General features: G+C 40.8%; 7 protein-coding genes and 1 long non-coding RNA gene across 13 annotated transcripts in view; 6 read left to right on the top strand and 2 right to left on the bottom strand.

Annotated features, from left to right (window-relative positions):
• NEK3 (NIMA related kinase 3) overlaps positions 1 to 16,555 on the top strand; it is a 20,644-nt gene extending 4,089 nt beyond the window's left edge. For 2 of the 4 annotated variants that reach the window (XM_081046102.1, XM_081046101.1), the window contains exons 3-16: positions 139 to 232; positions 317 to 414; positions 1,788 to 1,871; positions 2,440 to 2,507; positions 2,605 to 2,691; positions 4,796 to 4,850; positions 7,591 to 7,791; positions 8,843 to 8,915; positions 10,592 to 10,641; positions 13,172 to 13,274; positions 14,082 to 14,225; positions 14,475 to 14,609; positions 15,402 to 15,528; positions 15,975 to 16,548. In XM_081046102.1, the coding sequence (XP_080902228.1) occupies positions 139 to 232; positions 317 to 414; positions 1,788 to 1,871; positions 2,440 to 2,507; positions 2,605 to 2,691; positions 4,796 to 4,850; positions 7,591 to 7,791; positions 8,843 to 8,915; positions 10,592 to 10,641; positions 13,172 to 13,274; positions 14,082 to 14,225; positions 14,475 to 14,609; positions 15,402 to 15,528; positions 15,975 to 16,065 (1,410 nt within the window). In that variant the 3' untranslated portion in view covers positions 16,066 to 16,548. Of the gene's footprint in view, positions 1 to 138; positions 233 to 316; positions 415 to 1,787; positions 1,872 to 2,439; positions 2,508 to 2,604; positions 2,692 to 4,795; positions 4,851 to 7,590; positions 7,792 to 8,842; positions 8,916 to 10,591; positions 10,642 to 13,171; positions 13,275 to 14,081; positions 14,226 to 14,474; positions 14,610 to 15,401; positions 15,529 to 15,974 lie in introns of all 4 variants that reach the window. The other 2 variants (XM_081046104.1, XM_081046103.1) reach the window with 2 other exon arrangements.
• Positions 16,556 to 19,631: 3,076 nt separating this feature from the next.
• On the top strand, positions 19,632 to 91,989 carry NEK5 (NIMA related kinase 5). The gene is given in 24 exon segments (XM_081045390.1): positions 19,632 to 19,694; positions 21,040 to 21,178; positions 30,630 to 30,726; positions 34,177 to 34,274; positions 35,900 to 35,983; positions 36,075 to 36,145; positions 37,203 to 37,289; positions 39,926 to 39,980; positions 48,680 to 48,880; positions 48,958 to 49,039; positions 51,407 to 51,537; positions 53,679 to 53,863; positions 57,191 to 57,257; positions 58,094 to 58,210; positions 59,617 to 59,703; positions 61,251 to 61,343; positions 63,470 to 63,550; positions 63,793 to 63,861; positions 65,708 to 65,834; positions 71,075 to 71,206; positions 72,294 to 72,428; positions 82,221 to 82,335; positions 91,703 to 91,832; positions 91,835 to 91,989. Coding segments are annotated over 23 exon segments (2,511 nt in total). The 5' UTR covers positions 19,632 to 19,694; positions 21,040 to 21,061; the 3' UTR covers positions 91,985 to 91,989.
• Positions 91,990 to 91,991: 2 nt separating this feature from the next.
• On the bottom strand, positions 91,992 to 105,190 carry ALG11 (ALG11 alpha-1,2-mannosyltransferase). 2 transcript variants are annotated; one of them, XM_081045391.1, is made up of 4 exons: positions 104,943 to 105,190; positions 102,087 to 102,317; positions 99,222 to 100,153; positions 91,992 to 95,920 (listed from the first exon to the last, which is right to left on the bottom strand). In XM_081045391.1, exons 1-4 carry the CDS (start codon positions 104,981 to 104,983, stop codon positions 95,649 to 95,651), a joined length of 1,476 nt encoding a protein of 491 aa, XP_080901517.1. In that variant the 5' UTR covers positions 104,984 to 105,190; the 3' UTR covers positions 91,992 to 95,648. The 2 variants fall into 2 exon arrangements, with proteins under 2 accessions (XP_080901517.1, XP_080901518.1); XM_081045392.1 differs by having other exon boundaries at positions 102,087 to 102,233; positions 104,943 to 104,991.
• Positions 105,191 to 105,282: 92 nt separating this feature from the next.
• Positions 105,283 to 197,066, top strand: ATP7B (ATPase copper transporting beta). The gene is made up of 22 exons (XM_081045389.1): positions 105,283 to 105,367; positions 105,940 to 106,045; positions 156,072 to 157,302; positions 163,577 to 163,822; positions 165,382 to 165,545; positions 167,412 to 167,573; positions 170,189 to 170,265; positions 171,809 to 171,983; positions 173,174 to 173,407; positions 174,067 to 174,158; positions 181,624 to 181,751; positions 181,867 to 182,021; positions 182,223 to 182,303; positions 185,209 to 185,403; positions 186,344 to 186,526; positions 187,910 to 188,075; positions 189,253 to 189,396; positions 190,625 to 190,767; positions 191,936 to 192,139; positions 192,236 to 192,353; positions 193,335 to 193,437; positions 194,571 to 197,066. The coding sequence occupies exons 2-22, from the start codon at positions 105,992 to 105,994 to the stop codon at positions 194,842 to 194,844; spliced, it is 4,329 nt and encodes a 1,442-aa protein (XP_080901515.1). The 5' UTR covers positions 105,283 to 105,367; positions 105,940 to 105,991; the 3' UTR covers positions 194,845 to 197,066.
• Positions 197,067 to 264,963: 67,897 nt separating this feature from the next.
• Positions 264,964 to 277,290, top strand: LOC308496334. Its single transcript, XR_013993162.1, has 3 exons — positions 264,964 to 265,219; positions 272,144 to 272,225; positions 275,291 to 277,290. It is a non-coding gene; the product is annotated as an uncharacterized lncRNA (long non-coding RNA).
• An 854-nt stretch (positions 277,291 to 278,144) lies between these two features.
• On the top strand, positions 278,145 to 289,701 carry TMEM272 (transmembrane protein 272; the record flags this gene model as incomplete). The annotated part of the gene is given in 7 exon segments (XM_081046648.1): positions 278,145 to 278,247; positions 280,013 to 280,105; positions 283,659 to 283,667; positions 283,670 to 283,740; positions 289,401 to 289,500; positions 289,503 to 289,520; positions 289,523 to 289,701. Coding segments are annotated over 7 exon segments (573 nt in total).
• A 1,551-nt stretch (positions 289,702 to 291,252) lies between these two features.
• DHRS12 (dehydrogenase/reductase 12) lies at positions 291,253 to 348,398 on the top strand (the record flags this gene model as incomplete). The annotated part of the gene is given in 15 exon segments (XM_081046647.1): positions 291,253 to 291,407; positions 304,209 to 304,249; positions 304,252 to 304,282; positions 304,284 to 304,330; positions 306,571 to 306,593; positions 306,596 to 306,652; positions 312,473 to 312,479; positions 312,482 to 312,564; positions 313,617 to 313,698; positions 337,855 to 337,916; positions 339,296 to 339,372; positions 347,619 to 347,659; positions 347,885 to 347,951; positions 347,953 to 348,001; positions 348,252 to 348,398. Coding segments are annotated over 15 exon segments (969 nt in total).
• Positions 348,399 to 350,379: 1,981 nt separating this feature from the next.
• Positions 350,380 to 523,898, bottom strand: WDFY2 (WD repeat and FYVE domain containing 2). 2 transcript variants are annotated; one of them, XM_081045387.1, is made up of 12 exons: positions 523,451 to 523,898; positions 445,824 to 445,891; positions 433,250 to 433,323; positions 405,095 to 405,149; positions 396,519 to 396,669; positions 389,090 to 389,202; positions 374,957 to 375,083; positions 364,251 to 364,356; positions 359,899 to 360,000; positions 358,961 to 359,091; positions 356,960 to 357,068; positions 350,380 to 355,857 (listed from the first exon to the last, which is right to left on the bottom strand). In XM_081045387.1, the coding sequence occupies exons 1-12, from the start codon at positions 523,585 to 523,587 to the stop codon at positions 355,828 to 355,830; spliced, it is 1,203 nt and encodes a 400-aa protein (XP_080901513.1). In that variant the 5' UTR covers positions 523,588 to 523,898; the 3' UTR covers positions 350,380 to 355,827. The 2 variants fall into 2 exon arrangements, with proteins under 2 accessions (XP_080901513.1, XP_080901514.1); XM_081045388.1 differs by lacking the exon at positions 523,451 to 523,898 and adding an exon at positions 484,856 to 485,009.
• Between the last annotated feature and the right edge of the window lie 52,818 nt (positions 523,899 to 576,716).

Here is a 576,716-nt window from a genome sequence, read left to right as displayed (position 1 = left end):
TGAGAAACTGAAGCTGGGTCAAAGTGCAGTGCTGTAAAACTGTATCTGGCATTGAAGTATCGTATAAACTATATGATTGTGAAGCTGTCTACTTTAAAATGAATATTACATTTACACTTATTTAAAATCTTCCTCTAGTCTTTCTCTGATACACAGAATTCTAGGAAAGAGGCTGTTTTGTTGGCCAGAATGAAACACCCCAATATTGTTGCCTTCAAAGAATCATTTGAAGGTAAATATGAATTCTACGGTGCATGCGTTTCTGAATTTGATTGTGGCCAATACGCTTTCCTAAAGAGTCTTACATTTGTTTTAGCTGAAGGACATCTGTATATTGTAATGGAATATTGTGATGGAGGGGACCTGATGCAAAAGATTAAACATCAGAAAGGCAAGTTGTTTCCTGAAGATATGGTAAGAGACTGACTTACATAGTTTCCTTCAAGATTTACAGGCAACTTTTCTCATAAAAATCTGTATAAGTTAAAACAAAAGCATTGGGTCTGTGATTACCTGACACACTCTAGTTAGAATGGTCTCATTTGTGTGTCGGTTCTTCTGTTTAGTGCCGTCAGGATGTGGCTGGCTGCCTAAGGAAGTGGAATAGATATATTTATAAAATATCAAGGCATAAAACATCCATTTTAGAAGAATTTCAAAATTGTATTACTCATCATGTTTTGTACTACATATTTAAAATTTTGATTTTTGTTGTATTTAAAGTTTAGAGGGCAGATGGATTTATTTTGTATTTCTAGGTCATCAGAAAAATGAAGCCCACATTTCTGTTTCTTGGGAGTACCTATTCTTAATCTGTTTCCTTCTAAAGTTTAGCATATTTCCTTAAGTCTAGTACTTACTGCCTTTTTAATTGAAAATTGCGTACTAATGTTTGAATGAATTGACTAAGGAAAATATTTAAATAAACCGCTTTTAGGAGGTTTAATTTGCTTTCAGGTATGTTATAAAAATGTATTGGTATAAATATTTTTTTATTTACGAGTTGTTTTGTTAAAAATATGGGCTCCATAGTTCCAAGGAGGTCAACCTGGACTTCAAATGAGTGAATCTCTATACCAAAAAAGAAAAAAAAATCAGTTTGGCATTTAGTTCTAGGCTCCTGGAAATTCTGGGTACTATTGACTGGGGATTTATAAGGAGAATACTGACCACAAATGATTATTGACAATACAATGAAATCTTTTAATGTTAATATAAGAATATTCTGAAAAAGGAAATGAAAATCTGATGTAATGATTGCACTATACAGTTGTAGCATATTATTTCAAAGTGGTAAACTACCTTTATATATGTGTTTAAGAAATACTTTGGAAGGGGGCTGGTAGATGAGGATAAAAGGGATCAAATATATGGTGATGGAAGGAGAACTGACTCTGGGTGGTGAACACACAATGGGATTTATAGATGATGTAACACAGAATTATATACCTGAAATCTATGTAACTTTACTAATAATTGTCACCTCAATAAACTTTAATTAAAAAGAAAAGAAATACTTTAATTTGGTTGAATACAAGAAAAATACAGTGGGAGTTTTTTTAAATTGCTACTTGGATCATACATAAGATGATGAAACGTAATTTATAGCTTTTCTGACTTTCTCTATGTAACACTGAATCTTAGTTGAACTATCATTGTTAGGAGTTCTCTGTTTACATTATGTAAAACCAAAGTCACCTAAGGCCTAGAGACCATTCTTTGGAATTTTGGGTTAATATGAACCAATTTTTTGCATTCTTGCAGATTTGCATGCTTTTTTCTTACAGATACTTAATTGGTTTACACAAATGTGCCTTGGAGTAAATCACATTCACAAGAAACGTGTGTTACACAGAGATATCAAATCCAAGGTAAGTGGAATACATTTTTGGTCCATAAAACCCCCAAAGCTATTTCATTTAGTCTTTTTTCCTGTGTTATTCTATTTCCTTTTGGGACATTTTTGTTTAGTTCAGAAAATTTGTCAACCTAATATTCATACTAGCCAAATAAGGTACTGCCTGATAAAAAAAATCATTAAATCTCTTCAGTAGTATATGTTAATACGTTCCAAGCTCTCTTACAGTAGCGACTGCTTGCTAAGACTATTTGTTCTCAGATGGAAAATGGCTGAGACGTGGGCTTGCCACATGGAGTTATCCTGATACAGGTGCCCAGTCGGTCAGCCAGGGTCTGCTGATACAATCTGAAGCTTGCTTGTTAGATTTCTAAGCAGTCATTCTGAATTCCCAAGCAGGAGGATGTATGTCTGTCAGGAGGCACTTTGTCTTTTTGTGTTCCACTTGCGGACTCAGCTATTAGCGTTTCTACCCTTCATCTCTCCATCATCAGCAGGCTTGGAAAGACAGCTTCTCTGGAGACCTCTGCCTTATGTTTGAGTACTGGAAGACATAACCTGAGCTCTTCTTTTTAATGCAGAATATCTTCCTCACCCAAAATGGGAAAGTGAAACTGGGAGATTTTGGATCTGCCCGTCTTCTCTCCAAGTATGTATGTCTATCCTGTAGAAGTGACAGTCATTAATTAAATAATCCGTTATTCAGGAATGCTCTGTACTCACTCTTTGCCTCTCTATGGTTTTAGTCCCATGGCCTTTGCTTGTACTTACGTGGGAACACCTTATTATGTGCCCCCGGAAATTTGGGAAAACACACCTTATAACAACAAAAGGTAAGTATTGTACTTATTGGTGCAAGGGTGACTGTTTGGTGGCAGGCATTGTAGCCTACAAATGAAGTTCTATTTTTAAAAAATTATAGGTGAAAGCATTGTCGAATCTGACCTCCGAGGCTTCTAGATGAAAGTCATATTTTTCCAACTGTTTTAATCAGAGTTGAGAGGAGCTAAATGTAAATGGTGAAAGAAAGGCCAGTCATTTCTAGTGTGAATTATATCATTGGTTCTCAGACTTTGCTATTCCCCCTTCTAAAAATCCCAAAGTGCAGGTTGCAACCATACCAGTTCAGTCAGAATGTCTGGGATGGGAAGCAGGCATGTGTAATTTTCTAGGGTCACCAAGTGATTCCAATGTGCAGCAAAATTCAGGAATTACTGGATTCTGTCATTGAGTTAACATTTACAGGACTAGAGCATAAGCACTCGATTGATAGGTTAATTGATTACAATAAGATAGTATGAAGACCTCATGATTTAAAACGTAACATTTTTTCTGAGTATAAGTAATACGGTATGTGCCGGTTGAATGAGTCTGTGGTCAGGGAGAAACTGGAAATATGGGATTGTACTAGAAAGGAAATGTCAATCACCCACTTTTTCACAACTATTAATTACATTTTGGTGTTTTCTTCATCAATTCATTTCTCCCCCACCCAAACCTAGTTTATGTACTCTATATACAATTTGGTATCTTGCTTTTTTTCATTTTATATTACATCATATTCGTTTGTGTATGATGTTTAAGATTTCTGTAAGAGTTTAATCACTTAAGTAATCATTTAAGTGATTAAACTCTTATACAAATCTTAAATATTTAAACTCTTTGTAAATATTGTTAATGGTTACATAATATTTTACTACGTGGCTCTTCCAAAATTTACTTAACATTCCTCTGGTGTCCCCAATTCTCAATGTCATAAACAGTGCTGTGATTTATACCTTTTATGCATAACTGTGTCATTGTTTTGTATCACATTCTTGGCGTGAAATCTGAGAAGTAGGAACACCTAAAGGCTCTTGTTATCTTCTGTCAAGTTGCTTTCAGAAAAGGGTACGATAGGTTCCTTAAGAGTAAAATTGGCTGAGTTGGGGACAAAACAGCTATAAAGGGACTTACTGAGGCAATTGAGAAAATTTCAGTTTTGAAAAAATATGAGATAATATTATTGAATTCAGGTTAAATATCTTGGATGTGACAATGTCATTGTGTTTATGAGGGAGAGTGTCCTTACTCTTAGTAGATACATGCTGATGTGTTTGGGGGCGGAGCGTTTGATGTCTGCAACTCAGATATGATAGAGGAGGGATACAGCACTCAAATGTGGCAGATGTTAATGAGGAAAACTAGGAAGGAGGAAGCATATAGGCATTTATAACTTTTCTGTAGGTTTCAAACTTTAAAAAATTAAAATTGGGGGGAAAGAGGTGATAAAAAGCCATTAGTTAAAATCAGAGTATCATCTAGAAAAAGTCTGGAGAATGACAACTAGGAGGTGAGAATGATGGAGATGCTTAATATAAAGAAGGGTGAGCGTATAGGGCAAACAGTAGAATTCTTCTGATGTCTGAAGAGCTCTTTTGTGGAAGAATGAGTAGTCTTGTTCTCTTTGTCTTGGAATGTAGAGCTAACAGAGGGTGGAGAGGGTCTCCAGAAGACACGCTTGACTTATGATATGGAAGAACACTGTCCCTTATAGCCTTCCAACAAGGGCACAGAGTGTGCCCAAGGTAGATGGCTGGCCATCAGGAGGTGTGATCATAAGCCTGGTTTGTTCACAGATGGTTTGGGTGGAAGCTGCACTAGAGGAATTTTAAGTCCTTCCTACTGTGATAATCGGAGTCCACAAAGATTCCCTCTTGCACCAAATACTACAGAAGTGATATGTGAACCACTTCTGATTTGGAGGGTAAAGGTTGGGGAGCAGAGAGTTTATTGTGAACATTACTGTTAGTAAGTATTAGACCAAAATTACCAGATGTTTTATTTTAATAGCCAGGAATTACTTATATATTCCTATTAAAGGTAATTTTTCATTTTTTTTATATTGGAAAGTACATATGTTTTCATCTGATAACTCATAACCTGCATTGCTTCCAGTGACATCTGGTCCTTGGGTTGCATTCTGTATGAGCTCTGTACCCTGAAGCATCCGGTAAGTATGGCGGGCAAAACGGAAAAGGCAGCCTTTCGTATCTGGCTAAGTCCTAAGTGATGTGCCAAAGTCCAGTACGCAGTTTGCTTCCCTCCGATGAATTCTTCATTATAAAAGTTTTCATATCTTTCCATCGCTATCATCTTTGCCTTGACCCACTTTTGTAGCAGATACTAATAGAAAATTTCCATTATTTCGTCTTTTTGTTCTATATTTAGCTTCTCTCTCCCTCCTCCCTCCTCCCTCCCTCCCTCTTTCCCTCCCTCTCTCTTTCCCTCCCTCCCTTCCTTCCTTCCTTCCTTTTTTTTCATTTTCTACTAAATTTTTTTATTTTGGCAAAATATGTATAACCTAACATTTATCATTTTAACCATTTTAAGTGTACAATTCAGTGGCATTAATTACTTCACAATATTGTGTAACCGTCACTACTATTTACAAAACTTTTTCATCACCCTAAACGAAACTCTGTACCCATTAAACAATAACTTCCCATAGCCCTCTCTCCTCAGCCTTGGTAACCTCTAGTCCACTTCCTATCTCTGTGAATTTCCATACTCTAGATATTTCATATAAGTGGGATTGTACAGTAGTTTTTCTTTTGTGTCTAGCTTATTTCACATAGGATACAGTTTTCAAGGTTCATCCATGTTGTAGCATTTGTGTCAGAATTTCCTTTTTATGACTGAATAATATTCCGTTGTATGTTTATGCCATGTTTTGTTTATCCATTCATTTATCTCCTGATGGACATTTGGGTTGTGTCCACCTTTTGGCTATTGTGAATGAAGCTGCTATGAACGTGAGCGTACAAGTATCTGTCAGAATTCCTGTTTTCAATTGTTTTGAGTATATACCTAGGAGTGGAATTGCTGGGTCATATGGTAATTGCATGGTTAGATTTATGAGGAACTGCAAACCTGTATTCCAGAGTGGCAGCACCTTTTTTATACTTGTTTTTTATAGTTAGATTTCACTTATTATGTGAGTTTTTTGTCTAACTGAATTATTATGAGAAAATAAGACTTTGCCCTGTAATATATTTTTCAAGATATTTTTAAAAATAATTTAACAAAAAAGAGATCAAATAACTTGCTCTGCTTCCTCAGCAGGTGCTTATTACATAGAGCTAGCAGTCATAGCTCTGATCCCTGTTAGGTCTTAGCTTTGCCTAGAAATCAATTCTGTCCTTTGGGTATGGATTGAAACTTGGTGCCAGCAAGCGTTTTTACAGATATCCTGGAGAGCACGTAGGGCTCATGAGAGTAATATCAGAAAAATCCTTTACCACCACTAGATGAAAGTAACTCAGACTGAAGTCATGCACTGTTAAGGAGTGGTTTATAATGGCGGCTGCATAATTAGAACAATGTGGGAAACTTTAAAAAATACTGATGCCTAGTTGAATTAAAATCTCTGAGTGTTTCCTGGGCATTAGTGTTTTTAAAACAGGTGATTCTAATGTATGGCCCAACTGGAGGACCACTATTGTATATAAATAAAATTATTTTTTAAACTCCAGTGTGGTATTTATGATTATGTTCTTTATTTCCCTGATTTTATCTTTTTCAGAAACTTATATACATGTTCTTTTTTTAAAATTTTTTGTTGGGGAATATTGGGGAACAGTGTGTTTCTCCAGGGCCCATCAGCTCCAAGTTGGTGTCCCTCAATCTAGTTGTGGAGGGCGCAGCTCAGCTCAAAATCTGGTCACCAATTTCAATCTTAGTTGAAGGGGGCGCAGCCCACCATCCCATGTGGGAATTGAACCGGCAACCTTGTTGTTGAGAGCTCGTGCTCTAACGAACTGAGCCATCCGGCTGCCCCTACATGTTCTTTTTTTTGTAGCAAGCATAACTATTAATGAGCATAGTGCCCGGAATGTTTGGCACACAGTCTGTTCTGTCATCTGCTTTTAGGCAAAGTAGTTTTCAAACCTTTAGGAAATGCAGAAAAACTCAGTAAAATGGTTAAAAAGCCTGAGGGAATGCAGATTCAATTTTTCGTTACTTGAATTTTTCCTTTGTCATATGTTGATTATTCCTTTTTTATATCTTCACTTGCATATTTTATTAAGAGGGTAATGCACTTCCAATGCAGAATGCCAACATGATCTGATTATCGAGACTGACACCTAATATTAATTCTATTCATTTTAGTGAAAACTCTTAAAATGTTACTCTGGTATGTCATGTTATATCCCACTCTATTATCAAATTTTAATAGCTATGTTGATGACATGAACGGTGAAAAGGATTTTGCAATAGATGTTTAAAACTGGAAAAGTCTAAAGTGCATATTGCCAGGAAGTAGGCCCGGGGATTTCTAGGGAGGAGTGAAATAAACCAATATTTATTGTAAGACTTTAGTGTCATTTGACTTCTAAAAAAGTCATATGTATGTATTACTTTGATTTTAAAAATACGTATAAGATGTGTATCTGCAAAAACATTGATTAGAAGTAATAAAGTACCCGAAGCTGGCACTGATGTTAAGACTTACTCTAGATGGAGAAGAAGTTTTTTTTTACTATTTGTTTACCTTCCTCCTAAACAAAATCTTATGTTTAGCATAAGATTTTGAACAGTATCTTAAAGATACCTCTAGGAAGAAAAATGACCAAGCAGCAGATACATTTATTTAAATTAATTCATATGAATTCAGTTCCTCTGGTATTTTCTTATTTTTATTCTCCTGCCTTGTATCTACCTGCTTCTACAGTTTAATTTTTACTTTTTAGTTTCAGGCAAATAGTTGGAAAAGTCTTATCCTCAAAATATGTCAGGGGTCTGTGAGTCCACTGCCATCTCATTATTCCTACGAGCTTCAGCATCTAATCAAGCAGATGTTTAAAAGGAATCCCTCCCATCGCCCCTCAGCTACCACTCTTCTCTCTAGAGGCATTTTAGCTCGGCTTATCCAGAGATGCCTAACCCCAGAGGTATGCTATGTGTTGGATTGACTGTGAACAGTTCAAGTGTATGTAAAACGGTTTATCTTTTAAACACAGTTACATATTTTACCTGAAAAATCTCAAATAATGCAGCAGTGTATAAAAAACGTGAAAAAAAAAGTTAAAACTTCCCTTCCCTCCTCTTCCCCCTTCAACAATGCTGTTCCCCAAGTATCATCATAGGTATAGTTTTGCATATCCTTTCAGATCTTTTCCTAGATAAGTGTCTGTGTGTCTAAATTTTATTTATTTATTTATTTATTTATTTATTTATTTATTTGTTTGTTTATTTATTGGGGAAAGGGGAACAGGACTTTATTGGGGAACAGTGTGTACTTCCAGGACTTTTTTTCCCAACAAGTTGTTGTCCTTTCAATCTTAGTTGTGGAGGGTGCCGTTCAGCTTTAAGTTGTTGTCCTTTCAGTCTTAGTTGTGGAGGGCGCAGCTCAGCTCCAGGTCCCGTTGCCATTGCAAGTTGCAGGGGGCTCAGCCCACCATTGATTTCGGGAGTCGAACGGGCAACCTTGTGGTTGAGAGGATATGCTCCAACCAACTGAACCATCTGGGAGCTCAGTGGCAGCTCAGCTCAAGGTGCCACGTTCAATCTTAGTTGCAGGGTTTGCTGCCAACCATCCGTTGCGGGACTGGAGGAATTGAACTGGCAACCTTGTGGTTGAGAGCCCACGCTCCAACCAACTGAGCCATCGGGGAGGCAGCTCAGTTTGAGGTGCCGTGTTCAATCTTAGTTGCAGGGGGCAGAGCCCACCATCCCTTTCAGGGCTTGAGGAGTTGAACCGGCAACCTTGTGGTTGAGAGCCCACTGGCCCATGTGGGAATCAAACCGGCAGCCTTCGGAGTTAGGAGCATGGAGCTCCAACCGCCTGAGCCACCGGGCCGGACCCTATATTTATTTTTAAGTGGCATTTTTATTTTTCAACTTTCAATGTTATTGTGGGAAAGAATGTTGATAATTAAATGACATGGCAGCATCTAAAGAAAAGTGGTTCATATCTTTAAATTCTCTGCTTTAAATTTTCAGGTCATCACAGATTATGGCGAGCAGATATTGGAAGAAACCAAAAAATCTAAGCATAGTACACCAAGAAAAAAGGGTAAGAATTTTAGAAAGCTTGTTTTTTGTTAAGTGTTCTTTTCAAATGTAGTATACCAAAAAAGAAAAATGTAATTTTCAAGTTAATAGAGAGGTTTTTCAGAGATACTCCTCAAATCAAAATTTCCTCTTTGTTACTTAAGATGTAATTCTGTACTGAATCTTACACATTTAGTTTGCCAGGCATCCAAAAAGCTTGGAGATTTTAGCGATGTAACGATTGTTCTCTGTTTTATTATAGTGTCATATTTACTCTAGTTTGTTATGGGTAAGGCAGAAGGCTTCTGTGAGCTAGCCTAGGAATCTAACCATGAAAATACAATGTTACCCTTAGAGGAAAATTTATCCCCAAGTTTCCAAAGATCCATCTTGTAAATAAATGTTTAAAAACAGAACCCTTACAAAAGTTGGAACTGTTCACATAATAGCTGCACAAAATTTTCATACATTGTCAATCCTGAGCAAATTTCAATGTAATTTATTATCTCTTTGGAAATTGTCATCTCTTAATTTTTTTCAAAGCTGTTTTGTCATCAGTGACTCAGATTTTCCATCTGAAGAGATCCAAAAAGATAGTAGATATGACCAGAATAAGAGAGAAGAGTTAAGGTGAATGGAAGGTCATCCACTGTAGGGACATGTTGCAAAACTTGCCCGTTTGGTGTCCATTATCTCAGTGTTATATACCACAAAAGAAACACTTCGAAAACTACTATTTCCATAAAGTTAAATTTTAAATGTTATTTTTGTAAGAATGATGTAAACCCTTCAGTCTTATAATTTACCCTTTTCTCCATTATTTAAGAGGCAGCTAGTAATCTTTGTGTCAGCAGTTTGTTTTCGTGTTGATTTTACTTTAGGTATTGCTTTGTAGCTTTTGTTCACATCCCAGGGTAGATTGAAATTAGTTTTTAAATGCTGGGCAACAACAACAACAAAAGCAGTGTAAGAAAAGTTTAAAGATAGTTTGGAAAAGTGTAGTTTTACAATTTCTAAAAAGAAAGGAGTAAACCAGCGAGGAGGGTTGGGGCCACGTGTTGGGGCCACGTGTCTGGTGGCATCTCCAACTAGTCTGTAAACAGTGAGACTAGAACAATGAAAGCTCTGTGAGGACGGGGACCCTGTCGCATTTTCTCACTGTTGTATCCTCTGTGTCTGTCTGTCATCATAGATACTCAATAGCAAGTATTTAAAATGTTGACTGAATGAGGAACACAGATAGCAGGTCTCTGTCAGAAGAAAATCAGGCCGGAGCCATCCTTACCAAAAGGATCTGTTGCCCTAGTTCTCTCTGACTGAAGGAACTATTCCACCTGCTAGCATCACAGGTGTCAGCAAAAGCACTGACTAGCTTGCACTGAAGGTGTTAGTGACCTTCCGAGGATGCAGAGTATCTTACCTCCTAGTGCCTCAGTGGGTTGGCATAAATAAATAGAGATGTCAACTTTCAGATGAATGTTAGGAATAAAACAGCAGAAATGGCCTCTTTTAGTAGCTGAGGTATAACTAAGTGGTTAAAGCTTGATAATCACTATTCAGGCTAATGCTTTGGTTCTTTGACTTTAAAAACTTCATTTGTCTTCATTTGTCTCTCAAGCTTTATGCAAATCACATTAGTAGCTTAATAATGTGAGACTTTATGTGCTTTCTCTTTTTACCTTCTCTTTTCTCTTTAAGTAGACCCCAGCAGAATCAGGATTGCTTTGGAAAAAGAAGCAAGCACGGTGGTAAGTGCTTGAAGCTTAAATTTATGAAATAACCATTTCCTGGGTACCTGGTATTATTAGGTGTCATGGGATATTTGGAAGACTGTGACCTGGTCGCTATAGTTTAATAGTTTTTTATCTTTTAGCATGTGAAGTAATTGGTAGCTATCTATATTCCTGTACTGCCAGGTGAGCCACTTTAGATCACCATTTATTTTGTTTGTTTTTTTATTTTTAATTATTGATGACAAGTAGTTACAATATAACTGTGAGAGAACTTTGTTCAGCTTTTAGTCATGAAAATCCTGTGTTAGCCTAGCTTTTGATTTTTTTTTTTTTTTTAGTGTGGTAAAATATATATAACATAAAATTTACCATTTTAGTCATTTTTAAGTGTATAATTCAGTGGCATTAATTACATTCACAAAATTGTGTAATCATTACCACTATCTGTTTTCAATACTTATTCATCATCCAAAACAGAAACTGTACCCATTCAACAATAAGTCCCCATTCCTCCCTCACCCCCACACCCACCCTGGTCACTGGTAACCTCTATTCTACTTTGTGTCTTTATGACATAATTGGCTTATTCCAGATATTGGCTTACTTCATGTAAGTGGAATCATACAATATTTGTCCTTTTGTGTCTGACTTCTTACGCTTAGCATAATATTTTCAAGATCCATCCATGTTACAGCATGTATCAGAATTTCCTTCCTTTTTATTTAGATCACTGTTTTAATGTTGACATTTTTCTGTTCGAAAACTTTTAGTGCCTCCCCATTTTCCCAGGAATCAAGTTTTTCAGCCTGGCCTTCAAAGTCCTGTTGGTATTGTTTAGCTATGAGTGCTTTTACATGAAAGCTACAATGAAGTCATACATAGTAATGGCCAATGTACTTCCTAGTGTTGGCATAGCCCTCTTGATGAATCGTGTCCTACTGATGATTTTTTGTCTTTCTTCAGCATTTTAATCAATCTTTCAACTTAAAAAGGAAAGGATGTACTAACAACAAATTATTCTGTTTATGGAATGTACTAGTAATTAAACTTCTAATTTTTTTGAATGAACCTTAGATTGTAAATAAATAACATTCCACCATTATGTTTCTACAAGTGGAATATATCCTGCCTCTGTACTTTTTATTCTTTGCATGGTAATACTATTTTTTCCAGCTTTATTGAGGCATAATTTACATAAAAATTTACTCATTTTCAGCATACAGTTTGATGAATTTTGGTAATTTTATAGTCTTATGACTATCACCACAATCAAGATATAGAAATCCCATGCCCCTAAAAAAGTTTTCTCGTGGCCTTTTGTAGCCGATCTCCACTCCCGTCCCAGGCAGCCACCACTGTGATTTTAATACCACCTAGAGTGGGTATCAGTCAGTGTGTTTTCACAAAATGAAAAGGATACAGTATGTACACAGAATGGACAAAGAAACAAAAAAGTAAGTCAGGTAACAGGAGAGCTGAGGGAGGTGTGATGAGCTGGGAGTGGTGTTGGATGCTGCTCTCAGTGGGCATCGGCTCTCAGTGGGCGTGGAATATGAGACTCTCCCCCCACGACCCCGGCCCCCTGAGCTTTTAAAAACTGCTCATCACAGCCACTCCTCCAAGGTTTTGTCTATTGGGTGGGTGGGTGGGGGAACCTTTGAAATCATGCCCCCCTGGGTGTATGGGGAGAGAAGTTTGAGAACCACTGTACAGAAGTAAGAAAACACTGTGCCAGCTACAGCTTGCTGTTTAATTTATTGATTTATTCAACAAATCATTGAGAACCTATGTGTTGGAGACTCAAGGAACTGGATACGTATTCCTTCTCAAAATATGTGCAAAATTAAAGATGATAGCATGTACTATATAGTTCATGAAATCAAGTGCTTTGATAATTTGGAAAAATAATGAATTGAATGTGAACATTTTGACCATATATACTAACTTTATACAATATTTTATTTTGCTATTTCCAGCATGAAAAGCCCAATATAGCAAAGGATGTTGAAATTTTTTTATTATTTCCTCTATGAAGTCCTCTCAAATATCTGTCATTTTTATATAACCTCTTCATATTTGCAATGATTGATATTAATAGCTAGTAGTGTATATGACTATTAATATACATATGCATAACATGTTTCCCAAAAATAAGACCTAGCCAGACAATCAGCTCTAATGCGTCTTTTGGAGCAAAAGTTAATATAAAACCTGGTATTATAATTTATATTATATTACATATTATATTATATTATATTGTAAGACCTGGTTCTATATTACAGTAAAATAAGACCAGGTCTTATATTAATTTTTGCTCCAAAAGACGTATTAGAGCTGATTGTCTGGCTAAGTCTTATTTTTGGGGAAACATGGTATGTATGATGTATATGGCTATTAATATACACTTATGTATAGGATCAGTGATCATTAATTTTTTTAATTCATTAACCTTTATTTAAAATTAAAACATCTGACTGCTTAGTTGTTTACCTTTTTTGTAGCAAATCACGCATTGTTTAATCTGTATTTTTAATCTCTTTTAAAGCAAGAGGAAGAACAAGGTACAAAGTACAGCCACACTGATTTAGAAAGCATTAATAAAAATATAGTTGAAAGTGCACTGAGGAGAGTAAACAGAGAAGAGAAAGGTAAGTTATTCAAATTCTAAAAATTGTATAAGTGAGGGGTTGGGGAATATAAAAGGAATATCAGTGTTCACATGACTAGGTCATAGGTGTCATAAACAAGTGGACAGGCAGATTTTTGTTTGCTTATCCAGTAATTTATTTATTTCAGGAATATCTTATCCATCAAAAAGAGAGAATAGTGTTTATTAGTAAGAGTCTTTAGAAAAACTAGTATTTGTTATGCTCTCAACCATAGAAAGCATGGCATTCAGCGTGTATCTAAGTCCCCTCAGAGCTTCATTCTTGTACATAGTGTAATATGTAAGTATGTACATATTATTATTTTTTAATTGTATAAAGTCTTAATTTTTACTTTTTTAAAAAATTTTTTAATGGGGAATATTGGGGAACAGTGTGTTTCTCCAGGGCCCATGAGCTCCAAGTTGTTGTCCTTCAATCCAGCTGTGGAGGGCGCAGCTCAGCTCCAAGTCCAGTCACCGTTTTCAATCTTTAGTTGCAGGGGGTGCAGCCTACATGCGGGAATTGAACCAGCAACCTTGTTGTTGAGAGCCTGAGCTCTAACCAACTGAGTCATCCGGTCGCCCTGTACATATTATTTTTTAAAATTCACCTTAATGATTTGTTTTGCCTTTTCATCTGAATTTTTTTTTCATTTCCTTTGCTACTTAGAGTTGAACAACGTTGTTAGATCTGAATTTGAAAGAGAAAAGAAAATACTTCTGTATTGTTGTTAGAGAAATACGTGTGGATATAAATGAATAAATGAAAGAATATGTTCCACAATCCTTTTTTACATTTTAAAATCAGATAATAAATCAGTCCATCCGAGGAAAGCCACTTCACCAAGTCCTCTCAGGCGACAGTGGGAAAAAAATGCATCCAATGCAGCACTTACAGCTTTGGAAAATGCATCCATACTCACGTCCAGTTTGATGGCAGAGGATGATAGAGGTTAGTAGTCAGATTGAATACTATTATTATAGAGCATTTTCACATAGTTGTTTAATGGGCTGGAGATTTTTTTTTTAATGTCACTCTGTGAAGGATGTTTGGTGTCACATTAGAGCGCTGCTCAGACAGGTGAGTACAGTAGATTTTAATAGAGAGTAAAATATGATTGATTTGCTTGAAATATGATCTGGAAGATATGTGCTGAAAATCTTTTTTATTTGGCCCTAATTTTTATCTTTTCACAACTAGGTGGTTCTGTAATAAAGTACAGTGGAAATAATACCCGTAAGCAGTGGCTCAAAGAGACTCCTGAAACCTTGTTGAACATCCTTAAGAATGCTAATCTCAGCTTGGCATTTCAAACATACACAATATATAGACCAGGTGATTCATGTTTATTATGTAACCATGGAAACCCTTGGATTTTTTTTTTTTTTAAGTTGTGGTAAAATATACATAACATAAAATTTACCATTTTGAATGTTTTTAAGTGTATAGTTCAGCGGAATTAAGTACATTCATATTGTTGTGCACCCATCAGAACCATCCGTCTCCAGAATTTCCCATCGTCTAAAACTGAAACTCTGTACCCATTAAACAATAACTGCCTATTCCCTCCTCCCAGAAACCCTTTGATTTTAAAGTTATAAAATAATTCATGGCGTTGTATTTTTAGGTTTTCTTGAATCTTTCCTAGCTAGTCTTAAGCTATAGTTAAAATTTCCCATAGAGCTATATTACTTCTATTTGCTCATTTGTTTGCTTGTTTTAATAATCATGTGACTGCTTTCTTTAAGAGTAGCCCATTTTTCCTATGCAAATATACTAGTGATTTTACAGTTCAGATTTCCTCACAGTAAGAAACTGTAATCTGACTATCCAATGATAACTTTTAATGCTTTAATATAAATTCTTATATTTGAGGATTTTAATTGTATTGTGAATTCTTTTGAAGAAAGTAGTATTTTAAAATTTAATACACACACTGATGCTTTCTGGGCTTGTTTTATGCCAGAAATTATGCTAGGTAAAGTGAGGAGGTACTGAAAAAAATATATAGAACATGGAATTATCCTCAATTAACTAGCAAGCTTTTGGAGGATTTTAGTCCAAAATGCACAATGTTTAAATTAGCATGTTTAAATGAGCATGATTTCTGTTCATATTCCTCTGAAGGTTCAGAAGGGCTCTTGAAAGGCCCCCTGTGTGAAGAAACAGAAGTATCAGACAGTGTTGATGGAGGTTATGATTCTGTCGTTTTGGACCCAGAGAGACTCAAACCTAGACTGGATGAGGAGGACACGTATGTTGTGATATACCTAGAAAGCTTTAGTTGTGGTGTGTGTGTATGTGTGTAATTTAAATTATACCTTAATAATTTCAGGTTTAATAGGAGTTGGTTATATTATTTTACATCATAAATGAATATATCTTGATTTTTTTTGTCTGGGATGATATGGTAATGCATAATAATAATTACAGAATTCCTGACTGAGCCATATGTTTATAATCGTTCAGCTTGGACTTATTATTTTGTAGTATATTCGATTATATATATTAACATTAATATAATATATTGAAAAATTTAGAGAAACAGTGAGAGAAATGATCTTTTGTAAGAGCTGACAATTTTTTTCTCTTTTCAGTGCCTTTTGGAGCTCATTTTTCAAAAAAGTAAATATTGTTATGATGGTGTTCTGTTTACCATGTCCCTAATATGGAGACTTAATATCCACATTTTTTTCACAGGGACTTTGAGGAGGAAGACGACAACCTTGATTGGATATCAGAGCTGAAGCAGCGAGTTGGCTGGCCAGAAGTGTCTGATACTCAAGGCTAATACTCAAGGAAATGGACCTTAGTCACAATGAGTAGATATTAAAAGTGAGGAATTAAAGTTTGGGTAATATGAGCTTACGAAATGTATTGTTCCCCTTGGAAACAGAATAAAGAGGAGAACTGAATATTTAAAATTGTTCCTGATTAGTATTACAAGGTTTGAAAAAAATCTACAACTCTTGTGAGTTTTTTAACTTAGAGGAGAAGGTGTAGCATGATGGGTGTGAGGTTTGGGCTTTGCAGTCAGAATGGAAATTGGATGCTACTGTTTACTGCTCGTGCGATTGTGGGAAATTGTTTAACCTCTTTAGGCTCGAATTTCCTCAGCTAACATGAGGATAGCAGTGCCTACCTCATAGGGATGCTGACCATAGAGCATGACAGCAGTCCATAACGTTATTTGCATTTTTATGATGTATATTTATTACTATGTGACTCTTTTTACCTTTCCTAAAGATTTGAGGATCTAAATATATTATAACATAATAATGTATGCAGTTTTTCATTGATCACCGGGTAGTGATCAACGATCTTCAATGATCTTCACCAACTACCAGCTGTCCTTAAATACAGCCCCTCACAAGATACACACAAGAGCCCTGGTCAGAGGATCTACCGTAGGAAGAGTGGGGTGGGCTACATATCTTGTCAGAAGGCGTCAGCCCTGTACGTGAGAAAGGAATGGCGCCAAAGGTGAGGAATCAATATGGAAAGTATCAGCAACTACAATGTTGTGGAACTAATGAAGGGGGTAGGATCCCAACATGTATGGATCACCATGACACATTGTACTGTTTCCTGTCATTTAATTCCATGATACTTTAGTGAGGCGAGAATATTTTACTAAAGAAGGAACAGGCTCTTCCCAAGGGACCCAACAGGGGCAAGTGTGGGAATCGCATAAGCCTGACCTGGTAAAGGGAACAATGCTCAAGTGAAGAATAGGAGAACAGCTGTGAAACTACAGTGGGGTCATTAGTAAGGATCTGCTGAAATAGGGAATACATACATCTTTTAAAGATTTAAACAATTTTTTTTATCTTAACATACAAAAACTGTGGTATAACTTTCACCTCCACATAATTTATTTATACTTCAACACTTAGTCATCCGTAGGTTCCTCTGGTCTCTGACAGTCTCCCAGTCTTTCCTTATTTTTCAGGACCTTGACATTTTTGAGACGTACTGGTTAGGTATTTTGTAGATGTTCCTCAATTTGAGGTTGTCTGGTGTTTTCCTTATAATGAGACAGAGCTTAAAGGGTTTGGGGGAGGAACACCGCAGAAGTGAAGTGTTCTTCCCATCACATCATCAGGGAGAATCTGATCTCAATGTGACTTATTACTTCTGTTGTTAACCTTGATCACTTGGTTAAGGCAGGGTCTGCCTAGTTCTCCACTGTAGTTACTAATTTTCCACTTCCATGCTCTGTTCACTCGAAGCAAGTCACTAAGTCCAGGCATACCCACGTGGAGAGGAATTACGCTCCATCTCCTGAATAAGGGCATAATCCAATACTAAGTCATTTATTTTGCTGCTCAAATTGTTCAAGCTTTGGCCATTGGGGGTTGTTTCAGGTTGGCTCTTTGTCCCTTTGATATGTCCACATCCTTTTGTGTTTTGAGCACTTCCTTACTTTCTGGCGCTGCTAGAAGATGGTCCAGGGTCATCTTGTACCTTCTCAAACCCAGCCACAGAATCTGCTATTTCTCAAAGATACCTAGATCCTTTCACTGGTTTAGAAACCAAGATTTGGGTGCTGGGTGTGTTTGTTGCTACCGGGGTATCACTGTTTTGAGGGCTTCTCAGCAGGAAGACCTGGAAAATATATGTATGTATACTATTCTGTGTATTTACTCACATCTATAGTCATTTCTGTGTCTCTCTGTATGTATATCAAGCTAAGAATGGGTTCATACTGATGTCTTGGACTTTAATCCAGTATCATAGGGTTCATTCTAACCCGCTCCCCATCCTCACCCTTTGATTTTCTGTAGCTTCTCTGCAAGCAAGAAACCTGGCTTATTTAGTTGTTCAACATCAAAACACATGTAAAGCAGTTTCCAAATTATTAACCCATACCATTGGGAAAAACAAGTTTACCTACTAGAATAGAGTTTATGTATTGTTCCTATTGTCTTTAACCTTACACTTCCAGTCAAAACACCATTTCCCAAAGTTACATAGGTTAACTCCTTTTCCCCCCACCATTCTTGAAGACTTTTCAAGAGTTATGGTAGGCAGGGATAGTTTTAAGGATATTTCCAGATACTCAGCTTCCATAAATACTGTATTCTGTGCCTCTTAGTCATCTCAAATCTTAGTGTTCCCCAGTGTATAAATATTTCCAAACCACCAAAGGGAATTTGAAATTATGTATAGTTATTGAGAGACCGAATGAGTCTTGATTGGGTGACAAATGCTTTCAAAAGTCAGATGGTTTGCAGGGTTTTGCTTTTAATAAAATTTCAAGAGACGCTAATGGATGATTAGAAACCATTTTTAGTGATAGATTGTATGATTCTTGACATACAACTAGGCAAGAATTAAGGGACACTTAACAAAACTTCCAATTCCTATTTACTGATATGAGGCTTCTCAGCACTTAGATTTTAAAAAGAGAGAAAACAAGAAAAACGAGAATCAATGTTGAACCTTGTCTGTTCCAGCAAAAAGTTAGCATTTCTCTATAGATACTAACTGAATTAATCAGGAGGGAGGAAGAGGAAAGCCCATTCAGATCTTTAAATGAATTTCTGATACGATTTTACTTTTTATAATTAGTATTTATCAATGTGATTTTATTTTGATCAGTTGTGTACTAGTGATTTTAATAATCTAATATAAAAGCCTGTGATCAGGAAATAGAAATTAATTTCCATTTATATGATAGAGTTATCAATAAGACTGAAGCATGAAAAACATTACATATAGAGGAGTTGAAGGAGAGAGTAATGATAGAAACTTTGATTCTTAAGGAAGAGCTTACTTTAAAAAAAACGAGTTTAAAACTGCCATGGTATTTAGATTCCATTGGCTGTGTTTTACTTGTGTCTGTCAGCATTTATAATTGCTGGAAATTACATGCTTTTCAACTACTACACATGTAATGAAACATGTTAGACAGCTTGATGTGTAATCTGGAATGAGGAATGGTGGGAACGGGAGCACGTTTGCAGGCCATTGGCAGCAGCCAGCTTTGTAAGACGACCACATGGAAGGCCACCACCAGCTGTGGCCAGAAAAGTAGGACTCCGTTCCAAGTCTTCATCTCTTGGCAGTATTTGAGACCTTGCACAAGAAATTTCCTGTCTCAATTTAGCTCATTCATAAAACGGAGTCTACTACCTGGCTGGGTTGTTGCATAGAGATAATACGTGCAAAGCATCTGGTACACCGCAAACAAGAACCGCAGCGGTGTGCTTGTTGAGGGTTATGAAAGGAGTTCCGACCGGTAGGTCTCCAAACTCCCCAGCCTCCGACTCTTCCTGGTGGACAGCAGGGACACGTCCCCGCGCCCCACCCACATTCCTCCGCGTAGCTCCGCCCCAGCCGCACGGCGGCGCGGCCACCGCAGAAACCCAGATCCACTAAGGACGCTTTTCTCACCCCACGGAGCGCGCGAAGCAGGTATGCAGCTGGCGGGCCACCTTTGTCCTACCCCGAGCTGTTCCCAGGGCTCCGGGAGCCCCGAGGAAAGGGATCCCTCTTCCGGGGAGACCCGGAGGGCAGAGGAGCGGTCTCGGGTCCTGGATGTGTCGGTCTCCATGGCAACGCGCTGCGCGCCCAGCTCTCGCGCTCCTGTGCGAGCTCCGCCGCTTTCCAGAGGGTTCCTCAGGGAGAAGAATTTCCCTCCACACCTGCGGCTTTCACCACCTGGTGTCACCTGTGCGGGAGGGTCGCGGTCACTCAGTTTCCACACTCGAGTACCAGCCCCATCCTACTCAATCGTCCCCACTTCCTACCCTGATACAAATTACTCAAAAACATAAACTGCTCCTCAATTTAAAACAGAAAAATATATGCCCAAACTGTAGTATAAAGGGAAATTGCAAGGAAACAATTTGTAATAAAGTCTGTATTTCCATCTGTACTGATGTATGCGGGCGCCCGCGCCGGGGCAGGGAGTCACCTGACCGTGAAGGTCTTAGCTACCTGGAGCTGCATGGCCAGTGGGGGCGTGATTTTTCAAAAACGGTCACCAGTTCTTGATAAAGTTCCAAACAGAACAAAGTGCAGTCAAGCTTTGATTTACATGTAGTTGCATTTCTCGAAAATTCACTGTTAATTAAAACTGCAAAAATTGTATTTCGATGTAAAATAGAACTGGGTTCTAGCCGCAGATAATTATAAACAGATTTTTCCACGGACATGAATGTGTGGGAGACTTCCTAAAGTTGTAGGGCTGCGTGATAATCCTTTATTGTGCAGGACTGTCCCTTGCATCACGGAATCTTAGTATCCGGTGCCTCAACCGCTTCTAAATGCCGCAGGGTCTCTCCATCTCTGCGAACAGAAAAAAAAAACTCCATAAATTTTCATAATGTCCCCTAGGGGGCGGTACCTCACCACTGAGCAAAACTGAACTGTAAAACTACAGAAGCATTACGGACATTCCTGCTTTGTAGAGGTGGTGATGCCGGGGTATTATATCTTAAATTCTCAGAACAACTTGCAAAAAAAAGGTATTGTTATTTCCAAGTGAGGTTTTGCGCAGTTAAGTGAGTTACCCCAGATCACAAAACTATAGCGTACCAAAGTGAGTTACAACCCAAGTCTGATCTCGGAGCCCACCGAGAAGCTCTCTCACTTGGGTTGTTACCTGTGGACACAAGGAGAGTTATTTGACTTGTCTTGGTGAGGCTGGAAGGAAAATTTTAGCGAAATGAGTTCTTTTACCTTTTAGGGATCAATTGTCTGATTTTGTTAACGTTTATGAAAAGTGTGCAATAAATTTTCATTGCTCTTATTTCAGGAACCTCCACGCATTGGAGACCATGGATAAATATGATATGATTAAGGTCATTGGGGAAGGTGCCTTTGGGAAAGCATACTTGGCCAAAGGGAAATCTGATAGCAAGCACTGTGTTATAAAAGAGATCAACTTTGCAAAGGTAAAGTGAAGCAGTTCACATTCCTGTTCCTATTCAGTGGTATATTCAGCTGGCTTTTAATCCAGTGTGAAAAGGGAACACATTTTGTTTTGTTTTTACAAGTATGAACAGTTGACTGTTTATTCAACCTCATAAATCCATTGTCCAATGGACATTGTCCTTTCCTTTTTAAAAAAGAAAGGAAAATAGAATAAAAAGGAAAGAAAAGAATTCGTATCATCCTGGCTTCTATTGCACTCCTTAGGGTGGCCTGTAAGGCCTATGAAATACCACCCACCTCTACCACTCTTTTCTCTGTTTTGCCCTAAGGTGGTGCACTTCCTGTGAGGGACTTCTCTTACTTAGCTCCATGAGGGGGCCTTCCCCAAGTATCCTAGCTCAGGTAGCTCCTCAACCTCAAGCACTCCTTATCACACCACATGGTTTATTCTCTCTCTTTCTCTCTCTCTCTCTCTCTCTCTCTCTCTCTCTCTCTCTCTCTCTCTCTTCCTTTCGTTGTTTAAGAGGTAGCGATTAGTCACATATAGCCACGGAGCACTTGAAATGTGGCTAATGTGACTGGGGAAATGAATGTTTACTAGTTTATTCTGTTAGGATTTGTAATGATCTGGAATTACTTTCATAACTTAATTCTTCACTTGTTTATTGTCTATCTCCCTCAGGATGCAGAACAGTGCTCAAAAATATTTATCGAATGAATGGAGGAAAACCATCTATTATTGTTAGTGTAATGATTTTGTAGAATAATTAAATACATTTCATTTCATTAAAAAGGAATCGTTTTTGCTGAATTCTCCTTGGTCAGTGTTTATGTCACCCACTCTAGCGATGTGTTCATCTCAGGATATATTGGAACAATAGTGTCCATTTTGTGTTAGAATTAATTTTAAGGCAAGTTTCGTTGGTTGCCTTCTCGAGGATTTATAAATGAGAGTAGCAGAAAAAATTTTATGCAAAATGGATTGTTCAAGTTGTACAGTGTGAATGTATTTATGCCACTGAATTGTACACTTAAAATGGTTAAAATGTTATAAATTTTATATTTATTTTATCACATTTTTAAGAATTGCAAAATAAAAGGGACTAACACACATTATATTAAAGCTCAAAGTATAGATAATTAGTTTCTAAAAGAATGCTTTGTTTATCACTGTAGGTCCCTTTTCATGGATCCGGGGCACACTTCTACTAATGTCCTCTTATTCTAGTGATCTATCAGAGCTTCCTTCCACATTATTCTGCTCACTCTCTTGTTTACCTGATGGCTCTTCCTCAGGCCTCTGTCTCCTCACCCTCTCCATGTCCTTTCCTAGCTCTCATCTCTTTCTGTACATTGTGAAATCACCTCACTTCAATCTTTAAGCAAATCACTCTTAAAATTGTCTCTCCAGCCCTGATACCTTCCAGCACCCTAACTGCCTGCTTGATATCTTCAAGTAATCTCTGTTAGTAATCTATTGTTGTGTAACATATTACCCCAAATTTAGTGGCTTAAACAATAAACATTTACAAGTATTATGTGCATCAAGAATTCAGGGCAAGGATCATTGAGGGCCATCTTGGAACGGACCACAGTTGTACCTGAAACAAAGCAGAAATTTCTCATCTTTCCAAGCAGACCCAATTCACCTGCTGTGTGCTGCACTGTGTTAATGATGTCAGTGTCTTTTTGATATCCAGGCTCAAAAACTAAGAGTCTTCTGGGAATTTTTTTCTCTCTCCACATCCAATTTCTTGCTAAATACTGTTGACTCACTTCCTTGATTTTGTTTTATCCCTTTTGTTGATGCCCTGAGTCACTTGGATCACTTCAGTAGCTTTCTCAAGGCTTCTACTTTTCATGTAGCACAATTTTGATAATGCTCCGGCTATGCCCCCAAACCATCACTGAGACTGAAGTCATAAAGGAAACCATGGCTCAGTGTAACTACATAAAGATATAAAACTTCTGTGTAACATAAAAAAAAAAGCTACAAAAAAAAAACAACAAAAACCCCACAATAAATTGAAAGAACATTGACAAAGTGTCAAAAATATTTTTTGCTAGTATCAACTAAAGGGTGCTAGCTTTTTATAAATCAATAAAAACAAAAACCCAAACCCGTAACTGAAGAAGTCATACAAAAATTTCAAACTCATTAGTATACTAATTAAATAAATCAATAAATATCACTTTGTGCTTATACAATTGGGGAGGATTAAAAAGAATATAAAAGTCGGGGAAAGCAGGCACTTTCTTTCTATACTGATGGAAGTAAATTGGTGCCACCCTGAAGGGAATTTATCAAACTGTATCAAAGCCTTGGATGGATCCATGCCCTGTCTATTATTGACGAGGAGTAAGGTCCACAATATGTTGTAAAAATGAAAAAAATCAGGCCACAAAAAGCTATGTGTGTTTATATACGATTAATGTTATACACACACACATAACATTAACAGTGATTATTGCTGGGTGGTGGGATTTCACCTCTGTCATTCTTCATTGTCAAAAATTTTAATATGGAGCATGTATTATGTTTTTAAAATTATGAATTGTATTATTTGTATAAGCAGAAAAAGCTATCTTCATTTTGGAAAATAAAAGGAAAAGAGCACACATCTTAGGATCCAGTAGTTCTGCTTTTGACAGTTTATTCCAAAGAAATACCCAGAGATGTACTTGTACAGGCAGGAACACTTAAATGTTCAAAAGTAGGGGATTGGTTAAGTAATCTATGAAAATCTAAGTGGCTCTTAGAAATCACGTTGTAGGTGAAGTACTGACATGGAAAATACCACAGCTTTTCCTATTTAGAAAATAGTATGTGTAGAATGATGCAATTTTTGTAAAAATATATACATTATATATATAAGTATGTGCATATCCACAGATATATTCATATACATACAAGAAAAAAAGATGTACTTGTTATTATCTAGGTGTAATGTGGAATTGTTAGTAGTTTTTGCCTTGTACTTTTAATATTGTTTTGCTCTTCAGATTAGTTTTGACACCCTCTCTGATTTATTCCCAAATACCATTTCCATCCTCCCCTTCATGTACCCTTCTGTTTTTTCACATACAAATCCTTTGTGCTCTAGCTTCTGAGCTCTTCCATGGGGCTGTTACTTCCAAGACGTCTTTGCCTGCCCATCTTCAACCATCAAAATCCCACCTGTTCAAGGCTGACTCCAGATAGCTTCCAGGGCCTTCCAGCGCTAAGTACTAATCTCACTTTCTCTATGAACTCTGTAGCTTTTATGCATATTGGTACTGCTGTTAATGGTACTGCTTGCTTTCTACTTTGATGTACTCTAGCTGTTTGTTTTGTGCCTTCTCCCCTTTCTTAAATTGTGTGTTCTATGCAGGCAGAATCCATGTGTCATTCATCTTGATACTCCACACAGCACCTAATAATGCTTTGCATCAGCAGGTGTTCAATAAATTCTTACTGGATAAATGATTCAATGAATAGATACTTTCAGGACCTCTAGCTCTATTGTTAAGCTGGTGCACACTTAGAAAGTATAATATAAAACCATTTTAATTCTAAGTAAAGAAAAGCTATTTGGGAGGTGAATCTGTTACTGAACCTAAGGGGTTTGCTTCTTGGGGTGTTCTATTCACTGAGACATGGTTGTCTCATTTAGGCGGTTTTATTTACTGGAAGCAAGTAAAGGAAAGGAAATTTCACATCGAAAGCTCTGTCTCCTGAAGAGGAGGCTTAGTTGTTGCTTTTTTTTTTTTTTTTTTTTTTTTTTTTGTTAATTACCAAATAGTGATTTCTTCTTGGCAGTTGGCTAGAGTATAGTTTTGGTCAAGCTCATCAGGTTATAGCTGCATCTGCAAAATACTGTGCTACATTTTAACATTTGACAAAAATAGTATTTAGTAAGAACTGCCCAGACCTTGAGACCTTTGTCTTATCTAACAAATCCTCTGTAAAACTATATATGAATGCATTTCATAGTATCTCTCCCATTCTTTAGTGGAGATAATAAAAAACTGACTGTATTTTTCTAGTACAGCACTGATTTTTTTTTTCATCTTTTTTACTCATGAACCACCTTTGCCTGCATGCCAGAAGTAAGTAGAATGTTATATTAGGCCTCGGTATTCTCACTTTTCTATGTTTATGTTATCAAATTTGTCTAGCAACACCTGTGTCACAGTATCAACATTTATTCTTTCTTCCTTTCTACTCTAATGTAGTTTTTTCATTACTTTTTATCTTGAGAAATTTACATTTCTTTTCATCTCTTCAACACCTCTCTGCTCAGCAAACTGTAGACCCCAGAACTTAAATTCCTTATTTTGTTACAGGTACCAAAAAGCTAATAGAAAATGTCATCATGCTACCATTATCAAGCATACCCTTTTATTTCCTGACTCAAAAAAGTGTTATATGTTTTCTTGAGATTATAAAAATAAAAATTTTCATGGTAGAAATTTTGAAAAGAACCAAAGAGGAAAATAAGACCATTTAGAGGACAATAAAAATCACTTATAACCTCTCTCTTCATCCCTATTAACATGGTGAATTTCTCTCCAGGCTATTTTTAATGCATAAATGTACTTTGTAAGTTACTAGAATGATTAGTGTCATGGTGGATATCCTCTTTTTTTTTTTTTTTTAAAGATTTTATTTTACTGGGGAACAGTGTGTACTTCCAGGGCATTTTTCAAATCAAGTTGTTGTCCTTTCAGTCTTAGTTGTGGAGGGCGCAACTCGGCTCTAGGTCCAGTTGCCGTTGCTAGTTGCAGGGGGTGTAGCCCACCATCTCTTGTGGGAGTCGATCTGGCAACCTTGTGGTTGAGAGGACGCGATCCAACCAACAGAGAGCCATCCAGGAGCTCAGTGGCAGCTCAGCTGAAGGTGCTGTGTTCAATCTTAGTTGCAGGGGTCGCAGCTCACTATCCCTTGTGGGAGTGGAGGAATCGAACCGTCAACCTTGTGGTTGAGAAGCCACCGGCCCATGTGGGAATTGAACCGGCAGCCTTCAGCGTTAGGAGTACCGAACTCCAACCGCCTGAGCCACCGGGCTGGCCCGGATATACTCTTTTATAGCAGCTTTTTACACTTTGCAATATTTCTCTTGTCATTCAAAGTTTTCATATAATGAAATGTTCACAATAGTAATAATGACAATTTTACCACTTACTAGGTGCCTGTTATATGTCATGCCATCCTACGTGTTTTACATATATCAACTTCTTTTATCCTTCTAACAGTCCTAAAAGGTAGCCCTCGTTACTCTCATTGTATAAGTGACATTGCTGAGCTCAAATAGGGTAAGTAATTTACTCAAGAAGGCACAGAAACCAGCATGTCTTTATTCTTCCTCCGCTCTTTCTACTGTAACACATTGCCTCCCTTGATTTTTTAATGACTGCATAGTGTAACATCAGGTTAAAAATACCATAATTTATATAACTCTTTTTCTACTTCAGATAAGTATGTTTGATTTTTTTGCTATGATTAAATAACACTATATATGTAGAGTATGATTCGTTTTTGTTAAATAACATACATAACATACTATATAAGTATATGTGTATGTATATATTTACCTATAAATGCATTAAATAAAAATGGTTTAACAATTAGTAGCAGTTACCCCTAAAAAATAGGACTGCATGGAATGGGTGGGGAAAAAAAGGGAAAGTTTCCATTTTACCTTATTCACTTCTATCTGGCTTAAAATATTTTTTGAAATCACAGCATGTATTTTTAGAGTTCTTAAAAAATTGGTAAGACACTTTAGTTATGACTTTTATATGAGAATCCTTGGGCACATTCCTGATTAGTTTCTTTGGATAAATTTCCAGAAGAATTAATAAGTCAAAAATAGGAGCATTTTAAAGTTTCTTATTAATACTGTAAGATTGCCTTTCCAGAAAGACTTTACAGTTTACAGACATACACCTGAAGTATATGAGTGTCCATTTTGCTGCTTTCTGGCTTATAATGGGTATTAAAATTCTTTTTGTGTTTTCCAATTTCACACATGAGATGTTGCATCAAATTTTGTTTTAGTTTTTATTCTTTAATTACTGAATGAGGTTGAATTTTTTTCGTTTACCAGCCATTTTTATTTTTTATTTTTTGCGAGTTTTCTATTCATGTACTTTGCCATATTTCTATTGTTGTTTGTCAGAATTAATTTTTGATTCTTATTAATTGCCAGAATTCTTTATATATTACAAATACAAAATCTTTGTAAAATATACTGCCAGTATTTTTTTTTACCTAACTTATGTTTGCTTTTAATTTTGTTTATAATGTTTATATGAAAAATAGTAGTTAAAATTTTTTTAAGGAGCAAAATCTATCAGTTGGGTAGGAGTAATCCAGTAATTTTTGTTTTGAAATTCGTGTATTGTCTATACAATTTAAATTTGGGGGGAAGATATTGAAGCTTAGAAGGGTTAAATAACTTACTGGGTGCATAGCTAGGAAGCCACATTGCTGGAATCGAGAACGTTAATTTTTTTAAAAAAGTCTTATTTCTAAGTGAGGGTGAGAAATTTGGGGACTCAAACATTATGTGTGGGCCAGTGGTAAAGAAGAACATTACAGAAGGAGCCGTGGAAAGGAACAGGTGACCCATGGAGGCCAGAAAGGTGGGGCAACTGGGCTGGAAGTCAGGGTGGAAATGTAAGTTGGTAAAGTGCCAAGAATGAGGGAGGAAAGGTAGAAATGAAGTGTGGCCACTGCCGTTGACACCAACACATTTGAAAAAAGTACTGTCCATAGATGATAAATAGAATAATAAGTAAATACAGCAAATATACGAGGTCAGACAATTAAGTTCACGAACTCATCCTAGGAAAATGTGCTACATACCTCATTGCTGAATATCACTACCGTCACCTTCGAAGTACTCCCCTTGGGAAACTATGCACCAACACCAGCACCTAGTCCACCCTTCAAAGCAATTTTGAAACTCTTTTTCTGGAATGGCCGTCAGAACTGAACTCGTATTACCCCTGATGTCCTGAATGTCATCCAAATGTCTTCCTTTCAATATTTCCTTTCTCTTCAGGTAAAGAAAGAAGTCACTGGGGGCCAGATCAGGTGAGTAGGGGGGGGTGTTCCAATACAGTTATTTGTTTACTGGCTAAAACCTCCCTCACAGACAGTGCCGTGTGAGCTGGTGCATTGTCGTGATGCAAGACCCAAGAATTGTTGGTGAAAAGTTCAGGTCGTTCAACTTTTTCACGCAGCCTTTTCAGCACTTCCAAATACTAAACTTGGTTAACTGTCCAGTTGGTACAAATTCATGATGAATAATCCCTCTGATATCAAAAAAAGTTAGCAACAGCGTTGCAACAAGTTCACGAACTTAATTGTCACACCTCGTACTTGAAGTCATAAGAGAATTTTTATTTGAAAATGAAAAATGCTGTAATCTTAATACAGAACTTTACTGGTCTGATTTATGTGACATGTGACACATTTTCATATTTCAGATTTTATTTCTTCTCAGCAGTGATTCCTGCTGGGCCATTGCATGTTTATAAAGAATTCCTTTGCTGCAGAAAGATAAATATAAAATAACTTTCCTCTAGATGCCTAAATAATTAATACAGTATCATCAGCCCAACTGAACTTAATTTTTTTTTCAATTACAGGTGATATTCAATATTATATTAGTTTCAGGTATACAGCGTAGTGGTTAGACATTTCTATAACTTACAAAGTGATCCCCTTGCTAAGTCTTGCTCCCACCTGACACCATATATAGTTATTACCATATTATTGACTATATTCCCTATGCTGTACTTTACATCCCTGCGACTATTTTGTAGCTGCCAATTTCTACTTATCCCTTTACCTTTTTCACCCAGCCCCCCAACCCTCTTCCCATCTGGCAACCATGAGTTTGTTCTCTGTATCTATGAGTTTGTTTCTGTTTTGTTCGTTTATTTTTCTTTTTAGATTCCACGTATAAGTGAGATCATATGGTATTTGTCTTTCTCTGTCTGACTTATTGCACTTAGCATAATACCCTCTAGGTCCATCCATATTGTTGCAAATGGTGAGATTTCATTCTTTTTTATGGCTGAGTAATATTCTATTGCATATACAGAGGGTGCCCCAAAAATGTATACACATTTTAAGCAAGGAAAAAAACTATTAAAATTGTAATACTTAAATATACCGATAACAAAAGATGAATACAAGTCATGTGAATACATTTTTTTGGCATCTCTCATATGTACCACTTCTTTATTCATTCGTTTTCTTTGTGGTTTTTTTTTGTTTTTTTTTAAAGATTTTGTTGGGGAAGAGGAACAGGACTTTATTGGGGAATAGTGTGTATTTCTAGAATTTTTTCCAAGTCGAGTTGTCCTTTCAATCGTAGTTGTCCTTTCAATCGTAGTTGTGGAGGGCGCAGTTCAGCTCCAGGTCCAGTTGCCGCTGTTAATTGCAGGGAGCACAGCCCACTATCCCTTGCAGGAGTTGAACCGGCAACCTTGTGGTTGAGAGCCCACTGGCCCATGTGGGAATCGAACCTGCAGCCTTTGGCGTTAGGAGCGGAGCTCCAATTGCCTGAGCCACTGGGCTGGCCTCCTCCATTCATTTTTTGATTGGACCATTTAACCCATTTACATGTAAAGTAATTGATAGATGTATAGGTATTGCCATTTTATTGTTTTCTGATTGATTTTGTAGTTCTCTGTTCCTTATTCTCTTGTTCTCTTGTATGTTGATAACTTTCTGTAGTATTGTGTTTGGTTTCCTTTTTATGTATTTCTTGTATATCTCTTGTAAATTTTTGGTTTGTGGTTACCGTGTGCTTCATATATATAAAGCTAAGTTTGTAACAGTGTATTTTAAGTTGATAGTCGCTTAAGTTTGAACACATTCTAGAATCGCTGCCATTTTTACTCAACCCCTCCATGTTTATGTTTTTGTCATTATTTTTTTACTTCCTTTGTGCATTTGTATGTTTGTGTATATCCTTTAGTTTTCTGTTGTAAATGATTTCCTACATTTGCCTTTGAACCTTTGTACTAGCTTTAGTGTCGGTTGATCCACTGCTTTTATTATGTTTGCCTTTGTCAGTGAGAATTTTTTTCTTTATGATATTTTCTTATTCATATTTTTAATTTATTTTCTTCTTCTTAAAGAAGTCACTTTAACATTCCTTGTCATATGGTTTGGTGGTGATGAACTCCTTCAGCTTTTTCTTGTCTGGGACCAACTGAACTTTTAATACAGCAAAACTTCACCAGAAATACTTATTTTTTGTTTACGATTGTCATTGACAAACTGTTGATCAGATATATGAGGCACTTTGCTAATTCTAGAAATGTCGTTTCCTGATGTTGAGAGATTGGTTTAAGAAGTGCCATTAACAGCCAGTGAAATTCTGGAGAATTTTAGATGGAAGTGAGCAAAAAGCATGTTCTTAAAGCAAGTTATCTTTACAGACTGTTCTGTCTCTTAATATAATTTAGATGCCCATCCAAGAAAAAGAAGCTTCAAAGAAAGAAGTCATTCTTCTGGCAAAGATGAAACATCCTAACATTGTAACCTTCTTCAGTTCATTTCAAGGTTTGACTTTCTACCATTCTTAAATTATTTTAATAAAGTATAGGCATGTAGACTTCTATAAATGACAAAATCAACCAAACAAACAAACATGAAAAGAATATTGGTCAGGAACCATCCATTCACTTAACAAATATTTCTCAAATGCCTACTACACGCCAGGCATTGTTCTAGGTGCCAGGAATAGAGCAGTGAACAAAACGGGCGAAAATTCCTGTCTTCATGGAGGTTGCATTCTAGCGGGAAGAGGCAGACAATATACACATATCTAGTCTGTCAGGTGTTTATAGGCTGTGACAGGGCTGTATAGGTCCACAGTTCACCATGGGGCATTCCCCATCCCAGCGCTCGGCACTGTGGCGCTCATTCATAGGTGGTAAGTAGTTCATGGAGCAGGAGTATTACCTAGCTATCTTTAAGCACCACCAGGGGCTAAAAATCAGTAAATAAACACTGTTATTTGAGCTTTCACACTGTGCAGGGCACTGTGTTTCTTAACAAATGAAAACCACTGCATTCAAGACAATTCTCTGTGTGCAGCCCTCTTTAGCTACTGGGTACTTAAAAGAATTTGGGGACTTCTGAGGTTTTCCTGGAAGCCGAGCAGCACACGTGAGCATGAGAGTCTCAAAAAGTTCAAGGGGCAGCCACGAATTAAAGTGTCTACATTCCTGATCATTGATTTCTAATAACAATGCCATACAACGACCTTTCTTTACCTCATCCTTTGGGCTGTTGTTGTGACTCCCTCTGTCTAGCTACTTCCTCCTCAGCCTCAGGCCTTTTCTGACATCACAGTTCAAATTATAGCCCCCTTTACTGATCTTGCTCAGTTCTTTGTACTTGTGTGCATATGTCTATTTATATGGACAATTATGAATTGGTTTAATGTTTGTCTCCCTTTTAAATAGTAAATTTAATGGATTATTTTGCTCACCACATGATTTGCAGTATCTAGCACATAGTAGGTGCTCAATACAGTATTTGCTGAATGAGTGCATGGATTGGACCACTTTAATAGACTGGAGTGTAACTTTATACCATGCAAAATGGATATTTGAGGACAGCTTACCCTAGGTACCGTTATAAAATTAGAGGTCATTTTTACAGTGTAAATAACCTCCTTTGAATTTGTTTGTATTGTAAGCTTAAATTTTCTTAGGACAGCTTTTTTCTTTTTTTAAAGTAGAGCACCCCTGTGTTTAGAAAAACTAGAGCTATTATGTTGCCTTTTCATTTGCCTGGAAGATTGTTGGGGCTTAAAACACCAAGCTTATCTGAAAGCCTCAGAGTCCTTGCAGCACCTGACTACTGGGGATTGGAGATAAAGCCATTGCTTACCCTCAGACAGCTCTCATATTTCTGAACAGAACCCCGGCTCTAGTTCATTAAATGTTTGTCTATAGAGAGTATGAAGATTTACAGGTTTGAAGCAGCATATGAAAATGAGAATGTGGTGAGATTTTCCTGAGGCCAAATTAATTCCACTTAAATTTCTTCAGTAAGTGTTTATCAAGTACCTATTATATGCCAGGTATATTCTAGGTCTTGGGAATATACCTCAGTGAACAAAATAGGCAAAAATCCCTGCACTGTTGTTTTCTGTCACTGTATAACAATGACTGCATTGTTAATGGCTTAACCAACACCCGCTTATCTCCCGATTTCTCTACATATGTCAGAAGGCTAGGCTTGGCTTAGCTGGATTCTCTGCTCAGGGTCTCACAATTGAAGTCAGGATGTCAGCTGGGGCTCATAGTAGTTCTCTTCCACGGTTATTCATGTTGTTGGCAGAATTCATTTACTTGCAATTGTAGGACTGAGGTGTCCGCTTTCTTGCTGGCTTTTAAGTCGGGGGTGGTTCTCTGCTTCTAGAGGCCAACTTCTCTCCCCTGGCATGTGGCCCTTTAAGAGGCTCTGTCCTGCTTGGAATCTCTTACTTCCTCTGTCTCTGACCTCTAGCCCCAATTTTAACTGGCTCTGGTGATTAAGTCAGGTCCACCTCGATAATCTTCTCTCTTAACTCAAAATCAGCTGATTAGTAACTTTTATTATATCAGCAAAATTCCCTTTGCTAACATAACATAATCCTGGCAGTGATAGCCCATTATTTTTATAGGTTCTGCCTTCACTCAAGGAGCAGTTACACAATGTGTGTGCACTAGGGCCATCTAAGAACCTGCTGTTACAACAGTGGAGTTTATGTTTTTAGGCGGGAAGGTGGGGAAAGACAGACAATAAATGTAAACATAGTAAATATAATCCAGACACTCTGTTAGAAGGTGATAAGTGCTGTGGGAAAATAAAATAGGGTGAGTCAGGAGTGGAGAGAACAGTTTTAAATAGGGTGGTCAGGATGGGCCTTATTGTGAAGGTGACATTTGAACAAAGACTTGAAGAGTCATGCTAATGTCTGGAGAAGAGCTTTCTAGGCAAGAGGAACAGCCACTGCAAAGATAGGAGGCAAGAATACATTATGAGTCCGCTGATTAGAGTACTGAATATTCTTATTTGCATAGGCCAGCCTCCTCATTTATGATTTCCAATTTCTTTAGAGTTGAGTAAGAATTTACAGACATTTTGTGTGCTCAATCCTTTTAAAGCATTCCCAGTTATTTTCCACTTGCCCCATCCAACATTTAAGTCAATGAATTTTTTTAGCTCTTCACTTTTAGAGTCGTCCAAAGCATTCAATGTAGTTTTTGTAGAAATAATCACATCTTTCTTTACTATTCATGTTTCATCAGTTATGTAATAATCACAAGTATAATTGGTATAAACAGACTTGAGAACAAGCACAATGATCTTGGTAAGAATCAGTGGGAACAGAGGTAAGTGAGCCTAGTAGAGAGTCTAATAACCACCAGGGGTAACCTTTAGTGGGCAACCCTGGTGGAGCGTGCCCATTAATGTAGTGAGTAGGTAAGGCAGAGGTCAGTTAAAAGAGTGTCTGTTGTACTCAATAACATGGTTGAATAAGTGCCATATAAATAAAAGTTTATACTCAAATTCGAGAAAGGTCTATTTATTCTTCCTGGAGTGTTGGGAAGACAGCTGCCATTTTACAGCAGACTTCTAATCTCTTGCAGGAATATATTAATAATAACTAACATGTATTGAACTATCATGTGCAGGCATAATTCTAAGCATGACATGGATTTAACTGATTTAATCATTACAACAATTCTAAGAAGAGTTTATTATTATATCCATTTTACAGATGAGATAATGAGGCACAGAGAAAGTTAACATTCCTTAGAGTCACAGACCTAAGGAATGTAAATGGTGAAGTGAGATTAGAACACAGTCCAGTCTGACTTGATTCTACAGCCAGGAATAGGTATAGATATACCAAATTTTGATGTTATATTCTCCATTTTCTAGAACTTGAAAGGCAAATGATTAGTAAATATCTGAAACCCTACCAGAACCAAATGATGCCTTTTCTTACAGAGAACAACAGGCTGTTCATTGTGATGGAGTATTGTGATGGAGGGGATCTCATGAAAAGAATCAATAGACAACGGGGAGTGTTATTTAGTGAAGATCAGGTAAAAACACTTCTAATTTGCCTTTTGATTTACATGGGGGCATTAAATATATAAGGCTATAAGCAGTAGACTGTGTTTAGATGAAGTATGGTTTCTGGTAGAGAAATTCAAACCATGAAATAGTAGATCAATATTCCTGATAGATTTAGTCCAAAGCATGTTTGCAGTTGAACTTAAATTGAATCTTTCTGAGTGAAGTTTGCTTGAGAAAAGACAGTATCTTATTTTTGGACAATCTCATGTAGGATACCCCGATATAAATCTTCAGGGCTAAAAAAAAAATCTGAATGTGGATGGTCCTTAGCCATTTTAAATGTGACATATTTATAGTTTCACTCTTCCTCCTTTTACCATTTGGTACTCTGTTTTAAAATAGCCGTTCCACTTTGCTAAGAAAGATAGAAGCTCTTCTTAGCAATGGCTATTTAGTTTCATTGGTTATTAAGAGAGAGAAGCAAAAAGGTAAAGAATAATGGCCTCAATTCCCATTTTCTCTTTGCACAAACACATTTTTCTTTTATACTCTGGGCTTCCTTTGGAAACCTCTTGGGAGTTGTACTCATGAAGGAGACAGGTATGTGTATGGAGAGGAATCCGAATCAGATCCTGTGTGATTGATGGGAAAGGAGTGGTCCGCCATCTTTCTGTAGGTCATTCATTTCTTTGTTGTATTTTAGCATTTAAGAGGATCATACCCACGTAACTTCTTTTTAATGTTAAAATGGAATATTTTGAATGTATGAATGATTAAAGAATCTATATCTCTAGCCTCTGTAAATTTAATCAAGCATTTTTCCTATGCTCATTTACATTATAATTAAATTCCATATTTGTAGAAACCTCCTTCCTATCTAGGTATTAATATTATTTTGCAACATTTAATAAAAATACTTTTTCTACAAAATTTTGAATTACATTTCCCTCTGTTGGGAGAGAACTAAAATTACAACTGAATCATAGTATCTGGCATATGGCTTTTTTCCCCCTATGGTTTTCCTTTCTGTGTAATTTGGAGGACAGAGTGAATAAACTTTTAGAATAGTTTCAGTAAATCTCTGTAGGCACAGAACACATTTTACTAAAGAGGCTCATGACCAGCTAAGAAAAATAAAATCATGACTAAGAAAGTTAAGCTTTAAAAAGTTTAAAAGTAACATTTTTGTTTTCATATTATAATCATATATGCGGTATTTCATTAAAATTTTTAATAACTGTTACATATCATCCATTTCTTCCTTTTTCTCTCTCTGCCCTTGGCATCGTCCCTCCACTGAAAAGGAAAAACCAGTGGCACCACAGTCATCAAGAAATAGGGCTACTTGTTTACCATCCTGATACAGTTAGCATCCTAGTGTTAAGAAAAAAGAAAATCATGGACTGTCTCCCTCTCTCTCTTGCTTCCATTTATCTTTTGTGTATGTGGAGTTCCCTTGAATACCAACACATTTGGATTGATTTTTGCACCTCCATTTTTCTAGCTGTAAAAAGAAAATAATAAGATGGTATATCAATTAGCTTCATTCATATAAACACATAATAAATATATTATTTCTTTTTTGCATATTATGAAGACACACAATGACCATCAGACTACTCACTAATTTTGTTTTATGTTCCCTCTATAGGTTCTGAGTTGGTTTGTGCAGATTTCTCTAGGACTAAAACATATTCACGACAGGAAGATCTTACACAGGGACATAAAAACACAGGTAACAGCGGATCAGAGGGAAGACCAAGACAGAAGTGATCTTTTGTTTTCTTGAAATTTCTCAAACGACATAGCATTCTCTCCATTTATAGAATATTTTTCTTAGCAAGAATGGAATGGTTGCAAAGCTTGGGGACTTTGGTATAGCAAAAGTCCTGAACAAGTAAGTACTTTTCAAAGTCTTATTTTTTTCTATTCATAACAGCCAAAACATATACTTTTAGGTATTATAAATTAAGTAGATATTAAAGCTTGGTTTCCAAATAATTCAAAATAACTGTTTATATAAATCATTAAATCATTCAGATGGTACTTTATCTGAAATTAAAATTCCCAAGATAAATCTTGGCATAATAGAATGTTGGTGACATTGTTTTGTACTGTGAGCTAAACTTACCAAATGAGATGTAACTTTAATATGCATAAAACTAGTGAGAATTTAGTGACCCATGCAAATTCACACATGCTGGGGGGAATATATTGGTGTAACTGGTTTGCAAGACAATTTGGCAGTCATATCAAAAGATTTTTAAATGTTCTCTTTTGGGGAATTTGTTCTAAGGGAATAATTTGAAATTTGGAATAATTTAAATGCCTAATAATTGGGAAATGGTTAAATGTAATAGAACTTGGCATAGCCAGTACTTGAATATTATGTAGCCACTAACAATCATGATTTTGAAGACTTCTTGATGATATGAAAAGATTTTGTTATATTAGGTAAAAAATTAAATTCTGAATTTTAAATACATTGTGGTCAAAGTACTGTGAAAAGATATGCATGGAAAAAAGATAGGAAGGAAAGTTATCACAATTTTAACAATTGTTTTTGGGTGGTAAGATTATGGATCATTTTTTTCTTCTTTATTCACTTTTGTATTTTCAAAATTTTAAATCAAGAGGTTACATTACTTTGATAATTGGAAATAGCGGACTCTCTCCATCTGAGAGATTTTTGTACTATGACAGTTGTCCCTCTTTGTGGAGTCTTTAGGCCATAAAATTTTTTTAATGTGTAGATTTTGGGGAGGTAAATTATAAGTTTAAATATCAACTATTTTTGTCACTCTTATCAAAGGACAATATGTTCTTTATTTTAATATGTGCTTACATCAGATTTTGTTCTCCAGTTTTATACTTTTCTCTTGCGTGCCCATGTCTTAAGATTTTTCTTACTCCAATAATAAACCATTATTTTGTTATTCAATATAATTTATTAGTTCCATGGAACTTGCTCGAACTTGTGTTGGAACACCTTACTACCTGTCTCCAGAGATCTGTCAGAATAAGCCCTACAACAACAAAACGTGAGTTGCTATCGCTTTGAAAATCTCAGTAAAATCTGATGGAGTCTCTCTTTCTTATGGAACTACTGTAATTTCATTTTCTTCAAGTGTGAAATGGGGATCCCAGTGACTGTTTCTGGACACCTTATGTTCCCAGAAGCTTTTGCACTTATTTAGAATAAAGCAAATTTTCTTTATTTAAAGATACAAGTGATGGTATAACATTGAAATTTTCAGTCATTTTGATGTCCATCTTTGTATTTGATTTTTATATCTTCTAAGCACTATTTAGGTCATTGCAGTAAAGTATTGTAGGTGGGCCAGATAAAAGGCAGTGTGGTCTGGTGACAGAGCACTGGATTAGGAGCTTGGAATCCTAGTCTTGCATAGAGATTCAGAATGAGTGACTCCAAGACGTGCCTCTGGTATGTGGATTATTTTGAGATAAAGGCAACCAAGATCCAGCAGGCTCAAGAGAAACTTTTGCTCTTCTTTGATTACCTAGAAGAATTTAAATTAGGGGACTTGCCAATAATAAGAGATGATCAGAGATAGCCTTTTGACTTATGTATAACAGGGCAAACTTTAGTTACTGAATATCTGCTCTTCTTCGGTCCTGCAATGACCTCCCTCTCCTCTGAAGCCCCAAGATACCTTGCCTCATCCTTAGCTTCGAATGCCATACATACCTCATTTTCCCTTTTATCCCTAACTTCTCATGTATGTGGGGTCTCTGACTCTCATGTACGCAGGGTTCCCATATGTACATATATAATTAAATTTGGTTATTTTCTCTTATTAATCTGTTTCATGTATATTTATTAGACCAACTGAAAGAACCTCGAGGGTAGAGGAAAGTTTCTTCCTCCCACACCTGTCTCTGTCGTCCGCTTGACCAAATCAGTGGACCTCTGTGGGCCTGTTTCCCTACCTATAACAACAAGAGTGTTGGCTAGGTAATCATTCAGGTATCTTCCAGTTTTAAAACTCAGCTAGTTTTTATGTATGTGATACGAGAGCCTCGTTCTGAGGAGTAATATTAATATACACAGTGATAAAAGATGAAGATGAGGTCGTTTTTACTTCCATGTAAAGGGGAAGGAAAAATATTTCACTTGTCAAAGCTGGCTGCCGGTTGAACCAGTTGGCCTATCAAGAAGACTGAACTCCTTTTGCGAGTTAATTGTCCATTTGTTTAGGAAAACATCCAAGGGATATTTGACTGTTTAACTTTGAAGCATAAATGGAAAGCAAAACCCAGCTGGTAGAGACAAAAAGAATAATAAACATTTCTTCGCATAATAAAAGAACAAACAGGTAGTGTTTTGGAGCTATACTCTGGCACAAAGAAGGCATTTGGCCTCAAGTAGAGCAGGAATGCAGCTCGTGTAGGGCTGGGTGGCAGGGCATGCTGTCCAGAGCAGAGTTTTGTGCTGCTGCCAGCTGAGAGCCCTAGGTGAAGCAACACTGTTCTATTTCTTTACACCGTTTTTTAAGAGTTTGGGACAACATTCAAATATACTGATGTGGTGATTCTGATAATTAGAAGCTTCCAGCAATAATCAGCTGCCCCCTTTAGACCAGGAAATCATTCCCAGGATCATCATAGTTTTCACCACAAAGGGAGGTACAAGGCATACGGGAGGTGCCACCCTGTCCCAGGTGGCTTCTTATCCTGGAGAGCTCTGTAGACACATGAGGTCACTGCACTGGCTGCAGAGGGCGCCCTGGGACAGAGGAGGAGTTTGGGCCTAGGAAAGATTAGGTAAAGAGAAAATTCTGTGTGGTGGGGGGAAGTGAGCAGTGAGTTTCTAGAAACTCTAGAAAAATTCTAGAAACCAGTTAGAAGTTGTTTCCTACCTATTCTGTAACCACCCTCTATTGTACTCAAACCTGTAGTATATCGCTCTCTGCTTCTCCTGCACACACTCTCAAAGGAAGTGTTGCTAAATAGTTGGAGCCATTTACCACACCTTACTGAATCCCTCTTGTTTTGACTCTTTGACTATCTTCTCGCTTTCTTGACTTCTCATTATATTTTCCTTGGTCTCTTAGATGTAATTATGCTTTTTGTTTTATAAGTTATCTCCTTATTAAACCAATCACATATAAATCCCAAGTCCTAAAGAGCAAGTCTCTAGTCATACATTGTAAGCACGTTTTTCAAATTTATTGAGTTGCAGTATTATTTTCATCACTTAATAAAACTTTGGGTCTGTCAATAGCCTTGAGGGGAATGTAAATCAACCTTTGTAAATCAACCAAAATTTACCTTTTGAATAAAAATAAATCCATATTTGAGTCCTGCCTCCTCTCTCCACATTGCTCAAAATTCCATTTTCTTTGAGCACATGATGGTGAAGTAAATATTGAGCCATCAGATTGTAGTCAATTTGTATACCTTTTCTCCTCTTGGATTCTGACAAACTGCAAATTGTTTTTATTTGACGTCTTATATTAGTAAGAATAAGAATTGATAATGTATCTTAAAAATTTCTAAAAACAAGTCAGCCTATTGTAATGTATCTTAAAAATTTCTAAACACTAGTCAACCTATATAAAATTGTAAAGATACACAAATATAAGGCACTGTAAGGATAAGGCTTTTATTAAGAACTATGAATATTTTTTGGCATGTAAACTCTTATCTTCTCCAGGGATATTTGGTCTCTTGGCTGTGTCTTATATGAGCTCTGCACACTCAAACATCCTGTAAGTATGTTAATTGTCAGATTAATCTTGAATTATGGAAACTGTATAAATGAAATTAACTTCTGAGAGGAAAAGGTTAATGTTTATTTTACTAGGTTGTTGAAAATTATGTGGACGAGCTCCTAAGAATGATAGATCTATGTATGCTGACGTGGAATGATGTCCGAGCTATATTATAAAGTGAAAAATGCCCGTAGCCTATTTCCATTAAAACAATTAAAAAACTTTGTCTGAATATAAATAATCAGCAAAGGGAAAAGGTTCACGGGGCCGAAGTCTGTAGGAAATAAAGCCTACGTTTCCAAGAGCCTCTCCCAGTAGAGTGACACAGGATGCGCTAATTCCTCCAGCAACAAGTTGTGATAACACACGTGAGGTGCTGTCTACCACGGAAGCTCGTCAGAGACCCAGTGCCCAGGTTTCTGTTGGGGACTGGTTATGTAGGCACCCTCTACTGGCATGCATGAAGCTTCCAGACTCCCAGGAAGACAGCAGGTGTTCAGCATAAACATATCGTTTACGTACACAGTGTAGGCACAGGGAGCCACTCTGAACATTCAGGGAGTTGTGGGAACTCTCCTGACGCTGAAGTTACCAGGCATCAGCCAAGGGCCAATACTGTAAGCAGGCATTTCTAAGGATAGCCATGTTAGGCCTTCTGTGTTAACTCTTCTACACAGCTGACATTGTCATCATCATCATCATCACTGTTGTCCAACATCACACAGCTAGTGCTTACCAAAACCTGTATCTTTACTGCAATACCAGCACCATGCTGCTGTGCATTGTTTTTACAGTCATGCATCGCCTAACATCAGAGATGCACTCTAAGTAATGTGTTGTTCAGTGATTTCATCATTATGCAAACATGCTGAGCCTCTTTGCCTGTAAACGACCCAGAGCCAGCAGTCAATTCAACATCATAGTTGGGTCCAGCCTTTACTTTCAACGTCACAAACTTTTTGTTGATAATCCTTTACAATCTTTTTTATTAAATGTATTGGAGTGACCTTGGATAATAAAATTATATAGGTTTCAAGTGTACAGTTCTATAATACATCATCTATGTATTTGCATTGTGTGTTAACCACCCATAGTCAAATATTTTGTCACTGTATATTTGACCCCTTTTACCCTTGTCTACCTCCCTCTTCCTCTCTTACCCTCTGGTAACCACTAAACTGTTGTCTGTGTCTATGAGTTTTTGCTTGTTTGTCTGTTCATTTGTTGCTTTCAGTTTTATATCCCATATATGAGTAAAATCATATGGTTCTTGCCTTTTTCTGTCTGAATTATTTCACTTAGCGTTGTATTCTCAGGATCCATCCATGTTGTTGCAGATTTCAGTATTTCATCTTTTCTTATGGTTGAATAGTATACCACTTCTTCTTTATCCAGTCATCTGTCGAAGGACACTTTGGTTGTTTCCATGTCTTGGCCACAGTGAATAATACTGCAATGAACAATCGGGTACATATATCTTTGCAGAAAAATGTTTTTAGATAATTTTGGTAGATACAAAAGAGGGATTACTTGGTCGTATGGTAATTCTATTCTTAATTTTTTGAGGATCCTCCATACTGTTTTCTATAGTGACTGTACTAATGTATATTTCCCCTAGCAGTGTATGAGGGTTCCTTTTTCTCCAGAACCCCTCCGACACATGTTATTACTCCTCTTATTGATAATAGCCATTCTAACAGGTGTGAGGTGTTACCTCATTGTGGTTTTGGTTTGCATTTCCCTAGCAGCTAGTGAGGTTGAGTATTTTTTCATGTATCTGTTGGCCATTTGTATGTGTTGTTGGGAGAATTGTCTGTTCAGGTCATCTGCCCATTTTTTAATTGGATTGTTTGTTTTTTTGTTGTTGAGTTGTATGAGTTCTTTATATGTTTTGTATATTAGCCCTTGTTGGAGGTGTTGTTTGCAAATATCTTCTCCAATTTGGTTGGTTGCCTCTTTGTTTTGTTGATGGTTTCTTTTGCTGTGCAGAAACTTTTTAGTTTGATATAGTTCCATTCATTTATTTCTGCTGTTATTTCCCTTGACTTTGAGGTCAAATTCAGAGAATCCTCTCTAAGACCAAGGTCCATAGTTTAGCACCTATGTTTTCTTCTATGTAACTTATTGTTTTAGGTCTTGTATTTTAGTTCTTTGATCCATTTTGAGTTAATTTTGGTGTATGGTGACAGATAGCAGTCTAATGTCTTTCTTTTGCACGTGGCTTTCCAATTTTCCCAGCACCATTTATTGAAGAGACTTTCTTTTCTCCATTGTATGTTTTTGGCTTCTTAGATGAAAATTATTTGCCCATGCATACAAGGGTTTATTTATGGGCTCTCAAATCTGTTCCATTGGGCTGTGTGTCTGCTTTTCTGCTAATACCATGCTATTTTAATTATTGCCGCTTTGTAGTATAACTTGAAGTCAGGGAGTGTGACTTGTTCTTTTTTCTCAGGATTACTTTGGCTATATGGAGTCTTTTGTGATTCCAGATAAATCTGATGATGTTTTTGGTCTGTTCCTTTAAAAAATGCCATTGGGATTTTGATGGGGATTGCATTAAATCTGTAAAATGCTTTGGGTAATATGGCCATTTTAACTATGTTGATTCTTCCAATCCATGATCATGGAATGTCTTTCCATTTCTTTATATCTTCATTCTTTTAATAATGTCTTTTAGTTTTCAGTGTATAGGTCCTTCACATCCTTTGTTAAGTTTATTCCTAGGTATTTTATTCTTTTTGTCCAATTGCAAAAGGAATTTTTTTTCTCATTTCTTTTTCTGAAATTTCATTGTTAGTATATCGGAACACATGGATTTTTGTACACTGACTTTGTATCCTGCATCTTTACTGTATTTGTTTATTGTTTCTAATAGTTTTTTGGCAGAGTCTTAGGGTATTCTATGTAAAGAATCATGTCATCTGCAAAAAGTGGCAGTTTGACTTCTTCATTCCCAATTTGGATGCCTTTTATTTCTTTCTCTTGCCTGATTGCTCTGGCTAAGACTTTCAATCCTACGTTGAATAATAATGGTGAGAGGGGGCATCCTTGTCTTGTTCCTGATCTTAGAGGAAAAGCTTTTAGTTTTTCATCATTATGTATGATATTAGCTGAGGGTTTGTCATATATGGCCTTTATTATGTTGAGATATTTTTCTTCTACACTTATTTTATTAAGCATTTCAATGATAAATGGATGGTATATCTTGTCAAGTGCTTTTATTTGCATTTATTGATACGACCATATGATTTTTATCCTTTATTTTGTTTATCTTGTATATCACATTGATCAATTTGCATATGTTGAACCATCCTTGAGCCCCTGGAATGAACCCCACTTGGTCGTGATTTATAATCTTTTTAATGTATTGTTGTATTTGATTTGCTAGTATTTTGTTTGGGATTTTTGCATCTGTATCCATCAGAGATATTGGTCTGTAGTTTTCTTGTGTTATCTTTACCAAATTTTGTTATCAGGGTAATGTTGGTCTCATAAAATGAGTTAAGAAGCATTATCTCTTCTTCAATTTTTTGGAAGAGTTTGAGAAGGACAGGTATTAAATTATATTTGAATGTTTGGTAGAATTTACTAGTGAAGCCATCTGGTCCTGGACTTTTGCTTTTGGGGAGGTTTTAGATGATTGTGTCAATTTCCTTGCTGTTGATCAGTCTATTTAGATTTTTCAGTTCTTCATGATTCAATCTAGGAAGGTTATATATTTCTAAGAACTTGTCCATTTTTTCTAGGTTATTGAATTTGGTGGCATATAGTCTTTCATAGTATTCTTGTATGATCCTTTGTATTTCTGTAGTATCTGTTGTAAGTTCTTTCATTTCTGATTTTGTTTATTTGTGTCTTTTCTCTTTTTTCCATAGTGAGTCTAGCCAGGGGGTTGTCAATTTTATTAATCTCTTCAAAGAACCAGCTTTTTAATGCATTAATTTTTTTCTATTTTCTTTCTGTTCTCTATTTCATTTAATTCTGCTCTAATTTTTATTATGTTCTTCCTTATGCTGACTTTGGGCTTTGTTTGTTCTTCTTTTCCTAGTTCTTTAGGATGTAATGTTAGGTTGTTTATTTGGGATTCTTATTTCTTCAGATAGGCCTGTAATAATATAAATTTTCCTCTTATTACCATGTTGGCTGCGTCCCCGAAATTTTGAAATGTGTTTTCATTCTCACTTGTATCTATGTATCTTTTGATCTCTGTTTTTATTTCTTCTTTGATCCGGTGTTCTTTAGTAGCATGGTGTTTAATCTCCACATATTTGTAGTTTTTCCTGCTCTTTGCAGTTGATCTCCAATTTCTAAACATTGTGGTCAGAGAATATGTTTGGTATGATTTCAATTCTTAAATTTATTGAGGGTAGTTCTGTATCCCAATATATGGTCTATCCTTGAGAATATTCCATGAACACTAGAGAAGAATATATAATCTGGTGTTCTGGGATGAAAGGCTCTGTAAATGTTGATTATGTCCATTTGGTTTAATGTTTCATTGAAGGCTGATATTTCCTTACTGATTTTCTGTTTGGGTGATCTATCCATAGCTGTCAATAGGGTTTTTAGGTCCCCTGCTAGTATAATTGTGTTTTCGTCAGTTTCTCCCTTTAGTTCTGTTAGTAGTTGCTTTATATAGTTTGGTGCTCCCTGATTGGGAGCGTTTATATTGATAAGTGTTATGTCTTCTTGATGTATTGTTCCCTTTATCATTATGAAATGTCCATCATTGTGTTTTGTTACCTTTTTTATTTTGAAGTCTATTACATCAGATATCGTGTTTCCCCGAAAATAAGACCTAGCCGGACCATCAGCTCGATTAGATCCTTATGTTAATTTTTTGCTCCAAAAGATGCATTTGAGCTGATGGTCCGGCTAGGTCTTATATTTGGGGAAACACAGTATACAGCTGGTTTTCTCTGGATGCCATTTGCTTGGAATATCGTTTTCTACCCTTTCAAAATATAGACTTTGAGTTTACATTTGTCCTTGCAACTGAGATGTGTCTCTTGAAGGTAGCATATGGTTGAGGTTTGTTTTCTTGATCCAATCTGCTACTCTGCCTTTTTATTGGTGAGTTCCGTCCATTTACATTTAGGATGATTATTAAAATATGAGGGTTTCCTATAGCTATTTTACCTTTTATTTTCTGGTAGCTCAGTTTCTCCATTTTTTTCTTTGCATTTGTATTTCTGTCTGTTATTTTAGTTTGGTCGTATTCTGTGGTTGTTTTCCTCTTTTTTTATGTTATGTATCTCAGTTCCAGATTTTTTTTTTTGAGTGGTTACCATTAACCATATGATCTCACTTATATGTGGAATCTAAAGGACAGAATACATGAGCAAACTAAACAGAAATAGTCTCAGAGATATAGAGAAAAAAACTGATGGTTGCTAGATGGTAGGGGGGTGGGGAGGAGGGAGCAGGTGAGGGGATTAGAAAGCACAAATTGGTAGCCACCATATTGCCACGGGGATACAAAGACAGTTTGGGGAGTATAATCAATAATATTGTAAAGATTATATAGTGTATCAGATGGACACTTGTCTTATTAGAGATGGTGTAAATGCCTGATCACTGCACTGTATGCCTGAAGCTGAAGCTGAATAATATTGAATGTCAACTGTAATTTTATATATATATATATATATATATATATATACACATATGTATATATGTATATATATACATACATATGTCATAGGATGTGGAGTACAGCATAGGGAATAGAATCAATGGAATTGTAACAGCTATATACAATGTCAGATGGGTAGTAGATTGGGGGAGGGGCTTATTACTTTTTGGGGGGAGTAAATGTTTAACTATTACACCTGAAACTAATAAAAAAAAGTTTATGTAAAAGAAAGTTTCATATATACAGTAATCCCTTTTCTTCTGCATGCATCTTATCTCCATTCCCTTTTGCAAATTCAGACCTTCACCCCCCTCCCCTTTTATGTTTTGTTTTCATAAATTATCTTTATTTATGTCACAAATCATCTTCATTTCTTAGTTTCAGTAGCGTTTGTCTTCTTCTTCTCTTTTTCTTTTTTATGATTTTAACCCCTTTAACTTTTATGTTATATTTAAGTATATGATACCCTATTCTACAGAGGGGTTGCCACTTCCTGCTTCTGTCTATTTGTGAGTCATCTGATTCATAGTTTGATATCCTTTTGTCTTTTTGTTTCAGGTAGAATAATCCCCTTCATTATTTTCTGTAGTGCAGGCCTTGTGGTGGAAAATTACCTCGGCTTCTATATGTCTGGAAACATCTTTATTACTCTTTTATATCTAAAGGATAACTTTGCTGGATACATTATTCTTGGCTGGTAATTTTTCTCTTTTAATAGTTTAAATATTTGATTCCACTCCCTCCTAGCTTTTAGAGTTTCTGATGAAAAATCTGATGATAATCTACTGAGCTTTCCTTTATAGGTTACTGTCTTTTTTTCCTGGGCTGCCTTGAGAATTCTTTCTTTGTCATTAATTTTTGACAGTTTTAGTATAATGTGCCTAAGAGAAGACCTTTTTGATTGAGATAATTAGGTGTTCTGTTTGCTTTTTGGATTTGAAAGTCCAGTTCTTTCCATAGGTTTTGGAGGTTCTTGTTGACTACATGTTTGAATAGGCTCTCTGTTCTCTTCTGTGCTCTTTTATCCTTCTGGTTTACCCATTATTATTATATTGCGTTTTCTGATGAAGTCAGATAGTTCTTGTAGAATTCTTTTATTTTTTTAACTCTTGAGTCTCTTCTTCCATCTGCATCATTTCCAGATGTCTATTTTTGATATCACTAATTCTTTCCTCCATCTGGTCTGCTCTATTTCCTAAGTTCGCTTCATCTTTTATTGAGTTCTTGAGTTCCAGAATTTCTGTTTGGTTCTTTTTAAAAATTTAAATCTCTTTGGTAAAATATTCATTTTGTTCGTTGATTTTATTTCTGAATTCATTAAATTGCCTATTTGAGTTTTCTTGAGTCTTGTTGCATTTTTTTTTTCAGAACTGAAATCTTGAATTCTCTGTCATTTAAGTCACATATTTCCATGTTTAAGTTTATTTTCTGGAGATTTTTAATTTTTTTTCTGAGCTGCCTTATTACCTTGGTTGTTCATTGCCTTTGTGGATCATTTCTCTGCCTTGGCATCTATTGGAATGAGCTCTGGAGCAGGTTGATAAGAAGTCTTTCTTTTGTTTTTCAGTAGGCGGTGATGGAGCATTTTATTTTCTCTTGCACTGTTCCGACTTCTTGTAGTGAAAGATGCCTTATATTCCCTGGGGAGATGGTTGTCTCCTTTGTGACTATGTCGCCTAAGTCTCAGGGCACTACCTCCATGGGAGAATATGATAGGTGATGGGGTTCTGAGCCCCTGAAATCCCAGTGCTGCACTGCCTGAGCTGTCCTAGGTGCCCCTACTGGGATCAGCCAGGAAAAGTCAGGGTTGGGTGGCCTCGGAGAGCTGCTGGTTTGTTTGCGCTTTTATTCAACTCCCTGTAATGGCAACCGCCAGACTTCAGCTGCCTGGCCTCTGTATCTCCACCTTTGACACTAGAATTAGCCGCGGTGTGTGTCTGCTGCTCAGGAACTGTCTCTCCATTTTCAGGGCTGTAGGTATTCTGCTCTTTAACCTGACACTCACCGCTGTAGTTATTTCTGGGGCTTCATGCTAGCTCTGGGAAAGCGTGGGCAGGTGAGCTCTGGGAGGTTAAGGGGAGGCCGCCAGGCTTTGTTTTCTGCCTGGCAGGAAGGGCTGCTACACCACAAGTATTGCACTTCTGTGTTTGGTCTTTGCCCTGATTGCTAGGTTCAGCCTTATTATATGCTGATCACTCAGGCAGGAATGCTCAGGGCCACAGAGAGTGCAACTGCAGGCTGAATCCTCCTTTCTCCCAGGACCAAAGTGAGCTCCAGTCAGCGTCTGTGGCACCCACCTCTGCTCTTGTCTCTTCTCTCTTCCCCTGTTCATCCCTAGTCATGCAACTTCAGATGTTTCTATGTGCAGATCTTTCAGACGAGTGTGTGTGTTGCACAGGGAATCCTTTGTTGAATTATAGCTGTTCAACTTGTTGTAACTTCAAGGGGAGAGATCAAGAGGGACCCTTCACACTGCAATGTTTCTCACCTAATCCATTGCAATCTTATTGGCCCATCATCATGTATGCAGTCTGTGGTTGGCTGAAACATTATGTAATGTGTCACTGTATGTGTAAATAACTGAGGATTTCATACTATGGAAGACTTCCTGGTTTATGAAGAGTTTTTTTTTTAAATGTTTATGCTATGTTAATTTAAAAAGCAAGATGTAACATTTCATATCATTATGACCTCAATTCTATAAAATACACATTATTTATTAAAAAGATTAGGAGGTAATATACCTCTGGGTGTTGAAATTATACGTATTTTCCCCAACTATTTATAACTTCCTGTACCTTCCAGTTTTGTATAATGAGTAAATATTGATAATAAGAAAAAATTAAAACTAAATACACCTTGTCTTAAATAACATGCCATCTTGTTGAGTAATTGCCTGCAATACCTGCTCATGAAATACTAGTTGATGAAAATAATTTAGGGTGGACCATGGTGCTTCTAACTGAAGCTTTAAAAAATTGTTTTGTTTCATGATACTACTTTAAATACTAGTGTTGGATTTTTCTCTAATTTAGTATTACTATTCCTTATCCTTCAGTTTGAGAGTAACAACCTACACCAGCTGGTTCTGAAGATTTGTCAAGCACATTTTGTCCCAGTATCTCCAAGGTTTTCCCATGATCTACAGTCTTTGATATCTCAGCTCTTTCAAGTATCTCCCCGAGATCGGCCATCTATTAATTCTATTTTGAAAAGGCCCTTTTTAGAGAATCTTATTGCCAAGTACTTGACTCCTGAGGTGAGTTTTGAGGTTATTCTGCCTGGATTTTGACAGAGATTTTGGTTAGCAGGTCCTTGACTCATGTTCAATTTTAGGTCATTCAGGAAGAATTTAATCACAACCTCGTATGTAGAGCAAGATCATCAGTTTCTCAACCTGCTGGGAAGGTGGCCCAAGGTACGAATGATTTAATTATGCAATCAAAAAGCATTTATTACCTGTGTCTCACATGGTGAGTCATAATATATAGCTGACAACATTAGCAGGGAAATGTCACCAAATATATTGAACATGGACATTTAAAAAATATGAGCAATATAAGCAAGAGGAAAAACATCTTGTCCAGTGGTGACTGCTGGGTGTGCCTATATAGCTAGTTCATGTACGACCTGGAGGAAGCATCTTCTCTCTGCTTATTAGTCAGGAAAACTTCATGAAGCAGTACATTTGCTAAAGAAGAGATGTTTGAAGATGTAGAATTCAAACTTTTGTGTAGGGAAGGGATCAAGAGTAAGAGAAGGTTCACATACAGACATGGGATGACGAGATGAAGCTTTTTTGTTTTGTTTTTTAAATAAAAAGGATAGACTGGTGATTAAGAATTCTCTCAGAAAGGCCCATTGGAGCTTAAGTTAGGATTTTGGACCTAATCAGTAACAGTAGGAGAACTGTTATTATGTGACCTCCCAAAGAAAGCATGTGATACTTTATGATAATGATAAGTAGAGAAAATTTTAATGTCAGGAATCAGCTGATGAAGTGATGAAGTGCTGTGTGTGTGTGTGTGTGTGTGAAAGAGAGAGAGAGAGAGAGAGAGAGAGAGAGAGAGAGAGAGAGAGAGAGAGACATTAAAGAAAATTACTAATTCAGTCATGTTGTGAAATTAAGAGGAGCAGGGTTGAGCCAAAACCAAATGTCTGAACTTAAAGGATAAGGAGGAGTAGCAAATGTCCCCAAGGAATCAGTGATAGGGAAATAATAACCACTGTGGTAGAGAAACTAAAATTGAGGAAAGTTATAGAGGGAAAATGAATGAATGAGCCCCATTGCCATGTTCAATTTGGTTTGACACTGTTATGTGTTGGTTTAGGTTTAGAATGTTAGAAAGTAAATAAGTAAAGAATGAGAGAAAGTGCATTGTAAACATTTCTAATACAGGAAAGACAGGAAAACAAGAACAAATTTTGATGGCAACAAACATTTTAAAAGACTTACTAAATGATGAGGTGTCATTAAAAACTATGGTGAATGTTTAAATAAAAAAAATTATTACAGTAAAAGACACATTGCCATTAATCCCCCTCAAAATACTCCCCCTCACTTTGAACACACTTATGCCATCATTCTTGCCACTTTGTGAAGCAGTTCTGGAAGTCCTCCTTTGTGAGTGTCATAAGTTGCGCTGTCATAGCTGGCTCAATGTCCTGAATCGATTCAAAACGTTTACCTTTCATAATCATTTTGCCTTTGGGGAAGAGCCAGAAGTCGCACAGTGCCAGATCTAGTGAATAAGGTGGATGAGGTCACACCGTAATGTTTTTATTTGACAGAAATTGCCATACCAGAAGTGATGTGTGACACAAAATTTCATGTTAATGCATTGTTCACGATCCATGATTTATGGCACACTACCATTATTATTATTTTTTTGGTGGAAAGAAAAGAAGGTTTATTCAGAATGCTGACATTCTGGGAAAGTGGTAGACTCTTGTCCAAATGTTAGGGGAGTCTGGATTCTTCTTGATGCAGTGAAGAAACAAAGGTCACCAAGCTGATTAATATGGAAGCAGTGTTTATTAGCGATACATTCTCAGGGAAGAGAACAGGCCTAGCAAGGTTGGAGAGAGAACCTAAGCCTCTGGTGTTAGTGATATGTGCTCAGGGAAGAGAACAGGCCTAGATGATGTAGGGGAGAAGGGGAGAGAGAAAGAGGAAGGGAAAGAGAGCGAGGGCAAGAGAGCTCAAGTGCCAGCGAGAGAGCTGGCACATAAAGAGCTATGGCACACTTTAAAACCCACTGTCTCTCAACCGTAGCTCATATCCGACTGACTGCACTAAACAAGTTGAAACTTGTCATACACTGTTACTAAGGTTGGATGAGCTGTTCCCATATTGAAGAATCCTGCCTTTCTGTTGGATGGCACTCAGCATCAGCATTCACTGTGTTTTCGATCGCACCACAGACATTACAAACAACAATGTGATATGAATGGTGTGGCCTGATAATCCGAGCTCTGATGACTACTTTTAATTACTTGTGCCATTATCTTTTGCATATTGTTTCTGTAAATGTTAACATTAATTCTTAATTTTTTTTAAAGTGGTATTATATCTAAAGGAATCCTGGAAAAAATAGTTTTCTCCATTCAAAGAAAAGGCATAATAATTTTCCATCAGTACTTCTGTCACTGGGAATAAATGTCTCTGGGTAAAGTAAACTTATTGTGCTATGAAATATCCTTTATGTTTATACCTTCACTAGCATCAGTATTAAAGATGTGGAAATTTTTAAAAATTGAACTTATTTTATTTTGGTGAAATAAGATTCTGAAATACAGAAAGTGCGATTCCAGGGAAAGTGCGTCCCAAGATCAAGGATATCAGTGCCAATTAAAAGGAAGGATATAGTGTATAGAAATGAATGGAGACCACCACTTGGAGCCCAGAAGCCATCTGTAAGTCGTACTAAACCATTCTGTTTTTTTAGCAGATAGTATATTCTATAAGGTTACTTGCACATATTCAAAAGATACAAGGTCATTACTTTGGAATCCACTAGTTTTGAACTTATAATAATGTATTTCTGTAATGAGCATTAGACTGGTAATTCACTTGACAACTTCTAGTTGTTTTTTTTAAAACAATGCTATATTGTCTTACAAGTATTGTATACATTAGTTATAGTTTCCTTTTTATAACTAAAATACTTTTAATTTCTTTAAATAAATAGAGTTTTCCTATATAAGACAAATGAGTAGCATAGTGGCAGAAAACATGCATTTCATACTCTTAATTCTGACATGTTATATACAATTGAAGTATTTTTAAAAATTATATAATCATTGATCTTTTCCTAGAGATTCTTTATGCTTAGTCATTTGAAGCCACTTCAGCAGAGTGTTTAATCTTTCAGTTCATGCTAATGAAATACTTCTGGTAAATAAATAATAAAAAATTGAAGAATTGTATTTTTAAAGAAGGCTCATGGTATAATTAGAGGACCATTTAGAAGTACATTTACTAAGTGTTTACTTGCTATATAGACATTTTAGATAACGTGTTAATGTATAGTGGGGTTTTTTTTGGGTTTATAGTTTTTTTTTAACTATTAAATTACCACTCTTCATTTGCTAGAAGGTGGTTTAACTTTATGAAAGAAATTTTAAAAGTATGTTGTGATTTAGAATATTCTGTAGCAGGCCTGTAGGAGAGAAAAAATATCTAAAAGATCTGAGTGTGGATTAAGTTAGGAGAACAAATTGGCATTTTTCTAATCCTTTGCAAGCTTCTGCTAATACAATGAAATAAATGCGTCTCCACAGGAACCATCTCTGAGTCTGTTACCATTTGGGATTTTAGAGAAAATCCTAAAGAAGCTGTTTATTTCCTTCCAACATTTTTCTTTATTTCCAACCATTTTCCAACCTTCTCTTGGGTTGAATATAGGTAAAATTATAAAACTAAGAAAACTACTTCATACTTTAAATATTTAAAAAATAAATACATATGTAATTTATGTTTAGATTAATAAATCAAATTTTATATGTTTAATATTTAAATAGAAATATGAGAATGCCTTTTTATAAGTTGAAGATAGTCAAATATCTATAACTCTGTATGGTTTAATCTAATACATATTTATACATATAAATATAAAATAAATATATATGAAATATTAAAAATATATGAAAAAACCTTATTAGCATTAAAAAGAAAAAGTATGTTACTTTTTACAGTGAGGAAATTTGTTGGTTTCCAACTGCCAGCTCTAGGTCTTCCCAATAGTTTGACCTTCTTTTTCTCTTTTGTTACCAGCTGTTGAGTAGGCAGAGTTGTTCTGATTAATGTTAAATTGACCCTAAGTTGCTATTTAGCAACAAGATCTTGACTGGTTTTCATATGTTAATTTGGTCTGATTCTTATCTTCTACCTCATTGGTGTCTACTCAACTCTAAGATAAACATTTGTCTCTGGTTCTCCTCCTCCCATTCTGTTCTGGTTGGGAAGGGTGGTGAGGTCTAATTTGGGATGGCAATGTGTCTGTTACAGCTATTACCTGACTTTCCTTGTGTTTACTGGGGAAGAATGACTGAATAACTCATAATTTTGTTTTCTTCAACTCATGACATTTTGTATTTAGTCAATTTATTAGAACTTAAAATGTTGCAAATCCCCAAATTTGTGAGTTGCACAATAACATTTATTCTTCCATGAAGTACAGAAAGGTGTAAATAAGTTTATAGAAAACAGAAAATGATAATACTGAGTTTAGTTTCAGATCTTGGATGGGCTAGGTGTACTCCCTAGCTAAGTATTTTTGATGTACTAGCCATGAAGTATGCATAATTCATACCACACCCTAGCAAAATTATAAACTACCATATTACAGACTTCTAAAATCTTTTTCAATTCTAGGATTTGGGGATTCTAAGATTATTTTAATCTAAAAACAAATTTAATCTAAAAACAAGAGCAAAAACAACAAAAATATACCTTTAGTGCCTCGTCTTAGCTACAGTCACTATCAAACTGTCAATCATTATAGATTTGTATTATGTATTTTAAAAAATCTTCTGTCTTCTTTTTAATCCCTCAGATAAAAATGGTAGAAAGGCCCAAACCTGCTGCAGTGTGTGGCCATTATGACTATTACTATGCTCAACTTGACATGTTGAGGAAGAGAGCCCACGGACCAAGTTACCATTGTTTCCCTCAAAAAGATACTGGAATTGAGGAGAATTATAGTCAGGAAGAAAGTCACAGCCCATCACCAGGTCAATGGTAACGTGACAGTCTAACTGAAACTTTGTTCCTCTGAAAACATCTTGATATATCAATATTCTTTACTCTGCAATCCTTCCAAATTCTCCTAAAATAATCTAAGAACTTCCAAACTCTTCATTTTATATGCCGTGTTTCCCCAAAAATAAGACCTAGCCTAGCCATCAGCTCTAATGCGTCTTTTGGAGCAAAAGTTAATATAAGACTCGGTATTATATTATATTATATTATATTATATTATATTATATTATATTATATTATATTATACCGGGTCTTATATTATAGTAAAACAAGACTGGGTCTTATATTAATTTTTGCTCTAAAAGACGCATTAGAGCTGATGGTCAGGCTAGGTCTTATTTTCGGGGGAACATGGTACTTAATTCATAGTTCCCTTGACCCATTTATATAACTTATGAAGTTATACCTCAGTAATCCCTTGACCCTTTTTCATCTCAAATCTGATGTAGTTTATCTTCTTACTCATGCAGTCGTTTAACTATGGGCACAGATTCATACTCTTGAATTTTTAATGTTTTTTTCCTTCCTTCAAGTAAATTTCTCATGAAAGTAGTTGTATATTTATCATTTTCTCCAAGAGGTTATTCATATTCATCAATAATAATTAAATTATAATCAAATTATCATTTGAGGCATTAGAAAGTGAAATATGTTTCATTCAACATTTATATTCTTGGGAATTTTCAGAATATGGATGTATTAGAAAGAAAATAAAATACTTAAACTGCTTTTATGGCAGACTTTCAAAAAATTTACTCCATAACAAATTTCTGCATATCTACAATATTTTCTGTTATCTATTTCACACCAATGTCAGAGTTCCTGCATTCAGAATAATTGACATCCATCCATAGGCTTGAAGACCTAAGTCTGAGAATCATTTTTTTTTTTCCAAGTCAAGTTGTTGTCCTTTCAATGTTAGTTGTGGAGGGTGCCATTCAGCTTCAAGTTGTTTTTTCAGTCTTAGTTGTGGAGGGCGCAGCTCAGCTCCAGGTCCACTTGCCGTTGCTAGTTGCAGGGGGCGCAGCCCACCATCCCTTGGAGTCGAACCGCAACCTTGTGGTTGAGAGCCCGCGTTCCAACCAACTGAGCCATCCGAGAGGCAGCTCAGCTCAAGGTGCCATGTTCAATCTTAGTTTCAGGGGGCGGAGCCCACCATCCCTTGCGGGATTTGAGGAATTGAACTGGCAACCTTGTGATGGAGAGCCCACTGGCCCATGTGGGAATTGAACCGGCAGCCTTAGGAGTTAGGAGCATGGAACTCTAACTGCCTGAGCCACCGGGCCGGCCTGAGAGTCATTTTTAAACAGTGTTTTTGCCATCACATTTTTTCTTTCAGGGTTGGGAATTTGCTAACTTTTGGTGACTTATTTTTTGTTGAAATTTTGGATAAATAATGAAAAATACAAGAGACTATGTGACGGTGAGCCCATCAGATAGCTAATGAAAAGATTAGCTGTCGGAACAATAGGCATTTTATTTTTAAAGATATTGGGTGCCATTATACTTTCATCCATTTTCATAACACATTTTTAATGACTTCCATGATCATCCAAAGTTACCGTGTTTTCCCGAAAATAAGACCTAGCTGGACAATCAACTCTAATGTGTCTTTTGGAGCAAAAATTAATATAAGATCGGGTGTTATATAACATAAGATCGGGTCTATGTAATATAAGTATAATACAGGGTCTTATACTAATTTTTGCTCTAAATGACGCATTAGAGCTGATGGTCCGACTAGGTCTTATTTTTGAGGAAACAGGGTATGTGTTCCACTAGTTCAAATTATAATGTTCATATAAGATTCTACTAATGAGTGATAATATATTTTACATAGGTGAAGCCACAAAACTCCCTTGCCTTTTCTGTCACTGGGAAAATGTCTCCCACTCTTTGTCTAGATATGAGAGCTGTCAAACTATCAATTATTTTCCTTATTTATGATTTTATCCCCCAAACTCTCACATAACATGGTAGGAAAGTCCTCTTTACTGTGTGCTGCCCATCATAGTCCTCATCCTACTGTATCCCAGGATGCCCTTCTGATGACTTGACCAGTAACCCCCTCCTCATTGTTCTTCTAGGCCCACACCCCCAGCTTTCCTTTCTATCTGAGCTCAGATTACATGGGAATCCAGTCTTGATATACTTGTCTGGAGGAAGAGGAATCTGTATAGAGTTGGGGTGTGTGTGTGTGTGTGAGACAGAGACAAACAGAGATAGATAATGTATTTTGGAAAGCCCCTGTCTGACTGAATAGTTTTTCTCATGGAGATATTGTTATACACACCACTTAGGTTTCTGAGAGGTGAGTGCTACATGTTAGCCCCATTTGATTCCAGCACTATTTGTGTCAGACACTAGCCATGCACCTGCACATGCCTAATCTCGTCTCATCTTCATATCAATCCCTATGAGATAGCATTGTGCTCATTTTATGTATGAGGAACTAAGGCCCAGAGACCTTAACTGCCTGTTCCATCACATTTCTAAACGACTGACTTATTAATTTGACTCTTCATAAACTGCGGACTGCTCATCATGGTGTTCCTGAGGAAGTTATTTCTGAAATGATAGTTCTGTCTTTCCAAACAACTTTGTCATATGCTCGAAGGTCATACTATTATCTGAAATGTGGTAGTTTTCATTTAACAATTAGTAATGACAGGAACTCTTAGCAGGAAATTCTGCAAAAAAGATAAACATATAGAACATAGGTATAAACCTGAAAATGGTTTGACCAGAATTGTGCTGGAAAAATACCTTAAACATTGTGAGTCAGCTTAAGCCTCATTTTTTTATTCATGAAGCATTTATGTGCCAGCATGAGGGGTAGAAGTAATGGGACACCATCCTGCTCTTGCTGAGCTCAGAGTATAGGACAGGAAACATTAGCAACCATCACTCAAGTCAAGGCTGCCAAGGCTGAGGATTAGATACCCGCACAGGGCATGAGAAGATCCTAATATGGGTTTGTTTTTTCCCTCCAATGTATTGTGGCCTCTGACAGGACTGACCCAGCCCTGAAGGAAAAACAAAAATCACTGGATCAGAGTATTTTTCTGTTTTATTTTCTCCTGTATCCCCAATTATCACAATTCTCTTTATCTCCCTTCCTTCTTGATTCCAAAGATCTTCTTTCCCAATGTACACATTCTGAAACTTTGAACTACTTCTTGAACTCAGAACTTCAAGTCACAGGTGAATTGTGAATCTTATTACTAACCTGAAAATATACTGGTGAAATCGATGTCTAAGACTGGTTAAAATTTCTACTCAAGCTGAACATTTTCATTTCCTAAGGCCTGCTGAATACCTTCAGAGGAAATTTGAAGCGCAACAATATAAGTTGAAAGTGGAAAAGCAATTGGTGAGTAAAATATGAGAAGCAATTGGGAATTTCCTAATCGTGTCTCTGTTCACAAATATTCATGGATCCATAAGTCCAAGTTCATTCCACATAGAAGATCAAGTCTCCCCTCCACCTTAGTTTTTTAATAGCTTAAAGAAGAGTAATTGGAATAGACTCGAATCAGGGTCTGGGAAGACTGGCTTCTGTCTTTGCTGGCTCTAACACTTGCTGTGTGATCTTAGGCAGGTCATGCAACCTCTCTGAGACTCCGTTTCCTTTTCTATAAATGATAGTTTTGGAGTCGATGAGCTTCAAGGTCCCCTTCACTGCTACAATTCTTTTATTCTATTTTATTAGAATTCTACACATTTTAAAAAAGTGAATACTGTATTTTATTTGAAATAAAAGTTAACCTTTACCATTAAGTATAGTGTCAAAATTTAGGGGCTGAGGGAGACTGGATATGCATATCCTATTTGTATTGCTCTTATTTTGAATTGCTAAATAGCTCCAGTTCTATTTCTCTAATCTAATCTCATGTTTCAGGGGTTGCTAAACTTTTACTGAATTTTAATTTAACAGTTATAATTTGCCAGTTCAGAAAACGAATCTAGGTGTTTCATATGGTAGCATAAAGTATTGTTTTAGATAAACAACACCAATGGTTTTATTAATTTTCCGTAATTTTTAAGTATTTCATGCTTAAGAAAATTCTACTGCTCACTACCAGAGGCTCCTAAATACTGAGTTTGATTGGTGATGTAATTCTTGTTTAAAGAAAAAGGTCAAGGACAAATCAGAATATGTTTCCAAAATGCAAATATGTTTTACAAATTACTTCATTTATGTAATAGGGTCTTCGTCCGTCTTCTGCTGAGCCAAATCACAACAGAAGACAAGAACTAAGAAGTAACGGAGAAGAGCCTAGACTCCAGGAGCGGCTGTTCAAGAGAAACAAAATGAAGGAACAGGTTAAAAACAGTCTAATTCCAGGGCCACCCCTGTACTTAACTTATATCATTGTCTTTTGTATTGTAATAGGGTGTACTTTTACTGTCTACAGTACATGCCTGAGAGAGCCTGTTGCACAAACACTTGTTTTGCACACTCCTGTGAAGCAGCATACTGGAGGTTTTAGGGGATACAGAGATATATGTTTCACCTTCTCTGAGAATGCAGCAGAGCTAAGTTCATAAGGCTTTTGACCTTGGATTGAGAACGTAACTGCCATCATTAACAGTTTTGAAATTTGTATTCGCTTCCTTAAACTACAACAAACTGGGTGGTTTAAAGCAACAGAAATTTATTGTCTTACCGAAGTTGAAAATCAAGGTGTCAGCAGGGTGTCATGCAGGGTGTCATGCGGGGTCTCTGGTCCTGCTCCCCACATAAGAACACAGGACATGGTGAGGCCAAAAAGGAACACCCATGGAGCCATAGATAGGGGAGTCATACCATTATAGTTTCGCTGGCAGCTGGGTTGGAGACACAGGAAGTAGGAGCCACACGATCTGTAATCCACTCTCTACCATTTACTAGCTCAGTCACCATCTTCTCGCTAGCCCCCATATGCTGCCAGCTTAGTCACGGCAGTTATATTAGTGGTCAGTGGCTCACTGGTTACAGCTGACGGCCAACTAGCCACAGCTGATGGCCATCCAATCACAGTTGATGGCCATTTACTACATGAGCCAGCACCTCTCCACAAGAGGCCGAGAGCCTGGAAACTGTACTTCTGGCTTTGTCCCCATACAGGGCCACGCTCCCTCAGAAAGCTGGAGGGGAACCTTTCTTTGCCTCTTTCTAGCTTCTGGTGGTTTGTTAGCTATCTTTGGCAATTCTGGGCTTACAGCTAGATATCTCTATTCTTGGCTGTCAACATGTGGCATTCTCCCTCTGTGTGTCTGTCTTCACACGGCTGTCTTCTTAAAAGACATGAGTCATACTGGATTAGGGGCCTACTGTAGTCCAGTGTGACCACATTTTAGCCCAGCTAATTATATCTGCAATGACTCTCTCTAAATAAGGGCACCTTCTGAACTACCAGGCGTTAGGACTCCAACATATCTTTCCTGGGGGGACAAAAATTCTATCCGTAACAGGGTTATATATAAAAGTGGGATATATAAAGGAATTGTATGTCATTCATGCATTTGGGATTATATATAAAAGTGAGATCACCCCAAGCCACCATATCACTCACAGGGGGTGAAGTACCACAGCCAAACGGAAGACGGATGGAATATTGTCTTTAGGAGCAACAGGTTTTCTAATTCTAATTATATATCACACATTTTAAAATCGTCGGCTATCTCGAGATTATTTTGTTCAGTAGTTTGCAAACATTTACAAATTTTGGATTGCGATTGCTTTGCAGAAATATTGGAAGCAGTTGGAGGAAATACGCCAACAGTACCACAATGATATGAAGGAAATTAGAAAGAAGATGGGGAGTGAACCGGAGGTGAATAAATTCATTCTCCTAAAGGAAACCTTGTTCTCTTGATTTAGAGCTAACTAAATTGAGCCGGTATTAAAAGTTACAATCTCATAGAAAAGAAAACTTTATCTTGTGAACTCTTTTTTTAATAGGAAAGCTGTCAGATTTAATTGAAGCTTTGCTTTGTTATCGTTTATTTGAGGCTACACAGGTGATGAGGATATCTGAGATTCTCAGTTAGGAATGGCAGTTATGAAAAATGCTTGTTGATTGTCTTTCTCATGCATCAGTCAATAACTATTGACTGGGCAGCTAAACTATACCAGGACTGGATTAGATGCAGTAGGTAAGGTCATGCTCGTGAGGTAGGGAAAAGAGGCAGCATTTACTGAATTCAACTGTTGGAATAGTTTCAGATGCTGGGAGAAAATTCTAAAATCCATGCAAGACACATTTGTGTGCAGTTGAGATCGTTCTTGAGAATCCCTTTAAGGTGTCACATTGGAAAGTCATTTCTGCATCTCTCAGATCACTGCTTTTTCTGTAGAATTCCTGATGAAACAGCCGGTCTGTGTCTGCAGACCATGTTATATGAAAAACACACGGATATTTAAACACTAGCAACACTCTCAGTGCCCTGGATTATATATAAAAGTGGGATATATAAAGTGACTATGTCATCCTAATTCTAATTATATATGTGCTCCTATGCGAGACCTGTGGGCATGGAGACCAGAAAAGATGCAGCTGGGCTCCCATCTCACCTGCACTTGAGCTCACACTCATTGAGTAAAAGATTCATGCTGCTGAAGTTGATCTTTCTCTCTCTCCCCATCTCCCCCACCTCTGAGTGCCTATCGATGAATTAATACAGATGAGATGAGCGTGTGGTACAATTCAGTTGTACGTATTAGGCTCTGAACTAGAGCTTTCACATACTCTTATTTACTCCCCATACAGAAAAGTTAAGTAACTCATCCACACAAGGCAGACTAAATAAGTACCGGATTCTAAAACCTGTTCTCTTTCTAGCATATGCTCTTCCACTTATAAGTAGTTGGAAAGATAGGACACACATGTAGGAAGCAATTTTTGAATAAACCGCTCCGAAAGTCCACAGGAGTAAGGATGAGCAGACTGAAAGTTTTCATGGAAGAAGAGAGGTGGAGCCTAAGTGGAGTCTGAGAAGGAGTAGAATTTAGAGAGGCAGAGCTAAGGAGGAAAGCATTCTGAAAGATCCACGCAAGGGTTCAGGCGGAGGACAGGAAGTGCCGAGAGGGGGTGGGTTGGAGGTACTTCTCTCCAGAGCAGAGGCTTGGTTAGTGGTGGGGAGCCTTGTACCATCACCAGCCTTATTTTTACAGTAGGTCTGTGATGGGAAACCTGAGTCCAGGAAAGATGGAGAGTGGACATTTCTAAAGAGACCATGAAAGAAGCACTTGGGGAATTGGGGAATACCAAGCAGCCATAGGGAAAAGGAGCCATACGGAGAGCTTTATCCAGCCACTGCCATTGATTGTCCCTCAACCAGCTGAGTACCAACCTTGCTGACTGTATAATTTGTGTTAAAGGAGGACTTAAAAATAAGTCATGAAACCTATCTGGTGAAGAAGAGGAACCTGCCCATCTACCAAGAGGCACCTCAGGAAGAAGTCCCTGTGCAGGTGATGGTTATTGTTAGACATTTATGTGTTTCCCAGTGAGTTTTTCCCAAAGCTGGTGGTTCTTACCCCTCACGGTGCAGGGTAATCATGTGGGAAAATTTTTAAGAACTCAGATGCCTAGGTTTTGCCCCAAATGGCCTGGGGTGGGGCCCAGGCGTCCTTTTTTCAGAAGCTGGCTGGGTGATTTAGTGTGTAGTGAAGTTTCAGAACTGCTCTTGTAAGCATATGAAAGTTCGACTTTCTGGATGGTGTTTGAGTCAAGGTCTTAGACACATTGGTCAGGAAATCTGATGGCTGGTTAACTTCTCTTCTGTTTCAACCTTACATTTTTGGGGAGTGGGGAACTGTGAGCTGAATTATCAGACGGCTCTCGAGAGTTGTTTTCTTTTTTTCCTTCTGGGAAGTCTTTTACCTTTATCTGCCTCAAGGGCTTGAGTAAGAGCAGGTGAGAGGAAACGTGTTGAATAAAGGCTGAAAGGCCTCCCCGAATGTTTTGCTTTGTGCAAAACCCCGGGACCTTCCCATGATGCCAGAGAGACCTAAAGTGGACTGAGGTTGAATTGGTGGGATTGAATTGGTGAGGTTGAATTGGGTTAGGAGTCTAAAATAGTTGTATTTTAAGGAAAATAAAGCAATATACTTCTTGTACAGTTGAGACAACCAGACTACACAATCAAATCAGCTAAACAACTTCAAAAAAACATAAGTATGGTATATACGTCACAGTCCCGTTTCAGAGTTCATAATATTTCCAGTCAGAAAAAAGACCCTTCCCAAGGTTGCAGGGCTCACAGCTAATACTGATTCAAACTGACACGTGCTGTATATGAAGCATATATACAAAGGCTGTGGTAATGCAGATGAGGAATTCTAAGGGAGTAATTGATTCTAAGGGAGAGATGATAGAGACCTAATGTACGATGGAAGAGAGAAGAGAGCATTAAACACACACACACACACACACACACACACACACACACACGTCCCTGGCTTGAAAGGGATCAGTACCGTTTCCTAAGATGGGGAAGAATGGGGAGTGAGCTTGTGGAGGGCCACTTTGGAATGTCTGTTAGAGAAGATCCGAGCTTGCATACCTGTTGCAGGGTCTCTGCCCTGCTGCTCCTCCTGATGGAACATGCTTTCCTGAGACCGTCATGTGCCGAGGTCCGGGATCATTCCAGGGCTTCCAGCAAATGCCAAAATTGGCTTTTCCCCTATCACTCTCATCCTTTACTCTATGCTGTTACCCTATTTTATTTCCTTTATCGCATTTAACACTTTCTGAAATTATGTTGCTATTTTGTTAATTCGTTTATTATCTATCTTACTCCAGTACAATGTAAGTTCGCGTCACATTCACGGCACTAGCCCTTTGGACAGTGTCTGGCCATAGTAATTGCGCAGTGTGAATTTTTGGAGTGAACATTAAAATGAAGATGATGCTAAGTAGGCAGTTGAATATGTGAGTCTGAAACTCAGAGGGGAGGAAAGATCAGATTTGAAGGTACACATTAAGAGTCATTGTGTAAAGATGGCTTTTAAATCCATAGGAATCACTGAGACCCCACCTTATGTTGAGGAAGAAAGGGGCAGGGGCCCAAGGTCGAACCCTGAGAAAGCTCAGCATTTAAAGTTCCCCTACCAACTGTTTTTTTGAAGTTCTTGTCATCGAATTTTACAGTCTTCTTTTCTTTCTCCTTGAAATTGCCTATCACGTTTTAGAGCCCTCTCCTTCCTTTGTACTGTCATGAGCTGTGCGCTTTTCTTGTTTTCCTGATCAGAATCATAAACCTCTTAAGGAAAGGATCCTATAGTCAAAATTACATTCTTGAATTAAATTAGATTGTAGTGGACTGGACTGGAGTGATAGGCATTGTCACATTATAGAATTGTATACCTATGGAAGTACCAGTTTTAAGTATATTAACATTTTGAGTTAATAGACACTGTCCCCAAGTTTTTGTGAATTATTATTAAAAGCATGTTTCTATTCTCAAATCAGTCATTGGATTCAATGAAGAAATCAAACAATGTAAGCATACCATGCTGTGAATTCAGGGATTGTGAAAATATAATTGTTTGATCAATATTAAATGCTATATTTTAATTTTCCTCTGAATTTTCAGGATATTGAAAGAGACTTGAAAGAAATTAGACTTCAGAACATAAAGGAAAGTAAAATTCCAGAACAAAAATATACAGCTAAGGTAACACACATTATGTCTTTTGGTTTCATATTAGAAAGCTGGCTGGTTTGGGGGGAGGTGGTCCATACCTTGCAATCTGGGTTGCTACAGGATTTTCCCCGCAACTGTTTTATGGAATTTGCTTTATTTTGTGATGTTAGACTATTGGTTTTAATATCTATAACATCAAATAGGGAGTTACAATTTTAGAGTTTTTATTGGATTGCTTAAACTAAGATTTTTTTTTTCTTGCTTGCTTCTAGAGAGGGGTAAAGTTTGAAATTAATTTAGACAAATGTATTTCTGATGAAAATACCCTCCAAGAGGAAGAGGTATGTCATTAAGTATATACTTCCATTCGTAGGCGTGAGAAAATGAGTATCTTAGTAGCATTTTTCATGAAGTTTTTCCATAACGGGTAGGGAGAATTTTCTTACATCTTCCGAAAAGGATCTCTAGTATTCAAATGACTCTTCTAAATCCTTTTTATCCTTCCATTCTTTTTAAAATTGAGGTTATCCCCTTAAATGGATTATTCGAATTTAATTTATTTTTCTGTTATGAAAGATCCATTTTCCTTATATTAACTTTTTATCATCGCCAAATTAAAATAGCAGATATAATTCATAGTCAACAACTAATATACTTACCTAAACAATTGAGCAGGTACCTTGAAACCATGCACATTTATGTTAGGTCTTCGTTATTGATAACTTTGTACTGGTCTTCGGGTAAATCTCAGTTACGCATTTGGGTTCTCATTGATGCAGCAATAAGTGCACAATTACAGTGAAGTCAAACCTCATTTTATTACTTGAGTTCAACATCTTTCTTAATCTCATTTTTTACCAGACCTGCTAACAAATATCAAAATTAACTGATTTGCGTTTCCATTTCATCTTCTCTAAATTTGTCTTTTAAATTACCAAAAGTGAAACATGTGTATATGCATGTTCTATATCATACCTGATACTCATTTTCTTTCTTTAATGTTCTTTATTAGCGTAAAACTTTTTAATGTTATCATTTCTTTCAGGGGTGTGTGTGTGTGTGTGTGTGTGTGTGTGGTATAGGACCATTTTTTAATTTTTAATACACTTCATATTTTAGAGCAGTCATGGCAAAATTGAGCAGAAGGTACAGAGATTTCCCATATTCCCCGGCGCCCACACATGCACGGCCTTCCCTGCTGTCAACATCCGTCACCAGAGTGGAACATTTGTTACAATTGATGAACCTACACTGACACGTCATTATCACCCAAAGTCCCTAGTTTACCTTAGGGTTCACTTTTGGTGTTGTGCATTCTATGAGTTTGGACAAATGTATAATGACATGTACTCATCGTTAGAGTATCATGCCGAGTATTCTGCCCTAAAAATCCTTTCAGATTTTTACTAGCCTTTTGCTACATAAAACTTCATTAGAGTGGTGATGGTTAGCAATGACCTCCATTTATGTAACCATTATGCTTACGTCTCAGGTAAGTGTCTCAGATCTGTATCCAAGGGGTGCAGAGAGGGGACAGTTTCTGGGTTGGAACCTGAGGAGTGATACATCCACAGTGCTTCTGTGAAGTGAGGCGCTAAAGTTGGCCTGCTGGAATAAAATAATAGAGTCAAAAAAGTTTTATCTACCAGCGCATTCATCCTTTGTTATTCTCTGATTTGATATGTTTGAAACAGTGATCATTTTTGTATTGATTATGAAGTATTAGGAGCAGTTTTAGGGACCCAGTTAGGAATGCTGGATACTTAACATGGCGTGGAGGAGATAACCTTGAGAATTCTGTAGAAAGAACTGCAGTAGTAGGTTGGTGCAAAAGTAATAGCAGCTTTTGCATTTATTTTTAACCTTTTCAACCACAATTACTTTTGCATCAACCTAATAGAATAATACTGAAAACAGGAAGGTTGGATAAAATTAAGTTGCCATATAATCAGTGCTTATCACTATTGATAAGGAAAAGAAGTGAAAACATTCTTGTTTCTATCTTGTTCCAACATAATTCCACTTGTAAAACTCCATTGACTTACTTGCTTAATATACATATATTGAATACTTGCCATGTATCTTGGTAAATGCTATTACTGAGAAAACAAAAAAAATGTTTTAACTTTTTTTCTTTACTTTCAAAATATGGCTTGTTTCTCATGAAACACCATGGAATTGCTTTAGGCCACGGATATACTAAATGAAACTTTGACCTTTGAGGACGGCATGAAGTTTAAAGAAAATAAATGTGTAAAGGAGTGTGAAGATTATACAGATGAAGCATTTGAAAAACTCTGTTGCTCAGAAGCAGGTACGTGTACCTTGAAAGCTGTAGATGAGAAAGGAACTGTTTTATTAGCAATCCATCTCAAACTCTCTCCCACTACTGCACTGTCCCCTGACGCCCCTTGCTGTCACTGAGCGGCGCAGAGACGTCGCTCCTCTGCCTCTGCCCTCCCCTGCAGGGTCCAAGCTCTGGGACTCAGCCCTCCTCTCTCTCCATCCACTGGCTCCTTGGGCAGTTTCACCTGCTCTCTTAGCTTCCATTTCTCCCAGCCAGCAGCTCCAACATGCATCCATTTTTCTCATGATCTGCTGGAAAGCTCCCTGGACACATCCCACTAGCATTCAGATGCAGCATGTGTGCATTAAACTTCTGAGTTCTTCCTTCCCAGCAATCCTTTATTGCAGGTCCCCAGGCTTACGGTTCCTGCTGCTCAGGGTGGTTTCTACTCTGAGAAGTCTCTGAAGTCTTTCTCCTCCTTCATCCCCTCTGCCCCTGGTTTAGGGCTCTGTCATCTCTCAGGAGTGTGTGTAGTAGAAAAATGCATGGGCTTTGGAGACAGGTGTGAGTTTAAATCCCAGCTGGCACTGCCACTTTCTGATTGTGTGACCTTTCACTGGTTCCTTAAATCCTCTGCATCTCAGTTTCCTGTTAGGACTGAAGGATGATAGTACCTGCCACATCGGCTTACTGCGAAGACTAAAGTGGAATTTGGTATATAGAAAGTACCTGGCATAGGTTAGATTCTTAATACATGCTATCCCCTTATTCTCCCTCTCCCTTCCCCTCACTGAATTGCCTCTGTGTCATCCCTTTTTCTAGTCTTTCCCTTTCATTCTCTAAATGATTGCTAGAGTTAAATCGTATCATATTATTACCCCCCTCGGTTTTTTTGTTTGTTTTGATAATGCTTATAGGATACAGCCCATTCCAGATAGTATCACGTTTGACCCTAAGTGGCCTGATCCTGCCGTGACCCACTTTTCTTACCCCAGCACCCCCTCTTTCCTTCCTCAAGTGATGGGATCTATCCATAGCTGTGTGAGTATCTACACAGCTTGGCTTGGCTCAGCTTCTGCTTCCTAGAATAATACACTTTGCCTCATTTCCATCTGGAAAAAATCTTTAGTCAATTCTGTGGGCGTCTTATCGATAATCTTCCTTGTACCACAGACTCACTAAGTGGTAGGGAATCTCAAAGCTGAATGAGACCTCAAAATCACTAGGTGTCATGAGCCAAAGAAAGGAGACACAAAACGTGTGTTCTGAGCCCAAAATGCTGATCATTGTTGGAGTGAGAGCTGGCTGGAGACACGGAGAGGTACCTACTCCTGTACAGCTTGACATGCCTAGGAGCTTAGGCTTTATACTTTGTGACAACTTTCAGTCAAGGGAATTAAATCCTATTAATGATGGAGAAAGAGCACTGGCTGCAGAGTGAAGAATGGCGTGGAGGGTGAGGATTGAAGGCAGGTCCGTAGCCCAGGTAGGAAATGACAGGTGCGCGGGCCAGAGCAGGGCAGTGAGAATAGGCATGGAGTGTGAACCACTAGGTGTGGGGCTTGAAGAAGAGAAGAGAGTCAAGGATCGTCCCAGTTTTCTAGTTCAGATGGATGAAGCTGTCACCAACCAAACAGGCATATACAGACATACCTTGGAGATAGTGCGGTTTTGGGTCCAGGCCACCACAATAAAGCAAATATCACCATAAAGCAAGTTGGGAATTTGTTTGCTTCCTAGTGCATATGAAAGTTATGTTTACAATCTACTGTGGTCTTTTAAGTGTGTAATAGCATTATGTCTAAAAAACACAATGTACATACCATAATTTAAAAATATTTTATTGCTGAAAAATGCTAACCATCATCTGAGCCTTCAACATGTCCTAATCCTTTTGCTGGTGGAAAGTCTTGCCTCAGTGTTGATGGTGGCTGACTGATCAGAGTGGTGGTTGCTGAAGGCTGAGGTGACTGTGGCAATTTCTTAAAATAAGACAACAGTGAAGTGTGCTGCATCGATCGACTTTTCCTTTCACGAACGAGTTCTCTGTAGCTGTTTGATAGCATTTTACCCACAGTAGGACTCTCAAAATTAGAATCAATCCTCTCAAGCCCTGACGCTGCTTTATCAATTCAGTTTATGTAATATTCTAGAACCCTACATGAGATTCAACAATTCATTTCAACAGTCTTCACAGCATCTTCACCAGGGGTAGATTCCATCTCAAGAAACCACTTTCCTTGCTCATATATAAGAAGCAACTCCTCATCCACTAAAGTTTTCTCATGAAATTGCAGCAATTCAGTCACTTCTTCAGGCTCCACTTCTAATTCCAGTTCTCTTGCTGTTTCCACCACATCTGCACTGACTTCCTCCACTGAAGTCTTGAACTCCTCAAAGCCGTCCATGAGGGTTGGAATCAACTTTTTCTAATCTCCTGCAAATGGTGATATTTTGACCTCTTCCCAAGAATCATATGTGTTCTTAATGGCATCTAGAATGGTGAACCCTTTTTAGAAGGTTTTCAATTTACCTAGATCCATCAGAAGAACCACTATGTATGGCAGCTACAGCTTTACAAAATGTATTTCTTAAATAATAAGTCTTGAAAGTCAAAATTACCCCTGGGTTACAGAATGGATGCTGTGTTAGAAGGCATGAAAACAACATTAATCTCAGTGTACATCTCCATCAGAGCTGTTGTGTGACTAGGTGCATTGTCAATGAGCAGTATTAAGTTCAAAGGAATCTTTTTTTCTGAGTAGTAGATCTCAACAGAGGGCTTAAAATATTTAGTAGACAATTACATAAACAGATGTTCTGTCACCCAGGCTTTGTTGTTCCATTTATAGACCACAGGCAGAATAGATTTAGCATAATTCTTAAGGGCTCTAGGAATTTTGGGATGATAAATGATCATTGGCTTCAACCTAAAGTCACCAGCTGCATTAGCCTCCAGCAAGAAAGCTAGCCTGTCTTTTGAAACTTGGAAGCCAGCCATTGACTTCTCTCTAGTTATAAAAATTCCTATATGGACTCTTCTTCCAACATAAAGCTGTTTTGTCTTGTTAATCATTTTTGAATAAGAACTGCAAGGCAAATAAAAGCTTTTATTTGGGGGTCTTTTTTTTAGGAAGTATAATCCAGGAGACACAGATTTGGGTAGAAACCCCAACTGTGTTCCAAAAGGGAAACAAAGGGACAGAGTTTATAAAGACAGAAGAAGTGGGGCTTTGAAAGGATTACCTGTTTCTTTGAAAGAGCTCTTTGTGATTGCTTCTGGCAAGCAGACTTACACTATGCTATCTACGTGATTAATTGCTTATGTCTATTGCTAGGTAAAACTTTTATTTTTTTAAAACTTTTATTGGGGAATATTAGGGAACAGCGTGTTTTTTCCAGGACCCATCACCTCCATGTCAAGTCGTTGTTTTCAATCTAGTTGTGGGGGGTGCAGCTCACTGGCCCATGTGGGAATCGAACTGGTGACCTTGGTGTTATGAGCAGTGTGCTCCAAACACTGAGCCAACAGGCGCCCTAAAATTTTTATTTCTTTAATAGAGAGTTCAGTGATGCTGAGCCAGTTCCAGGAAATGTATCAGGATGTACGTGTTGTGGTTTAGCCCAGTTCAAAAGTTCAGTTTCACGAAGAGGGGGTGAGTTAGCTCAGCTTTCTAGAGGACTCCCAGCTCCATTTTAGATTGCTATCTTGATAACGTCAACTCCATTTTGCTGGTGTTGTTTTGTTTTATTTTTTTAGTCTACATTGAAAATCTGTTGTTTAGGGTAGCCACCTTCATGAATTATCTTAGCGGGGTCTTCTGGAGAACTTGCAGGAACTTCTGTGTCAGCACTTGCTGCTTCACCTTGAACTTTTATGTTATAGAGATGGCTTCTTTCCTTAAACCTCATGAACCAGCCTCTGCTGGCTTCAAACTTCGTTCTGCAGCCTCCTCACCTCTCTCAGCCTTCATTGAATTGAAAAGAATTAAGGCCTTCTTCTGGATTAGGCTACGGCTTAAGGGATGTTGTGGCTGGTTTGATCTTCTATCCAAACCACTAAAATTTTCTCCATACCAGCAAGCAATAAGGTTGTTTTGCTTTATTATCATTCATGTGTTCTCTGGAGCAGCACTTTTAATTTCCTTCAAGTTTTCATTCTCAACTGGGCTAATTGTTTGGTACAAGAGGTCTAGTTTTTGGCCTTATCTTGGCTTTCGACATGCCTTCCTCACTAAGCTTAATCATTTCTAGCTTTGATTTAAAGTGAGAGAACATGCAACTCTTTCTTTCACTTGAACACTTAGGGGCCATTGTAAAGTTATTAATTGGCCTCATTTCAATATTGTTGTGTCTCAGGGAATAAGAAGGCCTTAGGAGAAGAAGAGAGATTGGGGAATGGCGGGGAGGTGGAGCAGTCAGAACACACACAACATGTATTGGTTAAGTTTGCTGCCTTCTGTGGATACAGTTTGTGGCACTCCAAAACAATTACAATAGTAACATCAAGTTACTAATTACAAGTTAATAATATTGTGACTAATTACAAGTTAATAATATTGTGACAAGTTTTCACGGTGACAGATGATTACTAGACTTAGTATGGTGATCACATTGTAAGATATATAAATGTCGAATCACTATCTTGTACACCTGAAACTAATATTATATTGTATACCACCTATACTTAAATTTTTAAATATCATTGATTACAGATCACCATAACAAATACAATAATAATTAAAATTTTGAACTATCATTTAAAAATTTAAGTATTAAGTATTTAAGTAATTTAATTTATTATTTTAAGTATTTTAAGTAATTTTAAGTATTTTTAAGTATTAAGTATTTTAAGTATTTTTAAGTATTATTTAAGTATTTAAGTATTTAATTTTTTAAATTTATTTATTTAAGTATTTAATTTAAGTATTTAATTATTTTAATTTATTATTTTAATTTATCATTTTAAGTATTTTAAGTATTTTTAAGTATTTTTAAGTATTATTTAAGTATTTAAGTATTATTATTATTTTAATTTATTATTTTAATTTATTATTTTAAAATAATTTAAGTATTTTAATTTAAGATTTTTGGGGAGAAACACAAACATTTAGTCCATAGCAGTCTCTATTAGATGGATGGTGGCGATTTCTCTGTTTTTGAATGTACCAGCTGTGGGACTGTCTCCGGGTTTCCTAAGAACTGTTCATGGCAATTAGTCACCCTTAGGCTGCTTTTAAGTTAACGAGTTATTTTCTTACACGCAGAGTTGTTCATCCAGGGTGCTGCTGCTGCTGTTGCAGAAAACAGAAGACAGTGGGATGCGGGAGCTCCTCAGACTCTGCTGCAGATGATGGCAGAGGCCGACGTCACCTCCACCTGCTCCATGACATCTGAGGGTGAATTGAAATCAGTTGGCATAAAGTGCCAGCAAGAGGAGACCAAGGTCCCTAATGGAGCCAGTGCTCATCCTGACCTGATAGTTCTTACTTTTCAGTACAATCCCTGTAGATTTGGTATCATATGCCTTCCACAGACATTGTGTTGGTTCCTCCCCTAGCTCCAGAGAAACTTGCCTGCTAATTATCCTAGACAGCTGACCACCCTAGCTATAAGAATGTAAAGGAGGAAAGGTCCAGAATCCTTCCTTCCTCGCAGTGAGAGAGAATGTATAAGGAAGGGCAGTTGACTTGATTTGCCTTCAAATCCTAGCCCAATAACTTCCTTGCAATTTTTTGGAGGGTTGGTTTTTTAAATCAATACATTTGGAATTAAAATAATAGCAATTTCACAAGATATAGAGAGGTAACAGTACAAAGACACATATAAAATTGCTTTGGAAACCAATGTGCTGTTTAAATGTTAGGGGTGTTTCGTATGTGATGAAATTTTCCATCTAAATTCCTTCGTTTACACTTGAGCTCCTGGCATAGTCTTTCCTTAGGAGAGGTTTACAGCAACATTCAGGCGTTACCTTTATAGGTGATGAAGATTTTTATTATTTCCTATGTTCCCCTTGATGATAACATGGGTTGGGGGAGAGCTAAAATGTATATCCATGTTATAAGTTGAAATATGTAAGTATATCACTGAAATTAATTATTATAATTGGAGAACTGACATATTTATACTATTACAAAATACTAACCTCATTAAACTTGCAAGAAAGGCCTTGCAAATGTAGTACAATTTAATCTGTTCTAAGCCAATGAGTCAGTATGAGGGGAAAGTTAATTTAAAATAAGCAATTACAGTAGAAATTTTAACACATCAAAATAGCCAGTTTACAGAGCTAACATGGACTCCTGCTCATCAGCTATGTGACAATAAGTCACTAAACTTTTCTGTATCTCAGTTTTCTTACTAATAAAATGAGTGGGATGGAGGGGGTGATGAGGTTCCCTCCAAGATTCTAACATTCTGTGATTCTATAAAAACTCAAATGAAGAAGCATCTTTATGTTCAATAACCCAGTCTCCTCTTCAGATGGCCAAGTGATGGTGATCAAAAACGTTCCAGAAAATAGGAAACGGTGGCAGCATGAAGCTCCAGGAACTTTAATGAGTGTTTTGGCAGCTGCACATCTAACAAGTAGCTCATTTTCTGCCAAAGAAGAATTTGGTATGTAGTTTATTTGTAGAACATAACCAGTCCCCTGAGGAATTTTGTCAAACACTTGTAAATGCAGAAAGGGGATAAAAATACCTTCAGCCTGGAGAAAGAATTGGGAGGGTGTCTAAGCCTTTTCAGAAGTTGATTTGTTTTGTCCAAGCCTGTCCCAAATGCCGTTAACAAAATTTCCAAGAAGAGTGGGGTAATTTTGTTCAATGTGATCATTTGACAACTGATGAAAAGTTAAACAGGACTGGTGGCTGTGTAGATAATGAGCTGGTATCGCTTAGCTGTACCAGCCAGGGTCAGTTTATTTCTAACAGCTATTCAGCAGACTCAAAATATGATCCTATGGGCAATAAAAATACATCTTAACGTAGTTTTCCGGCTTTTGTGCTTTTTGCCTCCAGTGTTTAGCAAGATTGTGCTTATGTTTACTTTCAGGGAAACCAACTATCATTTTCTAAAGTTTGAGGCAATTCATATCACAATGGGGATTTGTCCTCTATCAGGTATGCAGGTGTGAACTGCTGCAAGAAAAGCCATTGTGGACAGGAAGGTGTCAAATGAGGACCATCTGCACAGGTGGGCAGTCTGGTCCCTGGTGATGCAGAGACGTGAGGCTGAGATGGCAAGAAGGCATAGAAACAGACTAGATAGTAAGAGGCTGGCAATACTTACAAAGTTAAAGAACAGTACAAAAATATATACAACACTAAGCATAATGCAAGAATTACCCGATTATTAATGAAGAGTGGTCTGCCACCTTATGAAACCCAATTTCACAATCTTTGGGAAAGTTGAGTCTGAAACAATGTGCAGGGTTTGACTGAGACAAGAAGAAAGGGCATGTCAAGTGGGGAGTACCTGAGGAGACACACGGTCCTATACTGGAGACTCAGAAAACCGGTTTGATTAAATCTAGGATCAGTAGAAGGGGCCAGAGTCCCTGAGTATATGAAATCCTTCGGTATTATGGCTTATCTAAATTGACATACTGCTGTTTAAAATTTAAGAGAAGAGAGAGAAAAAGAGAGAGAATGCTGTCTTTGAGACACTCTTTCCAGGACCACAAACTGAAGGTTACTTGTTTGCTTGTCTGCTCCCTTCCCTTCTGTCCTGGGATAAAAGCATTGTCTCTGAGTGGGACTGGAGGTGGCTGGAGGAATCTCTGGGCAGGCCTGGCTTGGCCTGGAAGCCAAGAGCTGGGACCCCGGGCTAATAGGAGGGAGGTTCCCATTATGACACTCCCATGTAGACCTACTTGGGGCTATGAGTCTCTCTTCTTCTGTTTGCCCCTATGATTCTTGGTATCAACAGATGTAATGTCCAAACCTGTAGAGAATTTTTATGAGTTTATTTGAGCTGAACTGACCACAGTTGCCAAGAAGCAAAATCTCAACAGATTAGGAAAATCTGTTTTTCTTAATCTGTTGGCCGTTTTGCAGCTTATTTTATACATTAAAATCAAAGGAGGAGACATAAGGAGGGTACATGATGGTGGCAGATGAAGGAGGCAGGAGAAAGCCAAGTGGTTGAAATCTCTGGGACTGGATAAAAAGTAAAACAGAGAGACACATACTTTTTTTACATTGGTGGGTACAGGAGTTAATAACTAACATTTACAGCACATAGAGATGGAATGTGGGGAACAAGATAACAGTGGGGTTCTGTGGTATCTGCTCTGGTATAGTGGGTTGTGCCCTGAGAGGTCTGGAAAAGGAGAAAACACTGATGTTTCAAAGGTATGTTATCTTAGATGCAAAAAGACAATAGACAGACTCCCTTAAGTTAAAGATCTTTGTGAAGAAAGCTAAACGCCTAGGATGTGACTACCCGCCATGACCCGCTTTTAGTTAGAAATTTTTATGTTCTGACCATCCTATGTGGTTACTTTTTACTTTTTTAAATTTAATTTAATTTTTTTGTGTGTGCTCTATTTTTTAATTAGTTTCAGATGTATAAAACAATGTCATAGTTAGACATTTGTCATTTACAGCCCTCACACAGTGTCAGCCCTCCTCCCCCCATCTACTGCCCTCTGACATGGCACACAGCCATTCTCTGTGGTTGCTTTTGGTCTCTGAGATTGTAAGGCCCACTGTGCTGGCCTCCCCTGAGCTTGTCAGGTTTAGTATGTGGCCCCTTTTTCGTCCACATTGGAGAGAGTCATAGAAAACTCTTCTTTTGGTCTATCATGACAAATTCATTCATGAACTTACTGTATTTTCACATGGATGGTTTTACATTAGGCACGTATGAGCAATGTATCTAACAAGTAGGATTAGAAATAGGAACTTGCCTCCAAAGGTGGCATTCAAAGTAAAGTGCAGGTATTTTCTTTCGTAACATGCTGACGTCCCATCCCACTCCAACTCAGCTTTGCTCCTTCAGCCTCTAACTTTGTTGTTGGCCTCATCTCACCTTTCCCGTTGGTGCAGCCATCTTGACTTCCTGTCCTTCGTCTTTTTTCCTTCAGCTCACCCTCTGCAGTCCTGCCAGATAATCTTCCTAAAATGGATGAAGTCGCTTCTTGGCTTAAAATCCTGCAAAAGATTCCCCATTTACCCTCAGGATAAAATCCAGACTTTGCAGATTCTGAGCACATTAAAGATCAGATGGTCCTTCCCAACCTGGGCCATCCCAAAACCAAAGCTGCTAGCATTTCTCTGTTAGCAGAAATTCTTCCCGGTTGAGAATGAATGCTTTCGTCCCTTTGCCAAAATAATCCCTCCTGGAAGGTTTCTTTCTGATGCGAACTCCCATCCATTTCTGTCATTATGTTTGTTTTTTTAATTATTACTTTTTTAATTTATGTGTCATTATGTTTTATTGGCAGTTACCTTTCTCTCCCTGCTTTTCCCTGTACTACCAGATAGAGCTTTTCAAAGGGGTCTGGCATATACTACAGTCTGAATAAGTGTTTTTTGAATGAATGAGTGAAAGAGTTTGCAACTTGATTAATATGCTTCTCTTTAATCCAAAAAAGCCTAATAAGTCCTCAAGTTTGTCCACTGTCTTTTCTCTGTTAGCTGCCTCTGACAATTTCACATTCGTTCAGTCTCACTTAGATTCATTTACACTCAAATATTTGTTAAATGTAGGAAATTATTGACACTTCATTATTATATTGATCACTTAAGTGCGGATCATAAAAAAGATGCAGTGATGATATTATTGTGAACTTTTAGTGATTGCTATAAACAGTATCTAAATTAAACTACTGCCTGTGTACCATGGGAAGGGAACCACTGTTTTAGATGATTGAGAAAACATCTGCGCATGTTTTCCTTACAGTTCTCTAGGTTTGGTTTCCCTGCTTAATATCCCACAAGACATAAATTCTCTGATCATAAAAAGATAAGTCACTTTAATTTCTTGTTTAATATATTTCTTCCTCACTAAATAAGCTTATGAGAGCTTTGTCTTACTCACCACCCACACTGCCTCTCCATCCTTAGTGTCTGGTCTGCCTAGAACTTAGTAGGTGGCTGTCGTCTCTGTGAAGGAGCATATAGCCATAGGACATTTTTAGTATTACTTTATGCAAAGGCGCGAGGTTGCCAATATTTGTGTTGCTACTAAGTGGGATAGGGAAATTACATTAAAAATAATTCTTATGGATATATAGAATCTTCCTAATGACTTCCTAATGCATGTGTAAATTTTAGTAACTTTGATTACAAGTATAATAGACAATTTATAAATGCTTTTAGGGATAAGTGATTTATCATACACTTAAGCATTATTCATATATCCTACATCAAACAGTCTTTAGCTTAAACTTCCAAATCCTTGAAAATAAATTGCTTTGATACTTCTAACTCTAAATTTCATTTAAAAATGAGGCTTTCTCAAGTACATGTTTAATTTGTCCTAATTTAAAAAGTTTAAAATAGCAAGACCTTCTAAAATCCTTTTGAATGGATCTTACTAGTAAAAGCTACACTACTTAGATAAGGACTTCTTTTTTTTTTTACATGTGCATAATTAATTCAGGTCAGTAACTTTGTTTATCGTTTAACAACTCCAAGTGACTCTTTGGTGGGAAGGTACCCTCCATTTTTCTTGTGTAAGTTTTCAGGCCCCACAGTTGCCTTGGTAACAAGTTGCCTATTCGAATAACAGCTGATGTACATTTCTGTTGTTAACCATACATTCTTTCTTGTCTCCTATTAAACAAGAACAAGACCCTCCTAAAATTGTCTTCCTAAAACAGGAAAACAAAAACTGTCAGCTTCCCACATGAAGTGGAGTACTCAGGCTGCGTCTAATTAGCCAGACGACCTCATAGATGAGATATATCAATCTACTTCATTAATTTTATGCACTTTTAGGAAATAATATGGGTTGTGGTTTTGGATGAAACTTATGTTTGATGAAAAATGGTTAAACATTTAATTACAGTGTGGTGCAACATCCACCACACTGGTAGGATGTGTACATGAACAGTCATGTAATAGTTTACAAAAACAAACAAACAAAAAAAACATGCCACACTTTGCTTTTAATTCCTATTTCAAATCCCAACTTCTTAAATAAATTTTAGTATATCCTAATGTAAAACTGCCCATATGAAAAAATAGTATATTCCTAATGTAAAACTGCCCATATGAAAAAATAGTAAGTTCATGAATTTACTTGCAGTGATGGAAAGAGAGAGAGACTATACATAACCAAAATAGCACATAAATTGGGAGTGGTAAATTATAGTTAGAATATTTTGTATTTGCACATTGTTTGGGAAATGGTAAAAGTATTAAGTTATACTTTAAGATGTCAAGAATGCATTTGGTAATATCTAGGGTAAATACTATATAATAGTAAAATTATGTATATAAACAGAAGAAAAAATTGAGATTATAATAAATACTTAATTCAAAAAGTGGAAGGAAGGAAAAAAAGGGACATGGAATTGATGGGCCAATAGAAAAAAATAGTAAGATGGTAGATTTAAACTCAAATATATAAAAATAAATTACATTAAGTATGTATAGACCAAGGATTCCAATTAAAAGACAGAGTTTCAGACTGGATTAAAAGAAAGAAAAATAAAGACCCAACAACCTGCTGCTTTAAAAACGACACTCTTTAAATATAAGTGTGCAGGAAGGTGAGAGGTGAATAGGTGGAAGAAATATAACATGCAAACACTAAAAGAAAATTTCATTTTAAGGCAAGTAGCATAACTATGGATAAAGACTTTCCATAATGGAAAAAGTATCAATATATCAGAAAGACATGATGATCTTAAATTTCTATGTACCTAATAACAATATCAAAACGTATAAAGCAAAAGTTGACAGATCTAATAGAAATAAACAAATCTATCACATAGTGGGAAAATGTAATACACCTTTCTCAGTAGCTGATTGAACAGACACAATCAGTAAGGGTGTAGATTTGAACAACAGAATTAATAAACTTGACACGATTGACATACTTAGAACATTACACCCAACTATGGCAGAAAATATCTTCTTTTCAAGTACACTTGGAACATTTACCAGTATGTTCAAAGCTGGGCTATAAAGTTTTATTTCAGTAAATTTTCACTTCATTTAATACCCAGACAGGCCACATTCTGATTTCTCCAGTTGTCCCAAAAATGTCCTTTACATCTGATAATCCGAAGCAGTATCCTCTCAGGGACCAACATTTCATGTGATTAATATTTCACTTAAGTCTCTTTTAAATTAGTACAGCTCTCCTCTGCATCCTTTTCTTCATGACAGTGATTTGTTGACGGTATTACCATGTTGTTCTCCAGAATGTCCCATCTTTTGGATTTGTCTGATTGTTTTTTTGTTTTATAAATAAAAATATATCCCTTATATACAAGTATTTTCTTGTAAACTGAATTATATCTAAAGTTTGATGGTTTGAAGTTAAAGGGTTTTTACTAAAATATATTCTAGGTAATGTATACTTTGTATAGCATCACAGCAGAAGACAAGTCCTATTGTTGCACCATTAGTAAAGCAAAGGCTGACCACTGATCAAAGGAGGTGCTAGACTGATAACCTCCCGTTCACAATTATATTTTGCATGTTAAGGCTAGAATGCAATCTGTGCAGTGTTACTTTGGCACTATACAAATGTACAAATCCCCATCAACCATTCACTTAATGGTTTTAACATCAGTAATTCTTGCCTACAACAGTTATTTCCATAGTATTTGTGAAATGTTTTTCTAATTCAGTCATTCAAAATATTAAATCTGTAGATAATCAAATGTAGCAATCTTTTCCTTTGTGTATTGTGAGGATGCTTAGGATGGCTTTTTCAGCTTGAAATCTGAAAAATATTCACTCTTATTTTCTAGTTCTTTTTTTGTTTTATTTTTTCACAATTCAATCTTTAATTCTTTGGTATTTATTTTGGTATAATGTAGGAACTTTAATTTTTTTTTTTCAAAATAACCAACTTTCCAAAATTATTTATTGACTAACAGATTTTCTTATTGGCTCAAAATTTATTTTACTTTATCCTTATATATACTTGGATCCATTCCTAAGCTATTTCTTCTCTATTGATACATAAATATAGTTCCCTATACCTGTATCATTGTTTGATTTTTCTTTTAGGATTTTTTACTATAATAGTATAAATTTCCTCTGTAAAAATGTTCAAAGGTGTATTGTGCTAAGAAAGAGGAAACAACGCAAAATATCTATACATTTACATTTACATTTGGAACACATAAAGGTTGTTTATACATTAGATTCTCTCTGCAGTATACTCATATTACCATGCAGCATTGAATAATGGTTAAGAATGGATTCTATACCTAAACAGATCTGGTATAATTTCTGGCTCTGATACTACCAATAAGATAACCATTCTTTCTTAATTTTCCTCCTTTGTAAAATCAATATTAAAATGGTATCAACCTCAAAGCATTGTTTTAAATATTAAGTGAGATATGATATGTAAATTGCCTAGCAAGTTGCCTGTCTGCATAAGTGCTTTATAATTTCTAGTTTTTAAAACAGTGACCAAGAATGCTGGTTCTGATGCAGGTTCCAGCTGATTATCATGTGCTCTTAGGCTAGACACTTAACCCTTCTGAGCCTCAGTTTCCTGAAATTCACCAGTTCTGAGCTGCACATCATCCTCATTCCTCTTTTAATGTTTCTGAACTTGGGATGCAGTGTACAATCAGTGGTGTTTTATAGTCACTGTAGGCCAGGCAGCAGTCCTGATAGATTATTGTCGGGACCCCAGTTAACATCAAAACTAGTAGAATGGGTATCAGTGGGTAGGGTTTTTTGTTTTTTTCCTGGAGGCTAAAGTAAAACACTCTTTGGACCCTTAGGATCCAGATGGTTGTAGAGTGTAGATTACAAAAATGATCACAGTCCTTCACTCCTCCCTGTAACCTTGGCTTTTGCAATATGACTTCACAGCAACTCCATCATTAAATGTTTTTTTTTCCCACTCTCTTCTCGAATCTCAACTGGCCTTGTGATTTGCTTCACCAGCAGAATGCAGTGGAAGTGGCTGTGTGCCAAGTCTGAGTATTCAGGGACCTTCTGCTTTTTTCTTTTGGAAACCTGTCAAGCTCTCAACTAGCTTGGGTTGGTCTGCTGGAAAATGACACCCCATGTAGAACAAAGAGACAGTCCATCCCAAGTGAGGCCGTACTAAACCAGCCAGCCGCCAGCTAGCCTGGCCAGTGACTGCAGATGTGTGAGTGGGCCCAGCTGATACCAGAAGAGCCAACCCGCTGAGCCCAGCTAAGGTTGGCTAACTGCAGAATTGTAACCTAAATAAATGGTTACTGTTTCAAGCCACTAAGTTATGTGGTGATTTATTGTTCTGCAGAAGCTAACTAATGTAGACATACTTAGTAAAATTCCCAACGTGGTAGTTAAAAGTAGTCTAGTTCTACCTAAGTTTAAAGCCACTTAAAAAACCAGCATTTTCAGTTTTTGTGAATTCTTTTAGTTCTTTTGTGTATTCTTTTAAGAAAATCTGTTTCAACAATGCTCTTGGCTGCAACAAGATTGAAATTATGTAGAAAAAAATAACAGACATCAATGACAAGCATATTGAAAGATGCTCAATATCACTAATCATCAGGAAAATTCAAATCAAAACCACAAAAAAATATCACCTCACATCCATTTGGATGGCTGCTATCAAAAACAGAAAATAACACGTGTTGACAAGGATATGGTATAATTGGAACCTTTATACACTATTGGTGGGATTATAAAATAATGCAGCCATTATAGGATACAGTATGGAGGTTCCTAAAAATATTAAAAGAGAACTACCATATGATCCAGCAATCCTACTTCTGGGTATATATCAAAAAGAAACAACCAAAAAACGAGATCTCAAAGAGAAATTTTTGCTCACCCATGTTCATTGTAGCATTACTCATAATAGCCAAGATATGGAAGCAAAAATAAATGTTCATTGATGGTTGAATGGATAAAGAAAATGTGGTATAAACATACAATAGAATATTATTCAGCCTTAGAAAAAGAAGAAAATCCTGACATATGCTACAACATGGATGGACTTTGAGAACATTATGCTGAGTGAAATGTCAATCTCAAAAACACAAATACTGTGTGACTCCACTTACATGACCTATCCAAAGTAGTCAAACTCAGAAAGGCCAAAGGTGGTTTCCAAGGGCTGGAGGGAGGGGAAAATGGGGAATTGTTATTCAATGGAAATAAAGTTTCAGTTATGCAAGATGAAAAAGTTCTAGAGATCTATTGTATAACAATGTACATATATGTAATAATACTGTACTGTTAACTTAAAAATTAAGTGGGTAAATTTATGTCATATATTTTTTACCACAACAAAAAAAATACACCAATGACTTAAAAAGTAATTCAAAATTTCTTGATTGTCTCATCAATTGTTTTATTATGGTCTCTCTGAATAAGAATCCATAAAAGTTTGATTGATATGTAAAAAAAACAATTCAGAGGAATAAGACTCTGAAAGTGAGGAATTTCAGTTATACCTTATCCGATGTGTTTCACTATATTTTCCTTTCTATGAGTATACAAGAGTGATATGAGATAAAAAAAATATATATGCTTAGAAAGGGTTAAAAGAGTTCTTGTAATAATTTATATTTGTAACTTATATATTCTAAGGGTAAGAAAACATTGTATTATTTTACTGGGAACATTTTCTTTGCTATTTGTGTATAAAATAAAAGTGCCTCTTATAATCAGTGGAATGTTAAGAGTTGTCAAGGGGATCCTACATTTCCATAAAGAAATAAAATATTGTACTATCTTCAGTCTGATATTTTCTCAAGAGAAATAAAATTACATTTTAAATAACAACAATATATCCACCCCCCTGCCACCCAAAAAAGATAAAGTTGTGTGTATGTGCTTTGAATTTTCTCTGTAGACAGTAATGATTAAAGCCTAACAATGAGCTGGGTACTCATGTTATAGAAACAGTGAAGAATAGGGTCCAATAATGTTGGCAAGTCTTAAATTTTTATAACACAAGATTTAAGAAAATTTTCTATACAATCAAAGCACCTACCCCCAAAGTGGGAGTATTTTGTCTCTTCATTACTTATCCTTACTCCGTTCACTTCTTTTTCTTGTCTTGTGTTTCCTACTAGCTTTGGTACAATGCCGAGTAGTTGGGGTTTCAGCTGTCATCACTATCTTCTTCATTTTAATGGAAATGATTCAAAGGTTTTACTATTATGTTTGATGTTCATTACAGGATTTTTGGTACATACCCCTCATCAGATGTATAAGGTAGTATGTGTTAATCTCTCTGTCATTTTTTTTTTTTTTTTAGCAGCGGGAACATTAAAACAACGGCTTCCTAAAGAAGATGAAGGGAAGGTGGCAATGGCCTCTGGCATTGAGGTGGATGAGGAACCACTAGAACCAAGATCTGACGATGATGATACGTAAGTAGGTCACATCCAGATGCCTAAATGAAAGAACATTCAAGTGCTGTTGTTGAGACAGAGACCTAGCTAAGGAGACCAGGTTTTACCATGTTCATGGGTTTGTTTCTGGGCTCTCCATTCTTTTCCAATGGCATTGTTTTCTATCTCTGCATCAGTGACGTTCTGTCTTGATTCCTGTGGCTTTTTCATACCTTTTGATATCTGGTAGGGCTAATCCCCACACCTTCTTCTAGTCTCCACATCTTTTTCTTCAAACTTATCTTAGCGGTTGTTGCCCTTTACTCAACATGTTCACCTTTGCATTCTCTTGTAAAGTGTCATGAAAAACTTGGTTGGGATTTTGATGAGAATGACATTTGTTGATTAATTTATGGGAATTGACATCTTTGTGATTATAAATCTTGACAGCCATGAATATAGTATAGCTCTCTATCTGTTATGTCTTTTTTTATATTCTTCAGTGTTTTTGTAGTTTTCTTCATGGCCTAGGTGCCACTTAAGTTTTGCTGCTGTTGCCATTATTAATGGGGTCATTAATTTTAATTCATGGGGTCATTTTTCTCTTGTGCTTTCAACTTGGCTGCTGCTAGTGTATAAAACACTATTGATGTTGTATCCTGTAACCTTACTGAAGTCTCTTATTAGTTTTAGAATTTGGAGTCCTTTGAATTTAAAAAATTTTATTGTAATATACTTTAAAAATCAGTAATATATTCGTATAGTTCCAAATTCAAATGGTACACTCTTTTCATAGTCTTTCTGCTATCTCTACCTCAGCTACATAATTCCTCTCCCCAAAGTGAACCAATCTAATCTGCTTTTTGTGCAAACTTCACCTGAGGAATTCCATTAAAATGGAAGCAAATATGTATATCTTGTATATATGTATGTTTTTCCTTTTTATAGAAACAGTTTCATAGTGTACATACTATCATGAAACTTTCTTTTTTCCCTTAGCAGTGTATCTTGAATACATATCATCATATAAAATAGTCATATACATATATATTTATACATATTATATGTGATACATGTATATATACCTTTATATATATACATATTTAAATCCCAGAACAGCAATGTATTGGGTTAAAGAATATATACATCTGTATGGGATATTGTCAAATTTTCTTGTAAATTATAAAATTGATAAGTAAAAAATGATGTCACAGTTTAGTTTTAATTAGCGCTTTTTTTTTAATGAATGAGGTTGTCTTTGCATATGCTTAAGATCCATGTTTATTTCCTCCTGTGGGAACAATTTATTAAATGACCATAGCCATTTAAAAATTTTAGGCTATTAATATTGTATTGATTTGGGGAAGTTTTTGTACATTAGAAAAATTAGTTTTTTATCTGTAATATGATTCAAGAATATTTTCCCAGTTTTTTATTTGCCTTTTGATTTTATTTATAGTGGCTTGTGCCATGTGGGAATTTCTTATTTTTATTTAGTTAGATTTATTGATTATTAAAAATCGATATCAGGATTTTTAAAGAACTTTTATAATGTAATTTTTTTATTTAGTTAAATATTTTACTCATCTGAAATTACACTGCAAAGTGTGGCTCCAACTTTATTTTTGTTTCCAAATAAGTCCTTACTATTCCAGCACAATTTATTGAAAATCTTTATTTTTGCTACTAATTTGAAATGTCACTCTTATGATATATACATTTTTATACATATTTCCATCCAGTTTCTATTCTTTATAGTCTAATTACTATATTATAAACATACTGCTTATAATATGGATTCTTATTTTGGTTCCCCTAAATATTAACACTTTTGTTTTCCAGAAAGTTCCTGTCTGGTTTTATTTTTTCTTATGAACATTAGAATCAACTTGTGTAGAAAATAAAGGAGGGAAGGTGGGGAGAAAGGGGAGAGAAAGAGTGGAAGAAGGGAAGAAAGGGAAGGAGGGAGGAAGGAGGGAAGAATTTTCTCAGCCTGCTCCCTGCCAGTAGAATTTTGATTCCAGCAGCCTCTTTTGATTTAGCACTGTCTCTGTCCCACTTGGTCCAACCTTGCTATGTTTCTGCATATATATTTTTTCAAAAATCTTGTAAGGTCTCTGCAAATCTTCACTTCATTAGACAAAATCCAGACCCACAAATCTTGTTGAGTCAAGCCATACTCAATCTTGAGCTTTTGCTCAGACTACTGAAGGATGACACCCTGTGGGGAGCCATGATTTCTTGTTTCTCAGAAACCTTGTGAACTGGCTAGTATATAGTTAACTTGTCTCAGCTTCTAAGGTAAAGGACCTTGAGAATGTTTACAAGTTGCTAAGGAATGAGATGGAACTGGCCGGTTTTCCAGACACAGATAACTGGTGGCTATCATGACATTTTGGTAGTCTCTTTTTTATAATAATTATGACTAGGAAACTTTGTGATGATTTTGTAGTTTCTGTGTAAAAGCTAAAAATTTATCTAACTGTTCTCTGCTCACCCTGCTGCCACGGGCGGCGAGTAATTTCTTAAGTCCTCTAACATACAGGTCCTTGCTGCTAGCGTGACCCATCTCTTTTCCCTAACCTCGGCCCTTCTTTCACACAATGAAAACAGTCACTCACACACTCATTCAACCGAGGGGGACTGTGCCTCACTCACCGTGCATCCAATGAAATAAGCTCCTCTTTGTGAGCCGGGCCCTGACCACACGGTGTTCCTCGCTGTTACCCCCGTGTCCAGGTCCCTGTTCGGGCGCCACTTGTCGGAGCCTGCCGACGAGACGAACAGTCCCTGGAAGGGGGAGCGGGAATGAAAAAAGAGGCACACACACATATGATGATGCTGCAGGTCTCCAGTGATGCTGGAGCAATGATTTAATCACCTTCACCAATATATATACCCTATGGGTACGTGCAGTTTAACAATAACATGGGTGCATTACCTCAAGCAAAATAAATTTTTAACTTTTACACAGAAACTACAGAATCATCACAAAGTTTCCTAGTCATAATTATTATAGAAAAGAGACTACCAAAATGTCATGATAGCCACCAGTTATCTGTGTCTGGGAAACCGGCCAGTTCCATCTCATTCCTTAGCAACTTGTAAACATTCTCAAGGTCCTTTACCTTAGAAGCTGAGACAAGTTAACTATATACTAGCCAGTTCACAAGGTTTCTGAGAAACAAGAAATCATGGCTCCCCACAACACCCTTAAGCTTCCTAGAAACCTTACTGTTGGAGAATAATTTTGAGATCAATCATGTTGTTACATGTATTGCAAGTTCATTCTTTTTATTGCTAAGTAGTGTTCTACTGTATGGATGTACCACAATTGATTTATACATTCTCCAATTGATGGACATTTGGATTGTGTCTAGTTTTGGGCTATTACAAATAAAGCTGTTATGAATATTTATGTAAATGTCTTTGTGTGGACAAATGTTTTCATTTCTCAAGAGTAAATTCCTAAGAATGGAATGACTGAATTGTATGGTAGGTAAATGTTTAACTTTTTAAGAAATTACTAAACTGTTTTCCAAAGTGGTGGTGCCATTTTACATTCCCATGAACAGTGTGTAAGAGTCTAGTTGCTCTGCATCTTTATCAAGCACTCGGTATAGTCAGTTTAAAAACTTTTAACTAATTTAATGGGTGTGTCTGGTGTCTTCGTAGTTTTCGAGTTATAGGCATTGTTTACATATCCTTGCTACCAGTTCTCTCACTCTGAGTTTTCTTAATAGTATGATTCAAGTTCGAAGTATCTGACTAATGTGTTTTTAAATCACTCTTTTAAAAGCCAGGATTTCTAATTTGTTTGCATTTTGGACAGAGACCATATCATCTGAATAATAATGATTTAAAAATATATATTGGGGCTCCAATTGCCATTTAGTACAATGTCAATTTTATGATTGTTACGTACTTGGAAAAAAATGCATGTTCTTACTATTTTGGGGTTACATATGTTCTATATGATTATCTATTATATCAAGCTTAAAACTTTTTTTTGTTAATTATTCTAGAACCTTTGTTTTTTGCTTCCTGATAGAGATACAGTAAAATCTGAACTATGTTTGTGGTTTTGATGCGTATTCCTCATAAATCTGTCTTCTTTTCAATGTACTTTAAATAGGCAGAAGCCATGTTCTAACTTATGATTGTTATATCAGTTTGGTAGAGTGTGCATTTTTTTATATTATGTATTGTCACTTTTGCCCCTATTAATGCCGTTTGCCTTAAATTCTATTTTGTTTGATACTGATATTGCTATTTCAATTTTTAAATTATTTTATTTTTTAGTATTTTTATGACATGTATTTTTCTATTGTTTTATTTTTATCATTTCTGTGTGGTTTCACTATAATGTGTTTCTTATAAAGTACTTGTAGCTGGTTAATATGCTCCTAGTCATGTGATAATTAGTTTTTAATTTGTTATCATAATTATCAACATATTTGGGCTTCACTATAAGTTTTAGGCTTGATTTTGTTTTACCTCCATTTCTCATTTCCTTTTCTCTCTTTTTTTCCCTGCCTTTTGTAAGATTGCCAAACTTTCTATATTACTATTTTTCCTCTGTACTAGTTTATAAGATACAGATTATATTTCTATTCTTTAACTAGTTAGCTTTTATACATTACCTACAAATTGATCTAATAGATTCAAAAGTTGCTTAGTATTCCTTTCTTTCTCCCAAATATGAAAATCACAATTTAAATAACCACTAAAACTTTTGCATCCTGATCTTGTTTTCTAGTAATTTTACTTAAAAAACTTTTTTTCATTGTTAAATATTTAAACATAGTAAAAGTAGAGAGAATAACATAACAAACCCTCATGTATCCATCATTTAGCTTTAACAATGATCAACATTGTTCTTTACTTCCCCACACCTCCTACATATTATTTTTTGTAAGTTTGGAACGTTCTAAGTTTTAGACATCAAATCATTTCATCCAATTTTACCTTTAAAAAAATAAAAAAACATTATAATATTTAAAATATATAGAGAAATCTATATCATTTTCAAAGTTACATTTAATCTCAAACTTAATTCAGTTTGCCAACGTAGTTTATTGTGTTGAACTTGCCATGTTTTCTTCTAGTTTATCCTTTCCTTCTATTTTCAGTTTTGTTCTTGTCAATGTATATTTTTGAATAATTCTTTAAGATAGGTCAAAGAGTGGTATACTCTTTTATTGACTGCATATCTAAAATTTTTTAATTTTACCTTCAATCTTTAACAGTAATGTAGCTGGACAAACCATTTTAGATTGACAATTATTTTTCTCCTGGTCTCTATTATTGTTGATGAGAAATCTGCTGTCATCTACTTGTTTTACTTTTAGAAATATGCTAACTTTCTCCCTAGTACTTTCATAATTTTCCTATCTTTATATTATGTTTCACTGTGATATGTCTAGGTCTGGATTTGTCTTTTTTCCTGCTTGGTTCACTTTATTCTGAGAACTTTCGTTCTTTTTTTAGTTCTGAAAAATTTTTACCTATTATTTCTCCAAATATTGCTTTTCTTATTCCCTCCATTTTGGTGCTCCAGTTAGATATACTTTAGAGCTTCTTAACCTGTCCCCAATAACATCTAATTGTACTTTCATATTTTTCATTCTTCTCTTTGTTGCATTTTAGGTGAATTTTTGAATACTGCTTTCCAATCTTATCTGGATATCTATTAAGTTTTTAATATGTTATCTATTTCATGTCTAAGATTTATAATTTTTGTATGTGTTCTTGCTTCATTATTGCATAATTATTTCCCTAATTTAAAAACATTTAAAACTGGATGCTGGGCTTTAACTTCTCTCTTTGAGCATACTTGCTTTAAGAGCTTTATCAAACTCCTCCTCCCTTGCTGCCATCTATTGAAAGCCAGCCCTCCACACGAGGGCTTGTAAATGAATAAACAAACAAGCAAGGAAATAAGAGGGAAAAAATCCTTAAAAATAATTTCACCTGGAGTCAGTTCATGTTCTAATTTTTTTGTTGTTCTTTATTACCATTAGATTGTACTAATATATAAGGATTCTAAATCTGTGGGCTCTTTTTGTTTTGGAGGGTTTCCCTCCCCCCACCTTTTTAACTTTTCTTTCTTCCCTTCCTGTCTCTGTACATCCTATACACCTAGTAGTAGGGTTTTTTGGTTTTGTTTTGTTTTCTTCAATGGGTTCTCCTCCATTCTCGCCAGCTGGAAACTTTGAAGAGCTACACATCAGTTCAGGGTGGTCTAGAAAAAAGTCCGGTAATGTGGCTTGGCTGTGCCGGTCCCGTCTCTAGGAGAAAAATTCTTCCTGAGAAATTTATAACTGTGGATTTGCCTTCACTCAGTTTTGGAGTTTGAATTTACAATACTTGGATGGTCTGGAAACATGTACATTGAGAAATGAACATTAAAATTCACAGTAAGGGATCATAATACTCTGGCATCTCTGGAAGAAGTAAATATAAAACGAGCTATAACTTCAGTCCAGGTGACATCGAGTTTTCTCACTAACGCACTACTGAAGGTGACTCACAATTAAAAATTTAAAAACACAATCCATCATGAGAGATAGCAAACACAACATATAGCTGAATTAGACCAGAAAGAACTTCAGATAGTTATTTTACGAATATTTAATATTTGTATAATAATTAATATTGTATATTTAAAAATATTTAATTAAAATAAGGAATCAAAACATGAGAGAAAAAGTAGATCCATCAAAAAAGAGTAGGAAGATTTGATAAGTAACCAAATAGAACTTTTGAAAATGAAAAAAATCTACCAATAAAAATTAAAATTCCACTGACAGTTTGAAAAACAGAATAGGTACAGGTAATGAAGGAGTTAGTAACTGGAAGTTAGCTCTGAGGAAAAAAACTGTAGAAAATGTGAAAGAGAAGTTAAGAGGCATGAAGGTCTAATATACATCTAAAGAGAATTCCAGAAGGAGAGAATAGGGGGAAAGCTATATTCCAAACAATTATAGCTGTGGACTTTTTCTAATTATCGAAAGGCATAAATCATATCTGGGAAATAAAACCACTACCAAGCAGGAACAATGAAAAGGAAGTCACTCCTGGACACATCATTGTTTTAAGTTGTAGAGGAATGAACACAAAAGGAAGATCTTGTGTAAGCATATACCTCAATAATGAAAGCTTAATAAACGGAGGCTGTAATTTGTGGTCCACCGCAAATTTATGAACTCCAGTTTTAGTGGGGGCCTCTGTGAGATCTAGTAATCCTATGAGTAGTCAGCTTCCTTTCAAACCCTCAGCCCTGCACACTCACCCCCATCCACCCTGCTGTCATCATGTGCCTCCTACTTATCAGAGGCAGTGTGTGTTTGTAGGTGGCATCATCTCAGCTGTCTAGTTCCGTAACTTGTCTGTGTCCACATGAGTCCTTATCTCCTCCTTCCCTAGCTTCCTTCGTAGATGAAACATTGTCTGCCTTTCTGCTGAAAGCCCATCGTTGCACAGGTCTTCTAAATCCTACACTTTTTTTTTCAGTGACCTTGTTTTTAGCAATTAATCTGCTTTGTCCCTTTATTTTCAGTGTCTATTATCTATTACCTACTTTCTCTCAGCAGAGAAACATGGCCAAATCTCTCCCATCTTGAAAAACAAATGAACAAACAAACAAAAGCAAAACCATTCCTCTCATGTTCTTGATATAACACTGTCCTTTCAGAGCTTGACTCCCCACAAAGGAGTTTAAGTTCATTGTCACCACGTTTTTACCTCCCATTGCTTTCTTTTTTTTTTTTTTTTTTTAAATGTTTATGTACTTTATTTTCCTTAAATAATAATTTGCTACAATCTTGTCACAATTTTTTTTAAAATGGAACACAGTATTAACAAAGGCAGAATTCTTTAGGACAATCAAAATCATGGTGTACTTAGAATAAATTAACATCAAATTGTGTTTATTCTCAGATAGTCTGATCCTCTCCTTTGAAATGAAACGGAGACCATTGTAACTGAGGGTGAATGCACACAGTTGTTCTTCTATACAGAGACTCATTCTTTATATAAACTCCACTGTCATGTGAATCGTTAGGAATCCTGAGAAACATTCACCCACGGGCACACGCACACATCTACACACAGCCACAGACAACCCTATAGAAGCTGGGTTTCCCATGGTTCAACAACCAGAAGACATTTCCTCAGAAGGGCCAAAGATTTTGAATATTTAGATGATATCCCATCTCCCCTCAGGAAAACCGTAATGTTTCAAGTGTAGTAGCTTGAAGTAGCAGCAATCCACGTAGAAGATTCAGTAGTCGGCGCTTCCAGTCTTGGGTGCTGCGTGTGCAGTGAGAGGTGAGCAGCACCTGCTCCTACAACTAATGCACGATGAATGTACCGAACAGCGGGGGAGTGGGTTCTAAAGCGGAAGGATGAGTAGTACCTTTGCTGCACTCCCTCCCTTTGTCCCATCTCCCTGCCACTTCTGATACTCGCGTTTCTGAGAATCGCATCCAAAATTTCCTGCTATCTGCCTGCATCAGTGACCCTCTCTTCAGGTTCACACGCAGTGCCTGAACCGGATCAGGTTCGGGTGAATTTTCAGTCGAGACTCTGAGAACGCGGACTTGGGGTATGGTCTTGTTTGTTGTCTGTCCATTGCTTTCTTGATTCACTGTGATGGCTTCTGCCACACAGCACTCTGAAATACTCTCCCAAAGGTCACCTATTACCTTGAAATTGTCATTTCTCAGGCCTCGTCTTATTTGGCTGTTCCCTCCTTGTGGATAGTTTCAGCTCCTTTGGCTTCCATGATAAACATGCTGGGCTCTTACTAGCCTGTTAGTCTCTTTCACTTGCCACTTAAATATTAGTGATCTTTGAGATGGTTTTCTTGGTCTCTTGCCTTCTGCCCTTCTAAACATACCAGTGTTGCACTCTTAGACACAATTTTAATTCCTACTCTTACTAATTAGTAGCTGTGAGACCTTGAGCACATTTTTTTTTAACTTCTCTGAGCCCAGATTCTTTATAAATTGATGATAATGTCTACCTCAAGTTTTGTTAGTATTAGATGAAATATAGTATGTGTAAAGTGCTCTAGGGCAGTGACTGGCATATAGTAAGGGCTTGATATATATGCGGCATATTATTTTTTCTTTTTTTTCTCTTCCCTCTTCTTTTAAAAATGAGTATATGGGTTTTAATAAACATAATAAAAGATGCTGAACAAAAGTCCAACTAAACAGAATATTGATTCTCCCAACATATCATTCTTTGAAAAACCAGGTAAATAATTTAATACCTGGGTGAAAATGCAAGTTTCATATTGCTCAAGAGAGGGTGGGGCATGAGAAGGGAAACTAATTTTCCTATGTATTCTTCAGTGTTTTGGTATCATGAAGTTGATTTTTACTGTTTATTATTTCAGAAATTTTGAAGAATCTGAAGATGAGTTAAGAAACGAAGTAGTGGAATCCCTGGAAAAACTCTCTACTTCCAGAGAGGAGGACAAAAGAGATGAGGCTTCCGGTTCCTCTAAGGACATTGAAACGTTGGAATAAGAGTTAGGAGAATTTCTGCAGATAAAACGCAGAAATATACAGAATTAAATGAAGGTTTGGAGAACATTTCTACTCCATCTAATGACAAAATTTTTATTGTTGATGAAGACCAAGGAACATCAACAAACGGTCAAAATATACAAGTGTGATTATTGTACTTTCTAAAAAAGCAATGTTAGTGTCTATTAACTATAGTATCTGTTTGGGTATAAGTCATAAATATTCATGTATTTATAATGCTTTTCTAGTAATCACAAGGACTTACTAATTTTACTCTCTAAATTTAGATAACAGAACTAACTTGAGTGTAGAAATTAATATTTTTACTTGAACATTTCTATTAAAAAATCTTTCAGGTAATATATGTGGTAGGCGGAGTAAAGTGGTTTCCCCTCCTCAAATGTGAACGAACATATGTTACATGGCAAAGGGGAATTAAAGTTGCAGGTGGTATTCAGGTTGCTAAGCAGTTGACCTTCAAGTAGGGAAGTTATCTTCCATTTTCCAGGTGGACCCAATGGAATCACTGAGTCTTTTAAAAGTGGAAGAGGGAGGCAGAAGAATCAGAGATGACAGTGCGAGAAGGAGCTGGCCTGATGCTTCTGGCTTTAAAGATGGAGGGAAGGTGCCAAAAGCCAGAGAATGCAGGTAACCTCTAGAAGCTGGCAAGGGAAAGTATTTCCCCCCGTGAGCCCTGCTGACACTTTGGTTTAGTGTAGTGAAATCTACTTGAGACTTCTGACCTACAGAACTCTTAAGACAATAAATTTGTGTTGTTTTAACTTAGTTTGTGGTAATTTGTTAAGATGGTGATAGAAAACTAATACAAATTCATTCATTTAAAATAATGAATCTGCCATTTTATAAAACCGTGATTTTGAAATTTCTTAAGTTATACTGAAATGTTTTGAAGCTGATGTTGACCTGGGAGTAAGGCAATTCAATGAGTAACAAGGCGTCATTAATTATATGCCAAATAATCATTTTATTATGTTTTATTATTTTCTGATGTATTTCTTTTATTAGTTTCAAACGTATAGGTTACAAACTCTTATGATGGTCTTTTTATATATAGTGCTTAGCCCAGTGCCAGAAATGTTGAATGAATGAATAAATGATAATACAATTTCCTCATTAAGACTGTAAGCTCTTTGAGTCAGGAAAGCCTAGGCTTTTTGTGTATTGATTATAACAATCCCAGTGTTGAACATGTGCCTGGATCTTAATAGATATTGTTGATTTATCTGCTGTTATGAAGGACAAGGTTGTTTATTCTGCGTCTTAGTGGTAGAATTCTGACTGAAATATTTGCTCTATAATAAAAATAGAAATAAAATTGCACATCAATACAGTGCTGAACCAAGGAAACCTATCCTTCTTGGGCATGAGCGGCAAGGTTTTGTTTTGCCTTAACATTTTTTTTCTTTTAAAAAAATGTCTTGGCATGTGAAGCCTGAAATATTGGTAGTAGATAATAAATAATTCAGAATTGGGAGACCAAATGAGGGGTATAAAGGCACCATACTGTGAAAAGTACGCAAGATAACGAAAATCACTTCTTCAGATCATATTTAGATACAAATAATGATTTTGTATCTTAAAACATAAATCATATTTAGAGACAGGTAGATTATTATGCAAAAAACATACACAACTGGAATAAGAATTTGAATTGTACTACTGCTGTGGACACCCAAAAGCAACATAATACAGAAATAATCACTCAGCATTTGTCCAGATTGTTGCTAACATATTTTGACACTTTTCATGGTATCAGTCATTCAGAAAAAAACAAACATGTATTATAATACATTAGGAACAGTAAAAGTAAATATATATACAAATTATACTTTCCAATGATATGTTTGTGATAAATGAAAATTATTTTGAAGAAACAGCTTAAATGTTTTATGGAGTTTCAGAATCCTTTCTTACTACATCCTCTACTTCTGCTACATTTCAATTTCTTTATCTTTGGTCCCATGATTTTCTTTAGGTAGAAGGGTAGGCTAAGTGTACAATGGTGTGAATCCTACCTCAAAGACTAGCTGTAAGATAAGAAAAAGCACTGGGCTGGAATCAGAACACCAAGGTTATAATCCAGATTTTGTCATTCAACTGCTTGTGCTACTCAAGGAGTCTAAGGTCTTTAATTGTGCTTGTCTGTAAAGTTGAAAGTAAAACTGGGCTGTAGAATTGGTAGCGTTCCTTCCATGTCCAGTTTCCACCAGTCTTTGTTTTCTAAGTTGAATGATCTCTGACACAAAGCGGTGTGCGTGTGTCAGCATGTCCTGGGACTGTGTGTTGCTGCGTTTTGATCTGATGACAGTAGACAGCCTGCAGACACATCAACAATGTAACTGGGAGTAGATAACGAAGCTGGCTGGACCGATGAGTGCAGAGGGGAGATTGGAAAGGAAAAACATACTCTCTAACATGCCCCCAACACAAAGATGTATCAGACTGGGAAGGTCAAGGAACTGACCCGAAGGAACTGACCACGTATGCTGACAGTGCCAGGAGCTATAGGCCTCCGTCGCCGGATGTGCATATGCATAATTCACTTCCACGCTAATTATTCAGGATAAAAGTCCTGTTCGATTATACTGGTTGCTCGCTACTGGCTTAGTGACCAAGAATCTCCACAGGGTTGTAGTGCACTGATAAAGATAGGATTACAGAAGACGTTTACATACACGGTTACCTGTAACTAAAGAAACTTTTCTCATTTTCAAAGTACTTTCACATACTTTCCATGTTAGTATCAGAACTCCAGAGGGCAGTGGAGGACAGGCATTACCATGTCCAGATTATAGATGAAGAATCTGAGACTCAGAAACATTATGAAAAGGCTTTAGTATGAAAAGGTCAGACGCTTGTAAATGATGAAGCTGAGGTCAGGCCCAGGTATTCTAACTGCTAGTCCAGTGCTCTCTTCTGCCACCTTGTCGCCTTACGATGCACGATGCTCACGGAGAGCGAGCGCCTGGATCTGTATGTCTCCTCAGCACTATCGGCAGAACAACGGCTGTTCTTACTCCGCCCTCCTGAATGGCTGAAGCTGACTTCCAGCCTCTGAGATGTGGAATGTTAAGGGGTAATGAGAGCCGCGTACCCTTGTACTGACAGCCCTAAACAAAAACCATTTCACAAGTACCTGGCTATGGAGGAGACACGGGAGTACCCTGGCCGCTACGTGCCCGCGCGCACACAGAGCAATCACCGTCAGTTCGTCTGGACAACATGCTTTTAGAATATGATTAAGTCTGCTTCAAGTTTCTTCTTTCTTTTAAGAAAATCATTATATTCAAAAAGGCCATCTTCAATATCATTTAAAATTTAAATGTACCAGAATTTTTCAGTGTTCCAAAATTGTCAAAACAATTCTAAAGTACCGATCAATTACCTGTCACCCATTCTTCTTTCAACATTTCCTTTTTTTCTAAAAGGAAATTCTCTTTCCCGGTTTCTAAAGTGATTTGACAAATAGGATTTGAAAATTAGAATATACTAAAATTAAGATTGTTCATTTTTTTTTCTTTCAGATCTTTATTTTTCAGAATTTGAGACCAAACACTAAAATTTTTACATTTAGAACTATGTAAGTTTATCTTTTCCATTTAGGTAATTTTGCCTTTTTTCACTGAAATAAATACCTCGCTCACACACACACACACACACACACACACACACACACCCCGCTGAGAGCATTGCTTAGGCTGACTTTATTACAACAGGGAATGAGTTTAGAAAAATCTTAACATATGAAGGTGTTGGACATTTTATATAAAATATTCTTGTATAGGTACAGCATTACTTAAATAACTTTTCAACAGATGACAGGAATGTCACTTCAAACTCCTGATCAGAGAACCGGCTCACAGATGCCCGAGCACTGTTTCTGATTTGGAGTCTCTTTTCCGCAGACATGGAAAGAATATGGGCCATAGTCTCAGCATAGCCTTCTTCACTGTCAGCCAGGAATCCAGTTACCTCTCCTTCGTGAGGGACGACAATGTCAAGCTTCGGGCCCCCGGAGTTGTGTGCAAGGATAATTGTGCCAGCTGCCATGCACTCAACAATTCCTGAGGAAGAAACAAAATAATGTAGTCTTTTAAGTTTTCACATGCATTCTTAAGAACAAGAATGAGCAGAAACCTTTAAAAATTTTAAGAGACTCGTGAGAAATTTAATTAAGTATCTGTATGCCTATAAATTTGCTCATTTAATTTCCATGGTGCAAAACCTAATTTTAAGTTTTTTTAGTTTTCAAATCTTTACAATAATGCTTTATTCTTAAAGAGACTAGTAGATGGAAGAACAGTCTCTACAAAAGAGATACACTACACATAAGACAAAGTAGAAGACTAGAGGATGTTAGCAAGATGGTAAATAATAGATACCGAGAGATAAAAAGTAAAAAAATATCAAAAGCAAAATTTTAAGAGTTCGAATTACAGCATGAGGAGAAAAAAGGAAAAGAAGAAGCCACCTTAGAGAGGCATATTATTGCTGATGCTTACGTTACTGCCTAGATTTCTGGCAATTTTGAGACCACTGGATGCCCAACAGCAGTGAACTAGATGAAAGTTTTAGTTTCTGCTAAATGATATATTAGGTTGGTGCAAAAGTAATTGTGGTTTAAAAGGTTAAAAATCACTGCAAAAACTGCAACTGCAATGACTTTTGCGCCAACCTAATAGATGAGGATATAAGTTGCTCTAGTCAGCCTTTCTTAGCCACGTTTCTAGAGAGAATTAAGCCTTCAGGAAATGATTTAGTTGACTGCTCACTTCTCCAAAGGATGGTGCAGACGTGCTATCTTAGATGTACAGGAGAGAAGGGAGATCAGTACAGCGGTTTTTTCAGCACTGGTGACATCTCTACAGAACACAATTTTCTGCTAATGTTGTAATTTGAATTCCTATTTGAAAAATATGGATTATGCCATAGTATTCTGTGCAAGGCTGGATACCATTCCTTTATACTTTTTTGGAGACCTCAATCTAATCAATTTTATCCCTTCCCTCCAGGATTTTCCACCTCTCCTTTCTGCCTGCCTTGTAAAATCAAAGCATGTGTGTGGACACACACACACACACACACACACACACACACACTCCTCTTCAGGTCACAAGTCCTCCGCTAGCTCCTGTCTCTTCTTTCATCTCCGTTTCACAGATCAACTTACGGAAAGTGTTTGCATTCAGTAACTGCACTTGCTCACCTGTACTCACTGCTCAGCTTAGCCGATGCCACGCTTGCACCCCCTCCTCCACCAGCGCTCTCGCCCAGGCCCCGCTGACTTCTGTATGGGGCCCAGGACTGCAACCGGCTGCCCTTCCCCTCTTCTGCAACACTCTCTTCCCTGGGTTTCCACGACATGGCACTCTGCTGGCTTTCCTCCTCCCTCCATGTCTTCTCTTCTCCTTTGCTGGCCCCTCTTCTGCCCACTTCCGAGCTGTTAGTGTTCTCAGCATTTTGTACTACGGGCCTCTTTTCGCTCTGCACACTTTCTGGGGGAACCTTCCCACACCCGCAGGGGCAGCAGTCACTACCGCGACAGCGACACCTCCCAGTCTGTATTCCCACATCAGGTCCCCCTCCTGTACTTCAGACTCATATACAACTGCCTGCTGGACACACTCGTACGTGACCCTCAGACAATTCAGACTCTCCATGTTTGAAATTTGGCTCACCAGCTGCCTCTCCTGTTGGAGTCCCTCTCTAGGTAAAAGCCATCACCATTCACACAGTTGTCGGAAAAACACTCGGCAGTTGTCTCTGCCTCCTCTCTGCCCCGGATTTAGCACACTCAGTTAATCACCAAGTCCGTGCAATACTTCAGAAGCTCGCTGGCGTGTCCACCTACCCAGTTCAGGCGCCAGCACCGCTCATCAGGTTGCTGGGGCAGCCGCGGGCATCTTCCTGCCTCCCCCCCACCCCCATCCACTGCCCACACTGCAGCCAGAGTGAACTTCAGGAAATCCGGTACTTCAAATCTGCCTTTTCCCACTGGCTAAACGTGGCCGCACGGCCTGGTGCAGGCCACGTCCCCTCTGCCTTGCTGTCCCCTCCGTGCGCCAGCCACACTGAGCTCAGCCCTTTGACAATGTCTGCTGTACCCTCTGCTGGCTACTCTCCCCTCTTCTGCATGGCTAACTGCTCAGGTCCCAGCTTCCGTTCCCAGCGTCCCCTGACCCCACGAGTCTGTTGGGTGTTTTCCTAGCCCCCTGCACTGGCCCTCGCGAAGCACTCAGCACACTGTGCAGTGACTGCCTGTTGAACCTGTATCACCCGGAGCTGTAAGAGCGGCTCCTACTGCACAGTCATTCCCGGCACCCACTCCCGTGCCTGCACAGTAAAAGCTCAGGAAGCATCTGGGGAAGGAAGCATGGAAGCCAGGCTCCCTGCGGAAGGTTCGGATCAACAAGTCACTGCTGTTCTGTCTGAGCTTCGTGCTGTGCTACCAGCGAGGGACAGAAAAGGGTGCAAGAGAAACCGTAGCCTCGGCGTGGGACACTTGGCTTTTATGTTGTCCTACTGCCCCCTAACACCTAGCAGTATGAAACACAGAGGAGGAACTTGAAAAATACTTGTTGAACCAAATGAGACATTAAGTAGTACCTGATTTTATACCCAAATGTGTGCATAACAGGTCACAGTAGAGAGACCCTCTGTGTTGGAATAAATAAGGCTCCATTAAAGGGGCAAGGACATTGACGCTACACACTTAGGATGGGATTTGCAGAAAGGAAAGGAGAGGCCACTCCAATACTAAGTACAGAATCAATAAAAGAACCCACAGGATTTTGTGAGACCCCCACCTGCAGACACTGGCTCTCAGCTTTTGGGGCACAGCAGAATCTCGTAGCGGAGCTTTACCAACGGACTCGGCCTGGGCCCCACCCAGAGACCCGCGTGGTCCTTCAGGGGCCTTAGGGTTGGGCCCGGGGATCTGTGCCAGGAGGTGGATGGGGGCAACTGGGGAGAGGCAACGTGGTGGTGGAGAGCAGGGCTCTCTGGGTTAGGCTCACTGTGTGACTGAACTTGGGCGAGTTCTAAACCTCTGTGTCTGAGTTTATTTATAAAACAGAAATAATAACACCTATCCACTAGGGTTTTAGACAGGATTAAATCACATAATACTTGCAAAGACCTCAACAGTGACCCTCCCCACACACAGTAAATGATCAATAAATATTAGCTATTATTCCTGATCATAAATTATTATGTCTTACACGGTCTCAAATCAGGAAAGCCCACTTAGTACATTGGGGGAAGAGAATTAGGACTTGATGAGAACTTCCAGAGTATTACTATTTTATCAAAACAACCTAAAATGTATCATCTCATTGCACCAAACAAGTTCAAGGACAAACTCACCAATCCCAAAATGCTCGTTCCACATGGTGTGCAGACCGATCGTGGCTTCAGACAAGTAACTCTTTAATTCATCAAATGGAATATTTATTTTAAATTCCACATCTTCTTGAACTCCTAGGTCCTCAGAGAGCCTTCTCAGTTGGTTGACCCTAAGTTCATCATCTTGGTTACGACAGCCTCCAATGAGGACAAGTTTAAGTGAAGGAAGTGACTTAGCCTCCTCCTTATTCAGCAATTTAGCAAAGGCTCTGATCTGCAAAGGATGATTCTTTTCAGGCCTAAACTGGCCAATAGACACTAGTAAGTGTCCTGGGGTCATTTTTTTCTCATGTACGGGAATGTCCAGAAATGTCTGTACATCACAAGGTGGATAAACAATGTTAGTGCAATGCCCAACCTTCCACAGCAAGAGAATGTGCTTCAGTGTCCAAGAAGAATTGACCATGACTATATCACTGCAAGAACCAACAAGTCCATAAATAAAAGCAAATAAATAGTAGTAGATGAGCTTTACTTTGCTGAGAAAGGGATTCCTGGTAATGAAGGCTGCATTATTAAATCCAACATTTTGATTCTTCACTACAGAGAGCATGTCAGTGCTGATAGTGGGATAATGAACATAGCTTCCAACTCGGCAACCACCTAAATACTTAAACAGAGGAAGTGTGAAAGCGTAGCCCATTGAGTCGATATAAATATCGGGAACACACTGCATCAGAGCTTCCCAGCCAAGAAAAATGGATCCTAGACTTTGGCCCAGCAGTGTGAAGTGAGGGTAGAGGGAATCTTCCACGAGGTAGCGCTTCTTTAAGAAAACAAATTCCACTGGGTGCATTAATCTGATGTTAAATCTTCTGAAAGCACCTGCTAGTATTTGCTGACTGCTGACATTAACATCACCGGTATAAACAACATAAACCGCTTCGGGAAACCTGAAACAGAATATAGCAGTTAAGAATTTCATTACTTTAGGTTCAAATCAATCAAAAAGTTGTAGATATTTATTTTTCTCACCATCATAAGCTTATTTTTAGACTAAAAAATGTTTTCCACTGTTTTTCATTCACTGCATTTGGACGACTGACCCCACTCTTTCCTGCCCTACAACTCCAATGTTAGTCCTTTAAATGAGACTTGAAGATCTTTGCTATCTCCTCCAGTAAGAGTTCTGCAGGGAGCAGATACCAACAAAAGCTGCTGATTTATAAATGAGACGTTTTCATTTTCAAAAAAGTAAAAAAATTTATTTTGACAACTTTCTCAGTATAAAAATGGTGATGAAATATTAATAAAATACTGATAAACAAGATTCACTAAAGATTGAATGAAAAGTGTCCTGTAGCTTATGCCTAGTCAGGAAAGTTTTGTAGGAATTAACTGAGGGGAAAAAGGTTGTTTCAGAAAAAAGGGAACACTCTATGAAAAGGCAAGGAATCGAGAGGAAGCATAGTGCTCCTGGTTCAGTACGCTGGAGCAGAGTGTATGTGAAGGAGCAGAGAGGGATGAGAATAAGCGGCAACAGCAAGATGAAAAAGTATCTCCTATGTCATGCTAGAGTTGGATTTTTCTTCTTGTAGGTGAATTAGGAATAATACGGGCTGCTGAGGAGTCTGTGTACAAATATCATGAAACTACCACTGCCTTCGAGTTAGATAATCTCATCAGGGACAAAGGTAATATACAGAGTTATGAGAAGGAAAGGACAGTATGGATTAAAGGAGGGAGGGCTTCAAAGAGGTGGAAATTAAGCTGGGATTTAAGAAAATTCTTTTGATGTAGGCATTTATGGAAGAAGGAAGAGGAAATATACGGATGGTGGCTGGAAGCCAGAATGGGCCAGGAATATAGAAATGTAGAGCTAACGGAATTACCTGAAGGCATTGGAACTGAATGGAGGGCATGTGCCAGGAAGTAGAATAACCATGAAAGGATAACAGTTTTTCTCATATGATAAAACAATAATGGAACCTGTATTTTACTACGGAACCTGGCTTTTTCCTTTCTAAAAGGGAATCATAAATATTTTTGGAACAGGGGTGGGAGAAAAAAGCCTAAAACACGAAATGATGTATAACACTACACTCTTTTTCTTTCTCTTTCTTTCTTTTTTTTTTAATCTATTTTTTTTTTAATTGGGGAAGAGAAACAGGACTTTGTTGGGGAACAGTGTGTACTTCCAGGACTTTTTTCCAAGTCAAGTTGTTGTCCTTTCAGTCTTAGTTGTGGAGGACGCACCTCAGCTCCAGGTCCAGTTGCCACTGCTAGTTGCAGGGGGCGCAGCCCACCATCCCTTGTGGAAGTTGAACCGGCAACCTTGTGGTTGAGAGCCCACTGGCCCATGTGGGAATCGAACCGGCGACCTTGGCATTAGGAGCTCAGAGCTCCAACTGCCTGAGCCACGGGGCCAGCCCCTACACTCTTTTTCTAACAAGCTAACTTATGTAAGACAATCCAATAGCTAATGATATCAAAATGAGAATAAATAGATGCTTCATGAAGATAATTTTGGGTATGCTGCTACTGACTAAAAGTATTCAGGTTAAGTGCTCCACAGTACTCGGTGTATTTGTTTAGTATTCAATTTCTCCTCCACACGCTCTTCCAAGGTGATTAATTATTCCCACTAAATTATGCTATAAAAGGGCAGATACTTTCCCTTTCCATTTCTTTATCATAGAAATTAAAACTCAATAGGATCTTGTAAGGCAGGTTGGCATGTGAGATAAGTATTTCCTTATTAAAGAACAGTTTAAAAAGGAATTCCTGGCTATGAATAAAGTACTAGAAAAAAACGAATTCTGGGTAATGATTTTTTAAAAAAGTAGTAACAGTATAGCCAATTAGCTAAGAAAGATGCATACCTACTTTTTCTGCAGGGCCCTTAATGCACACCATAAAACTCTTTCTCCTCCTCCGCCAGCATTGCAGTACGGATGGAAAAATGCAATCACCATTTGATTTTTCCCATTTTTTCCAGTCGATCTTGAGTTTTTCTTTCTCTGCAGCATCACTCTGATTCCCCAAAGGATAATGACCAAACACAAACATAAAGTTCCACAAACAATTAGCCCAGGGAAGAATAATGAATAAAAAAACCTGAAACAAGAGGGGAAGGGTGAAAATAGATATAAACGCCCATTGAACAAAAATAAGACTACAAAGGAAAGTCTTCTTTTACATATCTACTTTACATATTAGTTGCAGACAGAGAAACATTTTATAGCTTTGAGAGTCTAACAAAATACTCAATTATTAAAATTCTAATGCTACAAAACATCCAATGACTAAAGCGTAAGTCCCCTTTACTTCCAATCTCCACAGCACATTAGCAATTTTTAATCAGCAGTAAAAATCAATGTCGAGCCAGCCACCTTTCTCCTAATTCAGTATGTGTTAAGGGATTAAAACAAATTCAATTATTAATTTCAACTAGACATGATTAACAATGGCATCTGATCCTCAAAATGACAATATGTAACCCAAAGAAATGTCTTCATGAACGATCAATATTCTACAAGTTAAGTTTGGTGAGATATTTATTCTCTTCATCTCAAGTAGAACAATTTCTGGGATTAAGAGGAATGGAATTTAAATGTCTCCGTTTCTATTTGAGTTCTGCATTTGATCTGTTTACATGACTCTAAAATCACAGATTTCCCCTACTTGCCTCTAAACGAGTTGCCAAAAATCCACTAATGTCCTACTTCATGCACATTAGAAAACTCACTCCCACACTCACTTCTAAAAAGTTCTCTATTATTGCCAGGTCATCTGAAGCTCTGCAAAGGCAAGAACCCAGGCTTGTTCACCACTGCATCTCAATGTCTACCATAACCTGGCACAGACAAGACGTCCAATAAATACATACTGACTGAATGCAAAATTTTATTACCTCCTCAGATGACTCTTAAATTATGTTAAAATAATTTCTCAAGTTATGTTTTTCTCTGTGGGTTGGCCATCATACTAGGTCAGACAATTAAGTTTGTGAACTTGTTGCAATGATGTTGCCAACCTTTTTTTGATATCAGAGGGATTATTCATTATGAATTTGTACCAACTGGACAAACAGTTCACCAAGTTTAATACTTGGAAATGCTACAAAGGCTGCGGGAAAAAGTTAGAAGACCTGAACTTTCCGACAATTCATGGCTCTTGCATCACGACAATGCACCAGCTCACATGGCACTGTCTGTGAGGGAGTTTGTAGCCAGGAAACAAATCACTGTATTGGAAGACCCTCTCTACTCACCTGATCTGGCCCCCAGTGACTTCTTTCTTTACCCAAAGATAAAGGAAATACTGAAAGGAAGATATTTGGATGACATTCAGGACATCAAGGGTAACATGACCCACAGAATCCAAAGATTTTTATGACATTTCCTTCAAGTGATTTAAGTGGGAAATTATGTGGTAAGATTTTCAAACTGAACTATTTAATTTAAAATCAGAAAAAAAAAATCACATTGACTAATGTTGAACCAGTCCTTTATTTTGTTCTGTTTATTTTGAATATACACTTACAGTTCTTATAAATTTATGAAACATCCTGCAGTACTTGCACATCAAAATTGCTCATGTTAGAATTTGTTTAAACATAACTAAAATACGTGCCATTAAACAATGTTTACCCCTATTTAAACACAAGGCTTTAAAAAAAGATAATTGTAAACAAGTGAGTCATTCATTTAGCAAACATTTATTTAGCCATTATCATGTGCAAAAGACTGAGTTGGGGATATTTCAAATGATAGGGAAGAATCTGAAGGCTCTGAAAATACTTTCCCATTCAAAATGTTTTTAAAAAATCATCACAGAATGTGAAGCAGAGGGAACAAAACTGAAGAAACGACATCTGAATTTTGGAGAGCATATGTAAACACCGCTATTCAGAGTGCTCTTGTGTGAATCATCAATTTTCAACCTGAACAAAAGGATGTAGGTTAAAAGAACTGTGCAGGTAGAATAGACAGGGTCTTCCTGTTTTATTCGTGTAGTTCAAGACAAGTGAAGCACAGCAGTATTCCAACAACAAATGCGGAAAACAAGTCTGGGAGTTTTTCCAGTAAAATATTAACAGTAGTTTTCGCCGTCCGGGAGCATTCCTGGCGACTGTTGGTTTTGGCTCATCTGTTTCCTAACTTTCCTACGAGAAACAACTGACTTACCTACGGAATAAAAACGTCATCTGTCATACTCCTATTCTTACGTCATCAGAAATAAAAATCAATGGATGATCAAGAAGCAGGGGAGTCCACGTAAACTTTATGCGTGACTAATGTTACCTAACAATGAAGGTTTGGTGAGTGAAACGAAGACGTGAGAGGGAACATTCAGTTTCCTCTTTACCAAAAAGACAGACGTGAGTGGAAAACGATTCGTGGCTCAATCATAAAGGAAAATGAGGAACAAATGTGAATAATTTATGACAGACTAATTGGAATGCGACCACGAGAACGACAAAGCGAAACCGTGAGGGACTCGACCCCTCAGCCAGCAGGGGGGCAGGCGAAGGAAAGGCGGTACACCGAGTCCTTAACCCAGTCAGCCCCAGTCCACTTAGAAGACCCCGACTGGGAGGAAGAGCGCTCACTGGCCTTGAGAAAATAGCCTAGATTCACGACAAGGAAAGCCCTTCCCCGCCAGCTTCAGTGGCACTGGACGGACACGTACTACCGCAATACCGAACACGGCAGCGAACCCACACCACCGACTCCTCACCTCAGTAACTCATAGAAGCACCAACCCCTGTCGGCGGCCATCTTCAGTCGACCCCAGACCTCAGGAAGCTCTTCGCTATTCCTCTTCTCTATTGGCTACTGAGGAAGCGTGCGGTGTTTACCCCGCCTGCACGGGGCCGACTCTGCGTTTCAATTGGCTGCTGGTATAGCTTCCCACGGCCTTCCAGCCAATAAAATCGCTCGAGGAGTAGACAAGTTTTGGGGGTGGTGTACCCGGATTTCGCGGCCCAGGGGCGGGGCTGCAGTGGGAGGTGAGCTGGAGTGGGAGTGGCCTGTGATAGACAGCCGGCTCTCCCGCCCTCTGCCCCCACCCCATTGGAAGCCCCCGCGCCCTCAAGCCCAGAGAGCCTCCCACCCGTTGGAGACCAATGGGAGGCCCTTGCGCGTCTCGGATCGATTTTCCAGGTGCGGAGTTCATTCCCGAGGCGGCTGCGGCGTCCGGGGACCGCGGTGCCCGGCAGTCAGGCGCGGAGCTGGAGAGGGGGCTGTGCAGAGCGAATCCGAGGCGGGCGCCCGCCACCCCGCACCTCCCCCGCCCGCGGTGGGCGAACCCTGGGATCTGCATCCCCCGCGCGGGTCCGCGAGGCTGGTCCACCCTCCTTCCCTCACCGGCACACGCGGGAACTAAAGACCGAGTCCTGGGCGCATCGCCCCGAAGTAGCGGAGACTTGGGAGGTAGGATGGGCCCCGCTAGGAGGGACACGGTGGCACCCGCAAGCCCACCGCCGGCTGCGGGTGAGGGTCCGAGGCCCACTCTCCCCTCTCCTTCTCTTGCCGGCGCCCCCAGAGGCCAGGGGCGTGGTGGCGCGCAACTTTGAATTAGCCGGTAGGGTGAGGGCAGCGGATCCCCTCGTCCGAAATGCTGGGGCCGGTTCCCAGATCCTGCCTCCGGTGAGAGCCGAACCGCAAAGATGCCATCCACACCTCGCTCCTCTCCTCTCTGGATTTTAACACTGCGCTTCTTTCCCACTAACCAGGTGATCTCTGGGCTCTGGGCCGGATCACAGAAGAAATCGGTTCCTCCGAGAGATGTTGCCTGAGCAGGAGAGACAGATTACGGCTAGAGAGGGGGCCAGTCGGAAAGTAAGTTTCCTTCCCCCAGCGCTCTGTGCACACACCTACCCGGAGGACTTTGCACGCCCATCTGCTCACCCGCAGCCCTTCCTCGGCTGCAGAGGGTGCGCTGGGAAGGCCGAGCAGGAGAACCCCATCCCCAGGGGAGTCATAGTTTGTCAGAAGAGCACCCTTTAGAAAGGGCATGCCATTAACTGGTTTTCAGGAACAATTTAAAACCGGGCACTTTTCTGTTCATGTTTATGCTGTTAAGGGGCCTGATGCTGGAGAGGTAAAGTGAGTATTGAATTGCTGTGTAAGGGCCTAATTGCTTAAGACGATTAAATTAGTTACCTGGATAAATTATTCAGAGTGGGTGCATGGACCCCTTTATGGTCTATATCCAGATCCTGCAAACTTTTTTTTCTAACAACTATTTTGAATTCATTTTAATTATACATGTAGTACATTAATGTGGTCTCTTAAATGTAAACAGTACAGAAATATTTAGCGTGAAAAGCAGATCTATTTTCTACTCTTTCTATTGATGTACGTATGTCTATTAATGTACGTATGTCTTCGTTCAGCACATATTTGTTGAAAATTTACTCTGTTTCAGGTGGTGGTGAAGAGCTGAAAATATAGTGGTTAAGTATATATATATATGTCTATATGTATGTATATATGTAATATGTTATATATTATATATAGTATAATATATGAATATATGTATATGTGTAACATGTATACATATATACATATATACACATGTGTATATATCTATCTATACATATATATACATATACATATATATATATATATCCAGAGAAATCTTTAGGTTTTGTATGTTTGTGGGTTTTAAATTTTTGCTTGTTTTACATAAATGAGATTACATAGTGTGTATTTGCTAAACTTTCCCCCCCCAGTATAACAATATGTTTTGGAGATTGTTTCACATTAGTGCATAGGCATCTGTTGCATTCAGTTTAACCTCTACACAGTATGGATGCACCATAGTATGTTTCTTGTTTCCATGTGGAAACATTCTGGTTGCTTCTTTTTTCCCTGCTCACAAGCCAGTATATAGTGGACATCCTTGTAGATGATTTTTAATGCTAACACTTGAGTATTTCATTAGGATAGACACCTAGACCTGATTTGCTGGTCTGAAGCGTATGCTGTGCCTTTTTTTTTACAGATTCCTGGAATTAATTCAACATTATTGCATGTCCTGTTGTAGTGAAATATGTCTAGGCTGTGGTGGTGTAGAAATGAAAGATAAGTGGATTGGTGGATAGGCACAGTCTGGTCAATAAACGATGCGTAGTATGATGACTCTGCATTTAATGGAGGCGTGAAGAGAGCATATGTGAGGAAGGGTTGGCTTGTATATGGGGGAGACACTTCCATCCCCCTGAAATGTCCCCACCTCTACCATCAGAAAAATCCTTATCCTTCTAGATCAAGCTTAAGACCTGCCACCTCCTTGAAAGTTTCTGTAACTGCCTCTGCCCATGTTGACCTCACCCTCTTCTGGATTCCTTTGATACTAGCCAACATTACTGAGCTTACTATGTGCCAGGCAGCATATTAAGCATTTTATATTCCTCTATCTCATTTAATCTTCACAAAACCCTTTAATATAGGTATTCTTGTCACCATTAACTAAACAAATATTTTTTCAGTATTTACTTTGTGCCGGTCACTGGGGATCCAGCTAAGACTCAGACTCCACCCTTAAGGAATTTGTATCTTAGTAGGAGATACAGAAAAAAAAGAGAGCAAACAAATATGGTAGTTCCCGTTCATCCACAGTTTTGCTTTCAGTGGTTTTGGTTACCTGTGGTCAACCGAAGCCTAAAAACATTAAATGGAAACTTCCAGAAATAAACAATTTAATGTTTTAAATTGTGAGCTGTTCTGAGTAGCATAATGAAATCTCATGCCATCCTGCTCTGTCTCACCCGGGATGTGAATCATCCCTTTATCCAGCCTCTCCATCCTGCATTTACTACCCACTTGTTTGTCACTTAGTAGTTGTTTTGATTATCAGTGCTTATGTTCAAGTCACCCTTATTTTACTTAATAATGAACCCAAAATGCAAGAGTAGTGATGCTGGCAATTCAGAGTAGCCAAAGAGGAGCTGTAAAGTGCTTCCTTTAAGTGAAAAGGTGAGTACAGAACAATAAGATTTTGAGAGAGAGACCATATTCACTTAACTTTTATTACAGGACGAGGTGTGATCAAACAATATGGTGAATGTTTAAATAAAAACAATTTATTACAATAAAAGACACATTGCCATTCATCCCCCTCAAAATACTCCCTCTCGATTCAAACACACTTATCCCATCTCTCTTGTCACTTTCTGAAGCAGTTCTGGAAGTCCTCTTTAGTGAGTGTCTTTAGTTGTGTGTTGTGGCTGCCTTGATATCTTGAATTGATTCAAAACTTTTACCGCTCGTGGTCATTTTGACTTTGGGGAAGAGCCAGAAGTTGCACGGTGCCTGATCTGGTGAATAAGCTGGATGAGGACACACCATAATGTTTTTACCTGACAGAAATTGCTGTACCAGAAGCGATGTGTGACATGGAGCCTTTCTGTTGTGATCACAAAATATGGTGAATGCTGCTGCTAAGTGCCATCCAACGGAAAGGCAGGGATCTTTAATATGGGAAGCGGTGTGTTGAACCTTAGTAACAGTGTGTGACAAGTTTCAACTTGTTCAGTGCAGTCAGTTGGGTATGAGCTACAGTTGAGAGACGGTGTGTTTCAAAGTGTGTAGTAAATCATCCTCCATCATGACAACACTGTGTCACACATCGCTTCTGCTGTATGACAATCAAATAAAAACATTATGGTGTGTCCTCATCCACCTTATTCACCAGATCTGGTACCGTGTGACTTCTGACTTTTCCTCAAAGTCAAAATGATTCAGGACATCGAGGCAGCCACGACAGCACAATTAAAGATACGAAAGAAGATGTCCTTAACTGCTTCAGAAAGTGGCAGTGATGATGCCCTGTTTCCCCGAAAATAAGACCTAGCTGGACAATCAGCTCTAATGCATCTTTTGGAGTAGAAATTAATATAAGATCGGGTCTTATATAAGTCCGGGTCTTATATTATAGTAAAATAAGACCGCATCTTATATTAATTTTTGCTCCAAAAGACTCATTAGAGCTGATTATCTGGCCAGGTCTTATTTTCATGGAAATGCAGTGGGATAAATGTGTTTGAAGCAAGGGGGGTTATTTTGAGTGGGATTAATGGCAATGTGTCTTTAACTGTAATACATTTTTATTTAAATAGTCACCGTATTTTTGGATCACACCTTATATTGTTATAATTGTTCCATTTTATTATTAGTTATTTTTCTTAATCTCTTACTGTTCCTAATTTATAAATTAAACTTCATCATAGATATGTATGTATAGGAAAAAATACTATGGGGTTCAGTACAATCTGTGGTTTCAGGCATCCACTGGGAATCTTGGAACATATCCTCTGCGGTAAGAGGAGACTACGGCAGTAGTAGTGATAAGGCTGTGACGTAAATAAATCAGGGTAGGGACATTAGGAATGACATGGAACAGGGAGATACTATTTTAAGCAAGTGGTGAAGAAATTCTTATCTGAAGTGGTGGCATTTGAGTAGAAACATGTATGATTCAAATTTGGGGGAAGTATTCTGGGTTGAGTAATCAGAAGGTGTGAAGGTCCTAAGTCAGGAGTGACCTGAATGTTGGAGGAAGTGTAAGCAAGCCAGAATGGCCAGAGCAGAAGGAAGAGGTGGTAGAACATGAGACCCGAGTTAATCATCTTTACAGATGGGGACTCTGAGGCAGAGAGAAGTTAAGTTACTTGCCCAAGGTTCTACAGCCAGTAAGAGGCAGATCTGGGGTGGAGTCCGAGCCAGGCCTGTCTTTCTCAAATATGTGCTTTCTTTCAAACTTGCTTAATATTTGGGCATACCATCTTTTCTTTGCAACTCTGTGCTTCTTAAAAGTGGGGACCAGGTTTGTATCACTTAAAAATATGCTCCACAGTGCACATAATAGGTGCACCACAGTTGTTCTTGAATGAGTGACTTATAGCATGATTCCCCCTTCATTGTTTTCTATTCAGAAGCCTCTTGAGGGGCAGCGGTGCCCCAGAAAAGGAGGTGATCCGTGACCTGGGTCATTCAGCCTTTATTCCAGAAACATTATGGAGCATCTTCTGTTTGCCTGGTGCTGGGTCCACCAGGGGGATACAAAGATAAATAGAGGTCAGCCCCCGAGCTCTTGGAGCTGACAGGCATAGGTGCTAGATTAGAGGTGTCTCCATAGTACAGCACTCACGGGCAAGAATGCTTGGGTGGCCTTTCCTGGGGGAAGGGATGCGAAAGAGCTTCAATAGGAGGTCGTGCCTGAATAAAGTCTTGAAGGAGGAATAGGCATTGGCTGGGCACATGGTCGAATGGAGGCACGGGGAGACCAGTGTGTGCAAAGGCCCAGAGGATGGGAATGGTAAGATGCATTGGGCGTGTGGGGTGGTTATGACAGGACTGGAAAAGTGATTGTGGAAGGCCCTCTTTTTCAGGCCAGGACTTTGGACTTTATTCCACAGATTGCAGAGTTTTAACATAGGAAAACAGTCAGAGGTATTTCTCCAGAGAAGAGGGTGAACCTGGGAATGGAGCTGCTGGAGACTTGCGAACGGCCTTGGAGGGTGACCAACCGTGTTCAGACTCAATTGGTGGAAAAGCCTCAAAAGAACTAGGAGTAAGCTCTGTTGTGCCGGATTCCTAGTGGAGTTACTCAGCGTTACTCTCTTCTCAGTAGAGAAAATCGGCTCTCTAGCCTCCTGAGTGTTCAGTGTCAGCGGCCAGTGGTAGTCCTGACAGCAACACCAGTATAGAGTGTAGGTGGTTCACGAGTAACTGCGTGAGAAGCTATGGGGATGAGAGAGCTGGATTTTAAATGCTTCTTTACCTGACTGAGCTTTTTTTTTTTTTTTTGTAAAGTTTTATCACATATATATGGGTGCCTGAATAATGCATTATTTTATTTTGCTTGTTTCTGAGCTTTATGAAAAATGATATCACAGTGTGTTTTGTGTTTTGGAACTAGCTTTTTTCTTCTCCGTTGCAAGGATGGAGATGGCCCTGTTATACATTCCTGTTCACTGACACCATAGCACAGGTATCAAGGAAGTATCCATGTTCGAGTGTGTGCAGTATTATTTTTTTACTATAGGAGTAGAATCATTGCCAAGCGAAATTCTGAAATGTCTGTAGTTTTCTTTCTTTTTTTTTTTTAAACTGAGTTGAAGGAGAAAATCTGAGCAGATCAAAGGTTGATGAGCTAGAGGGCAAAGCAGAGAGTGACTTTTGTGATGTAACTAACATAGTAAATAAGACTTTAAAAACAGTGGTGATTGTGAAATCTGTGCTTTTAGAATGGTACCAATTTTTTTGAATCGACAGTTTCTCCAGAAACTAAAAATCACTCTGCATTGAGCATGAAACATTTAAAATTATCTTTTAAAATTATTATTATAAAGGCAAGTTAACTCCATAACAAAAATTTGAAAATAAAGACCAAAAGGGGAAAATTACCTTTTATTCCTACCACTCTTAGGAGGACTGTTGTTAGCATATTTGTAAACTTCCTTCATTGTTTGCTTTTGCTGCATCAATTTTTAGAAATAAAAAATATACTCTTACAATTCAAAGATAACCAAAATAAACATCTTTGGTCCAGTCTCTCATTTCTTTGTTTTCTTTTTCTAAACCCAGCTGTACTCACATTATAGATGTACTTTTTTTTTTTGAAAACAGCTTTAAAAGCTGCCCATCAGTCTATTACTATGATTATTGACTGGCCTTTCTTTCCTTATCCTGAGACTGCTTGGTTTAAAGCCTGAAGTATTCTTTTTTTTTTTTTTTTTTTTTTTTTATCTTTTATTTATTTAAATGTGTTTTTCCAGGACCCGTCAGCTCCAAGTCAAGTAACTGTTTCACTCTAGTGGTGGAGGGCGCAGCTCACAGTGGCCCATGTGGGGATCAAACCAGCAACCTTGTTAAGAGCACCACGCTCTAACCAACTGAGCAAACCGGCCACCCCCGAAGTATTCTTTTACCTGCCCCTGGATTCCAGTGATCTCCAACCTGCTGGCCCAGTGCTGCAAACTGCCTTCTCTGTCCCTATGAATTGCTGGGGAAATTCAGGCATTTTGTGGTTGGTGCTGTTAGCAATTTCTCATTTCTAATTGTCCCTGCAAATGCCTTTCACTTGTTCCTTGTCAACTTCCTGTGACTCTTATAAAACTTCACCACCTGCAGTCATCCCTGTGCTCAATCTCTGCCTTCCCTTATTCTCAACAAATGACCTCACTTCTTACCTTGAGAAAATTGACACCATTGTGTATGATTTTCTTCAACTTTCTGTCTCCAGGCACCTTCTTCCCAAATTTTACTTAGATGTCCAACCTATTTTGACTTCCGTATCTTTACTCTCAGGACAGGCCTGTCTTCTTTTTAAGGTCAGCTCGTCTGCCAGTGTCCTTGACCCCTACCCGTTCCTCTCTAGCCATTCTGGAGCTGTCATTGGTAATCTCCCCTCCTCTCTTCACCTCTTCACCTAGGAGAAGTCCTAGGACACAGACTTCTCCCCTTCGGCATATAAAGCCATCCGATTTGGCTTCATTCTAAAATCTCTCCCGTCACTTTGTGTCCCCTAGTAGCTGTTAGGTTTCTCCCCTCTCCTTCCTCTGTCTTCCAGGGAGAACCACCTGCATTTGTGTGTTTCCACTCCTTCTTTCACTTTTAAGATTTTCCCTCATTCTTTTATCAGTTTATTGGACATAAAGGAAATATGGAAGCGTATACTGTATATGCACACGCACACATATGTAGTAATAAAGCATAATGAGATAGGAGACGACTGCGAACACACCATCTGGCCCAAGAACGAGGTGCCATGGCATCTACCCAGCTATTCTTCATCTTCTTGCGCGACAGGAGAGGACTCACTGTAGAAGTAACCACCAGCCTCAATTTTGTGTTTGTTGTAACCCAACTTTTTTTGTGTGTAAAGTTTTATCACATATACATAAGTGCCTGAATAATACATTATTTTGTCTTGCTTGTTTCTGAGCTTTATGAAAAATGATATCATAGTGTGTTTAGTGTTTTGGGACAAGCTTTTTCTTGCTAGACATTACAGTTCTAAGATTCATTGCTGTGCATTATGCTGTTGTGGGAATACAGCACAGTTTATCCATTCTCCTTGAAGGACGTTGGGTGGTTTGTGGCTTTTTGCTGTTTAAGCAGTCTGCTGGTGTACACTGGCAGTCTGTTCCTATTGCTTCACCACTTTTTCTGAAACTTCTTTTGTTTAGTTTTCTATGTATGTCAGAGGCATATCTTCTCTAATTCTTATTTTAATGGTCTACTACATTAAACAAACAAACCGGATTTACTGAGATATAATTTGCATGCCATGCAATGCACAGATATGTGCAGTCATCACCAATCAATTTTAGAACACTTTCATTATCTCCAAAAGGAACCCTGTACCCTTTAGCTATCACTCCCTATCTCCCCGTGACTTTTATGCCTAAGGAACTACTAATCTGCTTTCTGTCTGTATAAATTTGCTTATTGTGAATATTTCGTATAAATGGAATCTTTGTCCTGTTCCTGTTCTTAGGGGGAAACTTCCAGTCTTTCACCATTAAGTACAAGTTAGCTGTGGATTTTTCATAGTTGTCCCTTATCAGGTTGAGGAAGTTCCCTCCAATTCCTAGTTTGTTGAGTGTTTTTATCATGAAAGGATTTTATCAAATGTTTTTTTGTGTGTCTTTTGAGTTCTGTCTTTTGTTTTTTGATATGGTATATTATTGATTTTTGGATGTTGAACCAAATTGCATTCCTGAGACAAATCCTACTTGGTGAGGGCATATAATCTACTCATATGTTGCTGGATTTGGTTTCCTACTATTTTGTTGTGGAATTTTGTGTCTGTATTCATGAATGTTATTAGTCTGTAGTTTTCTTGTGATGTCTTCGGTTTTGGTATTAGAGTAATGCTGCCTTCATAGAATGAGCTGAGAAGTGTTCCCTTTTATTCTATTTTTCAGAAGACTTTATTAAAAATTGGTATTAATTCTTTTCTAAATTTTTTTTTTTTTTACTCGGTCACTCACGCTAGCGGGCCACTGGCCGCTCACAGCAGTCCAACTCCAGGGAGAGCCGTTGTTCACAGTCTTAGCTGTAGAGGGCGCAGCTCACTGGCCCATGTGGGAATCGAACCGGCAACCCTGTTCAGAGCTCGCGCTCTAACCAACTGAGCCATCTGGCCACCCTTAATTCTTAAGAATTGTTTGATAGAATTAATTGTTGAAGCCATCGAACTTGGGCTTTTCTTTTGAGAAATTTTTTGATTTCTAATTCAGTATCTTTACTTGTTATGGGTTGATTCAGATTTGTCTATTTTGTTAATCTTTTTTTTCCTAATCTTTTGTTGTGAGTTGAGTTTTGTCCACTAAAAGCTATATTGAAGTTTTATACCCTAGTACCTGTGAATGTGATCTTATATGGAAATAAGGCCTTTGCGGATTTAATTAGTTAGTTAATTAGTTAGGATGAGGTTATACTGCATTATGGTGGGCCCTAACTCCAATCACTGATGTTCTTAGAAGAATATCATGTAAAGACACAGAGAAGAGAAAGCCACATGATCACGGAGAGATTTTAGTGATGCTTCTATAAACCAAGAAATGCTAAGGATTGCGAGCAACCACCAGCAGGTAGGAGAGTGGCAAGAAACAGGATTCTCCTTCAGAGCCCCGAAAAGGAAAACCTTGACTTCTAGCCTCCAGAACTGTGAGAGAATACATTTCTAATACTCAATTTTTGGTATTTTGTTACAGCAGTCCTAGGACACTAATACGCCTTCCTTCTGCTTGCTTTAGGTTTATTTTAGTCTCCTTTTTCCAGTGTCATAAGGCAGAAGGTTAGGTTATTGAATTGAGATCCTCCTTCTTTCTTAATATAGGCATTTATGGCTATAAATTTCCCTCTATGTGCTGCTTTAGCTGTGTCCCATAAATTTTGGTGTATTATGTCTTCATTCATTTCATTTTAATCTCCTTTTTGATTTCTTGTTTGACCCATTGGTTATTTAGTAGTATATTGTTTAATTTCCACATATTTGTTTCCTAAGTTTCTTTCTGTTACTGATTTCTGATTCCATTGTGGTCATAGAATATACTTTGCATTATTTTTAATTCTTTTAAATTTATTGAGGTTTGTTTTATGGCCTAGCATATGGTATATCCTGGAGAATGTGCCATGTGTGCTTGAAAAGAATATATATTATGCCGTTATTGGGTGGAGAGTTCTGTGGGTGTCAGGTAAGTCTAGTTGGTTTGTAGTGTTGCTCATGTCTCCTATTTTGCAATTCTGATACCAGTTCCAAAGTGTGAGTTTTTACCTTACGTGAAGCAATTCTTGGACACCCTCTGGGCATCCTACGATTTAACTCTATTCTGATATCTACCTGGAGGATAGCATCAGATCCCAAGTTATCTTCCTGTGCTTCTGACTGACTGGCTATAGATAGGAGGTTCCAACAACCCCCTCCTTGGGTTGATTAATTTGCTAGAGTGGCTCAAAGAACTCAGAGGAGCATATGACTGTATTTATAAAAGGGTGTATCTAGAACAGCCATATGGAAGAGATGCGGAGGGCAAAGTTGCTTGGAGCTTCCATTGCCCTCTCTGGGTGATCACTGTCTTGGATCTCCACATGTTCACTAACCTCTGAAGCTCTCTGAACTCTATTGTTTTGTGTTTTTATGGAGGTTACAAAGGTGTGATTGATTAAATCATTGCCATTGGTGATTGAACTCAATCTCCAGCTCCTCTGCCCTCCCACATGTCTGGGATGGAGCTGAAAGTTCCAACCCTGTAATCTGGTTGGTTCTCCTGGCAACCATTTTTAGGTGACCTATGGGGCTTTCCAAAAGTCACTTCATTAACATAACAAAAGGCATCTTTATCGCTCTCCTGGCTTAGGAAATTTCTAGCGTTTTAGGAGCCAGAAATGGGAGGAAGATCAAATATATATTTATTGGGCTGGCCCGGTGGCTCAGGCGGTTAGAGCTCCGTGCTCCTAACTCCGAAGGCTGCCGGTTCAATTCCCACATGGGCCAGTGGGCTCTCAACCACAAGGCTGCCAGTCTAACTCCTCTAGTCCCACAAGGGATGGTGGGCTGTGCCCCCTGCAACTAGCAACGGCAACTGGACCTGGAGCTGAGCTGCATCCTCCACAACTAAGACTGAAAGGACAACAAGTTGAAGCTGAACCCTCCACAACTAAGATTGAAAGGACAACAACTTGACTTGGAAAAAAGTCCTGGAAGTGCACACTGTTCCCCAATAAAGTCCTGTTCCCCTTCACCAATAAAATCTTTAAAAAAAAAAATATATATATATATATATTTATTATAAATCACAATATAATAAATATATATTCATTATAAATCAAAATGATCTTCTACCTAGTTTTTGCCCATTATTGAAAGTGGATATTGAAGTCTCTAACTATTACTGTTGAATTGCCTTCTTTTCATTTCTTGCTTTATGTGTTTTTGTGTTGTTATTGGGTATGTATGCTTATAATTATATCTTCCTGATGGATTGACTTTTATCATTATAAAATGTACCTCTTTGTGTCTGTTTTTGTTTTAAAGTCTATTTTGTTTGATATTATAGCCACACCAGCCTCTTGTAGTTGCTGTTTGCATGTGTGAGGGAGGAAGAATGTTTCCTTCACCCTCAAGGTTCTTTTGGCTGGTCTAATAATCAAATAGAGATGAGACAGATTACAGAGAAAGTAACCAAATTTAATACATATGTATGGAAACCCCACATACATGAGAGTCAGAGACCTCATGTGCACAAGAGGTTCAGAGACAGAACCTGTGGGGAACATGGGTATGTATGACATACTGAGCTAGGGATGAGGTAAGGTACCTTGGAGACTTCAAAGGGTCATTGTAGGATGACAAGAAGAGCAGATATTTTGTAAATAGGAATTTACCCTGCCCTGTTGTAAAGATAGGTCAAAAGAGGTCATCTCTGATAATTTTATTATGGATATGGACAAGACCCCTAATTAAGTTCTTCTAGGTAGTTAAGGGAAGGGCAGAAGTTTCTCTTGTGCCCTCGGCTACAGTTGCCTTCGTTAGCTCCTAACAATCCACATACCACAAAAACCACATCTTGGGGTGACTTGTCTGAACCCCCATTCATGATATATCTTTTATTTTCAGTCTGTTTGTATCTTTGAATCCAAAGTTCATCAAGCTCTCTAGATGTGTAGGTTATTTTTTTACTAAATTTGGGAAGTTTTCAGTCAATATTTCTTCAAGTATTTTTTTTTTCTTTTCTCTCTTTCCTGGTATCCCCATTATACATATGTTGGTGTGGGGAATTGTGTCCCACATTTTGATGAGGTTCTGTTCATTTTTCTTCTTTTTATCTCTGTTCTTAGCTTCCATAATCTCTTTGATCTATCCTCATGTTTACTAACCTCCTATCAGTTCAAATCTGTTGAACCCAACCGGTGAATTATTCGTTGCAGTTATTGTACTTTTTAACTGACATTTGCTGTTTTATAATTTCTCCTTATTGGTATTCTCTATTTGATGTGACATTGTCATCATCTCTTCCTTTATTTTTTTAAAATGGTTTTAATGGTTTCTGTCTTTCTATATTAAATCCTACATCTGGTTGCAATCGCAGGCAGTTCCTCTTGGCTGTCTCCCCCCCTCCCCTGGGTATGGGTTCTAGTTTACTGTTTCTGTGCACGTCTCATAATCTTTTGTTAGAAACTGGACCTTTTAGACAACTCTGGGAGCTGCTACTCTCTTACTCCCACCTGTCCTAGGAGCTTGTTACTGTTATTTGCTTTTTTATTATTTGGTGACTGGCAAGATTATTTTAGTAGAGTCTGCCGCCCCCTCCCCCCACCACACACACCTCCCATCAAGCCTCTGACATTGATGTCGCAGCACAGCCTTGGGTATGCTCACAGTCACCTTGTGATGACATTGTTTTGTCTTTGTTTTTTCCTGGCAGCTTTCAAGCTGCACTAACTGTAAGCCGATGTATTGTTTTCAACAATGTCCTGGGGCATAAATTGCTCCACAGACTGATGCAAGCAAATGAGGTACCTTTGATGGGATAGTTCTTGAGATCCTGTTTGGAGATCTGTTCTGACTCCAGGCATGCTTTCCCTGTCTCTTTTCCCCCTGGTTCACTCCAACACACTAGCCAGCCTACAGCCAGCCTACATGTCCAGTTAGTCTACCAGTCTCCTCCCACTTACCTTTCACCCAGGCAGAATTGCTGAGCCACAGCTCTGGAGCTAGGGACGATAGCACACTTCATTCTGCATGATTCCCCCACTTCAGGAGTTGAATGCTTGGGTAGAGGGTGGGGAAGTTTGGCGGGGGAGGTGACGGGCAGTTTTGCTCAGCTTTCCTCTCTTGGTGTGGAATCACCACGTGTGAGCCAGAGCAGGGGCAACCAGGCCCCATATTCCGGGTGCACTGTGCCCAAGGTAGTGCCTTCATTCCACCAGCAGGGACTGGATGGAAGAAAGGAGCCCCTGCCTCTTAGCTGCTTTGCCTGCGACTTACATCCTCAGCATCAGGATGAGATGGGCAGGATGAGCAATGCTGATGTCCTGTCCCTCCTGAGAAGAAAGCCCTCTGACTAGGAGCTGGAGGAGAAGGAGCGCCGCTGTGGAGTTTCCAAGGGGAGGGAGTAGGGTTGAAGCAGGGCCTGGTCTGCACCCCCACAGTGGAGACCTCTCTGTGTCCAGGCCTCACCTTTACTTACCTACCTGTAGCTCAAGAATAGATCATCCCCCTGGGGCTTGAGCTCTGGAATGTCTCTTGTTCCACCCAGTTCTCTGAATTTTAGAAAATTACTCTGAAACTTATGATTAATACCCTTCAGCTTATTGATCACAATCTCTGTGGTCTAACATTCTTTCCAGGCTACTTCCATCATTGTTTCTGGCTTGCTGACTCTACCAGAGAATCATCGGTGCAGAGGAAAGGCTCTATGCTGAACCCCAGAACCTTCACGTAGTCTCTGGAGGAACGCCCAAATTTTGCCTTAAAAATCCCAAGTCGCTCTGAGAATGTTAAGGCAGTTTTTGGAGGTGTTAACCCACTGCCTTCTCAGACCACTGGTGCTCTGATAATAAACGCTTCTTCTAGGACCCAACTCATTTGGTCTCCGGTTTCAGGGTCATGGTTCAAATACCAAAGATTGTCACTGTTCTTACCAAACTATAGTAGATTTTCATGAATATATGTTTCTCATTTGCTGTATGTCTTTAGGGCTCACTTTCAGAGATTTTCCACGTTGTTTGTTTGTTTAATAATTTTCACCAGTTTCCCTGGGGAGCTGGTCTGCGGAGCTCCTTATACTGCTGTGACAGAAGTCCCTACCCCTCCACTGCATGTGACACTTGTATTAGCTAGAATTATATTTGGCTGCGTGTAACAGAAGACCCAAAACGATATGGCTGTTGATGAAGTCTGGAGGTATGCATCGCAGGTTGGCGTGGCCCCTTCCCTGTAATCGGGGACCCCAGACCCCTCCCCCCATTTAACAAGGTAGAACACAACGTAGTCTTAATACCTTATGGCCTTAAGATGGCTGTTAGGGCTCCAGCCATCTAATTCATGTTGCACCCAGCGGAAATGAGGAAGGGGTCAGGCCGGAAGGGGTCAGGCCAGACGGGGTCTCTCTTTTAAGCAGCTTTCTCAGGAGTCCTGACATACAACTTTTCCTTGTATTTCGTTGGCCAGAACTTTGTAGCAGGTTTCAACATTTAAAAATTAGAAACCTTTATTGTGTAAAACTCCAGCTCCTTCTTTTAGAAACTCTGGTGACCCTAGGCCATTTAACAACAGTTGGCTGGAGCCCAGGAATAGCTGTTTCTGTTAGGTGGCCCATGAGCTGTTCATGCGGCCCACATACCCGACCCAACCTATGTAAACTAAAGTCCAGAGAAATATTTTTTCTCAAAAGTATTTTTAGATAATGATTTGCAAACCAGGAAATGCACCCCTGGTTTGAACCGAGAATACACTCCAAAATTGGGGCGGGGGGGGGAATAAAGGCATAAGTTGCAAGGAGCTGTAACCCAAGGAGATGGATTGCTAGGGGAAATAAGACCACATTTACATCATTTGTTTTCTGATTGGCTGACTTAGTGGTCAAGCAAATGGGGTTGTGAGATGAGAACAATGGGTAATATATGGTTAAGCATTTATCAACATTCTAGTTTCAGCCCAGGCCTGTAGAGCAAAAAGGTTATTTTTTCTTTTGATTACACAATTGTACAGGGAGTGTTACCGGTGTGTATCTGCAATGCAAGGAGTAGGATTTATCAAACAGTACATCAGCACAGGGTTGCTGCTTGCTCTGCCCCTGGTTTTGGAGCACAAAAAGTCATGCCTTGTAAGCAGTTTCAGAGCTCAAGATGCAAAAATTCAAATGTTGGGCCACAAGTCATGATATTAAAGTTCTCATTGATTCTCATTAAGGTCAGTGCCTACTCTTTTTTTTTTTTTTAATTAATTTTATTGGGGTGACAATTGTTAGTAAATTTACATAGATTTCAGGTGTACAATTCTGTATTACATCGTCTATAAATCCCATTGTGTGTTCACCACCCAGAGTCAGTTCTCCTTCCATCACCATATATTTGATCCCCTTTACCCTCATCACCCACCCCCCACCCCCTTACCCTCTGGTAACCACTAAATTATTGTCTGTGTCTATGAGTTTTTGTTTCTCATTTGTTTGTCTTGTTCTTTTTGGTTTATATACCACATATCAGTGAAATCATAGGGTTCTCTGCTTTTTCTGTCTGACTTGTTTCACTTAGCATTATTCTCTCGAGATCCATCCATGTTGTCACAAATGTTCTTATACCATCTTTCCTTAACGCCGAATAGTATTCCATTGTGTATATGTACCACAACTTCTTTATCCATTCATCTATCGAAGGACATTTTGGTTGTTTCCATGTCTTGGCCACCGTAAACAAAGCTGCAATGAACATTGGCGTACACGTGTCTCTATAGAGAAATGCCTCTCGGGCTTAGATTCCTGGCTTAGAGGAAAAAAGGAATGAGTGAGTGAAGGAGGAAAGAGAGCCAGCTTTGCATGGGGACACCTTCCCATGTTGTCTGTTTGTCTGAAAGTTTAGTGTTTTATCACAAGCACATTTATCACAAGTTTTGTTGGGTATTCTCTGTCATTGATTCATTCAATAACTATTTATTGAGAAACTTTTTTTTTAAAGATATTATTCAAATTTAATCTTGAAAAGCATTTCTTTTATTTATTTGTTTGTTTGTTTGTTTGTTTGTTTGTTTCAGGTGTACAAGACAAGGTAATACTTAGACGTTCATCATTTATATCCCTCACACTGTGAACCCCCTCCCCCCATCCACTATCCCTCCACCTCACACTGAGCCATCACATTATATATATAAAATTATAGTTGGCATTCATTAATGTTTAGCTTCTGGTGTACAATGCCATGATCAGGCATCTACATCATCCCTGAGGTGGTCTCCCAAATGGGACACGTGTCCATCAGATACCCTACAAAATCTTTACAACATTATTGATTACGTTCCCCAAATTAATTTTCAAAAACCCTGAGGCCATCTTGTGGTTACCAGCTGCTTCCTAGTCCCTTCACCTTCCTCCTTATCCTCACCCCCCCCCCGCCCATCTAACAACTCTCAGTTTTTCCTCTTTGTCCCCAAAATTGTTCTGATTAGTTCATTTACTTATTCTTTTCTTTAGATTCCGCATGTAAGTGAGATCGTATGGTACTTGTCTTTCTCATTCTGACTTATTTCACTTAACATAATGTTCTCTAGATCCATCCATGTTGTTGCAAATGGTAAGATTTCTTTCTTTACGGCTGCGTAATACTCCATTGTATAAATGTACCACAGTTTCTTAATCCAGTCATGTACTGATGGGCATTTCGGTTGTTTCCATGTCTTGGCTATTGTGTATAGTGCTGCAATAAACATAGGCGTGCATACAGATTTTTGAATGGGAGTTTTGGATTTCTCCGGATAGATGCCTAGGAGTGGAATTACTGGATCATAGGGTAGTTCCATTTTCAGATTTCTGAGATACCTCCATACTGTTTTCCATAGTGGCTGCACCAATCTGCAATCCCACCAACAGTGCACAAGGGTTCCCCTTTCTCCACATCCGCGCCAGCACTTGTTGTTTGTTGATTTATTGATGATAGCCATTTTGACTGGGGTGAGGTGGTATCTCATTGTGGTTTTTATTTGCATTTCTCTGATGGTTAGTGAGGTTGAGCATTTCTTCATATGTCTGTTTGCCATCTGTATGTCCTTCTTAGAAAAATGTCTCCTCAAGTCCTCTGCCCATTTTTTATTTGGGTTGTTTGTTTTTTTGGAGTTGAGTTGAGTGAGTTTTTTATAGATTTGTGATATTAATTCCTTATCAGATATATCATTGGCAAATATCCTTTACCATTCAGTAGGATCCCTTTTTCCTTTATTGATGGTTTCCTTTGCTGTGAAAAAACTTTTTAGTTTGATGTAATCCCACATGTTTATTTTTTCTCTTACTTCCCTCACGCAAGGGGATATATCAGTAAAAATCTTACTCCGGGTAATGTCTATGAAGTTTCTTCCTATATTTTCTTCTAGATATTTTATGGTTTCAGATCTTACATTTAAGTCTTTAAGCCTTTTTTAATTTATTTTTGTATGTGGTGTAAGGAGGTGGTCCAGCTTCATTTTCTTGCATGTGTCTGTCCAGGTTTCCCAGCACCATTTATTGAACAGACTGTCTTTACCCCATCGTACATTCTTGCTTCCATTGTCGTAGATTAGATGGGCATATAGTATGGGTTTATTTCTGGACTCTCTATTCTGTTCCATTGATCTATCTGTCTATTTTTATGCCAATACCATGCTGTTTTGATTACTGTAGCCTTGTAGTATAATTTGAAGTCAGGTATTGTTATACCTCCCAGTTTGTTCTTATTTCTCAAGATTTCTGAGGCTATCCGGGGTCTTTTATGGTCCCATATAAATTTGAGGATTATATGTTCTATTTCTGTGAAAAACGTCGTTGGTAGTTTGATAGGAATTGCATTGAATATGTATATTGCCTTAGGCAGTATGGACATTTTAACTACATTAATTCTTCCTATCCATGAACATGGAAATATGTTTCCATCTATTTATGTCTTCTTTCATTTCTTTCTTCAGTGTCTTATAATTTTCTGAGTACAGATCTTTTACTTCTTTAGTTAAATTTATTCCCAGGTTTTTATAGTCTTTGGAGCAATTGTAAATGGAATTGTTTTTTTAATTTCTCCTTCTGATATTTTATCATTGGTATATACAAATGCAACTGATTTCCGAATATTAATTTTATATCCTGCTACTTTATTGAATTCATCTATCAGTTCTAATAGTTTCTTGGTGGAATCTTTAGGGTTCTCTATATATAGTATCATATCATCTGCATATAATGATAATTTTACTTCCTCCTTACCAATTTGGATGCCTTTTATTTCTTTTTCTTGTCTGATTGCTGTGGCTAGAACTTCCAGCACTGTTGAATAGAAGTGGAGATAGTGGGCAACCTTGCCTTGTTCCTTATCTTAGGGAGAATGGTTTTAGCTTTTTCCCATTAAGTATGATGTTAGCTGTGGGTTTATCATATATGGCCTTTATTATGTTGAGATATGATCCCTCTATTCCCACTTTCTTAAGGGTTTTTATCATAAACGGTTTCTGGATTTTATCAAGTGCTTTTTCTGCTTCTATTTATCTGATCATGTGATTTTTATTTTTCATTTTGTTAATGTGGTGTATCACATTAACTGATTTGCGGATGTTGAACCACCCTTGCATATCAGGGATGAATCCCACTTGATCATGGTGTATGATCTTTTTAATGTATTGCTGAATTCTGTTCGCTAATATTTTGTTGAGGATTTTTGCATCTATGTTCATTAGAGTTATTGGCGTGTAGTTTTCTTTTTTTGTGGTGTCTTTGTCTGCTTTTGGGATCAGGGTGATAGTGGCTTCGTAAAAAGTGTTTGGGAGTCTTCTCTCCTGGATTTTTTTGAAGAGCTTGAGGAGAATAGGTGATAATTCTTTTTTGAACGTTTTGAAAAATTCACCTGTAAAGCCATCTGGTCCAGGGCTTTTGTTTGTTGGGAGATTGTTGATTACTGATTCAATTTCCCTGATGGTAATCAGTCTATTCAGGTTTTCTGTTTCTTCTTGAGTTAGCCTTGGAAGGTTGTATGCCTCTAGAAAATTGTCCATTTCTTCCAGATTGTCAAATTTGTTGGCATATAGTTGCTCATAGTAGTTTCTTAAAATTTTTTGTATTTCTGTGGTGTCTGTTGTCACTTCTCCTCTTTCATTTCTGATTTTATTAATTTGGGTCCTCTCTCTCCTTTTTTTAATGAGTCTGGCTAAAGGTTTGTCAATTTTGTTTATCTTCTCTAAGAACCAACTCTTGGATTCATTGATCTTTTGTATTGTTTTCTGGTTTTTATTTCATTTATTTCTGCTCTGATCTTTATTATCTCCTTCCTTGTGCTCCCTTTGGGCTTATTTTGCTGTTCTTTTTCCAGATCCCTTAAGTGTGAAGATAAACTGTCAATTAGTGATGTTTCTTGTTTCTTTAGGTAGGCCTGCAGTGCTATGAACTTCCCTCTTAGGACTGCTTTCGCAGCATCCCATAGATTTTGGGTCATCGTGTTCTCATTCTCGTTTGTCTCGAGATATCTTTTGATTTCTTCCTTGATCTCCTGCTTGACCCATTCATTATTTAGTAACATGTTATTCAGCCTCCATGAATTGGTGTGTCTTCCAGTTTTTTCCCTGTAGTTCATTTCTAATTTCATAGCACTGCGGTCAGAGAAGACAATTGGTATGATTTCAATTTTCTTAAATTTATCAAGACTTGTTTTGTGGCCTAACATATGATCTATCTTGGAAAACGTTCCATGTGCGCTTGAGAAGAACATGTATTCTGCAGCTTTGGGGTGAAATGCTCTGAAAATATCGATTAAATCCAAGTGGTCCAAAGTATCGTTTAAGGCTGTTGTTTCCATATTGATTTTCTGTCTGGAGAACCTGTTCCTTGTTGTCAGAGGTGTGTTGAAGTCCCCTACTATGATAGTGTTACTGTTGATCTCTGTCTTTATGTCAGTCAGTACCTGTTTTTTATATATTTAGGTGCTCCTATGTTGGGTGCATAGATGTTTACTAGGGTTATGTCCTCTTCTTGGATTGATCCCTTTATTATTATATAGTGCCCATCTTTGTCTTTTAATATGTTCTTCATTTTAAAGTCTATTTTGTCAGATATGAGTATTGCAACTCCAGCTTTTTTCTCATTTTCGTTTGCATTAAATATCTTACTCCAACCCTTCACTTTCAGCCTGTGTGTGTCTTTTGATCTGAGGTGAGTCTCTTGTATACAGCATATACAAGGGTCTTGCTTCCTTATCCACTCAGCCACCCTATGTCTCTTGATTGGAGCATTTAATTCGTTTACATTTAAAGTGATTATTGATAGGTACATAGTTATTGCCATTGTTTACATTTGTAGTTAGATTGTTTTCATCTTTCTTCTATTTACAGAAGTCCTTTTAGTGTTTCTTGCAATACTGGCTTGGTTGTAATAAATTCCTTCAGTTTGTTCTTTTCTGGGAAGCTCTTTTCTCCATCAACTTTAAATGATAGTCTTGCTGGATAAAGCAATCTAGGTTGTAGGTCTTGTTTTCCATCACTTTGAGTATCTCCTGCCACTCCCTCCTGGCCTTCAATGTTTCTGTAGAAAAGTCATTTGATAGTCTTATGGGAGTTCCCTTGTATGTAACCCTCTGTATTTCTCTTGCTGCTTTTAGGATTCTCTCTTTGGCTTTAAGCTTTGCCATTTTAACTATAATGTGTCTTGGTGTGGACCTGTTTGGGTTTATCCTGGTAGTAACTCTCTGCACTTCCTGGGCTTGCATGTTGGTTTCCTTCATCAGGTTAGGGAAGTTTTCGGACATTATTACCTCAAATATGTTCTCAATCCCTTGCTTCCTCTCTTCGCCTTCTGGTATTCCTATGATGCACATGTTGTTGCGCTTGATGTTATCCCTGAGGTCTCTTAAACCATCTTCATTGTTTTTATTCTTTTTTCTTTCTCTTGTTCAGTTTGGGTGATCTCTGCTAACTTGTCTTCTAAGTCGCTGATTCGATCCTCTGCTTCATCTAAAGTGCTGTAATTCCTTCAAGTGAGTTCTTAATTTCGGTAATTGTGTTCTTTAGTTCTAACTGGTTGTCCGTTATGATTTGTACATCCTTCTTTAGTTCTAACTGGTTGTTCGTTATGATTTCTACATCCATCTTTATGTCTTCTCTAAGCTCCTTAAACATTCTTATCACCAGTGTTCTGAACTCTGTCTCAGATAGGTTGGTTACCTCTGCTTCATTTTGTTCCAGTTGTGGAGGTTTCTTCTGTTCCTTTATTTGGGACATGTTTCTTTGTCTCCCCATTCTGACTGACTCTCTGTCTTTGCTTTGATGTATTAGGAAGATCCCCTAGAGTTCTTAGTTCTTGCTGGTTTATCTTAGGTAGTATGTGTCCTTTATATTTGACTTGCACTAGTTCGTTCTTCTCCTCTGCGTGTACTCCAAAGATGACTCTTGTGTTGTATATATTGTCCTGTTCAAGAAGAACTTGAATTGCTTTTTGCTTGTGAGTAGGTGGGTTTAACTCCTAGGCTGACTAGTTGTGAGACTTGGCTCTGCCCACCGCAGGGTGTTCTGCTGGGTGAGGGTTGACCACTTAAATCAGGTTTGGCCTCTATGGGCTCTTGTGCCTTCAGAGAATTCCCTCTGGGTGTGTGACTTGTAGGTCAAACCTGGTAGTACTCTGGTTTGGTCTAGAGTTGGCTTCTGGATATGTTGAATCTTGTGCCTCTTAAGCTGGGCCCTGGTAGGGCAGTTTCAGAACAAAGCAAATTACCAAGTACAACAACAACAACAACAACAACATCAAAGAAAAAAAATCAAGTACATTCACATGTAAAAAAACAACCAGTAACCACCACTCAATATAGGGAAAGATATCAAAGAAATAAAGACAAAACAAAACAAACAAAACAACAAAACAAATGAAAACAAAGCAAAAAACAAACAAAAAACAAAACAAAACAAAACAAAAAAGGAAAAAAAAGAAACCAAAAGAAAAAGGGAGAAAAAAAAGGAAACAAAGCAAAGCAAAACAAGAAGCAGCACCAGTCTTGGCTTAAGCCCACCAAGTAATCTCTAGGTTGTCCTTTGCTGTGCCAAAGAGTCCCCTGCCTATTGCGCAGGCAGCGCCAGTCACCTGGTGTCCAGAGTGAAAATGGGACTGTAGATTTAAATGCGAGGGGTGAGGGGTCTGGATGACAGTTTTTAGAGAGTCAGTGCAGTTTCTGCCCTTGCCTGCACATATGCACGCTGAGAGTAGCACCACCAGCCCTTTGTCCAGTACTCCTGAGACTTAGGACACTTCGTCTGTGTGTGTGTGTGTGGTGGGGAGAGGTGGGCAGGAGATTTTTGAGCTGCTGAAAGCCAGAAGCTGCCTCTGCCCCTTACTGCTGATCTCAGGGAGAACCTCCGCAGTTGCACTTGCCCCGCCCCAGGCCAGCCAGAAAGAGTGGGGGCTGGGGATGGAGGGGTCTTCTCCCTCCCAGGCCAGCCGCATCACACTCTTCCTGCAGGCCCGAAAAGGTGGTGGCTGGTGGTGGAGGAGTCTCCTCTCTCCTCGTCCAGCGAAAATCCCACTCCTCCCAGCCTCTTCCGTGGGTCAGAGCTGGCTGCCAATCTTCCCAGCGCCTGAGCACAGAGGTTCCTCTGTAATCTGACACTACTCCTCAGTTCAGGGGTCAGTTTAAGTCTCTGGAAGGGCGGGGGTAGGATTGGAAGAGCGGGGTGAGGGGCCCAGGTGTGGAGTCTGTGTTGTTTGTCTGCCCTAGGGCCCACCAGCTGCCCGCCCCGGTGGGAGCGATCAGCTGTGGGACGCAGGGAAAGAGCCCACTTCCTGGCTTTTGTGTTCTCTGTTCTGCCCTGGGCTCCCTTGGGTCTCTGGGGCTTTGGGTGCTGCCGCGCTGCTGCCGCGCTGCTGCTGCTGCTGCTGCTGCTGCTGCTGCTGCTGCTGCTGCTGCTGTTGGCCCGCTGTAGGGCCGTGGCTCTACCGTGGGGGGGGGGAGCGCACGGTGCGTTTCCTCTCGCCCTCCTTGCTCCTCCCTCACTTGCCCAATTAACGCACCCCTAAGCAAACCTTCCACGAGTCTCTTAGCTGTTCTCCTGGCTTTTGTGTTCTCCGTTCTGCCCTGGGTCCCGCGAGTTCCTGGAGGTGAAGCGCCGCCGGGCTGCGGCTCTGCCATGGGGGAGAGGGGGCGCGTTTCCACTTTGCTGTCCTGCCTCTTCCCCTGCTCGCAATTAGCGCGCACCTTCAAGTAATTCTTCCACGAGTCTCCCGGCTGTTCTGCATGATGAGCAAAGAACTCCTTGATGGGTTATATGTCCCGTTTGCAACAAGATCCGGAGGAGAACTCAGAAAGTGTGCCCCGCTGCCACCATTCCTATGACATCACTCCGAGAAACTTTTAAGTATAAGCACTGTTTTCGTGCTGGGAATACAGCTGTGAGTAAAGAAAATAGACAAAGGATTCTTACACTTTTGAAACTTACATTCTAATTGGGGGACAGTAAACAAATCAGTCATATATATATATATATATATATATATATATATATATATATATATGTAAGTATGATACCAGATGGTAGTTGAGTGTTCTGGAGAAATGCAATAGGGGGTGAGGGATGTTTGAAATGTTAATGATAATTATGGGGACTGAGAAAGTGACATTTGAGCAAAGACCTAAAGGAGGTGAGGAAGTGAGCCATCTAGATGTCCACTTAAGAAACGTCCATACCTGGAGAGCACTTTAATGAGTTTACTTGAGCCAAACTGACCATAATTGCCGGAAAACAGAATTTCAGCAGATTAATAAAATGTTCCAGAGAATGGCAGTTTTGCAGCATATTTTATATATTAGGATAAAGGAGAAAATGTCAGCAGGATTACATGAAATTCATTGGTGGTAGATTAAGGGAGCGGGAGAAAGCAAAGTGGGGAAATCTCTGGGATTGGATAAAAAGTAAAACAAAGAGATACAGACTCCTTTTACATTGGTGGATACAGGATAGTTAATAATTAACATTTACAGCATATAGAGATGGTGTTCGGGGAAGGAGATAACAATGAGGGATTTTGTGGTCTCCTGCTCTGGTGTGGTAGGTTGTGCTGTGAAGGGTCCGCGAAAATGGGATTACTCTGATAATTCAAGGGTATGCTATCTTAGATGCAAGAAGACCATAGACAGGCTCACATAAGGTAAAGACTGACCTTTGTCAAGGAAGCTACAGGCCTAGGACGTGACTACCTGCCATGACTTGCTTTTAGTTAGGAATTTTTATGTTCATACCATCCCTATGTGGTTAATTTCCGTCTCTGAGATTGTAAGGCCCACTATGCTGTCCTCCCCTGAGCTTTTCAGGTTTAATATGTGGACCCTTTTTCATCTACATTTCCCTCTTTTGGTCATAAATCAATCCAAAGGATGCATTAATGACCAACCGTTTAGTTGGATGATGTGGTCCCACTGTGCTAAGAAGGCTCATTCCTAGGAAGTCTTAGTGTCATCATTTGTCTTCCTAAAATGATGGGCGACTGGGAATGGCGCAAGACCAAGACCATGGATGGTAGTCAAGACCAAATTGTTTTTCAAAAGGAAAAGCTAAATGGGAGGCAATCAAGTCTTATGGGCCTTCACTAAGTAAGAAATATACTGGATCATTTTTAACCTATAACTGTCATGATCCAAGTTTTGCTGTCGAACTTTTCTGTATTTTGCATGTAGTAGACCATTTACTTATAGTTTGAGGCTACACCATACACCTCTTTAGTATATCTGGCCATGAGGGGGTTCTCATTTACTGGTTTATTATTGTTTGTTATTTTAATATGGCCCATCTACTTCCCATTGGAATCACTCAAGTGTCATTTGTTATTAATCTGATTTCTGCTAATTGTGCAATTGGGAACTGTAACTTTAAGGTTTAATCAGGGCCAAGGCTGTAAGAACACAATGGTGTAAATTGCAATTACCCTATAAAAAATGTCCAGAGGTCAGGAGGACAGTAAGTTTCATAAGTAAATGTCCTGTACCTCAGCAGCCATTATAGAGGGCCATTTTTTTTAGAGCCTCTTTAGTTTTCATCTGAATTAATATACTCAGTAATCTTTGTTGGGTTGGGGGTAAGCATGGTCCGTAATTGCATTCTAGCATTTATACATAAAATTCGTTTCTCAGAGTTTCTTTTCCACTAACCTACACCTTCACTTGTCCTCAGTTTGTCTCCTTTTCCTCATTCAGAAATAATCAACTTATTAGGACAAACTACTTCCTTTTAACTTCTCTCAAACACACACACACATCCCTTTTCTTCCTTCTACAATAACATTCTTTCTAAATTTCAAAAGAGAAACCATAAAAATAGTATTATTGATAATATAAAAGTTATCTTATATACCTTCAGCAATTATTAACAGTTGGGCTATATAAGTACAAGGTTCGAGAAAAGCCCAAAGAACAAGTATAACTATCATTATGACTAATACTATTAGCAGACAGTAAAGACAATCAAACAAATGATTGCTTTAAGTTCAATATCAGTTATGTAGGCATGCAAGCCTTTCCATGTCTTGGGAGGGCTGTCTACCCCTCATGTTTCATCCTCAAGGAGTCTTGGACGCTCAGTGTAGGTGGAGGCGAGTGTCAGATGGGCAGATGTCCATTCACAGTTAGGCACTTTTTTTTTTTTAATGAGAAGCATGAATCCTTGAGTTAAGACCTTTAAGTTTAACTACACGTAAATTAATTAGTAATACGTGATAAGTCCCAATGAGGTTGGAGAGAGTCTTTACCTAATGTCTCGTCCAATGGATGAAATCTCCTGGTTGTGAGTCGTGGTCTTTGAAGTTTTCATCTCCTGGGAGCACACAGCGAAATGAATCAGTTACTAATTTATCAATTTATTTAAACTGGTTGATAAGTCCTTGATAATAATGCAGAATGTCTCCTTGTAATAAGATTGGTTCATATGTCCCTTCATCCAGATGCATAGGGTTAACTAATGAGTAATGAAGAGAAAGCCTATGTTTGTTAAAAGGAATAAATCTCAGGTTGAGAAGCACTATAGGGAGAGCTTTTGGCCAAGGGAGATTAAAAGCTTCTGAAATTTTTTCTAGTTAAGTTTTTCCCCCCAATTTTTATAAGAGTTTATTTGAGCCAAACTGACAACATATGCCAGGGAGCCACCTCTATCTAGTTAAGTTTTTTTGTTTGTTTGTTTTGTTTTGTTTTAAAGATTTTATTGGGGAACAGTGTGTACTTCCAAGACTTTCTTCCAAGTCAAGTTGCTGTCCTTTCAATCTTAGTTGTGGAGGATGCCGTTCAGCTTCAAGTTGTTGTCCTTTCAGTCTTAGTTGTGGAGGGCGTAGCTCAACTCGAGGTTCAGATGCCATTGCTAGTTGCAGGCCCTTGCGGGAATCGAGGCAACCTTGTGGTTGGAGAGGACGCGCTCCAGCCAACTGAGCCATCCTGGAGCTCAGCGGCAGAGCGGCAGCTCAGCTCAAGGTGCCGTGTTCAATCTTAGTTGCAGGGGGCGCTGCCCACCATCCCTTGCGGGACTCAAGGAATTGAATTGGCAACCCTGTGGTTGAGAGCCTTCGCTCCAGCCAACTGAGCCTTTCGGGAGCTCAGCCGCAGCTCAGCTCAAGGTGCTGTGTTCAATCTTAGTTGCAGGGGGCGCTGCCCACCATCCCTTGCGGGACTCGAGGAGTTGAATTGGCAACCCTCTGGTTGAGAGCCCACTGGCCCATGTGGGAATCGAACCGGCAGCCTTCGGAGTTAGGAGCACGGAGCTCCAATGCCTGAGCCACCTGGCCGGCCTATAGTTAAGTTTTAATTGTACCAGTTGAACATTCCACCAGTCCAGAGGACAGGTGATAAGCACAATGAAAATGCTGTACAATAGGCCAGATATTACAAATGGATTGCATTATTTGCCCAGTGAAATGAGTTCCTCAGTCGCTATGTAACTCACAGGGAATTCCACAATTGGGGATTATTTTTTCGAGTACTAATTTACCTACTGTTAAAGCTGTTGCTCTCCTGCAAGAGAATGCCTCAACACAGTGAGACAACATACAAATCATGACTAACACATATTTGTGTCCTTGAGATGGTGGCATTTGGATAAAATCCAATTACCATACCTCAAATGGACCTAAACGAAGTGGGGATGTCCTTCAAACCTATGGAGTGATTTTCCAGGGTTATATTTTAGACAGAACATCTGCTGTATACTTTATGAACTACAGTAGAAGAAGGTTTTCAGTAATATTTTTTACTCCACAAAATTATCTTTTCAAGACCCTCATGTACATGTTGAAGTATACGTAATTGAGCCCCTATAGGTAAGATTGGTTTTTGATTAGGTCCAAGCCGTATCTTTTTGGGTCAAAGTTTCCCCCTTTTTTGTTGCCGTATTCTATTCTTCTGTTCATTGGAATTGTAAGAGAGTCTTTTACGGATTTACTAGGGAGAAGAAACATTCTCAGATCTGGATAATTTGGCAGTTTATTGCTGCTTGTGTAGCTGCAATTAACTAAATTATATCCTTTGGCTTCCACGGTGGTAGCTTTAGAATGTCCTGGAATTTTGATAATTGCCAATTGTTTCAGTTGCTGTATGACATCTAATAATTCTGCAACCTGTTTTCATTCTTTATGGGCTGCCATGAGGAAGTTAAGAAGCTTCACTGCTTCCACAACATTCTGGAAGTTGCGAGCTACCCCAGAGGTACACCAACTATCAGTATAAATATTGACTATTTGATCTTTGGCTGATTGACAAGCTCCTATTAGAATAATTAACTCAGCTGGTTTGGCAGATCTTATTCAGGTAAAAAAGAACCTTCAATTTATGTTCACCATGGAAGTTATTACTTATCCAGCTTCGTATTGTCCCTTGTTTATCTTTCAGATAAGATCCATCTGTAAACCAAATTAAGTCAGCATTATCAATAAGAGTTTCCTGTGAACCATTCCTAGGAACAAGAAGGTGGTCAGTAAGCAAAACACAATTGTGGATGTCTTCATCCTGCAAAGAACGTAACAAAGTTGCTGGATTAAGACTGTTATATCGAGTTAATATTAGGCGCAGAAAGCATGAGTACTTCATAAGAAGCCAGTTGACTGACAGAAGTATTAAGTGTGATGAGAGTTCAGTGGAGATGCAACAGAATGAGTAACATAAGTAAAAGAGCAACCATAACCATTTCTTCTGTTTGTTTGCGTAACATGATTGTAGCAAAGATGGCTGTCATGCAGGGAGAAAGCCCTGTAACTACTGAGTTTAATTGTCTGCAGCTTCTTCAGCTCATTTCTCTTCAGGGTTTCATTGAATTGGATGAGGTTAATCTGATTTTAGTAAACCATACAGAGGCTGGGCTATTAATGAAAAATTTGGAACCCAGTTGTGATAGTATCCAGTCAGATCCAGGGATCCTCTAAGCTGTTTTTGTTTTTGGAAGAGAAGTCTTTCAGGGTTAATTAATAGTCTATCTTTAGATATTAAATAACCAAGATATTTTACTTGGGGTAAACAGAATCGAAGCTTGTCCTTTGTGACCCTATGACCCTTTATGGCTAGCTATTGTAATAGGTGAATTGTGTCCTTTTGGGAGTCTCATATATCCTAGAGCATAAGAGTAAATCATCCACGTATTGGATTAGAGTAATTTCTGGGAAATTCAACATTCAAATCAGTTTTTAGTATCTGAGAGAAATAGGTGAGATCCTCGTATATTCCCTGGACAGTACGTTACTGTCCAAGTAAACCGATCTTTCCAGGTGGAAAAGCAAAGAGGTATTTCCTGTCCCTTTTTTTTTTTTTTACAGGAATGTTGAAAAAAGCACCACATAAATCTATCACTGAAAAATATTGGCAGCATATACAGAATGTGGATTTTGAACCGGATATAGCTAGCTATGAGATCCTGTGCAAATCTCCATCCATTCCCTTTGGGTTTCTTTACTGGAAAGATAGGAGAATTACAGGGGCTTACATATGGAATTATAAGCCTCCTCTTTTGAAAAGTAATATTGTAGAATGGGTTAATTCCAGCTAGTGCATCAGACCTTAAAGGATATTGGCAGATATTAGGTAGAGGCAAAGTGTTGTCCATGGTTATGTTAATAAGAGTGACTGACTTAATCTTGCCAATATCTGTACTGGAAAGCCCTCAAGTTGCATTGGACCACCCTGTAACAAACATTCATCCAGTGTTAAGATAAGTTTCCTCTCATGTAGTTTCTTTTAAAATCATTATTTTCCCAATTGGTTCAGTATCTGATTCATTTAGTTCTAAATACATTTCACCTTTCAGGGAGAAGGATATGTGGGCGTCATTGGTTTCAAGAAAGTCTCCCCGTGTCAGGTGAGTCCAGGCAGATTTGACTAGTAAAAATATATGTTGCCCCTTAACATTTCCTAGCTGGAAGGGAATAGGTTCTGACACTGATTGATTAGATATCCCTACCATTTGTATAGAAGCTTTACTTCGAGGGAGAGGGCAACTTAGTTAGGTAGTATTAAGAACAGGTAAAGTAACCCCAGTATCTACAAGGACCTTAGTGGTTTCTCCTTTTATGGTCTTTTCAGTTGCTTCCCAAGTAGTAGTAAGGGGAAATGTCTCCTCAGAGTCCTTGGAGCAGCCCTATGCTTGCTTCTGTTTCTTTTCTTTTTCTTAATCCCATTTTAGTTTTCTACAATCCTTCTTAAGGTGACCTGACTTTTTACAATAAATCAGTCTTCTACGAGAATTTCCCCAGCCAAACCTTATTTAGTAATAGTGTTGCTTTGCCCTCTCTTAGAAACCAGTAGGTGTGTTGACTGGAATAGGTCAGAATAACCAGGATCATATGTTCTAACAGTTAAACTCATCAGGATTCTGGAAAGGGTTGGGGGAATCTAGTAGATTCCTTAGGTCTGTTTGTATACAACTGCTGGTTCCCCTTTGCCTGAGACTGGCTTTTCTCCAAAAGGAGCTGCCAGAATTTCTGGGTTGTTTTTTTCTTGGTCTGGTTTTCTATTGAGTGTTCTCTAGGTCAGTAGGGAGCTGCATAGAGGTGTAGAAGAGAGAGAAGGAGAAGGAAAAGAGAGTGAGTCTGGACAACTTGAAGTAAAGAAGGGGTACAATGGGACAGTTGGAGAAGAAGAAAAAGTGAGGTGTTGGCATTGAGCAGCTTCAGAAACCTTCTTTAGTTGAAAGATAGTCTCTAAAATTTTCTTAGTATCTTCCTGGAAAGAAGAACGTCTCTCTGTGCTCCATTTCAGACTCTTTTTTCTGTTTGCCCATTCATTTGGTTTGATTTTAAAGCTGGGTTTTTCTAATTGAGCACACAAAAAATTAATTAAGATGTCAAAAGAGCTCCATTTTGGCCATCTTAAGTTACTATCACTTCCAGTTAAATCTCCCCATTTTCGTAAGTACTTGGAAGTAAAGGCTCCCTAGGAACTGTATGTCTGCAGAAGTGTTCCTGGGGCTGGGGGCTGGGAGCTTACTGGCCTTGGAGGCGCGATTTCCCATGTTAATTTTTAGTTTTCTTTTGAGATCTGCAGAGTCTGAACAAATACCTAGTGATATTGTATCATGGGTTGAAGTGTGCTGCTTACGGTTGAGCTCCAAGGGGCCGTCACCTCCTACGTCACTTCAACCCTCTTACGTGCCTCGGTTTCTCTCCCCGGCTGTCTAGTACAACCATGAGGACTTGGAGCGCTAGGTAACCAGCCTTTATGTGCGCGTCCCCAGAGAAGTCAGTTATTTAATTACAGTTGTGTTGGAATTCCCTATGGGGCCATTGCTGGTTTTGAGGAGTACCCTCAAACACCTCCACCTAGATTCTTAGTCACCTAAGAATACCCGATATTCGAGCTGGAGGGAGTAAATGCCCCTTATCTTTGGAGCTGAACAGGTTCGGATTCTCATTTATCCAGCAAAAGGTTTTGTTCAGACTCGCAGTAAGCATTTCCAATTGAAAAGCCAAAATTAAAAACAAGCCACCCATTTTTTTCCCCTTCTGTTCCTGAGTTATGTTAATTCTTGTCCTTAGTCTGGGTTATCTCAACCCTTAATCTTTACTGCAACCTGGAGGATTTTTTAAAAAAACAGCTCAAAGAAAGTCAGGGCCTCCTATCTTAAAACAGGGAGGTTCAGAATTCCGAGAAAAATTTACCCAAGTTCACCCAATGCGAAGTGGGAAGCCAGTGGGACCCAAATGCCCCTGCTGGTACCCAGCACCATATGCAGGTCTGCAGGGTGGTCCTAGGTGGGCTTCTTTGGAATCCTGCCAACTGCACCTACCAAGTAAATGTTGACATAAGAAAAGTCCAAACCTGTAGAGAGCTTTAATGAATTTATTTGAGCCAAACTGACAATAATTGCCGGGAAGTAAAATCTCAACGGATTAAGAAAATGCTCCAGAGAATGGCCGTTTTGAAGCTTATTTAATACATTATTTTGTACAGAAGGAGGGATACATGAAATCCATTGGTGGTAGGTTAATGGGGTGGGAGTAAGCAAACTGGGGAAATCTCTGGGACTGGATAAAAAGTAAAATGGAGAGACACATAGTTCTTTTACATTTGTGGTTACAGGATAGTTAATAATTAGCATTTTATAGCACACAGAGATGATATTGGGGAAGGAGATAACAAAAAGGAGTTTTGTGGTCTCCTGTTCTGGTGGGGTGAGTTGTGCCCTGAGGGGTCCGGAAAAAGGGATTACTGACATTCCAAGGGTATGTTATCTTAGATGCAAGAAAAACCATAGACAGGCTCACTTAAGGTAAAGAATGACCTTTGTCAAGGAAGCTACAGGCCTAGGACATGACTATGGGTCATGAGCCCTCTTTTAGTTAGGAGTTTTTATGTTCAGACCATTCTGTTGTTGCTGGAGAACAGGGGCTCTTGGTAAACGTCACAGGAACGAATTCCAGCACGTACCAAATTAAGCCACACAAACAAAGCCAAGCAAGCAGAGGATTTATTAAAAAATGGAAAGAGAATACATTCCCAAAATGTGGGAGTAGACAGGCCCAGAAGGAGAGCAACTGCCCCAAAGAACAAAGAAGTTTAGGATTATATTTGAATGAGGGCGTGAAATATTCAGGGGTGGTGTCGCAGGTGTTCCCAGGTGGGTCCTCTCTGACCACTTCTGTGGGGCAGTGGGATTCCCTTGTTTTTACATGGCCTTGTTGGAACTGTCATGGCGGCACAGGGGGTAGAGATTTCTCCCTTCCCACAATGCTAATAGTATTATAATCTATTACAATTAGCTGTAGCTGCACCTTTTCTTAAGAATGATTCTATCTCCTCTTTTCTTTGTTGTCTCCACTTCCTCCTTCCCTTCCTCCCTCTCTCTCCCCCAGGCCCTGTGCTTTCTGCCCATGGTAACACTGCATGGTTAATTTCTGTCTCTGGGTTTGTAGAGCCCAACTTGCTGAACTCCCCTGAGCTTGTCAGGTTTAGTAGGTGACTTGTTTTTTTGGTCCACATACATATGGGGTATTGGTGGAGGAATATTTCTAAACCTGGGAGTAGCCAGTACAAAGGCCCTGAGGCAGGAACTTGTCTTGCTTTGTTCCAGGAATAGCAGGATCAGACGGTTTAGCAGAATGGGTGAGGGTGAGGAGTATGAGGATAGGTTGAAAGGTAATGGGGGTGGGGTAGACCCTGCAATGTCCTCTAGGTCAGTGCAAGGAATTTTAGCTTTTACTCTAAGTACAAGGAAATCCCCTGGAGGGATTTCCTCATCTGACTTCCCCTTTAAAGGGATTCCTCTGGCTTTTATGTTGAGAAGAGACTTTAGGGGTGAGAGCAAAAGCCAGGGGTACTTAGGAGATTATTTTAGTAACAAAGGTGAGACATCCTGGTGGCTTGGGCCATTGGTGTAGTGGAGGTACTGACAAGTGGTAGGGTGCCGTTACATTTCCACTGTCTCTATTCCTTAGGTTGTAGTCCGCTTCTTGTGCATATATATATAGCATATATATATGTATAATTATAATTGACATTCATTTTGCTTTTATTTCAGTAGACAGGGAGCAGGCTCATCAGTGCCGATTGAGGGGGGCAGCGAGTGGAGGTCTGAGGCTGGGAGGTGAGGGATCGTGGGATCTTGGGATCGTCGTCCAGGAGAGTGAGGAGAACTGGGCAGAGAGAGTTGGACTGCCGGTGTCAGCGGGGCGTGCTCCGGGCTGTGGTTGTGATCCAGCATGGCCAGCCAGGCTGCGTGTATTGTGTCTCATCCTTGTGCAGCCGCAGGGAGACGGACTTGGAGTCTCTTGGGACTTGGAGAATACCAGTGTTGGCCTTGTGCCAGGTGGTCCCCAGGGGAGGAAGGCAGCCAGGGAGGTGGAAGGTACATATAGGTACTTAACTGTGCAATGGAAGCACTGGTTTTTACACTTTGATGATCCCAGTGTTTCTCTGTGACCCTGTCCAGTCTCTTGATAATTTAGAACCATTATAATTTCTTTTTTCCCCCACTCTAGGCTGTTCAGCCAAGTGCAGTTTTATTGAAGAGCACTCCCTCCAGTGAGCTTGCCCAGGTTTCCTTTGTCTGTCTCCGGTTAATACGCTAGTATAAAACGCATGCAGAGCTACCTGTTTCAGCTCTGAAGTCCCCAGCTCCTGGGGGTGAGGAGCAGCCCGGCAGACCTTCCGGCCCACCAGTCCTTCCTGGCAAATCTTCCAAGGTAACTGGCCTGCAGCAGCCCCTCCCTCACCCCAGCATCTCAGTTTGAATGCTTTTTTTTAGCATTTTAATACTGTCCTCTACTTCTTTCCTAACTTGCTGACAAGCTCCTGAGGGCAGAAAGTGTCTTTTGTATCTTCTTTAGTGCAAAGCACTTAACTATTTGTCTCTCAGGCTCTAAATTACACTCATTTATTAATATTCTGCCCCCGTTGTGAAGGATGGGCCGTTTGTACTGCTCCTGTTCTCTGCACGGGAACCTTCTGGTCACTGCTTCCCAGCATGCAGTGTGCTGTCGGGTTCTGCATCCTGACCAGTCACGGGATCCCGGGCCCCTCTGCCTGTCCTGGGAGGACTGACCCAGTGTGAGCCTCTAGCTGGGCTGCGTGGGTAATCTTTGTGAATGTTGAAATATTTGAACCAATTGTCCCTCTTCCAAATAGGCTTCTTTGTCCTGGAGGCATGGAAACATGAGCTGCCCATCTGCCTTTGGGCCCAGGCTTCTCAGGTTGCAACAGGATTGTTTAGGACACCAAAGGGATTTTTATTTTTCTATAGGAAAGATCCACAGAGACTGGGAAGGTGGGTAGGAGAGAAACTAGGTGAATTTTATTTTGGAAAATAGTTGATAAGATTTGCACCTGTGGGAGGCAGAATACTCTAGTGCCAGGAGACACTTGAAGAGCTGCAGTTCTAGGAGTAATATGTAAAAGACTAATGGAGTTTGCCCTTGCCTCGGGATAAGAGGGACAAAAGCCCCATGAAATTCTAGGCAGAAAGCTCACTCTGATCTGTCTGTAGTTCAGCCCAGCAAGTATTTATTTGCCGTCTGATATTTGTTCATTACCTTGTTAGGTCCGTGGGCAGATAAGACGTAAGAACCTTGTCTTCCAGCAGCTGACAGGGTTTCCTGGTGCCGAGTGCGTGCTAAGCAATAGTGATAAGTATGGCCTGATCTGAGTGCAGCCTCGGTGGGGGGAGAAGACTTGTCCTCGGTATCGATGGAAGGCTGCCAGCCTGCAACCTTGGCATAAGTGATAAGGCAGGGAGCCCTGCTAGGGTGGAGGAGACTCCCAGAGAGAAAGGACTTAAAGGATAAGGAGGATTAGATGGGGAGGGGGCGGAAACCTAGGGGTCAGGTGTGAGGAAAAGGGAAGGTGCCAGAAAGAGGAGTTTGGACTTGATTCTCTAGCCTGGGAAAGGGCTCCTGCCCGGTTGTTTCCCAGGATTCTATGAGAACGAAGGAGAATCCACCATTTCCACCCCACATATGCCCCCTCCTTCCTCCTCCTCTCTGCCAAACCAGAAATGGCATTGTCATCCTCAGGTCCTGTGTGTCACCTGCTGTGATCACTTGATCGCTGAGCCTGGAAGCCCCCCTCATTTGTTTAATCCCACTCCACCATTAATTGTTTTGCTCCTTTTAACCCTATAATCCTCCCTCCTCTGAGTCTTCTTTCTTGTACTTGCCTGAACTGTATTTCTAAACCATAAATAAAATCATGTACGTCCTCTGCTTAAAAACTCCTGATGATTCTGCACTGTCCACCGGACAAACTCGAAGCTTCATGTCCTTTGTAACCTGGCCACAGCCTCCTCCTCCTGGCTGTGTTCTGGGTCTGAATGACCATTTAGGAGACATACGAGTATTTTACAGTTAAGTATTTCAATTTTCATACTTCGTGGTGCCAACAGGATAGACTATTCAAAGGCACTTGGGATGTACGCTGCCAACATTCTGTCCTTACTAACCACTCATAGCTAGAGCACAGAAGATCATTTATAATGATCTTATAGCACCAAGGAAAAGTTGAAACATGCATACTAACTCATATTTTAAAAGGCAACTGAAAGATAAATGACACCTTTGGGCAGGATTTCCACCCAATATGGCAAAATTTTTTTTTTTTAAAGCTGGTGCTTAAAGAGATAAGCCTCAGGTATCTGGAAAAGCCACTTATGATGCCCAGTAAAGGAAATGTGAGGGGGTCAACAAGCATCCATAGGTCCTGACAGGTCCCATCAGGAAGCTGGAAGTCCACGGGAAAGCCAGCAAGAGTTGAGTGATTACAAGAAAGAAATCACACACATACCAGGCTCATCTCTGCTGGCTTCTGCATGGGGTTGGGGCCCAAGGCCCTTAGCATCAAACATCTTTTTTTGGAGTTGGGGGGCTCACTGATTTGAATGGCAGTTCTTGCAAATGGAGGCAGGTTCTTTTTTGGCTGAGCACATGGAAGACAGGAAGCCAACCCAGACACATTTTGAAGTTGGCTGTCCTGAGTGTGTTTCAGAAGTGGGAGAAAACAAGTGGTCATATCCCCACAGAGTAAATGAGAGGCAGAAGAATGATGAGTCTCCAGGGGCCTGTGGTGAATGGACCAGTGGGGCCCTCAAAGAGAGCCGATCTCTTGGTGAGGAGTTCTTGGAGGCAGTGATGGCAGTTTTAATGGGGAGCAAGGGTCGTTGTGGGCAACCCATAAAGAGGCAGAATCCTCAGTGACTTTGAGCACAATGGATGTGTCCTCATTGGGTGCACAGCCCAGTGACACCCACATCCCCCTGCAGCACATTGTTGCGGGGGTGGGAGGGGGAGAGTAATGCAGGACTGAGTGACTGTTTACCAACCAACTTGATGCAATCCGTAGTGCAGTGCAGACACTCCGCAGGAACTTGCCCCAAGAGGTGTTGCCCAGGTTAGGGACTGACTGGTTAAGCTGTTCCTCCCATGGGTTGACCAGGTCCCCTTTTTCCCCTGTTGTGTTAAGGGGTGGGGGTGGGAAAGGAGGCAGTGCTGCCTATGGAGCACGAGGCTGCCGGGATTATCACGCTGTCTTGTGTCTCCTCCTCTTAATCCTCCTGTGGAACAGTGAGTAGCCTGAGAAGCCTGAATCGTGCGTTGTTCTTTCCTGGCTGTTCTGCCACCTATGAAACACGGATAAGCCTTGTTATCCAGTGAGTTTCTGCAGTCAGTTCTTACTGAGGTCAAACCGTTGGTCCAAGGGGAAACAAAGCTGCAGGAAGCATGGAACTTTCTTACACCTTCTTGAAAATTCAAGTCCTGTTGCCTGGGAAACACTTCTCTCCCTTAGTGCTCAGCACACCACCAGCATTGGAGCAATGGAGGAGGCAGCTGAAGTTATTCCAAGAAAATGTTCAAAGTTTGGTGATAAAAAGCAGTGTTTCTCCGCTGCCTCCAGGCTGCGTTTCTGGGAGTGCACGTGGTCAAAAGGAAACCTCGCTCAGCTCCAGGAGATGATTGTGCTGGGTTCTTCTGCTTGCCTCTGGGTGTCTTGGCAGCCCTGGGTGAGGGCGTGTGCGGGCTGCGTGCAAAGACTCCCAGTGCCGAATGCAGTGTGATGAGGGAGAAGGTGGCAATTGGTTAGAAGGGTGTAGACAAACAAGAGCAAATGTACATGCAGCGGTGTGCAGTCTGCCTGAGCTCCTGAAGCTTGCTGCCAGCCTGAAGACTTGGCAGCAGCCTTTCCTCGGCGAGCTCAGGAGCAGAGGGGAACTTGCAGGACTGAGCGCAGAAGATGCCTTCCCCCTGCTAGTCAGGAGGACACTTTAAGCCTTTCCTTCTTTGTTGACCAAGTATCCTGGTGAAGGTGAACTGCTTTAGCAGGGGTGAAGGTGTGACTGGAGCAGCCATGGAGAAAGCGGGGGGAGAGACACGCAGGAGCCCTAAGTCCTTCCTGGCAACTTTGTGTGACTCCCAGGTGACCCTGCTGTCTGTCTACCAGCGATGGTCCTTCAGGAAGAGCCCTGGAGCCAGGGCCTCCAGCAGGCCAGCACCTTCGCTGGAGGAAGGCTCTCCCCCATCACCAGAGGGAGAATTTTCCCAGAAGGTTTTCAATGGAACACAAGAAATCAGTTCCAATCAGGTCAGTGTGATTGCAGAAGGACTAAAAAGCCAAGAGGAGGTTGGATCCGGTTTATAGATGAAGTTTTCCACCATGTCTTACATAGGGGGCACCTGGGGTGGGGAGTAAGAATATGAATATAGCACTGAGCCAGGAGTCAAGGTGAATTCTCCAGAGATTAAGTTCGTGATGGATAAATCTTGGGTTTTAGTGCTTCTTATTTTCAGGATATTTTATAAGCCTTTGTAGAGCAAAAGTTTTCCAAAATGCAAATCAGACAAAAATGGATCTTCCCCTCTTTTTTTTAAATGTATACCTTATTTTGTTAACCTCCACATTTCAACTCAATAAACATTTTGAAAATGTTGCTGCAAAATGAAACTGCTTTTCTTAAGCAAGTGAAAGTTTTGTTAACCCAAAGATCTGGTAACTTCAAAAGTAAGGCAGTATAGCGTTTTGTGAAAATGGTGCCTTTGTAGTAGGAATTCCAGGTGGGATTGGTGGTCTGTAGGGAATATTTTCATTGAGATAGGCAAGTGAAAACAAACAAAAAAATTACTTGTTAGATAGGTAGTGAAAAAAAATATACTAGATAGATACAAAGGAAAGCTTTTTGTAAGTGATCTTCCCCTTTAGGAGACACTTTTGTTTCTTCTAGTATTAATTGTTCAAAAAGACCCCCCCCCAACTAAAGGAAATTTTGTGAACAGAGATTTTTGAAATGTACAATGCAAGAGATTTACATATGTTGAAAGAGATTTATTGAATGTGCATTTATACAGTTCACGGTCAGCTTTTATATTTTTAGCTGAGTGTATAAGATAGCAAAATAGTAAAAAAAAATTTGGAAAATGCTTGAGAGCATGTCTTTAAAATGTTCAAACTTCTATTTTACGAAACCCAGCCTCTGTCTCAGGTATTTGAATGTGAAGTATTCTGATGATTTTTAATGGCCAGTACTAATCTCATGTGATTTAGGGGTGCAGTTGGAAGCTGGCCAGGTAGGGGCTGTGGCAGCTGTGGTCGTGTGCTCTGCCCTTGCCAGGCTTGGGACCTGACAGGTGAATCTTGGTGCCTTGACCTTCAGATTCCTCATTGCCAAGTGGATAAGTCCTGCGTCATAGAATTGTGAAAACACTTTGTAGAGTGCCAAATAAATGCAAAATGGCATTGCTTCTGCCACAATTATGATTTTCAATAGAATTCCCGCCTCGGAGATATGTTTGGTGTTCTGTGACTATCTGGTAGAACTATGTCAGCCAATTACTCTGTCTGAGCACAGTTTTATCTTTTTTTAATTACAAAAGTAACAGATGCTCATTATACAAAATAAATTTAAGATGAGGCAAGGAGAATGTAGAAAAGTATAAAGAAGAAATTGAAAGCAACCTAATGCCCCAGCCGTTTTCCCACTACAAATAAGAATATGTGTAAGCATATGTGAGTTTACTTTTTTGTTTTACAAATATAGGATCAGGTCATACCTAGTATTGTATGCCCTGTATTTTTTACTTAATATTTTGTGGACAGTTATACACACACACACATCAATATCATCAGTTTTCATTACAATCCCTCTTTTAAATTTAGGATTATTTTTAGAAAGAATTTAAGTTAATTATCCTCAAATGGCGGAAATTTGTAGTGGCTGGTTATGATGATAAAAGCCAAACTACAAGTGAATTACAATTGAGTTCTTGTTCACTGTTAACAATGTATTGACTCAAAGTCTGTTATAAATCAATCTTTGGATCTACTTGAGCTTTAACTTATTTCGTACTTGGTTCGTGGGCAGGGACCTTGCTCCTGTCACTTCGTTTAAATATCACCCTCCCCCATAGCAGACAGAAAGCTGAGATAGAGGGTTTAGGTAATTTGTTGGAAGAACTGAATCCTAGGTCTGTCTGAGGACAAGACCCTTGCTTTTCTATTGGGATGTGGAAGTAATATCCAATAGTTTTGAAAATATCTGAGTATTGGAGAGCTGCTAATTTATCGTGAATGGAAAGTTAGTTTGCAGGTGCTGCGTCACACACAAGATGCAGGTAGCTTCTATGAATCACACATTTCAAAATTGTGGTTGTGGTGAGTGGATTTGTGTGCTTGTATTTTACATGGCTTGTGCAGTACAATTTAGATTGAGATCATGATGTTGAGCAAGCTGTAAGTTGTTTCTGTGTTTTGGACTGGCAGAGGGGGGAAAATGCCTTTTAAGGCATAACTGGTAAAAAAACATGAGGTCTGGAGAGGGCCTCTCTCTCTTCCCCTGTGTATTATTAGCAGGCTCAGCAGGTTGGTCTAAGCCTGGTGAGGGTCCTAGACAATTACCTACCTCTCCCAACTGGAGCGAGCTAACCAAAGACTAGAATTCTGGGGCCTAGGTGCCTGGCCTGCCCCCTGGGTCTTGGTTTCTCTCAGGCCCAGGACAATGGAGGGGAAAGGCACCACTCTTGCCTCTCAGAGTGGGAGGGGTAGAGGTGACTGGGGATTTGTTACAATTGGAGAGTGTAGAATTTCCCTTTCCTCCCAGAAACAACTGCCCACCTGTGATCCTACTGACTGCTTTGGCGGCTGTTTTTTTAAAACTTTTTTTATTTAAATGTGTTTTTCCGGAACCCATCAGTTCCAAGTAAAGTAGCTGTTTCAATGTAGTTGTGGGGGGCACAGCTCACAGTGGCCCATGTGGGGTTCGAAACGGCAACCTTGTTGTTAAGCGCACTGCACTCTAACCAACTGAGCTAGCCAATGTGCTGGGTGGCTGTTTTTATTTGTCTTTCTAGCCTGTCTCTGAGAGTGTATCAGTCTGCAGTAATCAAGCTGTTGAATGAGTGAACAAATAAACAGGAAGCGGACTTACATTGTTAGGTTGTTGACTTAACTGTTTTAGAAGGTAAGATACAGAATTGTATGTTGGGTGAGGGGTAGTTAGGTAGGATTTTATTTTTGCCTAGATGAAATCAAGATGTCCCAGCTGGCACAGGTACATCTATTCCTGCTAAAATTAAAGGGGAAAAATTATATGTAGTGGGGTGATATAGTCACTTAAAGAAGTCACGACCCACGGTCATGGAATCAGCAGCAGCAGCACTACAATATTTGCTTTTCTAAAGAACTTATTGTATTTGTTTAGTTTTCTCTGAAATTAGTATCTGCTGGATATAAACATCAATAACAGAATATAGAAGTGTGGATTTGTTTCCCCTCTAGACAAATAGGGTATACTGTATACTCATACAGTTCTGTACCTTTTTTCCCCTTTAATCTATCGTGGATGTCTTTCCATGTCCATACATGTAAATTCACATTTTTTTAAAACCACTGCATAAAATTCTGTTGGATGGGTACGTTACATAGCCAGTTTTCTACAGAAGAATATTTAGATGATTTTCTGGTTTTCGCTATTCAAATGTAACAACGAACATTCTTGTGTAATTGTATATATGATGAAATTCCCAGAAGTGGAATTACTGGGATAAAGGCAATGGGTATTTAAAATTTTGATAGGTGGTGCTTAATTGCTCTCCAAAAAGGCTGTACAAATATATTTTTCTACAAACAGTGGTTGAGAATTATTTTTCCCTACATGCTTACTTACTGTATCATCAAAGTTATAAATTTTGCCTGCCTATTGGGTGAAAAGTAGTATCTTATTTTCCTTCTCATTCACTCCCCCCCACCCCATTTTTTGAGATACATTTGACATATAGTACTGTTTAAGTTTAAGGTGTACAGCATAACAATTTGACTTATACTTATTATGAAATGATTAAATTAAGTTTAGTGAACATCCATCATCTCATATAAATACAAAAACACCCTACAAACCAAAAAAAGTGTGTGTGTTTTTCTTATGCTGATGACTCTCAGGATTTGTTTTCTTAACAACTTTTATATATACCTTGTAATAGTGTTAACTACAGGCATCATGTTGTACACTACATCCTTAGTACTTATTTACCTTCTAACTGGAGGTTTGTATTTTTGACCACCTTCTTTCAGTTCTGCCTCCCCCTACCACCTGCCTCTGGTAACCACAAATTTCATCTTTTTTTTCCATGAGTTTAGTGTTTTCTTTCTTCTTTTTCTTTTAGATTCTACATAAAATTGAGATAATACAGTATTTTTCTTTGTCTGACTTATTTCATTTGGCTAGCATAATGCCCTCAAGGTTCATCATTGTTGAAAATGACAGAATTTGCTTCTTTTTCATGGATGAATAATATTCGCGTGTGTGTCATATTTTCTTTAGCCGTTCATCCATCGATGGACACTTACATTGTTTTCATGTTTTGGCTTTTGTAAATAAGGCTGTAATGAACATGGGGGTACAGATATCTCTTAAACATAGTGTTTTCATTTCCTCCAGGTAAATAACCAGAAGTGGGATTGCTTGGTCTTATGGTAGTTCTATTTTTAATTTTCTGAGGAACCTCCATATTGTGTTCCATGGTGGCTGTGCCAATTTACAATCCCAACAGCAGTGCACCAGGGTTCTCTTTTCTCCACATCTTCACTAGCATTTGTCATCTCTTGTCTTCTTGATAATAGCCATTCTAAAAGTATAAGGTGATATTTCATTGTTGTTTTGATTTGCATTTCCCTGATGATCAGTGATGTTGAGCATCTTTAATACGGACCTGTTGGCCATTTGTATGTCTTTGGAAAAATGTCTATTCAGTTCCTCTGTCCAATTTTCAATTGTATTATTTGCTCTTTTGTTTTTTGGTATTGAGTTGTATGAATTCTTTATGTATTTTGTATATTAAACCCTTGTTATATATATGGTTTGTAAATATTTTTCCCATTTGTAAGTTGTCTTCATTTTGATGATTGTTTCTTTTGCTGTGCAAAAGGTTTTTAGTTTGATGTAGTCCCACTTGTTTATTTTTTATTTTGTTGATTGTACTTTAGGTGTCACATCCCCCAAAAAAATCATTGCCAAGACCTATGTCAAGGAGCTTTTTTTTTTGGTTTTCTTCTAGGAGTTTTATGATTTCTAGTCTTACATTTAAGTCTTTAAATCTTAAAAATTAATTTTGCCATATGATCTCACTAATATGTGGAATCTAAAGAAAAGAATATGTGAATGAACTAATCAGAGACAGTTTTGAGGACACAAAGAAAAAACCCAGAGTTGTTAGATGAGTGGGGGTGGGGGGGGGTTGGGGATAAGGGGAAAGGTGAAGGGATTAGGAAGCAGCTGGTAACCACAAGACGGTCTCAGGGTTTTTTAAAAAACTATATATATATAAAAAAATAATTTTTGTAAACGGTATAAGATAGGGGTCTAGTTTCTTTCTTTTACATGTAATATCCAGTTTTCCCAGCCCCATTTATTGAAGAGATTGATTTTTCTTCACTAAGTATTCTTGGCTCCCTTGTCAAAATTAGTTGACCATATGTTGTCATTATTTTTTATAAGGTTTATCAACCACTTATGTTTCTTTTTCTAAGGAATATTTTATGTAGCAACTTCTTATCATGCATTTATAGAGTAGCATAAGTTACAAACATTTGGTTTATACCTAAGTATTTCAAAGGAATAATATTTGTTTTATGTATAGCTGGTTATACTTGTAATTCTAGGCAGAAATCATTACACTCTTTAGCCACAATAGTGTGCATTTGTGTGATAAAGTAAAATACTACCTACATTATTTAATCAAATCTGACATCCATCTTCAACTTATCAATAATAATAATTAACAACAAAAATAATCCCAAATTCATTGACTTCCATCATATAACATAGATATCTGAATTAACTTAATATTGTTGGTGTGACATTTCTTCTAACTAGTGATAATATTGGACATATCTAATGTAGGTCTTTTTGATCATTATTATAATTCTGAGAAATGACATAAGGGGATTATGACCTTATGGTTCTGACTTAAACTATTTCATTCAAATGTAAAAACATATTCCAAGGTACTGACAGTTGTTTGATAGTGACAGGCCTTGTTATTTAAATTTTTTTGTTGTTGTTTGGGAGAGCCTTGAATTATGAAGTGTTATCAGAGAAAATTCTGAAGCAGAAAAAAATGTTGTTTGTTGATAAAAGCCTGATGGAATAATTGTTACAATACATGTTAAAAGCAACAGAATTCTGTGAAATGGTTGATACCAAAGCTGTGTGGAATGAGATAGTGAACGAGTTTTCTGAGGTAATATTGTGAAGTGCTTCTTGGAGAGGTCTTATAGTTTGTGAATTTCTAAGTTTTATGTTGTTGTATATAGAAAACACTGTACGTTGTACGTATGTATGTATCTAGATTTGTTAATTTTGTTGTTAATTTTATTCACTTTTTCCTCCTGGGCAAATAATGGGTGTATCGCATCCAATTTCTCAGTATGGGTTAATATTATTTCTTTGGTGTCAAGAGAAGGAAACAAGCCATAAATGATCATTTGTATGGAATTTCCCAGAAAGTGCACAGTCATCACCAGGCCTAGTGGTGGCCCTGGAGGGTAGAAATCAGGTTGTCGCTCACACAGCCCGGGCACGTAGTCAGCCCTCATCAGCCCGCATCAGCATTTGAGTTAATGCCTGAGTTTTGGTTAGTTTGTTTTTTCAGTATGTAAAATTTAAATAATTATCATTGGAAGTTCTTTCTGGACCTTTGCGAAACAATGTTAAAGGCTAGTTTGAAGGGGTTAAAGTGGAGGTGGGGGAATATGTACCCTAGTTTTAATGATTAACTTATTTTCCACCATTTTACTGATGAAGAACTTTTAATGTTCTTCACACCTCCCTGGGCTGCTTTTGAAGATCAGATGAGGCCATGTTTGTCTTCATAGTCATTCATTTTCAAACATTAATGATGTTAGACTTTTAGCTTTCAGGCCTCCTTGCAAAACTGTAGGTAGGGAATTATTACATTTTATACCTAAGAAAACTAAGGCTTGGATTCACTCCGACAAGGCCAGGATTCATACTCAAGACTGGCAGACATACTCTCAAGAAATTCACAAGTAAGAAATGAAATACATATCTAAACAGAAATACATGAAAGTGTTCTTGAGTGTATAAAGAGCCACGTGCAATTATATCATCAGCTCGATGTTGTCCTCACAATGATTAATGTTGGTGCTTATATTAGTGTGGTTTAACAAAACATTTTCTTTCTTGCCTTAGAGAAACTGAAAAACCATGTTGTAGGAAAGTAATACTTGTTTGCTTTATTAATTTAAATTTTAAAAATTGGAAAATATAGATAGTAAAAAATCAGAATTTCATAACTTACCCATAGATAACCTCAATTTTAGGAGTTAATACATATGTGTATACTCCTGTAAATCGACATACATAGAGGTTTAACATGGGGACGTTGATTCTTCTCATTGAGGGTTTTAGAGACTGACACCCATCTGCTTCGGGTGGTTTGCGTAGGATCTTTTCAAGCAGTCTCTTCTGACCCTCCCTCCCCTATGAATCTGTGACATCCACAGAATTCTCAGATAAGGACAGAGCCAGGCAGTGACTCAGTCACACACAATGTATTCAGGAGAATATACAAGGTCCTGGAACCATTGCTGCCTCTGCTTGTATCCTGCCTCCTACATGTGGTTGCCTTGTGTATACTTAGAATTAGGACTATTGAAGAAAGCAGAGCCAATGCCCGTGTTCAGCTGTAGTTTTTCTGAAGTGCCTGAGACAATTGGAGGTGACAGGTCCTCAGGGAGGAAGGCCAAGCTCAGGCTCAGGCTGCCAGGCTCAATGGTTTTGGTCGCACCCTGGCTTCCCCACTGCACTGGCCGTTTTTCTGTTTCCTTCATTTGCTTCTCTGCATTGTAGTCTCTTCTGTAATTAACATGACTGAAAAGCAAGAGTAACCTTAGGAGCTGTTTTAAAAAAATACAGCCTGCTAAACTTTTGAGCTGGATTTAAATCCCAGTTCTGTTATTTAAATTGATTGTAGCCTTGGGGAAACCCCCAAGTCTGTTTCAACAATAAAATGGTAATAAGAATACCTACTTAGAGAATTATTTTCAGTATTAGGGATATAAAATGCAATCCTTATAAAATAACACTGAGAATCATTAACTATTTGCTATTATTGGGTCTGTGTACATGTGAAAAAATCTGGATTTTCTGTATTTTGAATTCTGTGAAAGTTCAGGAATATAAGAGTTGTATGGGGTGGCGGTTATGTATTGGAAAAGTTGCATATATGCATAACATTTTGGCTTATAAGTTGTTAATGGTGTTTGTTATACACCCTTCAAGTAAGAAGTCTCCAGGATAAGTGGTCGAGCAGTGTCCTATTTAAGGATGATGGGGATCCAGGTGTAACAGAGCGACCTCAGAAGTGGCTACTGGGCCTTCCATTGTGCTCGTGGTAATGTTGCTCTTTGATTTGTGCTCAGTCATTTTCTACAAGGTATGTCATTTCTGGGCGTTGCAATTTCAGTCTGTCTTTGAAGCTTTTCACCAAAACATGCCACCCCATTTCCAATTTTTTCACGCTAATTGGCCCGTGTGAAGGTCTTATTTTCCTTTCCTGGCTGAGCCTTGGTAAATCAACACTATATTCCATTAGATTTTTTTTTTTTTTTTAGTGAACCCTGGCACTCAGCAAATTCCGTATGACCTGGGTGCCTAGAGAGGTAGCTAAGAGTTCATTGTGGATCTCCGATTGTGAAATGCCCCTCTCCTCTTGTGTGTCCAGTTTCTTCTAATCCCGATGCCTGTCATATTCATAGTTTATTAAAATCCAAGAGCTAGCCAACGTCCTTCCCCAACCTGGTGTTGGGCCTGCACGTTTGTCCTCAGGAGTATATATATCATTTAGTAGGAATTAGGTAACACTAGGGCTTCCACAAGCTTTTCCCTGGACACACAATATGTACCCTGGGCCCACTCTCCAATGTCTGTGGTTGCTTGATGAGCCCTTAACCCTAAACTTATTTGTTGATTTGAACTTATTAGATGAGAGTTTTTTCCCCCCACCAAAGATTGTCTTGAGGAATGGAATTAAAAGCACACACACACACACACACACACACACACACCCCACGTGTGTATATCCAAACACCCAGCAACTGTTATCAGATTGCTTGTAAACCAACAGGTACTCTGGTGTTTCATAAAGTTGTGTTATTTGCAAAGCTTTGTTTTCCTTAACTGCTTGTCCTTAGAAACCTGCCTGTCTGGAAGGGGGCCTCTGAGTATTGTTTGCTACAAACAAATAGCTTCCAATACTTCTGCAAACCCTTTTGGTAGGAACATAGAATCAGTAATCCAGGGATTAAGAGCCAGCATTGTCATTTGGGGTTTGGTGAGTTGTAACTAGACCTAGGACCAAGAACAGTAAGTTGGGGAGTGAATCATTGGGGATTTATTTTTCCAACAGACCGGGTGATTGAGGGTTATGTCTTATAACAAGGAGGCAATTTCTTCTTACTACTAAGATACTATGTTGAAGTGAATGTCCTTGGATGTCGTCTTAGTTTTTTCTTCATTTTCTTCAGTTAAACAAATATTTAATTTATACCAATGACAATCAAATCACTGTTGTGGATCTCCTTTATGCTCATGTTATTTTATTTTCATTTTCAAATTATTTTTTAAAATTTGGTAACACATGTGCATTGTACTATAAATTGTACAGTGAAAAGTACCTGTAACTCTGCTTTCTCCCTCCTGTACCCGAGCCACCTTATCCTTCAGTTGCCCACTCCTCCTCAAGCTCCATACCAGTTTCTTACGTATTTTCCCAGAGATAATCCATGCATAGACAAGCATCTATGTATATAATATTCTTTTTCTCACATAAATAATGCTAGCATACTGTGATAGACTTAGTTTGGTGGCCCTCCCAGTGAACTTAAGCCCTTATTTAATTCCTTCCCATATGGACTAGGCTTGGCCATGTGACTGGCTTTGGCCAGTGGTGAACTAGCAAGTGTGATGCAGGGACAAGCCTGATAAGTGCTTATACATTGGGACCTGTTCTCTCAGAATGCTCGCTATTGTGACACTTCTGTCAGAACCCAGAAACCACCAATTGTGAGGTACCCAGCCTAGTCAGTAGAGAGGCTACACTGAAAGAGAACTGAGGTCCCTGCCAACAGCTTCCAGACAGCGGCAGACATCAGCTTGTCAGCCGTGTAGTGACTGAACCATCTTGGAAGTGGAACCTACCAGCCCCATTCAGACCATTCCAGGTGATGCTATGTGGAGCAGAGACAAGCTTTCCCTACTGAGCCCTGTCCAAATGTGAGCATTCGTTATAAGTCACTAGATTTGGTTTGTCATGCAGCCACAGGTAACTGAAACACTATATATTTTCTGCTTTGTTTTTGTCATTGCATGATGTATTGATATCAGTCTATTTCAGTGTTTATAGGATTGCCTCATTCTTTTAAAGAGCTGGCTAGTATTCCATTGTATGGCTGTGCAGTAATTTAATTAATCATCCTCTAATAGTTGGACATTTATGTTGTTTGCAGTCCTTTGTTGCATGCTTCCTTTTGCACATAAACATACATATTTATTGGCTAAATTCTCAGATATAGAGTTGCTGGGTCAAACAATATATGAACTTGGAATTTTAATAGGCGTTGCCAAGTTGCCTTTCAGAGAAGTGACAGTCTCACCGGCTCTGGGGATCCAGCTGATGGGTGCCAACCCGAGTGGTGAAAACTGTGCCACAGTGAAGTTGGAATATTACATTTCTTCTTTAATAGTTTTTCCATATATTGAAAAGCCGTTTGCATTTCCTCTTTGACGAACTGCTTCTTTTTCTTATTGCCCTTTTTCCTATTTGGGGGAGCTCATTATATGTTAAATTAGTTTTTAGTTTGCTTAATGTGAAACAAATCTGTTTTTCCCCTCACTTCTTATTTAGCTTCTGCCTTGATCTGAGCAATTTTTTTCTCTTATTGTGGTTAGATATTTGTTTATCAGTCTTTTATATTTTACAGCTTCTGGATTTTCTTGCTTTTGTTTTGTCATATATAGGTTTTCCCCACTCAGATTATAATAGATATTCTCCTGTGTTTTCTTCCAGTATTTTTATTATTTTGCTTCTTAAGTCTTTTAATCTATCTGAAATGACTTTTGATATATAGGTTCCAAATTTATATTTTTCCAGATAGGTTTCTGCAGTGGCTTTAGATTTCCCAGTTGTCCATTACTACTGTTATGCCATGTCATCCTTATATACCATTTCCATATTTATACCATAGATAAATTCAGTTTATTTATTGAATTCAATAAACTCTTTTGAGTTGCTAATCCATAAATTACTTAGTAATTATTCCCTTTTTTTCTGTACTATTTTAGGAAAAGCTATAATGAATATTTTTAAAAACAATTCTTTATAATTATTAATCTTAAACTAGCTTATGAGTTCCTTTGTGGATATATAAATAAACATTTACATTCTGTTTTAAAAGTTGTTTGACCCTTCATCTTCTTAAGCTGTGCAAAAGCTAAAGTTGGAAAGACAGGCATTTTATGCACGGGGATATGGAGATCAATCCATATAACTGGAGATAGGTAGGATTGTGTAGATGTAGAGAGTGACATGCTTCTTTTTTTTTAATTATGTACTATATATATATATACATACACACACACACACACACACACACACATATGGCCTGTTCCCAAATTTCTGAAACATGTAATAGTACTGGTATCTAATTAAAAGGGTGGTGAGGCTGGGACCCTGTGAAAGGAAAATCATGTCATGTTAATAGAATGGCTGAGGCCACATCATTATGAGGAGAAATCGGGAAATTACACTTGTACTGTGGTACATTAAGAAAATGCGTCCGTTTAATTTGGTGATGCACTTGTAATTTTCTGTAATGACTACAGCTGTCCTGAATACCCAGGAGTGACACTCAGAGGAGATAGAACTGAGGGGTTCGTTGTTTGTTACACTTAACTTACACTTAACTTCCTGTTCTTCCAGCTTTTTCCCTTCTGCCCCTCTTGGCCCCAGGCTCAGGGAGCCTATTTCCAGACCTTTTTCAACAGGCACTTGGTCTGACCCGTGGGGCCTGGAAGGTCTGCATTGGGAACATGTGTCTGTGGTTGTTAAGGATAGTTAACCCCTGCTAAGGGATTTAGACAGACACCCCTAGAAAAAGATACAGAATTAAGGTGTTACCTAATATTTATATTTGCATTGCAGCTGGGCCACCAAAGTTGGAGCCAAAAGGACCAAATTCTGTGGGGTATGTTTCAGGTATCAGCCAGTGCTGGGGGAGGCTCTCTTAGGACCCCCATGAGCTGCTGCCTCTGTCATGGGCCTACCATACTTGTTCTGTACTGGGAAGTCCCCTCCTTTCCTACAGAGGCCTCCATGTCTTCTGAGTAAGAGAAACATTTCACTAAGGTGGGCAAATTGATTTCTAGGTTCAGAATCACAGAATGTCAGAGTTAAAAGGAACCCATCTGAACCTTTCATTTGATAAATACAGTTGACCCTTGAACAACACAGACAAGTGGACCTGCGCGGTTCAAACCCGTGTTGTTCAAGGACCAACTTTTTTCTTTTTTTTTTTTTAAGATTTTATTGGGGAAGGGGAACAGGACTTTATTGGGGAACAGTGTGTATTTCCAGGCCTTTTTTCCAAGTCAAGTTGTCCTTTCAGTCTTAGTTGTGGAGGGTGCAGCTAAGCTCCAGGAGCTCAACGGCAGGTCAGCTCAAGGTGCCGTGTTCAATCTTAGTTGCAGGGGGCGGAGCCCACCATCCCTCGTGGGACTCGAGGAATTGAACTGGCAACCTTGTGGTTGAGAGCCCACTGGCCCATGTGGGACTCGAACTGTCAGCCTTCTGAGTTAGGAGCACGGAGCTCCAACCGCCTGAGCCACCGGGCCGGCCCCCAAGGACCAACTTTTACATCCATGGATGCGGAGGGCTGAGTGTAATTAAGTTCTTACAGAGTCAAAGTTATATGCAGATATTTGGCTGCATAGGCGTTGGTCCCCCTAACCCCTGAGTTGTTCAAGGGTCAGCCGTAATGTCTTTATAGCTTTCTTTGCCTGCATTGTCTGCTCTTGGACCCTTGGGATGTTTTCACATCAGTGGCATTGTTTTCCTTTTTCTCAGTGCAGGACACACTGGGGTATTTGAGAAAAAATTTCATCTTTAGGATAAAAAATGGTATGTATTTCTTTTCCTTTTAGATCCTGTCTAAACTTCCTTTGCCTGCTCGGGGCTGGGAACCAGCGATGAAGCAGAGTTTTGCCTTTGACAACGCTGGCTACGAAGGCGGTCTGGACGGTGTGTGCCCTTCGGAGACATCCACCAACACCGTCACCATATTGGGCATGACTTGCCAGTCGTGTGTAAAGTCTATCGAGGGCAGGATTTCCAGTTTGAAAGGCATCGTGAGCATTAAGGTTTCCCTGGAACAAGGCAGCGCAACTGTGAAATATGTGCCATCAGTCGTGAGCCTCCCACAAATTTGCTGTCAAATTGAGGACATGGGCTTCGAGGCCAGCATCGCAGAAGGAAAGGCTGGCTCCTGGCCTTCCAGGTCGGCGCCTGCCCTGGAGGCCGTGGTCAAGCTGCGAGTGGAGGGCATGACTTGCCAGTCGTGTGTCAGCTCCATAGAAGGCAAGATCGGGAAACTGCAAGGCGTAGTGAGGGTCAGAGTCTCACTCAGCAACCAAGAGGCAGTCATCACGTATCAGCCTTATCTTATTCAACCCCAAGCCCTCAGGGACCATGTAAACGACATGGGTTTTGAAGCTGTCATCAAGAACAAAGTGGCTCCCGTGAGCCTGGGACCAATAGATATTGGGCGGTTACAGAGCACCAACCCAAAGACACCTTCCACTTCTATTAACCAGAATGTCAATAACTCGAAGACCGTGGGGCACCAAGGGAGCCATGTGGTCACCCTGCAACTGAGAGTAGATGGAATGCACTGTACGTCTTGTGTCCAGAATATTGAAGAAAATATTGGCCAACTCCCAGGAGTTCAAAATATTCAAGTGTCCTTGGAGAACAGAACTGCCCAAGTCCAGTACGCCCCTTCTCGTGTCTCCCCAGGGGCCCTGCAGAGGGCCATTGAGGCTCTTCCACCAGGGAATTTTAAAGTTTCTCTTCCTGACGGAGCTGAAGGAAGTGGGACAGATAACAGGTCTTCCACTCTCCACTCCCCTGCCTCCCGCCGGCGAAGCCAGGTGCAAGGCACGAGCTGTACCCTGGTGCTTGCCATTGCTGGCATGACCTGTGTGTCCTGTGTCCAGTCCATTGAAGGCCTAATCTCCCAAAGGGAGGGGGTGCAGCAAATATCGGTCTCTTTGGCGGAAGCGACGGCAACGATTCTCTATGATCCCTCTGTCATTAACGCAGAAGAACTACGAGCTGCTGTAGAAGACATGGGATTTGAGGCTTTGGTCGTTTCTGGTATGTAGTTGCTCCGGTTGACGTGCACCCTGGAGTTGTTTTCTTTCTCTGTGTGTCTTATGCCATAGTACCTGCGTGGTTGGACAGGTGAGCCACACTCACTGCCTCACATGTCGAGCCTGGTAACAGAATTCTGCAACTTCATGTGTTAAGTTTGTCAGGATAGAGGAAATAAGAGTTTCCAGGTGTTTGGATTTTGCCTCTCATGTAGCTGGGACTAAAATGCTATAAGGTCCTTGGATTCTTGGCTTCTTTTCTGAAGAGAACTCTGATTCTGTGTGGTTTATTTTGTGTGTGTGTTTAAAGAGTACCCTGGGAACATCAGATCCTTCTCTGTCCAAAGGAATTATCATCGCTTCCTCTGAAGATTCTCTGTTAAACAAAACAAAATAAAAACAAAACCTTAGTCTCACCACCTGGAGCCCATTCTCTTGAAAGTGAGAATTAAGGAAAGGATTTAATGATGATTTCCTTTGCCCCATTTGAGGGCTGTGAGAAGAGCGGTGGGGGGTGACAATCTACACAAGGCAAGGTACCCACATGCCTTGATGTCACCTCACTAGGCAGAGTTTCCAGGGCGGTGGCCATCCCCGCTCCCTCCTCCTCTCATTGACTGTTCACTTGCTGATTTTCTTTCATGGCCCTTACACGGGAGCCCAGAAAATGCCGCAGCATATCTATGCACCAGGCTTGTGAGTTGTGGTCTCCTCAGTGAGTGCCACATGCTGTCTCCTGGGAGCTTAGGTTGTAACGAGAAGGGGACCGAGGGGAAGGAAAGCATTCAGTGTAGTGGGGCAAGTCCTGTGTGCGTGCAGGTGAGGGGCACCTGAGCCGAGCCCCGAGCCCCGGGGCGTTAGGAGGCACTCCTCTGGGAGAGTGAGTGGGAGTGAGCCAGTGAGGGCAGCGGACTGGGGCGGGGATGACCGGGCACGTTGGATGCCCAAGAAGCAATCTGGGCAATGGCCTGAAAGCCCGAGAGGCAGCGCAGTGTGCTGGGGAAGCTGCAGAGGCCAGCAGAGTGGCCTGAGTGTGAGGACTCAGGGAAAGTGGTGAGACCCAGGGGGACTGGCTGGGCCGCCTTGAATGTGGCCTACATGTCAGGCTGACTTCGGACTTCATGGTAAAGGCACGGGGAGTCACCAGTGGATTTTAATGAGGAAGCGAAGGTCACATTCAATTTTAGACCAGTCGGTACCAGGGTGCAGTGTGGATTGAGACAGTGAGACCATGTAGGAGCCTGGGTGACACCTGATGTAGGCTGGAGAGCAGAGATGGATTTGAAAGACACCCGGAGGTCAGACCCACCCGCTCAGTGTCAGATTAAGGGTGTGTGTGATGGGGGTGGGCCAGGGAAGGAAGAGCCTGGGATAAGCCCTAGCAGAGGGAGATGCTGGAGGATGGTTGGGTTTGTGAGTCCTGAAGTCCAGGGAGAGTGGGGCTGGAAATGCAGATTTGAGTGGTGGGGGCCAGGAGGGATGACAGAAGACCCGGGAAGAGTGAATGTGAGAAGGGAAGGAGCAGAGGAGAAATGTGATGGCACTGGTGTGGAAGGAAGAGTTCCTGGCAGACCTCGCAGACAAGTGATATGCTAGGAGGAGGCCATGGTAGGAGTTGCTTCAGGGCCCACGTCAGGTGGGAGCCCCGCCTGCATGGTGGTGAGGAAGGACAGACGTCCAGTAGCTTAGGCCCAGGAGGGATGGGGGATGTAGATAGATGGGGAGGAGTGGTGGAGGGAGAGGCTGAAGAAAGGATGGAGTGTGGGACCTTTTGTGAGGGACAGCTCTGTGTGTGGTCATGTTTTAGCTGTTTAGATCCCAAGACACAGGCCCTGTATGTCAGCGTAAGTGCAGGCTGGACTAGGACATGGACAGTTTCATCAGCCTCTGGCTGCAGCTTCATGCTATAGGGAAGTGGCCAGCCCGGCAGTAAGAAGAGCTCATGGGCAAAGCCCACTGGCCACGCTCAGGGCCAGCTGGACGTGAGTTTCCTACATCCACTTTCCGATGGCCACTGAGATAAAGTATGTCTCCTTGGAAAGTTTGCTCTGCTGTCATGTGTTCTGCACACACACACACACCCTTAAAAGGAGGGGTAAGTCGTGTGGAGTGACCTGGCCCCATTCTGTCCTTTGTACCAAGTTTCAGGAAGGAGGGTTTTTTTCTTTTCTTTGTGTATTTTTAAAAATATATAAATCAATAAGGAAAACACTAGAACAGTAAATCCTGTACTTAAAAGGTAAGAAGTTTAAGTACCGAGCTGTCGTCTGCTATATTTGTGTGAGGTTTAAGGTCTTTCAACAGTGGAATCAGGTTATTGGAAGTAAAAAGAAATTTACGTTGAATTACATAATCTAGTATAATTGGATTTGAATAAACATAAAAGAAGAAAACAGTGATTTTTGTTGCCCAGAATTATGAGAATTATATTTATCCCAAGTATTTAGGGATCAGACTTAGCAAATAAAATTATAGGATACCTAATTAAATTTGAATTTCAGATAAACAATGAATAATATCTTTGTATAAAGATGTCCCATGCACTGTTTGGGAGATACTTATACTAAAAAAATTATTTGTCATTTATCTGAAGTTCAAATGTAGCTGGATGTTGTGTATTTGACCTGGCAATCATAACTTAGGATAAACCGTAAATGTGCTGGTGACTGCCCTTGATAGCCATGTAAATGTTAAAAGGGCATTATTGTATTTGATCACTCTTTCTGGATTGACTAGGAGCTCCTCGAGGACAGTCTTCAAACCATATGATTTGTTTCTTCTTTGACTCAGTAGCACTTGACACATAGTAGGTATTTGTGAAGGAAATGAAAGAGAAAGAAAATAGCAGGGTCTCACAGGGTAGCTCACTGGAGGGCTTTAATCTGGGGAACTATTTATAGAGATGGTAGAGAGTTGAAAATCCAAGCAGAATGGGAAGGAAACCCAAGAGATTAATAATAGCAGAAGCCACCACCCCCAGGCAGGAGGGTCTGAGGGAAGAGGGCACAGGGTTCAAGTTGCCTGGTGGCAACTGGTGCCACTGGAAGTACGATGGGAGGGCTGTGCCCAGGAGCTGGGGTCGCAGTAGACAGATGGGAAACACTTTCATTTTCCCCCCTTTCTGTTCTATCATTTCTCACTTTTAACCTCCACTGTGCCAAATTTAATCAGAAACCAGTTGACAAGGGAGCTTGGAAAAAGTGGTTTGCTGGGGTCCCATCCTGTGATAATGGGTAATGGAGGGAAGGGAATGGTCTGAGAGCACATAGGCAAGTGACAGACATTGAATTTCAGTCAGCTTGTTCGACAGCTAAAAATACATTTAGACCTGGTTTTATCTAGAAGGCAGCTCTGCCTTTGTTCCCTGGTTTGCATGGTAACTATTTTTTGAATGACTGAATAAACGGATGAATGGATATATGAATATAGTGTGAGGAAGTCATCTGTCCCGTATGACAGTCTCCTCTCATCGTTGGAAATGGCTAATGTCACTTCCCGGGCATGGTTCTGTCATCCCAGCCTGTGTCGAGGTTCTTCTGGGTCCCAGACACTGTGCTTGCTGCCGGGAGTTGCCCAGAGGCAGGTCAGCACCCCCCATATGCGGTTCACACTCCAACAGGGTAGCAGATCACAGAGACCCATTATCCAAGGCAGGTTTAGAATAACTGCAACAAGTAAGGTGTGGTCAAGTGCTTTTGGGATTCAGAAGATAAGGAGAAAATCCAGCATGTGGTGGGGGGCTCCCAAAGACTTACTGGGAGAGGTAATGTTGGAGCTTGGCTTGCATAGGATTTCAGCAGGCACATGGGGCGCAGGAGATACAAGCACAGGCCCGTGGGCAGGAGTCCTCCAGGAATGTCTTGGGAGCTGTCTTGCTGTGATGGTGGGAGATGAGGTTGGCCAGGTCAGCACCCTGGTCCCAGCTACCGTCATCTGTCTCCCAGATCCTGGAAGATCTGAACGGGTGTGTCTGCTTCCTGGTTTTCAGCCTTGCAGTGTGTTCCCTGTCCAGTATTCACAGAGATCCTGAGAGGAACAGTCCTTATGATGGTCTAGAAACCCCCTCCCTCACCCATTACATTTCTGACCCCTTTGGATTCCTCACATCAGGCCGGTTCTCACCTCAGGGGCTTGTAGTTGCTGTCCTCTCTGGCTGGAATTCTCGTCCCCCAAAGTCCCGTAGTGCACTTCATTTCATACATAGTCTTCTAGACTTTTCTCAAGGCACATAGAATTTATATTTAGAAATATGTAGGTTTGTATTATACATAGTTTTGTCATCTTTTTCCCTCTGCAATTTGTCGTAAACATCCTTAAGTCCATGCTTGTGTGTGCAACACCATGTCCAATGGCTGCATAGCATTCCATCATATGGATGTACCGTAACTTAGTTTCCTATTGGACTGCTGCCATCTGTTTTGTGTGCAGGTAATTGTAAATAATACCGATGGGCATCTTTGAGGCTGAATCTTGATGCACATACTTAATTATTTCCTTATGATAAATATCTGAAAGAGTAAATGCTGAGTCACAGGGTATGAACGTTATTTTATTCCGTCACAAATATTTGTTTTGCCTCGACTAAGTACCAGGTAGTTAGAGATATGGTTTTTAATAATACGTATTGTCACGTAGGCCTCCAGAAAGAAAGCCTGATGAATTTGTATGCCCACCCGTAGCGTTAGCATACATTGGTGAAGGACCCCGCGTTTACTCATACCTCAATGTTGGAGACTGGCAATGTGTACATTGTAGGTTACTAAGGGCGGATGAGATTCTCTGTGATAGCACGAATATTATTGAAATTGTTGACCACAATATTTGGATAGAAAGGAAGGTGAATCCGGAAAACAGGGGATGGACTGAGGAAATAGGGAGAGGTTGGACAGATGCAAGAGGGACGATGGGTGCGGGAGGTGGAGTGTTGAGACGTTGTGGCCACAGAATAGATTTTGTAAGTTAGAGATCCCAGGGATAGAGTCATTTTGAACAATGACAAAGTCCAAGAGATTAAAGCTGTGCTGGTGGGTGAGGTGATGGTCTCTGCTCAACAAGGCGGGGATCCTGTAAGGCCAGAGTACTGGGTAGTTGGCAGGGTCTTCCATGAAGGTGCTGAAAATGTCGATCAGCTAGACTCTTAGAATGCGAGTAGAAGTACTGTTAGCACTTCAGAAAATGTGCAAAACATCTCAAGATGTGAAGAATATCATAGGCCTGAATGTGGACATTTATTAAAATAATAGAGCTTCTAGAAGAAAAGGTCATGAATATTTTCATAACGTTGATGTAGATAAATGTATGAATAGAGCAAAACACTAATCATTAAAGTTGGTTTTGTTGATTGATAAGCTGGGCTTCATTAATATTAAGGACTTCTTTTATCAAAAGAGACACCATCAGATAAGAGTGAAAACAGACTACAGACTAGAAGCAGCTATCTGCATGCAGTGCATTCAACTGACAAAGGAGTCATGTCCAGAATGTATACAGGACTCTACAAACAATAAGAAAGAGGCAAACAACTCAATCAAGGTGTTTTGGGCCATTTTGATTCCCATGAGGAGTGAGCGAACCTCTGCTGGCTAGAATGAGGTAGTGGTTAAAAGGACAGATCCTGGAGTTAAGCAGACCTGGTTCAAAGCTAACTTCACTACTTAGGAGCTGAAGAGTTTGGGCAAATTAATTTCTTATAACTAATTTCTTTACCTATCAGATGGGGATAGTAGTATTTACCACATAGCTATTTTAAGGATTGAAGGAGGTCGTACATGTGCTTAGCAGAGTGCCTGGTGAGTTCTTATTATTGTAGTCATCATGGTCGAATTAGAGCATCACCTAGCCCAGGGATGTCCAAACTTTTTTCAACGTTTTTTACCAAGGGCCATATGCGGTAAAATACACAAACAGCCGGGCCACTCACTCGAGGTAAAGTATGTATTGCCTCACCTGGTTTATTTAAGTAAACTAAATATATTTTTAAAATTTGCTGCGGACCAATAAAAAATGGATCGCAGGCCGCAGTTGGCCCCCGGGCCGCAGTTTGGACCCCCTGCCCTAGCCAGGCATTCCATTCCTGAAGTATCGACATATTTTCATGTGTCTGTAATTGTGTGCCTCTGTCTCTGGTTGTGGGAAGAGAGAGAGAGTGATGAAAACACCAACCACACACCCTCTCCAAGAGCTTTCCTTTGAATATTGTCAGGCTTGAACCTCCTGCTATGAAAAAAAGCCAACTATTTATCCTTCTAATTTGAATGATTTCTGACATTTTATTCTAGCAAACGGTTCTGGAAACCACAGTGCGGCCAGTTCCACAGCGCAAACGGCAGCTGGCACACCTGTGTCCACACAGAAAGTGTCTCTCCATGCTGGGGGTACCCCTAAAATCCACAGCCCTGTCCGCTCGGCAACGTCCCCACAAACCTCCTCAGCAGTGGCACCACAGAGGTGCTTTTTACAGATCAGAGGCATGACCTGTGCGTCCTGCGTGTCTAACATAGAGAGAAACCTGCAGAAAGAAGCTGGTAAGAGACATACACCCGAGTTACACTGGGAATTGCTACATGTGGGCTGTCAGACACTGCAGTCAGCAAAATGGGGCACCGTGCTTTCAGACTCTCCATTGACTGTTTATCGGTAGCCCTGATCATCTGGTAGCAAGTTCATAATGCAATAGTATAGCGGTTTGTATAATGTTCATGGGTAGTTGGCATCTGTTCTTTAAGAAGTATTTAGTTTGTTTGAGGTAAAATGTGTCTCTGAGTAAGTTAGCCATGGGAAATCCAATTTAGAGGGTGGCCTCCTCAAGTAGCTTGTCCTAGTAGTATCTTTATCTTTCCCCTCCAATCCCATCAACCTCTCACTATCAAGTGCATACACAGACTGCATTTTGTGAAGTTCTAATTTCAAATATTAGGTCCTGTTGTCCCTATAAACTGTAGACTGCTATGGAATTGCCAAAGTCTTCTCCTTCAAACTACGTTTCCAATACGCTCTTAAACCTGAAAGTGCAACAAAAATCCTGTCCCAATTTTTTGTTTGGAAAATATCTCAACCATGACTCTCCCTTACCACCAGAGTCAGAAAACTTTCTCTCTTTCCTCACTCCAGTGGTTCCATTTGTCTTTCTGATTGGTCCCTTGGCCCTTAGAATCAACCCTAAATTAGGATGACATTTTTTTCAGCCTCTCTTTCACTGTGCTTTATTGCTTCCTGGGGCTCTAGAATGACCAATCTCAAATTGAGGTGTTATAAAACTTCCTTTCTTATCCGTGGGCTGGCTGCTCATAAATTTAACCTGTATGTCACAGTGCCTGTGTTTCTGTTCCTGGCTCGAATCCTTCATTCTTATCCCTTATGGCATCTTTTCTAAAGCACATCATTGCTTTCATTTATTTGAATGAGCCTTTTTGTCCCCCTTAAACTAACACAATAGTGTTAGCAACATGGCCTGTGTGAGTTCTTTTTCACTCCTGAAAGTGATCAGAAACTGAAAAAGTAAGGAAAACCACTTTTGAAAATTATTATTTTTTATATGAAAAGCGACTGGAGAAAAAAAATCTGTGTTTTATGTAACATTAGTTGCTAGCTGCAGACTGGATCCCTTACTAGGAGGTGCGTACACCCATCCGTGTCTTCTAGCATCTGACCCAAAGTGGCCTGGGCCAGTAGCCTCTGCATCACCTGGGAGATGCAAAACCTCAGACAACACCCCAGGCCATCGGAACCAGAATCCGATGTTTAGTAAGGTCCTCAGTTAATTTTTATGGCCTTTAAAGTGTGAGAAACATCGTTCTAGAACTGTGGTTACAGGCTTTGCTGTTCATTAGAATCACGTGGGGAACTTTAAAAATAAAAAGATGCCTGGCACCCACCTGAGAGGTTCTGATTTAATTGTTCTGGCGTAAGGGCCAGGCATGGTGATAGTTAAAAGCTCCCCCGAGCGATCCTAACGTGCAGGCAAGTTTGAGAACCACTGTTCTAGAGACGTCTGGAGCACATGTTTTTCTTTGTTTGGTTATGTTGAACATGTCACTCCAGAGGCCTTGCCTAGAGTGTTACAGCTGTGGCCTGACGGTTTCAGGTATTCTCTCCGTGCTAGTTGCCTTGATGGCCGGAAAGGCAGAGGTGAAGTATAATCCAGAAGTCATCCAGCCACTCGAGATAGCTCAGCTCATCCAGGACTTGGGCTTTGAGGCAGCAGTAATGGAAGACTACGCAGGCTCCGATGGAGACATTGAGCTGATCGTAAGTATGGTGACTGAGCTGGAGCTGGGACCTAGAGGACAGCAGGCCTCTGACAACCTGCAGATGTGTTCTGACAGCAGCCATGGCTGTGACCAGTCAGCCTCCGCCATCTTGCTGCTGTTGGGTGTTTTGTTTTGCATTGAAGCCAACAAGGACCTGTTCATTTTGTGAAGGGGTGTCAGTTATGTCAGAAGGTCACAGGAGTGGATCCCACTGGGTACACTCAGGATATTAGGAGGAGAAGGAGGAGGTGGTGGGAGTGTTGGAGAAAGAGGAATTTAAAAGGACAATTGTCCTGAATCAGTGATTTGAGAGAGTTGAACATGAACACACTCCATGAAGCCTAGATAGAGGGAAGCTGGAATGCCGGCGGTCTCTTGAGGCTAGGTGAGCTGAGTCAGCATGGTAGGCAGTGCCATCACAGATGGAGAGGGCTTGTACTTGGGGACAGGGACGTCTAGAAGGTAACTGGGGACAAGACTGTCCCAGAGCACTGAGTCTGGGGTGAAGGTGGTTGCTGTTCCCAGTGTGGTTGGGTGGCAGGCGTGTGGAGGGGGCCGGTGGTGGTGTTTCCTGTTCTACTGTTACCACCTGCACATGTCAACAAACCATTGAAATAACAGGTACGTCAGTATTTTGAATATGATATGTTTACAAGCACTGAATGTACAAAGCTCATTTTGTGTAAATAAGGGGAGACATAGAGGAAACCCACAAGGAACGTCTTGCTGAGGTAAAAGAGTTTCACCTCCTTACTGTGTTTGGTTGCTGCCGTTAATAGCGCTGAGACCTCCAGGTCTCCATGTGGACACCTCCGCACGCTCACTCAGACCACCATGGCCTACGTGTGGAAAAATCTGATACAAAAATATTGTTGGGAAAGGGAAACTTTTTTTGAACAATTTTTTATTGAAAACTGTTTTTAAACGAAGCAATATCAATAGTTATATTGTCATCACATGTTCAGACATTTTATGTCTGTATTTAACTGTATCCTGGAAAATGCTGACCGCTGATAGGTGGAAGAGTGCGTTGTCTGGTTTGCCTAATACATATTACAGGGATGGTGTGTGTCACTCCTGTGTCTCAACAAGATACAGCATGGCGTGGCAGACTGGCAGCTCTCACTGGGCTTGAGTTCCGGCTCTGTCGCGGCAGGGACATTTCACCTGGTCTGTGACGTCACCTCATGGTGCACAGAGCGGTGGTTTGCAGCGCAGACTCAGAACCCGCTCCAGCTCTGCCACTCGCTGCTCTGTGACCTTGGACAAGTCCTTAAGTTTGTCAGTGCTGGGGCTCCCGACACCTACCTTGTAGGGTGGGTGTGAGCAGGATAGTACCCAGGGCAGAGCCTGGCAAGTCACAGGTGTGCAGTGCTACCTGTTGCCGTGTTTCCCCCAAAATAAGACCTAGCCGGATCATCAGCTCTAATGCATCTTTTGGAGCAAAAATATATAATATATTATATAATATAATAAAAGACCGGGTCTTATAGTAATTTTTACCCTTTTTTACCCTTTTTTTACCCTTACCCTTTTGAGGCAGAGAAGGTGCGTGCATTATTATCCTAGTGTTACTGGTGAGGTGACTGAGAAGAGTGTAGTTTATGAAAGCCCATCATTATCAGAGCCGGAAGTCAAGCCTTAGTAGAGTGGCTATGTCTCCTATACCTGAATTGGGAAAGAACCACTGTTTATATCCTTGAAGCCCCTGGGGGAAGGTTTGGGGTTTGGAGATGGGCATTCAGAGTCTTGGGGAGGGTGCTGTGGAAGGAGAAGAGGCTCCGAGGCTTGTGGCTGCCTGTGTTCCTCTGACATGATCCTCTGAATCCTGGGTCCGTGGGATTTTTGTCGTCTTGTGCTGCAGATCACCGGGATGACCTGCGCTTCCTGTGTTCACAACATAGAGTCCAAACTTGCAAAGATGAATGGCATCACCCACGCCTCCGTATCCCTTGCAACCAGCAAAGCCCAAGTGAAGTTTGATCCTGAAATTATCGGTCCACGAGATATTGTCAAAATTATTGAAGTAAGTCATTCATTAAAAAAATTATACCCACCTTTTAAAAAAGTCATTTTATAACCATTGTAGAAAAGTAAGAAAATATAACTAAGCAAAAAAACAAACAAAAAAGGTCACCTAAAATCCTTCAACTTTTCCCATTGGGTGAATCGTTTTAAAATAAACTATGAAGTTAAGTAAATATCAGATATTCTGAGAGGTAAAATCAGTGAATGGGTAGGAAAAAGTGGGGGGAAAAAGACATTATTATTGTTTTAATTTCAGATATTCCCTGAGAAACATCAATATTGCCAAAATACCTGGTACCTGGGGTTAAATCACCTCAATGTAATTTTCAGGTATGATTTATATCTGTACCGAGTATTTATAGACCAAATGTTGATATTGGAATCAATTATAATGCATTTTGTCACTGTACTAAGCCTTCTTTTTAATGGGAGAGTTTGGTAATTTCTCCTTTGAAAAATCAATTAGAATAGTGTTCATACATTCCCTCCCTTCCCATTCATTTTGTCCACAGACATACTATTTCCACAGACATACTTTTTTTTTTTTTTTTTAAAGATTTTATTGAGGAAGGAGAACAGGACTTTATTGGGGGAATAGTGTGTATTTCCAGGACTTTTTTCCAAAGTCAAGTTCTTGTCCTTTCAATCTTAGTTGTGGAGAGTGCCGTTCAGCTTCAAGCTTCAAGTTGTTGTCCTTTCAGTCTTAGTTGTGGAGGACGCAGCTCAGCTCCAGGTCCAGTTGCCGTTGCTAGTTGCAGGGGACGTACCCCACCATCCCTTGCGGGAGTCGAACCGGCAATCTTGTGGTTAGAGAGGGTGCACTCCTACCCACTGAGTCATCCTGGAGCTCAGCGGCAGCTCAGCCCAAGGTGCTGCGTTCAATCTTAGTTGCAGGGGGCGGAGCCCACCATCCCTTGCGGGATTCGAGGAATTGAACTGGCAACCTTGTGATGGAGAGCCCACTGGCCCATGTGGGAATCGAACCGGCAGCCTTTGGAGTTAGGAGCACAGAGCTCCAACTGCCTGAGCCACAGGGCTGGCCCTCCACAGACATAGTTTTTAAAGTCTATCTTATACTGCACCATACGAGGATGAGCATTAGTGGTGATCTGAATGGGTTAAGACAGTCAAAACCAAACAGGATTAACTTGTACCAACTAATGGTTAAGAATAAATGAAGTTTAGCAGAAACCACTACTTACAAAATTTCTTGGGAAATGAACTATCTTGTAGCAGGTTTTTAATGTTGTTTTTCATTTTCTCTTCATTTTGTGTGTGCATGTGTACGTTTGTTTTAAGAGGATGAATGGCCTGGCAGAGTTTTTTGATACGCAAAGAATGCTGCAGCTGCTGCTGCTGGACAGTAGTGCCTCATGCTCAGAGGCAGACAACACAGCTTCTTTATCAAACGAGCAAAGATCCCCAAAGGGGTTACGTACTTTGTTTACTGGTGCCCAGCGAAAGGTGGCAGAACTGGCACTCAGACCCAGCTCTTCCATTCCAAGCTCGGTGGCCTTTCCGTTGCTACTGTACCACAGGTCTTACAGAACAGTAGTGCTATGGCATTGATGAGGCTAAACAGTCAGACTAAGTAGTAGGGAGAGTCGAGGTGGTACTTACAAGCGGGGCTCAGTTACCCCTCTTACTTATAATGCCCTTGCTGGCCTCTCCCCAGCCCGTTGAGCTCAGCACAGCCCCTCTTTGTCCTTATTAGAGGGTTATTGCCAATGTCTGGCCTCCCTTCTTGTGACTTGGGGGCATCTTTTCCTAGTTAAATTAGGCCGCTATTAGTTGTCAAAGGATCTGTCTTTAGACAATCTTAGGGGCTCTTTCTCCCGCCATTACTTTTAGTTTTTTGTGTAAAATCCCAACACTAGAGTTCCGGGGCCCCTCTGTATATCATGCTGGCTGACAGGACATTTCCTGACAGCTTTTTCTGTGTATATTGATAAAGGATATTAGTGACTTCATGATCAGATCAAATATGGCAGAGGGGGCAAGGGGGACAGGCAGCAAAGGAAATGCTTGAGTTGATCTGAAACAACACAAGGTTGAGGCCTCAGTGGAAGCTACGGCTTTCAGATGCTGAAGTGGCCCCACTCTGCTCAGTGTGAGGAGGCCTGGGCTGGCAGCCTGGAGACCTGAGCACTGGATCTAGTTCTTTTGCTCCTGCGGTGCATTTGGGCAGGGTATTTAACCTCTCTGACTGTCAGTTTCCTCATGCAGAGAATGAAAGTAGCAGACCACTGGATGTTTGAGATTCCTTAATGCAAAAATTCTGAGTTTACAACTCAACACCGATGAGCGTTGGGACATGTTGACCTTATCTCCCAGAACCTGCTCCTTTTGTTGACAGAAGGAACAGAAATTGCCACCTGAAGCCATCTCCTTGGGGATGATACAGCTTCTAAGCGTAGATGGTGCTGAAGCTGTGACAGGATTTGTAGAATGATTTGGGTAAAGAAGTTGTGGGAGGAAAAAAACAGTACGTTTCTCTGAGGTGCTTTTAGATTAAGTTTCTAATTTCAAAAGATGTAAAATGCTTTCTACCAATGCGTGTTTTAACCAAGTGTCTTCCTCCTTGTTTCTCCACCCTCTCTTTTTAATGACAAGGAAATCGGCTTTCGTGCTTCCCCGGCCCAGAGAAACCCCAACGCTCATCACTTGGACCACAAGGTGGAAATAAAGCAGTAGGTAGAACAAAAAAGATAAACTGAGACGTTCGTCTAAGTGTCTCCCTCTCCCCGGGCCTGATGCTGCCTCATCCTGTGCTTGTCGCCGTCCCTGCTTCCCGTGGTGCCTCCCACATGGTTTAGTTGCCTTTACCCCTGCAATGTTCACCCTCGAATGCTGTCCAGTAGAACTTCCTGTGATGACAGAAACGTTCTCTATCTGCCGCTGCCTAGGACGGTAGCCACTAGCTACCGAGTACTTGAAATGCAGCTAAAGTGACTGAGGAACCGAATTTTTCATTTCATTTAATTTTAACTAATTTTAATTTAAATAACCACCTATGGCTGGTAGCTAACAGGTAGGACAACACTGAAGTTGGACGGGAGTGTGGATTTTCTTCTTTTACAATATTTTAAGACTTTATTTGAATGGGTTCTAGAACTAGGATCCAAGGGCAGGAATTATGGCCAAGTGGAAAGAAAACGGCGTGGGAAGCCAGAGACCTGGGTTCATTCATTGTTTCACATATTCCCTTATTCGTTCAACAAACACAAGGCCGCTGTTGTATGCAGGGCACTGTGCCAGCGGCAGGGCGTGAATAGAATGCTGTCTATTCGCGGTGCCCATATTCTGGCTGGGAAAGAATGGATGATAAGCAGTGATTCAAGTGGGTTCTGGGTGGTCTGAGAAGCAGACAAGCAGAGAGCACAGGATCTGGGCCTCACAGAATGAGTGGGAGTTTCCTAGGCTGAGGAAGTCTGGTGGGTGTGGAAGTGGGGGTCTTCTAGGGGCACAGAGGCAGAGCCTTCGGGACTCTTCCGTGGTTTGCTCTGGGGGGGCATGCATGCAGCACTGGAGGGGCTGGCAGGACAGGCGTCTGGAATGCTAGTGAGGGGCTGGATTCTTGGGGCCTTGGGCGGCAACCTGAGGGCATAAGACTTTAATGTCACAGGCTAGTGCTTTTCCGATGGGGGTTAAGGTGCCTTAGAGCGTCCACAACCACTTGGTTAGAATTTCATGGATGCTCAAGCTAATGTATAAGACCACCGCTGTCACCCATGGTCCCCACACCCCCATCCCATTTTGTGGTGTTCAAGACAGACTCACAAGTCTCGACTCTATTTTAAGTAATAGTTTAAAAAGGAGATGTATAAGTAAGTTTATACTAATACAGTAGTGTAGCTATTTTTTTCTTGGGAACCTGTATAAGATTGCATTTTGGAAAAAGCGGTAGGCAGGCATAGACAGAGATGTTAAACTTCTCTGGGGCTGGATTCTCAGCTTCTGGGCATGGCCGCCTCACCTACAGTTCGGAGGTAACACGTCAGCCGCAGGCAGGTACAGGCTGGTTCTAAACATCTCAGGAATATCCTTGCCGCGAAGTTTAGACTCTTGCATGCTCCCTCAATGACCAGTGTCAGGGAGAGGGCCTCCCTTTCATTTTTGCCCTTGGTGGTCTGTCCCAGACATGTGACAAAGTCTTGCAGCTAAGTCCTCAGGAGCGTACCATCCAAGTGGCAGGAAGTACCTAATCTGTCTGTGTTGCTCATTGCTTTCCAGGTGGAAGAAGTCTTTCCTTTGCAGCCTGGTGTTTGGCATCCCGGTTATGGGTTTAATGATCTATATGTTGATACCCAGCAGTGAGCCCCACGAGTCCATGGTCCTGGATCACAACGTCATTCCGGGACTGTCCATTCTAAATCTCATCTTCTTTATCTTGTGTACCTTTGTCCAGGTACGTATCCGAAAGGGGAAAACCTCTGCACTCCATGCCTGTGTGTGGCCAGCGCTTTACTGCAGCTTTCCTGACCCAGCCCAGCCAGGGGCTGCTTTTTTCCATCTTATGACCAGTAGTGGGGTGTCCTCTAGCCCAGGGCACATCAAAGGACCTGGTTTCACTGTCAGTTTCACACTTGATTGCAGGTGATTGAAGTCTCCCTGAGACAGCAACCACCTTGCTACAAAGATTGATGAACCAGTTTGTCTCCACTTAGCTTATTGTTTAGCTTAATTTACATTTGTTGTTAGAAGCAGCAGCGGGATCACCCTGGAGCTCATGCTTCTCTTGAATGTCTTACCTTGAGTGGCAGAAATGTGTTCCTGAGGAAATTGTAAGTTAAGAGAGGCAAGCCTCATGGAGCTTGTAGTCTGGGGCGATATTAAGGAATTAGCTGCATTTCTAGTGGGAAGGGTGGTCTCCATTTATTTTGGAATAGAAAAATAAAATTCTTGACTTAATATTAAAATGCTTAGTTTAGGACTGTCTGGGGGCAAGTCTTCATAAGCTGAATTTGTGTTTTCCTGTATTTTCTTTTTAATTCCAAATGTAATGTACATTTATTGTAAACAATTCAAGCCATACTGAAGTCTTTGGAAAGAGGAAGATATTCTTTCACTAAGCACACCCTGCCTTCAGACCATTGCCATTTCCCAGCCTCACCTTAGTATTATTACTAGTTGGGTGTGTGTCTTTCATCTATGTAGAGAAAATACCATGTATGTGTGTGTGTACATGTTCACATAAGGCAGACACATACTAGACATACTGATTTATGACTGCCTTTTTCACTTACTTATGTAACACAGGCATCTTTCACTCCAGTAGTTTCTAGATGTAGCACATTCTCTGAAGGGACTGCACAGTGTTAGTCACAGTAATAAGGACGTGTGATTTATTTCACCATTCCCCTGTTGATGGACACTTAGGTTGTGTGCTCCGAGTTTTAAAGTTCTCCCCTGCCCTTGATTATCCATTCCTGTGGCCATTAGTCCTCTGAATCAGGAAATGGTTTTCAAAAACATTGATTCCAGAGGAAAAAATCATGTCGAAATTGTGGGTGAGCCTAGAATATCTCCACCCAGTTTGCTCCTTGAACACCATGCCATGCTCATCATGGCCATCACTCTCCTTCATCTGTCTTTTAGTTCCTCGGTGGGTGGTACTTCTATGTACAGGCCTACAAATCTCTCAGACACGGGGCAGCCAACATGGATGTGCTCATTGTGCTGGCCACGAGTATCGCCTATGTCTACTCTCTCGTCATCCTGGTGGTGGCCATTGCTGAGAAGGCTGAGAAGAGCCCTGTGACATTCTTCGATACACCTCCCATGCTCTTTGTGTTCATTGCTCTCGGGCGGTGGCTGGAACACGTGGCAAAGGTAACTGCCGTTTCACGTTAAAAGAACTGTTCCTTCAGTAATACAAATCTTAACCCATCTGAATACCATGTTTAGAATTACTAATTATACACAACCTAGAGAAAGACTTAAAGAAATGTGAACCGTACATATAATTAGGTGCTTTGATCACTAATCTCCAAATTTGTCGCTATTTCCGAAATCCCAGCTAATCTGGTTAATTATTAAAACCTTTGTTCAGGTGCATCATGTCATGGAAAGTACCCCGGATTTCAGGTCAGAGGTCACACCGCCTCTTAGTACATAACTGAGGATATAGCTTATTAGTCTAGAAATCCACATTTCCACCTTAGGGTCATGCCATTTTTTAACACACTGCATTGTATCCAGCATTTTAATGTATCCTATAAAAGCGTGGGGCTCCAGCCCTGAAAGAAATTTGATTGAACCTAAAAGAAAACTGTCAGTGGGTAGATTGGTATTGTTTTTTTCAGTCTGAAATGTAATTCATTGAACTAAGTGGCATTGTACATCCAGTGTGGTGATGACATGGCTGTTTGTGGATTGACAGGAGTCACACCGTCCGGGGAGAGCCCTTTGGGGTGTGCTGTGGCTGTGTTAAGGGGGCAGCCTTTTCTTGCAGGCATCAGCTCTCATTTTACATTCTGGTTATTTCTTAGAGCAAAACCTCAGAAGCCCTTGCCAAACTCATGTCTCTCCAAGCCACAGAAGCCACCGTCGTGACCCTGGGTGAGGACAACTTTATCATCAGGTGGGTTATCTTCATCCAAAGTTCTTGATCAACTTATGTCATTCTGTGTAATACCCATCAAACACCCATCATGTATGTGACATTATACTAGATCTCATGAGGGCTGGCAAAGACTGTACAGTAAGATCCCTCCTTCAATCCCGTTAAGTAAACCAGACAATTAAATACCAGAAGATAAGCAAGAGTTCACAGTGGTGTTATGTATGCTGAATGATAAAGGAAAGGCACAGATGATTCATATCCCTGGAATTTAGAAGAGGAAGGATTGTGGTGGTCAAGGAAAGCTTCACAGGGAACGTAGAGTATGAGCTGGGTCTTTCTTACAAGACTTGGAGGATTCAGACAGGCTGAGGGATAAGGGTTTCAACTTGCCAAAGAGTGAAAATGGAAGTAGTGTTTTTCTTCTTCGTAAGGTTGGCAAATATTAAAAATAATAATGTTTATTTTCATTATTACTGGAACTTATATAGCATTTACTGTTTTCCAGACACTATGCTAACCTCTTTGTATTTAATCTAACCAAAAAATGAAAAGAAAAAAGAATCTTTATGAGGAAGGGACTGTCAGTACCCTTATTTTAAAGAGGAGGAAACTGAACTTCAGAGAGGCTAAGCAACTGGCCTACGTCACACAGGTATTAAGTGGAACTGGGATATAATTTAGGCCATTGGTTCCACAGTCCACATTCTTTACCCTTACATATGCTGACTCTTAGAGCATATATAATAATGTGGATATATTTACAAATGAGGCTTCTGTGCAAATATTTCCCTGGTCCACCTCATTTTCATATTGTAGGCAATGGTTATTTGTAGGCCTTCTTCACATTCCTAAAATCTCTCTGGCCCCACCACTGTGATCCCCTTTAAGCTGTGATCTCACTTCTGACTGCTGAAATTCATCAGTTTCTGACTACTGAAATCCCGCCCGCACACGCCCATGGAAGAGGCGTCTCTCCCTCTGGGCCTCTGTTCAGGAGCCTTCCTCAGTCGAGTTCTCATTTATCTTCAATGTTTCTGCCTTTGCAGATTCTTGCCATCAAGTATGACATACCCAAAACTCACCTATTCAAGCCCTTCCCACTGTGCACTTGCCCACTCATTACACTATTGCCAGTGCTAGTTCACCAGCTGTGTCCTCTGAGTGACAGTCCTCTGAGGCTGACACAGGTCCCTTGCTTCCCAGCGGGGCACTCAGTGAGCCTGTGTCAAGAATATGAACCAGTGAGGGAGACATGAATGAATAACAGTGAATGAGGGGGATCAAATATATGGTGATGGAAGGAGAACTGACTCTGGGTGGTGAACACACAATGGGATTTATAGGTGATGTCATACAGAATTGTACACCTGAAATCTATGTAATTTCACTAACAATTGTCACCCCAATAAATTAAAAAAAAAAGTGAATGAAGCACAGGCTGACTACAGCACTGGCTTTTGGCTGGATGCTGGCTTTTAAATAATACTCAGAATTATGGTGGTGATAGCTGACATTTGAGAACTTTCTGTGTACCAGGTACACAACTCAGCATGTGCGTAAATATCTGATTTTACCCTGATAGCTACCCCTTTCGTTAGGGAGAACCTTAAGCTTGGTGAGGTGAAGTAACTTGCCCAAAGTCCTCAGCAGGGGAATGGCAGAGCTGGAAGTGGAGCCCTGCAGACACAGAGCCACCCTCCCAGCCACCTGCTAAACTGTCTCCCAGATAGGAAGACCTTGTGAGACAAAGGCGTTGCCACTTGTGGGCTTCCTTGTGCAGTTGGCTGCTTCGACACTAGTAATGCACCTTGGCTGCTTTTTTCTTATAAATTAATGACATGAGAGTTTCTGAGAAGTGAAAACGTTCAGAACAGAAATAAAGCTGTGGGCAGCTGCACTTGCTGTCCGCCTCTCATTTGGAAGTGCTTTTGGTAGTATGGACTGTAATTGTAAGGACTGCTCCATGAATACCAAAGATGTGCATCTTGGCCAAAAGGCGAGCGCTAGTTGAGATGCCGAAGGACTGTGGGGCTGACCTCACATAACTCAGCTCTTTTCCAAAGATGGTGATTCATTTTTGGCTGTGGACACACTGTGCCTGAGGACTACCATCATGTGGCGATACCATTTTTTAAGCTAGAAGACCATCTGGCTTTCCTCAGATGGGCTTTGTGCTTGGAGCACATCAGTTAACATCTGTTTGGTACAGTTCCTGTCTGTCAAGTGGGAGGTTGTTCCTATTGTTCCTACTGCACCTTCCTGACAGGGTGCTCCGGGCTGCTGGGAGGAGATGGGCCCAGCGTCACCCGTTGCTCTCTCGGGGCCAAGACCACTCACTCGGCCCCTCCTGAGGAGCTCGACTCTCTGTACCATGAGGCGTGCTGGTGCCAGGGCCCCCAGTCAGCCTTGCCTCCTGCAGGGCCCGCCTGCGTCTGGGCCTCTGCTGGCATGGACAGGTGTGTGGCGCCTTCTAAAGGACACTGGAGTTTCCCACCTCTCCTGGCTCCTTTCAGCGAGATGGGCCTATTCCTCGGTCCCTCTGCTGGGGATCTGTGTCCTTTCTCTCCATCCCGAGTCTCGGGTGATAGCAGCGTCTGCATGGGTGCTCAATCTGGCATGTGATAATTTCTTCCCTAGCTGTTGCTTGCTATCTCCTTCATGGACTTTCTTTGCTCTCCTCATTCCTTAAATATTGATGATTCTTGGGGTTTCCATGTTGGCCGTATTGTCTGTTGTCTTGGTGTGTTATACACTGTCGCTGGGACACCTCATCGCCCCCAAGTCTTCATTCTCAAACCTCCCTCAGATCTCAGTATTCAGCTGCCTGTTGGAATCTGTCTCTTGGGTGAGCATAAGGACTCAAAGTCAACTGTCTATATCCTGCCCATCAGGATTTAGCACAGCTTTCCTCTGTGCTCCCCTCACAGATTCTTTCCTTTTCTCTGCCTGACTGTGTCTGTGAATGGCACCGTCCCATGTCAGCTTCTGAGGCAGAGGCCTGGGCATTCTCTGTGACTCCTCCCCCTCCCTCATCCGCACGTCCTATGTCTGTCCTCTTGCTTCTAGCTCCACAGCCTCTGGTGGCCTCAGACACTGCCCCTCCCACTGCTCCCACACTTGTTCAGGCCACAGCTATCTTTTGTCTGAAGCACTGTAACAGTCTCCTCCTTGCGCTCCTGCTTCCAGCCTGGTCTCCTTCCACGTATTTTCCCACAGATCTGATTGTATTCGTCTGTAGTTGAAAACCTCCAGGTGATTTGCTGTTGTCCTTATACACATTCCTTAACACGCATGTGAGACTTGTCATGTGCCCCGTATGCCTCTCAGGCTCAGTCTCTTGTCCAGGTGCTCCTCCGTCATTCCAGCCGCCCCCACTGGCCATTCCCAGGAAGAGGCTCCCCTGCCTCCAGGCCTCTGCACACATCATCCCTGCCCCCAGGCAACTCTCTTCCTTTCCCTTCGCCTGGCTCCTTATCCATCAGGTCTTGGTTGAGGTGTCATGTCCCCAGAAGCCTTTCCTGTCCCCCAGGCCTGGCTTGGTCACCTCGGAGAGCTCTCGGTGACTGCAGTCCCGTGACAGGCGCTCAGACACTGACTAGTTGAAGGAATGAAATGACTGTCAACTGTTAAAGAAATAAATTGTGCAGGTGTGTATGCTGGCCATTAAAAGGCCTGCACAGCCTGGACCCCAATCTCCCACATTGAAGTTTTTTGTTTCTTATAATTGGGAAAGCAAAGTTACGAATTTTATCTAGTCCAGGGGCCATTCTAAGTGTTTTCTTTGTCTTTTTTAACTTGTGTGAGATGAGGAAAAAGACAGGTGAGGTAAACAGGCTGCTGGCAGAAACTCTTAAAGCTGAAGAAATGCAAGGGGAAAAACTTGTCTTAAGCGTATTCCCACACCTTGGGATTTTGGGGGCATTCGTTTCTGAGGAAGAAATGCTACAGGTAATTCACCAGAAGGAGCTACCTTGCCCCCCAAAAGGGCTCTTCACTTTAAATTAAGCTGTGTAGGATTAGAAAGATTGATTGACTCAGATCAAAGGGGAAATTCAAAGTTAGATTAAGCAGAGATTAGCATTAGTAATAGAAAGGTGCCCAAGTGGACATATGTGCCAAGTATCACCATATAAGCGAACAGTTTAAAGCTTCGTGGTTAGGTTATGGGGGAGGGGAGAGTCAGCCCATTAGCCCCCACAACCCCCTTTTCTGAAGTGAGCAGGTGTTCCTTCTCCTGACACAGGCTCCTCTTGCCAAGTGGAGACCTCTGTGGGATGATAAATTCCAGGTCATGCACACAGGCCTTAGGAGGGCGCTGTTGGAGCCTGGGTGTCTCCATCACTGGAAGACTAAAAAGAAGCAGAGTATTGTCAAGTTACAGTAGAGATCCTCCCCTTCTCCTTGTTCACTGCCCAGCCACCAGATTTACACATCTGTTCCCAGGGCTCAGGGCTTCAGTCTGATGTCCACTGTCCCTTAAAAGGTCTCTCCTTTTCAGTACTCCGTTTGTTTCATTATGGTCATTATTAAACTTACGTACACATACGAGTCTCCTTTTAGCTTCTAGGCTGTACACCTCACAAGATGAAGGCGCGATTTGTCCTGTTGGTAATCCCAGCCTAGCACAGTGCCTGTTACACAGAGGGCAGCCGATAGTGAAAACGTCCATTAGGTGGTTATGAAAGTCGCCAACATTCACGGGTCACTTTCTGTATGTCAGGCACTGTGCTAACCACTTGGGACACATGTCATCTCAGTTAATCCTGGGAACAAAACCGGCCTTGTAGAAAGGAGGACATTGTGGCTTCGAAGCAGGATTCGATCCAGATTGCACTGCTGCTCTGTGACGAGGGCTCTGAGCTCCCACGGTTAGGGCCCTATCTTCCTTGTTCCCTGCTGTGTCCCCAGCACCTGGTGCACACAGTGGCACACAGGCTCTTAGTCCGTCTCAGGCACATCGTCCGCCCTGTCGCCTGCACGTCTGCACTGCTGGAGCAGTGTGCCCTCACACCCTTGCAGGGAGGGGGCGCTGTGGTGGGCGGAGCTGGACTTGCAGAGTCAGACAGGCCTGGAGTCTGTCACTAGGCCGAGGACGTTCCTAATCGGTTTTTAAAAAGAAAGTACTGATATAAACGTACGAAACATCTGTCTGTGCAAGCTGATTCCTAAGTTTCATGCCTTCATACATAACAACATTTAAAGAAATGGGCATGCGTGTTCAATTTTGTGCCTTTCTAAGAAATATTCAGGTTTTTGCCAAATAGGCAACTATCACTTACTGTGCTCATAGGATTTTGGAAAGATTCAGTCAGACATAACAAAAATCTAGCACAGTCCCTGCATTCAGTACATGCCTGTTTTTCCTTCTCACACCACTAACGTGGCATCCTGTACATTCCTCTCTGGCTGTTTAAATGTAGCCTTTGTAGAATGAAAGGAAAGTGTAAAATAACCTCAGAGTTCTGCTTATTATCATATATGCCCGCTTTTCTGACTTTTTCACCATTTGTTCATGAGCCAGTGTTCTCTATACAAGTAAATGTATTTGGCCCATGTAATGCTTTTAGACGGGTGCTGCCAAGGCCGCCATGGTTCACCAGATGGCCTCCTTCGCATTTCCTCACTGTTCCTACTCTTTCGTCTCCCTCCTCCACTGTCTAACTATCTCTGTCTCTGTCTCTGTCTCTGTCTCCCTCTCTCTGTAGGACCATCCCCACCAGCATGCAATTACACATGTACACTTCACACTTTCCTATCGTAATCTACTCCCTCTTCTATTGCTGTTTCTCCCCTTTCACAGCAGAACTTCTTTTAAAAGTTGTCTTTAGCTGTTGTTTTTGTTTCCCCAATTCACATTCTCTCTTCAGCCCATTCCAGTTGAGCTTCTGCCTTCACCAGTTTTTGCAGTTGCTTTTGCCAAAGACACCGAGGAATTTCCATGGACCCAAATCCAGCCTTTGCATCTTTTTAGTCTACATTTCAACCTCTCACCAGCGTTTTTACCCTGTAATGTCCCTTTACAATTTTTTCTTTCTTTTTTATTAAGATGTAACTTACATTCACTGAAATGCACAAATTAATTCTAAGTGCAGAGTGTGATGCATTTTACACATTTGCATCTGTGTAACTACGTCTGCAGTACTTGGTAGGATGGGCTGGCTGCTCGCTCCTTTGGATCCTCGCTCTCCGTTTTCTCCGCGTCCCTGGCTGGCCATTTGCATCTCCCTTGTGGGCCTTTCTGCTCCTGCTCAACCTCCAAATATTGGCATGTTCCAGGGCTTAGTTCTAGGACTCTTTCTCTTTTCCAGTTACTCTTCTAGGTAAGCTCATAAAACAAATGAGCTTACAACAAATAAAACTATTTCATGTCTTTAAATGCGTCTCTATTTTGTCTGTTCCCAGGTAAGTACCTCGAGCTCTGACCTCTTCTCCCAGCTCCAGTTGTAGTTTAACTTCCTACCTAACATTTCTACATGGAAGTCGAATGGGTGGCTCAGACTCGGCAGGTGAAAGTGAAGATCTTCATTTCATCTTCTCTGCCCTCCCCCTGCCTCAGCTGCTTCTCCTTAGTTGTCTCCATCTCATGAATGATTTCTCATCTACCCAGTGGCTCACGCTGAAAATTTAGACCTCATCTTTGATCTTTCCTTATGCATTCAGTGCCTCTGCAGGCCTTAAGGACATCTTGGCTATGTTTCACTCCATCTCTAGCCACATTGCTGATGCCTTTTGCTTGGGGTGCTGCAGCAGCCTAAATCTTCCCTCAACTTGTGTTATTACCCCACCAGCCCATTCTCATGCAGCAGCCAGAGAGATGACTTGAACATGGGAACCAGATGATGTCACTTTCCCACTGAAATCCTTACTTTCAAAGCGCACACACTGCTCTGTGAGACCGAATGTGATCTGGATTCTGCGTGCTGCACTCATTTCCCTCCAGTCATGCTTGCCGGCTTCCCGTTTCTCAAAGGCACCCTCCCTGCCTGCCTTAGAGCCTTTGCATTAGCTGCTTTTTCTCCCTTGAATGGCCTTTCCCCGTAATTTGGCTCCTCTTGTCATCCAGATCTCAGCTCAAATGTCATCATCCAAGTGAGAGGACGTCTCATTTTTCTCCTCCTCCTTTCCAGCCTACCTAAAGAACCCCCCCCAGTCACATTCTCATCACAGCAGTTATTTAATAACTGGAACTATCTTGTTTGGTGTCTGTTTCCTCCATAGAATTTGTCTTCATGAGGGTAGAGACTTTGCTGTCCTGGTCTCACTATAGTCTCAGTGCCTAATACGGTGCCTAGCACTTAGTAGCTGCACAATACATATTGACTCAATCTCTAAATGACACATACAGTGAGTACTGCTGCTCAATGTAAAGCAAATATAGTGTAACCACTCCAACAGTGCGTCTAGAACCCGGCCTGGGTGACAGACCCAGAGGATGAGCTCCAGTGAGTGGCCATGTGTGTAATCTGAGTGGCATTTGTTGCAGAGAAGAGCAAGTGCCCATGGAGCTGGTGCAGCGGGGTGATGTCATCAAGGTTGTTCCCGGGGGAAAGTTCCCAGTGGATGGGAAAGTCCTGGAAGGCAGTTCCATGGCCGACGAGTCCCTCATCACAGGTTAGGTGACTTGTTTCTTGTTCCCTTTCGGGTGGGGATCAGCACAGTTGCTAGGTACCATGGACGCTGAACGGGGCTTAGCCCGTGATGGTCTGTCTCTCTTCTCTACCTCTAGGAGAAGCCATGCCTGTCACCAAGAAACCTGGAAGCACAGTGATTGCCGGGTCTATAAACGCACATGGCTCTGTGCTCATTAATGCCACCCACGTGGGCAACGACACCACTTTGGCTCAGATCGTGAAACTGGTGGAAGAGGCTCAGATGTCAAAGGTAATGAAGAAATTTTAAAAATGCTATCCCTTTAGGTTCCTCATTTTAGAACTCATTCCAAGAGTTCCATAGAATCAGGCGGAGTTGTCTGATTTGGGAGTTAATGAGGAAGCTGAGAGGCCCGGTCCTCGTCCATGCCTGTGGTGTTTCACTTCTTTGCAGATTGTAATTTCCCATGGTCTTTGTGTTTTATTTTTATAGGCACCCATTCAGCAACTGGCTGACCGGTTTAGTGGATATTTTGTCCCATTTATCATCATCATTTCAACTTTGACGTTGGTGGTATGGATTATAATCGGTTTTATCGATTTTGGTGTTGTTCAGAAATACTTTCCTGTAAGTTGAATGCTGTGGCTCTATGGTGGTTGTGTTTCAAATAGTCTATTACCGTTACTCCTTTCATGTCTTAGACATATTGGGCTTTCATTACTCATTACATTTTATTTGATTACTTCACTTATTGGCGGCAACATCTTAGCCAGGGTAGCACAATCAGTTACTCTACTTCTGCAGGTTTTTTTATTAAAGATGACCTTTGCTTTCTAGTTAGATAATTGCACAAAAACCCATTGGCTCTCAGTTAAAATGCTTAAAGCATTTATATGATGCAGTATTGTCCATTTGGGGGGTTATGAGTCACATACCATAGCAGATAGCTCACTTCTGATTTTGATGGCATGATAATATTAACAAATTATAAGAAAAATGTATTTTTTGTCCTCTGTGCACATAAATACCTTGCAACTTCCTAAGCAATGCTAATACTTTTTAGTAAATATTTTTTAAACATTGTATATGAGGCAAAGGAATATACATTTTTGAGCTTAAAAAGTGGATGAAGTACATTATCTTAAGAAATGTAGGTTTATCAAACTTTTTTAAAGATGGAAAAAAAAAACTTTTGTGCTTCAGAAATAAAAACTATAAACATCAGCGATTTGCAACAGGGAGTAACTGCTGCCCCCGGGGCGTTCGGCCATGTCTGGAGACATTTTTGGTTGTCACGACTGAGGAGGGGATGCTATGGCATCCAGTGAGTAGAGATCAGGGATGTTGCTAAACATCTGCAATGCACAGGACAGACCCCACAGCAACGAATTATCTGGCCCCAAATGTTAGTAGTGCTGAGGTTGAGAAACCTAAATGTACATTAAAAGCTAATGGCCCACTTAGAGTAGTACGGGATAGCTGTGCAGTCAGTAGAATAATGTTTTCCTTTGTTTTTTAAGATATGTCATACTTAGCCCAGTGGAGTGTGCATTTTACCTTAGAGTCATAGACTAAGAAACCGCAAATATGGAATGGATAATTTTTTTTCCTCTTAAAAAAATTTCAACCCATAACTAAAAGCACGTGCTATATTCTTCGGGTGGATATCATCCATTAAGATGCCATTTTTCTCCCTCAAATTTCCTATCTTAAAATGAAAAACGTCCAAGTTATACACTTTCTGACATCGAAGGAGATCTCAGTACTTATAAGAGTAACTTGTGACTGTATTCCTAGAATTTGCCAGTTGCTATTATGGCACCTGACTGCCTAAAATTTCTGATTTCGTCGGGAGCAGCTCATTAACATGTAGCTGTGGGAAAACTCAGTCCTAAACAAGTTGGAATCTGTGGCTTTCTGCTGTTTCCTGCCTTTCCATCTTACTTTGGCTTATTTTGTTTTTATCTGCAATATCAGGGAGGATGCTGGCAAATGAGGTACTGCATGTTCCTTTAAGATACTGTTATCACTGTGCTATATAAAAGTTATTGTAGGGACAGGGTTCATGTTAACTTCTAGAAGTCTACCCAGGCCCATCAGAATGCCACTTGTCATTTTGATAAGAATTACTGTCTTTTTTTTTCTTGTTTGTTTGTTTTTTAAAAAATCACACACACAAAAAACACATCATCTTTACCTCTAAGAATTGCATTATGTCTTAAACAACATGCCCCACTACCTAAATCCAACTGTTTCTGTGAAAATTAAATGACCCTTTAATAATATATCTTTTTTTAGAATCCTGCCTTTCAAAAATCAAAGAATAACATGTAGACAGAAGCTAAAGAGATTATGGTCTATATTCCTGCTTTGGAAAACATGCATTTACTGTAATTAAGTAAATGTAGTATCTCCTGATTGTACTCCAGAGACAGTAGCTATTTTGAAAAATAAACCAAGATAACTCAAGATGTCAGAATGCAAATAATAATACCAATATGTGCCACCAGGTAACTGGAAAGGAAACCCATGTTAGTAGTGCTGAGGTTGAGAAACCTCAACCTCAATCCAAAACCTGTTTGTTTTGGATTTATGAAGAAAACAATAGTGAAAAATAGAAGAAAGTAAAGATGGCTCCCAATCCCATTCCTAGAAGTAAAGATGGCTCCCAATCCCATTCCTAGAAGTAGCTGTTTTTCACACTTTGATGAACATCTTTCTAGTATTGTTGATAAAAAGCCTATACACACGACAAATACACACACACACACACACACCGGGGGTGCCAAAAAATATATATACAAGTGGACACTTTGGTCAACGTTGCTCAAGCAGTAGTTCACTGTAATCAGACGTGTCTGGACACTGATGGTAACCACTTTGAGCACCTCTTGTCATTGCAGAAGTCAAATGTGACTTGTATTCATCTTTTGTTATCGGTATTTATTGGGTATTACAATTTTAATAGTTTTTTTACTTTCTTACAATGTGTATACATTGTTTTGGCATCCTCTGTGTATATATATATATTAATATTATATAGATATGTATTATATATAATATATATGTTTAGATATATGTCATTTAATCCTTACAATATCCTGTGAGGTGGGTATTATTACCTGAATTTTGTGTGTGAGGAAGCTGAGACAAGGAGAGGTTCCATTCGTGTCACAGCCAGGATATGGATGGACCTGGTCTGTGCTCTTCCCCCGATCAGGGATTTTTATAGGACTCTCTGCTCTCCTAAGGTCTTTCCCTGAGGAAAGCTTGTAGGATCAGGTGAGAAACCTGGGACATGGAGCCGTAGAGTGAGCCATGTGATATCCCCAAGGCAGAGGGGAACACACCATGTTTCCTAAACCCCACTCCTCACCCTGTCTCCTGCCCCACTGCCTGCACTGGAGTGTTCTATGTGAATAGGATTCTGTGTGATTCCTCATCTCACGCTCCGCCTGCCTCTCTGCCCTCTTTTCAGACCCCCAGCAAGCATATCTCGCAGGCAGAGGTCATCATCCGCTTTGCGTTCCAGACGTCCATCACTGTGCTGTGCATCGCCTGCCCCTGCTCCCTGGGCCTGGCCACGCCCACGGCCGTCATGGTGGGCACCGGTGTGGCCGCCCAGAACGGCATCCTCATCAAGGGAGGCAAGCCCCTGGAGATGGCCCACAAGGTCGGCCCCACGCTGCTGTGCTCCCGCCGCCCTTGGGGTCTGGGCTGGGAGGATTCTGGAGCTGTTTTACACAATCTTTTTTTTTCTTCCTTTTTTTTTTTTAATTTGGAGAGGTCAAGTGAAAGTAGTATCTGTTTAAATTTCATATTAAGAGAAAAACCTGAGAGAGGCCTGGGGGTGGTAGCACTATTAATGAAGTAAAACAGGAAGTCAGGGTTGATAGAATGACAGCAGCAGCCAACAGTTATAGAATTAGATGCTTTATAAATATTAGTTGATTGAATCTCATCAACAATGCTGAGATGGTGCTTATTCCCATTTTACAGATGAGGGAACTGCAGCAGGAGGAGGTGAACTAACTTGCCCAAAGGCCTGCAGCCCGAGCGTGGCTGCTGCTGACTGGCTGAGCCCAGACCCGTGAGGACTGGTGCAAAGCTGCCATTGACCAAGTGGGACAAACTGGCTCCGGTGGTTACTTGTTATTATGTCCTTCCTTGAAGTTGGAGTGCAAGAGCTTTATTCTCAGTAGGCTTTTGCACTTATGCAGGCTGGAGAAAACCGTGCTTGGCTCAGCAGATAGCAGATAGCAGATAGCAGTGGACACAGCTGGGCCAGCTCCTGGCTCCTGATCTGACCAGAGTTGCTGTCCAAGAGATGGTGGCCTGCCATCTCCCATGACATTGGAGTGAGAGATTCTGTCTTAGCCTGGTTAAGGTTGAACCACAATGTGGATTTTTTTTTGACTGGGCAGAGAGGGAAACAGTATTTTTGCAGGGGGATTGGTTGAACCTTGGGATTGATTGCAGGCCATGATGTCACAGAATTTGCGGGAGTGTTATCTGCTTGAAGGAGGTTGAATGAAGTTCTGCCTCAAGATTGTGTGGATTCTGAAAGTCCCTTCCATCTGTATCTGGTCACCAAGATGTGGTTTTTTTGGCAGATAAATACTGTGATGTTTGACAAAACTGGCACCATTACCCACGGGGTCCCCAAGGTCATGCGCGTCCTCCTGCTCGTGGACACAGCCACTCTGCCCCTCAGGAAGGTTCTGGCTGTGGTGGGGACCGCGGAGGCCAGCAGCGAGCACCCGCTGGGCGTGGCTGTCACCAAATACTGCAAAGAGGTATGTAGTCCTGGCCATTGCTGGTCTTCTCACTCCTGCCGCCTCTGCTCTCTCCAGCTGGGCCAGAATCCCCGAGCTCCTTCCTTCGAGGAGGCCTTGGCTTGTATGGGCTGGAAAACTTCCTAGAGGCCCCCCTGGAGCAGGTGGACATATAGCTCACAGTAGCCAGTCCCTTGTCACATTTCCAGATTGTCACAAAATCAACTCAGTCATTTATTGAGCCTTTACTGAGCATCTGTACTTGGGACAACTAGTAAGATGTGAACTCTGCCCTCTGGGAGCTGATGGTCGGGTGGGGAAGACAGATGGTGTATAAATTCAGTACTTGATGAGCCCTTAGTGCAAAGGGATACAAAAATGAATGAGGTCTTGGGGTGAGAGAGGAAGAAATCCACTCAATCAGCGACATCTGAAGTGGAGAGGAACCAGCAGAAGTGAGCTCAAAGCCCAGTGGGTTCTTGGCACAGTTAAGGAGGAAGCATTCATCTTTTGCTCTCTCCAGATAAAAGGTCTTATTTAATTTTCTGTGTTTTCAATCTGAGTTTAGAGGCAGGAGGATGTGCCACAATATTCCCCTGAAAAAATTTAGATGGTCTGAGCAAATAACAATTATCAGTAAATATAGAAGGTGACATGGATGCCTCGAAAAAGCTGACAACTTGTCTTGGATGGGGAACCTTCCAGAAACATCATTTTCTGTTTTTGTCTTTAATGTAGGATTAGACAGACTGCCATTTCACCTCTCACCTTTCTGACGTTTCAGGGAGAATTCTGCTCACCCTCAGTCATCCTTCCTTTGCTGTTGTGTTAACCAAATAAAAACAGTCCCTCACTTTTTCCTCCTGCCACATCACCCCTCCCCATTCCAGGGTCTGTAAATGGGCAGTTCTCTCTTGATAGCCTCAAAATAGCTTTGTTACCACTTTCCTTTTGCATCATTTTAATGAAATTATTAGCAAAATGAAAATAATATCTTTACTCTCTTTGGCACCTTCACCCCCGCCCCCCTTACTCCGTCCTTAATTTGAGTTGTTTGGTGTGAATTGCCTTTCTCCTTTCTAGTCTGCAACCAGCCCAGTATTATGAAGCATCCACCTAAGTAGAGAGTTTAGGCCAAAATTAAATCAAACATTTAATTTTGTTCAATTTACTAGTTATAATGTCTGTGTCAGAGAAGAGAAAAAGAATTGCTGAATTAATAGTCCATCTCTTCACCTTTCCCTGCAATTCTACTTCCTATCCCTCCTTTTACTCTTAATTCCTGGTTGGTGCTGCTCTCTCTCCTACCCTCACTCTGTCTCTGGTCTCTCCTGCCTCTCTCTCAATTCACCCCACCTCCATCCCCCATTTTCTGGTTCTTTTCCCCACTTGCTTCCTTCACAGGAACTTGGAACAGAAGCCTTGGGATACTGCACTGACTTCCAGGCAGTACCAGGCTGTGGAATTGGCTGTAAAGTCAGCAACGTGGAAGGCATCCTGGCCCCCAGCAAGCACCTGAGCGAACAGGCCGCTCCCCTGAACGGGGTTGGCAGTGTTCCCGTGGAAACAGGTATCCCTGGCCTTTGTCTCTGCCACTCGGTCTGCCAGGGGTGGGTCCAGCAGGGATAAGTGGCGGTGTGCCAAACCACAGAGAGCACTGCCGCACGCACAGCCCTGGTTCTGCTGTGGGCTGGAGGGCCGTGCGCCTCCCTCCCCAGGAAAGCCTGCAGTTTCTCTGGTGTTCTTTGCCACGTCTGAATCTTGATGCCGATCGTAGAACAAAAGTAGTATATTACTTAAATCTATAGAGTATTGCTTATCTGCTCCATAAATTTGAGTCCTTTCTTTCCTATCCCAAGTTAGCCTTGCTTCTCATAAGCTACAAAGTAGACAGATGGGATTTCTATTTTGTTCTTCCTAAACAGGAAACCTCCCATGTTGTAGAACTCTGATGGGATATTTCATATTTACGGAGCTGGCAGCAGTCAGGGAAAGCAGATGGAAATGCTCTGCTCAAGCTGAGAAGGGACACTGCTTGGAGTGACAGCTGCATTTGAATAACAGCCTTATTCTAAGGATAGCTTGGTAGTCACCAGCATGAGTGTGGAAACCACGCCCCCCCCCCGCCCACACACACCAAAAAGGAAACTGTGTCTAGGGTTTTCTCTTTGGTATGTTGGTAGTTGAATCTTGACACAGATTTTATGGTTAGAAACTACCACCTGGCAGTTTAAAGCCCCAGAATGACCTTTCCTTTGAGCGTCCAGGAACCGGTCTGTATAATGACACCTGTTAGTGGCATATGTAGTTAGAAGGTGACAGGTGAAAAACTCACCTTGCTGGTTCACCTTGGGTCATCCATGCCAAGCAGTAATGAATCTAATCAGCACTTGCATGTGGTGCTGGAGAGAGAACCACGTGCTTCTCATCCCTACAGAAAAAGAAGCGGCAGATCCCTCTCAAGGCCAGTAGAGGGCACCACCTCGTGTTGGATGCGTCTGTGACATTCTCATGCCTGGAGCATGGGCCTTGCAACACCCGTTTTCATTCAGACCCACGTGTTCTACATATTAATTATACTTTTCCCCCTGGTCCTTTAAGGGTGATGTTCCGAGTGGTGCTTACTAAGTTATAGTTTCTCGGAACGGTTAAATGCTTATTTTGCTGTTATAAGGATTTCATAGCTTTTAGTAATTTCTCACAGTGAAATTGGACTATTTGGGAATAACCACAACTCTTCTGAACAGATGTGGGCCCCCAGACCTTCTCTGTGCTGATTGGAAACCGAGAATGGATGAGGCGCAACGGCTTAGCCATTTCCAGCGACATTAGTGACGCTATGACAGACCACGAGATGAAGGGCCAGACTGCCATCTTGGTGGCTATTGACGGTATGGCTCTGCTCACGCCTTCCGTCTGCTCTCTCAGAAATGACGTTGCTTGGAAACATCCGGCCATAATTAATTTCCTCCCTATTAATAAATAAAAAATACATCTTCCTTTCTATTAATTTCAGTTCTACTTTGTGAACTTGCCTTGCCATCTTTTTCACTTCATTCTCAGTCCTGAGGCCCTTTCTCGCTCTCTCTCTCCATCTTTACCCCAGAGCCAGCTCTGGCATTGGTCTCCTTGCTCTTGGAATTTCGGTATCTTCACCATCATTGTTTGCACCTGTCCAAGCTGGCAGTTTGAAGTCATCCTTCTCATTCATTCCTGCAGACAAAACAGTTCACTTTCCAAGGGGTTTAACTGCAGCATGCCTTTAAATAGTGAGATCCCTGCAACTTTTCTCAGAGCTTCTCAAGATTGCATGTGTCAAGATTGCATTAGTACTCCGTTGTATGTTGGACTTTACGTCTCAGATAGATTAGAATCTTTGTTAGTGTTACTTTGTTAGTATTAGTTTCTGCTAATAGAAATAAAACTATATGCAAATAAATAACAATTTGTGTTGCCGTATTTTGAATGCTCCAGGCAAATATGTCCTCTATCCCATTCTTTTTTTTTTCCTGCTCCCACCACCAGGCCTTGTCCTAAGTCCTTGTAAAGCCACAGTCCCCTCAGTTCTTCAGACCAGAATTGCCTGAACTAAAGGAGTCGTGCCCCCTTTCTGTGCTCCCATCACACCTCAGGCCTTGAAAGCCATCCTGCTTCAGTATCTAAGAGATTCACAGAAAAAAAGAAAAATTCTATGCAAGTGTGTTTTGTAGGAAGAGGAAAGAAAAGGAAGGATTGATTTTTCTAGCTGTTTGTATATTCACCATTTTCTAAGTAGCATTTGTTGTATTTGTTATATTTCTCATATTTTAATAGATAACATGTATTGCGTTATGAGCCAGGCACTGTGCAAAGTGATAGCTGTGCCTTGTAGAGAAGTTGGAAAATTCTAGAGCTATAAAGAAGAAAATGGAGTCACTTGACATTTTGATAGTCCTTCCAGATTTCTCTTTGCATTTGTCAATGTATTACATTTTAAAAAACAAATCAAAACCACAGTTTGTTATACAGTTGGGTGTTTTGTTTTCTGCATGTAATGACGTCCCCATTCATGACGTCGGATCTGCTCCCCGGGCCGTCCTGTGGCCCGCTGCTGTGCACTTACTGCGGTGTCTCCCTCAGGGGTCCTCTGTGGGATGTTCGCCGTCGCAGATGCCGTCAAGCAGGAGGCCGCCCTGGCTGTGCACACGCTGGAGAGCATGGGTGTGGACGTGGTTCTGATCACGGGCGACAACCGCAAGACAGCCAGAGCCATTGCTGCCCAGGTATGGGCCGGGTTCAGGATCCGGGGCCGTCGTCTCACTTTCAAATTAAACTGATTTTAAGCTTGCAGAAGCAGAAGAAAAAGTAAGTGCCCCTGCATTCAGGGCTCAGCTTTTCTTCTGCGCTGTCCCCCTCACTGGGTACTTTCCGTCCCTGTGCTCTGATCTGCTCCGAGCCATGCAGCATCCCACAGGGGACCACCATGCTGCCACAACAAAGATCATATCTCTGGGACCTGCAGCTGTGCTCATGCTTAACCGGCTACAACCCTGGAAAAGCAATGCATCCATCATTTTCTGTTTCCCAGGCTTTGCAATGAAAAAAAAAAAGATGTGTTGAGTATCCCCCTTCCTGGTTCAGACTTGTTCATCCATTCAGCAAGCACTTGTTAAGCACCACACATGTGATGGGCAGGCTGCAGAGAGGGGTGAAGAGGGCACCTGCCCTGAGGAGCTCACGGTCCTGTGGGGAGGGTGGCCCAGGGACTGTGTATAAATTGAGTGCTTGGTGCTCCAACAGAAGAGAGCACTGGACACATGGGAGTCACCAACTTACCCTCCAGCCTGGCAGGGGCCGGGGATGCCTTTCCAGGGGAGAGAGGATGTTTGAGCCACAAGTGGTCCGATGAAGAAGTGGGGGAGGGATGAGGGACGGCAAGCTGACCTTGCCAGCACACAGCAGGCAGCTCAGTGAGTTGGGGAGCACAGGGAGCTGAATGGTACAGCACAGGCCCATGGGAGCCCCGAGGCAGGGAGCTGCAGACGGGCAGAGCCCTGATCTAAGGGGTCCTTGGGAGGCAGACTGAGGAGTTTAGATGTTATCCTGAGGGAACTGGGGTCCATTGGAGGACTTTAAGCAGGAGGGTAAAGTGACTGAATGATTATTGATTTGGAGATACACTGGGACAGCACAGGAAGAAGAGAATGGGAGGCGGGGATGTGGGCAAGGAGCCCAGAGAGGGCCCCAAACCACTGCCAGGCCTTGCGATAAGAGCAGAGGATAACTTTGCCATGTGACCTGGAGCCTGTCCGGCTTGATGACTGGCCCTGGAGGCTGAGGGGGGTGGGGGTGGGGCAGGATGACTGGGGTTTCTGCTGCTGTTCCTGTCCTTTGTCAGCACCCGGTCTTGTCATGTATTTGTTTCTGACAGTTGTTTCTCTTTCCTTTTAGGTCGGCATCAACAAAGTCTTTGCCGAGGTGCTGCCTTCTCACAAGGTGGCCAAGGTCCAGGAGCTCCAGAAGGAAGGGAAGAAAGTAGCCATGGTGGGAGACGGGGTTAACGACTCCCCGGCCTTGGCCCGGGCCGACGTGGGCATCGCCATTGGAACAGGCACAGACGTCGCCATCGAGGCGGCTGACATTGTTCTCATCAGAGTGAGCTTTCTGTCTCCTCCTCCCCCGTCCCGGCAGTGGGAGAGGTCAGGGCTGTGGGGCCCCGCTCCTGGCTCACCAAGTGTTCCTCTGCTACAGAATGACTTGCTCGATGTGGTCACTGGCATTCACCTCTCCAAGAGGACTGTCTGGAGAATACGGCTCAACCTGGTGCTGGCGCTGATTTATAACATGGTTGGGATACCCATCGCAGCAGGTAGGTTGCTGTGACGCCAGCTGTCTGCCCGCTGGCAGGATGCTTCACTGTGTGCTATGGCCCTATCTTCTGAACCATGTATTAAGACATACGGTCCGAAAAACAATCATTAGGAACAGGTAGGGGGCACCTGCGACATGCTAGGGCACAGTGATTGATGTTTGAGAACCTTATCTTAAAACGTCATGGCGCCTCACTTACCCAGTCTCACAGAAATTATCATGGAAAGAGAGAGATCTTTTCCACTTTATAACTCCTTCCTTCCCTGCTGAGTATAGTTACCAGGTAGGGCAAAGTTTCAGACACTTCCGCAAGGAAAGGCTCCAACATGGGCTGAGACCTAAAGTTTTTAAACACGACTTCCCCCCCCCCCCCCGGCTCCCTGTTGTGCATGAGCCATTAATGGGGACTCATGTCACGGATTAGGGTTACCTGTCTGCCGTGGTCTCTTGGGTCACCTGGGCCAGGCAGATGTACCTTCTGTTTGCAGAACTGGCTCGAGCTGGTTCCTGCTGTGTTGGTGCCTCTGCCCCAAGTCTTTTTCCAGACGTGGACACGTTCTCCTGGCTCTGTCCTCGGGCCTGGCTCTTACTGCCCTTTAAAAAGGTGTTTTGAGCCCTCAGGGGAGACAATCCATGGTGACAGGCCTGTGGTCACCAGCATGTGTTGTCTGAGCACTCACCATCTCCGCAGTGCCTCCGGAAGCTGGCTCCCCGTGCCTTGCTGCTGCCCCTCAGGTTCCTGACATTCCCTGCTCCCCTGGAGTGTCTCCTGAAATGGGTGACGCTGCTGTGGATGGGCCCAGGAAGGTCAGGGCGGAGGGAGACGGAGACCCCAGTCCCCTGATACTGCCCCCGCTGCCTGCCTCAGAGGCCCGCGGGCACATGGGCTTCTGAGCCACGCTGAGGAGCATCTCATGGTGGGCCCTCTCCTTGCTCTCTCCTCTGGGCTGCAGTGCGAATGTTGTCCTCCCCTTGGCAGGTGTCTTCATGCCCTTTGGGATCGTGCTGCAGCCATGGATGGGCTCGGCGGCCATGGCAGCTTCCTCCGTGTCTGTGGTTCTCTCCTCTTTGCAGCTCAAGTGGTGAGTCCCCACGTGGCGGGAGCACAGGCTGCAGGCGGCATTCGCTAGGCCCTTTTCTCTGCACGCATGGGGCAGACTTGGGCTGGCCGGTGCTCCTCCTGGGCTAGCTGTGGGTGTGTTCCTGATTCACTCACCAAAGGCAAAGACCGAAGGGACAGCCCTGAGTGGAGCCAAGTGTGTGTGTGCCTGACGATTTACCATGAGATTATTAACTTACCACCTAACAGGCATCACGTGCTGGGCCGTTCTAGTTATTCTGCCCAAGGGCTGCTTATGTAAATGCCGCCATGTGCCACCTAACCGCAGTGATGCCGGTGCTACTGAGAAAGGCGGCGTGGGGATTTCATCGCCGTGAGCATCACGGAGCGCACTCACGCAAACCCAGGTGGCCCAGCCTGCTGCGCACCTCGGCTACGTGGTATGGCCTGTTGCTCCTGGACTACAAACCTGGGCAGCATGTTACTGTACACCGTGAGATTAAATAAGCACACGAGAAAACGATGCAGCTAAGACACGTGGTAAACACCAGCTTTATGAGGCCGCTGCCAGTGTAACGCAGCGTAGTGTTTTACAGCAGACTTTATCGTAAGTAGAAAGAATACACTCGTAACAATAAAAGGTATAGTATATAGTAAATATATAAACCATTAACAGTAGTTTATTCATTATCAAGTATTATGTACTGCACATAACTGTGAGCGCTGCACTTATTAGACTGGCAGACCAGCATCACCACAGACACGGGAGCAACGCATTAGCCGACGTTAGGACTGTGCCAGCATCACTAGGTGACAGGAGCCTTTCAGCTTCGTTAGAGTCTTACGGGGCCTCCGTGAAACATGGTCATGTGGCTCATGACTGTACGTAGACATGGGATCCCTGTGTATTGACATTTTCCCTTTTTTAAAATAGATGTTTATTTACTTATGCTTTCATTTAGCAAAAATGAATGACAGCCTACGATGTGCCAGGCACTTGGATAGGACGTTTCTAAATGGGGCAAACTGTACCTGAACCCTCGGAGGTTGATACTCATGTTACCGAAAGACTTGAAGAAAAGGCCTTCAATCAGGCTTCAGAAAAAAAGTCTGTGTCCAGAGTAGTCTAAATGCTCTTGGATTCTTGCTTTGCAGCTATAAGAAGCCCGACCTGGAGAGGTACACAGCCCAGGCCCAGGGCCGCATGAAGCCCCTGTCGGAGTCCCAGGTCAGCGTGCACGTCGGCTTGGACGACCGGCGGCGGGACTCCCCCAGAGCCACGCCCTGGGACCAGGTCAGCTACATCAGCCAGGTGTCTCTGTCCTCCCTGAAGTCTGACAAGCTGTCGCGGCACAGTGCCACAGCTGACAACAGTGGGGACAAGTGGTCTTTGCTCCTGAATGACAGAGACGAGGAGCAGTGTATCTGAAAGCTCCAGGCCGATGCAGAGCCAGGGCCCATCTCCCAGCTGAGCAGCACCTCGAGCCCCACAGGGGCAGCTCCAGCAGCCAGCAGCAGGATGGGCAAAGCTTTTGGGGACTTCCATTCCCTGGACATTCTAGATCATTCCTCCCTGCAGCATGTGGCCTTGTCCCCATGCGGCTTCCGGGTAGGACCACCCTGCCTGGATCCCACAGGCGAGGCTGAGACCTCAGCCATGCTGTTGGCGTGGGCTTCTTGGAAACCTTGCTGGACTCTAGCCAGCCTCCTCAAACCTCTGCTTTAGGGTTTGAGATGACGACTTGTGAATGAGGAAACTCTCATCAGGACCAAAACCTCAGCTGGGCCTTTGCATAGGACACATGCAAAACCTCGGTGTCGTCCTGTTTTTTACGATGACCACATGCGTCACGTACCTGCGACCACAGTTTACCTCAAGTGCACTGTTAGTTTCTGCTGGTCCAATCTCTTCCTTTTCTGTCCTTGACACTGGGGGCGCGGCACCCCCATCCTCTGTCAGGTCAGGACGACTCATCCTCGCGGTCCCGGCTGCTGCTCTCAGGTGCTTCTCCAGTCGCAGACACGGGTGTGCGCTTCTGCCTGAATCTCCTCACTACACGCCCGGCCAGAGAGCTTGTCAGGCTTCTCTTCAAGTGGAGGAGAGTTCTTTCTTGCTTTCGAGACCCTTCTCCACAGTCATGGCTTCTCACCCCACCGACTCTGGCTGCTCAGCTGGAGTAAGGGTCTCAGAGCCTGAGACTTGAGAAATCCTGCTTCCTGTGGGGTTCAGATGCCTGGGACCCAGGGAGGCCTGTGGTGCTTGAAGCAGGTGTCCTGTGGGGAGGCTCGTGCGTGCAGAATCCTCCTTCGCGGTTCCGGGCGCTTGGATTACATGGTCTGCTGTGTGAATGGAGTTCCACATAGAATTCAAGTCAGCGGTGCCCCTGGCATTGTGCACCTCCAAGGAAAGCAATAATACCCAAATTAGAGGAAATCACAGTACTTTTCACGGATTTCCATTTCTGCACGTTGAGTTGGTGTCGTAGGAAAGGGGTGACTACAATTTCCCAAAGGGAAGTCTGTTTCTAACTTTCAGTGGCTCTTTATGATTGTATGACATTGGAGGGGCAGGAGTGTGGCTAGTTTTAGACTCCGAAGTTTGTGTTGATTGACAGACCTCATGAGAATAGACTAGTAAAATTAGAATCTTAGAATAGGCAGAGCAAAGCCTATTCTAAATCCTAAGGTGAATCCCTTGACACACACAAAATAATTTTATTTATCGAGTGTGTTATTTTCCAAGGCAATGTAAGCAAGCTTTTATAAGTTATCTCTAATCCTCCCAACAAAATAGATATTATTATCCACTTTTCACAAGTGGGAAGAGGCTCAGAAAGGCTAAGTATACTGCCCAGGATCCCACAGCCAGTATACATGCCAGAACAGGGGTCTGAATCCATGTCTGTTGGCTCTGAAGTCTTTCTTTATCTCGGCTCCACTTTGAATATTTTGCTTGATAAGAATGTACAAGATTCAAATATACAGTGATGGAAGGAGAACTGACTCTGGGTGGTGAACACACAATGGAATTTATGGATGATGTAATACAGAATTGTATACCTGAAATCTATGTAACTTTACTAACAGTTGTCGCCCTAATAAACTTTAATTTTTTAGAAAAAGAACGTACAAGGAAAAGCCCCTTGCTCCTGGAAGAACAGATCTGTCAGGTGGTGTGTTTTTTGTATCAACTTGGAATGAGATTTGATCATAAGGTCATCTCACTTGATGACCTCATGATCAAGTTCATTTCCCTTGGATGGTTCATTTTCACTTTTGCATATGATTTGGTTTTTGCTGGGTCTTATCCTCTAAAATCCAAGTGCAGGGTTCTGTTTTTATTGTTGTCAATTTTCCTTTTCCTCCCAGCACTTTCCTGCCATGTGTCCTCTTTATTCTTTGCTGTGCTTGGGGAATATTTCTTGTTTTCTAACTAGGCTAATCATCTAAAGAATCTAATTGTATTGATTTTTTCAAAAAGCTTTTAGGACCGTAAATATCATGTTTATATAGACAGAAAGATATTTATATAATTGTACAGAAAATTACCTGTTAGATGTTCAAAGTGCAGGAATTTTTTTTGGTCAGATAAGAACCATTTTTACTTCAAAAACTATGAGTGCTGTATTAGAATAAAGTTTCTTTTTCATCAAAAATGTGGTTTTGGCTGGTCGTGTCCGAGTGAGGAGTGTGGTGGGGCCGGAGCAGTGCCGTCCTCAGTGAGAAACATGAGGGGCTGGCTTTGCTCTCGGTGACTTTTCCGGGGAGAGAGGGATGGTTTCTTTCTTTTTTTTTTTTTTTGGAAGATTTTTATTAAAAATATAGTTAACATACAATATTATGTCAGTTTCGGTTGTACACCAGAGTTACTCAACATTTATATACCTCAAGAAGTGATGCCCATGATAAGTCCACCGCCATCTGACACCGCACCACATTATCACAATGGTATTGACTATATTCCCCATGCTGTACATTACATCCCCGTGACTTATTGGTTTTATACCTGGAAATTTGAACCTGTTTACCTTTTTCCCCCATTTTTAAAATTGTTCAATTACAGTTGAATTCAATATTATTTCATATGAATTTCAGGTGTATAGCCTAGTGTCAGACATTTATATGATTTAAGAAATAATCCCTCTGACTAGTCTAGTACCCACCTGGCACGATACATAGTTATTAACCATATTATTATGTTCCCTATGCTTTACGTTCCCATGACTATTTTGTAACTACCTGTTTGTACTTGTTAATCCCTTCACATTTTCACCCTGCTCCCCAACCCCCTTCCCTTTTATCACCCCAATAAATCTAGTACCCATCTGACACCATACGTAGTTATTACAAATTTATTGACTGTAATCCTAATGTTGTATGCTACGTCCCCATGACTACTTTATGGCAAGCAATTTGTACTTCTTAATTCCTTTTTTAACCCATCACCACCAGCCCCCCTCCTATCTGGCAACTATCAAAATGTTCTCTGTATCTATGAGTCTGCTTCTGTTTTGTTTGTTTATTTTGTTCTTTAGATTCCACATATAAAGAAAATCACATTGCATCTGTCTTTTAGTGTCTGACACTCCACACAGGACAATAATTCCAGGTCCACCCATGCCGCCGCAGATGGCAAGACCCATTCTCTTCCCTGGCCGAGCAATATTCCCTTGTATATATGTACCACCTCTTCTTTATCCATTCATCCATTCAGGGACACCCAGGCTGCCTCCACATCTTGGCCATTGTAAACAGTGCTGCAACGAACATATGGATGTACACGTCCCCTCGAAGTAGCATTTTGGGTTTCTTTGGATAAACACTCAGAAGTGGGATTACTGGGTGCTTTTTTGTCTCTTGTTATAGCCTTTGCTTTAAAGTCTACTTTGTCTGGGATAAGTATTGCTACCACAATTTTTTTGTTTTTTTTTTTGTTGTTGTTTTTTTCTATTTTCATGAAATAACTTTCTCCATTCCTTTACTTTCCATCTGTGTGTGTCTCAATCTGAAGTGAGTCTCTTGTAGGCAGCATATGTAAGGGTTTTGTTTTCTTACCATTCAGCCACCCTCTTTTTTTTTTTAAAGAGTTTATTGGGGAAGGGGAACAGGACTTTATTGGGGAACAGTGTGTACTTCCAGGACTTTTTTCCAAGTCAAGTTGTTGTCCTTTCAATCTTAGTTGTGGAGGGTGCAGCTCAGCTCCAGGTCCAGTTGCCGTTTTCTAGTTTCAGGGGGCGCAGCCCACGATCCGTTGTGGGAGTCGAACCGGCAACCTTGCGGTTGAGAGGACGCGCTCCAACCAACTGAGCCATCTGGGAGGCAGCTTAGCTCAAGGTGCCGTGTTCAATCTTAGTTGCAGGGGGCGGAGCCCACCACCACTTGCGTGACTCGAGGAGTTGAACTGGCAACCTTGTGGTTGAGAGCCCACTGGGCCATGTGGGAATCGAACCGGCAGCCTTTGGAGTTAGGAGCATGGGAGTTAGGAGCATGGAGCTCTAACCGCCTGCCTGAGCCACCGGGCCGGCCCACCCTGTTTTTGATTAGAGCATTTAATCCACTTACATTGAAAGCAATTGTTGATAAATATATAGTTATTGCCATTTTACTATTTATATTTTTTATCTTTTTTTCCCTATCTTAAGTCCCTTTTACATGTCTTGTCATACTGATTTGGTGCTGATGAACTCCTTAAGCTTTTCTTGTCTGGGAAGCTCTTTATCTGTCCTTCAGTTTTACATGATACCTTTGTTCGGTAGAGTAATCTTGGTCGTAAGTCCTTGCTTTACAGCACGTGGAATATTTTCTGCCAATACCTTCTGGCCTGCAAAGTTTCTGTTGAGAAATCGCCTGACAGTCTAATGGGAACTCCCTTGTAGGTAACTAACTGCTTTTCTTTTGCTGCTTTTAAGATTCTCTCCCTGTTTTTAACCTTTGGCCCTTTAATTATGATGTGTCTTGGAATGGGCCTGCTTGGGTTCATCTTTTTTGGGTCTCTCTGCGCTTCCTGGGCTTGTATGTTTATTTTCTTCACCAGGTTAGAAAAATGTTCTGTCATTTCAAATAGAATCTCAATCTCTTGCTTTCTCTCTTCTTCTGGTACCCCTATGATGTGAATTTTGGTACGCTTGATGTTGTCCCAGAGGTCTCTTAAACTATCTTTTTTTTTTTTTTTTTTGGATCCTTTTTCTTTTTGCTGTTCTGACTAGGTGTTTTCTGCTACTTTGTCTTCCAAATCACTCATTCAATCCTCTGCTTCATCTAGTCTGCTGGTGATTCCTTTTAGTGCATTCTTCATTTCAGTTATTGTATTCTTCACTTCTGACTGGTTCTTTTATGGTTTCTATTCCTTATTATCTCTTTGTTGAAGTTCTCACCAAGTTCCTTGACCATTCTTATATCCATTGTTTTAAACTCTGTATCTGGTAGGTTGCTTGCTTCCATTTTGCTTAGTTGTTTTTCTGGAGTTTTCTCCTGTTCTTTTATTTGGGACATATTTCTTTGTTTTCTCATTTCAGCTGCTTCTCTGTGTTTGTTTCTATGTATTAGGTAAATCTGCTATGTCTCCCAGTCTTGCTGGGTTGCCTTATGTAGTAGATGCCCTGTGGGGCCCGATGCCAGAGACACCCTGGTCACCTGTGCTTAGTGCTCCAGGAGTGTCCCTTATGTGGGTTGTGTATGCCCTCTTGTTATAGTTGAGCCTTGATTGCTGTTGGCATGTCAGTGGGTGGTATTGACCCTCAGGCTGACTGGCTGTGGGTTTTAGCCACGTCCATAGCTTATGGGCTGCTGTGCAGGGTGCTTACCCCATGGAGCGGAATTCGCCCCAGTGGGATCTGGTGCCTGTTGAAACTGCCCTTTGTATGTGCTGCTTTATGGGGCTAATTGGGTGGTGCCGTCTGAAGCCAACCTCCAAGTATGTTGGTTCTGGGGCCTTTTGGGAGGCTCCGGTGCAGGCTCAGGTCACTTACTGCCTGTGACTAGCTGAGGAATACCTGGTAGGAGCTACCAAGAAATCCATGGTTGGTCGCTGCCTCTGCTGAACCTCGAGGTGCGTGTGAGAGGCCATGCTGCAAACTGAGGATGGCTGCCACCAGTACCAGGTCTGGGGTAGCTCCACAAAAAGGACACTCCGAGGCCTGCTGCCACCTACCGACTCCTGTAGGGTTCCGCCGCTGATAAAGCCTCTTACGGTAAGCAAGTTTGGTGAGGCAAGTTTTCAGTGAGTCAGCAGGGTGGAGCAGCAGAGCTCACTAGGCCAATCAGATTCAGATTTGGCCTGTGAGGGCCAGGCTCAACACAGGAAAGATGGCGCCTGCCTGCAGCTGCACAGGAGAACGGCCCCACACAGGGAAAATTGGGACTGTCCTCGTCTCGAGTTACATTAACTCAGCCTCTCCCCATATGTCTCAGATGCCCCCAGAATCACCTCCCTCCTCCGGAGTCCATGGTGAGTACCTGCACGGGCCCTTTAAGAGAATGTCTGGTTTTCCCTCACCTTCCGTCCCACCTAGATAGTCGGAATCCCCACTATTTTTCACAGCCAGAAACTGTAGGGACTCCTCTTCCCGGCACTAGTACTCAGGTCTGGGGAGCCTTGTGTGGGGGGCTGGGGTCCCTTGGTCCTTTGTGAGAAACCTCAGTGGCTGAATCTCTCCTGAATTTCAACTGCTACACGTGGGTATGGGGCCAGCCTGTTGCACGTATCCACAGCTTCTACCAGTCTCAACTTGGCTTCTTTATATCTTGTTATAAAACTTCTGTTCAGCTGGACTTCAGATGGTTCCCCAGGCTTATTGTTCTATAATTTAGTTGTAATTTTGATGTGTTCACGGGATGAGCCAAGCACAGCGTTTATCTACTCCGCCATCTTGGATCTCCTCAGGTGAGGGTGGCCAGAGCCCCCTGATTGGCCATCCCCAGCACTGTATGAGCTCCTCCCAAATGCCTGCCTCAGTGGAGTGTGGGGAGAGCTCTGAAGGACCACCCCCACCGGGGTGTCTGTCCCACTGAGTCAGCCCATTAGATGCACTTCTCTGGTTGAGGGTGATTGTCGAAAAAGGCTATTTTCAAATGCACACATTTTAATCTGGAGGGCTATGTTTTGGGTTCTTTGGCTCTGAAGGAGTTCTGGTGGGGGGAATAGTAGAAAAATCTGGACCAAGGGGCTCTGCTGGGAAGGCTCTGTGGGCATCTTGGGGTGGCAGGGAGAGGTGGGCGGGTCGTGAGCTACACCTGAAGGTGAGGTGACAGGGTCATTTATCATCCAAACCAGAGCACTTAAGAATCAAAGAAGGTTCCTATTAATAATAATTCCAGGAAAACTGGCCTAAACCAGGACTATCCAGGCAAACTGGGCCATATGGTCACCTTCCTTAAAAGAGAAATAGACATTATGAAGTCATCACTGACACAAACTGTATCACTTTAGAACTTTGCTCTAACTGGAGGTTTCACAGACGCACTGGTGACATAATTCTATATCAAATTTTGAGATTTCCTCCCTCTCTCACATCCTGATACCAACACTTCTCTGTAGAATGGTCGAGGTGATTATCATGTGGCTCAGTTTCATCGCATAGCTAGAAAGTCAGTCATGGGTTTGTACTGTTTGCCAGTGTACTACGGGTATACTCAGCATGCCCCGCAGGACATAATTCTAGGCGTGCTTGACTATCTTTCTGGATGCCCACGTATGGGAATTTCATGTATGCCTGTCGCATTGTGGAAAGGGAAGGTTGATACCACCTTTTATGGGATTCCATTTCTTTAGAAAATTGATGCTTTCTAAAACTTGAGAAAATGTCCCTGATATGATTCCACATGTACCAGAATAAATTATAACATCTGCCCATTTTTGATAAGTTTTCAGCCTTTAAGACTGTAGTGAAGAATTGTGGTGTGATCTCCTTTTAAATAAATGAATGTAATAATGCTAGTGTGTTTTTTTTTAAACTTATTTATTTCAGCTCCAAGTCAAGTAGTTGTTTCAATTTAGTTGTGGAGGACGCAGCTCACAGTGGCCTATGTGGGGATCGAACCGGCAACCTTGTTGTTAAGAGCACTGCTCTCTAACCAGCTGAGCTAACTGCCCTCCCCAAATTCAAGTATTTTTTAATGACAACTGGAAATCGACACATCAAAAAATATATCACCCAAAATTGTACTGTTTACTAAGAAATCAAGATTAATAAGTGATCTTTTAAGAAAACCCAGCATAGCAAAATCAGCCAAAGAGGTTAATTAGAAAAAGATTATTAGATTACAGAACAATTTTTTTTTTTGCTTTAAAAAATTTGTCAGTATTTCAATAGATTAATTCCCTAATGTATGTAAAATTCTTGAGTTACTGTTTTGCATACAACTCTTTCTTAACCTCATCATTTGTGGGTGTTTTTTTTAAAGTAAAGAAGGCTTATATATTTTTTAAAAAGCCTTTTTTTTTTTTTTTGAGCTTAATAGTCGCAGCAGCTTTAGGGGCTGGAGAAGCAGGGTCCAGTGGTTATGGTTGTGCTGGGGACTCTGGGTACAAAGGTAGTGAAGAAGGCAGAAAAAAGGGCATTCTCTGGTGTCCTTGGCACTGGGGGTGGTTCAGTGAGCATTTGGGGATCAGTAAGCACCTCATTAGTAGGGCTAAGTTCACACTTTTTACGTAAATCTACGGCCTCTCAAATAGAAAAATACTTGTAGATAAGGAATCTCTGACCATTTCCCAAGACGTTTACAAAAGAGGCTGAGTTGTAGAATTGTGTTATAATTTAGGGTCCCACTAAGGGGCCAAATCTCCCCTTCCTGTAAGTTGGTATTGGGGCTGAGCTGTGTTGCAAAAAAAGATTAGTTGGCCTTTTTTTTAAATTTTGAGGATCCAATTGTGACCAATTAGAAAGGATGCATCTCAAGGGGGTACCGGCAGGAATGGACTCTTGATTCCCCAACTAGAAAAGGGAAATTCGCTGGGCGAGACAAGTCACCCTGGGGGATGGGCAATGGCAAGACTGTCCCACCCCTTTTCTGGATTTCTGGCAGTTGAGAAAGAGTCCTGGTAGTTCCCACATTCTTCTGGGAGTCCAAAAAGTCTCGATCAGGAGGCAAAAATTATAGAGGGCTAATGGGGAAAGCCCAGGGTATGATTTTGATTATTCCATCCAGAACGAAGTACTCAAGCCCTCCTGCAAGCAGTCGTCCCTTTGTTCCTCCACCACTCAGTCTGCTGGTGTTAGCGTTACCCCTTGTTGGGCAACATTGTTCAAAAAGAGCATGGCCTTAAGGGATTGGAGAGGCAAATTGGAGAGGTAAAAGAAAGGAGCCTGAAAAGGCCCAGAATCTCCTCTGAAGGTGGGAAAGGCAAGAAAAGCTTCCAATCCATACTCATTGCATTCCAAATGGTTGGAGTCAAAGGGTGCAATCTGAGTCATGGCACCAGAATATTATGGGAGTCTCAGTTCTTCTTGCCAATCCAGTGAAGAATCCAAGGTCAGCAAGCTGATTAATATGCAAGCAGGGTTTGTTAGTGATACATTCTCAGGGAAGAGAATGGGCCTAGTGAGGTGGAGGAGAGAGAGAAAGAGGGAGGGGAAGGGGGACGGGGAGGGAGAGGGAGAGGAAGAGGGGAGAGAGTAAGGGCCAGAGCAAAAAAATGCTTTAAGCAACCACTTGTGCTCTGACTCTCAGTTTCCCTTTCAGATTACCTTGATGTGTAGGAAAGCTGATTTGGTATAGGAAAGTATTGTGGAGCTGGTAGAAATGAAATCACTCTACTTTCCTCATTTTCAAACTCAGTTTGGCCAGGGAAATACATAGACACTATTGTTTGGGTTCGTTCCAAAGGGAGATGTCTTCTTGTGTGCTATTTTCCCTTGTGTGAAGACAATGACAACAGTAGAAATTAAAGGATAGAATATGAGAATGTTAAATAACGCTGCAAAATCCCAGGGTCTCCTTTATTCTATTCCAAAAGATGAATAAACATGTAAAATCATCCAAAGGCTAAGATGAAAACAAGAATGATGGAAGTTTTAACATATTTTTTCCTCTGAAAAGGAAATGGTTGTTATTTTTCTTAATATAAAAATAACTTCTTATAGCAAAAACTGAAGCATACTGAAATATGTAAAGGGGAAAAAAGGCTGTCCTAATAGCACCACCCCGGCTCTCAAGAGGAAATCCCATGAATATGATTTCATGGAGGGATGTCCTTTGTGGGGGTACTGCATTAGGGACCTGAGGAAGCACAGCCTGGCTGCCCAAGGAGACCCAACTCCCTGACCAAATTGTAACCCTCTGAACACAGAAGTGCTGTAGTGGGCCCTGGAATGGACCTGTTGTGAATTGACAGGCACCTAGGTCTCAGTGAGGGCAGGAAACAGACAAATACCATGGGTGCTGTAGCAGTAGGTTCCATCATTCTTGCTCAGCTACCGTGTTTCCCCGAAAATAAGACCGGGTCTTATATAATTTTTGCTCTAAAAGACACATTAGGACGTATTTTCAGGGGATGTCATTTTTCATGTACAACAATGTACATTTATTCAAATACAGTCATGTCATCTTCTTCTGGAACATCGTCATAATGTACTAAATGCGTCTGTCTGACTGATGATCTTAACTGGGGCATATTTTCGGGGTACGTCTTATTTTGGGGAAAACACGTAGTTCTCACAAATGGCGTTAAGAGCTCTGTGCATCACTGTTCCATTTTCACAGATGGGGGACCAAGCTGAGGGGAGTCAGGGTAACTGGCCAGGACACAGAGCTGGCCAGGTGTTCAAGCCCACTTGGCTCGGGCCACAAAGCCCCACTCCATTGTGTCCCTCTGGGCCACCCCAGTCCCTGCAAAAGAGACGCTGGGTACTCTTCTTAGCAAAAGCTGAGCTTCCTTGGCACCCCGTGGTAACGTGCTTGGGGCAACACCAGTGTCCTTGGGCAGGACTGTGTGGTTTATCTAAAGAGCCACCAGGTGTCTCTCTGACCAAAACCAACCTCCGGGTCTGCAGCCAGAGCCCAAATTCTCTTGATCATTTTGATGCATCTGGAAATTTAGATAAACATCCTCATGAAAATGTGGGAGATGGAGCAGAGTGGGAGGCGGAAGTTCAGCTCTGGGGCTGCCGGACCTTGAGCTACGACGTATTTATATGTGTACTTGCAGCCCAGGCCTCAGAGGCTCCTCCATGTGCGGTTCTCCGTGCAGAGCTCATTGTTGGGATGACTCAACAGTGATGATTTTCTTTATTATTATATCACATGCGTCTGAGCTTCATATTATCTTCTGGCAAGCTTAGATTTTTTTTAAAAAGAAGCTTGAACATGAAACGAAAAAGGTATTTAAGGACTCAGTGGTTTTCCGTGGCTTCAAGTTCTAAGACTCCTGGGTTTGCTTGGGCTTATAAGCCTCTACCCCTGTCCCCAGCTGTGTCCATACAGTGCTGGCACCCAGGCCAGGGCCTACCTGCTCCGGACCTCTATTTCCTCATCTGGTGATGAGAAGCACTGTCCTGAGATAGGAGGACAGAAGGGGGGCAGTCCATAGGAAACCCCCCATGACAGTGCAAGGTGGCCGATGGACTCAGGTAACCTCAACAGGAGACGGACATGGTGTTCAATCTCCTTTAGGTCTTCCTACCTTGTCACAATTTTTAAAAATAAAGTGATCTGGGGCCTCAGCTTTCTCATCTGTACAAAGTGGGGATGATAATAGTTTCCACCTCCTAGGGTTCTGAGGATATAATGAGGTCATCTGGGGAAAGCTCATCCTGAGCCCCCAACAAATGTTAGCTGCCGCTGCTGTTATTATGAGTGAAGGTGGCTGTATTCTAGACACAAGAAACACAAAGAAAAACTCCAGCCTTTCTTTTCCAAGCAAGTGAAAACCATCTTTGTGTGTTCCTTGGCTGGGCAGGAGGAAGCGCCTACTGATGGGTCTGCTTCTAAGAGTTCTTGCACTGGGCAGGTTGCTTTAAAAGGAGGGGCCTTGGTCCTGTTTACTGTGTACCAGGCTGGACTCCAGTTCTCCTGTTTCCCAGTGGTCCTAGAGCCTGACACTCCTCTGCAGCGTGCTCCGCGTTCCAGGAAGCACGCCCCAGCCAAAGCAGTGGTGCAGAGGTTAAAAGCACCAGGCCTTAGAGCTGGGCAGACCTGGTTCAAAACCTGGCTGGATTCCTCCAGGAATGTCACTCATCCGATCTGAGCTTCTGAATCGGATTGGAAGGAGTGCACTCCCCCTTCCCTGGCTTGTGAAGGCCAAATGGAATTACGTGCCCCAGGAGCAACTACTAGACCACAGAACGGCACTGATGTGACATTTCCCCCACTCCCAGGGAACGTGTGGTGATGACTCCCTCGGCAGTTCCGGGGTTATCTGGCCATGGGATGCAGTCTCTTAGAAGCTATTTATTGACTGTTTGAATGATGCTGGTGCACAGTGGGAAGGAGGAAAATGAGCATAAAGGGTGCTGGTGAACAAGAGCTGTGAAAAAAGGAAAGTGGTTTCTTTTTAACGTGTCATTTCAGTCTGATTTAGAGGACAGGGTCTTGTCTCCTTCAACCTATCTGCATTATATTTAGGAATCTGATCATTTTTACCAATAATATTTGATGTCTTTCCCTTTTCCAGGGTAGAATTACATCACCTCAGGTATGATTTCCTAGAGAATATAGTAACATTTGATTAAAATAGAATCATATTGCTCTGCTATTTCTGATGACTCGGCTTTGGGGGCTAAAGATAAACCCAGCACACAGGCGTATGTCCATCACAAGTAGAGTGGCCATGACATCATGGAGACTGAGTCTCCGAATAACCTGACTTCAATTAGTACTCTGGAAATAGAGGGGCAGAGAGCGCATATTTCTGGGTTTTCGGAGGAATGCACGTGTTTTATAAACTTCTGTGTGCTCCTTCCTGTTTATTGGTGAGAGTTCAGGTTACAATCCATGTGTACTAAGAATCCAGCTAGGTTGTGAAATGTATTACTTCTGGGAATCTAAAAGAAGCTAATACTACCACTCTCTTACTTGAGATTCACTTAAACTTGGATCTAGTGGGGTTTTTTGTAAAAGTATGAAAAATACTAGACACCTCAGGATAAGGGATTTGTTTTTTATTGAAAACTTCACCCATTTCTAGATAATGTTTTAACGTATACACACTTTCACTGCCAATTATCATTGCCCCCCTGTCCACTAAGGACATTCAGTGCAAGTGACTCCATCTCTCTTCACCTCCCATCCTTCCTCCCCTCCCCTCCCAACCACAGACACCGGTGAATGCACACACATACCCCTATTGGGCCAAAGGAGATCCCATGTCTCAGGAGAAGAACCTGGGGAGGAAAGAGAAATTGCATGTGGTCCCTGTGTTGGGATGAGGGTAGCCTTTGGGTTGCCCACTGAAGTGTGGGTTGTAATTTCATGGAAGCACATGCAGGGAGAGGACTGAAAGAGCAAAGAAGAATCGGGGAAAGCCAGGTGACCAGCCTGGTGAGTCAGGGCTGTGCTGGGAGGCAGAGTGGCCTGGGTGAATTAGAGATGGCCCTCGAGGGCTAAGCTTAGAAGCTGGCCTGCAAATACTTGTTGACTTGATTCCAAGGACCTGGATTGACCTCTGACGGGGCAGAAAGGGTAGAATACCATTCATACCAGTCCTTGGCAAGTGTGTATGGGGGGGCCAATGTGTAAAGGGTATGAGTTATAAGGGAAGGTTCTGGTACACATCTCTGTTTCTCTCTAACTGGATTTAGGGGACATTTGGGACCTATCCATGTAACATCTATGTGTTTTTATTATACGTAGATATATGTATGTATATACAGAAATACATGGTCTCCTCTTTCTCCTCCCCCTCCCCACCCCCTACTCTGAACAGTGGACCCAAGAGTGCAGAAGTGGGGGGGTCCTTGGAAGAATAACTAGTGCCAACTTCGGCCCCTCCTGGCCTCAACCCCATTCCAGGATTGTGAAGACCCTCCACTTTCCCTTGGAATTGAGGGAAAGAAGAAGAGAGGGGTTGTTTAAAAAAAAAAAAGAAAAAAAAGTTGGGGAGGAAAGCCCAAACTGCACCTTGGCTGGGGCTCCACTCTCCAGATGGTCGTGTGCAGCAGTTTGGGGCAAGGGTGACTGAGGGCAGGGAAGACGGCCCACGCCTCCGTCTGGGATCACAGGCTGAGGAAGGTGTGCTTTTCAAACCTAACAGAATAGGGAGCTCCTTTTCCCGACTCAGCCTCGAGCCCCTGGATCAGCATTGATGTTTATTCATTGATTCAGATAATTCACTGACCCCCCAAAGGTTGCTTCTTCCGGAAGCATGCAAAAAAGCAGATACCCACTTGGAAAAACCACCCAAATGGATGCATATAGGCTGGATTCGCCTTTCTAAGGAAATCCTCCTGCAACAAAAACTGAAGAGACTCCTGGCTTCAGAGGAAGGGGCTGTCATCTCAGCAGGAGGATGGACTGAGAGCCTAAATGGGTTTGGAGTTTTTCCCTCTCTTTCCCTCACCTCTCCTCTGCTCACCTCTCCTCTTTTTTCCTTCCCTTCCCTTCCCTTCCCTTCCCTTCCCTTCCCTTCCCTTCCCTTCCCTTCCCTTCCCTTCCCTTCCCTTCCCTCACTTTCCTTTCCCCCTTCTCCCCTTCCTTTTTTCCTTCCTTTCCTTCCTTCCTTCCTTCCTTCCTTCCTTCCTTCCTTCCTTCCTTCCTTCCTTCCTTCCTTCCTTCCTTCCTTCCTTCCTTCCTTCTTCTCTCCCTTTTGTCTTTCTTTTCTTCTTTTTTTAAACAGGCAGTTTTTTTTAAACAGGCAGCCACCTGCACTGACCCCTGCGACAATGTGCTCTGTCTGCTGATTAATGCCATTCCCCAAACCTCTGTGGTTTTGGCACAGCTAGTATTGTTTTGTTTTTCCTGATCTTAACAAGCCACGAATTCCTTTGCTTCCCCACATTGTCGTGAGTGGGGATACTAAGGCCGTATCAGAGCCACAAGGCCGGTTCCTCATTGGCCCATTTCTATCTTGTTTCTTGAGAGGCTTCATTGAATGGCTTGGATGCAAGGTCTAGCCAGGCAGGGTGGCTTACATTACAGCTCAGCTTTCAGAGTCTAAAACTGGAGTGAGTTTGTCAAAAGGTTGTCCTCCCACTCATTGGTGGGCACAATTCCCTGCTGGCATTGGTGGGCAGAATTCCCAGGGGCTCGTCTGGAGTTACTAACAGAGGCCTGTCTGAGAAAATGACTAGCCAGTCCCACGTGACGTGACAGACCGTTGCCTGAATCTGATCAAGGATTCAAAGAGCCCACTCCATCCTTTGAACACCACACACTGTGGTAGACCGAACAATGACACCCAAATATGTCTGCACCCTAATCCTCAAACCCCGTGAATGTTACTTTTGCAGAAGTGATTAAGTTAAGGATCTTAGGGAGAGTACCCTGAGTTATCCAGGTGGGGCTGATATAACCGCAAGGGTCATCATAAGAGGGAGGTAGAAGGGGGAGAGTCAGAGAAGGTGGTGTAATGACGGCAGCAGAGGTTGGAATGTTGTGCTTGAACGTGGAGGACGGGGCCACACAGGAAGGAATGCACGCGGCCTCGAGAAGGTGGAAAAGGTGATGCAACTGATTCTTCCCTCAGTTCTCCAGAAGGACCCACCCCCACTGACCTAATTTTAGCCTGTTAACTTAAAAATAAAAGCCCTTTCACAATGAGAGGCAAACAAGCATTTATTTGAGATTAAAGAATAGTTATTTGGAATGTATTGATGCAGGCAGAAGCCCAAATAGTGTTCCTATTAGAAGACAAAGGCCAGGGGTATTTATGAGAAAGGGAAAGGGAACAATTACATCAGTAGAAGGAAGGCATTTCTATTGGTGTAGGTAACATAACATAGTGATGTTAATTCTAAATAATGACTTTTAATTTTCAGTCTGATAGTCATCAGTTCAGTAGTCATATCTGCTTTCTTGTTATCCTTGCAAATGGGTAGGTTTTTTTGTCATTGTTTTTTATAGTGTTGCCCTAGGCCCAGTCCAAAGGTAATTTTGCTTTGTTTTAACATTTCCAAGGTTTGAGGTGTAAGATGTGTAAGGCAGTTCCTGTGGCATGGCAGCACCAGCTCTGTTTTAAAGTGGCTCCTTTTGCGTTGTTTATAAGACCATAAGATCCATTTCAGGCCGGCCCGGTGGCTCAGGTGGTTGTAGCTCCATGCTCCTAACTCCAAAGGCTGCAGGTTCGATTCCCACATGGGCCAGTGGGCTCTCAACCACAAGGTTGCCAGTTCAACATCTCAAGTCCCACAAGGGATGGTGGGCTGCGCCCCCTGCAACTAGCAATGGCAACTGGACCTGGAGCTGAGCTGTGCCCACCACAACTAAGATTAAAAGGACAACAACTTGAAGCTGAACGGCACCCTCCACAACTAAGATTGAAAGGACAACAACTTGACTTGGAAAAAATGGCCTGGAAGTACACACTATTCCCCAATAAAAAAAAAGTCCTGTTCCTTTTCCCCAATTAAAAAAATAAATAAATAACATCCAATTCAGACTTTTGACCTACAGAACTATAAGAGCATAAGTCTGTGTTGTTTTAAGCCACTCAGTTTCTGGCAATTTGTTACAGCAGCTATAGGAAACTAATCCATCGCACTAAGGTTTCTGCAGGCCCCTGAGCCAACCAGTTCCAGGGGGAACAGCCTAAGCCTGCCCCCGACCCACACAAGCTCCTCAAGATAAGCTCCTGAAGCTGAGTCAGTTTGGAAAATGCTGGTGTGTAAACAGGACTCTTTCATGGAGGTGACCTCTCAAAACCTTTAAAGTGTTTTTATCTGTCTAGTGAGTCGTCAAGAAAAGGGTGTGTGCAGAAGTTTCCAGTGCTCTAACTGAAACCCTTTCTCAAGTGATAACTCCTGTGGTTGGGTGGTCTGTGAAGGACTAACCACCTCTACCCAGCCTACTTTCTTCATCCTGTGACTTCCCCTGTACAGGGCCAGCGTTGCCTGGAGAGAGGTGTAATAGAGGACCCAGAAAACAAAGGCAGAAGTCTCAGCCCTGACATTTCAGAAAGGCACAACCCAGGTGCACAGCTGGTCAGGCTGAACCAGCACTTCTTCCCCAACACACATATACGACATACACGATGTCCTCCACACTGGCCAGGGGAGTAAATGAGAAAGCTTGCCTTAGGTTGTGTTACTGAGAAAATGCTTTGCATTCTGCCCCCACCCCACCCGTCCCAGCTGAGTAGGAGAGAGAACAGGAGGGGGCATATATTTGCGGGAGAAAAATGCTTGAACCCCTTTAAAGTGATGGATTGAAGATAGAGCAGAGTATCAACTTGCATGTTGTGTTTATGGCTTGGGAGGTAGCGAGCTGCTCCGAACTTTCTGTGTGGCCTGGGCTAGCAGAAGACAGGTGCTATCTGAATGTCTGGTCAGATGGGCTTGTGGTGGCAAGAGCTCTGAGGCAGAGGTCACATGGCATGACTTAGAGAGGTCCTGTCCCAGAGTCCAGGGTGCCTGGCCTCAGCAGATTCCCCTGCCCACATGTGGCCTACAAGTGGACTCCCAGGAATCACTCTGAACTTAGACACTGAAAACTGGGGAGCAAACCTGCTAGGCTGGGGAGGGGAGGTCCTCTCTCATGCTCTTGGATCATTTAAGGCTCCTGGATTCCTGTGTGACTTTGGGAACTGCTTGAAGTCCAGTAATGACCAATGTGTAATTCCCAGCCCAGTGAAAACGGCAATTGGAAAAGCAATTACCTGGCAGATGCAAGTTTATGATTGAGAGGCAAACCTGCTAGGTATCTGAATGCCTACTCTGCTCCAGGTATTGCGGGAGAAAGCCAGGCTGCACACCTCCCCCCCACACACACACAAACATGCCTTATTGCTCACAGTCACCACAGATACGTGACAGCGAAGAGCTCTGCAGCCACTTCTCAGTTTCTAGGTCAACCCCTGAGTGTTGACCAGCATCAGCACGCTTAACAGCTCTCTCTCCATCCCTGAGAGCTCTCTGCCAGCTTCTCCACCTCCAGGCTTGCTGGGGCTGTGAATTGCGACATTCAGAAGCCAAATTAAACAAGTTCAAACCAAGGGGGAACTTATAAATGGTCTGTCGGTGTGTTGCAGGGACATAATGAGCCTCAGGAAGAATGGGGGCTGAGAATCTGAAGGCCATCAGGAACCCACTCTCTCATTTTAGTAACAAGTATTTACTGGGCACCTATCCCAACGGGGCTCACCAGCAGTCCTGCCCCTGCCCCAGCTGTTAGACCTCTTGTGTCTCAGATGCCCCAGACCCCACTTGTTCAGGAGCTAAGGCTATACCCGCAGGAGGTTAATGGCTGACCTCACCACCCAGCAGAGCCCTGAAGAAGCCCAAGACCAAGTCCAACCCGAGCACCTCCCCTTAACTGCCCGCCAGTCAATTACAGCTCAGTGAGTCTCACACTGATCCCCTCCCCACTTTCCCAACCCAATGCCTTCACCCAGGCCCTCCTCAGAGCTCGCCCATGCTGCACCTGGCACAGAGCAGATGTACATGTTTGCTGAATTACCATAAAAGTCTGGTCTGTTATCCATCTAGGCTTAGCTGGCTTAACACAATTAAGTTTCACTTCATCTGAAAAACTACACAAAATAGCCTACAACGGGCTTTTATCAAAAGCCTGCTTAAGCACTGAAGCAAAATACAGGAGGTGCCTCTCATTTTTCTAAGATGTAAAAACCATGCTGAGAGTATGTTCTTTGATCCCAGGCACATAAATCACTATTAAAATGCCTTTTGGAATCCTCACTTCCAACTTCATACCTGGATTTCCACAAAATAGTGCCATTGGCTGCCTAGTCCCTTGATTCTAACCTTGGTGCTGGAAAGTCCTATTTCCTTCCTTCCTTCCTTCCTTCCTTCCTTCCTTCCTTCCTTCCTTCCTTCCTTCCTTCCTTCTTTCCTTCCTTCCTTCCTCCTCCTATCCTTTCTTCCTTCCTCACTGCATGTTAATCCACTATGAGTTAGGTGTGGTGTATGAGTACTAAGAGCATAGAGATGAAATGAATGCACTCTCTGCTTGGGGTCGAGTGGGGGAATCAGAAAAGCAAACAAGCACAGTAAAGTGTTGAGGGGCTGTTAGTAGGTGACATATAAGGAAAGCAACATGCTTGTGCAACTATATAGAAGGAGACTTGCACAGGACAGTCGTCACTACAACCCTGTTTGTACAGGAAGACAGCCAAGACATCCATCAGTAGGGAAATGGTGAGAAAAGTTGTGGTATGTGTCTCTTAATATTCTGCCATATTCAAAATAATGAACTAGGTCTGCATGTAGAGTTACATGGGTAATTCTCAGAACTACAATGTTGAGTGAAAAAGGTTGCAGAGAGACACATATAATGAAATTGCTTTATGTAAATTTGAAAGAAACAAAATAATTCCCATATACTGTTGTAGACACAGGCTTTTGTAGTCAGACCATAAACATAGTCAGGAGATACATACCAAGTCAGAACAGTTGTCTCCTCTGAAGAGAAGGGATATGAGAGAGTTTGAGACGTATTATGAAGCAAATAATCCAAAATGTCAGCACTCGTTAAATTTGGGTGGTGGATGATACATGGGTTTTGTTTCATTCTCTATATTTTTAGGTATATTTCAAATATGTACAAGGTATGACAGTTAAGTTCGTGAACTTGTTGCAACGATGTTGCTAACCTTTTTTGATATCAGAGGGATTATTCATTATGAATTTGTACCAACTGGACAAATGGTTAACCAAGTTTACTATTTGGAAGTGCTGAAAAGGCTGCTTGAAAACATTAGATGAAAACAACCTGAACTTTTTGCCTACAATTCATGGCTCTTGCATCTCGACAATGCACCAGCTCACACGCCACTGTCTGTGAGGGAGTTTTTAGCCAGTAAACAAATAACTGTATTGGAACACCTCCCTACCCACCTGATCTGGCCCCCAATGACTTCTTTCTTTACCCAAAGATAAAGGAAATATTGAAAGGAAGACATTTTGATGACATTCAGGACATCAAGGATAATACAATGACAGCTCTGATGGCCATTCCAGAAAAATAATTCCAAAATTGCTTTGAAGGGTGGACTAGGTGCTGGCATCAGTGCAAAGCTTCCCAAGGGGAGTACTTCAAAGGTACCATAGTGATATTCAGCAATGAGGTATGTAGCACTTTTTCTAGGATGAGTTCGCGAACTGAATTGTCAGACTTCATACATGTTTTTTGTCTATGGTTATTTTCACCCTAAAACATCAAAGTTGAATTACTGTGATACATGAGGAGGGGCTGTCATGAAAATTCCAGGTGCCAAGACAGACCGCGTATTCAGGTGCAGTAGCAGGAATGGATGCTGACCCCAGGGGCACCGCTGGGCTTGGCAGTAGGAGTTCACGGAGGGCCTTTGAGATAACCAGCTGCAAGAAATGCAACTCATCATTTCGAGAAGTGTAATGGTTAAAAAAAAAGAAGAGAAAGAGGATGGCATTGGGAATGGCAAGGAGGAGGAAAGTGTTTTTAGGATGGAGAGAGATCAATTTTTGGAGGCTCAGATGACAGATATGAAAAAGGAAGTAAAGTTAATGGAGCAGATTTTCGGAGGGCAAAAGTGAGGGCGAGAAAGAGTATAGTTAGGTTAATTCTTCAATCAACAGGAATGAAGTTACTCACACATCTAGGTAGAGAAGGGAGGAGAGACGCTTGTCATTCTTCCAGGACACCACGCTTGCTGTTTGGTACGTGGCAGTTTGGAGCTTCCTGTGGGTGAAGAGATGAGGGGTCAGGCCAGGGTTGTGATTTATTGGGCACCTGCTATAAATCAGGCACACTCCTGATCTCGTTTAATCCTCATTACACACTTTATAGCTCAGGAAAGTGGGCTCAGGGGTATTAAGCACTTGCCCACACACACTGAGTAAATAGCACAATTGCTCTTACCACGTGCCCTTCCACACAACCCTGAGGGCCCACTGCCCTTGAACTGCAGGACACCCTGGGGGTGCCACTCAGCTCCAAGAAAACAGCCGGATGGATTGGCTCAGGTATGCAAGGTACCTGGAAACCTGGATGGTGCAGAGGTGGCTGAAGGTTGAGGGATTTAAGAAATTAGGGATCCCCTCTGTCTTTGTTCTTGAATTATTATTGTGTCTGGAGTTCCTGCTCCTGTTCCACTCTCTCCATTTTTGTGGGAGAGGGGAAAAATTGTCCTCTTCCCTCAAGGGTCTTCTGGTCGATCCAATAAATCTACACGAGACAGATTAACGAGAAAATAACCAAATTTAATTACACTCATATATTTGGGAACCTCACATTCAAGAAAGAGTCAGAGACACCACCCACTCCCATACATGAGAGGTTCAGGAACAGAAAGGGAAAATGAGGTTTGTATGGCATTCTGAGCTAAGGATGCAGGAAGGTACCTTGGGGCTTCAGAGCGGAGGGAGGTCATTGCAGGACGATAAGAAGATCTGGTGTTCAGCACCTAATTTTGTATTTATAACGTTATAATCTTTTTTCCTAAAGACGATGTACCCAACCATATACGCTTTAGGCCCCACAAAACCTGGATCTATCTCTTGTAGAATAGTTAAGCCACAAACCGAAATCATGGCCTCTAAGTGGCCCAACCAGGATATGAATCCATAGTCCAAGTGCTGGCCTCATGTTTCATCTCAGACTCCAACATATGCTCATTCACCTGGGGCTCTTGTTAAAGCGCAGGTTTTGATTCAATAGATGTGGCCTGGGGCCTAGATGGCACAGCTGAGCTATTCTGTGGGCCACACTGTGAGGAACCAGGGCTTCTAAGCTGATATGCACTTGGCTAGCTCTCATGCAGGTTGATTCGGTCACTATAATTCCTTCCTTGTGAATAGATTCTATTTCACCCAATTTCCTTGCTAACAATTCCTTTCCCCTCACTCTAGCCTGGAGACGTGTTTGGCATTAAGAAGTATTCTGAATACTATGTTTCACTACCCAACTTCCCTCGTACAGTTTCATGGAGCTCCTACCCCAGGCTGAGTATTTCCTATGGAAAGGGGCGTGTTGCCATCTTGTGGACAAGAACATTGCTTTTCGGAAAGGTCATGTGACTTGCCAGAGGTGGCCAGATCAGTGGTAGAACTCACATCTCCAACCCCACTTACCTGGTGGCAGGTGGGCTAAGTGAGGACTCAGCCCTATGTCCCTAGGAAGAACATTCCCTTCAGCCCTCTACCTCGCTAGAGCAGGTCACACCTCTCCTCCCTCCGGGTCTTCTCCACCTTAGGACTGTCCCTAGATGCAGCCTCAAGAGATGCAGGATGAGCAGGTGAACACTGGAGTTTCCAATGTGATGAATATGATTGGGCTAATCTCCATTTGCCTGGCTTTCTCCCCCTTTGGGCTAGAGTTCCTTAGCCTCACTGAGTTCATTCTTGTCCATTAAATGGGCTTGATATGACTCAACTCAGAGTTTTACAGGGAATAAATGAGGCATTATATGACAAGTTACTCGTGTTGGCCCATAGCCAATGTGCAAGTGGTTACTCTTGTCTCTGGGCTAAGCTGACCTTGGCAATCAAATGGGTACTCTTTATAGCATGTACCCTAGGCTTCCTTCTTCCAGATATGTGTTAAGAACAGACTGCATTAGAACACAAGGACATCTGGAGACATCTGCAGCTCTGCAGAGAGCTGGGCAGAGGCTAAGCGTTTGATGGTGGCTAATTATTCCCTGGCAGATGTCAGGTTTGCCTGTCTGACTCTCTTAGGGTGTTTGCAGCTGTGCTGCAGGCTGACAGCCTCTGACATTCTCTTCCGGGCTTGGTCTTCCCCAATGCACTAAAAACTCCTGGCATGCTGCTTCATCGCCACAGGCCCACCTGGTGACAACACGCTGTGGTGATTTTATTTGTTGTCTTTAGAGCACATGTAGCAATATTTTTTTCAGAGACTTCAGACGTTTGTCCTATGGATACATTTTCCAGGAGAAAATGCTAACAAATAGTTAACTGTTAGTTAACTAACAAATAGTTAACTAACAAATAGTTAGGCTGTGTTTCCTAGCTGTCCCGATCCCTTGGAGGGAGGCTTCTGTTAACCAGCATCCCCTGAGACAGCCACCATAATGGCTGCAGGCTCACGGTGGCCCTGCCTCAGTTTCTGTAGCTCGGGCTGTAGGCTCTGTGGTTTGACTTCCACGGCTAGATGCAGCCTGGCCTGGATTTGGGTTATTTTAAGCCGTCTCTGCAATGCAGCTACAAATCCAGAGAAAGAGGAACACAAGACCTACTCACCAGGGAAGAGCTCGCTAAGCACACGCTGTGACTGGCACAGAGAACAGGCAGACGATATGATTACAGTCACTCCAAGAGATTCATTCTGCTGAATTGCTCCTTTGGGGGCACCCGTCCCATTTCTTTGGTGCCAATACAATTAAAGAGAAAAGGGGGAAAAAAAACATGGTAAATTTCAAAATGCCACAGGTAGAAGAAGCAAACTGCTTCAATTAGTTCCTTGGTTATTTGTTTAGGATTTTATGTATCTCATTAGAAATATTTTGCAACGAAGCTCTTGGCCATGCCCTTTGGGGGAAAGGGAAGTCCAAGAACAGAGGGAGGATATGACCTCAACTGTATTCCATGTGAAGTATTAGCTTCAGGACGACCACAGCACAGACTGAGCCCCGGGAATGCCATGTGCCCATTCATCTACTTCTTAATTTGGTGTCTGAATCAACAGGCTTTCGCCAGAAGAGGAAGAGGGAGAGCTGTGAAATTCCTTTCCTTGGAATGCTTTGTTTAACAGACACCTGTTAGCACCCAATGACAGACAGAACCCTGAGCTCAAGAGGATAAATCCCATAACTCTGAAGTTCCTTCTCATACTCACTGTCATCAGTCGACCTTTACAGATTCCAAACTATTCCTTCGGTTTCATTCATTCATGCGTTCATGCACCCATTCAGCACGCACTCATTAAATGTGAACGTGTGCCACAACGGCACTGGGCACTGGGGACACTGTTCCTGCCCTCCAGTAGCTTATGAGTCAGTGTGGGAGGCAGACGTGCAGACAGAGCTGTTAGTGCTGCTCTCAGGAAGTCCAGGATCCAGGGTGCATGGAGAGCACCTGTTTAGTCTAGGGGGGCAGACGAAGCTTCCTGGACAGGACCTGGGTAAATAAGTGGGGGCTACCTAGAAAAGAGCTTTGGAGAAAGAATAAAGACATTTAAAGGAAAATTTAAAAAAGTGTGACCAGTTCATGGCCTGTGGAAACCTTCTTTCCAATCTCCCTGTGTCTTTACTTTGAGATCCATTTTCCTTGAATGCACCATGGGCTGGGCGCATAGCATGTGCTGACCGTTGCCTCCAAAAAAGCATGGGTGACACAGGAGGCTGCTGTGGGAGGCGGCTGGCCCCACCTGAGACAGAGAAGGCTGTTTGTAGAGCAGCCATAGGCAACCACACAAAGAAAACTCATACAAGCACCGGTCACAAGAGCCCTGCATGTCTCTCATTCTTTCAGTCACTTAGAAATATTGATGGAATACTTACTTGCTAGGTGCCCTGTTCTAGATTCTGGGAGTACCAGCAGTGAACACATCTGGATAGCGGCCCTTTTGGACCTTTATGTAATGCTGGGGGGAGGGCACAATCAACAGACAAGTAAATCTGTGGTGTGTCAGATGGCCATGGAGAAAGACCACGGGAGGAAATGAGACAGTGAGAGCAGGGGTCAGGTGGGGTTTGGGAAGCACACTGTCAGGTGACATTTGAGCAAACGCTCAAGGGAGTAAGCCATGTGGATTCCTGAAGTCAGAGTGTTCCAAGCAGAGGAAATGGCATGTGCAAAAGCCGAGGCAGCAGTGTGCTTGTTGTGTCCAGGGAGGGGTGGGGCCGTGGCAGGAGAGAAGGAGAGGGAGCTGGGCAGGGCCCCGGGAGCAGAGTGGCATGACATGACACGTTTAACATGAATGTCCACCATCAGGTCAGTTCAGGCCCAGGCTTTAGAGCAGCAAACTGGTGCTTAGCAAAGAAAAGTCAGAGGCCTACAGAAACCGATTACCCGTACATGTTTAAAGAACATCAAGTACGTGCAGTACATTTTGCTGGGTAGTTTGGTTCTCATCCTGAAGGAGTGAGTCCTCAGGGTGAGTGGAGGATATGACAACTCAGTGCAGGGGAGTACATCACACACGTTCCAGATGGTGTAGGGTCTCAGAAAGGGGGCACAGAGCAGCTAAGCTTGCATGGACAGGTGAGAGGAACACTCACGGTGGGCCAGCACTCTTCTAAGTGCCTCAGGTTGTCCTGCGGGGATGGGGTGAGCGAGTTCTGGTTGCACACAGAGTAGGCAGAGGTGAGCCACTCTGCTCTTTCCTGGAGAGTTTAATCTGCAAAGCGGAATAGTCTCATTTGAAAGGAGCTAAGTAAACATCTTTTCATTACAGCAAAAGTCAATAAGAAAATTTGAATTTTATTTATAACACTACTGATCAGGCTTTGCCACGGGGAGTAATTTCAGTCAAGCATGCAAATCAATGATTTCAGACCCCAAACACTGAAACACCAAAGTGATGTGGTGGTGGGTGCTGCAGTTAGCTATTGATTCTTAACACATGAGCCCAACACTCAGTGACTTAAAACAATTATTTGTTATTCCTGACTCTGGGAGGTTCTTTGGTGGGTCTCGCCTGGACTCTCTGCTGTGGCTGCGTCCCGTGGAGGGCTCAGCCCGGAGATGGGTGCAGCTGGGACCCTGGGTCACCTGGGCTTTCTCTCTATGCAGCATTGTTTTAAAATATAGGTTTTATCATTAAACAGGTATGCTGAAGCTAACACGTCAGGAGATGACTGCTATTGAAAGGGTTGTTACACTCGTAGTTCCCCAAAGAAGGAGGCATGCCATGCCCACACATGGGGATACCCCAGGGTCAGCCAGGAAGCAGAGGGAGTGAATGGGAAAGGTGGTCAAGAACCTTTCCTGTGGTTTCTGTGGGAAGAAATGGGTGAATGGGTAGGCCTGTTTGCAATGGACAAGTCTGAATAATTTCAGCAGGTTCTGGGGCATAGGGACTATCCCTAGTTGTCTGGTACTTGGCCCTGGGTGAACGGGATAAAGAAGGTGGTTGGCATGTGAGTTCTGGATTGGTTGGTTTTGTGTATGAAAGACACATCGTGGGAAAGTTGCTTCCTATGTCAAAGTATCAGAACACAGATAACAAAAGACATGGTAAATACAGGTCTCAGGGCCTGTCTCTCTGCATGGTCTCATTAAGGGCTCTAGGGTGACCTTCCTAAATGATGGCAAGGGCAGATGAAGGGAGCAAGAGCAGAAGCACAAGTCTCTTAAGGCCCAAGCTTGGAAGGTGTGCCACATCACTTCCGCTGCATTGCACTGGTCGCAGAAGTCACAGCACTGTCTCAGATTCATGCTCTGGGTGAGAGGAGAGAAACACTTATTGTGCAGGATGGGAGGATTGTTGTAGTCATTGTGGCAAACAATCCACCCCAGAAGGTGTGTTTCTTGAATGTTGCCAAGGCCTTTCCGAATCAATGGGATCCAAAAGGAAGGGCAGAAAGAAGTGGAGTTCTAGCTCATTTGTGTTTGCTGGTGTGTGGACAGGATGTAACTTTCTTCCCACAGTTGGTCCAGCATCAAAGGTCAGTTGGGTGTTTGCCCAGGAGCCCACAGGGACCTTTTGTACAGGAGGGTTGGCATGGCTGAGTTGCTGTCCGTCAAACCACCTCAAGGCCTGGCATCCAGGAAAAATGCCTGCCTGCTCAGACAGAGAGCCCAGGCCTGTTTGCAAACTGTTTGAATGCGTTAGGGCTAGGCTCTCTCATGTTTTCTCATCAGGAGTTATAGCAACCCTATAACTTCTCCTACAGAAGCACAGATGTTTCATTATAAAAGCACCATTTGTAAAGCATGTGGAATTGGGCTAATAATAGACAACATTCACATCACACTTTAGAGTTCATGACAAACTTTCTCATACAAGTGGGTGTCATCCTCCTCGGTTTTCATGCAAGGAAACTTGAAGCCATGGGGTTTCAGGGACTCACTGGGGTGTCTAAATCGACTCGGGGCACCAGGAACTGCCCTGGTGAGGCTATCAGGACCCTATAAATTTACCCCCACTTCACATGGGTGCTTCAGTGCATCACTTCGGTCCCCTATTATTCACCCTTCTGTTTGGCTGTCCTCATTCAGAGAGTATTTCTCCCTTTGAATCATATGCTTCAAAGAGTCCCCTCAGTGCACCAGAGAGTTAACTTTTGCCAGGGAATTCTGCTCTGACACCCCCAGAAATAGCCCAGCCCTGCCCACTGCTCCCCTAGCTCTATCTCCAGGGAAACCAGCCAGGCCCCCCATTTACTGGGAGATCATGTCAGTGCCTCAAGAATACATAGTCTGTGAAAAGCCAAACTGGCTCTCAAGTCTGGACCCCCAAATTACCTCTGCAATGCAGTGCTGGGATTCATTTTTGGTGAGTTATTTGTTCTGCTTCTGAATCTGAGCTAGACACCAACCTGTCTGCTTCAGTACAACAAATGAGGCTGCCTCCATCAATCCAGTTCAAGGAAAAGGAAGCTGAGTCATTGCTGAGTCACTCTCCAGCTAGTGCCATAGGCTGCTCTCCTCAGACACGAACACACACTCACTGAGGGTAAGGAGGACAGAGTCTCTCACAGGTATATCCTGTTTCTTTGGAAACCAGAGTGCAGTCTTTTAAATGCTACAAAGCCTGAGATCGCATTCTGCATTTCCTAGAATGCAGAGGCCTCGAGTCCCTACAGGGACCTGGGGGTTGGGGGGTGGTCCCATGGTGGCCGCTGCACTTCGGGACTCCATTTCCAGCGTGGAAGCTGAATGCTACCAGGACTCGCCCCTCGCCTCTGCACTCTCAGTGCTTCCTTTGTGAACAGAGGGGGAAAATCTCAGAGAGCTGCTGAAGAGGAACCAGGCCTCCCGTAGTATGCCTTGAAGAGATGCTTTCCAAACGAAAGCATCCCAAGATGGCAAAGGTATCTCCCCAGCTGGCGACAGAGTCTGGTGCAGATGTAGCCCACGTGATGAGTGGGACTCGGTGCACCCCAATGTGGAAGCAGCAGGTGCTGAGACTGCTCGGAAATCATGGACCTCCGTGTGTGTGGTTCCTAAAGTCCTGCCCCGGGGCCTGCTCCTGCTGCTGCCTCGTGCCTCCAGGAGGACACTCTCTTTTCTCCCTGCACAAGCCGCCTTCAGCCTGACTTTTCTTCTCCTGCTTAGGGACCTTCTCCGCCAATTTCTTTGCGGTGTCTGCCTTTCCTCCTAGGGTCCTTAACCAGGGCTGATTGTCACCTCCTGCAGGAGGTATTTGGCAGAATCTAGAGATATGTTTGATTGTTACAGCTGGACAGGGCACTACTGGCATCGAGAAGGGAAAGGCCAGGGTTGCTGCTAAACAGGCTACAGTGCACAGGGGAGGCCCCCACAAGAAAAATTATCCAGTCCAAAATGTCAGTAGCGATCTGGTTAAGAAACCCTGGTGATGATAGCACCTTTTACCCAGCAAATAAGATCCAAGTATCTCCCCCTCAGCACCAGTACGTTTCACTACCCTGAAAATGGACCATGCTTGTTTTGTTTCTTTTGGTCTAGAGCCTCCCGTTTTCCATACTCATGCCAGTAATTTCTATTCAAGCCGGGGAACATGATCCATTATCACTATCCGTTACGGTCCATGAGCTTCTGGAGGCCAGGTGATGTTTTCCCAGATCTGCCTCTTGTTCATCATCATCGTCATCATCATCCACAACAATGCCCTCATCATCAGAAGAACTGCGTAGAAGCTCGCTGACAAGCAGTCATTAGTCAACACCCTGTGGCCCAGTGCTACCTGAATACACTTCCTGCCGCTGCCTATTCCTTAACTCTAAAGTAGGCAGCAGGGAAATGGGCCCCTGAGCTCGTCCACACCATCGCCGTGGGTGTCAACATCATCATCGCTGTCATTATCATTGCAAACCAGCCAACAAGTGGTCAACAAGTCTACGATGGTGACGGTGAACAGCAGGCAGCCCTGCACTTCCAGAAGCCAAAGGCCACTGATACTGTCCTGGGCTTCACTTCCTGGGCACTTTGTCCAGGGCAAACACATTTTTGTTAGGAGTTATTGGCATCTGAGCCTCTGGGGACAAGGTCCTGTTTTCTAAACACACATTCTCACGCACGCACACACACTCATGCACACATACACACAGAAGACTGTTGGAGAAACCCAAATGATGTCTCTAAACATGCACATCAGAGCAGAGAGATGGGTGGAGACACTTTGGCTGCCCAGCCACGCACTATTTTGCCAGGGCACAAATTCCTACGAAGGCAAAAGTTTCCTCTTTCCTGCCCTGTCACTGGCTCACTATGGTTAACGCAGGCTTGTCGAGCCCAAGTTTGTGCATTCTGGAGCAGCCTTTGCCCCCCACACACAATATTTTGTCTTTTTCATTTTTGAGTTATCACTAGCAGAGCGTGGCACATGCCTCATCCTTTGGCCCCCCAGAAAGTGAGACTCTTGGATGTTTCAACTTAGCATCTGACTCATTAGATGCCCAGGAACTCCTGTCTCTGCACCTCGGGATTGGGATAAAGAGTGAGTGAGTTGGAGTAGGGGTGGGGTAGTTGGAGGACAGTTTGCCCCCTACTCAGTGGCTCTCCCGAGCTGTCCCATGGAGAAAGCAACCAGAACCTGAAGTGACAACAGAGACATTGTCACCGCCATGTGGAGTCTCTCTTTGCTCTCCCACCTCCTCCCTGGGCAGCCCCTCCCACCCTCTCACAGTACACTTGGGAATGACGTACGAGGTGTCACACTCGGAAGCAAGGCCTGAATAACAATGAAAGAAAAACACTATAGTTAGGATTCTTGATCATCTCTGAATGCACTTTATATACCTGCGAGCACCTTTCAAGACTACTCAGTAATAAAGTGCCTGCATCTCACCTTGGTGCTTCCCACTGCTCCATCTCTGCTGCCGCTCATTATGAGAGCAATTCTAGTTGTGTGCCTCCTGATTACCCAAACTGAGGAGATGGTACCCTCACAAGGCGTGCAAAATATTTCCATAATTGTGTGTGTGTATATACAAAATCATCAAAATCATATTTAGTTTTATCAGCACCTACAGTGGATGCTCTTGGTCCCATTTACTGGGCAGGTGCCCTCATCTCCCAGCTTCTGTGAGTGTTGGCTCAGAGCAGCTGCCCCCTTCTTGAAGAATTGCCCTTGGTAGAACAGGAACCACCATGCTCGAGAGGTTATCCACTTCCTGGCATTCCCACAACCAATGACTGAGTGTCATCAGGACTGTATTAGTTATCTGTTTCTCAAAACGTAGTGGCTTAAGATAACAATAAACCTTATTACCTCACAGTTTCTGTGGGTCAGGGATTCTGGAGCAGCTTAGCTGAATGGTTCTAACTGGGGTCTCTCACGAGTTGCAGTCATTTGAAGGCTTGACTGAGGCAGGAGGACCTGCTTCCAGAGTGGCTCACTCACCTGGCTGGCAAGGTGGTGCTGGTTGTAGGCAAGGCTCAGTTCCTGTAACATCAGCCTTATCCAGGGCTGCCTGAGAATTCTCCTCACCTGGTGACTGGCTTCCCATAGAGTGAGCAACCTAGGAGAGCAGGGCAACATGGCAAAGATTTTATGGTTTCACCTCTGAAGTCACACGGCATCGCGTAGCCCTGTCTAGTTATTAGAGGCAAGTCACTAAGTTCTGCTCACAATGAAGGGGAGAGGAATTAAGGCCCAACTTTTGAAGGAAGAAAGGTCAAAGAATTTAGAATATATTTGAAAACCACCACCGGGACCATGCCTAGGGAGCAATTCTCACATCAGAGCTCCTTTGTGGGATCAGGCTGATGCGAGTTTCTAGCTGAGAACAACTGCTTGCTTAGCTTTTCCTCTGCCCTTTCTGGCTTCCCTTCCTCCCCTCTCCTCACAAGAACCCTTACTCAATAAATCACTTGAACCAACAACCCCTATCTCAAACTCAGCTTCTACAGAATCTGACCTAAGATAATAATTCTTTAGCAAACCTATATTCTAGAATATCTAGTAAAGTGATAACTTTCCTCCAATTTTCAGATTTGCCACCTTTTTTCTCAGCAATTCTTTTTTAGCCATTCAGGGGCTGAAATATTTAAAATTCTGGTTCAGCAGGCTTGTGGGCGAAAGTCCTCTTGCTTTAAACCGCAGCAGCAACAGTTCCTCAGTCTTTTCCATATGCCAGGCTAAGGGGAAGGGCAAAATATGGTGTGATTCTGTGAAAGCAATGCCCCACCCTCCTGACATCGCAAATGAAACAAGGCAGCTTGCAAACTGTCTTCATCATCAGTGCTTTTTTCACTTGCCAATCTTGATTGTCATATCTCATAGGACCAAGAATCCATATATACATGTATTTTGTATTATTCTTTCATCTCATACACTTTGGCATTTGACCTCATCACCGGTTCTGACCACATTACTGAAATGGCTCCTCCCTTTGGGCCTCCCTGGAAGCAGGTATCCACATCCCAAGCCATTCATTTCAGTCCTTTTATTACATGGCCTCTCTGTGGTGCTTGACCGAGGTGAGCAGCTTCTCCTTAAAACTCTCCTCCCTTGGATTTTGAAATAGGAGGATGGTGAGAAAGGCCTGGTATGTTTGGGCTTGATGAAGTAGACCCAGTGGAGTAATGCATATTTTCTGGGCAGGGATGGCATGTGAATGGACCCTCTGGGGCCTTCTGCAGGGTGGACTGTAGCCACGATGGGCTGGAGGCAGGGAGAGCAGCAGGGTGGAGGCTACATGTAGACAGAGGTTGATAGAGCCTGAGCTGGAGCAGGCAATGAGCCTTAGCGGAGCAGGTGGACTCTGGAGACTTAGGAGAACCACTGTTACGGGGCTTGGTGCAGGGACTTTGGCTGGAGTGGGCCCTGGGGACGTGAGGGAAATGAAGACATTGAAGATATGTGTCCAAGACTTCTCCTTGGCTGGCTAGGGATGCCATTTACCCAGGTAAACTGATGTGTTTCTGTGGTTTTGTTGTGTTATTCTTTGTTTTTCAGTTTCCTTGGCTTTATTCATTCCTAGAAGTACCTGTTCCAGGGGCCATCAACAGCTGAAAAGGGTGTGAGGCACCCATGCGTGGGGTGGGGCACAGGCAGCTCTACCAGGGCACCACCCTCTCTGGCTGGAATGGTTTTCTTATTTGTACCAGGGTTATTTCTGCATTGAACCCCAGAAATAACTCCATGTGGAATTTGATTTCTTAATAGGTCAAGTACCAGGCACAATTTTCTAGCTAGTCCGGATGCAACCACACCCAAGAAACATACTCCGGTAAAGTGGGTAATAGAACCAGATTCTATTCCTTCATAACCTTACATGGACATTAGTACCACTAGTCTCAGAAGTTCGAAGCCTTGCTTAAAAAAAACAAAACAAAACAAATTTATGGAGCTATGATTCACCTGCCATAAAGTTTACTCTTTTAAAGTTTATTCATAGAGTTGTGAAACCATCACCACCTTTGAATTTTAGAGCGTTTTCAGCCCTCCCCTCCACAAACGCTCAGTATTCGTTAGGAGCCACACCCTGTTCTCCTGTAACAATCATGGATCTATTTTTTGTCACTATGGATTTGCTTATTCTGGACATTTCCTAGAAACGTAATCATACAATATGTGGGCTTTTGTGTCTGGCTTCTTTCACTTAGCATAATGCTTTATAAATTCATCCATGTCGTAGCATGTTGTAGTCGTACTTCATTCCTTTTTATTGCTGATAATGTTCCATTTTATGGATACGCCATATTTTCTTTATTTTCAGTTGATGAGTATTTGGGTTGTTTCTACTTTGGGGCTATTATGAATAATGCTGCTATAAACATTTTCAGACAAGTTTTTATGTGAACATATGTTTCATTTTGCTTGGGTAGACATGTAGGATTGGAATTGCTGAGCTAATATGCAACTCTGTCTTTAAAATTTTGAGGAACTAACACATTGACTGCATCATTTTACAACTCCATCAGCAACACATGAAGGTTCCAGTTTCTCCACTTCCTTTTCAACACTTGTTATTGTCTGTCTTTTTTATATTAGGGAGTGTAAAGTGGTATCTTAGTGAGGTTTTTATTTGCAATTCCGTAATGACTAATGGTATCGATATCTTTTCATGTGCTTATTAGCCATTTGAACATCCTCTTCAGAGAACTGTCTATTCAAATCCTTTACTTATTTTAAAATTGTGTTGTTTTTCCTTTTTCGTTGATTTTTAAGAGCTCTTTATATATTCTGGACTCAAGTTCCTTATTAGATATATGACTTACAAATATTTTCTCCCATTTTGTGAGTTATATTTTCACTTTTTTGCAGGTGTCCTCTGAAGCACAAAAGTTTTTAGTTTAATGAAGTCCCATTTACCTGTTTTTTGTGGTTCTTGTGCTTTCGGAATACACGTATATATACGGGGGTGCTAAGAAAATGTATATACATGACTTGTATTCAGCTTTTGTTATTGGTATATATTATTACAATTTTCATACAGTTTTTTCATTTCTTAAAATGTGCATACATTTTTTGGGCAGCCTCTGTATATATTTTTTCCATGGATAGTTCTGACACACACTCCTGTTGAGAACCATTGTTCTCATAGTGGCCGGGCAGGCAGGCAGGCCTGGAAGGCTGGCTGAGCTTCTGACAGGAAGTTCACAGTTAGGAGTACCCAGCAGGCTTCTGGACATGCTGCAGTGTAAGAAGCAGGTACAGTGGTGTCCCATCGGACAGGATGAGCCTTTCGATAGTCTCACCAGGCTCTGCTGGATAACACGTCATGGCCCTCTCAGGGCACCAGGTTGGGTGAATTGAGAGGGAATGTTCACCCACAACTTCACAGAGAAAACTGTCCCCAGAGAGCAGTGATGGTGGTGACGATGGATCTGTCCCCATACATTTCAGCCAGGCTGTAGAGGGCTCTCTACTTCTCGGAAATGCTCTAAATTTAAAAGAGTCTCTGAGATAATAAAAAGACATTTCAATAATTATAACAAAAATATTTTATTTGTGTCATATACATCTCTCTCTGACACACACACAAACATACACACCCATACCTTGAGCTGTATGACTTGTTATATGCTTTGAAAACCTTTTATATTCACCAAAATTTCCCCAGTGGCACTGCCGGAAGGAGCTGGAGAAAGAAGGAAGTCAGTCTGAAGCTGCCTGTGTGCTGAGAGTCCGATTTTCCACAGGCTGGTTCCTCCCAGGATGCAAAATGTTGGACTTTCCTACGCCAGTCTTGGCATGGTGGGGTCCCAGTGTTTGGTGAATGCTCATAGAACTTTAGCATACCATTATTCTCCTGAGGAAAAGAGCTGCTTTAAAGCAGGCGTCATTCACAGAAAGGAGATGAGGTGTTTGTGCTAAAAAGAGAAGAATCAGGTAACCATTGAGAGAGACTTGTGGTAAGAGCATCCTGATTCTAATTGAAAGATGGAGAGACTATGTAACACCACAGGGATATTTTCAGATAACGTATGTTAGGCATTCACCACACAGGAAATACTCCATACTCATAGTCATAAATGTTATTATTAGCTGTTATTATTAGCCTCTCAGGCATCTTTCCCGTTACCTCATCCCAAGGCAGAGAATCGGGAAAGTGGGTGGTGGTGTCAGTGTCTAGCTGGGAAGGGTGAGGGGAGAAGAGGTTAGAGATGAAGAAATGCTGGATCTGTTCCCGCTCGGCAGTTCTAGCCTCAGCCCTGTGCCACAGGTCTTGCTGTCAGTGTCTTTACATAGATCCTATTATGAACACTCCACTCTACCCTTTCCCACCAGAGTTCTTTTCAGGATTATCCAAGAAACAGCAGAATCCATATTCCCCCTGACGTGTACAGAACTGACTTGAATCTATGTCTTGGGGCTCAATTGCCCTGTGGTTACCATGGGGTGTGATCTCCATCTGCAGGCTGACCACTCCCACCTGCTAAAGGATTCAGAAAACCACCTCCGGATGCAGTTTCCCACCCCAAGACGGCAGCTGAAGGGAGCAATGCGATCAGAGCCAAAAGCTAGTTATGGGTTCTCTCCCCCTTCCTACAAACTGTTGCCAACACAACAGGCATCTCAACCAGGCTGACCCTGGTTTCCTTTTTCTCAAAGTGACTGTAATTTCCATTCACACGTTTGGGTCTTCCCTCTTGCCAATTTCTCAGCCCTTTCAGGCCTTTCAAGTAGAAACTGCCAGACATCTGAGTCCCACTGTCTTGCTAAGTGGAATTGGGGCAGGACTATGAATTACAGAGCCAAACATATGGATACAGGATTCAGACATGGCCAATCACCCTCACTTCAACTTCTGCCACAGTGATTGGCTCACGGGATGAATACATCACCCAAACACAGCTAATCAGAGTCCTACTGAAATTCCACCCCTTGGTCCTCTCTTTCATCTTAGCTCATCTGTCACTGGGATGGCATGAAGCTGGTGTCACGTGTGCTGATGCTTCTGTCCCCCGACAAACGGCAAAAACTTGTAGTGGGAAGGAAAGAGACCAACACAGCAAGATAATACTGAATTGTGGAGTAAGAATAACGCCTTTGCTTAGTTCTTGAATCCAGTTGTGCCTGCGGCCACTTATGTCCTTGCCCATTCAGTTATCTGAACCAATAAATTCCGCTCTCTGCTTGGTGATTTGAATTGTTTCTGCCATTTCTAAACTTTAAAGTTGTGATTAATGCAAACACTTTTTCCCTATGCAGTTCCCAATGCAGGTATTGGTATGTCTCTGTCCATTTAGCCTCTATCTGAAAGGAAGCAAGTGTTGCTCTTCTGCACCCCCCCCCCGTCCTTCAGGCGGTCCTGTGCAATGAACCCCTCCTTCTTCATTCTGCTTACAGCACTGCTGTCATTGCCATTAATTAATTAATTAATTATTATTATTATTATTAAAGGCATATAAAGTTCTGCATTGAGGATTTAATATATTTTCTGCACAAGACAGCAAACTTCTTCAGGAAGATTTTCATATTTTTAAAAACATCTCCTTTAGGACTGACCTTAATTCTGGGCACATATCCAATAAATAATAATGTGAATGAAATAAGAAACGTCCAAAACACAGAGCCCACTGACTCCTCTTACGCACTATCACCCTCCCTGGCGGTCAAGCCCTTGGCACGCGGAATCATTTGACTGTTCGTATCCTTGGGGTGGAATGGCTGAGCAGAGCTACATATGGAAAAAAGTCAGAGGAAGAGATTTCCCCCCACAACTTTTCTAAACTAAAAATTGTCTTTGAAGAGCACGAGTAAAGCACACATTCATTGTTGTTTTTCTGACTAGTTGTAGGATCAACGTGATTGTGAGGCAGCTGGTCCAGGCTGAGCTGGGAGAAAGGAGAGGCGTCTGAGATGGGGGTGTGGAGGCGTCTGTGGCACAAAATCAATCCCATGGCTCAACATTTGGCCTCTTCCTAATCTGTCTATGAAAGTCCAAAACTTTCTGATTTGACATTCTGTTTTGCTTCTACTTTCTTACTGAGGGAGACAGAGCTTTGACGTATTTAATACAGGCAAATTGTTTTTAAATGACCAAAACAATAGATACAGTCTAAACTCTCCCAATCGATCCCCTAAGCCAACATTTGAGAAATGCAAAAAAACGCAAATTAAGCTAATGTCCACTCAAGAAGGTCTTCCTTGGTGACCTTCCCTTCTGTGAACCCTTGGAGAAAGTCCAGTGCAAGCCTCTGTCAGAGGGCTCAGTCACTACTGCAAGAAAGGAGGGTATTTAATGAGCGTGTGGATACAACTCAGTGAGAAGGAAGGATGAACTTACATTGATGTCAAAGAATAGAAAAAGATATGAGCAAATTAGCTGAGACACTTACTGGGTTAAATCTTGTGTTGCACCTGGGTGCAGATCCCAGGGCAGGGTGTTTAGTAGAAGGAGTTTAACGCAGCAGGCTAGTTACAAGGGTGTTACAGAGCTAACCCCAGTAGAGGGTGAGGAAACCCAGGAGCTGCAGGAAGCCACTCCCATCCCTGAGGCTAGAGGAACAAAGGGAGGAGATTGAGATCCAAGACCTCAGGAACCGGAAGCTGGGACCATGGAGTATGTGAACCGCCTAAGGAGCTGCCTAAGGGGCCCTATGGTTTTGGATGTGAGGCAGGAGTTGCAGTCATGGAGGAAAGGCCATTCATGGTGTTGAGGGCCAGAAACAGGGCATGGGCTGCGTTGCAGACCTGGGTCCAAGGAGGAGAAGTGGTCCCTGCCAGAGATGTAGCCACTGCCCAATACAAGGCTGGAAAGGGGGTTAGACAGGATCAGCTGGTGTATACCAAGTTCTCCCTGTCTTCCACCCATGCCTCCCATTGACTCAACCTGACAGAAAGCAAGTGGGTACAAGAACTGAGGAGCTATAGTTTGTAGGGGCCAGCCCCCCGCAATCTGAGTAAAACAGTGTCTCTCCGGGAAATGTGGGTTATGTCAGGTCTGTGGAGGAATTGTTTTTGCTGTTCATCTCATTGTCCATCTTGTTTCTGTTTCTCCAAGTGAGACCATCTGATGTACTGCTGATCGCTTCGAACGTGTATTTCACACCTTTGAGAGAAAATAGCACCCTAGGGGGACTAGAATGATGACTACCAGGAGAATAATACGAAGAGACCTAGGCATGCTCCTTAGTCAGGGGCCCCATGAACCAAACCAGTTGGTGTCAGTCAAAGAATGTACCCGAAGGGGCATGAACCCTTTTTAGTCAAGTGGCTTGTTTGTTAATTTCTTATATTTGCTACAATACCAGCAGTATTGATCCAGGTACAGCAGGATGTGTTTGCCATGGCACAGACTCCTCCTTATTCAGCCAATAAAGCAATTCTATTATCTAAAACCACCTTAGCAAGAAAGTCTAGGAACGTTTGTTGTGCAGCTGTGGCTTAGCAGTAAATTCAGCGATAGTTGCCAGAGTTAAGAAGTATTGTCTTTCTGTGCATCAACAGAGAGAGAAGGCAAGTAGCAAAAATGCAAAAGGAATAAAGATTTCATATTGGAGATGAAGATCTTGATTTGCGATCTTGGGAGAGCTGTCCACCTCAAGAAGTTGTCTGCTTCTGGGGAGAAACCTCCCTCATCGATTTTAGTTTTAGACCTCCAGCTGGTGTGCAGTTCCAATAGTCTGCAAGAATCCTTTTTAATTGGGAGATGTGGACGCAAAATTCAAGACTCCGAAGTTTGACTATTGTCAGGGTAGTGAGGAGGACCTGATATGGTCCCTTCCAATATGGTTCCAGGGCAGTCTTTGTTCCAGTTCAGTGGTGTGATCTTAAATTTATTAGCAATGTGTGTTCTAGAGTACTTGTTAGGTTACTTTCCAAGAATCTCTCTGAAGATGAAGCACTTTTTGTAAAAGCATCAAAGTAAAATAATAACTGTCTGTAAATGACAAAACATCTTTAAAAAGAGTGGCCATGGTTAAAGATCTGATGAAAGTTCATTTGATAAGAAAATTCAGTTATTTCTGTGGCATAAAACAATTTAGGACAATTGGACAACGAAGGCATTGACAAATTTCTATGAACTTTAAACAATTTCTGGATGCCAAAATAATCCTTATGCCATAGAGGCATATTTTGGGGTGGCATATTCTGTTACCCTGCAGAGTCTGTACATATTTGTTTCTTTCAGAATGCTTCAAAATCAAAAGCACTTTGGCCTCCAATACTCCTGCCTCTGTTTAGAATTTCGAGAGCCTATCTGAGAATGCAAAATAGAAATTTTGGCCTTTTGATCATATCACAATCTTCTGGGTTTTCCCTTCCCTGGGGCCCAAGACTCAGACTCATGGTTCAATTTTTATGTTGGAAAGGGTATGATAAAAAGGAAATAAGGAAAGGAAAACTACATATGATGATATTTAAATAGCATCTTGACCTACAGAGATCAAAGCAGAGCTTCTAAGGTTAAACCAGAAGTCTGAGGCTCGGGTTCCCCACTCTCCCACAGCCCTTGGCCCTTTGTGAGATTGCAGAGCTCCACAGAACACAGAAAAGCACTGTATTCATCCATAAGATTTATTAGAGAAAGGTCATGCACTTCTCACTGTTGTTAGCACATAACAGATGCTCAAGAAATACTTGTGAGACATGTCTCCATATTTAACAATAGGTTTAATTTTTGAAAAGTATTAACTATACCAGATATGTTTGTGACTTAGTAAAGTTGAAATTAGAAATTAGAAACGTGTATTTTCAAGATGCTTTAGCTTGCATTAGCTGTAGGGAAGAGGGAGATGAAGTAAAGGACTGGTGGGGAGAAGATGTGAGTGAGCCAGGATGAGAGGTCAAGGAAGGAAGAGACACGTTTAAATATAATGAGGAGGTTTCCAGGGCAGTATCAGGGGCTCAGGAAAGAAAAGTGGATGAGGAAAAGAGGCAATGGGGTCTTAAAAAGTTATAAAAAGAACAAGAGAAACTAAAATAAGCTAGAAGGAGAAAATGGAATAGTTTTCCCATTTATATCGCTAGCTGCTTACTGCTAGAACAAAGAGAAAGATTCAGTTTTTCATATTTATCTTCTAACCAGCCATCTTACTAAATTTCATCTTAATTTTAAGTATTTTTTTTTAACTAGGGTCTCTTGGGTTTTCTAAATATATAACCACATAACCAGCAGAAAAGGAAATAGTTTTATGTCATTTCCATATTGCATTTGTTCTTTTGCTTATTTTTCTTATTATATTTTATTAGAAAAAATATTAAATAGCTATTCATAGAAAATTAATCATGATTTAGATAAAAATGTATGAAATACCAAAGAAAATCTAATAGAAAACATAATTGATTTAAAAGCTAGTTCTTTGAAAAGCCCAATAAAATAGATGAAACCATTGTGATACTGATTAGGATAAAAAGAGCAGAGAGAACCAAAGTAGATAAGACTGGGAATGATAAAGGGCATATAATGAAAAATCAGGAAAATTTCAGATAGTTATATGAGTATCACGGGCAACTCAATGGCAAAAAAAAACCAAAACACACCTGTTTTTGAAAACCTGGGCAAAAAGAATAATTTCCCAGGAAAACACAAATTTTTGAAATTTAAACCCTGCCACCCCTCCAATGGTCACATCATAATGAACCCTATAAAATATTTGAAAGTAAATTTAATGAGTAAACAGGACTTGTAAGAGATAATTAAATCTTATTGAAGGACAAGGCATGGTAGGGGGCATTGGCTTGCAACAAAACATCATAGACCAGGAGGGTCAAACAACAGAACTTCATTTTCTTACAGTTCTGGAGCCTGGAAGTGCAAGATCCAGATGTTGGCAGGTTTGTTTTCTCCTGAGGTCTCTCTCCTTGGCTTGCAGCTGGTTGCCTTCTCTTTGTGTCCTCACTTGGCCTTTCCTCTGTGTCTCTTCCTCTGCTTGCATTGGATTTGGGGCCCATCATTGTGATCTCATTTAACCTTAATTAAGTCTTTAAAGGCCTGTCTACAAATTCAGCCCCATTCGGGGTTATGGCTTTAACATAGGAATTTGAGGAAGGATACAATTAGTCCATAAAGGAGGATATGAGGAAAAGTGTGAGTACTATAGCCTTTTACCAAAGTAATTTGGTAATGTCTATTAAGTATGTTAAATATTATCTATCTATCTATCTATCTATCTATCTATCTATCTATCTACTCTTCCACTCAGTAATTTATGCTGAAGAAATTATCCGTTATCCCATAGCTATGTAGAAAACTACCAGTAAGAAAGAACATAAGTCCAAGGATGTTACAGCAGCACTGTCATCGCGGCACACAGCCACACCTGGACACAGTACAAATACCCATTGGTGGGAGAAGAGTTAAAAAATATCACAGTGAGATACACATCACCAGAGACTATGCGGCCATGAAAAAGGATGAAATAGAACCGTAACAATTTACTTGGAAGAATTTCTCTAAAATGCTATTGTGTGAAAAAAGCAAGATGTAGAAAAGTATGCAGAAGGTGATTATAAACAATGATAACAAATCTTACATGGATCTACATGGATCTCCTGGAATGTGGTGGGGAAGGGGACTGATGGAATATGGTAGGTAATAGAGAGGTTGCAGAAGTGGGAGCAATAAAGGAGAAAATAAATTTTGAAAAGGCTGCATCAAGTAAAAATACAGTATGTTTATATGATCGCATTTTATCATTTATGTAAAATTACACATATATAGGGGTGTCTATCTTTAGAGATATTTTTAAAGTAAAGTTAAAAGATGTAAACTCAGACCTGTCCCAAAAGCTAGAGATGGCTGGGCGTTACAGAGTTAAGAGATACCTGAGAGGACAGCAGTCAGTGGAACAGGCCCAGCTCGCTCCTCTCCTCAGCAGCTCTTTGTTCCCTCAGGGGCCTGAAAGTCTCCAAAATGCAAGAATAAGGAAATAAGAGATTGAGAATTGTTGACAGAGACTTCAAGAATTTACTGTCCCCAGAAGACTCACATTTTCCCTCCTGCTGCGGTCTGGTTATGGAAACAAATACTTCTAATTCCCTTTAAGTAGGCTGGAAAATGAGCCACGTAAGGCTATGCATTACCGGATTAATGTGAAGGAGAAAGCCCAAAGCCAGGGGCTTTCAAACAAAAGAAACATCTATTATATTGTCTGGAATGTCTTGTCTGACCTGATCAGCCTCTCAGCTCGAAAAGTAGGTTTATAAAATGATGGACTTCATTTTTGAAATGCAAAGATTTTGTCAAGGTTATCACTTGTTATTAAAAAAAAAAAAAGAAAGAAAGAAAGAAAGAAAGAAAGAAAAAAAAAAAAACACAAAAAAACATCCCAAGACAAGAGAACTAAAATCAAGAAGTCTTGAATCACTGTTTACCTGGATTCTCCTTTGCTAGTTTTGTGGCCCCATTCTTCAGAATTCTGCAGCCAACTCCATCTAACAATAGAAGCAATGCTCAGATAATTGTCAGTTACCCAGATTAGTTAGTCATGGTGTTTATTGAGCAACTCAAGGAAGTATGGCCAACCAACCACCAGGTGGTAAAAGCATTCCCACTGTCAAGGGTCAATGTCCTCCAAAAAGACCACCAGACAAACCTATGTCACAAGTAAAGCCAAGATTATTAGACTTACTGCAGAAAGGGAGCACACCACCTTGCAGTCTTAGTTGAGTCTGATAATGGAAAATTAAGGGAAGGTCTTTATAGGGTTTTAGGTCTTGAGTGGTTTTAGAGGAGGTCTTACAAATGTGGAATTGAGTGGATTTTTGACACAATCACTTTGGATGGGTGAGCACAGTAAACAGTAAACAGGGTCTTGAAGTTAGTTTTGAGGAGCCAGCTAAAAGTCTTGGTAAGTTAGTTATTTTAGTCGGTTTGACAATCTTATCTTCCAGAAACAAATACTTCCTTGAGCAAGTAGCTAAGTTATTTTTGCTTGGTCTCAGAACTGTGTAACACAGGGACGGGAAACTATGCTGGTTTTAGTTCTCACCACTTAATTATTTACCAGCCTGAAGTTTTCAATAATTAGAAACTTTCAGCAGATGGAACTGCTGTCATGAGAGTAAACTGGAAGATACTGCCCGAAGTCTTTGCTTGTAATGGATTGTATTGTAATAATTGACTTGAAATAAGAATGATATAGGGGAGAGAGAGAAAGCTTTACACCTACAGAAAAAAGTAATTGTTATTTATTTAAGATGCCAACAGTGGGAAGGTCAAGAGCACTGGTTCTAGAGATGGACTGCTTTCAAATCCTGGTTCTGTCATTCACGAGCTGTGTAACTTTGACTAAGTCACTTAATAGCTCTGTGGTTTTTTTTCCTCATCTTTAAAATGGGAATAAATACAACATAATATAATATTGAATGTCAACTGTAACTGAAAAAAATAGTTAAAAAATAAAAAACAAAAAAATAAAGATAATATACCTAAAATTGCTTTATATAAATATATAAAAGAATCATAGTGGTTAAATACTTGATATCACTAACTCATTGTGCTAGGACATGAATGTTCCCCCCCCCACTTCCAACCTAGAAAACTGACAGCATGGATTTTTACTTCAGCATCATTTATAAATAATTTCGGTTACAAAGAAAAAAAGAAAAAAAAAAAGCTAGAATTGATTTTTGGGTTTTTTTTTTTTTTTAAGTAAGCAGGAGCAAAAGTTTTTTATTAGGATTCTGAAAGGAAGAGGTTAAAATATACAAGTTTAATAAAAAAGGGCCTTACCTTCTAAAGTAAAAATGTATAATATAAAATATAAACAACAAATATAGAATGGCAAAGGAATGGGTGTCCCACGTATGGGGGGGAAGGGACTCACAGTTCACTCAGGCCAAATGAAGACACAATCGAAGTGTCATTGTCAGTTGCTTATAGGTTTTCTTCTCTTCCCCCCGCCCCCCTTTTTCCATCTCCACCCCAACTCCGGTTCAAGCGGTTGTTTCTCAGTCTAGTTGTGTAGGACACAGCTCCCTGGCCCGTGCTGGTATTAAGAGCCTTGCGCTCCCCCTAGCTGAGGCAGTCGCTTGCCAGTCGTGGGTTGGCCACAGCACACTGTAGCCCTCGGCAGCACTCAGCAGCCCACGGCAGCCCAGCTCCAGGGAGAGCCGAAGTTCACAATCTTAGCTGTAGAGGGCGCAGCTCACTGGCCTATGTGGGAATCAAATTGGCAACCTTGGCGTTAGGAGCACCGCCCTCCAACCACCAGGCCGGCCCTCTTTTCTTTCTTCATGAAGTTTATAATATTTATACTTTCAGAGAATAAATATGACGTTCACTCATATTTCACAATTTTGTGAAGCCACTTTTCTATATTCTCAGAAGTTTTTCATGGTTCTGATAGTTATCTTCAACACTTTCATAACTGCTGGGTCAGTTCAAAGATAGGACTGGATTTAGACATAGTTGGTCATGTTTTGGTATTTCTACCTGTCTGGTTTTGAATTCTTATGAAGTTCGTTTTTGCTTTAGCAACTAACAAAACCAGAGTTAAAGGCAAATTAAGGAAAATCATCCGGGATGCAAATGCTTCAATATGCTATTAAGATCAGAAAATAGACTCACTTTACATTTGGGGATAACACATACAGATTTTCTTTCAATAGAAATCAGGAGGTACCAGCCATGTAAAGACCCAACAGTCCAATTTTAAAATGTCGTTAAGCATGCATTTGGCAATTATATGTATGTTAATTATTGAATATACCAAGGGTAACGAAATGACATGGTCACAGAATCTCAGGCATAGTGCTCAGCATTGTATTAGACATTTATTGAGGCTTTGATGAGTAAATGAGTGGCTACTTAAGTAACCCTAATGAGATCATAGATTCACGTGGGTCAGTCCTAAAACAATGTCAAATTCAAAGAAAGACAGTTCAGTGGTATAAAATAATTTTAAACGAATTTTTCTTTATTACTTTTCTTCACATTCTTTAATCTGACTAGATGAAAAATAGATTTAATGATAACCCACTCTTACATTACGCAACCCCTGACAGTACTTCACATCCTCTTTTCTTTTTGTCTTTAATATTTTTTACCCCTATTCTTTGGAGCTTTTCATTCACTAACACACTCCGGACTCCGCTCCAGCCCTGGAAGCTTTTGCTCCCTCTCCCACATGTTTCTCTTTCTCTCTCTCCTCTCTATAAGAGACATTGATTACAAATTCTTCCATTCCTCCCCCCACCTTATAGTCCTGCCTTCATTTTCCATTCTCTGATTTAAAATTAAATCATTATTGGGAAAAATGGTGAGAAAGTATCAAGAGGCATCATGTTCTCTATACCCTTTCAGGCCCTTACTATTAAAACTATCCCTGGTGGGTGACAATTCTGTTCTGTTCCTGAAGCAGATTGTTAGAGAAGAGATTGGTGCATCCTTTCCAAGGTAGAACCACCATCGGGGTGGGGGCATCAAGCAGGGACCTAAAGCCCCAATTACTGCAGCTTTAAAATCTTTCTTGTTGACTTGTATAGTCACCTGGGCATAAGCCAGAATACTTGACTTATTGAGTCACCATCGGCCTGCTTCTCCTCAAGCTAAGCAATCTGTTTGCCTAACATCTCAACATAAGCCTTAATCACTGTCGTCCCTTTTTTCCAGCTTTGTCCAGGACTTTGGCTGGAATTTAGATCCCATTAACCCAAAGGACCCGTGTTTTACTCATGGCACTCATGGGACTGTGGAGCCTGTGGCCTAAGTTTAAAAACCTGATCCTAGTGGAGAAAAAATAGCCATGAAGCATTTCCACGTACATATCTCTCTTCTTAATCATTGTTATTTATGTATGTTCACCAAAGTGAGACTACTAAGGGCAGATAGTGTGGGGGCCTACTTCTTCCTTTGTAGTATCCTTTGTTAACTTTATACAACAAAAGGTATTATTTTTTTAAAAATGGTTCTCCCGTATGTATCATTTTCTTAATCTCTTGGACATCCTAACCAGGTTTTCAAAACAACCAATTCTTATTTCCAAATACTTTATTTATTATTTTCCCCTCAAACACTTCAATACTATAGGCCCATGCCTCAGGGTAATAGCATGGAGAGAGGAGAATAATAATTACAAAGGTCTCTTCAAGTATTTCAATTGATTATCAGTCCTTTGTTCACAGCTTAGCTTAAAATTCTGACTTCTTTAGGGTAGAAGGAATTGAATTTAAAAGTCAACAATCTAGGAGCTTCAAAATTACTGCAGCCACCTACTACCTTCCAGAAATAATCACCCCTGGAGACTTGAGACTCTGTTATTTATTACCCATATTTGTTCTATTATTAATGTTCTCAAATCACATTTGAGCTTGAAAACACAAACTCCACAGCTTCTCTGACCAACCATCCTCCTCTTACAAGAGGATATTTGGGGCATCAGACTCTTTTTGCTATCCGTGAGGGTGTCAGCTTGAAGCATACACAATGACTTGACACCCTGTATTATTCCTTTTATTCTTTAGAAAGTCCTTCCTTAACCCCCATGTTGGGCTAAATGACCCTTCTCCCTGTGCCAAAGTACTGTCTGTAAATCTCTCTCTGAGAACTTACCATATTGGGTAGAAATGTGCCTGGCACAGAACAGGTGATCTGACATTCCTGGTAGGAAAAGGAGTGTGTGCATGCGTGCATTCGTGCGTGCGGGCGTGCGTGTGTGTGGAGGGCGGGTAGTGGTGAGAAAGTGAAGGAAGGATACATATTTTATTTGCTTTTATACTGACACCACTCAACTTCAATCCATATTCCAAATCTTCCTCTGAATTTTAGAAATTCTTGATTATTCCATTCTCTATTGGAAGGTTCTGATGACCCAGGGAACACCCTACAGTGTTCAGCAAGGTTCCCAATCCCTATTTGATGGATTGCTTCTGCGAACAGTGGCATCCAGTCCTTGGTGGAGACTGCAAAACCTTTGGTCACGCACAATGGTGATTCTTGTTCTTAAGGACAATTTCAGATTGAGGAAATAGAAACCCACTTGAGCTAACGCCAGTAAAAAGGAGAAAATTTTATCAGAACGTCTCACAGAGCAGCCCAGCTGTGGACGGTCGGGGACCAGACAGCAGTGTGCCTCAGGGAGCCCAGGAGTCCCTGTCCCTGGCTGTCACTCCAGCCTGCTTCTCTCTGTGTGTTTTGTTCTTTTTGTCCTGCTGCAGACTGGTTTGCTCTGGTTCTCAGCCCACAATGTGAACAGGAGTGGCGCCTTGCCAAGAACTCTTGAGTTTACAGTCTCTTTTCCATAAGACTGAGGCTGGAGGATTGCTGTCTCCTGTGCTGGAGTCCCCATTCAGCTCCCAGCTCTCTCTCTTATAATTCCCATGGACTGAAAAGGTTACCAAACTAAAACATCTTTCTAATGAGATTGAAATAAAAATAAAAACACTTTTGTCTGTTGGCACTTGTTATCTGTGGGGGCCAGGACCAGGTCTTCCTTGCCTGACTAAGAGATGTTTGCTGGAAGCCTTAAATTCCAGGAATCTCTGAGTAAATACAAATCAACCCTTTATTAGAACCAAGAACGAAACCAGGAAGCCCGATGTTACCATGTTTATGTAATTTCCTTTTGGAAAATGTTAAATAGAAGTGAAAGACACAAATATCATATTGCATATAAATTTAATATATAACAAAGGAGAATTCATATAGAGAGTGAGTTATTTAATACATTGTAAGGGAATTCCTAATTAGCAATTCAGAAACATATCTTTGGCCCTTACCCCTCTTCGTATACCAGATATTAATTAAAGTCTATATACATTCAAAAGTTACATACTTAAAAATAAGGTATTAGAGGGAGAAAAATCAGAAGAAAATAGAAGTGAATATTTACCAAATCTGTGTATGGAGGAGAATTTTCTACATATAAATTTTCCAGGGCCGGCCCGGTGGCTCAGGCGGTTAGAGCTCCATGCTCCTAACTCCGAAGGCTGCCGGTTCAATTCCCACATGGACCAGTGAGCTCTCACAAGGTTGCCAGTTCAATTCCTCGAGTCCCGCAAGGGATGGTGGGCTGCACCTCCTGCAACTAGCAACGGCAATTGGACCTGGAGCTGAGCTGTGCTCTCCACAACTAAGATTGAAAGGACAACAACTTGACTTGGAAAAAAGTCCTGGAAGTACACACTGTTCCCCAATAAAGTCCTGTTCCCCTTCCCCAATAAAATCTTTATAAAAAAAATTCCAGAAAAACAAAACATAACTGCAGACTTTTAAAAAACTAAAAGTGACCACAGCATAACTGAAATAAAATCATACAGCAGAACTTGAATAACATAACAAACAGCAGAGTGGGAAAAGAATTTGCAGCAAACAAGATGGGAATCAATATCTTTTGTATGTAAGTACCTCATACAAATTGGTAGGAAAAATGCTTAAAATCCTATAGTTTAACAAACAAAGATATGAACTTAAATGGACACAAAAGACAAAATAAAGCTAGTAAACAGTCATTAGAAAATGTGTAGTCTTATAATTAAATTAATGTTGATTTAAAATCCAAGATAAGACCATTTTCACCTTATTTATTTATTTTTTTTGATGGCGATACCCAAAGTTAGGGAGAGGGTAGTAAAACAAATGCCATTTATACAGGGCTGGTAGAATGGTCAATTAATACAAACACATCAGAAAATAATTTGGGGAAGTTTACCACTTGACTCACTATCTCTACTTCCCGAGTCCAGGAAGTAGAGATAAATCTAAAAGAAATAATCTAAAATAGGGACAAATATAGTCATTGTAGTGGCATTTATAATGAAGAAACTTTAAAAACAAACCAGGTTCAATGCTCGTAGAAGGGCTTAGGAAATTATGGCCCATTCTCTCATGCGTACAAAATTTATTGAGCAACTGCTGTAAGCCGGGTTCTGCACAAGGAGCTGAAGATTCAAAGATGGATTAGGCAAAGTCTCTGCCCTGCCGTACAGTGTAATGGAGCGTGTTATATGAAGTGGAGGAAAGAAAAGCCTGAGAGTAGACATATATTGAGCAACTACTATGTGTTTGGCATTTTACAAAGATCATCACAATTAGTCTTCTGAAGTCCTGAGCCACACAGTACTTAAGTAATAAATTGGGGCAGGAAGAGACCACCAGAGAAAGGTCATACCACACCATTCATACAGAGCCTGTCTGCATTTTGTCAGGTTCCTCTCTCTCTTCCATCTCTGGTCCTCAGCCCCATATCTCAGATCAGTCCTGTGAACAATAGTTAGCATCATTTTGGCTAGAAGAAGGGAGTTTTAGCCTCAGGCCTCCCTGCTAACCAAATCTCCAATCCTGTGTGGGATAGAAATTCTGGGGCCAACACCCCGCTAAAAATTCCAAAGATTTTTCCTCTTAGTATCCAGACAAATTTCTCCCTTCTTCCCTCCAGCTGGCATCTCAAACTCACCAGAGTATTCTGCCAACAAATGTTGCTCTACTTAACAGAATCCCATCTCCTATAAGATAGTTGGGATTATAAATAGAAAAGAAATTTTCACATCCAAAAACATGCAACCAAAGAAACAAAGACCTTTCATGTTTCCCCAGTACCTAATAACAAATTTAGACACAGAAAGTTGATTTTTCAGACCCTCCATTACCTGTTTTCTCACCAGTCATTACTCCCCAAAACATCATCTCCTTTCTATCACATTCCATTTAATAAGCCACTTCAGAGTCAATGATTCAATTTTAGAAGTGAGGATAAAAGACAACACAATCATAAAATCAGAGCATGCAAATTTTAAAGTAAATAATAACATAAATGCAAATTATGTCAAAAGAAGTTAATAGTATTAACAAAGACAAACAGAGTAATCTTTGCAGCATGTATAAATCCATATATATGTAATGATTGTTAAGAACCCAGCAGAATTTCTGGTACTCACAATTAAACTCAGCTTCAAACTGGTGAATGTATGCAAATGAAATGACTTCATGACTTCCTGAATCTCTTGCCTGAGGGACCGACAGCAGTCTGCTGATCATACTTCGTGGGAAAATTCATCAGAGACTATTAAAAGGGAACATAATTTGGGAAGAGGTCATAGTGTCTAGGGAGGCTGTGGAGGTGTTCCAGAAACCAAGAGGCAGTTAGTTGCTTTGACAAGGGCTGCCTGGTCACCCCCTAGTTCCCTTCATTCCCAGGCTCCCCCAGGAGAGTTGCAAAAATGAACTAAAAGGAGGGTACAGGGCTGAGGATGAAAAAGTGGTCATCAGAGACACCCCAACTTAGGCAAAGAGATCTGTGCTAGGAAGCAGCAGCCCCGCTGACCAGAGGCAGACAGTGAAAAGTAGCTATTAGGTTGTTGCAAAAGTAATCGCCGTGTAAAAGGTTAAAAATAATGGCAAAAACCGCTATTACTTTTGCACCAACCTAATAGAAAAGCATTGCCTTGGGCTGAAGACCCAAGGTGGAGGAGGAAAGGCAAGGCAGAGGGCTTTGGTTCTGGAGTCTGGGTCTAAAGAGATCTTTGTGGCTGTGGAGAAAGAGAAAGCTGTCTAGCACAGCTCTCCTAAGCAGGGGGCTTCAGTAAGGGGTGTCCTGGCTGGTTTCCATAGGCAGTGCCAGCTGAGCCTTACCAGGAGATTGTGTGTGGCATTGGGGCAGGGTGTGGTCACTCCCAGGTCAGAAGCTTTTGCAAGGATGTTTTTTCCTTCTAGTTCTCTCTCCCTCACCAGACCCCTCACACAGCCACAGAATCCTATCATCCTGAGCTCTAGCCTCTGGGGACTTTGAAGTCAAGAATTTACCCCTGGGCCAAATCAGAATTTGGTTGACATCCTAACAGATAAAGAAAGGGGCAGGTGGTTAGAAAGTCAAGGGAATTTTCGTCAGAATATCTTCTTGGGGATGTGTCAAGTGCGCTAAGAGGCTTGCCAGCAAAACTAGGTCATTCATTGACGAGGGTACTTAAGATGTAAGTAGCATCCAAAAATAATAATAATAATGGAGCCACTTTAAAATGGGGCCAGAGCTGCCATGCCAGAGGAACTGCTTTGTACATCTTATGTCTCAAACCTTTGGAATGTTAAAACAGGGCAAATAACCTTTGAACTGGGCCTAAAGCAACACTGTACCCCCAAAGAATTGTTTGCAAAGATAGCAAGAAAGCAGTTATTACGACTACCAGACTGATGACCACCACACTGAAAATTATTAAAAGCATTATTTAGAATTAACATCACTATGTTATGTTACCTACACCAATAGAAATGTCTTCCTTCTCTTGACATAATGATTCCCTTTCCCTTTCTCATAAATACCCATTGCCTTCGTCTCCTAACTGGAGCACTATTCGTGCTTCTGCCTGAATCAGTGCATCCCAAATAGCTAATTTTTAAAATCTCAAATAAATGCTTGTTTTCCTCACTTTGAAAGGCCTTTTATTTTTAGGTTAACGGGTATGTGAAGCCTACCTTAACTTTTTATGTAGGTAAAGAATGTCTGTCTGTCCATTGGAAGAGCTTTCTGTTTTAGCTGCTTTAATGGAAAGGCATTTGAGAGTGGCTACTGAATGGGGTATGTTTAATTTAGTTGAAAAAAGCTTGGGTTCTGGAGCAGAGATGCTCTGGGTCCAAATCCCTATCCCACCTCTTGCTGGTTGCCTCACTGCAGGCTCCCTGCACCTCAGTTTCCTCATTTGTAATTGAAGCTAATACTAGTGCTATTGTCACCAGGTTGTCAGAGTTGATTGAGATATACTGTGTTTCCCCAGAAAAAAGACCCAGCCGGACAATCAGCTCTAATGCGTCTTTTGGAGCAAAAATTAATATAAGGCTCAGTCTTATTATACTATAAGAGCGGGTCTGTATAATATAATACCGGGTATAACATAATATAGTTAATATAATACCAGGTATAATATAATAATACCCAGTCTTATTTTACTATAAGACTGAGTCATAATATAATATAATATAATATAATATAATATAATATAATATAATACTGGGTTTTATATTAATTTTTGCTCCTAAAGACACATTAGAGCTGATTGTCGGGCTAGGTCTTATTTTCAGGGAAACACGGTAAAATGGTGTATAGCACTTAGAACAGTGCTTAAGGCAAAGTGAGCTCTCCAACATCAGCGATTATTCTCTCTACTCAAGGCTTTGCTGGGCTCTTCTGCATTGATTAGAGAAATGTGGATCTAGAACTAGTTAAACCAACATCTCATTTTGTTGCTAAGCAACCAGCTCTCAGTTCTGCAATAAGTGCAGCTCTGTGTGCAGTGACCCTCCCCTTTCCTCCCCCCAAGCAATTCGGTTCATCAGGCTGTTGCTAAGCCATTGTTCTATACTACTTAAAAGCTCATTTCAAATTGTGGAGAAAGAGAAGCATGCACAGACAGCACAGTCATAAAGCGGAGCAAGTCCAGCCTTTCCGGCTGGAGAGGCTCACGATCGGTGGAACACAACAAAACAAAACAAGCGGTGATGTGTGCTTGCACCCACCTGCAGAGGTGAGAGAAGTCATCCATGATTCACTCTTCTCTGGGGTTAAAGAAATTATACATCTCCAGAGTGGTATCCCCCATAAATCAACGGGGTATCCCTCCTTCACTCCTATTTGGGTCTGGGATTGCGTGGCCTGAGTGCAAACCTGGAGATGTGTTTCCAAGTTGAGAAGGGGCAGGGCTGAAAGCACCTACAGTGGTCCCACATTCCTTCCCTCAGGGAAGTCAGGGGTCATAGTCACTGACTTCAGGGGAACTGTTCTCCCCTAAATCATTCATTCATTTATTCATTCATTCATTCTTTCATTCATCTATATCATTAAACATATATTGAATACTAAGTGCCCAAGATTTGCTAGGCACTGAGAATAAAGCCTAACGCAAGACAGTTGCTCTCCATCTTGTCCTGGTACTTAGTCAGGAAGGAGGAGGAGGGAGAAGAGAAGGATGGGGAGGGGAGGAAGAGAGGGAGGATAAACTCTAGCTAGTTTATCAGACAAGGTATTTATTGAAGAACATTAGAATGGCTCACAGGATTTCCCCAAGAGCCATAGAATTGGGGTTGGTGGCTACACAGCTAGGAATATTGCCCAGAACACAGTTCTGGATTGCTCTGGAAGAGACTGTATTGTCCCTGCAGCAGGCTTGGGCTCTGCAGCCCCCACACTGTCCCAGGCAGGTATCCCTCTGCCAGGGCCTCTGCGCCTGCTGCCTCTAAATTCTCGTTTCCTGCCACCCCCACACAATGACTTCCACCTGGCTTCTTTTTCTTCACTGAAGTCTGGCATCGATACATGTGATTGGTGAAACCTGGGTCACATATCTGAGTTCTGGCTATAAGGGAGGCTGGGAAATAAATTTCTGACCTTCCTTTGTAAAGTGGGAAATTCTTCAGACATAAGAAGGGTATTCCAAAGGTGCTGGGCAGGCACAAAGCCTTCATATATTCCCTACATTGTCTCTGCCCTCTCAACCTTTAGAGTCTACTGGTGGATTTGGCAAATAAACCAGAGCCCAACATGACTGGTGCTGCATCAGGGGAAGTAGGGGCGCTAGACGGACCCTCAGAAGGATCCACCACACAGATGATGGGGTCAGGGAAGGTGACTCAGGGCAATGATGCTCAGCTAATACTCTAAGGGTAGTAAGAGCTCATTGATCAATGTGAAGGCTGAGGGAAGGAGAACACACCTGATTACAGGAATGACAGGTGAAAATGCCCCATGTCATTCGAGAGCTCAAGTTCAGGGAAGGAGAGACTGTTTCTTGTGGCTGGAGAAGGGGTAGGGCTGATGTATGCTACAGTATGAGAAACACTGCTCTAAACAATGTGCTTATATTGCTGCTTTTTCAGGGTTAGGCATCATATACTGACTTCCCATACACACACAAAAAAGCAGATTTCCCATCCTCCCTTTCGTTTCAATATTGTGTATTATAATTTGGGTTAGATCATAATAAGTATTTATATTTATAATACTATGTAAATGCTATTCATAGCTGAATACATACTATACCACAGCTATTTTTCCCTTTCTGCACAAGTTTTCATTTTACGTAACTATTGTTTTTTTCCCCAGTTGCTTAGTTTTCTCCACACAGACCACGTGTTTATCCCTCAAACTCTCCCCCAGCAGTGTTAATCTCCTGCATTCAATCACGTTAAGTATTCCTCCAATTTCATCTCTTGAAGTTGTTTTTAATGCTTTCAGATCTACTCTAGCCTGAACTGGGACCCTGTCTGGCCTAGGACCACAGCTGTCACTTTGGGGTCCCCTCTCCCTCATCCTCATGTTGGATGATTTTCTGAATCCCACATCTGCTTCTGTCTTGCTTAACTCCCTCATTTTGGTGGAGCTCCTTAGAAAAGGATTGAGATCCTCTGTGCCTGAAATTGAGATCCTCTGTGCCTGAAAATGCCTTTCTTCTATCCTCACTCTTGATTGATTGTTTGGCTGAGTATAGAACTTGTACTTGGAAATCATTTCTCCCAGACTGTTGAAGTCATTCTTCCGTTGTCCTCTATTGTGCCATTGTAGTGGTGTTAAAAAATCTGAAGCTATTCTGAATTCTGTGTTACATTTTCTGTGTTACTTTCTCTCCCTCCCTCTCAGGTTTTAGGGTCTTTTCTTTGCCCCAATGTTCTGAAATTTCATAGCGATATATCCTGGTTGGATCTATTTTTATCCACTGTTCTGGGCATTTGCGGGCCTTTTCAATCTGCACACTTGTGTTCTGGGAATGTAGTCTTGAATTATTTCTTTGGTGATTTCTTCCCCTACATTCTTTTCTTTTTGGATCTCATTATTTGAAGGATGGAAGTCCCGGACTAGGCCTCTATATTTTTTTAAGCTTCCCCTGACCTATTTTCCTGTCTTTTTGCTCATCTTTCTGAGAGAATTCTTCAGTTTTACCTTCCACCCACTTGTTGAACTTTTCATCCCTGTTATGTCATATTGCCAATAATTCTTTTTTGATTTTCTGAATAGTCCTACCCGTGTTTCCCTGAAAATAAGACCTAGCCAGACAATCAGCTCTAATGCATCTTTTGGAGCAAACATTAATATAAGACCCGGTCTTATTTTACTACAATATAAGACCCGGTCTTATATAGTACAATATAATATAATATAAGACTGGGTCTTATATTAATTTTTGCTCCAAAAGACGCATTAGAGCTGATTGTCTGGCTAGGTCTTATTTTCGGGGACACATGCTAGCATTTTGTTCTTGTTTCAGAAACGCAATATCTCCTCCCATTTCTCTAGGACTATGAATGATAATTTTGAAGTTTTTTCTCCCTGCATAGTCTCTACTTCCTTCAAGTTACAGTTATCTGTTCATTTTAGCCTATGTCACATTAGAGGCCTTCCTAAAGTGCCTGGCAATCTTGGACATCGGCTCACACTCAAGGGGAGCAATGAAGAGGTGACTGGGAGCTGGGTGCAAGGGTGAGTCCCCAGTGTTACACTTTTAGGTCTACTCTCCTGAGATGGTCAAATTCCCCAGGGAAGACTCTTCCAATCCCCTGGTTACAAGGTACAAGCTTGGGTGCTAGCATTCTGGGAGCTGAGTGGGGAAAAAAAGATAGACAGAGATGGAGAGATAGAGATAGAGATAGAGATAGAGATAGATAGATAGATAGATAGATAGATAGATAGATAGATAGATAGATAGATAGATTAATCTGCTGCTGCGTAACAGATTACTCCAAAACCTTATGGGTTAAAACCTATTTATTGTCTCACACTTTCTGTGGGTCAGAAATTAAAGGACAGCTTAGCTGAGGTTCTGGTTCAGGTCTCTCAAGAGGTTACAGTAAGCTATGGGTGGGGTCTACAGTCATTTACCTGGGTCTGGAGGTTGTGCTTCCAAAGTGGCTCACTTACATTCCTGGCAACTGATGCTAGTCCTGGGCAGGAAGCCTCATTTCTTCCCCAGGTGTCCTCCTGACATGGCAGCTGCCCTCCCCCAAAGTGAGTCATTTAAGAGAGAGCAAGGCAGAAGCCACAATGTCTTCTATGACCTAGCCTCAGAGGTCGTACTCTCTCATTGTCCCCAGTACCCTACTGGTTACACAGGTCAGCCCTATTCAGTGTGGGAGGGACTACCCCAGGGAACTCCCACCAGAACGGGAGAAGTACTAGAAGTCATCTTGGAGGTTGGTTACCATGAAGGTGGGGTGGTATGGGGTGCCTCAATACTGTTTATGTACATTTTTCATTTTTAATCATTTTTAGCAAAGCATGACCATCTTCGGCTATACCTGATGTCTCCAGTTCAAGGACCCTGAGTTTTGTCCTCTCCACCAAATAAATTTTCAGTTGTCTGCAAAATGGAGAAGCAGCAGCCTCCTGGCTGCACTGAGTGGGGAAGAGGGCCAAGGTGTTTGCTCTTAAAAACACTTTCATCCTTTCTTCCCGTCACTAGTTCCACCTTTATGCTTCAGGAAGTATCTGGCCTGCTAATCGCCAAGTTTTCGAGGGAGGGAGGTGGTTCTGCAGTATAAACTGGGTTGGTTCTTGGCTTTTCCCAGAGCCAGTTTAAAATTCAGCGTTGTTTCTGCTAAATCAGCTACGCTCCTCCGCCTGCTTTTCTGCTTTCCAAATGCTGTTGCTATTGGCTTTGCTCCTATTCTCTTTGTTCTTATGGATTTATGTCTTTTTAACAATCTCTTCACCATGTTTTATTGGAATTTAGGGAGGTGAGTAGAAGCTGGTGCATGCATTTGTTTTGTAATCTTGAACTGGAAATCCCTTCCTCTTTCACCCCTGCTTCTTCTGGGCTTTGCCCATTGATTTGAAAATTATTCTCTCTTTGTTTTTCTCTCCAACTCTTGTAAAGCTTCTGAAATGAGTCTCAAGAACCTATTTTGAAAGCCAAAAAACTGAATGAAATTTTTTCTTTCTATGTGCCTTTTTAATCTTTTCTAAGGAAATGGATGACTAGTTAAATAGGAAGAAAGTCACCTACAAAAAATTAAAAAGTTTTGTGCAGTTCAAAATATTATCTAGCCACAGTAGTGTTATCGTCCTCATCAGGGCATCAGGTAAAAGCAACTGAAGCAATAAAAATCATGCTTTGAGCCAAGTATGTTGTGTGTTCCCCTTGCTTTAAGCCAGCCACATTCTGTCACTGAGTCTCATTGCTGAAGCTCTGCTCTGAAGGACAAGGCATACTTCTACGTAAACAAGTAATTAAGTAATTTGTATTGATCAATAATGAAAACTCACAACCTCTTATCTAAGGGTGACTGAGTTGAGAAACCAGTGGTTCTCAAAAGGAATAGAATTGTCTCCTTTGGAATGTTGGAAATAGGTGGGGTAATTTTGGGGGTAATTTTGGGGTAATTTTATCATCAAAATTGGGCAGCCTTGCAGACATTTGTGGGTCCAGATATGCTAAATGTCCTGAAAGGCTTGGAAAACACTGTACTAATGGTTCTATCCTAAATGCCAGAGGCACTCCTATTGAGAAACACTGCATAGGAAGATACCTTCAGTAGAACTTGAATTTTCAATACAATAACAAATCCACAAAGTACTACAGCTTGAGTAGTGAACTAATTAACTTGGTTCTACAGAGATGTAACAAAATATTAAAAGCAAATTTTGGCTGAAGCACCAAGAGACAATAGATATCAAATTCCAGAAGAGCTGCTAAACCGTGTGCAGAATTTACCAAGGAAGTTTCCAAAAACTGTTTACACAACTCTTAAACTCTCATCCACGTTGAAGGTACTAAATGGTCAAGAGTAGGACATTTCTGGAGAATTTCAAAAGATTTCTTTATAAAGAGCCTATGCTGTGAATCTACCCTCCCCCCAAAAGAGAAAAGATGGGGAGGGGCTACGTCCTACCCCAAGAGGGAGGAGGGCGTTAAGAAGACCACTTAGAGTCTTAAAACATGATGCCTACAGTTTGGATAACATGGTGCTCTGGTGACTAACTCATGCCTGAGAAACCAAAGGGTAAGAGGCTGACTGAAGCAGCCAGGCGCATCAGAGAAGAGAGCTAAGGTTTGGGGAGTAACTATACTCCAGATTTGGTCAAAACCAAAGATGAATGAATATATCCCCATGGACCAGATGTGGGCTTTGCAAAGGAAAGGGGCAGAAGTGTCTTAGATTCTATGCAAGAGGGCCTCCTACAGGGGTTAGAGGTTACCATTAATTGTTTAGGGCCACAGTAATATAACAAGGAAAAGGCTGAATATTTACATCCCATGCTCATGGATGGGAGGGCAAGCAAGAGTGCCTTCTTGATGTGTGTGTGTGTGTATGTGAGCGCGTGCGTGTGTGTGTTGTGGGGGTGGGGGTGGTCACCAAGGAACCACAAAAGCCGCCATAAGACAAACAAACAACTTTAAACAACTCTCAAATCCGGAGAAGGTAAAACCAAACCTCCACCATAGGAGCAGTCAAGGAAGAACTTCCTGCTTCCATGCCTCTCCTCTATCCCTCTACTTCAACCTGAAAAGATGCACACTAGGGTAGAAAAGGTGGTGATGGAGGATAAGAATAACCAGGAGAGCAAAGGGAGAAGATGGCTGCTTTCTTTCTCCTTCAACTGCAACAGGCCCAACTTGGGGAGTTCAAAGCTTTGATTATTACATGGGAATGGAACGTCTTAATAACTGAATTGGGACTGTGTTTTTTTAACTTAAAGTGACCAGGAGATGCCTTAGTGTCTACTTAAGTTTTAATTTAGAGGCAAGGGTAACCCTAACCCCATTGATAAATGTAAAAGTATAATGGGAGACAAAAATAAAATTGCTTTATGACTACATCTTACAAATCACGTCTGTTGGAGGTGATGGTCACAGAGAATTCTTAACAGCAGGAAGTCTAATACTGGCACATAGGACCTGAGGAAATGACCCATGCTCCTCAGAACAGTGACGAATAGCTTTATTGAGGCAAATGACATCATCATGGCGACAGTAATAGATGAGGAAGAGTCAGACTTTGGTCACAACACAGTTCTACCCCCTTAGGAAGCCTTAGGAAATCCCTACACTGAACAGTTTCTTCATCTACAAAATGAGGGTGCTCAACTAGACGGCAGTGGGTTGAGACCTAAACTCTCATGTGACTCTAGGGATAGCAAGGTGCAAAGAGGCTGGATGGAGACTTTCTTTCCTGGAAATGATTTAATTCAGAGGTGATTTAAGACATAATCTTTGGAGGTCCTCCCAGGAATCCTCTGTTACTAAAGAATCAGCCAGTCCTTCCTGACTTGGCCCTCCATTCCTGGATACAAGTTGGATATGAAGTTTTCCCAGAGGTTTGATTGTGATGGGGTATCACGCAGCACCCGACAATGAGCCTGTAGAGATCTGCTGCCCTGGGCACCCTGGATAGGGTGCCCTCAAAACCTCCATCTTCAAGTTTTGATCTTATGAGGCCTTTAGCAGCTTGTCCACTAAAATCCCGTTCCTCTACGATGTTCAAGGACAGCCAGAAATGGCATGTTAACTGCCATTTATTGTTCTTCACATTCTACTACCTAGCTGTAGATTCCACCATGATTCTAATGAGATGTGTCAATTAGAATAATGAAAAACTTCTAGTGTTCTTTATTCATACTAGTCTAAACAAAAACTTCTACTTTAAAAAAATCTATACTGTGTCTCTTTATTTGTGAGAGAAGAGTTTAGACTTAGACCCCATTCAAGTGTCTCAAGTCATTTGTCACAAATCAGTCATAGGGACAGCTCCTCTGCAAGTACTTCTGGAACATTCCTTCTGTGAAAGAAGATTTACTCACACCAGGATTTTTCCAAAGGGGTCACTGTGCCCAACTGTTCCAGATGCAGCTCAAAGGTCAGCTAATGTCTGTCTGATAAGCTCTGTTAAAGTATATCCATGTGACCACACCGATTTAAACATTTTAAATGAAGTAAAAGGAGACTAAGAATGCACTAATTTTGACAGACTAGAATGAGAAATAAATCATTCAAGGCAATAGCTATGAAGCAAAATAAAATGGAGGAATCTAGAATTTACTGAATGGTATATAATGTGCTAGGAATTTCAACATATATTGTTTCTTATGAGCCTCACAACATAAGTATAAATCAATAGGTAACTTGTCAAAAACAGTTTATAGGACCCCTCTGATTACGTAGGCATTATTATCATCATTCCTGCTTTACAGATCAGGAAACTGAGGTTCAGAGAGTTAAAACACTTTTTTAAGTCACTGTAGTGGGCTGAATTGTGCCTCCCCCCAAAAGTCATAACCCCAAGTACCTGTAAATACAAACTTATTTGGAAATAAGGTCTTTGCAGATGTAATTAAGTGAAGAAACTTGAGATGAGATCATCGTGGACTTAGGGTGGGCTCTAAAGCCAATGACTCGTGTCCTTACGAGAGATGTGGAGATTTGAGACATAGAAGCGCACAGAGTGCCGTGTGAAGATAGAGGCAGAGATGGGAGTGACACATTTACTTGCCAAAAATTGCCAGCAGCCAACAGAAACTGGGAGAGAGTCATGGAATGAATTGCCCCTCAGAACCTCCTGGAACCCAGCCTGACAAGACCTTGATTTCAGACTTCTGATCTCCAGAACTGAGAGAGTGTAAATTGCCGTTGTTCTAAGCCATCAAGATTGTGGTAATTTGTTGGAGGAGCCCTAGGAAACTGACACAGTCACACTCTGGTTAGCGATGGAGGGACCTCTGGCACCTGGGACTGCCTGCCTGACCCCTTAGCTAAGTCCTTTCACATTCACATATCACTTTCATGACTAGTAACAGCAATGACGATGCAGGACCCTTTGTTCTTTGGGGTCTGACATCAATGATAAACTACATCACAAATTCCAAAGATGAGAGTTCGGCACATCAGTGTGAATGGCCCTTTGAAGAATAGAGAACTCTGTTCAGCATGTCCAGGCACGCACTAGCTCTCAGGGAATTTATACATGTGTCAAGAAGGTTCTAGCAAATTCCTGGTCGGTCTGTGATCCATAGTAAATTTTTACCAGCTGAGTAATGTTTTTCTTACTTGAAGGTCATATGTTTTATATTATACTTAGTGTAACTTTGTCCCCCCAGAGGTGGGTCCAGGCTATTGAGAGGAGATTCAGGTTTATGCTCAGAAGGCAGTGAAGTCAGCAAGAACTTTGTTGGGCCACTTAAGGGGCCACCTCTTTGATACTTAGTCCCTTTCCATGCATGTCCATCCAACAGACGCTGGATGCCCTGGTCGAGGACACATTCGGGTAGCCTGTACCCGGGCTGCAGAGGTAGGAGGTAGGAGCTTCGAACTCTCCTTCCCCCTCCTAACTTCTCAGGAGAAGCTCCACGCTTCCAACCAAAGTTCTAACATTGCCAAGTAGGGACTTTTCCCATTGAAATGTCCTCTGCTTCTGTAGCTGCAGGAACAGAGGCTCCACCTGTACCCTCAAGTTCTTAGCAATAAGCGGCAAAACTGGAAATAGAAGTGGGGCCTTGGGTTTCTATCCCAGTGCTTCTTCTACTGTACACAAGTGTTTTCCAGATTTAGTTTGCATAAGAATCATCTGGAAAACATGTTAAAAATACACGTTTTGAGTCCTGGTCCCAGAGATTAAGTTCGAGTAAGCAGAGCCCTGGAACCACATTTTTGACAGGCACCCCGTGAGTCTGATGCATGTGGTCCACTGCCTAAAGGCATTGATGACAGTTCCCAGGAGCAGATCACATTTCCCAGGACAACCCATTCTGTCTGAAATAGGCTATCCTTCCCCTTCGGGCAGGTTCAGGTAAGAGCTTCTGGGCTCATGGTTTTGGGGGAAGATGATACTTCCCTGGGGTGAATTTAGTGGTGGGGTAAGAGTTACAGCAATAGATGTCCTTCCTGGCATCTTGAATCTGCCAGAGTCTGCATGATGATTCTAGAATGGAGATGATTATGAATCTGAGGCCCAGCAGACTGAGGCTGACACAGCATGGGTGACACGTTTCCTGCCAGGAGATCAAAGCAGGGGAGCCAAGCTATTCCTAAATGTCTTCCTGTGCCTTAGCTCATGGAACCCCCAGGAAATCTTTCAGGAGCTCAGTGATGCTGCCATGGGTGCCATCTTAAAGAGGAAACCAGCTTTGGCTGCTGCTGAGATTGGGGAGAAATCTATCTCTGTTTGTGTAAACAGTGGTAATAATAACCCAGAGGTTAGCAGCTGCTTTCACAGACGTTATCTGCATCCTTTCCTTCATCTGTGAACCTATGTGAGGGTCCACCAATTCCCAATGTAGTTATACACAGCCTTCTAATCCTCAGGTTTTTGTTTGCCTGACTCTTGGTTTTATTTCATATCTGCAGATCTCGCTCTGTGTTTCGTACTCGAGTGGGAAGGCATGCTCTCAGGCAGCCCCAAGTACCCTCCTCCTTCCTAGCACGTGTTGAATTTTATAAATAATGACACTGTGATTATTTGGTTATCTGTCTCCCTCACCGAAAGCTTTATATGGGCAGGAATCAACACATTCCCAGACAGCACAATGCCAGCCAGGCACAATGGGGCTGGAATGAATAAATGGATGGTGGATAAACTGACGAATGCTACATGAAACAAAGGGTGCTGGCTGCACAGCTTCTTGTTGGGTAGATGAATAAGGAGAAAGGTTGAGTTCACCCAAGTGTTGACCAGGCTTGGAGAATTGCATCACATAGAAGCTAAAGGGAACCTGCCATCTTGGATGTCCCACACTACAGTCTTCATCTCTCCCCACCCTGAAAAGCCGCACTTGTCCTGCTCCTCCTTGGCTCCCATCAGTGGTGGCACAACCATCCTCTCATTGTCCCACTCAGGGACCTATGCATGATCCTTAATACTGGGCTCTCCTGTACTGCCTCCATCCAATCCGTCCCCCTGCCAGTGGGCTCTGATCTGCCTCCCAGTAGCTCTCCAAGCTGCTGGAGGCTCTTCACCCACACCCCACTGCCACCAGGGGCAGGGCACCAGCGCCTCTTACTGGGACTGCCGCCACCACCTGCAGTCACCACTGGATGATCCCGCCTCCTTCCACTGGCTCCTTTACAGAAGAGTGCCTCCAACTCTAACGCTCATCCACATCACCCACGGACTTTGTTAAAATGCAGAGCCTGTGATTCAGTAGATCAGAGTCTGAGATTCTGTGTTTCCGACAAGCTGCCTGGCGAGGCCAATGTTACTGCTCCATGGACTGAGTGGTCAGATGTCATTTCTAAAATTTAAATCGTAATACGCCATTTGTTCCTTAAAATTCTTCAGTGGCTCCTTATTGCCCACAAGGCCTTATGCCATCTTGTCCACGTCATTGTTCTACATTTCCTCCATGCTCATGGAAGTGTTTGCGTTTCCTCAAATTGCTGTCCTCTTTCACGTGCCTATACTGCTCTCTCCGTCTGGAATGCCCTCCCTGCCTCTCAGCCCCATCCCATCCTTAGTGAATTCCCACTGGACCTTTAGGCTTCACCCAGTCATCGCCTCCTCCAGAAAACCTTTCCAGACTTCACCCATTCACCCCCGCTGCCAGAGGCAGTGGAAAGACACAAAAGGAACCCTGTATGGATCTGTCTCTCACAGCCCTCCCTGCCTCGGGGCGCCGCACTCTCCTGTTTGCCTGCATGTCTCCCCACCTAGACCTAAGGAGACACAGCCTGGCAGGTGAAACTTCACAGCTGTTTGGTGGATGAAGGATGGGATCACGGGGGACCCGCCTGTCCTCTCTTGGCAGCTCCTCATCCTCCTTCACATGACAGGGATCTATCCAGGTGGTTTTTGTGGGGTGCTAAGGGGAATCTTTCCATTCACTGCACGCTCCCACTTCCTGCCTCCACCCAGTTTACATTCCTTGGTCTTAAGATCAACAACCTTCCATTTGTTTTTGTTTGGGGTGGAATCCCTGGGGGTAGCTGAATCTGCCGCCCCTGCTGCTTCGGGGTTCCTGCCGCCCTCTGCACCATCCATTGGGTGGGTCTTCTTGATTGAGGGCCCCCGCTGTCTCCCCCTGAAACCGGATTCTCTGCACCAGCTTCTTGTTCCCACAGCTTTGCCCGGGGCGCACTGGGAGCAGAGGAGGCAAGGCTGGGTGTGTGAAAAAAAAGCAAACTGCTCCTGCTGCCCTGACCCGGGCTCCTGAGAACCAAAGGCCATGCAGGGAATCCGCACTTTCCCAGAGTGATGGAGAGATGCAGACGCCTGCCTGCTCCTGATGTCGGCCCTCTCTGCTGGGACCAGGAATGTTTACTCAGCACACCTAGGGGGAACCTGTGCCTTCCTCTCCCCATCTTTCCACGACCACCCCAAACCACAGTGACGTCCCATAGCACTATAAGGTTCACCCACCCCTGACACCATTACAGGCTGAACTACTCTAAAGTCATGTTCCGTGATCCAGGGCTGTATTAGAAAAGGAATAGGACCAGTGTGGGTTCTAGTCCTGGCCCTTCCATTTGCTACTTGCCTAGCCACATGCAATCACTTTGTTCTGTATTTAGATGTAAAGTACAATATAAAATTGTAAATGTATATATACCTAAAATCATGAATCAAAGACATATCTCCAATATTATACTTCAAGACTAGAAACTTAGTTTTAAGGGAAATGTATATAACTCTAGGCTTGGAACCAGTGCTATCCAATCTAAAGCCAACAGTTACTTACTTACTGCTTAGCTGTTTGCCAACTGGGCAAGTCCTGTAGCCCTCGGAGGGTGGGCAGTCATTGTTGTGTCAGATTCCCAGGGATGCCATTTTCACAGACTCCCCTAACACCGCTCTCAGTCCTGACTCAAAGGGGGGAGAGGACCAAGATGGGGTCCCAACTAAGGGAGTTTAAGTTGTGGAGAGAGAACCTGAAAGGCCTAAAAGTTTTCTCCATCATCCATCTTTGACTTCACTTATAGGGTGGCACTGTTGACGACTGGCAAATGATTGTTACAGCACATTCTACCTGGATTGTGCCCAGGAGAGGCTTCCAGGAAATCATGTTTCAGTGGGGGGTTTGTATGGGATGAATTATTTCAAAATTCTGCGGCTCTGCATAATGTTATCTTCTTTCAGAGGTATTTATTTTTGCTTCTGGTAGGCAGAGAAGTTAATTACTTTAATCCAACCAGGAAATGAGATGATTCTAGACTGGGCTTCACTCCCTGTGAGATATGCTTTCTGTTAGCAATGATGTAAGGAAATAGGCCCCCTTATACAGTGCTGATAGGAATGCCAAATGTTACAACCCCGATAGAGGGGAATTTTTCAGTGTCTAACAAAATTATAGATGCATTTACCTTTTGACTTAGCAATTCCATTTCTAGAAGTCCATCCCACAGGGAAACCTATGCCAGTACAAAATGATACTTGTAAAGGTTATTCAATTCATTGGAGGATTGTTTGTAATTACAAAAGATTAGAAACAATCCGATTTCCAGCAACAGGGGGATAACTTGACTAAACTATGGCATGGCCACACAACAGAGTACTATGCAGCTGTAAAAACAAGTATAACAAAGGCTATTATGCACTGATATGGAGAGATCTCATCATGTTTGAAGTAGAAAAAACAACATGGTACAGAATACTGCTAAATGTTGTGTATCAGAGAAAATAAAAATATATACCTATGCATTTGCTTATATTTGCACAGGGAAATATTTGAAGACAACCACCAAACTAATAAAAATAGTTAATTATGAAGGAAACAATGGGGGTGGGGCACGGGTAGAAGCAAGACTTCTTTGTGAATATCTTTCCAGAAGACTGTTTCAATAACATTTGTTTCAATAACATTAGGAATCAAGATGTTCAGTGTAAAAGTGGTAAAATTCTAAAATCAAATAAGTTACATAAAATGCTATAGTATTTAATTTAAAATAAAATTATCAAAATGAGCACGTGACTGTAAAATATGTGTGGTATGCGTCTCCTTACTGAAATGGAATAACAGCAACAATATCCCAGATGCAATGAATATTTGTATACCTTGTAGACAGATCTCCACCTCTCATACCGCTTCCCACTGAGAAGAACGAGGGATCCACTGATAAATGACTGCTTCTAAGTGCAGGGAAAGGAAGGTACAAAGTGAATCTGGGACAGGTTTTACCAGAAATCAAGGAAGCTTTCTTGTCATGTCAAAAGGACACAGGAGCTAATTTGAGTAAGCTCCCACGACATGAGAATTTTAGCATCAAAGGAATATTGTTTGTGGTTAATTGAAATATATTCAATATCTAGCAATCCATGAGTCCATAATGATACTAAAAATAAAAAAGAACAGAAAATATTCATTTGTCACCACTTAAAGTAAAATTAAAGTAAGTCAACTTCTCTTTTTTTCTCTGAAAATTAAAGGAATGTTTGAAAATTAAAGGAAAATTGAAAGACTGAATAATGTATCCTCCTTTCATTTAGAAATTGTAGACCATACTACCAAACAGCCCCAGTCAATGTGGGAAAGCTTTGCAGAACTACCCTAGCAGATATAAACCACTTTCACATTTCTAATTAAATGATGGATTTGGCAAGATTACCCATTGGTTGTAAACCCACTAAATGAATCATTGCATTGTCCCAAATAACACCACATAGATTTTATGTCTAAGTGAAATACATTGTTTTATGATAGAGGGACCAGGCTATCATCTTTATCTAGAGGTCAATTTAACATCCTGAAGTATGGGTCAACCAGATATCATGTGCCTCTTGATGTAATGCAGCATGACTGTCTTACATACGTAAGGTTCTCTGGAAGCAAAACCTGAGACACATTGGGGGAGAGCTCTTGGAAGAAGGAGAAGGAAGAAGCAGGAAAGGGCAGGGGGAAAGCTGGAGACGAGCCACAGCCCAATCCAATGGGTAGCTGGGAAGCATGAACAGTTCCACCGAGATTTTCCCACCTTGAAGTCCATGTTAGTGCCTGCAGGCTTCTGTCTGGATGTTCCATGCCACCATTTCCATGGCCACAACCATGTGATGTTGGTAAAAGGGCACCATCTGAGCTCCTAGAATGTCACCTTCATGAAGGTGGCTGTTATGGGATGAGTTCTGTCTTCCCAAATTTCACATGTTGAAGTCTTAACCCCTAGTACCTCAAAATGTGACCATATTTAGGGATGGGGTCTTTAAAGAGGTAATGAAGTTAAAATGAGGTCATTAGGGTGGGCCTTAACCCGATGTGAATGATGTCCTTATAAGAAGAGTAAATTTGGATACAAAAATGTACAGAGGAAAGATCATGGGAAGACGTAGGTAGGAGAAGATGACTATCTACAAGCCAAGGAGGGAAGGTTCAGAAGAAAACAAATTGCCAACACCTTAACCTCGCCATTCTGCATCAAGAGACAGTCTGTCTCCTCCCCTCAAACATGGGTGGCCTTTGGATCACTTCAGCCAACAGAGCACAGAGAAAGTGACTGCTGAGCAGTAGTGTGCTGGAGCCCTTGCTACCGGCTAGCCGGTGAGAGTGCACATCTTTTCCCGACTCCACGCCCACTGAATCACTCCAGTAGCCTGAAAACAGCCACAGTGGGTTTACTCATTTCACAGAAGCCAGAAAATGCTACAATCAGGATTCCAGGTGAGGAGAGAGGACCAGTTGCCACGGCTAGAGAGAAAGCCAAGAGGAAGGCAACTGTTTCTGATGAGAGGCTGGGGTTCTACAAAAAGGCTAACAGATGGGAGGCGGGGAGAAGGGGGAAGAGAACCCCTAGAAGGAGGTGCTGTGCATGTTCCCAACACTGACACACGTCTCTGGGGACATTGAGGCCCTCCTGGACTCAACAACCAGGAATAGGGAAGACAGGTACCATTCCTTTCCCTCAAGCCCGTTCTAAGGTGCCAACTAGACCTGAGAAAAGTGTTGAGACTGGAAACCTTACTGGGAGGACAGAACCAATCTGCAGGGCCATGTCCTCACATGGTCCCCTGGTTCCTTGGGACCACAGAAACTGGGGTTCAAGGGCACCCTAATGTTTTCCTTGGAGCACCTTGCACAACTGTCCAATTTCATAGGACTTTTGGAATCTTAGGAGTTTAATATCTCTTTTTTTTCTTAGACCCAGAATTTTATTTATAAAGTTGCAGTAAAATGTACATAACATAAAATTTACTACCTTAACCATTTTTAAGTGTACAGTTCAGTAGTGTTAAGTATATTGACATTATTGTACAATTATCACCATATATCTCTGGAACTCTTTTCATCTTGCAAAACTGAAATTGTGCCCATTAAGCAAAAACTCCTCATTCCCTCCTCCTCCCAGTCACTGGCAACCACCATTCTACTTTTTGTCTCTATGAATTTGATTCCACATAAGAGGAATCATACAGTATTTGTCCTTTGTGACTGGCTTATTTCACTTAGCATAATGTCCTCAAGGTTCATCCAGGTTGTAGCATGTGCCAGGAGTGGACTGTCTTTTTATTTTTCTTCTTCTGACTACGAACTAGTTCATGACTCAGACAGCCCACTTCTCTTTCTTAAATTGTCTTTGGGAAAATTATAATGCTGAGAAAAGTCAAAAAGAAAATGAAAGCTTCTAGTGAAAATGCTTTATGATTCAAGTGGAAGTTGAAGCGAAGGACCTTGAAGGTTTTCTCCCAAATTAGGAAGCCGTCAGGATTAATAGATGGTGACTATAGAAAATGAGACTCACATAGAAGCGTGACCTCAGAATGGAAAGCTCTCCAAGTAAAGCATATGAAGAATGAGAATGGTTACACAGAGCTAATCTATTTGAGAATAACACACAATAAAAGACAACCTTCTGTACAATATGGGGGAGGAGAGTGGGAATGAACACTCATGAACAGGGGAGTCAGTGACTGCCTCCTTAAATGGTGCACAAGTTGGTCTTTGGCCAACTTTAATACCTCCCTTCATTTCTATGCCTTCCATCAAGGAGTCAGGCACACCTTCATTAACTCACGGACTTTTCTGTGATTAAACTCAGGCATATACTCATGAACTCATTGCTCTTTTGAATTAAAATTCCTTATTGGATACACTGAATGGTATGAAATAATCCTTTTACTCACAGTGTCTTGCTTGGAGTAAACACTAAGTCTAATGAATGATTGAACTCATTTCACCAGCAGGACCTCAGTATGTAAGTCACCTCAAGGCTTACATATAACAAACATGCGTAATACATTTTGTATCCTGAATTTAACTTTCACTCAATTCTACTAACATGTCCTCCAATGTGCCCTTTATTCATATGGCAATAAGTGTAGCAGTCAAGAGCATAGACTCTGGATCCCATTGCCTGACTTTAAATTCATTACACGTTTAGTAGCTATGTGGCCTTGGGTAGTTTTTAAATTTCTCTGTACCTCACTCTACTCATCTGTGAAATGGGGATGTTAATAACACCTACCTTGCTTTGGGCATCATTTCCAATAGTGGGTTTCCACTCACTATTTCTAGGGGCCATAGTTGCTTCCCTTCTCTATTGTTAATCTCTGAATTCCCACCAGCTCTCCCTACCACGTCTTTTGTTTGACTTTTCAGATCTTCCATAACTTTTGAAACTAATTCCTCATATTATTTTTTTGTTAATTTTTTTATACATATTTTTTATTTATTTTTTTTTGTTTTTTTTTATTGAGAGCCCACTGGCTCATGTGGGAATCGAACCCGCAGCCTTCGGAGTTAGGAGCACGGAGCTCTAACCGCCTGCGCCACCGGGCCGGCCCTAATTCCTCATATTAAACCCCCTGTTTTCTTAAGTCATAAAGCTCTTCTTATTATTATTACTATCATTTAGCCTCCAAATCTCAGAATCATTTTCCAAAGACTCCTGCTTTTTCCAAAATCTCCCCCTATTTCTGTACATATTAACTGGTTTGAGAGAAAAGATTCTTTGACCCTTTGCTGTGTGTACAGGGGCACCTGGAAAAGCTATTGAGAGACCAGCTGGTATTCCTTACTTCGCTGACCTCCTAGGAGGACAGCCCTATATCCTAAAATTTAGTCTGATTTGACCCCTGGACTGAAACATGCTTTAAAAGGGTTACGGTCTTTATTTGGCCTGCGCCAAGCTCTGCCCTCCCTGCTCATAATCACCCCATTTCAACTTGCTCAGGGGGAGGTGTGGCTAAACGTCTCAAAAAAGATTCAAGTCATCTCACACACAATCCTTTCCTCCTACGGGTTCCCCATTTCCTCCATGGTGTGGTGTGGAGTGGTCAGTTTGGATTCAGAGCTGGAGACTGGCAGTGCCAGGGCAAGGTGATACAAGAGACGCACCTGGGGCCAAGATTTAGGAGACGTCACCCTCAGGGCTGTGCAAGTGCAGGGTCAGCCTTAAAAAGGAGCGTTTCCTTACACTGTGTACCATAGGTAACGCTTTGCCCCACCCCAGTAAACTGGCCTTTTCCATTAGAACAACAACATAAAACCTAGAATGTCAGGGTTGGAGGATTGCCTTTAATATCACATGACTCCACTGCTTCTCAAAGTGTGGCCCACGGAAACTTAGCAGGGTCTAAAATGCAGATTCCTGGGCCCAAGTCCAGACCTACAGATTTGGAATCTTTGGGAGGTGAGGCAGGAATCTGCATTGTAATAAAGAGCCTCAGGCACGTCTCAGAAAACAGCAATTGAGAACTTCTGCTACTAGATGCCGCTTGTCACAGGTCACACAGCCTCTCCACTTAGCCTGCTCCACCCAGGACAGTGACTATTAGAGAGCTGATTATACCGAGCCCAATTCTGCCTCCCTGTAACTTCTGTCTTGGATCTAGCGTCGGGGATGACACAGAATAGCGTCATCTCTTGCTACACGGCCATTCTCAAGCACCTAAGGCGCCTCTCGTGTCCTAAGCACACCCTGAGGACCTTCACCCTCTTTATAAATAGTTCCCTTCTGCCGGACTGTTCCCCACGGGCCACTGGCGTGTAGGGAGAGCGAGCCGTGAGAAGAGGCTCGCCGGACAGGCCTGCTCTGCCAACTAAAGCAAAGGCACCGAAACGACAGATTTCTAGCATGAATGTATAGCTCCATTACATTATGACCTCAGCACGAAATTAGAACAGCCCCCCCCCCTCCCCAAAGCTTCCCGGGATTGCTCTGCTGCCCCCTTCCGGCCCTGGGAAGTACTCCAGGGGGTCTGTACCCACACGTGGGACTGGGAAAGGCAGGTGACCGCCCCTTCCAGGAAAAAGCCAGGAGCTGCTGTCATTGCTGCAGGAGAGAAAACCCCAGCGAAAACCAGAAGGAAAGCCCGCGACTGGGCGCGGGCACCGCCAGTGAAGAGAAAACCCTTCAGAGCAGACGCAGACCTGGAGCACCGGGAGGGACCCGCTGTGGCTGAGCTCTGCCCCGCTACGGGACCGCTTTTGTCGGCTCAAAAGGTGAGTCAGGACAACCCCGCGCAGCCTCTCAAGTTGGAGAAAAGCCTAGCAGATGGTTTCTTGGCATCATTCATAGGAAGATGACAATGTGCTGATTTACGCTTCCTGCAAAGAAAATGACTGCATTGCGGAAGTGCTTTTCTTAATTGTGTGGAGGGAAAGACAACCTGAACTTCCACTGAGTGTAAGGAAAATGGCTTTTCTCATGGAGAGAATACTGGCAAAGGAACAATGGTGAAAGCAAGTTATGCCACACGGTTAGAAACAACTTGCTAAGTGCAGGGCCCTGAATGGGAATCACCTGTTGGGTCCCTGAGCAGGTGGCTTTCACTTACTTAGTCATTTGAAAGGTGTGGTAGAGCAAAGGAAGGACATTTTCCATTTCATAGGAACCGAACGATGAAGGATGATGCCCAGGGAAGTGGTGGGATCACTCTGGCACACAGTAGGTACGCAATAACCTCCGCTGAATGCATGCATGATGGAATAGTTAGGAGAGGGAATGGAGCATAGCATACATAAAGAGCTACAGATAATAAAGGATTTGTGTCCTGAGCACCTGAAACGTTTGTTGGAAACATGCTGTGATTCTGGTAAACATTTGCCTTTGGAGGAACAGATATGGAGGTAGTTAATGTTTAACATTTAGTATTATACAAAACTAAGCAATGAGTTGAGGGTCCCCTTCACATCTAATTTAGGAATTAAGTCTAATGTACCAAGTCTATAACTAAAAACACAATTTCTAAGTCAAAGATGTGTTCTTGCTTCAGGTTGGAGCTTTGGGGTGAAACTAAGTAATGCTAAATACTGACCCAGTGCTAAATGTTAAGAAAAACTTAAGACACCTACCTATAAGATACAGGCTCACTGCTGAATTATGACAGAAATCAGAGGTTTAAAATAAAGTATTATTTTATAAATGTGAACATTAAAACTGTTAGACAGACATAAAACGGTTTCTGAAACTCAGAATTATTGACATTTTGGACCAGGTAATTCTTTGTTGTGAGGGCTGCTCTGTTCCAGGCAGGAAGTTCAGCAGCATCCCTGGTGTCCATCCCATAGGTGCTAGCCACCCCTCCCAGTACCACCCCAGTCATGACAATCAAAAATGTCTCCAGATATTGCCAAATGTCTCCTGGGAGGCAAAACTGCCCCCGGTTGAGGACCACTGAGATACACCAAATGGACTGAGAAATTGAAAGTGTGTAGAATTTCACTTGGCAATTATTATCAATTAATTCCCTCCTTCCCTTTATTATCACTAAACTTTGAGAAGAGGAAGCAAGAGGGGCTATTATCACTACTCTTATTGATACAGAGGCAAACATGAGACAAACAATCCTTTCACTGTCTTACACCAGGATGGATTTCTAAGTCACTGTTTATACTGGAGAGAAGGTATTGCCCAGCCCACTACCCCAATTTCTTCCTGTTTCAGATTTCTAGCAAATAAGTAAAGTTTTCACCAAGCCAGGACCACTTTCATTTTCTTAGTACTTAGAAAGTTTAGAAATTGGCTACAATGGTCATTACCACCATAATCAGCATGGATGTACTCTATTGAGCATCTTCTGTATTTGAAAGACCTACCATCTTTTAAAGAGATGCCATTTGAAAGGGCTAGGGGAGCATGCATTAGAGTTTTGTGAGTTTTTCACATTTCCACATTAACAGTGAATAGACCTTTCATAGCATATTGAATCTGTAGATTCACACAGTGAGCTCTGTGAATGAAAAAGCAGACTCACTACTATTTTCTTAAATTGCAGCTTGTTTTTGTGGGCTTGGCACTCAAAAGATACTTGTTTTTGCTTTGAATTGAAATAAGTCCATATCATAGATTATAAAAAGTAATTCACAAAGGGGGCTAGATGACAAAAATACAAGCAATGAAAGAATGTGCAATATCACTGGTAATCAAAAATGTAAATTAAAATAATGACAATCCCATGTTTGCCTATTAAAGTAATAAAAATGCTTTAGTCTTTCTAACACCCAGTGCTAGCTAACGTGTAGTGAAACTGGCACTTTCAGATATTACTAGTGGCACTGTAAATGGATACAACTCTTTCAGGAATTAATTTTATCTCAAAAGCCAAAAAAATTGCACATTTTTAAATTCAGTAATCCCAAATCTAATTACTTATTCTAAGGGAATTATCTAATACATGAAAAAAAGACATTTTCATGGAAAGATGTCTCTTATGATTAGTCAAAATAGTGAAAAATTGTAAGTAAATGTCCAGCAACAACACGTTGTTAGGTATAGTGCGATTGTTAGGTATTCTGCTCTGTGGAATGTGATAGAACTGTTAAAAAGATGGTTATGAAGTCTGCATAGTAACAGAAAAAATTCTGCTGTCAAAGTGTCCAGTGTTCATTGAATGTGCCGATGAATACAACCATCTGAAGGGTGTGTGTGTGTGTGTGTGTGTGTGTGTGTGTGTATTTATGTGTACATATACACATACTTGCACGAAAAGCTCCAAAATACTAACAGTTTTTGGGCTAGGAGTTCTGTAGTTGTTTATAATGACAAATAGTTTTCTTTTTTTCTACGACCTAATTTTTCTGTTAGTTTACTTTCATAACTTTAAAGAAAATACTCCAAAAGAAGAGATGAATATTTCGCCACTGTCATCATATCTTTTCTCCCCGTTTCGTTTCTCCTCTCAGGTGATCTAATCTTGCATATATCTGCCCCTACACGTTACTTTTTATCTTTGAAATTTGGAGAAACAATTGAACTACTTTTCCTTTCAAATACTAATACTTCTATGCTTATAATGTTTTAAATTATAAAAGTAAAACCTACTCATAAGTAAGAGTAGAGTGGTATTAGGGCATAAAGTAGCAATGAAAATACTTCCCACCCCTGCCTCCAACACCTACCCTGATCGCACCCCTGTGGCCCTATTTCCTTGTACAACTCTCTTAGGTTAACAGTGATAACAACGGTTTGGTGTGTGTGCTGCTGATCTCTTCCTGTGCATTTACACAGACATGTTTTACGTGAGTGAGATCATATTATACATATCACCCTTCCCACTCTGATTGTGAAATTGGTTGTGCCAAATTGCCCTCTAAAGAAGTGGCTTCCTTTGATATTTCCACCAAGAGTATATCCTTAGCTATGGTTCCCTCCCCTCTCACTAAAATCTTAAACTGCTTAATCTTTACGTGAAAAAATGATATCTCATGGTTGTTTTAATTAACATTTCATTCCTAATCAGTGAAGTTGAACACAATTTACAGTGTTGGCCAGCATTTGGGACCCTGTCTTCTCTTTCTGGCTGGGTGCCAAAGCTCAATTCCAGTGTCACAGCCACCTGTCTCTTAGGGAACATTCTTTAAGGCATGACAGAATTAGGAGCACATAATTCTGTTTTAGTTCTCATCCATCTTGCCAGTTTATGGAAATAAAGGGCTTAAAGGAATAAGAATTACCTCATTTATATAATGGATCGAACACCCGTACCTTGTATTGATTTATTCTGTTGGATGCCACCTTATTGGGTCTGGCATTATTACCAATAAGGAAGTCATTGATTTTTTTTAAATTGATGTTTCTACCATTATTTGCAGCTAGTGGCTAAAGAGATCAGTGAATTCGGGATATTCAAATAATGAAAAAAATCTCTGTGTATCCCTCACTATTTTTTGCAGTGGGACATCATTTTTCAAAGTTCACAAGATACTAAAGCATGTGCCTCTTACCCCAGGTAGTGGCCCAAGGTACAAATGTTTGTGTTGTTAGGATGTGACACCGACAAATATAAATGGTCTCCACAAATGTGCTGTGGGTTTAACAACTGGAATATCTTTGGGTCGTCGGTAGGATCAGACCAAATCAACATGTTATTTCAAAGGAAATTTATAAACCTGTGGCCACTCCACCACACAAGTCCGAACAGTTTGCCCTTATTTCTCCTCCCTCTGTTATTTCCCTTCTACGACGTAGAAGGAAATATGGACCCTGCCAGATGTGATAGCCACGTCAACCCCTGAGAAGAAAATTCCACCCTATCCATGGACCAAGGGCCTGTGTTATTGAAGTGCACAAGTTCTAAAACTCCAAAAGGCTGTCCAAGAGGGCAGGACATCTGGAGCTGCGACAGGAAAACAGCCATGTCGGGAATGGTGACGTGTCCTGCAATGTGGCCAGGGACAGAGTGAGCCTGGTTTCTCTCCACAACCCCCCTCAGACACCCTAACAGAGGCGGGTGATGAGACTCGTCCAGAACAAGCCCTCTGTGTCATGAGACTCACCTCTTCTCTACCTCAGAAGGGTGAGGAAAGGAACCCTCCTTCCCTGTTAGACACCCTGCTGGGCTTTAGATAACTGGGCTTGTCCTCTGGTCCAGGACAGTTGTTTTTCCAGACAAGGTTTAGTGGCACTCCTGTGAAATCTGCAATGAAATCTGCAATTCATACAGTAACCAGGTGTCCATGACTTGGAGCCTACTTTTGTGGTGCTTTAACAAAGGGCATGCACCTGGCAAGCCCCATCAGTCCAGAGAACTGGCCTAATTTCACTTTGATCTGTGGAAAGCCAAGCAAAGGATGAGGAAAGAGACCGTTGTTTATTCAGGGCTGCAATTTTCCTGACTTTCTGTGAGGAAGGATGATGAGTTGACAGTTTTTTTAGGACGTTATGGAAAAAATGGAGCCTCATGAAGAGACATTTGAATAGTTGTTTGTGGAATCATTCGTTAAATATATACTGAAGGCCTACTATGTGCGAGGGAGACAAAGACACACACATCTTCCACAGTTGCTTCCAGAAAGGCAGCATCAGGAGATAGGATCAGCAGAGGACTCCCTGGGAATGGCCTCGCACCGTGTTCTATAGGCGAGAAAGGAGCAGGACACCTTCGTGCTCAGCTCTGCTCCTTTGTGTCCTATTGTCTCAATGTGATCAAAGCTACCAAAGTCAATAAAGTCAGTTCTGGTCAAGACAACAGGCATCTCAGTTTGGCAGATATTGAGACACCTGAGTTCCAATCTAGCTGTGTGATGTTGGGCAAATTCTGAACTCTTCTGGCCCTTAGTTTCCTCACCCATAAAATGGGGTAACATTCCTTACCTGATGAAATAAGATCGTACACCCACAGGACTGATGGAGAAGGCACATGTCCTCTTGGCAGTCCCTGACTCCCTTTGGGAAGGCTTTCCTTTCTAGGTTTCTTCCCCTTTATTCCTCCACTGTGGTGAGGAGGAGATACTGGGCTTGGAAGTCACAGAGACCAGGTTTCAAATACCGGAGTCAGAGAGGTCTCATTTCAAATGGCAGTTCTACCACTCACTAGCTGGGTGACTATAAACATATGAACTACCAGAATCTCAGTTCTCTCAGTCAAATGACACATGCCTGCCACCAGCGAACTGGGGGAATGAGGTGAGGTGACACGTGGAAGACCTTGGCAGGGCGCTGGGGTGTTTTGCCTCTGGTTTGAGACTGACCCATCTCCCATCACACTGATGCCTCTTTGCCGTAAGGGGAAATACCGAGCCAGGTCTTAAGTGTGACATGTCCCGGAAGCAAAGTGAAGGGGAATAAAAGCCCTGTATCTCACTGTAATCCCTGGAACCCAAAGCCCTGGCTAAATGACCCTGTCTTCCAGTTAGTAGAGGATCAGCAGGGAGAGAAGCTGCCAGAGAAAGAGCTGCCTGCCAGGGAGGCCTCCCGCCAGCAGGCCCATGCTGAGTGATAGCAGCAGAGTAAATCACAATGGACAACAGCGTGCTCTCCTTCTTAGTCATCATTTCCACCTCTGTCCCTGCACCACAAATAGCCCCTGTTACTGCCAGTTCTGCCTGCACTAAGGTCGTTCTACCCAGGATGGCCAGCAGGCAGCACTGCCGAGATGTCATTATCCCTGATCTGCAAACCTCTTCAGGAGTAGCAATGGTGCCTGTTTCAAAGTGTGCTTGCAAATGGAGCTGCCCTATTCAGGACAGGTTCCTGGAGAGACTTGTGGTCTGAAGTAAGGTATTTGCCCTAGATCCTGTCTGGATCAGCCAGTGTCTGTGGGAGCTGAATTCTGCCAAGCAACAAAATGTTAGAAAATTGTAGAACTGCCCCATACTCAGGCATTAGGGGCCAAGACAGAGGGACGGCCTCCCCTCCACTGAATGCCTTTACAGGGCTGCCTCGTTCCCTGGGCAGGAGAATGTGCTGTCCTACTTGACTGGTTGGATTTGTGTTGTGTATGTTAAAATTTATGGATATTTATTCCAAGGAATAATTTATTACAAGTCCACAGTGAAGCTGGGATTTGTCTCCAGGCTTCTTGGGTGTCAATCCCACGGCTGCTATGATCATGTCCATGGCTATCCTTTTTCAGGCCCTCAGAGATTGGTGTTCTAATGGAGAGCAGCTACATGTGTGCGGAAGTGAGATGGGCACGAGCTTTGTCAGCGTACCTGGGTCAAATGTGGGCTCTGCCACTTGCCAGCTCTGGCTTTAGAGTGAATCTTATCCTCTCTAAGTCTCCAAAGCTCCATCTGTAAAGCAGAGTTAATATTACTTTTCAATAGGATTATTGTGGGGATTAAATATGAGAAGATATATGTAAAAATCTAATACAACACCTGGCACGTAATAGTTGTTCAATAAATGATAGCTATTATTATCTTGTCCTCTAGGCGCTCTGTCTTTCCAGCTGTGCACTAGTGGGTAAGCTTGTTAATCTCTCTGAGCTTGGTTCCCTCATCTGTGAAATGAAGGGTGTTTCTCTCAGCTTGATAATGGCTAGCAAGCCCACACCTGCAGGCAAACCAGCACTGATGCTGGCTCCCAGAATCCCAGGCTGACTGAGGCTACCCTGCAGGTACAGATGACATGCACGGAGGTAGTCAACTGGTGCTGAGTAAGCCCTCCCATAGCCTTTCTAATAAATTATGTTTGATTTCCAGTACTTTGTCAGTGAGCAAGAACAATGCCAAGAGGTCTAGAGAAAGCGTGTCATCGGTGCATTTTTTTAAATCACCAGCAATGGTGAGTCACAGCTCTGAGAAATGCCCTTGTTTGGAAGGATTTGGGGCTCTGGGATCCCATGATTTGTTAAGTCTCAATGTGAACCTTGTGGATGGTGTGTGCTTGGCTCAGGGTGGCCCCAGGGTAGAGCTGGAGAAGACATGCCTTGCCCTCCATTGATGCTTTCTACTTCTACTCCTTATTTATTAATTCTTAGCTTTCCATAAGCATAGTATGTGTTTTCAATATAATAGGTGTTTGAAAAAATGTCCCTGTGGTGCAAGGACAGAGTGAATGGAGTCACCAGGGTATAACCAATGTATAATGGCAGTGGAACTGGGAGACATGGTGGGGGGTATGAAATTACTGGACTTGGATTTGGGGTAGTTTCTCTTAACCCACCCCACCCATTCTCTTTGCCAAATTAGGCTTTCCCCCTAACACCACCTGCTGGGGTTCTTTGTGACCACATTGCAGAAGGCCTAGTCTGTATCATGATATGTGGAATGTCTCAAAACAAATCTAAGCCTTGGGGCTCCTTGGGATGAAAGCATTTCCCTCATGGTGAGATGTGTGATCTAACTTTTATGAAACGTGAATAAAGGGAGCCTTGTGAGATGCTTTGAGCAACTTATGTTTGAGCAATAATATCAGGAAGCAGCAGTCAGTGGGTAGACGTGGGCTAAGGTAGAGGGGTCAGGAGAACAAGGGATGGCGGATGGGTGCCTGGCTACTACAGCATTGACGTGTTGTTACCCTGTACAGTCACCAAATGCTCATCTCCCATTCCTCCCAGGACGTCTCATTCACTGCATCCCCAGAACCTCCAATAGCTCCTGGCACATAGTAGGAGCACAGTAATTGTTTACTGATGACTAGGTGGGTGAATAAATGAACCACCATCTCCCGGATACAAGCTTCTCCTTTAGCTGATGTACCCAGCCCCCAACTCATCTTCCTTAGGCACAGCCTAACATTTGACTCCCCAGGACGGCTCTGGGGGCCACTTCCCCCCTTTACCCCTGAAGTACACCCACTGTGTGGGGGTCAGAGTGGGGCAGTGGTGCTGGACCTCTGCCAGGATGCTCTGGCAGGAAGGAAACACACAGGCTGGTTCACTGCCCTCAGAGATACTTGTTGCTCCAGAGCAGGGGTGTCCAAACTTTTTTCAATGTTTTTTACCAAGCGCCATATGTGGTAAAATACACAAACAGCCGGGCCATTCATTCGAGGTGAAGTACATATTGCCTCACCTGGTTTATTTAAAGTAAACTAAATATATTTTTGGAATTTGCTGCGGGCCAATTAAAAATGGATTGTGGGCCGCAGTTGGCTCGCGGGCCGCAGTTTGGACCTCCCTGCTCTAGACCATCCTAAATGAGCTCCCTACCCAACACCACATACACACCCTACCCGTTCATACAGCGGGAGCTCTGATGACAACACCAGGTTGGCAAGAAGGGATATATTAGGCTCAGGGTTTTCTAGAAAAGGGTATGTTGCCTGGCTACACAGGAAATCCCCTGGTCCAATTGTCACCTCTTTAAGTGCCCTTGAAAGGTGATAGGAAACTGGGATTGGCCCTGCTCTACCTGGTCTCCTCGATCCCTGAGCTGTTATATCTCCTTAGTACCCCTCGTTTTGTGAGCAACTCCAGTCTTCAGCCAGGACTGTGGCAAGGCCTCGGAAGTACTCTCCCTGCCCCCACCCCGCCCGCTCAACTCACCCTGCACACGCATCCAGACAAAAACATTTTAGCTTCCCTAAAAACTCTGGGCTCTCTTTGTCCCCTGAACATTCCAAAATGCATTTCTTTGCACATAGCTCTCTTTCCTCCCACCTGCCCCCTCAGGTAAAGATTCAATGAGGCAAGAATCATCAATGGATGCGAAATCTAAGAGAAAATTTTGCTGACCAGCAGGATGTTTGCATTGTCTCAGAATCTTCCCACAGAATTCTTATTGATTGAAAGGGAGAAAAAACAGTAATTATGCAATGGAAAACCTGGGGAAAACATTGGCTCAAATCCCACAACTCCTTTTACCTTCCTAAGAAAATCCAAATGCTCTGATGCAGAATAGAAATGCCCTCTAGTCTCAATATCTCCTTCCAATCTTATCTCCCGTGTATCTACTAAGGATGAGCTAGGCTCAGTAAATGTGATGATTTGCCACTCTCCAAAATCACCCTGAGCTTTTCTTCATGGATCTTTTACTTCCTCTAGGATTTTCCCTTTAACTGAAAATCCATCTCGTCACAACTCAGCTATCAAAACCTTACCCATCCATCAACACCCAGTACCAACATCACCTCCTCCTGGAAACCTTCTTTGATTTCCTTGGAACTCTTTCCTCCTCTGGGTGTCCTTACTTTTCATGCACCTCTGGTGGTCCCTTTCACACACTGATTGTATTGCCCCTCTTAGCTCCCTCATGAGGGTCTGTGTGGGCACGGCTCATCATGCCAATTTTGCATCTCCCCGAACCTTTGTCAAATACAAGAGTGAAGGAATGACTATCTGTAGTGAAGTTCATTCCTGTTCAAAGCTAAACAAACACCACCTGTGCAAATTGCTATTGACCAGTATCTCTGGGGGTTAGTGGGTGGCTATGAAACAGGGCAGGTGAGAGGGTGATGCTTGCGGCTGATACAGGGATGGAGAGGAGGGAAGGATGGGAAAGATGGGGCCGAGACGTAACAGGATGTACCAGAAGAGGGCAGAGTGGCATAGGTGGCTGAGGTTTTGGTGCTTTTACAGCTACAGGGAAGAGAAGAGGACAATTTGGAAAGAAGAGTTTAATTTGAGTTTATCCTCCTGCACCCTTTGCCAGTTGCCTCTTAGGTATTTGGTAACTCAGTGGAGCTCCCAAAAGGTGGTGTTGCTGAGAAAAACTACTGGGTCCTGGTCTCGGTTTCCACAATAAACAATTTACTTTTAAGCAAGAGAGCAGGGGACACGATTGCTATTCATGGGAAAGGTTCTGAAGATCAGAGAGAGCAGACTAAGCTAAACGCTACCCCCTTTTCCTACCAAGATTTCCCCTTTTAAAGATGCTTTGAATATTTCTGCCTTCCTATTTTGACAGGTGCCTATGTCTAATATGTCTTTAACCAGCGATGGTGAGAGCAGCATAGTCCGACCCACCTCAAGAGACGCAAGTGCCCCAGTGGCTGACCCAGACGCCGCCCTGAGGAGTGCTCCCTGCCAGGGGCTCTCTCTTTGTACAATCTTCAGGAAGTCTGGGGTCAGTTCATCTGTCATCTGGGCATAAAGGGTAATTTGGCTGTAACCTTTTGATGCTACTGCCCTCCCACTATTGCTCTAATCCTGAACTATTTTATGCTTTGAGATGCTCAGTCGATTTGTCCGTTCAGCTCTTCAAACAGACTTGATAGGCAGCAACTGTCATTTGGTCAGAAACGAGAACGCAGCGCTCTGAGCCACATGGGAATCGGGCCTTAATGACCTCAAAGGCACGGCAGTATTTATTATGGTGGTTATCGCTGTCAAACCCCTGTCCTTGTGTGAGCAAGGTCACCAGGAAACCCAGACCCAGAGCGCTTTGATGACCCATAGCTGTGGAAGCAGGTCCCCCAGGAGGGAGGGGGATGCGGAGAAGTGGGGGTTTCTGATCCCTGTGTGGCTTGAGTGGTCTTTATAGGGCTGAGTGGTAAAGAAGCCCCAGGGTTATTAACTGCTAATTACTTCCATCCCAGTGAAATCCCACAGGCCCGCCCAACCCCAGTGCCTCACATTTCTGGAGCAAACAAGGAAGGCCTGGCCGAAGAATCTTTAGCCCTGCTTACAAAAAAGATGGTGTGTGGACCATCTACTTCACAGTCACCTGGGAGTTGCTTTAAAACGTATTCCCAGACTCTATGTAAACATCCTGATTTCCCAAATCTAGAGTGGCCACTGAGAATCAGAGAATTATGGCTCCGAGATTTAAAGAGTGGGAGTGAGCCCTCTTAGACCTTGACGGAGGTAAGGCAGAGAGGCTGACTCTAATGAGCCTGCAGATAGTCAGGGAATGAGGTCAGGTCCACACAGGGAGTTCTGGTTTAAAACAACACATCTCAGCTCCTTCGAAGTCCATGGGAACTAGAGAGCTCCCTCATTTGTTGTTTTAGCTCTCCATTTGATCCCTAGGTGAGGTCTGAAATGAAAGGGAAGCCACACTCTCTTTGCATCATGAACGGACAATCATAACGATGGGAATGATACTGACTAACACTTACAACGCAACTGTTTATGATACAGCAGACCCTGTGTTTAGTGCCCTATGTGAGTTATGACATTTGATTATTTAGCAAGTCCTATATAATGAAGCTTGTGTTTTAAATGAGGACACTGAAACTCAGGGGTTAAGAGGTCTGTGGTCCACACCACTCGTTAGAAGGAGTGGGGTGGTCTGGCTCCAAGTGACAAGTCACCACCCTCTCCTCTGGGTGGTCACTGGGATTGCTCTGGCCGGAGGATTCTCCCTCAGCCGTGCTCAGAGGGAGGAAGCTGGCACGGCAGGGAACTCCTCTGGGGGCTGCCCCACATCCCTGTGTCACTGAACACCTGGATTACATATGTGGCCAGGTGGCACCATCTGTCACAAGCTTGTAGCTCAGTGAAGGGTTTTCTGAAATGCTGATCACTTTATCATCCTGGTAACAAGCTCAAGGCCAGAAACAGACATGGGATTCATCAGCCTCTTGCTTTTCTATCACTTACCAGCAAGAAATTTCTTCCATGATCCCACTTTGAAGTGGGCATTAAAACAGATGTGGCTAGATTAACTGACATTCTCCCTTTAATCGGCTCCACTGCCAGCGGGGCTGTGTAACCCGTGATCAACAGGGCCGGCTGCATAACTTGCGGGAACTGATTGCAAAAAGAAAATGCAGAGCACCTTGTTCAAAAGCAGGAAGGAAAAGCACTGTTCAAGGTACTGAAATATGAAGACTTTTGCTTTCTTCTCCAGTCTCCTTTGATGTCATAGTATTTTTCCATTTGCTAGTTAATGTCATTTTAAGTAAAGAAAAATGGAAACTGTCAAATTGATAATTTTAAATTACTAGAATAAATTTTTACCATTTACTTAATGTTGTACAATGACAGTTTTCAATGCAACTATACGCGCATTTATTTTGGATGTAGAATCAACAAATTCACACCATTTGTGTTTCGTAGCTCTTACACGTATGTGTAATTTGTTTTTACCAGAATACTAGAAACAGTGCCCCAAACTAAAGCCACGGTTTTCATTTCACTTCTTGATAATTCGTGCTTTCTACCAACACTCTCTATGATGCCTAAGCATGACTGAGGGAAAAGCAACTAGCAGTTACCCTACCGTTTTCTTTCCCTCTGTGTCACCAGTTCATGAGTAAACGGTTGGCTCATACAGGGAAGTTACCTGGGTAAGAAAGGATATGCTAGGCTTCCTTGGCCATTTCTGTTTCTTAGAACATCACTGCCTTCTGTTTGCATTGGAAGCAAGTTCTGGTTCAAATGGAAAATGTGGCCTCGCAGGGTCATCAGCTCCCGTTTACTCAGTGGAAGACATAACACACTTGCCTTGTATTCATTTTTAGTACTACTGAATTCCCACACCTTTGGGCCCACCAGAATTTAAGAATGCAGCAACAAGGAGTGGCAGACACACATATTGCACGTATCTTCTCACACACGTGCTCCACTGTCCCATCAGACTTCACTTACAAAATACAAATTCAAAGATAAATTCATTAAGGAATTCAAGACCACAGCAGGAGAGTGTTAAACCAAATGCAAGGTCCTTCTAAGCACGGGTTGCAGGCCCATGAAGCCACTCTGATGATCAATATTATAACTAATTCAGAGAAGGGTGGTGTGAGGAGAGGAGGGAAAATTGCGGCAAATTACTCTGCATGCCTGCACTCCTCCATTTCCTGGAGGGGAAGGTCAAGATGAGCATGAAGGATGACTTAAGGGGGCCTCTTGATGAGGAAGGGCTGTACCCTGCCCTGTCCATCCTGCTCTGCTTGGATGTGTCAGAACTTGCATTTGGTGGTGTGAATGTGAGGATCCCAGCTGCAGACACTTGCAGACTTAGATCTTTTGTCCTCCAGAGATGACTGAGATTTGCAAATAAATCAGATCTCTGATCATCCAAAACTAAAATGGACTTTGCAGATTAAACTAATTACAGTGGGTTCCATGTAAGTAATAGAAAACACAATTCAAATTAGCTTAAATTATAGAGAGGATTTATTGATTCATATCAATGGAATGTCCAGAAGTAGTTTAGCTTCATGGGTGGAGTGATTCAATGGGTGATGAATGCCATTGAGTAGCTGGTGTCTTTTTGCCTCTCCTCTTTGCCCTCCATGTGTCAGCCTCATTCTCAAGGTGGTTCCCTTTCATGATGGCAACATGGTGGCCAGATGGCCCAGAGCAATTTGTTTCCTCACCAATGTCCAAGAAAGGAGAGATGCTTTCTTTCTGGAAGTTCAAGCAACAGAGTGAGAAAGCTTTTTTCATTACTCTCAGTAAATCTCCCCTCAAGTATACTTGGCTCCAAATGAATCGTGAGCCCATTCACCAAGTGATGATATATCCAGTGAGTACATCTCTGCCAATTAATTTAGGCCTAAAGCTAACACGCTTGTCCAAAGCCCAGGTGGAGTCAGCCTGTGCTAGATAGAGCATAAAACTGCATAGGAGAATTGGGAGGTGGGGAAGTAAGGGGACCAGAATGAAAAGGGAGTGATTACATAGAGAGGAGAGAGTGGATGCTGAGGACACCACCACCATACCTACCTCAGAGATCCTCTCTCTGTTCTCAGGGCGGGGGCATCAGGACCTAGCAGAAAATCTAAGTGTGTGATGCTGTCTAAACTTTAAAACTGGTGACTGGGACATTGGCCAACCCAAAAGGCATTCAAATTCATAATTAAAAAAAAAAAAAGCTGGCCAAGCAAAATCTATATCTGCAGGCCATTTCACAGATGAGGAAACCAGTGAGAGGAAGTTCTTGCCTAATTGGAATATTGCCATATACTGAGCTTGTGAGTGCATCTGCTAACACATTTTACAGAAGAGAAAACTGAGACTTCAGGAAGTCAACTAATTTGTCCAAAATCACACAGCTGATGAGTGACAGAGCCAGGATTTGGACCCAGGCCTAGCTCACCGCACCTCTGCCCTTTTCCAATGCCAGAGGGTGAATTGGTGGCATGAACGAGAAGAAACATCCCAAGCTCTCTATTCCACTATGTGTCAGTTAGAAGTTTTAGGAGACCATCTGGTATCATATACTATGGGATATATAACCAAATAGATGGGAAGGAAAAAAAAGATTTCGTGTAGCAAATTTCTTGAGTGATAAAGCGAGTTGTCAGTGACTCTTACGCGGGGAAGGGAAGAACCATCTGCAGTGGGCATAGGTTCCTAGGCCACACAGGCTTGATCCTGCCTGGCTCAGTTAATGCCAGTGGCTTCTGGCATCCTGACACCGGCAGAGCCACAGTTTCTAAACTCCTGTTCTAGATGCTATCGGGCTTTGGAGAGGTCGTTCAGAAAATCTGGGCTTTAGAATTAGCAGCATGATCACAAGAGACATTCAGCTGTCTCCAAGATGCAAGTCTTGGCTTGCACACCGGTCACGTGCAGAAGCCCCAGGCAAGTGGTGACCTCCTCCTGCCATCTGTTGACTTCTGCGTCTGCTGACTTGAGAGAAGGTCGGGTTTCATGGAATGCATAAGTAAACTGCAGTGAGCAGGAAATGAAAGGGTCAGTGTGTTTCTAACCCAGTGCCTGCTCCTTCTTCTTACAGTCTGCTTCCTTTTTGCATTCTTCACTTCACTGGCGCTGCCGCTGTCCTTGACCTTCACAGCTGAGCTGGCTGCTGAGCTGCTGAACGCCACAGGTCAGCCTGTTGGGCCATGGGACGATAGCACTTCATCTTTAAACATAAAATGTGTGCTTAAGAAGAGCTGGCCAGACCGACAATATCCAAACATATTTTCAGTCGCAACAGAATTGTGTGGTGAACATTTTTTAAAAGACAGAGTCTTGGGCCTTGCCTTAGGAAATAGCGATATGGTATGTCTGGGGTTCGGACAGACATCTGCTTTTAAAGAATCTGTCTCCAGATATTCTGGTACCTCTAGCCCACTTGGCTAGAAGTTTACCAAGGTCCCTACCCAGCTCCTAGGGCTCCATGTAGAAGTCTGTGGTGGGCAATATGAGAAATCCATCCTGTGCTATAGTAATGTGTAGACGTGGTATACAGTGTTTAGCTGAAGGGATAAATACACCCATAAGTCACATATATTAAACAACCTCATTATCCAGAGGTGTGAGGTATGGGGGAAGTAGAGGGGGTGGGAAGTGCTCTGAGTAGCCCCAAATCATTGTCACATGTCAATAAAATTAAACTCATGCCCTTGAATGTTGCCAATAGGAGCCCCTGAGCTCTGCACAGAATCTAGCTACCCCAGTTTACATAGAGGCCTAGCAAGCCTGGTGTTGTAGGCTCCAAGTTCACAGCACGTTGGAGCAGAAGTTAAAAGGGCATTAAAAGTTGTTGCAAAAATCCCAGTACCCTAATTGATTAATGGAGACAGGTTTCTTTTGGAGTGATGCAAGTGTTTTGGAACCAGAGAGAGGTGGTAGCTATACAACATTGTGAATACATTAAATGCCACTGAATTGTTCACTTTAAAAAGGTTATTTTTATGTTATGTGAATTTCACCTAAATTGAAAAAAAAAAGCAACAATACTGAAAAACAAAAACAATACAAAAAATAGTACTCTTAAACGCTGGCAGCTTGACAGAAAATAAAAGAACAAAATAAAATTCTAAAGTTTGTACGGCACTGAAATAGCCAAGGAGCCTGGGGCTATTTGGTGTAAGCATAATTCAACTACTTCAATCGGCCCTAAGTTATCATTACCACAGTGCAGTTCAAAAATTAATGTTTATCAAGAAGAGTTTACAAGGTGCTCGGTACCCCCTCCTTAGGAAGTCAAGAGTACCCTTAAGAAAATGTTCTATGTAAAACTTACCAAGTTAAAAAAAAATCTTTTGGAGTCTGTGGTTTAGTTATGTGGAAAATGAACTTAACTAAAAGAGGTTATTCACTAACAAGGCTGCATAAAGGAGGCAAGACCCCCGCCCCCCCGGCCAATTCCCATAGACATCATGTTACAATCACACATCCATTGTGGGAAGAGGGTATTAGGGAATTACTGCTTAATGGTTATAGAGTTTACGTCTGGAGTGATGAAAACATTTTGGAAATAGACAGTGGCAATGGTTGTACAAGATTGTGAACGTAATTAGTGCCACTGAACTGTATCCTTAACAACAGTTAATATGGCTACATACACACACACACACACACACACACACACACAGGGTGCCAAAAAAATGTATACACATTTTAAGAAAGGAAAAAAACTGTATTTCAGTTACACTGATGATAACAACTTTGAGCACCTCTTGTAATTGTAGAAATCAAACATGGCTTGTATTCATTTTTTGTTATTGGTATATATTGAGTATTACAATTTTAATACAGTTTTCCTTTCTTAAAATGTGTATACTTTTTTGCTATATATATATATGTGTATATATATATATATATATAAATGTAAAAAATAAAAATCACAATAAAAATGTAAAAAATAAAAATAACTTTTGAAACTCCATAATATTGGTAAAAAAAAAAAATTCATGACATCTGGTAGTTGGTATCAACTGCATTGGGGACAGTTCTAAAACCTAAAGAGGCTAATTTTGATACCGCAGATGAGACCAAGAAGAGCATCTAGAGGTAAGGTAGGTCCTAAGCAATAACGTGAAGAACACAGGGGGGAGAGAGGCTTTTATTAAATTTATTAGGATACTTTTAAGCCATCTGTGTACTGATTGACTCTCCTGCGAGCAGCAGCTGTTTTTATTCATTAGGAATGAGCAGATATATAAGTCATTACTCAATGTTCATTTCACAGCTGGATTTTTGAGTTGGAAGGCAGTTCTCAGCCAACAAATTTGGCATCGAGTATCTAAAGGTCTTTGTGTGAAAAGGTTGTGTCGAGCCTTGGCAAGTATTTCCATGTAATAATGAATTCAGCTGAACATCGGAGAGATCCAGGTAGGCAAGGCTCTGTGGGTTGATGATTAGATCAATGTGTGTAGTTGACTTTACTGTTTTCGGCCCTGAAGTGGTGGATCTCTGTATACCTAGACATTTTTACTAATTTCAATGGAATATGGTGTAGTCATTTAAAAAATGGTTTAAATTTACTTCCTCTGCTGAAGTGCCAAGGCATTCATGGGAAATAAAATGTCGAATGAAAGATAAAACTTTAACTGTCATTGAAACAGAAGCTTTAGTTCTACAGTGAGATCCCCTTTCTTGGGCTCTGTTGACCAATGTATTGGTCAGAGTAACTTAACTGTGCTGCCGTAATAAATTAACCCTGGAATCTCAGTGGCTTAATACCATCCAGGTTTATTTCCTGCTCGTGCCAATTCCAGTGTGAATCAGGAGTCTCTCCAGGACCCCAGGGGATTCCCCTGGGCAATGTGAAGACATAACACACCAACCCACTTCAACTGAGAGCTCACTATCTCACCCCCATTGTTTTCAGGTGGTCAAAGCAGGGGAAGAAAATGAAGGCACGTGAGTCAGTTTTTCGATGTTTTGGCCCCAGAGTGTCCCACAGCCCATGGGTTAGAACTAGTCACACAGTCCTGAGAACCCACAGGGGGTTGGAAAATGTGAGGGAAACATGCTGAGCAGTCAGTGTTTCTACACAGCCCAGAAGTGTGCTAGAACCCATCTGAAGCCTGGTCATTTGAGCCAGATTGGTCACTGAGGGAGCTAGGCATTTCTTTCTTATGTTCTAAATGATTTTCCAAATCTGGTAGCTAAGGATACGTCAGTAAACGCTTGGGGTCGGGTGAGTAAACTGGGCAGTGATGACGGCATGGTGCTTGCCGCTCCTCCCTGCCACCCGGGTTCTGGAAGCAGAGATGTGAGCCTCAGTTTACACAGTGGATGCATTTTGAGACTGTGACCCATACACTGGATCTTCTTCCAAGCATATCAAGGGACCTGGACATTTAAAGACATTCTTTGTACAATGAACCCTTGAAAACCTGGGTTGTCACACCTGGCTTTTCATAAAAGCAGAGCACACCCATAAGCAGTTACTACCTAGTCAAAAGGTGCAGCAACCTCTGGTCCCTGCTCTGTCTGAGGTCCGACGGACTATCGTTCGGTCTTCCGAGCATCCTGATAACCAGGTAGCCCATGAGCCTGAGCAGACTCCCCACGCAGGGGATCAAGAGATGGTTTGTTCGTGATCACCATTTTGGCTTTTGTAGACAGTTACTTTATTTTCCTAACTGGATGTTGTGCTCGCAAACGCATTTTTCTCAATCCTCTTTTGTTCTCTCCCTTTGTAGGAATGAAGTTTTGGAGGACGGCCGTGTACAGCCCCTCATTCCTCTATATTTGCTAGTGGGTGGGATCGTCAGAGCCTTAAAGGTAAAGTACAATTATCCGTTGTTTGTAGTTCTTGTAGAAATTTAACTGACAGGCACCATGGAATGCATCTTTTAATTGTTTGCTACTCACAGGGAGCCAGAATAACTTCCCCCTAAGCCCATGATTGTCCAAGCGACAGGGCCAGCTGGATCCCAAGGCCTGCTGCAGAGACGTGTGTTTTTCCCAGATGAGCAGCAGTCACCCAGAGCTGCGCCTTGCTAATAGCTTCTTCCTTCCTGCTGCCCCAAGTTCAATGCGCTAAGCTGTGGCTTTGGTCTAACTTTAACAGCTGGTGCAAAGGAGTTACCAACTATCAGTTACACCACTGAATTCAGCCAGTGTAATAGCAGCCTTTCTCTGTGCTTCTTTAAAACAAGTTTCCTGTGTGAGGCAGTAGAATTTGCATTTGGTTAAAATGTGTTTGAATTTAGCAGTTCTTGTTTTTGTTTTTAACGATAACTCCTAGTTCTCAATTGACTAGCATAGAATGAATTGGCTGCAGTTATCATTCAAATGTCAAACTCTGATATTTGGGGCTTTTTTTGTGACTCTCAAGCTTATGTCCGTGCAGGGAGCTGATTTGCTCATAGGTTGAATTCACATCGGTTTAAAGAGGAAAAGTGACCAAAGAATAAATATCAAAGGTCTTGCGTAGCCTGCAGTTAAGGTTCCAAAATTCTTGTCCCATAGAAATGTCACACCTGCCCAAAGTACCTTAGGCTGATCTCCATTTATCAATGACACTTCCCAATCATCCAAGCCCACCACAAAGCTTTCTGTATCAAAAGTTTAGTGGTTAACAGAGGGTAAGGGGGTGGGGGGTGGGTGATGAGGGTAAGGGGGATCAAATATATGGTGATGGAAGGAGAACTGACTCTGGGTGGTGAACACACAATGGGATTTATAGATGATGTAATACAGAATTGTACACCTGAAATCTATGTAAATTTATTAACAATTGTCACCCCAATAAATTTAATTTAAAAAAAAAGTTAGAAAACATAAACATCCTTTTTCCAAAATGGTTTCATAAAAGTGAAGCAATAACACAAGAAAACTCACAATCAAGAGTGCCATAGACAAAATTTCCTTTGGACCCACTATCTTATTTCTTTGTTAGCTTCCTCCTTGGGGCCTTCAAATGCTTGGGGCCTTCAAATGATGCTGGCCAGGGGCATGGTTCATGATACTGATCTAAGACATCAAAGGAATGTCTTCAAGATGGCTGCTCTCATATGCAATCAATACCACAAGCTCAGTTTTGTCTTGGGAAACGTGTCTAATTTGGGGCAAGCGTTTGGAGCCTTTTGTGTCTGATGTTACCTCACTATTAACGGCCCTCCTCTCCTGACAGCAGTTGGAGGGCAACGTCCTGGAATGTGCAAACTACCTGTGATCCTCCCTATAACAACGTCCCAGTGGCATTCGCCTGGGACTCTGTTTAGCTCCAAGGAAACCCAAAGTGCACTCAGCTCAACGGGGCTGCATCGCCCCTGTGGTCCCACAGGGTTACGGGAAGGCTCTGATAGATGGAGCACCATAGAGACACTCAAAACAAGGGAAAGTTTTCAGCAGTAATAACCTCAGCCCTACCCTCTCTCACTCTGTTGTCTCAACGTCACCCCGCAAAGCAGAACTTTCCTTTAGAGACGTTGCTGTCCACGGGGTCTGTTCCTCCTAATGACAGCAAACTTTTCCTTTATGAAAGCCAGCCCAGAACACAAAGGTAATTTATTTTAATGAACAAACCAGGGCCCTAATAAACACCATTGATTTTTTTCTTCCCGGCAATCCAGAACTGTTTGAAGTCAAATTAAATTTTTGTGCTCATCATAGTGAGGTAATACACGGCAAGTCTATAACCATTAAAGCAACAACAAACAGGTTTATACAATCCCCAGAGAAGTTTACTAGTGATGCCAGTGCTTTGCATTGAAGCCCCTGACAACACTGCACAGTGACGTTCAGCTTCCTTTTTGAAATGCATCAGGTAGCACCACAGTATTGCATGTTATTGAAGAGAAAACTGATGAGAAGTCAGTTGACATTTCCAAGTTATCAAAAAGAACTCAGGGTCATGACCCATTAGAAGATCGTGAAATGAATTTAGTAGGTTTTGACCACTTTAAATAAAAAATAGAACAGAAAATATTAGAGTGCCTCCTAGTAAGTTAAGTATTGTGTGATACACACGTGTGTTTGGGTAAAATGACCATAATTTACCATCCAAATTGGGACACTTCTGAGCATTTAAGGGGGCTCTCATAATCATCATGCCAGGAAAACAGCATAAACCAGGATTCCTCTGAGCTAACAAGAGAGTGTAGTCACTCATTGCTAGGTCATGATGTAAAATGTATTTGTAAGTGAGTGCCGTGTTCGAGTTTCAAAAACACTGATTTAGTGACCATTTATCTACCTAACACTCCACCGCACCTTCTGATGTCCCCCTTCTTTAGTAATAATTGCTACCACGCAGTGAGGGCACTTACTATGTAGGGGGCGCTGTGCTAAGGGCTTTGCCCCCATTTTGAATGCAGTCAGTCTTCACAGCACTCCTCTGAAGCAGGTACTTTTATGAAGAAGGAACACAAAAATCGACTCTGGCTAACATAGGGGTCATTTCTTTACAAAGCTCACACTTCAAAAGTTGGTGCAAGAGAAAGGAACCAGGCGCCTCCAGAAAGCCTGGGTGGTGGGGCCTGCGTGGGCCAGCAGTAAAGTGAATGAATCCAAGGTAGTTCTTCTTTCCTGGTGTCACTGTGCTCAAGGACCAGTCCCGGGAGGGCAGCCAGATCCATGGACCTTAGAGGTCCTGCTGGCCCTGCCTAGAGCATGGGGCCTTCTGGTAGAACACAGGTACTGGAATTTAGCCTTCTGTACATGTAATGGGTTGGGGACAGCCCCAAAGGGATGGGGCCCTGCCAGGAAGGGACATGGGTGCCGAGTAGCTGAAATAGGAACTGTACTACTCGCTCCAGCTTACAGATGAGGACACAGAAGCTTCCACTTGACTTTCCACGGAGCTGGTCTTCACTCCATGCCTGCTGCCCTGACAGTCGCCCTCGGCTGCCCTGCCCCAGTCAAACTGATTTTCTTTTTTGCCTTTGCGACACCACTCAAAGGAGCTCCCTCCCACCTCTCCCTGCGCACAGGCTCCGGAGCGTACCCCATCTTCCAGGGAGCCCTCCCTGGAGGAGTTAGATCTGTGAAGGGCAAAGATCTGGGCTCCTGATGTGACAGACATGTAAGCACAGGAAGGACACACTCATTCCATAGCCCCACTGAGAATCCCAGATCCCTGGAGAGGGCGAGTGGTGGGAACATCCAAGAGAAGAGAAAAGCAGCGTGGATAGAGACGTGGGCCTAGGAAAGGAGGGAAGGTCCCATGGTATCAAGAATTGACCACACCTGTGAAGTGGCCTGGAAGCAGCAGGAAAGTTTGCTTAGGGTCCTTTGCAAGACAGAGGGGACTGCTGAGAATTCCTCTAGCTTCCGACCAGGTTTCAAAATTATGTCACCTGTGGCGGAAATGTGCTAAGACAATAGAAGGGAAAGTCTGTTCCACCGGGCTTCTGTTCATAGTTGCACAGCACAGCGATTGGGCAAATGGACTGAGTTGTGGAGAACGTGCTGGGACCGTGGTCAGAGAGAATGAGCATGAGCCATCTGCTGTGGCTGAGGAAACCATGAGGAGGTGGGAAGGAGGAGGTTCTGCCATTGAGGCTGTTCTGTGCTGGTCAGACATCCCTTGCAGCCCATATCAGTGATTCCTTACTCCCACCCCAAGTCTGTGAGTCTGGAAGAAGCAAGAGGTAGCCGGGACACGTGTGACACACCCGAGTGAGCACGTGGGTGTATATATACATACAAGCTGCACACGCATGTACACACGGTCACCCTGAGCCAAGAGGGCCATGGGGCTGCTGCCAGAGCTCTCCACACCTGGTCCCTTGTGGGGGGGCTACACCTTGGCTTTAATAGTTACAGCAGTTATCCACTCAAACATTTTCAGTGATGCCTGTCTGCATACAGACATCCCTCCCGAGTACCTTTTTTCCTCCTCCACCATGTTTCTTCTTTTACTTATTGTTTCACATTTCTTAAGAGTTGTCTATACTGGCTTCCCCACCCTCCCCTCTCATTTGCTCCCCTCTCACACTGCTGAAGCTGCTCTCATTGAAGTCTCAATGGCCTCAGTGTTTCAAAGTCCAAAGGTCAATTGACAGTCCTTATTTTTCTGGAGACCCCATCTTCTAAGCAAGAGGCTCATAAACAGATAATTACTTCGGAGTGTGGTAAGAAAATCGTAGAGATACACACAGAAAATGACAGAAACCCAGAAGACAGATTCCTAACCTAGCACAGAGAGGTCCTGGAGTCCTTCCTGAAGGAGGCGACCTCTATCTGGATGCTTTTGAAAGAGTCAGGTTGGGGAGCAGAAGGGTCCCAGGGAGAGAGGATTGTATGAGCAAGGGCCTCCGAGAGAAGGAGCACAGAGTGCGTGCAGGGAGATGGGAAGCAGCTCCATGCTACTGGAGCATGAAGCATAACAGGGCTCCTCTAATGGGCCATGCTCCACATGTGTGCTGGGCCAGGTGTGCAGTGGCTCCTGCCCATCCGTGTTAGTGGGGGGACAATTACTGGAGGTGCAACCAGTACAGTGGACATTGAAGGTTATATGAGGTGAGGAGCAGGGAGGTTTCCACCTTGGACAATGGCACCAGATCAGAGGAATATGCAAGATGATGAGTTGTGTTTCCAACATGCTGAGCCTAAGGCCTGAGGCTACTCCGTGGAGCTATCCAGTTGAAGTTTGGGGGGCAGTTCTGGAAAGGAGCTGCAGACTTGGTGTCATCAGCCTGCAGGTGTGTGGGGTCGCTCAGGGATCACGCAGAGTGAGAACACTAGGGACGAGGACAGGGCCTGGGCCACGTTTGATGGTCACCATGGGGGAAAGTCGGCGGAAGAGGCAGAGACACAGAAGGGCTTGGTGGAAGGGATACCAGCTGTAGCCGAAGATAGACCTGGCGTTATATTCTGGCGCTGCCACTTTTACACATGTGACTTTGGCCAAGCTCCTTAACCTTTCTGGTCCTCAATTTCATTGTTTCTGAAGTGAGGAAAGTAGTGTGCATTCCACAGGGTTGTTTTAAGTAACGCAATATGCCTAAAAGCACTTAGTGTCCGTATTAGTCAGGTCAGGCTGCCACAGCAAGATGCCAAGCCTGGGGGGCTTACACAACAGGTGCTGACGAAGGAGGAGGGCACTCCCAGCTGATGACCAGACCCCAGGCGAGGCCATGGAAGGAGGAGGAGCAGGTCACTGGAGGCAGGGAGGCCAAGGAACGGACCTCCAGGCCAATGAAGTGAGGGAGAGCAATAGCAAAACTCTCTGCACAGGCATGAATTTCAGTCAATTGATTCCTGTCCAGAGCAACTCACATGTCTAAAAGGAAAGTGCCACCAAGGATGTTGACTGAGGATTGATGCCTTTATTCTTGCCAGTTCAAATTCTTCCAAGTTAAATTTCACTCCCTGGCAGCATTTTCAGCTCCAGTGCATGCACTTCTCTCTCTCTCTGTCTCTCTCTCTCTCCCCTCTCCTCCCTCTAGTTTGCTGCTCTGCCTTCTGACCCCTGGCTCCCTGTCATAACCCAGGTGTCTCTCCTGCTGTTTGATGGCATCAGGATGAGGCGGCTTCCGTCCAAGGCTGTGGTGATTGATGACGACGATGATGATAAATATCCCTGGAGTCAGACAGGCAGAAATATTACATCCACCCATCCTTACCCTTTTCCTTTTTCTCTGGTTCATTCTAGGAAATTACTGGGTCTTCTCTGCGTACCTGCCTGGTTTTATTCCCCCTTTCCAGCAGCCTCAGGGTTACTGGGACCAAACCCTGTACCTCTTTGCGGTAGGGGTCCCCCATTGTGCTGGGCTTACCTGTCCTGTGCCGTGATTGTGTCTGTGTGGCCCCAGTGGAGCTTGCCTGTTCATGAAGACTGCGAACCCCCTTTTAGCACACACACCTGCACATACACGCACTCACACACATGCACAGGCACTCATACACACGCACACATGCACACACAAAAATGCACGCACACACATGCACAAATATGCAGACACTAAAATGCATGTACACACATACACATGTGAACATGCACACACTGTCGCAGGAGAAGGACATGCTGTAAAGACAATGAAATTTTCTCTGCGGGCATTTAAGAAACCACCAAACGCACTGAGTATTCTAGCAGACTAAAGAAACTCTTGCCAGCCTGGGCCTGGGAATTTTGTTCTCATAAACGTTTTCAAAGGGAGTTATTTTTGAGGGGGTGAAGTAATGGAGGCAAAGAATGAGAGATCCTTTCAAATCACAGTGCAATTCCAATGACTGGTACAACAGCAAGCTTTGGTGTTGTTACTGCTGTGTTGTCATTCAGCCACGGGCACCTTGAAGTTATACAAAGAGCGTGGACTTTCACACAAGACATAACTTAGCTTTACCTGCTTGGATGGCTTTTGTTATGGAAAGGAAAAAGGCGCTCTTGTTTGATGAGTCTAGCTGCCTTTTGGGAAAGTTAAAGAGAATTCTCTCCCACCCCCAAATCAGATGGGTTTGATCTGACCTATAAGGGCACTCCAAGGACAGCTATAAAATCTGCCAAGGTCAAAGAAGTAAATTCCCCTTGGGGATCTGGGATGGCCCACTAGTAGCGTCGCAGAGAGCAGCCTTCCTCTCACAGTGTGCTCTGTATGGCGTCACTGCAGATTCTTTGCTTGGTCTTGAGTCGGCTTCTTTCTCTGGTTATCTGTGTACACTTGTGGTATTTGCTGATGGCAGAAACCAGTTTTGTATGTTTGGGCCAGGCTGCATGCAGTGTCGTTCATGTGTATTTTTTTGATCTCTGCGTTTCAATACCATTCAGTAGCAAATCCAGTAGCAAATCCACTTAGTGTCAGGCTAGGGTTTGGAAGCGTTTTGTAAACTCATTTGTCTGGACACCAAACAGTTGACACCTGAGATGCCCTCTTGCCGCTGTTGTGAAATGAAGTTTCTGGGGGCTGTAGCGCTGAGCCAATCAGTCCTCAGTGGGGAGCACCCATGTGTGTTTCCAGGGGCAGTGCCCAGAAGCGTAACTATGCTCTGTCTCAGCCACATGCACAATCTCTGCATGTTTACACAGAGCTGAATTGCTTTTGTGTGTGTGTGTGCTGTATAAACAAGTCAACGTCTGAGTGGCTCAAACCCTTTATCAGAAGTGTCAGCTCAAACCACAAGGCTCACTCCTCTCCGTGGCTTTAAGGGAAAAGGAGCTGTGAGTCCCATGGAGAGTTCCCACTGAGTTTGGAGGCACTCTCTGAGCATCAGTCACCTATAGTCACCTTCGGTCCTGATTTTTCTCTCTTGTCAGAAGGTGTTGGCTGAGCCTTCTGCTGGGGCAGGAAAGCCCTTATTCTGCCCTGTTAACTCCTGGCACTTCCTAGTTTCGTTTTCACTTGAGCCATGGAAGATCAGAGGGTGTGCGACATGTGGATCCTGCCTTCATCTGTGATGGCCAATGCCATTCTCATCGTGTGGCAGGTCACCCTCTCCGCGCTGGGGGCCTGGGAGAGCCTGCAGGCTCAGAGACTGGGGCAGGCCGGCTATTCCTTGGGCGGGTGGGTATTCCTCTCCCACCCTGCTTTCCCCAGGCAACGACTCCTTAGTCACTCCCAGTCGCTACACTAAAGTTTGGACACAAATGAACACAGCTGACAGCCAGCAGAGACCCCATTTCAAAGTTCCATCCAGGCCACACTTCTACCAGTACTTCCCTTACTGTCCCTGACTAACGCCTGAGCAGGAGACTTGAACAGACTCCATTCTAAAAAAGTAAGCCAAGCCTATAAAGACAGTTAGGGAAGAGCCGGACTCTGTACTCCTGGGGGAGAAGGGCCTGGCACCCCTCTGCCGAGGCCCACTCTTCCTGGCACCAATGGACTGCACCACTGGCGTAGGCACACTATAGCCTAGGGTGACAAACAGCTTTGTTCCCTCCTGCCAGCTCCAGTCACAGCTGCACATTGTGTTGGGAAGGATTCTGAGGCTGCATCGAGACCCAGCAAGAAGGAATGCTGGGATTGAAGAGCCCTGCCTGCCTGGGAGCGGGCCACACAGGCCCATGCGGGGACGAACCAATGAAGGTTCTCCCACTCACATATCCACACTGTCCTCATCTCACAGTGATGCCAAGACACTGCTGGTGGCCTCATGAGTGACTTCCATCAAGGAGTCTGGCCACAGAGAACATATGAGAAGGGGAGGAGGCACATTTGCCTCCTCTCCACCCTGAGGACAAGTATCACTACGTGTTCTTCATCTGTGGACACCAAAGGCCTGAGTCCAGAGAACCTGCATGCCTCCCACACGAGCGCTTCTGAGGCTTTGCTGCTGGGGCCTTGGCAAAGGTGGAAAGAGATTGCGAAAAAACAAGGAAGATAAAAATGGCCGTTAGCAGATTGCAGATATCGGGTCGTGCTTTGGGTATGTCAGTAGCCAGGTTTCTCTCACATGTTGGAGATCCCGTTGGAGATCCCGTTTCTGATAGGCTTGACTATCCCTGGAGTGCTGCTGAAATCGTTCTCCATTCCCATAGACAATGACTTGTCAAATATGCTTCTGAAAGTAGCAAAACATTCTCTTACCCAGAAATGGTTGGGAGAAGATTTATTTCCTTCCTTTCTTTCTCTATATCTTATTTCACAACAAATTTAGAGGGTCTTTAAATACTGTATTTGATGCCATAAAATAAAGGGAAAATGTATAGTTAAAAGTAGAACTATAGGAAAAGCTATGATGTGTGGAAAGCAGAGGAGCTACTACTACTTTTCCTACTCCAATGCTAAAGAACTATGTTCATTCTCATATGTTCCCCCACCCCCACCCACCTCCATTGCAATGAAGAGGATCAGTCATAGGTCCTCAATAATTGCTAAAACCTGGACTAAATTTCTGGCTTTGAATTTCTTTGCCACCAGAGCAGTAAGAAAAATATGACAATTAGCTATGAGTTGCACATTTTCCATGGAGTCAAAAATATGCCTCCCTCAGGAAAAATACAGGCTAAGTCTGAAAACACGTTCATGTGCATCGATTCATAGAAAGGACACTGAGTTCAGTGACATCGTTAGCATGCTATGTAAACACTTTATAGTGTTTATAGGCTTTGAATGATAATTGATTAGGGCTTCCCTCAATGGATGGTGAGATGGTTTTGACAAGGCACATTTTAGAAAAAAGTTTGGGGTCAAGACAAACTCTGGTTCTCTAAAAGTCTGGCTTCATGCAGAGATGACATCATATTGTCTAGGAAGTGATGGGCTGCATGCCCTTTAAGTGATTCCCTGTTAGCATCGTTTCCCTGCTCCAGGCATTTGGTTAAAAGTGAGCATAGAAGCTCATAGTTGGGCAGCCGGATGGCTCAGTTGGTCAGAGTGTGAGCTCTCAACAACAAGGTTGCCAGTTCAATTCCCACATGGGATGGTGGGCTGTGCTCCCTGCAACTACAGATTGAAAACAGCAACTGGACTTGGAGCTGAGCTGCGCCCTCCACAACTAGATTGAAGACTAACGACTTGGAGCTGATGGGCCCTGGAGAAACACGCTGTGCCCCAATAAAAATTAAAAAAAAGAAAAAGCAACTCCTGCTCACAGTTGTAATTGCTCGCAGGGCCCTGAAGTGCATACTTTGTACATTGATGTTAAGTGGGCTGCATATACCTGCAGACTGAAAGCACCTGGCCAGGATTGACCCAAAGAGACCACCATCCCTCTTCTGTAGATTCATCAGAACTTAGTGGTAGTAACTAAGTGGTATTCTGGAGAATGAACATGGTAACGTCTGAGATTTGAGGATGTTATGAAAACTCAGAGAACAAATCCATATGCCTGGGAGGGACAATCAGCTCTTTCCATCTGAGAAAAGACTTCAGCAAAAATAAAAAATACATTGAAGTCATTTAATTTTATTGGCTACCTTGGGCATCATGCTAAAAAACACCTTGTTCCATTCTTTGCCTGAATCTATGGGAGAGGACAGTTGAAAGAGGTAAAAATGGAAACATTTCACTTCTTTCCATTATCAGTGCAAAGAGATCTGCCTCAAAAGTGACCAATATTTGTAAGACTCATTTAAATAGGCATATTCTCTGTAAAAGGCATTGACTACCATTTCTGTGAGTCAAAATGGAAACATCAGTGATTTGAAATTTTATTTTGCCAAATGAACAACTGAGAGTTCATTTCAAGAAAACAGTTGTCATTTCTCCCTTTGTGTGCCAAAATGAAACGAGCCTGACAGAACCAACACTTCCTATGAAATTAATTGCAGAGCCTTTTAGACTAAAGCCAGGTGACTCACTTGAGGGAAACTCAGCTGTCCCCAACAATGGATTAAAGCTCATGAAAGAAAAGAAGTTGGTTCGGTTTTATGTTATGTATATCCACAAAACCTCCTAACTATGAAGCAAACTATTCTTTCAATATTGCATGGGTGTGAGAGTATGTATAACTAAGATATATTAGGCAACGGTACAAGATGGAGTCTGCACATGGATATCACAGAAATTATAAAAAGTATCTTAAGATTCATAACAAAAAACAATAACATATTACAGTGAGATACCATCTTACACTCATTAGGATGGCGACTATAAAACAAATAAACAAACAAAAAAACCCAGAATAACAAGTGTTGGGGAGGATGTAGAGAAATGAGAACCCTTATGCACTGTTGGTGGGAATGTAAAATGATGCAGCCGCTGTGGGAAACAGTATAGAGGTTCCTAAAAAAATTAAAAATAGAATTGCGGTATGATGCAGCAGTTCTACTTCGAGTTATATATCCAAGAGACTTGAAAATAGGGTCTTGGAAAGATATCTGTACACCAATGTTCACAGCAGCTTTATTGATGATAAGTAAAAGATGTCCATCGATGGATGAATAGATAAAGTGTGGTATATACACACCATGGAATATTATTCAGCCTTAAGAAGGAAAGAAATTCTGATATGTGCGACAAGATGGATGAACCTTGAAAACATTATGCTAAGTGAAATAAATCAGTCACAGAAGGACAAGTACTGGATGATTCCACTAATAGGAGGTACCTAGAGTAGTCAAATTCATAGAGAAAGGACGTAGAATGGTGGTTGCCAGGGGTTGGTAGGAGGGGGAAATGAGGAGTTACTGTTTAAAGGGTACAGAGTTTCAGTTTTGTAAGATGAAAAGAGTTGTGGAGATGGATGGTGGTGACGGTTGTTTAACGATGTGAATGTACACTGTGTACTTACACAAGGCTAAGATGGTACATTTATGTTATGTGTATTTTAGCACAATTAAAAATTAAAAATAAAAGTAAAATAATGTATTCCTCCCAGAATGATGGACTCTCCCAGTATGAAATAGCTGGCAAGTGCAGGGTCATTTGGTCATTGCATGCATATGAAGGGCCACACATGACCACAGGTCAAAACCTGATCTCACTCTCAGTTGACGAAAGGTCTTAGGGTCCCACTTTCCATCTCCCAGTGCCTCTGTCTTGGGGTGTGGGGGAGGGAGGAATGCTGGTGGTAACTATAAGCCATGCAGTTGAACACAGGAACCAATCAATCAAAGAAAAAGGGGGAGGAGATGGTAGTGGAAGTTTCCAGCTCCTAAAAGAAGAAACTGAAGAGAAGCCACCATGAGAAGTGTCCCATTCTGTCAGAGAAGGGGTTAGGTATGTGAGTCTGGACCCAGACTGTCAGGTTGGAATCCTGGCTCTGCTACTTTCTAGATTCTAGTGTGATTTTGGAAATGCCACTGAACTTCTCTGTGCCTCAGTCTCCTCACTTGAAATGAGCTTAGAACAGTGCTTGACACATAGGCACGTAGAATGTAAATATTTGTTAAAAAACAAAGATTTCTTTAATTCATCCTCTCTACTATCCTTTGAGGACTGGACAGTTATACTGCCATAGAGAGGGGAAACTAAGGCTCAGAGAGCTGAAATGTCTCCTATGAAGAAGCGTCAGAGCTGAAAGTGGGTCTTCCGACTCTCGATCCCATTTCTTGCTGCTCTGTATCTGCCACCTTCCTCATTGGTGGTGAAGGGCCTGCCTCATTGGTGGCCCTTCTCCAAGCAAGTGGTAGGAACCAGGCAGTATAGCGAAGTGGGTAAGGGTGAACCACACAACCTCTCAGAACAACGACTCCGGCCCCTGAGCCCTACTGCTGCTGTTGCACGCAGAACAGAACCTGCTTGCTGTGAAATGAGAGCCCTAGAAACAGACTGCGTGAGAGTTTCAGACCAACTCAAGTCCCATTTGTGGGAAATCATTTCCCTCATCCACTCAGTTATGTGGAGACTGACCTCAGGCTTCACTGCTCTGCCCTTGGCTCATCTCACCACCAATGTGTCTAGTTCTTGGAAGGTGGACAAAGCTAGAGAAAGAGGGTGGAGATTTACATGTTGTTTTTTTTTTAATTTGAATAAGACATTCACGCATGTAACACAAAATTCAAAGGTACAAGAGGATATTCAGTGTAAACCAAGTCTCCCACACCAGTTCCTCAAGTGCCAAAAGCTCTTACCAGAGACCTTCACTGCGGTTAGTTTCCTGTGAAAGGAAGGAAACCCTGAATCAAATGGAGTTGCTCGTTAGGGAGTTGCTTCAAATGAGCAACAGACAGCCCAAGGACAAGCCAGTCTGTAAAAGCTGGTGGGCATCAAGAGAATTGGGGAAGCCAACCAGAAAGGTGTTTCTACATGGGGTTCAGCTTCCCGCTGGGTGAGTATGTGGATGGGTCATTGTCTGCCATGTACATCTTCCCTAGGCTGCTTCTCTCCTCCGTTAGTGTGGACCCCAGAAAACAATCGCTTCGGGTTTCTTCTAAGCCTTTTGTGATTAAAGCTGGGAGCCCCCACCCCCTTCTTATTACAGATGGGAAGAGACCAGTTCCTTAATCCATGCACAGACGGGGTCAGGCCCCGTGCATGATCTACACTAAGGAATAATAGGCGTCAATATCAGAGATCTTCTTTCCCCACCCCGTCTCTTCCTTCCTTCCTTTTTCTTCCCTTCCCTTCCCTTTCATTCCTCTTCCCCACCCCCAAGGGCACACTAAACACATACAAGGAGCGGTGCCTGGACTTCCTATAGATTTATGATTTATGGTATTCATCTTATTATCTAAGTGGCTTTGCCAGGTAAAATATTAAGGCACCACTGCCATTATAACCTTGTCTTCCATGATCTCATTGGCAGCTGGTGTTGCCATGACAACTGGGCTGGAAAAACTGGCAAGCTTCGGTGGAAGATGATACAAACACTGGGGTGTGTGTCTGCGTGCGTGTGTGTGTGTGTGTGTGTGTGTGTGTGTGTGTGTGTGGAGACTTCCCATCATATATTCGGTTGTGCAGAAAGCCATGGATTTTAGTCCACATCTTCTGCTTCTTTCCAATTTGGTCAAAATTAGCTCCAGGGCTCTAAATCAATTGGAAGGAAGCTTTGGAGGATGATTTCTTTGTTTGGTTTTAAGTGGCAAATTGGAACCAGGGACACCTAAGAAATATTTTCTACCCACATAAAATGAAGGAACTACATCGACTTGATGTCGCTATTAAAAGCCTCTTGGACCTAACTTATATAATATCTTTATAATTCTCTTATTAGATATAGGAAGTCGGAGCTGGGAGGGGCTGCAGATATCATCTCTCTGATTACCTTTTCATTCAGATGAGAAAACTGAGGCCCAGAGAGATTAAGTGACTTGCCTCTGTACAGTATGGTACAGTGGGGAAGGGTGTGGGTTCTGGAATCATACTGCCTGGTTCAAATCCTGGCTCCAGCATGTCGTTACTGTGACCTCAGCTAAGTGACTTATCCCTCTAAGTCTCAGTTTTCTCATCTGTAAAATGGGCATACTATCAAGAGCAATCTTACTAGGTCATTGTAAGGATTAAGTGAGATAATCCATGATTCTTGCCACATATTAAGCCCTCAATAAATTTTATCACTATTACCCTAGGTCACACTGGAAATCAATGGTAAAAATAGGACTAAAATCCAGCTCAGCTAACTCTTAGTACGTCAACTGGAGCCTTTTCCCATTAATTCCATCATGCCCTTTGTTTCTTTTTGTGTATATGTTGTCATCCTAGGGAGAGTGGAAGCGCCTTTTGAGATGAGGGGTGTCTTTTCTTAAAACCTCCTGCAAAATGTATATACTGCCTACACTAGGTATCCTGGGGGTACTTGCTGATTTGAGAATAAACATTACACACTTCCTGCACCCATGGAATATCAAGTGAATGTACAGGACATGGCTGTAGTGTAGGAGGAGAAAGGAATGAGAAAAAAGGGAAATGAACATTTTTGTGATTACCTCATATGAAATCATGCATTTCATATCTAAGCTAAGCTCTTTACAAATGTGTTTAATCTCACAACCACCGCACGAAGTGAGCGTATTCATTTCCATTCTACAAATAAGAAAACTGAGTGGTTATGCAGCATGTCCAGGTCCACATGACAGGCTGAGAGCCGGGTTCCACTCTCCCTTTTAGTTCAAGGTGCTGCTGGTGCCCTCAGTAGACTCTGGTTCAGAACAATTTCTCAGCCCCTCTGTGAGCCAAAAGCTTATTTCCTGAGGGGGTGAGAGGGATTCAGAGCAGACGGACACCTTTTCCATCACTGGCACAAAGCAGTGTACAAAGCACAACTGTGTAACTCTGGGGGTCTAAAATATTCTTCCAGCCAAACTGGACAGGCATGGAAAGTCACATCAGGCTGAGGGGTTTTGCAGAATGCCACATGTTCAAACTTCCTTTCATCACTCTGTCAGGAAGAAGGGCAATGCCGTGGAAACTCACAGTCTTCTTCAGAGGAGCAAGCTGTTCTGGGGAAATTTATTTCCAAAGGTATTCTAGAGTAAAAACACGCCCACTTGGGAGGGGGTCAATGATCTTAGATCCTAGGTAATGAGGCCATTAAACCAGTTAGTCTCCCCACATCTTATATAAGTGCCGCTTAGTCTCTGGGAGAGTTGGGCAAACCAGTACAGAATTTAATCAAGTGACCCATCCTCAACCTAAAGGTGGGACTGGAGGTCAGATGTGGGCAGGGGGTGCCTGATTCCTTGTCTGGGGTGTAGGTTGATACAGCAACCATGTTTTTCTGTTTGTTTTTTACATCTGCTGTATGTTTATTTGGGTTTAGGGCATCAGGGAGGCTGAAGAAGATTTGGAGGCAATAAAGGGGCCTTCTCTGGCACTGCATGGAGTTGCAGAATTAGTGGCAAATTCCTCCTACTTTGGAGACAAACTTATCTCCACGTGGGAGACCCAGCCCTGCCTCTTACCAGCTGTGTCACTGTGTACAAGCTACCAACCTGGCTCATTGCACCGGCTGGAGAGGGAGGATGTTCCTCTGCTGAGTTACTGGGGGCATTATGTGAAATAAGATGCGGAACTGAGAAAATGCTAGTTACTACAATAACCCCTCTGATAAACCCCTTAGACGGTGAACTCTTTTGGGTACTAATAAACCTCGTCTCTTAATTCCACATGATTTTCTAGGTAACCAAATTCTCGGAGGTGCGTTATGGTGCCATCTTTGTGCCCCAGCCATATCCACCAGGCCGGTCTTCCCCAAACAGGACCTGCAGCGCGGCCCGCAGCAGGGTGTGCCCTCCCTCCGTCTACCCTCTGAGGTTGGGGCTGCAAAGAGGTGCTCTCCACAGCTAGGGCAGGCCGGCCACCTCGGAGCCCCCGCCGCACTCCCCGGAGAAAGGCCCGCGAGGCCGCGGCTCTTACATAACTGGGATGATGTCACCGCCGGCGGCTCCGGAGGGGCGGGGGCGGGGACACCGAGAGCGCGGGGCTGCGGGACGCTGAGCGCGGCGCGCGCCCCTCCCCCCCGTGTCCCTCTTCCTCCACGCCGCGTGGGGCGTTAGGGGGCTGCGCGAGCCCCGCGAGTGAGGCGGCCGCGGCTGCAGCGCTCGGGCTCGCGGGCCTCGGAGCGGGCTAGAGGGGGGACGGGGACGCGCCCATGACCTCTTGGTGATCTTGCTGGACTGCCTAAGCGACAGGGGCGCCCGCAGGCTGGCAGCTGCAGGCTGATGGGGGGAGCGCGGGCGGGGCCCGGCCCCGGGGCGCTCCGGGACCGGGAGGGGCTTTGCCGCGCGGGGGCCCGGACCCATTGACGTCAGGCGGCCCGGGCGCCTCGGAGCCAACGGGGCGTTACCGTGGCCGCCTGCAGGGCGTGCTGGGGAACTGGCTTCGTGGGGCTGTTTGTTGGCGTCAGCCAGGTCTTGTTCTAAATTGCTAGCGGAGACTTTGGCCGAGTACTTTCCTGGGTGTGTTTTTTTCTCACTCATAAAACTTGGCTTGTGGACGGTGACCTTTCGCTCCAGCTGGAATATTCCGAGCAGTGGGTTTCAGGGCGGTGTATGCTGTGCTCCCAGTGTGGGGTTGGTGAATGGTGCTGGATGGTTTCCCTCGCCCTGCGATCACCTCGCGGTGCCCTGGCCGGCCCTCCACCGCATTGTGGTTTTAAGGGATGGCCAATTCCAGAGGGTGGAGAGATGGTTTTTACCTTAGAATTAATTAGGCTTACGAGGCACTGGTTCTCAAGCCTGTCTGAAGATCAGAATCACCAGGGAGAATTAAAAATACCAGTTTTCAGGCCCTACCTCTAGAGATTTTGAATCAGTTGGTCTGCATAGACTGATATTTTACAAACATCCCCTAGGTGATTCTCAACATGCAGCCCAGTCATCTCTAAGAGACTTCCTGTCCTCACTGCTCTACGGTTTTTTATCAGTTCCTAAGGCAGCCTGGGCAAAATTCCATCACATGGGACTTGAGGCCTCATTCCCAGGGCAGGCAGCTGCTCCTGCTTCCGTCTCTTCATGGTTTTGGAAAAAATGCAGACCTTCTTCAAGGTCCGGTGCTGCAGAGAATGGTGGGAAGTGTAGCGGTCAACCCCGAGCCACTAAATTGAGGCGAATAGCCTGGCAGCCCCTTTCTTTCAAAGGGGTGTACTCTGGCAGTGGCCACTATTTGCTGGGTCATTCCATGTTACACAGAATGTAGTACTATGGAGAGCTTGAGTCAGCTTCCTGCCCCAGGGAAAGCAGGCTTCTGAGAGTCTCTCCTCAGACTTTTCTGTGAAGGTGGAGGGGCAAACTTAGGTGGGTCTCCCTGCAGTTATACTTTCAGTGAATTGGAGGAAAAGACAACACCTTTGATTCCAGGGTAAGCATATGTCATTTGGTTTACCATGTTTTTTCTTGGGACACTCATAAAGCTTCCTTATTTGGGTCCTTAGGCAGCAGGATCTGCAGTAGTCAGTGTCCTAAACTTGCCCCAACCTAAGAATTACCAGGGGCAATTAAAAAACAAAAATCAGATCCCTCAGTGCCTAGTAGGTGTGGATGGGACCTAAGCAAATTTCATATTGGCTAAACTGGGGAAAACAAATGCCTGGGAGCTTGCCCTCTGGTGATTTCTGTTGTCAGGGGATGGGGAAACACTAAGTACAATGGTTGCTTAGTTTGAATCAAAATCACCTGGAGGGTGTGGGAAACCACAGCTTGCTGGACCCTACCCTGAAGTGTCTGACCCCAAGGCAGAGAACACATTTCTAACCGATTCCCAGACATCCTGACACTGCTGGCTTGTCTGGGGACCACCCTCACCATTTGACACCTCTGGTGTAGTAGAAGGTGCCCTTGGCTGTGTGTTGAAAACCTCCTTCCACTTTATCGCCAACCATCCTGTGACCTTAGGCAAGTCATTTTTACCTCTCTCTGCATTTGAAAAAGAAGGACTGATATCAAGAGTTTATAAAGATAAAATACTTCGCAAAAGAGAGCAGGAGGATTTTTTAAAAGCTAAGTGTTAGTGTTAACAATAGATTGGACCCAGAGGGAATCCTTGTGTTGAAGGCAAAGGACAGAAGGAGGGTTTGACAGTCCTGCAGGGCAATCCTGGCACCGCCCCCTTGGCAAGGGCTCGCAGCCTGGAATTTGAGGAAGACGTTTAATCCACAGGAGCCACCCTCAGCACGCCTTCGTCTCTAATAGGATCGGTGGCCCAGAAACTAAGGTCTCCTCGGGCTGGGTGTCCCAGAGAATAGCCTCTCAGCTTCAGGACCCTGGTGGAGGGGGAATCTTCGACGCCAGTTTCCTGCATGTCTCAGGGCCTGCTATTCTGGCCCTGTTGTGGTTCGGGAAGCTCTCACTCGCTCTGCACCAGTGCCTTCTGGAGAGGCTCCTGTTCATCAACTCTTTCTAAAAGGACTTTGCTCTTTCTGAGAAACTTCTTGCCTCTGCAAAAAAAAAAAAAAAAAATCCTCTCACAATGATCCTGGGATCCCCACTTGTGGGGGAAACAAATCTTTCAGCTTCCTCTTTGGTTATAGTTGAAAATGCTCTCAAAGTCCCTAATGATTTGAAGGGACCGAATAAGGAGCTCAATTTTGAACATGGAAGGTATTAATGTCACTCTTAATAATAGCAATAATAATAGCAACTATTTATTGAGCTCTTAATTTATTCCAAGTGCAGTGATTAATGGTTTACATACATGATCTCATCTAGGCTGCCCAAGAAATAGCTTTTTTTATCCTCTTTCTGCAGATGAGGGACAGGAACTCAACACATGGGAGTACACAGCTATTAATAGGCAGAGCTGTGATGTAAACTCAGGTTGTTCCATCCATAGCCCTTATTATTGATATTATTTTTAGTTTCAAGTCAGCCTTTCAGGGAGCTTTAGAGAAGTCAAAGCTCTCGCTTACCCCACTTAGTGGGCCACTAACAGCAGACGCAATAGACAGGGTGTTCTCTGAGCTGCCTGGGACCTTCAGGCGAGTTACAGATGTGAGAACAGGAACATTCTTACTGGTCTTCTGGTTCTGAGATAAGGGTGATGACTTCCCCTGCAGCGATGATTTCGAAACAAAACCCAAGCCTGTAAACATTCTTTGGCCTCCTCCCCAGTGTCCAGGCATGTAATTGGCAGTTGTGCTGTACCAGGGCGTGGGGCAGGAGGCCAGCTGTTGGCAGCCTGTGTATAAACAGGGCATGTGGAAGGGTACTGGGCTTCTTGTAAAACCTTCAGGGGAAAGAATCAAATTCCGCGTTGCAGGAGAAACCACTGGGCTCACTGAGTGAGAAATGCAAGCTCTGAGACCCCAGCCTGTCACGTGTGGAAAAGGATCTGCCCTCAGGGCCTCCTCCTGCCAATCTCCTTCCATTCTCCCTCCACTGCCTTCTGCCAATTTTGTGACTAGGAAAGTAAAGGTAGGAGAGGTATCTCAAAAGGCAGAGGGGCCCGCCCGGTGGCTCAGGCAGTTGTAGCTCCCTGCTCCTAATGCATAAGGCTGCCAGTTCGATTCCCACATGGGCCAGTGGGCTCTCAACCACAAGTCTGCAGGTTCGATTCCTTGACTCCCACAAGGGATGGTGGGCTGCACCCCCTGCAACTAAGATTGAACACGGCACATTGAGATGAGCTGCTGCTGAGCTTCTGGATGGCTCCACCACAAGGTTGTCAGTTCGACTCCCGCAAGTGATGGTGGGCTGTGCCCCCTACAACTAACAACGGCAACTAGACCTGGAGCTGAGCTGCGCCCTCCACAATTAAGATTGAAAGGACAACAGCTAGACTTGGAAAAAGTCCTGGAAATCCCCAATAAAGTCCTGTTTTTTTAAAAAAAAAAGCAAAGAGAAACAACTAAGGAACTTGTGGTTGTGTTCATCCATTATGATGCTTTTATGCAAATTAAAAAACCACCTCCTCAGTTTGCTTTGCGGTCATCTGCCAGAAAGTTGTCGTAACGCAGATACAAAACTCCCATCACTATGATCTGAGTGGTGCCCCCTAGAGTTGTGCAGTGTAGACCCTGTAGCCCTGAAGAAGTCTTCACTTCCTCAGATGGGGTGCAGAGCTCAAATAATTGCTCCCCTCTTCCTTCATTCTCTACTTGCAAATCTTCTTCTATAGCTGCACAGGGATCCTTGCCCTGCCATGCAGTTAGCATTAGTAAACATGCTAATGGTTTCCTGAGCTCCCCTCCCCCAGCCATAAAATGGGGACAAGTGAAAACAATTCATCTATCAAAGGATTGTGTTGTGTGGGAGCGGCCACTTCCCAGTATCAGAGGCAGCAGAGAAAGGGAGTTTGGATGCCAGATGGTTGGAATCTCCAAATATCTTCCAAAGTGCAGGAAGCCAATGGTACAGGAAATGTAGGGGCTGAGAAGATGATATTGTTTGTGCCATCAGGGAGGGAAGCCGGGAGCCAAAGAAGGAAGGCGCTGTCTGATATCTTGGGACAGAGCCATAATGCCCACCCAGAGTCCTTTCTCCTTGCCTAGGTTTTGTTCCCTGCCTCTTACAGCCAGTCTTTCTGTGGGTCTGCTGCTTCCAGGGGAGGCCATGAATCTGCACGTAAGGATTTTGTCCCTGATGACAAGTTCCTGGAAGAGGCTTCTTGGTCACAGGAGAACATCAGCATTGGAAAAGCAACTGCTATGGATATAGCCAAGCGAGGTGAGCCGCTTCCTAACTTGTGTGTCCGCGGTGTCCCGCAGCCAGCCTGTGGTCTGTCTACACTGGCGAGAGTGCCCTACGTCACAGGCAGGTCAGGAAGGGCCAGGGGTCCTGGACAGTAATCCCACGGTGAGGAGCACAGCTCCCGGCTTTCTTAGCTGTGCCTGGAGCTTTAACCTAAAAGTGGATAGAGCAAATGACTGGAGGAGCCTTTCCTTGACAATTAATTCACAGGATAGCTTGGGTCCTGTCCACATGTCACACAGTACTTTCTGATTAAGAGCAGTGAGGGGTTCCCCCCAACCCTGGGCATCAGAATCGCCAGTGGTACTTTAAAAATGTGGATACTTGTCCCTAGGTCATGTCTTCCTAATGGGGGGGGGGTGTGGGGCAGAGATTAGGAGTCCAGTGCAATTTGGCTGTGCACCCTAGTTAAGAACAAGTGTCCCCAGAACAACCAGAGAGGGAAGTGCATTAAACTTCCTACCTCCTTTCTGGTGCCTGATGTCTAGCCTGCAGGGTTACAGCAGGTGGGGACGGCCTCCTATTTCACTTCCCTAACCTTGATGCTGTGCTCTCTGGGTGCCCCATACATTATTTAATCAGCTGAAGTCTCCCTCTGGCTAAATGCCAGAATTTCCTGCATGAACTCAACTGCCCTGGTCATTAAATGGCACTAGAGTGGCTAGAAAAGTCAGCCATGTCTCTCTAGAGCCTCTTCTCTAGGAAACATTGATGTTCCAGCAGAAGTTGGGAAAAGAGGTTGGGAATTTATCACTTTTCAAGATATCGAAGATGTTTTATTTTTTCCTCTAAAATCAAGTTAGGCATTTTCCAGGGGAATATTATACCACTTGGAACTGTAAAATTATCTGCCGAGTCCACTGTGTCTTAGCGTCTGGGAGGTACTCTGAGGCACTGTGGGCGGAGATAGGGGGTAAATGGAGGGGAGATGAGGGGCTGATGGTTACGCGGTTTACCTGTAGCCACCCATGAAACAGACCCCACTTAACAAAGTGGGCTATCTAAGTGAAGAAAGTGGGTTCTGTAATGATTACTTCTTAACTGCCCCAGCCGAGGCATTCTGCTTTGAATAAACCTTGATTAATGACAGTATGGCCTTTGGCAGAATAGTTTTAGTGTCATTTGTGGATTCAACTCCTCAATAACTGTTTATCAAATCCCTGGTACTTGCTAGGCCAGTGGTTCTCAATGTAGGCTGAATGTTAGACTCACCTAGCGAGCTTTGAAAAGCTACCCAGGCCTGGGCCTATCATGTGGAGCTTTAAAAACCCTCCAGGTGAGTATACGAAGGATGACAATTAAGTTCGCGAACTTGTGGCAATGATGTTGCTAACTTTTTTTTTTTTGATATCAGAAGGATTATTCATTATGAACTTGTGCCCACTGGACAAACAGTTAACCAAGTTTACTATTTGGGAGTGCTGAAAAGGTTGCATGAAAAAGTTAGACGACCTGAACTTTTCGCCAACAATTCATGGCTCTTGCATTACGACAATGCACCAGCTCACACGGCACTGTCTGTGAGGGAGTTTTTAGCCACTAAACAAATAACTGTATTGGAACACCCTCCCTACTCACCTGATCTGGCCTCCAATGACTTCTTTCTTTACCTGAAGATAAAGGAAATATTGAAAGGAAGACATTTGGATGACATTCAGTACCTCAAGGGTAATACGACAACAGCTCTGATGGCCATTCCAGAAAAAAGAGTTCCAAAATTGCTTTGAAGGGTGGACTAAGTGCTGGTGTTGGTGCACAGCTTCCCAAGGGGAGTACTTAGAAGGTGGCCATCGTGATATTAAGCAATGAGGTATGTAGCACTTTTTCAGGATGAGTTCGCGAACTTAATTGTCAGCTTTGTGATGTGCAGCCAGGTAGTGACCTCTGTGTCAGGTACTGTGGGAGATGGTAGGGGTGCAGGTGTGACTAAGACTGACATTTGTTATCCTTCATGTGTTCAGACCCTTAAAGGATCCGGACATTATCCCAGATTCTCTGTCAGTCAGAGCAGATAGGTGGGAGAGCAGGTTCCAGGGCCACCTTCACTGTTAACATCTGTTGCTCTAACTGTGGGGACCATCTGTCTAGATTACCTGAATGGTCTGAATTTCGGGTATTCTTTCGGGAGCCCATATGTCTTAATCTGTTATTCGGAAAAGATGGTTTCCATAGCTAAAGCAATTGCTATAACTCACAGTTTCGTTGAATTCCACCAGGTGGCACAGTTCACCTGGTTTGTTGAGACTGAGACCAAGCAGAGGTGCCAAAGGTGAGATCATCAGGGAGAGTGGTAGCCAGGTGAACTGCTCTTCACCCCTCCTGCTGGGGTTTTCATGCCTCGGGTCAGCGTTGAGGGGGCCGGACTCTTGGTGGTGCTCCCTCAGTGGCAATGGCCTGTGTCTGTGCTTCTGCTCTTCAGGCAGCCTCAGCCAGTGGAAGCCAGAGCTGTGCTTTTCAATGGCTGGGTTGACCTCTGCATAACTGTTAGGCTTGACCCCATTCCCTGGGCTGCCTGTGAAGCCAGCAGGCAGGGGCCCATCCTTCTGCAGAGACATTGTACCAGACAATGGCCCACTGAGGTTTCTACCTCAGGAGGAGCCCAGGTCATTGAGATATATCAAGGGTGACTCAGGTGCTTTGAACCAAGCTGTAAACTGACCCAAAGTCTTTCTAATAAAGAGGGACAACAAAAAACATTTTGGTCTTGCTGAGAGCCACTTTCTAACAAGAGCTTTCAGACCTGGCTCACATTTTGCGGTCTTCTTCTTCTAAGAGTGTTGGAAGCAGAACCCGCCACATAATTTGCGGGGCCCAGTACAAAATGAAAATGTGGGATTCTTGTGTAAAAGTTAATAATTTGAAGATATTGAAGGCAGAGCATTCAAACAACCATGGGGACCTTCTGAATGGGGGGTCTGTGCAGCTGCACAGGTTGTGCCCCATGAAGCTGGCCCTGCGTGGGAAACCTGCACCCCACTGTAAAGTGGAGAGAAGGGGCCCATGGGGATGACCCACAGTGACCACAGGCCCCCCACTTTCACTGGAAAATGTCCTCTTTCCATTCCCCGCCCCAGAGTTTCCTCTTCTCTTCTCTGAACCTGCTTCTCCAGCAGGTTCACCGCCCCCCCACCCCAACTACTGCTGCTGCTCCAATAACTGCCCACAACTGAGGGGCCCATGAGAGGGACTGGGGAGGGCCAGACAGCACGCCCACTCCCTCAGGCTTGGACCATGGCCAAAGAGAAAAGAATCCCCCAATCGCGAATGGAATATTTTGCATCTGCTCATGAAGGTTTTTTGGGTTTTTTTTCCAGTAGCATTTCCCAAGCAAGTAGCTGTTCCTTTCCCTTCTCACCAGAAACCCCTAGTCTCACGCCGTTAGATGCCTTACAGAGGCTTAGTGCTGGCATGAGTGTGAGGGTGTCTAAATCTTCCTCTAATGTCTGCAAGTGCTGCTGCGATCTGGGCTGCAGTTCTTGAGATTGAAAACTGGCTGTCTGCCTGCTGATAACTTTCGGTTGTGCTGCTACAAGATGCAACAAGAATACTAATCTCAGGCCACCGGCAGAGGAGGGTTCGCCTGGATTCCAGCCCGCTGTGGTTTGGGCCTCATTTTTTATGAAGTAGATTTATATGGAAAAAGACGACAATATGGTTCTGTTTATAATATTGAGCCAAACTTATATCCACCTCCGCCATCTTTGGGAGGGATATAGAGCTGAGAGAAGAACACATATTTATTGTGGTCACGAGACAGGGAGCCCCTCACCTACTGCCCACCCACTCCCCATACACATACACAGGATGGGATTTGAAGGAACACACAGAAAATTCCCTGCTCTTTTGTGTTTCTAAATAGCCTCCAGCCTGAGAGCTCTGAGAGCCCAGGACTCAGTGCCTGTCTGCTCATCCCGTGGGTGTGGTTTCCCTGACTCAGTGTCTCCTCCAGGCTCTACCAGGGATCAGCTGCTCCTCCCTGTTTGTGAACAGGCACTGCTGCATGGCTTCAAACAGTTCACTACACACAGCCCCCACCCACCCCCAAACAGAGTGGGAGTGGGAAGGAGCTGGGGTCTGAATTGAGTCCCTGGTCTGTACTCACTAGCCTTGTGAGCTTGGGCAATGTTCTTAGCTTCCTGGAACCTCAGTTTCCTCATCTGAAAAATAGGCATGATACTACCTTATTCACTGATGAACATATATTTGAATGTGAACCATACGTCCGTCAGTGTGCTAGGAGCTGGCGCTAGAGATGATAGAGATAGATACAGCCCCTTATAGTCTTATGGGGGAATTCAAGTGATTGACAGACACTTTCGATGAAGCCTGTGTGCCACTCTGGGCCTGCCTTGGCAGCTGCGTCACAGTGGGGGCGCGTGGGAGAGTGGAAGTTGTGGATCCCGCAGTATGTGTTTCTCCAGCTCCCTCATCAGCCAGCTTCTGGCTAGGTTTGGCCAATGGTGGGCATTAGAGGAAGATGGGTAGTGGGGGAAAGGTGGAAGCAGGATGTTTAGCTTCCCTGACAGCAGCTGAGTCTCCTTTGTGGTTCTTCCTTCTGGGGTCCACATTGGCTCCTGGGTTTGGGCCCCCCCACCTCCTCCGCTGTTCCTCCAGCCTAGCTCTGGTAGGAGCTCCCTTCTCTGGGTTTTCTTCAGTCCCACTGAATTCTCACCTTGTTTCATCCCCTGAGAAACCCGTCCCTGCATTCAGGTTTCTGCTGGACCCTGTCCAACATAACATAGTAAGTGCTATGACATGGGAAGTTCAGGATATTGTAGGACGTACAGCTCTCAACCAGTAAGAGAAGCTACTATTACTGGTGTCATCAATACTGTTCATGCTATCCTTACCACTCCCAACCTAACATTCTCTGCTTCAAGTTCCCTAGTTCTGCCCTGCCTCAGTGGGAGTTGGAAGCCCGCAAGTTCCCCGAAACAGAAGAGGTGTGTGGTAGAGCCGTGAGGGCCCTGGAGGGCCCAACCATGTCTGCATGGTTGGATGGACATCAAAGAGCAGTGGTGTCTTGGACAGGAGAGCCTGGGCAGGGTATGCAGCAGGCCAGTCGAGTCTGGTGAGTGTGGGCAAGCCGGGCACCGGGGAGGTGTGAGGTCGGGTGGGAATCGGATGCTTGCACACACTGGCCTGTAAGACCAGGCGTGTGCACTATCCGCCAAGGTGCTCTTCCTGGAGAGGGTGTGTGTATGGCACAAGCTTGGGGGAAGGAATGCTAGTCACAGAGTTCACTCCCCGCTCACCAGCCCATCTGTGGCTCAGTGTCCCCAGTGGTTCTGCAAGAGAAGATCAGAGTGGACCCTCCTTCTGCAACTTCTTGGTGCAGTTCATTCCCGTCTTGCTGCCTCAGTAGAAGGACATGAGACTTTTGTCTTCGTTGTCAACATTTTTTGAAAATAAACTTTTAAATTTTAGAATAGTTTTAGATGTACAGAAATGTGAAAATAGTAGAGTTCCCATTTACTTCAAAGCCAGTTTCCCCTTTGTTAACATTTTATGTTAGTATGGTTCATTTGTTATAACAAAACGAACCAATATTGATATATTATTATTAACTAAAGTCCATAGATAATTCAGATTTCCTTAGTTTTTACCAACTGCTCTTTTTCTATTCCCAGGTCCCATCCAGGATACCACATTGCATTTTGTTGTCATCTCCTGTCTCCTCTTGGCTGTGACAGTGGCTTTGACTTTCCTAGTTTTTGAAGACTTTGACAGTTTTGAGAAGCAGTGGTCTGGCATTTTGTATGCTGTCTCTCCATTGGGATTTATCTGATTTTTCCCCCCTCATGTTTAGATTAGGTTTACGGGTTTTGAGGAGAAAGATCACAGAGCTACAGTGCCTGGGCAACATTTTAACTCCTGCCACACTCCTGATGAGGCTAGAAGGTGCTGTAAATGTGCCCTATGTCTTGTGGGAATGAGCCCCATCAACATCAAAGCACCAAGATAAAAAACAAACAAACAGGGGTTTCTGTTCTCCATCTCTCTCAGGCCAACGTGGATTTCCAACTTCTTGAGAATTATTGGTTAACTTCCTGAGTATTCGACATTAATATTAACTATCATTTCATTCTTACATAGCGCTTTCTACTCCTGAGGGCACCTTCATACACCATTTTCCATTTGCTCATCAGACTCACCCTCTGACATGGGTAGAGGCATTCCCATGATGTCACCTCATGATTCCTGGACCCCACAGAGCCTTAATGGTGGCACATCCATAGAAAGGATCCAGTTGAGTTTTGTCCAGTTTCAATAACCATACTAGTATCCAGGGTTTCCGAGTTAGTAGAGTGGGGCCTGGTGGCTCCTAGGGCCAGCCTTGTCATTCATAGATCAGCAGTCAGGGTTTTCACACACCTGGCTCTGTTCCCAGTGCTTCCTCCTGGGCACAGCAGGCTGCTGGCCTCTCCTTCTGGGTGCTTTCTGCTCCCCTGTTTTCTCCCAGAGGGGGACAGATGATTTCCTTCATCTTTCCATAATGCTTCATTTCACCAGGCTCTGTGGTTGATTCGTCTGGGACAGTGATGTTTCTGTTCCCTGCCGCTACCTCCTTTTAATGCTGAGACACTTCGGGTACTTCCAGAAAGCTCAAGGAGGTCGTGGAACGTTGAAAGGAGAATTGATTTCCATTCCATTGAATTTTGTTGTTTTTTGAACCTGGATTTTGTATGTGTTACGCAGCACTGTTGGATGGGAGGGAGTTTTAGGGTGGTCACGGAGAAGGCCTCAGAATGAAAGGCTTAGGTGTCTAGACTCAGTTTGCAGTCACTGGTGGGCGCTCACTACCGACACAGGACTGTGTCCACTGGCTGAGCAAGGGCCTTCATAGATTATTTTAAAGAGCATAGTCCTGTAGAGGCAATGCTTTTCCTATCTTTTGAAGGTAGAGGTATATTTAATTGTGCCAGACTTAAGCTGGATATGGTATTCAAGCTGACTACAGACTTTAGTCTGTATTCATGTATTTAGTCATGAAAATGTGGGTTTGCTCTGTTTTCTCATTCTCTGAGCCTTTGTCGCAGGGTGAGAAAACAATGTTTTAAGATCAGTAGAAATAAATCCTGAGTACACATTAGGGTTCTGTGGCTCAATTAATGGGGAGACTGAGGACCGGCGCTGAAATCTCCACTTTAGCGGCTGTTGCTCCGAATTGCATCTGTAGGTTCAGTTCTCAGGTCTGCAGCAGCAGGAATCGCTCTGCCTGAGGCTGGTGATAAGGAGCTCAGAGGCGATATCCTTGCGTTCAATGGATACTGAAAATACAAGTTTGATTCATGTGCTGGGAACTTAGAAAAAGGGCCACACAACCAACATATGTTAATCATTAACGTGTATGTGTGTCCCTCCATAAGGGAAAAGGGGGGCATTCAATGTGGTTCTTCCATTAAGGAGTTCTGAGTGTCATGGGAAAGGGAGTGCTGTCTAGCGATAACCATAACATAAGGCAGCAATTGACATACACTGTCAGTAAGGACTGAGTCACAGGAGGTTGTCATCTAATAGTTATGATACGCCTTAGATATTGTCTTAAGAGCAAAATCTTGACAAAAACCCCTAAATGATTGGCAGCAGGAAACTATGACATATCCGTATGTTACATATGTAGCCATTAAAAGAAATAAGGTAGATTTATATATAACAAAAACATCTCCAAAACACATTGCTAAGTGAAAAAGGAGGATGTAGAGCAATGTATAGTCTGATCCTATTTATATATAAATGTATATTTTTATATATAGTATGTTTATAATATATATAATATGTTAAGTTTAATATATGTGTGTCTATAATATTTAAATATGCCTATATATGATGTAAATAATATAAATATTATAATATTTTAAAATGCTTAAAATATTTCTGGATGATTCACAAGAAATTATGGACAATGGCTTATTTCTGAGGAGTGAAACTATTACTTTCCATTTTGTATCATTCCTATTTGATTTTTAAAACCAGATACACGTATTGTTTTAATTTAAAAAAAACTAGCTTATATCTTTTTGTTGTTTTTATTCTTTTTTTTTCTTTGTACTTTCTTTAGCTTACATCTTTTTTAAAAAAGCTTTACAACTTTCTTTTTTTTCCATCCTGGTTTAGAACATCTTTTGCACATTGTGGACTTGTCTGATCCCAAGAAAATCTGGAAATTTGTTGAAAATTTCAAGCAGGAACATAAACCCAATGTTCTGGTACACTTTATAAACATAAGGAGAGGCTAAATCTCATGCATGTTTTTCATCTGTGTGGATGTGAACTGATAAGTATGTTTGTGGGTCTTTATGGTGACCCTTAGTAGGAATCTTTTATGGTGAGGCCTGTTCATGCAATCAAGTTTACTCACCAAATTCACTCTAACAAGCACGCTGGTTAGATCTGTGGGGAAAGGAGGGACTGTGTGAGGATAAGGCTGTTCCATTTTTCATAAAATGATGACTGTTATATCTGTATTCCTGAGCTCTGTAGATTTGGGGACTAGTGTATTAAAATTAGAGGCTCAGGGAAATATGCAATTAAAAAGCTGTCCAAAAGAATGCCTGCTGCAGACAAGCGCATCTTTTAGTAACAGTGTGGAATTCCACAGAGAGCCGGGAGTAGGCAGGTAGGATGGTGTCTGTCTGCTCATCCCAGAAATTTCACTTGGAGCTGCTTCTCTACCCAAATAGTTTCTAAAGTGCTCCACAATGCCTGTGTGGGTGAAGGTTTGGTCTCATGGTATCCAGTGTGGCTATGGAGCATTTGAGATGTAACTAGTCCAAATGGAGACATGCTACAGGTGTAAAAGTCAGCTGACTTTGAAGACTTAGTGTGAAAAAAAACTGTCATTAATATTTTTATATTGATTACATATTGAAATGATACTATTTTAGATAGACTGAGTTAAACAAAATACATTATTAAAATGAATGTTACCTGTTTCTTTATATTATGGCTACCTTCCAGAAAACTTAAAATTACGTATTTCTACTGGATGGCACTGGTCTAGACAAATTCCCGGAGCACCTTATTATGAACGAGGTTGCCTGGCCAAACCCTCGTAATTGGAGATCTCTGCACAATTATGTGGCTGAGTTTTCTGCACGAGTGGCATTCCTGGAAGGGGTTTGGAGTGAAGGGACAGTTGAGCAGAATTGTTGTTGTCACTTAAATGTGGAACTGGTGGTGGCAGTGGAGGTGTGGGGTTTGGAAACAGGTCCTTTAGCCCTATGTTCTTTTATTTCAAAATAGCAACTGTGACTTCTAGATCAATAATGTAGGTTACATGGTCAATACAAGAGAGCTCACAGAAGATGGACTTGAAAAAAACTTTGCTACCAACTCTCTGGGTAAGTACATGCAGTTTTATTGTTTGTTTTTAGCAAAATAGACATAGATGACACCATAGAAGGATCAGAAAAACTTTGATCAACTTTTTGGGCTCTTGGTCCTTGGCATGATTGCATTTGCTTTAAGTTTATCCTTCACTGCATTAATTTTTCTTCATAAAACACTCTAATACTTAGTATTGTTGAAGCATTTTTTTCTCGAGCGTTCAAGGCTCATTGTAGACATCATTTTGGTGGGAAGAGTAAGTTCGGCTCAGGTGGAGTGTGCCAGTAAAAAAGCTGCAGCCAAGGGAACCTCCAGTCAGGGCTGAGGAGGGCGCAACTGTGAGACAAGAAGAGGGACTAAGAAGGGCATTCAGTTAGAACACAGGACACCTGGGTCTGCTTCCTGCTCTGTAATAACAGTCTGACTCATTTCATGCCAGGCTAGTGGAACTCTGGGTTGGGGCCAAGAAATCTGTTGTGTTTTTTTCCCCCTTCTTCCACCGCTCCCTTCCCCTTTCCCCCCTCCTCAATCCAACCCGCAACTTCGGCATTAGGAGCACGGTGCTCCAACCATCTGAGCCACTGGGCACTCCCACACCTGAGACACCGGGCTGGCCCTGAAATCTGTTTTTTAAGAAGCCCTGTAGACGATTTGGATGTACACTAAAGTTTTAGAACCAAGATACCAGGCTTTTGGCCTATTCGGATGTTCTCTTTCTTGAACCAAGGGGTCAGGAGTAGAATTTTTCAGCACTTTTCAGCTTGGAGTTGAATCTAAAATTCTCCCCAGTATCTCTACCACTTCCTCATAGTAAGTTGAACTTTTAATGAGGTGTTTTAGTTAAATATTGTCCTAAATCACAAGATGGATGGCAGGGGTTCATGTGGTTGTGGGGTCATTGAGGGTGTCCATTATATAGCAACTCTCTTCCGAGCCAAAAACTGCACAAGTTTAGGAGTAAGATAATGGCATAATAGACGCAAGTCAAAATATCACTGTTGTTTTGATAAGGCTAGTTGAAGGGTATGCTCAATGTGAGAATCAAACAGGTTTCCTGGTATTGAACCCAAGAATTGGACTCACCTGTTGGAGCTGGCTGGCCTAGGACAGACACCACCAGCTCCCCCCCAGGGAAAGCAGAAAGGGGGAGCAGGACTGAGTATGCCCACTTTATTGCTCCTGAAGGGAGCCAAAGTTTGCCACCCTGAAACTGCTTTTTGAGATACTGATTTTAAGCTGTTTGTTAAGAAAAAAAAAGAGTCAGAAAGAACTGTTGACCCTCCCTTCCTTTCCCAAGAGATTCTGATAGAAAAACCTGCTTCAGGACGGCAGTCTTAGGATGTTCTCCTTAGCCTCATTTGAATTAAGTATGTAAGTAGGAGGGCTTCAGGCATGGAGGGGTGGGGGGGGCTGTTAGCTAGATACCACCTTTGTCCCAGTGTTTCTGACTTGCCAGCAAGAATGTTCCTACCATATGTGTTTTGCTCTTCCTCAACTATCTATAAATCGCCCATTCTCATATCTGAAATCTAATTCCCTTCCCACCCCTTTCTTTTTCGTCTAAAATGTCATATATACCTGGCATTGCCTCATTGTCTTTGGATTTTTCATGCTTATTTGAATTCCCCATGTGCATGTATTAAAACTGATTTTCTCTTGTTAATCTGTCTCTGGTAATTTGCTTGTTAGCACAGCTAGAAGAATTTAGAAGGTGGGAGGAAAGTATTAATTGTTTTATCCCCCACACTCCCAAGTTTACTAAGTTAATTATTATTATTATTATTATTTATTTATTTTTTTTACTAAGTTAATTATTGATGAGTGCTGCATTCCCCCGGATGGAGGAAGGAAACATCAGAAATGAGGAAGAACCTTTCTCCCCAGTGGTGAGATTGTATTTAAAAATAAATAAAATTAAAAAAACAAATATCTGAAAGCTTGCTATGAAATGGTGCAGGTTTAGTGCAAAATATTTCCATCTTTGACTTTGTTCCAAATGTGGTATCATTGCCAAAGTACCTGAATGTGGGGCCATGCTGGGGGTCGCCTTGTAACTGTTGGGTGGCAGAGACCCCAGAGTGCCACCGCTGGCCTTCCAGGTGGCTGCTCTGTGATTCGTGGGGCCCAGTGCCAAACAAAAATGTGGAGCCCTTTGTTTAAAAATTATGAAGAATCTCAGTGTAGTGACAGGGCTCTGCGAAGGGCAGGGTCCTGTGGGACTGCTTAGGAAGAAGCTATTCTGCTGCCTACCCACCCACCCACCTTTCCTCCCAGCAGAATTCAACTGGGTGTTTCCTGCTGGGCACTCATGAGTGGGGTGCGTATGTATGTCACTTAACCTCATGACCGTCCTGCTATGGAGGTATTCCTACCTACAGATTACAGATAAAAACTAGGACCAAGAGAGGTTGCGTAATTTGGCCAAGGTCAAGTGGAGGAGCCAGAATTTGAACCCAAATCTATCTGCCTCCTCCGTCCATATTCATAACCAGGATGCAATTCTTCCAACCCCCAGCCCTTCCTCCTCAAACTCAGCACTGTATTATGGTCAAGTAAGTGCTGGGAAGGGAGTGCTCAGCCTTGCCGGGGGGGGGGGGGGGGGGGGGGGGGGGGGAAAGGCTCGCCAGGGCTGAGGCCCTAATTAGAGGACGGTCTGGTACCTTTGCATTAACAGAGAACGGAGAACGTAGACAGCTAGCATAGGCTTTAAGGGACTGCCTTTTTGATTAGACAGCTGGTTATGTTGTTCTTTTGTATGGATTTGGTCTGCTTCTAAGGACCTTGATATCTCTTCATTTTCATTTCCCTTTTGTGTGAGAAACATTTTATTGATCTCCCCAACCTCTTTGAGAAGCATAATCATTCTCATGTTTTGATATCTATTCATCTCTCTAGAATGGACGACAGAGCCCACCATACAAAGAGGCGTGTCAGTGACAGAGGGGGCAGCTCAATGTGTCTTTGAGCAGAAACAGAGAGGTTAAAACATTGTCATCCTTAAGCAGGTCCAGAGCCGAGTGAACAAGCCAGACCTCTGTCTGAGTCCTAGGAAATTGCTGGCTGCCATTCTAATACAAAACATGTTTTTCCAGCCCGATTATGTAACGCGGCATAGGTTGTTTTCTATTTTCTAAGATTCATTTGGGCCTCGAGAAACATTGCCTATCTCCAGGCAAACATCAGTAGATTTCCCACACAGGACAACACCAGTATTTGCAGAATTTATCACCAGATCTTAAAGGGTTAGAAGCTGGAGTTGAATGCAAGATACTGTCAAAGCCCATGCCTACTCACGTCTCTTTGTGGAGATAGCATAGTATATGAATTAGATAAAGTGTGGGAATACTTCCCTTTAACCTTTTGTGGGGTGGGTTGGTCCTGGAGAGATTTTCGTAGTTTACCCTACAGTGACACCAAAATGAGCTGCCCTGGGTAGATTTGTGGGTAGATGACGCGTGCAGGCGAAGTGACCTCACGAGACAAAATCCGGTTGCTCACGTTTTGGGTCTTCTCATATCTTATACATTGTGCCTGTTAGCATTTGGTGGCATTAAGAGTCTGTGAGGAGCAAAGACAGATGGGAGGGCAGGGAAGGCTGTGCTAAGTGCTGGGCTGGCAGGCTGCCACAGCCTGAGTGTTAGCAGATTCAAACTCTCACCCACGTCTTAGGCTCTCTCATCACAGGACACAAAAGAGGACACTGATTCCACCTCCTCCAGGACAGCTGCATCATCAATTAATTGACTGTAATAAACAGGCAATGGTGCCTTTGCTCTTTGTCAGAAGGCGGGGTTTGCAGTTTAGGTCATTTTGGAAAAGCATGCATCAGTACAGAGTAAGTGTTCCGTTGCCTGACATTCAGTTATTAGAAGCTCTCTACTCACTGGCATATCCCCACACTCAATGATAACTGCTGTTTAAAGCAGACACCCAAGGTCCAGGGAAAAAAAATAACAATAACAACAACACACGCTGAGCCCTTCCCATGTGCCAGGGGCTGTACTAAGTGCTTTTCTTGGATTACTTCCTTCCCTCCTCATAACAACTTTACAGACAAGGAAACTGAGGGCTGTCTAAAACCAGAGTCTGTGATTCACCTTCCTAAACAAAGGACAGCAAAATTATAGTTTGTGCAGTTTTAGTATAGGGTTGTTTCAGCTATTGCTACATAACTAACAATAATAAGCAGGCATGCAGTAATAAGCATGTATTTATTGCTGACTGTTTGCAGGTCTGCTAGGTGGGCTGATCTCAGCTGAGCTCAGTGGGGTGTCTCCAAGCAACAAGTTAGGTCTGGAATAGGTTTCAAATTCTCACATCCTCCTGGGACCGTCACGGGGGCCAGAGTATGTTCCAAGGCAATGGGAGAAGCCCAACTGTGCAAGCACATGCCACGCCCCTGCTTGCTTCACATCTGCTAACGTCCAATTAACCAATGAACAGGGCTTGGACACTGTCAAACAATAACCTGCCGCTACAGTCTGTTTTGTTACATTCTAATTCTTTGGAAATGGGTCATCTAAGTTTGATATGGTAACTGTTTATTAACCAAAATATTTAATGAATAAAAGATCTTGTTTAAGTGGAGTACAGCATTAGGAATAGAGACAGTGGAAATGTAATGGCTCTGGGCCACGTCAGAGGGATAGTGGATGGGGGGGTTCACACAGTGTGAGCGATATAAATGATAAACGGCTAAGTATTACTTTGTCTTGTGCACCTGAAACTAAAAAGAAAACCACAAGATCTTGTTTGTTTAATAAACATTTATAGAGCGCCTACTGTGTGCCAGACGCTGTGGTCACTGATGAAGATTCAGAAATTAAAGGAGCTCCGGGGTCTAGGGAGGGGTATTACATACATACACAGTTTCAGTAGCTATATGGTAAGTTCTCTTTTCATCCGTGAAGGGAGCTAGGGTATGAAGCCTCAGAGGAAAGCAAAGAACAGTGCTTCCAAGGCAGGCACTGAATGGGTTTGGTGCTAGGCATTCCAATTTATCAATAATCTTTACCATGGGAAACCCATTTTGCCTCTAAGACATCATTCTAGCTCACAAACCTTCAAGATTCCCACAGAAACACAGTACTTGGAAAATGTAAGTACCGTAGAGATGTCAGCGAATTGTCAGCGAGTTTAACCTCCAAATCCCTTCACCTGGAACTGAAGGCCTTTGCTATTACACCCAACCTACCTGTCCAAACACAGTTCCTATTATTTCCCTACATGGATCCTCTGCCAATGAACCCATTAGTGTTGAAACATGTCACTAGCAAGCAGTATGTCTCCGTGCTTTTGTTCCTGCTGCTCCTCTGCCTGGAACACTCCCTTTCTGCTTCACTTGCCCTTCTCAGTGACTCAGCTGGGCATGCCCCCAGCCTTGAGCTTGGCCAGCGCTCTTCCTCTCCGCTCCGACAACACCCTCTGTGAACCTAACTTAGCACAGTTAGAAATCACCTGTTGATAGGTGGGTTTCTTGCAAAGAGCCTGAATCATCGCCTGAATCATCGAGAGCAGGCGCTGCTGACCCTTAAGAGAAGCTCAATCTATACTGGCTGAACTGATGCATGCTGGGTCAGTAATCCAGTTCCTCCAGCTCTATGCCTTTGGGAAAACGGCTTAAACCTCCCCAAGCTTCATGTTCCCATTCTGTAGAATGGGGATAATGATACTTTTATACGTTAGAGGTAAGGATTAAAGAAAGAGTTGTGAATTATTTACCCAAATAAATAACTTATATTTACACAAAAACAGGCACATGAAAGTTTACGGCAGCTTTATTTTTTATTCATAATTGCCCCAAACTGGAAACAACTTAAATGTCCTTCAGCTGATGAATAAACTGTGGTACTTCTATACAACAGAATACTATTCAGCAATAAGAAGGAACAAACTATTGATGTTTGTGATAAAGTGGGTGAATCTTAAATGCATTGGAGAAAGTTACGCCAGACTCAGAAGGATATACGTATGATTCCGTTTATATGACATTTTGGAAAAGGCAAACCTTTTAGGGACTGAGAACAGATCAGTGGTTGCTGGGGGTTAGGGGTGGGAGAAAGGTGTAACCACAAAGGGAACAGGCAACTCTAAGAGAATATTTGGGGTGATAAACGGTTCTGAATCACACTATAATTTAATACATAGAGTTGCGCAACCCTATGCATTTGCAAAAATTCATAGAGCTGTACACACACTCACAGAGTTGTACTATACGTAAATACATATAGTAAAATGTTGCATATATATGTGTAGATAGATACATATAGATGAAAAAGAAAAGAGAAAGCATTGCAGCTCTGAGCACATTGGCTGGCATGCAGTGAGTCCCTCTGTTCGTAAGAAACAGATTATTTAATACTATTGTTTCTAGGTGCCCTCTGTTACATAAACTTCCCCAGGGCTGGGAGACCAGAGCTCGAGGATGACAAGTCCAACATTATATCAAGAGTTTATTAAGGGAACTTTCATACAAGGTGTGTCTTGGGTGGTGGCAAGATGCCATGGCTGCCCTCCGAGCCATGTGGCAGGCGCTAAGAGGTTACACAGGACGGGGCAGGATGGATGGGAATACTGGGGCATGACCACCCCAGATAAGGGGAAAATGTCTTACCTGCTTGCCTGGGGAAGGGCAATGGCCTGTTCCAGGAACCAGCAGAAACCAGCGTGCCGTGGGGAGGGGTCGGACAGCCTCTGAGGGGATTTACGAAAAGCAATATGTGTTCTGGCCTAGACCTAGTACGAGGGTCCGGCAGCTGTCACGTCATTAAACAGTCTCTCCTCCACACCCTCCCTCAGTAATCAGTAAACTCCAGGAAGGTGAGGCTGCGTTCTCTTCAGCTTTGAGCACAGGTCACCCGCACAGGCCTGACCATAGCAGGTGCTCAAAAGTGTCCGTCGCTGAAGAATAAATGCAGAGGCACCTTCCGTGCGGTGCTGTGCAGATGTGGGGCTGGTCTTTGCCTGCCCACCCACTCCAGGGAGAGTGGAGGGCACAGAGGCTGAAGGAGAGAAACTTTCAGTCAAGAAGAGCTTCTTGGGGTGACGGAAGGCAGCCCCAGGAGGGACTCTTGTCCTGAGCCAGGTTTCATGTTTCTTGGGAGTCTCATTCTGGGCAAAATTGGGCAGCAAGCAGTAGTCATGAGGGAAAAGATGAACAGCCAGCCCTAGTGGCTTGTCGTGCAGGGTGTCAGGCGGGGTCTCTGCTCCCGCTCCCCACATAAGAACGCAGGATATGGTGAGGCCAAAAAGGAACACCCACGGAGCCATAGATAGGGGAGTCATATCACTATATTCTCATCGGCGGCATCCGCCTCTCTGCAATCCGCTCTTGCTAGGCCCCATTCTCTTCTGCTAGCGTAGCCACAGCAGTTATATTAGTGGCCAATGGCTTACAGGTTACAGCTGACGGTCAACTAGCCACAGCTGATGGCCATCTGATCACAGTTGATGGCCATTTACTACCCGAGCCAGCACCTTTCTATGTGAGGCCGAGAGCCTGGAAACTGCTTTCTGGGGCTCTGTCCCCACATGGCTCATTGACGTTCCCATTATTTCTCCACTCCCATCATTGTTCTAGAATTTTCTCTGGACTGCCTCTGCCTTAAGAAAGGCAGTGAGAGGGAGAGAGAGAGAGAGGAAGATGGCCAGGGAGAGAGAAGGAGAGAACTGTCATCCAGCTACATCTGATGTAGAGGTCTCCCTTAGGTTCCCATCTCCAATTTTGGAATCTGGATCCCAAGGTGCCCAGGCCCCTCCAATCTCTTCAAACAATCAAATTAATGGACACTGGAGTGTTATCAGGACCCTAGCAAATCCAGCAGCATTCCACATTTTGGATCGTTCCCTTCCTCACTCCTCCCCTCTCCCCTCCTTCCAAACGTTAGTTTCCTTTCTGTCATTTTTGGGTCACAGCACACAGCTAAACAAATCAAGGGATGTGTGCATTTTAGCAGGTGCCATCTTAGGACTTTATTTGTGTGAGGCAGGAATGGGAGGCGGTATTTATTTATTCAAGATCGCTTTTTTTCTAATAAAACAAATATGTATTTATTTAGAAAATGGGGAAATAAAAATATACAAATAGGAAAATAAAACTAAAACTCTCCTATAATTCCATCATTAAGATACAACCACTATTAATATGTTTGGTATTTTTTTTATTAATTTTGGGTGTACAAAACAATGTAATAGTTAGACATTTACACTCCTCACAAAGTGATAACCCCCCTCCCCCAATCTACTACCCCTCTGAAATGGTATATAGCTGTTACTATTCCATTGACTCTATTCCCTATGCTGTACTTTACATCCTGTGACCATATATATATATATATATATATATATATACACATATATATATATTAAATTATATTTGACATTCAGTATTATTCAGCTTCAGCTTCAGGTGTACAGTGCAGTGGTCAGGCATCTACACCGTCTATGAAGTGGTCGCCCTAATAAGACAAGTGTCCATCGGATACCCTACCAAATCTTTACAACATTATTGATTATATTCCCCAAACTTTTCTCTAAGCCTTTTTCTTTGCATGTCTCCTACTCCTAGTTGGAACCACACTGTATATATCATTCTGAGTCCTGTGTTTTTTCCATTTAACATTATATTATAGATGTTTTCTCATGTCATTAAATATTCTTTAAAATGTTACTTCTATTTAGAATATATTCTGTTGTATGAATGTTCCACAGTTTAATTAATACTCTATTGTGAGATATTTAGCTTGTTTCCAATTTCTCATTATTGAAAATGACTCCACAATGAAGTTTTGTGCATACATTTTTGTGTACATCTTTGGTTATTGCCTTACGATGGATTATTTGTAGTGAAATTACAGAGAACTGGCATTTTTAAGACTTTTGGTATACCTTAACTAAAGTGCCCTCTAGAAAAATCATAGCAATTTATATTCCCTTCAGCACTCTAGTGTTTATTTCTCCTCTTCTTAACAAACTCTGGGTCCTGTCATTCTCAAAAGAATCATTTTTGCAAAACTGACAGATGAAATATAGCATCTTATTTTTTTCTTTTTTGCATTTCTTTCGTAATTGATATTGAACTTCGTTGTGGTGGTTGTTTATTGACTATTTGTATTTCTTTCGTAAATTGCCTGTTCATGTCCCTTGCCCATTTTTCTATTGTGATCATCTTCCTTTAAACTGTTGATTTATAAGCCTTCTTTGGTACATTCATCACAACTGCCTTTTCCCCTTGTATTAGCAAATTACTTTTTAATTTTGTTTTTGGTGTGTTTAAATTTTTTATGTAGTCAGGCTATATATTTATCATTGACACTGATTTATTCATTTTTATATGAAAAAAATCCGTGGGTACCCTAAATACTTTCTGTATAAAGCTTGCTAATTCATTTTGGAAGTTATTTTGGTATCAGGTAGGTAAGGAGACTTCATTCTCTCTCTCTCTCTCTCTCTATATATATATATATATATACACACACACACATACACACAGACATACACACTCACACACACACACACACGCACGCACGCGCACACACACAGGGTCTGACAATTAAGTTTGTGAACTCATCCTAGAAAAAGTGCTAAATAACTCATTGCTGAATATCATTATAGTCACCTTTGAAGGACTCCCCTTGGGAAGCTATGCACCGACGCCATCGCCTAGTTCACTCCTCAAAGCAATTTTGGAACTCTTTTTTCTGGAATGACCATCAGAGCTGTCATCGTATTACTCTTGATGTCCTGATTGTCATCAAAATGTCTTCCTTTCAGTATTTCCTTTATCTTCAGGTAAAGAAAGAAGTCACTGGGGGCCCAATCAGGTGAGTAGGGAGGGTGTTCCAATACAGTTATTTGTTTACTGGCTAAAAACTCCCTCACAGACAGTGCCGTGTGAGCTGGTGCATTGTCGTGATGCAAGAGCCATGCATTGTTGGTGAAAAGTTCAGGTCGTCTAACTTGTTCATGCAGCCTTGTTAGCACTTCTGAATAGTAAACTTGGTTAACTGTTTGTCCAGTTGGAACAAATTCATAATGAATAATCTCCCTGATATAAAAAAAAAAGGTTAGCAACATCAGTGCATCAAGTTCATGAACTTAATTGTCAGACCTCGCGGGTGTGTGTGTCAAAAAAGGATACATTTTAAGAAAGGAAAAAAATATTAAAATTGTAATACTCAATGTATACTGATAACAAAAGATGACTACAAGTCATGTGTGACTTCTGCAATGTGCTCAAAGTGGTTCCCATCAGCATCCAGACACTTCTGATTTCTGTGAACTACTGCTTGAGGAATGTTGACCAAAGTGTCCACTTGTATACATTTTTTTTGCATCCCCGGTATATATCATGTTTTAAATAAGTAGTGTTACGGCACCGCTTATGTATTGCACAAGCTTCTCTTTCCTTGAGTCACGATGCCATCTTTATCACATACCAAATTCTCATTAAGTTGCTTCTCTTTCTGAGCTCTAGTCTGTTCCAGTGATCCATTAATTATTATGTCAGATCACACTATTTTAATTATTCACAGTACATTTTAATATCTTCTAGGGCAAGCCCCAGCTCATTATTCATCTTATTCTTAAGACATTTTAACCCAGTGGATTGATAGGCTGAGAGTAAGGAGGGCAGAGTTGAGGCAACAGGGGAGACTGATAGCGTCCGGAGCTCCAGAAACCACACAAGGAGGAAGCCCTGCCTCCAGAGAGACTTTGGAGCCCTGAGAGAGGCTCTGGTTTAAAACTGCCCTGGGGGTCTGTCTGATCCTCCTAAGGAGAGAGAATGAATAAACCCAGAAGCCAGAGCTCATTTGCCCATTGGCTATTGGTTTCCTGTCAGTCACAGAGGCTGCTTTGGGTGAAGCACAAAAACCTCCCAGAATTAGGGCTCCACCTGCCCTGCCCTCTGTTCCCAGGGTGGGGTCTGAGCGGCTGCAGCCCCCATTAGGCTGAGCGCTCTCCCCCACCAATGTGGGGACTGCTCCTCCTGGGGTCAAGGCCAAGGAGCACCGGCCCCAATCCAGGAAGTCAGACGTGCTGCAACTCATGCTGGCCTGTGGGCCCAGGACCTTCTCTGGTTATATGGCTGGGATTCGATGAGTGTTTTAAAGGAGTGCTATTCACATCGGTTCTACCAGGCACTCATTTGGGCAATTTTGGAAACAAAATCCCAATTAAGCACCTTCACACTTTTTAATGAGCTGAGTCCCCAGTGACCACATGCCAGTTCTCCCTGCTGTAAAGCAGGCTCTTTCATTGTGTCCCAGGTGTAGTAGCTTCCCTCGGATGTGACAGCTGGGAGCATGCTCAGTCATCTTGCAACAGAAACACTGGTTTTGCCATAGCACCTGAGGCATAGCCCTTGGATAGCCTGGGGAAGACTGGGAAGTGACAGCATTTTCACTTATGTGCGAGTAACCTAGAGGCGGCTGACCAGGGCTCTCCCCTCTCCTCTCAGGTGGATCCTTTCCATTAGTGTTCACATATGTCCATTTCCATATTTAAAAAAGACAAGAGCAAACACTTTGCAAGACTCCACCTTGCAAAGTGACCGACCATCTAGCTGGGTTTTTCCAGAACTAAGTGGGTTCCCAGCACTCAAGATGTTTAGTGCGCAAACCAGGAGAGCCCTGGGCTCCCAGGGACCAGGCGGTTGCCCTACTCCATACCCTCCTCTATCTTCCTCACATCCTCACAGCCAACCTCTCTCTCCACTTCCTCACTTTCCATGTGTCCCACTCCCTTCCAGGTTTCTCCCCAACCATGGCGATTGTGTCACTCATGTTGCCAAACCTAGGGGATGTGCCTCCATTCTTGTTTCACCTGATGCCTCAGCAGCACTCGACGGGGTCATCCATGCTCTCCTGTAGCCCTCTCTGCATGGGCTTTGTGATTCCATGCTCAAGGTCATGGCTCCTCCTACCTCTGCTCCTTCCTCCCTAAGCTCCTTAGCTGACTGCTGTTTCTCCACATGACCTTTAAATATCAGTGTCCTTCCCAGCCCAGTCCTGGGCCCTCCTCTCCTCTCCCTCTGCACTTTCTCTGTGAGAGTCTCATCCCAGCCTATGGCCCCAAATGCCACCATGTGCCCTGGCTCCCAAAAATCTCAATCCAGCCCAGGTCCTTCTTCTGAGCTCCAAGTCCATGTCTCAAATACCTCAAACTCAGCATGGCCAAAATTGAGCCCTTAATCTTCCCTCAGCCCTCTGTTTTTCACTCGATCGTCCTCACCTCAGCAGATGGCATGACCATCCACCCACTTGCTCATCGTTGACAGCTCTCCTTCCTCACCTCCTGTATCCAATCAGTTATCATGCTCTTGAGTCAGCTTCCGTAACATGCGTCCACTTTGTCTGATTCTCATCTCCAGGCTCCCATTCTGCCCAAGCCACCTCAGTGACCTAAAGGTACTATAGTATCACTAGGACTCTCAGTGCCCACTCATGCCCTCCCTCCACTGGTGGCTTCCTCTATAGAGGAAGATCCTTCCTCTATAGATGGATCCTTAAAAATACGTATCTATTTCGTTTTGCTTTGGACCATCCCTTGGTGTCATAAAAGTTCAGTGTCATTGGCATTGGCCTTCCAGGCTCCAGCCTCACCTGGTCCCACTGTCCATCCTGCTCACCCAGCTTTAGCCACCCTCCGTCAAGCCCCCCAACCCATAGGTCTTTGCACAGGCTATGCTCCAGGCCTGCAACAGTCTCCTTCCCATTCCCAGCCCTCTCCCAGCACTCTGCCAGCTTATTTCTTTAAATCTTAGCTCAGATATCACCTGGTTGCTAATGCACACTGACACTTCCCTGACCCACTCCCATGAGCTCCTAACAGCCTGAGTGCACTCTTCATAGCACTTACCTGAACTGTGAGTAGGTTAATTACATAACAAATGGCTTACTGCCTGTTAATGCCCGGTGAGTGCTGAGGGCAGGCAGACCTCCAGGACCCCTAGTACTTAGCACTGGGCCTGACATTTAGCAGGCCCTTGATAAATACTTGCTGAATGAAAGGAACTGGATAAGGGGCATGAGTTGAGATTGGGGGCAAAGAGAACGCTCTGGCTCCCCCTCAGTGCACTGTCTGACCTCAAATCAAGAATATTCCATGAGTAGCTGCTGACTCTAATGCCTCCTGATGCCCCATTTTCTCTGGGACTCTGTGCTGCTGGCTTCCCCAGGTAATGTGATCTTTGAAATGGTCTTTTCTAATTTGTGAGGTCAGTGTGTGCATCCCCTTGGGCTCACTATGGGATGTTTGTGATACTGTACAAATGGAGAAGTATCAAATGGTATGCACCCACACAGCTGTCTGCTCCTTTAAAATCTACACCAGTAACTTCCCAGAGTAGGGGAACAATTATTTTCTCCTGCAAATAGTACAGTTGGTGGAAGCACATATCCATTGGCTAGTAACCAAAGTGGCTGTAATTCAGGCTGGCTTTGAAGGTTTCTTATTAGAATCTCCAGTTTTCCTAAGCTAAATATAAAAATTGCAATGTGGTTTTCCTCATCAAACAATAATTAACTTTAATGCTATTAAAATATGTCATACCTAAGATACTATACGATTTCGGGAGCGCCATGAATTTAATATTTGGATGGAAACATGGTTTTAGTAATGCTTTAAGAGTGTTCCACATCTCTCTCTCAGCATTACCCAGGCTTGACACAGTTTTACATCCCTTCTTAATTAGCTTATAGAGAGAGATTTGCTTCAAGTCATGTACCCATGTAATAAAGGTCTTTGTTGCCATATTTAGAAGACTATGTCCAGCATAAATTCCACTCCCAAATCTCTTTCTCATAATGAACCTCCATCGACATAATGAGTTCCTTGGAAGGAAGGCATTCTGTAAATTAAAAATACTAATGAGTCATAATGAATTATTTTCCTTATTACTAGGAGCAGGGCTAACCTTGGGCACATTTTCTAGTAGCTGAAAGTGCCTTGCCTACACCCAGGCCTGCCCTCTCCCCAGAGATAGTAATCTAAAATAGGTTCTCCTTTTTTATTTTCTTATCAAAACTATGAATCCCCCAAATGTCCCCAATCTTAGCTAGTCTGTCTTGGAGGAAAGGAAGTTACTGAACGCACTAAAATTTGAAGGACCAAACGCACAATTAGCCCTTTCCAATGATGCTCTGCCTGAACCTTTCCAGGGGGTATTCTTATTTAAAAATGTAGATGCTTAGCACCGAAGAACTGGTGAACTTTCTAGCTAAGATAGCTGAGGGTCTTAAGGGTTGTCGGGTTAAAAATAACAGGAACCCATTCAAGACCACTACACAGATTATTTGGAGACGTCATCAAAAAGGCAGCGTGAGGTGAGCCTCTGTAAAGCTCCCCTGGAATTTACAACTAATTGAACAACAATAACACCACAAAGGACTCCCTGCACAGCAGACAGGCAAGATGAAGAGGCCCACTACTGAATTCACCTAAAGGTGGGCAAATCGCACGAGCGGGGGAGGAGGAAAGGGAGAAGTGCGGAGACAGAGCTGTGCGGGCGCAGGACGCAGACCTAGCTCAGTGCTCCCAGCTCCTTGCATCCCGGAACTACCGCAGCTGCGGGAGAGGGAAGAACTCGGACTGCTAGGGCTCCGCTTATGGCCCACAGGGCTGAGGGGGCAGCATATAACACAGCTGAACCCAACGCTCACGGCAGAGACCTCGGAGAAAAGACTGAGGGAAGAAGGCTGAAAACTGTGGTTTAAGCCCTCACTGCAGAGCAGAGAACCGAAGCCTTAGGCACTGAGACTAGCCGCCCCCCCCTACCCTCCCAGAGTTAGCCCCACCCCGACCTGCCCGGTGCTAGAAGCGGAACAGTAGCAGTGTCAGATCAAAAAACAGAACATTTGCTGTTCTGAGAACTGTGGACCACAGACACAGATTCGCAGCCCAACTAGTTCCATCAAAGGGGAGGGAGCTGTGGAGGCAGGACTGGCTATGGTGGTGGTCGCCGCCATTGCTCTGGGCCACCTCTCACAACTCACCCTGCCCCTGGCTCCACCTATCTGGGTGGATCCCTGCAGGAGTAAACAAAGCTGCTGAACACACAGGGGCTCTGAATCTGGTGCAGGAAAAGCTTTGGAACTTCAAAAGCTCTCCGCATCCCCACAGGGATGTGGCGCCCTATGACCCAGGTGAACTGTTAACAGAGGAGAAGCCTGTCTCCCAGGGAATCCCCCCATTGTGTGAGAAGCTGGAATAGTGAAGAGAAAACATAGCACTACTGTGTGAGAGAGAGAAAAAGACTGCAGTCGGAGAGAAAATAAAACATTCTACCAACAAGTACTGGAAAACAAAAGAAAGACCTCTTCCTATCAACCTGTTGCAGAAGCTACTCCTGTAGATGTCTAGGAAGAGAAATAATATATCAGTAATTGCCATGAATAACCAAGGCAACAAGACAGCTCAGAAAGAAAGTGAAAAGTCTCCAGAAAAGGAACTTAAAGATATGAAAATATGTGACTTAAATGACAGAGAATTCAAGATTGCAGTTCTGAAAAACTCAACGAGATGCAAGAAAACACAGAAAGGCAGTTTAATGAACTCAGAAACACAATCAAAGAACAACATGAGCATTTTACAAAAGAGATTGAAATTTTAAAAAAGAACCAAATAGAACTTCTGGAGATTAAGAACTCAATAGAAGAAATGAAGAATGAAATAACCAGCTTAAGTAGTAGAGTTGACCAGATGAAGGAAAGAATCAGTGACATCGAAGATAGAAACACGGAAATTACACAGATGGAAGAAGAAAGAGACTTGAGACTTAAAAGAAATGAAAGAACTCTACAAGAACTGTCTGACTCCATCAGAAAGAGCAATATAAGAATAATGGGGATACCAGAAGGAGAAGAGAGAAGGGAACAGAGAATATATTCAAACAAATTGTTGATGAGAACTTCCCAAACTTGTGGACAGAACTGGATCCTCGAATCCAAGAAGCAAATAGAACACCTAATTACCTCAATCCCAACAGGCCTTCTCCAAGGCACATTGTATTGAAGCTGTCTAAAATCAATGACAAAGAAAGAATCCTCAAGGCAGCCAGGGAAAAGAAGACGGTAACCTACAAAGCAAAGCCCATTAGATTATCATCAGATTTCTCAGCAGAAACTCTACAAACTAGGAGGGAGTGGAATCAAACATTCAAACTATTGAAAGAGAAATTATGAGCCAATAATAATAGTATATCCAGCAAAGATCTCCTTTAGATATGAAGCAGGAATAAAGACCTTTCCAGACATACGGAAGCTGAGGAAATTTTCTAATACATGACCTGCACTACAAGAAATACTAAAGGAGGCTATTTGACCACCATCAACAGGGGCAGTTTGTGGCAACGAAAACATAAAAAGGAGGAGAGTAAAGGCCTGAACCGGAATATGGGAATGGAGAAAGTAAGTGCGCTGAAGAAAATGGAATACTCTAAATATCAAACTTTCTTTTACATAAACTTAAGGTTAACCACTCAAAAAAAAAAAATCCAGAACTGAAATATATACTGTAATAAAAGAAGAAACAGGGGGAAGCATCATGGAATACCACCACACAGAAATAATAGACAACAACAAAAAGGCAAAGAAACAATGGAGACACAGCCTTACCAGAAAACTAAAGATAGAATGACAGGAAATCCTCACGTATCAATAATCACCCTAAATGTAAATGGACTGAACTCACCAATAAAAAGGCACAGAGTAGCAGATTGGATCAAAAAACTAAACTCAACCATATGCTGTCTACAAGAGACACATCTCAGCTACAAGGACAAGCATAGACTCAAAGTGAAAGGGTAGAAATTGACACTCCAAGCAAATGGTACCCAGAGAAAATCAGGTGTAGCCATAATGATATCAGATGAAACAGACTTCAAGGTGAAAAAGATAACAAGAGACAAAGGTGGACATTTCATCATAGTAAAGGGGAATATACAACAAGAAGACATAACATATACAGTCATTGAAGACATAACAGTCATCAATATTTATGCCCCCAATCAGGGAGCACCGAAATATACCAAGCAACTACTAACAGAACTAAAGGGAGAAATTGACCAAAACACAATTATACTAGGGGACTTAAATTGACAGCTATGGATAGATCATCCAAACAGAAAATAAATAAATGAAACAGCAGCCCTAAATGACACATTAGATGAAATAGACATAATTGACATACATAGAGCACTTCATCCTAAAACATCAGACTATATATTCTTTTGTGGTGTACATGGAACATTCTGAAGAATAGACCATATATTGGGACATAAAATCAGCCTTAGCAAATTTAAGAAGATTGAAATCATACCAAGCATATTCTCTGATCACAAGGCTTTGAAATTGGATATCAACTGCAAAAAGAAAGCAGGAAAAAACACAAATACATGGAGATTAAACAACATACTTTTAAAGAACGACTGGGTCAAAGAAGAAATTAGAGGAGAGATCAAAAGATACATAGAAACAAATGACAATGAAAATACGTCCTACAAAATTTTTGGGATGCCGCGAAAGCAGTTTTAAGAGGGAAATTTATATCATTACAGGCCTATCTCAAGAAACAAGAAAAATCCCAAATAAATAACCTCATGTTACACCTTAAAAAACTAGAAAAAGAAGAACAAGTAAAACCCAAGGTCAGCAGAAGAAAGGAAATAACAAAAATCAGAGCAGAACTAAATGAAATAGAGAACAAAAAGACAATAGAAAAAATTAATGTGACAAAGAGCTGGTTCTTTGAAAAGAGTAACAAGATTGACAAACCCTTGGCTAGACTCACTAAGATAAAAAGAGAGAAGACACTAATTAACAAAATCAGAAATGAAAAAGGGGAAGTTATCACGGACATCACAGAAATACAAAGGATCATCCAAGAATACTATGAAGGACTATATGCCACCAAATTCAATAACCTAGAAGAAATGGACAAGTTCTTAGAAACATATAGCCTTCCAAGGCTGAACCATGAAGAACTGGAAAATCTAAACAGACCGATCACCAGTAAAGAAATTGAATCAGTCATCCAAAACCTTCTCAAAAGCAAAAGTCCGGGACCAGATGGCTTCACCAGTGAATTCTACGAAACCTTCAAAGAGGATCTAATACCAATCCTGCTCAAACTCTTCCAAAAAATTGAAGAAGAGACAGTACTCCCTAACTCATTTTATGAGGCCAACATTACCCTGATACCAAAACCTGGTAAGGATAACACAAAAAAAGAAAACTACAGACCAATATCTCTGATGAATCCTAAACAAAATTCTAGCAAATCAAATGCAACAATGCATTAAAAAGATTATTCATCACGACCAAGTGGGGTTCATCCCCGGGGCACAAGGATGGTTGAACATCAGCAAATCCATCAATGTGATACATCACATAAACAAAATAAAGGACAAAAATCATATGATTATATCAATTGATGCAGAAAAAGCATTTGACAAGATACAACATCCATTTATGATTAAAACACTAATAAAATAGGTATAGAAGGAAAATACCTTAACATAATAAAGGCCATATATGACAAGCCCTCAGCTAATCTCATAATTAATGGTGAAAAACTGAAGTCCTTTGCTCTACGTTCAGGAACACGACAAGGCTGTCCCTTATCACCTCTGCTTTTCAACATAGTGTTGGAAGTCTTTGCCAGAGCAATCATCCAAATTGGGAATGAAGAAGTTAAATTATCACTCTTTGCATATGACATGATGCTATCTATAGAAAACCCTAAACACTCCACCAAAAAGCTATTAGAAACAATCAACGAATACAGTAAAGTTGCTGGCTACAAAATCAACCTACAAAAGTCCATTGCATTCCTATATACTAACAATGAAATCTCAGAAAAAGAAATACAAAAAGCAATTCCTTTTGCAATTGCAGCAAAAAGAATAAAATACCTAGGAATAAACTTAACCAAGGATGTGAAGGACCTATATGCTGAAAACTATAAGACATTTTTGAAAGAAATTGAAGAAGACACAAAGAAATGGAAAGACATTCCATTTCTATATGCCACCAAATTCAATAACCTAGAAGAAATGGACAAGAAGAATCAACATAGTTGATCAACATAGTTGGAAGAATCAACATAGTTAAAATGACAGTATTACCCAAAGCAATATACAGATTTAATGCAATCCCCATCAAAATCCCAATGGCATTTTTTAAAGAAATAGAATAAAAAATCATCAGATTTGTTTGGAACCACAAAAGACCCCGAATAGCCAAAGCAATCTTAAGAAAAAAGAACAATGCTGGAGGTATCATACTGCCTGGCTTTAGCTTGTACTAAGGGTTACAATAATCAAAACAGCATGGTATTGGCAGGAAAACAGACATGTAGACCAATGAAATAGAATTGAGAACCCAGAAATAAAACCACATAAATGTGGACAGATAATCTTTGACAAAGAAGCTAAAAACATACAATGGAGGAAAGACAGCCTCTTCAATAAATGGTGCTGGGATTCTCATCAAAAGATGAGAATTGGATAGCCACGTGCAAAGAATGAAACTGGACTGCTATCTGTCACCATGTACCAAAATTAATTCAAAATGGATCAAAGATTTAAGCATAAGACCTGACACAATAAACTGCATAGAAGAAAACATAGGTACTAAACTTATGGACCTTGGGTTCAAAGAGCATTTTATAAATCTGACTCCAAAGGCAATGCAAGTAAAAGCTAAAATAAATGAATGGGACTATATGAAACTTAAAAGCTTCTGCACAGCAAAAGAAACCATCGACAAAATAAAGAGGCAACCAACTGAATGGGAGAAGAATTTTGCAAACAGTGCCTCTGATAAGGGGCTAATATCCAAAATATAAAAGGAACTCATGAAACTCAACAACAATAAAACAAACAACCCAATTGAAAAATGGGCAGAGGACCTGAAGAGACATTTCTCCAAAGAAGACATACAAATGGCAAATAGACATATGAAAAAATGCTCAACATCACTAATCATCAGAGAAATGCAAATAAAAACCACAATGATATATCACCTCACCCCAGTCAGAATGGCTATCATCAACAAGACAAATAGTCACAAGTGTTGGAGAGGCTGTGGAGAAAAAGGAACCCTCATACACTGTTGGTGGGAATGGAGACTGGTGCAGCCGTTATGGAAGGCAGTGTGGAGGTTCCTCAAAAAATTACGAATAGATTTAACATATGACCCAGCAATCCCTCTCCTGGGTATCTACCCAAAAAATCTGAAAACATTTATACATAAAGACTCGTGTGCTCCAATGTTCATTGCAGCTTTGTTTATGGTGGCCAAGACATGGAAACAACCAAAATGTCCTGCGATAGATAAATGGATAAAGAAGTTGTGGTATATATACACCATGGAATACTATTCGGCGATAAGAAAAGATGATATAGAAACATTTGTGACAACACGGATGGATCATGAGAGTATGATGCTAAGTGAAATAAGTCAGACAGAAAAAGCAGAGAACCCTATGATTTCACTGATATGTGGTATATAAACCAAAAACAGCAAGAGAACAAGACAAACAAATGAGAAACAAAAACTCATAGACACAGACAATAGTTTAGTGGTTACCAGAGGGTAAGGAGGGTGGGGGGAGGGAGATGAGGGTAAGAGGGATCAAATATATGGTGATGGAAGGAGAACTGACTCTGGGTGGTGAACACACAATGGGATTTATAGATGATGTAATACAGTATTGTACACCTGAAATCTATGTAATTTTACTAACAATTTACTAACAAATTTAAATAATCTAAATTTTTAAAAAAAGATTATTTATTGGTGAGATACAAGAGCAGCCCTCACAGAACTCAGTGGAAGAGGCACAGCCGTGCTTTGGGAGGGTCAGGGACAGAACAAGAGAGCTGTGAGGAAGTGGGTAAACCTTTTCTGTTTCCCTGGGACTGTGGTCCATAGACTGTCATCACAACTGTCACTCTCTCCCCTCTCTGCGGGCCGGCTCTCTCTGCTCTTCCAAGCATGTAGGCCAAATATGGCTGCCGTTGAGCCGACCTGCCTTCTGTTCCACACTCCTGGTGGGAAGGCTGGACAGGCACAGCTTGGGTCAGGTGTTACCCGTAGCTCAGTCGTTTGTGCTCATGGGGTGAAGGCCACAGGGGACAGAGTGCCTGGCCCAAGATAACGATTCAGTTATGCATTTGTTGTTGTTACAAAGAGGGGCGGGGATGGGGTAACATCTCCAGAAGAAGTCTACTGCACTAGGCCCCAAAGTGCTTTTGCTGAATTGGGGAGGGAACCTGGATTGTTGAAGGGCTTTGGGGCAGGAGAGTGACATTGGCTCATGTGTTAACAACAGACCCATGGTATGATCTGTATGAGTGGGGCAAGGAGTTCCTGGCGCCATGTTTACCTACGGGAACAATGACTTGCAAACAGTGGGATACTTTCTGACTCTCTTGGTGCTGGTGTCAGTTGGCACTCAGTATGGTTTAATGACTCAAGAAAAGGGAGATTTGCCATCTGTTTTCCACTTTGCATGGACTTGTTGGGAATTTGGATAAATGACTGAACCTCTTTGGGAGTCTTTTAATTCCAGTTCTTTTTGTTTTAAATTTATTGGGGTGACATTTGTTAGTAAAATTACATAGATTTCAGGTGTACAATTCTGTATTACATCATCTATAAATCCCATTGTGTGTTCACTACCCAGAATCAGTTCTCCTTCCATCACCATATATTTGATTCCAGTTCTCTTAATAAAACTGTTATACACACACACATGCACACAGGCATATAACTTACATATTTATGTGTTATTATTTTAGCAGATTATTATTGTTTTTCTCTTTGCTGGCCTGCAAGGACTCTGAGGGTACACAAGAAGGGCCTCAGAAAGCTGGCTAGGAAGTCGGAGGATCATAAATTGCTTGTAGCTAGAATGAGAGATGCTTCGACTCCTTCTCAGGGAGGAGAAATTCTTGCTTCATGTGAAAAGTTACATACGTCCTTCGGAATGATAAAGCTGATGACCTAGGAGGCAAAAAAAAAAACCCACACAGAAACATGTGACGCCTCAGATCTGCTCCTTTGGGAGGTGGATGGGCTTGGGGAAAAGGGTGGGGAAGGGCCTGTTTTGTGGACTTGGATGAGGGAGATTTTTAAGAAGGTTGAAAAGCCCCAGGAAGGCCTGTTGCAAAAGACTGTGCTATTTCTGCAGGAGTTTTTAGAGAGCATCTCCCAGCTGGCTATGTCCTAGAGGAGAGTACTTAGCCCAGCTATTCCTCCTGCACGTGACTCTGTTAACATCTAAATCATACAGGTGTATCGTCTCTCACACAGGGTGAAGTGGCAAACAAAACATAGCCATCTCCTTGGTAGGGAGGAGCAGTGCAGTGGGGCCAGGCAGGCCGGGTCAGGAAGCTCAGCCCTCCGTGACCCAGGCCCTTCGGCTGGGGGTAGGGGGATCAGGCAGTGAGGCTTCTCAGAGGAGGGGGCTGCAGGCCTGCTGAGTGGAACCTGCTTCCAGGTTTCATTTCCGTTACTCAAAGGAGTCATTTATGACTCTGTCATGGCAGGCTGACAGGGCAGATAGCTTTTGGCAGAAGTCTTTTCTACTTCTCACAAATTAAATCACAGAGAAAGCCACCAGCAGTGAACACAAAGAAAGTGTTCAAGGCCACTGGGTGGAGGTGAACAGATGTTACAGACCAACTGCTCACTAGAGTTTAAAAATCCACAAATACTACAAAGGCAGGCCAAAAATTAATTGGGCCATGGACAACTAAGAATGCTGTCTGGAATGAGAGTCGCAATGCAGTTACAATCAATTAATAATAACACAGAATCAAAGGACAACAACCAACATGCACAGAGAGCTTTTCCATTCACACACACATTTTTATTTCACCACAAAATCCCCAGATGCTAGGAGTGGGCTGCCCAGCTGTTACACCCCTTTCACAAGCACAGAAATCAAGGCTGTAAAAGCTACGTCAACTCGCCCAAGGTCACACCGCTGGTACGTGCCAGAGCCGGGGCTCACATCAAGGCTCCCGGCTCCCTCAGTGCCCTTTCTGTGTTGCCAGGCTGCTCTTTCAAGCTTGAGTACAGGGCTACTCCACGGGCAGGGCTACCCCACGGGCAGGGCCACCCCATGGGTAGGGCCATCACATGGAAGGGCCATCGCATGGGCAGGGAGAGATGGTCAAGCAGAAGCTCCCACGGGCCCAGGAAAGAGCCCAGGGTCCTGTCACTTGCAACCCCTTCCTGTTTCCCACTTCACATTGGGGTAAGGGACTTCAATTTAACTGCCCCCCTTTCATACAAGGTAATATATTTTCATTGTTTTAAAAATATATACAGATAGGCCTAAGAACATAGAAATAAGAATTATATCACTCAGAGATAAGCATTTTTAACATTTTAGTGCAGCAAAATATCATCCTTGCAGATATTTTCCTCTTTGTTTTGACACCTTTCCTCAGAAAAATGGAATTTGTTGTTCCTGCCCTTTTGTAACTTCTCATTCCATATACGAGTATTATGAATATCCTTCCGTGTAAAATACACTTCAACAGTGTTTTTCTCATTTCATTAAAAATGTTATGTATGTTTTATGATTGCAGAAAAATCATAAAATTATATGCTCATTGTAAAAATATTCAAATTCAAACAGTACAGACATGCACAGCAAAGGAAACAAACATTTTGCTTAATGCCACCCTTGGGACATAAGCAATAATGCTACATTACCTATTTCCTCTTCATATTTTTTTTATGCACAGAATAGACATAACGAACTTATGTGTCTAGATGCACAATCATTGTTTTCCCCCTACAACGTAGGTTCATAGACCGTCCGCCGTTTGCTTTTTCCCTTCCCGTAGTGTGGTCATCTTTTCCTCTCAGTACATGGGCTTGGTTCTAAGGCATCTTTGTTCCAATCCTGAGGGGAATCAGGAAAACCTGAGGGGAATCAAATTAAGTAAGGAACAAAATAAGAAATAGTAACACGGGGTTGGTTGCAGCATTTGGATTTGAGACTGCAAATCCAAGGAGCTCAGGTAGCTACTTGGCATGCATCCGGAGGACGCAGGTGAACAGGCCACCCCACCCCCCGGGCCACCTGAGAGGAGGATCCCAAGGCACCAGGTAGCTCCTGCCCACCCTCACCAACGCTCCGTGGCTCCTTAGGTATGCATATTCTCAAGACTGCCCTGATCCCTGTGCTGCACGATGAACGTGATCCCAGAGTAGTGAGTTGACTTTCGGGCTGTTTTGTAAATAAATGACTTTATGCTCAATGGGAAGTCAGTGATCCTATATTTGCGGCCCCAGCAGTCCTAAGGAGGCCATCTGTCCACATCCACAGAGAAAACCAGATTCTGGCCAGTGGGCCGGTTGTTTAATAACCTAAAATTGAGCAGCGGTGTGCCAGCCTGGGTGGAGTCGGGTGGGTCTAGAGAGGAGCTAACAAAGGCTGGGAGGGATCTAGGCCCAGGAGAGGTAGGCCGGGCACTGCCTCTTCCCTAGGATGCACGCTCGCCAGGACATTTGCGATGTGTGGATGTGTAGGCTGGGATTCCTGAATGCTCACTCTGGCAGTTGTAACTCCTTGGAAGCCACTCCAAATCCTGTCCCTCTGCCCTCAGGGCCACCTCCATCTTCCCTCTCTTCCTGCCTCTGGTCATGGCGGAAGCTGCTGCCCACACGTAACCCAGGAACTCCCTGTGAACAGGGAGGCAGACCGTACAAACAGCCGTGGTAAAGACCCAGCCATCACTGTGGGCTCTTCCCCGAGAGCTGTGTCATCTGACAGCTGGCAAAACATTGGGAAAGGGAGGCTTCTGAAGATCAGGGACAGCTGTGGGCAGCATTCAGGTCAGGGTGGTGGGTACATTTGCTAGAGAAACAACAAGAAGCTAAACAGGAAGGGACAAGCTAATGGAGCCTGCCTCTCCTAATGGGTTGAAATGACATGGATCAGAGACATCGGAAAGAAGGCAGTTTATGTGAGCTGCCTTCTCTCTGCTGTGGTGGGCAGAATAATGCCCCCACCCCCCATGTCCATGCCCTAATTCCCAGAACAGGAGAATATGTCACCTTTAGTTACATAAAAAAAAAAAAAGAAAGAAAGAAAGAAAGAAAGAAAAAAGAAAGAAAGAAAGAAAGAAAAAAGAAAACACAAATGACTTTGCAGATTAAGATAAAGATCTTGAGATGGGGAGAGTAGCCTGGATTGTCCAGGTGGGGCAAAGTAATTACAAGGTCATCATAAGAGGGAGACAGGAGGGCCAATCAGAAGGTGGTGTTACAATGGATGCAAAGGCCGTCGGAGTGGTGCAGCCACAAACCGATGAGTGCAAAAAGCCTCTAGAAGCTGGAGAAGGCAAGGAACAGACTCTCCCCTAAACCCTCCAGAAGGAACACAGCCCTGCTGACACCTTGACTTTAGCCCCGTAAGACCCATTTCTTCCAGCACTGTAAGAGAATACTATATCCATGTTGTTTGAAGTCACTAAGCTTGTCATTCGTTGCAATAGCAACTAGTAAACTAATACACTGCTTGACAGAAAGGAGGAATGAGAGGGTATTACAAACTTTTGTTTATAAATTTCCATTATATTTACTGCAGATAACAGCCTCCTCAGGAGGAATGTTGGTTCAGAAAGGACGGCCTTTAATGGAACTAAGGTCTATGGACAAAGCAAAGTAAGGTGGCTTCCTCAAGACTGCGTTTTATTAATGTGCCACATGGGCTCTTTCCCAAGAAGGGCTTATTCTGAGAAATGCGTTAAGTTGGACCGTAGGAATTCACAGCAGCACCTGAAATTGTTCCCTGGCTGGGAGGGAATCCTTTTCTCCATCATGAGCAGAGCACAGCTCTACTCAGACCGGGGTGCACCTTCAGCATGGTCCTGGGAAAGCCACAAAAGCTGCCACCTCTCTTCTCGGTGTTTCTCAGATCCACAAAGAAAATGGTGAGAGCTGGTGACCACCCAGCAGAAGCCTGCCAGAGGTATCCTTGCCCTGCCTAGCTTTCAGAGAATAAAGGCTGCGGGAGGTGGCTCCTCTCTTCTCTCCGCAGCCCCAACTGGCCAGGCAGATGTCACAGGAACAACTGGGGGTTCCCCAGGCTAACTTTGAAGAAATGAAAAGGCCAGTTTCTAACAGAAAGTGTACTCCTATCTAGGCTTATTGTAGCTTTTTTTTTAAGAGCCTGCTCTATAACTCCCATGTCGACAGTTCTTGCCGATACATTCACCTTTTGGCTCCCTGTTTGTGAAGCTGCCAGCTCCACCAGCTTTCCCTCTTGTTGGTGTTGTCTGTCTTGGAAGGAAGCCAGGGGGTGCCCCCTCACCTCTGCCTCTGCCGGATGCGCCCTATGCCCCACTTTTGCTCACTGACCCCCAGACCAAATCCTGGGGATTTCTTCTTATGACTCAAAATCCTGACGTTTGAAAAGGCCAGAGTTCTTTACAGCTTTTCAGGGGACCACTTGCTCATCATAAACAAGGCCCAGCTGGAGTTCTTTGCAGAGCATGTCAAACTGCCCTGAGATTGGGCCTTAGCTCCATGCGGATGAGGTTTAAGGGGGGGGGGGGGTGTCTTTAGTGATTTTTTTTTAATTGCAACTGGTGTGTTCTGTAAGCGTCTTCAGTATGTTTCCTGCACTCTAAGGCGGGAGTTCACTCATTAATGGACACCCATTGAGTGCTGGGGTCCTGAGGTTCAACAGCGAACTGCCCTCACCGAGCATTTGTCCTCAGCAGCTTGTGAAAGAGGAGGATCTGGGCGCTGAGGGGGTTTCATTTGATGGAGGGGCGGGCTTAGGGAAGGCCCAGGCACTGAGCCCTTTCCTGTTCCCTCGTGCACCCCTGCGGAGGGGCGGGCCGCCGCGCTGGGTTCCAGCCAGACCTGGTTGGTAAAGTCCGCTTCCGGAGGAAGGTGAAATCAAGGGTGTGATCGCAGCACACTGCAGGCCGGGACCACGCAGGCAGGGGATTGTCCGCGTGCCGGCAGGCAGCTCTCTTGCCTCGCACCTCCGGGGATCAATGTGTTCGTCCTTCACCCCTGAGCAGAGGCAGCCGGTGGTTCTCACTGAGCGGTACACCCCAGCGCAGCGCACCTGGCCATCGATTTCTCCAGTGCATTCCGGGTGGGTCGACACCCCACGTAGGTCGGAGCCTTTAATTTCCTGCCACTTACGTTTCATCTAAAAATATCTGAGCAGCCACAGGATCCACTCTCCCCAGGAATGACCTAAAACCAAAGTCATGAAGGCTAAAGGATTGCTTCGTGTCCATTTGAGAAAGACACATTGGGCTAGAAAGGGAGCAGGCTGGTCCTCAGAAAGAGAGCTTTTGTTTCTGGTTTGCCTTGTGCCCAGCCGGGAGTAAGGGTGCGGCTGGGTGCCTTCGCGTGGCTGGGTGCCCCCCTGACTACAGCGGCCCAGCCATAGAGGGGCCCGCTGAACACAGGCATTTCAGCGTCACAGAAGATGAACAGGGCCGGAGCGAAGCCAGCGGGAGGCCACTGGGAAGCTGGAGGGTAGGCCCAGGCCACCTCGCCACTCCCCACGTTTCTGGAAGTAAAAATGAGTGCACCAAAGTAAACGATAACCACTAAAGAGACAGCTGGAATGATCTGGAAGCAGGTTGGAGCAGCAGGGAAGGAGAGCAGAGCTCTCTTCAGGATCTGCCCCTTCCCGGGCCCCACATCCCAACTCTATGCTCCCTGCAGCTTTGTCCTCCTCCCCAAACAAGGGAACTGAAACGGCAGCAGCCACAGCAGACGACCCACAAGACACAGAGGTGCCAAGGGCTGCCCCCACTGCTGTCTGGATCCTAACACGTACGTCCTCAGAGTTTCTGTGAGGTGGGCACCACTGTCACACCCATTTACAGATGAGGAAACTGAGGCACAGAGAGGCAAGGACGTCCCAGTGGAACTCGGTCACAAGGTTTTGGGAAGCAGGCTCTCTCTCATACACTGCTGTCACCTTCTAAAAGCCAGTTTCTTAGAAGCTTTAACATTTGTATATATATCCTTGGATTGTATATAGAAAAGCACTAAAAGACATGGAAAATAAAGTTGCTCATAGTCGCATTAGTGATAGGAGAGTAAGGTAATCCATTATGGAACACCTATACAAGAAAGCTGTTCAGACCAGAAAACTGCTGTCAATAAATGTCTGTGGGAAAGGAAAATTGTCTGTACTGTGTCATTACATGAAGACATCAGGTTCCAAAACAGTACACGCCTTGTAATGTAATTTTTGCTACACCCACACCCCCATAGAAAAAGATGCATGTTGGTGCTCTGTAGCCTTCTAGGAGACCTGGCTGGAGACCCGGCACAGATTCGCATCTGATGCATGCAGCTGAGGGGTTGCAGTCTCCTGTTGTAATTGCAAAGGGGCACCAGGAGAGACTCAGGCTGGGGATGTCGGGAGAGTGTGGCTTCTCAGTTCTTCTCTTCCTAATGGAGACATGCTCGGCACTGCCTGACCAGCGTGAGCTCCATCAGGCTGCAGCTAGCCACCAGCCTCCTATACTCCCAAGTACCTCTCACCCTGACAACCCCACATCAACCTGTCTGCTTACAGAATTTGTTTTGGGAAGACCACTGCCTGGCTCTTACAATTGCGTCAAGGTGCAATTTGCCACCTGTTGTCTACATGCCACAGAGCAACTACTGGGCCTCTCAGGTGTGGACATCGAGGCTGACGGGGGGGCTGGGCAGGGGCCTGAGCACGGGGACACTTGTCCTCTGAGTGGCACCACGTAAGATTTCAAATTTTATCTTTCTGTGAAATTAAAAAAAATTTCAATTACACTTGACATTCATTAGTATATTAGTTTCAGGTGCACAATAATATAGAGCTTAGACATTTATATAACTTATGAAATGATCCCCCCAATAAGTCTAGTACCCACCTGATACTATACATAGTTTTTACAATATTATTGACTGTATTCCCTATGCTATACTTTACATCTGTGGCTATTTTGTAACTACCAATTTGTACCTAAACGCATTACCCTTTTCCACCCATCTCCCCAACCCCCCTCTCATCTGGCAACCATCAGTTTGTTCTCTGTATCTATGAGTTTGTTTCTGCTTTGTTTATTCATCTGTGTTTTTTTTTTAAGATTCCACATATAAGTGAGATAATATGGTATTTGTCTTTCTCTGTCTGACTTATTTCACTTAGCATAATACCCTCTAGGTCCACCTATGCTGTTACAAATGGTAAGATTTCATTCTGTTTATGGCCAAGTAATACTCCATTGTATCTATGTACCTCCTCTTGTTTATCCAGTTGTCTGTTGATGGACATTTAGGTTGCTTCCATTTCTTGGCTATTGTAAATAATGCTGCAATGAACATAGGCATGCATATATTTTTTTGAATTAGTGTTTTGGATTTCTTTGGAGAAATACCCAGAAGTGGGATTGCTGGGTCATATGATAGTTCCATTTTTAATTTTTTTGAGGAATCTCCATACTGTTTCCCACAGTTGCTGCATCAACTTGCAATCCCACCAATAGTGCCTGAAGTTTCCCTTTTCTCCATGTCCTCACCAACATTTGTTTGTTGATTTTTTTCATGATAGCCATTCTGACAGGTGTGAGGTAGTATCTCATTGTGGTTTTTATTTGCATTTCTCTGATGATCCGTGACGTTGAGCATCTTTTCATATGTCTATTGGCCATCTGTATGTCCTCTTTGGAGAAATGTCCATTCATGTCTTCTGCCTAATTTTTAATTAGATTATTTCTTTTTTTGGTGTTGCACTGTATGAGTTCTTTATGTTTTTTGGACTCCATGTGTTTGTGTGTTTTTCAGTTTTTCTTATAATTGGTTTCTAGTTTCATTGTCTTTGGAGAAGGTGCTTGATATGATTTCAGTCTTCTTAAGTTTACTGAGAGTTGTTTTGAGGCCTAACATGTGGTTTGTCTTGGAAGATGTTCCATGTGCACTTGAAAAGAATTTATATTTTGCTGCTTTGGGGTGAAATGCTCTAAAAATATCAGTGAAATCCATCCAATCTAATGTCATTTGTGGCTGCTGTTTCTGTCATGCAGGGACTCATGCGATGTCTCTGGTACCGCTCTCCACATAAGAACGCAGGACATGGCGAGGCCAAAAAGGAACACCCACGGAGCCATAGATAGGGGAGTCACACCACTATATTCTTGCTGGCGGCTGGGTTGGAGACACACGCAGTAGGATCCGCAGTCTGCCATTCACTTCTTCTGCCTGCCAACCAACCAACCAATCAACACAGCCCAGCAGTTACATCAGTAGCCAACTGGCTAACCGGTTACAGCTGATGGTCAGCCAATCACAGTCAATGGTCATTCATCACCCGAGCCAGCACCTCTGCATGCGAGGCCAAGAGCCTGCAAACTGCTCTATGGGACTCTGTCCCCACAGTTTCCTTGTTGATTTTCTGTCCAGAAGATATATTTCTTGATGTCAATGGGATGTTAAAGTCCTCTACTGTGACTGTATTACTGTTAATCTCTCCCTTTATGTCCATCAATATTTGTTTTATATATTTAGGTGTTCCTGTGTTGGGTGCATAAATGTTCACAAGGATTATATCCTCTTGTTGGATTTATCCCTTTATCATTATGAAATGTACTTCTTTGTCTCTTATTATAGCCTTTGTTTTAAAGTCTATTTTGTCTAAATATTGCCACCCCAGCTGGTTTTTTGTTTTGTTTTGTTTCCATGTACATGAAATATCTTTTTCCATCTCTTTATTTTTAGTCTATGTGTGACTTTCAATCTATCTGAAGTGGGTCTCTTATAGGCAGCATATATATGGGTCTTGTTTTCTCATCCATTCAGCTACCTTATGTCTTTTGATTGGGGCATTTGATCCATTTATATTTAAAGTGATTATTGATACGTATATAGTTTTTGCCTTTTTATTATTCATATTTATTTCTTTCCCCCCCCTTCTTTTTATAGAAGTCTCTTTAACATTTCTTGTAATACTGGTTTGCTGGTGATGAAATCCTTTGGCGTTTTTCTTGTCTGGGAAACTCTTTACATTCTCCTTCAATTTTAAATGATAGCTTTGTTGAGTAGTCTTGGTTGTAGGTCCCTACTTTTCATCACTTTGAATATCTCATGCCAATCCTTTAGCACTGCAAAGTTTCTGTTGAGAAATCAGCTGACAGTCTTATGGGAGCTCCCTTGGAGGTAACTAACTGCTTTTTGCTTGCTGCTTTAAAGATTCTTTGTTTTTAAACTTTGGCAGTTTAATTATGATGTGTCTTGGTGTGGGCCTCTTTGGGTTCATGTTGTTTGGGACTCTCTGCACTCCCTGGATTTGTATGTCTATTTTCTTCATAAGGTCAGTGAAGTTTTCCAATCATTATTTCTTCAAATAGGTTCTCAATCCCTTGCTCTCTCTTCTCCTTGTAGTAACCCTGTGATGCGAATGTTGGTATGCTTCATTTTGTCCCAGAAGTTCCTTAAACTATCCTCATTTTCTTTAAGTTCTGTTTGCTGTTCCAATTGGGTGTTCTCTGCTACCTTTATTTCCAAATTGCTGAGATGATCCTCTGCTTCATCTAATCTGCTGTTGATTCCTTCTGGTGTATTTTTCATTTCAGTTATTGTATTCTTTATTTCTGACTGGTTCTATTTATGGCTTCTATGTCCTTTATGCTTACTATCTCTTTTTTGGAGTTCTCACTAAGTTCCTTGAGCATCCTTATAACTAATGTTTTGAATTTTGTATCTGCTGGATTGCTTGCCTCTATTTCATTTAGTTCTTTTTCCAGAGTTTTCTCCTGTTCTTTCATTTGGGACATGTTTTTTTTGTATTCTCATTTTGGCTGCCTCTCTGTGTTTGTTTCTATGTATTAGGTAGATCTAGTATATCCACAGTCTTGGCTGGGTGGCCTTTTGTAGTAGGTGTCTTTTGGGGACCCAGGGAGTACAGTCTCCCTGATCACCTGAGCCGAATGCTCCAGGAGTGTCCCTTGTGTAGGTTGTGTGTGTTCTGTTGTAGTTGAACCTTGACTGCTATTGGCATGTCAGTACGTGTGACTGACACTTAAGCTGACTGACTGTGAGGATTTGCTATCACTACAGCATATGAGCTGCTGTATGGAGGTTGACTCAATGGAGTGTGATTAACCCTGATGGGCCGATGCCTGCAGAGATCACCCTGTGGGTATGACATAGGGGGATAATTGGGTGGTGCTCTGTTGTGTTCTGAAGCCATCCACTGGATGTGTTGGTTCTGGGGCCTCTTGGGAGGGGCTCCAGTGCAGGCCCAAGCCAGCCACTGCCTGTGACTGGCCTGGAGCTACTTGGTAGGAACTGCAAAGTGATCCATAGTTGGTTGCAGCCTGTGCTGGACCTGGAGGTGCATGGGAGAGGCCTCACTGTGAACCGAGGCTGGCTATCACTAGTACTAGGCCTGGGGCTGCTCAGCAAAAGGCCCAGGGCACCCCAAATCCTGCTGCTGCCTGCTGGCTGCCTTGTAAGGCTCAGCTGCTGATAGAGCCTCTGTCAGTATGTGACTTAGGTGAGACACAGTCTCAGGGCGTCACAAGGTGAGCTGAGTGGTATTCAGCAGGATAATGCAGATTCAGATTTGGCCATTTGGGGAGAGGGCTCAGTACAAGAAAGCTAGTGCCTGCCCACTGGTTGCACAGGAGGAAGGCTCAACTCAAGGACAATGGCAGCTGTCCTTCCAAGCCCTCACCCTAAAGCCACACAACTCAGTCTCTCCCTGTATGTCTCTGGTGCCTCCTGAGCCACCATCCCTCTGCTGGAGCTCAGGGTGAGTGTCTGCAAATGAGTAAGTCTGTGTGCAGGCCTTTTAAGAGGACACCTGGGTTTCCAACAGTCTTTCATGTCACCTGGACAGAGTCCCTGATTTTCACAGCCAGATGTTGTGGGGGCTCCTCTTCCTTGCCGTGGTGCTCCAGGCTGGGAGCCTAGTATAGGGCTGGCTTCCCTCACTCCTCGGGGGCCCTCTGCAGCTGAGATATCTCTCCCTATTCTCAACTGCCACACACAGGTGTGTGGCCATCTCATTCCATATCTACACCCCTCCTCCTAGTCTTGATGTGGCTTCTTCTTTATATCCTTAGTTATAGGACTTCTGTTCAGCTGGACTTCAGATGGTTCTCCAGGGTGATTGTTCTATAATTTAGTTGTAATTTTAATGTGGTCAGGTCATGAGAAGAGGCAAACACATTGCTTACCTACTCTACCATCTTAACCGGAAGTCCAAATATTTTCTTTTTGCTCATCAGTACTTCCTAATTTTTCCACAGTTAACAATTATAGCTTCCGTAAAAAGAAAAAAAAGTTTCTATTTGATTTAAAAAATGAGAGCCTTAGATTAGATTATTCTTTGTGTCTCTAAAATCCTGTAACCTCATTGTGGCTCTCAAATGTTTTCTCTGGTTTCTTTTCTTTCTTTGGTTTCACAAGAGAACAATTTCATTTCCCAAAGTCCTCACCGTAGAGACACTATGTTCTCTGAGGTCTGGGGTTTAGCCTGCAGCCATCCCTGGGCCACTTGTGGTGAGGGGCAGGCTGAAGGATGGGGGGTGCTGGACCCTGGGGAGGTGACACTAGGTGAGGATCCTCTATGTAGCTTGGGGTGAGATGTGCAGAGGGAACACGAGGCAGAGGAGCTTGCCAGAGGAAGTAAAGTTATTTTCCTTTTTACTTTACTCCTCCCGAAAAAGAAGAAAACATTTCAGCAGTCCAAGAAACCATGAGCCAGGATCCTCAGAGAGGTCAGAAACATTTGAGAGAGATGGCTAACCAGAAAGTGGGAGTCTAAGAGTCTAATTCCCTCTTGGCCTCTTTGGAAAGAGCCCATTTCTTAGGATAGCAGGATGTGGGGTGAGGGAGCCCTGCAGGTGATTTTGTTCTCGGGATGGACTGGTCTGGGTGCCCATGCCCAGGTGCCTTGTGGGCACGGGACCCAACACACTCCCAGGATCTGGTGAGCAGCACTATCCACCCAGGCCCCAAGACAGCACCTCAGGGGCTTTGTAACAGGATCTCTGGAATCCGAACAGTTTGGATAAATGCTATTTTAAAGTAGGAAGAAAGCAGTTTATGACCTCATTCCTTATTATGATACTAAAAAGAAAGCAACCACACAAATTCTCTTCTGCTGAGATTGTTGTCCTAATCAACCTGTGTCCCCGAGCCTTCCTTCTTGCAGCTGTGAGGCTGTCTATGCTGAGTTTCCACGTCAGGCTCAAGGACAGGCTGTGCTCTGCGGACCAGGGGGGACACCGTGCTGTGGCTGGCCCTCACCCCCACGTTACCATGCAGCCCAGTGGCCTGCTCTTTCAAGGCTACTGCCTCCCTATGTGAAGGCAGCCACCTCTTTCCCCCTAACTAATATGCTGGTGGCCCCTTGAGATGGGCCCTCCTTCCCCTGAAACTTGTGGTGGGGGTGGGATTGTCACCCTATCCCTGGGATTGTGCCTGGGCTTCCTTGGTGGGATGGCTCTTTGCCTGTTGGGGTGAATTTTGTTAAGTACTTCACCTCTGACACCCCCCAACCTCCTGCTTTTCCCATCTAGCTTTCTGAACTCAGTGGGTCCCTTGAGGACAGAGGTCCTCAGCTTGTGAGCACTGTCATTAAAGACCTGGGCCGGCCAGGCCCCGTGGGCACCCGGTGGAGGCATTTCCAGCTGCAAGCCCAGGGGGATGGGAGCTGTTCTGCGTAGAGAACATTGCGACTCTGCTTTCCTGTTTCTGGAGGCAGTTATCTGTTCAGGTTTTGGTCTTTTTCTGGGCAGGATCCTGAGGGCAATCACTGAGAGGAGGCAGGCTGGGAGGAGATGGCAGTACAAGAGAGACCTGCGGCAGAAGCTAGGGTCCTCTTTATGGATCTCTTTCCCTATCATGGATAACCACTCCACCTTGAGCTACTGTGAAGCTCTGGTAACCCTGCAGTGAGGATGGTGTGTCTGTTCGCACTGTGCCCCTTCCCCGGCCCTGGCCCCTGCCCTCTGTTCCCATCACACCCACTCCCCAGCCCCCAGCCCTTCCCAGCCAGGTACCAGGCCTGAAGGCCGTCCCTCAGACGCCTACAGATCATGATATTTCTCTGTGGGGACCCGCGGGCAGGGATGGCATCTAACTCCCGTGTGGCCCTTCCCTGGCGGGTGTCACGGAGCTGACTGACCTGGGGCCCACAGCAGACACAGAGGCCAGTCCAGGCCGCGGCAGTTTTCACATCTTTGTTGCCTCCCCCCCATTGTTAGATGGGAAATCAGTTCCCATACCCTTGCCTCTTGCTAGAACAGTCTCCTCACAGGCTGAAGAGGAGGGACTAATTGAAATCCTGCCTCAAGATTTAAACAGGCCCGGCCAGACCCAACGTGGGGCCCGACTCGCCTTGGAAAACTCGAGGAAGTGCGGAGCAGGGGTAATGACCGTCTGCTTCCACTTCGTCCGCGAGACGCCCCTGTAGCAATGAGGAACCTACAATGAGCCGGAACTTTTAAAATAAATGACTAGGGCTGGGAACAGTCTAAACTCCATCTTCCACAGCAGGTCCTTTTCCTGTGTTAAGTCTTTCATTTATGTGAGAATGGGGTTTTCTTTAAAATTCTGCATTTAAAATTCCCCCCATTGTCAGTCTGCGGGGAGCAGGAGTGGGAGGAAGAACGAATACACTGCGCCTGCCTGTACACCAGCAGAGGGCGCTACACTGCCCTGCGTCCCCAGGAGCCAAGGGTAACCAAGGGACAGTGCCTGTTTACATAAGCAAATTACGTGGGGCCTAGTTTACATTTGCTTAGGATTAGCAGTTGCTTCAATAATGCACCTGTCATTTTGGTGCTCCAGTTGGATAAAACCCTAAATGACACCATTTTACCTCCTAGTGACTCCAGGGAAAGTTGTAACAAATCAGTGAACAGATTTATGTCTACACAGATTTATGCCTTGGTGTTCAAGGCAACATAAACGTAACTCATCACCCATGGTGGAGGAAAACCCAGGTGGGCACAGCTCAGCCAGTTCCACAGTGCGGTTCCTCAGCGGTGCTCAGATGCAGGCTCTCAGCCACGCAGCCCAAGGGAGTTTTTCTGGGTGCATCTGACTGGAAGGCCAGCGAGCATCAGCTCTATTTGTCTGCAGCTCTCCTTTTCTGCAGGAGGAAGCGGGGGGCCTCTGGTGTGCTGGGCGTGGGTGAGGCTGTGCTGGCAGAGGTGGGCTGTGAGGGAGGGGTGCCACCAGGGGCAGGGGACTTGGTACGAAGTGCCACCCAGCTACCGCACCCACTGGCTGTTCACCATTGTGCAGGCCACTGATTCCTTCCCACCTATTTTCTTAACCATAAAATGGGCCTCATGAGTTTTCAGAGAGGCTCTTCCTGGCTGCATTTGCCCTGAAGCCCTCTTTCTCCTCATTTGGAGAGTTTATCAACCACAGTTAAAGTAGACTTATGTGAAACGTAAACAAAATAAGAAGGACTACATGCCATAGCCCATTTGCTGTGCTTAGAGTCTGAGGTGAATGGTGGCTTACCTTTGTCACCAGACTGCTGCTTTCCTTGGGATCCCGACAGCCAGGTACGGGAGTGGCCTGGAGACTTAACCCCCACCCCCACAGTTAGCACCAAAGCAGGGTTGTTGGAGTATATATGGTCACGTGTTACAGCCGGGCAACAACAATGGGACCACAGCTGCAGGATGTTTTCCACAGAGATTTATTTTAAACCATGAAGGTAACTTTGCATTGAGTCTCGTACATTAGTAATGGCTACATGTAGTTAAGTAGGAGGGAAGCACAGTGGGAAAGTGAGCAGAGTTTAAAACATTCACAACATTCAGCAGCATTTGAATGGAGAACTGGAAACAGACATTTTAACACTGTAGGAAATTCTTGCTCAGTCCCACGCCATCACATTCAGGACGTCAGTGTCAGGACTGTTTGGTCTGGTTGGTGGAATCAGTGACAGAGAACCACATCTAAGAAATCTGTTCCAGCTTCACACTTATTACATTCTCAGCTGACCCTTGGGAGAATCTCACTTCAAAAAGAAAGAAAGAATATCCATAAAGTAACATGCCCTCGGCAGCCAGTCTCCTCTGTGGCCACAGATAGGTATCCAGAGCAGAAGAGTCCATGTCCGTTATGGATACAGTGGTAGGTAGGCACGATATGGGGCTAGCACCTTCCTTGTTGTCCAGTTAATAACAGTCTTTTTATTTTTCAGAGAGTTTCTTTTGCAAAACGACAGTACATTGAAAAAAAGTCATTTAAAAAGCAAGGCAAATGGCATAAAAAATATATATATGAGAGTACAGTAGTTACCAGTGACACAAGTATTCCGATTTACACCTCATATTGGTATATGCTACTGACATAAGGCTGCCATCCGTTTAAATGAAAAAAGTATGTATAAGTGAAATACTTTTTTCAAGCTATTTTCCCTTTTTGTGTTATAGTTCACTCTCTTGTGCTTCCCAGAGAATCAAGAAAAAATGGGGGATGGGGAGAATCATGAATATCAAGGGCAGATTCTAATTTTAAACTTTTAAATCAACCTGCAATTCCTGACACTTTCTCTCCCAAAAAAGTCAGCTATACTTTTGGCTCACAAAAGTGCGCATTTTAAGGTATCTGTTTTTAATGAGATGGTACTATGATTAACTTCCGCTTTCATCTGTTTCAAACCTCCGAGGCTCTAGATAGAAAAATGCTGAGAGCAGTTTTCTTATGACAGAAGACAAAGATGGTGTGATTTACTCCTATTTATCTGAGTGAAGTCAGCCACGTGTGGGTCGGTCACTGGTAATGGTTTAGGCAGGACCAATAATAACATTCATGGAATCATAGGATCGTGGGATTGAAAGGGATCCTAAGAACGATCGTTGACTTCAACCCTTACTCCAAGCTTTAATCTCCTTCCCACATCACTGACAACGGGCTGCCCACGGTCAGTTCAAACATTCCCTGGCATGGGAACCAAAGGAGGGATACCATGCCAATTTTGGACAGATCTAATTTGCAGACATTCCTTTGGTGTGCTAGGCCTCAAGAGGCTTCTCAGTGGTAAGGATAATGTTTGAAGACAAAATTAAAAACTGAAACCCCTCAGTTGGCAAGTACATAGTTCTTGGTTATAAAATTGAGCTAAAGTTTAAACATGAATATGAATGTTCCTGAATTAAGCTATGGACACATGTTACTTGGGTACTGAAAAAAAAAGGCAAACGGATGGAACTGCAGGAACTAGAAATCTAGTGCCATGGCCCGTGGTGGGAAGCTGGGTGCCCCTGCCTCGGCACAGCCAGGTCTCTGAGGCAGTGGCTGCCTGAGCCCTTTTTCCTGTCACTGAATTGAGAAAAATGTTCCCTTCCACTCTTCCACTGGGAGAGTGCCGCTGCGATGAGGATTTATCACATTTACCACACTGTACTGAAATGACCCATTACTTGCAAGAATGATTTAAGGCCCAGAGGGAAATGAAGGGCAGCAGCTGCCTGCTTATGCACCGGAAGGCTTGGCACTGCATATTAGTGTAATGCCAGTTGTCTAGAACAATCTCCTCCTGCCATAGGTCAAGGTGTTTCCTCTTTCAAAGGGGAGCAGCTTAGCCTGGCCTGCCTGTGTAATTGGAATCAGTATGTCAGTTCTTCCAGGCCAAGGCCAAGCCCATACCTGCATGGTCTCTAGCTCTACCTCACCAGCTCCAGTGAGGGGCTGTGCATCCAGAAAGTTCAAAAATCAGTTATCATGGGTGATTTTAAGATAACAATTTGAGGCATTTCCAAAGAAAAAGAAACTTTGGTACTAGCCTTGACTGCAGGAAAATTCGACTCTAAAACCGATGAGCCTTCAAACAGGGTAAGATGCCTCTTCAGTGCCCTGGATTTCCGTCTAAATATGGCCGCTGGGGTGGTCTGTGGGGCAGCCTGTAGGAAGGAGTCGACACTGATGAAGAGCTGTAATAACTGCCACACTGCGTAGTACCCCCCGTAACCGCGGGGCTGGGGCCAAAAGCAGTGTGAAATCTGCCTATGATAAGAGGAACAAACCTGCTTTCTGAGGGCTCCCTGTTTCGAGGTGCTAGACGTCACTCCTCCCTCTCATGCCATTACCAAATAATGTTCACAAACAATTGTTCCCTGAAAATTTTTCTTGTAGATTTTTTAATTTATACCTCAGCTGTTCTAACTGCCAGGTAGGACTAAAGTGTTTTGTGCTTGGAACATTCTAGATCTCTGACGATCCCTTCCAGTTTTGCAATTTTATGATTCTTTGAATAATTCAAACAATCAAATGAGAAATACATAATGGTTGATGGACCTCATATAAAAAGACACACAACTCCAAGGACTTAATGTAAAACCACTTTGGCTACTGTGGAGACATCTCTAGGCAGTTAAAGTTTCCAGTAACATCATTTCTTTGGAGAAACCGAGATCACGTGATTGGTTTTATCCTACCAAAGAAAGAACAACTATGTGCATGATATGTGCAGTTTTGCCACTTTCCCAGCACAGCCAAGTTAGGCATTATTTGCCAGAACTTCTGTATATTGAAGTAACAGAGCAAAAATATATGTAAAGTGCAAATCCATTAGAGTAAAACAAGAACCATGAAGAAGAACTAACCCAGACAGAAGAAAAGTCCAGTGCTGGTGCCAGCTTTCAGTCCTAGTGAATGAAGCTTCCATTTCCATAAAACGCTTGGAAGACACCCAACACCAGCACGTCTCTCTCTCTGGGTTATAAAAATGGTGGAGACACTCAATGTAAAACTCAAGAATTCACAGTATTACAAACACACACAGTTGGTTTGCTCAAGCACCCACACAGAGGAGGAGAAAAAGGGCAGAGCATATCTGTGGTTTTTGATTGTGACTCTCATCACCTATGAGGTGTCAAGTGGTTTTAATCTCTGAGTGGTCGTGTGGGCTGAGGTATGGCCATGCTGGGAGGGAGATGACTAGTGAAGTGCAGGGTCACAGACAGAGTGACACATGTGATCCAACAGAGACAATCAGCTTCCCACACGAGGTGTGAGCTCATCTAGACCTAACTCAGATCCACGCCAGGCTTACGGGCTGCCTGATCTACTGCCTCCCTAACACTGCGTCTCCTGCTCTGTGGAGAGGCCACGCTCCAAAGTTCAGGAAGAGCAAACAGACAGATCCATTTCTAGCATTCATTTCCGGCATAGTTCTCTATCATGTACAACTTAGTAATGGCTGCAGGTTCCAGTAATAAACTATAAAACAGACATCTGAATATTTTAAATGTAATTCCCTTTTTATAGCTCTCTCATAGAGCAATCATGCAGAACAGAGTCAGATTAATTGTAACAGCTTGATGGCAAGCAAGGGTGGTGTGGAAGGGGGTGTGAAGTGACAACAGTAATCACTTCCCTGTATGTATGCCCGTGCATACACCCTTAGCGCAGGGTCACATGGGCTGATCAGGTCTGATGTCTCAGGTGGTGGCTGTCACCTGCACGGCGGATTGAGGAGCGCCCCCTGGTCCTGCTTCCCAGTGTTGCAGCAGCAGAGCCCTCTCTAGGAAGCATGCTTGGTCAGTGTTAGGGGTAGGACCCAAGTATCGCTGGTAGTACCTTCCCCGGTTAGAAAGAAAAGCAAGTAATGATCATGACGGAAAAATTTGCTTTCTCGGAAAAGGGAAAACAATCTGTCAAATCAGAAGAGAGCAGGACACTGTGGAGGTAGGACTTGGATAAGGATGGGCAAGTAACTGGCCTGTTTGCCTGCAGGACTTTATTTAACCTGGTGATCCCCAAGAGACTCAGTGATCCCCAGTGCTCTGGACAGGTGAGGGCTGACGGAGCTGGGACATGTAAAGTGCTTAGAACGGGCGGGCCCATAGCACATGCTTGCCCACTCATTTAAATTCTATTTTTATAGGTGAAAATAAGATTTTTAAAAAGGACTTCAATATCCTGAGTTGAGTCACTACACACAAGAATATTTCACTGCATCAAGTTTGACTGGATTCCCTTCAAGTTGATTTTCTAAAGCCCTTTTTTTTTTTTTTTTACATTCCTAATAGGACACAGCATGAGCTATAGGATTCAGTACCTTTCATGTCTTAGGTCACACAGTTTTAGTATGAAAGTGTGCAGAGTGTTCTAGTTTTTAAAGGGGAAAAAATACAATGGTGAGGAACAGAACAGGATACAGTCTCGCATTAAGGAACATGTTCAAGGTCAGAGGTGATGTCACACGGAAAACACATCTTAAAAGACACTTTTTGTAAAGAACATAGGGGTTTTGTGTTTGTTTTTAATATCATGAATGAGGGAGAGCCATGTTAATAAAACTAAAACATAAAAGGCTCAGAAGGCTCCAACTAAAGTAGAAATAATCCAGGCACTGATAGTTGAAGCTCTGAGTTACAATAATTTACTTCTGCAATGACAATGGTTGGGAACAGCTTTCTCATAGCATTTTTTAACGTGGGAAAGACGGAGAAAGCGAGAAAGCTGAGACAGAGACACAAGGTCATTTCTATTCAACAAGAACATGAACAAGTTAGGCATTACAAACAGGTCATTCTTCAGGTGATTCAAGAAGTCAGTTGGTAAATCCACATGGATGGTTTTCCAAATCGCTCAACCTAAGAGGATTTCTGTGAAAGCAGAGACACTGCAAATGCACAGTGTAAATACATACACTCTGGTGCTCGGCAGATGGTGAGGGTACACAGATACACAGACAAGAAAAAGATGCTGACCTCATGATCCGCGCCCAAGTGAAGAAAACACGGAAATGCTTTAATAATGACCAAAAATACCCTGAACAGACACTTCCCTCACTTCTCCGACACACAAAGCAACAACTAAAATGAAGTGTTGAAAAACATAAAAATGAAACACCGCACAGTTTTCAGTATACTCAAAACAATGTAGCACAGCCAGACTGTATAAACCATTTGTTAAAAAAATATCTTCTTTTTATATTCTATGAACAGGTCGAAGGAGTCCCCTCCAAGTGTTCACTCCCTAGCTCACCACTGTGTACAGGCAATGCGCCAGCTTGGCTGGGCTCTTCAGCTCCTCTCTTCTCACACGTCTGCTTACAGCTCCAGCAGGATCTGGATGAGAACCGTTTCTTGAGTGAATACTATCTGATGCCGGGGAGTGTCATCAAGACACAACTGGGGTCATATCCCACAACTGTAAAAAGAAAAAGAAGATATGCAATGAACTAAAATTAAATTATATTGAGGATAAACAGTCCTTAGCATTGAATTGAAGTGAATTTAATTTAGCAAGCAACTAAATACTATACGAACGTGATTTTGAAATCTGTAAAATAGTGGTGGAAATTTTTCCACCAAAAAGTATAATATAAACCTCAAAAACATGACAATGGCAGCTGGAAATGTTAATCCATCTAACGGAGAATAAGTAAAGGCAGATCACTCATTTAAGTGGGAAGGGAACTAAGCTATTAATTATATTAGGCACCAAATGGGTACCAGAGATGTGCTGTATCCTTTCCATATCTTATTTAATCTTCCAAACAGTTCTATAAGGTGTCTCGTTTTCAAAAATAAAGGAACCAAGGCTCCCAGAGTTTAAACTTGCTCCAAGTCACAGAGGTCTGGTAGCTTCCGAAGGGGGTTATTTTAACCACCTTATCCTGCCACTGCCTCTACGAACGGCCCAGAACGGCCTAGGAAAAGCAGAGCTCGGTGTGCTGGGCAAGCCTGGGCCGCGCCTCTGTGTTTTTCAGGGAACGATGCAGGTGTGGCCCTCTGTCCTGGGCCTGCGCAGTGGCCTGAATCATGAAGTTTACCAGTCCTTAGAGAGGCCCTGGAGGAATGCTTCCGGATTAATTGCTCTCAATGGGAACAGATCTTGTTTATTACTTGTTGGCTTATTCAAGTCCTACCTTTCATTCACTACTCAGCTCAAATTCCTCCTCCTTCAGGAAGCCACCTCCGGCTCCGTCTTCCCCCGCCCCCCCACCCCGGCCCAGGGGACTCTTAAAGTCCTTGTCTGTATTACTCTTCTGGCCACGGCTCATGTGCCCTATTATTAACTGTCTTTTTAAGAGTATGTCCCCAGTAAACTAGCTGTTCTTTGGCAGGCAAGAGCTGTGTCTTATCTTGGTGTGTACAGCCAGTGCGTGGCATGGGGCCTCGTATGTAACAGGTTCTCAAAGATGCTCGCTGCCAAGGGTAACCTGAGCAGACTTCACATGGCCTTGGTGCTCCTGTATATTCACATAGGGCCAGAGATGGAAAGCTCCTAAAATAAGCTGGCTTCCTACCTTAATAACCTTGTCAGTTCCTGAGGTCAGTAACCATCCTCTGGTTGCATCGAAATGCATGTGCACAATGTTATGTTTACTGTCATGGAAGGTAGCCGTGGGCGCGCGTCTGGAAGAAGCAAAGAAAATTCCAAGAGTGAAAAGCCGTGACATACAAACGAAAGAGATCCAGGATGATGCTAAGCTCTAATTTTCAGCCAAACGGCTAAAACTGCTTCAATGGTAGAAATGCTGCTCAGATCAACCTTTCTTCCCTGGTGACCTGGTATGATTCTATTTTATTTTTTTACAAGGTGAAAGGATTGTTATATTCCTCAAAATGGGAAAGAGATGATGAAATTTTCAAGTCTCTTATAGATTCTTTGTTGCTCTGATAGTCTATGAAAATCTCTGTGTTTTCCACAGTACTTTTGCCAAGTTTGCTCTTAGGACTCTGGTAAAATAGTCTATCTTTGCCTACTTAATTAAAAAAAAAATGCTTGTTAAAATGTCTACAATACTACTATCATTCTAACCGAAGGGCTATATACTTTCCCCTCTTTTTACACGTATAGCGGCAGACTTGCTTTTTCTATAGTATGCTAACACTTTAACATACACAAGCATCATTACCTGTTTTGTATTTTTGAATTTATGTATTTTCTTTCTTTCTTTCTTTCTTTCTTTTTTTTTTTTTTTTTTTTAGGAGGAGGCCTGTCAACTGCTCAGGTGCTCTAGAGGCAATGCAAATGCTTCCACAAAAGAGGCAGAAGAAACAGTGACGTCGGAAAGGGCATAGGGACATGGTGAAGGAGACACCTGTTCTCTAATTGTGTTTCCAGGGTTCCCACTCCTCTGCAGTGGACTCTCTGAAGAGAGTTGTTTTCTTCTTTTTATCTCTAGCTATATCTGGGGAGTAGACTTCAGCATACCAAAAATGATCCCTATGAAATATTTAGAATGAAAGATTTAGGTTTAATTTGCAGTCACGTAGACCCTCTGGGTCTGTGTCTTTATCTATAAAATGAAAAATCAAACTAGAATATCTCTAAGATCATGTGCAGCTCTCTAATTTAATGAGAAGAACTCAGATTAATTTCATCATGTATGATGAATGGGACTAATGAACAGAAATGCTTACTTATGCATCTTAATTTATATTTGATATGGATAAATAACAATGAAAAACACATACATTAGGGTTATCTGTAAGAGAATGCTTTGTTATACGAATTTGCCAAGAATCTCCTTTAAATGCTGATTTACTCGGGTGCATTGTAAATATTTCTATTTACATGCAGCTTTTAAGGCACCCATCTAATACTTAAATGATGAGGTGCTGGAGGTATGTGGGGGTGGGAGTATCAGGCAGCTGGTTTCCGATGAAATCCTACTGGAATTCACTAAAAGGGAAACTTGTTGCAGAGCATTGTTTACATCTGAGGCAGTTTTCTATCAACCGACAATAAAGAGACATCACAGATGTGTCCCTCCCGCCCGAGCACACAGAGGCACAGTAACCTAAGGTCCTGGGTTTCTGGGCAACATCGCCCAGCGAGGCCGAGCAGCTGGGCAACTGGCAGTATTTGCCTCTTAGGTAAAGTGGACTAGCTCTTCCTGGACAACGATACCTCTAGAGCCTGGAGGCTCATTCGGCTCCTGTAAAGATACCAGCTTGGGCTAGAAAGTGAACCCTGGGCTCCTGAACTCCTGGGCCTTTCTCAAAGGAGTGAGCAGACAGAAGGCTCTGCTTGAAGAACATCTGTTCGCAGTGCACACACCCCTAGGATTGAGAAGAGCACAGAGATGCATGCTTTGTGCAGACGTTCTCCTCTCCTATCACACGAGAGAACACGGCTTGTGTTCTCTTGGTGGAAAGCAGGGCTTTGCCCACTTGCCATGGTCTGTGTTCTAAACCAGCAGGAACTAGGGCACCAGTAGTCATGACTGTAGTGCTGGGTGTAGCTCTCAGATCACATTCTGTCCTTAACCTGGACAACTTTGCAGACTGCTGGAACTTACTCTTCATCTGTGATGGCCTCGTGGCAGCTGTCACAGACCCTCACTTCAAACTCGAAGCCCATCAGAGGGATGGAGGAGCGCTTGGAGCTGCACTTGCCGCAGACGGCCTTCCCGCACTTGCGGCAGTGGTGCTGGGGAGAGAGCAGATACTCGTTAAGGCTGCTGCACCGTGGTGTCTCCAGGGAGGCTCAGGCGTGATCACCTGCATGCAGGTGAGGATGCTAAACAGGGTACCCCAGAAAACGGGAAGGAACACACCAGGTATGTTCTCTTGTGGACTCTGTTTATTCAAAATGAGGACTGTTGGGAAACACATCTGATTGTGCCACCTCCCCACTGCCCCTTCCCCCATTCTCGGTCCTTTCCAGTTATCATCGCTAGGAGCTAACCAGTGGTCAGGTTCTCTTAAAGCTGGGTGTACTGAGGAAGTGCCATCTCCAAAGATTATGCTGCCTGATGAAGGAGAACGTGAATGAACCCCGATTCAACCGTTTAAACTCTGGCCATGGAATCAACATCTGGTTTTCTTGGGGAGGACCAGACTCAACCATGGAATCAGACCGAAATGCTGTATGATAAGTAGCTCTAAATAACTAAAATTAAGACAAAAGGAGGGCAAGTAAAATTATTAAAAAGAAATAAATACGTCTATAATTTCATGGTTTGGTACCGATAGGAGCTAAGCATGACCCCTCTAATTTTAAGATATATTTCAATAGATGCCACTAGAATTCTAAAGTCATATCCCTTAATTAGTGGGAACAAGTCACTACAAAAACTGAATCCAGTAGGAATGAGCTACAGTAATTAAAATGAATAAATTAACGTGTAGTCACAAAGCGACTCCATGATAATAATTTACCCCTGTTTCTTCTAAGATCACAGGATAAATGTATATCCCCAGGATTACATTTTGACGAAGCAGGCATATCACCCACCTGTCTTAGGCCAATTTTCTTACTGTCCCACATTTGCTTGAAGTTCCAGAAGAAAGGCTGATCACACTTTTGGCAGGAATCACTGTCCAACCATTCAGGGGTCTTGTCAAATAAAGCACACAGCAAGTCACAGTGAGAAGCAGTGAGGACAATGGAACCATTGACATTGATGAAACTTACAGAATCAGGATATGTTTGCAAAAAACACAAGTGTGATTCCTCAATCATTTAAAAAATATTTACTGAAGGCCCTGGGGCCGTAGTGGTGAATAAAAAGAATCTCATGGAGAATCATCACGGAAGGCTAAACATGAACGTGTTATTAATAATTATTTAAGTACGTGTAAGTGCCAAGGCCTGGGAAGGAGAAGCACAGGGTGCTATGAGAGTGCTATAACGTAGGCTGGAGTTCAGGGCTGTTCAGGGACAGCCAGGGCCATATCAGCAGAGTTCTGACAGACATGTTGAGGATTTAAGACTTTATCTTGTATTCTCTGATCATATGCAATTATAGTTGTTCTGCTTGTGTACAATTATATCTAACTGCACATTATATACACACAGCTGTCTGTGTTGGAGGGGCAGAACCTGACCATAGTGGGTACTCAGAGAAGCCACTTGTCCACTATGAACTTCTGGCAGGACCCAGTGGGGTTTGAAACTTCGCTCCTGGGTTACACAATATTCTGACTTTGTTCGCTATTTCCCAACCCCATCACGAGTACTCTAAACTATGCCAATCATGTTTACAAGATGTGTTAAGCTTAAAGCTATTCTTTAGCAAATCGTTCTAGACTACACATACAATGACTCTGCAATTGTTTCTGAGTTCTGTATTCAACTCTGTAAATTCATCACCTGGTAGAGGAACCTTGAAAAATAAACACAACCCCAGCGTTTTCCAAAAGTGAATTCCAGGGAACTCCAATTTGATTCTTACTGTAAAAGAGGCCTGAGATCAAACAAGTTGGAGAAATGTGGGCAATAGTAGTCTGATCCCTCTAAGATGCACTATGGACAGCAGCACCCTTTCTCTGTTGATGTCATCCTTTTCTGAAGAATACCTCTTACGGAACAGAGTTAGCCTATTCTCCTACCTTCAAGCAGAAAGGAACTTGAAGCTAAACATTTTCTCAAAAAGAAAAGCAAACAGGTGACATTTTAAGAGCTCTAATTCTTAGTCTGTTTGTTTTATTAAAGCTGAAGGAAAGAAGTAAGCCTTGATTTGCTTTGTAATTTTCATGTCCCAATCAGTTTAAAGACAGATTTAATAAAATAATATACAGTTTTTAGCTAAAGACAATATTTTACTCCTAAAACTTGAACACACACACACACACACACACACACACACACACACACACACACACACAGCCCACTACATCTTCCACCAGGAAGCATGCAGGTTTAGGACACATACCAAACGCATCACAGTGGGCTTCTATGAGGAGGGAATTGGGAGTAAGGGTCAGGAAAGAGGAAAACATAAATCAGCATGTGGTGTATAGTGTGATTCCACTTACCCCCCCCCCCCCCCAAAAAACATCTTCTGTATATGTATGTGTAGAGAAAAATGTAAGGAAGGATGCTTTGGCAGCTTGCCAAGGGTGATATTTCTGGGTGGTGTTATAATGAGTAACTGACATTCTATTTGTTAAGGAGCACTATAACTTTTCTACAAAGAACATTTATTACATATACTTTGAAAAAATGATAAAATTTTTGAAAAAATTGATTTTAGTAACAAGTATAAATACATACTAGGGGTGCCAAAAAATCTTAAAAAAAAGACATAAATTTATTTAAAAAATGTATACACATGACTTGTATTCATTTTTTGTTATTGGTATATACTATTACAATTTTAATAGTTTTTTTTCCTTTCTTAAAATGCGTCTACACTTTTTTGGCACCCTCTGTATATAACCTATGGGATGTCAACCTGATGGTGTTCAGCCACTTGAGGTCTTCCACTATTCCGCTATCAGCTCCTCCCCCCAACCCCCTGCCACCGCCCCAGCCAGCCTCTCCTGTCTGCGGGCTTTTCCGCGCATGCACACTAATGCTCCACGTCTGATGCTCATGTTCACCTGGTCTTTATTCTTGGGGCTTCTTGTCCTGCTCAGAGCACATCAGGCCCCATCAATCTTTCAGCACTGTCTTTCCACAAACACGGCTTTGAGAACATTAGCTGACAATGGTAATGTCCCTTCCTAAATACTCAGCGCTAACGCTTTAGTTTACATCGACTGCAACTGATTCCTTTCTATCATTTAATCATTTTCCTAAGTTTTCTCCCACATGTCTTTTTCTTCCAGAGAGTCTATCAGCGCTTGGGGGCAGGGACTGCGTCACCACACGTCTCAGACCTCCCGAGGTGAGCACTGCATGGCACTTACCATAACCAGGAGAAGCTCTACAGATACATCTCAGGGGATTTATGTTTCTATGACACTTGCAAAAAATAGATGGACCCATTTCCATTGCTCATTTGGAGCTCTGAATCACTGAACAAAATTTAAAATAATCAACAAGGACAGAGTGCTCATATATCTGTGTGTTAAAAGGCATCATTTAAGCAAGATGGCTCAAAGGACTGCTCATCAACCACCTGGTTTCCTCTCTGGAAACCACAGTATCCTCCTGTGGGCCTCTGTCCATCAAGGGTGGAGGCTGTGAGCTGCGGGGGTTCAAAATGGGTCACCCCTCACTCCAACATGCGCCTCTGTGGTATGCAGATTATTTTGAACTAAAGACAATTGAGACCCTGCAGGCTCATGAGAAACTTTTACCTATCCTTTAAAGAATTTAAATTAGGGTCCTTGTCCATAAGAGTTATCACCAGAAATAACTTTTTATGACCTATCTGTAGGGAAGGGCAAACTTCTAATTATTGAACATCTGCTCTTATCATCCTGCAATGACTTTCCTTCCCTCTGAAGTCCCAAGGCAATCCTTAGCTCTGAATGTCATTATTACCTCATTTTCCCTTTCTGTCTTTGAACCCCTCATATAATTGGGGGTGGGTCTCTGACTCCCTCACGTATGTGGGGTTCCCATACATATGTATGTAATTAAGTGTCATTTTCTCTTGTTAATGTCTCTCATGTCTATCTGAATGTTAGGCCAGCTGGAAGAACCTTGAGGATAGAGGAAACTTTCTTCCTCCCCCACAGTGCACTGAAGGAAAAGAGCCCAGTGATCGTCTCATTCCCTGGTCAGGTCAGTTAGGCTTGGGAAGAGGGTGTGAGTATCTGGCACCTCAAGGTGGCGGCCACGCAGAAGCACCGGTCATGCGGAAGCCTGGCTAGCATGCATTGTATCAATCTTCATGCCTTTATACTGGTAAGGCCAAATGGTACTTTCAAAAGCAATATTCTGTAATTTCCCACTTCCTAACAGTAATGATCGTTTTAATTAGTTACCAATAGAACACCTGTGGATTTATGGTTTGAGCAAATCAAACTTTAATCTTCTTAAACATTTAATTACTGGCATTTGAAAGGCATCACATTATGGATAATACTCTCTTCAAATGCAATTGGGTGAGGGTAGGGTAAGATTTTGGGAAATCACTTTTGTTTTTTCAAAATGTTGCTTTTCTGAAATTAGAAGAACATACACTGTCATATGGAAAGTTTACCCAGGAAAATTCTAGGGAAATGAGAATATAGTTACCTTCAAACTGCTTGTCAAAGGGTATAGTCAGAAAACATATCAGTTGTAAAGATGCCCAAAGGTGAAAGAAAAAACTCGTAGAAAAAGAATGTTATGATAAAACAATGATATATGCTTAAAAATGACAAAGTATATATTTTATCTGGAGAACTGTTTAGACATGACTCATAAAGAGCAGAAAATAATTATTTCTAACATTTCTATTAATACCACACTAATGATTCTTACTTTATCAAATACCATTTCTCATACACTAGCCACCATTTCCCTCAACTACACAAAGCACATGCGTTTCCTGTTTTCATGGGGCACTTTATACCCAAGGGCTAATCACCTGAAAACAGAAGGTTTCTTTTTCTCACATGAAGTTTTGCTGTGAATGGTGCAACAAATTTAAAAGTCTAAACAGCTTAGTTTCGGTTTAAACACTTATGAAATCTCTATTAAATGAACATTAAATGCCAATTCGTGAGGGGTTAAAGAAAAAAAGGAAACTCCTTTTATACTCCATTTTTTTAGTCTCTGACATAACATGTCTTATTTCATGGTTTAATCATAAAAGAAATAAGAAATGAGGAGGAGGGGAGGCAGAGCCGTTTTCAGCACAGCCAGAACTGCAGAGCCCAAACTGGCAGCTATGGAGGGAGAGGTCCCCAGACTGCTGTGACACCTACCTCCTGCCTCTCCACATCCATGTTCCAGACGACAATGCCACCATCACCAGCACAAGAGATGAGCTGCCGTGTGTGCTGTGCATATGAGAGAGCCTGGACTTTGTCACTGTGAAAGAAAGAAAGAGTTAGTGACAGTTCAGGAGAGCAAACGAAAGCCCTAAGGGAAGGAAGCCCAGCAGTCAAAGTGCACGCTCACTGGTAAGCCCCAAGTACAGATCTTAGAAATCAGATGGGACTGTCAATGTGCCAATAAGGTTTAAAGTCAAAATGCTCATTTAAGATCCTGAGGCTCTGGGCAGAGGTAATCTTTGTCCATTAACAACACTTAAGGAAAAAAGCTGATTGTTGAACTGGTTGTAACATCTTACTGGTTCCTTCCCTAATTCATTAAACAAATCTGTGACGTGTTCATGTTGTATTTGTTCAAAAGTCACAAATTTATTTTTTAAAAAAGGTATCCTTTAAGAGCTTTGGAGGTCATCCATCAAGAAGTCCACTGGATTCACCTCAGAGCCAGGTGCACTGCGCTGCCTGAGGTGTGAGGTGCGTCATGGGTGGTTTGGGCCAGGCGCCTCATTTCTTGGCTCCCAGAGGGAATCCAAAGCAGCAGAAGACTTGATCTTTACTGACTCTATTTCTCTAGTTTTTATTCCCTCTTTACTGATTTGTGTTTTGTTTTTCTTTCTAATCCATGCACGGCTGACAAGTTATTTCCTCTTGGAGGCAACCATGATGGAGAACTCAGTTTCGTCGTCTAACAAAAGATTATAGAGATCTATTTTCTGTTGGGTGAAAGAGAATAGGGAATCTGGTTTCTTGGTTGTTTCTGTTTGAATATTTTTCTATTTTGAGCTCAAATCAATTAAGAATTCTGGGCCCAGTGGGAAGGAGAGCAGCTCTTTGAAATCTGGACTGGTGATGTTTTATGTTTACTTCTGACCTGTGGCTGAAGCTGTAGAACTGAAGCTATTAAGCTCTGTGTATCTGTGTCTACAATTCAGAAAGCCCTTTACCTCTTATAGTGTTTGGAACACTTTCCTATTTCTGAGGGTATCAATGCATTAGATTATAGCACCTTTTAAATTGTAATAATTTGTTCTGTTTGGCTTTAAAGATAAACAAGTACTTATATAAACTGAATGTTCCCAAACGTCACAGAAAATAAGGAAACTGAATTCTAAAGCTTTACATTTACTAGACTTAAAAATGAAAATTATTTTACAGAAAATGCTATGGAACTCAAGAAAAGTTTAAGAATCCAAGTTCACAAAATTACGGTAACTCTTTGGCAAATGAGACTAGTATGATAAGTTTTAAAACACAGCTACGTCTTTCTCTGATTTATCAAGTGTTCAGTATAATGCAAGTGTACATTTTATTTTACTTGAGTTGATTTCTCCTAAATTTATATAGGATAACAGGCCAAATAAGCTAACACTATGCCTTCATGTTTAAGATTATGAAAAAATATAAATTTGTGTTCAACTAAATTGAACACAATAATTTTCTAACAAACTTTTTATATAAATAGCAATTATGTTTTACAGCATATTGATTTAGAGACAATTCCTAAGACCTTTATGTAACTTAATGTGGACTAATATTAAATTGAGCTAATCGACAGAAATCATTGGACACCAACCTAGATAATTTCTAAGTAAGTTAGAATACTGAAACTTTGATTACAAAGCATATTAAGTTCACATATGTTTGCTTCTTATTTTTATATTCTATAAAGAGGCTATAACTTAGGTGATGTCAATGAGTATGTTCATTTTTGCCACTTTAAGGGGATATAAAAGTGATGTATGTTACAGTAGAAACTTACTATGTGTGTTCGTGAGCTTTGCTAGTCTGCTAAAATGCTTGTATATGATAGACAGTCTCAATTATCCACATCCGTCCTCTTTCCAACTTTCTCTATGAAGTATGAGTTAATTCTTATAATTAAAGTGGGTGGTTGAGATTATGCCAGGTTCAAATGAAAAAGAATTACAATTGTGTGTATGCACTTTATGGAAGAAAAAGAGAGCAGCTTTATCTTAAAGCAGTACATGCTGAACTTTTTGGTCTTAGGACGTCCTGACACTCTTAAAACTTATTTGAGGAAACCAAAGAGCTATGGTTCAAGTGAGTGATAACTATCAATATTTATTGTATTTGAAACCAAAACTGAGAAATCTTAAAAATGTTGATTCATTTGAAAATAGCAATGATGAATCCATTCCATTGTCATGTAACATATATTTTATGAAAAAAAAAAAACTTGTTATTTTCCAAAATGAAACACTTTAATGACAAAAATGGCCTTGTTTAACATTTCTGTAAGTCTTTCCAGTGTCTGGCTTAATAGTAGAGGGCCAGCTACTCTTACTGCATCTGTTGTGATGTCACTGATCACGCAGTCTCTGGAAAACTCCACTGTATACTTTTGAGAGCATATGGATAAAAAACGCAATTCTAAAGTAAAGCATAAATTTGTTCCAGAACACGAAAGAGAAAAAAGGAAGAACAGAGCTTGGAAAGTGAACTTTATTTGCTTTGGTTTGTAATACTTGAGCCTGGAAAAAAGTTGTAAAATATATTAAAATTTTGGCAGAGTTCCCTCAGTTTTGATGGCTTGCTTCCTTGGTTTACTGATGAATACCTTTGACTACAATGCAAAGGATATTCTTTACCTTCTACAGAATCTGCCTCACTAGCAGAGATTCTGTGTCTCAAATTATTTTCAGAGCTTTATGTTGACTTGATTAATGTCCTTGATTAATTAAAGAAAAAACAAGGGGGCCTCCACTTGTGAAAAGAGCTAAGTTCTTTAAGATTGTGTTACTTTCTCTACTTATTTTCAAATGTTTGATTGTTACTCTGATTATGTAGATAACCAAGTATTTGTTATCTTAATCAAGCACCTAAAATTGTGACAATTCTTTTGGTTTTGCCTTCTCAGATGAAACCCTATATTTTGAAAAAATTAATTTAAAATTTTAGAATATTTTTACACCTAAAACTATCTTTGAGATTTCCTGGAGAGGTCCTGAAAAATCATAAAGATTTGTTCCTTTGCCTTATAAAAAAGAGAGATGCTATAAATACCTGCATTTGTTTGCTGTTACTATTTTGAAAGTTGCTTGGGAAGAGTTGTCAGATCCAAATAAATGCTCAGTCTTCCCTTGGTTAAGGCAGTACAGGTAAAACGCTATTACTGTAAGCATTTCTGAAACTGTGTATTTTATGGGAAGACCCTGTAGATTTTATGAATGCTCTCATTGCCTGTAATATGTTTTTACCTTCAAGGGAAATACTGATCAAAACTCTTAGGAAATACTTATGTAGGTTATCTCAATAGAGAATTTAAATCTCCATTCTGATAGTATTTGTCACAGTAAAAAAATTAACCATTACATCTCTATTATCGACAGATAACTTTTGTATTTCTCTGATGCTTTCTTGAGGGTTCTGCTATAAGCTCTACAGGCCAGAAAGGACAATCTTAGAGTTTCGTGGAAAAAGACTCTACATACCAGGTATTTTAAATATTGACATGCCAAAGAATAGACTTTTGAGCAAAGGTCATTGAGCTAACATTGCTTAGACAATTTTTAATCTGTGCTAGTGGACTGAGTTAGGATTTCCTTGGATTTCTGGACTCTGAAGTCTGGATGCATATGTATGTCTTTGTGAATGTGGACTGCTAAGCCAAGAACCAGTAGAACAAGAATTAATTACACCGGACTGAATAAACTGAAGAGGGAAATTTTACTGTGTTGTCTGGAATACTGTAGATATTTTAATGTTCTATAGTCTGGATATGTGAGAATGCCTTTACTCTTACTTTCTATGCTACCTCTAACCTACAATTTAGTAAACTCTGCTTTTATAAGCTAAATCAAAACATTTTAAAATGTTATCTAATTCTCACTGATCTCCCAGAATTCAAAAACTGTGACTGAGTTCCCTTATTTTTCATGGCAATATAGTTATTTCAAAGGTTGAATCAGAATCTATCTGCAGGATATAATTGGGCAACCACACCGTTACCAGCATCACATTGGACATGATGCTCACTGAACCGGACGTGACGAGCCATTTGAAGAACGAATGGAGCCAATCCCTACAAAGCCCTCCCAGGAAAACTGGCCTGGTCCCTGGTTTTACAGGGTCCTGGCCTCACAGGTGGTAAGGAAGCTACTAGGACAGGAACCCAGCAAACGTTGGAAACCTTGAGGAATTCAACCAAGGTTATAAATACTACAGGGGAAATCTGGTGGTTTCTTGGACTTGGTTTCCTAGCCTTCGGGTAGAAAAACCAATCTCAGATTCCTTATGCAAACTTCCAGGCAGAACTTAATTCTGTGTGCTTACTAGTTATTTCATACTATATGACTGTTTATTTGCAAAGCAAACCAAGAAGGCCAACATGGTTCATTAACACTTACTGCACCAATGTAAATAATTAGGCCAAGCCTGATGAGACCAGCCCTTTTTTGTGATCAAAAATAATTTTTGACATTATTATAATTACAGAAGAGGAAGGGGAAGAATTGTCAGGTAGACTGTGAAAGGCTTTGAAATGGACAAAAAGAAATTACTAGGTATCTTTTCAATGGAATATTAGGTGCACAATGAAATATTAGCTCATGACTCTGGGTTATCTGGTTCTATAGGGGTCTGTGACTTTAGCTGAGCTTTTTTATAACTTAGTAAGTTATAGAAAACTGCTAATTACTGCAAATGAAACTTGTCCAGTGAAGATGCAACTAATTCCATGTCCCGACCCTCCCAGGGAAGAAGCCAACTGTGACTCTACTTACAAATACATTTTCACATTCTCCATTGCCTATGTGTGTATCTCGTCTTTGGGTTTTCCTTGGAACTGGTTGTAACATCTTATATTTCCTGTATTAATTAATGACTAATAGAAAATCTTTGACATGTATTATTAAAAAACATCCATTGTTTTCTATCTGTCCTGGTTGTTATTTCATATATTTTAAAGTATGGAGTGCTACCATTCTGACATTTAGGCACAAGAAGGAAAATCTACCTAGTTGAACAGACTCATAACCCTGTGATTTGAACTACATTTCATTTGTTAAGGCATCTTGATACACATCAATGACCTCGTAAAACCAAAATAAGCTCCAGAAGGAACTGCACTGCCACTCATAGCTAACAGCAACATTCAGCAACAAATACATAATTTATGGGATTCCAGTACTGTTAATATTCCAACACAGAAGAGTGGAACACAGTGATGAATGCTGGATTCCAAGCTTTGCACTAAAGCTGCTCCGGGACTTCTTGATTTAAGGATTCAAAATACAACCACCCTGCAGTTAAAAACAAGGTGAGGGAGCCTCCCTAGGCTCACAGATTAAGGGTTATAAAGAATAAAAGATACCTTCTTCCTGCATTCATGTTTCATCTGACATCACTGCAGCATTCATACTAGAAAGCATTTCAAAACTAGCTATTATTTCATGTATAAGTGCTCCATGGACTGCAATGCAAATGATCGTACAAATGCACAAAAGCGCCACTTTTCACAATCACCAGAATCTGCCATCACAAAGACCCTACTTAGTGGGATGGCTTCATTTCCTTTCTCACCCTAGAGGTAATATATGTCTGATCAGACCCAGCTATATAATTGGGGGGAGTGTGAGGGGGGCAATGCAATATAAAAATACAGGGCCCCTTGTTAAAAATGTGTTAAGAATTACAAGATGGTGATAGCAGAGCATTAAACCAAGTGTGGGGACCTTCTAAGCATGGGGACTTTTGTGACTGCACAAGTCGCCCTGTGATCGATGCTTCTTAAGGAAAAAAGGTAGAGAAGCCTTTATCCTCTTTATAGAAACAGATTTGCAGACACAGGCTAACATCTGCCCAAAAGTCAACTTAGGCCTTCTTCCATGCACTAAGAGTAGGGGCACTTACATGTAGAGCATCTTCCACTTGTTTGATGCAAAGTCCTAGGTTACTTGGTGAAAATCTAATCAGTTATGCATCTACTACCAGAGATTGCCCTCTTATGTTCAGAACTCCCATATTCATAAGTTTCCCAAACCTCAAGGACCAGAGAGTCTTGTGGGAAATCCACACATGTGAGGTCTCTCAGTTAACTGATCCCGAAGGTTATCTCACACCAAAAGGACCCATGAAGGACATGCCTCGCCAGGGATCTTTGGACCATAGCCAGTCTGAACCTGAACTCAGGCACCCGTCTGGGAACCCTATTTTAAGCATCAGCAACATTTTGCTGTTTACTGGGTTGGGTGGAAGATCAGATTAGCCATGCCCCTCTGTGCACTTGCAATTTCCTGAAAACACTGTATTTAGTTCATGCAGTTCTGTTTTGGGTAACCTCCTGATCCTGAGAACTATGAGAATCTCTTCATCTTCTAAGATCCACATCAAGAGTGAGCCCCCCTCGCCCCCACTTCCCAGTAACACTGATGAATTGTCCCACCTTTACCCCGTTTTCATACTTGTGCCCAGCGCCATTCAGGCAGGGACCAGTTTCTTAGTCACCTTAGCGTTCTAGGTGCAAAGTCTGGTGTGTAGATGGAGCTCAGTAATATTTGTTGAGTGTATTATGAATAGAGGGAGTAGGTGTTATGTGGCAACATTTCCATGGAAATGCCACCATCATTGTGAGACAGTAATCATATCCAAAAGCTTATTTTTGAAGAATTCTAATTTTTATTAACAAACATAATTTTAACAACTGCCACTTATTAGCCTTTACTTTTGTGATTATTTTACATGCATTATATCATTTACGGGTTTTGACAACCTTTGAGGGTTTTTCTTTCCAATGTTATCCTTTCTTTAGAGATGAGGAAACTGAGGATCAGAGAGAGGAAGTACCTTGCCAAAGCCCACATAGCCAGTAGCAGAAGGGCTGGCTCAAACCCAGCAGGCCTGACTCAGAGGTCAGCACTTAATGACCGCTATACGGCCCCTCTGTCTTTAACAAGACTCTATCCTCAATGAGAACTCCAGTTTCCAATGCTCTTAGTTATTATGTGTTTAGCTAAATAGTTAAAAATAGAAAAGATCTTTCTGCCTCTCTATTCTAATAATTCTCCAGTACTAACTACAGTGAGAAATACTCCTAAATCTCAGATTCCGAAGGAGAGAAAGCTTTCATACATAATGATCCTGGTATGCAATTTACTTGATACAAGAGCGAAAAGCACAAATTATCCCAATGTATATTTATTTATAAATAGCATATTTCTTTACCAGAAGTCTTACACATGGTAAGCCTAGGAAGAAGAGAAAAACCAAGAGCTGGGATTGTGGAAATAGAAAGCAAATGCACAGGACATGCATGCCAAGACACATGGCTGTGACAGCCTCGTGCAGCCTGGGGACCCAGCACAAGGGACCACAAAGATCTTTTATCTGTGCTTTAAATCAAGTTACCATTTAATTGCTAAAAACTCTTGGAAGCCTAAGAAAACACTGCTATGAGAAAAATTATGGTCATAAACTAAGTCATGAAATGATAGATATTATCTAAGAATAAAAAAGGATCTAAAAAGCCCAAGGACCATTATTAGGTTTGACAAGATGGGCGTGGGGCAATAAATGTCCAGGTTTATGCTTCGATAATACCTGTCCAACTGATAACTGATACTTGAAAAACCGAACTGCTCCCTGAAACTAGAATCTTTTCTTTGCCTTTCCTTCCAAAGAGCTAGCACATAATCATGCTCCATTAGCTGCAGGGAACAAAAACACCAAAATGCTTCCAATGCAGAAAAATTGTATGGAAGTATACTTTCTTAGCTTTTTTCCCCCTTGGACTTGGAAATAGTTTTGCTGTCATCAATCACTTACTCTAGTGCTAAAGCTCTCTCTGCTTTGATGGGATTTTTACACACAAAATCAAATTAGTTCCCAATAGGTCGCATTTCTGCTGCTGAAGGATGGTAGGAAGCCACTGAGCTCGGGCCAGAAGCCACGTGGAGCTGTCCCTCCACACAATGGGGAAATGGTTGGACATTTCCGGAAGAGGGGAAGGCAGTCTCTCCCCCTGGAGGCGGGGAGCTCTGGTCCCATCTGCTCTCCCCAGTTCCCCAGCTCACCAATTCGATCTCTGATTTGGAACTCTGAACACCATTAATCACCCTGGGGAAGGTGGGAAACTGAGGACTTGTAGGACAGCAAAGGAAAGCAGAAATTCTCAGGCCCCAAGCAGAAATTCTTGGGCCTCTAACATAGAAAAGAGACAGAAAACGTCACGGGGCATGGTGGGGACCACGTGTTATTCAATGTTCATTTTTATATCTCCAGTGCCTAGCTGGACACAAAGAAGGTTATGAATAGCTTTCTTACTTCAAACTGCACTAAGGTTTGGGAGACCTAAGGTGCCAGCCTGGGTCTCTGAGGATGGTAGCTCAGTATTCTCATCTAAAAAATGATATCTGTCTTCTGTCTTTCACAGGGTTATTGTAAGATTAAACTGAGGGGTTGGTGTATTTTGAAAGCTCTTTGACAAAATATTAGGCACCATTCAAACACAAGAGTCACTGAACACCAATCCCGTGGCCAATTTTCAGGTCAAAGAAAAGGCTGTGATGAAAGTGGGCCTTGTGACTTCTCCTGCTCTGCCTGATGTCCTTGCCCTTTCTTTCCCGAACCTACTATGTGACTCCAATCTTCCTACTTCTAGCAGCTCCCGTGGCTTCCCATCCCCACCTCAGGTACACAAACCCACTCTAACAGTGACACCAACTGATGCTGAGGACGTTTCCTTCTAGCTCTGTGACACCAGGCAGCCCCTCTCAGGCTAAGACCCGACAGCCCCTCAGAGATAGAGTTCCCTTTGTTACTAAGCTTGAGTTAAACAAAGCACGACGCAAAGGCCTGCCGTTACTCCTGTGGAAAGCCAGTCCTGACTGCGGCTCCTGATCTCAGCAGCCTGCCTGCCCCACTAGGTCCTAAGGGATGGACTCCAAGTATGGTCCATCCCATTTTCTGAAAGGCCCAGTTCACATTACTTAGAAACTGGAAGACCTATCAGCTTAGGTTTCATTTGTCTGGGACCGAGAGTCCGCATTTCAACTTTACAGCCTTTTCTTTCTTACCAAACTATAGATGCAAGTTTCCCAGAACAACACTTTGCGGGAGGACACTCAGCACACAGTGGCGCTGGCAGGGAGCGCTGTGACACTCCCACCCTGTGGACGGGTCCTGTAAGCCTGCTGGCAGTCTTCATCAACCTCTGTGCAAACACAAAACTAGTTTTGAGCTCATCTGAGTGAGTCCAACAAATATTATTGATCTTTATTCAAAACCTGTTCTGCATTTCTCAGAGAGCCCAAGGTGACAGGAATTACCCGGTAGATTAGATAATAACTGTTACTGCACAGGACTGGGCCTGGCTTCTTTTTCTTCATTTACATGGATGATGTCAACTCCTTCTACATGATCTTGATGCATGTCCCCATGTCATAGAGAGAAACATAATGAAACGATTCCTCTAATGAACTGATGACGAGGTCCAAGTGGCCCCCCAAGCCAACAGACCACTGGCCCCAGACAACTGGTCTGTTCTCTAATGTGGGAACAAAGGGCTTAATAGCTACTTCTCTAAAACTAAGCTCTAACACTGAAATAACTATTTGTGCACGGGTCCTCCAAAACTGAATTAGTTCAATAATCCTAAACTGTACATTTAACTACTTAGGACAATCTTTTAAAACTTGTTTTCCCAGAAAGATTTATAGGAAGTCCTAACGTTGCTTAAACCTGTCAATTCATGGGGGCATTATTGACATTTCTTTATGGCTGTCTGGAGTCACTCTTACTATCATTTTCAAAACTTTACGAGTTAAAAACAATTTAGATTAGGTTTAGAGTTCTATAGCAGATCTAAAATTCTTTTCTGCAGCATGAGCAGACTGCCCCGAGGGCCTGTGGGCAACACAGAGCAGGACAAATCAGAGTATGGTATGAGGGTCGCCAGCGGGGAGCTGCCTGGGCGGCTTGTTACCACGCAGACGCCCGCAGCTCCAGACCAGGGACCGGAATCTCCAAAGACACAGCCCAGGAATGTACTCTAAACAAATTCCTCGGTGACTCTCTGTGTATGGCCAAGTTTGAGAACTGCTCCAAGGAAACACAAAGCTTTCTGTGCTTTTCCTATCAGCCCCCTGAAATTGGTCCCTTAAGAAAGAAGAGCCTGATATGAATCAAGGCAAGTACCCAATAAATATTTGGTGAAGTACAAAATGTACTGTGTAAGGAAGGATATTATCTCCCCCCTTTTTCTTAAGCTGCCAGGAATCTTGAAGCCACATTTCACCTCAATTATCGAAATTCTCTATGCCTTCATGATTTGTATTTTTAAGCTCTTTTTTCTTTCACTCTCAAATTTTTACTCTTGTAAGAATATATTCTTATAGTCTCCTTATATTGTTCTAATTTTTAACCTTTTATTTATTTGCTGCCATAATTTTATTTTATGGTTTCTGTAAGCACTCTCAAATCCTCTGTGGAATAAAATGGGGTATAAATAAATAAACATACTTACGTACAGATATAAATCAAAGTGGCCATTATTTGCTTTCCTGCCATGTTCCTTCCCATACTAAAATCCTGTCATAGAGAAGGAGCCACACTCCTTTGTCCCGGCTTTTAGCAGAGAGTCTTTTCTCGAGAGTTCTTTATAAAAGCACCAGCGGTCTTACTTGTGTCCTTGGAGCTCGATGGCTGTTCCTTTTCTCCCACCGATGTCCCACATGATTACAGAGTGATCGGAGCTGCCCGAGAACAAAACTCGCTGGACAGGGTCCCAACAGAGAGCAGTCACCCCACCTGAGAGACCAGACATAGATGAACGTTAGTCACAGAGTAAGGGTATTATTCACCAAGGAAATGTGAAAGCAAAGGAGTTAGGATCTAGTGCAGTTCCTGGTATACAATAACGTTTTTGTGGAAAAAAACAAACAGTAAGTCCCCAAAGAGAAAAAAATTGGCTCCAAGAATAAAAGTCTCACACTTTAAGCACTCCCCACCCCCAAATTTAAATGTACCATGAAATCAATTACTGTAAAAACCAAAGAAAAATGAAAAAGACAATTTACTGATGTTTAAACAATTGACATGATACAAAGAAGAATGGAAAATATTGCACTGTTTGGAAATCTTCGCTATATATTTTTAGAGCTCTCTATATCCTACCCGGACAATAACAGATGAAAAGTAAATAGGGTTTAAAAAAGCACAATTGATTTTTTATTATTAAACATCAGATAGAATTAGACTATAATATCAGAATTTGAAATTTATTTTGCTGTCTTTGGGAATTTAAATTTACAGATCCTGGGCAAATCATTTGCGTCTTTAGGCATCAGTTTCCTCAACTCTAAAATGGGGACGATGGTGATCTGACTGCTACTACTAATGATAATATCGCCCTAGCCATTACCTACTTCATCGGATTGTGGAGAGACTCAGGCGGGAAGAATGACACAGGCCCACTCCGTAAACTGTGCAGATGTCGGTTATTCACATTACTCTAGTGGTGTGGCTGTACAATATTGACAGATTTTCTTCTCCGGCAGTCCCCTTATAAATCAAACTCCTTGTGCACTGAGAACAATAACAACTTTTTCCATATAAGATGAGCACAAAGCCTACCAATGCTTAAGGATGTGAGAAATACTCATTTTTTACATTATTGAAAAATACTACATTCTGCAAAGAACCATACACTAGCTTCTTATTTGTTGGAATTTGATGCTTTTCTCTTTTAGAGTATCAATTTGTTCTAACAAAGTCCTGTACTTTAGAAGCTTTTAGGAAAATTTCTCTTATGTAATTGTCTCAGATCTTTTTTTCAAGATAAAAAAAACCAACAACCTACTATTCTGAATTATGATTAATAGTTTCTTCCTATACCCGCACAACATTCAGCTTGTATTTACGAGGTCTGGCAATTAAGTTGGCGAACTCATTCTAGAAAAAGTGCTACGTACCTCATTACTGAATATTACTATGGTCACCTTTGAAGTACTCCCCTTGGGAAGCTATGCACCGCCGCCAGCACCTAGTCCACCCTTCAAAGCAATTTTGGAACTCTTTTTCTGGAATGGCCATCAGAGGCGTCGTCATATTACCCTTGATGTCCTGAATGTCATCCAAATGTCTTCCTTTCAATATTTCCTTTATCTTCGGGTAAAGAAAAAAGTCACTGGGGGCCAGATCAGGTGAGTAGGTGTTCCAATTCAGTGATTTGTTTGCTGGCTAAAAACTCCCTCACAGACAGTGCCGTGGGAGCTGGTGCATTGTCGTGATGCAGGAGCCATGAATTGTTGGCGAAAAGTTCAGGTCGTCTAACTTTTTCACGCAGCCTTTTCAGCACTTCCAAATAGTAAACTTGGTTAACTGTCTGACCAGTTGGTACAAATTCATAATGAATAATCCCTCTGATACCAAAAAAAGGATTAGCAACTTCGTTGCAACAAGTTCGCAAACTTAATTGTCAGACCTCCTATTCCTGATCATGTAAGAATAAATATCACTTCCCCCAATGCACATGCGGTAACCATCCCATGTAACGCTCATATCCTCTTCCTTCACCATTTCCTGTCCCTTCAACCCACTTGCGTGTGCGCACATATGTGCAAGCACACACACACAAACACACACACACACACACACACACCCAGCACCAAACACAGAGCTGGCAGCAGACAGGCTGTAGTATTGTCTGTTGAATGAATGAAGGAACAGATGAATGAAAACACAAAAATCTCTCCCATTCATAAACCTTATTGGGAACTCTTCTGTGATGCTTACTTAGTCTTTCAAAGCTAAGTATTTCTTCCATCTGTAGATCTCTTCTTCTTTCCTTGCTATTGAATTCCATGATTATGCTTTTCTTAAAAAAACCATCCTTCAGTATTTGGCAATGTAACAGCCCAGGGCATGCATTCCATTCTGCAAACATGGTATCTATTCCCACACAGTACCCCAATGGATGACTGTTAAATACCTGTGGCAGAGTTAGCTAACTGTCCACCTCCCTCATAGTCCCCCTTCCACATACAGAGCACTCCCTGGAAAGCCGCTGTCCTGCAAGGACCACACTTGGTGGGCTTTCTTGCACCTAGGGGGAATGTGACAAGTTCTCAGCAATGACATCCAGAAATCTCTTCCAGGCCAAAGAAGTTAAAATGTCCCTTTTCCACTTTCTCCTCAGGACTCCAAGACCCCAGGGCATGGAGAAACTACATTCTACAAGAAGACTGAATCACCACATGGAAGAGAGCTGTAAGTGAGCAACACCTATACTGGTTGTTAAATGAGCGAGGAATAAAATTCTATTGCATTTAGACACTGAAATGTTGAGGATAACTTGTTAGGGCAGTTAGCATTAACTTTTACAATGCCATATATTTACTGGACTATTACAGTAAGGCTGGCCCACGAGGAAGGCAAGGGTCACCAAAAGCTTTATAAATGTCACACTAATGAAATGAACATTAGGCCATTAATATTGATGGCTAATATTTAAATAGAATTTAGTTTCCAAAGGAATCCATCAGAAACTCCAAACTGGTTTTTTCTTCCAAAACACATGTAGAATCTAAGCACTTCTTACTATCTCAACTGCTATCCTTGTATGAGCCACTGTCAAAATTCTTGCCTAGAAAATTAAGAAGCATGATGCATTTTGTTGTAGAGGCTGTGGAAGAAAAAGGCACTGTCATCAACTGCTGATGAGAATGCAGACCAGCAAAGTGTGGAAGTCACATCTAACAAAACCACACATGCACTTAGCTTTTAATCCTGCAATCTCACTTCTAGGAATTTATCCTGAAGATGCTGTCACCACTCCCACCAAGTAATATGAAAATATACATGCACAAGGCTACTCATTTCAGCATTGTTTGAGAAAGCTAAACAACTGGTAACAACTAAAAGCTCGTGTAAGAGAGTGGGTGAATAAACTACGATACATTCACAGACGATGCAGCTATGAAAAAAGAATGAAGGTCTCTTGGATGGACAGGAAGTCATTTCCAGGGTATACCACAAAGTGAGAAAGGGCAAAACAATATCTACATTATGTTACCTTTCATCTAAGAAAATGGGTAAATGAGAAGTTAATGAGATTTGTTAATTACAGCTGGTGTGTGGGAAAGACTGGGAATGAAGAAGGGATAAAGCAGTGACACTTTTCATAGTATAGTTTTTTTGTTTGATTCTGAGTTTTAGAATCATGTTTATATTTCACATACTCAAAAACAAGTAAATAAATTAAAATCAACTAGGTGTGTGTGTGTGTAGGAGAGGACCCAAAATGGAATAAAAACAGAAACAAGTGAAACAGTGCATTACAAATGAATGACACAATCATACTAAAGGGGCGCAAGGGGAAAGTGACAAAAGTAACTTTGGAAAAGGGTAATAAGGTTAAATATAAAAAAGATTTGCACACAAAAACAGTACTCTAGCTAGTAGGTTTGTATTTCACAAGGCTATGGGTTATATAGGTGAGCAACTCTGAAACTATTTTACTTGTATTCTAGAATCGAGCAACATCATGTGGTACCAAAACCAAAGCTGTGCACAAAAAATGATGGGACATGTGAAAAGGACGCAGGAGCCAATGTGAAGGGGTTCAATGGCCAAATTTGGGGCAATTTGAGCAACAAGATAAATAAATGGTAGTAGAGGATCCTTATACATAGAAATTAATAAGAACCTGTGGGCCTATTCTAATATAAATAATTGAATAAATAAGGAGGGAAGAAGTGAAAGTTTTTCCTTATAGTACAGTTGCAACTAAAAAGTGTAGACGGAATAATGAAAATAGGAAAAAAACACAATTTGGCAATTACCACAGTAATTCTTGTTTCTGGTAAGAATCAGCAATGGATACTAAAATTATTGGGCAGAAATATGAGAAACAAAATATTTACATAGCTTGTAAGTATTTCCTTATAAAATACTTATGAATAACAAAGGGTGATCAAAGGGGAGAAACCTGGCAGACACATACCCTAACCAAAGCTAACACCAGTAACAGGGAGAATCAGTGCCATGTGCCCGAAATGATGTACTTCCTAAGAAGCATCTCATCACTTTTGTGGTGGTTTTACCAAAAATGCAGAACCTGATTTTCACCATGAAATTCATCAGACAAATATCAGACAAACTCAAACGGAGAGACATTCTACAGGGGAGGGACATTCTGGCCAGTATTCAAAACTGCCAAGGTCTGGAAACACAGGGAAAGACTAAAGAACTCTTCCAGATTAAAGGAAACTAAGGAGACATTGTAACCAAATGCAGCACGTGGTCCTGGTTTGGACTCTGAACCAGGAAAGGATATCAGTGTGATAACTGGAGAGATGGGAACAAGATCTGTAGGTTAGAGGATATTGTTGGATCAATGTTAATTACCTGATTTTGATATTTGTACCATAATTTTCAAAGATGTTACCATTTGGGGAATATGGGTGAAGGATGTACAGGATGCTGCACTATTTTGCAAGTGTTTTAATGTCAAAAATTATTTCAAAACGAAAAGTAAGAAAACAAAAAAAGCCTAAGACTAGAATAGCCTCCTACAAGGTTTCCGTTCTCCCACTCCTGTTCGTACTGTCTATTCTCCACGTGGCAGCCAAAGGGATCACTGAAGAAGCAAAGCAGATTATGACACCCCCTTTCTCAAATCCCACCTCCGGTTTTCACCCCATTCAGAGTAAAACCCCAAGTCCTGTGCATGGCGTTTCATGGCCCTTCATGATCCAGCTTTGGCCGTCCTGGGGCTTCCTCTCCTCACCCCCTCACCTCACTCGCTCTGCTCCAGTCCCACTGGCCTGCCTGACGTTCCTTTAGCTCGCCAGGCTCATTCCCACCTCAGGGTCTCTGCACTATGCAGCTTCTGCCTGTGATTCTCTGCCCCTGGATCATCACTGGCTCACTACCTCACGTCACACAAGTTCCTGCTCAAATGTCACCTCCTTAGATAGCTCTTCCTGGACCACTCTATCACTTCCTCCTTATTCTTTTCTTTTTCTTCAGAGCATAACAATATATATGTATTTATTGTGTAACGCCCCAAACAGAATATAAACTCTAGAGGGCAGAGGCTTTGCCTTACTCCCAGGACCTAGAATTCTACCTCTTGTACTAGGTACGCAATCAGCACAGACAAATGAGCAAATGATTGAATGAAGGAGCAAGTACATGAATGAATGTTCTTCGCTTATGAAACAGGCATATGACATCTCTTTTTCTCTGGCTAACCAGCGTTGTTTATGTGATAGCCTTCATCTATTCTATTACTCACACCTTTTAGGTCAGGGAATCTCATCTGAAGGAGAAGCTCTGGAGATGGTCTTGCTTGACTGGTTAAGCCACTAGGATTAAGGGGATAGAAAAGAGAAAGATGACAAATGCATGATTTCCCCTATATAACATGTGCTTGTGTCCCCCCCACCCCAAATTCTTATGTTGAAACCTAATCCCCAAGATTTGAAAATGTTTGGGTCACAAGGGTGGAACCCTCATGAATGGGACTAGTGCCCTTACGAAAGAGACCTCAGAGAGCTACCTCACCTGCTTTCACCATGTGAGGTTAGAGCGAGAGGGCAGCCATTCATCAACCAGAAAGTGGACCCCACCAGACACTGACCGCCAGCACCTTGTTCTTGGGCTTCCCAGCCTCCAGAATAGTGATAAAAACTATTATTTATAAGTCACCCAGCCTGGCAGTCTGTTACGGCAGCCTGAACAGACCACAACAATGTATAAAATGGGTAACTCAGTTATTGCTTTAACTTCTTGAAAGCAGCATGTCAGATTTTAATAATGGTGGTCACTGGTAAAACGAATGGTTAGAAAGGCTTATTTGACTTATTTAGAGACTTAGGTTATTCATTTTATCAGAATAAATAAACATGGAAATACTTGAATAGAACTTACTATGTGTCGCATGACAAAGACCTTCCAAATTCCGCACACACACCCACATCTACAAACTGCACCATAAGGCCCTCTGGCCTTTGTCGGGGACTATGAAATGAGGATGGTTTATGGTGAAGAGAATGGATGTGTAGTTATGGTATTATAAGTACACAAGCTCTGGAATCAGATTCGAGGCTCAAATTCTAGCTTTACCCTGATTAGGTATGTGATCTTGGGCAAGTTATTTAATGTCTTTGTGCCTCAGAATTCTGTCTGATCTATAAAACAGGGCTGATAACAGTGTTGTTGAGATTAAATAGTTAGTATATTACAAGCACACAGAATAGTGCCTAGCACATGGGAAGCACTCAGTAAATGTCAGCCCTGATTTACTGCAGGAGACCTCATCTCTACCATCTCTACGACACTGTCCTTTGCTGAGTCAGCCTTCAGGCAGTGACCTGCTTGTTCCTATGCTCGCCCAGCCATTGTGAGATCAGTTAAAGTTTTAGAAACAAGACCAATCTCTAGTTTTCCCAATTATATCAGTCTGTAAGACGCTAGGGCTGAGAAGGGGAGTTCTTCATAAGAGAGTTAGGAAGGGAAAATAGGTAACTAGGTCAAAGCAAGTCAGTGTATACTCAGCACCCTCCCAAGGCTCAGAGTATTACACCAGGCTCAGTAAGAGTGGAAATGAGGAAGGAAAAGCTGAAAGATAGGCAATAGGGTGGGACTGGGGAAGGAAACAAATACTTTCAGGGTCCCATCCCACATCGAAGTCAATGTCCAATGGGTTTATTGGAGGTTGGCTGATAAATTGTACACCACAGCATTCATTTTAAATCAGTTCAACAAGCACGGATTGAGCATCTTCTATACGGTAGGCACTGTGCTAAGCTCTGTGGATATGATCAAATCAAGGAAGACTCAGACCTTACGCCAACACAAACGTCCGATGGTCCAGTGTAAGATGGTGGGATTCATTCTGAGAACAAGAAGGGCATGCACATCGTGTTCGATGGAGCCATTCTCTCCTGGGACATATGGCTTCTCCCTCTACCTGAAGCGCTGGTCCTACCTTCTATGACCTAAGTAACTTTTTCTCCCTCTTCAAGCCTTCTCTCGCCAACCCCCTGATCTGCATGGGGTTGCCACCTCTGTGAGTGTCTCTCCTGTCACACTCACCCACTGTATCAAACTGGTTGGATTAGAAATCTGTGCCCACAGTAGATGTTAGGTTCCGTATCTTTGCATTCAAGCACAATGCACAGTGCCTGGCACACAGAAGGTGCTCCATAAATGTTTACTCACCTGGCCTGTTGAATGGATGGCAGAGAGGAATGGGAGGGCAATAAACCCGAGCAATAAAGCATCACTGCAGAGGCATTTGGCAGAGCCTTGCAGTTGGGGACCAGCGGGAGGGCAGCACGCTGAGAGACATGGAAGGGCACAGAGAGACAGAGAGAAAGTGGCTAACTAAAAAGCTTCTTCCTTCCTGGGTGTTTTTGCTTGTCAGCAGACAGAGCTTTCTGCTGAACAGCGCTTTCTACCGAACACTTGGCAGGAGGGGAAGGCAGCCAGCATCATCAGGTAAGCCTGCATTCCAGAGCAGGGCTGACACATGCCCTCCTGCTTGGTCCCACACCCAGGGCAGCCTCCTTGCCCTCCGTAACAGGAGAGTGAGAGCCGGGGGCTGCAACGCTGTGCACTTCCAGGGCTTATGATGCTTTAAACGACAGAAATAATTTCTTCCATTTTGTTGGACTTCACTTCCGATTACTCCATCTTTCTGCCCCACCCCCATGTTTCATGGCATGCTTCTCCCTGACTCTGACTCCCACGATGTGACCTACAGAATAATTTTTAACATAAAGGAATTCGTTCTTAAAAATAAAGATTTTAATCGTGTGATAAAATTTATCTGTACTATTATGTACTCCCATAAAAGTAATTTTCAATGGCTGCATAATATACCAATACATGGACGTACCTTAACTTATTTCACTTATTAGATTTTTTTCTCAACTTTTAACAACTATAGGTTTTGTTAAGATGAATATATTTTGAAACATAAACACTTGTTCACATTTCTGACTATTTAAAGAGATTCCCAAATGAGGAACCAGATCGAAGAGTATAAACATTTAAAAAATTTTAATACACGTTACCAAAATGCTTAGTGAACTAATTTTTTCTGGAGACTTTTACAACGTATCTTGCAAAGCTAGACTATGTGGAATGCTGCAAAGCCAGGGCTGGAAACTGTTGGTTCTGTCGTTACCGCAATGTGACTGGGACCCCACCAAGAGCGTTCTATCACACCCTGCAAGGTGAAGGTGTGTTGGCTAATGTGGCTAAAGTAGAGCCATCTAAGTAAGTCTTCAGACTATGAAGTCTTCTGAGTAAAATACCTGACCTTTCAGTTACTGCATTTTGCTCTAGGTTGAAGTGATGAGTGTTTCTGTAAAGCTAAATGTGCTCTATCTCTAGGCTACAACTTCCTCCTGAGACCCACAAACGGACAGCCAGCTGTCTCCCTGCCATCTTCCCAGGGGCGTCTCTTGGTCAGACCCAGTTTAAAGCATCATGATATTCTCTCTAAAGCCTGCTCTACCTCCAACGTTCCTGGTTTCAGGAAATGGCATCACCATCCACCCAGGTGCTGCAGACAGAAATCTGGGAGCCACTCCTACCCCAATCGCCAAGTGCTGCTGACTCCTCTTTTCCTCAACAGATCTTCTCTTTTCCTCAAATAGATTTCCTCAATAGAATCCCTCCTCTCACCATGCCCACTGCCACCTCCTCCCCAGTCCAAACGAAAGTTCCCTTTCATAGCGACTCCATCAGTTACCTTCCTTCTAAATGGTGTCCTCACATCCATTCTTGTCCCCACTCAATCCACTACCCACTGCTGCCAGTGATTTGTTAAAATGGAAACCGGGTTGCCACCCTGCTTTCCCTTCATCACTGGTTTCCCACCGCCTGAGAACAATGTCTGAGGTTCTTAACACTGCCTGGAGGGTCAACTTGTACTCCTCTCCCCAGGCTCTCCGTAGGGGCCATTTGACTTCATTCAGCTGCTCACACTTTCCCACCCTGAGCTTCACACCTGCTTCACACATCTGGGGATGTTCTCACACCTGGGCATCTCCTCCTTCTCCGCAGGGTGTGTTTATATACCACTTCCCTGAAGCCTCTCTTTAACTCGTGCTGGACAAGGAGAGGCCCTCTTGCTATTTGCTCCCCATGCGACCTGCACACAGCATCGGGGCTTCACAGCTCCTGCTACACTCATATTTTGATTATCTACAATTATTGGTTTAATGCTTGTATTCCATGACTGGAAGTTGAATAAAGCAAGCGTTATGCTTTTTACCTATGTAATCCAGCATTCATCATACAGAGAACTAATGACTTGACTGACTCTTGATGAAAATATGCATCTATTATACTTTACATCTATGTACCTATTATACTTTATATAAACCGGATTGATTGAAAGCCTCTATTGTAAATGAAAATTACGTTTGCAATTTAATTATTTGAATTTTGATATTTGCGCTAAATGATGCCTTTCCTTGTTTTAGTTATTTCTGTTATACTGCCATTTTCAATAATTCTGTTAATAAAAAAGTCTGTATTTAATTTTTCATTAATTAGTATGCTTGGCAGACTTACATTCAAGCCCTCCTGTTTTCTAAAATGTTTATACTAATCAAAAAATTCTTAGAAGTAAAAGAAAAAATATTCATGGATACTATGAATTCCCAATCGTCAAAATCTGATTTTTCCCCCTTTTGTTCAAGTCAGTGTATGACTTTTTGGTAGAAATACATTAGAATTCCTGCATAAATAGTGAAGAACTATGATACTTGGCAGTTAGCTCCAGAAATAAAACCAGCAGAGGGAGCATAAGAACATAAAACTAGTTTCCTAAATCCTCATGGATTAGTAAATGCTATGTTTGGCCTCTGGGTATGACTTAGGCTGATTCCATCATAACCCACATTTTTGTTATGACCTTCTGTACTGTGACAGAGAGGGATGGGTGAATGGTTATGACTCTGTACACATACCAAAGACTTGTCTGCTTTGAGTTTAGATCTGGACTGATGAGACCCCCAAGATCCCTCTGTAATAGATCTGGGTTCATCTTAAGGTCTTTGTTTGGCGGGTAGAGGAGTGAGGAGATTAAACTCATCCTTTTCCAGAATTGTGTCCGGCCAAACTTGGGACCTTCCAAGGCCCAGAATGGGCAACTATATAGGAAGGGCTTGACAATGGGTCAATCACCATGGACTCTTAGATGTCCTTGCTCTAGTTTAAAGGAATGAGCTGTGCTGTAGCCAGGTTGGCAGTGGGTGGATAGTACTGTCCAGGAATAATAACAAGTCAAATACATGACCTGCTCCGTTCACCTTTGTGTTAGTGACCTTCGGGGGCCATGTCCTGTCTTCCTCAGAGATAGCTCATGATAAAATCCTATGAAAATGCTTTACGTATTTGGAGAAAGAAAAGACACAATGTCAAGGCAACATTTTATATTAGAACTTGCAGCACATGAAACCCTTGGGCCACATCTGGCCCCCACACACAGATGAGAAGCAGCTAGATGAGCCTTTTCTGACCTGAAGACAAGCGATACGGAACTCAGCTCACTCCTGTCATCCAATACACGGTGAACTCCTGACTACTAAAGAAGCTAAAAGGTCAGGCCACCTCTGCCTAAACCAAGTCTGGGAACTAGCAGTCCATCACCAGGCCTGCTGAGTCCACCGCCTAAGTTCTACCTTGGGTTCATCTACTCCTTGCTTTCCCAGGACCATGGCCACGTTTCAGGGGACTAGCTTTCCAATTACCTCCCTACTCTATTGCCAGAACAATTTTTTAAAATCTGATCAGGTAACATCCTTGCTTAAAACTCTTTAATGGTTTCTCACTGACATCAAGAAAATGCCCTCAGTAATCTGAACTGCCTTTTACTTCCTTTCTGGCTATTCTCACCTCAGACTCAATGTTCCAGCCAAAAAGATTTAGTAGGGTTTCCCAAGGGAGCCGTGTTCTTGAAAATTTGCAGGCCCTGGACCATACTTGTTTTCTCTGCCTGGATTGCTCTTCTCACTTTTTCAGGAGTAACTCAACACTTACTCCTCCCCAAATATCTTAACACAAGCCACACCTCCCCCTTGAGGCCTTCCCCGATTAACTCCAACTCCCATGCAAGCCTGGCACCCATTCTGTGTTCTTGGAAGCACTTGGGGTCTGCTTCCTCACTGCCTTTAATGTCATGCAGTGGAATTACTATTTGGCTTCTGCCTCTCTCATCGGGCAGTGAGGAATCTGAGGTCAAGACTGTGCCTTTTATTTCTGTGACTGGGAGTAGTGGCTGAGGTCAACAGGGAGAGTACAAAGTGTAAAGAGATGAAAGTCCCAGCAGAACCGAAGAAACCAAGGAGATGAAAAAGAGCAATCGAAGACGCAGAAGAAAACTAGGAGAGCACAGGTCATAGAAGCCAAAGGAGGGCAGTTACAAGTGGGAAGGAATGGCCACAATGTGAAACGTCACTGAAAGGTTTATGTAGGACATGCTCTAGAACACGTCCACTGGATTTAGCAACCAGCAGGCCAGTGGCCATCTCAGGGAGAGTAGTTTAAGTGGAGTGATGAAATAGGCCAAATTGCAGGTGTCTGGAAAGCAGATAAGAGGTAAAGAATTTGAAGCAGCCGGGAAAACAATATTCTTTTCAATATTCTTTTAAGAGTTGCTATTTGCTACAACATGAAGATTATGCTAAGTGAAGAAAGCTAGTCACAAAACAACAAATACTATGTATAACTTCACTCACAGGAGGTACCTAGAGCAGTCAAGTTCATAGAGACAGAAAGCAGAACGGTGGTTGCCAAGGGCTGGAGGGAGTCAGTGTGTAATGGGTATAGAATTTCAGTTTTGCAAGATGAAAAATGTTCTGCAGATAGGTGGTGATAGTTGCAAAAAATGTGAATGTACTTAATGACACTGAACTGATTAAAAATGATTAAAACGGTAAATTTTAGATTATGTAGGTTTTACCACAATTTTTTAAAAAAGGAAAAAGCATTGCTGTTAAGAGAATAAGATGGAAATTGCTATAACAGGACATGGGACTGAGAGGGTTTTTATTTGTGTCTTTTTTTAACAGAGAGGCAAGAAACTTGACCATTTAATACACTGAGAAGTGAGTTGTTAGTCAAAAGGGAGAAAGGGAATGAGTTTTGGTGTGGAGACCCTGGGGACTGAGGCTGGGGCCAGAGGACAGCAGGGTCCTGGACGATGCAGGGCAAGAGATGAGGGGGTAGAGAAGTTTGTTTATTGGGGAGGGAATACGGCAAGGAAAATATTCTTTAAAAAGCTTCTATCTGATAACATCTATTTTTCTTTGAAGGAGGATGCTAAGGGATGGGAAGGCGTGGGACTTAGGGAGAGTGACGAGGGTCTGAGAAAGCTGTTGACGGGAACAGGAGTGTACTGCAGATTTGTAGAGGTTATTATGTGGAGGCATTATGAGGCCATTCCTGAGTGGACGGGAATGATGAATTTGCAACGGTAATGATGAGCTAAGACTCAGTGTGACTTGCGCTGGGTATGGACCCCAGTGGCTGACAGCACAAAGAGAGAGCGTGAATACTAAGTGAATCGTGGACAAGGCTTACCAAGACGGAAGTCTGAGGGGCCCTGAGCTGAGCATGTCGGGAAGCATGTGTCTGAAGTGACTGGGAAGGAGAGATGGGGTAGACATGGGAACGTGGGATCAAGGACCAGACTTCTCAACAGGGGCAAGAGCAAGGGGATGTGGAGTAAGTGTTTAGGAAGTAAAAGACTAGGAGACTGAAGTTAGCAGTAAAACACGAGATTAAGATTCCTGAGGTGGGACAGTTCTGGGTCCCTGCCAGGCCAGGCTTGGGCAAGGTTAGGTGGCTAAAAAGAAAAATCCAATCAGGAAGACCCGAGTCCTTGCCGAGGATGCTTGCAGGGGATGTTTCTGTGTGTTCTTCCTCCCAAAGGCAGAGATAATTCAGATGATCTTTTAAGAATCTTTTCCCCTGGACTCAATTTTCTCTTTAACTGCATTCCTTTTTTCCTCTTTAGGAAATCCCTTATGATCTAGATACTATTCCATTTTACATCCTCATTCACCTACTTTTGTACTTGTATGACATCTAAACTCAATATTAACCTTGTTCTGTACTAAAGCATGGGTTGGTAATCTGCAGAAGACACAAAAGCCCACCAACAACCATGAAAACAGGCAGTGACTCATTTTCCAGAGTCAATTATCACATACTAAAAATACTAGTGAAAAATTAATCATCATCTATTCAACTCTTTCAAAGGCCAAGCGTGTATATTTTCTTACCTTGTTTACATGACCCCGAGCAGATCAGTGCCATAAAGGGGGCCTTAGGTTTTAAACTAAAAAGAGCCCAACAGGAAGTTAAAGAGGAACTTGTACCTTTTTATGCAAACTGGCTACCCATGAGGAACATATTTTTCAGATGAGGCCGCTGTCCTTTGTCATTCTGGGATTTGAGCAGTTGCCACATAGTCTGAAACAACAGCTCATCAACACATGCCAACACTGGCTTTCTCCAGGGCACCATGACAAAGAACCAAATCATTAACATTTTTAAAATAGATTGGTTTCTCTTTTGTTTGGATTGATGCAGAATACTTTTGACATCATTTTTGACATTTTACTGAACCATTCTGAAATCAGTTAAGTGTATCATGTGTATCTTTGCACAAGCCCAGAGAGAACCTTGTCACTTTCACAACATGCCATCTGAACACCAGCGCATGCGGCAGGTGCCAGTTCACTGAGCGAGCAAGCAGAACATGGAGATTTTGTGTTCTATCCCACCTGTGTGTCCTCTGAATGTTGTGACCAGGGTGCAGTTTTCTTGCTCCAGTTTGAGGATGGTTACTTGGCCTGAATGGTCACCAATAAACACATGCCGGGTTTCAACATCAAATCTATCATGTAAGCATTAAGGATTGTTTTTCAAAATTGAGTGGAGGGATTTACAAAAATAAATAAACGTAAGAAACATGCAAGTCTCATCTGAGACAAACTTTGACATAATGCTGAAAGAAACAAAGGATATAACAAAATGAAAGACACAGTGGTATTATTGGACAGTAAGACTCAACACGATAAAGATATCAATTCTCATAACGTGAATTTATAAATTTAATATAATCCCTATAAAAATATCATGTGTTTTCCTAGAGCTAGATATGTTAATTCTAAAGTTCATACAGAAAAATAAATATGCAAGAAGAGCCAGAAATACTCCAAAAATAATAGTAACATGGTATGTGACACAGGAAGGCTAGCCCTACCAAATAGTGAAAACATGCTGTAAAATCTCTTTAACTAAAAGTGAGATATTGGTACATAAATGGACAAACAGATCAATGAAACAGAACACAAAATCTAGAAAGTAACCCAAAAGCATATAGACATTTGCTACATGTCTAATAAAGGTGGCTCTTCAAATGAGTAAGAAAAAGATGGATTAGAAAAAAAGACATTGGCACAAACTGAATAGTCATTTGGAAAAATAAAATAGGATCTGTGTTTCATTATATACAAGGATAAATTCCAAATGAATTAGAGATCTAAATGCAAAAAATTAAAAATATGAGTTCTAGATGGGAGAATTCCTTCATAACCTTGAAGTGAGAAGAGCTATTACTACTGAAAAACAAAACAACAAATACCATAAGCAAAGCTAAAACACAAATTGGAAAAAATAGTTATATCACAAAAGGCCCAAATCCCTAATACATAAAAAGAGCAACCAAGAAGAAAAAGATCATAAACCTAATAGAAAAATAGGCAAAATATATAGATGGATAGTTTAAGAAACAAAAATGGTGCTGTGCAAAAAAAGAATTAACCTAGCAGGTCTGATGGCTGTCCTTTGAAAGGCTGCCTACAAGGCTGACACGGCACCTGGGAACTTGGATTTCGGGAATGTTCCCACCGTTAACAGACAGGAGTAGCTCACTGTGCCTTAACTGTATAAACAATGTGGTTCATGCCAAATACCTGCTTTCCTTCTGGAAGTCTGGAAGTTTGGTACATGTCAGGCAGAGGCTGCATACGTGACCAGTCTGTAGTAAAAATGCAAGGCACCGAGTCTCTAGTGAGCTTCCCTGGTTGATAACGTCTAGCAATGCTACCTCTAGAGAACTGTCCCAGAGATACACTGGCAAAACAACAACAAACAAACAAACAAACAAACAAAAAACCCTGACAGGACACATGCCTGAGGCTATTCCATATTACTGTAAAATTCCATATTACTGTAATAGCTAAAATTTGAAAAACCGAAAAGTTCATCAAAAGGGGACTTACTGAATTAACTAGGATACATCCATGCAATAGAATACTGTGCAGCTGGAGAGACACAAAAGACCTTCATACCAAAAACAAACTGGCATGGAGTAACTTTGAGGATATGTTATTAAGTGGAGAAAAAAAGTCAAAATATATAAGAGTTTATATGCTACACTACCTTTGTGTAAGAAAGGAGGAAATACAAATATAAGTGTGTGTGTTGTATTTAGAAAAGGAAGAACTGGAAAAATAAATCAAGAGCTAACAAGAATGGCTGCCTATGGAGAAGGGAGAAACAGACTGAGGGGACAGAGATGGTAGTGAGACTTCTCTCTTGTTACATAGTTTCTATTTTGGAATCTTGTAATTATTGTACACATTAAAAAATATTTATTAAATTAAAAGAAAAAATCCCCCAAATTGACAATAAAGTAAAATGTATGAACCCAACTATCAAATTGGTGATATAACCATGTAGTTAATAGAATTATTTCAAATGACTTCAAAACACAACATTTTGACTGTATATCCTTTGTAGAATATATTCTAAGGACAAAGAGAATTGTGAAGAAATCTAAAATCTCATTCAGAAGTCTTGTTATTATAATATTTCTATTATTATTTTAAACAACTTAAATATACCACAGGATAAAGCAAATAAGAAATTATGTTAATGTTTTAGGAACCAAGATTTTTTAGCCCAAGATTAAGTACAAAAATGAAATAAAAACCTTATATATTAATATATTAAGTTTGAATTAGAAATATTATATGAACTGACCATTTGCTTTCTTTTTAAAAATACACATACATACATTTCCTAGCTATCTCCGAATACTATTCCTCACTAAAAGTGGCTGATCGTAGGACTGTGACAGGAAGGTACAAGATGAGCTTAAGACAGTTGTGCCAAAAAGCAAGGAAACTATTGGAGGGCATGGGATTGTACCAAAAAGACATAGGAGCCCATATGATTGGGCTCTTAAATTGGCCAAAGATGGGACAATATGAGCATTGGAAAAGAAAAACAAAAAGGCAATTTATTGAAATATACTTAATGCATTATTAAAAAGCAAACAAATTCTAAGAGTTTATAAAGATGCTCAGGAATAAAAGATCCCTATTAGAGGTAACCAGGGCACTAAATCTCTATCAGAAAATGAGCAATCGAAGAGACATTATTAAGAATTCATGTTGCTTTTCCTGTATTAATTGTATTTCAGGATAATCAAATAGCCCAAGTTAAATGAGGTAATGTTCTACTTGATAACAGAATTCCAACTAACACATGTACAAAAAAATGATTATAGAATAATCGTTTTGCAACACTAATGAAAGAACTGGTTCAGACAAAGATCAGCAATGGATGACACCATTACATGAAAGGCTAATGGGAAGGACTACACTGCAGGGAATGGCTGTCACCACCTGCAACACTGATCAATCCTGGCCTCACTGGAAGGGTGACAATCCCACACCATGGGCTGCCTGCTGTGAAGCAATACGGAGCACAACAGCACAATCTCCAAGTGTTCTTACCCAAAGCTGAACCTGATGAATCAAGATTTGAGAGGCAACTTTCAGTTCACAGAAATATATGGGATACTGGGTAGATAGAAGAACAGGTTAAATGGCAATGTGAGAAAGCAGAAATCAATTAGTATGTGGGACTGTCTGTAGGAGAACTGACTGGGTATCTCCACAGGGGCATTAAAAAAAGGTGGGGTCACTGCTCTAGATTGAGAGATTGAGGAGATATGACATCCTTATCCAACTGTGGACCTTGTCTGGACCCAATTTCAAACTAAGCCACTGCAAAAAGCCATTTTAGAAACAGTACATGAAATTTGAAAATTGATTGATTATTCAACAATATCAAGGGGAATAATAATAGCATTGTGATAATTTAAAAAATGTCCTTATCTTTTAGAGGTGCACAATGAAGTATGTAAGGATTGAATGACATAAGGTCTGGAATTTGCTTTAAAATACTCCAGCAAAAAGAGAGAGAAAGCAAAAAGGGATAGAAGATCAACAGTGGATCTGAGAGATGATTATGACTGTCCGTTATACTGTTTTTTCCAATTTAGTACGTTTTGAAAATTTTCAAAAGACATTTTAAAGAAAGTGAAAGAAAACAAGGCATATCAAATTTTTCCAGTCTCAAGAACAAGGCAGAAAAGTTATATTCTACAAACAAGTAGATCTATGTAAAAGAATATTAAGATCTATATGGAATAAGATCACTTAAATTTATCTTGATTCATTATAAGAACACAGACGAAAACACAGACTCAATTTGTGATACCCCAAAGTCCTTATAATTATAGGTAAAGAGTAGAATTCTATGAAAAACACACATATATGAACTCAACAAAAGCTATTTGGAAGAGGGCTGAAATAAAATCATTGTACAACCTCAAAACCAGAGTGATCGGCATTAAGTATGATATGAAGAAATATGAAAGTCAAGATAATCTTAATAGCTTTTCAGTACTCTTTCCCTGACTAGGAATGGATCTATGAGACTACTTGGTAGAAAGACATTTTACTACATAAGGTGACATATTGAAAATATCTCCAACATGAATAGAATCTTAAAATGAGGAGTACCTGATGAAAAATGTGATCAAAGTATGATCAAATGACAAGGCTGAAAGGTGAGGCTAAAGTAGTCACGAATTTACAGATTAGGAAGTCAAGTGGGGAAGGAAACAGTTATTTCCTAACACCATCCTGCCATGGAACCTGTAGAAAATACCTCCGGCTCTGCTGTATCTAGCTGAGCAAAGGGCTAGCGAAAAGATTACAATACCCAAGTTCTAATAGTGGTTCTGCCAGGTAACAGTCATGTGACCGCGAAAAAGTCACTTAAGCTATCTGATCCTCTCTGAGCCTCAGTTTCTCCACTCACTTTACTGTTTTGATGGCGAACAAAGTAACATTATGTAGAAGGACTATGTAAATGCTCAGGGACTGCAAACGCAAGTTACTCTTTTTCCTCTCCTCTGCATTATCATTATTATTATTATTACTGGTGGTGGTGATGGTGATATTATAGGTCACTTCATATTTGAAGCCTCAGCTATTTAGCCAAAGCAACCAAAGTGTTTGAGGTTATTCAGAAATTGATAATTCAATTTGTAAACTGGTCGGTTTGTCTTCGTTTCTCTATTTCAATTTTGGTTATTTTTATTACATGAATACTCTCCACTAAGAGGCCTGAAAGGAGAGAAAAAATGCTGAATTCAGTGTGATTTATTCTGTCACTTGTTGGCTTGGATGAATGACTGAGGTGGAGATGGGAAAGAATTAGGTTCATCGTAAAAGAAGTCTCTTATCTACACCACCAGTGTCCATAATGAAGAGAAATTGGGGTAATGATATTGTTGTGAACATTTTATGTTGTTGCAGATGTGCTTTTTCTTTCCCTTACTACTGAAAACAAAACAAACAACCACAAAAAAATACAGAAGGTGGCAGAAAGAAGAGAAAAGGAGAGAGGGTGGAGGGTTCCCATGAGAAAATTTGTTTAAAAACTGAATTTTAATGTGAATCCCAACACTGTAGGGGTTGCCTGTTAACAATCTGCACCAGGCAGCTCCCAAAGAAAAACCTCCAGCCTTGAGAAAGTCACGTGGTTCTGGGCTGAGACTCTGGCAAAAGCAGCACTGTTATGCCATCAGTGTGCAGCACTGGAAAATTACCACGAATAATATGCTCCCGGGAGCCAGAGCTGGCACTGTAGCTCCAAAATTGGAACTAGAGAGGCAGAGTTGGTGGAGATGAGGGAATCTTCTGGAAGGGACTGTCTGTAGTATTATAGCTCCCCTCCACCTCAATAGCAAAGTTAGATTGGATGGTCATGGACACTGGGAAATGAAGCCACAGGTTTTCACACATACACAAAGGCTTTTGATAACCAATCACATAATTTTTATGCTTGGTAAACCACGTGGTATGGTCAAAGGAAACAGTCAGAAAATGAGGATGACTTTTGGAGATGTCTGAAGAGACACAAAGACTACCACAGTCAAGTCAAGACAAGTTTAATTCTGTGTATTTGTATTTTATTTTTCATTTTCAGATAGTTTAAAAGGTAAACTTCTTAAGGGCAAGATGTGTATTTTTTTCTATATTCCTTGGCTTGATTGAGTGATACAGAAAATATATCACCGGGTTGGGCTAATGATACAGAAACCAGCATATTGAGAACAAGTTATATTGGTGCCATTGGTTCTGTGCTCGAAGGGTAATGCAGTATGATGGGGAAAAACAGCAGTCCAAGCAGAAGATGTGGGTTCTGGCGGTGATTTTCCTGCATACCAGCTGGTTGGCCACACATAAGGCCCGGGACTCTTTCTAGGCTTCAGATGACTCATCTATAAAATGAGGAGTTAGACTGGATGATATCTAAGGGCCCTTCTAGCTCTAACACTATAAGAAACCATTAATCTAGTCAAGAGAGTTCATGTATTTCAATTCAAGCATTCAGCTCATCTGAACTGGCTTTTAGAAAGTAAACTTTGGAGTTTCTTTTGACTGGTCGTACCACCCTGTCAAAGATAAGTTGGTCCTGCTCTCACTCCATTCCTTATCACCCTCGCTTCTGGTCTTCCTGGTAATTTGCCATTTTTACAAGCTTCTATGAAGGCATTCTTAGTTTCTTCATCTTGTCCTTCCAATGAAGAAAATAAGAGTGACATTAGGCTACACACACACAAATACAGCTCCTGCCACATGTCTACAAGGAAACAGCAAAGAACTTTCTCATATTGTTGAGAATCACTGCATAGGCATTTTACAAATGAGATGAAAATCTGAAAGCAAGTCTTACCATTTCTCCTTTCTTTGGCTGACAAGTGATTTGTTTCTACCTATTTCCTCATTTGCCAGAAGGTGAAGAGAGTTCTGTGCTTTTTAAATTAAGAAAGCCAGGCCTGGGATGGCCTGGTGGCTCAGGTGGTTGAAGCGCTGTGCTCCTAACGCTGGGTGGCCAGTTCCATTCCCACATGGGCCAGTGAGCTGAGCCCTCTACAGCTGGGCTGCTATGGGCTGCCGTGGGCTGTGAGAGCTGCTGTGAGCGGCCGCCCGATGACTGGCGACCGACTTCCTCAGCCGGGGGAAGCGCAAGGCTCGTAATACCAGCATGGGCCAGGGAGCTGTGTCCTACACAACTAGACTGAGAAACAACGGCTTGAACCGGAGTAGGGGGTGGAAGAAGGGAGGAAAAAAAAAAGCAAGCCAGGGCTCTTCACTCCTTACGATGGTAGCATCATCCACACGAGCTCTATACTTGTCAAGCCTGTGCTCGCTGGAGCCCAGTAGGTATTACTCAGCATAGCAGGTGTTCACACTGAGCACCTGGGCCCTGGACACTTGGGAGGTAAGAATTCATATCATCTACATATCCTGGGCAAGTCTAATACCGGGAACAAAGCCTGCACCATTACTGTGTAGGTACCAATTAATCTACTCTGGTCCTGGTATGGTAGCCTCTCAAATATTTAAAAAATAAATAGCAATTCTATGGTGTTTCTGCCAGGCACCAATGGGAGTGTTCACAACCTCAATATTTATGTGTAAATTACTTCTGTACAAAAATGAAGATTGTATTTCGGTGATGGTTTTCTATCCATGTTCCACAATTCCTTCTGACGGCTGAAGCTCACAATCTGGGCTGTATCCTATCTAGATGTCAGACTTTGGGTCATAGACCACAACCTGCTCAGCAGGGTCTGTTATTTTAGGTGAAAAAACCTCACTTTACTCCTCCTACATGAGGATTTGTACATTAGGAAAGTTTACAAACATCTTAATCAGCAGAGCAAGTCAGCACATAAAACAAAACCCTTTTAAGTTACACATGCCCAAATTTTCATGAAAGAAAGAAGTCAACAGCTAAGTTCCCACCCACCAAGGAGTTTGGTCCAGCAAAGGATACTGCAGGCCTGAGGCCACAGCACTGGTGCGATGACCTCCCAGGCGTTGCCCACTCTCGGAGCAGTGCCAGGCAAACTGCTTGTCCTGCCCCGTGCTCAGCACCCACTCCAGCTCCAGGACAAACAGGATCATGGTGACTCGGCTCTGATGCGCTGAAAACCAAGAGACAAAGAAAACAAGCCGTGAACTATCCGAAAGGAGGCTGGTAAAGCCTGGTCCACAGACATGCATGGTTCTCTTCTCCCTACCCCCAAAAATAAGCTCATCAGAGGCTAGGGTATGTCACTATAAAGAGGTATGTCTAAGTTTTTACATGATTTTTAAAAAACGATCCATTTCCTCCCACTACCGTCTTTCCTTCCTGCCTACACCAACCCCAAATTACTACCACAGAGGGCTTCCATTACCAAAGAGCATGTGCCACCACTCTCCCTCACGTTAGAGCTGCTGGACTAGGGAATACCAGATATAGTGTGACCACAGGACACGTTAGGAACAGCAGTCTTATAATAAAGTCACTGGGGTCAGTCTATATAAGTAAAAAGAAGTAAAGATAATGACTGTTCTCCTTTTGATGAAGTCTGGCTTATAGCTTTACCACAAAGTCCCATCAATTTTCTGTAAGACATCAAATGTTTGGAAAGGAGGGCAGAATTAGTCCCAAATGTTAAATAAAAGAGAATGAAAAGAAATATCCTTTATGTCGAAGTACACATATATGTGGCAATGAGAACCAATTTCCCAGGGTTGCTCATACACAAGAGCCACACCATCATAGAATTATTACATCCCAGAATTTCAAAATTAGAAGAAACTATTCATGCCCTCTTCCCCATCTCCCTATTTTACATATGGGCAAACTGAGGCACAATAAAGTTGAGTAGTTGGGTCAAGTCACTTGGCTTCTCAATTGCCAAATAAAATCAGTAAAATATTTGCTTTCTTCTTATATAATTCCAGAAGGTGAGGAAGAGGTGGTCTGTGGCCACTGAACAGAGCTGACTGGAACAAACAAAGACTGACGTACTGGGATCTGGACCTCAATGGTCCAATCTGGTGGGTGAGAGTAGACTGATCACCAGTGTGAGGCAGTGACATTGAAGTCAGCAGCTTCCCTATTTTGATCATGAAAACAGTTAGGCTGTATGGATGGATCAATACAGCTGTATCGGCAATAACAATATTACCTACCAATTTCTGAGTGCCTCACAAGTGCCAGGTACTTAAATAACTGTATTATCTCAGTTATTGTAATGACCCTGCAAAGGTGGGTGGTTTCCTTATTTTCTAGACACAACCTGGCCTTGGCAAGATGGCCCTTTTAGATTGGCTACCAAACAATACAGTTAGAACCAGAGTAAATACCCATCTGACAGTCATTTCAACAAATGCGTGATGTTTTAAAATCTGATATTTGAAGCACAGAGAATCTAAAGAGATACAGAAGGGGTATAGAAACAATGATACTATGACTTCTCTACAGTAAATACCTGCCTTTCAGAGTATCAGCCACCATCAAGATCAAAACATCTTTAACTAAAAAAATGTGACCTCTTGGAGAAACTACTGAAGATCTTGTCACATCCGTGTCATCAGATATCCAATTCACATTTCACCATGTGGGGATAAAAACGAATTCTCTAAGGGGTCCAAGTCTACCCAAGTCTATTTTAGGCAGAATGTGGCCCCCGGAACTTTGCCCCCTTTTCTCATGAAGGGGCCTTTGACCTTCTATGTATCACTTTCTAAGTCCAAGGGGATGACAGTAGCTCAGAAGATAAGGTGTGTGTGTGTGTGGGGGGGGGGAGTGGTTAGCCCTGGGAGCTGCCATCATGGGCCAGAGGAGGTGACAGAGGCTTCAAAATGTTAACTGACTTGTTCAAAGCTACGGTAAATGAGCGATGAAGCTGGAATTAAAACCCTACTCTTTCTGCCAAAGTTTGTTCTCTTTCTCTGTATCAGGCTGCTTATGATTGTTGAAAAAAACAAATGCCAAAATTCAAACACATCCTCTTTCTGAGGTGGCAGATTAAAAAACCCAAAACAAAACTCTAAAGATCCATACCTATCACCAAGCTTTAGACACCTGGGCTTGAAGCCTGGCTACACTCTTGAATAGAAATGATGAAAGAGAATATCCTTTCCTTGATCCTGATTTTAGGGGAAAGCATCTAGTTTCTCATAATTAAGTAAGACGCTAGCTATAGGTTTTTTGTAAATGTTTCTTTATCAAGTTGAAGAAGTTTCCCTTTATTAGTAATGTGCTGAGAATTTTTATCATGAATGGGTGTCAGATTTTATCAAATTCTTTTCCTGCATCAATTGATATGATCATATGGTTTTTCTTTTTTAGCCTTTTGATGTAATAAATTATACTCATTTTCAAATGTTGAACCAGCTTTGCATATCTGGAATAAATCCCACTTGATCATGGTATAGAATTCTTTTTATACATTGTTAGATTGACTAGTACTTTTTTGAAGATTTTACATCTAAGTTCATGAGAGATACTAGTCTGTGTATCTCTCAGTTTCAGAAACTGAGGAATCGTTTCCCAAAGTGGCTGTACACGCCCAACAGCAGTGGATAAGGATGTTTCTCCACATCCTTATCAACATGTCACCCTCCTTTTTTTCAGAGGAATTAATTTTTTTATTAAAATTTATTGGGGTGACAACAGTTACTATAATTACATAGGTTTCAAATGTATAATTCTGTAATACATCATCTAAGAGAAATTAGTATTTATTGAACCACCGAACTATGGTTCCGGTACTGTACTAAGTAATTTACATAAGTAATCTTTTTTATTGTGCTAAATAAACAAAACATAAAATTTACCATTTTAACCATTTTTCATATACAATGCTATGGCATTAAATACACTTACATTATTGTATAACCATCACCACCATCCAATCTCCAGAATTTTTTCATATTCCCAAATAGAAACTCTATACCCATTAAGCACTAACTCTCCATTTCCCCTTTCCCCTAATCCCTGAAAACCACCATTTTACCTTCTTCCTTTCCGAATTTGACTACTCTAGGTACCTCATAGAAGTGGTATCATATAGTACTTGTCTTTTTGTGACTGGCTTATTTTACTTAGCATATTGACTTCAAGGTTAATCCATGTTGTAGTATATGTGAGAATTTCCTTTCTTTTTAAGGCTGAATAATATTCCATTGTATGTATATAGCATATTTTCTTCCACCTTTTGAATATTGTGAATAATGCTGCTATGCACACGGGTATACAAATATCTGTTTGAGTCCCTGCTTCATTTCTTTTGGGTTATAAACTTGGGATAAACCTCAGATGGTCGTGATGTACTATCCTTTTTATATGTTGCTGAATTTGATTTGCTAAAATTTTGATTATATTTCTTGCCTCTATTTTCATGGGGGATGTTGGCTGTAGATTTCATGCCTTGTACAGTCTTCGTCTAGTTTTAGTATCAGATAATGCTGACTTCATAAAATAAGTTAAAAAGTCTCTTATTTCTTCAATTTCTCAGTTTGTATAGAGTTTGTATTCTTTCTTCCTTGAATATTTGGCAAAATTCATTCACAGTAAAGCCACCTGGTCCTGGAGTTTTCATTGTGGGAAGATTTGAATCATCAAGTCAATTTTTAAAATAGATATAGGGCTATTAGGGTTATCTCTTTTTTCTTCAGTGACCTTTCACAGTTTGTATCTTTCAAAGATTTGTTCATTTCATTTAAGTTGTCAAATTTATTAGCATAAAGTTGTTCATAATGTTCCTTATTTTCCTTCAAATATCCCTAGATCTATAATAATATCACTTCCTCATTCCTGATATTGGTAATTTGCTCCCCTCCTCCCTTCCCCTTCTCTCTCTCTCTTTCTCTGGCTGGCTAGAGGTTTATCTCTTTTACTGATCTTCTCAAAGAACACAACTGTTGGTGTCATTGATTTTTCTCTATTCTGTTTTTTTATTTCATGAACTTTTGCTATGATTTCTAGTCTTTTCTGCTTAAGCTTAGGTTTCCTTTTTATTCTTTCTGGTTTCTTGATGTAGAAGCTAAGGTCACAGCTTTGAGACCTTCTTCTCTTCTAACATGGATGTTTAGTGCTATAAATTTCCCTTATGTACTGCTTTAGCAGCATCCCATGAATTGTGATACATTGTGTTTTCATGTTCACTAAGTTCAAAATATTGTCTGATTTCTCTGTTGATTTTTTTCTATGACCCATGGATTATTAAGATGTGGGTTATTTAGCTTCCCACTATTTGGGGATTTTCCAGAGATCTATTATTGATTCCTACTTTAATTAATTCTATTTTGATCACAGAACATACGCTGCATGACTTGAATTCTTTTAAAGAGATTTAAATAATAAGAAAAAATCTTATAGAGCTGACCCTTGAACAAAACATGTTATAACTGCACAAGTCCACTTATATGCAGATTCTTTTCAATAAATATAGTTATTAGCCCTCTGTATCTATGGGTTTCACATATGTAGATTCAACCAACTGCTGATCAAAACCAGTATTTTCGAACTGTGAACTGTATTCATTGTTCTATGACATTTTATATATGGACTTGAGAATCTGTGGATTTTGGTATTATTGAGTGGGTCCTGGAACCCTCAGTATCCATGGGCCAAGTGCAGTTCTTATATTTTATTATATTTTATATAGTTTATTATAAGAACTGCACTTGGCCCATGGTCTTATTATGTTTGCTGCTCTTTCTTCATTCTTTTGTGTGGATCCATATTTTCCTTTGACATCAATCACTTCCTTCCTTCCTTGAAAATTTTCCTTTAACATTTCTTTTAGTGCAGGTCTATGGATGACAAATTCTTTCAGCTTTTGTATGTCTGGAAAAAATGTTATTTCATCTCTTTTTTGAAAGATATTTTCACTGGATATAGAATTCTATGTTGGCAGTTTTGCTTTTTCAGTACTTTTACGGATGTTCCACTGACATCTAAGCTATCTACCATTTATTTAATTACTCTGTGTTTAATCAACCCACTGATTTTTTTTAAATCTATTTTTTTTAATTTTTAAATTTTATTGGGGAATATTGAGGAACAGTGTGTTTCTCCAGGGCCCATCACCTCCAAGTTGTTGTCCTTCAGTCTAGTTCTGGAGGGCACAGCTCAGCTACACAAGCAATTGCCGTTTTCAATTTTTAGTTGCAGGGGGCACAGTGCACCATTCCATGCAGGAACTGAACCAGCAATCCTATTGTTAAAAGGTCACGCTCTAACCAACTGAGCCATCTGGCCACCACTCCAGAAGCTCAGCAGCAGCTCGTTGTTTTCAATCTAGTTGTGGAGGGTGCAGCTCACTGGCCCATATGGGAATCGAACTGGCAACCTTTCTGTTAAGAGCTCGCTCTCTAACTAAATGAGCCATCTAGCCCCTCCTCAACCAACTGATTTTTTTTTTTTTGTATCTAAAAGTTCTATTTGATTATTTTAAAAAATCTACCTGTTTCTTTAAGTAGGTTTTTTATTTTCTTCTGGTTCTACACCTTCTCTGATTTTACACCTTCTCTGATTTTAAAAAATCTTTTAAAAGACGTAATGGTCCCTTTCAGATTGTCGATCATTATTTAAGATTCTTGGCACATTTTGTATGTTAAATTTTTAATCGGGAGCCTCCAGCACCACAAGATTGGTTTAAATTTGTACTCCAAATCCAAAAGTTTTCTTTTCTTCTCATTGACATATAACATTGTATTAATTTAAGGTGTACAACATAATGATTTGCTATATGTTTATATTGTGAAATGACTACCACAGTAAGTTTAGTTAACATTACCACCTTACATAATTACTTTTTTTTTAAGATGAGAACTTTTAAGATCAAAAGTTTTTAGTTGGGATTTTGGTTTATCATGGGAGACTTTTTCTTCTATCCAGATTTGAGATAAATAAATATCCCCGTGGTCTTCTGGGCCAGTAAGTGGAGGTTTAGTTCCTCTCTCTTTCTAGGGGTTATATCCTTTTATGGATTTCAACTTCGCAATTTCTCATGTTACTCAGGCCATAGGCCTCATCTCAGGTACCCCAGTGAAGAATCATGCAAAAGCTTCCAGCTATTAGTGGCTCTTTTTATCTCCTCAGGACATCTGCAATGTCAGGTCATATGTATATTACTTTGAGCTTTGTGTTTTCTCTTTGCTTCTGGCACATGGGGATCTTCCTTTTGTTTCTCTTATGAGCTTAGCATTGCATTAAAAAGAGCAACAAAAACAACAAAAAGTGTCATTTTACTATTTCTCTAGTTGTTTATGGTGTAAAGGTTTCTTTAGTCATCTAGTTAACAATTGTTTTATAATCCCCTTATAGACAAAATAGAAATAAATGAGCTATATTTTGACACAGATGTGTATATAAAAGTGGCTGGATGTAAGAGATCCAAAGAATAATGGCATATGAAGAGTGGCTTCTAGTGATATGCTCATCATTTGTGCATCTGGGAGGACATTCATTTTTTTTTTTTTTTAGGACATTCATTTTTAACAAAGACATAGGGATGATATATTTTAAGATTATACATTTAACAAAAACACAAAATTAAGTGAAATTTAATATTATTTAATGACAACTAGGATTTCAAAATATCTTGATAAGCTAAGACAATGTAACTAAATAAGATTATGAATAACAGAATGTGTGGTCAAGCATTTAAGCTAAAAACAAACCAACAAACAAAACCAAAAATTAAGAAACAGCTTCAAAAGTACAGGAGATGCAGCCTAATAAGAACTCAAGCGAGAACTACTGAGGGGGGTGAGCTGACTGCCCTACGTGAGCCTAGAGTGTAAAGTGGTGGCCCCCTTGATATTAGAAGAACAGTGCCCAGAAGAGGAAAGAAATGTGATTTTGTACTTATCACATTACATGTGTGTATTAGCTATCTAATGTTGTGTAACAAATCACCCCAAAACTTAGTGGCTGAAAACAGTACACATCTGTTATATCAGAATTTCCGTGGATCACAAATCTTGGTGCTGTTTAGCTTCATGCCTCTGCTGAGAGGTCTCTCACAGGATAAAATCAAGGTGTGGCATGGTCTCATCTGAAAGCTGGACAGAGGGAGGATCTGCTTCTAAGCAGATCCTTCAGTTGCTTACTGACTGTTGACAAGGCTTCCCTCAGGTCTTTACCACATGGGCAGCTCACAATATGGCAGCTGGCTTCCATCAGAGCAAGCAAGAGAGCAGGAGAGGGCAAGCAAGACAGAAGCCCCAGTCTTTTTGTAATCTAATCTCAAAAGTGATATCCAAGGCTTGTCATATTTTAGGTCCAGCCTACATTCAAGGGGAGGGGCGTGAATACCACAAGGCAAGGATCCTTATGAGCCATATTAGAAGCTGCCTACCACAATATGTCACATTTTTAAATGGCCCCAATAGTACAAGATATCCCAAGATTTGCGACCAAGGCAATTAAAAATTTTTTTTAAAGAGCCAAAAACTCAGCTCATGTAAAGGAGAATGTAAAATGTTTAGGCTAGAAAAGAGAAGGAAAAAAAAGGAGGAGAGGAATGGATAGGGGTGGGAATTTTCACTGCTGTTTTATAATCACTAAAAAGCTGTCATGTATATGAGAGTGTGTACTTAGCTCCAACAGGCTGAGCAAAGAGCAATAGGAACTTTTTAGCACTTATCACATAACATTTCAATGGTCTGCTTACCTGTCTATATCCTCCACATGGTTATAAACTACTTATAGGCAGACACTGTACATGTCTTGTTCATTATCAACAGTTACTGGAACAATATAGGTACTCAATAAATACAGGTAGAAGCATAAATACTTCATACGTGATATGTGAAAATATTAAAGACTAAATCTATAGGGAAATGAATTTTTGTTTCAAACCTAAAAATAAAGAACTTAGTGCTTAGCATTTTCCCAAGTCAGGATGGGTTCCTGTTTCTCTGGAAGTCTTTCTTAGGAAGAGGCGCTGGATGACCATGCAGGATGAATGAGGTCAAGAGATTTGGATGAAATGACCTTTCAGTGTTAAAAAGTCCACCTCTAATGTTCTGATCCCATGACATTGTTGGTCTCGATAAAGAAATCCTTAACAAAAATTACTCCTGATCCATATGGTGAAAATGGCCTATGGGACACTGTCAGTGCTGCAGACACCATATAAACCATAATCCTCTCCCTTAGAAAGTACCAGCAGTCTGCCCTTTAAAACATTTAACCAAAAATGAAATGAGCCCATGTATAGCAGCTCTCTCTTAACACTGGTCCCACTCTCCATGCCTGCTGCACTGTTTCAAGGCAGTGTGGTATGGTAGGAAGCCAAAGGACAAAGGCTATGGGGTCTGCAGTCATGCTGACCTGTCTGGCTCTGCACTTTACCAGCTACAGGACCACAGACAAGTCACCTACCCTGCTTGGGCCTCAGCATCTTCCTTCTAAGACCAGGATAATATTCACCTCAAAGAGTTGCTCTGTTTTGTTCCCCCTGATTATTGTGTAAAGTAAGGCCTCCCCTTTGTGGCAGTGGAAGCCATTAAGAAACATTTCAAAGTCTAGGTAAATGAAAACACTGCTCTCATTCCTACCTTGATAGGTTTTCACAGGAGTCATCTTGTTATAATCTTCTGATAAAGTAAATTCCTATAAAAGAGACGAAGCATATTAAGTAAAAAGAAATTCTTTACTGAATAATTGTTTTGGTAAAGTCAGATTGTATAATGCAAACATCACCACAGAATGACATCTGACATTAGTATTTTGCCAATCAATTCATCATATTTATCTCTTTAAAATAGTCATAACTGTGATCCAATGCAATTATCATAATTTTTACCTTATAACTCTTTTTGTTTATACCATGCATGAGAAGAAAACTGGGGCAAGTTCTGATACTGATAAATTTTGAAGATAAACTTGATTCAAATTACTTTTCTTTCAATGGTGCCATAGCTGAAAATTTGCAAGGCTCTGGTCCGTCAATGACCAAATAGATGGCAATCTGCTACTAGAGAAACACATTAAATATTTTAAAGATTTTAATTTCTAATATTGTAACTATTTCCATTATTGCAAGCTTCTCAAAGCTGCATCTTATTCATCCCTATATCCCCAGGGCACCTGGCACAGTGCCTTGGCACAGTAGGTAATCAATAAATATTGATTAAATGAATATCTGTGAAAGGCATCTCCCAATCTGATAAGTTTGGATGTCAAATTTACTCAAAATCAGTTTCTACATGACACATTGTATATACTGTTTGTGGGGACACACAGAGGGTGAGTGAGTGTGCTTCATCCATGACATTCAGCTCACTTCATTTCATCATGTATCATCTCATCACAAGAAGGGTGAGTACAGTACAATGAGCTATGTTGAGAGACAGAGATTACATAACTTTTTATTACAGTATACTGTTATAATTGCTCTACTTTATTACTGTTGTTAATCTCTTATTGTGTCTAATTTATAAATTACACTTTATCTTAGGTATGTATGTATAGGAAAAATCAATATACACAAGATTTGGTACTATCTGTAGTTTAGGCATCCACCCCAAGACAAGGGGGGGACCACTGCATTACAAAAATGCATTATTTATATATTAATTTCCTCTTTACAGTAGGAGTTATTTAGAAAAAATGCTTAATTTATAAGCAGTTTTTTTGCTTTTTGTTGCTAATTTTTAGTTATTTATTGCTATCTTTTTGTTGCTAATTTTTAGTTTTATTCACGTATATTCAGAAAATATTTTTACTTTTTTTAAATTTAGTAAGATTTTCTTCATGGTCAAGGTATTAATTATTTTGTAAGTGTTCTGTAGATATGAGAAAAATGTATTTGATCCAAAATTCTAGATCCATTTATGTATCTATGTAATGAAACTTGATAATATTAGGTTGTGCAAAAGTAATTGCAGTTTAAAACGTTAAAAATAATTGCAAAAACCACAATTACTTTTGCACCAACCTAATAGTTTTCAAATATTCTATATTTTTACTGATTTGTCGACTTGAATCTTAAATTCAGAAAGACGTACTAAAAATGGGCCTTTTCAGTATTTATTATTCTGATTATAAAAGTAACATGCTTACTGTAGATAAACAAAAACTGTGGAACAATATCAAGAAGGAAACTTAAATTGTCTATAACTCTACCAAACAGTGATAATTCCTCTTAATATTTTGATTATTTTGCCTTTCAATCATTTCCCTTGTATACATTAAAACACATGAAATTGGAATAGTAGTACCACTGATGCTGGTTTGTAGCTCTCATTTTTAACTTAACATTATCACATGAACATTCTTTGTCATTAAACATTCTTTGAAAACATAAGTTTAATGGATACATAATATTCCATTGGAAAGCTATGCAAAATTTTATCAAATTAGTCCATGAACATTATATTTCTAAGACACCTGTTCTTATTATTAAAAAATGAGACTACCTTTATAATTTTGTGTTTTTATGATTTTTTTCTCTAAATGGTTTTGTAGAAATGGAATTACTGATATAAAAGGTAAAAATACTTCTAAAGCCCTAGTTGTGTATTACCAATAATTTTTCTAAATAGTTTGTGCCAATTTCCGTCTTTATCAGTGTATAAAGTGAGCCTATTTTATTAAATTCTAGCCAACATGAATATTCTAAAATTGCCACTACTTAGATAAAAATAGAATTAAAAATGTTTTTTTAACACTCCAACATGTTTATTAGCCATTAACATTTCCTCTTTTGTGAATTTTCTGCTATCTAAAGGATTTTTGGTGCCTTTGTTATCTATTTGTATACACTTCTTGTAGATTGAGAATATTATCCTTTCTCTGTCGTATTTTGAGCACCTGTTTGTTGTTTTCATTTAAATTGTATTTTAAGTAGCTTTTTTATATCAGGAAATTTTAAATTTTATACAATCAAACGTATTTTCTTTTGTAATTACCATTGCTTTAAGCTTTCATGTTCTCCTAGAGATTGTTTATAAATGTCCACTCTATTTACTTCTAGTTTCTTGCTTTTCTTTTATTTTGTACATTTCAAACTGTTTAAAGCACCTGAAATTTATTTTAGTATAAGACATGAAGGTTAAAATTCATCTTTTTCTTAAATGCAAACCAATTGTTTCAGCACCATTTATTTAATAACATTTTCCATCTGCAACTGACTTGTGATGTCTCCTTTACCATATTTTATGTTCTTAAATATAATTGGGTCTCTTTGGGAATTATCTAACCCTGCTCTGTTGATCTGCTATTCTATTCTTGAGTTAAAACAAAAATGACTTAATCACTGTAGATATAAAACATGTGTCAACGTAGAAATTATGTGTCTCCTAATTTTTCTTCTTAAAAAAATGCAGCCAGGGACAAGATGACAGAGTAGGTAAACTCTGTGCTTGTCTCTTCTCACAACTACATTAAAATTACAATTAAACTACAGAATAACCATCATTGAGAACTGCCTGAAGTCTAGCTGAACAGAAGTTGTATAACTAAGGACATACAAAAGAAGCCACCTCGAGACTGGTAGGAGAGGCAGAGACAAAGAACAGGCTGACCCCACACCCACGTGTGGTGGGTAAAAATCCGGAGGGATACCTCAGCTGCTGACATCCACCCTGAGAAGTGAGAGGTCCCATCCCCACACCAGGCTCCCCAGTCCAGGGTTCCAGTGCTGGGATGAGAAGTGGAATCCCACCTGGCATCAAAGCAGTCCATAGATGGCAGCCAACCACGCTGGCCTTAGAAGTGCCCCACAACTTCTATGAAAACCAGCACAGATTGTGGCTGAGTGAGATGGAGGGCATGTGGAGTCCCAGGCGCTCCTCCTAAAAGGCCTATGCACGCGCTTACTCGTTGATAGACTCACTCGTTCTGAGCTCCAGCACTGGGGAAGCAGCTCAGAAGTCGTCAGGGACATACAGGGAGGAGCTGAATAGTCTGGTTTCAGAGCTAGGGCTGGAGAGGCAGCTTTCTCCCAGACAAAAGTGCTGGCAGAATCCATTATTTCTAGTTGAGCCCTACACCCTCCCAGCATGCAGACCCAGGCAGACGGTATATCTGAGTCTCCATCAACCTGGCTGACACTGTTCGCTCTAATTCCGAGACCTCACCCCATCGAACTTTTGGACCCACCCAAGCTTTATCCAGTGGTTTTTCCATACAAATGGCCTATCTTGACTCATGCTGTGGACTTTCCTAAAATCTCTCAAAAGTTCGCAAAACACAAACAAGCACTCGGTATGCCCAGTATCTCTGGCTGAATAGCTCTAACCCCAGCACGAGCAACAGCCAACTGTGGTTTGTGACTTGGCCTTTCCCAGGCACCTCTAAGGCCAGCGTGGTTGGCTGCCATCTATGGACTGCTTTGATGCCAGGTGGCCCTGGATAGGGCACCGGCAGAAGCTGATCTTAGACTGTGGCCGTGTCCCTCCCAGGAGGCCCCAGAGGCTGGCACATCCAGTGGCCGGCTTTGGACTGAGGTGGAAAACCACCCAGTTGCCTCCACAGGTTACACTCCCAAAGTTGTGTGGACAGGCACCAGAGACCTGCTAAAGTGAATCCTGCTCGGTAGGGCCACCCTGCACCACAGCTCCTCCACTGTTGTCATCGTCAGTTCTCACAACCAATCAGCCTGAGGGTCAATCCCTCCCACTAACATGCAAACAGCAATAAGGCTCAATTACAACAGGAGGCCACACAAAACCCAAACAAGGGACACATCTGGAGCACCTGGCTCAGGTGGCCAGGAAGACTGTGCCACTGAGCCCCATAGTACTTACTACATAAGGCCACTCTACTAAGACCAGGAGACATAGCAGGCCTGCATAATACATAGAAACAAACATAGGGAGGCAGCAAAAATGGGGAGACAAAGAAACATGTCCCAAATGAAAGAACAGAACAAAGCTCTAGAAAAACAACTAAATGAAATGGAGATAAACAATCTATTAGATGCAGAGTTCAAAACACTGGTTATCAGGATGTTCAATAAACTTAGGAAAAGAGTCGATGAACTCAGTGAGACCTTTAACAAAGAGATAGGAAACATAAAAATGGAGATAGGAAACATAACAAAGAACCAGTCAGAAATGAAGAATATAATAACTGTAATAAAGAATACATTATAGGGACTCAACAATAGATTAGAAGAAGCAGAGATTCGAATCAGCGATTTAGAAGTTAAGGGAGCAGAGAATACCCAATCAGAACAGCAAAAAGAAAAAGCAATCCAAAAGAAATGAGGACAACATCAATCATACCAACATTCGCATTATAGGGGTACCAGAAGGAGAGGAGAGCGAGCAAGGGATTGAGAACCTATTGGAAGAAATAAAGACAGAAAGCTTCCCTAACCTACAGAAGGAAATAGACATACAAGCCTAGGAAGCACAGAGTCCCAAACAAGATAAACCGGAAGAGGCCCACACCAAGACACATCATAATTAAAATGCCAAAGGTTGAAGACAAAGAGAATCTTAAAAGCAGCAAGAAAAAAAGCAGTTAGTTACCTACAATGGAGCTTCCTAAGACTGTCAGCTCATTTCTCAACAGAAACTTTGTAGGCCAGAGGGGATTGGCATGAAATATTCTCATGAAATATTCTAAGAGATGAAAAGCAAGGACCTACAACAAAATTACTCCACCCAGCATAGTTATCAGTTAGAATTAAAGGACAGATAAAGAGCTTCCCAGACAAGAAAAAGCTAAAGGAGTTCATCAACACCAAACCAGTATTACAAAAAATGTTAGAGGGACTTCTTTAAGACAAAAACCAAGTCAAAATACAAATAATAAATAGCAAAACTACGTATCTATCAACAATTACTTTCAATGTAAATGGATCAAATATTCTAATCAAAAGATAAGGGGGATGAATAAATAAGAAAACAAGACCCTTACATATGCTGCCTACAAGGGACTCACTTCAGATCAAGACACACAGACTGAAAGTAAAGGGATGGAAAAGATATTTCATAAAAATGGAAACAACAACAAAAATCTGGAGTAGCAATATTTATACTAGACAAAGTAGACTTTAATAAAGAAGCTACATCAAGAGACAAAGAATGACTCAGTAATCCCACTTCTGGGTATGTATCAGAAGAAACACAAAACACTATAATTTGAAGGGACAAGTGCATCTCTATGTTTACTGCATTACTTACAATGGCCAAGATATGGAGGCAGACTGGGCATCCATCAGTGGATAAATGGTAAAGAAGGGGTGCAACATATATATATGGAAAATTACTTAGCTATAAAAAGGAATAATCTTGCCATCTGCAACAACATGGATGGACCTAGAGGGTATTGTGCTAAGTGGAGTAAGTTAGACAGAGAAAGGCAAATACCAGTATGATTTCACTTGTATATGGAATCTAAAGAACAAAATAAACAAACAAAACAGAAACAAACTCATAGACACAAAGAACATTTTGATGGTTGCCAGGTGGGAAGGGGTTTGGAGGGTGGGTGAAAAAAAGGGGAAGGGATCAAGAAGTACAAATTGGTAGCTACAAGATAGTCATTAGGATGGTAAAGTACAGCATAGGAAATACAGTCAATAATATTGTAATAAGTATGTATGGTGTCAAATGGGGACTAGATTTATCAGGGTGATCACTTTGTAAGTTATATACATGTCTAATCATTATGTTGTGCTCCTGAAACTAATATAATATTATTGTAAGTCAACTGTAATTGAAAAAAACTGTTAAAAAATAAAACCTAACCACTAATTACAAAGTCTACTTAATAATTAAAGAGATCATTATAATAATCTCTTTGTTAACAAAAAAGAAAAATCACATTAAGAATTTTTTGATTGGAATTGCACTAAATCTTTCAATTCAGGAATAATTGACATTTATGAGTCTTTTTTTGTACACTAGCAAATTCTCATAATGTTCTTCAATTAAGTTTCATACATTACTTTTGAAGACCATTTTTAGATTTTAATTTCTAGGAATAGGTTCATTTTCCATTACTTGGTAAACTGAATAAAAAAACACAGATTTAAGGTGCTACTTTTGGACAAAATCTGAAAAATAGTGGTATCAGTTCCTAGGAGACACACTATAGATCCATTAAAAATCTTAATTTGTGGGGCAGCCAGTTAGCTCAGTTGGGTTAGAGCACGATGTTCGTAACACCAGGGTTGCTGGTTTGATCCCGGCATGGGCCAGTGTGAGCTGTGCCCTCTACAACTACACTGAAACAACTACTTGACTTGGAGCTGATGGGTCCTGGAAAAACACTTAAAATAAATAAAAGTCTTAAAAAAATCTTAATTTGTGATCGTTGTAGTGAGATAATCAATACTGGATAGGGTACTTGGTTACATGGGATACTTAACACAAACCAAAGGCAGGATAAGGCACTATTCTATTCCGAAGATTTAGAAGAAAAGGAAGAAGGAATGTTTCAGATCAAGTTAGGGAAAAGAGAAGAAAAGAGGGGGAAAATGGCAAGACTGGGGAAGCTGGGTATTAACAGCCAGTGCTTTGGGCTAAGGGTAAAGAAAAATGGAGTATGCTACTAAGCTTCTTTGTATATTTCTACTTCTCCTGTGTCTAAATTCCTATGAAAAACCAGGTGCTGCCGAATGAGTCAATCAGATCGTGATATTACTTTATTTGGGCAACATCATACTGAAAAGTTTCTGGCATGCCCTGTCATTAAAGAATGTACAAGGCCCATGCTTGTGTATACATAGGCCATTCTCAATCCTCTTCTGGTGTGTTTCACAAGAACAATTATTTCCTGTTGGGTTATAAAAGTTTATCTGTCAAGTAGATACCATAGCTCTTGTTTGGTAACAGAGGTCACCTAACCTGAGTCACATCGTTACTCAGCTTTTTCTCAGTCTAAGTAAGAAGTCAACAGGCAGTACTTTGTGTTTTCACTCAAATGAAAGGAATGGTTTTGTTTCCTGATCATGTTTAGACTCCTACATATCACAAGTTCCCATGGATGTCTTGGATTCTTTTGTGAAACGCAGGAGGTAATGGAATAGCAGACTAGGATCCATAGTGCCGTGCTGTAGCTCTGCTTCCATCCAGGGAACCAGGCATGACAGGAGCACAGTAAGGCCCAGGTGCACAGAAGGCAGGAGCCCCCACCCTGGGCCAAGCACATATATCTATATATTTATTTCCTTCTTTCCTTCCTCTCTCTCTCTCCCCCTCCTTCTTCTGTGTTCATCTATCCATTCCGCGCGCCCCCCCCCCGTCTCTTTTCAACCACTGCAAAATATAAGAACTTTAAAATAATAATAATTACATTAGAAAGCAATAAGCTTGGCCCCTCTGCTGTTCCTATAGTCACCCTCACTCTCTATTCTGAGTTCACTATAAACGAATGCTGCCACACAGTTCAATGAAATAGATCCTGAAGAATTTTAATAATAGAACTACGATACCTTACACATTAAAATATATATATCAATTTTTAGTTTCTTGCTTTAGTTGAAAGTTTGCTAATGATCGCTTATTTTAAAAAATATAGCACTACTTTAGAGAATAGAAATACAGTTTAAAATTAGGTGATTAGTTACTGATTCTTCATCATGTTTGTTGCATATCAGAACATATAAATTGATTTAATACTTGATAAACCTAATTTTTATGAAGAAAATTGAATTAGAGTCTTTGTATAGGTTTTCCTCTCCTCTCAGAGAAAATACGTCTCAAACCAACTTGCAAAGTCATGCAAAAACTAAACAGGAACTCTTAACTCAGCCCGAATATGATAATGAATGAAGGAAGGAATGATGTCATCTGCTTAACTGCCCAGCAAAAGTGTCACAAAGTACACAGCTTTGAGGTACTCTTATATGTGCGCCTATACAAAGCCATTACTGAAGAGAGATGATATACACAGAAAAAGTTTCATGAACACAGAGGTACTACATTTCTGGTCGGGAACAGAGGTGTCTTCTTTCTGCATCTGCCTCCATCAAAGAGAAACGGATGCAAGGCCAAAATCTTGTTGAGAGGCCTGAGAGTAGTAAACTTCTCATTTTACATTTCCACATAAATCCATTTCTGCATCTGCTTTACAAATGTTCAAGATATTGCCAAGTACAATGCTTAGAGTCTCAATTATTAATTTATATAATAATTAATCTATATTTTTTGAATTGTGGTAAAAATGTGTAACATTTATAACATTAAATTTACCATCTTAATCATTTCTAAGTGTACAGTTTATTAAGTATATTGCAACAGAGCTCCAAAAACTTTTTCATCTTGCAAAACTAACACTCTATACCCCTTAAACATTAACTCCCACCTCCCCCCCGGGCCTTGGTAATCACCTCTCTAATTTTTGTTCCTATGATTTTTGACTACTTTAGATACTTCTTTTGAATGAAATCGTAACAGCATTTGTCCTTTCGTGACTGGTTCATTTCACTTAGCATAATGCCCTTGAGGTTCATTGATGCTGTAGCATGTGACTGGCTTTTCTTCTTTTCTAGGGTAGCATAATATTCCATTGCGTGTATATACCACATTTTCTGTATCCAGTCAGCTGACAATGGACATTTGGGTTGCTTCCACCTCTTGGCTATTGTGAATAATGCTGCAATGAGCATGGGTGTGCAAATCTGTCTTCCAGATTCTGCTTTGAATTCTTTTGGGTATATACTCGTAAATTGGATTGCTGGATCGAATGGTAATTCTACGTTTAATTTTTAAGGACCCTCCATACATGATTTGAAATTTAGTATTAGAAAACTATTACTACCTTTAAAACTGCTTTTGTTTTATTATATGGTTTCATGAATAACAGTGTCTCCTTTCTGTCTTGGCTACCAGGTAATTCAGAATCAAACTCAAGTCTTAACCATATTACCTGTGCTAGTCCTTATAATTTGCATACTTGTGTTATTGTATTTTTCACTCAGGCTCTTTAGGTTGCCAGGACCTCAAGCCAGCAAAGAGAGGATTTATTGTAAAGAGAGGCCATATGGGAAAGTTACTGGCCACTGAAACTGCACTTACCACCCTTCTGTCTCTCTCTTTTACAGGTTCATGGCCTCTCTCCTGGTATTTGTTTTCTTCCTCCAAGTACAATCTATAATCCTTTCTCAACCACCTAGCCCCTCTGACAACTCAGCTTCTGTGTTCTCACAATTGGAGCTTGCATGTAGCCATAAGAGTCCTCTTTATAATGTAACCTCAAAGTTCAAATTCAAGGCAGGATTCTGACCAGCCTACACAGCTTTTCTATCCACTCTCAGTTCAACTAATAAATATTAAAAGAAAACGGTCACAAGATATAAAACATGTCTATATCCATCTTTTCATAAGGGCTCACAGAGGGCAGTTCTTTCACCACAGAAGAGGCTAAGCGAAGTAGACACCGAATATGACATATTCAACCATGACATGTAAAACACACATGTAAAACACACCCTCGCTAACCTCTTATTCCTCTTACTTAGGGCTATCTTCAATATTTTCACACACACACACGCACACACACACACAGACACACACACACACAAATATTTTCCCTGACCTTGACTCCAATTTTTATTTTCACTTTTATTTTATTATGTGTATTCTCGCAAGTTTCCACAAATACTTTCTAAAATCAGATGGGACAATAAACAGATAATCCACAATGACAAACAAAATAAACATACTTTTACATTTTGAAGGCCATTTTTATACTATAGAATTGCAGTGTTTCAAAACTGTTGAGAAATTTAGAATTTAAGAAAGAAATTCCATAAAAATAATGACTTCTGCTCAAATATTTAAATGGGGGAAATACCTACATTTCCTAATCCTAATCTTCCTTTTATAGATGTGAGAAGGTTAAGAAGCCCACTCTTCCCACCGTTTCTAGCTGGTCTTCCTATCTATGAAAAGAAGGGGGTCACTAGTCGATGGGGTGAGGACCCAAGGAGTCTTTATCTTATCCACGTGCTTCTCATTTGGCCTTTTTCTACCAGTATGTCTTGCTCTCTCTTTGGATGTGCCTTCAATAGGTAGTTATTTTTCCTCTCCACACTTGATCAAAACAACTCAAATCCCATGTGGATGATGCTAAGAAAGACCCTCGGAGTTTCTTCTGTTCTTACTTATGGCTGTCTCCACAGTTGACAAATCAGTGACTGGCAATTTGTACCTCTAAGTTGTCATTTTGTTTTAAATCAACGATTCTTAAACTTTTGGGTCTCTGGTTCCCTTTACTCTTAAAAATTATTGAGAATCCCATAAATTGTATCTATTGACATTTATCATATTAGAAATTAAAACAGAAAAATTTTAAATATTAATTCATTAAAATAATTAAAATGATCACATTAACGTAATTTTCTTTATGAAAATATATATTTTACAAAACAAAACATTTAAACAGAGTGGCATTGTTTTCTATTTTTGCAAATTTATTATTTGATTATTTGATTAATAGAAGACAATTGGATCTTCATATCTGCTTCTGTATTCAATGTGTACACTTGTTAAAAAGAGTGAAAAAGGCAAATAACATCTTGGTATTAGGAAAATAGCTTTGATCTCAAGGATCACAGTTTGAGAATACTGGTTCAGTGATTGACCTGACTTTTAAAGATTTTGATTAATCTTCATTTCAGATTCTGCCAATTTGCCTGCAGAGTTCAAAGAATTATTCTTGTTTGTTTATAAATTATGAAAAGAGGCTTTACTGGCTACCAAACAATGGGACATTCTTTCCACCCAGGAAATGGGAGGGTTAAGAGCCTTTGCCTCTTTCTGTCAAATGCCTAAGGAATCCTAATCTTTTTCTGATCATACGTATTTTAAGAAGTGGGGGGGAAGGAATGCTTTAGCTGTAAAACCCCCAGCCTCAGCTCCAAACTATGTAAGACCCCCTAGTCATATTTCTAAGAAGACTGACACTGGTCACAATACATGGAAGCATCTGAAGCAAGAGAAATGATAACTGAGGGTTGTGTAACAAGAGCAGCCATTAGCCTCTCCAGATTCAAAGTATCATGTACAAAGAAACAAATCCAGGTTTACAAATTCTTTGAATAAATTCTCGTTTAAACTCAGGTTTACTCACAAAATACGGAAAATGCAATTTCAAGGTCTTTCTGCACACAAACCGCATGTCTGGCTGTTCCCTCTCTGGGTGGTTCCCTCTGTTCCCTCACCTGGGTGCTTAACTTAAGGTTTACCTGTCATCATCTTTCTTTACATCAATGGTAACATGTTTTTCTGCTTTCCCACCCCTGGCACCCTGGCACTGAATGCAAGTAACCAGACGCAGTTGGTTTTTCAATAATACCTCTCCCAAGAGGATGGAAGGGAGAGGATAAAAGAAAAAAACACACAGGTTTGAAATCAACCACTTCCAAGACTGCCTCTGGCAAATTTCAGAATCTAAAAAAACAAATGCTCTTGGAAATTAATCAAGGAATGGCAGATATCCTGCTCAAGGCCAAATTCTGAGGCCCAAACAATGATGTATTACACAAAGAAAGCCACTGAAGTGCTGTGCCCTTATTACCCTTCATGGATAGCGAGAGCGCATATTTTAAATAATTCCTAAACACAGTAAAAACTCTACTGTAATATTAAACAGCAAATTCCATGAGAGATTAGTTTTACATAAAGTCTAGTTGCTGATACTTTTTTTTAAACAAAAAAAGAAGCTCAAAACCTTTTGATGAAATTATTCCAAACAAAAAAGCTTCCTGTTGAAATCGAAAATTGCTTAGAGCTGATGTCATGAAATCTATCCTGATAGTCAAGTCTGGCAACTACTGTTCCTGCTTAGGAAAGCTGGTGAAAAAAGGGTGACTCTGGTTAAGTTTTGGATTTCCTGGGATTTTGGCGTTTGTAAGGGGTCTCAGAGATTGCCCAGCACAATGACTCCTTCTTTAAAGAAACTGAAGCCCAGAGATACTTAGGTATTATCCAAGGTCACCCGGCTTACTCGGTTGCACAGCCCAGGCTTCAAACTTGGGTCTGTCTCTTGATTTTTTTTTTTTTTAATCTACTGATCTTTTTTGACTCACACAAACTTCAAAAAGCCTTTTTAAAAGGATATTGAAACCTGAATGAATGTCTCATTGAATTTCTATGAGCAAAGGAAAATATTACAGTGCAAATTCTGAAATCACGCTGCTTTTCAGAGAATCCAGAGGACAGTACATTATAACAAACACAAAAGAAAGATAAGCACGAAGTACCACTAATGCCTCCGCAATTATCTCTGTTACCCAAGACTGATGACTGGAAACAGGATAAGTGGTATATGCTGTAGACACTGACAATCACAATCAGGGCAGACGCTAGTGTAGACAGCAGCAACTGCCCTATAATCTACTACTAAAGACCAGCTTGGTCAGGGACTTGCTATCCTTTCTCTCCATCAATCTCTCCTACACATTTAGTAATCGGATCCTTATCATCCTTCTTGAACCTATGCCCCTTCCAGTGCATTTCCAAGACACTACATTTGTCCTTGACTGTGGCCTACATACCCCCACTCCCTAGCCTTTGCCAGGAAACTGTTCCCTTTCCCCAAACTCCATCATTTTTCAAACTTAGCCTTTTAGGCAAGGTTGAATGGTCTGTTCATATGATTGCCCGAGGCAGAATGGATGGTTTCTTTGCTGAAATTCAAGGGACTCCAGACCTTTTATGCTATTGATCACAATATGCATTAAATTAGAGCTATCTATGATCAGATTATTTTATCTTTCCTTATAGATTTTAAATTGAAACAAATGGGAGTATTGTTCTCTTAATACATGTGTCTCCCTTATGTCCAGCATGTCCCCCAATATACCATGTATGACAGTGACAGAGAATATTTATAAAGGAATAATCATTTGTTGTATTTTTATTAAGTCAAGATTTTAATTGTACTAATATTATAAACTCTCCTGCCTCAGGGCCTTTGCAATGTCTGTTCCTCTAGCTTAAATACTCTTTTCCCAGATATCAGCATGACTTACTACCCCAACCTTCAATTTCTCTGCTCAAATGATACCTTTGCAATGAGGCCTAACCTATGTTCATCCTTTTAAAAATTTACAATTTGGGGAGGAGGGTGGGGTCTCCTCTACCCCACCCTCACGTTCCCAATTCCCCTTACTCTGCTTTATTTTTCCCCATAGCATTTATTACCTTTTAACATGCAAATTATTATATTTCTTGTTTACTAAATGTAACATACACAAAGAGAGGAATGGGGAAGGGGAGAGCTCATTGATGTATCTCAAGCACCTAAAACACTGACTGACACATGGTAACTTCTCAACATATATTTGTTAAAAGGATTGAATGAAAGAATTAAAGTGCTATTTTAAGTAATATATTAATTTACACAGAGCAGCTCTCTATTAATATTCTTTTGAAATATGTAAAAATAAAAACATAATAATCTATACAAATTATGAAGTAATAGTTTTTCAGTGATGGCTGCAGTAAATGACAGTTTATGTTTCCATATAGATAACACATCAAAAAAGGATCAATTTGCTTATCAATAGTAGGCTTGGAAGTAGGAGCTAGATTTCTCAATTTGGGGGTTTAATGCTAACCACAATAGGTTTGAATGAAAATATGTACAATTACTAGACATTCAAATGATAAAAGCAAAAAGAGCCTAACTGCTAACTCAAGAGTTTACCTGAGTTAATTACAAACTCTGAGTAAGCTAAGCTTTTTGTACTCAATTCCAAAAAATAGAACAGCACTTGGTTTTGATTCAAATCTCAAGACTAATCAATATTTTACTTCGTAGGTCAATAGGAAACACAACAATATGTTGCTTTTTAAAAAAAACTGAGGTACAATGAACATATAACATTATATTAGTTTCAGATGTACAAAATAATGTTTCAATATTTCTATATATTGTGATGTGTTGCTTTATAAAGTTAATTGTTTCTAACCGCGGTCTCAGAGCTAAAATGTTAAATTATCTTTTTCTGGATTTAAATTCACAAATTTAAATCCAGCCTGAACATTATTCAAACCAATAAATATGCAGATAACAAGTAATGAGCAAAAGCAGAAAGCAAACATTACATATAAAACCGCATTTTACTAGCCAAAAATGGTGCTCACAAAAAATAAACTGGTTAAAAAATTGCGAGTTTTTAAAAAATTATTTTTTAAACTTGAGATGGCAAATCATTATGTAAAAATATTCTTTAATGTCAGATAAAATTATTAACTTGATCAAAAAGTAAATGAAAGTTCATCTTTTCTTAAAATGAACAGAATTTCTGCTATCAAGATAATTACTATTTACCTCATGTAATCCTCCTAACCATCCTCCTGTGAGGCACATATTATCTACAGTGAGTAAATTGAGGCTTATGTGAAGTTAACCACCTTGTCCATCATTATCCAGCTAAAGGACGGCAGAGCTGCTGTTCAGATGCAGATCTCTCTGGAAGCAGTTCATATCTCAACCACCAGGATGTCTGCCCTTGATCTAGGAAGGCAAAGTGTGCTAACAATGATTTCTCCTACAAACTTGAGTAAACTCTACCTGATAAAGGGAGGGAAGAGAAGAATAAAACAATCACTGTCTCCTTATCAGAGCTATAGAAACAAGGGCTTCTATAAAGGTGACTGGAATGTAAGAATTTAAGTAAAAGGAGAAAATATTTCTGGATGGAAACACAGATGAAACTAGCTTGGTTTTTATTCATTTGAAAACTATTATTGAGGCAATAATAGTGCCTCAATAGTGCCAATTTGTGCAAGGCTGTCTGCTGGGTATTGGAAATAGCAATGCATGTAATATGCTTCCTGCCTTCAAGTCACTCGGCTAATGGGGGTCAAGAAAACAAAGACATTAGCACTTACTACATGTCTCTTATTTACTTTCAGGAACTCTATGTGTCATCTTATTTAATAAACAATCATATAAATAAAACATACATGTAAACTAATAATTACACATAAATACTCACACCGTGTTTCCCTGAAAATAAGACCTAGCCGGACCATCAGCTCTAATGTGTCTTTTGGAGCAAAAATTAATGTAAGACTCGGACTTGTATTATTTTATATTACATAAGACCCAGTCTTATATTGTATTAAAATAAGACTGGCCTAATATGAATTTTTGCCCCCAAAGATGCATTACAGCTGATGGTCCGGCTAGGTCTTATTGTCGGGGAAACACGGTAGTAGAAATCTGAACTACCGAGTGCCATGAGAACCCTTAAGAAAAGGCTTTTATCCCTGCCCTGGAGTAGGGCAGGCTTCTCATAAGAATGGGTTGGCTAATTCTTGAAGGTAGGAGAGGAGTTCCTCAGGGGGAAGGAAGCAGGAGTTCCGCAGCAAGGGGTAACATCTTTTTAGCAAGGGGACCCCATGGCCATGGCCATAGATGTGTGAACCAAACAAGTCTGATATCCGGGTAGCAGAGTTTGTAAGAGAGGAGGCTGGTAAAGTAGGCAGGAATTAAGAAATGTGAACTGTATTCTCCCGGACGTTGAGTCTATACACTGAGGAGTGGCATAATTACACCAGAATTTTGGATTTCTGAGGGCAGAGTAGCTGGAGGAAACTACAGAGACAAGAGACAGTAGGACCAATCTGGAGCTTAGTGCATTGGTCCAAGCCATAGTGCGGGGGGACGGAAAGCTTTAAAGTACTGGTGGGAATGGCAGAAAAGGGGGTCTGGAGACAGTTCTGAGGTAAGTCAGTAGGCCAGGGCACTGACTGCTGTGAGGTTTGAGGGAAAACTCCTATTTCTGGTTGCAGCTACTCAGTGATGCCATTTACTGAAGGAAGGAGACAGAACACATGTTGGGGAAAAGAGAACTCTTTCTATTTAGAATATGCTAAATCAGGTGTCCTGGACATGCCCAGGTAGGCATGCCAATTAAGCAGCTAGGAGTCTGAGTTCAGGCTCAGAAGGACAGAATGGACCAGAGTCTTGAGAACTATAGGTGTAAGATAATTAAGCTGCAGTGAATCACCAAGAAAGAGTACGCAACACAAGGCAGACCATGGGGAGTACTGCAATCTAAGGTTCTGCCAGACAAGGAAGAGTCAGCAGGAAAATCTGGAGAGAACTCAGGGCTTACTAAATTTTAAACACCACACCAATTATTCAACCACGAAACCACTCAACCCACTGGAAGGCACCTTTTCAGCTCCTTCTGCTCCTATCCATGACAGATGGGCTCTGGGTGAAAGAACCTGCCCTATTGTTTTGATTTCTCTCCAATCCAGGAAACCAGGAAACCTGAGTGATGGTTGCTGATAGAAAAGCTGTGCTGTTCTACATGCCAATATGGTTAGCAGTCTTTTTGCAACTGTGGAATTTACTTCAGTAAGCTTAAGGTCTCATACTGATAGTTTTCTTCCTACACTAAATGAGTATTTATAAAAATGTACCATTTACTGGTAACTGACAGTAGAGCTGTTCCCCCATCTGCGGAACTCGAGGTGAGTGCATGGCAGCTTGTGGTGACTACATTCGAGGTCTAATGCTGGAGGAGTCGCAATAAACAGGGAGAGGTACCCAATTTGGAAACAAAACCTCCTCTGGGTTACCACCCCCCCTAGTCACTGTAGCACCCAACCGCAGTAAAACAAGGATGTGCAAGCCCAGCAGGGAACCCCAGCGCTGCACTCCAGGGACCACGGCAGACCTAAGGCTACTCTCTTCTCTAACACAAGCTTCTAGCCAGGAAGGCTAGAAAATAACCCTGTTTTAAGACTGTCTCAGATCATAGTAGAAGTAGTAACACCAGGTGATGGCAATTCAGTGACGTAGAGGCTATAAAAGAATAACTGCTTCCTTCATGCATTTTGGCTCTAGTGAGTTCTCAAGCTTTACAGCCAAAGAATAGATGTCAGATGGCTCTTTGGGGGGTATGTTTCATGACCCTGTTATTGTCAAGGTACTCTGGGAGGAATGCCTTCAAAGGTGATTGACATGGAGATACCACATCAGTCCTTCCAGGCTCTGAACCTTGCAATCTAAATGACAGTGATCTGAGAATCATGACCCAGTATACAGTTTGTATAAAAAATGAACTCAAAATAAAAATTAGAAAAATATTTGTGCACACAGAGAATATTGTTCTTCCATGTCTAGATGGAAATGGTTAATAAAAGATTTGGGGTACAAGACAGATTCCTAGTGTTAAAAAACTTTGTAGGACCACAGAAAACTCTCTGGACACTGGCCTATAAAACCGAAATTCCCAAATTAATAGAAAGTGATATAGCCTTTGATGGCTGGTCACCTTCCCTCCTCCCACACTTAGTCCACTAGAGTAAAGGTGTCACTTGTGATGAGAAACTTGCTACATTTTCTCCAGTCATCCGTTCAGAACATCTTCAGTAATCTGCACACTTATCCGAGCCCAGTCTTCTCCAAAGGGTGACGAAAATTAACATGGTAACAACTTGGATAAGAAACTTTTCTTGCAGATAAAAATAGTATTTGATAGCTCATGTTTTGCAAATCACTGACAAATTACTGTGATAAGGCAGTCACGATTGAAGATGGGACTAGAATTAAGTTGGATCATGAGGAGTACACCACCACGAAGACACTTCCTCCTCTTGGAAATGGCCTACTAAATCCACATGACAGATTGTAACCACGGCTTCCTGGTCACCACCAATGGAAGATGCTACTGCTAGTGACAATAATGTTGACAGGAGCTAATATTTATAGAGCACTTGATCTGTGCAGGCACTGCTCTAAAAGCTTGATGTGTAGTATGTCAGATAATCCTCACGTCTACAAAATGGGTACAATTATTATCATTATCCTTACCATTTTACAGATAAGAAGACTGAGACACAGAGAGTAAAGCAACTTGCCCAGGCTGGCACAACTTGTGGAGTGAGAGCTGCGATCGGACTCAGGCGGTCTGATTCAGAGCCGACGCGTACGCTCTGACCTTCTCTACGCTGTCAACTCAACACACACTACTAACTCACTCATTGACTCTTTTGATAAATATTTACAGAGCACTAACAATTCATGGGCACTGTACTGCAGTGTCAGAGAAGACTTCCCCAAGAAAATAAAAATTAAACTGAGATCCAAAAGATGAAAGCTTAAGTAGGCGAAGAGAAAAAGGAAGCACATTCAGGAGAGAGGTTCTGTGACAGGAAGGAACATGGCGAAGATAAGGGACTGGAAGTGAGCCACTAAGGCTGCAACTCCAAGAGGAAGGCCTTTGTACAAAAGGAGGCTACAGGGGGCAGGGGCAGATGTGGCAGGGACAGACGTGGCAGGGGTAGTCACGCAGGCCGTGTGAAGAATTTCAGCCTGTGTCCCTGCAGAGGTCTGGCAGGGGCTATGACAAGATAAAAATGTGTTGTGAAAAGATCCTTCTAGCTCCAATACAGAAAAGAGACTGGAGGAGGCAGAATGGATGTGGGATGACCAGTGAAGGGGGTCAATGAGGGTCCAAGGAGCAGGGAAACGGTGGCGGCGGTGGTGGTGAAGAAGAGGGCTGGGAGCTCAGAGGCTCTGACGAGGTAAAAATCAATCAAGTGATGGACTAGATAGAGTCGAGCAAAGTGGGGGGAAGGTGACTTTAAAGAGCCCTGGCTCTTGCACCAGGGTGAACGGCGGTTACAGTCACTAGAACAGGTAACATTGAGAAAGACCAGGTGTGTAGGGAGGAACAGCGAGTCTGATGTTAGAGCTGGTGAATTTGAGGTGCCTTTGAGACATTCAACAGGAAATATTAATAAGGAAGTTGTAACCTCAGAGAAAAACACTGGATAGGGGCAAAAAGTTGAGTTATTGTCCTATGGGTAGCAAGTGAAGCCATGGCATGGGTGAGACTGTCCAGAGAGAAGTAGTAAGGGCCTACAAGCAAATGCTGAGAAACTCCAACACTGATTCAAAGCTGGTGAGAAGACATCCTAGGATGCAGATAAGACAAAACAGCCAGAGAGCAGGAAGAAAACCAGGAGAGTGTTGTATTGTTGGATGTATATAAAGAGAGTATTTCAGAAAGAAAAGCAGGGAGGTCAAACGCAATGAGGACTGAAAAATGTCAGGTGGACAGATCCACACAGGGGTCCTTTGTAAGCACAGCCAGAGCTGTTTGGACACACTGATGGCCTGGAAGCCAGACTGCACTGGTCAGAGTGGGGGGAGGAAGTGAGAAAACGTAACAAGTGACTACAGACAACTCTTGAGAAGTTTGATTAAAAGGAGAGAAGTGAGATAGAATGTTGGGTGGACAGGGAAGAGAGCTGCGATGTTTATCTTTGTTTTTAATAAAAGGAAACTTGAGTGCGTTTGAGAGCCAGTGGGAAAGATCCAGCGGGGAGAGAGAGATTATTAAGGTCTAAGACAAGGGGAAAGTAACTCGAAACATAATACACTCATCAGCTCCTAGCCACTGCCTTTCTGAAGCTTAGATATGCGGCTTGACTTGGCCAAATAAGATGACCACCTTCTGAAACAGTTAATACAATGTCCCCATTAGGCCATCCTTTGTGGCAGATAACTCTGGTAGGTAGTGTGTAAATGATTTCCACCGTGTACCCTACTGGATCTCCTCAGCGCCCAATTTAACATGCAGGGCAATCTAGGTGTTCCTCGCATATTTATGCCATAGAATCAGTCTAAGAGTGGGATCAAGAGTACATTCAAAAATTTATAATTGCAATGGAGATGCCACAAAATAATCTTGGGCCACAGAATGCTCTTGGCATCTGTATTCACTACTACTTGACCATGTTTTTAGATAACATGCCGGTACTGAACAATAGACGGCAGTGACGTACTGGAGGAGATGAGCTTGTCCTTGAAAGGTTCTAAGAAGGTCTGTGAACCACACAAACACAGAAGGCACGATAACTCTGACAACAATAGTGGTTTCTGTGACAAAACCACCTTCAGTGAATCATGCTATATGAATAAATAGTAAGAAACTGGTATATTGGCCCTAGGACTCTTATGAAGCAGAAAAAGCCATATATATGTAAATTTATATATTTACATTTAAGTTCCTTGCAATTTATTTGAAGAAGCCCAGAAGAGAATAACTACATAACAGTCTATAAAAAGAACTCCTCACATTACAAAATCCACTGCCATAAAATGATGAAATGACTCAGAAATAGTAGTCTTTTGTGGTAGAAACCACCGAATAATGAAACACGAGCTAGGATAAATAATAGGGAAGTTATGTAAGAGTTTAAAAGAAGGAGGCCCTGTACATTCCAGGTCCACATTTCTATGAACACAAGACCTCCTGGAATTTTCTTCAAATCTACACTCCATTGATCTCATGATTACGATATTATTCCTGTATGGAATCAAACTAGAAATCCTGGAAAGCAGGATAATTCCAGAAGCAACATCAATTCTTTAATAAGAACAAAATTTAGAATGCACCAGGATGATTGACAAGTCAGCTGTAGCACTGCTATCTCGTAGATCATCAAGGGGAAGGTTTTCAAAATACTTTCTCTCCAGTAGGAATGGCTCAACTGTATATTCAGCTGAAGTGCTTTATTCATAGGTTATTTGCCATCACCTTAGAATGTGACCTCAACATTTGGGTCAGTCCCTATAGACTCATTATAGCCCACAGTACTAAACAACTCATCCAAAACACTTTGTTACTTTAAATGCTCAAATAATTCTCTCCTCCTCCTCCTCCTCCTCCTCCTCCTCCTCCTCCTTCTCCTCCTCCTCCTCCTCTTTCTCCTTTTCTTCCTCCTCTTCCTCCTCTCCCTTTAGCAATGACGTGATGCATGGAAAACACAAGCTTCCAATTCCTTAATGACCATCCTAGGGCAATTCCTTGCAATTGGACTATCCTAGTTGTGTGAAGGAATCACCCTGGTATAATAAGAAAATCTGTACAAGGGTCAGAAAAGTCCTAGCTGCTACCACTACCTTGACATGTGACCTATCCAATATATCACTTACTCCAGGGGAGGGTGGCATTAGATGTAGAAGAATTAAGGTCCTTTTCAATTCTAATCTTTCCTTATCTCCACCAAGGGGATTTGAATCATCCCTTTTTAAGTATCTTTGGATACCTCCTCCCTGAAGGCATCATATTGCATAGCCACAAAATTGTTTCCTAATCCACTAATCACAGTTAGAACACTGTGAAGGAAATACTGTGAGATGGAGTATTACCAGGTATACTAAGTTGAATAATGTCCTCCCCAAATTTATAACTACCTGGAACTTCAGAATGTGACCTTATTTGGAAGTAAGATATTTTCAGATGTAATTAGTTAAAATGAGATCACAACTGGATTAGAGTAAGCCCTTAGTCCAATGACTGGTATCCTTATAAAGAAGGTCATGTGAAGACAGAGAGAGGAAGGGGAATGTAAAGATGGAAGCAGGGATTGGAGTGACCTGTCTACAAGCCAGGGAATGCCAAGGATTTCCTGCAACCACGAAAAGCTAAGAAAAGGCAAAAAAGGAATCTTCCCTAGAGCTTCTAGAAGGAGCATGGCCATGTAGATACCTTGAGGTTGGACTTACAAGCCTCCAGAACTGTGAGAGAACAAATTCTATTTTTCTAAGTCACCCAGTTTTTAGTACTTTGTTATAGCAGCCCCAGGAAAGTAATACACCAGGTATTGATATGATGCAACTAGTAATGACTCATCTTGTTCTCATAGCAAAATACAAGGACTATTACAAATACTACAATACCTTGGACTTTCTAAATATAATAAAACTTGGAGGTCCAGATCCTGGTTTTAGGTGATAAAAACAGCTCTGATAATTTTTTATTTCCTTCTAGTGAATGCTGAGCATTATATTTTTGTGAAAATTAATAAACAGAAACTTCATTTAAAATGGAGTTGAGAGGGTAGAAAAGTGAACTCTCATGCACATTGTCATTCAACCCACATTACTGACCCCAACAGGAAGAGATGTACCTTGCATCTCTGACAGAAAGTGATACCACTTTACTACCTCAGTAGGAGGAAGAAAAGATCCCTTCTTGCCCAGTAACAGCTCAGCCAATGGAAGACTGTCATAATGCTGCCAATGAAAAGTCACCATACCTTGAACTTTCAGTGTCTTCCAACGGACTCTTTGTTTACAACAGTTCCTCTGGAGTCCATAAAAAGGGCATCCCTCTCCTTTGCTTCTCTGGTCTTGTGTTTGGTTCCCCATCAGACTGTATGTCCCAAATTGCAATTTTTTGTTGTTCCCAAATAAACTGTAGAAATTATATCTGGTTATTTGTTAAAGGTCAACATTTTAAAAGAGGTAATCTCTCCTTTTATGTGAAAAAGTAACATCCTCTCTTATAGAAACTACATTCCTCTCCCTTGAAGCTACAAACCTTCTGGAAAAGGAACATTTTTTTTTTCACTGTTGCAACAAGAACTCTTTGACTGAGTGATTGTGATTACTGTGACCTGTGATACAGATTCCCTATCTATGAGGTTCTGCCAAGTCATACTCCATTCTGAATTCCATCATATGAAGCAATTTTAGAACATGCCATCTAAGGAATACCACTGGTGAAATAGATGAACACAAAGTAATGCTCTTGTTATGTTGTTTATTGTAAAACATGAATCTCCAAGTAATAATAAATGATTTAAGATGGCACATTCCTTTCAGAATCCCAAAAGTTCATCAGATTTCTAGTCTTAGCTGATAAACAGGCAATGGAAGTCTTACTAACAGCATATTTTAGGGTCCCACAAACTCTCAGCAACACGTTATATTTCTACTTAAGTTTTTTATTTGGCTGCTTAATGTATCTCTGTTTATGAATTTCAGGAAGCAGAGTCAAACATCAAGTTCTTAAATAACAGCCCAAACCAGTCATTTAAATGCAGGATTCACTCATATTGTGTCAACTGTTGAGAGCAATTTGTAACTGCCAGCTAAGTGCCCAACTTTGGTTTCGGTATCCTGATGACATGAACTGAAATGCCTTCTCTCCTTCGTTCAACAGACATTTTACAAGGTATCTACAGTGGTCCAGGAATTCTGTTAGGACACAACACTGAAGCAGACATGGTCTCTGCTTTCAGGCAGTTCACAGTCTAGTGAAGGAGACAGACCCATAAACAAATGAGGAAACATACCCAAGGATACTCTGGAAGCATAGAGTTATAATCGCCTACTGGGGGAAGAGGCAACAGGCAGGGGATGGAAAGCTATTAGCAGGAATTCTTTATAGACGTAGAAGTGGCTCCAGGATAGCAATGTGGGATGAGGAGAAAGCCCAGGCTTTAAAGCACTCACAGTTCCTAGCTCTGCTGAGAGCTGCTTCCTAGCTAAGTACGCACAAGAAGGCATGTATCCAGGCCTTAGTATCCTGACCTAAGAAATGTGAACAATACCATCTGCATCATAGGATTATTGTGAACCTGGAATGAGGTGATGTATATAAAGCAGAGAGCCTGGTACATAGTAGATGGCCAATAAATGTTTGCTTCTTTTTATTTTTTCATTTTCTTGGATAACTTATGTGAATTAACAGTAACATATACTATAATAACCACAAGAACTACAAATCCATACATAGTATTATTTATTTTTATACAATACTTACTATCCTGAATGTTAACTGTTATATACATCAATCGTTTCCTCTCATTCCATCAAACTTCCCCTAACATATATATGACATGAATCTTCAGAGAGCAGAGACTTTACCATTTTCAGGTCTTATTCACAAAATGTTCAATGACTATGCATTTATCTTGGCAAGATTTTCATAAAAAATTTGGCTCACTAACAGTTTTGATGAAAAATATATATTTATAAAGATGATTATATATACAAGTCTATGACTATTCTACAGCCATTATTCAGTAGAGTTAGCAAAAATTAGTTTAATGGAAATTCTTTAATTTCTGTGTTTTGACATTTCCTCACTAGTCAATTATTCCCTCTGAAGACTTTAGAAAGTATTCCCGAACGGTGATAGGGGGATATCTCCCTGTTAGGGATCCAGTTCATTTACATAAAGCTCACTACTCATCCTGAGTCAAGCTTCTCATAATCAAACCCCAACTATATTTTATACTTTATATCCCAATAAGCCTTTCCCCAAACTGTTGATTTCTCACCAAACAGTTCCCTCCAAACATCTCTTACCCTTTCTTACTTCCATTTTTTTTTCTTATGCCAATTCATTTTGCCTGAAATACCTTACCTTCCTATCTTTAGCTAATCAAATCCTAGCCCATCTTCTAAATCTACCTCTCATCCAATCTCCATGGAGCTGACTCAGACCAGAAAACTCTCCCACACTCTTCTGACCTCATTGCCTTGCCAACGTCACACTCACTGGTGTACTGCTACTTTTGTTGTTACATTCTTAAATTTTGTATTACTTATTTCATAACTTCATTTTTATCGAACTGAAAGATAAGCTCTTTGAGATCAGGAACCACCTGTTAGAATTGAGCAAATTCTTTTGCACACAGTTGATATTTAAATATTTGCTGATTGGCTAGAATACAGAGGCATTATGAAAGAAAATTTTGAAGTCCTACTTCTGTATGAATAGCAGCACAATCTGACTGACTTCTTTCAACATTAAAACATAAGGCATTTCTGAAAACTCAAGATGAATTTAATTATTGGTATAACTTCTACTACACAGGATAATTCCATTGTGAAAAACATTTTGAACAGCAATAGAATTATACAAATGAACGATCTCAGAATTTAAGTAGGTACTTATTACAATCAGTTATATTAAGTAATAATAGTGTTCATACTTTAGTCAACAATTTACTTAACAAATTATTCATTGAATCCCTAATTTGTACAAGGAACCAGACCAAGATCTGCTGGGACAGGAGATGAATAAAAGCCTGACCAAGACCTCAACACTCAATACTTTAATGGAGGAGACAGACTTAAAAACTTTTTACAAACAAGTTCACTAAGCAATACAACATAGCTAACCTGAATACTGTGTGTGATTAGTTTCAATTGGTAGGGCTAAGGAGCTACCTGTTGAAAGGAAGTGAAAGGGAAAAGGAATAGGGAGGAAGAAAGAAACCGAAAAAAAAGGAAAATATAACATTTGAATAATGCCTTGAGAAATAACTGAAACTTTGTACACAAAGATGGCAAAAGGGTTCTGTTTATGAGATCAGAAAAAGCACACTTTAGACATGAAAATATCCCCTCACCCTACTTTAGCTTCTCTCAATAGGTGATCTAACATGCTACTTCATGGGAAAAATAAAAGGCCATTCCTCTCCTATATCTCAATACTGTCTCTTCCCCACTTGTCTCAAAAGTGTCCCTATTCTTTCCCAAAGCCAAATTCTCCAAATTGTTCTGGACCCTCTTGCTGCTTGTCTACTACCATATCTTGTTCCTGCACTCACCATCTCTCTCCTCCTTTTGTGGTCAAATTTTTTGAGATGGTCCGTATTTGTTATCTCTGCCTCCTAATTCACTACTCAGTTACATAAGGCTAAATGCCTCTTAAATCTTTTTTATTCCGTAAAATAAAATAAAATAAGGATTTATTTTCTGATTTTTTTCTTTCTTTGTTTCAAAATAAGCTAACTAGAATAAAAATAAGTTAATCAGTATTTCTTTTCAAAATTTATTTGCTATATGCAGGGAACAAAGAATGAAGAGTCTCTGAATAAAATTTCTTATGTCCAGAAACTGAACTTTTAAACAGCTGAGACGTATAAAAGTGTTTTAGTAAATAACCTGTTATTCTTGCGTTCAGTGAGAACTCCGAACCTTAAACATGCTGTTCTCCCAACATCTTTCCCTAACTCAGAGCTTTTTACAATCCTTCAGATGAGAATAGGTAGGGTATACAATCCTTTTTCTTTAGCAACATAAAAGAGGTACTTTTAAGGAAATTGCTTTATACGAGCTGGGCCTTAATCTTTTTTAGAAGACCTGGGTAAGGTAAGGTTTGATATCCAGGCACTGTAGTGACACACTGAGAGAAACTCCACCTTAGGCCAGTCTCTGATTCATGTTCAGTTCTCCGGTGTGTCATTTACTAAAGAAATAATGGCTAACATGGTCTCTCCTCTTATATATAATACATAGCCAGAACTCTCCATAACTTACTTGTTCACCTTTCTTGCCTTCAAAGCCAAATTTATCAGCACCCATATTGTTTTAAAAAATGCAAAGAATCACCCATATATCACGTATACATAAGTGTTTTCATGGATAGTGAGTGTTACATATACTATTGGGCAAAATATGGATCTCAGCTCACCTTTTCAGATTTCCTTTGTAATGAACACTTGTTCATTAAGCAATCCAATTATCCCTTTATCTTTTAAAAATAAATTTATCTTTTACACATCCCACTTTTTAAAAATGGCTCTCCTTCAAGTAGACAAAGGATCTATATCATGAACTTCTCTTCTGTCCTGCGAAGGAATAGTTTACAGAGCTATCAAATGTATTGGATGTTATAGAAATTCCATAAATATTTGTGAATAGGCTGATTCATATTTAACAATATTAAGGTTACCAAACAAATATTCTGACTAAATATAAGACAGAAAATTTCAGGCCTACCTCTTCAGACTCCTTGTAGGGGTCAGGCCACGACCACAAACGGAGACTTACATTCCCTACGTCTAAACATTCAAAAGTTAAACTATTAAATAAAGTACAGTCTCTTCCTCCAATCTTGACAAGTATTCGTTCAACTACTTGGAGGTACAAGTACAAATTTAGAACTTTTAGATTCCTTGAAGTTCCACACCGTGGTGTGGTGACATGGGAGGGCCAGCCCATACTCTTTCCTTCCCATTCCCCAGTTTAATCAACACCTTGAGGGGCCTTCTGCACAAGTGTGGACATTCTACCCACCTCAGACCACTGACCATCAGTCAGTCTTCAGGCTAAGGCTACTGGTTTTATAGGGTACCCAGAGTCTGAGGATAGGCAGAGTGAGGGCTTAATCTGGGCACATCCTCTGGGCTCTTCAGCTCCTTCATCCCGTGGGGAAGTGTGGCCCAAGGGGTCTCTCATTCACAGTCCCAAAGCAGGCCTCTCTTGCCCGGAACTAAAGGCAACACATACTTGGGTAATTTACCAAAATGGAGAATTTACCAGATCAGTTTGTTACCAGTTAATATACTAATTGAAAATAAATATGTAAAAAGAAGATTAAGTAAGCGGTATAATCTGAGATTCCAATCTCTAATAACTTCAGTTCCCTCAAGATCTATAATCAGAGTCTAATATTTATCTGAATCTACTCTACAGACTAAATTCTCAATTCTGTGCTTTCTTTACAAATTCATAGAAATTCACAAAATTCTATTCACATGTTAGAGGGAGCTAAGAGGGCAATGAAGAGCAGAAGAAAGAGGGGAAGGAGAACACTGAGTATTAAAGACAAGATCACAATATGCAGGTCTGAAAGAAGGCATTTTCCTTGTGTTTTGTCACTTGTGTGGGGAAGCATATGACACCACGATCAACCATCTGATCAAAGCCACTAGTATCACTGCTTGTTCTTACTAACGCACGTATTTGTGTAGCTCTCTAGTTGGCCTCATAATGCCCCTATTCCAGGCACTGTATACATTGTAAGTTAAACTAAATCTTGTCAGCATTTAAAGTGAGATGGATGACAGCTCTCCCTACACCTTGTCACCATAATTTGCTGCACTGCCATTTCTACTTTACTTGGAAAGAAAATTAATTTGTTAATTTGAATAAAGCTAATAAATAATTCTTATCACAATACATATATATACACACTTGCAGGAAGGGAAGTATTTCAACTGGAAATCTTATTTACGTGTACTTACTGAGATTGTACCATTGTCTAGACCTATGGACAGTCTTCTTGTTTCCGGGTTAAAAGACATGCATGAACATGGAGCTGAAAGAAATGAACATGTTGATGAAATTAACAAAATGATGATTCTCATCGATTTAGGAGTGACTAGCTAAAACTGTGTGGCTAATTTTTTTTGCCACTATTTCCTGAAAAACAGTTTAACTCCCACTCACCAAACATTAAAGCAATAAATTTATAACCAACCCTTAGTTTTTCAGTTAATGAACATAACAAATAAGATATTCTCAAACTGGACAAGTTCCAAGGGGCTTAGCTGTTCTGTCAATATCAAGTCTAAATTTGCTTGACTAGATTAACAGTATTTTATGCTGTGTAATCCTTCTGTCACCAATCTATCTCTTTAATCTATCACCAATCAAACTCCATCTTTAACAGAAATAACCTATCTTTTCCGAACTAGGTAAACAAAAGATAGATCTTATTACCTGCCCTCCCCTAATATACACACTAGTACAGAAATCTATTTTTTGATTCAGAATTCATTTGGGGCATGAAGGCTAATAGAAGTCTTTTATTCTCAACATTCAAGGGATATGCTAGAGGCTGCTAATTGAAAAAGACTAAGGATTTGTCTCAATCTAAAAGAGAACTTGACACAGGGCCAGGCTCTACAGGAGAGAAATCAAGTGAGTCAGTTCACCCAGTCCTGGACAGGGCCTCCGTGTTCTGCAAGACTGACCTGAGCCTAACTAAATTACGCATGCTTGGAAGTCCTGTGTGGCCAAGAAGCGCTTGCTACACAGTCAGCTTCCAGGTCCTTCCTTGCCTTTTCTACTTATGCTTGCTTGTAAGAATGGGGCCTGTAGATAATTTATCCTATACTGAATTAGTTGCTCTAAAGAGTCCAGCAATTGTGCTGTAGCTCTGAAGATCTTCCCAGTAGCTCTGAAGATCACAAACTACTCATCATCATAATCATAATCAGCATCAGATATTTTTATTCCTACTTTTCACAGTTATGGTTAGATGTCTTACCCAAGGTCACACAGGAAGAATAAATTGGAGAAGGTTCAAAGATATAATTCAAACACAGTGTCCTATTTTCAAACATTCAACTTAGATTATCTTTAAACTATAAAAGAACCTCAAGTCTAACAAAGCCACTTCATAAACACTTCACTTAGTAACACTGTTTTCATTCTCTACAAAAAGGCCGTTAACAACAAAAAGATCTAAACTGTGTATTTACTTTTTTTCTAATTTTCAATCATGACATATTTAGAAAATAGAAACACATAAAAAAATAATTTCCCCCCAAAACTTCTATCAGTGCAGCAGAATATCTTCTTTCAGTTTAGCCATAAAATTAAACATGATTCCCAAAAGAACACTGCTGGGAAAAAAGCAATCTAATGATGTTGAATGCACCGCCCTAAGGAACTCAGTCTTACTAGCTCTTGGCCTATAAACTATGTTTGCAAAATCTCTACACAGACGCTAAGATGTCAGATCTCACAATCCACAGTGTGTGTAAAATTAAAATCTAATGATTTCATGGAAAAGTATGTTAATTGAAAAAAAATGAAAACATAGATTGTGATTACAGCTACATAAAGTACATACACACATTAAAATATACGTGGAAAAATTAAACGTAGTTGTGTTCGACTGACAAGATATTTCTATAACATTGTTTTTATTATTTTGCTATTCCTAATAAAATTTTTAAATATCTAATGATTTATTAAGATATAAGCATGAGCATATAAAGCAAACCTTGACTGCAGCCCAAAAGACTACAGACAAGTTAAGAATAACTTTATCACTTAGCTGCCTGCCTGACCAGGTAAAAGTATTTTCTGTGTGATTTCCTCCAAAGTTCGTATCTATTTATGTAATAGTTAGGAAACCCACTGATTTTTTAATGTGATTTAAAAGACATTTTTATAATACTGCACAGGCTATCTTTAAATCTACATTGTTATTTCTTTATTCATTGTTCTTCCCCGTATTTACTAAATTTATTATTTTTTCAACAAAAATCATAGAATGCTCACTATGCTCCAGGCTTATGACACAATGATATGTAGGGTGTTGTAGTTGTCATCAAGGCATTTATAGCTTGTAACACCGACTATAAGAACTATAACACTTGTCCCCAATGTCACCCCCTTAGTTCAAATCACTTTATATTGATAGTAAAAAACATGACCAGAATTCAAAAGAAAAAGATCTTTCCTACAAAGGACCAAGAAACAAAAGAAATTTTAACAGAAATTCTGTTGTTCCGGAACCCATATGCTTGAACACAAAATGGTTACAGATTGAGGAATGCCAGAGCTAGAGAGCAATGTCGCCCAGGTACCCCCAAATGCACAAACACCCTTTCAAAGAGGCTTCACGATGAAGCACCAAGCAAACCTGTGTGTGTGTGTGTGTGTGTGTGTGTGTGTGTGTGTGTGTGGAGAGGGAGGGAAGGAAGGAGAGAGAGACAGACAGACAGACACTTGGTGCGTGAGCCTTATGCTGCTCCTCAGCTGTGACACTCCCATAGCAGTTGGTTACAGACCCTGCAGGGCCAAGGAGGCAGAGTGAATTGCAAAGATTACCTATGGCTCTATTTGTTATTACAGTAAATGTGTTTCCTTTTGGGGGTCAGGGGAGTAAACAGATTGACACAGAGATCCTTCTAACTTCAACTCACCAGAAACTAACAAAAAAACCACCTCTGAAAGACGAGTCTTATGGCCCAGACAAAATGGGCTCCTAGCCATCCAAGCAAGAAAATATCAAAGGGGCGAGACTGTCTGGGGAAGGATAATAAGACACAGTAAGGTTAATTATGGCTAAATGGTAAAGGGAATCCTTTGGCAGGAAGAACAAAGGTAGGAAACAAACAAAATATGATTTAAGCATAATATACTCATAGCTAGGGTGTAAAAATGTGATGTTTCACAAATAAGATTTCAGTTTTAAATGCTGTAGAACTAATGATTCATAAGTCAATAAAAAATAATGGTCTCTGATGGCTCAAAGTTCAGGTGAGAGACAAACTGCTTGAGATTATTCTATTCTCCCACCTTAGAACTGTATTCTCCAGAGGCGGAGAAAAGTGGCTGACCAGAACTATAAAATTACAACACAGCTTCCCTCTACGACTATGAAAACTGTACCCCTGAACTTAAGATGAAATAAATACAATATGATACAAACCTGAAGATATATTTATTCCCCTCACCTTTAACTTCTCTCCACGAGAAATGATAACCACCAGAGTAATCTTTGTGGGGTGACCCCCATTTCCCAAGACCTGTCACATTTACAATGTGTCAAAATTTCCATGAGACTGTAACCTGGACAGGAGTCTCGAGGGCCTGTAGGAGCAGCTCGCATGCCCTATGTCGGTAGGAAAGCCCCGCAGGAAGAAATCTATGTTCACAACAGAGTTCTAAGGTTCTAAGAGCCCCTCCTCTTTACTTCTTCTTCCCGTTAAAAGGGGGCTTCCTGCTTCTTCTTGCAGTGTGTGTATGTGGCTCACCATGGCTGCATGGATTGGATTGCAGTCCTTTCCTTTTCCTGAATAAATCCTTTGTGGTGATGGAATATCAGGTTGACTTTTGTTTACAGTCGACACATGCAACATGTAGTTTGTGTGAGACTGCTCTTGTTAATGTTATATTCTATTTTTTCCCCAATGTTTTTACTGAAATCTAGGGGGAAAACTGACCACAATTTCTTGATAAAATAGTACCAGAACTCATTTTCCATGCTATTTGATTAAGATTTGCCATCTCCCTTTTCTGTCTCACACTGATGACAGTTAAAAGAAGTGTATTTGGCAAAATTTTAGGAAAGGAGATAATGAAAGGTAAAAATAAGATAGAAAAGGAATTTGTGCAGGTATATGGATAATGGAAAATAATAATTTCTTACTTTAAATCTTGATGGCCTATCAAATCTTATGTTTAAAATTAAACACTTTCATAATACTGAGTGTTTTTCTTAATGCAATCTGTGTAGTTTCAGGCAGGTATTCCGCTTTAAGGTTAGGAAAAACTAAAATAAGGAGACACTCTAGTCTGGCTGACTATATTATTGACCACGTAATTTGAAGGAGGAAAAGCTCAAGAGATACGAGCCCTAGACAAAAGGGACTCAAGAGATCAACTTCAACAGAATCAATACTTAAGTGGTTTACAGAGAAATTGGTCATTTGTATTTCTAATACTTCTATCCCATAGGTCGTCTTACAAAAATATTGTGCTGGCTTTTTTTAAAAAAATGTACTTGAGACGAGGTATTCTCAAAATAAGTCTATTTGGGGAAAAGTTTCCTAATTACTGTTATTTATACCTATATTTTTTTCATTATATGACTAATTTCTTCTTTGTCTTTTGCTGAGCGGTTGAACTTTGCTCAAATAAATACAAGTTTTCTGAAGGGTAAGCCGTGGATTTCGATCACACTGACTGCTTTACAATGCTGAAGGCATTATTTGGCATGAGACACTAATCTTCATGGGATCTTCTGGTGGGAACTTTAAAACTAAATAAACAACAGTACTTCCGTGAATAAATCACCAGTTGTTAAAGGCATCCTGGTGTAGTTAAATGTCAGGATCCTACCATAAGTGGCTTGAGTACAGAGCCTTCAAGAAGCACCCCACCACCACAAAGCAAAGATTTAATTTACTAACATTATTTCACTCAGCCCTGTTTATCACAAGATTGTATTTATTATGTTTACAGTATTCAACCCATGTTTTATTTTATTAAGAACACTTATATTTAGGTCTTCAACGGCCTAGCATTAAAAAGCATTTTTCATGTAAATCAAACATTGTGTGTACTCAACTGAAATTAACCATTTGTTTTCTTTTAATTTAGTAATAAGAGACATCAGCAAAATTACAGTGAATTAGCAGTGGTCACTTTTTCTCCCTGACAAGTTTTAAGTTACAGTAAAGTGATCTATACAGTAAATTTTAAATTATTCTGTGAGACGAAAATCAAACAAGCGTATGTTAAATAAATGCTATAACTACTTATATTAATTAATACCTGTTATTTTCAGTTTGAATAATCTACATTTTCCTTCATTTCTGTTAAAAACTAAAAGTTCCTTGGGCACCTTTTCTTCTTAGTAAACATAAAATGAAAAGGTCAGATTATTTTTGAAAACGTAAGTAGTTATAACCAATACCAAAAGAAATCAAAAGGAACAATATACTTCACAACTGGAAACCAAGCATATTTGAAATAAGATAACCAAGCATAATTGAAACCAAGTTATTTGAAATAAGATAATTGGGCCTTTCCCAATTATACACATATTCCCCCCATCAGCCAAGAAACTCCCTTAATCGAATTAAACATATTGTTTAAAAATCAACCAAACAAACACCACTTTATAAAAACAGAACTGCAAATCCATTACTTTAAATACCTTTCAATCACTAACCTACCTACATGAATTTTCCCCCAAGTCCCTTAAACCCTGCAGAAGAGGCAGGATTGCACATGAACCACCTTCACAGGCCTGAATTACTGCAATGCTCCTTTGACCTCACCAATGGGAAAATTAGCATTGGCAATTTACATACAGAATAACTCATTTCCATCCCAGACATAAAGCTTATAAAAATATTAACCATTTTAATATTCTAAATCCTCAATTTCAAGTTATCTGTTGCTCTAGGACTATAATCCCAACAAATGGGTAAAGGAAACCAATCCAGCCACAACCTAACGAATTAGTGAATCTTTCCTAGTCCCTCTCGGTTAGGATGAGCAATGACACTGCTAAACATCAAGAACCTGAAAGGACTTTACAAGTATTTATTTGATGTATCTCATAATAAAAATACTTTGGCAAAATTGAGAATAAAATGGACAGTTTATCTGTTAGGCTTCAGAACAGAAAAAACATAAAGGACTTGACCAAAGTTGACTCAACAGATTGGTAGCAAAACTGAACATCAAATACCAGTTTCCCACCCAGGCATATTCAATATATTATAAGGTATTTTGAATTCAGTAGTCTTTCCTTATTCACAGGGGGCTACCTCAAAGACCCCCAGTAAACACCAGAAACCATGTAATGTACTGAACCCTATAAGTCGTTTTTCGTATACATACATACATACATACATACATACATACATACATACACACACACACACACACCTTTTCACTTACAGGAAGCACTTTACAGCTTTTCTTTGGCATATCCAAATTGCCAGCATCACTGCTCTTGCACTTTGGCCTCATTATTAAGTAAAATAAGGGTGACCTGCACACAAGCACTGCGATACCATGATAGTTGATCTGATCGCCGAGACCGCTACCATGAGACTAACAAGCGTGTACAGTGTGGACAGGCTGGACAAGGGATGATTCATGACCCGGGCAGGATGGGGCAGGACAGCGAGAGAGTTCATCACACTACTCAGGACGGTGCTCAATTTAAAACTTAAGAATTATTTCTGGAATTTTCCATTTGATATTTTCGGACAACGTTTGACCAAGTTGACTGAAACTGCAGAAAGCAAAACCACAGGTAAAGGGGTACTACTGTACTCCAACCTAAAACAAAGCATATTTTTGGGTGAACTTAATGTAAACAGCAAGACTAAGTTCAAACTTCATCTCTCTTAACTAAGAAGTTTCAAACTTCATCTTAACTAAGATCACTTATTTAATACATTCCCTACTCCATTTCACAAAGAATTTGAAATGGCTTAAAAAGCAGATACAATATAACCAAACAATAAAAAACAAAGCAAAAAGTCATGACTAAGGAAATACATATAAAAGAACAGAAAGAAAATTAGAATAATTTATTCAAAATAGATAATATTATAATTTAATAAATAATATTCTATTTTATTCAAAATAGAATAAAGATCTGCTGGGAAACATAACAGGTTCTATTTTGCACGTATCTGTAAGAACCATGTACCAGAGGTCCTTAGAGCTGTTCTCCAAACCTTTTTTGCCTCTTGACACATACAGAAAATTAGATTTGTACAGCTTCTGGAGTGAATGGGAGACACTGCTAGGGCCCAAATGACTGGATCTTCCCAGCCCTGCTAAGGGGATCAGTTCTCGTGGCCAGTAAGCCATCTGGACCATCCCCAAAGCGGCAGCACACAGGCTGGTACGTTCCACCCTAGAGAAAGCAAAGTGATTCTGGCCCTCTCATGTGAAAAATATTACTGCTTAGTGCTTCTCATGAAAAGGGCACTAAGCATTAGGGTAGACAATTACTTCAAAAATAGCTATAGTGTACACCTCAGTATGTGCTGAGGGCACAGTGCATGAAGGCATTTCTGCAGAAGGCTAACCCAAGTAGGAAAAGTCAGACTGCACAGCAGTGTTGGACTGCATATCCTTCCTGCTGCCATCATAAACAGTCTTTCTCTCAACTGGGCGTTTGATAAAAGTTGGGAAGCATACAGTTCAGAATTATGTTTTTTCAGTGAGGACTAGAGTTCCTATACTTTAAAAGTTAGCTGAACAAATGGTAAAGTGGCTGTACTTGTGTGAAAACTGAGGGGTTCAACCACAACTTCAGACTGGGCAGTGGCATCCCACCAGGCCACGGCACAGAGCTGGAAATGTGACAAAACAGGTCACTGTATGGCTCTGTTAGGTGTACTTTTTATCTGTAGATCTCTTTAAAAATATGTCTTCTGTTTTGCTTTCAGAACAAATTTATAAACACTTCGGAGCCAAAGTAAATTGCACCCGCCTGCCCTGGCAACAAGAGAACCCACAGTGGTTTATCCCACACACCTTCATTACCAAGGCTCTAGCTTTCTCAACCTCCCATTCACGACCATCGTTGGCAGCCAAGGTGTTTTACCTATTCTCCATGCCCAAGGGGAAAAGTTGGCAATAAAGGCCCGGACACGATACCCAATACTTTAACGGAGTAAGAAAATCTCTAACACCTGCCACCCTGGCTTCTGTGTGAGAACTCTCTCCTCCATTCCTTTGTCTGACCTAGTTGGTAAAGTAAATCTAAAATATCTCAGTCATGAAAACAGAAATGTCTGTGCTTTTCATGCATGTTTTTTTCCTCCGTAGTGTGATACTAATGTGGTGGTTGAAATGATACATGTTTAGAAGCCTAAAACAAATAATCACACTTATGGATACAACTGAAACCTCAACTCTGTACGGTCAGGAAGGCCCTCTCTGCTTTCCAAGCCCAGGCAGGTCCCTGGTGGGTAGGTTGTAACTTGATCTTGTCATAGGCAATAAGCAGGTACTACGAGAGGTATATCAAGAATATATTATTTTTTTGAAAGAACACTGGATAAGGAAATGCTGTTATTTCTCACTCATCCATAAAAATGAGCTTATAGGAAACGCTAACACAAGTCATCAGTCACCCCAAATTCACTACAGACAACAGGGGTTTAAAATGGACATTCCTCAGGGAGCCTCTGTGATCTTATGTCCATTATGCTGACTTCCCGATATAACACTCACCATGTATCATGAGGGGTACTTATTTTCGGTCTGTCTTCCATACCAGACTACACACCATGAAGATATGGGAATCATCTGCCATATTTAACCACAAATCCTTAGCACACTCCCTAGTGTTTAGTACAGAAGAAGCACTTAAAATCTGTTGAATGAACTGTCCAAAGAAACTAAGGAAAATAGGATAAATATTTCTTTTTGCTCTTCTTCACTTGCCCTCATTTTTCTCAGACCATTTCCGGCTTAACACCACAGTGACACCAGCAGAGACATGGCTTAGCCCTGGCTCTTTAAAGATCACATTGACCCACGAGAAACTGAACAGAGAGGCACTAGGAGGTATACAATCAGGGGTAGGCTGAGTCACATACTTGTAGTTACAAGGAACAGAAACGCACGGGAGTGAACTTAAGCACAAATGGGCACATCCAGTAAGCGAGGGAGTATCTCTTCAACTCAAAGGCAGAAGCAAAGGCAGGCTTCTGGAGGTTAGGAGGGTAAGGAGGAAAACATTCAGCATCGCTTGCTCAGGATTCTCTCCCTCTGGAGTGGTCCTTCCTCCCTCGTTCACACTTCCTTTTAAGCAGGTCAGCTTTCACTGTTTCTTTAAGCACACAAGTGCTTCACAGCTCTATGGTTTACATGTTCCCAGCTCAAGGGACCAGCCTGAGATGAGACTAGCGTCTCCCACTCCAAATTCTAAATTTCTGGGATAATCAGATTGGCTCAGGGGCAAAGAGCCTTAAGGAGGCAAGTCTAGTTTCTCCAAGCTCCTTTCTACAGCGATGCGGGAGTTCCTCAGAAAAGATAGGGGATAAGGACACTCCCAAAGCAGTGGTTTTGTTTTTGATCATGAAGTGTCTGCTCCTCTGTCTCTTGTCTCACACTCCCGTAGGTGCACTCAGCCCTTACCACACTCTTACTTTCTGGCTCACTTCCTGCCATCAAACAGCCTTCACTATTCAGTCTTGCTCATCTAATGCCTTCTGTTTCCTTCCCTCCCTTAAACTTCAAATTCTTCTCAACGCTACATATCATTAGTATCCTATGCGGAACATGACAAGTACTATATTTAAAAGATATTCTAATGGACAAAATAAACAAATACGTCATGTATCACATGTACATTTTATGTTTTCTTTGGAATTTGGAATACTACTTGCTGTATACCACTATAAACACAAAACATGGTCATATCTGCTTTGTGGTGTGTCTATTATAGCCTCCAGTGTACCATATCACTTATTTTGTAACTAATAACCGCATAACTGGTAATTAAGGATAATATGAACCTCTTAACAAAACACCTTTCAAAAGAAAGGATTGCAAAACAATCGATTGGAAATTCAAAACTATTTCAGGTTTTGTAACTGACCAAAAATGTAGCATAGGGTATTTCCTCATGCAATAAGATTCTGTGCTCTCTCAAGTTAAACAAAACTTACATTCTTGCTCAGAGATCAATGACTATGTTATCTGAATGCATACGATTCCTAGGAACATAAAAACCAATTTCTGACTAATTGTGAAGAACATAGCCTTTTGATCTTTTACTTCTCCATGGTAGTAGAACCATCCAATAATGAACGATTACAGAAGTCATCTTGACCATATGACTTTGATGAGCCTTGCTCATCAGCAAATGCTGGCACCTAGCTTGGTGGCCTATATACAGCAGGTGTGCAATAAATGTTTGATCGACTAGAATGTGTACTTCTATCTATGTATTTACAAATCAACACTATATATGCGTGAAGCTTTACATGCATTCATATAAACATGTATAAATTACCACAAGCCAATGTCCTCAAACTTTAAAGTGCATTCAAATTACATAGGGATCTTATTAAAATGCAGATTCTGATTAAAAAACCAGGAGTGGAACCCAATATTTACATTTCTAGTAAGTTCTCAGGTGATCCTAATGTTGCTGGTCCACAGACCCCATTTTAACAGCAAACGAATCATTTTTTTCTCCCTTTGGTAGAACACCATAGGTTAAATATGCAAATACTTAGAGGGTCCTCCTTCTCAAAGATCATGTTCAGTCATTAGGAAAATTACAACAATGTTCTCAGGGAAATTTATCTTTATTATCAGATTCAAGTCTTCAATAAGTATTTATTTATTGAACACCTATGCTGGGTGCAGAAGCTATAGCAGCTTTTTAGTCATTCCTGCACACAGCTTAATAAATTATGAAAATGGAACTTGAAGATTCTCTGCATTCTCAGTGATATTCAAATAAACAGAACATTATACAGAATGATACCAAAATGTGTATGGATGAGTGTACGGGGCAGGGGGTGGGTAAGCAATAGCTTAGGATCCTGTGTCTTCACGAGGTTCCTATTAGCGTTCATCTCAAGAGAATTCCTCACTTGCTGTACCCATGCCCTCATCATTCTGCCCAGGCCCGCCTCTCCTTTGTTCACCGTCATGAGAGTGACACGTCTCTGGGGTCAACTTCAACTTTTCGGATTATAGTCCTTCCCCATTTCTTTCAGGGGGATACTGTGTCAACTTTGATGAAACAGCAAGACCACAGATAAAACTGGTTCATATCACTTAAAAAATCAGGGGATAAAATCAGATAATTCGTTTCCCTTTCCATTTACCTAAGCCCCCATCACTACCATAGCTTAAAAAGAAAGTTCACCTAGGGCCTTTGTCATATAATGTCTGCTGGAGGCACAACAGGTAAAGGGCGAGTATAAGTACTCAGAATTACAAGAAGTTTCTTCTTTAGTAAGGTAGGGTTGAGTACTTGGTTCAGCTTCGCGTTTGTCATGCAAAATTCAAGACACACAAAACCTCAAAGATAATTTGAAAATCACAGAAAACCATTACATCCTTAATAATTCATTTGTTCATAAACAGGCAAAATTGCTGTTTATGTTATTACAATATTCCTTTGCTAGAGGCATAAACTTAATCACATCTACAATTTAGCATGATTTTAGTTGCACATTATGCCATGTACTTCTCAAACTAGATACCGGTAACAAGGGAAGAGGTGACACTGCAGCAAGCCAGAGGGGACATGAGCCCAAGCGACAAACCTGAGGGATTTTCCTAGGGCGTCAATTTTAATTAAGATTTAAAGGAAGGGAAATAAGGGAAATGTTTACTAATACAACTGATAATGAATTTAAATAATTATTTTACACTAAAATAAATATGGAATAGGATGCCCAAACTTCATTAATTTTAATGATGAAACACTAGACTAAAAGAAAATTTGTTTATTTATTTACTTATTTATTTAAATTGGGGAACAATGTGTTTTTCCAGACCCCATCAGCTCCAAGTCAAGTAGTTGTTTTCAATCTAGTTGTGGAGGGTGCAGCTCACTGGCCTATGTGGGGATTGAACCAGTGACGTTGGTGTTAGGCGCACTGCTCTCTAACCAACTGAGCCAACCGGCCACCCTAAGAAATTTCTTACTTTGGGGAGACAGATCTTCTCTCCCTGCAGGGGAACTCTGCCTTTGTAATAGCCTAAGAATCAGTCATATCTTTTTTTTAAAAAAGTATATTTGCAAGATTCACTACTTATCAGTGCAGACATATTTCTCACATAAGATCTTAGGGAAATGAGGTTGACTTCTAATTAGAATGTTTCAATCCTAAGCAAATCCTTTTGAGAACTGAATGTTCAATGTTGAATGTCTTGAATTTGAATAAATAATATAATGACAATGCATGAACAAATTTACTTCACAAATGTAATCACTGGACAAAATATGGAATTGTCTAAGGAAGTACTTTACAAAAAAAGTTAAACAAAAAGTTAGAAAAGAGAGGGGCACTGCTATAATCAGAAAGCCTATGTGCTATAGTCCTTCTTCCATTAATCTTATTCAGATCCTATGAATATATCATCAATTTCAGAACAATTTTCTTATTTTACATATTGAGAGTTTTAGAAAATCTAAAATGATTTAATATGGTACTTTCCATTATGATGATAATCCTAACCCTCAGGTATCCCTACTCAAGAATAAAAGAAAGAGAAGGCAACCTTGGAAGGAAGGGGAGCTGGGGTCAATGTCTGGTTTTTAAAGACAGAAATCCAGATACTTACAAGGCATCATATGGTATATGCTTGGCCAATATTGTCCACTATCTCTCTTTAACCATATGCGAACTGTCCTGCAACAGAAGAAAATGTGTGTTAAATCAAGTATTTTTAGTCAAAGGAAAATTTTGATAGAAAGCAAACCTCTTACTTATACATACATATACATATTTATATGCAATATATCTTAACTACATATGCTATATATATCTTAACATGTATATGTAATATTCATACATACACATATATGCATGCATATCACATATGCCTCTAAAAATTCTAAATTTAAGGCTTGTATACATTAAGAATTACATATGAATCTTTAAATGTTCTCTCCATATATGTCTACGTACACACATGTAATAGTGATAGTGGTTGGACATTATTATTTCTCGTTGCTGTTTTGTTCTCTAAATAGGACTTTTGCCCTAGTCTGCTGGAAGCATTCATCTGCCTGGGGAGCTATTAGGTTTTAGTACTGAAGGAAATGCAAAGAGATAAAATGAAGCAATACGCAGCACTTGACACATACAGAAGGATTACACAGCAAGTCCACAGTGTTAGAGGCCAGGCCATTGTCTCAAGAGACGGTTTTTCCAGGCATGGTCAGGCAATAGCAAGCTCCAAGAATCACATTGCTGAGCTGAAGGGCTGGCCAAAGGGCCCGCCATGGGACAGAGTAACCCTGCAGCAAAGGCTGTGAGTGCTGTTCCAGGCCAGCAGGCCAGACAGAGAGCTGAGAGGAGGAGGAGAGAGAGGCAGCAGTCAGGAAGTGCCACTTAGGTTCTGACCAGCCACAAAGGCATCACCACTGAGTTACACCAGCCATGCCATCATCTGCACGTGCTGGCAAGGCAAACACAACTAGCAGGTAACAGGACATTGCTCCACAGACCAGAGGAAGCACAGAACATCAAACGAGCAGCTCCCCACTGTAGGAGATCATCTATGCCACACTCCTCTTCCCACACTCGTAAATTACCCCAGGATAAAAAGCGGACAAAGACAGAGTGTTTTTATCTCACAGAGTTGAATACTACCTAAACAAACCACTTAAGTGATCATACTAGACTAAGTTTTAAATAGTATTGGGTTTTTCTCCACCTAATCAGTGGGTCTCCTATAAGAAGTGGTCAGAAAAAGACTAAACTAACTACAGACACAATGAAGAAATGCCATTTTCTCTGCATAGCCACAAGATACAGTGTACTGATACACAGTGACATTAAATATACGTACAAAACTACATATTTTTGGTCAACTATCCCAAATTGTTGTATGGACAGGTATAATGGTAAATGATTTGTAAGAAGTAATTTGATACATACACTACTTGTATACATATCAGCTTTCACTTCAATTCTTTTTATAATAGATGCCAGAGTATTTTTATATGGAGATTATTACCTCAACAAGAATACAGGAGTGACATCATGGAAAATGGCAGAGTAGGAAGCTCCAGGAATCAGTCCCTATACCACATCCACTATTGAGCTGGCAAGAAATGTCAAAATCCCTATTGCAAAACTCTAAAGTCTAATTAGATACTCACAGCATACAAGTGAATGCTTGTTAAAGAAAAAGGCTCCTATATATCAGTGAATTTCATGTTTTGCTAGCAGCTACCATTATGCATGTCCCATCCCTGTAGCAGACAGCTGTGGGGACAGTGGCCCATTCAACGAGTTCAACGAGTGCCTTGCTGGTACCAAGGTGGGAACCCTGCCCTCCAAATTTTGGGGATGAGTGTTTTGATTTGCCTGGCAGTTCACTGAAAGACTAGAAAGGAGATTGCCTATTGTTTCAATCCCCTAGGACTGAAGGGTTTCCCAGACAATGTCTGCCAAAAGAATTTAAAGAAACAGAAGACCTTTTTTTCCTTTATTAAATCCAAACATTAAAAGAAATCACTGGTTGATCTCAGAGACAAGAGAACAAAGATGTCAATGATAGCATATAACAAGAAATACAAGAAATACAGTCATTGCAAATAGTTTGGAAAAGTTGCTAAACAGACAGCTGAAGCATTCTCTGGAGGAGAGAGAATATGATTTTCAGAGTTACTGCATTACATTTAAATTACCCAGTTCTCAACAAAAAATTGCAAAGTGTACAGGAAATGGGCAAAGAAACAGGAAATGGCCCATTCATAGCGGAAAAAAAGTGACAAAATCATGAATACAGAAGTCCAAACACTGATTGGCCTTACTAGACAAAGATTTTAAATTAACTGTCTAAATATGTTAAAAAAGCAAAAGGGAACCACAAACAACTAAAGAGAATCGGGGCTGCCGGATGGCTCAGTTGGTTAGAGCATGAGCTCTAATCAACCGGGTTGCAGGTTCGATTCCCACATGGGCCAGTGAGCTGTGGCCTCCACAACTAGACTGAAGACAACGAGAAGCCAAAGCTTCTGGAGGGGCGGCCAGATGGCTCAGTTGGTTAGAACATGGGCTCTCAGTGCCAAGGATGGAGTTTCAATTCCCGCAGGGGATGGTGGGCTGCGCCCCTTGCAACTAAAGATTGAAAACGGCAACTGGATATGGAGCTGAGCTGCGCCCTCCACAACTAGATTGAAGGACAACAACTTGGAGCTGTGGGACCTGGACAAACACACTGTTCCCCAATATTCCCCAATAAAATTTATCTTAAAAAAAGAACTAAAGAAAATCATGACAAGGACATATGAACAAGTAGGGAATATGAATAAAAAGATAAAAATTATAGAACAAAATCAATTAGAAATTCTGGAACTGAAAAGTACAATAGCTGAAATGAAAAATTCACTAGAGTTCAACAGCAGGATTGAGAAGACAGAAGAATCAGCAAACTTCAAGTTAGGACAACTGAAATTACCTAGTCTGAGGAGAAAAAAAATGAAAATGAATAAAGAAAAATGAACAGAACCCAAGTGACCTATAGGGCACCATTAAGCGTACCAATATATATGAGAAAGAGAAGAAAGAGAGTAAGGGGCAGAAAACTATTTGAAGAAAAATGGTTGAAAACCTCCCAAATTTGATGAAAGATAAGAATCTACATGGCCAAGAAGCTCAACCAACTCCAAGAAGGATGAACTCAAAGAGACCCACAAGAGACACATAATAATCAAACTGTTGAAAAGTCAAAGAGAAAAATCTTGAAAGCAGTAAGATTTTTTCATCAGAATCCTTGGAAGCCAGGAGGCTGTGAGATGATAAAGGGCTTTAAAGGAAAAAGAAATGTCAACTAAGAATTCTGTATCTTGCAGAACTACTCTTTAAAAGTGAAGAAGAAATTAAGACATTTCCAGAGAAACAAAAGCTAATGAAGTTAATTGCTAGTAGACCTTCCCTAAAAGAAATGTTAAAAAGACTTCTTCAGGCTGAAACAAGGACAATAGATCGTACCTGAAGCCATACAAAGAAAGTAAGATCATTGGTAAAGGCAACTACATAGGTAAGCATAAAAGCTAATATTGTGTATTTTGTTTGTAACTTTTTTTGTTTCCTACATGAATTAAAAGACATACGCATAAATCAAGAATGTTAAGTCTATGTTACTGGGACTACAATGTGTAATTTACAATAACAACAAAAGGGTGGGGGAATGAGCTGAATAGCAGCAGAGTGTACGCTATTGAAGTACAGTTGGGAGCAATTCAAACTAGATTGCTATAAATTTAAGATGTTAAAAATCCCCTTGGTAACCACTAAGAAAGCAACTAAAAAATATACAGCAGAGAAAAAGAAGAAATCAAAATGGTATGCAAGAAAAAATTCAATAAAAAATAAAGAGATAGTTGGGAAACCGGTGAATAAAAAAGATGTGACATAAAAACGAAAAAGAAGAATCAAAATGGCAGAAGTCCTTCCTTACCAATAACTACTTTAAATGTGAATGGATTAAACTCATGAATTAAAACATTAGTGACAGAATTTAAAAAAACATCCGACTTTATATTCGTTAAAAGAGCCTCACTTTAGACTCCCAAACACAAATAGGTTCCAAGTGAAAGGATGGAAAAAAGATATTCCATAAAAATAATAAACAAAATAAAGCTGGAGTAGTTATACTAATAACAAACAAAATATGTTTTTAAGTCAAAAATTGTTACAAGAGATAAAGGACACTACATATTAACAAAAGGGCCAATTCAGCAAGAAGATACATTGTAAATATATATGCACCTAAAACAGAGCCACAAAAGAAACCAACTAAACACTAGTAGAATTAAAAGGGAAAATTCACAGTTTTTCAATAATAATTGGAGACTTCATTATATCACTTTCAATAATGATAGAATATCTAGACAGAAGATCAAAAAGGAGATAGGACTTGAACAACACTATAAACCACCTACACCTAATAGACAAACAGAACACTCAACCCAGTAGGAGCGGAACATGATTTTTTCTGAAGTGCACATGGAACATTCTCCAGAATAGACCATATGTTAGGCCATAAAACATATGTATTTTAATAGACTGAAATCATACAAGGTATCTTCTCCAACCACAAAGGAATGAAACACCAAAAATTAATAATAAGGAAAACTGGAAAAAAAATCACAAAAATATAGAAATTAAACAACATAACCTTAAACAACTAATGGGCCAAAGAAGAATTCACTAGGAAAATTAGGAAATACTTTGAGATGAAAGAAAATACAGACACAACATACCGAAATTTATGAAGGGCAGCAAAAGCAGTGGTGGGAAATTTATAGCTATAAATGCCTACATTAAAATAGAAGACAGATCTCAAATTGACAACCTAATTTTACACTTTATGCAACTAGGGGGGAAAAAAGAGCAAACCAAACCAAAGCCAGCAAAAGAAAAAAAATAATAAAGATCACATCAGAGAAAAACAAAATTGAGATGAGGAAACCAAGAGAGAATCAGGAGCACAAAAGTTGGTTCTTTGAAAAGATCACCAAAATTAACAAACCTTTATCTAAACTGATTACAAAAATCAGAGAGAGGATATAACTAATTAAAATCAGAAATTAAAGTGGGACCATTACAACCTACGTTAAGGAAATTAAAGGAATTGTAAGAGAATACTATGAACAGTTGTATAGCAGCAAATTTGATAATGTAGATTAAATGGAAAAAATTCCTAGGAATCTACCAAAATTAACTCACAAAAGAAATAATCTCAATACACCTATACCAAGTAGAAAGATTAAATCAGTAATCGAAAACCTCCTCAAAAATAAAAGTGCAGGACCAGGTGGCTTCACTGAACTCAACCAAACATTTAAAGATGAATAAATAAAAATCCTATTCAACCTTCCAAACAATAGAAGAGGAGGAACTACTTCCTAACATATTTTATGAGGCCAGCATTATCTGATACCAAAGTCAAAGATACCAAAAGAAAATTACAGACCCATATCTCTTATTAATATAAATGAAAAGAAAAAAAAAATCCTCAACAAAATTCTAGTAAACTAAACCCAACAGCACATTAAAAGGATTACACACCATGACCAAGTGGAATTTGTCACAGGAATGCAAGGGTGGTTCAACATAAAAAGTCAATCATGTAATGCAGCACATTAATAGAATGAAGGGGAAAAAATACACAAGATTATCTCAATAAACACAGAAAAGCATTTGACAAAATTCAACAACTCCTCATGATAAATAACAGCATACCAGGAATAGAAAAAAAAAATCTTTTTTTAACCTGATAAAAGGTATTCTTTAAAAAGCTGATGGCTAACATCATACTCAATGTTTAAAGTTGGAAAGGCTTCCCCCTAAAATCAAGTACAAGACGTGGATGCCCACTCTCACCACTGTTACTTAACATTACTGGAAGTCTTAGCCAGAGTAATTAGGCAATAGAAAGAATAAAAAGTATCTAAATTGAAAAGAAAGAAGTAAAACTACTTGTATTTGCAGATGACATGATTCTACATATAAAAATCTCAAAGAATCCACAAAAGAACAATAAGACTAATAAACAAAATAAGAAAAATTGCAAGGTACAAGATCAACACTCAAAAGTCAAATGTGTTTCTATACACAAACGATGCACAACATGAAAAGAAAATTAAGAAAACAATTAAATTTATAATAGCAAACAAAAGAATAAAACACCTAGGAATAAATTTAACCAAGGAAGTGGAGGACTTGTACACTGACCAATTACAAAACATTGCTGAAAGCGATGAAAGAACACACAAATAAATGAAAAGACATTCCCTGTTTATCGATTAGAAGACTTACTATTAATATAACAATAATCACCAAAGCAATCCTACAGATCCAACGTTATCCCTATCAAAATTCCAATGGCCTTTGTGGCAGAAATAGAAACATCATTCTTCAGATTCATACGGAATTGCAAAGAGCCTCAAATAGCCACAATATTGGAAAATAAAACGTTGAAGGACTCCCACTTCCTTATTTCAAAACTTACCAGAAAGTTACCGTATTAACAGCAGTTTAATACTAGCATAGGAAAAGACATGTCGATCAGCAGAGTACAGTTGAGAGTCCAGGGATAGGCCCAAGCATCTATGGCCAATAAAGTTTTGACAAAGGTACCAGGATACTTCAATAGGAAAAGAATAGTCTCTTCAATAAATGGTGCTGGGATAACTGGATAACCATATACAAAGGAATGAAGTTGGACTCCAACCTCTATATACAAAAAATTAACTCAGGACCTAAATATTACAGCTAAAATTATAAAACTATTAGAGAAGAACACAGGAGTAAATCTTCAAGACCTCAGATTCAGCAATGGATTCTTGGATTTGACACAGAAGCCCAAGAACAAAAGAAAAAATTGGACTTCATAAAAATTAAAGACTTTTGTGCAACAAGGGACATCAGCAAAAGAATGAAAGAAAATCTGCAGAATAGGAGAAAGTACTTGCAAATCATATATCTGATGGGGGTTTAGTGCCAACACTACGAACTGCTACAACTCAACAACAACAATAAAAGGACAAACAACCAAATTTAAGGGTGGGCAAAGGACCTAAGTGGACATTTCTCCAAATAGGATAAACAAATGGCCAACAGCACATGAAAAGATGTTCTACATCATTGGTCAGCAAGGAAATACAAATCAAAAGCACAATAATATACTATTTTCCACTCACTAGGAAGACGAAATCAGTAATTTTAAAAAACAGAAAATAGCAAGTGTTGTAGAGGCTGTAGAGAAATAGGAACCCTCGTGCATTGCTGGTAGGAATGCAAAATGGTTTGGCAGTTCCTCAAAAAGTTAAACAGAATACCATACAACCCACCAATTCCATTCCTAGGTGTATACCCAAAAGAACTGAAAACAGGTATTCAGATACTTGGCTCATGTATGTTCATAGCAGCATAATTCACAACAGCCAAAAGGTGGAAACAACCAAATGCCCATCAGCAGATGAATGAGTAAACAAAGTTTACCACGGTACATACTGGGGGTGCCAAAAAATATATATATAAGTGGACACTTTGGTCAACGTTGCTCAAGCAGTAGCTCTCCGTAATCAGAAGTGTCTTACCTCTTGTAATTGCAGAAGTCAAACGTGACTTGTATTCGTATTTTGTTATCGGTACATACTGAGTATTATAATTTTAATAGTTTTTTTTTCCTTACTTAAAATGTGTATACATTTTTTTAGCACCCTCTGTATATGCAATGGAATGTTATTTGGCCATCAAAGGAATGAAGTACTGATACTTGCTAAACTTGGATGAACCTCAGAAACATTATGCTAAATAAAAGAAGCCAGACAAAAAAAGGTCACATACTGTATGATTCCTTTTACACAAAGTGACCTAAATAGACAAACCCATAGGGACAGAAAGCACATGGCAAACACATGAAAAATATTTGTTGCGTAAATGGAAGTATGTGTTAGTTCAAGGTAGCAGAAACTGCTGGGTGCCTACACTAAATTCATTCCCTCTTCCTCCCTCGCAGCAGTTATAGTCACCTGACGGGGTTGGGCAGAGCACAAAACCCAATAAATAAAAGACAACAGACCTCAAGCTACACAAAATGCTTGGCAGAGTTTATTCGCTATGGATACTACTACAAGTGAAGAAAAAGAAGTGTACGAGGCTTTTCAAAGGACAGTTTTGCCAACAAAATCCCAAACACGGCCTTCCAACATTCTCACAAAATAAGCATGATTATTAATCTCATGTTACAGTTGAGGTTCTGAAGCACTGAGAGACCCCAGGTTAGACAGAGCCACTATGTGAACCCAGGCAGTCTAACCTCAGACGTTGCTCTCTGAATCACTATACTATGCAGAACTGTTCCCTAATATGGCAATTACATGTGGAGCTGTGTGCGCATAGGTTGTTACACTACTGGAATGTTAGCTGAATCAATGCACAAACTCTCAGATGCCTAAACTACAACATGATTGTGTGTGTGTGTATATATATATATATATATATATATATATATATATAAAATATGAAAACACATACATATTTCACATATAAATATATGAAATATATGATATACATGATATACACAACGTATCTGACATACAAGTATGATATACACGACACATATGATGTGATATATGTCATACACGATATAGGTGATATACGACATACGATATATATCACATTATAATTTATGCATCTGAAAGACCACAAGCATTGATTCAGCTAACATTCCAGTAGTGTAACAACCTATATGCACATAGCTCTACATGTACTGCCACTCAAATGATCTATAGTTATAAATTTATGATATATATACACATAATCTTATATATATTAGTTTCTAATATGTACATATTAGTAACTGTTTCTAAAAATCCCAGTAAAAAAGGTACACATCAATACAGCTAGTACAGGTTTGTTCTAAGATTTTTAAAATAGTTAGCTATACAGGTCAAAAGGGTGGCAGGATAATATTAGTTTAATTTTAATAATAATAGCAAACATTTCTACAGAAATAATAGCCCCCAAACACTTTGCATGTACATTTCATCCTTACACTTACCCCTAGGAACAGAAATCATCCCTTGGAGATGAAGATCCGAGTATAAGGATTAAGCAATTTGCCCTAACTAGTGAGGGGATGCAGTTATTTTAAATTCTGTGCTCTCTTCACCAAATACACTACCTTCCTCACAACAACATGTATTAAGGGCAACTGATAAATTTTGCAATCTAAAAATGAAATTATATAAAAATATTTGTTCCCTTATCTTCAGAGGTATAAGTGCAGTTTTTAAAAGAAAACAGGTACTGCATCCTAGAGGTCAAGTGTACAATTGGGATAGCTAGGAATTTCCTAGATAAATGTAAATTCCACTATACAAAGCCTACAAGTAAGTATTAATGTCTATGAAAATTGTATTTAAAAAGCGATGCAAAAAGCTTTTACTACTAAGTGAAAACCTTCTTTGAAAAAAAAATTGAAAAAACAGCTGTGATTAAGAGTCATAGTTAAGCCAGTAGAGGTCAGTGTACTGGAAAGAAAAATGCATGACCATGCTGAAAGGCAAGGCAACTGCACTCCCCCACCCTCACACCCACACACACATGCACAAAAAGCCCGGGGTTCTCAGGAACCAGACAGTGCCACATACATTCCTCCATCCACCTTGCTGGGTCCTGTTTTCTTTTCCCCTGCCTCTTCCTCTCCCTCAACTTCTCAGTACTAGACAGAAACAGATACTGGAAGAGTTGAGAGAGAGATGCAATGCTCACCTATAAAACAGGAAGACAAGTCAACCCCAGTGGTCCTCAAACAGTTCATCAGCTGGGCTATTTTGAAAACAGCACAATCTTATTCTGCGTTGGACACAGCTGACCACATTACAACAGGTAAAAATTACTTTAAAATATTGTCCTTAAATATTATTCCTTACACCTAAACAAGTTTTCCTATTTTTAAAGTTAAAACAAATGTTAGACAAATTGTAGCATTTAGCAAATCTCCACTATGATCAGTGCTGGTTTGCTCCTTGCCTGAGCTCTGAACAAAGTCAGAGAAGGAACCACATTTTATCATACTTGGCATCTATCCCCAGGGCCAAGCCCCACACCATGTACAAAACTGGTGCTCACCATTTGTGACAGAGCGAAAGGATCAGTCAGAACGCCCTCCCTATAGTCACTCGCCTCTCCCCTGTCCAGCAGGGAAGTTCTCTGATTACATCTGCACAGAAGCCGTGTGCAGAACTGCAGCAAAGGAGCTGGGCTGACACTAAGTTATCTGGGTGAGACGATGGGAAGGAACCATAAATAAACCCTTTATTTTAATTTTACAGCTGCAGCATCTACCAGTACTCTAAAGAAATAAGAAAGGGAATGGTATTCCCATGCTACCTCATTCCACCCCAACTCCCTCCAAAAAACCGAATCCAGTGCCTGCCTGAGTACAATCTAGTGAACATTGTAGGATGGGTGTCCTCCTCACAGGCAGCCCTCAGCCCCGTAGCCAATAGGGTCTGGACTCAAACATTCACTCAAACAAAGGAGTCACATGTTCCCTTTAAGAGATCCTCAGAATTTTAGTTGGTTTGACTTCCTTGTTTTGAACTGTGTTGATACACATTAGATGGCAGTAGAGTCTAGTTAGACCCAGTTGCTGAACTGTGTGCATGTGTGCACGCGTGTGTGTGACTGTGTGTATGCACACACACGTACGTGTGTAGCTATATAGACAAGCACCACACCAGGTCCACTGCCCCCCACATCCTACCCAGGAAAAATATACCATTTGTTCTACATTCTATCAATCTTTAAGTCCACTTATACCGACGGGGACAATATACTACAGGGACTGGAACAACTTGAATTTCCCAAGACTACTAAAATCTAAAAGTTAGGAATTCTGCCCCACACTGCGCTTATATACATTCAATCATTGACTTGTTGATCACTAATTAATTCAACACTTATTAAACACCTACTAGGTACTACTGTGTTTCCCCAAAAATAAGACCTAGCCAGACCATCAGCTCTAATGGGGCTTTTAGAGCAAAAATGAATATAAGACCCAGTCTTATTTTACTATAAGTAAAATAAGTAAAAAAAGTATTTTACTATAAGTAAAATACTTATAGTAAAACAAGACTGGGTCTTATATAAGACTGGGTATAATATAAGACCGGGTCTTATAAAATATAAGACCCGGTCTTACATTAATTTTTGCTCCAAAAGACACATTAGAGGTGATTATCCGGCTAGGTCTTATTTTCGAGGAACCACGGTAGTATGTGAAATGCACACACACACAAAAAAACAAGCGTCACCTTTGTTCTCAGAAGCTCACTGCCCACGGGGGGAGACAGGTCGCAGAGCATTACACACAGCCAGGTAAGAGCTAAGGTAGGGAGATGGCCATGCTGTTCCAGGAGCACATGGTTATGCAGCCCGGGTTAGGTGACATTAGAGTAAGCTTCCCAGAGACGATGGTATCCGAAATGCAAGATGAGTAGGCATTTACCAGAGGAAAGGGGGAGAGGGAGAGGGAGAGGGAGCATGTTCCTGGCAAGGAAAGCATTATCTGAGCACAGAGTGGGAAGAGCAAGCAAGGAAGAAGGCAGGAGGCCACTGAGGGCTTTCTATGCCATGTAGAAGAGTCTGGATTTTACTTTGATGATAATGAGGAGTCACTGGAAGATGAGCAGCCAGTCACAAAACCATCACATTTTTGTTCGTTTGGGGGAAGCCTGTGAGGGGTACTGGAGTTTGCCCCACACACAAAAAAATGCCTTTAAGCTGGTTAAAGAAACAAAAAACTCAGAAAGAAACTTTGACCCTCCCCCTTTAGCTGCCTCAAGAAATTCAGATAGAAAAATCTGCTTTAGGAAGGGGACCTTAGCATAGTCACCTTGATCTATGAATTAAGTGTCGCAGACAAGGCGGATCCAAGCCAATCAGTTTAAGATTCCCCTCTGTCTCATTGTTTCTGGGTGGCCTGGGCAAGTGTTTGCTTACCACATGTTTGCTCTTTCTCATCTACCTGTGAATTGCCTACTTTCCTGGTGAAGTCCCAACCCCTTGCCTGCCTCTACTTAGTCCAGAATGGCATATATGCCTCAACAGCCCAATGAGCTGCCTTAGGATCTCATATTCTTATGGAACCCCTGTATGTCCATATGTAATAAATTTGGTCATTTTCTATTAATGTCTCATTAATATGACTATTAGTCCAGCCAGAAGAACTTATAAAGGTGGGACAAAAATAATTTTTCTCCCCTAATACCTGGAAGAAGCCTCGCTACACTGAAGGAACCAGTTTGGAGGATATGGGCAATAAACCAGACAAAAAAGAATGAAGCCCTGAAAGAGGACAGATTTTAGAGCATTTAGGAAGTAGAAGCACCTAGACTTGGGGAATGACTGGCTGTGGGTGCTCTGTGAACGGTGGTGCCATTCATCAATCAGTGATTTTTTGTGTGGAAGGCAATGTTGACTTCATCTTCAACTTGCAGAGTTAGGGAATGATCTGGTTAGGACTGTTGAGTAAACTGCCTACTTGGAGTCCAGGGGTGAGGCCTGAGATGAAAATTAAGATTTGAGAGTCAACAGCACATACGCAGTAGCTAAGTCATTGGTAAATAAGAAGAAAGAGGGGCCAAAGACAAACCCATGAATAACACCAACAGTTAAGGGGTGCAGAATGAAAATGATCCGTGAAGACCTTAGTGTGGACGGCCAAGGAAGAAGAAAACTCCTTTACTTCTCAGGCATAGCACGTGTCCTAATTTTGGAGTAAGAAAATAAGGTCATTATAAACATACCTAAGAACTGAACCAAATTTACAGTGAAAACATGCTCACAATAAAAAAAAAAAGAAAGAAAGAAAAAAAAGAAAAACTAGCTATATAGGTCACTTTTCTGAAAGAAAAGATCGGGGGTGGTGATAAACAGTATACCACAGGTTGCTAAGCTACTGAATAAAATAAGACGGGGCGTCTAACCATGATGAAATCAGGCTTTTTAAAATGTGCCCTAGAATGATGCAACCTTCATTAGTTTCCATAGCAATAAGCTTCATTTCCCAGGGGACAATTGTTATTTTTGCCACCACTTAAGTAAGGGGGGAGGAAAGGATAGTAAATCCTACTGTGTTTTGAAGACCCTGAATTTTCAGGTAATACTTTTTTAATAGATCACAGACTTTAACCTCAATACAAACAGAAGGTAGTCTAGTAATCTGCAAACTAATATGAAAACTTTGAGCAATGGGATGTCAGTCAGTGTCTTTTTGTAGTTTTTAGTGACTTGTTTAAAGGGAGGAAAAAACTCTATAAATACAGAGAATGTTGCAGAAATTCTTGGAAAACATACCTGAAAGATTAAACATTTTTTTAAGAGGCCTATTTCTCTATGATTATTTGTAATGAGAACAAACTGCCAGATTCTCATTATATGCATTCACATCACATGCAGTAAATAAACTAAACCCAATCTTCTACAAAACACTGTGCATCTCTGTACTGAGGGTTTCTCCATGGACAGACAGAGGTTGCTGTGTGGAGTGAATTAAGGCAGCCAAGATTTAAGATCCAGGGGCTCAAGCTGGGTGCTGTCCAGCTTCTAGACCACTCTGCCAAGCCATCAGTTCCAAGCATTAATCACCCCACTATGTCAGACCTAAACAACTTTGCTGAATCACGGACACCTGGATTTTTTTCTCATAACTGTAGCAACCCAGCAATCAGGCTGTAGAAGAGTTGGCTGTTTTGTATTTCAACACCTTGATTTTCATGTCATTTCTGCTCTAAAAATAATAACCATTCTGGTCATTTACAGTCCTGTGCTTCAGGCGGCTGTGCTTATTACGGCAATCTCCCCGCATTTTAACCAGCAGGGACATATCTCTCAAATCGAGGGCTGTGAAAGCCTTCTTCATTTACAATTTTTAAAATCACAACCAAGAGGCAATATCATCATTGTTTTTTAAATGAATTAAATGAAGTCTCAAAATGAAATTAAAACAGACCCATATGCCAGGTGAAAAAGTACAAACACACACAAAATACAGGGAACAGTTGTCTTTATCAGTCAGTAGTAGTAAGAGTCTTGAGAAAAAGAAGTCCCCACTAGGCCTTAATTCTGAGAAGTTTTATTACTAATAAGCACTATTCTGTATCTGCGAATAGTTTCCTTGCACTCGAGACAAGTGTTCGTATATTTTATTTTCTTGTGATTTAACTCTTAGTGACTCCTTAAGCACAGCTTTCTGTCCTTGCATAGTGGTGGGTTTTTCACCAGTGTTGCCTTCACATCTTCTCTCCCATATTAGCATAATTCCCCTCCAAGCTTTGGGACTCCCCAGGCAAAATTAAGCTCCAGCATCACACTGTATCTTGCATACGTTAGGACAGCCACATTAGCTGTCAGTGCTGGTTAGCAAGTCCATCTCCCCATTAGATGATGAATTCCTTGAGGACTTTAAAAATTTTTATCTTGAATATTTGTATCTTTGATTTAATACCTATTTCGAATACACAAAGTACTTAAGTATAGAGGAGGTGCTTGAAAAGGTCATAAAAATACATAAAAGAAACAAAATAGAACCAGAAATAAAAGAGAAGAGAAAAAGAACACATTTCTGTTGCAATAGTAGAGAATGACCCGTAGGGAAGCACTAGGAATGCACCAGAAGAGAAGAGGCTAGACCGGTTCCTGGTTATCACCATCAGCGATGCCATCTGCTCCTCAGCCAGAGTCTCTCAGAGGCCAGGGAAACTGGGTACAAGGCTTGAACTGTCAGTCTGAGCGATTCAGCAATGTGAGAGCGTTCATCAATAGCACCGATTAGGAAGAACATGGATGGAATCATTAGAGAAACAATATTGATTTAAATATAGTTCTTGGCTCTGTACACAGTGGAAAGGCTTGGTCTGTGTCATCCTACTCACCATTCTAGTCCTACAGCCTGCTGCAGTGACAGGCACGTGATAAATGCTCAACAGGAACTTAATGAAATAGTAAACTGAAAGAGCAGTGACTCAGAGAATGCCCCTGGCTGCCAGCGTTCTGAATCTGTAGATGGATGAACTGCTCTCTTCCAGGGTAGTCACATGTAACAAAATGGTCAAGAATTTCACAAGCTTAAAAACACAGCAGAGCTGCAGGGAGGGGAGAATGAGGAGTTACTGTTTAATGGGTATGGAGTTTACATTTGGGAAATGGACAGTGGTGGTGTGGTTGCACAACACTGTGAAGGTACTTAATGCCACTGAATTGTACACTGAAAAACTGTGAAAATTGTACATTTTATGTTATGTCTAGTTTATCACAATAAAAAAAATTAAAATTTTTCTTAAAAAACGAAAGAAACAGCAGAACGACTATCTCTCTAAAACTGTAATCTTCATAGAGTTGCCAAAGCCGCAGCAATGGGAAGACAGCTGTGGACAGACTGGGCCTGAAGCAGGAAGGTCAAGGGCATCCTATCCTGGCTGAGAATGGGAAAAAGGAATTCACATGCCCACTCCAGCAGGGTACCCATCCCGCATTCAAATCCAACTTAAACTTGGAGAAATTAGACTTGATATCCTATGAAAAATGGAGATTTCTGAACCATGTGTATGTGGGTAAGGTTACATAATGAAAGGATGTTTTCAAAAGACTACTTTGGCAGTAGTGAGCAACTTGGATTAGACAGGAGAAAAATGAAAGTCTGCAAGACCCGTTGACAGACTACTGTAGTGATCAACATATTAGAATATAGTAGTGGCAGAGGAATGAGGAGGAAGAACCAAATCCTAGATATGTTTCTAAGAGGGAATCAAGGCAAGGAGAAAAAGTCTAAGGTGGCTTCACTAGTTCCAGTCTGGAGAGCCATGCTGATGACAGAGGCAGATGGCAACAGATGCTAGCCTGTATTTTACAAACAAGGGAAGGCCTCACAGTCAAACCATTTTTCAAGAGAAAGAAACGAGAAAATCTCATTGGCTTCCAGCAGTATGACAGACTAGACAGTGAAAGATCTTCTGGAATAAAACAATCAAAATGTTAGGTAAAATTTAGTAGAATTTCGCTTTCTTTTTATTGTCATTTTAAAATGTTGCCAACTTATTTGAATGTGAGGGACCTGCAGATCCCCAAAACTCTAAGTAATAAAGAAGCTTTTAACAATGTTTAACTCACGTTTTTAACCTTAAGAGTTTCTGTTGGATCCTGGAGATCTTGAAATATCCATTTTAATGCCACATTGGGCATAGGATCCCAAAGACTACACACTCATTTAGTGTAAGAGTTTATAAAAAGGAAATCCCCCCATGCAGAAATGGGACAGCAAGGAAACTTTTTTAAAACGGGGGGGGGGGGGGGGGAAATCAAGCCGTTCTCCATAAGCTCACCCTAATGAAAAATTAAGTACAAATGTAACCTACTTGTGTCATCTGAAAAGCCTCAAGTGGAGAATTTAACTTTAAGTGGTCCTAGATTTATAATGTCCTCAAGGCAACCAGGAGAAACAAAGCAAACCGAGTCTTCAAGGAGATCTTAAAGATGAAGGCAACCAATAAAAAGGAAATTAGCTCAGATCAGGTCAAAAGTTATCATTTTCTCTGCTAGATGAATTGATCCCACTATGATGGTGACCACATTAAGAAAATCATTGTTAATTTAGTTCTATGTGATAACGGCATTGTGGAGTAAAGAAGTTATCATTTATAGTTATTCACTGGAGTATTAATAGGTGAAATGATACAGTAACCTAAAATTAATTAAAGTAAATCCCAGCACCCTTATCCAACAAAAGACTGGGTGGGGAGATGTATGAAACAAGATTGGCAAAAGGTTGATCACTGAAGTTGGGTGATGCGTACATCGTTATTTTTGCGTGTTGTGTATGTTTGAAATTGTTCACTATAAATTGTTTTTAAAAATCTTGAGGTCTTGACTCATATCAACAACGATATGTAACTGTACGTTACAGAAAGGCATAGCGTCCTTTGGGAGTACGCAGTTTATGAATAGAGAAGCAGTAGTAGATTCACAGTAGTTTAATTCAAGCAGTAGTTTAATTCACAAAAGCATTAAAACTTTGCCATTCACTTGGCAATCTGAATTGGTTTAATATACTCTGTTGGTATTAATAAATAATAGTTCATAGATGAAATACTATTTCTAGAGAATAGATAACTTCTGGGTCTCTAAAATGAATGAACAACCTTGAAAAAAATATCCTTTAAAGGTATAAAAAGTTGGAGCAAATTATCCAGCATATATTCCCAAAAGAAACAGGCAGTATCAGAATAATCTTGATAAATTTTAAATTTTTTAAAGTTCTCATGTTAAATATTCTCAATATATAAATTACAATAGCATATGTCAATGGTAAAGGAGACAACAGCATATGGACTGCTTTTAAGTTAGCAGAGTGGAAGAAAATGTCTATTTTCTGCAGTGTTTAAATGTATTCCATTAGGAGATTAAATTCTCCTCATTACTGGAAAACGCTAAATGGAATAAAAGAATTCAGATTCCATATTAAATAACCTACAGTTTTTCAAATGCTCTCCTTTATGACAAGTACTGAGTTTCTAGGTGGAATTATGAGAGCCCTTACAATCCAACTTATATTACAAACTAACTGAGACTAATCATGTTTCTCACAAATTTTAAATGCATCTGACACGCTTTGTAGTAGTACAAAGGAGGTATAAAACAGGAAAATCAAAAAGACAATGAGACTACCTCTTTAATCCGCCAGGTCAAGTAGACAAATAACGGTAGCTAATGCCCTTTACAATTTTGCTTGATATAAAATGACGATATAGCATAAAATGGTTGAAAAATCTCATGTTATCTTAAAAAAACCACCATATACAAATATCCTCTCCTCTTATAATCAACCATTCTTCCTGTGGGTTCTTCAGATATATAATGTATACTCATGAATGTTAATAAATCCCATAAATCAAAATCACATTAACTCTCCTTCCATATTAAACCTTCCCCATAAGCTTCCACTGAATTTTCTTGATGTATCAAAGTACATGGTGTAACAAAGTGCAGATGAACCTGTAATAGCAAAGTTTCTTTATATGTTAGTTGAAGAGTCTACTACCATATATAATTCACTATATCTTGACCTCCCTTGAAAAACATGCTTGAGGTAAGCCAAGCCAAAGAAAAGCTTATGCGTGAACTCATTCAATGCATAGAGAAGCCAGAGAAACAGAACCTTCTGTTTATTAGTCAACCTTCACTTACATTTTTGTGGGGGAGGTCAGGTAAAAGTAGTAGCTGAAATTAAATTATTTTCTAATATTCCTTTCAAGAAAGAATTCATTAACTTGCAAAAAAATTCTGAAATTTGTAAGAATGTTGAACTAAGGCTGACATACCACATAGCCCCTCCAATAAAAGCCACACTGTAAAGCAAGCATGATATGTAAATTATTGCTTTACAGAACACATAGCAGTATCAAATGAATCCCTGCAAAAATAAAAGTCCGAAGTCTTGCAGTACCCTGTTCCACTAGCCAGCATTCTCCCAAGGAATGATATATGTAATAAAATAAATGAATGAAATCAGCGTTTCCTGACTAGCTTTTCATGAATGGGTACTTAAGTGTGAAGATGGATTAACTCTGATCTCATTTTAATGAGTTTCTCTTTGTCTTTGAGGGACTACACTGCACAGATGCTCAATCACTCTGACGTCATTTAAATCAATCCATTTAAGAATTCTGAGCACTGTGCTGACTTGCACTTATTTGGGCATACTAAATTCACCAAAATATAAAGTCAGAGAATAATTTACATAATGCAAAGTTACCTCTTCCATCCAATAGGTTCCTAATTGCTGTCAATTCTACCTCCTTAATGTAACTAAAGCCTATCCTTTGGAGCAAAAATTAACATAGGTCTTGAATAGAATAGAACAGAACAGAACAGAACAGAACAGAATAGAACTGAACAGAAGAGCATAATATAATATAATATAATATAATATAATATAATATAATATATAATATAATATAATATAATATAATATATAATATAATATAATATAATGCAAGACCCGGTCTTATATCAATTTTTGCTCCAAAAGATGCATCAGAGCTGATTGGCTGGCTAGGTCTTGTTTTCGGGGAAACAGAGTAGCAACATTGCCTTAGTCATATTCTCACCTATAACCACCCACAGGAGCCTCTTTGCTGGTCTCCAGTCTCCTATTTCTCCCTTCTTTGATCCCTTCACCCAGCCACTGAAGTCATCTTTTTAAAATGCAAATCAAATTACTTCACAACCTTCAAAGATTTGGGGAATCACGTCCAACCCTATGGACTACCAGGTTCTCCAGGATCTGACCCCTGTCTGTTTTCCACACATCCCAGTTGCCCAATACTCTACTAAACTACTCTTGGTTTTTACACTCACCAACGGCCACACTTTTTGTTGGATTTCATAGGTCGGCAACAAAGAAAACAAAAAACAAAAAACTAAAACTAAAAGGCTGATGAGTTAAACATATCATTGCCAGCTTTTTATTTTGCCAAGAGAAAAAAAAAATACTTCAAACAAAAACAAAATGTATAATTTGCTAGCACTTTCATTTTACAAAAAGTTAAGGACATGATCTTAGAACTCTACAACTTGCATAAATTTTAGACATAAAAAGTGCATTATGTTGTCCTTTCTATTTCACTGCACATTGGTGAACACTTTTACATGAACTTGTTCAGTGGACCCCCTGCCCTCCCTCATCACACCTTCATGCCCCTGCACCTGCTGGCCCTCTGCTGAAGCATCTTTTTCCCTCACAGCCCTTTACGACCTGCACAACTGGTACTCATCGTTCCACGTGCACTTGATAGGGCAGGTCTTTTCAAATTTTAATGTGTATAAGAATAACCTGGGGATTTTGTTGAAATGCAGATTATTGTTACAAAGATTCTGTCTTACGTTTACTGTAGAAGCTTTATGGTTTTAGGTTTTAAATTTAAGTCTATGATCCATTTGGTGTTCCTTTTTGTATATACATAAAACACGGACCGAAGCTTGTTGTTTTTTAATATGTGGATATCCAATTGTTCCAACAACATTTGTTGAAAAGACAAACCTTTTTCCACTTTACTGTTTTGTCAAAAATCAATTGACTCTGTGTGTGTGTGTGTGTGTGTGTGTGTGTGTGTGTGTGTGTGTAGGTCTCTTTCTCGACTCTAATCTGTTCCCTTGATCAATTTGTGTAGGCCATGCTATTTCACATGTATCCTGAAAGCTCATTATCCAAAGACAAAAAACATTCTGTGCCAATGAGAAAGAACCTGGAATGTTCTGCACTTCTCTGATGTTTGCCTGTGTTCTCTTTCTCTTGCTATATTGTATGTTTTGTCTTTCCTAAGCCTTAGGTAAGTATACTTTGTGAAGTCTTGTGAGTCCTTTCAAATGCTGCAATGATTTTACTTTCTGTGATTAAAAAGATAGAACACAATGCCAAAGAACTGGCTGTTTTGTGCCCTTCCTAAATGGGTCAAGGTCAATTCCCTCTTTACCCTCTCTGCTAGGATTGGCACTTCCAAAGTTCTACTGATTACAGCCTACAGGTCTGTTTTGATAATAACCAGTTAACCATGGCCAAGATAACTAAGATAACTGTAAAATGAGGAATTTTTTAGTCTAAAGCATGTTTACCAATCTGAATGTAAGTCTGTGCCAATGTGTGAGTGCAGGTGTTCACGCATGAATGTGAGCTACAGAAGGTAGCTGAAGCTTATTGACACATTGACCAGGAAATGAGCAAAATGCAGAAAAAGCAAAAATCTTTTAACAAATATCACCAACTGCCCAACAGACAACTGTTGGACTTTCTAATATATAAAGGAAGACAATGGATTGGCATACAGCAAATTGTGAAAAAGATGAAGAAACTTCTGGTGGGCACCCCCTCCACTAAGAGTCAAGCCAGAGTAAAGTATATGCAGAATCTGAGAAGGAAATTCCACTCTGGCACTGCCTAGATAGGGGGACACCAGAAGAGAAATGGAGAGTGGTGGTATGATTAGAGAAAAGCTCCCAACTCTCCTTCTATTAGCTGAGAACGTTCAGTAATAGTAATAAAAGGAATAATAACTATTAAGGACTGACTGTGTGTTCCCCAGAATTCTTGAAATCCTAAGCCCCGGTGGGATGATGTTAGGAGGTAGGGCCTATCTATGAGAGGTGATTGGGTCATGAAGGTGCAGCCCTCATGAGTGGGATTTGTGCTTTTCTAAGAAGAAACACCAGAGAGATGATCTCTCTCTCTCTCTCTCTCTTTCTCTCTCTCTCTCTGCGCGATAGCGCGATATAATGAGAAGACAGCCATTTGTAAATCAGGAAGAGGGGCTCACCAAGAACCTGCCATACTGACACCTGGGTCTCAAACTTCAGCCTCCAGAACTGAGAGAAAACCACCCAGCCCGTGGTCATTTGTTACTGTAGCCCGAACTGACTAAGACAACAATGTATGGAGCAATCCTTTACAGAAGACACATTGTGTTTTACTTGTTTTCCTTCACTTAATCCTCACCCAAGTTCTAGACGGGGATCCTGTTTGCCTTTCCATTTTAGAGGTGAGGAACTGCAGTGTGCAGATGATGCACTGCCTGTGTCCCCCAGCCTGTAGAGGAAGAACCCTCAGTGACCCCAGTCCAAGTATTCTTACTCACCACCATACTATTTCTGCAGTTGTCGCGACAGCTCAGAGGGAAGAACAAATCAAACCATTAGGACAAAAGATGAAATGGAAGAAGCACAGTGCAGTTCTCATTATTTAGGTAACAACAGAACCACAGAAAATGGCTTACAGGCATGTAGAGCACCTTGCCCAGTGCATTCGTTAGGTCTGGGTTTGATCATTTCTAATATGCCTAGAGGTACAGGAGACAAAAAACACGCTGCTCTGTGAAATTCTCTGTTACACAAAGCTGCTGTTCTTCACAGGCTAGCATGGAAAATGACGACCGTTTCATACCTTCTCTCTTAGCTCTTCTTATGCCATTTAAAAGGATTAGGGCTTATCTATATCTCCGTACTTTCTCCAACTCTGAGCTTTGTCAATGTGGATGAAATGCACTTAATTCAACCATAACACATCAAACATAAAACAGTTGCTTTGATTAGTACATAAACATTTTAGCAAAGAAGTCCCCCTTGTTCCACTAATTTACTGGTACTGAATATGCAATAAAAGTTACCCTTTTCCAATCTTAAGGTGCTTAACATGTACTGTAAATCTACAAAAGTTTAATTGACCCCAACCTGGATTCATGGCATTGTAACAATCGTTGTTTATTGAAAGGCAGAAAGTATTACTTCTTCATTTCGAAAAGCAGGTACTGAGCACTCATCACAAAGCAGGACTAGTACTGGAAACACAAGAAGGTTAAAAATGGAATTCTGGCCCTCACACAGCCCAGAGTGAGGTTTCCATCCACACTTCCTCAAAAACATACCTCCAGGGCTTTGCAAGACTACACTATTAGTGCTCGGTGTTGGCATTTATAGAATTAAAGCCATGACTCTGCTGGAGAACAAGGGAGAAAGAAGTGCAAGAAGGAGGAACAGAATCTTTACAGTTTTGTGATCTCCAGTTTGGGAAGCCAGACTCAAAAATAAGTAAGTCTGTGTGACATACAGCAAGAAATTTTAAGATGTAATAATAACTAACATTTATTGAGCACTTACACTGAGCCAAGCTCAGTTTTACTTTATGAGAATTATTTGGTTTAATCTTTACATAGGTCCTACAGATTGGCACTATCACTAAGTGTCCACTTTTAAGAAGATAAAATTGAGGTACATATGTTACGTAATTTATTCAACCTCTTGGGCATTAATAGAGCTAGAATTCAAATCCAGGCAGACTGTCTCCAAATCCCATACTCTTAACAGATATTTTTGCCACTGAAGAAAAACTCAAATATCATGGCACTGTACCAGATTACAGACTGACCGATGGAACAGAACTAAAAGTCCAGAAACAGACTCAAACATATATACTAATTAGCACACTAAAAAGTTATTACAAACAATGGCGGAAAGGTGAATTACACAATGAAAGGTGCTGCCCTAATTAGTCAGTTCCCAAAAGGTGGACCCTTACCTCACACCATTTATTAAAATAAATTTTGGTGGTTTAAAGAATTATATGTGAGTACTTGGAACCAAGACGATGTATCTGGACCATTCCTTTGCCTCATCATCTCTAGTTAAAATGACCCAACTAACTCGACAGGTAAAATTCTTTACCACCAACTGACCCTCAACAAGAGCCCCACCCACAAACCTGAACCCTTGAGGAGGGTGAGCAGGGGATGGTGTAGGAAAGAGCGTAGTAAATGAAGGAGAGTTCAATCAGCAGCCTGTCCCCAAAACACCGACAATAAAACTGCTGCCATTCATTAGTTATTGAAAGCCAAACACCCTACTAAGTGCCTTAAGCTGTTAATAAATTTCAATATTATTATACACAAGAATAAACTGGTACTCAGGGGGTTAAGCACGATGCCCACAGTTACACAGCTAGTAAGTAGCAAAGCCAAGACTGGAAAACAATGGCTGTCAGCCTCAAGCTTTAAATTCATCACTCCACTACACGTAGAGGGGCCAGATCCACCAGGATCCCATCTGCAGGGCCTGCACACAGCTCCTGGATAGGGGCAGAGGCTGGAAGCAAGACAGAGCTAGACGAAGCCGTGAGGGAGCTTCTTTCTGCCTCGATGCCAGGCCAGCCAGCTATTCGAGGGGAAGAGGAACTACTCCAGTAGGCTCAGAGATGCCAAGGCAACACAAAAGGGAGAATTTTTCCGCAACAAAGGGGAACTCTGTCCTGCAGCTGTCTCCCACTGCCTGCAACGCCATCTCTACCCACACAAACTATTAGAATGCTACGCTGCTGATGAGAAATTATAATACATCTTTTTCCCTATTTCTGCCTGTAATGAAAAGTACTGAACAATAACATACACAATCTTTGACAAAGCACATTTCAGTTCCTAATGTTGAACAATCTAGACCTCACTTGGCAGATGAGCAAGCAGACAAGCTAGCAAACTAGACAGGAGAAAAGACTCAGCTATTTTAAGAGAAGTGGAATAATCTGAATAATTAGGGTAACAGCAAGAAACAAGACAAGTTTACAAATTTTTAAATTTACATTCTCAGTGGGCTTCAAAATGACAGTGAATCACTGATACAAATCACTACAATGAAAGGTGAAAAGGGAGCAACAGGAAATAGTATTATAGTATTTGAAGGTAAAAAGTGAAACTAGTGGCCTAAAGAATGGAGGCAGTGAAATGCAGACTGGCTCCTGCAGAAAATTGGTGCCTGAGAAGATCTATTCAATGAAATCTCCCAACTCATAGAAAAATAATGAAAAACTGGAAATCATCAATGAAGAAGATAAAATCTGAACAACAGATCCAGAAGATCAAATATGTGTATAATACGAATTTCAGAAAGAGAAAATCAAACAGGAGAGACAATAAGTAAAGGAGAAGTAATAAGTAAATAATGGGTGGAAAGGAACTTAAAAGGGAGTTTTTCAAATTGAAATTATTCACTCAGAGTTTGGCAGAATTAACATAAAAGATCCACAAACCCCAGAATTTCTGAATGTCAGGAAGTAAAAAGAAATCAGTAGACATATGAACCTCCACCAAGATTTCAAAAAAAAAGGGAATATGAATGAGATGAACATCAGTCTTCTCACCTGCCATACTAACTGCTAAAGGACAATGGAATAAGGTTTATAGGACTCTGAAGGGAAAAGATTGTGGCCTAAGAATCCTAAATTTAAATTACAATACTGTAATTATCATTATTATAAAGCAGAAGAACTATATCAATAGACATATAAGGACAAAAATGTACCTTTCACATATCTGTCTGGAAAAAAAATTCTTAAGAAAGGGAAATATACAATCAATTGAAAAGTAAATTAAAAAATAAAGAACTCAAGAAAGTAGAAGATATATGGAAGCATATATATATGTGTGTGTGTATATATGTATATATATATATATATATATACATATATATATATATATACATATATATACGGATAAGAGAAATAGCAGTGAGCAATAAAGCTAACGAAACTAGAGTGATCTAAATTATGTATGCTAATGGTGTTGAAATCATAATACAAATATTCAGCAAGAATGCTTGAAGAAGCAAAATGTAAAAAAATAGCATGAACAAATATTTCTAATTATTTCAACAAAATTTAGGCAGTAAAGGGAAGGAAGGAAGGAGAGAATGTGCTGAAGCACTCATATAGTTTAGGGGAACTCCACAGCTACTGTTCCAATGATGAGTAAGTTCAAATTTTAAATGTACCCATGATTAGAATGAAAATTAGACATACGAGTATAACTCTCAAGTCACAAAGAGAATTGTTTAAAGAAAAACTTAATAAGGCAAGAAAAAATTCAGAAAAGGTAAACATAAGAAAGCATAATAATTTGAAAACCTAACAAGATGTCAAAGGGTAAGACCAAACATTCAGTAAATACTAATGGGTAAAATACCCCTGTGTAAAGGAGGAACACTCACAAACTGGGTGAAAAGAGCAAAATACCACTCACCTCCCGGGTTATTAAATGAGGTAACATGTGCAAAAGTACCAGGCACAGAGTAGTTGTTAAAAAAAAAAATAATAATAAAGTGTATATAAAGAAAGATATAACATTGCAGGCACTGTAGTGAACCAAACATTTTTAAAAGAAAAAAAGGCAACTTTACACACCAAAAAATTCATTATAATAAAATAAAGTGTTTTTTTTATAATAAAAAAAGTGTTCAAGTCTCATGATGAACTGACAAGAAAATAAAGGAAATCCTCAGAGGTCAAAAAATAAAGTATAAAATCTTTGACCTAGAAATTCCACTTGTAGAAATTTATTATACATTCACATATTACAAAAGTAAGAAATCATATATAGGAAGAATTAATAAATTCAAGACATCTTTCTCAGTTCAGGATGATTTGGGTTGTAAATAACAGAATACCCAACTGAAGTGACTTAAACAAAAAGGGTCTGAATTGAACAAAAGGACTAGAAGGCAGGCACTTCCCGGCTGATTCAGTAGCTCAAATACACGTATGTAGGTGGCTGAGGCTCTGTATTTTCCCATCACATTCAGAGTGCAGGGGACATCTTGTTAGGCAAATAAAGGGTTTAAAAGATTGTACATACAAAAGGATTTCAACTATACTAAAATCAGAGGGGGGAAAAAAAGTTAAAGAAAATCTGTTATAGTGGTTGCTCCTAGATGGTGGGATCATGGGTGGTTTCTTACCTCCCTATTTCATATACTTTTTTTGCCTTTCCCTATTTTTATAAGAATGTAATACATTTAATAAACTGAAAAAAGGAAAATATATACATACACCACAGGACTAAAAGAGAAGTGCTGCTGAAGAAAGGGGTCCAATTATCCCTTGGTCATAATGACATAGCTACACTCCAATTAGAATTCTTTCAAATTGATTTGCTGCATATAGGAGTCTTCTAATTCGCCATCACATGCAGCACAGTGGTTTTGTATAAAAAACTCATGATGTTAATGATTATTGTCTATGTCGAGTGTGACACTTGTATAGTACTTAGTGGTTCCCTTACACGTGTCCTTATTACATTATTATTGACTACAACCCTTAAAGATAAATACAGAAAAATAAAAATAAAGCATTTTGCAATGAGGAACTTGAAGCTTTAATCATTCAAGAACCTTTCCCAAAATCACATTATGTTAGGAAAATTAAATACAGTTTACTCCAATAACATTCTCTTTCCGTGTACCGTATTTCATAATGATAATATTTAAATAAATTCATGGTTATATTGCATCAATTTCCAAGGGGCCCAAGTTCCTTTAGATGTTTAATTCATACCAGTAATCATGTGTGTTCCTAAACCTACTGTAGACAAAATGAATGTTTAGAAACCAAAGCAAGCTAGGCGAAACCTACACTATCCACTTGCTGTGCTTCCGTGACTTCCTTCTGCTAACCTTCCTCGTGTTATGAGATAGTCAGAACAGCTTGAGGGACTTCCCCATGTAGAGTATCACTTATCTACTAATTTCAGAGGTCTTCCAAAACTGTCCTCTCCATAGCTTAAAACTAAAAATTTGGATCTCAGAATTTCAATTTTAAACTGAAGAACATATGAGAAATAATCTAGTCAAACTCCTCATTTCATATACAAGAAAACCATCAATGTACAGTTTAAAATCATCAAAATGGATCAGTTATAAACAGAAATGTTCCACTGAACACAGAAAGATGTCTTCAGACGAGGTCTAAAGCCTGCAAGAATTTACCCTGCTGCTCCATCTTTACTTATGATCCTATTTTCAAAATGTTGGTCAATCAGTTTCAAAGGCCCTTTTTAGATATCACAGATCCTCAAGCAGGAAAACCCCATTCAGTTAAACATGACGTGCAGAGGAAAGCAGCTAAGTGCCATCTGTGGTACATGAAGTACCCTATTAGGTCATCGCGTCCCTTCTTCGTCCACAAAGAATGGAAATTAATCTCTGCCTTTTTGGTTATTGTTGTCTCTAGTAATGTGATATGAGGTATTGAAGAGAGGAATTTGTGAACACCAAATTGTAAACAAAAAATTCACTGAAATAAAAATGTTTGTTAGTTTTGTTTCATTTTTTCAGGCTCTGCCACATTAATCACATAAATTTTGAAATGTAATATACTTCATTATACAAAATTAAACAAACTATAAACATCTATGATGTTAATCATCAATCAAAATTAATGGTTTGAGCCAATGGTGGAGAAAGCGGAAGGAGGCTTGCCTGCATGGTAGACGACGCTCCCTGTAATTCTGTGTATGTAACCTGGTGTGATCCTTACAACACCTCTAGTAAGTAGATGTGAAAAAAACCCTGTTGTACAGAGAAGGGAACGGAGGCTGGGGGGACGGGTTAACTTGTTCAAGTCGCACAGATAATAGGAAGGGAAGCTGGAACTTAACTTAAATAAGACCAGCCTCACTCCAAACCCTGTCTTCCCTCTACTATGCAAATGCTGCCACAAGTTATGCATGAAGAAAAGATCTAGGTCTTATTGTTGAAGAATTTATGTTCTAAAGACGAACTTGAGCCTTATTCCCTCACTTATGTAAGAATCCAAGATTTCAAGTGAAATTCTAAAATGTTAATTCTACTTCAGCATCTGCCCTCGCTCAGATTTTTACTGTGAAGCTCATTGTTGTGGCAGCAGGGCTGGCATGGCAGCTGGGGACTCTGGGCCATCCATCTATGACTGAAGGGTTCACTAAAACTTCTTAGCCAGACTTATTCATATCCATATGAACAATGTACGACAATATTAAAACAATCAAACAGAAGTAACTCACTGGAGTGCTAAGTATTAAATGCTGCATCAGGTGAAAATTCCCTCTGTTGATATCAGTTTCCTTTGCGAGGTCCTGGCTGCATCTCGTCCCTGCCCTGTCAGCATTTGGCCTCCAGCCAGGCCTGGCTACACTCTGACTCGCTAATATGGGCTGGATTCCACATCATTTTAGTTGGTCTCAGTAATATTTTTGCTTAGCTCTCAAGTCCAGAGGTACTTATTCTATAAACGACTGCCTTTTTTGTAGTGAACTTCTGAAACCCTCCAAAGTGAGGAATATTTTAATTGACTCATTCAGGATAGGTACCAAATTTTGATAGTGGCTGCCATGGTACATGGTAGGTGCAACAATTTTGCTTTATATATTATAAATATTTATTTGCTTTTTAAACAGTTATTACTTTTAAGATTAAAAAGATATACTTTTCTCTTTATTACATTACTGGGGCTAAAGGATGGCTATGTTCTTTCCAGCATTAAAAAAAGATTAAACTTAATAAAAAAGATTAAACTCAAGAAATGTGAGTTTTGCACCCCAAGCATTTACACAAACAAATGTATACACACCACATTCTTAATGGAGGAGGAAACCATCATACCACTACTAAAAATGTATGTAGCTAAAGTACTGTTTGAGAATATACTTGACTAGAAACCACTAAGAGTGAATTTTGAAAGTATAGGTACCCATGTGAGGTACCCTACCACCTCTCACTACCTCTACCACCATCATCCTGGTCAAAATCACCATCACCTCTCCTACTGCAACGGCCTCTGAACTGGTCCTCCAGCTTCTGTCCTCCACACTCATCCCCACCCTGCACCTAGTTGACTCTCACACAACAGTCAGTCAATACTGTTAAAACAAGTTAAATCTCCTCACTCCTCTGCTCAACACTCTGCAGTGGTTCCTGTTTTTCCAGACGTAAAAGCCACCATCTTCATAATGGTCTGTAACATCATCATATCCTATGACATCCCCCTGGCCTCGTCTCCTAGCATTCTCGTCCCAGCCACACTGCCTGCCACCTGTTGAACACCAGGGACATCCTGTCACAAGGACATTGCACCCAGATCGCCCCATGACTAACCCCCTCACCCTTCCAATCTTGATTCAAATATCATCTTCTCAGTGAGGACTACCCTGGACGTTCTTTTTTAAAAACTGGAAACTTCGCCTCCCCCCGTCTGGTACCTGCATTCCCAGTCCTTTGCCCTGCTTTGTGATTTTTTCACAGGGCTTATCACCTAACACATTCTTCACTTACCTTTTATGATTACTGTTTATAATCAGAACATAAGCTCCACAGGGCTGAGGATCTTAGTTTCCTTTAGTAATATTATCCTAGAATAGTGCCTGATACAGAGTCAAGAACTCAATCGATATTTGTTTAATTCGCTGAATTAAAGTAAAATAAGCAGAGTGAAAGCAGCCTAATGCGGTCATATGGAGATCCCAGCACACAAGATCCTTACCACTTCCAGTGATGAATGGAACCACGAAAATCAAATCAGGAGTCATAACCATGCAAGAACGATGGCTCACACCACAGTTCTTGGGACCAGAACTATAAATACGCAGGCAAGGTCTGAGACACAGGGTTAGAGTATCTCGGATGAAATCCGAACTCCTGCTTTTAACAAACTCATTTTCTCAGAAACTAGCAGTAATCCGTCCAAAACTACCCCAAGAAAATGTGTGCCTGGAGTAGTCTCTGATTAAATGCATCAATTTCACTGTATATTGGTTTCTCCCAACCTGAGTTTTTCTCTAATCCTTCATCCTTTGTCACATTATCTCAAAACAGGGTTCAATCACTTCAAAGTGAGCTAGCTCTTGAAAGGAATATTAGGTGACATTGGGAGCATAGTAATTTAATTATATCTCTTTATTCTGACCCTTTATTTTAAAAGGTGGGTGGGGCAACGGTAAAAAAAATTCTAAAAATAAAAAAAAGGACCCATGCCTTTAAAAAGAGCTGCCTGTAGCAACTGCCTTTTGTAGAAAGATGGAAACCACTGTCGACTTAAGGAAAGTCCAAACACGTAGGGAATTTTTATGAGTTTATTTGAGCCAAACTGATGAAAGGAAGAATAATCTCAATGGACTGAGAAAATGCTCCAGAGAATGGCAGTTTTGTAGCTTATTTTATACATTAGAATGAAAGGAGGAGATGTAAAGAGGGTGGTGTGAAATCCACTGGTGGTAGTAGATTAAGGAGGTGGGAGAATGCAAAGCGGGGAAATCTCTGGGACAAGATAAAAAGTAAAACGGAGAGATACAGTACTTCTTGTACACTGGTGAGTACAGGATAGTTAATAATCAACATTTATAGCACACAGAGATGTTGTTCGGGGAACAAGATAACAATGAGGGGTTCTGTGGTCTCATGCTCTGGTGCAGTGGGTTGTGCCCTGAGGGGTCCAGAAAAAGGGATTAGTCTGACATCTCAAAAATGTTATCTTAGATGGAAGAAGGCAATAGACAGGCTCACTTAAGGTAAATATTGGCCTTTATCAAGAAAACTAAAGGCCTAGGATGTGACTACCCGCTATGACCCGATTTCAATTAGGAATTTTTATGTTCAAACCATCCTATGTGGTTACTTTCAGTGTCTGAGTTTGTAAGAATCGCCATGCAGGCCTTCCCTGAGCTTGTCAGCTTTAGTAAGTGGCCACCTTTTTCTCCACACAACCACCAGATTAAAAGGACCAGAGACTATCCAGAGTTTTCAGAGGGAGTTAGAAAAAGCTGGAAGTAAGGTAGTTTCCAAATGTTAGCTGGATGTGCATTCTGACATGTGATGTGCTGGAGAAATGAGTGGTTTTCATTGATGAGGGTATGATGAGGTCTGAAAGATTAAACCACAAACATCTGTTGAGAGACTACAGTGTAAAAAAATACACACACAAAAATATGAAGATCTACGACAAAGGAAAATCATGGTGACTACTGACAAATGGGTAAGGAGATTTAAAAATACTGAACTCTTGGGCAGTATTCCAGGAGCTTGAATTAACTAACTTACTGAATCCTTATAACAACTCCTATCAGGTGCTATAATCATCCCCATTTTAAAGATGAGGAAAGGAAGACATGGTGTCCTTTCCTCATCCTGTCATTCTTCCTACTCTGCCTCCTGGCTTCCTTTCACCTTTCTAGTACTGCTTGTCCATTCATCTCGTTTGCCCAGAACTGCCCTGATTGATTGATGTCTGTTGTCCTGGCCTAAGTATTAACAGAACTATTTGACTGTGTTTCTAAGCTCACAACCCAGCGCAGTGCTGCCCATGCTATTAGTAAATTGTTTACTAAATGAACAAATAAATGAATGTTATCCCAAAATCCCTACTGGTTAATTTTCATTTTACAGAGGGAGTCTGCCCTCCACCAGGTTCAAAATTTGAAAATTGGAAACTGGTCCAGCTTATCCAAGACCAACCAGAGAGAGCCAGTGGTCCACAGAAAGCTGGAAGCATGTGTGGCTGCACAAGGAAAAACAGTCACCTTCCCCCCAGAGAGCAGCCACAAGAAGAGTGGATGCAACAACATGAGTGTGGGCTTATAAATATTTGGACAGATTCACAAGACTGGAATTCACAAAGAAACTACCTAAGGAGAAGAGATTCAAAACACAAAGAGGAATATCAACTTCTCCACTTAAAATGTTCTATTAAAATTCAAATAGATTTCCAGTCAAGACGGTAGAGTAGGTAATGCTGTGTTAACCTCCTCTCATGACCACATCAAAATTACAACTAAACTACAGAACAACCAACATTGAGAATCACCTGAAGTCTAGCTGAACCAAAGCCCTACAACTAAGGACATACAGAAGAAACCACCTTGAGACTGGTAGAAGGGGCAGGGATGGGGGACAGGCTGGTCCCCCATCCACATGTGACCATTAAAAATCGCGAGGTATACACCAGCTGCAGAGGAGTGAGGAAACCCAGCCCCAAACTAGGCTCCCCAGCCCAGGCAGGGTTCCACTGCCAGGGAGAGAAGTCCCCATAATTTCTGGTTGTGAAAACCAGTGGAGATTGTGGCTGAGTGAGATGAAGGGCGGCTGCACTCCCAGGCGCTCCTGTTAAGGGGCTTGTGCACAGACTTATTCCCTGACAGACTCATCTGCTCTGAGCTCCAGCACTGGGGCAGTAGCTCAAAAGGCACTAGGGACAAATGGGGAGGAACTGAATTGTCTGGCTTCAGAGCGAGGACTGAAGGGGCTGCTTTTTCCTGGGCAGAGTTGCTGGCCGAAACCATTATTTGTTTGTGAAGACCTCCCCTCTCCCAGCAGACTCAGGTAGCTGCCATATCCGAGTCTTCATCAACCTGGCTAATACTATTCGTTTGCCCTACCCTGATGACTCCCTCAGATCCTGTCCCACTCAACTTGTGGACCCACCCAAGCTGCTTCCAGTTACTTTTCCTTACAAACGACCTCTCTTGGCTCATGCTACAGGCTTTCCTAAAATCTCTCAGAGGTTCGCAAAACCCAAACAAGCAGCATCTGGCTTTGGCATGTCCCAAACCTCTGGCTGAGCAGCCCTAACCTGGCACTACTTGACAGACAGCCTTGGTACATGGCTTGGCCTCTTGAGGCACCTCCAAGCCCAGAGCGAGTGGTGGCCATCTGTGGATTGCTTTGTGGCTCATGTGAGTTGGCCCTGGCCAGGGCACAGGCTGCAGTTGAACTTGGTCTACAGCAGGTCCCCTCTCTAGAGGCCCTGAGGCTGACATGCCCAGTGTTCAGCTTCGGACCTCGTCAGAGCATCACCCAATCACCTCCAAGAATGATGCACCCAAAGGGCAGAGTGGGCAGGGACCTGAGCCCTACTAAAGCAAATCCTGTTCTGTAGGGTCAGGCCCTGAACAACAGCTCCTCTACTGTAGTCACAGCCAGTACTCCCAATGAATCAGCCTGAGGGTCAGTCCCTCTACTGACATGCAAACAGCAATCAGGTCTCAAATACATGAGGGCACACACAACCCACACAAGGGATACAATGAGAGCACCTAGCTCTGGTGACCAGGGAGACTGTGTCATTGGGCCCCACAAGACACCTACTACATAAGGCCACTCTACTAAGACCAGGACGCACAGCAGCCCTACCTAATACATAGAAACAAACACAGGGAGGCAGCCAAAAGGGGAGACAAAGAAACATCCCAAATAAAAGAACAAAACAAAATTCCAGAAAAAGAACTAAAATGAAGATAAGCAATTTACCAGACAAAGTGTTCAAAACACTGGTTAAAAGGATGCTCAATCATCTCAGGAAGAACCTCAATAAAGAGATAGGAAACATAAAAAAGAACCAGTCAGAAATGAAAAATACAGTAACTAAAATGAAGAATACATTAGAGGGAATCAACAGTAAATCAGATGAGGCAGAGGATCCAACCAGCAATTTAGAAGATAAGGTAGCAGAAAACACCCAAGCAAAACAACATAAAGAAAAAAAAAAAACCCAAAAATGAAGGTACTTTAAGAGATCTCTGGGATAATATCAAGTGTACCAATATTTGCATCATAGGGGTCCAATAAGAAGAGAGAGAGCAAGGAATTGAAAATCTATTTCAAGAAGTCTTCCCTAACCTGGTGAAGGAAATAGACATACAAGCCTTGGGAGCACAGAGTGACCCAAACAAGATGAACCCAAACAGGTCCACACCAAAACACATCATCGTTAAAATGCCAAAGGTGAAAAACAAAGAGAATCTTAAAAGCAGCAAGAGAAAAGCAGTTGGTAACCTACAAGGGAGCTCCCATAAGATTGTCAGCTGATTTCTCAACAGAAACTTTGCAGGCCAGAAGGGACTGGCGTGAAATATTCAAAGTGATGAAAAGCAAGGACCTACAACCAAGAGTATTCTACCCAGCAAACCTGTCATTTAGAAAAGAAGGACAGATAAAGAGCTTCCAGACAAGAAAAAGCAAAAGGAGTTCATCACCACCCAACTAGTGTTACAAGAAATGTTAAGGAGACTTCTTTAAGAAGAAGAAAAGATCAAAAATAAGAAAAATAAAATAGCAATAACTATATATCTATCAACAATTACTTTCAATGTAAATGAATTAAATGCTCCAATCAAAATATAGGGTGGATGAATGGATAAGAAAACAAAACCCTTAAATATGCTGACTACAATAGACTCACTTTAGATAGAAAGGCACACAAAGAGTAAAAGTAAATGGATGGGAAAAAGATATGTCGTGAAAGTGAAAATGAAATCAAAACCAAACAGCTGGGATAACAATACTTATAGAAGACAAAATAGACTTTAAAACAAAGGCTGTAATAAGAGACAAAGAAGGACTCAGTAATCTCACTTATGGGTATTTATCCTAAGAAACCCAAAACACTATGTCGAGGGGACGTGTGCATCCATATATTCATTGCAACATTGTTTACAATGGCCAAGCTATGGAGGCAGTCTCAGTGTCCACTGATGGCAGAATGGATAAAGAGGTGGTACATATATACGATGGAATAGTGCTTGGCCAATAAAGGGAATGGGTTTTTGCTATATGTGGCAAAACCCATGTTTGGATGGACCTGGAGGGTATTGGGCTGAGTGGAATATGTTATACAGAGAAAGACAGATACAACGTGATTTTGCTTATATGTGGAATTTAAAAAACAAAATAAACAAACAAACAAACCATAAACAAACTCATAGATTCAGAGAATATTTTAATGATTGCCAGAAGGGAGGAGAGTTAGGGAGTTAGGGGTGGGTGAAAAAGAGGAAGGGATTAAGAAGTACAAATTGGTTGGTACAATTTTAGTTATGGGGATGTAGGGTACTGCATAAGGAATATAATCAGTAATACTGTAATAACTATGTATGGTGTCAGACAGGTACTAGATTCATTGGGGTGATACATGGGAGTGGGCTTGAGAGAGGGTAAAAAGGTAAATGGATTAATATGTACAAATAAGTAGCTACAAAATAGCCATGGGGATATAAAGCATAGGGAACGTAGTCAGTAATATGGTAATAACTATATATGGTGCCAAGTGGGTACTAGACTAGTCAGGGGGATCACTTCTTAAATTATGTAAATATCTAATCACTATGATGTATATACACCCAAAATACAAAATAATGTTGAATGTCGACTGTGTGACAAATTTAAAAAGAGGGAGAAAAAGTTGCAGGGTAATAAGAGGTGCAAATTTCCAGGTATAAAACAAATAAGCCATGGGGATGTAATGTACAGCATGGGGAATATAGTCAATGCTATTGTGATAGCGTGGTACAGTGTCCAACGGTTGCTGGATTTATGGTGATTACTTCTTTAGGTATATAAATATTGGATAACTATAGTGTACACCTGAAACTAACATAATATTGCATGTTAGCTATATTTTAATAAAAATATGTTTAAAAGTTCAAATATGATCTTTAGGGCTGCAAAGACTCCAGAGCTCCCTATTGTCAATCTATGGCTTCCTGAAGTGAATCACAACACAAATGCACTTTGGGTTAATCCTGTACCTTTGTGAAAAGGGAAACAATAATGACTTCCAGTTTCAATGTGATTTTATAAACTAAAATGCAATATTTAATATGAAGCTAAACAACACAGATTTCCCTCCCTCCATGTCTCCCTCCTTCTCCCTTACCTCTCTCATATACACACACACACACACACACACACACACACACCTAACTTTCTACATTGTGGACAAAAAAAGCGGGGGTTCTATGGAAAGTAGCCTCACAGTGTGATCTGGTCATAAATTCTCCACTGGGAAAGTCACGATGGGTAGTTGTATCCTAGACTTATAACTCCTGTAAGCCAGCCCTATCCATTATTCTTGTGTATCTAGATTAACACACCTTTGAAATATCAAATACCAAAACTAATACCCCTCAGTGAGGGTATTAACCTTCGGGAGAGCATATAATCTTGTTAATTATCCTGTAACCCAATCCCCACCTTGTGTTCTCCAATCTTAATTTCAAATGCATAAAAGAAGCTGCAAAACTGTCATTCTCCAGAGTATTTGAGATCTTGCTGCCAGGCATATGTCATCAGTTTGGCTCAAATAAATTCCCATAAAAATTCTCTACAAGCTTGGACGTTTCTTAGGTGGATCACATCAAGTTAAATTGAGCAAAAAAAATTTAAAAAGAAAGAAAAGCAAAAAAAAGAAAAAAGGAAAGGAAAGGAAAGGAAAGGAAAGGAAAGGAAAGGAAAGGAAAGGAAAGGAAAGGAAAGGAAAGGAAAGGAAAGGAAAGGAAAGGAAAGGAAAGGAAAGGAAAGGAAAGGAAAGGAAAGGAAAGGAAGCAGGACTGAAGGAAGAATGGTTTTTATAGTTAATTTCAGAAAAGAAAATCCCACTGCATCATGAACTGGCACAGCTTCATCAACATCATACTAATATTTAAATTCTTTTTTCTTAACCCTCCACTCAGGTTTTGGAATCACTAGTACCACATGGCTGCTCCAGAACCAATCTAATCTCTGTATTTTTCCTATTGGCAATCGTTATTTGTGGCTGAGGTAACCCAAAAGGACCTATCTGGCCAGCCATCACATTGTGTACTTCAAAACTTTCACTCAGAGTTCAGGCAGCTACCACTTTATTATTTGCAACTCTTTTTAGGTTACGAGGTCCATAAGAATCTTCAATTCAAAATAGTCCTAACTGCTTTAGTTTTAAGGACTGTTATTTCCCAAAGTCCCTTTAATTCTTAGATTTAATGAAGACAGTATTTTTCAACTATTAATGTACTTGTACTGAATATGACCCCCCACCCCACCCCCAATCTATGAAAAGTATCTATTGGCCTTGGCAAGGCTTCTATTACAACAGAAATGGGAGGAGGAGGGGGCGGGAGGAGAGAAACATGATTTTACAGCAGGAATCCCAGGTTTCACCCAGAGAAAATGCATTTTTCTAAATCCCTTTAACTTCAGTAAACATACTGAAGCCAACAGGACTTGATCATCGAGTTTCATATTGAAGAAAAGTTCTGATCTGACATGATGAGGAACAGGGGGAGGCCTGGCCCAGAGGAAAGTGGGAAAAGAGAAGAGCCAGAGTCAAGAGAGGAAGTAGGTGAGGTATGTGTATCCCACCCTCCCTCTTGGAAGGTGTGCTCACAGGGTGAATGAAATACAGAGGCCAGGAGGGCCTCTGCCATACTTCCCACTAGGATTCTGGGAAAAACCGCCTCACAGGCCACATCACACCAACCCCAGGTCAGCCATACCAAAGTAAACTCTGCTACAGCAAAGAACAATGGCCGAGTCTGTCTTTTACCTCTGGGGCCGACTTTTTTTTTTTTTTAAGATTTTGTTTTTCTAATTGGAGAAGGGGAACAGGACTTTATTGGGGAACAGTGTGTACTTCCAGGACTTATTTCCAAGTCAAGTTGTTGTCCTTTCAGTCTTAGTTGTGAAGGGTGCAGCTCAGCTCCAGGTCCAGTTGCCATTGCTAGTTGCAGGGGGCGCAGCCCACCATCCCTTGCGGGAGTCAAACCAGCAACCTTGTGGTTGAGGGGACGCACTCCAACCAACTGAGCCATCCGGGAGCTCAGCGGCAGCTCAGCTCAAGGTGCCGTGTTCAATCTTAGTTGCAGGGGGCAGAGCCCACCATCCCTTGCGGGAGTCGAGGAATTGAACTGGCAACCTGTGGTTGAGAGCCCACTGGCCCATGTGGGAATCAAACCGGCAGGCTTCAGAGTTAGGAGCATGGAGCTCTAACCACCTGAACCACCAGGCCGGCCCTGTGGCCTTGACTTTTGTTTTGTTTCCACAAAACCCAGAAAATCCTTCCTGGGTGGGGATGGGATGGAAGTGAGCACATGCAGATAGAGTGGGACACGTTGAGGGCATCAGCATTGTCTGATAAGGCTTGAGGTGATGCCACTACAAGGACAACAGGGGACCAGACTGTGAGCTGGATGAAGGATATGGCAGAGATCCAGAGGGTAGGTATGCCCGCAAGAGCCAAAGTGAAACGGAGCCTGCCACAAGCACCACTAGGCATGACCGAGCATAACAAGCCAAACAGGAGTTCTACCAGCAAGAGTTTTCAGCAGCAGCTCCAGGCAGCGAGGTCATTCCTCAGCGATCCAGTCCAGGCAGAGCCAGAGCAGCTGCTCAGGGCAAAGCCAAAAAGGATCTGAAGGTCACCAGGTGGGTCTATGGGTCCCATCTCCTCCCACACACACCCCCCCCCCCACCCAGATGCCATCTTAGTGGGGAACGTGGAGGGAGGGGAAATAGGAAAATCAGAATACTTTACATGTTTAAAAATGAGCATTACCTAAAAGCTATTTATACAGTTGTATCAGACTAATTTTACTAGATTGGACCATAGTTTAAACACAACCTCACCCCCATTTCCAGAGTAGGAAGAGGCTTGTAAGGAAGATAAGCCCATATAGGAAATAAGGAATCATTCTCTATATCTTTGTATTCCATAAGTAACCACTGTTTCTTCTCACCTTTATATTAATTGCCCACAATATGAGGTAGAATGAGGAAAACAGTCCCCAGTCCTATTTGAAGAACCTCGGTTCCATTATTTAATTTTGGAAGGCTCAGGGGAAGAATCTCTACTAAACACATTCTGGAGTTCTTCCATTTGCTTGCCTTTGGAAGTGAAGAAGTAGGTCTTGTGAGGAATGATAGAACAGACATAATAGTTGAGTGAGAAAGGAAAGCCAAAGAAAGAAAAAGACTCACCATTCGTTTTCTTCCTATTTTGAGCTAGCAGCTCAAAATTACAGTAACAGCATTTTTTTAGAGCAGCAAAAGCCATCACATATTTTATTCACTTCTCTAGCCTTTCTGAAGCAGTCTTGTGACTGCTGCTTGATGAAAAGCACGTGGCCACTGCTCATTCCCTCTCCAAAACACCCTTTTCCAGTACTCACAGTGCCACAGGCAGGGAGGGGGCACTCCAAACCTTTACTGTTTTCCTCTGGCAAGCCTCCCATCTTCTAGAACTGTGATGTTCTGTGTTCAGGGGCATTCCAGCAACATGCAGTGAGAATGTGGGCTAATTAGTCACAGGCTGACACTATACAGTAACAGTGAGGGTTTGGGATATGTCCTAAAGTGACAGGAACAAGTAGGTTCACTTTATACAAGGCAGACAGGCTGCATACATTCTATCACAGGAAACCCTTCAAACGTCCACTGATTTCAAGATCCATTAATTATCTGAAAATCATAGAGTTCTCCAGATTAGGGACCAGGTGGTACATCTGAGTCTATTCATTCAACCATTCATCCATCCATTTACACAGGCACTCATTTAACCAACTTTATTGAAACACAGTGTGGGACACCATTGGGGACACACACTAAAACAAGATACAGTCCCTGCCCTCAAAAAGCTCAGAAGCTACCATGTTTCCCCGAAAGTAAGACCTAGTCGGACAATCAGCGCTAATGAATCTTTTGGAGCAAAAATTAATATAAGACCCCGTCTTATTTTGCTATAAAACCAGGTCTTATAACATGGAATGGAATAGGAATGGGAATGAACTGGGAATGGAATGGACTGGGAATGGAATGGAATGGGAATGGAATGGGAATGGAATGGAATGGAATGGGAATGGAATGGAATGGGAATGGACTGGGAATGGAATGGAATGGGAATGGAATGGAATGGGAATGGAATGGAATGAAAATGGAATGGGAATGGAATGGACTGGGAATGGAATGGGAATGGAATGAAATGGGAATGGAATGGGAATGGAATGGAATGGGAATGGAATGGAATGGGAATGGAATGGGATGGGACTGGAATGGGAATGGAATGGAATGGGAATGGAATGGAATGGAATGGGATGGAATGGGAATGGGAATGGAATGGGAATGGAATGGAATGGGAATGGAATGGAATGGGAATGCAATGGGAATGGGAATGGGAATGGAATGGGAATGGAATGGAATAGAATACCGGGTCTTATATTAATTTTTGCTCCAAAAGACACATTAGAGCTGACTGTCCAGCTAGGTTTTATTTTCGAGAAAACACAGTATTAGCAAAGGCAGACTAGTAAAGCACCTTACTGTCAGGTCTTAGTTTATTATCAACATCACATACTGTTATCCACATACTATTATTGGACACAGAGCATCTATTAGCCTAGGGAAAGTTCTAATAAGATAATGTGCTGACACACAGTCAGTGCTCAAAAAATGTTAATTATCTTTGGTATCCTCTCTTTACTGATACTCTTTAGCCAAAATGTAGCACTAAATTCAGGTGGCCTGAGGGTAATTCGACAAAATTCTGTTGAATTCAGAGTACTTGCCACTTGTATTTAAGGGGCACCCCAAATTTTGGCATTAAAGTGTATTTCTACATCAGCTAACATGTGCCTGCTCTTTTCATAGGAGTTTGAGTTCTATAGTCAGTCCAAGACTGTTAATAATGGCAGGTGAAATTAACAGTAAATACAAACACAGGGGCAGCTTCATCTTTTATAATCAAGCTTCTCTTAAGAATTACAAAAACTTAAGAGCTTTTCCTACTTAATAGCTAGAGAAGAAAAATAAAAATAATATCAAATTAGTTAGCATGGAGAATTCAAGGCCTAGAAAGTTAGACTACATCTCAAATAAATCAGGTTATGGGCAAATTTCTTGAAATTTCTTAATGTTCAATCCACCCTTTCATTAAAGTAGCAGGAGGGATCTTCTACCTCTTCTCAGATCCTAGGAGGAAAGTGTGTCTGTCTTGTTCCATCCTGAGAAACCTAAATAACTCAAGCATCTACTCATTTATGTGAAAACAGGAGGAACTTATGGTCAAGAGGTGAGTCCTTGAGAGCAGTAAAAATAAAAAGAGTAAAAGGATTATGGGAAAGGAAGGAAAGAAGATTAGAGGGAAAGGAGGAACTCCATGATGCCCAGAAGAGGACAACTTCATACTAAATGATGGTCATCACAATAGTAAGGAACTCTGCACTTCATGAGTATGAAGTGTATACACTTGGACTTCATTCCTGTGTATGGGGGATTGTCTAAAAAGATTTCCTTTCTATTAACAGAACGTACCTTCCAACTCAGCCAAACCCAACAAGCATAGTTAAAGAGTTACTGCTACAAAATGTATCCCTGGTAGCTACCATAAATAGGAATTTATTATTAAATATATTAAAACCTCACTAACTTAAAAGTTCTGTAAAGAGGCCCGGAGATGTTTCCTTTATATAATAAACACGCTTCACAGACAGAGTTAGAATGGAAATTTTTGAAGGGAGATTTTCAAAAATTTTAACAAAAAGGTTTCATAAAATCTTACTTTATATATATATGTATATTATTAGTTTCAGGTGCACAAGACAAAGTAATACTTAGACGTTTATCATTTATATCCCTCACACTGTGGACCCCCATCCCCCCAACCATTATCTCTCTGACATCGCACCGAGCCATCACATTTGCACTGTCTCCACTCCCAATGCTGTACTCCGCCTCTTGTAAGTATATACATACATATGTATATGTATATGTATATAAAATTATAGTTGGTATTCACTATTGTTCAGCTCCAGGTGTACATTGCAGTGATCTGGCATCTACATCTTCCCTGAGGTGGTCTCCCAAGTGGGAGACGTGTCCATTGAATACCCTACAAAATCTTTACAACATTATTGATTACATTCCCCAAATTAATTTTCAAAACCCTGTGGCCATCTGTGGTTACCGACTATTTTCTAATCCCCTCACCTTCCCCCTTATCCCCCCCCCCCCGCCAATCTAACAACCCTCAGTTTTTCCTCTTTGTCTCCAAAACTGTTTCTGATTACTTCATTCACTTATTCTCTTCTTTAAATTCCGCATATAAGTGAGATTATGGTACTTGTCTTTCTCTGACTTATTTCACTTAACATAATGTTCTCTAGGTCCATCCATGTTGTTGCAAATGGTAAGATTTCTTTCTTCTTTATGGCTGCTTAATACTCCATTGTATAAATGTACTATAGCTTCTTAATCCAGTCATCTACCGATGGGCATTTCGGTTGTTTCCATGTCTTGGCTATTGTGTATAGTGCTGCAATAAACATAGGAGTGCATACAGATTTTTGAATTGGAGTTTTGGATTTCTCCGAATAGATACCTAGGAGTGGAATTACTGGATCATAGGGTAGTTCCATTTTCAGATTTTTGAGATACCTCCATACTGTTTTCCATAGTGGCTGCACCAATCTGCAATCCCACCAACAGGGTTCCCCTTTCTCCACATCCGCGCCAGCACTTGTTGTTTGTTGATGTATTGATGATAGCCATTTTGACTGGGGTGAGGTGGTATCTCACTGTGGTTTTTATTTGCATTTCTCTGAGCGTTAGTGAGGTTGAGCATTTCTTCATATGTCTGTTTGCCATCTGTATGAACTTTTTAGAAAAATGTTTCTTCAAGTCCTCTGCCTATTTTTTAATTGGGTTGTTTGTTTTTTTGGAGTTGAGTGAGATTTTATAAATTTGTGATATTAACCCCTTATCAGATATATCATTGGCAAATATCTTTTCCCATTCAGTAGGATCCCTTTTTGTTTTATTGATGGTTTCCTTTGCTGTGAAAAAACTTTTTAGTTTGATGTAATCCTACATGTTTATTTTTTCTCTTACTTCCCTCGCATGAGGGGATATATCAGTAAAAATCTTACTCCGGGTAATGTCTGTGAAGTTTCTTCCTATATTTCCTTTTAGGTATTTTATGATTTCAGATCTTACATTTAAGTCTTTAAGCCATTTTGAATTTATTTTTGCATATGGTATAAGGAGGTGGTCCAGCTGCATTTTTTTGCACGTATCTGTCCAGGTTTCCCAACACCATTTATTGAATAGACTGTCTTTACCCCATCGTACATTCTTACTTCCATTGTCATAGGTTAAATGGCCATATCGGCATGGATTTATTTCTGAACTCTCTATTCTGTTCCATTAATCTATGTGTCTGTTTTTATGCCAGTACCATGCTGTTTTGATTACTGTAGCCTTGTAGTATAATTTGAAGTCAGGTATTGTTATACCTCCCACTTTGTTCTTATTTCTCAAGATTGCTGAGGTTATCCGGAGTCTCTTATGGTCCCATATAAATTTTAGGATTATATGTTCTATTTCTGTGAAAAACGTCGTTGGTAGTTTGATAGGAATTACGTGTAATATGTATATTGCCTTAGGCAGTATGGATATTTTAACTATATTAATTCTTCCTATCCATGAACGTGATATGTGTTTCCATCTATTTATATCTTCTTTCATTTCTTTCGTCAGTGTCTTATAATTTTCTGACTACAGATCTTTTACTTCTTTGGTTAAATTTATTCCCAGGTATTTTATAGTCTTTGAAGCAATTGTAAATGGGATTGCTTTTTTTAATTTCTCCTTCTGATGTTTCATTATTGGTATATACAAATGCAACTGATTTCTGAATATTAATTTTGTATTCTGCTACTTTACTAAATTCATCTATCAGCTCTAATAGTTTCTTGGTGGAGTCTTTAGGGTTCTCTATATGTAGTATCAAGTCAACTGCATATAATGATAATTTTACTTCCTCCTTACCTTACCAATTTGGATGCCTTTTATTTTTTTTTTCTCTGATTGCTGTGGCTAGAACTTCCAGCCCTATGTTGAATAGAAGTGGAGATAGTGGCAACCTTGCCTTGTTCCTGATCTTAGGGGGAATGGTTTTAGCTTTTCCCCATTGAGTATGATGTTAGCTGTCGGTTTGTCATATATGGCCTTTATTATGTTGAGATATGATCCCTCTATTCCCACTTTCTTAAGGGTTTTTATCATAAATGGTTGCTGGATTTTATCAAATGGTTTTTCTGCATCTATTGATATGATCATGTGATTTTTATTTTTCATTTTGTTAATGTGGTGTATCACATTAATTGATTTGCGGATGTTGAACCACCCTTGCATACCAGGGATGAATCCCACTTGATCATGGTGCATGATCTTTTTAATGTATTGCTGAATTCTGTTCGCTAATATTTTGTTGAGGACTTTTGCATTTATGTTCATTAGAGATATCAGCCTGCAGTTTTCTTTTTTTGTGGGTCTTTGTCTGATTTTGGGATCAGGGTGACAGTGGCTTCGTAAAAGTGTTTGGGAGTCTCCCCTCCTTCTGGCTTTTTTGGAAGAGCTCGAGGAGAATAGGTGATAATTCTTTTTTGAACGTTTTGTAAAATTCACCTGTAAAGCCATCTGGTCCAAGGCTTTTGTTTGTAGGGAGATTGTTGATTACTGATTCAATTTCCCTGGTGGTAATCAGTCTATTCAGGTTCTCTGTTTCTTCTCGAGTTATCCTTGGAAGGTTGTAGGCCTCTAGAAAATTGTCCATTTCTTCCAGATTGTCAAATTTGTTGGCATATAGTTGCTCATAGTAATTTCTTAATTTTTTTTGTATTTCTGCAGTGTTGTCACTTCTCCTCTTTCATTTCTGATTTTATTAATTTGGGTCCTCTCTCTCCTTTTTTTAATGAGTCTGGCTAAAGGTTTATCAATTTTGTTTATCTTTCTAAGAACCATCTCTTGGATTCATTGATCTTTTGCATTGTTTTTCTGGTTTCTATTTCATTTATTTCCGCTCTGATCTTTAGTATCTCCTTCCTTGTACTCCCTTTGGGCTTATTTTGCTGTTCTTTCTCCAGATCCCTTAAGTGTTAAGATAAACTGTTGATTAGTGATGTTTCTTGTTTCTTTAGGTAGGCCCACAATGCTATGAATTCCTCTCTTAGGACTGCTTTGTTGGCATCTCATAGATTTTGGGTCATCGTGTTTTCATTTTCATTTGTCTCAAGATATCTTTTGATTTCTTCCTTGATCTCCTGGTTGAACCATTCATTATTTAGTAATAAGTTATTCAGCCTCCATGAATTGGTGTGTCTTCCAGTTTTTTTCCTGTAGTTCATTTCTAATTTCATAGCACTGTGGTCAGAGAAGACAATTGGTATGATTTCAATTTTCTTAAATTTATCAAGACTTGTTTTATGGCCTAACATATGGTCTATCTTGGAAAATGTTCCATGTGCTCTTAAGAACGTGTATTTTGCAGCATTGGGGTGAAATGCTCTGAAAATATCGATTAAATCCAAGTGGTCCAATGTATCATTTAAGGCTGTTGTTTCCATATTGATTTTCTGTCTGGAGAACCTGTCCCTTGTTGTCAGAGGTGTGTTGACGGCCCCTACTATGATAGTGTTACTGTTGATCTCTGTCTTCATGTCAGTCAGTACCTGTTTTATATATTTAGGTGCTCCTATGTTGCGTGCATAGATGTTTACTAGGGTTATGTCCTCTTGTCGGATTGATCCCTTTACTATTATATAATGCCCATCTTTATCTTTTAATATGTTCTTCATTTTAAAGTCTATTTTGTCAGATATAAGAATTGCAACTCCAGCTTTTTTCTCATTTCCATTTGCATGAAATATCTTACTCCAACCCTTCACTTTCAGCCTGTGTGTGTCTTTTGATCTGAGGTAAGTCTCTTGTATACAGCATATACAAGGGTCTTGCTTTCTTATCCACTCAGCCACCCTATGTCTCTTGATTGGAGCATTTAATCTGTTTACATTTAAAGTGATTATTGATAGGTACATAGTTATTGCCATTTTTAAATTTGTGGTTAGATTGTTTTCATCTTTCTTCTATTTACAGAAGTCCTTTTAGTATTTCTTGCAATGTTGGCTTGGTGGTAATAAATTCCTTTAACTTATTCTTTTCTGGAAAGCTCTATCTCTCCATCAACTTTAAATCATAGCCTTGCTGGATAAAGCAATCTAGGTTTTAGGCCTTTGTTTTCCATCACTTTGAGTATCTCCTGCCACTCCCTCCTGGTCTTCAATGTTTCTGTAGAAAAGTCATTTGATAGTCTTATGGGAGTTCCCTTGTATGTAACCCTCTGTCTTTCTCTTGCTGCTTTTAGGATTCTCTATTTATCTTTAAGCTTTGCCATTTTAACTATAATGTGTCTTAGTGTGGACCTGTTTGGGTTTATCCTGGTTGGAACTCTCTGCACTTCCTGGGCTTGTATGTTGGTTTCCTTCATCAGGTTAGGGAAGTTTTCGGACATTATTACTTCAAATATGTTCTCAATCCCTTGCTTCCTCTCTTCACCTTCTGGTATTCCTATGATGTGCATGTTGCTGTGCTTGATGTTATCCCAGAGGCCTCTTAAACCATCTTCATTGTTTTTTATTCTTTTTTCTTTCTGTTGTTCTGTTTGGGTGATCTCTGCTAACTTGTCTTCTAAGTTGCTGATTCGATCCTCTGCTTCATCTAACCTGCTGGTAATTCCTTCAAGTAAGTTCTTAATTTCGGTAATTGTGTTCTTTAGTTCTAACTGGTTGTTCGTTATGATTTCTACATCCTTCTTTATGTCTTCTCTAAGCTCCTTAAACATTCTTATCAGCAGTGTTCTGAACTCTGTCTCTGATAGGTTGGTTACCTCTGCTTCATTTAGTTCCAGTTGTGGAGGTTTCTTCTGTTCTTTTATTTGGGACATGTTTCTTTGTTTCCGCATTCTGGCTGACTCTCTGTGTTTACTTTGATGTATTAGGTAGATCCCCTAGAGTTCTTAGTTCTTGCTGAGTTATCTTATATAGTATGTGTCCTTTATATTTGACTTGCACTACTTCGTTCTTCTCCTCTGCGTGTGCTCCAAAGGTGATTCTTGTGTTGTGTAACTTGTCCTGTTAAAGATCTTTAATTGCTTTTTGCTTGTGAGTAGGTGGGGTTAACTCCTTGGCTGACTAGTTGTGAGACTTGGCTCTGCCCACCGCAGGGCGTTCTGCTGCGTAAGGATTGACCACTTAAATGTGGTTTGGCCTCTATTGGCTCTTGTGCCTGCAGAGAATTTCCTCTGGGTGTGTGACTTGTAGGTCAAACACGGTAGTACTCTGATTTGGCCTGGAGTTGGCCTCTGGATATGTTGAATCTTGTGCCTCTTAAGCTGGGCCCTGGTAGGGCAATTTCAGAACAAAGCAAATCACCAAATACTACAACAACAACAAAGAAAAAACTCAAGTACATTCACATGAAAAAAACCCGATAACCCCCACTCAACACAGGCAAAGATATCAAAGATATAAAGACAAAACAAAACAAAGCAAAACAAAAAGCAGCCCCAGTCTTGGCTTAAGCCCACCAAGTAATCTCCAAGTTGTCCTCTGCTGTACCAGAGAGTCCCCTGCCTATTGTGCAGGCAGAACCAGTCAGCTGGTGCCCAGGGTGACTTTGGGACTGTAGATTTAAATGCGTGGGGCTGGGGGGTCTGGATGATAGTTTTTACAAAGTCAGTGCAGTTTCTGCCCTTGCCTGCACATATGCACACTAAGAGTAGCAACACCAGCCCTGTGTCCAGTACTCCTGAGTCTTAGGGCACTTCTTCCGTGTGTGTTGGGGGGAGGGGGGCGGGCGGGAGATTTCTGAGCTGCTGAAAGCCAAGAGCTGCGTCTGCCGCTTGCTGCTGATCTCTGGGAGAGGCTCCACAGTTGCAGTTGCCCCGCCCTAGGCAGGCTAGAAAGGGTGGGGGCTGGGGATGGAGGGGTCTTCTCTCTCTCAGCCCAGCCATGTCACACTCTTCCCGCAGGCCAGAAAAGGTCGTGGCTGGGGGGTGGAGGAGTCTCTTCTCTCCTAGCCCAGCAAAAATCACACTCTTCCCAGCCTCTTCCCTGGGTCAAAGCTGCCTGTCACTCTTCCCAGAGCCTGAAGAGCCTGATCACTACGGCCCCTCTGTAATCTGACGCTACTCCTCAGTTCAGGGGCCAGTTTAAGTCTCTGGAAGGGCGGGGGTAAGATTGGGGGGGGGGAGGCAGGTATGGAGTCTGTGTTCTTTGTCTGCCCTAGGGCCCACCAAGCTGCCCCCCTGGTGGGAGCGATCAGCTGTGGGACGCAGGGAAAGAGCCCACCTCCTGGCTTTTGTATTCTCTGTTCCGCCCTGGGTACCCGTGTCTTTACAGCTGCGAATTACTGCCACCTCCGCCGCGGGACCGCGCGTTTCCACTCCGCTCCCTTCCTTCTTCCCCTGCTCTCCCAATTTGAGCACCTTCTAGTAATCCTTCCACAAGTCTCTTAGGAGTCTCTTAGCTGTTCTGTGTGATGAGTAAAGAGTTCTTTGATGGGTTATATGTCCCGTTTGTAATAAGATCTGGAGGAGAACTCAGAAAGTGCGCCCTGCTGCCACCATTCCTATGACGTCACCCAAATCTTACTTTAAAAGTATCTATCTACAAACAAAGCTTCAGATATATTTTTACTAAAGAATAACCTGTGTTTTTAATAGAATAGATAAAATGATATTAAAACCCTATACAAATCTTGACACATAAGAATTATTCAACTATATTAAGTTACTACTATCCCTTCTCTGAAATAAATATAAAAGTATAAGATACACGTTTGGTGACCTGCCCTATAGAAATTTATTGAAGTGGTGACTCGTAAAGTGGTTGCTTCCATTGATTTAAATTCTCTAGGAAGGACTTCAACGGTGCACTGATTTAGTAATAGCTACCCAATCATAGGAGGGCCTCAGTATGTGCTGATACAATCAAAGTCCAGTACTAATCTATTGCAGAGGAGACAGCATTCCACTCATATGCAGATTAATCATACGTGTCAAAGATGATGGTATTTATGTGAAAGTCACTGTAGCTTTTGTACAAATGGACATCATGGAACAGTGAATGTGACTTTCACTCTCCCTTATATGATTTCAGAAAAAATGTTGAGGGCACCATCTCCACTTCTTGGCTGCTCAGGACTCAGTCCACACATGATTGATAACACATTCAGACATCAGAGAGAAAATCTTTTTTTTTTTAATTGAGGTATAATTGACGTACAATATTGTATTAGTTTCAGGTATACAACATAATGCTTCGATATTTGTATACATTGCGAAATGATCACCACAATAAATCTAGTTAATATCCATCACCATACTTAATTATAGATTTGTTTTCTTGTGATGAAAACAAATCTTTTTATCTTTCTCAGGTGTAGTACAATGATGTGAACTCAACAAATGCCTGTTGATTCAATAAATATGCAATTTATTTTACATATTTCTCAATGTATCTAGCTTAGTGTAAATTAATGTCCATAAAAATGAAAATACTTAAACACTTATAACTATGTGCCAGACACTGTTCTAGAAGTTCATCTCCAGAACCCATTTTCGAATGCTGTGTTCACAAATACTTTGACTCTCCTTCCCAGCTCATGGTACGATGGCACTTTGCAGCCTCCTTCAATTTAGGCAGGACTAAGGGATTCGCTTAGACTGATGGAGTGGAAGTGCAAGTGCCGTGTGTCACTTCTGGAAAGAAGTCTTCAAAAGCCAGGAGAGAATACACCAAGTCCCTTGCCCATTGTGGTTAGTAGCAATGCTCAAGTTGGTGGAGCCTCTGTTAGCCCTCCAGCTGTTAGCAGAGTCCACGGACAACACTCAATAGTCATGAACCAGAGTGAAAAACAAGTCTTTGTGGTAAAGCCCTGGAGATTGGGAGCTGCTCCATCATTATAATACAATCTAGCCTATCCTTATTCACAAAAGGTAGTTGAAAGAAAGATAGCATTTCTTTCCCAATATTCTATCATTTAGATTTTTCATTAATCCCTACCACATCATTTGCTCCCTCACCACTCCCAGAAAGCAAGTCATAAAAATCACTATCAGTGTTTCAGTATTTTTAAAAATTCTGCTTTTCAAAAAGTCACTACTGATTTTTAAAATAAAGGTAATTCATCCTTGCAAGACACATACACACACAAGTATTTGCCACTGCAAAAAATTTGAATAATATCTACCTATATAACAAGTGAAAAATCATTAGACCTCTTACCCCGATTCTTTTATAGGTATATCAATTCTTTTTTTAAGAGAAAGAAGTTATCACAAAAATAGTATACATATTACTTTGCAACTTGCCTACCTAATAGTCAATAGACAGCTTTCCAGTTAATAATTGGATAGGATGGCCATAACAATTTATTTACATGGCCCTACTGGTGGACATTTTGACTTGTTTCACATTTTTTATTTAATTGCAATGCTTCAATATACATTCTTATAAAATCATACTATTATTTCTGTAAAATTTATCCCAAGAAGTGGGCCTGCAGAGTCAAAGGTATGTACATTTCACATGTTGACAGGTTCTGTCTGTCAAACCACTATCCAAAATGATGGTCTCAAACTAACAGGACTACCAAGAGCATATGCAAGGGGCTTTTCTCCATAGATCCTTACAAAACTGGATATTATCAATTTTTCAAATATGTATCAAGCTAGAAATCAAAACATGGTGCTTCTTTTAATTTGCATTCCTTTATTTTGCTCCCACTTTTTTGACTATCTGTATATTTTTTCCAGAGAAATGTCTGCCTGTCCATATTTTTCGTTTTTTGATAGGGTTACTTTTTTATTATTTATTTGTATAGCTTTTATATCTATTATTAAATTAGGACTTTTTAATCTGTGTTGCAAATATTTTCTCCAAGCCTTCATTTATGAATGCTGGTTTCAACACAGATTTTTAAAACTAATATGACTAAATTTGTTAAAACTTCCCATTACAATATCTGAGTTTTAAGATATAGTCTTTTAAATTAATTCCAAGCTTAACAGATTGACTGTGACAACATTTCCACAAAGAATACAATTAAACCTGCTTTTTTGGCTCTTTAAATCCATCTTGAACTTATTCTATTCTTTTATGTAAATGTGTATGTAACCTAGCTCTCTGAGTGCTAAGGCTTAAATAATATCCCAAAAGTCACCAGCACAGAATCAAATATGCAGTAAGTTTTCAATAAATGTTCATTTGTTTTAATCCTCCCAAGTCCCATTAGTTTAGAGGCAATAGACACATAATTCTTTTCAAAATATTTCCCATCAGAATTCCAGCTGTGTTCAGGGTGACAACATGCCCCACCAAAACAACTACATTTCCCAATCCCCTGTACAGCTGGGGTACAGCAGTAGGACACAGTGCTGGTTAATGAGATGTAAGTGCAAGTCACTGAACTGAGCTCCCGGTAAGCTCTTTGTAAAAGAACAGGCATTATCGTGTTTCCCCGAAAATAAGACCTAGCCCAACAATCAGCTCTAATGCGTCTTTTGGAGCAAAAATTAATATAAGACCTGATATTGTATTATATTATATTATATTATATTATATTATATTATATTATATTATATTATATTACATTACATTACATTACATTATTATTATATTATATCCAGTCTTATAGCAAAATAATACCAGGTCTTGTATTAATTTTTGCTCCAAAAGACGCATTTGAGCTGATTGTCCGTCTAGGTCTTCTTTTTGGGGAAACACAGTAGCTGGTATCTGCCATTTGCCATGGGTCCTCTCCCCTCTTCCTGCCTGGAAGGCATGTGCAGTGCTGGCTGGAGAACAGCCATGTCAAGACTTCGAAGTGAAAAGATCATTAAAGGATGGCTGAACGGAAAAGCAGCAGGAGGTTGGGTCTTTGATGGCATCAACCAGCCCTGGTGTACCTACCTCTGTACAAGAGAAAAATAACCCCTTTGCTCACTTGAGTGAGACATTATTAATGAGTCAGGTTTTCTGTTCATTGCAGCAGAAATGTAATATCTAAACTACATGCCATGGTTCACCCAACATATCTTCATTTTAAAACACTTTCCACTCCCATGAATTAAGATGGTCTTGAAGAAAAGTTATGCCAGTTTGAAGGACAAGTTCTGCTTTTACATATTTAATTTAAAAAGGAGAAGTCAAATCATTAAGCACTTCAAATACAAATCCAAGAGTACCCTTAAGGAGAAGTCAGTATCAGCAACATATGGTATCCCCTGTGCTAATCTTGGTGTTAAATTACCCTTATCAGGATACCACATGGCTCATTTTAGTTGTGAAACAAAATTTTAGGGACAAAAGATTTTTCAATGAAAACAAAAAAACCATAGCTTTGGAACGATTCTTAATGATTACACAAGACTGAATTTTTATTTTTATCATTAACCAATTCCCAAGAATTTGAGCTCCCTTGCAGTTTTAAATGAAATTGAGAATTAAGAAAATATTCCAGGAGGGGTCCAATGAAAGCTCTACCACTGGCCAAGATCAAACTCTTCAAAGTATTTCACTAGATTAGGGAGGAAAAGAACAAGCTGAGGGAACTATGAAACCACTCTGCTGCCAGGAAGAGCATCTCAAAATGCTGGTCCGATTTCAGTCCTCTCATTTCCGCTAGCCAGCCCTCCAATCTGAAGACGGAACCAAAGGGCCAAGGGAAGAACAGATTCTGCCCCCACGTAGTTCTCTCCAACATGGGCATTCACTTCAGTGGGAAGAAAAGGGAAGGCAGGCGACATAAACTGTATTTTCCAGGAAACTGGGGACTATCTTAGTCATCTTTGCAGCTTCCTCTTACCAGCCACCACTGCTTCCACCAAGAATAAGTTTCTTTTAAAAAATACCTAATCCTCCCCCATCAAAGTGTCTTTCACATGGCATTAAGTATTTTTAACCAAATTCTTCAGCTATGAATCAATTCCTTTACTCAGACTGAACACTGTGGGGACAAAGCTAGGAGTGCAATTTCCAGGCTCTCACCCTCCATAGAAAGGTGCTGGCTCAGGTAGTAAATGGCCATCAGCTGTGATTGGATGGCCATCAGCTGTGGCTAGTTGGCCATCAGCTGTAACCAGTGAGCCATTGGCCACTAATATAACTGCCGTGGCTATGCTAGCAGCAAATAGGGGCTGGCAAGAAGATGGTGGCTGAGCTGGCAAGCGCGGATTGCTGTTAGGGCGGCAGATTGCAGAGAGGCGGATGCTGCCAGTGAGAATATAGTGGTATGACTCCCCATCTATAGCTCCATGGGTGTTCCTTTTTGGCCTCACTATGTCCTGCGTTCTTATGTGGGGAGCGGGAGCAGAGACCCCACAGGCCGCCCCTGCACGACACATGGCGCAGCGAGCAGGGTCTCCCACACGACAAACACTGTACAGATGTGCCTCTGCAGGAGGAATGTCCCACATGCTACTAATCACAGTCTCTTTACCCTCTTTCTGTAATAGGGAAAGAAAGATGAGAGAAGAATGGTGTGGAATGCAGAAAAGAAAGTCAACAAAGAATAACAGTGCAAAGAATATCATGTATACACGGTCAAGCATAAACTTTCCGTACTAACAAATGTCAATATAGCTTCTGAAGTCAAACATGTAGACCCTATTCCCATTCAGTCCATTTTTTTAATTATAAAAAAACTTCTCTTCAAGTTGTTGACTTGTAAATAAAGTTCTAATTTACGTCAGCCAACTTAAGAAAAGCAGATAATTATATCAGGGAGAATTTCAAAGCAGTATTTATCACAGGTAATCAACTACCAAATAATTAGGACCACTCTAAAATGCATTTCAAAATGCAAATACCTAAATTTGGTAATTTAGTTCTTTCCCAAGCAGGGAGGCAAGGAAGGCTGTTTACATACACAGTAAACAGGAAGACCACTAGTTGAGGAATCTTAGTATGTGTTTTACTTCTCCTGGCTTGAATAATGAAATCATCATCTAATGATGATCATTCCATTTGAAAGTCTACGGGTTTCAGTTTCCTTGCCAGAAAAACGGCAATAATGATACCAATATCAGTTAGGACGCTGTCAACTGAAATAAGAAAAATTTATTCTCTGGTAATAAGTTGAGCAGTAGGGCAGCTCAAGGGTTGATTAATTTGGTAGCTGTTTTTTGCCATCTTCCTCTTCTACTGTATTCAGCTGTCGACTTATTTGCAGGCTACCTCCCCCTACAATCACGCAACTGCTATAGCAGCTCATGACAACACGGAGCAGAAAAATAGGAGTTATTTCTTCAAATGTGTCCCTTTCAAAAAGGGAGGGATCTTTTCCCAGATGGACCTCCCATCCTTACCCCCAGAAAACTTCCCCTCTCACATCACTGGCCAGCACTGGGTCACAAGACTATTCTTAAACCAATCTTAGGCAAAGAGAATGGACTTACTGTACAGGCTTAGACTAATTAGAATTTAGCTCTGAGTCATGTGGGGTAGGGGTGAACACCTAAACAAAACTGGGATTCAGCCATCAAAAAAGAATGAAATAGACAACTGGGCAGAAAATCAACAGTGTCGGGAACCCCTTACTTCACAGTACTATAGTGAGGATCAAATGATAAAGCATGAAAAATTGTAGAGTAGAAAATGCTTTACGGATGTAAGAGATTATTATTCATTCAAGGAGAATGCTGTGTATTAAGGAAACACAGTTCCCCAAAATCTCAATGATAAAATACATTCATTGAAAATAAAGGATATTCACAAAACAGCAAGCTGTAATGACCACTATTCAAGTCATAATAATGGAATGTGAGGTTCTGAACTACTAGGAATATATGCATTTTTCATATATATATGCAGATGGACAATATGAAATGTCAGCAATAGGTTTACAGTCAATATATATTTCCTGAACATGTACCAAACACTACTCTAAGCAGTGGGGATACCGCAGTGAACAAAAAGCAAAAATCCTTGCCTTGTTGCTGCTTAACTGTGTAACTACATTTAACTGCATAACTACTTCTGAAGACAAGCATTCTTACTCATCAACATATGTTGAACTCAAATTATCAGAACACATGTAATTTTAAATTAATTACAATACGTCGGTTTTCAGTGCTCCCACTTTCCCATCCCTCCCCAAAATAAAATCATGAACCTAGAAAAAAAATTGACAGTCACTCACCAATAGAACAAAGGAGTTAACCAGATTCCACTTTGTTGTTCCCCCCACCCCCAATTCTGGATGAATGCCAAAAGGCAGAATCATATTTCAGCTATCATTTCTGAAAATGATACTTGCAAAGGGCAAAGCTAAAATAGGATCAATATCTATACAGTTATGCGTCACTGAACAACGGGGATACGTTCCGAGAAACGTGTTATTAGGCGATTCTGTCACAATGCAAACATCACTGCACGCACTCACACAAAGCTAGATGACATAGCCTACTACACACCTAAGCTTTATCATACAGCCTATTGCTCCTAGGCTGAAAACCTGCACAGTATGTTACTGTACTGAATACTGTAGACAATAGTAACACAATGGTAAGTATTTGTGTATCTAAACAGAAAAGGCACAGTATAAAAGATTTAAAAATGGGACACCTGCAAAAGGCACTTAGCATGAATGGAGCTTGCGCGACTGGACATTGCTCTGGGTGAGTCAGCGAGTGGTGAGTGAATGTGAAGGCCTAGGGGACATTACGCTACTGTACACTATAAACACTGTCTCACAAACCCGTCCCCTGCTTCCCTCCAACAGGGTCAGAAACAGAACATCGAAGCTGTCAGTGCTGCTCCATCAAAAGGAATGTGGGCTGGACCGATTGGCAATATGGAGGAGAAGCTGACGGTACCGTGTAGTAACCACAATAGTGACTGTCAGGAGGGAGTGACACGTGGCTTGAGGATCAGTAGGAATAAGAAACCAAAACGGAGAGATAAAGGAACATAGGGGATTGTCATCGCAATGTAGTTTTGGCTACAGCAGTGGTCAGACTAAGGAACTGTGGTATTCATAAAAAAGATGGCATTTTAACAAGAAAAGGGTGTAGAACTGAGGACTCAATTATTTTGACTTTGGAAATTCGTTTTTGGTTCCATTGACCCTAACTGGCACAAAAGGCTTCCTGGCATCGAATCGGTGGAAGAAATAAAACTTATCTATGCTTTACATCACTACAACTTGAAAATACTGCCAAAGTATACAGGCAGGCTGGCTCCACACTATAACAGACAGCTTTTATTCATGGGGCAGTGGCACTTAATATTCATTAAGGTAGCTCCTGTGTCCTTGTACAGGATCGTAGGTCCTCAACAAGGAATTGATAGCAATGTACTCTGAGGACCATCAAGCTAGAGCTGGAAGGGCTGAGCACCCTGACTATGCGGCTCTGAGGGGGACAAGCTCCTCTGTGCTGAAACAGGTCAGTGGCTGACTGACTGGGATGTAATCTGTGCACTCAGAATTGAGGCACTATGAGTGAGAAGAAATCTACTGACAAGCCCCACAGATACTGCTCCCGTCAGAGAAAAAGGGAATTCCTCCCAAACCCCATATCCTTTCATTTCTTCCATTTATAATTTTAAAGGACCATCGTCGTATACATGGTCTGCTGTTGCCCGAAACGTCATTATGCAGCACATGACTATAGTCTGAACACACAAAATACAGATAGCCAGACAATCCTAAGAACAATACTACAACATATGTTGCCCATGTTCATTGTCCATTAATAGATTTGACATTATACTTTTTCCTAGGAATCTTACAAGTAAATATTACATTCACACCAATTCTTAACCAACAAGATAAATAACATTACTGGATGTAAACAGAGCTTGTATGCCTTATTTTTCGTATCTGCAAAGATAAGAGTTATATACTACCAAGGAGTCACACAAATCAGAAATGAGAATGCAATTATCCATCGCCTGAGTTCTAGTTAAAAGAATTTTCTCTAATAATTTCATACAATAAATACATAATACTTGGGCACATTTGGTGGAGAAAAAAAACACAACAAACTGTTTCCTAAAGAAAATGAGTGTTCAGCAGGGTTTTTAAAGATTGACCTTACCTAACTCCTTTAGAGATACTTAAGACCATACCAACTTTTCCCTTTTTATTCAGAAAGATAGATGATTTCCTATATTTGTTTTTAAGTAGAAGAAAAAGGGAAAGCACTACGGGGAGTGCTAACAAAGCCATTCCCCCTGTTCCCATTTGTGTGTGCAACACACAAAGTGGCAACCACATGATAAATTCTTATTCCTCTTCCCTTAAACTTTCAGTTTTAACTTTTTTCTGACTTCCCAAATCCCTGAAACTTTATATCTATGAAAATTATCAGTGGAAAGAATTAAGAAAGTTGGCTATTTGGTGAAAAAAAGCCAAAAAAGTTTGGGGGCAAAATAGCAAAGATGGTATCATTTTGAATTCAACTCCAAGGACATCCACAGCCACCGAGCTATTCGAGACAATATCTACGCACAACCATCTCCATGCATTCACCACCACCCAGACCACCAAACCTAGTCAAGACTTTCTTACAGCAGGAACTCGTATGTGCCATTTTAAGTGCTACCTTCTGGGCCTGGGTATAAGTCAGAAAAAAAGACAAGAATTATATGTGCCTAAGATTCAATTCCAATTTTAACTAATCAGCACTGATCAGCAAGAACTCCTTTGGGAAGTTTACAAAATAGAATAAAGAACTAGACTTTCAGGGCTTGCTCTAAAGCAAGTCTCCTAGGACTTTCCCTTAGAATCAATTTAGCTTTTAAAAATGAACATCAGGTTGCCTAATGCACCATATAATGGACGCATACATTTGACATCTCAGCACACTGGGGGAATCTCTCGGAGTGAATTTTCAACGTAACAGTTGTCTTTTCAAATTCAATTTTTTTTCTTTTAATCACCTTTATAGTATTCTTTCTAAAATATATTCCTGTGTTCTTAAACATAAATTAACCTTTTTTTTGATGCCTTAAATACAGATGTCCCAGGAGCTAATCTTACACAGAGGGTTGCCATTCTAATACTAATTGTCCCTAATTCTCACTTTGTTTTTAGTTCTTCTTATACCCACTTTCTATAATTTTTCCAAGGTCAACTGTCAATTCTTGATTATAGTATTAAGAACACCTTACGTACATCTTTCCACAGTCCTAACGTTTTGAGGGCCATGTGACGTTTGTTAGAGTTCTACTCAAAGTAAATAGTGGGAAATAAAAGTCAGTGCTGTGCACTTCTTGAGGGGTAATCAGGAAAGGGCACAGACATCCTTCTTAGGGGCCAGCAACGTTCAATTTCGTAACATGGGTGTTTTTAATAGTGCACTTCATTATACATTTGTAGATATACATTTGTGTTTTATGTGCTTTCTATAATTAAAAAAATTTAAATAACATATTATAGATAAAGAGTTAAATGGAAGATACACTTTTAGCCACTGTCATTCCAGCACACGCGAGTGCACGCACACATACCCACACACAGGCACACAGTGACATTCATTCAGGTGATAATTCAGTTGCTTGCAATTATATTTGTAGATGATAACCAGTGATATTTGTAGAAGATAATCCATTTCATTATTGTTTGTAATAGAGGAAAAAAACAAAAGAAAAAAAAGGAAACCTAAATGTTCTCTAAAAGGGGAATGGTAAAATAACTCATGGTACTAAATGAGGTAGGTCACTTTCTTCTCATACAAAAATATGTCCAAGGATATACATAATTAAATAAGCAAGTTGCAGGATATAATATGCATCTCTATATGATTTTATTTGTATAAACATGAGAGTAAAGTGACTTATTTCTGAAGAAATGCATGAGGAGCTATTAAACGTGGTACCCTATAGTAGATGGGAATAGTTGATGAAGAAAAAGGGGATTTTGCTTTCTACCCTTTGATTCTATTTGAATTCCTAGCCAATAACCATGTATTTCTTTAAAAGTAGACAATTAAATAAACAAATATATTAGTCCCCATTTGCTGGTGTAACAAATTACTACAAACTTGGTGGCTTAACACAAATGTATTCCCTGAGTTCTGGAAGTCAAAGGTCCAAAATGAGCCTTAGTTAAGAGGCTAAAATCAAGGTGTCAGCATCTGTTTCCTCCTGCAGGCCCCAGGGGGGAATTTGTTCCTTGCCTCTTCCAGCTTCTAGAGGCTGCTGGCCATTCCCTGACTTGTGCTCCCATGGCTCCAATCTGCTTCCATTTTCACCTTGCATTCTTCTAACTCTAACCCTCCTGCCTCTCTCTTTTAAAAACCCTTCTGATTACCCTGGGCCCATCCTGATGGAGGACGATAATCTCCCCACCTCAAGATCCTCAACTTAGTCACATCTGCAAAGTCCCTTTTACCATGTAAGGTAACATATTCACAGGATCTGGGGATCAGGAGGGTGACAGCTTTGGGGGGACACTGTTTAGCCTACCACACAAGTATATGCCAAACTGTTCTTGGCGGACGTCTTAGAACATGAAATATGGGGGAAGGGGAATGGGGAAGCACTTCAACTCTTATATTTCTGTATTATTTTAAATTTTTACATTGAATACATAGTTTTAACTAAAAATTCAATACATACACCGTATTTCATCAACTCTTAAGACACCATCGATCATAAGATAAATATTTTAGGTATGACTGAGAGAAAAAAACACTGACTGAACTATAATATTCATTCATGGCAAATTGTTTGCGAAAATGCCCTCGGAAATTCGTCCCATGGCAGTATGTCCACCGCTTTGCAATGTAACTTGACTGCGTCTCTCATCAACAGGCCATGTCCTTGACTCTGGGCTTGGCCTTGCAACTTGATTCAGCTAATGGGACATTAGCAAAGGGGGCTCGAACAGGAGCTGGAAAAGTACATGCACACTACGGCTGGCCCTCTCTCTTGCTAGTTCCTTTCTGCCACTAGAAAAAGTCCCAGCAGGTACACCTGCTGCCCCAGGCAACTCACTGAATCTTGCACAAAAAATAATTGTTGTTTGAAGGCACTAATCCTGACATCAGAAAACTTTAAAGGTGAAAAAAATGTAGATCTTAAAAATTAAAGAAATACGGTATGTCAATAAGTACATTTCAGTGTAATATCAGTATATAGGTAGATGTCTGAAGAGGATCTGCAGGAAGAAAGCATAAAAGTTTTAGTGAACAGTTTTTATGCCACATTTTGGCTGCTAAAGGTGACGCCTGCTTACTTTCTGGTTTTCAGTTACTTTTCATATAGTCAAAATCACTGAATAAGTGATCACTGACATGCAGGGCTATTGTTTTCTGTCACAAAGTATTAGAGCAAGATAAACTGTCTTGTCCATTCAATTGAAAAGAAGCTAACAACCTCAAGAACTAAATGGTGAAAAATAATTACTTTGTCATTCAGGTAGCTACTATGAATCACAAATTAAAAGTGATAATACTGGTAAATATCTCAATTTCATTGCATAAAGTATATAGTTTTATTAAAAAGCTGAAAATACAACGGCATAGTGTGAGTTCTAGTATTACATCTGCAATTTTTAAAACAAAGTGATTCTAAATACAAAAGAGGCTCTCGTCACCTCTCATTACAATACTGCATTTACAGGCATGTTGTGACCTTCTTGTTCATATCCCACTGATACAAACAATATATGTTTTGTTAACAAAAGTTCAAATCACAGTTCCATTGTGAAAGATGAAGTTCTTACACTATTGTTTTAAAATCCAGCTTCTGGATTATTATAAGAGCTACCATTTACAGAGTGCTTGTTTCCCAAATAACTAGTTATAATAATACCCGATCTGAGTGTATCACTGCAGGTAAATAAGCAATAGAAATAATAGCTTCATCCCTAGTGAACTTCTGCTCCACATATACCAGGAGTTACATAACTTCTTGGATCATTAATTGAATGCAGTTATTGAGAACTTATGATGGGCCTGACACAGTCCTTGGGACAGGAGATACGAAGTCCCTGCCAAAAAACAAATCTCCTACATTTCCGAATTGGAGATGTCAACTGAATTCATGCATTTTCTAACATCTGAAAATCCTATCAGACAACTCCTTCCATCCTTTAATCCTCACAAACATTATGGCACATTTCTGAAATGACTTTATGCTCTCTGAGAGAAGTCACACAGCTAATGAATGGAGGAGCTGGGATGCAAGCCAGGTAGGTCTATCTGGCTGTCTTTATACCCAGCACTGCCTTTTGCTGTCTCTGCCTTGTGCTTTTAGATTCAAAATGAGAAGTGAAGTGTTTCGATTTATGCTAGAATGAAAGAGAAGAACAAACTCATACAGTACCTTGGAAAAGTACCTTGGAAGCAACATATGATAAAATGTTGCCGGGAAAGCCCTCTTCAAGGGTCCCTAAGAGGCATGTGACCATTAGTCCCCAATGAGAAAATGTTAACTGGCTCCTGCATTTTTAGCATCCTCTCAAATGCACCGACACCCCCAGAATCCTCAATCAGCCAGTGTGGATGTATCATCTATTTCTCTATAAGGCTGAGTAACGACTTCCTCGTATGAATCACATCCCTTAATTCTCAGAACCTGTTGGGATAAATTGTATTACTCTGTGCATTTTGCAATAAGAAAACAAAGGTCCAGGTAATTGAGAGCTTACGTGCTAACTGCTTAGTATCACAGAGCTAATAAGTGGTGTTGCTGAAGCCAGGTCTGACTCGTGCCCAGGCTTTCAATCCAGTGTGCTTTCCTTATGTGGGCACTGACCAGTTCTAAAATCCAGAATCCACTCATCTTTAGAAATTTGATTAGCATCCTTCTCTTTGAGATCTTCCCTAATATTTTCACTGCAAGCTTCTCCAGCATTTTCTATGATCACAACCTGTCGTCCCTGAATTGCTGCATCCATTCCCAAGGCTTCAAAAATCCTCTTTTTAGAAAAGGGAACGCTAGTGCACTGTTGGTGGGATTGCAGATTAGTGCAGCCACTATGGAAAACAGTATGGAGGTATCTCAGGAATCTGAAAATGGAACTACCCTATGATCCAGTAATTCCACTCCTAGGCATCTACCCGGAGAAATTCAAAACTCCAATTCAAAAATCTGTATGCACTCCTATGTTTATTGCAGCACTTTACACAATAGCCAAGATATGGAAACAACCGAAATGCCCATCGGTAGATGACTGGATTAAGAAGCTGTGGTACATTTATACAATGGAGTATTACGCAGCCATAAAGAAGAAAGAAATCTTATCATTTGCAGCAACATGGATGGATTTAGAGAACATTATGTTAAGTGAAATAAGTCAGAAAGAGAAAGACAAGTACCATATGATCTCACTTATATATGGAATCTAAAGAAAAGACTATGTGAATGAACTAATCAGAAACAGTTTTGGGGACACAAAGAAAAAACCGAGAGTTGTTAGATGGGTGTGTGGGGGGGGGGGTTGGGGATAAGGGGAAAGGTGAAGGGATTTGGAAGCAGCTGGTAACCACAAGATGGCCTCAGGGTTTTTTTGAAAATTAATTTGGGGAAGGTAATCAATAATGTTGTAAAGATTTTGTTGGGTATCCGATGGACATGCGTCCTATTTGGGAGACCACCTCAGGGATACTGTGGATACCTGATCATGGCATTGTACACCAGAAGCTAAACATTAATGGATGCCAACTATAATTTTATATATATAATGTGATGGTTCAGTATGAGGTCGGAGGGATAGTGGATGGGGGCAGGGGGTTCACAGTATGAGGGATATAAATGATGAACGTCTAAGTATTACCTTGTCTTGTACACCTGAAACTAATAAATAAATAAATAAATAAATAAATAAATCCTCTTTTTTTAGTCTAGAAAACTGAGCCTTAAGTAACTTGTCTAAGACCATCCAGCTAAGAATGGTAGAGCAGGGACTCACACCTGACACCAACCTTTGCTCTTCACCCCGACATAATGATGCCTCCCCAAGGGTAACCTGCATCGTAACTCTGACATCCTTCTCAATGTGCCCCCATGCCAATGGTTCAGTTCAGGCACCACCACCATTTAGTTTAACCTTTAACTAGACCTCCCACTTCATGCCCCTGCTCCTCTAGCCACGCTGCCCAACAGAAAGCTACGCAATGATGCAAATATTCTATAATCTGTACTGTACTAATACTACTGTATTAGCCCCTAGCCACGTGTGGTTTCTGAGCACTTGCAATGTAACTGGTGCCACTAAAGGGTTTTACATTTTACTTCATTTCAATTAATTTAAATTTAAACTTAAACAGCCACACGTGGCTACTAGCTAGTATCCTGGACAACACAGCACTATGTAGTCCTCAAGTCTCTCCTCTTCCCAAGCCTGGACATCATAAGGCTCTGCCACATTCCCTGTCCTTGGGTTCCAGGACCTCTCCTGCAGGATCATAATAAACTCCCATTTCCTGAGGCTTGTGGGTGCATTCTCCGAACTAAAAGTTATGATTTAATTTGATTCCTAACTACTAAAAGAGCCTCTCCTCCTGAGTTTCTATTTGATAGAGGCAGGCTCATACTGATAGTTCCTCTCAACATATTCAGGGAAGTACCTTTCAGTGAAGAATAGGAAGCAGAAATTTCTGAGGGGACAAAATGAAGGAGCCAACCCCAATATAAATGCTTTTTCTAATTGGAAACCTTGTCAATAAATATTATAAATTGGCATGCAGTATATTCAAAAGAAATCAATATTTATAACACAAAGAAAGGGTGCACTGCATGCAGTCCACGTTAGTATTTTACTTGGCCAGAAAAGTTTTTAAAAACATTTTTGCATTAACTTTAAAAACGGAAAGATTTCACATGAAAATTTGAATTTTTAGTACTTCTCGAAAACTCCAGTGATCTGGAGACACAGGCCTGCACTCTCACATGGCAAACATCTGCTAGAGCTGAGAAGCAGCTGTCCTCTCCCACTGGGCAAACACTCTCTACTTTGGCACAATCCCCACTACCCCCCTCTGATATTACAGATACTGACACCCACCCCAGTTACAAATAATTATTCTCCAAGCATGCTGCTTCCCTCATTTATGTTACATGCCTTGTGCCTATGGCCATGTGAGTCTGTGACCCCTACGAGCTCACAAAGAATTTTCATATCCATTCCTTCATGTAATTCTCTCCACAATGTTAGGAGAAAGGTAGCATTATTCTCCCTGTTTTATAAATTAGGAAGCTAATGCTCAGAAAAAGGAAGACTAAGAGAATCAAGGTTTTAATTTAGGTCCTATAATTCCTTCTCTTGAACTCTACAGGACACTGACTGACAGTAGCCCAGGAATAATTCTATGATTTAAATTTGGACAAATTACTCACATTATAATTTAAAAAAAGAAAGTCCTTCAATATCTTGCTCAAAATGTCACTAAGAAAATATGGCCAGGTTTGATTATTTGGCTGCTTTACATGCCACATGCAAGCTATGAGTGTCCCTGGAGAACTACTTCCCAGCCTTTTAGCACCCTGAGGAACCAGACAGGGGTTCTCCCAGCCAGAAGCACACAGCCCAGGGCTCCAGCTACTCCACGCCCTACCAGGCAACCAAGGGTTGAAAGCATCACTAGCTCACCACACCTATAACTTAAACCGCAAAGGGAACTTCTGCTCCAGATATTCTGGAATGAAAATAGTAGAAAACATACCACAAGTTTAGGAAACATAGCGGTTGCGCTTTTAGAAATTCTTCCAGCAGTTCAGTATCCAGTCTAAATGAAAAGAGCAAATGAACGACTTCAAGTGGTTTTAAAAGGCTGTCAAGAGTTGGCAGACTTTCTGATATTTCTATTTCTCAGATTAATTGATAAACATCAAGGTAGTCCATGACCAAGGCACTTATATACATTAATCATAAAAGCCCCAGGCCTGTATCCACGAACTTAAGAAACCACAGGTCCCAGAAAGAAGAATTTAGATTACAGCATCAGGCCAATCTGGGAATCTGTTCCAAGGAGCAAAGGCAGTCCTGCAATACTAGAAGGGGCAGAGTTGGGGGTCGGGGAAAGAGTTGTAATCAAATGCAAACCATTTGGAGACAAAGCTATTCCCAAGCTCATCGCTAACACTGGTCCAAGCCGTACTGTGTAATTCGCCCAGCCAAAGGCCTAGTGTGAGATGATACTAGTGATTTATCTCCCCATCTCCAAATTTGTTAAAGTGTTGAAAATGAATGGATGAATGAATGAAAAATGAATGAAGGAATGAAAGCCCCATCCTCCCTTGTAGCTTGATGGTCTTATAATAGAGTTATGACCAGATGTGAAGCTGAAAGCCAAAGAGCCATCTTCAACCATAGGGCGACCATATGCTGGAGATGGCAAAACAGAAAGAGATTAAGGACCATCTATCTCCAGATGTTTTGTTAGGTGAGAAAAATAAGCCCGTACTTAGTTAGGCCTAACTGATAAACGTCCCCCCTCAGCTACTCGGCCTTCCTCATTCACAGAGCCTGCTGTCCATCAGTAAATGCAGCCCTTCCTGACATCACTCAAAGTCGTATCTATAATTCTGTAAAGAAGGGCATCACAAAGAGTAAAAGGGATGTCTACCCTCTTTCTATGTAGTTAGTATTGTCATTTATTAATTGGTTAGCTGATACTCTAGCTTTTTCTCTAAAAAACCAAATTCAGCCTGTTGTGATTTCCACGGAGGCTATATACGGGTCCTCCCACACCTACCTAAACAGAGGCTGAGAGAAGTGCTGGAGACACAGTGAGGCTGAACGGGAGCGCTACAGAGACCGATAACCCAGTGTGCACACACATCCCCACTCTGCCTCTTCCTGGCTGATTCCTCATCGTTCAAATGAGAGTAAAATATTAGCTTCACAAAATCATCTTGAGGATTAAATAAGAAAAGGCACATAAAAGGCTTAACACTGAGCCTGGCACATGGTATGGACTCAGTAAATGTTAATATCCTTGAGGTTTGTCAGCCTCCTCCCTGAAATAGGATACATACTGTGTCCATATGTGCTTAACAGCCTGGTTTTATGTCATTTTTTGAATATGTTTGTTGAATGTATAATTAAATCTTATATTTATATTTTTATCAGGAAAAAAATCTCTTATTTCACCATGTGTTTTGATTAGAAGTTTAGAAAATATGGTTACCATATGCACTCTACTCACTAGTGCAGAAATTTGTCATATAACAATGGCTTTTGCTCAGCAAACATTCATAATGAAATACCTACCCATTCCTCACTTTACATTTACTACAAGAAAATAGTGGTCAACATGTCAAATCAGCAAATGAGGAGAAAATGGTTATTGGAACATGTCAAGTGCTATATGAGCAGATTTCAAGGAAAACAGGGCAATGAAAGTCATGAGAACAGCAGGAGTCAGTGTTCATTATTCTGTGGCGACCAGAGCACTAACCAACAACACACCAAGCTACAAGGGCACGGGCTCATCTCATACCACACCACCCAGCGGTGGGCACATGCTGGATTGTTGACCTTCATCTGTTTTTTGAGGCTTCCCCCTCCCCCGCCCTCATCCTCAGGCTAGACAGTGATTGCCATATTCCTGCAACATGACCCCACTTCTGGCCACCATCCCAGAGTGGACAGCTGACCCTGGCTGGATCAGTCAGTCCCTTCCCAAGAAATTCTGGAACTGGGACTGGGAGACCGATATCAATCTCTCCTTATCCATCTAGAACTGTAACAGGTAAAATTCAGAAGCAACTGGCAGCCATGTTCCGCCATGTGGAGTAAGTAAGAAATACAGGAAGCCAGTGTGAGCAGAGAGAAGAATGAAGCAGACGGACAAACCCAAGAGCAGCAGGAAGAGGGAACTTGGGCCCACAGGCGTCCCTGTCCTTGGATTCTTGAGCCTCCTCCAGGAAGTGCCAGAGCTGGTTTCTGTTCCCAGTACCAAAGAAAACTAAGAGACTCCACCGCAACTAGTTGACAGAGTGACCCCCTTCCTCACTGTGGGCTAACACACAGCACAAAACTCCATGGCTCCGATTTTGTCTAGTATGTTCCAAGTTCTGAACTAGAGGCCTTAAGAAACACAGTGACGAGGAGATCACAGCGTAAGACGAACAAAAAATGTCAATGCATGTGAGCAAGTGTTTTAATAAATACATGAAGAGTGTGCTGAAGGCATGCAGCTATCAGGAGATGAGGAGGAGGAGGAAGGGGCCACATGCAAGCACTGCTAATCCCTAGAGCAGCTTTACAAGCCAAAGTCCGCAGCAGCTAAAGCAGAAATGGCCACAGAGATCATTATCAAGGCACCCGTCAAAGCATGTGCAAACCTTACCAGTCTTGCTTTCGTAAAATCTTAAAACCCCTAAGTGGGAGGGGACTTAACTTTTCTCAGTATAGCTTTCTGATTTTTACATAGGCATGTACTATCACCTTAAAAATAAGCGTCATTATTTTTTAAATGTAACTAAGTATCAATTTTTCCTGCTATCTTGCATTCAAATATTCAGAGCTTCAGCTATGGTATGGATTAATTAGTCCACGTGGAAAATGAACTACCAAATAACTAACCTTTTCTAACCTTAAGATCTTGTTTCTTTTGTACTATGATTGTTTAATATACAAATTGTAGGCACTCTCCTAGCTCAACTACATTTCAAATAACTAAAACGTTTCCCCATTTTGTTCCATTCTCTCCCCAAATAAATACAGTATTTGTCACCAGCTTTAACCTCACTTTTCCACATATGTAGGCATTGACTTTTATGTGAAACCCGAAGTTTTAAACCTTGGCTACTAATTCAAACTTCTAAAAGCATGTGTATAGATGAAATCTGTCTGAAGGGGGCTTGAGCCCACCAGCTGCAGGTTTATAATGTCCAGGCTTCCAGCTGAGCACAGCTTAGTTAGTTTTATCCCTACCTCAATGTGTTCCCCATGGAAGACCCAGAGTATACAGCCCTGCCTCCAGGAGACCAGTGGGGACAAAGGACACACCATGCAGGACAAGATGGTAAACAGAGAGAGAGGGAAAGCCTGCAAAGGAGAACACAGCACCAACCAGCCACACACCTCTCCCTGACCACCGGCTCCAACAGCGTAAGTCTGAGAAGTGGCAGTAAAAAGATGACAGAGTAATCCCACCCTTATATATCTAGAGAAGAAATAAAGAGGCTCAGAACCATGAAAGCAAACAAACAAAAATGCAACAGCCCAGCCTTTGTGTATTCAAGGTAGATTCTCAAAACAGTCAGGCCTTAATGGAACCATAGCAACAAAAAAAGCTTACCTACTTAGAGACATGGGGGTATCATAAACCAAAAAATAAAATTTTTACTGAACATCCATGCTCCGAGTACAATGCAAGGTCCTATAGGAATATCAACTCATGTAAACAGCCCAACAACCTAGGAGGAAAATTATTCTCAACTTACAGATGCAGAAACTGAGATGCTGAAATCCTAAAGGTTGTGAAAGAGCCACTCATCTGGAGACAAATGATTCCTTTCCCGTTAATTTTCTGACCTGGCCAGAGAGATTCAAGCTATTATTGTAGACATAATGGCAAGTAATCAAAGACAACTCATTAGCTTCAATGATTAATAGTGGAGAACTGGTATTAAAAGAAGCTGAGATCCTCAAAACACAACAGAACCTGTAAGTATGTCCTGTTGATAATGAGAATTTAATTTTGTGATAAAGGCAGTTTTACAAATAAAAACAAAAGACAGCATAAAGACCATTCAATAAGTGATGCTGAAATAATTCAACAGCAAATTTTAGAAAACTCATTACATTCCTTAATTTACACCATCCAATGAAATACACTCCAAATAAATCAACAAGTTGTTTTTTCACCAAATTATATAAGTGAGATGAAAGAAAAATAAATATTCAACGAATCTCTGGGGAAAGTATTACTTTAAAAAATGGAAAATGATGGAAGAAATTTCAATTATAAAAACAGATGATTAAACTAAAAAGTAAAAAGGCAAACAATGGATTGTAAGACATATATGGATATACAGTAACAGACGTAGTGTTAACATCCTTACTATAGCTATAAGATATGCATGTGCACACAAAACTGTTCAGAAGAACAAGGAGACTTCAATGGAGAAACGGACAAATGACAGGAACAGACAATTCACAAAAGGAAAAATAACAATAAGCAAATAGAAAAATATTCACTAGTCAGCCAAAAGATACAAATTAAACATCAATGAAATGTCACTATTTTATCAAATAAATTATGAAGAAGAATTTTAAAATAATAAATGTCCATGGCTGGTTAAATGTGGCAAAATTAATATCCTCATATGTCACTATAAACATTATAGGTGGCACAAACATTTTGAAGAGCAATATGGCAATCTTCGTATAATTTTTCCTAAAGAAATAACCCAAAAGTCTGGGAGGAAAAAAAACCTATATGCACAACAAGTTTCATCACAGCATTTATAAAACTGAAAATAATGTAAATGGCCAAGAGGAAGTGATAGATAAATTACCACGTACCGGGCCGACCCGGTGGCTCAGGCTCCGTGCTCCTAACTCTGAAGGCTGCCTATTCGATTCCCACATGGGCCAGTGGGCTCTCAACCACAAGGTTGTTGCCAGTTCAGTCTCTCTGAGCATCCAAGGGATGGTGGGCTCCGCCCCCTGCAACTAAGATTGAATACAGCACCTAGAGCTGAGCTGCCCCCGAGCTCCCTGATGGCTCAGTTGGTTGGAGCGCATCCTCTCAACCACGAGGTTGCTGGTTTGACTCCCGCAAGGGATGGTGGGCTGCACCCCCTGCAACTAGCAATGGAAACTGGACCTGGAGCTGAGCTGCGCCCTCCACAACTAAGACTGAAAGGACAACTTGAAGCTGAACGGCGCCCTCCACAATTAAGACTGAAAGGACAACAACTTGACTTGGGGAAAAAAAAAGTCCTGGAAGTACACACTGTTCCCCAATAAAGTCTTGTTCCCCTTAAAAAAAAAAGTACAAAATGATAGTTACAGAATAGTCATAAAAAAAAAAAAATTACCATGTACCCAATAGATTATCAGCACCTTGAGAGTAAGATGTCTTGTTCATGATGGGAGATCCAGGGGCAAGTTCATACAGCACAAGCATTAAATAAGTATGAGTGAATACGTAAGGAAAGGAAAAGTATACAGCCACTTAAAATAATGGTTAAAGGACTAAGTAGTTGGTGGCAGAATTTTAAGTGGGGGCAAGAATATAAAAGTATATGATTATAGTCATATTTTTGAAAGCTGCATTAGAAAGACTGCTAAAAGGGAATATGTAAAACAAAACAGTCATGCTGAGAGGACTATAAGTAATTATACTTTATTATAGTTATATTATCTTTATTCGAAATGTAAACATACCCCCAAAGGGATCACTACTATGATTACTTTAAAAATTTTAAGTTGATCCTTAGAAATTGAAAACATAAAAAATACAGTAACTAATGGAAAATGCGTAAAAACCCTTGAACAGCTCCATTTTATAGGTAAATATGCCTAGCTAAAAAGAAAAGCATAGTCATACGGAGAGGTGAACAACTGACATTCCTAATTTAGATGAGACGCACCATTTCTGAGTCCTAACTCAGTAATAAAAGAACCATCACAAGAACCCAAAAACACCTGCCCAATTTGCTGTACTTCTGGTTTTTTTCTGGATCTGGGCTGAAAGGACTTATACTTGTTATCTTCTGACTTGGAGGTTTCTGGTAAGACAAGATCAATTATATAATCCCAGCAGGAATTCAGACAGGCAGGGTGGCCAGAGATGGGACAGCCTTGGGTGGGTGAGTTTCTGAGTTGAACTGTATTTCCACCATCTAGAACACCAAAACTACACACAGAGAGAAGGAGGGTACAAAACTTCAACAGTTTATCTCAGGCACTTGTATTTCAAACTATTGTTCTCAACCCATTATGGGTCATGAAATCTAATGAATGAGTCACAGCTGGGATTTTATGAAGGGTACAATAGAACAGAAAATCTCAGCATGCACGTCTCATTAAGATGATACCATTTTATAAAACTTTTGTGTCCGTTATCTATGTGTGTCAAAGTATGTGAGTCTTGGGTGGCAATGCTAAATACAGTTCTTACTATGATTTGTGGTAAAAAAAAAAGTTTCAAAAGCATTTGACAACCCAGGCCCTGCAAACCACCCAGAGCTAAACTGTTCAGTATTTGAAATTAAAGGATTCGCCTAGAAGTAGGAATGTAGTGAATCCAGCTCAACTAGGTATCAGGCAATACAAAACAAACACCTCTTTAATATTTCATCCAGGAATAAATAACCACTGCCATCCCAAGGCTTGAGAAAGCATCACTTTACAGTTGCCTCAAAAATTGCGTGCTACTTTTTCCCCTCTGTGCACTTTTCTCCACTGGAGGCTTTATGATGTGGTTGCAAATATTTTTCACTTATCTAGTCACTATGTGAGCACGTCATAGTGCCAGAGTCACAGCTAGGAAATCCTATGCCCTCCTTTACCAGATGGAGAAACTGAGGCTTTGAGTGATGAGATGCCCTAGAAAATTCCCAAGGTCAATGCAGAGTACAGCTAAGTCAGACTCCCAGCCCCAGTTCTTTCCCAAGAATCTTTAAATTAAAGGCACACAGAGCACAAAGCAGCACTCTCTGCCAAGAGACAAGTAGATGACTTTTTTTCTTTTTTGCTCTTATTTGTTAGTTTCTTACACACTCTGAATTAATTTTTCCTAATAACTAAATGAAGCGTTTGGATAAGGCGGCCCCCTGCCCCTTAAAAAAAAAAAGTTAATGGGACTGCTTACTGAAATTGCACAAGGAAGAGTTATTTTTTCTGCATTAGGGAATTTCCAGGCTAATTGTGGTACTCTCCTGGAGAGACCTATTCATATAAAATTGAATGAGTGTTACCTCCTTCTATTCTGATACTGTGGTTGAGAAGAAAAGCTTGCCTTGATGGCCATTTCCTTTTCAGGTAAGTATATACTGTATATAATTTATTTAGTGTTATGGATATCAATAGATGACTACTTGAAATAATCTTGAACCACAATTTACTTATTGCTTTCTAAACACCACTGTTTTAATTTCCCCCAAACTGTTATTTTTTAATGACATCACAATTGTTCTCAACAACGAACAGAAAATGTCTCTGTCTCAAAGCCAAATTCAAAGTGAAAACAGAGCCAAGGAAAGATGTTATGCAAGAAGAAAGCAGCATTTCTGTTTTTAAAGTTTTGATTTTGTGTTCTTGGAAAAGATCAGCTCTCTGAAGTCTCTTTCAGCTACTAAAATCTTATGATTTTTACCTTTATTTTTTTCCCAAAGTAACCCTTGAGGTATAAGATAACCGGTCAGGATTTCACAATCTGCGAAACATTCATTCTAGCAGTGTCAGAATTGCCACTCTAATATTTTCCATTGTCTTGTCATATCCAGATGAATGTATTCTGCTTCAGACCTTTTGAGGTCCTGGCCAGAATCTGGTTTAATTGCGTAACTTAAGCAGGAAATTCAGAACCATCTGTTTTGAGGTCCCTGGAAGCTCCACCTCCTCTAGTGAGCCTCCTTAAACGAGCTTACCCATAGCAATCTTTTCTTAAAAAGTCAGTCTATATTCTGACCTTTAGAGACACAGAGGCAGCCTGTTTCCAGACGGATTTGTTAGCATGAAGACTGCTTCATGTTCTGAATCCAGCATAAAGGTCTAATTTTCATCATACGGGGCATGTCCCATTTGGGGACCTTGAAACTAGCAATCATGACCACCAAGTGATGAGCCTCTAGTGCATAGTTGAAAGTTTATTCATTTTATGACATTTAAATAGACTTGACATACTCAAAAAAAATTAGTTTAGATGGGTTCTAATTTTGTCAACTTTAGAGACCTCACACCATCATTCTAAGACGTCCTCAACTTTCAGAACCATGCTTACACTGTGGGAAAAACTTTAATTTGAATTACGCTTTTTTGATGCAAGTGTTATAAAATGCATGATACGTAAAACTCCACCAGAAGCTCAACTGAACTGAGCCAAGGTCTAAGAATGAGTGAAACTAATGGTTTCAATAAGAGAACTGAGATATTGCAATTGCATAATGAAAAGAATCAATGGTAAATGAACCAATAGTATAGGAATTTATAAAATGAAATGAAATTTTAAGGTATCTTTTCAAGAAACAGTCAAGTAGTCATAGCCACTTAGAATAATAGTTCAGAGATGGAAAAAAGGGCCTTAGAGATTAAAAAATCCAACCCCTCTCTGGTCCCAGCCCCTTCCCACCACATCCCCTTTTGCAAAGTTACTTACCCTGGGCCAAAAGCAAAACGCTAAACTCCCCTCATGTTCAATTCAAATATCTTTGCTCTTGGAAACTTACAACCTACTCAGGACCATTCCATTCCAAACAGATGTCTGATCAACCAGTGTTTAATTTCATTCAATGGACATATATTGCCTTTCTCCTTTGTGCTAAGCACTGGGGATTGGGTCACTTTATATGAGATAAAAATCTGATTCCTTTTTACCCATTCCAGGGGTTCTGTCTGCATTCAGGGTTTACAGAGAACACACCTACATTGCATACACTGGTCCTGGATAAAGTCAGAAGACAAACAGCAGTTGCCCAGAGTCCCCTCCCCCATACCCCACCATCACATCCTCAGGGCTTTTTATTCAGGCAAGAACTCCAAATTCTTGCACCCAGAGATTTGTGAATTTTCACAATTATAGTTATTCCCCTGGAGTCACTAATTTTTCAGATTCTTCAAAGTGTGACACTCAGAGCTGGGTTTGGGATTCAAACAGACTGGCTGCTGAGTTTATACTCTTAACCAGTCCATTCTAGTGCCTCTCAACGAATAAGAGTTTTCTCTTCCTTCTCTACCTAGAATATCCTTTCCTCACCTCTCGCGTTTTCACATGAACTCCAATTCATCCTGCAAGATCCATTTGGAGCAGAGTTCCTTTTCTCTAAACACCACAAGCAGAGGACCTAGACAACCTAGACAACTCCAGAGGACATTGCACCTGTCTTCATTCAGCCCATCTTCTTATATTGAGATTAAAAAAGAAAAAGCAAGAAAAAGAAAAAACACTTTTACCCATTGCATGGGGATAGACTACTAGTAATGGAACAATTTCCTTTAATTCTTTAACTACTACCAAGAGTTACTGAAATTCTCTGTATGAATGCTAAGATTACTGCCTTGTGTTAAGATACGCCTATAAAGAATTTACAAAGATAAAGATCTGAATGGAGCTAGGTCCTGTCTGGAGAAAAGACTCTCCTGGCCTTCGACACTTGGAGAAGAAGCTGCCACTGCACGAGGAAACCCCTGCTAAGCTGCAAAATAGAGCCAAAACGTCTGGGAGGAAGCTCCTCAGCAAGGAATATTAAAATGGCATTCACTCAGAAAAGACAGTCCAGAAAGAAGCTGGGGAAAAGGGAACTCAAGGTACCAAAGCTGGATAGAATCTAGATAGAATCCAGCTACAAGCAAAATAAAGATACTCACAGAAGGCTAGTGAGTTCTAGGAACAAGCTCTGTTTTACAGCAGCGACAGAAATGTCTAATTATAAGTCAGATTGTTGTTATTTCTTATATTCCCTTATATTTCCTCTTAATATTCAGTAAAGTTCCAGCCTGTCTTAACTATGCTAAGATGAACTGAAGGTGAGGGTTTTTATCTTCTCTTGGGCCTGAATATTAGAATATTAGCAGTCCACCACAGAACCGTAAGGGTGAAAATGGTAGTCCAAGTCTCCTCCCAAAAAGGTAAGACTCCTCCTGAGGAAGGTAAAATGCAGGGGCCAGCAAAGACTGTGGAATCCAGCCACTCTTCCCCATCTGACAATTCTCTTTTCAATTATAAATATTAGTAGCTGTGGTTTTATTATCTTCTAAAATTTCCTAAAAGGACCTAGTCGTTTTCATCAGTGTACTTGTAGTGTGCACATGTACTTGAAACACAGGAGAAACTCAAATGTCTGATGAAGAAATGAATGAAATAACGCATGGACTTCCAAAGTTTTAAGGCACCTTAAAGCCTGCCCATCCGTAAGTGTACATTTATTTGTCCACACAGGTTGTCATAAAATTCATTCAACAAATATCAGTTAAAGGTCTACAATAGGTAAGATGCTGTGCTTTCAGAAACAAAAACAGATCAGTTACTGATACAATGAATGTTTACTGAGAGCCTACTGTGTGCCAAGCACTATGCTAGGCCCCAAAGATACTATAACATAATAAATAAGATGCACATAGCACCTTAGGTAACTCATTGAGAAGATAAATGGACAAGTATCTATAACACTGTTCAGAAAATGTTTAGAAAAACATAGAAAATATTCAATGTTTTCAAAGGTACAGATAAAGGCTATTGGAAGTCAGAGGTCAAAAAGAGAAACCAGGGTTTCAAAAGAATTTATAGGCAACTTCCATTCAGGAATGGGACATTATCAGTGGCTTAACCTTACAGTTCAGGAATAAAGACTACTAGTTTCTAGCTGAAGCAGTTAATGGACATGACTTTGTAGGTTTAGATGAAAATCAATATTCTATCTTCATATCTTTATTGACAGTGACATTGGATTTTGAAAAGCAAGAATAGAGATCAATTCTGTTTTAATGAAAACCATAATCGAAAACGAGTTCTAAATAACAAAAGTTTTTTCCATAAAGTCCAAGTCTCCTCCCACAGAAACACAGACTTGTGGATTTGAGTAATAACAAAATATATGTAAAGAAGTATGGGTAGACCTTATTTATTTAACTCTGTAATAAAATAAATTCTATTATTTACATTGTAAACTAGGAAAGTGAAAATTAAGCTAATATATATCTAAACATCACATTTCTTTTGTCCTATAATCAAACTTATAATGAAACTTATTTTCAGTTTCTTTCATATATGCTACGTTTACCTTCTCCAAATACTTTGAAATGCACCCTACTAAAGCTGTTTCCTTCAAGATAAACAGACTGCTTTGGAAATCAGAAGACTTAGGAGCTAGCCCTGACTCTACCACCAGCAACATGAATTTGGGCAGGTAAATCCTCTGGCCTAAATTTTCTCATTTACAAAATGAAGCTGTTAGAGCAAATAACCTCTAAGAGCTCTCTGAACTCTTTAAAACAAAAACAAAAACATCAAAACCTGCCTCTACTCCCAAACCATCAACCAAAGCAAAAAGTTTCACAACTAGTATTGAAGGAATAGGTTTAACTACCTTTCTTCTTTTACTCGCTTCAATGAACTTACCAATTTCCTACATCAGTTAGGTTGAGCGGTTTCATCTCTAGTAGGTACAGACTGGGAAAAATGATGTCTATTAATATATTCCTTTAAATACAATTCTGTCACAAAAGACTTTGTAGGTCCAGAAGCAATCTCTTTAATAGAAGTTTGCCTCTATCAAAACTCACAAGATTTCTCTGTGAATTTCAAAAGGTTTCTACATTCATGTATTATATTTCAGGCATGAATTTCTTCTGTTTGTTGCACACTGTTTGCCATTGGTGTTATGTTTACAACGTTTTCCATTGGATCTGAATAAGAAATGAATCCATTTGGCCATCTGTATGGAGTATGATGTAGACATTCGCACGTCTTCAATATACTCATCCTAGTTATATGGAAATACCTACGATATGAATAAATCTATCAGGCAAGTTTTTTGAAGCCACATTGTATGCAAAGCACTGGATTGACTATAAAGACAGTAACGACACTGTGTTGCTTGACCTCTGCCTGCAATGTTAGGAGTCACAGAGAAAAAACATTCTCTCACAATAATTTGAATTTACACTAGGAAAATCTAACTACTGTTTTAAGGTTAAAGCTCCTTGTCATATACCTCTACAGTGTTAAATTTTTTAGAATGCTAACAATTCCAGAAAAATACCATAACTACTTTATTTAAGCAGCAGTCCTATGAAAATTAGCATCGTCAGCCTAATTTCTGCAAACTCAAGGGCATTGAAGCAAAAAAACGCTTTTGTCTTTAAAATAAGGGAGCGTATTAAAGGCAAAACAACCGGCTCCACTTCTGCAAATTAAGCAAAAAGAAAGGAAGCACGCAAAGAAGGAACTCAAGAGCTGTTTGCAGCCGTGGTCCCTTGCAAGTTCTAGGCGCTTCCCTCTGAACTCGAAGAGATTTAAAAAAAAAAGAAAGAAAGAAAAGGGAGGCACCTCTCCTTTGGGCAGAAACCCAGAGTTACTCTTTTCACAACTTGGTAATATTCACTGAATTCAGTGTAAGACGTCCAGGAAATCTGGATTCGGTGGGAATGTCTGGCAGAAGAGTGGCATTTGCTTTCTCCGTTTGGAGCCCTAAGAACTGCAACAGACAACTCAAACACCCTGTTATTGTCGCAGAGGCGGCTCGGAGCATCCTCCCCAGGTACACACCTGCAGGGCGGGCGGCTCCTCCCTCTCCCCCTCCCGTCCTCAGGGCTGGACCCAGAACTAGGGTGGCCGGCGCGCGTTAGTCCGCGGGCCTCCCCGGCGCCGGCCGGCGTCACCGGCTCCGGGCGAGCCCAGAGCGTACGCCCCGGTCGGCTCTCCGCTTCCCCGACCCAGGCAGCCGCGGCGGCGCACAATCCGACACCCGCACCCCCAGGATGCGCGTCGTAATAAAACTTAGAGGAGCTTGTCTGCACTTGCGCCGACGTGGAAGCACAGCCCCTGATGCGGGTCCGAGGATCGCCAGCCCGTCCCGCCCCTCCTCGCGACAGAGGGGCAGCGGTCTGTACCTGTCCTCCGAGACGCTGATGACGCCCTCCTCCTTGGGAACGATCACGGCCATATTCACCACCTCCTGGGACCCCTCGACCCGCTGCAGCAAGATCGGCTTGCGGGTCAGCGGTTTGGGCTGGATCTCCGCCGCCATCGGAGGAGGGGGCGCGCCCGGGGCGCCGCTGCCAACCGCGCACTGGGGCCGGGCGGAGCAGACCGCTCGAGGACAGCCAAGAGCTGAAACAAGGACTCTGGTTGGCCCGAGCGGGAAGCCGGGGACCCGCGATCATAGCCTGGCCGCCGCCCCCGGGAACGACTCAGCGCTCCCGGCTTCGTGCACCGAAACCGCCACCACCGGCGCTACAACCCCGCGCCACCACCAGCGGAGGGGGCGGAGCGCCAGGGGGCGGAGCCGGCGAGGGGCGGGGCCTGCCGCAGGAGGTGGCCGCTGGTCGGCGCGAGGGCGGCGGCACTTCCGGAAGGGCGGTGGAGGAGGAGGAGGAGGGGAAACCTAAAAAAGGAGGCGGGGCGCTGACGGCCCAATGCGCTTGCGTCTGCATACTTGTACATTTCCGCCCAGCCCCTCCGCAATTCCCAAATCCTTGCAGCACCTCCCCTAGAACGCATGCGCCTGATATGCTCTGCGGCGTTCTCGCCACCTTCCGCACCCAGTGTTTAGTCTCCACCCTCTTTAATCTCCCGTGAACGCGCGTGACCACACCACTGGGAAGGTGCTCGCCAGAGGTTCCGCCCCCTCCAAAATCCTTGAAAAGAAGGCGAAGAGTTGAGGCGGGGAAAAGCACGCCTGGGCGAGGCCGGAAAGAGAAGCGAGCAGAAAGGAGAGAAGCTGAACTAGTTATCTAGTTGGACGTGACTGAGCATGCGCACAGGTTACCTGTCCTGAACGGCCTTAACAATGAAGTGCCGTGGGAGACCGGTTACCTCTCCCAGCATGCACCAGGCCCAGGCCACTGAGTGACACCGCATGGGCTCCTGGGAGTTGTAGTTTCTCGGAGCTTTTCTCCCTTGTCCTGGAATGACATATCGCCCACTTATTTGTGCTCCAGGCGTTGGAAGCTCTGCAGCTTCCCGGACCATTGGCTGAGTTTCGGCCAGGACTGACCTCTAAGGCACAGAACTGAGGGGTGGCCACTACTGAGCAGACAGTCGCTACGCCATTGGTTCCCACCGCTGCCCACACTAGTGGACCTACAAGGGTAGGAAAAGAAGGGACTATCTCATACAAGTATTTGGAGGGAGTTTAGAAATCATCTGTAGTGTCAACCTCCCCGTTTTCTTAGTGGCTAATTTACTAGTCCAAGGTTACTTTAGCTCCAAGTTAGGGGCTATAGTACCCTCAGACTTGAACCCGGGCCTCACTACTCCTCGTCCTAACTTCTTTCCATTCCCCAGCAATCCAAACTTCCTTGCTTGCTCCAGAGACCCTGGAGAGTTACTGTGATTATTGAATGAATGTCAGGTGCCTGGTGCAGGCCTGGCATGTGGTGTCCTTCATGACATGATAACCGCATCCAAGAGTTAACAAGCCAGCTGAGAAGTGGTCGTGGTCTATGTGGTGTGATTGGGATGACAAGGGCCATAGAGGGCAGAAAAAAAATATGCCAGATCTGGGCAAAGAATGGGACAGGCCTTCTGGGAATGCATTTCTAAGGCAGATTTTTGGCAGCCAAGACAGTATGCTGCAAAGAACCTGTCTCAAAACAGTGCCACTCTTTACCACCTCCCATCTTTGCAGAAATTCTGTAAGGCCCCTGTAAAGGTGATTGAGATATTTTCCAGCTTTGGGATCCAGAACAAGGTATTCCACCTCTCTAAGCCTCAGGCTCCCCATCTATCAAGAGGGGGGTAATAACACCTACCATGGCTGGTTGTGAGGCTTACAAATCACATATTTTAAGTGCCTTCATGCATAATACGTCATTTAAGGTTTGGGGGACTAGGATGTGGACATATTTGGGGGGCCATTTTTTCAGCCTACCATAATGGTTTTCAAGGCCATCTGCATACTCCTGACTCTCATATTCTTATCTCTACCCCTGACTTTACTCCTGAACTCCAGATTAATATATCTAATGCTACTTCACTTTGTCACTTAACTGTTTAATAGATGTTCCAAATTCCTAAAGAGTATCTTCAAGTCTACTGCATCATTCACCCAATTGTTCAAAACTAATTTCCTGAAAATTGCCCTTGATTCGTCTCTTTTCCTCACAACCCATATCCTATTAACAAGTCCTATCAGCTCTACCTCCAAAGTATATCTTGAATGTTCTCACTTAAATCATTTCTACCCCAGTCCAACTCATCATAATCTCTGGCCTCTACTACCACAGTAGCTAACTCCTTCCCCTGCTCCTTCTCACTGAACCCTTTCCCTCAAAATTCATATAATTAATTTTTATCACAATAGCCAGAGGATTTTGTTTTAAAATATAAACCAGATCAGTTACTCCTCTACTGCTTAAAACTTATCCGTGGCTTACCATTGTACTTGGGATCAAATGCCTTTCCAACCTTACCTCTCCTGCTCAGTACTCCTGTTCAGTACTCTCCAAGCCCAGGTTTGGAAATTACCCAGAAACACCAACCTTCTTCCTGCTGATGGCCTTTGCACCGGCTGTGTTCACTTCCTGGCTACTTTCTTCTCACCACCCAGGCTTTAGTTCCAATGTTAGCTCCTTAAAGAGTCTCACCCTCCCACCTCTAAAGTACCCCTACTTCTTAGTAACACTCACTGTAGTACCACCCTCTTTTGTTTTCCTCGCAGTACTTAATGCTGCCCAAAATAATCTTGTTTGTTTCTGATCTATTCCTTGATCTTCCACTTCTAGAAGAGAGATCCCTGCAAAGAAAGGATATTGTCTGCCTGTTCATTATTGTATTTCTATCCCCTAGAATAGTACCAGGCACGTGAGAAGGCATACTGTATTTGATGAATGAATGAATAGAAAGAAAAAGAGGCAGATCTGGATATGTTTAACTCTATTCCATTATAACATAATGGAAAGACTGGAATTTGTACCTTGCCCTAAATCCTAGGATGGAGAGTGATCTTTGGGAGAATATATGCAACAGGCAGATGATGATACCAGGGTGAGTAATTAGCATCCAAGAGCATGTAATTGGATTAGCATTCAAGAGCATGCAGAAAGCATACAACTACTAGTTTGAGCACTTCTGCCTGCTCTAGGAAATTAAGACTGTGCTGCCCCACTCTCCCATGCCAAAGAAAGGCCATTTTGGTGGAGATCAAAGACAGAAAGGAGTAGCTTGTTAGAAACTTGCCAAACTCTTTTGTTCATATATTACAGAATTTTGAAGAATTTCAGTATAAGGTTCAGTATTTCAGAATCTCAGTTCTGGTATCTTATAAATATTAATATTTATTATAAGTATTTTTATGCTCGAAGACTGTTTATTGATTCCCTTGTAATACTGCCTGAAATAAGTATACATATAAATTTAAATTTTAAAATTTAGTTAATATAAGGCCATAAAGCTCTCATTTTAAAAAGTTTCATATACATTAACTGATCATTGCAATTGTTAGTATACAACAGGTCAAAAAGCATAAATATATTAGAATTTATATAAAAATTATTAAACATAAAAAGTAAAATTTTAACTAGAAAATTTAATGAAAATTATGCAAATGAATAAGACTAGATTTTTAAATTTCCCTCTATCCAAGGATAAATAATCACATATTGCTAAAATTAAGCAGGATTCAGTATTAATTCTATCTCTATATTTTATTTTGTAAATGTAAGAGCTAAGAAACCTCATTTACATAAATAGATGGAGTTTAATTATATCAATATCACCTAATTCTTTGAACTCTTTGAGTTACATGTCAAAAATCACATAATCAAGAGACAAGTTTTGTAAATCAAACATCTGATAAGGGACTTGTAGCTAGAATATTTAAAGAATCCTTACAACTCAATAATAAAAAGACAAATAGCCCAGTTTTTTAAATTGGCCAAGAATCTGAATAGACATTTCTCTAAAGAAGATATACAAATGGCCAATAAGCACATGAAAAGATGTTCAACATCATTAGCCATCAAGGAAATGCAAATCAAAACCACAGTAACATACCACTTCACAGCTACTAGGAGGGCCATGATGAAAATAAAAATAAAAAATAAAAAGGCAGATAATGAAAAATGTTTGCAAAGATGTGGACAACTTGGAGCCCCCTCGTACACTGCTGGTGGGAATACAAAATGGTGCGGCCTCCTAGAAAACAGTCTGGCATTGCCTCAAAAGGTTAAACATAAAGTTACCATATGGCCTAGTAATTCCACTTCTAGATATATACCCAAGAGAAAGGAAAACTTAGGTCTATACAAAAACTTGTACATGAGTGTTCAGCAGCATTATTTATAATAGCAAAAAAATGAAAATGATCCAAATACCCACCAACTGATAAATGAATAACATGTGGTACAGTAGTCCCCCTTTATCCATGGTTTTGCTTTTTGAGATTTCAGTTACCTTCGGTCAACTGCAGTACGAAATTATTAAATGGAAAATTCCAGAGATGAACAATTCATAAGTTTTAAATCGTGCACCATTCTGAGCAGGGTGATGAAATCTTATGATGCTATCTTGCTCTGTCTTGCCCAGACATGAATCGTCCCTTTGTCCAGCATATCCATGCTGTGTACTCTCCCCACCCTTTAGTCATTTAGTAACTGTCTCAGTGACCACATCAACTGTCCTGGTATGGCAGTGCATGTGTTCAAGTAATCCTTATTTTACTTAATAACTAACCCAAGTGCAAGAGTAGTAATGCTGAGATTCCAAATAGAAGCCATAAAGTGCTTCCTTTAAGTAAAAAAGTGAATACAGTACAATAAAATTGTTTGAGAGAGAGACGACATACATATAACTTTTGTTAAGTATACAAGGTGTGACCAAACAATACGGTGAATATTTAAATTTTAAAAAAATTATTACAGTAAAAGACACATTGCCATTAATTCCCCTTCAAGTTCTCCCCCTTGCTTCGAACACACTTGTCCCATTGTTCTTGCCACTTTCTGAAGCAGTTCTGGAAAGCAGCCTCTTTTGTTAGTGTCTTTAGTTGCGCTATCGTGGCGGCCTTGATATCCTGAAATTCTCCACCAAAGTCATTTTGACTTTGGGGAAGAGTCAGAAGTGGCACGGTGCCAGTGAATAAAGTGGATGAGGACATACTGTTATGTTTTTATTTACAGAAATTGCCATAACAGAAGCGATGTGTAACATGGAGTGTTATCATGGTGGAGAATGTAACTGTTTGCCCATTTCATGTTAATGGATTATTCATGATCCATGATTTACCACACATTTTAAAACATACCTTCTTTCAACCATAGCTCACACCTGACTGACTGCACCGAACAAGTTGAAACTTGTCACACACTGTTACTAAGGTTCAACGTGCCCCTTCCCATCCTGAAGAGCCTTACCTTTCTGATTGATGGACTCAGCAGCAGCATTCACTGTATTTGGTGATCACAACAGGAAGGATTTGTGTCACACATGGCTTCTGGTACAATTTCTGTTAAGTAAAAACATTGCGGCGTGTCCTCATCCACCTTTCACCGGATCTGGCACCAGGCAACTTCTGGCTCTTCCCCGAAGTCAAAATGATTCAGGACATCAAGGCAGCCACAGCAGCGCAACTAAAGACACTCATGAAAGAGGACTTCCAGAATTGCTTCAGAAAGTGGCAAGAACGATGGGATAAGTGTGTTCAAAGCGAGGGGGAGTATTTTGAAGGGGATTAATGGCAATGTGCCTTTTACTGTAATACATTTTTTAAATTTAAACATTCACCATAATTTTTACCATACCTCATATTGTTATAATTGTTCTATTTTATTTTTAGTTGTTATTAATCTCTTACTCTGCCTGATTTACAAATTAAACTTTATCATAAATTTGTATGATTAGGAAAAAACATAGTACATAGGCTTCAGTACTATCCATGGTTTCAGGCATCCACTGGGGGTCTTGGAATGTATACCTGCAAATAAAGAGGGGCTACTGTATATCCAAACAATAGTATATTCAATAAAAATAAGTGAAAAAGTGATACAGACTACAACATGGATGAACCTTAAAAATATTATGCTAAATGAAAGAAGCCACTCATAAAGGAATGTGATTCCATAAAGGATTATAAGATTCCTTTCACATGAACCATCCAGAATAGACAAATCTATAGGAACAAAAAGCAGATTTGTGATTGTAGTAGAACGTAAGGTAGGAGGTGTAAAGGAGGCCTAGGGTGACAGCTAAGGAATGTGCAAGGTTTCTTTTTGAGATGATGAAAATGTTCTAAAATTGATTATCATGGTGGTTGCACAACTCTATGAATACACTAAAAGCCATTGAATTGCACACATTAAAATGGTGAATTTCACGCTATGTGAATTTTAGTTGTCTATTACCCAAAATTATTTTTGATGACTCCCTGACAAATTCTATTATTGCTACATCTATTTTATTGAAAGCAAAGTATTGGAAAACATCTAACTTCTGAAAGGGTTTTCTATACATTCATTAAAGTAATTTATTTTCTAAATTTCTGAGAAGTATACAAAAACACATTACACGACAATTTTGTCTGTTGTTCTTACAGTTAAAGGTTTAACCACATATGCTACAAAAGAACAGGAAAGATATAGAATGTTTTAAATTCAGTACAATTTTTTAAATAAAATATCTTTTTATCTCATTACATGCTTAAATATATTTTTCTCCAAATCTTACAGCTACAAATTGTTTTATGGAAGAAGTCCACCATATAGCCTAATTATCAAAGTTCTATTGTCAAACTAATTAGACAAAACAGACTTACTTTCTATCAGAAAAATTCTGACTTTATTTTTTCCATTAAAATGAATAAATATTAATATGCATTTTGAGGAATATTATAAAAATGTGATGGAATGCATCTTGTAAGATGGATTATTAAGTGTAGTCAAAAGTTCATTTATGTAGTGCTAATAGAGTTAATCAGTTTTCAATAACTTATGGAAACAAATAGCATACAAATACGCTTTTCTTATTACTTAATGTAATGTAATATGTGGCCTGAGTTATAAATTTTGGTGAAGCAAGAAAAGTGATAAAAGGAATGATATAATATTCTTTCAATAATTACGTATATGTGTATATGTTGAACTTTGGTGTTGAACTTTTGAGAATAATTAAATAAAATCAAATATAAAAAAATCATAAATGGTTACACTAGTTTGGTTAGAAATCACAATAGAAAATTTTTTATCTATTTAATGAAATGAAAAGATATATACTCTTTAAAAGAAAACAGTCTGGGACTAGTATATAATTTAATTTTTTGTTAATAGGAAATAAAAAATATTACACATTTTATAAAATAAGATGATGAGTGATCATAAATGAAATATTTGTCTGATTTGACAAATCTGTTTTAACTACCTTATTGAATAACAGTAAATGAATAAAAAACAATAACTTTCAATGGCTTTTTGCCAATGTATTTTGAACACTTGGTAATACTGGAAAATATTGCAACTGCATGGAAAGGAATCAGCACAACTAATTTCGTCTACATCGGCTTCTCTAAAGTCTTTTCTTTCTAGTTAATGACTCATGCTGGAGATGAGTATTGAGAATAGCTGAAAAGAAATTCTTACATTTAGAATACATGAGAAAAGGTGTTTGGGACATTCAGTATTTCTTACTGCAGTTCTCTTAGCTTTGTTCTCACAGTACTCCTCTTCAAGAACGATGCTTTCTTTGATAATAGAGGAGCTGGAAGAGGTAAAGTCATTAAACAACAACAACAACAACAAAAATGCCAGTACTCCTGCCACACTACTCCACCTTAGAATTCAGAACCTTTCAAGAGGAACCAAAATATCCTTGTTTCTTCTCTCTTACCAGAAATACTTATGACAAGGAACAGCAGAAGGATCTATGGGTTAAGTCACTTTGTAAATCATTAAAGTTACCCCGAATCGGTATTTTGTACTATCTTTCTGTTTTTGTTTCTTTTACCCAGGGCAAATCACCTCAGTAAGATTTGGGGTGGGTAAAACATATGAAATAAGAAAAACATCTGATGTAAACATAGGCACATCCTTAAGCAAATTGATTTTAGGGCCTATAACATCTAAGTTTCTGGAAATGGATATCCTTAAAATGATGCATGAGTTTAGACACCACTGATCTAGGAAATGGAAAGGGGGTACTGCTGTAGCAAGGCATGGAGGATTTAGGTAGAGAGAGGAGTAAAGGAAAAGAATGACGGTTAATTGGACCAAGGCAACTTCTTTTGAATTGACTCCTCACTGTTGGAAGGCTAATTGTAAGAAACAGGGTGAGACCAGCGAAAAAGCTCAGAGAAAAGTCTAAAGTCCTTTCTAGCAGTAAACAGCATGCATTTTTCTGGTTTGTCATCAGCAACTTGGTAGTAGAAGGCTGGGCAGGTGTGAAATAGTAATATATATAGTGTACACACACACACACAATTCTCTGTCACATACAAATCACACATTCCTAACACAGAGCTTCTAAAACACTTGTAAATTTCTAAGTGATAAGAGCATCTTTTGTTCTAATGAGGTGACTCTGGGTGGCCTCCAGGCTGGGCGCTGGTCACCATAAACATCAAGCCATGATTAGGAGCTTTGAATTTTCACCACCACCCCCACTTCTCTAGAGAGGGAAGAGGGAATGGAAATGGAGTTAATAATTGATCATGCCTATGCGAGGAAGCCTCCATAAAACCCCAAAAGTATGGGGTTCAGTGAGCGTCCATGTGGGTGAGCGCATTCATGTCCTGGGAGGGCGATACACCCCAGCTGCACAGGGACAGAAGCTCCTGCCTTCAGGACCCTCCCAGACCACACCGTGTATCTCCTCATCTGGCTGTTCATCTGTATACTTTATCATATCCTTCAATAAACTCATAAACATAAGTGTTGTCCTGAGTTCTACATGAGCTGCTCTAGCAAATTATTCGAATTCAAGGAGATGGTTGTGGGAACCTCTGATTTGTAGCCAAATTGGACAGAAGTTTATGTAACCTGGAGACCTACTACTTGCAACTGAGATCTGCAGTGGGAGGAAGTCTGATGTGAGACTAAGCCCTTAGCCTTTGCGATTTGATGCTATTTCCAGGTAGACAGAATGCAGTTACATTGTAGGATACCCAGCTGAGATCAGAGAATTGCGTGGTGGGTGAAACCCCCTACACATCTGGTGTCAGAAGTGTTGCACATGTGATTGTCACATGAGAGTAAAGGAGCCTCAGAGGAGGAGAACTGGGATTATTCCTGCTACAGCAGGGATCTGGCAATGCTGGCTTCATCAGATGAAATGCCAGACCCCAGGTCTGAAGGACTGGTGTTCTGAGCAGGAGGCCTAGACAAGGTCTTACGTGTCACAACTAGGGAACAAGGTTAAGAGTAGAACCAACTGCTTAACAGTGGCCTTTAGCCAATCACTTAATCTATTAGAGCCCCCTTGCTTCATCTGTAACATGTGGATAATTATAGCACCAATCTTACAGACTTGTTGTGAAACATGAGTAAGATTATTCATTTGAAGGAATAGACTAGTACCTGCAAGTAGCTCCTTTAAAGGAAGAGAGGAAAGACTAGAAGGAGTTGGAAGGAAACCATAGGGAAGACAGATAAAGAAAAGAAATAGGGTGGAGATCACAACTTAGTCTCAAAACAAGGGAGAAATCTAATTATCAGACTGGGTCACAAGTCAAGGCCAGACCATCTTGCAACGGAAGTCCCAACTTTTCGAGAGACTAAAATCTGAGGACAGAGAATTAAAGGTAACGTCCACTCTTTTTTGAAGTCAGTTGTTTACAATTCATTGTTTTGAACTCTGAACTTTTTTGCTGACTCAAACATACATTGGTGGTTCCCAGGCATGCTCACAAAATCCTTACAAACAAAACTAATGGTCCCTTGGCATAGAACAACCATGATAAATAACGCGTCTCCAGAAGAATATCTTTGAAGTTATATCTAGGAGCATCAGAAAAACATTCCACCACTTGTCTTCCTCCTCTTTTCCCAGTTCTCTTCCCAGCAGGAAGCACAAGTACCTCATCAGACTGGCTGCACATCAGAAAGCCTTGGGAACTTTTTAAAATGTAGATTCCTGGACCCTGTCACTGAATAACTGATTTTGGTTTTCTGGGCGCCTTGTCTAAGAATCTGAATTTTTATAAAGCATTTCAGGTGATTCTAATGCAGGTGGCCCTCAATGTTTAGTCAAACCTGACAACCGCAGACCTGCAAATTCAATGGAAGGGTGCAGAAAAAGTAATCAGCAGTATAGAGGGCTAGGCAGCCAACCGTGGGCACATTGCCCATTTCCTTTTCTTTCCCAGTATGAGGGACTAGCCAGACTACTTGCTTTTCCACTGGTCGCATCTAAGTGTTTCTGATCAGATCAGTGTTGTTGTGGGGTTTTTTAAAATGTGTTCCACTGAGTAACAGAACACAGCCAATGGCTTTTCCCTCCTCACCTGTGCCGGAAGCAAACACAAGGCTTTTCTCGTAATCTTCCTCTCTAGTCATTTCCACTTCTCTCTAGCCCAGGCAAGCTTGGGCTAACAATAGATTTTTATGCATAGAAAGGGCTGAAGTGGGACGGCCTGGTGGCTCAGGTGGTTGGAGGGCCGTGCTCCTAACGCCGAGGTTGCTGAAGTGGCCGGCAGCCAGCGTGAATGGCCAGCAGCCAGCGAGAGCTGCCGTGAGCTGCTGTGAGCAGCCGACCAATTACCAGCGACTGACTTCCTCAGCAGAGGGGAGCACAAGGCTCATAATACCTGCATGGCCCAGGGAGCTGTATTCTACACAACTAGACTGAGAAACAATAGCTTGAACCGGAGTGTGTTTGGGGGAGGTGGAAGAAGCGGGGGGGAAAGGCGAAGTAAGGTTCATCTCTCTATATAGATCTAAAATTCTATATTTACATATCTATATGTTTGTTTAAATACTGTTTTTTTAAGAGCAGTTTTAGGTTCACAGCAAAATTGAGTGGAAAGTACAGACGTTCTCATATACCCCCTGCACCCACACATGCGGCCTCCCCCATTATCAACATTCTATACCAGAGTCGTACATTTTCCAATAAATGACCCTATATTGACACATCATTATCATCCAAAGATTTACTCTTGGTGTTGTACATTCTATGGGTTTTGACAAATGTATAAATACATGTATTCACAATAATATCATATAGAATAGTTCACTGCCCTAAAAATCCGCTGCGTACTACCTATTCATCCCTCCCTTCTCCACGTCAGCCCCTGGTAACCACTGTTCTTTTTATTGTCTTCATAGTTTTGCCCAGGAGACAGAATGTCATATAGTTGGAATCACACAGTATGTAGCTTTCTCATATCAGCTTCTTTTACTTAGTAATATGCTTTCAAGTTTCCACCATGTCTTTTCATGTCTTGATAGTTCATTTCTTTTTAGCATTGGATAATATTCCATTGTCTGAGTATTGCTATAGTTTATTTATGCATTCACCTCGTGAAGAACATCTCAGTTGCTTCCAAGTTTTGGCAATTATAAACAAAGATGCTATAAACGTCCATGTTCAGGTCTTTGTGTGAAGATAAGTTTTCAACTTCTTTGTGTAAATCCCAAGAGCCAGTTGCTGAATGGTGTGGTAAAAAGTATGTTTATTTTTGTAGGAAACTATTTTCCTATTTTTGTAGGAAACTATTTTGCATTTCCAATAGCAATAAACAGGAGTTAGGTTCATCTGTATTTCAGGGGGAAACCAACTCTTCTGGAATTTTCTACAGAGGAACTAGGAGGGCAGAATAGGAAGAGGTGGGAATCAACTTTAGTGAAATGGCAACAATTAGGGTAAATACTGAAAGAAAAGAGAGAAGGAAGTTTCTTCTTTCCCAATAACTTTGCTGCTACCATGGACCTGCGATACGCTCGCCCTGAACTGAGATGAAGTGAAAGGCAGGGGCTGTGACTGACACAGTCTGCTCCTTAGAAGACCAAACAGAAGAACCCCAAGTGCATTTAGAGGAAGTGAGTCTACAACTCTTAAAACATGTGGCTCTCAAAAAATATTTGTTGACTAAAATCATCAATGAAAACATAAACCCCTCACTTTGTCATTCCAGGGTTTTAATGTATTAGAGTCCTTGGTTTATGGCAAAAAGAATCAGGTTAATCCACAATTGTATGGACACTGTTTTCATTCATTCTTCCTTCCAGCAAATATTTGTTCAGTGTCTGCACTTGCAATGTGCTAAGGAGTGAGCTAAGAGCTGGATATGATTAACTCTCTTGTGAAATCAAGGGCAGAGCTGGCTTCGGCTCATATCTTTGATTTCATCATTAGAGGTCCACTGTCTCCAGGGCACAACGAGCAAGTAGAAAAGAAGAATTGGTGTGACACAAGCTTTTGGTTTAAAAAAAAGGTCAGGTCTATGCTCAGGTTCAATTACACAATTATGTTGTCCATTCTGCTGTAAATTTCCTGTGTCACATAATGTTTAACAGAATGTATGAAGGAATTAAATGGAACATGTGGGGAATACTTATTGCTCATATGAAAGAGTGAAATGTGTGTGTGTGTGTGTGTGTGTGTGTGTGTGTGTGTGTGTGCTGTGAAATATGTGGCCATTTAGTCAAGATGATTTATTCATTTGGAAGGCATCAGTCTCTAGCTCTCATATATAACTACAGTTTCTTACTAAGAAATGGACATTTTGTATCTTGTGGCAACTTTTGGGGATGATACATTTTTTTACATATACCTGCTTTTGGTTCCATTTTCCACCTAAAATTATACACATGAGGAAGACAAACGATTCTGTTAATGAAGAATGAGATCATCTTTATCCTCAAGGACTTTCACTGAAAGTCAGTGGTTAATGACCAAAATTCTAATGGTGTCACTGGAGTCCTGGCAGAATGGCATCTGAAACTTTTTGGATATATCTGATGATGTTTTAAAAAACTTTTTGTAAGCTTCAAGGATCAGCACAGCACAGCCATCTTACATACAAATCAATTGTGTATATGCTTAAACCTTATTGATAGAGTTTTAGGAAAAATACTTCCCATTCTCAGAATTTGTACCATAAGCCTTTTTTAAGGCAGAAACCCAGCCTTCCTTTCCTGTTGTACTGCCTCTAGCATCAGGCACTGTGCAGGCATGAAGAGGGAGCGCAATAGTGACAAGTAAGTAGAAAAATTAATTGAATCTTTGCATCTTTGCAGGACAGTTTCCAGTGAAACGGAGGAGAGTCACATACCCTTATTTCTCCTATTAATGGAATTTACTTGGCAGTTAATAATGGAAACCAATGAGATCAGGACAAATGTTTGTGATCAAAGATGATTCCTCTTGAGTAAAATTGGTTAGGATCAGGTTAATTTCCCTCAAGAGCAACAGATACCATGGGAATAGAGCTTTTGTGCCAATCGACTCAATGTTATTCCTTTTCCTCAATTGCCATTCTGTATCTAGAAAAAAAAAGCCAAAACAAAAAAACTCAAACAATGAGAAAAAAGACTGCATTGACAAATAAATACAAAAAGAGTATAGAGTATAGAACAAATTGAAAGTCTAAAGAGAAATGGAAGGAAGCCAAGATATTATTGATAGTCCAAATAATGTAACCCAAACTTTGATTTCCTACATTAAATCCTTAAAGAAATTTTATGGGATTTCAAAACATGCGTCTTTACTTCCAGAGTATAAAATCCTAAAGAATTTATATCCTATCCTATATCATATGTTCACAGACTAAGTATTTTCAAAAGGCTGGTTCCGTTTTGAGGTTGGTGCAAAAAGGAGCTGGAAGCTTATACCCTTTGAAAGAAGTGAAAATGTGCCATGGTCAGGTAGAATGATTTCAATTGCAAGTAACAAAAAATTCTACTTGATCTTCTGAACAATGTGCAAAATTCCAACATCCACTTAATCTCTGGCCAGAGTTTGGTCAGGTCATTGGCTCCATTTCTCTGCAATTCCCTTAGCTCTATATGACATCTTTATGCTCTGGTTGGGTTCCCTTGAGGTGACAAACTAGAAACTAGCAGCTCTCAGGTTTATAAGCTTCCTCTCCCATGTGAGCACATCTTTTCTCTTAACCATCAAACAAAGTCCAGGTCTTCTTTCTGATTGGACATATCCAGTCCTGAACTAATATTCCTGAGGAATACCATGGCTGATTTTCTTAGGCCTAGAGGACATGCTTCTCTGAGAAGCAACTAGACAAGGGAATGGATTATGCTGATTGGTTAAGACCAACCAAGAACCTTCCCTAGAGCTAAGATTGAGATCAATTATGCTCAATCCCATGGCTCGGAAATATGGAGGGAAGGAGAGAGTGGATACTGAATAAATATCTTCAGAATCTAAACTATGTACAATTCTCTAAGCCTTTCATTCCATGGTACATCCCTCTTCCCTCTTCCTGTAATGTTCTTCCCCACTTCATCTGTCTGGTAAATTCTTACTCCTCCCTTAACCCTAGCTCAAGCATTTCAACCTCTGCAAGGTTTTTTTGGGATCCCTCATTCCAAACAGAGTGGATCACTCCCTTCCGTGTGTAGTTCTTATATCCAGTACAGAATTAATTTATTGTGTTATCCCACTGTTCATCAGTTACTTATTTAATAGATTTGTCTCCTCAGATAGAAGGTTAACTCCTTGAGAACAGAAACCCTATCTTTTTTACCCTTACTCTTGGCACCTATGAAATGACCAGAGCATATATATAGGAGTGTCCTTTAAATGAATTCTGAGTGTTGTTAATTCTATCAGAGGCATTGATCATCAGGTTGTGTGCCTTCTGTCACACCTGTGTGACCTCCTCTGACGTTATAAACTCAAAAAAGAGACAACTCAAAAAAAGTAACTGCATACTGGAGCACAGGCAGATGGGAGATGAACTGCCTGCATCACTCTGGTTCTTGGCCTTCTTGGTCTGGATTTAGCGGAATCTAGAGGCTTTGAGGGTTCAGGGTATTATAAGTTGCTAATGATGCCCTCTGCCATATGAAGGCAATTCAGGAACCAGGCAAGAAAGAGTCTTTCCTACAGGAACCTCAACGTTCCAGGTTACCTAATTTCATGCTATGCTCCATGCTTATGTTACTTGTATTATTCTTAATTAAAAAGGGGGAGCATGTTCTAAATATTATTTCCTCTTGCCTCACAGCTCCAAGAAAAGAACACCATTTTTGCCTTTCCTCAGCTTACAGTACAAGGGTGGAGTAAAGAAACATTTCTGAAAACTAAAATTACCATTATTAGTAATTTTTTAACACACTCTTGGTAGAGCACAGTATATGTGGCAGAGGAACATAGGAAGCAACTGGGAAATTTCTGGGACGCTAAAAATGAATTGGCAAATGATAGTGTTCTGCAAGTAATAACATCGATGACAGTAATGCAATATCCTGGAGAGCCCTGGGATTCAAAGATGAGAAGCTATTCACTATGTCAGGTGCTCGTATCTGTCACTAGAGTCACAAAAGCAGCAGAAAACAGGCTTTTTGACCTTAGTGAAGTCACGTATAAATGTGATAGCGAGAAACTATTAGTATTAGGTTGGTGCAAAAGTAATTGTGACTTTTGCAACTAAAAATCATTGCAAAAAGATAAGGTAGCGTAGTATAAATTAGACATCCGTAATGGCACTGTAGCAACATTATTTGACTGACTGCTGAGGGAGGGATCAGTGTGGAATGATATTAGTCAGGAAAGGCTTTTCAAGGGGTGAGTCACAGGTTTTTGAGCAAGCGTTTGACACGATGTAGATGCTACTCAAAAAATATTATCTTAGCAACTGTGTAGAGAATGAAGTGAGATGGGGGAGCACAAAGCAGAGAGACCAGGTAGGAGGCAATAACGCAAACGAGGGGATGGGAGCCCGGACTGGTGTGTGGGCTGTGAAATAGAGCTGGAATCGTTTAGAGAAAGCAATGCAGAGGATTGCATAACAGCGTGGGCTTTGCAGACAAACTAACTCTAATCCTGCCTCCACCACTGTGTTACTTGGGTAACTAACTTACCTGTTCTAAGTCTATTTCCTCATCTACAAAATGCACTGTGGATGTTGGTCAGTTTTGCTGTCAACCATCTGAACATCCTTCCTAATTTGAGTGAATCCCAATGTGAGTGGAAGCCTCAAAGGGAAAACTGTTCCTCTGCCTGATTCTGGCAGCTAGGCATAGACATGTGCTCTGAACAGGGCCAGTAGATGCTCACCCATCTCTCTGTACTGGGGGGTAGTAATGCAAAGGCACTGAGGTCAATTTGAGAATCCTTGAAGACTCTTGGGGAGATTAAAATCCAGAGGCATGGCGGGGCATGTCCTGGGAAATTGTTGCTGAGGTAGGATCCCAACTTTGTGCTCTGCTTCTTTTTTTGGATCCCCCTTGAACCCAGTCCCCCACCTTCCTCTGGATTCTGTGAGTTGTCCGATACCTTTCCAGTAAATTTCTTTTCTGCTTAAGTTATCCGCTGTTTGCTACCAAAAACCCTGAATAAAACATGACCTCACAGGACTATTTTGAGGATTGAATAAGATGGTGCATATAAAGCCCTTAGCCCAGTACCTACCACAGGTAAATACTTACTAAATTGTTGCTCTAAGAAAAAATTTAAAAAGCATTTGTAACAGAATAGTCACAGACTTTGATAACTAATTAGAGGTGCAAGAAGAATAAAAAAGAAAAGATGGGAAGGTTAACAATCAGTTTAGAAACCCGCCTTCCATGCCCTTGTTCTGCCTCTAACAAGAATACAGAAGCCAAAAGAAAGATGACGTGCTTAAAAGAGAGTTAGACAATAACGGCCAAGTACCGACCTCTCAGCATGTAGACTGAGAACACGGTATTTTACTGACATGACAAAGTCTAAACTTGTTATCCTAGCACATGAGGCACTTCATAACTCTGTCCAAACATGCCTTTCCAGCCCGATGCTTGCCACTCCCTGAAAAGCACCTGACGCTGTAGTCAGATCAAGCTGCTCAGAGTCCCAGAACACACCAAGTTATTCTAAGCGTCCCTGCGCTTCCACATCATATTCTCTTTGCCTGGAATGTCCCTCTGATCATCCCTGAATGCCAAGCCCTCATTTAACACTTGGGTTACATATTTTCTCTTCGAGGAAGCCCTTCCTAAGTCCTTCCAGGCAGTTACTCGCTCCTTCTTCTGGGCTCCTTCTTCTGTTTATGCCTCCTTGATAGAACTACATTTTATTCTGTTTTCTTCACGTCTCTCTCTTTCATTGCCCTGTGTGATCCCAGACACCAGGGACTAGCGTTTGGTCATCCTTGTATCGCCATTGCCAAACACTATCTGGCACGTAGATGGTACTTGACAGGCTCATTGTCAAATACCCAGAACATGTCTTTATATATTTGGTTAGAGATAAAGGGGTATATATGACTATAAGATAATGAATGTAATTTGACAATCCACACACAAAAATCTGTCTTGTTCATTACTTGTTTGTGTATTACACAATAATTAGTATTCTTTTAACTTCCTAGCTCCTAAAGGGCAGAGTTGTTTTAACTCATTTTGTACCAACAAGGTTTTGCACCAACAGGTACAACAAAGAAATTGGAATCCTTTTTGAGTTGCTGCCTTGATATAACCCAAACAATGTTGTTAGTATGTTGAAGAAGCCATGGTTGGAGACCCTGGCTTCAAGGGTCCAAGCCAGTGGCCTTGGTTAGGTTTTTCTGTAGACACTCTCTAGCGCCAATCCCAATTCTCCAACCGACTCACCTTTCCCAAATAGGAACCCCTAATGAAAATAGATATTTCCCGTTGTATTTCCCCAAGTTGCTTAAGCACAAGATCCCAGAGGAACATAGCCATAAAGCCAACATTTATTTAGTTTTATCTTCTATTGCCCTTGGAAGTTATTCTTTTTCATTTTGTTAAAAAATATTTTAGAGATTTTATTTTTTAATTTATTTTTGAGTAAACAACACATTCCTATGATCCAAAATTCAAAAGTATACAGTGTAAAGTGTCCACCACCCCGCTTTGTACCCTAGCCATCCAGCTTCTCTCCCCATGGGCAACCAAAGCTCTTACTTTCTTATACTTTCTTCCAGGGATGTTTTATGCACATAAGGAAGTATTTTCTAATCTCCCACTGATGCTTACTCAAAAGTAAAATGAATACACACATTTCTGCATCTTGTAGAATATCTTGTTTTTTCCCCCACTAAATATCTTTTCATATCAATATATATCAATAGATATTTTTTTCCTGGCTATGTGGTATTCCACTGCATAGGTAGACTACAATCTATTCAACCAGTCCCCTATTAATGGACCTTTAGGTTTTTTCCAATCATTTCTATCTTATAAAAAAAAATTAGCAGCTCTTTTAAACCTCCCTACAAACTTCCTATCCAGCCTCTGCCTTCTTCATTCTAAAAAAATGCCCATCCCTCTTAACTCACAGGAAAAACAGAGACCATCAGATAGAGATTCCATCGATTTCTGGCCTCCCCTCCACCTGTACTTTGGACTCCTTTAATGACAAACAGTGTGTAGTTCTCAGGATGGCAAGTTCTCTCTAGTCTCTGTAACTTTCTGTATGCCATTCCTGCTCCCACCATCGATGGTTTGCCTGGGAAACACCTATTAATCTTGCAAATCCAAGTTTGGATATCATGCCAGAAAGAGTTAATCCTACTACATGCTGCTGTGTAGCATGTCGTGTAGCATGTCTGTACTTCGTTCTTCTCCCACCATTGTTCGTTCTTCTCCCACCATTGTGCTTATTATGCTGGTTTGAAATTTGTCTACAAGTCTATGTTCCCATAAGTCTGTGAGCACCTTGTGAGCTAATTCATATCAGGATGCCCAGCACTTAGTGGAGAGCCTGGAAATAGAAGCTACTCAATAAATATTTGTTGAATAAATGAATAAATAACATGGAGGAGATGTAAGCATACGCTATAATGACAAATACTTGCAAAACAGTAGAACTAGTCTTCAACTTTGCATAGTGTACCGGAAACAGTATTTGGCCAGAAAGCAAGAGAACCAATTTTGGTCCATAGGAAGCAAGAAACTTTCTTCACATGCTCATTGCTGCATCATGAATGTCTAGAAGAGCTGGTGCTTGATTGGTGCTGAGAAAGAACGAGGCTTTGTGTTATGTTTGCATTTGAATCTGCTAAAGACACTCTTTATTTCAAATAGTCTGCAAGGAGAAAGCTAGAACCAGAGGGTCTGTAGCTTTTGGACTAAGAAGAGAACATACACAACAACCAGTCATGGGTAAATTGTCATAAAACCAGTGCATTTATTAACAGCTTAAATTGAACAAATTCACCCAATTGACTTTCACAAATGTATTTTATAGATTAAATGAACCCATTTCCCATAGCCACAGGTTTTTTCCAGTGGTAATCACATGCTCAATCTGGGAAATGAAACAAACACCTTATAAATAATCTTGGGGAGGCAGGGCTCTTGGTTCCTCCTCTGTGAACACTGAACAGAGTAACAGTGTGACAATCAGAGAGAGAGCCCCTATGGATTTAAACTGAAATAAGACCTTTACCCCACCTGGCCTGTCTCCTAATGGGGCTCTTTGTTCACTGCTCTCCTTTGATAACCAGAATGAAAACATTCACCTGCCCTCTCTTTCTTGTCTTATTGAACAGTAGTAAACATGCATAATAATGTCAGTGCTCCATCAGTGTATGAAAATAAGATTTTTTCATCGTAAAGCTTTTGATCAAATACCATGGTAACCCACAGGTTGATTTTAGGTTAAGACTAAATCAAAGTTTTATATTTATAATTTTTATTTTCACAGTATTCAATAAGTAATTGTTGATTGACTGAATGAATATGTTTCCATTAATTAGCTCTGTAACCTTGGGCAAATTTTGTTTACCTTTCCTGGGCCTCATTATCCTCATCTATGCACTCAAGTTACGTTGTGGTGTCTTTCAAATTATTTTTAATAGTTTATACCCTTTCTTCAAACAAAGTCTTAGGCAGAACACGATATATCAAACAGAAACAAGTGGGGTTACTCTAGATAAAAGAGGTTTGGGGGCCCTAAGGCCCCTTGCTTCGCTTCCTCCTTCTCCACCTTCATTTCTGCTCTGAGCTACTCTGCAGAGCCCCAGGGCTCTGCAAGGTGCCCTCTAAAACACCACTGGACTAGATGATCATATACATAACATTAACTCCAGACTTGTAAGGAAATTTACTGTCGATTGGGACCAGAGATTCCCAACCTGCAGCCTCGTGAAACAAGATAAAGCCACCCAGGCAAATTAAAATACGAAGTTTTTTTGCTGTTGATAGTATTATATCAGCTCATCCAATGGCAATTGATTATATAATGCTAACCAGAGTGGGAAGCTATGTATAGCTTTGATAAATTAACAATGAACACGAACATGTTAACAATGGACATGGCAATGTAGACAAAATTTCTCAACATATTATGAAAATGCAGGGGGGTGGTGCGTAATAAAATGAATCCATGGGGAGTCCAAAGGTAGAGAATAACGATGAATTCTGTTTTCCCCCTTCTCATACAAATAAAATAAGGCAGGGAAAGGTGAAATGGCTTGCTAAGCCCTCACAGTTTACTTAGTGGCACTCATAATTTCCAGCCCCATGCTCTTTCCCAGCCATGTTGCATTTTTATGTAAGGTTAGGCTTTTACCTTTATGTGTCTGGGATCCATGCTCACACTATAGGAAGGTAGAACGTCCTCATTATCTCAACATTCATTACCTGAATTCTTGAAGTTTAACGTTGTATAGGAGAGTAAGAGTTATCATAACCCAGAAATGTTTATTTATCAAATGACTGAGTATAAAACCCATTCAAATATCCATCTCCATTAAACATTAGCATCGATTCTCCACTTCTAAAATCAACTTCTTTGTCAGGTCCTTAACTGAGGACTGGATTTTTATACATAATTGACCATACAGCACAAATGAACTACAAAGTGAAATTGCACCTCTTGTAAAAGATAAATTTTATGAGATTGCTGAAAGAAAGCCAATGAACTTGGTTCACAGAGAAAGACAGGGAAAGACTTGGGTGATATTTACAAGGTAGACAAAGGCCAGATGAGAGAGGCCCTTGTGGGTCTCGGTGGTTTTCATTCTGTTTGGGATGGGGAATTTTTGGAGGCCTTTAAGTAGGGAAATGACAATCAGATTGAGCTCTAAAATTTTCATTTTGAACTGGCAAATACACTAAAATATGTGATCTTGCAATTGTATTTCTGTGATTCTATCCCATAGATGTATCTCCACATGTATGAAATGATACATGTGTGAGGTTATTCATTATTGCATTATTTGTAAGAAAAAAAAATGGACCCAGTTGTGATATTCAGCAAAAGGGGCCTCATTCAATAAATGATGGTATGACATGCAACTGTAAAAATGAATAAAGAAGATCTCTAGGTACTGATGTGGGAAGGACTTTAGGATATATTGGTAACTGAAAAAGAGCATGGTATAGAACAATATAAAACAGTGTGTATGGTAGGCTACCTTTTGTGAAATAAGGTGGGAGATATATTTGTATATACTTGCATTTGCCTTAAAAACCTTAGAAGAATAAAAGCCAAAAAAGATACCAACGGAAGTGTTTATCATTAGAGGATTGGGATGAAGAATGCAGGAATGGGTGTAAGACTTCTCTGGGCATATCTTTTTTATAGCGTGTTGAATTTTAGATCATGTAAATGTAGTACATAATAAAAATAAATACATTTAAAATTCGTTCTGGTTGCTCTGTGGAGAGTGATTGTAGGGACATAAAAGTAGAAGCTAAGAGACCATTTAGGAAGCTACTGAAGCAGTTTAGGCAAGGGCTGACGGTGGCTGGCCCTGGATGACAGCAGTGGAGTTGGTGAGAAGGAGTCGATTTGGGGGTATAGAGCCAATTGGACCTATTGATGGATTGCATGTAGTGTGTGAGAGAAGAAAAAAGAAAAAGGAAATCAAGGATAATTCCTAATATTTGTTTTGAGCAACTGGAGGAGAGAAGATGGGGTAAAGGTCGGGGCAGGCAGGGGAAAATCAGGAATCAAGGTTCTGTTTTGAACACATTAAGAACATGTCCAAGTGGAGAGGTCCACAACTGGAGACAAACATCTGGAAGGATAATGACAGCAGAAGTTTTTCCAAAGATGAGTTCAACTCCCCATGAATTTAAATTAAAGGATTGAGGGACTCTGGTAAAATTGTAAAAACCCTGAAATAAATGTCCATCTTCACTTTCATGCTGCGCAAGTAAAATATAAAGAGAAGAATGTTTTTTTGTGGTTATAAATTTTTTGGAAAAAATGTCCAAAAATGTGAAGCAATCACTTGACTTATTCTTAGTTCTAAGAGTAAGCATGTAGTTATCAGTATAACCTCATTTTTTTTAATACAAGGTAAAATAAATATAGTTTTACAATTTGTATTTCATTTTTCAACATAAAATTTGAATTAAAGGTTTTTCACTATATACTATGAAATGCAATCAGCCTACTCTCTAAACAGCCTTTTCAGTAACCTGAATAAAATGCAAAAAGACAGAATTCTGCAGAGGCGAAAAACAAGGGAACAACATAAACTTTTTCTGTTGTATACTAAATTCACATTTCAATTAACAAAATAACTTCCTGCACGTCCTGCATTGGTAACAGAGCAGGAGATAGAGGGTAATAATTTTTCCTACTTTACTACTTGAGAAGTTAAATTAATTTTTTTTTTTTTTTGGTAAAAATGCAAAACTTCTCTCTTAAGAATTCTACCTTCAACTACTAATTTGTCTCTCGTGCGTTTACTCTGAGTAGGAAAGGCCTTTGAAGAGTCCCAATGTTAATGTAAGTCAAGCTATTACTGGTTATATTTGCTGCAATGCCCAGTGTCTTAGAAAGTTTGGCCTGCCCAAACAAATTCCCACAGATTGTGGGGCTTAAATAACAAGCATTTATTTCTCATGGTTCTGGAGGCTAGAAGTCTGAGATCAGGGTGCTCCCAGGTCAGGTTCTTCCTGGTTGTTCTCACTGTCCTTTCCTATGTACATGTGTATACAGAGAGAGTTCATGTGTCTCTTCCTTTTCTTGTAAGGGCACTAATCCCATCATGGAGGCTCCACCCTCCTGATCTCATCTATACCTAACTACCTCTCAAATGTTCCTTGTCCAAGAGTCACCATTTTGGGAATTAGGGTTTCTACATGTTAATTTTGGGCGGACACAAACATTCAGTCTATAGCACTCAGTCCATACTCCCCTTTAGGATGGAGACCCCAGGTACCCGGAGTATTGGCTGTTGAAAGTTTACCACTGAGTCCTCCCAAGGACTTCCCTGAAGGAAGCAGCCTCTCTCAAGGTTAGATCCCCACCACCTCAGGGATGCTGTAGGTGCCTGATCACTGCATTGTACACTTGAAGCTGAAGCTGAATAATAGTGAATGTCAACTATAATTTTATAGATAGATAGATAGATAGATAGATAGATAGATAGATAGATAGATAGATAGATAGGAGAGAGAGAGAGAGAGAGAGAGATTCACAAGAAGTGGAGTACAGGAGTACAGCATAAGGAATAGAGATATGGAAATGTAATGGTTATATGAGATGTCAGAGGGGTAGTAGATTGGGGGTGGGGGGTTATTACTTTATGAGGAGTATAAATGATAAATGTCTAACTATTACAGTGTTTTATACACATAAAACAAATAATAATAATAATAAAAAGTTTAGGTCCCCATTCTGTGGGAGGTGAGGGATGGACACAAAGGGAAAGCGAGTACAAAGATCTAAGTCGCCTTGCCTCAATATGAGACAATTTGGTGAGCCTTCCCACCTCCTGAGCTCCCGATGAGACCAACTGAGTCCACACTTTCCCCTCTGTCCTGCTCCCCTCGCTGCTTGCAGGCGTAGTTCCCCAATAGACTTCTTGCACACAAATCTCTGTCTCAGAGTCTATTTCCTGGAGGACCCAAACTAAGACACCAGTCGACCTCATTAATAGCATACTCAAATAATAAATAACCAAATCATGTTGATTTCTCTACGTATTGTATAGATTGAGGCATAGTGTAAAAGGCAAGAGTAGGGGACAACAGCCAGAGTACAGAAACTCCCAGGGCTTGCTTTGTGCTCTTTGCACATATCATGCACACACGGTGGAAGAGAAAACCCACCCTTAGGTCTGTTTGGCAGCACATGTTTTTATCTATCACAGGGAAGAGAGTCTCTTTGCTCATTATAATTGATATCTGAATGCATTACTATAAGAGAGAACCAACTTTTGATCCCATTATGCTAGAATTTATTTTTGTTTCTTAATGGAGTTTAACAACAAGTTTAATTTTAGTCTGAGTATTCTTGGAAGAAATGACGAGTAAATAATAAAACAAAATAGCCAGTTCAGCAGCACTCCTTAAGAATTCCCCAGCAAGGGTATGTGGCTGTATCTGTGAAAAAAGGACTTCGATGCTGAGTTGATTCATCATACATATAACAAATCCCAGATCATAGATTCCTTCTGCTAATTCATTTTTGTCATCGTAATTTATTTAGCATTCACTTTGGAAAATCTTTTATGACCATTAGTAAGATTTTTAAAATAGCATTGTGCAGGCGGGCTTTCACAAAGAATTGTCCAGGCTCTCCTTTTCCCCTGTGGTCACTTATTACGGTATATAGTTCAACATTTGGCAAAATCTAGAGGATTTTTTTCATCACCAATAGTCTAATTTATATTCAGAAATTTAATCACAAATAGAATCTGTCTTCAGGACTCTCTTATTTTTAAAAATTATTTCTCCATTTATTTATTTATTTTTCAATTTTTCAATTTTTTCATTCTTTGTTTAAAATCACATTATCACATAATTACAGAAAAATGGAAATGGGATAACTAAAAAAGGAAAAATTATTCATAATTCTGCCACCAGAATAAACCAGAATCAAACTTGGTGCTTTATTTCTTCCAGATTTTTGCCAAAATAGTGTGTATAGTGCTTACAATTTTTACAAAATATACTTATGCCATTCTTTAACTTACCAACATGCAATGAAAATTGTCATGTCAATAAATGCACCATTAAAATATTATTCAATAGATGCATAATATTTTATAGTATGGACATATCATAGTTTTTAAAATCAATACTCTGTTATTAAACAATTTATATTGTTTCCCTTTTTTTTTACTTTTATAATTAATGAGTAAATAAAAACCCTTGCAAATACACCTGTGTAAAAGTGACTGGTTATTTCCCTAGGACAAATTCTTGGAAGTGGGATTTCTATATAAAAAAAAGGCACATATTTAAGATTAAAAATAAAACAAAAAACTTATTGCTAAATTGTTTCAATTTACATTCCCACCAACAGTGGTTGAGAATGTTTTTTCCCCACAACCTTGTCACCCTGAGTATATTGTTCTTTTTTCATCTTTGCTAATTTAATAGATGAAAAGTAGGGTCTCATTTTCAGTTGCATTTTTTTGATTTCTAGTGAGCCTGAATTAAAAAAAAAAATGTTTGTTTACCACGAATACCTCTTCTTTTGTGGACTGCCTATTTGTGTCCTCTGAACATAAAATATTGAGTTCTAATATTTCTCCTATTGAGTTTTAAGAGCCCTATCTATATATTTATTATACATATATGTGTTTTCTATATAGATAGTTACATATATTCAAAATGGTTTTCCCCCAATTTGTCTTACTTTTAAATTTAATTTTATGGGCATCAAGACTTTTTAAGTAGTCATAATTCTGCCTATGTTGCAATGCTAAAAAGACAGACATTCTATACCCAAGATTATACAAATAATCTAAGAAAACTATATTTCCTCCCAATAATTAATGGACTCATTAGAAACTTTTTTAAGCTTTACTATTTACTCTACCAAATTTTGATTATATCTGTGAGGTAGGAATCTAATTTTATTTTTTGCTTTTATTTATGCAATTATCCCACATTTATTAAAATAATCCATTCTTTCTCTCCTCAGTTGAAATGTCATTAATATACAATAAATTCTTAAATAAATGTAAACTTTTCCTAGACTTTTTATTCTGATTGGTTATTCTGTCTGTGAGTCTTAAAATGTTTATGCTACACTTTTAATTAGTATCATTGTATAATGTATTTTGATATCTGATATGACCCTTAGCTCCTCTTTTTTAAAGACCATATGTTTACTATTTCTCTTTTCCAAAAGGTCAATTATGTTTACATATTTATTCATATATTATATATATACATATATATATACATATACACACACAGAGGGTGCCAAAAAATGTATACATATTTTAAGAAAGGAAAAAACTGTTTTGAAATTTTAATACTCAATATATACTGCTAACAAAAGATGACTACAAGTCACATTTGACTTCTGCAATTACAAGAGGTGCTCAAAGTGGTTACCATAAGCATAATTTTAATATAGCTTATTCCTTTCTTAAAATGTGTCATGATACCTGACATCAAATCATACTACAAGTCTATAGTAATCAAAACAACATGGTATTGGCATAAAAACAGACACATAGATCAACGGAACAGAATAGAGAGCACAGAAATAAATCCACGCCTATATGGTCATTTAATCTACGATAATGGGAGCAAGAATTTACATTGGGGTAAAGATAGTTTATTCAATAAATGGTACTGGGAAACCTCGACAGACACATGCAAAAAAATGAAGCTTACACCATATACAAGAATAAATTTGAAATGGATTAAAGACTTAAATGTAAGATCTGAAACCATAAAATTCCTAGAAGAAAATGTAGGAAGAAAGTTTGCAGACATTACCCTTAGTAATATTTTTAGTGACATATCCCCTTGGGCAAGGGAAGTAAGGGAAAAAACAAACATATAGGATTAATGCCAAACTAAAAAGATTTTTCACAGCAAAGGAAACCATCAATAAAACAAAAAGGCATCCTACTGAATGGGAGAAGATGTTTGTCAATGATATATCTAATAAGGGGTTAATATCCAAAATTAAAAAAAAAAAACAACTCATTCAACTCTACACCAAAAAACAAACAACCCAATTGAAAAATGGGCAGAGGACATGAAGAGACATTTTTCTAAAGAGGACATACAGATGGCAAACAGACATATGAAAAAATGCTTAACCTCACTAATCATTACAGAAATGCAAATAAAAACCGCAATAAGATACCGCCTTACCCCAGTAAGAATGGCCATCATCAATAAATCAACAAACAACAAGTGTTGGCGAAGATGTGGAGAAAAGGGAACCCTTGTGCACTGCTGGTGGGATTGCAGATTGGTGCAGCCACTGTGGAAATCAGTATAGAGGTATTTCAAAAAACTGGAACTGCAACTACCTTATGACCCAGCAATTCCACTCCTAGGTATCTATCCAGAGAAATCCAAAACACTAATTCAAAAAAATGTAAGCACCCCTATGTTTATTGCAGGACTATTCACAATAGCCAAGACATGGAAACAACGGAAATGCCCATCGGTAGATGGCTGGATTAAGAAATTGTGTTATATTTATACAATGGAGTATTACGCAGCCATAAAAAAGAAAGAAATCTTACCATTTGCAACGATATGGATGGACCTAGATTTGGATGCTAAGAAGTGAAACAAGTCAGGTGGAGAAAGACCAAAACCATATGATCTCATACGTGGAATCTAAAGAATAGAATAAACGAACAAACTAATTAGAAACAGTCTCAGAGATAGAGAAAAACTGAGGGTTGCTGGATGGGACGGGCATGGGGACGAGAGAGAAGGTAAGGGGATTAGAAAGCACAATCGATAACCACAAGATTGCCATGGGGATACAAAACATAGTTTGGGGAATGTAATCAATAACGTAAAGATTTTGTAGGGTATCCGATGGACACTTGTCTCATTAGGGAGACCACCTCAGGGATGGTGTAGGTGCCTGATCGCTGCACTGTACTCTGAATCTGAAGCTGAATAATAATGAATGTCAACTATAATTTATATATATTTATAAATATAAAATTATATATATATTTATATATTTATAAAGTATATACACATTTTTTCCTGTGACTATATATATATATATATATAGTCACAGGAAAAAATGTGTATACACTTTTTTGCACCGTGTGTGTGTGTTTGTGTGTGTGTGTGTGTGTGTGTGTTTTAGAGAAGTTTTAGGTTCACAGCAAATTTAAGAGAAAGGTACAGAGCTTTCCCATATACCTGCTGTCCCCACACATGCACAGGCCCCCTCCTGAACAACATCTCCCACCAGAGTGTGTACATTTGTTACTATTGATGAACCTACATTGACATGTTTCTTCCATATATTTTATACTGTATTATATATAATATATTCTTTCATATTTTTACACTAATTTTGACACACTTTTCTCTCCCCCTCAAATCCCTTAGGATACCATTAAATTTATATGTGAATTTAGGAAGAATTTACGTTTTACAATATTAAGATATCCAGAAACATAGTCTGTCCTTCCATTTATTTTGGTCTTTGATTGTAACCCTTGGTCAGAATTTATAAATTCTTCACATAGGCCTAGCATATTTCTTGTTAAATTCATTTGTTATGCTCTTACTGTTACATGGGATATTTTTCAGTATACTTTCTAACTCTTACCGAGCCTATTGTTTTCAAATGACAGCTTTATTAGCATATAATTCCCATACTATAAAATTCATTATTTTAAAGTACATTTCAATTGTTTTTAGTATTTACAAAGTTGTGTAACATCTATTTACTTTAGCACATTTTTATCACTGCCCGAAAGAAACCCCGTACCCATTAGCAGTCACCCTCTTTTCTTCTTCACCACATTTATTTAATCTTTGTAAGTACCCTGTGAAGTAGAGAGTATCATATCTTCAAATTGCAGATGAGAAAAAATGAGGTACAGAGAGCTTATGTAATGTACCCAAGGACACTCAGCTGGTATGTAGCAGAACTGAGATTTCTACCTGGCTACATGCTGTCTGACCATGAGGCCTTTGTTCTTTTTTTAAAATTAAGATATAATTTATATATAACATTATATTAGTTTCTGGTGTACCACATGATTCAATATATGTATATATTGCAAAATGATCACCATAATAAGTCTAGTCAACGTCCATTACCACACAGTTATGATTTTTTTTCTGGTGATGAGATGTTTTACAATCTACTCTCTTAGCAGCTTTCAAATATGCAATACAGTATTATTAATTATAGTCACCAGGCTGTATATTACATTCCCAGGATTTATTTATTTTATAACTGCAAGTTTTGTACCTCTTGGCCACCTTCACCCCTTTCACATACCCCTGCCCCTGCCTCAACCTCTGACAACTACCAATCTAATCTCTGTATCGATGAGTTAAAAAAAATCTTATTTTCAGATTACACATATAAATGAGACCATGTGGTATTTGTCTAACAATCATTTTTGAGGAGTATTTTTCTAAAACAATATTTGTCCAGGGCAGTTTATTATTCTAATTTTTAAAAAATAAGGTTTCCTTTATAAATAAGGTAGTACTTTTGACCCTACCTAAAGAGAGAATTAATTGATTTTAGTCTTAAATTGTTTTATTTTAATAGTAAAATAATGAACTTAAACAGATAATTAAAAAATGCTATATAGATTCCAAAAGGTAAAAAATAGTATATACAGTGAACAAAAATCTCCTTTTTACCCCTGTTCTCTCACCACATTCTTCTCTCTTCAAGCAACTACTGCATTCTATTAGAGAGCAGGATTTTTTAAATAAAAGAGATATATACCTATACAACACACAAACACATACATATATATAAAAAATACGCAGTATATGCAAAATATATCAGATGTTTACATGAGAAACACAAAGTGCTAAGCAGTCGTATGGAGTCAGATGGAAGACAAAGGACTAATAAAGAGTCTGTTCACAAAAAAAAGAGAGAAGCAGCTGAGGAAACTGATTGGTATTTTTCCAATATTGTCAGTTACCAGTTTGTTTAAACTCCGAATTCATTTTCTGGCCAAGATACAGCAAGCAGTAAATCTAGAGTCTGTGCTACATTAATTGCGTTAAATATAAATGTCCACCACCTCAGTTTTCCCTACTTCAGATGGCAAATAAGAGGAACTATACATTCCTGAGAGGTAACAGATCAAGAGTGGAAAATGGCAATTCAAATTTCTGTACCAAAATGTACCAAGTTTCTTACCCATTAGATAGGAGAAGCCTAAATAAATCAAAATCATGTCACAAAAATAATTCAAAAGCCTTTCCCCAAATAAATTTGTATTATGTTGTAAACAACTCTAAATAGTCACTTGGAACCATTGTGTGCAAAGGGCGAGCTGGCTGTTTGGCACAAGCTGACACCTTTAGTAGAGTCTCTGTATTTCTGGCCTGGGCTTGATAAGGCTCTGGGCAGTGGAGGAAGATGGGGTAGGCATAGTTGGGGAGAGGGTAGGAGGTAGGGAATGGGTGGCAGAAGCGGAGGGAGAGGTGCTGATCCAATCAAACCAAACTCACAAAAGGCCAAAACATAATAACATAAACAGAAATGCCATTTGTTCATTAACCAGATAGACCACAATAAAATCAAGTGGACCAGAGTTACTTGCAATGTCACAGTCCAGTCAAAGTTTCCTAAGGTCTTCCTTCTTTCTCAGTCTTTTAAAGTGGGCACTTCTGTGGGTGTCTGGGAGGTAACAGCACTGTAATGTGATGGCCACCTGCACAGGTTTTGAGCCCCATCGCCTTATGGCCTTAGTTCCAATTCAGGCCTGGTCATTTGCCAGCTGTGTCACCTCAAGTGGTTATTTACTTTCTCTTATTGGGAAGATGGGAGTGATAACAATACCTGCCCTGTTTCCCCAAATAAGACCAAGCCGGACAATCAGCTCTAATGCATCTTTTGGAGCAAAAATTAATATAAGACCCGGTATTATTCTGTTCTATTCTATTCTATTCTATTCTATTCTATTCTATTCTATTCTATTCTATTCTATTCTATTCTATTCTATTCTATACCTGGTCTTATATTCTAGTAAAACAAGACCGGGTCTTATATTAATTTTTGCTCCAAAAGACGCATTAGAGCTGATTGTTCAGCTAGGTCTTGTGAAGACTAAATGAGCTATTTCATGTGGAACACTTAGCACTGTGCCTACTACATGTACAACCCTCAAAAACGTTACCTATTACTATTATGGTGACTTCTGTTTTTTTGTAGTTGTTGCTGCTCACAGAGAACGAGCTATAATTAACTCTGGCCAAATTAAGGAAAGGAAAAGGAGAAGTCAAATGAGAAACCGGTTTGACTTGATGGTGAAATGTATTCAATGTTTCAAAGAAATGCAATTGTATTGCTTAAATTTGAATATATTACAACCCCAAATAACATGGAGAATAAGGAAATAAAGTAAAAGTGTGCTATAAGTAAAAAAAAAGAGGGAATTTAATATAAAAATGCAATTTGTAATAAACAAGTTATTTCTGGAGTGCCCAGTATATGCCCAGTTAATTTTCCTGCTTCAGTCCTTGCTTTTCTTAAATCTACTTGTAACAGCCAAAATCATCTTTTAAAGATTTAAGTAAGACCATGTCATTTCTTTGTTCAAAATCTTCCAATGGCCCCCTACCTATTTCAAAGTAAAACCCAATGTCCTACAAGGCCTTCTAAAATCTGCTCTCACCCCCACCCCCTCTATGATTTAATCCCTTAACACCCTCTCCTCCTACCCACCTCTCTGCACAGGCCTCATTGGACTCTGCTGTCCCTTAAGGGTGCCAGGTACTCCAGTCTCAAGGCCTGTGCCCTTTTGGTTCCCTCTGCCTGGAGTACTCTTTTTCAGTCACATCTTTTTCATATCTGATGCAAATGCCACCTGACCCAGCCCTCCTATTTAAAATTGTAACTTCCTCCCTATCTGCAGCAGTCTCTGGTCTGTTTCCTCTCTAGCCTTTTGCTCTATATTTATTGATTTATTTTGTTTATAATCTATCTCACCTCACCATCCTGCAATATAAGCTCCACAAGACAGAGGTTTTTGTATGTTTTGTTTATTGTTGTATTGTTACTCCTTTGCATAGTGGTAACACTATCAGTTCAACGGATGAATGAATTAAAGAAGAGTGCTTTTACAGATGTTATCTCATTTACATTTTTCCTTAAAGGTCTGATTTTCATAATATGTCACTAAGTGGTAGTCATTGCTAAGTAGTAGCCATTATTATAGTTACGTATTTTTATATTCAGCAATTGCTATTTCCTGAAATTAAAAATGGACCGAAAGCACCTTTAACTTCTTGAAACTGGAATTTACAAACACTGTTTATTTAAACATGCGGATGTCCTTTAAAGGTATCTTTCATAAGACTGAAATTCAAAGCAGTTGTTTTTAACTTCTTACTCAATAGGAATTACACATATTACTTCTGAATTTTAAAAATTATGAACTTTTATGTAAATTGAAGTTGGCCTCTTCTAATTTTAGCATTAATTCTCCAACTCTTAAAAATGATTTTTAAATTTGTCCAAATGGCGCCTGACAGCAGAAGCGTGGGCCTGGATGTCCCTGCTTCTGCTTTGTTGGAGATAAGGTCTGCCTACTGAATTTCTGGTTTCCCTTACAGCTGACGACATGAAAGAAAGGTTTGGAAGAACAAATGTTTGGTTCCAGGCTGTAGCCTAATAGTGCACTTGAAAAAGAAAAGTTAATGATTCATTCCCAAACCTCTGGGGAGAGAGGGGTGATTGTACACAATTTTGAATGGGGCAAGAAAGCCTAGCATGAAACCATTGCAGCAATCTTAAATTGTTGGTTGTTTCCCAGAATGCTTTTAGCTAAGGAAAAACTGTTAGATTCAAAACCCCTTTCCCTTTGCTTTGACTTGGGGAATGGCATGTTACATCCATATTAATTTTTGATAAGATAAGATAACACGAAATATTTAGATGAAAAATTAACCCCAAGTTTTCAGAATTGTGGTTTTTCTCAAAGCATTACATGCGATTGAAATTTTTTAGGGGCCAGCATCCTAGGCAAGGTTTTGTGGAAGAAAAATGGAGACTTTTTTTTTCTTTAGAAACTAAGATGGAAGACATAATAGCCATCTAAGTAAGTGGAGTAGGCAGCTGCCATGGGCAAGACCCAAAAACTCCTCCCACCTCTTGCTTGTTGATGCTTGAAACTTTGAAAAATCAGGAATTAATTATCTTGGATTAAGAATGCATCTATGAAAATACTAACAGCCTTACTCAGGATCACATATTAAACATTCTGGGCCATTTTTACCCTAATGGTAACAGCCTCACTGCCTCCAGCTCTAATAGGCTTACCCAACAGGTGGGGAGGAAGCAAGTGGATCCTGGTTCTTGGGAGATGAGGCTCTCTGCATGTAATGGGGGTTGGGCAATGGGAGACACCCTTGGGGAAGCACATCAAAGATCATCAGAAGGTGGGGAAGCATAGAGAAGGGACTTTGAAAGCTTTTCCCCAAAATGGTAGGAACCATTTTCACCCATTCTTACTAAAATCTTCCTACCCTGCATACGGGAGGAACATAGCTCGATATGATGACGTCGTCCAAAGGAAGTGCACGCACTCAGTCTCAGGTAACTCTAAACCACAGTGGAGATTGCCATAGCAATTAATCCCTTGACATTAGCCAAACTACTTGCCTACTTTGATGAATATCTATTGTTTCTTCCTAACAACCAGAGAGACATTCTAATGTCTTCATCATTTTAAAAGATATTCTATAAAATACTTCTGATGTGGGGGAATTCATCTTTCTCCCCCAGTTTTAGAAGGGAATAAAATTGATGTTGCTGTGTAAAAATGACACCAACAGCTGTCTGTCACTGGTTCCATGGTTACCTCGCTGAGATAACAGTGACATTTTTTCACTTCTCACCATTTAATTTAGTTATGTCCTGTTACGTAACTTTCAAAAACAATTTAGTACCCAGGAAGGGTAAAAAGGAGATTTTCATAAAGTTTGGCTTATTTTGCCATTTACGGGTAAAAATGATGATTTGCAGTACAGTACATGTCTTTGTTTCTTAAAGCTATGGCACGGCTATTCAAAAAACGCCCTCTTGTCTTGTAAAGGTGACTAGGTTTTCTCATCATCATTCATTTCTTTACCATATATCATGCACATGTTATGTAGCAAACAATGGGCTGGGCACTAAGGCCCCAGAGCTGAGACCCACTGTCATGACTTCAGCTCAGTCTAGTCAGTGCGCAGAGACAGAAAATTCCTACCTGCTAAGAACACCACACGAGGGGCTGCCGAAGGTTCTTCACCCATGCAGGGGCACTGGGAAAGCTTTTCTGTGAATGTGTAGTATCTGAGCTGAGAGGTTTAAGGATGTTGTTAGGCATGGCCGGAGGAATGAGTGGTGGGAGACTAAAATTGGTCTATTAGAATTTATTTGGCATGTGTGAGTAACAGGAGGTCAGGTTAGAAAAGACCATAACCTCTCCGAGTAAGGAGGGTATGGAGTTCTATAGGGGCAGGTAGTAAACAAGGCTGTTCCTCTCCAATGCATCATAAACAAGCAGGGAGCGGACAAGATAGCTTCTAAGATAAGATGGTTTCTATTCAGCACATTCCAAGGTTTCTCCAGGCCTAAGGCAGTTTCTGCTCCTGGCCTAACAGGAGCAAAAATATTTATATGTTTATATTTTCTAAATATACCATATTTATATTTTCTATATAAGAAGATGTAAATCTCTTCAGCCTGTACTGGAATTTTCTATTGAGTTCAGCTTTGTCTGTTGGGTTGGGGTGAAGGTGCAGTTAAACAGGTTCTAGCAACCTTTGCATGTGTTATGTAGATTTAAGTTGGAGCCAGGAGTGGGTCCCATACAGATGCAAACCCTCTCCCAAGTCACAGGGCCAGCACCAGGACGAAGTAAACAGGAACAATGAAACTGGTAGGCATCGTAAATGTATAAGGAAATAGAATTATTAAAAGGCAAAGAAAGAAAAGAAAGCTTTCGAAAAGTCCCAAGCTAAATTACACTTGTTAAATCAAATTAGACCAGAGATCCAAATCTTAAAACAGAAGATTTAGTGCCACCATTACAATCCCCTATCTTAACAGATGTGGAAAATGGTAGGAATTAACCAGATGAAGAAGTGGTGGCGAGTGTCCCAAGAGGGAACAGAATCTACAAAAAACAAACAAACAAACAAACAAACAAACAAACAAAAATACAGTGGAGAGAGATAAATTTCCTATTAATGTTCACCTCTCTAGTACAGCGCCCAATTCTTACTCATCACTGGATCTCTGATAATCTGTCAAGTATGTCATAGTATTCATAGTATTTGTTGAACTAAAATGAATGAACTATAAATATTTATTGCTGTTTTCTAGATGCTGGGGATAGGGTAGTGGCCAAAACAGAAGTTCCTGTTCTCTTGGTGTGTGTGTTCTGAGGAAGCAGTAGTAGAAGCCAATGTCTACTAAGTACTTCCTACCTGCCCGGCATTGCCCAAGAGCTTTCTGCATTCACTCATTTCATCTTCACAACAAGCCTGTATGTAGGTATTCTAACTTATCTCAATGTTTGGCATAAACATGTAAAAATAATGGACATTTTGAAAAGTGAGAATATGGTTAAAATTAAAGAAAAATGTCTTTTAAAAAAGTAAAGAAGAGCTCCTGGTCATATCAGATATCAAAATGCATTATAAAATAATACTGATTTAAAACATAGGCATGATAAGTATAGTTAATAATACTGTATTGTATATGTAAAAGTTGCTAAGAGAGTAGATCTTAAAAGTTCTCACCACAAGAAAAAAATCTGTAACTGTGTGGTGATGTTAACTAGAGTTAGCGTGGTGGTCATTTTGCACTATATACAAATACCAAATAATTATGCTGTACCTCTGAAACTAATATAATGTTGTATGTCAATTATATCTCAATGAAAAATAAAGAAAAAATACATAAAAAGAGTATAGTTTAGGTCGCTCTGCTGCCATTTCCTCCTCCACCAGATTCAAAAATTAGGAGGAACAGTCAGAAAGAATGCCCATTTAGATACAAAGATTGTAAACAAATAAACACAAAATCTGCTGCTGCTCCTTTACTCTGTATTTCCCAAGTGTTCCAAATATAAAACCACCTACCCTCCCATCAGATCTGGGAGGTATGATCTTGGAGTGAAAGTGATGTGGATACTTTCTTAAAAAAAATCATTGACAGGGTGGTCGGATGGCTAAGTTGGTTAGAGCGGCAGCTCTCAACAACAAGGTTGGTTGTCTGTTCAATTCCCTCATGGGATGGTGGCGCTGCACTGCCTACAACTAAAGACTGAAAATGGTGACTGGACTCAGAGGTGAGCTATGCACTCCACAACTAGTTTGAAGGACAATGACTTGGAGCCATGGGCCCTGGAGAAACACACTGTTCCCCAATATTCCCCAATTAAGAAAAAGGAAAAAAGAAAATTATTGATAAACTGATTCCTTTTTTAATATAGTGAGAACTTCAAATTTTGCATAAATAAAATAAACATATTTTGGTTTTTGATTTGATCCTAAATTTCATATATATAGTGTGTATTTCACCAGATTGACAACTGAAAACAATTAAAGACTAAGTTCTTGAATGCTGTGTTAACTTGCCAGATTCTGAGAAAGCGGTTCTAGAATGGAAGTCCCACATATTTCTCAACCAAATGTGTCCTGATATTTCAAAATTATAAATTTAATGTGAAAAGTATAGATTTTAATAATAGAGTAATTAAAATAAATTTACATTCCTACTCTATGGCTATTCTTCTCACTTAAGGACTCTAAGCTGAGGATTTATATGCTACAGGCATACCTCCAATATGTTGCAGGTTCGGTACCAGACTACCACAATAAAGTGAATATCTCAATAAAAGGAGTCACACAAATTTTTTATTTATATTATGCTGTAGTATATAAAGTGTGCAATAGCATTATGTTTGAAAAAAACAACGTACGCACCTTAATTAAAAATACTTTATTGCTAAAAAATGCTAACCATCATCTGAGTCTGTTAGAAAAATGGTGCCAATAGACTTCCTTGACTCAGAGTTGCCATAAATCTTCAATTTATTTAAAAAATCCCACAATATTTGTGAAGAACAATAAAGTGAAGCCCAATGAAACAAGGTGTGCCTATATTCAGAAAGTTACTTTAACAAGGAAAGATAGCTGCTAGCAGATTTATGAAGGATAAATTAGAAAGAGACAAAGCTGGAGTCAGGGAGACTGACCCAGGTTGGAGATGACGGAGCAATAGTTGAAGGACTGGAGAGAAAAAGACAAATTTAAGAGATTTATAAAACAGATGTGATAGAATTTTACTAATTGAGAATAGGAGACAAAAGGACAGAATCTGAATGAGGACATAAGAATAATATTCAGATTTCCCACTTGTGTAGTTGGATAGATCATGGTATTATCCAAGAACATAAGAGCCCAGGAAGAGCAGGTATGGGGGAAGATGAAGCTTTGAATTGGGACATGTTGAGTTTGATAAGTCTGTGACCACCAAGTAGAAGTGTCCACAAAACAGTTAATGTCTTAGGGTACAGAAGAGCTCTGGGATGTCTGAGGTATCAGGGCAGATATTTAGGGAATTACCAGAATGTAGGTAGAAGTTGGAGCTACGGGTTGTTTGGGATCACCAATAGAATATAAATGAAGTGAAGTGTTCTAGAGCATATAAGCATTTAAAGGGTTAGGAAAGATGACTGAGAAGAAATATTCAGAGGTAGGCAGAGAACCAGAAGAAAGTGATGTCACAGATGCCAAAGAAGAGGGGACTTGAGAAGGAGGTGTGGTCAATAGTCAGTGACACGGAGATGGTACGTATACCAAAATCTGAAAACTCCATATTGGATAGGGTGATATGGATGTCACCTCTGCCTTCTGCTGAGGTAGCTTTATGATTCATGTGGGAATGGAAGCCAAAGTGAAGTGGGTTAAAGAGTGAATGAGAGTGTACTAAAGAAGTACTTATGGTTTCATAGACTGATCTTTGAAGAAGACTGTTTGAATGGAAAAAGAGAGTGTTTATGTAGAAGATAGAAGACATTTTTTCTCTCCAAAGATGAAAAGCTTGGGCATGTGCATAATCTAAGGAAAGAAAGCAGTAGAGAGGGAGGGATTGCAGATATAGCACAGCATGGATAAATGAAAAGACTAAAACACCAAAGAAGATAGAAAAGGATGGTATCCACAGTACCTTTGATAAAGTGGTGGAATAACCTCTCAGATGAGGTGGAAGGAGGAAAGGATAGTTGTAAAAGAAGATAAGTCCCTAGTTGGGTAGAGGGAGGACAAGAGGTTGAGGGAGTTCCCATCTGATGATTGTGGGGAAGTCATAGGAGACTGGTAAATGTTCTGACGCAACATTTAGAAATTTAGGGTGGAGGTGGCTGTTTAAAAGCATGTAGGCCACTGTGACTTGTGCCCTCCTTAAAAAAATTTTTTTTAAAAAAAGCATGTAACATGACAGCACAGCATTGTGGAGGATTGTTCTATTGTTGGAGGTCATAAATTTGCTGACATAAGAAACATCCAATCCTGTAGAGAATTTTCATAAGAATTTATCTGAGCCAAACTGATGAAATACAGGGTACCAATATCTCAAATACTCCAGAGAATTGACAATTTTGAAGTTTCTTGTGTACATTTGAAATGAAGGAGGTAAGGTAAAGGAAGATTCCATGAAGGTGGGACAAAGCAAGGTACAGGACAGTTAAGAGTATGTGCTTCCTTGAGGGTGGTTAGCCTCTAAGGTGTCTGAAAAAGAGGATTAATCTGGCATTTTCAAAGCTGTGTTAACCTAGATGTACAAGAACAATGGACAGGGCTTGCTTAAGGCAAAGATAAAGTTTTTTACTAAAAAAGCTATATGCCTGAAGCTTGACTACCGACCATGGTCTGCCCAGTTAGGAATTTATGATTAGATCAACCTGTGAGATTACTTTCAGTCACTAGACTTATCAAATGTATTACCACGTTTCCCTGAAAATAAGCCCTAGCATGATTTTTCAGGATAATATTCCCTGAACATAAGCCCTAATGCGTCTTTTGGAGCAAAAATTAATGTAAGACCCAGTCTTATTTTCAGGGACTGGTATAGAGCCCCTTTTTAATCCATAATTCTCCCTTTTTGTTATAAATCAATCCAAAGTATGCATTGATGATCAAAGTTTTGTTGGATAGTGTGGTGTCACAGTGCTAGGAAGGCTCATTCCTAGGGAAGTCTCACTACTGATGTCATCTTGTTGAAACAGCAAATCATTGGGGATGGGGCAATACCATAACCATGAAATATTTGAATTGAGGCAAAATTTCCCCCAGAGGGAAGGGAAGGTAAATGGAAAGCAGTCAGGTTTTATAGCCTTCATTGTGAAAAATACTCTGGATTATTTCTATCTTGTGAAACATCATGATCCAAGTTTTGCCATCAGTCTCACTTTTCTGTATTTTGTATCGAACACTACATACATATATATAATTTAAAAAGAATATTGAAAGTTATCTTATATATCTTCAGTAATCATAAACAGTTGGTCTATATAGAAAAAACCAAAGAATAATTATTATTATGACTTATGTCATTAGTGGACAGGTAAAGACAATCAAACAATTGGTTTCTGAGTTCAATATCAATCCACAGGTATACAGGCCTTGTTAATGTCTTGGGATAGCTGTCTACCTCTGATATCAGTGGCTTCTCATCCTTGAGCAGTCTTTGTGTCTGTTGTAAACAGAGGTAAGTGTCAGAGATGGGGGTAGATGTCTATTCATGGTTAGGCACCTGAAAAGGTCCCTTCCGAGGTTGGAGAGTGTCTTTTTTTTTTCATGTCCTTTCCAATAAAGAAAATCTCCAGGTGGCAGTCAATGATCTTTAAATTCTTTGTCTCCAAGGAGCTTGTGAAAGGAAGCAGTTAACTATTTGGCATTTTCTTAAAGTGACTCTATCAAACTTTGGCCATAGTGTAAGATGTCTCCTTTCAATAAAATTTATCTTTTGTAAGAAGAGAAAACAAATATTTTGAGGTATGTCAGGGGCCCTTCTGGAACACTGCAAAGTTATTCCTTGTCGTTTTAATTACATATATTCAAACCTCAATTTCTAATGAAAACTAAGAAGTCAAATTTATGAAGACATTTTATAATCTTTAGAAACATATTTTATAGACATCAGTCAATTATTAACATTAACTTATTTTTGTAAATCCTAGTAGAATATATTTATTACATTTAATGTCAATAACTCAAAAACATGTCTATTCTACTTAAACCAATAAACATAAACTACCGTGTTTCCCCGAAAATAAGACCTACCTGGACAATCAGCTCTAATAAGTTTGGAGCAAAAATTAATAAAAGACCCGGTTTTATATTATATTACATTATATAACACCGGGTCTTATAGTAAAATAAGAGTGGGTCTTATATTAATTTTTGCTCCAAAAGATGTATTAGAGCTGATTGTCCAGCGAGGTCTTATTTTTGGGGAAACAGGGTAGCTTTTATTTACTAAGGATTAATCTTAACGAACTTGAAAAGCATTTGAGTTAGTTTCTATATTTCAGATAATTTTAGAATATTCAATCCTTATAAGTGCTTGCCTTTAAATTAATTTTAAGAATATCATCCAGAGGTAGAAAATTATCTCACATTTGCAACATGCATATATAGACACACAAAGAGACACAAACAGAAATCTTTAACCATGAGAAAAAACCACTAGTTTATAAAAGAACAGTTGGATCCAAATTTTATTTTAGCAGTTGGGATAAGATCTGTCCTTGATAAGTCAAGTTCCAAATGACTTTTTCCCTGTTAAGGACAACTGTTTTTAAAGCCTCAAAGAATTGGGTTGCCACCTAAATGGCATGAAAGTTTGATCCATTTATCTAAATCCTCCTTTTCAAGCATTGAGAGAGCAATTAGATATACTTTCCATTCATTCTGCCTAACTTTATAGCTGGGTTTTTCTAATTGTGCATGCGAAAGATTAATTTAGAAGTATCAAAGCATCCTCATCTCAGCCATCTTCCTGCAAGAATATTAACGGGTGAATGAATGTTGTGGGGCTTGTCAGCCTCAGAGGCATGATTTCCCATGTTAATTTTAGTTTTCCTCAGAGATCTGTGGAGTCTGAATGAACTTCTAGGGAAAAAAAATATTTATATGAATGTCTCCAGACAAACCAAATGTGGTGGATCTCCCTATAAGACTGCTCAATGCCCTAGAGGAAAGTTTTCCTCAGGCCATCCCACAAAGATTCTTAGTCACCTAAGAATAGCCAAGGTTCAGGTTGGGGAAACAAGTGGCTTTTCTCTTTGAAGCTAAAGAAAGTTCAGTCTCTCATTAACCAGCAAAGATTTTATTTAGGCTCTCAGTAAACAATCCAATTTTAAAAATGAAAAGAAAAGCAGCAACTCACTTTGTTTTCCTTTCCCTGGGTGATGTCAACCCTTATCCATCTCAAGGATTTTCTAAGAACAACTCAAATAAAGTCATGGACCTGCTACTTAAAGCAAGGAGGTCCACAATTCCAAGAAAAAAAACTCACTGAAGTCCATCCAATGCAAAGCAGAGAGCCAATGGGGCACAATGGGTGCTTGCCTGGTACCTAGCACCAGGTCAAGATCCACAGGTTGGTCCTGGTTGTGCTTCTTCAGAATGCCGCCTCTATGTCAAGTAAATATCAATGTAAGAAATGTGCAACCCTATAGAGAATTTGTGTGAGTTAATTTGAGCCAAACTGATGACATGCTAGGAAGAAAGATCTCAAATTCTCCATAGAATGATGCTCTGCGGTTTCTTTCATATTTATGGAATTAAGAAAGGAATATAAGGAAAATTATATGAAGGTGGGAAAATCTATATGATTGGATTATAGGATAGTTAAAATCATGTGCTCTCTTGAGGGTGCTTAAACCTTGAGGATGCTTAAACTTCTAGTATTTCAGAGATGTGTTAACCTAGATGCACATGAATAATGAACAGGGTTTGCTTAAGGCTGATAAATATTTCACCAAAAAAATAATATGCCTTGAATGTGACTATCAACCATAACCTTCCCAGTTAAGAATTTATGATCAGATCACACTGTGAGGTTAGTTTCAGTTGCTGGACATGTCAGATTTATTACAGAACCCCTTTCTCATCCACAAACATTTATAGTTGTATTAATTTGCACTAGATGTGCTGATTTCCTGGGCAAGGAAGATTAGTCTAAAGTTATGACTGGATCAATTCAGTCACAATTAAGTCTGTGGAGCCACAAGACTTCACAGGCTGTAGGTGAGGCAGACAAATGTCTAAAGTCATATAGCCTATAGGAGCAGAGCTAAATTTGAATGTAAAGTCGACTAGCTTGACAGCCTTAACTGAACTGTGAGGCTAGGGTGCTGAATAGGTCAACTATATTGACAAGGAAACTGCCTAAGTCAAAAGTAGGCCTTGGGGGCCGGCCCGGTGGCTCAGGCGGTTAGAGCTCCATGCTCCTAACTCCAAAGGCTGCCGGTTCGATTCCCACATGGGCCAGTGCGCTCTGAACAACAACAACAACAACAACAACAACAACAAAAAGTAGGCCTTGGAGTGAAGACAAAGCCTGAGATCTGGATGCTAAAGTTCTTGATGGATGTTGTGTGTTTAAACAATTAATATCTATTGCTCTTCTGCTGAGTTGGGCTTTCAACAATCAAACATCACCTATTATTCAATCATGTTAAAGACTTTTAAAGTATTATTTTTGGTTCCAAGATGTTGGAGTAGATAAATGCTGTGCTTGCCTCCTCCCATGACCACATTAAAATTACAACTAAATTATAGAACAATCAAACTGGAGAAACATATGAACAGAAGTCCTATAACTAAGGATATAAAGAAGAAGCATTGTCAAGGCTGTAGGAGGGGTCGAGATGCAAAACAGGCCAGCCCCACACTTTCTTATGGTGATTGAGAATCGAGAGGGATATCTTGGCAGCAGAAGTCTCCCTGCAGAAACAAGGGGCCCTAGCCCCACAGCCCAGTGTTCCAGTGCTGGGAAAAAGAGCCCTCACAACATCTGGCTGTGAAAAACAGTGGGGATTCTGACAGTCTGGGGAGACAAAAGGCTGCAGGAAACCCAACATACTCTAAAGGGTTTGCACACAGACTCACTCACTCACAGCAGAAGGACTTCAGCTCAGGAGGTACCAGAGACATACAGGGAGAGACTGAGTTGTGTGGCTTCAAGACAAGGACTGGAGGTGTAGTCGCCGTTTTCCCTGTGTAGAACCTTCCTCTTGAGTAGCCATCAGTCTGCTTCCATCTTTCCTGAGTTAAGCACTCCACCACCTGGCCAAATCTGAACTGCATTGGCCTGGTGAGCCCTACTTCCTCCACCCCAGTGACTCCCTGGGATTCTGCCCTATCCAACTTGTGCAACACCCAAGGCACACTCTCAGCCAGTTGCCAGTCTTGCCAGTGCTACATTCTTTAGACATCTCTCAGGGGTTCAGATGGGCTGCAGCTGGTCTCAGTGTGCTCTGATACTTTTGCTGAGTAGCTCCAGACTCAGCACTGACACCAAACCAAAATCTATATTAACCTGGTGAACAATATTTGTTCCACCCTGGTGATTCCCTGACCCTGCCTCACCCAACTCACATACTCGCATGAGGCTTTTAATAGAGTCTTATGGGTGCTGACAGGTGTCAGCAGACCTTGGGTTGTCCTGGGCTTTTTGCGACCCCAGACCCCATACTTGGTTCACAGCATGGCCTCTTCCACACACCTCCTGGTCCAACAAAGGTAGTGACCAAACATGGATTGCATTGTAGCTCCTACCAGGTAGTCCCCAGCTGGTCACATGCAGTGATTGACCTGGGTCTGCACCAGAGACCCTCTCAAGAGACCCCAAAACCAACCTGGAAGTTGGTTCAACAATACCTGGAAGTTGGCTTCAGACCAAAGCAGAGTACCAGACAATTAGTTCCACAAGTAGCAAACACAAAGGGCAGTCTCAGCAGGCACCAGAGCCCACTGAGGTGAATACTGATCTGTGAGCAAAGGCCCCCCAACACCTCCCCAACCCCAGCAGCCTCTAAGTTGTCATCCTGAAGATCAATCCACCAACTGACATACCAATAACAATCAAGGCCCAGCTATAACAGGAGGGCACACACCAACCCACACAAGGGACACACATGGAAAAGCCAGGACAGGTGACCAGGGAGACTGTGTCACTGGGCCCCACAGCACACCTACTACATAAGGCCACTCTACTAAGAACAGGAGACATAGCAGTTCTAGCTAATACATAAAAACAAACACAAGGAAACAGGCAAAAAGGGGAGTCAAAGAAATATGTCCCAAATAAAAAAACAGGAGAAAACTCCAGAAACTAGCCCACACATTATAATTAACTTGTACACATTATAATTAAAATGGCAAAGATTAAAGATAGATTCCTAAAAACAGCAAGAGGAAGGCAACTAGTTAAAAAGGAGTTCCCACAAGATTGTCATCTGATTTCTCAACCGAAACTTTGCAGGCCAGAAGGGATTGGCAGGACATATTCAAAGTGATGAAAAGTAAAGACCTATAACCAAGACTACTCTACCCAGCAAAGCTATCATTTAAAATTGAAGGAGAGATTAAGAACTTCACAGACAAGAAAAAACTAAAGGAGTTCATCACCATCAAACCAGTATTACAAGAAATGTTAGAGGGACATTTTTAAGAAGAAAAAGATGTGTGTGTGTGGGGGGGACATAAATACGAATAATAAATGGCAATAACTATGTATCTATCAATAATCACTTTAAATGTAAAGGGATTAAATGATCCAATCAAAAGAATAGAGTAAAAATTAATGTAAAATAGTATTGAATGTTAAGTGTAATTGAAAATTTGAAAAGGAGGAGAAAAGGTGAAGGGGAATAAGAGGTTCAAATTTTCAGATATAAAACAAATGAGTCATGGGGATGTAATGTACAGCATAGGGAATATAATCAATAATATTATGGTAGAGTGGTACAGCATCAGATGGTTGTTGAGCTTACCATGGTGATCACTTCCTTAGATACATAAATTTTGAATAACTACTGTGTATACCTGAAACTATTATAATATTGTATTAGCTATATTTAATTTAAAAATCTTTTAAAAAATGCAAAAAAAAAAGACACAAGGTAGCTGAATGGATAAGAAAATAAAACCCATGCATTTGCTGACTACAGGACTCACTTCAGATCAAAAGACACAACGACTGAAAGCAATGGGATGGAAAAAGATATTTTATGCAAATCAAATATCTGGGGTAGCAATACTTATATCAGATAAAATAAACTTCAAAAAAGGCTATAATAAAGACAAAGAGAGATATTACATAATGAAAGAAGGATCAATTCAACAAGAGAATATAATCGTTGTAAACATCTATGCAATCGAGCACCTAAATATATAAAGCAAATATTGTCTGACATAAAGGAGAGAAGGACAGTAATACAACAATAGTCAGGGACTTTAACATTCCATTGATACAAATGGACAGATCTTGCAGGCAGAAAAAGCAATAAGGAAACAGTGGCTTTAAATGACACACTGGACCAGATGGATTTAATAGATATTTTTAGAGCATTTCACCCCAAATCAGCAGAATATATATTCTTTTCAAGTGTACACGGGACACAAGTTAGGTCACAAAACAAGTTTCCAAGTTAGATCACAAAACAAGTTTCAATAAATTTAAGAAGACTGAACTCATATTAATCATCTTCTCTAACCACAATAGTATGAAACTAAAAATCAATTACAAGAAAAAAACTGAAAAACACACAAACATATGGAGGCTAAATAACATGATTCTATATAATGAATGGGTCAACAACAAGATCAAGGAAAAAAAATCAAGATACCTTGAGACAATTGAAAATAAAAACACAAGGCCCCCAAATCTATGGGACACAGTGGATGTAGTCCTAACAGAGAAATTCATAGCAATGCAGGACCTCAAGAAACAAGAAAAATCTCAAGTACACAGTGTAACCTTACGCCTAGGGGAACTAGAATAAGAACAGCAAACAAAGTTTAAAGTGAGAAGAGGGAAGGAAATAATAAAGATCAGAATGGAAATGAATGAAATAGAGTCTAAAAGAAATTACAAAAGATCAGTGAAACCAAGAGCTGGTTCTTTGAAAAGATAAACAAAATTGATAAACCTTTAACCAAACTCATAAGACAAAATGAGAGAGGACACAACTAAATAAAATCAGAAAGGACAGAGGACAAGTGACAATGGACACCACAGAAATACAAAGGATTATAAGGAAATAGTATGAACAATTGTATGCTAACAAATTGGACAATCTGGAAGAAGTAGATAAATTCCTAGAAACATACAATCTTCCAAGAATGAATCAAGAACAAACAGAAAATTTAAACCAACCAATTACTACTAACAAAATAGAATCAGTAATAAAAAAAAACTCAAAAAACAAAAGCGCTGGGCCACATGGCTCCACAGGTGAATTTTACCAAACATTCCAAGAAGAATTAACGTCTATCCTTCTCAAGCTATTCCATAAAATTCAAGGAGGGAAACTCCCAAGCTCATTTTACAAGGCCATTATTACCCTGATTCCAAAACCAGACAAAGACATTACAAAAAAACAAAACTATAGGCCAATATTCCTGATGAATGAAGATGTAAAACTCCTCAACAAAATATTAGCAAACCAAATTTAGCAATACATTAAAAAGATCATACACCATTATCAAGTGAGATTTATTTCTGAGATGCAAGTTTGGTTCAATATCTGCAACTCAATTTACATGATACAACGAATAAACAAAATGCAAGATAAAAATCATATAATCATATCAATAAATGCAGAGAAAGTGTTTGACAAAATCCAGCATCCATTTATGATAAAAACTCTCAGCAAAATGGGAATAGAGGGAACATATCTCAACATAATAAAGGCTATATATGATATGACAAACCCACAGCTAATATCATGGTCAATGAGAAAAAGCAAAAAGCTTTTCCTTGAGATCAGGAAAAAGACAATGATGTCCACTTTTACCACTTCTATTCAACATAGTATTGGAAGTCCTAGTCATAGCAATCACAGAAGTAAAAGGAATAAAAGGTATCCAAATGGAGAAGGAAGAAGTAAAACCATCATTATTTGTAGATGACATAATACTATATATAGAGAACCCTAAAGATTCCAATAAAAACCAATTCGAACTGATAAATGAATTCAGTAAAGTTGTGAGATACAAAATTAATATTCAGAATTTGGTTGCATTTATACACCAGTAACAAACTATCAGAAAGAGAAATTAAGAAAACAATCCTATTTACAATTGCATCAAAATTTTAAAAACCTAGAAATATATTTAATCAAGGTGGTAAAAGATCTGTACTCAGAAAACTAAGACACTGAAGAATGAAACTGAAGAAGGTAAAAATAAAGAATAAAATAAATAAATAAAATAAATAAATAAAATAAATAAAGAATAAAAAAATAAAATAAACTGAAGAAGATAAAAATAAATCCATGCTCATGGATAGGAAGACTTTTATCATCATTAATATCTCCATACTACCCCCCAAATTTTATAAATTCAATGCAAATTACCAATGGCATTCTTTATAGAACTAGAACAAATAATCCTAAAATTTATATGAAACCATAAAAGACCTTAAATTGCCAAAGCAATCTTAAGAAAAAAGAATAAAGTTGGAGGTATCACATTACCTGATCTCAAACTAAACTACAAGGCTAGGGTAATCAAAACAGAATGCTACTGGCATAAAGTCACATAGATCAATGGAGAAGAATAGAGAGCCCAGAAATAAACCCATGCCTGTATAGTCATTTAATCTATGATGAAGGGGGAAAGAATATAAAATGGAGTAAAGAGAGTCTATTCAATAAATGGTACTGAGAAAACTGGACAGATACATGCAAAAAAAAAAAAAAGGAAAGAAAGAAAGAGAGAGAGAGAGAGAGAGAGAGAGAGAGAGAGAGAGAGAGAGAGAGAGAGAGAGAGAGAGAGAGAGAGAAAGAAAGAAAGAAAGAAAGAAAGAAAGAAAGAAAGAAAGAAAGAAAGAAAGAAAGAAAGAAAGAAAGAAAGAAAGAAAGAGGGAGAGAAAGAAAGAAACTGGATCGCCTTCTTACATCATACACAAGAATAAACTCAAAATGGATTAAAGACTTAAATATAAGACCTAAAACCATAAAAATTCTAGAAGAAAGCATAGACAATAAATGCTCTGACATTGCTCTTGGTGATAGTTTTTTCTGATCTGTCTCCTTGCACAAGGGAAACAAAAGAAAAAAAAATAAACAAACGGGACTACATCAAACTAAAAGGTTTTGCACAGCAAAAGGAACCATTAACAAAATGAAAAGACAGCTTATTGAATGAAAGAAGATATTCACCAATAATACATCTGATAAGAGGTTAATATCTAAAATTTATAAAGAACTCATACAGTGCAACACCAAAAAAAAAAAAAAAACCCAATTAACAAATAGGCAGAAGACATGAATAGACATTTCTCCAAAGAGGACATACACATGGCCAATAGACATATGAAAAAATATGCAGCCATTAATCATCAGAGAAATGCAAATTAAAACCACAAGAGATATCACCTCACACCTGTCAGAATGGTTATCATCAATAAATCAACAAACAACAAGTGCCGGCGAGGATTTGGAGAAAAGGGAACCCTCATGCACTGTTGGTGGGATTGCAAATTGGTTCAGCCATTATGAAAAATGGTTTGGAAGTTCCTCAAAAAATTAAAAATAGAACTACCTTATGACCCAGCAATTCCACTTCTGGATATTTATTCGAAGAAATCCAAAACATTAATTGAAAAAGATATCTGCATCCCTATGTTCACTGCAGCGCTATTTACAATAGCCAAGATATGGAAGCAACCCAAGTGTCCATCAATAGACAATTGGATAAATAATAAGTGGTATATTTATACAATGGAATATTACTTGGGCATAAAAATAATGAAATCTTACCATTTGTGACAACATGGATGGACCTAGAGGGTATTATGCTAAGTGAAATAAGTCAAACTGAGAAAGACAAATACCATGTCATCTCACTTACTTGTGGACTCTAAAGAACAAAATAAATAAAACAGAAATAGACTCATAGATAGAGAACAAACTGATGATTGCCAGAGAGGAGGGGTTGGGGAACTGGGTGAAAAAGTTGAAGGGATTAAGAAATACAAATTGGTAGCTACAAAATAGTCATAGGGATGTAAATTACAGCACAGAAAATATAGTTAATAATGTTGCAACAACTATGTACAGTGTCAGGTGTGTAGTAGGCTAATAGGGAGGATTATATAAATATATATAAATATCTAACCACTATGCTGTATAGCTGAAATTATATAAAACATTGAATGTCAACTGAAATTATATAAAACATTGAATGTCAACATTTTAAGTATTATTTTTTAAAAAAACTTTTACTTATTTTAAGTGTTTTTCCAGGATCCATCAGCTCCAAGTCAAATAGTTATTTCAATCTATTTGTGGAAGGCGCAGCTCACAGTGGCCCATATGGGGATTGAACCAGCAACCTTGTTGTTAAGAGCACTGCACTCTAACCAACCGAGTTAACTGGCTGTCCCTTAAATATTATTTTTGTTTTGCAAATTAAATCGTATCTGTAGAGAAGCTAGAAGGAGACCTAATTTAAAAATGAAATGTAATGGAAATTAAAAAAACAATGAGATCCCAACTCACTACCCACCTATTAGAATGACCACAATCCAAAACACTGACAACCCCAAGTGCTGACAAGATGTGGAGAAACAGAACCTCTTATATATTGCTGGTGGGAATGTAAAATAGTATAATTCCTTTGGAAGACAGTTTAGCAGTTTCTTACAAAAATAAACATACTCTTATCATAAAATTCAGCAATCTGGCTCCTTCGTATTTACCCAAAGGAGTTGAAAATTTATGTCCACACAAAAACCTGAATACAATTGTTTATATCAGTTTTATTTATAATTGCCAAAACTTAGCAGTAAAAAAGATGTCTTTCAATAGGTGAATGGATAAGTAAACTGTGGTTATCCAGACATTGGGCTATTATTCAGTGCTAAAAAGAAATGAGCTATCAAGCCACGAAAAACATAGAGGAATTTAAAATTCATATTACTATGTGAAAGAAGCCAATTGGAAAAGGCTACATACTATATGGTTCCAACTATATGGCATTCTGACTACATACTATATGGTTCCAACTATATGGCAGAACTATGGAGACAATAAAATCAGTGGTTTCCAAGAGCTTGGGCATGAGCTGGGGGAGCGAAAGAATCAATAGGTAGAACATGACAGCTAGATCTTTAGGACAATGAAAACCCTCTGTATGACACTAGAATGATAGATACATATTATACATTTGTCAAAGAACCCATAAAATGTAAACCAAGAATGAACCTTGAGGTAAACTATGGACTTTGGATGATAATGACGCAACAAAGGGTTCATCAGTTATAATAATGCACCACTCTGATCGGGATATTGATAATGGAAGGAGGCTGTGCACACGTGCAAATGGGAAATTTCTGTACTTTCTCTCCACTTTACTGTGAAGCTAAAACTTCTCTAAAAATAAAATCTTTTAAAAATTAAATGGATAGTCTACCATCTTGAAAACTAATTTTTTCCTCTTTAGAAACAAATCTTTGGGTGTATGGGATAGGTTGTAAGGGTTGTGGAAAATGAGTAAAGCAGGCCATAAACTGAATGAGGAGATTGGGGGTGGGAAGTAAGCTTGGGGGAAAGAAGTAGTGATTGATGTAAACTTGTGTTTCTTTACTTCCTTTTCATGTAGCAGTTTTATTCAAGGGATAATGGGGTAGAAAAACTTCAAATGCTTCTTCAAGCTTTTGATAAATGTCTGTACACACCTCCTCGGTAGTAGTAGATTTAAAGCAAAGTGCTACTAAGTAGGTAATCCAGGCCACTTTCCTATGTTAGGGAGCCAAATTACATAGAAAATGTGTTTGCTTTCCAGGGCCAAATGGTAACAAGACAGTTTTTCCAAAAAGTTAGGCCTTTTTGGCCAATGGTAAGTTTTCCAGAGGATGTTGTAGTTCCTCCCACTGTGCATTGAGTCAGTTTAGAAAAAATAGAACCACACCTCACCACACCTCATCATACCTCACCATACCACTTCATATCATAACACCTCCCAAAACCTACTACCCACCCCACACTTTACCACACCACTGAGAGAAGGTGGCTTGAATGCTGAGACTGGCATTTGGAAAAGTGAGGTCAGCAGCACTCAGGCAAGTCATGGAGTCAGCAGGCATGAAGAGAGTTGAAGCAATAACAGTACCAACAGTCAAGTACAGGCATGATATATGCCATTGTATGAAAGATGCAAGACAAAGTGTACATCACAGCAAAGGACCAAAAACAAGAAAGGAAGGGGGGAATAGAGAGACAAAGTGAATTTGTAAAATCTTTATCCTAAGGTCAAGAATGCCCTGGAGCTGGTGACAGGAACTGATGCTGTGCCTCTTGCAGAGGGAGCTTAAGTTCTCTTAAGAAACCTACCAAGAAGGATAGAGTTAATGCAAGTATGCAATGGCTTTAACAATATCTAATCAAAAAAAGTAATAAAACAAGACACAAAGAACTTGGAACTTTAAGTAGTGGAGTCATATATTGTAATTAGTTGGATAGATTTCATTTACTAAATTGGTTACAATTCTTTCCATATTACCTTTATTAAATTGCTTTAAAGAAGTCCCTTTTTCCTTTAAAAAGTCACCATGTAAGAATACCTGTGGCTCAGGTGGTTGGAGCTCTATGCTCCTAACACAGAGGTCGCTTGTTCAATGGTTCGAATCCCACATGGGCCAGTGAGCTGCGCCCTCTATAGCTAAGATTGTGGATAACAGCTCTTCCTGGAGCTGGGCTGCTGTGAGCAGCCGGAGGTTGGCGTGAGCTGCTGGGGGCTGATGAGTGCTTCCAGGAGTGGCTGGCAGCCAGGGTGAGTGGCCGGCAGCCATCATGAGCGGCCGGCAGCTCTAGGCTGCTGTGAGCTATTGTGAGCGGCCGACGTACAACCAGCAACCGACTGCCTCAGCCAGGGAGAGAGCAAGGCTCAAAATACCACCAGCATGGGCTAGGGAACTGTGTCCTACACAACTAGACTAAGATTGAAATGGGGGGGAGGGGTAGTTGGAAGAAGCGGGGGGGAAAGAATACTTAACACACAGAGAAAGAAGTAGATAAACACTGCGCCTGCTTCCTTCCACAAACACTTTAAAGTTAAACACATTAAAATTACAACTGAATTATAGAACAATGAAGCGCCCCCACAACATCTGACTGTGAAAAACAGTGAGGATTCCAACCATCCCAGTGGGATGGAAGGCTGTGGAAAATCCAGACATCCTCTTAAACAGCCCGCACACAGACTCACTCACTCACAGTCACTCACCTTGGGCTCCAGTGGAGGGATGGTGTAGGGACAGAGTCCCATAGAGCAGTTTCCAGGCTTTCCACCTCACGTGAAAAGGTGCTGGCTCGGTAGTAAATGGCCATCAGCTGTGACTAGTTGGCCATCAGCTGTAACCAGTTAGCCATTAGCTACTAGTATAACTGCCGTGGCTAAGCTAGTAAGGGCAGATTGCAGTTAGCAAGGGGTTGGTTGGTTGTCAGAGAAGTGGACAGCAGATTGCAGATCATGTTGATCCTACTTCCTGTGTCTCGCCCAGCTGCTAACAAGACTGGGGTGCAGGAAGACCCCTCGTTGAGGTACCGGCAGATGTTTGCTTCCTGTATCTCCAACCCAGCCGCCAGCGAGAATATAGTGGTATGAACCCCCTATCCATGGCTCCATGGGTGTTCCTTTTTGGCCTCACCATATCCTGCATTCTTATGCGGGGAGAGGGACCAGAGACCCTGCATGACAGATGTTGACTCAGGGGGCATCAGAGGCATATGGGGAACAGACTGAGGTATGTGGTTTCAAGGCCAGGGCTAGAGGACAGTCCCATTTCTCCTGTGAGGGGTCCTTCTCCCATGTAGTAGGCAGGTGGCCACCATCTCTAATGCATTGAGCCCCCGCTCCCGTGCTTATGACCAAATCTGAACTGATTAGTCTAGTGAGCTCCACAGCCCCA

This window comes from Rhinolophus hipposideros (genome assembly GCF_964194185.1).
Source record: "Rhinolophus hipposideros genome assembly, chromosome: 4".
NCBI lineage: Eukaryota > Metazoa > Chordata > Mammalia > Chiroptera > Rhinolophidae > Rhinolophus > Rhinolophus hipposideros.
The sequence above is the reverse complement of the archived record's forward strand: the minus strand, read 5'-3'. Positions and strand labels throughout refer to the sequence as shown.

Coding starts and splice junctions, on each gene's coding strand:
- WDFY2 (XM_081045387.1), bottom strand. CDS start 523,587: ATGGCGGCGGAGATCCAGCCCAAACCGCTGACCCGCAAGCCGATCTTG. Junction 389,203..396,518: donor GCTGTGGCCTCAGGCCTGCA/GTATCCTTTGCT, acceptor CTTACATGATAG/ATTTGATGTTGAAACCCGGC. Junction 359,092..359,898: donor AGAAAATTGGCCTAAGACAG/GTGGGTGATATG, acceptor CTCTCTCCCCAG/CACCACTGCCGCAAGTGCGG.
- ATP7B (XM_081045389.1), top strand. CDS start 105,992: ATGTTGCCTGAGCAGGAGAGACAGATTACGGCTAGAGAGGGGGCCAGT. Junction 174,159..181,623: donor GAGGACAACTTTATCATCAG/GTGGGTTATCTT, acceptor CATTTGTTGCAG/AGAAGAGCAAGTGCCCATGG. Junction 182,304..185,208: donor TTTCAACTTTGACGTTGGTG/GTATGGATTATA, acceptor CCCTCTTTTCAG/ACCCCCAGCAAGCATATCTC.
- ALG11 (XM_081045391.1), bottom strand. CDS start 104,983: ATGGCCGCCGACAGGGGTTGGTGCTTCTATGAGTTACTGAG. Junction 102,318..104,942: donor TGCTTCTATGAGTTACTGAG/GTGAGGAGTCGG, acceptor CTCTTGTTTCAG/GTTTTTTTATTCATTATTCT. Junction 95,921..99,221: donor GAACGAGCATTTTGGGATTG/GTGAGTTTGTCC, acceptor TTTCTTCCTCAG/GAATTGTTGAGTGCATGGCA.